Here is a 576,716-nt window from a genome sequence, read left to right as displayed (position 1 = left end):
TCTTTCATTCTAACACCTCTTGCAGGCAACTGGAGCAAGAAGTGTGTGTGTGTGTTGGGGGGGGGGGGGAGCTGTGATGTCCTGACAGAAAGGAGGATGGGCCATTTGTCCAAAAAACAATCATATGAACCAGTGTTCTTCCACTTTGCTGTGGAGAGGGAGAGAGAGTGAGTGAGAGCACAGGGGTTGAAGAGAGAAAAGAGTGCGACAGTGGTTAAAAATAACAGTGTGTGTAGGCTATCTGTGTATATGTGTTTGTGATATGTGTTTAATCAGAGCCAATCTAGACTGCTTCTCTTCTAACTGCATGCACACAGACATCTAAATCACACACACAAACACATTTGAATACCCTTATTAAAATCCCCCGCCCCTGTCCAAGGCATGTGAGTGCTGATCACACTGACTTTCCTGTGGTTGCTGCCCATGCGTCTCCTCCACAGGGCATTTCACTGCGCTCTTTGGAACTAGAAGAGACAAGCCCCCATGTTCTGACTGGGGGCTGAGGCTTCCAGCTCAGACAGAATTAACCAACTCTCGCTCACTTCTTTTTCACTCCACCCCCACTCACTTCTCTCCGTCAGTTTTTGGCTAAACTAAAATGTAATTAATTTCTCTCAGTGTTCAAATTAGAAAAGTCCCCCTGTACCAACTCGTGTGCTCATACTTTTTTTTTTTTAATATGCGAGTGCGAGCCTGTCATCGGGATCAGTGCAGCCAAGTCAAGCGAGGCCAAAATCCATGCCAGGAGCAGCACTGATAAAACACTTCATCTCATAGAGTCGAACACAGCAACATGCCACGGCAGATGGTGTGACATTGAGCCTCTGTCAACAGAGGAGAGAAAACAGTGAGAAGCACAAGAGGACATGATAGATAGTAGTGGAGAAAAGACAAGTGGAAGAGAGGAGACAATCAGGTGAGAACAGGAGCAAGTGTCAGGGACACCGGGGGTTGAGTAAGAGCGCCACCATGTGGAAGATGGGGCCCGCCTCTGGGCACTGCAGAGGCGGGCAGAGAAAGAGACATGCCATTGATTTTCCACGCAGTCAACAAAATGATTTTGCCATGCAGAGTAAATACACAACCCCCCATAGTAATTTTTCCAAAATACACACATACATGCGCAGTCACACACTCAAATCTCTGTGGAGCTCTACCTGGCAACAGCATGCAAACAGGATTTTTTTTCCTCCTTCTGTCTCACACAAAACAACGTGCATCCCTGAAACGACAGCCTCAATGGCTGTGAGTCTATTTATGCCATCACGCACAGTATGAAAAATTAAGAAACAAACACCACAAACACACACACACACACACACACACACACACAAGGCTACATGACAAGTGTTGTTAACGAGAATCATCCCGCTGTTCTGCAAAGCAGGAGTCACTGAGCGCTGGGATTTGTTTATCAGCCCTGCAGATTAATCAGCATAAATTAAGTCAGCAACCATCCCCAGCCTTGCTGAACTGAAATTTTTTTAGTCTCTCCACATCTATTTTTTTTTAGCAGTAATCCCCTGTGTGGGTGGCAGTGCTGGCTAAAGGCACCTATCATGTGGCTGTGACGTCCTCAGTTTGATTCCAGACTAGGACCTTTGTCACATGTAATTTGTCTCAGTCTCTCCATCTCTGAGCGACAAAAACCCCCAAAACAAAACAAGAACTGTACCTTAAAGTCTGAGGTTTTGTACCTTACCATTACCCCCCCCCCCCCCCCCCCCCACACACACACACACACAAAAACAGGGTTTGAGCAGAGTCTCACAAATTTAAAATAGGACAAGCTGTAAAAATAGGTTCTTTCTCCAATAGAAAAAGGCAGAGGTTTTGTGATTTGGGATAAATTTATCCACACTGTCTCGGTTGTAAACTTACAGAGTAATTTGAAAAACATTTTGAAGCATTAATGAGGCATTGCAGTGCAGTGTGAATGCAATACTGTAAAAGAATAGAATAGAATTCAACTTTATTGTCATTGCACATGTACAGGTACAAGGCAACGAAAGGCAGTTTGCATCCATCCAGAAGTGCTTTAGCCATGATATAGATATATTACAAATATATATTAGCAATAATATAGATATGTGAGTATATTACAGAAATGGGTCTATTATGGTATGTTATAATGTACACGGTATGAAGTACGTTATGAATATGCTATAACTATAAGTATGTACAGGCTGTAGTGAGTACAAGCTATGTACAGGGTATGAACAGGATATAAATATGAAAAACTATACAAAAAAAAAAAAAGCCATTATTTACACTTATCTATTGTCTACCTTACTGTGAACACCCAAGTATCCCGAGAATGTAAAAGGTGAATGCATTTAAGGTGAAGTAGGATCAAGACGACAGAGCTCACATGGAAAAATAAAGAGTGTTATCACAAGGTGGTCTTAATTATAGTATCAACTTTAAGGATTTCCAGGACACTTGGAAAAAAATATCCATATTAAACTAAATCAAAAAGCAAAGGTGACAACAGATTAAACAGACTGAGAATTACAAAATAAATCAGTAGATTGCTCAACAGAAGCTCAACATCATGACAACAGATAATATGAAGTGGATAAGGTGCTGTAATTTGATATGAATTACTTTTGCTCAGGGGAGCTAGGTTATCACAGGGCAACCACACAGCTGTAAAACTAATATGTACAGCTGAAGCTGGTGAGACGTAGCTCTGTATGACTGTGATCCTGAACTAAAGTATAGAACAAATTAAACTTTTAACATGATGATGGCGCTGGATTTAAAAACTAAGTGAAAATTAGTCATCTTGATGGAGTCAGGGTGATCCAACCAGCTGTTGTTCAGATGCTCTAGCTTCCATAAGCTTGAAACTCTGAAAACAGCCATAGTATATATTCCTCACCCTTAGTGATACAGAGAGGCAAAAGAGGTAGGATGAAAGGAAGGATATAAGAAGAGGGATAAGAATGAGGGTGAAGGGAGATGAAGGAAGAACAAGAGGGAGTTTAGAGAGCGGGGGAGGTGGAGAAAAACAATAAGGAAGAAGAAGAGTGCTTGTGGGATAGTGGATTTAAAGTGCCTTGAGACAATTGTTGCTGTGAACCTGTGCTATAAAATTAATTTGCAATGAATTAGATTCTTTTTAAAAGCTGGAAGTTTCTCTTTTCCCATGCTTTTTAAAAAAATACCTACTCAATCATGTGTTGTAATTTTATAAGTTTGTCCACAATCTCATTTCTTGTTGGATCCCTCTCGTCAAGCTTCTTCTTCAGCAAAGTTTGAGATTTTAGTAAGTGAGACTTTACTTGCTGCCATTGGCTTTTTTGCTTATTTTGGAATCCCTGAACCTCCATTATTACCACCTCCGTGGTGTTGTTGTTGTCGTCTCTTTGTGCTGAGAAATGAGAAAGGACTTTTCCTTTTACCTGCTGGTGTAGTTGCTCATTTATCTGTTTCATCTGGTGGGCCCGAGCAACTTTATTTTTGTAGTTTCCTGTGCCTTCTTAGACCAGGCACCAGGCATTCTGCTTTAAACCACTCGGGGGATCTTCCGTCTACATTCAGCTTCCCTTTTTTTTTTGTTAAAGCTCTTTCTAGGATCGCTTCTTTTTTGTTGCAATCAGTTCATTTAACTGCTTAAGCATTCCTTATCTTTTTCTAGATCACAAATCCTTTAGTCGTTGTCACACACCTTTGCATTAAATTCCACTTCATGACACACCTGCATGGGTGTCATGAAGCTTTCTTTCTTAACAGTGGTGTCTCCCTTTTCTATCACTTTGAAGATCTGCGATTTGAGCATTGCATCTGGAGGCTCGGCCGTCATCATTCAATGGGGTTTCGGCACGATACCGGTCTGAAATTTGTGAGTTACAGTCTGCAGATCAAGACTCTCGGCAGCCATTTTGTTCAAAGCAGAAGGCAGTTTGAGCATCTTTGCAGCTACTTCTGGAGCACTGGGGAAGCCTCTGCAGAGGTTACTGCTCGCTAAGTCGGCTCATTCAGCTGCAAGCTTATGTGAAAGTCATTTGCCTCCTGTAGGTCCTGTGGACTTTTCCAGGGGCTTGCCAACTGAGACATCTCTTTTTGTTGTGGACTGACAGTTGCTTACTTCACTTTATCATCTCTTGTTGTAAGCCGCCTGTGTTCAAAGACGTGCAAACCAGATAACTTTTTGCTGTTTTCTACTAATATTATGGCCTTTTGTTCCACTTTGTAAAAAGGTTTCTTTCTATTTGGTTCATATCTTCGTCCTGTAACTACAATGTATGTAAATGACCGTGGCATTATCACACAAGGATATATTTGCCTAGTAACAAGGAAGTCATTTGTCACCTACTGTTGTATAGCAACAGAGGAAAAAAACAAAAACAAAAAAAATGAGACCACCTCTAAACCAATCTCAAATTTAATATTACATGAGAGATAGAGATTTAAAATAGACTGGATGAAGTGTCATTGAGATTGGTGAAGATAGATGGACTGAAACACACATGCGCGCGCGCGCGCACACACACACACACACACACACACACACACACACACACACACACACACACACACAGAGACAAGAGAAATGTCAACATCAAAATGAATGCATTGCTTTGATAAATAGGACTTGAAGGAAAGAGTACACTGAGGTCATAAATGAACTGAGATGTAGGGTGACTTTCTCACAGGCCTTTATAAGTCCAGTCAGAGAAGTCACCTTAAGCTGGCCAAGAGAAACAATGCAGGGTTAGGGTACTTTAATTAGTAGTTACTTTAATTTTAAGACCCCCCACCTTCTTTTCAAGTGAGTGAGTGCTATTTTTTGCCTCAGCCAATCAATTCAGACCAGAGTGGTGAACTGACCAACCAATAGCTCTCAGCTCCCTCACCCCTCATTCTTTCCCTTCTATTCTGCTACTGTTGCACAAGCTCAGTCCAATTAAAGTCTTATTAAATCTAACATAATGCCTTAGATTAACAGCACCCAAAGTGAAGCCTGTCCATTCATTTAATTAGACTCGGCATGGGGGTTGTTTTGACCCCTAGTGGGTGACATAGAGGAGGTGTGTGTTTCTGCATTTTTGCGTGCGTTTTGTAATTGTGAGGCATGGGCCTCATTAGCATTTTAGCAGCAAGCTTGGCAGTGAGTACGACTTACAAGATTGGCTAATGACAGAGGTGAGATAATTTGCAGCGAGAGTAAGGGTGAAGGCTTCTTTCCTTCACAAATACTGGCTTATGCAACGTGTGGGAGCTCCGTGTTACTACCCCCTGCCCTCCAAAGACACATACAGTGGGGCAAAAAAGTATTTAGTCAGCCACCGATTGTGCAAGTTCCCCCACCTAAAATGATGACAGAGGTCAGTAATTTGCACCAGAGGTACACTTCAACTGTGAGAGACAGAATGTGAAAAAAAAATCCATGAATCCACATGGTAGGATTTGTAAAGAATTTATTCGTAAATCAGGGTGGAAAATAAGTATTTGGTCACCTCAAACAAGGAAAATCTCTGGCTCTCACAGACCTGTAACGTCTTCTGTAAGAAGCTTTTCTGTCCCCCACTCGTTACCTGTATGAATGGCACCTGTTTGAACTCATCATCTGTATAAAAGACACCTGTCCACAGCCTCAAACAGTCAGACTTCAAACTCCGCCATGGCCAAGGCCAAAGAGCTTTCGAAGGACACCAGGAAAAGTATTGTAGACCTGCACCAGACTGGGAAGAGTGAATCTACAATAGGCAAGTAGCTTGGTGTGAAAAAAATCAACTGTGGGAGCAATCATCAGAAAATGGAAGACATACAAGACCACTGATAATCTCCCTCGATCTGGGGCTCCACGCAAGATCTCATCCCGTGGGGTCAAAATGATCATGAGAACGGTGAGCAAAGATCCCAGAACCACACGGGGGGACCTGGTGAATGACCTGCAGAGAGCTGGGACCAAAGTAACAAAGGTCACCATCAGTAACACACTACAACGGCAGGGAATCAAATCCCGCAGTGCCAGACGTGTTCCACTGCTGAAGCCAGTGCATGTCCAGGCCCGTCTGAAGTTTGCCAGAGAGCACATGGATGATACAGCAGAGGATTGGGAGAATGTCATGTGGTCAGATGAAACCAAAGTAGAACTTTTTGGTATAAACTCAACTCGTCGTGTTTGGAGGAAGAAGAATACTGAGTTGCATCCCAAGAACACCATACCTACTGTGAAGCATGGGGTGGAAACATCATGCTATGGGGCTGTTTTTCTGCCAAGGGGACAGGACGACTGATCCGTGTTAAGGACAGAATGAATGGGGCCATGTATCGTGAGATTTTGAGCCAAAACCTCCTTCCATCAGTGAGAACTTTGAAGATGAAACGAGGCTGGGTCTTCCAACATGACAATGATCCAAAACACACCGCCCGGGCAACAAAGGAGTGGCTCCGTAAGAAGCATTTGAAAGTCCTGGAGTGGCCTAGCCAGTCTCCAGACCTCAACCCCATAGAAAATCTGTGGCGGGAGTTGAAAGTCCGTGTTGCTCGGCGACAGCCCCAAAACATCACTGCTCTCGAGAAGATCTGCATGGAGGAATGGGCCAAAATACCAGCTACTGTGTGTGCAAACCTGGTAAAGACCTATAGTAAACGTTTGACCTCTGTTATTGCCAACAAAGGTTATGTTACAAAGTATTGAGTTGTATTTTTGTTATTGACCAAATACTTATTTTCCACCCTGATTTAAGAATAAATTCTTTACAAATCCTACCATGTGGATTCATGGATTTTTTTTTTTTCACATTCTGTCTCTCACAGTTGAAGTGTACCTCTGGTGCAAATTACTGACCTCTGTCATCATTTTAGGTGGGGGAACTTGCACAATCGGTGGCTGACTAAATACTTTTTTGCCCCACTGTACTGTACACTGAAAGTTAAAAACATTGCAAGTAAATGTCAAATCACAGCAATTAAACAGACTGACTGTGACTGGAGCCACATGGGACTATAATCCATCCAATATTTTCACATCACTTAGTTTTAAAAGGAGTTTACAAAGTGAGAAAGGCTGTACTGCCTCCAGCACAGTGGGTTGGCATTAAAGCTTGGTGACAGACTGAATAAATGAAAAACAACGAGGGACGAAAACAAATATGCACACACAGACACACAAAAAAGCAGGACGCTCCTTTGGCAGAAATGTGCGAGCGTCTCATTAATCGTCCAATATCATAACATTTCTGCCTTCATGTTGCGCATAAATGAATCTGAATATTTCAGGGAACACACACCTTTTCTCTGAATCTACAAGCAAAGATGAGACGGTCAACTGACGAGACAGGGCAGCAGCACAGAAAAAAAGATGGCTGAGGAAAAAGAAAAGGAGGATAGCGGTGGACAAAGCAAGCTGAGAGAACAGCACTGAAAACACTTTCAAGGCTGCTTCTGCTGGCACGGAGTGAGGCGTCCTTGCTGCAGCTTAGAAATGCTTTTAGATGATAAATTAAATTGAGTGAATTTCAGAACCAAAGCCGGATGAAAGAAACGACTGCTGGATGTAATTAGAGTGAGTCACAGCTGTCTGCATGGCAGAGAGAATGAAATAACTGCAAATTTCCCCACCTGACCAAAATGTTTAAGTTTGCAGCACCACGCAGGGCTGAGTGGTATTTGCAGTCTTTTTTTTAAATTTGCTTAATATATTTGTACTATCAAAGAGATGGATTACCCAGCCACTGCTAGAATGCCTGAATGTATAATTAGAGTATTATTATTCATGCGTGTAGGGAAATATTTTTGTATACTTTGACAAAATCTGCTACTTGTGGAGAGTTGAAGGACAGAAAGGAATAACCCGGGTGACACAATTGAAGTGTGAACAACTTCACACACTGTTCGGGGGGGGGGGGAAGCTAACCTCCAGAGTGTTTCAATGGTTTCCTGAAGGACACTTTAACCACGGGCTCTTTGACAGACTGTGGCAGCTCTTTTCTATTCCTGGAAAGAGGGCAATTACACTGATAGACGAATGAGGGGAAAAATGGGAGGAAAGAAAGAACTGTTTGCTCTGTTTGAAAATGGAAGCCGGAGTGGAAAAAAATAGTTTGGGTGGCTGGTTGTTATAAAATATTTGCTCCAGTGGACCAGAAAAGACTTCACTTACAGTAGATGCTCCGGAACTAGACCTCACAGGAGCGGATTCTTTCAGAGTGTAGGAATGAATCATAGTGGAGAGAAGGGGATGTCAGTCTATTTGTAGTTCTAATTCTTAATAGGTGGGAGGCCTAAATTTGCAAGACGAATTACACACCCATGCATCCTTGCCTATAACTATAAAAACTGACCTTTTGCAAATATGGAAAAAGAAATGAGTTGTGACTTTCAATTAAACTCACGCCTCCACCTCCAACGGTAATCATAGCCACTTTAGGCAGACAAACACAGGAATAGTTGAAGGGGTTGGTTGTTTATGAGCATCGTTTTGGCTCAGAGATCCATATCATTTGCATAATTATGAACAGCAGATAGGTTGTCAAGGGAAACAGACTTGGTGGGATGTGAGTGAGTGTGTGTGAGAGAGAAATTACTGTAATACTATGAATAGTATCTCTTAGAAGGGATAGGAAAACCCACTTTAATCTAGTCTAAGTGATTCAAATAAATAACAAATTAAATCCAAACACCAAGTAGAAAATCTGTAAACTATCATCACGTTTCTTAATATGTTTAGGCGTCAATAAACATCCTTCGTGCAATTGATTAAAGTGCAGTGTTAAATGAATCAGCGGTCTTTCATTCACGTGACATTTCAGCGCTCATAAAGTGCCGGAGCCTAACTTGTCCAAGCGGCAGATTAAAAAAGAGAGGGGGAAAAAAAACAGAACATAAACAGCTGAAATCCACTCAACATAACTCAGTCTGCCTCAAAGCCAGAAAACCTGCTGCTGATTAAAACAGGGAAGACGCCAAGCCATAAAGTAGTACGCCCGCCACTGAACATTATGATTCAACAAATAAATACTGCAAATTTTCATAAGGTCATTTAAAATGTGATAAATATCCATTAGAACATGTTAAGTGCTTACAAAAAACTGTAAAGAAAATAATTACCACTTGCTGGATTTGAATGGCATTTTTAATTACCTCTAACTAATTAAAAGGACTTTAAACGGTTACTGAAAGTGAGGCAAGGTATCCTCAAACAACCCTGTAATGGGAAAATTAATTACTGGCCAAATCAAAGCAATCACACATGTGACCAAGAGGGAAGTATTGCCAAGGAGAGATGAAAGAGGCACGAAAGACTCCTTTGTTAATTTGGGCAACTGCAGTAAGGCTGTAAATCAGCAATATCTTTTTATTTCATGCACATTCAGTTAACAATGATGCCTTGAAATAGAGAGGTATATATATTATAATGGCGCCCTGTACATGTTAGAATTATATATGTAAAACATGGATGTTTTTTTAATTTATTTTTTTTAGCCAGTCTTTGGACAAGCTAGCTTAGCTATGCTATGTGCATTCATAAACTGTATCGATGTAATGCACAACCACAGATTTATGCTAATTTATGGACTTTCACTAAGTAACACTGAGGTCCGCTACTAACTTTTTAAAAGAGCTAAAAGATGGCAGATGGTGATTGGCTACAGTTGCGTGTGTCAGCATACTGTAAATAAAATGCTCCTAACTTTATATACATTTACATTTATACATGAGGGCATTGCAAAAAAAAAAAAAAGAAAAAAGAAAAAAAGCTTTATAAATAACACAATTCAATTCAAAATTTTTCGGATGCAAACTTGTCATGTAAAGTATATACACAGTGAAAACCATTTTACAAAAATTTTGCCCTCCAAAAAATGCAATCTGAAAAAAGTTTTATGATGATTTTGACGAAGCCTCAAGTGGCCACTCCAGGAACTGCAATAAACGTTTATATGATCTTTCAGCCCTGGAGTTCGGAGATTGGTTGTAATTTTTCTCTCTGAGCCATTAGTCAGATTCTGTTTTTGTCACGGTTGCTGATAATTCTTAATAATATTTTCCTTCTGCATGAGCGGATTTAGAATTTCTTAGGTATCTAATGTAAAGTTGCAGACGTGGCAGAGGATTATAAGGGGTGCAGAGGCATTTCTGACTGACTTTGATACAGATTCAGTACGACAAGCTGACACATTTCTTCTGTGAGAGCTCAGAGAACCCGAAAAGTTTCAGGATAGAACAGAACAATTTTAGTTCTAGGCAGTCAGTGAGAGAGAGAAAGGACGGTTTTTGACAGGAGTGCTACTGAGGGATATGATGTATGCGGTCTCATAAACAGCTGCGGGTCTGCTGATAGACTTAACACAAATAAATGGATCTTTTTTCAGTTAATGGCACAAAATCTTTCGCTGACAAAGGTCTGCCTTCTTCCAGAAAGTGCAGGAGGATTGTTTGTATGTATGCTGCTATTCTGTAACTCCCATTTTTCTTCCCACATCATCTAGTAGTGGAAAGACAGTGTGAGTCACTCTTCAGTGGAGAGAATTTAACAAAAATCAATTTTCGTCTTTTTTTCCCTTCGGCGCTAGCGAGGCAGAGTAAGCATGATTGATTGCATGGCTTTTGTCCTGAAGAAGAACATATTTTTCCAGAATTGTGTGCCATGTTTTGCTGTGTTTTGCACAGTATGGATGCTTATATTGTGCTTATAAATCTATGAGCGTTTATCAGTTGTATCCTGATGCATTCTCATGCATGTGCACACCTAGATATTGTGCTTTAAAACAAAGGTCAGCTGTATGTGGGGTTGCCAGTAACAGAATATGCATGTACGTTTCTTTATAATTGCACCTGTGTGTGTGTGTGTGTGTGTGTGTGTGTGTGTGTGTGTGTGTGTGTGTGCCGGGTAAAAAATAGCTGATAGGCAGCGCGCCCTGCAGCAGGTGATAGGTCGGGGGTGGGAGCCTCATATTGTCCCTCGCTCTCTGATCTTATTGATTCCCCCACCCCATGTTATTAAGGTGCTGCCAAAATTCACAGCTCTGTATTGACTCAAGTCTATTACGTCTCTTTTTTGCCAAGCCACACAACAAAGTCAGACCAAAGCTCCTGCTGGCAGGGGAAATCTGCTCAAATGCATCCAAAACAAGTGTTTTAAAGGACCACAAGTCTTTAAGCCAAACCCACAAAGGTTTACTCACTAGGAAAAACACAGAAATTATAAATGATTATAAGTGTGACAATAAACAACAAATACTAAAACGGATATATTACTTTTCCATGTAAAAGAATATTGTGAAGTCTGAGTTGCTGAAGTTGCTGAATTGCTGAGGATTTGCTGTTGCTGGTTATTTAGTTATATTAGGAAAGGCTTTTTTTTTTTTTTTTTTTTTTTTTTTACAAGAATTGCTCCTAATCTGGGATTTTGAGCCCCTAAATTTGTTCCCTCTCATCATCACTGCATATTTAGGTTAATTTTACTTACTGTCTCTATATTTTTCCCTCCTGCTTTTCTGCCCCACCTTCAATTTGGCTTGATTCCCTGTCTATGATTAACCCTCTCCTTCTTGTTCTTTATATCCTTTTTGTGTTCCCTGCCTTTTTTCTACATTCCAGTATGTTTCCTTTGTGCACAGATTATGTATTTTAAATTGTAATCTTGGCAGTACTTTCCCCTGGTTTTCAGTGTCTTGATATAATATCTGAAAGCTCCGTCTGTCTGTGTGTTTGTTTGTTTGTCCGCCATCTTTTCCCACACAATCAGGAGATGAGCAACAAAACTTGGCACACAGGTAGATCTTAGGCCCATAAAGGATCTTATGCTATTCTATGATGTCATCTTTGTGCCTAGGAATGAGTTGACAATGGGCGAACATTATCCATTTTTTGGATTTATTCACCTACATGAAAATATCCTGTCAATTAAGTTTCATGACAGTATCTCATTCACAGCCACAAAATGTGAATTATACATTATATATATTAAGACGATAATGTTGCTTATTAACCACCAAGCTATGCAATTGTTACTGTTCTGTAACTATTGAGCTACATTTTTTCTGTTATTGAATGTAGCAAAAGTTGGAAGAGCTCAGAGATCAAAAGCACCACATGGGACACAAACTGTATTCCAGACATCAACCCATATAATCATGAGCCAACTGACAAGCCAATTTAGTTCATAATTCTTCATATGCTCATATAGAGACTATCTACAGGCTGAGCTGTACACTGAATGGTAGAAGTTATCATGCTGTTTAGGCACTGCTTCAGCCATCTGCTTTTTATGTCCTACTGCCCTCAACAATATCTGACAGTGACACAAGTGTCCCTGCCCCTGCAATGACAGAAACACAGAAACTGTGCGCTGCCATTGATCCCTTCTCAGCTGCACTAGTCAAACAAAGATAACACTGGTGAAAGGTACACTGAAAAACAGATATGTCTGTCTAAGAGTGACTTCTCTGCTCTCTCTGCAACAAGTGATCACATCCCAATCTGACTATGCAGTTTTTTGGAGGCTCACTATACCAAATTAGCTGCTTGCACTTCAGATACAGGTCAAATGTCCCACATGGATGCAGACAAAGCTAAAAAAAAATTCACGTTAAATATTACTAACTAGTTTTTATTTTTTTCCACATGTAGTTGAATGTTTGGTGATTAGTGTGATATCTCACTATATTTATCTTTTCATTCATTATTACACAAATCTCTTGTCCGGTGATAAGTGTTATCACCTAGAGTGAATAAACTGCATTGTAATTGTTCACAGGCAAAATCAACAAGAGGTTCTTTGTGCCTATGTCCAATGAATGCTTTATGGAGCAGAAATTCTGACTTGAGTAGGGAACACACAGCTGTATTAGTGGACATTAATTCTGCTTTTGTGCATGCATTTTCAGTTGTGAGTCTTGCTGGCAATGATGGGGAATATGGAAATTCATGTAATTCATGGAGAACCATTACTTTCCATTAATTATTGCGTTTTCTTTAAAAATCTCTAGTTTTCATTCATTCCAATGGGCTTAGTTTTTCTGTTCATTTCTATGTTTTGGGGTGTTTTTTTGTTGTTGTTTTTTTTGCTAAGATATGGATTCTTGGAGGCAATCTGAATCTAGCGCCACCTCCAGGATTTATTTTTAAGGGTATATATTTCGCCATCTTAAAATGCTGTGATTGCAGCCATTCCACAACTCTCTGAACGGCACTCATAACCATTGATCAGTGGTCTTTGATCAAAAGGTCATGAAAATTTGCATATTAATGATCAATGCACTGACATCACAGCCCATTGTTCATTCAGTGGACTGGTTTCAGTTATTGTGCAAATGTACTGTTTATAAGGTTCGTGACACCTGCAGTCAGCTGAGACTGAAGAAGTCACTTGGATGAGTGATGAAATGTTTTTCCCACTGAAAACGCTACGTCCAGATGAACAGAATCAACCTTTTGGGATTTACTTACCTGGATGATTGAGTATGCTTCAAGACATGCTTTTTTCACTTTCCATTTCCACTGTGTGTGTATGATGTGAACAACTATGCACTTTTTTTTTAATAAACAGAATTTAATAACATTTAACAACACATGCTGGTGTGTGTGTAACATTGTGTCCTTATATTTGGCTATTCCCATTGAGCAACAGTACTATACAAAAAACTGTCTTGATTAAATCAAAGAAAGATGGTAACTATAGGTATTTCTCTGTGCTGTCAGAAGGTGTAAGTGAGAATGTGGCTCATGCTTCATATTTTTTTCTTCTTTTCGCTGCTCTCCTTCTATAAAGCAGCTTGGTATTTACCAAAATACCCATGAAAAAGCATCAAAGCTGAGCACATTAAATAAGGCCAGAGCTCTGCTTGTGCAGAAAACAGCAAAAGATTATTTACTTTTCAGAGTAATGTCAGAGCTTCACTTTGAGTGTGTGCATGAATCAGGTCTTCTCTCACTTTCTGGCTTCAGCCGGTTTGTTTGTCCATGTCCTTGACACAGTTAGAGGACTGTCACTGCATGTGGCAAATTCTACCCCTGGACACAGTGCCAGTGTCACAACATACACGTTCTACCTGCCTGTTTCCTTCGAACTGCCAGGTCAACGACCATTAACGTCCTCTGCCTGGTCTCTGCAGAGAAGTTAAGCAAACTGGGGAACTAAGGACAGAAATAGATATGGCACAACCATGCCTCAGTTTCACGCCTCAGACCATTTTGACTAATGAGCAAATATTTCAGAGGGTTAATTCCCAAAAGGGTGCACAGGGTAGCGTCAGTGCCCCCTTCTCCTTGCCCTATTTTTCTTTCCATTCGAGAGTGTTCCTGTCTGGGTTTATTTTAAATATGTGTGGTTGACATGAAACCCCCACATGCTGGGCAGGGCTAGTTTCTTTCTTTTTGGGTCACAATCCAAACCTCTAACTGACAGTAAGAAGTGGGTTTCAGACCAGCTGACTGACTCATATTAATAACCGTCAACATCACAAGTAGAGGGAAACCAGCAAGTGGAAATAGCAGCACAGTGAAAGAAGCACATGACCACAAGTGGTCTAACTTTGATGGTGTTCAGCTGAGGAACAGAATTAAAGAAACAAACAGTCTAATTCCCTTTGTAGTCAGAACTTGATTGCTTTTTTTCCACAAAGCTGCAGAACTTTGGATGTAGAACATCTTGGATGTAGAAATTACAACTTACGTAACATGACGTTTAGGAAAAAGCAGGACATCAATGAAGAATCAGATTTGAAAAGTGTTTATCTGAACTACAAGGCAAAGCAGAGGAAGGAGCTGGGTGATCTTTGAGGCTATAGTTCGTGAAGCTGGTGTGGCATTGAGCTGGCACACAAACAAGTTAGTTGCTGGCAGGAGCGTCGACTGAAGAAGGAAAAAAAATAATAACTTGAAACAAATGCCGGGGAAAATTGGAGTAACTTGACCTGAGCACTCACAGAATGATCTGGCGAGAAAGTAGGTACAGCTGTAGGTATAGGGGTGCCAGTAGAGAAGACTGTATATAAAAGATATAGTCATCGTGATGTCACTCACTCATTAGAGAGGACCTGTTTTTGCTGTTGCCTATCTTGATGCTTTGAAATGAGACATGATAAATGGTCTGACTGAGAAACCGACAGACGGAACACTCCAATCACAATGGCCCTAAAGCTGGGATGTAAAGCTCATTGTACATTATGGGCCACATTCAACCCAGTTGAGTGGCTGGACCAGTGACATGCTCCAGTGTAAAGAAGTTTAACTGCACACTTAATCAGAAAAAAGGTGCAATATCAACAGTGGATATCAGTTTTTCTGCACAGATACAGGTCGCTGTGACTTTATGGGAATAAATTATGTGAGATGGCTAATTGTAATTATAAAGTTTTTTTATTTTTTATTTCTATTGCAGTGAAAAAATACACTAAAAAGTCCCAAATTAATGACCTCTCTCCCTTCTTCCAATCCTGTCCAGTAGGCTGGAGTCTTTGCTGTACTGATTTTGGCCCCTGAGCCTTATGTTTGACACAGTTGCCCTGAAGCCCTTTTTTATCCTGTTTTTTAATTCTTCTGGGGACCATAAAATTTAAAATGACCATCATATTTTATTAAATACTTCTTGAAACTATCGATAAAGACTGTGTACCAATTATGAAAATGTTTGCTGAATTCACAGATCAAGGTAGATTAAGTTTTTTTCCTTTGGAAGAATTTCCCGAAACAATTTATGCACAAAATACAATTGGCCAATCCTAATGCACACTACAAATTTCAGCAACTGTTAATCCAACACCCACTGTGGTCAAATACACAGGAATAGTCATTCTACATGAACCTTGCAGGAAGGACAGCAAAATTACACCTGTGTCTCATTTAAGATAAAATGTTGCAACACTTGTGAAAAATGATAATATGTGTGTACCCGTGTCACCACTTCTCATGCTGTAGGTGCGAGTCTTCTGTACCTTGAAGGTATCTCTTAGGGGTGTTTGTGTGTGACTCTGCGGTCTTCGAGTGTCAGCAGGTTAACACAACCACCTGAATGTCCTGCAGCACTTTTCCTGTCATTTAACTGTGAAGGTCAAAGCAAACAAGAACCTGGCCTCCTCATCACTCCCCCTCCCCTATGTGTGTTTTTTGAAGTGGCCCCAAAACATGACGTCACTCATTTTTATTCTCAGAATAAATTTATAGATTTATATAGTGAGCTAATGGTCATAATAATATTTAGACAGTCATCATCCTGTACAGAAATCATATTTTATGTCCCAGGATAGTCTGGACTGCAGTATTTTACAAAGCTAAAGATAATCAAATCAGGGTGCTTAGGGCAGGGTGCTAAGCTCATTGACGCCCATTTTAACAAAGTGGTAACATGACAAGAACAGGCTCTTAATGCAAATCATTCAGCCTTCTGATTACTCATCCACTCATTACTACACCCACCCCCACCCTTCCCCCAAATTCCATCTAGAAGTCACTTTGAAGTCCGCCCTTGAGTGGGAACAAAAAACACAGTGCTGGGATATTTACACTTTAGTTAGTCACTTCTCTCACTACAGGATCTGAGCCAGAACTTCTCGTGGGAGCTTAAATCAGTGCTGCTTCCTTTGTTTTGATCCATGCGAACTTTTCTAATCTGATTTCTCCAGGGCTGCATCCTGAACTTCACACCAAAGCTTACGTCAGCACGCACAGATAGTCATCACTGGCTACGTGTGGGGCACGGAGAAGGACCCGCGGATGAAGATTACCTCTTAATTCCCTCCACACATACTGTAGCCTGACATTTATCCCTGATGCATTTTCACACTTTAAGTAGGGCTCAAACACACAGACACGCAAACACACTCGCTCGCACACCAGATTCTTTTAACACCTCCAATTAAAGGGGAGTCTGTGCCCAAAGTCCTGTCAGAGCCAAATCCCAACTCTTGGCCACTTGCCCTTTTCCTTCATGTGACGCCAAGTGGCCAAACTTCATCTCTGGAGTGAGGAAGTCTGTTGTGGTGAGGATAGATGATGGAAAATAAGTCTTACTGGAAACATAATAAGATGCATAATTGTATCTTTAGAGATATTTTTCTTTTCACTTATTCTTGCTATATATACATATATACACTGAACAAAAATATAAACGCAACACTTTTGTTTTTGCTCCCATTCCCCATGGGATGGACGTAGAGACCTAAAATTAATTCCAGATACACAATATAACCATCCCTCCCAAACAGTGGTCACAAATCAGTCCAAATGTGTGGTAGTGGGCACATCTGCTATATTGAGATAATCCATCCCACCTCACAGGTGTGCCACATCAGGATGCTGACATCATGAGTAGTGCACAGGTGTACCTCAGACTGCCCACAACAAAAGGCCACCCTGGCCACATACACACACACACACACACACACATATATATATATATATATATATATATATATATATATATATATATATATATATATATATATATTTTTTTTTTTTTTTTTTCTTCATTGCTTTATTTGTCAAGTTTATTCACATCCCCGTCAACAACATCACTGTTGGTGGTTAAGTTCTGATCAATCAAGCTCCTTGGAGAGTTCAAAATATATGACGCCAACGCATTTGCTGTGATAAAGCCAGATAATTACCTGCTCTATTATCACATGGATGCAAGTGGACATCACACTGACACTGGCTGCAGATCAGAGACCTGCCAGCTCAATACAGGGAGTGCAGAATTATTAGGCAAGTTGTATTTTTGAGGAATAATTTTATTATTGAACAACAACCATGTTCTCAAGGAACCCAAAAAACTCATTAATATCAAAGCTGAATGTTTTTGAAAGTAGTTTTTAGTTTGTTTTTAGTTTTAGCTATTTTAGGGGGATATCTGTGTGTGCAGGTGACTATTACTGTGCATAATTATTAGGCAACTTAACAAAAAACAAATATATACCCATTTCAATTATTTATTTTTACCAGGGACACCAATATAACATCTCCACATTCACAAATATACATTTCTGACATTCAAAAACAAATCAGCGACCAATATAGCCACCTTTCTTTGCAAGGACACTCAAAAGCCTGCCATCCATGGATTCTGTCAGTGTTTTGATCTGTTCACCATCAACATTGCGTGCAGCAGCAACCACAGCCTCCCAGACACTGTTCAGAGAGGTGTACTGTTTTCCCTCCTTGTAAATCTCACATTTGATGATGGACCACAGGTTCTCAATGGGGTTCAGATCAGGTGAACAAGGTGGCCATGTCATTAGTTTTTCTTCTTTTATACCCTTTCTTGCCAGCCACGCTGTGGAGTACTTGGATGCGTGTGATGGAGCATTGTCCTGCATGAAAGTCATGTTTTTCTTGAAGGATGCAGACTTCTTCCTGTACCACTGCTTGAAGAAGGTGTCTTCCAGAAACTGGCAGTAGGACTGGGAGTTGAGCTTGACTCCATCCTCAACCCGAAAAGGCCCCACAAGCTCATCTTTGATGATACCAGCCCAAACCAGTACTCCACCTCCACCTTGCTGGCGTCTGAGTCGGACTGGAGCTCTCTGCCCTTTACCAATCCAGCCACGGGCCCATCCATCTGGCCCATCAAGACTCACTCTCATTTCATCAGTCCATAAAACCTTATAAAAACCAGTCTTGAGATATTTCTTGGCCCAGTCTTGACGTTTCAGCTTGTGTGTCTTGTTCAGTGGTGGTCGTCTTTCAGCCTTTCTTACCTTGGCCATGTCTCTGAGTATTGCACACCTTGTGCTTTTGGGCACTCCAGTGATGTTGCAGCTCTGAAATATGGCCAAACTGGTGGCAAGTGGCATCTTGGCAGCTGCACGCTTGACTTTTCTCAGTTCATGGGCAGTTATTTTGCGCCTTGGTTTTTCCACACGCTTCTTGCGACCCTGTTGACTATTTTGAATGAAACGCTTGATTGTTCGATGATCACGCTTCAGAAGCTTTGCAATGTTGAGACTGCTGCATCCCTCTGCAAGATATCTCACTATTTTTGACTTTTCTGAGCCTGTCAAGTCCTTCTTTTGACCCATTTTGCCAAAGGAAAAGACATTGCCTAATAATTATGCACACCTGATGTAGGGTGTTGATGTCATTAGACCACACCCCTTCTCATTACAGAGATGCACATCACCTAATATGCTTAATTGGTAGTAGGCTTTCGAGCCTATACAGCTTGGAGTAAGACAACATGCATGAAGAGGATGATGTGGACAAAATACTCATTTGCCTAATAATTCTGCACTCCCTGTATTTGTGCTCTCTGAGACAATCAAAAATAAATTATGTTTATTATTTTGTGGACATTTCTATCTTTAAATGTTATTGTAGAAAGATGACTGGTGAACTTCTACTAGGGACATGGTGACTAACCACAGGGTGTGCCTACTGAACAGTCTTAGAGTATAACTGTTTGTGGATTTGGAGGGTAAGCATTGATTTTTAATGGCTTGGTTAAATTTTTGTGTTGCAGTTATGCAGAGAAATCTAACTATCTGAAGACATGTGTAGTAAATCTTGCAGTATTTTTAAATTTAATGTTCAGCCGACCTCATCCATCAACTATATGAGACTTCTTTAATGATGTGCAAAATCAACTGAAATTACCCTTTCTAAAAACTTTCATGAGTAATATCACTAATGAGGCCTTGAGCACAATGAGGCGATAAAATATACAGTAACTGATATATAATGTGCAGCGTAGATTTTAAAGAAGGTGATGACAGAAGTGAGATGAGCTAATACTTGGAACTGTACGTAGCACAGCAGCGATCACGAGTGGATCGATGTTGTGACATCCCACAGGAGTATTCATTAATCATCCTGCAGATATCCTGACCGAGTCTCTACCCCACACATGCGCGCACACACAAACAGTGGACCCAAAGGTGTAATTGCTGACCATCACACTTGACAGTTGGACCACAGAGCGAGCTTTTCAGTCTGACAGCTCCTGAACCCAGGACCTCGGCCAGTGCGTCACCCCACAGCAACAACTGTGGCCGTTTCTCAAAGCTATCAGCCTCTGAATCAGAAGGAGGAGATAAAGGCACCGCAGCCCTTTTCCAGATGATTTTTCTGCCTTAAAAAGACATGGAACTTTTGGTGTGCCATTTTAAGAGCTCTTCAAAGACACCATAATAGTTTCTCCATTAAAACATCTCATATCAGATTAACTTGGAAACATACTGTAAATCAGAGCATTTGAAAAAAATAAAAAAAATAAAAAAAACTGTATTTGGATTTAAGAGATTTCAATCTTGCTCAATAACCCAAGCCATTTGTCCCTGCCAGTCTGCTGCCATAAGACTCCACCTAAAGGATGTGTGGAGGTGTCCCAGTGAGCCCACAGCTGAAGTAAATGCCATGCAATGCGGTCTAAATGCGGATAACAACAATCAACACCTCTTCCTCTGGCACAAACCAAATGACCTGCACAAGCCCACCCACCTCCAGTCTTTGCCATCTGCAAATGTGTTGTCCACTACTGCCACCATGTGGGGATTAGATAAAACAAAAACACAAATACATATCAGTGCAAAGCATCAATCTGGGTGGAGTGCTGGGAATTGGCACCATATATGGGAATAAAGGTTTGTCAGCTTTTGTTGTGCATGCCGGGAATTACAGGAACACTCTGGGGAGTCATAATTACTTTTCCACTTCCGTTAAATTGTGCAAGTCTGCTGTGGTGCTACTGATGAAATTCAACCACAGCTAGCAATTTGTAAGAAACAGCTAGGGTGTACCGTTATTCCGTAAACACAGAGCTTTGCAATGGATAGCCTCATCAAAGCAAGATATTTTTGTCACAATGCAACAATAATTAGATGGCACTGTAGTTGTACTTAATACTTAGCATGAAGGTGCTTCACTGAAAAGTAAAAAAAGGATAACTGCAGGAAAGTAGGGCTTGGACAAATTAATATAATTTCGCTTTTTTCAGCTTGATTTTAATCTTTCAAGAAATATCTTCCTTTTCATATTAAACAGTTATATTTATTGCCTTCTTTTTCAGTGGATTTACAGTAGGGTGAGCGGGTATATTGAATATAAAACATGGTTTGTCAAACTTTACAGTAGCACTAAGGAAATTGTGACTAACAATTAAAAAAAAAAGTATATACGTGATTCTCTTCCTTTCTAAAATGATCATTATTTATTTATACCAGAGATAGGAATTGCCCCATGTTCAAAGAAAGTAACCTTTGAAAGTGATCTGGGACTTTTTTAAAGAGATCTGGCAAAACTGGACAATTCACAATGTCCATCCATCCATAGTCTTCTGGTTATCCAAGGCCAAGTTGCAGGGGGAGCAGCCTAAGAGGAAAGAAGTCCCGACCTCCCTCTCACTGCTTGTCCATGGAACACCAAGGCATTCCCAGGCCAACCAACAGATATAAGTGCACTTTTCACAATGAGTCTTTAAATATTAACTTTGTTTTTTAAAGAAAGCACTTGAACCTCATATCTTAGCTCAGTCAATCTTGTTCTAAGAAATACTTTGTACTTAATACGTTATATGTACAACACTCAGTTCCTGTAACTGGCTTTAATGCTGGGGATCAGCTGGGGTTCGTTTTTATCTTTTATTTTTTTAAACAAATACATCCCAAAAAGGGTATTCTGTTCAGCTGGACATAGCAGTTTCAGTGGAAGAAACAACTCATCCAAGTGACTCTTCACATAAATATGAGACTTTATTTTCAGGCTTCCAACAAATTACAATCACACCTCACATAAATCCATATACACAAGTGTTTATCGGGAACTAATGACTCAGGAGCAGATGAACAAACCTTGGTAGTTGAGAATTCTCAACTCTTGTGGGGGACCATACCTGGGAGCATATGCCAGAAACACCTTTCTAGCACTATAAAGCAATATTGCAACTAGTTTAGCATTTATTTTTAGTCACATCAGCTGCCAGTATGTGGTGCATGGGATACTTCAGCTAAGCTAAAACCCAAGTTTTGTAACTTCTAGTTCTTGTTTTGGCTTTATGCTTTAAATTCATTTTAGAGTCACGGTTGTATTGAATTGAGGTTGTATCAGAGGCAAGATTTAGCAAAATCCACACTGACGGTAATTGCAATTTTATGAAAATTGTTGACCATGTTGTGCAGACAACTGTCTGTCAATGAATATCTGAAAGCCTCACAAGTCTGATACATTTTTAAGCACTAAAATATTTTTCCAAACTCACAATATGGTTTTTAAACCGCATTCACATATTTAAATTTGCTATAACAACCTTGACATGAATGCATGTTAAAAAAAACAAAAAACCCTTCGGCTGCATTCCAGGGCCCGTATCCCTAAAGAATCTTTGTGCAAAAAGTGGCTCCTAGCGGCCAAATTCTAAGAAAATTCTCAGAGTCATGACGTTTTCTTAGAATTTCCCCTAAAAGTGACACGACAATCCCAGTTAATATAAAAGCTATTCCTCAAGATTCCTAGCGCTTAAAAGGGCTCCTAAGGTGAGATCTGCTAAGAGCAGGGAAGAGGACTTTTAGTGGCTTAGGAGTTCCCCTAAGCAGCTGCACAAAATGGCCAACAGAAGAGGCAGGAGAGATGTCCTGCAAACACTGGATGACAGGGAATTATTGAGATGCTACAGATTGGATCGTGCAGGAATCATGTTTGTGGTGGATCTCCTTAGAGATGCAATTACTTCACCAACTCGACGCCACAACGCTATTACACCGAAGACGAAAGTAATCACAACCCTGAGGTATTTGGCAACCGGGAAAATGCAACAATGCAGCAGTGATGACTTGGGTCTGCAATCACAGACATTGCTAAAAGCTGAGCCATGTTACCCTCGTTAAGACCACACTGGACTTGTAACGTTGTGATTTCTACTTCATTAAGGACAGCCTCTTGAGATAGGCCATCTTGTTTTCAACGGGGTCCATATGGGAGTGAAAGTACAAAATATGCCAGCTAGGATATTTATATGAGCAAATAAGACACGAATCATTATTTGAACAGGGTGTAATGAGTTTAAGTTTTCACATTTTAGATTCTAATGGCTATAACCCCTACAGCTTACTATTCATTTTCCAGATATTTTCTTGAATGTGAAATATTTACAATTACAGTCAGCATAAGATTAGAGTATATAATATGTTTATTGATTTGAGGGTACATCCTTTGCTCATTATCACCAAAAGCTCATTTCCATCAAACTTGTAGGATCAACCAATCACGGCTTTTGAAATGATGACTCATACCTAGCAACGGGGTCAACCACACCTCACTAAGATAGGATTTTCCATCCATTCCTTGCTCAGAGTTCACTGAAAATGTTCTGGAATCACTTCTAAGCTAAAACTCCTGGCAAGGAATTTTTAGGTTAAGTTAGGAGCTCTCTGAGAGGATTCTCAGAATCTTTAGGGATACGGGCCCAGGATCTTTAGCAAAGCTGTTGCTCATAGGGGGCTGTCCAGGTTCATATTATAGTAGCATATTTACCAAGCACGATGAGGTGGCCATTGCTGTGATTTGAAACCATTTAAAGTTGAACAGAATAGTTTTGTAAAGTAGCCAAAAAAAAAAATATATAAAAAAAAAAAAGAGGTTACACAATGTAACAAATAATTTTTATTGAAGATTAAACTCACATTCACCATCACTTTGCAATCAAAGTTTTAATACAACATTAAATTCTATCATTAAAATGACATGCACATGATTATCTCGCCATTACGGCCCTTTCAGTTTGAAGTGTCACCTTGTGTCAGTCACGTGAAGACCGACCTCCTTTGCTTCCTGCTCCTCCCACAGCTGAGCCACGTGTCCTAGCAGGGTCGACCTGGAAAACGCTCAGACAACAGTGACTGTGGAACATCCAATCACCATCGACTATTGCCATCAATGACAATGCACTGCTAACAATACCTGCCCGGGTTTACCTGGATTTTACAATCCGTGAAGAGACCAGAGCCGAGCATAGCGTAGCAGAGCCGGGCCGTTTGGTCGATTCCCTCCAGGCGGCGGCACGCAGGGCTCGGTAGCGCTCCCCAGTGGGCGGGCGGCAAGCGTGCAAAGGCGCGCCGCTGTGAGACAAATAAAGGCCCAACTATGAATCACGCGCACACATACACACTACATGATCAGGGCTACAAAACAGAACGGAACACCACATGACACATGAATCACACTTAAATATTTACAATTAAACTCTTCACACCTTTTAACAATGAGCTGAATTAAAGTCGGGCTGCTGAGGGAGCCGGGCCACGCTCACGAAGTTCGTCCTGGTTACCAAAACATTTCAAAGGCCTCATCAAAGTTCCGCTGCTGAAACGCAAGGTAGCTATCAGAGTCCAAGGCAGTACATGAGCTCGTCGGTGAAGAACATTCGCTAAACTGTTGAGCAGCTACTGCCTGTGAATCCTGAACTGACTTGTTAATGTCAATATTCATGTCTTCATACAGGTTTCCCATCAGGTACTGCGTGGTGTTTTCCGGCGCCATTGCGACAGCTGGATGACGGTGCACACAGGCCGTGGCGGTACTTTCCACAGACATGAAGTCTCCGTTCTTCCCGTCCGTGTGGCCCCGCAGGGTGCAGAGGCCGTCCTGCTGAGCCCGTCTCTGTTCCCGGCGGAGGTATTTTCGAATGGTGGTCTTCGCCGTTGTGGCTGGACTCTGTTTGAGGGCCTCGTTCTCCTCCGCGGCCACTGGGAAAAGCCTCCACGTCAACTTAGAGCCAAACTTCATGTTTTTCCGCAGACAACTCGTTTTTATTCTCTTCGCTTTAGTTGTCATCATTTTTACACACATGTCCGAGGAAAAAAAAATCTCTTGTTGACAAACTGGACAGCTTTTCCTTCTTCTCGCTCCGCATAAAGTTCTTTAAAAGGTAATAATAATTAAATCGAAGGATCGCTTTTCCTCTCCAAAACACCTTCTTAAAAGCGTAAAGCAGAATATATTTAAAAAAAGACAATCAATATAATGAGAGCACAGAGAACGTCGACCACACTCTGCTCACTTCACACAAAACTTCGCTAACGCAACGCTCACGTTGCATTTTATCACAGAGGATACCCACAATCCATCGCTTTCTAAAGGTAATGGTTGGGCTGAATGTAGGTTCTGCCACCTAACGGTGAGGAAGACACAAAACTTTAAAGTGATTACCATAAGTACAGGAGAAATAAAGTATAACCACGGGATTTTATTTTATTTTCAAATAATTACAGCTTTCTACAACCCAGTATAATATATAGAAACATTGGCAAATCAATAAAATACTTTGCATTTCTTTATAGGAAAATAAGAAATAAGCGCAATTTTTTTTTAAACATGCAAACATATTCACTGTTTGTTAATTTTATCTTTTGCCTTTTATTTTTATTGTCCTTCATTGTGTCATTGTTCTATTATGTGTTTTATCCTATTGTACAGTGTCCTCGGGTGTCCTGAAAGGTGCTTTATAAATAAAATGTATAACAATAATAATAATAATAATAATAAACATACATGAAAATACGTATATAAGATAAAGACAGAGTCTAACAAGCCATCTGCTGTGACCATTTGGGGGTGATGGGAGAAAGAGCCAGAAATTAATAGTAATTAATGATTAAATGTATAGTGGTGTTTAAACACCATCTTGTGAGTAAAAAAGGAAGAAGTAGCTGTCTTCAGGAACAATCCTGCAGGAGTCTGGGAAGTTCAATCAATGACTGATTGTTATCCATTGTAAGTTTTTCTATCCTGTTATTATTTTACTACAATGCAGTGTGTTTAGTATCATTGTCATGCTAATAAACGAAGCCATTGCTAGTTGGATGCTTTTCAGATTGTATTGCCTTGTCAATGGAAATCTGAATTTCTACTTTTACGATTCTCTAAATTTTGATAAGATTCCCAACACCACTTACTGAAACACAACCCCAGACAATCACATAACCTCCACAGTGCTTTACAGATAATTCCTGTATGTTCATCTGCTGTAGATGTTATTTTTTTAGGCCTGCCACTTCTTCTTTTGTCCGCCAATAGTCCAGTTTCCTCATTTTTCTATGACACACTGCATGTCATGCTGGGAATTTTTAGGTAATAGCTCCCGAATCACATTTTTTGTGTAAGAAATGCTATTTTATTTCTGTCAAATGATATCTTTATCATTTCATTTTCATAGATTTACCTGCAGAAATGTGAACACATGCTTGCTACTCATTACAAAATTAGGAGTCGCTCAAGACCTTTGCTCAACCATTAATGCATATCATGAAATTTACAAACCCATCAGCTAAAAAAAAGAAGAAGATTTATATTTAACAGCTATTTTAACCAAAGCTGAGTCAACCTCCCTTATATAACATCGACCAGAGTTTATTAAATTATATTATTTTCATCTCTTTTTGTTTTCCAGATGAATTCCTTATTTTTGTCTGACAATGATAATCAAACAAAACACTCAAAACAGAAAAGAGCCGATACAGCTCTAACTAGTGCTGTCATTTTAAGTGAAAGCCACTGCAAGAGTTTGTGTTATGATTTGCTTTGCGAATACTGAAGACAAACACATAAATCTATATCATCTATACAATGCTATCTCAGCTGTCAGTTGTAAAGCAGCATCATTCATGTATTCATTCAGATTTATTTTTCTTTTAATCTAATTAGTCCAGAACACAACACAAACAATCCTTCCATCAATAATATATTATAGCAGAACATATCGCCACAATACATTTAAAAAACTGGCATATGGGATACCAATCACAAAAAACTGCATCAGACATTCCATACTTAAGCTGAGAATTACATTAATATTAAAGTGATTCTTTAAACCTCCATTGTTTTCATTCAAACTCTGTTCTGTAGATTCTAATTCCATTGTTTTCATTCAAATTCCGTTGTTTTCATTCTAATTTTGTTGTTTGTTTTAAACTTCCATTTCATTCAAATTCTGTTGTTTTTATTCAAATTCTATTGTTTTCATTCAAATTCTGTTCTGTTCATTCTAATTCCGTTGTTTTGATTCAAATTCTGTTCTGTTCATTCTAATTCCGTTGTTTTCATTCAAATGCTTTTGTTTTCATTCTAATTCTACTATTTTTATTCAAATTCCATTGTTTGTTCTCAAATCCTGTTGTTTTCATTCAAACTCTGGGGCCCGTTCTTCGTACCTCGCTTACTACATCCAAGATCAAATGACACATCCAAGACCAAATCATCGCGCTACCCGTGAGCTCGCTAATCCAGTTCTCCGAACACACCTGCTGTTGACGATTAGTACAGCTGGATGAAGTAATGTGAGATCACTGGGTGTCGTAAAAGGGGCTACGCATCGATAGTAGAAACATTGATCGGCAACCCTCTGATTGGTCGGCGAAAATGTCGAAGGAGCGCGCTCGGCTCGGTATTTTTCGGCAGCAGAGCAAGAACCCTTGAGTGAGGGATTTCAGGAGTTTCAGAGTTTAATCAGAACGCAAGGGAACACTGCAAAGGCTGCAAAAGCAAGGAGAGAGGGCTGGCAGAAAGTTGCTGACAAATTAAACTCGTAAGTGATTTAATAATAACAGTAATAATGGAGTGGATTGATATAGCGCTTTTCAAGGCACCCAAAGCGCTTTACAATGCCACTATTCAGTCACTCTCACATTCACACACTGGTGGAGGCAGCTACGGCTGTAGCCACAGCTGCCCTGGGGCAGACTGACAGAAGCCAGGCTGCCATATCGCGCCATTGGCCCCTCTGGCCAACACCAGTAGGCGGTAGGGTAGATTTATTATATTACACTATATTATCCAATATTATATTACATTATATTATATTATGTTATATTATATCCCCTTACACATTAGAGCCACAACAGGACCCACTAGAACATGGGAACAAGTAAAAGTGAAATATAAGAATATTCTACAGAATGGTAATATTTATCACTTATATTGCTTTTCGTCTCTTGGAAAGAGACCCTGAAATAATCTGTTTGTTTGTTCATAACAGCAACCAAGAAAAGGGCAGAGCAGAAAAAGACAGGTGGTGGTCTTGCACCTCCTCGTCAACAAGTTGGTTAAGTAAATAATATCCTCACGGGAAAATCGATATCTCTCAATGAGCACACTGTCGCGCTGAGCTAAAGGATCCTGTCTGTCCCGCAATATACGCTGACTTCTGAAAACTCTCCTTATCAATCTTGCACCTTCCGCAATGGGTGGCTCGCGTATACGGACAGGACATGGCTGCGACAGGCTTCCCAAATCCACCTTCGCTTTTATAGCCGTGGTCTCTCATCTTGATTACATGAAGTAATTTGCAATTACTACTCTGAAATATGAATTACATCTGTAATAATCACATACATGTGATAGAATGTTAATAGTACATTTCCCTTTTTTAGGAAATGACCTGTATGTATCTGTGTGAAATCAATAAATGGATCAAGTGCTGCATTATCTTTAGTTACATTGATGTTATTTATTTATGGTGAAACAGTGGTGGAATATCGCTGTTGCTTTCGTATACATGAAGCGGACATACCTGCGTGGCCGCGATCTAATCCTGTTTACATAAAGTAAACCTGCTCCCGAGCAGGTTTACGCTTACGGCTCTGTTGCTATGGCAGCAAGTCCCGGATGAGCTTCGGAGAACCGAACGATCCAAGATCACGCGAAATCGTCAACAATCAAATCCAGCTAACCTACTTAGCGAGGTACGAAGAACGGGCCCCTGTTCTGTACATTCTAATTCCGTTGTTTTCATTCTAATTCTGTTGTTTTCATGTTAATTCCATTGTTTTCATTCAAATTCTGTTGTTTGTTTTAAACTTCCATTGTTTTCATTCAAATTCCGTTGTTTTCATTCAGATTCTGTTCTGTTTATTCTAATTCCGTTGTTTTCATTCAAATGCCGTTGTTTTCATTCCAATTCCATTGTTTGTTCTCAAATTCTGTTGTTTTCATTCAAATTCCGTCGTTTTCATGTTAATTCCGTTGTTTTCATTCAAATTCTTTTCTGTTCATTCAAATTCCATTGTTTTGATTCAAATTCTATTCATTTCATTCTAATTCCGTTCTTTTCGTTGAAATTCCGTTGTTTTCATTCAAATTCTGTTCATTCAAATTCCGTTGTTTTCATTCAAATTCCATTGTTTTCATTCAAATTCTGTTCATTAAAATTCAGTCGTTTTTATGTTAATTCAGTTCTGTTCATTCTAATTCCGTTGTTTTCATTAAAATTCCATTGTTTTCATTCAAATTCTGTTCATTCAAATTCCGTTGTTTTCATTCAAATTCTGTTCTGTTCATTCAAATTCCGTTGTTTTTTATTCAAATTCCATTGTTTTCATTCAAATTCTGTTCATTCAAATTCCGTTGTTTTCATTCAAATGCTTTTGTTTTCATTCTAATTCTACTCTTTTTATTCAAATTCCATTGTTTATTCTCAAATTCTGTTGTTTTCATTCAAATTCTGTTCTGTTCATTCAAATTCTGTTCTGTTCATTCAAATTCCGTTGTTTTGATTCAAATTCTGTTCTGTTCATTCTAATTCTGTTGTTTTCATTCCAACTCTCTGTTAATTATAATTCCATTGTTTTCATTCAATTTCCGTTGTTTTCATTCTAATTCTGTTGTTTGTTTTAAACTTCCATTGTTTTCATTCTAATTCCATTGTTTTCATTCAAATTCTGTTCTGTTCATTCAAATTCCATTGTTTTGATTTAAATTCTGTTCTGTTCATTCTAATTCCGTTGTTTTCATTCAAATTTCATTGTTTTCATTCAAAATCTGTTCATTCAAATTCCGTTGTTTTCATTCAAATTCTGTTCTGTTCATTCTAATTCCGTTGTTTTCATTCAAATTCCATTGTTTTCATTCAAATTCTGTTCATTCAAATTCCGTCGTTTTCATTCAAATTCCGTTGTTTTCATTCAAATGCTTTTGTTTTCATTCTAATTCTACTCTTTTTATTCAAATTCCATTGTTTATTCTCAAATTCTGTTGTTTTCATTAAAATTCCGTCGTTTTTATGTTAATTCCGTTGTTTTCATTCTAATTCTGTTGTTTGTTTTAAACTTCCATTGTTTTCATTCAAATTCCGTTGTTTTGATTCAAATTCTGTTCTGTTCATTCAAAGTCCGTTGTTTTCATTCCAACTCTCTGTTAATTCTAATTCCATTGTTTTCATTCAATTTCCGTTGTTTTCATTCTAATTCTGTTGTTTGTTTTAAACTTCCATTGTTTTCATTCTAATTCCATTGTTTTCATTCAAATTCCATTGTTTTGATTTAAATTCTGTTCTGTTCATTCAAATTCCGTTGTTTTCATTTAAGTTCCATTGTTTTCATTCAAATTCTGTTCATTCAAATTCCGTTGTTTTCATTCAAATTCTTTTGGTTTCATTCAAATTCCGTTGTTTTCATTCAAATTCTGTTCTGTTCATTCTAATTCCGTTGTTTTCATTCAAGTTCCATTGTTTTCATTCAAATTCTGTTCATTCAAATTCCGTTGTTTTCATTCAAATTCCGTTGGTTTCATTCAAATTCCGTTGTGTTCATTCAAATTCCGTTGTTTTCATTCAAATGCTTTTGTTTTCATTCTAATTCTACTCTTTTTATTCAAATTCCATTGTTTATTCTCGAATTCTGTTGTTTTCATTAAAATTCCATCGTTTTTATGTTAATTCCATTGTTTTCATTCAAATTCCATTGTTTTCATTCAAATTCTGTTCTGGGGTCTGTTCTTCGTACCTTGCTAAGTAAGTTAGCTGGATTTGATTGTTGACGATTTCGCGTGATCTTGGATCGTTCGGTTCTCCGAAGCTCATCCGGGACTTGCTGTCATAGCAACAGATCCGTAAGCGTAAACCTGCTCGGGAGCAGGCTTACTTTATGTAAACAAGATTAGATCGCGGCCACTCAGGTATGTCCGCTTCATTTATACGAAAGCAACAGCGATATTTTACCACTGTTTTACCATAAATAAATATTATCAATGTAACTAAAGATAATGCAGTAATTGATCCTTTTATTGATTCCATACAGATACATACAGGTCATTTCCTAAAAAAAGGGAAATGTACTATTAATCATTCTATTTCATGTATTTGATTATTTCAGATGTAATTCATATTTTAGAGTAGTAATAGTAAATTACTTCATGTAATCAAGATGAGAGACCACGGCTATAAAAGCAAAGGTGGATTTGGGAAGTCTGTCGCAGCCATGTCCTGTCCGTATACGCGAGCCACCCATTGCGGAAGGTGCGAGATTGATAAGGAGAGTTTTCAGAACTCAGCGTATATTGTGGGATAGACAGGATCCTTTAGCTCAGCGCGACAGTGTGCTCATAGAGAGATATCGATATTCCCGTGAGGGTATTATTTACTTAACCAACTTGTTGACGAGGGGGTGCAGGACCACCACCTGTCTTTTTTTGCTCTGCCCTTTTCTTGGTTGCTGTTATAAACAAACAGATTATTTCAGGGTCTCTTTTCAAGAGACTAAAAGTAATATAAGTGATAAATATTACCATTCTGTAGAATATTCTTATATTTCACTTTTACTTGTTCCCATGTTCTAGTGGGTCCTGCTGTGGCTCTAATGTGAAAGAGGATATGATGTAATATAATATAATATGATATAATGTAATATAATATAATAAATTTACCCTACCGCCTACTGGTGTTGGCCAGAGGGGCCGATGGCGCGATATGGCAGCCTCGCTTCTGTCAGTCTGCCCCAGGGCAGCTGTGGCTACAACCGTAGCTGCTTCCACCAGTGTGTGAATGTGAGAGTGAATGAATAGTGGCATTGTAAAACGCTTTGGGTGCCTTGAAAAGCGCTATATATATCCAATCCATTATTATTGTTATTATTATTAAATTACTTACGAGTTTAATTTGTCAGCAACTTTCTGCCAGCCCTCTCTCCTTGCTTTTGCAGCCTTTGCAGTGTTCTTTTGCGTTTTAATTAAACTCTTAAACTCCTGAAATCCCTCACTCATGAGTTCTTGCTCTGCTGCCGAAAAATACCGAGCGCGCTCCTTCGACATTTTCGCCGACCAATCAAAGGGTTGCCGATCAATGTTTCTACTATCGATGCGTAGCTCCTGTTAAGCCACCCAGTGATCTCACATTACTTCATCCAGCTATACTAATCGTCAACAGCAGGTGTGTTCGGAGAACCGGAATAGCGAGCTCAAAGTTAACACGATGATTTGATCTTGGATGTGTCATTTGATCTTGGATGTAGTAAGCGAGGTACGAAGAACGGACCCCTGTTCATTCTAATTCAGTTGTTTTCATTCAATTTCCGTTGTTTTCATTCTAATTCTGTTGTTTGTTTTAAACTTCCATTGTTTTCATTCATGACCGAAAGAACGAGATCGTGGATACAAGCGGCAGAAATGAGCTTCCTCCGAAGGGTGGCTGGCTTCTCCCTTAGAGATAGGGTGAGAAGTTCGGCCATCCGGGAGGGGCTCAAAGTAGAGCAGCTGCTGCTCCACATCGAAAGGAGCCAGCTGAGGTGGTTCGGGCATCTGACAAGGATGCCCCCTGGGCGCCTCCTGGGTGAGGTGTTCCAGGCATGTCCCACCGGGAGGAGGCCCCGGGGCAGACCCAGGACACGCTGGAGAGATTATATCTCTCGGCTGGCCTGGGAACGCCTTGGTATTCCCCCGGACAAGCTGGAGGAGGTGGCTGGGGAGAGGGAGGTCTGGGCCTCTTTGCTTAGGCTGCTGCCCCCGCGACCCGACCCCGGACAAAGCGGATGACGATGGATGGATGGATGGATGTTTTCATTCAAATTCCATTGTTTGTTCTCAAATTCCGTCATTTTCATGTTAATTCCATTGTTTTCATTCAAATTCTCTTGTTTTCATTCAAAATCCATTGTTTTCATTCAAATTTCGTTGTTTTGATTCAAATTATTTTCTGTTCATTCAAATTTCATTGTTTTGATTCAAATTCTGTTGTGTTCATTCAAATTCTGTTGTTTGTTTTAAACTTCCATTTCATTCAAATTCTGTTGTTTGTTTTAAACTTCCATTTCATTCAAATTCTGTTGTTTTTATTCAAATTCCATTGTTTTCATTCAAATTCTGTTCTGTTCATTCTAATTTCATTGTTTTGATTCAAATTCTGTTCTGTTCATTCAATTTCCGTTGTTTTCATTCTAATTCTGTTGTTTGTTTTAAACTTCCATTGTTTTCATTCAAATTCCATTGTTTTCATTCAAATTCTGTTCTGTTCATTCTAATTCCGTTGTTTTCATTCAAATTCTGTTCTGTTCATTCTAATTCCGTTGTTTTCATTCAAATGCTTTTGTTTTCATTCTAATTCTACTCTTTTTATTCAAATTCCATTGTTTATTCTCAAATTCTGTTGTTTTCATTAAAATTCCGTCGTTTTTATGTTAATTCCGTTGTTTTCATTCTAATTCTGTTGTTTGTTTTAAACTTTCATTGTTTTCATTCAAATTCCATTGTTTTGATTCAAATTCTGTTCTGTTCATTCAAATTCCATTGTTTTCATTCAAATTCCGTTGTTTTCATTCAAATTCCCTTTGTTTTCATTCAAATTCTGTTCTGTTCATTCAAATTCTGTTCTGTTCATTCAAATTCCGTTGTTTTGATTCAAATTCTGTTCTGGGGCCTGTTCTTCGTACCTCGCTAAGTGAGTTAGCTGGATTAGATTGTTTTGATTGTTTTTTCATTCAAATTCTGTTCTGCTCATTCAAATTCCATTGTTTTGATTTAAATTCTGTTCTGTTCATTCTAATTCCGTTGTTTTAATTCAAATTCCATTGTTTTCATTCAAATTCTGTTCATTCAAATTCCGTTGTTTTTATTCAAATGCTTTTGTTTTCATTCTAATTCTACTATTTTCATTCAAATTCCATTGTTTATTCTCAAATTCTGTTGTTTTCATTAAAATTCCGTCGTTTTTATGTTAATTCAGTCGTTTTCATTCTAATTCTGTTGTTTGTTTTAAACTTCCATTGTTTTCATTCAAATTCCATCGTTTTCATTCAAATTCCGTTGTTTTCATTCAAATTCTGTTCTGTTCATTCAAATTCTGTTCTGTTCATTCAAATTCCATTCTTTTCATTCAAATTCTGCTCTGTTCATTCAGATTCTGTTCTGTTCATTCAAATTCCGTTGTTTTGATTCAAATTCCGTTGTTTTCATTCAAACTCTGTTCTGTACATTCTAATTCCATTGTTTTCATTCAAATTCTGTTGTGTTCATTCAAATTCCATTGTTTTGATTCAAATTCTGTTCTGTTCATCCTAATTCCGTTGTTTTCATTCAATTTCTGTTGTTTTCATTCTAATTCTGTTGTTTGTTTTAAACTTCCATTGTTTTCATTCAAATTCCATTGTTTGTTCTCAAATTCCGTCATTTTCATGTTAATTCCATTGTTTTCATTCAAATTCTGTTGTTTTCATTCAAATTCTGTTGTTTTCATTCAAAATCCATTGTTTGTTCTCAAATTCCGTCATTTTCATGTTAATTCCATTGTTTTCATTCAAATTCTGTTGTGTTCATTCAAATTCTGTTGTCTGTTTTAAACTTCCATTTCATTCAAATTCTGTTGTTTTTATTCAAATTCCATTGTTTTCATTCAAATTCTGTTCTTTTCATTGAAATTCCATTGTTTTGATTCAAATTCTGTTCTGTTCATTCTAATTCCATTGTTTTCATTCAACTGCTTTTGTTTTCATTCTAATTCTACTCTTTTTATTCAAATTCCATTGTTTGTTCTCAAATTCTGTTGTTTTCATTCAAACTCTGTTCTGTACATTCTAATTCCGTTGTTTTCATTCTAATTCTGTTGTTTGTTTTAAACTTCCATTGTTTTCATTCTAATTCCATTGTTTTTTCTCAAATTCCATTGTTTTCATTCAAATTCTGTTCGGGGGTCCGTTCTTCGTACCTCGCTAAGTAAGTTAGCTGGATTTGATTGTCGACGATTTCGCGTGATCTTGGATCGTTCGGTTCTCCGAAGCTCATTCGGGACTTGCTGTCATAGCAACAGAGCCGTAAGCGTAAACCTGCTCGGGAGCAGGTTTACTTTATGTAAACAGGATTAGATCGCGGCCACGCAGGTATGTCCGCTTCATGTATACGAAAGCAACAGCGATATTCCACCACTGTTTCACCATAAATAAATAACATCAATGTAACTAAAGATAATGCAGCACTTGATCCTTTTATTGATTTCACACAGATACATACAGGTCATTTCCTAATAACGGGAAATGTACTATTACCAATCTATTACATGTATGTGATTATTACAGATGTAATTCATATTTCAGAGTAGTAATTGTAAATTACTTCGTGTAATCAAGATGAGAGACCACGGCTATAAAAGCGAAGGTGGATTTGGGAAGCCTGTCGCAGCCATGTCCTGTCCGTTTACGCGAGCAACCCATTGCGGAAGGTGCAAGATTGATAAGGAGAGTCCTCAGAATTCAGCGTATATTGCGGGACAGACAGGATCTTTTAGCTCAGCGCGACAGTGTGCTCATTGAGAGATATCGATTTTCCCGTGAGGGTATTATTTACTTAACCAACTTGTTGACAAGGGGGTGCAGGACCACCACCTGTCTTTTTTTGCTCTGCCCTTTTCTTGGTTGCTGTTATGAACAAACAAACAGAGTATTCCAGGGTCTCTTTCCAAGAGACGAAAAGCAATATAAGTGATAAATATTACCATTCTGTAGAATATTCTTATATTTCACTTTTACTTGTTCCCATGTTCTAGTGGGTCCTGTTGTGGCTCTAATGTGAAAGGGGATATAATATAACATATTATAATATAATATAATGTAATATAATATTGGATAATATAGTGTGATATGATAAATCTACCCTACCACCTACTGGTGTTGGCCAGAGGGGCCAATGGCGCGATATGGCAGCCTGGCTTCTGTCAGTCTGCCCCAGGGCAGCTGTGGCTACAACTGTAGCTGCCTCCACCAGTGTGTGAATGTGAGAGTGACTGAATAGTGGCATTGTAAAGCGCTTTGGGTGCCTTGGAAAGCGCTATATCAATCCACTCCATTATTATTGTTATTATTAAATTACTTACGAGTTTAATTTGTCAGCAACTTTCTGCCAGCCCTCTCTCCTTGCTTTTGCAGCCTTTGCAGTGTTCCCTTGCGTTCTGATTAAACTCTGAAACTCCTGAAATCCCTCACTCAAGAGTTCTTGCTCTGCTGCCGAAAAATACCGAGCGCTCTCCTTCGACATTTTCGCCGACCAATCAAAGGGTTGCCGATCAATGTTTCTACTATCGATGCGTAGCCCCTTTTACGACACCCAGTGATCTCACATTACTTCATCCAGCTGTACTAATCGTCAACAGCAGGTGTGTTCGGAGAACTGGATTAGCGAGCTCACGGGTAGCGCGATGATTTGGTCTTGGATGTGTCATTTGATCTTGGATGTAGTAAGCGACGTACGAAGAACGGGCCCCTGTTCATTCTAATTCCGTTGCTTTCATTCAAATTCTGTTCTGTTCATTCTAATTCCGTTGTTTTCATTCAAATGCTTTTGTTTTCATTCTAATTCTACTCTTTTTATTCAAATTCCATTGTTTGTCCTCAAATTCTGTTGTTTTCATTCAAACTCTGTTCTGTACATTCTAATTCCGTTGTTTTCATTCAAATTCTGTTGTTTGTTTTAAACTTCCATTGTTTTCATTCAAATTCCATTGTTTGTTCTCAAATTCTGTTGTTTTCATTCAAACTCTGTTCTGTACATTCTAATTCCATTGTTTTCATTCAAATTCCGTTGTTTTCATTCAAATTCTTTTCTGTTCATTCAAATTCCATTGTTTTGATTCAAATTCTATTCATTTCATTCTAATTCCATTGTTTTCATTCAAATTCCGTTGTTTTCATTCTAATTCTGTTGTTTTCATTAAAATTCTGTTGTTTTCATTCAAATTCTGTTCAGGGCCCTATTTCAGGAAGCCGTTTTAGAAAACTCAGAGTGAAAAACGATACTCAGGGTTGAGTAACCCCGAACTGTCCAACTCGGAATATTTGGTTTCAGAAAGGCTGATAACAATTAGTTCAGTCAACGCGGAGTTGCTTTAACCCCAAGTTAAACGCGCGCACGAGGATACATAAAGCCCTGATTAGTGGAGCACAGATTAAGCGAGTCACCATGGAGACGGAGGGAAAGAAGGCGCGGTCAATGTATTTTACAGCGCTTGAGGCCGAAATTCTGATGGCAGCATATGCCGATAACATGCAAATTTTGCGGAAAAAAAGTAACACAGCCTCATCTGCAAAAGAAAGGGAGCATGCATGGCCAGTGGCGGAGCCGGGGGGTGGCTTACTGGGCTTAAGCCCGGGTTGTTTTGTCAGAAGCCCGGGGTCTTTTGGAGTGTAATTTTTTCATAGTTAGATGTCTGGCTGACACTGTATAAAACAAAAACTACACACAATATTCGAAGCACATAGTGCACACTGTAGGAATTTACGACTGTGCGTAAATCCCCCCTAATATTGGTATGATCCGAGCTCAGACACTAAGCGGGGCAGCTGCTGCGCTGTTAGAGAAACGCAGCCAGGCAGACAGAGGAGAACTGAAGTTCGACCAGGTACCAAAGCAAATCATTCTTACTGTAAAAATAATGTAAATATGACGGTGCATCACGAAAGATTGATATCAAACAGTGAATCAGCAAACGGCGAAATGAAAAGCCGAACAACAACAATAATGTTTCTTTAGAGAGTCTTAGCTTACATGTGTGTTTATTTCATATTTTCAGTTGTTACCCTCCACGGCTAAATAAATCGGTTTCAGTAATGCACTGATATACAAGAATGGACATAAGGGGCTTCTTTCAAAGAAAAAACTCTGGTAGTATTTTATATATTATGCTTTGTATGTTGTTCAGTATATATCTATGCAAAACAAGAGGAATTTCAATACACAGCAGTATATTCACAGTTTAAACCAGATATTTACATACACTTTATGGAAAACACAAGAACATTTTTTTACTGTACAACATCAATTTAGAGTAAACTTGTTTTGTTTTGGATAAATAAATATTGAAATATCTTTTGAATTAGTTAAATGTCAGAATAAAGAGAGAGAGAGAGGAGTACATATACACTAAGTTTATTGTTAATTAATAAGAAACTCCAGACGATTCCATTCTGAGCTGAAGAAGCTTCTGATAGGTTAGTAGAGTCCATGTGAGTAAATTGGTGGCACACCTGTGGATGCATATAAGGCAAAACACAGAGCCTGTTTCTGTGACATGGGAAAACCAAGAGATGTCAACCAAAACACCAGAAAAAGAATTGTGGAGCTCCATAAGTGTGGCTCAGTTTGAATACAATTTGGTGCCATTTACAATTAAGAAATACAGATAGTTTCTCTCTTTACTCTTAAAGTTAACAAATATGTTTTTGGACATTTGAGCTTAATACAACATATGTTAAAACTTCACTTGTTTTGTTTTGTTGTGGGGTTTTTTTTTTAAGTTATGTCACACAGTGGAAATTTGTATTTATCTTGTATATTGTTTTTATTCTGATTTTTAGTGTTTATTTATGAGTGTTTTATTTGCATGGTTTTATTCTGTTTCTATTGCATGGTTTTTAGTGTTTTATGTGACATGGTTTTTATCCACTGTGGACTGGCTGCACATGGGACAAATTAGCTGATAGGGACCACCTGCTGAGGCAGGGGTGTGTCCAGAGGTGGCCTATCAGCTGTGTAAAGACCTTTTAAAAACAGGCTAGCTGTGCACTGAAAGAGAGAGGCCCCAGACTGGAAGGTTAATGCGAGATGGCAAGTGTGATGCGGCGACCAAGTCCTGACCTCATGGAACGGCAACAGTAAGAGACAACGCGTGTGATTGGCAGCAGGGCAGAGGTTTACCTCTGCCTGCATTTGTGAGTAGGGTCTCTACTGTTGTTTACTGGGTGCAGCTGGATTGGGAGAGGGTCACCATGGCCATGAGCCAGGGCTGCTTCTGGGACCATTGTTCTGGCCCCTATTTGTTATGTTGCAGGACACCGACGCAAGGGGAGCTGTGGCGGTGGTCACATCATGGATTCGGGTGCAGAACGCAAGCCGGGCTGGGAAGCGATGGGCCAGCGGAAGGACAAGAAGATGGGTGGCTCTTTCTTGTCTGCTGAAGACGGGGCTGGCGTGGACTCTGCTCTAAAGGAGGAATTCCTGGCCTGCTGATGGACCCATAATGAACATGTGGCCTAATTATAGCAGGGGGGTTTTTAGTGAATGTAGAAAATGGTAGTTTTACGGGTTTTAGAATTGTTTTTAGTAGAGGGCAAACATTTTATTACATACATTTTAAGGGTGTTTTTATTTGTGCTCCCTGGCCTAGTAATAAACTGTTTCTGATCAGACCTGCTTCCTCTCTGTGCCCGTGGTATCTGACTTGCTTGCTCCCCCTTGTATTTTAAAGAATCTTTCTTTTTAGCGTGGCATTCTGGCGCGACCGCTTTAGTGTCCGCCGCGCGCTACAGTTATTTATTTTGTTTGTTTTTGTTTGTTTGCTTCTTGCTTTTGGTTGTTGCATCTCCGTATTTGCTGTTATAAAATGCAAAATCTAATAAATACTTGAATTATAAAAAAAACAAATATGTTTTTTATATTTATCAATCTAAAAATAATTAACATTTAGTCTGATTTGATGTTACAATTAAAAGTGTTTTTATCTGAAGAGTATGTAAATATCTGGTTTCACCGTATCATAGGTACTCATGTATCTCATACCTAGTGTTTCTTTTTAGGTTTGTTATTTTTCAAATTCTATATTTATTAAGTTTTGCAGGCTTGTTTGCACAACAAGGCTAAATAATTATATAAACTTTTCTCAATCGAAATATTGTACTTTGGTAGAATTAAAAAAACAAGTGTAGTGCAGGTCTATGGTGATTTTAGTGCTACTATCATCTAGTTTTGATTGTGGTTCTGTTTTGGTTAAGTCCTCAGTAGTCCTGATTTTGAACTGTTGTAGTCCTGTTTTAATTCTAGATCAGTTCTGGGTCTGGTTGAATTGGGGTTTAGTCCTCGTGTCTTGATACAGCCCCGACTTTGTTCTGCCTCGCTGCTTAATTAAAAAACTAGTTTAAGGTGTCCTGCATATGTGATATATTTTATTTCCTATATGAAGTCATTCTTTTTTGAACAAAACTCAAAACAGAGCCTATTAATCTTTCAGTCATTTCTACCCCCCCCCCCCCCCCCCAAAAAAAAAAAAATCCCACATGCACACTACCCTTTTGGGCTAAGCCCCGGGTGTTTCAAATGTCTGGCTCCGCCTCTGTGCATGGCAAAACATAGCCGACAGAGTCAATGCGTGAGTGTTAATTTAAACATTGATCTAGAGATTTCCACCCATTTAACACGTTATTTTTTTATTTTTTTTATTTTATACATTTTATTTTGTGATGTGATGTGAGCGCAGGTGCAACCCAACAGGCCCCAAACGTTCCTGGCAGCAAGTAAAAATGAAATATAAAAATATAGTCCAAACAGGTAAGGTGTAATTGTATTATGAGCCATAGTGCTTGGTCTGTTTGTCCTATATAAATCAATTGCAGTTAGAGGCTACATTACTTTTCTTTCTGTAAGCATTTATTGAAATTATCTGAGCACATTACAAGTAAATATTTGCATACTCTGTATGCTCAAATGTGACCCATTATAGCCAACAGACAAAAAGCGGAGGCCCGAAAAACAGGTGGGGGTCCTCCACCACCACCACGCACAGAGGCTGAGCAGTTGGCTTCCACATTTGTGATAATGTTGGCAGCATCACATATGATCTTCACAGTGCAGAGAACACAAATTAGCATCCATTACTATAATGAAATAATTTGTTAGTTTGAAATGCTACAGGGAACTATGTACCTGTACATTAATGCTGTGGAAAGACTTCCTGTTCACATAGTCTCCTTCATTTACTGAAGGAGCAATGATTGGAATGTGAGTGCCATCTATACAGCCAATCACGCCTGGGAACCGTGAGAATAAATGTAAAATTTAAGTAGTAGTTCAAGTATCACCACATCATGAATTAAGTTTTGTTCATCCTGATACCTGCAATTTTGTGGCATCCCTCTTTGATAAATCTTGTAGGTCTATGACCGGGGAACACCACAAACGAGTACAGGAGACGTTTCAGTGCAACTGTAACATTCCTGACTGCCCGACAGACGGTAGCCTTGGAAACGTGCTCAGCGTCACCAATATTATACAGAAAGCTCCCGTTTGCAAAAAACCGAAGTGCAATACAAATAATATGTACAGAACTGAGAGGATGTCCGCGATGTGTCACATGAGCAATATTAGGCCTGAGGATGTTATTCAAATAAATTATAGATTGTGCTGAAAAACGGTAACGTTCACACAGAAAATCATCAGGAAATGATAAAATGTCCAAACGCGCTCTAATCACTCTCTCCCGGCGGAGAGCTCTGCGGTGAATTTGGGCTTCAACATCTACTGGCTCTTCAAGGAAGGGGCACGCCATGTCTGACACTTCCTACAGTCAGGTTTCCGACAAAGAGGCGGAGAAGGTCAGGGTTAGTTGAAGTAAACCTGCTAGAATATGTTCACCCACACAGACCTGGACCAGTACGCCTCATCTGTACTGGATTACATCTCCGAAATCACAGACAGTGTCACCACCCAGAAACGGATCACCATGTACCCCAACCAGAAGCCTTGGATGAACCGGGATGTTCGTCTCCTCCTGAAGGCCCGCAACACCGCCTTTAGGTCAGGAGATGCACACGCCTACAGCACAGCCAGGGCTAATCTAAAGAAGGGCATCAAAAAAGCCAAACACCATTACAAAAAGAAGGTAGAAGAACACTTCTCCAACTCCAACCCCCGACGCATGTGGCAAGGACTCCAGACCATTACAGACTACAGGACCACCAAACCCTCCCCCGCATCCTCTGATGTCTCCTTCCTCAACGAGCTCAACAACTTTTATGCTCGTTTTGAGCGAGGGAACCCCACAACCACAACCAAAGCAGACATGACGCCAGACCACCAACCTCTGACTCTCTCCCCCACCGATGTAGGAGCGGTGCTGAGCAGGATCAATGTCCACAAGGCTGCAGGTCCCGATGGCAGTGTTCTCAGAGCGTGTTCTGGGGAGCTTGCAGGAGTGCTCACAGACATATTCAATCTGTCCTTGGCCCACGCTGTGGTACCGGCCTGCTTCAAATCCACCTCCATCGTCCCGATACCCAAAAACTCCAACCCATCTTGCCTCAATGACTACCGCCCAGTAGCACTCACCCCCATCATCACTAAGTGCTTAGAGCAGCTGGTCCTAGCACACTTCAAATCCTGTCTCCCCCCCACCCTGGACCCCCACCAATTCGCATACCGCCAGAACAGGAGCACAGAGGATGCAGTCTCCATCGCACTGCACTCTGTCCTCTCACACCTGGACAACAACAACACCTACGCCAGAATGCTGTTTATAGACTGTGGCGGGGCGTGGCCTGCGGTGCCGTGCAGAGGAGGCGGACGCACCTGCACGGCATCCGCAATCACGCCCCGCCGAATTAAATATTGTACTGGGTCCTGTGGTTGGGTTGTTGGTGTTATGTTGAGCTGGAAGCGGGAGAGCTGCAGCTCTGAGTGCGAATGTACAGCAACCGTGTAGGGATTAATAAAAGCATCAAAATGCCACTGGGTCTGCCGTGGTCGTTTACAGTGGTGCCGAAACCCAGGACGGGAGCCACGGCAGACCCAGTGGCATTTTGATGCTTTTATTAATCCCTACACGGTTGCTGTACATTCGCACTCAGAGCTGCAGCTCTCCCGCTTCCAGCTCAACATAACACCAACAACCCAACCACAGGACCCAGTACAATATTTAATTCGGCGGGGCGTGATTGCGGATGCCGTGCAGGTGCGTCCGCCTCCTCTGCACGGCACCGCAGGCCACGCCCCGCCACATAGACTTCAGTTCAGCATTCAATACAATCCACCCCTCACAACTCATCAAGAAACTGACAGACCTGGGCATCAGTTCCCTCATCTGCAAATGGTTACTGGACTTCCTGACCAACCGCCCCCAACATGTCCGGCTGGATAACCACTGCTCATCTACCATCACAATGAACACCGGTGTACCACAAGGCTGTGTGATGAGCCCTTTCCTCTACTCCCTCTTCACCCACGACTGCAGACCTGCTGATGGTTCCAACACCATCATTAAGTTTGCAGATGACACCACGGTGATTGGCCTCATCAGTGACAACGATGAGGCCGCCTACAGGGAGGAAGTGGATCGTCTGGCTGAGTGGTGCGACAGAAACAACCTGCTGCTTAACACCGAGAAGACCAAGGAGCTCATCGTGGACTACAGGAGGAATGCTGACCCACATCCACCCATCCACATTAAGGGGACGGCTGTGGAGCGTGTGAGCAGCTTCAAGTTCCTGGGAGTCCACATCTCCGAGGATCTCACCTGGACGACCAACTGCTCCAAGCTGGTCAAGAAGGCTCATCAGCGCCTCTTCTTCTTGAGGACTCTGAGGAAGAACCACCTGTCCTCAGACATCCTGGTGAACTTCTATCGTTGCACCATCGAGAGCATCCTGACCAACTGTATAACAGTCTGGTACGGGAACTGCTCTGCCTCGGACCGGAAGGCGTTGCAGAGGGTCGTGAAAACTGCCCAGCGCATCGCCGGAGCACCACTTCCTGCCATAAAAGACATCTACAGGAAGCGGTGTCTGAAAAGGGCTGGGAAAATCATCAAAGACCCCAGTCACCCATCACATGGACTCTTCACCCTCCTGCCCTCTGGGAGGCGCTACAGGAGCCTCCGGACTAAGACCACCAGGTACCGGAACAGCTTCTTCCCCACAGCTGTCAGACTCCTGAACTCTGCCTCCTGACATCTGACCCACGTTAACTCATGGACTGAACATACACACACCCACAATGGACAACTGTACCCTCAAACACACAATAATAACATGGACTGAACCACCACTCACAACCACTAGCACTTTATATAGCCTCTGTAGAAACTATCTACACCCTCACTTATCTTAACTGCACTACTGTATAGCTCTGTGTAAATAATCATTCTGTACATTCGATAATCTTTAATTCTACAACTGTTTACAACTTCCATAGTTCACATTTCTGTATAGCTGTATATCTCAGATTTCTGTAAAGTTATTTATTTCATATTCTGTATAGTTTTTCATATTTATATCCTGTTCATAGCCTGTACATAGCTTGTACTCACTACAGCCTGTACATACTTATAGTTATAGCATATTCACAACATACTTCATACCGTGTACATTATAACATACCATAATAGACCCATTTCTGTAATATACTTACATATCTATACTATTGCTAATATATATTGTAATATATCTATATCACTAAAGCACTTCTGGATGGATGCAAACTGCATTTCGTTGCCCTGTACCTGTGCATGTGCAATGACAATAAAGTTGAATTCTATTCTATTCTATTCTATTCTATTCTGTTCTAGGGGGCAGGTTAGCTTCACGGAGTGTGTCGTCATAGTAACTCACTCAGAATTAATCTAAACTCGCTTTGTGAAACCGAAAAACCAGAGTTTTTGTTAACTCAGGGTATACTTACTCAGAGTTTGCACTAAACCGGCTTCCTGAAATAGGGCCCTGTACATTCTAATTCCGTTGTTTTCATTCTAATTCTGTTGTTTTCATTCTAATTCCATTGTTTTCCTTCTAATTCCGTTGTTTTCATTCAAATTCCATTGTTTTCATTCAAATTCCATTGTTTTCATTCAAATTCTGTTCATTCAAATTCCGTTGTTTTCATTCAAATGCTTTTGTTTTCATTCTAATTCTACTCTTTTTATTCAAATTCCATTGTTTATTCTCAAATTCTGTTGTTTTCATTAAAATTCCGTCGTTTTTATGTTAATTCCGTTGTTTTCATTCTAATTCTGTTCTTTTCATTGGAATTCCATTGTTTTGATTTAAATTCTGTTCTGTTCATTCTAATTCCGTTGTTTTCATTCAAATTCCGTTGTTTTCATTCAAATTCCGTTGTTTTCATTCAAATTCCGTTGTTTTCATTCAAATTCCGTTGTGTTCATTCAAATTCCGTTGTTTTCATTCAAATTCTGTTGTGTTCATTCAAATTCCGTTGTTTTCATTCAATTTCCGTTGTTTTCATTCTAATTCTGTTGTTTGTTTTAAACCACCATTGTTTTCATTCAAATTCTGTTCGGGGGTCCGTTCTTCGTACCTCGCTAAGTAAGTTAGCTGGATTTGATTGTTGACGATTTCGCGTGATCTTGGATCGTTCGGTTCTCCGAAGCTCATCAGGGACTTGCTGTCATAGCAACAGATCCGTAAGCGTAAACCTGCTCGGGAGCAGGCTTACTTTATGTAAACAGGATTAGATCGCGGCCACTCGGGTATGTCCGCTTCATGTATATGAAAGCAACAGCGATATTTTACCACTGTTTTTCCATAAATAAATATTATCAATGTAACTAAAGATAATGCAGTACTTGATCCTTTCATTGATTTCATACAGATACATACAGGTCATTTCCTAAAAAAAGGGAAATGTACTATTAATCATTCTATTTCATGCATTTGATTATTTCAGATGTCATTCATATTTTAGAGTAGTACCGTAATAGTAAATTACTTCGTGTAATCAAGATGAGAGACCACGGTTATAAAAGCAAAGGTGGATTTGGGAAGTCTGTCGCAGCCATGTCCTGTCCGTATACGCGACCAACCCATTGCGGAAGGTGCAAGATTGATAAGGAGAGTCCTCAGAATTCAGCGTATATTGCGGGATAGACAGGATCCTTTAGCTCAGCGCGACAGTGTGCTCATAGAGAGATGTCGATTTTCCCGTGAGGGTATTATTTACTTAACCAACTTGTTGACGAGGGGGTGCAGGACCACCACCTGTCTTTTTTTGCTCTGCCCTTTTCTTGGTTGCTGTTATAAACAAACAAACAAACAGATTATTTCAGGGTCTCTTTTCAAGAGACTAAAAGCAATATAAGTGATAAATATTACCATTCTGTAGAATATTCTTATATTTCACTTTTACTTGTTCCCATGTTCTAGTGGGTCCTGTTGTGGCTCTAATGTGAAAGAGGATATAATGTAATATAATATAATATGATATAATGTAATATAATATAATAAATTTACCCTACCGCCTACTGGTGTTGGCCAGAGGGGCCGATGGCGCGATATGGCAGCCTGGCTTCTGTCAGTCTGCCCCAGGGCAGCTGTGGCTACAACCGTAGCTTACCTCCACCAGTGTGTGAATGTGAGAGTGACTGAATAGTGGCATTGTAAAGCGCTTTGGGTGCCTTGAAAAGCACTATATAAATCCAATCCATTATTATTACATTACTTACGAGTTTAATTTGTCAGCAACTTTCTGCCAGCCCTCTCTCCTTGCTTTTGCAGCCTTTGCAGTGTTCCCTTGCATTTTAATTAAACTCTGAAACTCCTGAAATCCCTCAATCAAGAGTTCTTGCTCCGCTGCTGAAAAATACTGAGCGCGCTCCTTCGACATTTTCGCCAACCAATCAAAGGGTTGCTGATCAATGTTTCTACTATCGATGCGTAGCCCCTTTTAAGCCACCCAGTGATCTCACATTACTTCATCCAGCTGTACTAATCATCAACAACAGGTGTGTTCGGAAAAGCGGAATAGCGAGCTCAAAGTTGGCGTGATGATTTGATCTTGGATGTGTCATTTGATCTTGGATGTAGTAAGCGAGGTAGAACGGACCTCTGTTTATTCAAATTCCGTTGTTTTGATTCAAATTCTGTTCTGTACATTCTAATTCCGTTGTTTTCATTCAAATGCTTTTGTTTTCATTCTAATTCTACTCTTTTTTTATTCAAATTCCATTGTTTGTCCTCAAATTCTGTTCTGTACATTCTAATTCCATTGTTTGTTCTCAAATTCTGTTGTTTTCATTCAAATTCCATCGTTTTCATTTTAATTCCGTTGTTTTCATTCAAATTCTTTAGTTTTTGATCAAATTCTGTTCTTTTCATTCTAATTCTGTTCTTTTCATTCTAATTCTGTTCTTTTCATTCTATTTCCATTGTTTCTATTCAAATTCCATTGTTTGTTCTCAAATTCTGTTGTTTTCATTAAAATTCCGTCGTTTTCATGTTAATTCCGTTGTTTTCATTCTAATTCTGTTGTTTGTTTTAATAGTTGACAGGCTGTCGAATGGTAAATGAAGTGTAACTACCACTAGATGGCAGACTTCTCCATGAAATACGTTTTGGTTTAAGAGTCACTCCAGGGGCAGCGAAAATTCAATAAGAGCCTTTATTGTGTTACAAGAACAGCTCCTCTATTCTGGATGTTTGGTTTGGTCATTGCCTCATGAACTCAGGATGTCTATGAACAACTGGGCTTCTTTGTGTGTGGATGGCAATCAGGCGAACACATTGATTCCTCTTCTAAAGCCCTTTCAAACTACTTAATGTTTTGGTTTTGTGCCCATCTGTTCATCCTCATTAATGTTCCACCCACTAGAATTTCCTTTTCATTTCCACTTGATCTGTGCATCTGACACTGGAATGACATCATGCAGATACAACCAGGATGAGGTATCTAAGGTTCGACTAATGGACAGACTCTCCTTTCCAGCACCCTGGCATAGACTTTCCTAGGGAGGCTGAGGAGTGTGATCCCCCTATAGTTGGAACACACTTTCCATTCCCCCTTCTTAAAGATGGTAACCACCAAAACAGTCTGCCAATCCAGACATACCGCCCCTGATTTCCACGCAACATTGCAGATTTTTTGTCCCACGCAGAAAAGTAAGAGAAAGGTTGCATGTAATAATTACCAATAAAATGTTATAGTAAAATCTGAAGCAGTGAGTTCACAGAGGTGAACAGAAGCTGTTTCCTGTTTCTTTGAAAGCTTAAATTACCATCGTTAGTAGCAGGTTTTATCAGCTCTTGACAAAACTAACCAAAGCTTGCAAGTTTGCTGGGAAGTTGGTCTGCTCTCAGCAAGTCTGTTTTAAAATAAAAAGCTGATCTTGCTTATTAAGAATTACATACATAATTACATACAACAATACTGTTGAATGAAAGGCTAAAGCCCCAAATACAGTCAACAATAGCCTCAAAAGCAGGCGATCAACCAGATGTGTAAATAACAAAACAGCACTGTAATTTACATTACAATCAAACAACTACACATGCAACCCAGGTGGTGGACTTCAAAGAAGTATAACATAAAGACTGCTCATCTGTCTGGTCTCTAGTCTCCCGGTGTCTGTGTCTCTGTCTGCAGTGAAATATAATTGAAGCTTTACCATATGAATATTGCCAGCATATGTTAGATGGACAAAGAGTTTCCTAATGGCTCAATCACACTTAAAATAGGTCAACAACCTCCTTATGAACAGGAGAAATCAGCAGTTGTAGATTGCACAGAACCTTTCTGCTTTGGCAACTATTTGAAAGTAGTAGTGATGACTTTTAGTTGCAAGGTAATTCCACAGTTTGGTTGGTGGGAGGCAATCTATCTCCAAGGCAAGGCAAGTTTATTTGTATAGCACAATTCAACAACAAGATGATTCAAAGTGCTTTACAGAGACATTAGAAACAAAAACAAATAAAAAGCATGATTTAAAATTGAATAAAACAAGCAAACAAACAAACTAATTAACAAACAAACAAAACAGTATATAAAATCAAAACAGATAAAATCAGAACAATAGATAAAATCAGTAGTAGTAAAACCAATCACAATCCTATTTGGAGGGTCTGTAATCTCTGTTGCTGGGTAATTTATGATGCAGGCAGGTTGCCAACACATTGCAATCAATCTGAGTCCGTTTGCACCAATAGCTGCAATGAATCTCTTTGAAATAGGGGACTTGCCTCAACTGGTTGCAAACTAGTTGGCAACTAGTCGTATTCTGGTTGGTGAACGGTGTGTCATTTTGCAGGTAAATTGTCATTCTGCAACAAGTACATTGCTAGATGTTAAAGAATTTCTGAACTAGAGTTTCAAGACTATGAGATTCTAGCTGGAGTCTGAATGGAAGTAGATAATGTGAATTTCATTTTAAGAGGAATATGCATGTATATAGAAAGCAACATATTTGCAACAGATGGCAATAGATTTGCAATTTTCTTCTGTTCGTCACAGTTAATTAATGTATTATCGCAACCAGATTGCACATAATTGCCAGTTTGACCCCATTTAACCTTAAACTTATAGCAGGCTGAATCCATAAAGCTGCTGTGGGGTCCTAATGGTCGCAGATCTGGTCTCTGTCATCACAGCAACAATTTCCAAGGCAACACAACAGCAAGTGCAATTTATAATCATTTTTTCCCCCAGTCAAATGTTATCTTAAGTTGCACTAGGGCCTAGTGTGACTGTAAGATAACATTTTACCTTGTGTTGTTGGTTTGATGATAAGTAAACACAAACCTAGGTCTTATGGTGCAATGTAAAGACACACCTCTAGAAGTTAGGAGGAAAGTAGTTGGTGTGGATTTTATTGAATTTCCATCTTGCTGATGAAGCATCGTGTTACTTCATAAGTGTTGCTCTGTTGCAACCAAAGAAAAATAAATCTCATGGGAATTCCACAGTGTTTTTTTTTACGAGTGTCCACCAGACAACTCTCACTGCTTCCTCCATGCATGCTCCCACGTTCCCATTTCATATTTGAGAATTGATCAGCTCCACCTGCTTGGTGTTCTTCACAGCACATTACACTTTATCTTTCAGTCTAAGCACTTCCTTATGACATTAAAAGGACCACGAAGGCTCTCTCAGTACAAATAACCTTTGTGGTAATATTTTTAGATATGTATATTTTACTTCTTGTCTGATTTTATGTTTTTGTTTGTGGTTCTTGTCTGGGGCCTTTCAGGCTTTGACAGTCCAGTCTGAAATCCCATCATAATCTAAACTGTTGCATAAGATTCTGTGAAGCCTGGGTCTGTGGCTCAAGGGGTAGAGTGGGCTGTCTATCAGGGTTATATATTGCACACCAAATGAGTGTGTGAATATTAGACAGGGTATTTAGAATAAAATGGCGTATCCATGTGTTTGTATGAATAGATGAAAAGGGGGAAAGCACTTTAAGTTGTCATTTAGAGTAGAAAGGTGACATATAAATACTGGTCCATTTACCATACGCTGTGATAAGGTTAATAAAATGATAACTTGGGCATAATTTGGTCATCCAATGAATTTTCAAAAGGTATTATTAAACCCCGATTCTTTTGTCCCCATGATAGAACAGAGAAAACCCGACTCATAGTGGTCAAAACATTTTATATTTCTTTTTATTCAATCATCTTCCGGAAGAGAGAGACCCCTGCACAGCCCAAACGCCAGTTGCAGGATCTCTAACATTTGAAGCTCAACATGGGTCTTATATGGTGTTATAGGGAGTGCAGAATTATTAGGCAAATGAGTATTTTGTCCACTTCATCCTCTTCATGCATGTTGTCTTACTCCAAGCTGTATAGGCTCGAAAGCCTACTACCAATTAAGCATATTAGGTGATGTGCATCGCTGTAATGAGAAGGGGTGTGGTCTAATGACATCAACACCCTATATCGGGTGTGCATAATTATTAGGCAACATCCTTTCCTTTGGCAAAATGGGTCAAAAGAAGGACTTGACAGGCTCAGAAAAGTCAAAAATAGTGAGATATCTTGCAGAGGGATGCAGCAGTCTCAAAATTGCAAAGCATCTGAAGCGTGATCATCGAACAATCAAGCGTTTCATTCAAAATAGACAACAAGGTCGCAAGAAGCGTGTGGAAAAACCAAGGTGCAAAATAACTGCCCATGAACTGAGAAAAGTCAAGCGTGCAGCTGCCAAGATGCCACTTGCCACCAGTTTGGCCATATTTCAGAGCTGCAACATCACTGGAGTCCCCAAAAGCACAAGGTGTGCAATACTCAGAGACATGGCCAAGGTAAGAAACGCTGAAAGACGACCACCACTGAACAAGACACACAAGCTGAAACATCAAGACTGGGCCAAGAAATATCTCAAGACTGATTTTTCTAAGGTTTTATGGACTGATGAAATGAGAGTGAGTCTTGATGGGCCAGATGGATGGGCCCGTGGCTGGATTGGTAAAGGGCAGAGAGCTCCAGTCCGACTCAGACGCCAGCAAGGTGGAGGTGGAGTACTGGTTTGGGCTGGTATCATCAAAGATGAGCTTGTGGGGCCTTTTCGGGTTGAGGATGGAGTCAAGCTCAACTCCCAGTCCTACTGCCAGTTTCTGGAAGACACCTTCTTCAAGCAGTGGTACAGGAAGAAGTCTGCATCCTTCAAGAAAAACATGATTTTCATGCAGGACAATGCTCCATCACACGCGTCCAAGTACTCCACAGCATGGCTGGCAAGAAAGGGTATAAAAGAAGAAAAACTAATGACATGGCCACCTTGTTCACCTGATCTGAACCCCATTGAGAACCTGTGGTCCATCATCAAATGTGAGATTTACAAGGAGGGAAAACAGTACACCTCTCTGAACAGTGTCTGGGAGGCTGTGGTTGCTGCTGCACGCAATGTTGATGGTGAACAGATCAAAACACTGACAGAATCCATGGATGGCAGGCTTTTGAGTGTCCTTGCAAAGAAAGGTGGCTATATTGGTCGCTGATTTGTTTTTGTTTTGTTTTTGAATGTCAGAAATGTATATTTGTGAATGTGGAGATGTTATATTGGTTTCACTGGTCAAAATAAGTAATTGAAATGGGTATATTTGTTTTTTGTTAAGTTGCCTAATATTTATGCACAGTAATAGTCACCTGCACACACAGATATCCCCCTAAAATAGCTAAAACTAAAAACTACTTCCAAAAACATTCAGCTTTGATATTAATGAGTTTTTTGGGTTCATTGAGAACATGGTTGTTGTTCAATAATAAAATTATTCCTCAAAAATAGAACTTGCCTAATAATTCTGCACTCCCTGTATTTCGGTATTTCAGACGTTGCACACGTGACACACACAGTTTCATTACAAACAAACTCCTTCTACTCAGTTCCTCTTTTCTGTTTCTAATTTATTAAGATGCCTGTGCACTAAAACTTCCTGTGCAGCTTGCAATAACTTCCCCTTTGAGGTCTGTTGCAGGGGCAACCTGTGAACTTAGTCTTACTCTGTTCCTCATATTCTGCAAAACCATGCAGTTTCTGGTCAAATCAAATCAAATCAAATCACTTTTATTGTCACATCACATGTGCTGTACCAATGTACCTGCACATGTGAGTGAAATTCTTGTGTGCGAGCTTCACAAGCAACAGAGTTGTGCAAAATACAATAATGTAAACAAGCAAAATACAAGAATGGCTCATCTGAAACTAATAAATATATGTACAATATATAATAGTATATGCATTTCTGGATGTGTATACTAAATATTTTTCTGTGTGTGTGTGCGCGCGCACGCATATTTTACAAATTAAATAAAGTAAACAATAAATAAAATATATAAAAATATACAGAGTTGAGACATGTGCAAAACAGTGGCATTACTGTACAGTATGGAGTATGGAGTCCCACGTGTGGGACTAATAAAGGTTATCTTATCTTATCTTATAATGTTAAAGTTCCAGTAGTGAAGCTGAGGTGTCTATGACGTGTTCATCAGTCTGATGGCCTGGTGGAAGAAGCTGTCTCTCAGTCTGCTGGTACGGGACCGGATGCTGCAGAACCTCCTTCCTGATGGAAGTAGTCTGAACAGTTTATGGCTGGGGTGACTGGAGTCCTTGATGATCCTCCCCGCTTTCCTCAGGCACTGCTTCCTGTAGATGTCTTGGAGGGAGGGAAGCTCACCTCCAATTATCCGTTCAGAGCACCGCACTACTCGCTGGAGAGCTTTGCAGTTGTAGGCGGTGCTGTTGCCATACCAGGTGGTGATGCATCCAGTGAGGATGCTCTCAATGGCACAGTGATAGAAGGTCCTGAGGATGCGGGGGCTCATGCCGAATCTTTTCAGTCTCCTGAGAAAGAAGAGGCGCTGCTGCGCCTTCTTCACTGTTTTGTTTGTGTGTACTGACCACGTAAGATCCTCAGCCAGATGTACTCCAAGGAAGCGGAAGCTGCTCACTCTCTCCACAGCAGCGCCGTTGATGGTGATGGGGGTGTGTACTTCTCTGCACCTCCGGAAGTCCACTATCAACTCCTTTGTCTTTGCGACGTTGAGGGTGAGATGGTTGTCTTGACACCAGTGGGTCAGGGTGCTGACCTCCTCCCTGTAAGCCGTCTCATCACCGTTGGTGATAAGACCCACCACTGTAGTGTCGTCCGCAAACTTCACAATGATGTTGGAGCTGTTAGTGGCTGTGCAGTCGTAGGTGTAGAGTGAGTATAGGAGAGGGCTCAGTACACACCCCTGTGGAGCACCAGTGTTCAGTGTGATAGGGGACGAGGTGATGCTGCCCAGTCTGACCACCTGGCGTCTGTCAGACAGGAAGCTAAGGATCCAGCTGCAGAGGGAGCTGCTCAGTCCTAGATCCTGCAGTTTCCTGTCCAGCTTCGAGGGAACGATGGTATTGAATGCTGAGCTGTAATCTACAAACAGCATTCTCACATACGTGTCTCTCTTCTCCAGGTGTGACAGGGCAGTGTGTAGTGTCAGGGCTATGGCATCATCAGTGGACCTGTTGTGGCGGTATGCGAACTGTAGAGGGTCCAGTGAGTTGGGTAGTGCAGAGCAGATGAAGTCCCTGACCAGCTTCTCGAAGCATTTGCTTACGATGGGGGTCAGGGCTACAGGTCGCCAGTCGTTCAATGAGGAGATGGTGGAGGATTTGGGTACAGGGACGACGGTGGCCATTTTGAAGCATTTGGTCAGCCTGTGACCTAGTCAAGTCCGGACCTCTCATAAAACACTCCAATGAGCAGATAAGCCTTAAAAAAACAACAACAAAAAAAAACCTATTTCTTAACAGTATGAACCATTGTGGAAAAAAAACAAAACAAAGCAAAAAAACAAACAAACAAAAAACTACACAACAACAAAAAGAACTCTAGGTTTTATTTTTAAGTCAAAGCCAAATGCCTGAGACACAAAAAAAAAAAAAAAAAAAAAAAGGATGTTATATGAAAAAATAAATACATACAACAGAAACAATTCAAAAATTGAAGCAATTGCTTTTGAAAAAATTACAATATTTAAAAAACAAAAACAACAAAAAGTATACTTATAAGAAAATGCTTTTAAGGAGAAAATGTCATGTCTATTAGACCTTTAAATAAGACAATCTGAGTAACCAATAATTTCTTCTTTTTTCTCAGTAATCACATTAAGGGAAGTATTTTTATGTGAGGATGGGTCAAAGCTGTCTGTGATATTCACAAGAGCCAGCCACACAGTTCAGGTTTCCTCTGCAGTGCGGTGGCTCTCCAGAGGGAGTGAGTGAGGGATGGGCAGATGAAATGAAAGCGGCATGCTACTTGGCTAAATTCGCTCTAAAAACACACTCCCATATCTCCCACTCACAAATATTTGCTTGATAAAGTTGCATCTTTTAAATGTGACTCATATGTGTGTGTCCAGGAATCTGCTGACTTTAAGCATCCTAGATTTTCTAGCAGCTTGCAAGACATTGACGCTTGATGTCCTTGAGACAGCAACTCCCTTCACTGGAATGATGCCAGAAAATAAACTTGATCTCATGGTTGTAATCCAATTCACTAAGAGCTCACTTTGCTGATTTGCTTCCTTGTTCCCATAAGCCCCCACAACTTCCATCACACAAATCTCCCATTCTTATTTAGATGCCCTTGTTCAAATGATCTGATTATAGGCTATACCAGCTGGTATGTCTGGAAAAGGTGTTTTGCATCTCTGAAAGATTTATGGTAATTTTCCAGGACAAGGAGCATGATTAACGCACAAGTGTGAGGTGGTGCTACCCTCTGTGGCCCAAACAACAAATGTAACGACTGCGCAGCAGTGTCGGCGAGCAAGACATAAAAAACATGAAGTGAAGGAGCGTGTACGATGCTGGTGGAAACATTATGAATGATTTAGGTTACATAATTATTGACAGCCAGGGTATTAAGTTATGGCACCTGTCAGGCTCTTTGAAAAAAGAAAAGAAAGAAAACAGATGAAACAAGTAATGTCATTCATCATTTCAATTTTTCAGAAGATGAAAAAAAATTTACACTGATGATGCAGAAATCTCAAAAATTTACAAAAACTCATGCATCAGATATGATACATTTGGATTTTAAAGGGCTAAGCTAAGACAAAATATTTGATATGTTATGTGTTCATAGAGCTCAATCATAGATTTGTTTTAAATCACACTTCTTTGTTAGGACAAAGGGCAGGTAGAATCTCATCTTTTGTTGTGTCTACAAATGTTAAGGTGAGCCTGAGGTCACTAAACATGTAACAACAGGAAATACACATGCGAATGTCAGCTCGTTATTCATGACATTTGCTGCAGGAAGAGATTCCGAATGCACAGCAAGAACAGCTAGCGTCACTCTAAACTTCTAATTTTATGTTTTTAATTTATTATCCATCCATTTTCTTTGGCTTAACGCAGAAACACAGACTGTAGGACTGTCTTTCTGTCTTTAACACAGAAACAAGCAGCATCACAACCATCTGGCTGTAAGGAGACTTAATGATTTGATGCCTAAAGATAGATTTAAAAAAAAAAAAAAAAAAAGAAAGAAAAAAAAATCCTTCGTAATCTTTTTTTTTTTTCCTTTGAAAAAAAATTGATCAGCATATTCAAATAATTTTATAGACATTTATGGACTACAGACTGAAAATGGAGTGCTGACATTTCTGAGTGAAAGAAAGTGATTAACATCTGAATCCTATGTTGAGATTTTTTTCTGCACAGACCAGACCATAAACCATTTATGGTGCCAGAATTAGTGTAAGAATCAATGTACAAATTCACCTAACAACTGAAAGATTCCTGGTTTTTATATGGACCCAAACACATTATCGCTCTGTGTTTGGGTCAGGAAGGGCATCCACTGGAAGACAATCAAAACTTCCAGCTGTGGTGATGCCTTGTAAAAGAGGGAGCAGCTGAAAATAGCTTCTTCTTTTCTTTATTGTCCCAGAACCAAAATATACCGAGTGGACAAAGCTTGTTCTGTCCGATTTGATACTTGTTGCCATGCCAACAGAGTGAACCATGCAGGAGAATATCTCCATCATTCAGTCCCAAAGCACAGCGATATAATCAGCACGCTTTGTGTCAGTTTCAAAAAGGATTTACCTCCTGATTGTGCGTATGAACACCTCAGTTTGATTTTTCTTGGTTCTGTTCTTCGTTATCTTTTTACTTATTTATTTACATTTTTCTATTAAGCATAGCAGGCTCCCCCATCCAGTCCCTACGCCCACTGGCCACCTGCTGCACCAGGGCATGCTGGGATCTCTCAAGCAGACAGATTGAGTGGACATCTAGCCAAGACAGTGTGTTTCTAAGTACATTCCAACATGCCAAAAGGGCTTAAAATAGGGGTTTTGGAGAAGCTTCTTATCTGCCAGAAAGAAGCTCTATTCAAAAGTGAAAATGTGTTGTTGTACATTTTGTTCCTCTGTCTGTAGCTGGGTCATATCAGGTCTCTTGGTGTATGCAGTGCACTGCAGAGTGTTTGCGCTTTGCTGGTGTGAGACAAATGCAGTCCTTTTGTCTTCAACTCACTGCGCTGTGACCCTGGCTCTAGTGGGATGTGGCTAATGAGAGCTATAAATATCCCAGACCTGGTTGGATCTCAGCCTTGCACACACAAACACATGCATGAGCATGCTTGTGTTCCCCAAGCTCCTCCCATAGAAGATGGCAAGAGAGGAGAAAAAGAAGTGGGAAGAAGGGAGAAACCAATGAATTATGAAGAAAAAAAAAAAAAAAAGCTCTTCGGCAGCCAAAGACCCCCTGCCTCCTCTCCCACCTACTCTTTCCACCCACTTGCTATTATTCTCCAAACTCTGCCTGTATGCCTTCCAGCTTCAACGCTATGACTCACAGCTGCTCGTGTGGGTGTCTAAGGTTCTCTGTCGACAACTGTGATTGAATTTTAAACAACAGTAATTTGAGTAGGAGACTGGTAGAGTTCAAAGTGATTAATCACTGGATCAAAACTGTATGCATGCTGATCATTTATCTCACTTTTCCTCATCCTTTCATCTTTGTGCTATAAAGAAAGGTACAGTGTGTGTTCACTGGGTGATTCATGTGTGGAAATCACCCAGTAGGATGTCATGGCAAGTTCAGAATTATAATGATTCAGCAAATGTCACACTTGTTATTATGACTTAACAGAAACTGCCTGTTCAGCTTGCAAGTTACAGTCTAGCATTAAGAAAAGCCTTATTTGTGGAGATTTAACATCAAGGTCTGTGTTGAGTTCTCACATATCCACAGATATAATCTAAAATCCTCTTTTCTTTAGATAGCACTCTTCTGTTAATTAGATGAACACAGGAGAGCGGAGAGATGGAGGAGATGACACGGGACTAAGGTCATATTTAAGACAAGGGTATTGAGAGTTACGTAGTCCATGCTTTTTCTAGCCGAGCCATCAGAGCAGCCCTGCGACCCAGTTATTAACTTCACTGGCACCGACACAAGAACTGGGATACTTTAATAAAGAATTTCCTGCTCATACCAAACTAAAGTCGAAAGAATATCATGTAGTTTCAGTGGATTGAAGCAAATTTTCATCAAGTGGTCTGCAAACACATGCCAAGTGCAAAGAAAAGGCTTGTAGTCTAAACAGTGTAATTTACTTTGATAATATACTTTAGCTCGCAGCAAAACCATTCCATTTTTTTCCCTGAAAATGACCTATTTCTGGCTAAAATTGCTGTTTGTGCGTGACTGAGAGGTGTGTGTGTCAACAAGAAGAAACTGGGTTTTTTTAAATGCTCTAACATGTATCCAAAAACACTCATTGTCTTAGCTTGGGATTTTCTGTCAGGTTAGGTCAGTTTATTTCCATTGTGCATTTAATGTACTGTACAATACACAGTATCACACACACACCAAATTAGACTTATAATTTAAAACAAACAAAAAAAACCCACACACAGGGTACCCTGGTCTATTATCTCTGCTTTTGAGCCTGGATTTAGGAATATTCAAGAGTTGGTTTGTTGACCTCAGTTCTCTTTTAAGAGTGTAGGTTTGTACAAATTGAGTTAGGTAAGGTGTCACCAAATAACTGAGACTCTTAAAAACAAGTAATGAAATTTTAAACCAGTTGATCCTGAAACTGATTGGAAGCCAGTGTAAGTAGGCCATTATCAGGTGCAATGTGATCACAGTGTTTCTTTTTTTCTCAAAAGACGTGTTGCTACATTCTTTACAGCACGAAGACAAAAGTAACAACTCATCAAAGCCAAACAATTACAATAGTCTATAGAGGCAATAAAAATGTGAATTACTCTCTCAGAATCATGTGCCGGGACTCGGGAGGCAGGCCTTCACCTTACTGAGGACCCTTGGTTGAAAGAATCCGTTAATCAAATTTTAAAAGTACAATCAAAAAAAAAAAAAAAAAAAAAAAAAAAAAAAAAAAATCACACCATCGTTCCTTGTGTAACCCTGGTTAACAGGGAAGTTAACAATGAATTTCATCTTGCCACTCTTCCATAAAGGCCAATTTTGTGCAGTGCACGACTAATAGTTGTCCTATGGACAGATTCCCCCACCTGAGCTGTAGATCTCTGCAGCTCGTCCAGAGTCACCATGGGCCTCTTGGCTGCATTTCTGATCAGCGCTCTCCTTGTTCGGCCTGTGAGTTTAGGTGGACGGCCTTGTCTTGGTAGGTTTACAGGTGTGCCATACTCCTTCCATTTCTGAATGATCTCTTGAACAGTGCTCTGTGGGATGTTCAAAGCTTGGGAAATCTTTTTGTAGCCTAAGCCTGCTTTAAATTTCTCAATAACTTTATCCCTGAACTGTCTGGTGTGTTCTTTGGACTTCATGGTGTTGTTGCTCCCTTAGACGACCTCTGAGGCCATCACAGAGCAGCTGTATTTGTACTGACATTAGATTACACACAGGTGCACTCTGTTTAGTCATTAGCACTCATCAGGCAATGTCTATGGGGAACTGACTGCACTCAGACCAAAGGGGGCTGAATAATTACGCACACCCCACTTTTCAGTTATTTATTTGTAAAAAATGTTTGGAATCATGTATGATTTTCGTTCCACTTCTCACGTGTGCACCACTTTGTGTTGGTCTTTCACGTGGAATTCCAATAAAATTGATTCATGTTTGTGACTGTAATGTGACAAAATGTGGGAAAGTTCAAGGGGGCCGAATTCTTTTGCAAGCCACTGTATGTGTATACATATATATTGCTTTCTATTTATTTATTATTTTTTTTCCCTCGTTGTATATTGTTTTCTCTTCTTACTTTTGCACCTTTGTGGTCCAGCTACCCAATTTCGCTGGGCAAGAAACTGCACAATGACAATAAAAAGCCTTTTGTCTAAGTTTAACACGGTAATGCCTTTACCATGTTGATACTTGCTGCTAGGTTATGAGGAAAAATTAAATGTGATGTGGTGCAGTATAATTTCTGTTTTTGCTAACCTGGTCAACCATTATAATACTCCTTAAATGCAAGGCAGTGAGCTTATCTGCTGTCACTTTACATTGTAGGAATAAGTTCTTTGAATATTTACTTACGATCCCAAACTATATACTGCTTAAGTCAACATTGCCCAAATTGGATTATTTTTTCTTTCAGAAACCATATTAGGTAATAAAAGTTTCTCATAAAAGTAGTTACTGAGGTCAGCGGGGAGATGTGGAACCAATTTGGAAGTGAAACTAGAGAAACATGTTTAAAATGTCTGGAAACCAGATGTTTTACCTTAACATTATCCTAAGAATCATTTAGAGAAGCCTTAATTATTTTATTTGTGCATTTTCTAAATGCACTACACCCTTATTAGACCTTCTGGGTTTGAATTATGGCCCCAGAATTACAGTCTGCTTAATCAGCTTATTACTAAAGTGGCTCAAGTTGTCCTGCAGCCCATAAATCAAATTTTCCTGTAGTCCATTCACATAAACCACATGGGCCATCTCCAAATTATGTTCTGTGCCTTGGAAAGCATCCCAGAGGCTTTCGGAAACCCCCTCTATTTCCCCCGTAAACTTGGCTATATGATCCATTATGGATTAGTTGGAGGGGTAAATGGCATGCCACCAGGAAGAGATGGATAGATGACACAGTTGAGATCTTTTCTTTGTCTCATTAGCATTGGTTGCTTTTGTAAGAAGAAAAACAATTTTATTTCACAAAAAATGTTTCTGAGATGCAAAGGCATTCATTAAATAAACACAGAAAAGGGGAAAAATTCAACCGCATCCTGTTTGTGTATTTTGTGTGTCTGTGTGTGTGTGGAGGGATGTCAGTACCATCAACTTTCAGTCTAACTAAAATATTCCTGTACTTTGCTCCACATGTGTCCCTTATTTCTTTATAGTTTTTTTTTGGCCTGTAATGTCAACTTATTTATTTTTGGTCCGTAATGTTAGCAAGAGCCACCCGTTGTGTGGACATATAGACATATCGACAAAGAATAAGGGTGACAATCTTTTTGGGATAGAGCCATGTGCCCTAATTGCCCCAAGGACCTTATGCTGGATGTAATCGGACCTGACATCAGGGGCCTGTGGTGGAAATGTGTTTGCGCTTGCATGTCCCAAAGGCCCCTCACTGGGTTTGTCCCATTCTTCTTTCTCCCTCGTGCATTTAGAAGGACAGAGCTCAGGCAAGGGCACTGTGCATGAGTGTGTGTATGCACTGTGCATATGTGCATATGAGTGCGCATACTGCCCTGTATTAACATAAAAAATTAAACACACACAGAGTAGAAATGTATTTTCTTTCATAGCTTTTCCTATTATTTTTTTCTTCACATGCCTTTAAAGGTTTTAAAAGCTTTCTTCCCACTGGAAGGAATTAAAGTGGCATGACTCTGTCATGTTAAATGGACTGGATCTTTACATAAGCACCTTTTTCTATGCTTTTTCTAACGTGCTTTTTATCTAATATTTACACACATTCATGCTCTGATGAAGGCATTGGAGAGCAGTTTGGGGTAGTATCTTACCCAAGGATATAGACATGCAGACTGAAGGCTTAGTAGATGTCACTACATCTACTCCTCTACTTCCCGAGCTGCAGTCAACCCCGTACGGTCATGCATATTTCAAGACTTTTGCATTTACAAACCCAGGAGACTAACTGGACCTAATCAATAAAGTGGGAAGAGAAATAAATAGCAAGAAAGACACTATGCTTATTATCACATGACCTTAATATACATAAATGCGACATCCTTAGCAAGGAATGCAATATTGAACTTTCAGTTGTACTTTGTAATATGATTCCTTGCCCTAACTGCAAACATGAAGGTTTTAACAGTTATCTGGTATACTTGTAATCAGAGATGGGCAGTAATTCATAATACGATTAGTTTTTTTAAGTAACGAGTAAAGTGAGGGATTACTGTTGCAAAAAAGTAATTAGATTACTGTTACTTTCCCATAAGCACTCTACGTTACTAAACTGTGATTTTGTTTGTGAGAGTGTCTCATGACAATGACGTACGAGTGTGCTACATCCATGGCAGCAACAGACGTGTCTAGATTTAAAATGGTGTAGAACAACAATGGATAATATGGAGTCCGGGAGTGAGCACGACGTTTAAAACTTTGAAAAACTGGCATTACTTTGAGTTTGATTCCGTAAAAAGTGACAAAATCATTAGTATCCACTGTGCACTATGCGTGGGAAGAAAACTCAAGTAAAAAATTTAATTAATAAAGTTACTAATTACTTTTGAAAACAAGTAATCAGTAAAGTAACAAGAATACTTTCTTGGATAAGTAATTAGTAATTAGTAACAAATTACTTTTTTAAGTGACTTGACCAACGCTGCTTGTAATTAAAAAAACAGCCCGTGTGCTCCCGGGGTGTTTGTCACCTTCCGCGTTCTTATGGTACGCGCTGGGTTATGGATGAATTCCAGTGGAATGACGGTCCCGCGGTAATACACGTTACAACCATGTATTCCAGCCCTAAACTTATCCCTAACCCTAACCATAACCCTATTCCTAACGTTAACCAGCACTGAAATTACATAAAATAGTGTTTTCCAAAGCTATTTTAATAAAATGAACAAACATGTGTAGATTGAGTCCAAGCGGTTCTCATGTTTTCTGATTTTTCCGAAGTCGTCATTTAGGAACGTGTTGGATACCCGAAAGCGTAAAAAGTTGAAGATTTGTCACGTAGCGTAAAATATTACCCTTAGGGGGAGAACCTGTTGAAAAAACATACCATTTGCAAAATACACCAAACATGCAAAGAAGTACCTCAAATGTTTGATTCCTGTCTTCTGTCTTCAGCTAAAGACCATTTAAAGAAATGGAAGCATTCAAGACAAAGTGCAAAAGAGGCTTGGGACAAATGGTGATATGTTTAGATTGTGTGTGTGGGTGGGTGGGTGGGGGGGGGGGGGGGGGGGGTGGAATAAAGGAAAGCGGTGGTGGACTGGAATTTTGGGGAAAACCAGAGGCTAAGTTATATCCGCAAGTTGTAGTGGTAACATCTCTGCATGGGCAGTCGGATGTGTGTTGGGTGTGTGAGTGTATTCTGTAACATCGCAACGCATTAGAGGACACCATAAAATGAAACGAATTATTAATCTAAAATGACTTCAAGAAAGAATCCCCCGGAGTCTTGCACAAGTTAATATTTCACAGCACCACCTTTGAGGACTAAAATGAAGATTTGCTTTGTAACACATCAACGACAATAATGTGCAGTGAAAAAGAAACATGGCAAACTTAAATTTAGAGACTGAATTGATCAAACTAGCTCTAATCTCAGAGTAACCAGACTTTAACTCCTTTAGCCTATTAACTTTCAACATGTGCTCACCACACAAACCCCCCTTTATTCAGGTTTTGGAGGTGTCTGTTGGGTGTCTGGGGAGGTTTTTCAAAGTCCAGAAACAAAAAGTAAAAACAGAAATGGCTATAGCAAGTAGAGAAAAACTAAAATGTGGAGGTATACAGTGTGGTCAGATTGTTCCAGCAGTTTATACAACGAGTTAAAGTCAGCAGCCTCTTATAGCCTCATATTGAGGTTTCATCTAGTCTTGTATTATTTTATGACTCAGTGATGCATCATCACAGGATTTTGAGATTGAGATTAAAGGAAATCCCCCGTGCTTCTTTGAAAAGCCTTCTCAGTTTAGCCATGAATGAGTCTTTCTCAAAATGTAGCCATGGAGTTCCCCAGAGCTCTGTAGATTCATTCATAACTGAAAAATTATAAAAAAAATTCTACCTTTACATTCACGCAAAGCTGAAGCTAACAGATTACTGTGGATGGCATTATTTTGGCCCCCAGTAGGCCCCACTGTAGGTCAATTTTTGACTGTAATAGAAGTGGCCGTCATAGTATATATAAAAACATCTGTGCCGAGTATGGCCTGGAAGTCAAGAGGTCAAAATAGGAGACAACTCCTATTTTGGGTGGAGGATGACTGAGCTAAGATCCTGTGGGACTTCCAGATACAGACGGACAAAATGGTGATGGCTAACCAACCGGACATATTGGTGGAAGGCAAACAGAAGAAGACGGCCATGGTGATAGAAGTAGTAGTTCCGAATGACAGCAACATCAGGAAGAAGGAACATATATATTAGTATATATGTATATTATATATATTAGTGTATACTTACCTATTAGTATATGAGAGTTTTAAAAAGTTGTATTTCACAGGACTGAACCTGTGCTAAAAGATTTCTGAAAACTATTCAAATTCTCTTTGAATTTAAGCATACATTCTTTGTGTTTATTCTGCATTTACTTTGTTAGATTTTTCCATTTGTGACAAACATGCCGGAGACTCTCACATTCTTCTGACACCCCCTCACAACTCATGTAGCAGATCGTCGTCCGGGACTGTCAGGGTCAGAATATCGTCATCACTTCCAAATGGTGGAATCAGTTGAGGGAACTCAGGGGATGGAGTGAGGCCTAGTTCCCAGGAATCTAGGACTGTCATCTCTTCCACAGTTGGAGTATCTGTCAGGGATCCTGATGAAACAGAGTCATACTCCATCAGTTCTTCTTGCTGGGCTTCTGCTATTTGATCAACCAATTGCTGCTCCTCTTCTGAACTAGTATGCACTGGGCTTGTTGACCCAGTGGGCCCTGGTGGGCGTGTATTTCCGGGGCTTATGGCTCGGTCGCTCTTCGGGAAGACCGCACCAGTCATCATCACCCAACCAGGACCCCTTGGGTGTCTTGTCCCACTTCTCAATCCCATCCATCCATCCATCCATCCATTCGCTACCACTTATCTTTTTCAGGGTCGCGGGGGGTGCTGGAGCCAATCCCAGCAGTCATAGGGCGAGAGGCGGGGTACACCCTGGACAGGTCGCCAGTCTGTCGCAGGGCTCTCAATCCCAACAAAGGCTATTTTCCTTTGTTGCACGAAGCGATCCACTTCGTTGTTTCCTCTCCAATGAGCCCCCTCCTTGACGTGGGCTCTTTGGTGGGCTACTCTCAAGTCTATACTCATCCTTAGTTCAGCGATCTTTTTCCAAAGATCTGTATGGGCCACTGCCTTTCCCTTGGCACTCTCAAATCCATTCGCAAACTGTACAGTCAGGTGTCGTTTTCTCTTGAGGCTTTTGCGGGTCATTGACACCTCTGCCCCGGTGTCTACCAGGTATGGAGATCCATCCACTAACGTGTAGATTTCATCTCCGACCCAGTAGGCATTGTCCAGGGTCACCCGCGCCTCTAGAGACGTCATTTGCTTGGCCCTCCAGACGTCACCCAGTGGGCTTCCCGGAGAGCGTCTCGTTGTTCTGATGTGAGTTTGCTGTATTCTTCTGGGGGCAAATACCCCCTTTCTTTGCAGGCGCCGCTCGTGGCCCTGACTCAGGTGGTTTTGATGGGCTGACCTGTGATCTCTTAGGCGGTCTTCTGGTCGGTCCAGGAGTGGCTGGTCTAGGTGTTGGCTTTTCTGCTTTGACAGGCTGTTTAGTCCCTCTCTTCCTTTTCCCGTCATAGAAATTCTGCTCCAAGTCGTACTTTTTCACCTCAACTTCCAATTCTCGGGTAGAGGTCATGTCAGCTGGCATCCTTACAAAGGTTACCTCTCCTCTTCTCCCTACAGTGATGGCTCGTAGGGTCTTAACATACCTCTTCGGGGGGATGGAACCCTTCAGCATGTGCCATACCTGTGAGAGTGTCTGTCCATTCTCCAGTCCAGCTCTGCCGCGTGCGATCAGGAACTCCTCATCATCCAAGTCTTCCAGCACCAATCTTTGATAATGTTTGACTGCTGGCTCCCTTGCATTCAAGGGCTGTGAAGTCAGGTGTGTGAGCCACAACCTCCTGGCGCTGTCGTTACTGGTGCAGCTCTCTACCAGAGGCCATACCTCTCTTAAGTACTCGGTTATACTTTCCTCTTCATTTTGTTCCCGAACCAGGTTCTTCAGTTTCTTAAATTCTGGAAACTCTTGCGTCTCCCTCGTTGTTCTTCCTTAGGTGTAGGGTGATGGATAGCCGGCTCCAAATCTTCTTCTTCTTCTTCTTCTTCGTCCGATAAGTCTCTTTTCATTTTCTCTAAGATTTGCTGAGCAAAGTGATAGGCTGCCTTCAATGTTACGTTCCACCACCTTATCCAACCGCAGATATTTTCTTTGCTTTTCGTCTCTTTTGGACTGGATATCACCACCACCATCTCTTTATCGTAGGTCTTGGGTGAATAAAACTTCTCTCCCCGTTTTATTGCTTCCTCAATTTTCTCACTCAGGGTCTCAGTGTCCGTTTCTTCATTCATCCCTTTAAGGTGCGCCCGGACTGACTCGTGCCAAGAGTTAAAGCCATTTCTGTAGGGTATCACTCGGCAGAGTTGCTTGTGGGTTCCCTCTGTCCCTCCTGTGGCCTCTGGACTTTAACCTTCGCCCAGTGATGAGGGAGAGCTCCCTCCTTCCTCGAGGGTCTACTTCTTTTTCTCCGTTCTCCTTAGAGTTCTTGGTCTATAGTCTTTGTCGTCTTGAGTTGCTCACCTTTCAAAGCCTCTCTTCGCGCGCTGAGTCAGGGATGATTGGTCAGCTGCCTGGTTGCTCTACGCTGTCCTCCGGAGTTTGGTCAATCCTCCTTCGATGTTGCATTACTCCTGACAATTTCCCTCCTCAGAGTTGGTCATCTTGATTCGATGCTCGGGCGGATGTCCCCTCCACTGCACACCTCCTCTGTGGCAGTAGCTCTCTGCCTGGTGCTCGGGTCGACGTCCTGTCAGCTGCACACCTTCTCTGCAGGCTGGTCCTCACTGCCCCTCTTGGTCGTTTCAACAGCTGTCAGTGGTGCTCCTTCTGCTGCTTCTTTGTTAGTGGACTCAATTCTCCTCTCGAGCCCACCCAGGGACGCCAAGCTATTAGATCCCAGTTACCCCTGTACAGGTGGTCTGGACCGGCTCTCCATCCTTTGGGTCAGAGTCCCTTAATCCCTACGGGTATTACCTTGTTAGGTGATGTTGAGACTAGTTTAAGCCGGTGGCGAGGAGACTCGCTCAGCCTCTAACTGCCTTCGTCTAAACGCCCGCCCTGCACTACCTCTGACACTATGCTCTCATTGGCAACCTTAATGAAAGATATTTGTCAGCCACACTTATTAACGGCAGCTCTCCTCTAATGATCTATGGCACTTGTTATGATTATGATTTTTTATTAATCTTTTAGCAATGCAATGCATACATAACTCTTTTTATTTGATTCTACGCTTTAACAAACACAACAACTTCCCTTATTTCCATTTGTGACAAACATGCCGGAGACTCTCACATTCTTCTGACAACTTCATTATATTGCATAAATGTCAGTTACAAGCTTAAATATATTGTTGAAAACTGTAAGTACAACCAGGATAGATCAAGTAAGCAATTACTCGCAATTATTTGCAGAAAATTGTGAGATTAATTAGTTATTTTTTTTAATCTATTGACAGCATAATATATATAGCAGCAAGGGGGCAGTTGCCGTCCTTCTACTCCTTTTTGAGTGTTAAATTATAATCATGGTTTTTCTTATGTTTGTTTCATGCTTTTCCTTGTTGTCATAGTATTTCAATATGTTAAAAAATAAAGCCACATTACTACAGATTACATTCCCTCTAACCTCCCTAAATAAATCTTCATCATTCTTAATAGGCTTTATCCTATTACCTCTCTTTTTATCAGACAAAGGGCCTTGAACATTAATACAGCACATATGAGGCTGAATGGTCCAGCAGGGGGCACGGGCCTGGGAGACAGTTGTGCAGCTTTTCCTGACACATTTTCTAAAAATTAATGGCCCGAAAAAATAAGCCATGCAGACTGTAGGCTGCAGCAAGCAGAAGGTGTCACTGATATATTCATAACAACTAAAGAAAATAAGCAAGTAAATTTCAGTGAAATTGTAAGATGAAAAGCCTTACATATGAGTATGAGCAGCCTGGGAAGTTTACATGAAACATGTTAGGTGCAGATTGAGTACGCGAAGGATGGGAAAAGGGAAAAATTTGCCCTTCTTAGTGTGTAGCTATAAAACACCACCATCAGCACCATTTCAACACTCATATTCTTAAAGAAAACCACAAAAAAATGCATATTCCTTTTTTTATTGGATTCCTTTATTCAACTTGTTTATTGATAAGTTGGATTCATTGTTTTTTCCCCCCTCTTAATTTATCTTTCACAGTTTATTCCAGGTGGCAGATAAAACTGGTTCTAGTCCAACAGCAGTCCTGATTTATTTTACCATGCTGAGGCAGGAACATGTCATAACTTCAATGAGCGGATAAGGAGCAAGCCAGAGTAAAGCAAAATGCAACGCCTTCAATAAGGTTGAATTTCTTCATCTTTTTATATCAAATGTACTCAGTCAAGGCAGATAAGACACATGTACACAGCAATTAAAACAAAAAAAAAAGCTTTGCATAACATTGAATATTTAAATGTGTAGAAAAGCTGTACTTTATGGACACATCTCAATCCAAACACAGGGGTGTGGGAAGGCAAACTGTATTTACACATGATTATTTCCGTTTCAATGATCTTTGACTAGTGTCTTTGAATTTTAAAGATTTCTTTTTAATACCCTCGGGGGTTGCATAAAAATGTCTTCCTATTTGAACTGAGGATGCAGATAGCAAAACAAAAACTCATATACACAGTGTCATTAACTTGTGCAGTTTCTTAGCGAAACTATTGATTAGATTGATCAGATCACAACTGGTTTAATTAGTGTACTAGCTGACCCACCTTACTATTCCCCTTACACACGAATGTGAAGATTTCACAAGCAACCTGAACTGCTCTGAGTCCTGATTTGCAGTACTAAACCCTCACTATGACAACAAAACACTGTTTTCCTAGCAGAAGATATCATTACCATGACGCCGTGGAACTGTATTACAGAACTAAGAGCTAATCATAGGTTTCACTTTGTCATCACATGGAGGTGTCTAATTTAAAAACACTGCAGATAAAGCATGTAACCTTTCTATTACAAGGGTGTTACCAGTGTGCACTGCAGCCACACATACTGGCGCTTGATGGGAAATGCTGGACGGAGACAGGAAAGAATATGCTAACAATACTGCTTTTGTGTTTATGCTGTGATGCTATATTTTAATTGCACTTTTTTCAAAAAACCTCAGAGAATGCTGTCTTTTGTTTGACATTTTAGGAAATATATATATCATTTGTGTCCTAAAGGTACAATCAGCAGCAAGTTACCTTAGCTTAGCAAAAACACGCAAGCAACCTTTGTCCAAATGCTACAAAGCTCATAGGCTAGGGCTATAAAATTGTATCTTTAATTTGTTTTCCATTTTTTTTAAGTACACAGATGACCAAAGATTAAATTTGAGTGTGAGTTGACTATTAGTGGATTTAGTTTAGTTACTTTAGTTGTTATTTCTGAGCTACAGTAAGTTAAGCTAATCTAAGATACATTTACAACTAGTGCTTCTTAGCTTGGGTTAGTAAAAACAGTAAAAAAAAAAAAGTTAAATTGGTTCTGTCAAGTCTATCTGTGAAGTGGTTTAATTGGCTCTTTGGTCTAACTGTTACAAAGCACTTTTAAAAAAAATTTTAGATTACTTTTTAAAACTTTTTCTTTAATGGTTATCTCTCTTACATTGTTTGTTGCAGAAACACCATTTTCACACCAAAGTGACTTCCTCTGTGTGAGGCAATTACTTGCAATTGCAATCTAGGAATTTGTTGCATTTTTTGAAGAAACACAGAAACAATAAAATTTTTAATACTAGGGGTTTAAAAAAAACAAAAAAACAAAACCCAAACACAGATCTGTAAAGTCACTTTTTGGGTCGTTTAACGTAAAAGAACATTACATATAAATATTATTATTAGCTGTTATTCTGACCACTAGCCATCTCTTGTGAGTAGTGCTAAGCAAAATTTAACAGATTTTTTCAGTTACACAGAATACAATCACAATGGTACATTTAAGTGCTGTGTTGGTCACTGACACAAGTGTAAGCAACTTGACAGCTGACATGTTGATTAAACATGATCCGACTGCTTGATTTATGTATGGGAAACCCAAAAGTACTTCTAGCGCTAATTAAGTTTCCAATCGCAATGTAAAGTTGCTCTTGTCTTCCTCTTTCTCACATACACATACTGATGGAAATTAGTCTACAGCATCAGACCCTGACAATGATTAACAGAAAGGCCAAGTGGGTGTTGGATTTTCAAAATAAAAGTCAGCTATGTCTTAACAGTAGACTAATATGCTTTAATATATGTGTAATTTACAAAACAAAAGCCCTTAATTCTTTTATAAAATTAACAACACTGATAAATAAGAGTTTTAGAATAGAGTTTATCAAATTCATTGTGCCACATTTTAAAATTGGAAACCTATTTCATTAAAAAAAAACAACAAAAAAAAACTTTTTAGGATGCAAGTATCATGCATTTTCTCCCTATAATGTTTTTACCCCCAACTTTCTGCAACAAGCAACAGACCAAGTCTAGTATTGTTGCTACTTCAGAAATTGCACAGTTTAGTTTTATCTTGGGTAGTTAAATGGGACAAGTTGTGATTTTGCCAGGGATATGTAGCTGTATGCTAAGCTACTAGTTACACTTTGCTGTAGATAAATATTTACTCCACAGAAACCAAGAAAATTTTTTAAATTATATTTCTCATAGATTTCTTACAATTAATGATGCAGTCCACTCAGTTTAGTGAAACAGGTGTTTTAGTACAGGGATAGCTAACTGGTTTTAGACCTGCAATTTTGCTAATGGACACATATTAACATTTACTTCACTTTCACAGACAAGTGCAGCTTTGCTTATTGTGTTTTCACTTGCTCAAATCACTCATAGTATCAAATGAAAACTTGCATCACAGCATAAAAAGTCTGGGTACCAAATGCACATAAGTATTCAAAGATCGTCATGCTTTCCTAAAGTTCAAATTATGTCACATATCATTCATTCACTACACTGGACAGGAAACACAACATGAAATAAAGGTGCAAATATGAAACATCCCAATAGAAAGTACAAGAAAGTAATAAATCACATACCTAGACCAGCGCTAATTTCAGCCAAATTCAAAGTCTTATAGAACAACAGATGTATTTTGACTAGACCTTTTTTTTTTTCAAATTATAACATGGTCTAGCTATGTGTACAACTCATTTTAAGTTACATTTACATATCATCAGCCATTATTACATATCACATATCGTCCAACTGATCCAAATTTAGCCAAGAAAATCAAGATACATGATTAGCATTAGAAATATCCCTTGTTTAAATTATTATTTTCGCTTTAGTAGAGCATAAAGGCACTGGACCTTGTTCAGTGTATCAGAGTGGACAAGAACATAAAGCACAAACCTATGAACATAGTTCAACTTTGACTCAGAGGAATATAGTATTGTGGTACAATACTCCATGCACTTTCCAGTTAGTCATCCTTCGTTGCTAAATAACAGCATGTCATGATCACATTTATCACTCTCAAATAGCATTTACAGCATTTTTAAGAAACAGCTCTTTCAAAACAAGTACACCACTTTCAGTCTGCAAGGGCTGCAAGTCCACACAAACATATGCCGTGTTGGCTTGTGTGTCAGCAGGTTACTTTTCCCTTGTGCAAACAAAAAGAAAAAGAAACTATTCTAACAGGCTCAGTTATTCCTGTGCTACAATGTAAAATGACAATAACGGCATGAATAAATCACAAAACTTACCTCATAAGTTCAGGTAATGATAAAAAAAACAACAACACTGATTGAAATGTAATTTAGTGACAGGATTTTTCTGTCTCTTTCTGTCACGCCCTCACTCAATTCAACATCATGTATCAAAGAGACCACTGTTGGCACTTCACAAGTATAGTACAGTTACCAAGAGACGACTTCCAGCAGCCCCTCTGAAGAAATGCACTGGCTGTGCATTTTTCTTTTTCTTCTTTTGGTCTACGAGTTCTGCTAACAGTTGAAACATACCAAAGATTCAGTCATCGATGATTAGAGTCAAATAAAAGGTGAGGTACTTATGTGTGTGTGTTCATTTTGTCTAATTAGCATAGCAAATGTTCATTTTTGCTTATAGATGTTTTCCCCTTGACAATGAACCTTAAAAAAAGAATTGTCATAGTCCTGAAAAATCCCATTTGGCAAAGAAAACCATTTGAACACCAGGTTAAAATGCATCTTGGCTAAACATTCTAGGGAATATCGTACTTAAGACAACATTTCTAATGGCTTTTACTTTGAACTAAAGCTCTATTTGGCACCCCAGCGCTTGTTTAAAGGAAAGCAGAGAAAAATCCTTCTATAAACACAACTTTTAATCTTCTTTCTTCACCCCCCCCCCCCCCCCCCCCCCGTGTGTATATTAGGGGTGCAACGATACACAAAATTCACGGTTCGGTTCGGTTCGATAGTTTGGTGTCACGGTTCGATATTTTTTCAATACAAAAAAATGTTCATGCTTTTTAATTTGTCATTTATTAAAATTATAAATATATATTTTAATTCAAAAGTACAGTTTTTAAATTTAATGTTGCTGAAACAACAAAATAATAATAATAAAAAAAACTATCTGATCGAGAAATCACTCATCTTTAGAAAAGAGAGTTTATTACAGAGAAATGGCTCTTTCCAAAATAAAAGCTATACTATATGCTTCTTCTGGGCTATATTCTCAGCAGCATTTTAAATATATCAGGTCCCCATAAGGAGAATCACATGCTAACAGCTGTCTAAATGACTCGGGTAAAGTTTGTAGCATGCGTGCTTGTTGTTTTTGTCTGCTTCCACTTGTCTTTTCACTAGGATGATGTCGGCGTAAATGTGCAGTCATGTTTGTTGTGTTCCCACTAGTGCTGTCAGCGTTAATCTCGTTAAAATGACATTAACGCCATAACACGGCAAATCTCCGTTAACGTGTTACTGCAGATCGCCCGTGTGTGGGGCTGGACGGCGTCAACACGTTAACAAGCTAACTGTGCTAACGCACTAGTTCCCACAAATTGAGCATTGCGTGGCACATCCGACATACTGTTTTACTTTTGTCCATGACGCGCTTACCATCAGGGTCATACTTCACATGAAAACCAAGATAGTACCAAACGCCAGATCTGAATGAGCGTGAGGGAGCTTCAATTTCAGGTAGCGTTGAGGCGGTTGCCATGTTGCAACGAGCTTAGCTTCTGTCTTGCGCTGCGCTCAGTGGATCTGCACTCCACAGTGCAGCCTAGGCGGAGTAGTCGAACGCAGATCCACTGAGCGCTCAACACAGACAGCATCGGTGGCACGGTGGTTAGCACTGTTGCCGCACAGCAAGAAGGTCCTGAGTTCAATTCCACCATCAGGCCGGGGTCTTTCTGTGTGGAGTTTGCATGTTCTCCCCGTGTTTGCGTGCGTTCTCTCCGGGTACTCCGGCTTCCTCCCACCATCCAAAGACATGCAGCTTGTGAGGATAGGTTAATTGGATAATCCAAATTGCCACTAGGTGTGAATGTGCGAGTGAATGTGAGTGTGAATGGTTGTCTGTCCCTATGTGTTAGCCCTGCGACAGACTGGCGACCTGTCCAGCGTGTACCCCGCCTTTCGCCCTATGACAGCTGGGATAGGCTCCAGCGCCCCCCGCGACCCTGAAAACGATAAGTGGAAGCGAATGGATGGATGGATGTATTGTTTGATACATATGTGTACTGAACCAAAAGCACTGTATCGAACGGTTCAATATCGATATGAGTATCGTTGCACCCCTAGTGTATATGTGTGTGTGACTTCTAGTTTTTTCCCATGTTCCCCTTGGTCCTGTTCTAGAAGACAGATTCATCAAACACTGAGTCTAACTGATTAAATAAAAGATGGGAAACTCCGTTCTTGGCTCTAGAAAGGATGATAACACTTAGTTCAGTCAACTCGGAGCATGTTCACCCTGAGTTAGGCATGTATGTGAGTGGTGGAAAAAAAAGCCCTCCTTGATCAAGCTAATGATACCATGATCTATCCTGGCAACAGGGACATAAACAGCAGAGCACCTATTTTAATCCAGCGTACTCTGAAGTATGAATATGTATCAAGAGTCATCTTATTCACCTCAGCACTCAATTGAGTTTTCGTTATTAGATAAAGCTTACATCCTTAGCAGCAACAAGCTAAAAGATGTAGCTTGACGAGGATAAAATGCAGATGACAGCAAGTGAAGCTAAGACGGAAACTGAATTTGGTAATCTTCAGTGGAAGAGAGGTCCAGGTTCAAACGTAAAATTTTTAGACTATTTAAAATCTTGGCCGATGGCTTTTAATGACTCAACTTCAAAGTTTACCTTTTTTCCCTTCCTCTATTAAATTTAGCTTCTATTCAAGTTACTAGGAACTACCATTATCTCTAGTCTTTTAGTCTTATTTGTCCCCCTTTCCGCCCTCCACTTCTTTTATTCTTGATTAACAAAGTCCCAGAGGGGAATGTGCTCCAGCTGCCCCTTCTGTCAGTTACACACAGTCAGTGCACAAAATCCATCCCCCAACCATCCACTCCCATACTTTCACATGTATTAGTCCCAGATGATGCTTTCCATACAGACACTCAACCATGCACACATACACAATTTCAGAAACACAGGTAGATATGGCTAGTTTCAGGAATGTGTAAATATGTTATGCTGTGTGAGTGCGTGCCTGCATGTGTCACTGTGTTCCTTTTTCCCTAGTGTGGCTCATATGGGTGGAGGACATTCTCATAGTAATTAGGGATCAGCTGGGCTAGGGTGGGGGTGGGGATTGGGGGTTTACAGCAGGAATGCGTAGGGAGACAGATGGAGCTGTGTGCAATCGCTTCACTTTTCAAGGTGCTCTAACTTCCTCCTTCCCGAGGGGCGCAACGTCCCACCCTCACACGAAGCGTGCCGCTTTTGTGCAGATGCCAAAGCTGGACAAACTCCTCAGGCATGGCATGGAACCATTTATAGGGCAGGATGTTGTCGTAGTAATGGTGGCTGACCGGTCGCTGATCCAGGTCGACGGAAAACGGCCAGAAGCCGTAGGTTGTGACTTCCTCACACAGTCCTAGGGCTAAGCTCACCAGGAAGAGCCCTGTGGATAGGCGCCTGGCGTGCACACCGTGGGATTTCCAAAATTTACCCACTGTGCGTAGGAATTCAGGGTTGGCAAAAAGCATGGTGAGGTTGGAGGAGGAATCTGCCAGTGTGTAATATGCCCGCAGTGATGGGTCTGTGCCAGGCCTCATGGAAAACGCAGGCATGTAGATGTAGCTCGAGCCATAGACCTTCATACTATCCACAAAATATTTTCTTGACCACAGAAGGCTCTGAAATCTGAGTAAGAGAGAAAGATAGATAAAAAGATGACTGCATAACTGTATACTTTAGAGTGATCGCTAACCTGGTGACTTCTCTCCAAACTAAAGATTGCTTTCTTCAGTTGCTTTCTCTTTCTGCCAGTTGTTAAAGGAAATGACCTTGCTATGCTGGTGCAATAAATCTATAAACTACAATGGCCTATTAGACTAACACTCGTGACCACTTTTCAGCAATTTAACATTTAACAAACATTTAACAGCTTCGAGTAAACAGACAATGTGACAAAGAAAAGAAAAGGCTTTGTATTACTACTGCTATTACAAGTTATTATTTATTATGATGTCTTTTATGTTTCTTTAAACCCTGATTACAATGCCTAGTGTTGCTTCTGCAAATATTCTACTTATTGTTTAGTAGCTCTGGGCTGAGTTGTTCTTGTCTTATGCATATTACAGCTATAATTTGTGTCTTCTGCAAAACCCATATGTAAACTCTTGCATATCTCATGCCTTCACATTCATTCCACAACTCAGTCCATTAGTCTTTTCCATCTGTCTGTGCCTGTGTCCTCAGACGGATGCTTTCCTGCCCCCATCTACAATCTGTGTGATGATCCAAGATGGCGGTGCGGAAAACAGTGTTCCTGTCTTTGTTTTGCTCTTTTTCTTGTTTTTCACAACACTGATATAGTCGTGAGCTCCTTCTCAAAATAAGAGAAGCAAATCCACTAACTTTTTAATCACAGAAGAGCTACGAACCACACTGACGAACTGCAGCTTCGGAGGCATCTACCATCGGCGACCCCTGCTACTACACCTTGCCCACAGTGGAAACGTCGGGGCATCTACCATTAGCAACCCCTGCTAGCAAGACCTCACCTACAGTGGAAACGTCTCAGGCGGTGCGAGAGGAGACAAAAGAGGGGTAAGGGCTGAGGCATCCGGAGCAGGCTAGCGGCTAATCCACACAAACCCGCTATTCCCACTATTGCACTGTTCAACATGCACTCCCTGGACAACAGGCTGGATCATGTACACTTACTTCGGTCCACCTTGAAGTCAGTGAGAGAGTGTTGTGTCTTCGTCTTTGTGGAAACTTGGCTTAACAATAACATTCCCGACAGCGCCATTCAACTCAACCGGCTAACATGCTTTCCAACCCCCCCCCCCCAAACATACAAACTCTGACCCACCACCATTGCCATTTCACTGACTGCCCCACACGAACTTGCCCACAATCACTATGATTGTCTTGGACACTGCTGTTTAAATAATTGTATAGTATTGTATTGTGTTTTACATAAGACTTTTATTTTATTTTATTATTATTATTTTTCCTTTTTTGTCTTTATATTTTTAGCGTACACTGAGGGCCATGGGAGCAAATTCCTGTGTAAGACTGTACATATGGTCTTTGACAATAAAGCTGACTTTGACTTTGAGTGTTTCTGGTCAAGTGACAAATGTACATTTGCTTAGTGTTTGCGACAGTGGTGCAGTTTCCAACTTGTTTACCTTTTCTCTATGATGCTTGGGTTGGCTGTAACCAGATGTGTCTTTGTGCCCACATCCTCCGCATATTCCTTTGAGATCGGTGGAAGGTTACACCTAAATAAACAGAACAAACACGAGTCTGAGTTTTCAGTTGGACAACGGCAGATCAGCTCTGAACATGTTTAGCCCAAGTTAAGTGCATGCGTGAGTAGAGAAAGAAAACCATCATTAATGGAGCTCTAATACTGAGATTCACCATAGCAACAGGTAAATAAAGAGCAGAGCATCCATTTTAATCCAGTGGACCGAGGAATAACAATGTGGTCACTATAGGCTATGAGATTTTTTTTAATAAACAGGAAGGGAAAAAGGAGTCATTTCAAATTGCTTGATCCGCTCATGATCACAGACACTATACTTTCTGTGGTCACCTATTACCAAACTTAATTTTTTAGAGAGTCACTTTGACTACGTTCACACTGCAGGCGAAAGCGCATCAAATCTGACCTTTTTGACCCTATGCGACCCATATCCGATTATGATATGACAGTTTGAAAAGAAAAAATCAGATATTTTCAAATCTGACCTAGGTCACTTTCGTATGTGGTACTGAATCCAATAAATTTCTGATGTTTTAGAAAGCGACTGCTGTTTGAATGGTCATGTCGCATTAAATCTGAATGTCAGACACTATATGTTTACATAATTTAACGACTGCATCTCAGCCTGTGACCAACTGTCACCGTGAAATGTTCAGAACACAGGGTGTCTAGAGGCTGAATTTAACACTTACATATTTAGTTCTGTTTTAGATTCTTGAACTCAATTCGACTCGATTTATTTCACATATTCACCCCCAAGATCCCAACTGTGACAGCCTTATCTTTTTTAAATCAACGTGAATGATATCCAGTATGGCAAATGACAGATTGTTGATCAGTGTGTTATCTGCCGTAAGCTTTATACAGAGTTAAATAATGATTGCTAAAGTATATCAACATTTTTTCCAGAGAAATAAGTTAATGTTTCTGTGCTGTCCCCAGAGTCACAGAGTTAAATAAATGGAGACCAGTTTTTCCAGGTTTTTTCCTGAGTTGATAAGAAATGTACCATAATCACTGTCTTCGTTCTCACATTGACAACTGATTATAAAGCGGTGATGGTTAAGGGGGTAAAATAACAAATGTCTAAGTAGGATTTAAGCATGTGTAAAAACATAAACTTAATTCACTAAAATTTTTCGGACCAGAAGTCGCACTGGATTATAAGGCGCACTGTCGTTAAATGGGTCTGTTTTCATACATAAGGCGCACCAGATTATAAGGCACATTAAGCAAAACAAAACAGTCAGATAAGTCAAACTTTACTGAACTCATTCTTCTTGCTTCCTCCACTTCCGTACCATTGATTCATTAATGTTGAATTCTGTTGCAGCTGCTCCATGTTGTTGCAGTATATTAATGACTAACCTCATATTGTGGGTAGATTATCTCAGTTGTTCTCCTGACTGAAGTTTGGTCCGTTTAATGGTCCGTTTAATTTTTATCGAGTGGAAAAAAGTTAGCATTATGCTAACATAGCTGTATCACTAGCGATCACGTAGCACATCATTATATACCAGCTAGTGCAACTTCAGTAACCCTGCAAACATCACTGTTGTTTAGTTTTCTGTCTTCATTTATGTTGGAAGTGATAGCAGAGCTGTATGTTTTAATTTTTTCAGAAATCTCTCAGTCAGAACATGCTATATCATGTTTAGGTAGAAACTAGCGAGCTAACTTCCTGCTAACTTCTAACGCCATTAAATTTAATAAATTCCGTTTTCATGCCTGGATGTTAAACTCAATTCACACCTGGTAAAGCAGCAACGCTGATCATTTTATTATAAATGAACGAATTTAGACAGTTTTTAACTCTCAGTGATGCCGCAGTGTTCATTTGGCTCTGGGACCTGAAGCAGACGGAGGTTTGGACACAGATTACTCCGCAGGACTCCTGACTATCCATCAAGTGGAGCGGCTTTGTAGCTTACCAAAGTTGTACTAAAACATTTTTTGACAGATTTTTGAGTGCCGTGTACCACATAAAATCTGTTTGAGGCCAGTAAGCACAAGTAGAATTCATACATAAGGCGCACCAATTATAAGGCGCAGTGTTGATTTTTGAGAAAATGTAAGGATTTTAAGTGCGCTTTATAGTGCGGAAAATGTGGTAAATTAAATTAATTCACTCTGTTTATTCACTCTAGTATTATGCACTGTGACAGCAACTTAATGAGGAAGGAAATTTAGTCAGAGAGAAAGCGAGTTTATGGAAGAAAATGTCTGTTACTCTGGTAACTGGCTCAGACCTGACAGGACTTGCGGATAGGAAGAACAAAGTGAAGTGGAAATGACGAAGAAAGAAAGAGCAGAGCTGGAGCAGGAAGAGGCATAATGACAAAGAGATCATGATCAGTGTTGCCAACTCCTCAGTAAGGAAAATCGCTATTGGCTGTCCTAAAAGTCGCTAGAAGTCGCTAAAAGACGTCATCACCTAATTTGCATAATTGGTCATGCTAATCTAATTGTAACCTATGTTGTTGGAGAGAGAAATAACATCGTGGAAGAGATATAAAGTGAGTAAAAAACGTCCTAAATGCATTTAGAATTTATTTAGAACTATAAATTAAATTTCTTTTAGCAATTATTGTTTTTTTTAATGTCACAATTCCAGCCCTGCTCCTTTACCCGGGCTTGGACCAGCAAAAGTGACCCGAAATTGGCACTCTGGGAGAGTTACTTTGTGTGTGTGTGTTTATAAGTAGTTTTAAACCTTGTGATCCACAAAACAGCATAAGAGTAAAAGAGTAAAAGAAGAACTGACTGCGTTACAGCACCCGCTGCTTGTTGAGAGTAAAATGTATGTGGCTGGTTTCTAGACACAGAAATAAAATGCAATTAGGTGGAACAGTGATGTTCATCTTCGCCACAGCAATCAAAACGGTGGGGCAACATGGTGGCTTCCACAAATCGGGGGACGCTCCTATTATTTTTAATGGACAGAAATCTAAGTTTATGCAAATACATGATTTGTTGGAAGATGTAATTGCACAATGGATCAATGAATATTTATGAGTAGAGTATTTTTTTTCTATTAATTAAACTCAAAAATGCTTACTGTACCTTTAAGTTAACTCTCTTTCTGGAAGAGAAAACTCAAAGCTAACAGACAGCTCAACAGACATACAGCTGTTACCTAAACCTTCTTCCTGGAATAGGGCCAACAGTCAAAGTAAATTTAGAAGGTGACTCAAAAGATAACCACTAACCGCACAGACAAAAAACACATACTCAACATTATACAGAAACCTAATTTAAACACAAGACAGAAACAGTTTCACTTCACTGTCGCTCAAAGCAAAAAAATGCTCTGTTGTGTTTTCTCGAGGCGGACAATCAGCTGTGCTTTGTGTTTAGACTGACACATACCTAGCCAGAATACGTCAGTTACCACGAATTAAAAGACGTTTGTGCAAATGCAGCTTGTATCAAGTGTTTATCCAGAAGTATTCACTATTTCCTGGCGCTCTCAAAGGTCATCCTTTAGTTGAAATGCATATGTCATGCATTTTTCTGCATGCACGAGGTCTGTTGACTGTTGATGGTACATTAGTTCTTCAACTTGAACTTCTACTGCCCTTATAACTGATGAAAATGTACCTTTCCCCCCCTGGTCTCCTCCTCAGTCTCAAGTCTTTGATTACTTTTTAAAAATGCCAAGACAATCAGCTTGTTTATAAAATACAATCGATAGTCCTAGTATAACACAACAGAAGATAAATATCTGACATACCCCATCAGATGTTTTTTTTCTGCTTAACCTCTTTTCTTTCTCATCCTCACTGTGGCCCATTTTTCTGTCTCTGTTCTTCCTTCTTTGTTGAAATCGACACCAGCTCTTATAATCACTGATGGTATCTAGCAGGTCTCTGGGGAACTGCTGATTCAAATTTGGAGTGTTTTTTGTTTCTTACCTCATAACAAAGTCGGCCTGGTCGATATCCCTGCCACACTTGCTGTGTCTGAGAATGCCGCCATTGCCCACCACCGCACACTTCTTCAGGGGAAGCTGCAAAGGGTTTTCCTGCACAGGAGACAACATTAAGCTTTGTTAGAATGCACACAGCCACTAGCTCCTAAACACATGATGTAACACCCCGGGCCTAGTGCTAATGTGCCTTTATAGCCCCCGGGTGCTGACCGACAAAACCAGCAAAGTGATAAGAAGAGTTGAGGCAGGCTGATGTAATAGAGATGGATCATACACAGTTTCTGTGTATTATCCAGGACTTTAAACGTGGCATGGTTGTTGGTGCAAGAGAATTTCAGAAACTGCTGATCTATGGAGATTTTTCCATACAACCACTGCATGACAGGAGTTCTCAGCGAAAATGCCTTGTTGATGCCAGAGATCCAACGATAATGGCCAGATTTTAAGCTGATATGACAGCAACAGTAACTCAATAATCACTTGTTACAACTACAGTATGCCAAAAAGCATCTCTATATGTACAGCACATTGAAACCAATAAACCATGAATTTCGCACCCCAGCCTCAACTCTTGCGGCCCAGTACCAAACAACCTGGGGGTTGGGGTCCGCTGCTTTACACAACATGCCTCATTCACTCATTCAGCCATTCACATAAGCACTTTTGTCTACGTCTAAGTGCTTTCTAACACGCACACTGTGATGACACACATATTCCTACTTTCTGATAAATGCATCACAGATCAAATTATGAATCAGTATCTTGGCATGCAGACTGGAGCAGCCAAGGATCACATCACCAATATTCCAGTTGATGGAGAGCACTGCTCTAACCTGTATATACCTTTCAACATTGCTGGTGCCTTTTCCAGGGAACCATTTCCACTAAAGCACCTCCATATCAACAGAGATGCAGACTTTTTAGGTGAGCGCTGACAATACACCTCACAGCCCCTCTCCTTTTTAATCTAGAGGATATGGTGTCCATGTCCCCCCCCCCAAAATTTCTACTTTAAAATCTTCCGTTTTCCACTTTACTGTAGTCCATTTGAAATAAACAACCAACAAGGAAGTGACAACAAAAATTACCAGTCACTACCAGTAATCAATTTTGTTGCAGTGAATCATTATCTTACCATCACCACAGCTGAAAACTTATTAAGGACAGGATTAAAGCTGCTGCAGAAGACACTGAAACACCACCCAAAAGAAATGTCCTCTCTTTGTGCATTGACTGCATTTAACTCAAGGGAATGGATTAAGTGAGACAGTGGAAACAATTGTTCTCATTATTCCCCTCAGAGTGCACCCGCTTGAGGCACACACACACACACACACACACTCTTTGCCCTTAAGAGTCTCTTTTAGACCTTTAACAGCAAACCAAGAAGAGGACAGGAACCAGAAAAACAAGCTAAAGCTGTAAAGCTCTAAAGGAAGACACTTGTTTCTTTAGCAACAGCACCAACTACTTACATTAAACCAAATCTTTTACTAATACGTGGACATATCTTTTCTTTGGCTTGTTAAGTTGACCTGATTTATCCAACTGACTGAAAAGACAAATTTAACATGATATAAAAGAGAAAACATGTTTAAGTAGTTAGTGTTGGACTTCTGTTCTATTTTTTGGTGTTATAATGTGCATATAAGATTTTTCACTCAGTCAGTTGTGCTCCATACGCTGTCAAAGGTCTAGAGAAAAGGAAAGACATCACTAAGTAAACATAAAAAAAAGATTATAGGACTCTACTGCTCAGTTCACTGAGCTGTATGTATATATGCTCTGTTTCAGTCACTGAACTAACCAGCAATTAACTGTCAAAGCCCTAATTGGCACATTCCCTGGCACATGCCCAGATACTGTAGCTGCTGCCAGCTTGGTGCAGCGTGGCTGCTTGTCGGCATTCAGACCTGCAATCACAGCAATGGGAGTTGAGAAGAAGGGAGTGCTTGTGTGTTTGAATTTGAGCACAGTACATCCCACCAAACTATCAGTTGTCTTTTTACTGGGAACCATAACTAGCCACAATATAGGTTTAAGGAAGTGAAACGGTCCCCATAAAAATATGCAATGGACACAAGGACATGGCTCTAGAGAGGAGCAGGGAAATGAAAAGATGACACATAGAATATAAAGACCTAATCATAGTATTTAGTCAGAAAAACACACTTGGAATAAAAGAAATGTTGGGCAAAACAGTCACTATAGAGTCAGTTCACTTAAAAACACAAAACCCACCGTGTTACCTTATCGCACTGTTTTCTAATGGAAATAATGTTCAGCTCCACTGTTTACAGTGTTCTGAGCACTGTCTGCCACACATGTCGACTAACAAGTACATGAAGTGGAAAACTGGTTTAATATACATACATATACACAATATACATTGCAGAAAATGTCATAAACTACTCCATCATCTTTGCCTGTAATAAGACTCTAACACACTATCTGTACATCTAAAGAATATCAGCTGAAAACCTCATTTTAGATTTTTTTTTGCTCTCTTTGCATGTTGTGAGTTGCTGGTCTCCTATGTCCTGAAAAAAGAGCTTATTCAATGTGCAACAAGCAGAGTTGCAGTTTTCATCGAAAGTGTTATCAACAAGTTTGAGGTGAGAAAAAAAGTTGCTAGGTTTGTGTCCCCTGTCCGGCCAGACCAAAGCTAAAGTATGATTTCAGCAGCTGTGTATTATTATTGAGTGACTTGGTATGAAGTGCATTACCACTGGCATTGGCACTGGTACTGAGAAACGTCGAGAAGGAAAATGGAGATCCAACAGTGGTTCTGCACTGCATTATACATCAACATGCAGCAAATGCTCGACATGTAAACATACCACGTCTGTTCTCCTGAAATGTGTAAAAACACTGCCAATTCTGAGCATTTTGAGAACAAACTAAGGCACTGTATGTACTGCAATTTAAAGAAGTGCGTTGGCTCAGCAGGGGAAACGTGTTAAAAAGATTTTTTTAAGTTAAGAGCTGAAGTGATGTATTTCAAGCGTTTCATGGAAATTGGAAGACTGGATGTTCCTGAGATCAATGATCCAAAATGGATAATGGATTTGGCATTCCTTTTAGACATGACACAGGAGCTAAAAATCCTGAACCTAGATCTACAGGATCCCGGACAGCTCATCACAACAGCCTATGAGACTGAACTGTGTAAAACTCAGCGTTGTGGGGGTTTTTTTTGTAGTCTTCGAACACTACCGTGGGCCTCCAATGAAACGACCCCAGCTCATCTGAGATTGAGACTCCTGCTCTCAATGTAAGAAACAAAGCAACGCTCCCAGTATACTTAATTGAAAACGGGGCTGTTTTGGAAATCTCAAAACCAAGGTATATAGTTCCATTAGAATTAAAAAAAAATAAAAAATAAACAGTGATTTGGATTATAGCTGACACATCACCAAAACAAAAGGCGAGGTCTTGCAAACTGCTTGATTTGTCCAAAACACATACATTTATTTTGCCATCATCTAAAAAAAAAAAAGAAAACCAGCATATCTATATTTGAAAAACAGGATCCTGTCTTTCTGTGCCACTGTTGCTTAAGAAATCTTTCCTGTAATTGGTTGTGTAAACAGCTGCAGGTTCATCTCCACAAATGAAATCACAGTGCCAGATTTAATTTGGATAAAGCAATGTAGTCTGATTTTAGAGGATTATGTGGAGCAAAGATGCATAGATTCTGCTAAACAGGAAATAGGAGAGGTGAAGTATGCAATCTACTGCTATGCGCAGATGATATCTCTCTCTTTAGCTCAACATTTTCTTTTACACTTGCAAGTGATTTATCTGCAATGAAATCGCATTGTTGCAGCATGTAGTACAGTCAACTACTTGTGAACACAAATATCTAATCAGACAATCGCATGACAACAACTCATTGGTCAAACTAAATAGTGAAATAGGGTGACTTAAGTGTCTTTAAACATGGCATGGTTGTTGGTGTCAGAAAAGCTGGTTTGAGTAATTCACAATTGCTCATGTACTAAAGGTGGGAATCCCCAGAAACACTACGATACGATCACAATTCTTCCGACACGATTTGATATCAATGTGGTTTTTATTTTGCAATTTGAAACCAGAACGTGAAGCATGTCAACACTATGGCAGGCTCAGAATTAGGCATAAACATGAAAGCATGAATTCATTCTGCTTGTAGCAACAAAATCACTTTAGGCTGGTTGTGGTGACGTAATGGTGTGAGGGACGTTTTATGGGCACGCTCTAGGCCCCCCTTTGTATCAACTGAGGATAATTTACGGCCACACCCTACCCAAGTATTGTTGCTGGCCATGTCCATTCCTTTATGACTATAGTGTATCCATCTTCTAATAGCCGCTTTCAGCAGGATGAACCTTCTCACAAAGTTCAATAAAATACAATCTGGCTTCTTGAACATAACAATAAGTTCACTGTCCTGAAATATCCTCCACAGTCACCAGATCTCAATGCATCAGAGCACTCTGCACGTGGAGGACTGGATGAATCTCGTCATAGATGTGCAGCACATAAATATACAGCAACTGTGTGATACTGTCATGTCAATAAGGATGGAAATCTCTGATGAATGTTACCTGTACCGTGTTAAATATATTATACACAAATAATTAAGGCAGTTCACGCTAGTACTAACAAACTGTACCTAATAAAGTGTCCGGTGACAGTAAGTCTATGTTTAAACCAATAAATTAAATGCAAATGCAAACACACACAAGTGCCTAGGTTGGTCATTTTATTTAATTATTCACACTCACCTCCCCCTGTCCTTCATGAAAGAACATGCACAGCTCATGCCTGGAAATTAGGGTAAAATATTCATCACATGTACCAAGAAGGATATTTGACTGCAGATCTAAAGCCTCAGAGAAAGAACTCAATACGGTAAACACAGCAACAGCACTTACACCTATAGCTCCCCTTTCGTTGCTGTTTCTACTCATGAACACAAAAAACCCTCTTTCCTTTTTTCCTAAGTGAAAATAGAGCAAAGAAGAAAGACCTTGAAGCCGCGCCCCTTTCCAGTTTTAAGTAGTGTCGCAACAACACTGTCCTAGACTTAAGTGGAGAAAGAAAACCAGAACAAGACTTATATAGTTGAGTGTTATGAAAGGTCAGAGCAGGAGCCTTTTTAATGTTTTAAAAAAAGCTAAAAAGGAAATTGCAGGGAATAACTAACTGTATTATCTTTTTCAGCTTTCAAGTTGCCCCAAACCACTAATCCCGTCACATCTTCATATCGACTCCTGTCCACACTAAGAGCTGTAGACCTGTAATCCTCTCCCCTCCTCCATTATGGATCAGCTAGATTTCACACTAACACAGTCACCACAACACATCTGTAATGCACCGGGTAGGACAGAAATCAATTTTCAGTTATTTGGTCTCAGTCACATCTCAAAGACACAGCTGCCGGTCTTAATAACATGCATCTCTAGATGTGGGAAAGTCAAAACCCCACAATAAAACCCAGAGGAAGGACTCGTATGTGAACTGACCGTCACAGCAACTCACACAGCACTATTTTCTGAGAAACATAAGAGCGTTACTTATCAGTATACCTGTACAAAGAGAGAGTACGTGTTGTTGTTGACGGTGTGCGAGTAGTAAAACTCGCCATCGTACCACAGGACTTTGCCCACAGGGGAGTTCTCCTTGGTCACTGCAAACATCCGCTTCGGATCGCAGCATTCTGACAGCAGCTTCCTGTGGAGAAAGGAGGAAACACCAATTTTGGTGACTAAACTAAATTAGATACTTTAACTATATTACATCATTACATCAAGCTAATTTTAAACTGCCTTTTCTCCCATCTGTTAATTCCCAAGAAGCAAGCAAATCTAAGTCATCAACCTATAAAAGGTCTTTATAGCTCCATTAAAAGAGAACCACAGAAACAACCCAGCTCCAAGTGAGCATCACATCCTCCAGCAGGCGTGCTCTTCAGGGGTCACTTTCTCTGATTACCCTGTAATCAGCTTTGCCTCTGAGAATGTTTAACAAGATATAAATAAAGCTGCTACTGTGTAACTAACACACTCAGAGCTCTGTTTTTGCTTTGTCTGTGGTCATCTTTATGGCTGAGACACTACTGTAATACACTAGAATTACTCCCTTTAGAATTATGGTTTTGTTTGTCATAATTGTTGGTCTTAAATCACCAAAATATTAAAAGCATGTATTAATTACGAAATTGAAACTGAAATTAGAGGCCTATTTTTTCCTGGGAATCTGTTACATTCAGCAATAAGCCTTAAAATTATTATTAATCATTTCATCTTCTCTTGAAACACACTTAAATCCAAGGGGGGGGGGGGCACACACTGCCAATCACAGCTTGAAGCTTATTAAAGGAAATTCAGAGCTCTGAGTCGAACCTGTACAAATCGATGCCGGTCTGGTTCTTCTGCCAGTCTTCCCCCTGCCTCAGCACCTCCTCCACTATTTCTTTATCGCTCGGCAGTCTGTAGACAGGGAAAACGTAAAACCAGCAAAGCACCAGCACGCACAGAGCGGCCCACGCCGACAATTTGGCGCGGTAGCATCGCAGAAACATCTTTCCCTTTTATTTTATTTTCCTTCTATCCCTCTCTTTTTTTTCTTATCTGTTTCTCAAAACCACCAGCAGAGCGAAGCATGTGGTGTGAAACGCAGTCTTTTCAAAGCAGGTCTCTCTGTTCGTCCCGAATCCCCGTCTCATCCCGCAGACGCGGTGGGGGTATGAATGGAGGAGCAAGGTAGTCTGTTATCCAGTTGTTTGGCTCGAGCATCAGTTTGGAAATCCGTTTTTTTCTTGGCGAGGTTTTAACAGCGAGCAGCGTCTATCCCTGCAACGGCTGGCGCTGGGTCGCGGGGCTGTGGGGCAGCGTGTGTGGCTCTGCAGGAATCTGCTGTTCTGTTCTTGGTGCATCACCATCTCCATTACAGCGCGCGGTTCGTGAGGAGGCACGCGTGTTCCCTCCAAACCCCGCGTCCTGCTGCATCCCGATTCTGTATGTCCCACTCCTTTCCACCTGGATCTCTCTCGACCCCCACGACCACGATCACCGCGCGTTATCGCCCAGATCCTGGACTGGGGGTCTGCGGTGCAAGTTAACCAGCTAATTCCGACTCAGCTCCCCTCCACCTCCCCGTCTTTCTTCTATCGACACCGCCCCCTCCCTCACCTCTTTCCCCTCAGACAAAGTGCTTCTTGTGCAGTCGGAGGCGCATCAATGCCAATAGTACCTCGTGCGACAACGGAAAACGGCTTTCAAAATAAAAGCACACGCGATCCTTACGGCTCACGCTTGTCCACTTTTCCCCTGCACCTAGCAAGCTGAGAAGGACCTGAACACAATTTAGGTTTGAATTTTATTGAAATTATTTTATTAAAGTATCTGCTCTAACACAACATATAGATAAAATCATGGATAAATAGCTCTTCCAGCACGTCATGTTTATTTAGGGATAACCCAAACAGTAGATGTTATATAAGTTAGTCACATAACCCTTTTTAATGGTTTTATGGCCTCTGTCGTTGTAATGCAACCTTTGGAGTGCCACGTTTCTCTCTCTACAAATCTACAAATATATAAAGCAAAATCAACTTTGGTTTAGTCCTGACTAAATATTTAACAGTATATTTACGCATGCCGCACTGTAGAGCATGCTGAGCAAAGGCTTTTGATGTTTTTATGTGCAAACATGCAACCGAGGAGCACATGGAATATTATAAGATTATAATGCTTCTAGGCGTGCAGTGCATTCTGCCAGACCATATAACACACTCACATAATGTCAATAAAAAAGGGGGAATAAATTCAAATCTTAAATTTGCAAATGTGTCGATAAAGCAGTGCCATAAAACACATGCCTTAGAGCATATTGTGTAATCTTGTTATGATAGCAGTTACAGGTCTTAATCTGTTTTACATGAAAAATATGCTATTCTAATCCCATATAAGAAGGTGAAGCTGAAGGTACTGTCCTTTTAACACTAAAATGTTAGCTGTCAACCTTAATGTTAAACATTCTGGCTTAAAGAGCAGATAAACACATCAAAATCCAAAGAAGACTTCTTATCTCAAGGAGCTGGAACCTCAGCGGAGCGTGCGACTCCAAAGTTCGCTGTACGAAGTTTAACCATCAGCGCTTTCTTCTTTGGACTTGCCTTGAAACATTTTTCGATTATTAGGCACTATCTTGATGATTGATTTCATAAAGTAAAAGGCACAGCATCCACATGCTACTGTAATATCCACTGAAAGGCTTCTGCTAAGTAATTTAGATTCCTACTGTGACAAGTGACTGTTTATAATATTACCTGTACTTTTTTTTTAAAATCTTTTGACTTTTCTTTTACAGCATATTTCAACATATTTCTCCAAGTTTCTTGAGTGAGAGTCTTTATTTTAAAGATCCTGCTTCAGAGTCACGTCTGTATTACCGCTGACTTGTCAATGACTGACGCGTAAAAGCAAGCATCTTCTCTGATGTGAATCGCTGTCGCCCCCTGCCGGACATCTCCTGCACAAGCGAAATAGGATTTCACATGAGACGCTGGTGCAGCTGTGAGATTACCACACCTCAACGCCACACTAAAGCCACTTTGCGATCTCATTTTAATCCAGACTTAACCATCTTCAGACGATTGCTTTACAACAAAAAAGTCCCATTTTTGCCATGTGCCCAGGATTTTTCTTTTGAGTTGGACTGTACCTGCAGCTGCAGTATAACCTCCTGTGTGAACCTTCGCTATGTAACTGCTTTATCCCCCCCAGAATAATCCGGTGTGTGGGCGTAGGCATACCAGATTTTCAGTAACTTGAATTTTTTAACTTTGCTTCCAGCTGTGCTTTCTCTCAGGATGCCTCTTTGACCCTGCCAGTTATGAGATACTTATAAGGGAACTCAAGACAAGGCACTTATATATTAAAAAAAGATACTAAAAATACACAAGAAAGAAAAAAGAGCCTCACAAATGTTTCTTATCAGAGTGTAGCTTGATAAGGGAAGTGATGTGATAGCATCACACAACTGCTGCAGATTCGTGAGCCGTACACGTCCATGATGTGAGCCTGCTCATCCACGACATCCCAAAGGTGTTCTTTTGGATCGAAATCTGGTGACTGTGGAGGCATGGTCAGCAAAAATAGTCAGGAGGGCTGGGGCATTCAAATAATGCTCATTTGACACGAACACACCCAAAGTCCCAGGACGATTACATCTCCACCTCCAGTCTGAACAATTGATAAAGGGCAGGTGGTTTCATACTGGCATGCAGTTTATGTCAAAATCTGACCCCACAAACTCAAACATTTTTTCCAATCTTCTATTAACCAGTTTTGGTGGGGTCAATGTAAACTGTGTAAACTGTGCCCTCCGTTTTGTGTTCCTAACTGACAACAGTGTGGTTTTTCTATTGCTGTAGCCCATGTGCTTCAAGGTTTGAAGTGTTTGTGCCTTCAGATAAGCTCTTCTGCATACCTTGGTTGTAACAAGCGGTTATTTGAGGTACTGTCATTTTGGCTTGAAAAGTCTGCGGATTATCTTCTGACATCTAGTATTAAGAAAGCATTTTTTTCTAGTGGACTGTTCTTCATTTCCTGTTTTTTTATGTGCCTGTTTTTGACGCACCCTCTGGAAACCCTAGAGAGGTTCATGTGGGGAAAATCAGCAGTTTCTGAAATAGTCAGACCAGACCATCTGGCGCCAATAACCACGGTCAAAGTCACTTAAATGGTATTCCCTCATTCTGATGCTCAAGTTTAATACATGATTATTAAAATAACTCAAAGTTGTACTTTAGGGCTGTAAATGAAAAAAAAATTACTTTCATTTTGTTTTTCCTAAAAAGTAGTACATTTGATACACAATACACACGATAACTTAACTTGTTATGTCATGACCATGGGTTCAGGTGGACTATGGAACATATGACAAATACAACAAATGCAAAATATAACTTTAAATATCTTCTTTAAATTCAAAAAAATAATTTTCCATTTGTTCTTTCCTTTAAGCCCAAAAGTAACTGACCTATTTGTGAAAGCAGCACCAGTAGAAAGTGCATTACAAGCAGTTCCCCGATACCAAGGCCTGCCTAGTTTTCTTTTTGGGTGCCCGTGTGCCTGTGCAAAGACAGGAGGGAGTTGGGTTGCATCAGAAATAGCGCTCCCACCTGCTGAGGATCACTGGAAAAAAAATATGACAGGACATTTGTTGTCCCCTTCATCTTCTTCCTTTTACTGACACTCGTTACACACTGAGGTATTGTCTCTTTAGCTTGCCCACCGCTGAAAGCAGTGTACTGCTAATATGACAGATAAGTTGGTAGTGTATGCCATAAGAATATTTACTGGCACAAAAAAACCCAAGCTCTTAGAGTTATGTTGTCTATGAATTTAATGGAAATTATTGGGGTAAAATGATTCAAATACAAGCTGACGTAAGATATATATTGATTTAATTTAAAAATTGCAAAGACAAAGAAGTTTGAGATGTAACAAACTGAACAATAATACTGGCAAGCAATCTTCAGATTTCTAGCAATGAATATTTAATACTCTATCTTGAACTTAAGAGCTGCTGAATGCACTGCTCTTAAAGCCACAGAATGCAAAACTCATCCGCGATACTAAACTTGAATGGTATTATGTGGTCGGTCTATAATGGCGTTACAGTGAAGTCAAGTAGGGTCAGAAGGAACCATGTCTGATAGGCTCATCTTTTAGCTGACAGATATTCTCACTAATTTTCACAATGATTTCTAATCTGTGAGAAGCCTTCAAGAGAGCAAAGGAGCATTGACTGTTCCATGTAACATGTGGCTCTATATGAAGATGCCCTTTGTAGCTAATGCTCAGTTTACCAAAAACACCTTAGCGCTTGCATCAGTTTTATTCCAGTATAAGCCACTGGAAAGATTAGAAACTTGATGCTCAGGGGTTAAGTGATTTGCAAGAAGAGTCAGCGCTCAGGTCAAGATTAGCGCTCATACTCTGGAGTCTTTGTAAAGTCGTGCCAAAGAATTGTTGACAGTAGATGTTTGTGTTTTGAAGTCTTTGTATATGCGCCTTCTTCAGCTTTGAGCAACTGCCTTGCTTTTTAATGTAGTTTATTTAAAGAGTGTGCACTGTTGGGATTTCTTTGACTGTTTTGGTAATTCTCACAGAAAGAATTTGTCATTTTTTCAAATGTCACTGAAAAATGACCCTAAAATGAAACAACAAATATTTTGAAACTCTGACTTTTCTACACCAAGATGCTCATTTCACCCCAGGAAATGAATGGCTGTTACATGCCTTGTCACACAGCAGATTTTTCCTGTCTTTACCAACTTCCAGTTTCCATTTCCTGAAAATTTTAAAGGACAGCATGTTGCTTTGAAAGCTGTATCCAGCATTAACAAGGTCTTGACCATTTGTGCTTGCAGTGATTTTTGCTTTCTACAAAGCTTTTAGAAGTGTTCCTGAGCTCATACAGTCATACGCACAGAGATTTCTCTGGAGTCTGTAAACCGTTTAGTCATGTAAAGACCTTGGATAAGAAAACCCCAGATTCTTTGCAACTGTCTGTAAAAAGAAAAAAAAATCAATTAAACTCTGTTTTTTCACTGTACCTGCAGTAAACCTTACCGCATGTGTTGACACAGCTAACTCGGTTAAAAGCAGAGTACAATGGTGAAGAGGCCTGATCTATTCTTAGAGTATGATTGTCTGCATTGGCTAGCCCCAGTAAAGGCTTTAGGTTTCTCATAAACAGCATATTTATTACTGAGAGAATCTCTTTAGCTATAATGAATTGATGTAATTGCTTAGGTTATATAGCTACTGGCTTCACCAACATAGAAGAATTGGCAAGCTTTCGAATGTCCTTTTTATGAGAACTTATAATAATGACAATATTTGTTACTAATATATCAGCTTGTGAATTTTTCCAATTATTCCAATTGGGAAAAATGATAACATTTCAAATGCTGATCTCTAGACAATACCATTAAGGCAATGCTACGGATTTATTATTACACTTTCCTTGTGTTGTCAGTGTCAGGGGAGGTGATATTTAGTGCTTGGTCTCTTGCCAGCACATTCTTGGGACCAGACGTTATATCTGCTGTCCACTCGCCATCGCCCATTGTCTTCAGCAGCTGCCGTTTGACTCTCTTCACCTCCACAGACGCTCATTTACAGGTAAAAGAACAGATGCTATATTGTGTGTTTTACCTAGTTAAGGTTTCTCAGAATATTGCCAGAGTGACTAACAAGAAGGTACTAATATAATTTTAATTTTCTTACAAGATTAGAGCAGAAAATATAAAAAGTAAATAGATTTTGTAGACAATAAGACAGTGCTTAGCCAGTGTTGTTTTGGTTAAAGCTGTACAATATAGTAATTTGTACATACTTGTACATAAATGCTGTCAACCTAACAAAGAGCTGATCTTAAAAATCTGTGTGCAGCTGCTGCTGTCTGGCTTTGCTTTTTTTTGTCAGAACAAATGTTGCAGCTGATGTATTCGCTTAACAAATGTGCTGAGCTGTCATTAGTTAAACTGTAAAAAATACAGAATGAAAAAATTAATATTTGGGATGACGATCAACATGATGGAGTAAATACATGGTTAATTTTCAGTGTAGTTTAATGGGATGACATATTACACCAAAACATGACTAATACTAATAATAATAAACTTTCTTTTCTTCCATGTGTTTGTTTCTGCTCAAGAAGTTGAAGTGAGGTAAGAAAATTCCTTTTATGCCTGCTGTATGGTTCATATTTGTGAAAATGTTTTTTAAGGGAAAGTTGTGCTCGCTTCCTAAAAGGATAAGAATAGATAATGCACTCATGTAAACCTGCCATTGCCTTTAAGATCATCGTCCTCATGTGTTCCTGCTTGCTGTTTCAGGAGCACGACAGATCCAGAACGATGAATCCCAGAGGGGAAAAGGTGAGCCAGCTATATTCCACAGTGTTAATCCTCCATGCATGGACAGGGGACACATTGTCCTTGCACACATGGCAAAGATGTGGCAGTGGTTATCTGTCAGAATTGTTATCTGCATCCCTGAGAGCTTTCCCCTTGACTTCATCCTAATAATAAAGCGTTATCTTTTTATGTGTGACTGCAGTAAGTGGAGTCAAGTTTGACACTCGCAGGTCTTTCCATACAATGTGCAATGTTTAATTTTAGTTGAAAGATACAGTGTACTTTGTTAGCCTTTTATTTACTGTACTCGACACTGTAAATATCACCTTACAGACCTAAATAATCAATATTTGATTTAGAATCACTGAGCTGATTGTGCTTTGGCTTTCTCCACAGCCGAAGTCGAAGATTTCGGCTTCTCGCAAGCTCTCCCTCAAAGTGAGTTGCCTTTACACACCTTTTTTTGTTTGCTATATATCCCCATGAAAACAAAACTTGATATTAATTTAATACTATTTTATATAAGAACAATATGACGAGCCATGCACATGCTGCAAGTTTCATTGACTCTTAGTGCACACTTGACTCACTGCCATATAACATAATACATACTGTTTATGAAAACCAACATAAATTATCATTTTTGTCACGGTCAGACTAAAACTTCCTCGTCCTGTGATTGATACCCATTTGTGTCCAATCAGATGCTGCTCCTCACAAGAGCCTGTGAGGATTTGGAGAAGGAGAGGCAAGAGAGGGAGGAGGAGAAAGTACGCTATTTAGGAGAAAAGTTGCCTCCGTTGCAACTGTCTGGAAAGTCCCTGCAAGAACTACAAGTAAGCTCTCTAAAGCCACAAAAGACCAGCTTTTGTAAAGCAGAAAATATAATAATATTAATGTTATCAATATCTGATCTTTTAGGAACTGTGCAAGCAGCTTCATACAAAAATTGATATTGTGGATGAGGAGAGATATGACTGTGAATCCAAAGTGAGCAAGCATAACAAAGATGTAAGTCTCTTTTATCCTCCAGACCTCTGCATATCCTTTGTATCTGTAAAATGTCTGCATTGAAATTGGGGGCTAAATTCTCTATTAACTGTATATTTAGGTCAAACCAGAACAGGCCGGCCAATATAACAGAAAGACATTACTCAAATATTATTGCAGCACTTTTACACTATGTACTCTCCTAAAAAACTAAAGAATAAGGAGACAAAGTGAGCTTTTTCTTCCTGTTTCTGTTTTTTTCATATATTTTGCGTCATAATGCTTTAGATCCATGAGCTGAAGCTGAAGGTACAGGACCTTGGGGGCAAGTTCAAAAAGCCTGCCCTGCGAAAAGTGAGGGTGTCAGCAGACGAGATGATGAGAGCCCTCCTGGGCTCCAAACACAAAGGTTCAATGGACCTCAGAGCCAACCTCAAGTCTGTGAAGAAAGAGGATGTGAAACAGGACAAGGTACCAGAATCACCACTCTCACGTCTTAGCTCCTAATCTCTTGTGTTTCTCAGTATCAAAACATTTTTTTCTGATTTTTATTTCTTTTTTCCCGGTTCTCTTCATTCTCAGGTGCTTACCAGTGAAGTAGGCGACTGGCGTAAGAATGTGGAGGCCATGTCAGGTATGGAGGGCCGTAAGAAGATGTTCGACACAGGCGGCGGAGCACAGTGAGATCACCTCTGAAAGCAGGAAAAGTTAAGCTGTCTAGACAGAAAAAGTGGAATACCTAATGGGAGACAAATTGACCCAAAAGCTGCTGGAGTTTAGTTTGAGGTAAAAGCAAGTATAAATCCCACCTGTGCTGCATTTTACCTGATAGTCACTCAGTTTAACAACTCAATGCACTTAAAGTGTAAAATAAAAGTGTAGAAGCCCATGTTTTGTTTTGTTTTTGTTACCAAAGAATATTTTGTTTTGTTATGTCACCTTAAGACAATTAAAGAGGATTTAAATGAACACATATTGTTTCCATCGGTGATGTTCCATATCTGTACTTGACTTTATCGTGTTTCATTTTATTGGCACAAGAAGGATTATGTGTGGCACGTCAAAGGACGGCAAGCAGCTTGGCTGTTGATGGATTTAAAAAGAAAGATGAAAAGTGAAGGGAGGGGGAACAACAGGTGGCAGTTGCATTCTGTGTATCTGTTTCAGTGTTTTAAATAGACCTTGTGTGAAAGCAAAAGATTGTGTTTAAAGTAAACTCAAAGCAAATGAATAAAAAATTAAAAAAAAGGCTCCTTTTTTAAAATTGTTTTTTCAACTTGGAAATAATTTTGCTTTTGACATACAGTAGCATTTAATAATTGGAAAAAGCAAGTTTAACAGGGATTCATTATGACAAGTAACATTTAAAGCAGTTTAATGGCAGAAGTAAAACAAAGAGGCTTTTCCAGCACATGTTCCACCTTAGACTTTGACAGAATATATTCAGCCATGATGTCATCTTCTATAAATCAAAGCTCCAGAAAGCTTCAGAAGCCCACTAACACTGCCATCCTAGACATTTCATGCATTCATGCACTGCTTCTTTGTTTGACTGGGTTGTCTGGTTGCTGAAAGCCAGACATTGTTATCTGAGGCGTGACAGTAACACCAGTAATAGCTTCATGACTTCTGGAAGTGGTGAGTCTGTTTTTATACTTTTATGGACTAGAAACATCTGTGTGTGTTTTAAATAAAGCTGATAGGGCTGCACGCAGCATATCAGTGTTGCGTGTAAAGGACAGCTGACACTTTATGTTGTTAAAGAGCTGTTTTATAATGGTTTCTACATTTAAACTAATCTTATAAAATCAAAACAAATCAACAAACAAAACAAACAGGCTTAAATTCTCTGTCTATGTAAAGGAACAGACAGTGCCTATTTTCATATACCACAAATGTTGACAGCCGACTTGTCAGCACCACATATTGATGACTGTTAAGTGCAAAGGTCAGAAAGCTTTTTGAGCACTTTTGAAATCATCCAAGCATTAGTCATGGCTCATGTTAGCACGTTTGTGCCGCTTGCACTTCATTATCAGCGCCACTTGGTGGCAGCTCACAACAGCATTAATAAATCCGCTGCTGGGAAAAGTAATTACTGCTTTGAAAATTTACTTGAAACTAAATTGACATATTCTCATTCAAAAATCTATTATTGTTAATAAGGTTTCTAAACAACTGGTGAATATTATGTGCATTAAAGGCTTAATACAGTTAATAAATACTATGCAGAAAGCTTAAAAAATACTATTAGCACTAATATATAATTAATTTGTAATATAATTGATGTCACCTATACATGACATTAATTTTATTCTAAAGTAGCAGCCCCCAACCTTTTTTGCGCCACAGACCGGTTTGTGTCTGACAATATTTTCACAGACTGGCTTTTAAGGTGTCACGGATAAATACAACAAAATAAAACTAGTACCGGTACCAAAAAAGAAGATTTATTCATAACAGATGATAAAAACGATTGAAAAAAATAACGATAAAAAGCGACAAAAACCCATAAAAAACATAAATTTCCCGCCCGAGCGTCAGCTCTCGCGGCCCGGTACCAAACAACTCACAGACTGGTACCGTGGCCCGGGGGTTGGAGACCGGTTTTCTAAAGTGTGGTGGTGGTGCCAGGAATAAGCTTAGACTAATCATGACTAGTCTATCCTCATTCCATGTCTTTGGGGAATGCGGCTCAGGTCCTGCCCATGGCTCACATCTCTGTGATTCTGGATTACGTCAATGAAACTAGCCTAACTTAAAGAAACTTCCCACTATTTCACATGTTCTTCTACAGAGTAAAATACAGTTCGTAAGTTCTAAGATGGAAGTAGCAGAGCCTGACAATAAATAATTACTCTTGTGGCTCTAAGCAGTGCCAGTTCATTTCACTCACAGAATAACCCAAAGGAAAAGAAAAAATGAGCGTTAATCTGCAAAAAAAATAAAATGCCAGTGCTGATTACAGTGTCTGCAATGTGTATGTGCGTGTGGCCTGATGAGGAGGTATGATTGATGCCATTAATCTTCAACATAAAGCACAAGCGTTGCATTTATTGCTGCAGGGACCAGGGGTGGGTTGACGGTAACAGAGGGTGGTCTGATGATTAGACACACTGCCCTATGACAGAGACTCTCAGGCTCAGTTCTTTGTATGAAGTCTTGTCTAAGTTTCTTTCAGCGGTATGGCACATTCAGCCCACAGGCCACGGAAAAGCACTTTGTACTAAAGATAAAACATCATGAAATTTTATTATCAGCCAGTACCTTGTTGCAACTACTCAATAACTGGAAAGAAAAACAAAATGCAAAAAGTCAGTGAGAGTAGGCTGAATTGAAGGCAGTGTGATCAATAAGCAAGGCGACAGTCTGGAACTCTGGGACAGAAAGAATCAGACAAACAATCCAGACAACTGGGAGGACGGTCACAGACAAGCAGGTTTTAATAAAACAGCGGTAGCTTATACTGAACTGCGGTAGCTTATACTGAACTGCGGTAGCTTATACTGAACTGCGGTAGCTTATACTGAACTGAAAGACTGTAAGAATGTGCAGATGCTTTGGAAATAGGAAGCATGAAGGTGAGCTATAAAGCTGCACTTAATAACCTAATAAAGTGTACTATCCACCTGGTGTGAAGCTGGTTAGCTGGGTAACAGTTAAACTAATGAGGAAAGACAATGATCTGGAAAGTTTTATGAGGAACACAAAACCTTTGGAGAGGTAGAAATGCCTACAGGCTCTGAAATTTCACTTATTCCAAATCAAACTGTGCAACTTGGATTTAATAAACTTGGGCACAGCATCAAGCTTTACGTAAGTAGACTGCACAATGATAGCAAATCATAGGCTGCACTGCATATATAAATTTTAAATACCACAGGAATCACAAATAAACCATCAGCCTGAGAGAGAAGCGGGCTGTTATAATACTATAAGGTCTTTAAGACAGGATAGGGATTGGTGGATTGATAGATGTAGGTCAACTCTGTCCTTTTCTTTTGTTCCAGGCCAATTTTGTTAGTGAAACTTTTAAAAGGCAGGCCTTAAAGCCTCTCTCACAATGCGACATAACGCCAGATATTTGTCTGTCTAATACAGCCTTAAATCAGGGAACACCTGCCTTTTTGGTTTTATTTGTTTTTACTGTATTTATCTCAAGGTTATCATTTTGCCTTTCTCATAAGGTTGTCTTGTGTTTTGTGCCTTAAGTGGCCCCAAAGTGTAAACATTTTACATACAAAGTTATCAGTCAGTCACTGAATTTAGGGTTGCAACATTTACTCATAGCAAAGCAAAAAAGTGTTTTAAATATTTTTTTATTCATTTAAATCACCATTTCAACTTTCTCCCATTCCTTTGAGGGTGCAAACTAGCAACCTTCCTTTATGTAAAGCTTCTTTAGCTTCTGGTCTTCTGCTGCACTAACTAGAAGCTGTATATATTCATAGCTTCCTGGGGTGATGTGTCAAATAAGCAGCTTGAGGCAAATCCTGTTTCTTTTCTAAACGATAGTCTATATTTGGAGGTAATGACACAGAAAAGCAGCTTTAATGTAGAATTAAACTTGTGGATTCAAGGGTTTAAATGGACATAAAAATACACACACATACTTGGGCAAACTGCACCGTGTGCCCCTCAGTCAAAAAAAGTATTAAGGATATAGGACCTGGCCATGTTGTCGTCACTGAGTCAAAGTCTTCATATGCTAAAGTATTCTGGCGTTAAATAAAAAAAACAAACATTTATGGGTACTTAACTGTGAAAAAACAAAAGAGGTTAAAGCACTGCATTGATGAGAACAACTTGCAGACTGTGTATAAAAGATAGATATAGCTTTTTGTCTATTAGTTTATGGATTTCCAGGCCTCAGTTTGAGCTTTATGGCCATTTCCATTGTTTTTTGACTCGGAAGTGACCATATTTAGTTTGGTTTTTAGAAATAACCATATGAAAAACCATATTATATGTCAGCCAGTTGGATTAAAAAGCTACCAAAGGCACTAAGAGCACTGTTAGCCGAGGTAATGCCTATCATTCAGCTATGCATCGGAAGGCAACTGTCAGTAAATTCAAAGCTTAGTAAAGTTCAAAGGTGTGTTTCATAAATTCGCCCTTCACAAATAAGTATATTGTCTGTAGACAAAAAAATAGTTATGAATCAGGCTGTAAACATGTTTACTGTATGTCTGCTGTAAAGTTGGGCAGTTTAACATGCTTTCCTTTTAATATATAGAAGAAAAGTTAAAGTTAGTCCACATTGATTTTCTTTAAATCTTTTTATGAATGCTTAGATATTTCATGAGGTTTCAGATGGGAGACATTAGAGAGACAAGAGTGAGAAGCCTTTTGTCACATCTGAGTATGTTATGTATTTATTTCATCTTCTATAAAGCTGTTTCGGGGCTGTTTCATCACCTTCAGCTGTTGTTCACAGCAGGCCATGCCTCGACCACCACACCCTTGGCGTGCTTTGGTCTGTCTTCGTTCCTGTTATATATTCACCGCACAACGAGGAAAAAAAATCACAGAGGAAAGTGAGTCAATATCTGAAGCAGCTGCACACTTTTTCTCGTCTGCGACATGCAGAATTAATACACCTTTTAATGGACTCTTGGAATTTGTTTCTTTATATATTTTTAAAGAAAGAAAAAAAATCTTTATCTGTTCCCAGCAAAGATTTACAGTGCCACACAATGCAATATGTTTTCAGGGACTTATTAAGAAAGACCTTCAGAACATATTATCTCCACTAAATATAAGCAGCCATTGTACATCCAGCACATCCTCACTTTTCCTCCTGTCACTTGTAATGGTTTAGGTTCATCTACAATCCGTGCCTGCGGCCTTGCCGCCTTCTCACTATCGATCTCCTGTGAGCCAATAGGGAGGGAGAAGAGGCTGACGGGTATTGGTTTTGGACACCAAAGCTGGCCAGGAGTCAACAACATCCAGCCAATATAGATTCCTCTTCTTTTAATCAGGTGGAAGCTTTTGAAAGGCCTACAACTAAAATTGGAGTATCTACTATTTAACTTAAGGAGACAGTTCTGATAACATATATTGGTTTAATTGAGTTTTATTTAATTTTATGCAATAAAGTGTCAGCTTTATTTGAGACATTTTAAAATGAATGGAAATCTCTGGGAAACCTGACATTTGCTGCTGGATTCAAATCCCTGTGAACCACAGGGAGAAACTTCACAGGCTGACTCTGCATTGCCTCAGGTCTCCTTGGAGCAACCGTGTGAACAGCCTGTCTCACATTATTAATAGATATTTTTGGATGAAAAATGCTGGAAAAGGGCAGCTCAAATTTTCTCTTTTTTCTTGCAACAGTACCAAACATTGTGTAAGCTATTGTTTTCCAAAACCTCAAGAGGTCTCTGTGGGTATTAAAATAAGTTTCTCCATATTTTAGAAACCTCTGACAGCTCTGGGACAAAATAAAACTGCTGACTAAACTGAATCTACAAAATATTAAGAACATTAAACCCCAGCCTCCCCCCCCCCTTTTTTTATAACCCACATCTCACTTGTAACAAAGCTTAAAACTCCCTCTGTTACTCATCTGCTCCTCTTTTATCTCCATCTCCTCCTCCGTGTAGAGATACTTGGAGAATCAATAAAGAATAATGGATTTTACCTAGACTCACCTCAGCAGTGCACTTTATAGAAAGAGTCTGCAGTATTTCTGCCCTCACTCTGCTCCCCAGCATGGCTGCTCTTCGGGTGGCGGTGTTGCTTTATCAGCCTGCTTCATCTGGAATAAAATATCGAACTACTCCAGAAACTGCCATAAATTTCTATAAGTAGTCATTGTTCCTATGATCATTCCTAATGTTTCTGGCTGAGTCGCTGCATTCTTTAAAGGGAAACTGTAAAAGATAAAGAGTGATATCCATAGAAATACCAAAAACAGCAGACAATAAAAAGACGCATATGTGGCTCAATCAAGGCAATCTTAATATAAAAATGTAAATATAAGCATTGACATTATTTTACCAAGGTCATTTTTTTATTGTATTTCGTGCCAGAAAAATATAATACCGACCTTCATAAACCAGTTTGAACCCATTTATCAAACGTCTCCCACTCTACCCCTAGAATTGCAGATCAAGGACACGAACATAGTCAGACATCATTGACATATTTACTCAATAATGTATAAAAATAAATGGTCATTTATGCATTCAGTACTCTAATAACATTACAGTTATGTGCTAATAACAACAGCTGCCACACACAAAGGATGTGAATGGCTGCCAGATAACATACAATTTCCCAAAAGATCCTCTAATGATATATATTTTTTTCTAGATGAAAATGAGGCATTACCTTTCTTCCAGTGGCAAAACATGGTGGGCAGAGAATCCTTCTATTTAGAAAGTATTAGTCTTCTGGGCAATAGAGAAACGAAGACAAGGAAATCACAAGCATCATGCTCACTAAGAGAAATATGTAAAAAAAACAATACAAAAAAAAAACAAGTGAAATCAGCAGAGATGAATGTACCATTTGGCCATATATTTTAGAGAAAGTCTAAAAAATACATTGGCATATGATATATAGCTTTGGACATAATCAAAACGTATGTAAAACTATAGCTGGAGCCCTCTGCATTGGTCACATGGAGGATCAAGGTGTGTCTGGATTTTTGATTTGTCCTTAGACCAATAAAGATGATGTACAACTACAAACTGCACCACAAAATGTCTAACACACTCTGAAGAGGTGGAAATCTTTCTTCAAATATTTGGCTAATTTGGGTCTGGAATTGGTTTTCCTCAAATCAGTTTCCCATTAATTTTTAAAAATAATCTTAAATAGAGATTTAAAATAGAAATTTTTGTTTGCTACTCTTGTAGCAGCAGTAGAGCTATACAGAAAGATCCACACACCAACTGCCATATGTATCTGTCATAATCCTGGGTCCTAGCCCCAGAATCTTTGTGGACTTTTATTTAAAATGCTATTTGGTTCATGGTTTGTATGTCAATTATATTTGATTGTCATATTCCTTTCTGTCCCTTTAGTTCTTTGTTTCAGTTGCTATCTAGTTGTAATATTTAGGGGCGATCGTGGCTCAAGAGTTGGGCGTTCGTCTTGTAATCGGAAGGTTGCCGATTCGAGCCCCGGATCCGACAGTCTCGGTCGTTGTGTCCTTGGGCAAGACACTTCACCCGTTGCCTACTGGTGGTGGTCAGAGGGCCCGGTGGCGCCAGTGTCCGGCAGCCTCGCCTCTGTCAGTGCGCCCCAGGGTGGCTGTGGCTACAATGTAGCTTGCCATCACCAGTGTGTGAATGGGTGGATGATTGTGCATAGTGTAAAGCGCTTTGGGGTCCTTAGGACCAAGTAAACCGCTATACAAATACAGACCATTTTTATTTATTAGTATTGTGGTTTGGATCATTTTGTGTAGTTGTTTCTCATTTTTCTAGCCTTTCCTCTTGTATCTTTCTGTGTCAAAATTATGTGTATTCAGTTCTTGTCTCTTTCCATAATGATTGTTTTTTTTTTTAGGCTTGACTTTGCGGCCTTATTTCTAGTTTTATTTCTTGTCTTGCTGAATGTTGACTATTTTTTACATGTTTCTTGTTTCCCTGCTGTTTCCACTCCCCTTGCATACTGTATATACACCCCAGACTTTCAGTTAAACCTTGTTGTGTTGTGCCTCCCTGCTTCCTGTGTGTGTTTTCTCTGAGTACTTTGTTTCTTGGACTTTGGTTTCCTTCTGTCTTGGATTTTAGCGTAGACCTTTATCAGCCATAAATGGCTCATGTTTTATTTTTGATCTCAGCCTTTAATATATCCTATAACCCTAAAAAATTGTGAAATGTGAAAAAAGTAAACTAACTCTGGAAACAGAGTGAAACTAGACTGAAGTGAAAATAACAATTAAAAGCAGAATAAAAATGAGTAAAAAAAAATCTAAAATTGTAATCTCTCTGCTCCAGGGGCGATTCTAGGATCAGAGCTTTGGGGGTGCTGAGCACCCAGAGCTGCTCAGCCAGGTAAGACAAACTTTACTCGTCACGATGACACTTCTTCCCTGTCTCTGTTAGTCCCTGCATCCTTAAATGTCTCCAGTTGTCCTGAGTTCCCTCTGGATGTCTCCTTGGTGCATTTAAACCCCTGTTCCTCCCTGGCCTCATCATCTGTTGTCTCCATCTCCGTTATCAGTCATCATAATTTTACCATCTCTATGCAAGTCAGCAAATTTCTTTATTAAATCATAAGATTCTTAAATTCATCAAGTCTCTCTGTGCCTGGGTCCTCGTCTCAAAACATGACATCATTGTTTTGTACATTTTAACACAATTTAATCCCACATTTGTGAAAGAAAAGCAAAACACTTTTTTTTTTAAAGACTGTAACAAAACCATCAAATCTGATCAAGGTTATTTAAATGCTGCAAAAGAAGAATGCATTGGAATTAAAAAAAAAAACAAAACACACATATACACATCCTAACCTTAATTACTTTACTGGGGGAAAATGATGAATGGTGATAATAGTGAGTAAAAAGTAAACTGAGTGCATTTTTTGGACAGAGATTCACTTTTAATGTGTATGTATAATACAATACAGATATATGAAAATAGACTCCAAAAATAGGGTCCTTGAAATGTACAAATTATTGATAAAAAAAAAAAAATTATAAAAATGGAGGCAACTTTGCCTATGGTACAATGTATGAAAATATCTTTACTGCAGATACTACTATGGCTCTGCAGATTTATTCCTTTCATTTTAACCTGTGTCGCCTCACCTTGAAGTTGGCAAATACTTTTGGTGGTCAACTCTCTCAAGCAGTTTAACAGTTTCTGTTTTGCCTGTCACTGTTCCTTGTCTGTTTTCTTACTTGGTTCTTCCTGACCTTGCACTTTCTCCTCATGTTCCCCTCTTTCCTCTCTCCCTCTTTGGACTGATAATCATACAAAAATATATTGTATTCAATTAGATGAAAAAAAAATTATTAAGATCACTAATAAAAAAAAAGGCCTCTCTCAGTGTACTTTGAACCAAAAGGCAAATAACCAAACCACATGAACATCTAATGAAATATAGAAATATTGAAACACTGATCCAACATTATCCTTTATTGACGGATCATTTGTTCTTACACTTTTACCTGAATGTTGCTCCTGGGTTTCATATCGGCACATGCACACATGACAAAATAACCAGCTTCTCTCATTCCATTTCAAACAGGACAGTGGTAACACCAGCAGGCTACGGACAATTTTTAAGTTTTAGATTTTAAATAGGCTGTATAAATGTCAATGGGAGCAACAGGACAGTCAAATGTCGCTGATTTTACTACACAGTAGGACGGATTGTAGGGTAGCAAACATTGTCGCAAAACACGTTTTCAACACTGCAGGTTACCTGGGTGTAATGTTTTTCAGCTAAAAAGAAACATGGTCTGACTCCTACCTAACTTTATAAAGAGTAACTGAAGGTTAAATGCAGTTAACATGTCCTGTTTTAAGCCAGGCACTTACACCTCCGCTCCGCTGCGTCTCAGCCACCATCGCTCTGGCAGCAACGGCACTAGAGCCAGAGTAGGGGAGAGGCGAGCTGGAACAAACCATTTTGGGAAGGGGGTATCTATACTTTTGTTGTTAAAATGTTACGTCTCAACCAAGTACTGTATGTTTTTTATATTTTTAGTAGTGTGTCACACAAACAGCAAAGTAAGAAATCTTTGGGGGTGCTTTGATTCATTTGATTCATTCCAAAAATGGGCTAAAATTGCCCCTGCTCTGCTCACTGCTGAACCTGGCAAACAAAAATAAATGCAAAAAAACAAGTGGCAACAAAATTAAAACAATGCACCAAACCCAAACGTAACAAACTTTTCTGAGTGACGCATTCTGACAATTATGCCAGTAAATGTGCTGTAAACATTATTTTGTTCTTCACGATGAATTGTAATAACTTTAACAACTCCCTGGCTTTTACCCAGCATTGTCAGTCTTCAATTATCCACTGAAATACCTCTGTACCTGAAATTTTTAATACAGATGACTGATGATCCAAACTGTTCATCTAACATTATCAGCACGGTCTCATTAACTCTCTCGACTGCCATTCTATGGAAAAGTTGTAGGGTCTGTTTTTCAAGTTGAGGCCTTTATTTCTCACTTTAACTCTTCATTTCCTACCATCCTATCGTGCCTACCATCCTTTCATTTGAGCCTTAAATAAATAACTGCATAATTTACTTACACAAATTACTGGTTGTTGTTAAAAATCACAGATCTTTAATCAAATTTTCCATATTGACAAAAGTGTTGTTTCTTCTGCCTTCATATGTAGTACACTATATGAGTGGGATGTCAGGGCACATGTTGCAACTATCCTATCTTCAACATTTCTCTGGTAAGGCTTTCCCACAAGGTTTAGGAGTGTGCTTACTGGAATTTTTGACCCTTCTTCCAGACTTACATTTCTGAGGTCAGACTCTGATCTTGGGCGATAAGGCCTGTCTCACTGTCTCCACTCACTTCAAAATGTGCTCTATCGGGTTGAGGTCAGGACTCTGTGCAGGCCAGTCAGGTTTTTCCACATCAAACTCACTCATCCATGTCTTTATGGGCCTTGCTTTGTGCACTTTTGGAGAGTCATGTAGGAACAGGAAAGGATCATTAAAAAAAATTGTTCCCATGATTCTGACAGCAAGAAATTATCCAAAATGACTTGGTATGGAAGCATTGTGAATTCCTTTTACTGGAACTAAGGGGCTGCGCCAACTCCTAAAAACAACCCCACACCATACACCAAACTACTTGGAACAGTGCAATCAGACAAGTACTGTTCTCATGGCAACCATCAAACCCAGACTAATTCTTTGGATTGTGAAATGGAGAAACATGATTCGTCACTCCGGAGAATACATCTCCACTGCTCTAGAGTCCAGTAGCAGTTTGCTTTACACCACTGCATCCAAGGCTTGGCATTGCGCTTGGTGATGTAAGGCTTGGCTGCACCCATTCCATAAAGCTTACTACGCACTGTTCTTGAGCTGATCTGAAGGCCACATTAAGTTTAGAGGTCTGTCACGACTGACGCTGCAGAAAGTTGGTGACCTGTGTGCACTACGTGTCTAAGCACACGCCCACCTGTGATTTTATTTGGCCTACCACTTTGTAGCTGAATTGCAGTCGTTCCCAATAGCTTCCACTTTATTATAATACCACCAACAGTTGACTGTGGAAATATTTAGTAGAATATTTGGTAATATTGTATATTATGTGACTTTGTGACCTTATTCTAGTTTACTTTTGTAAAAATCTTATAAATGATAAAATCCTATGTTTTGCACATGTATGGATTGAGAGTGATAACTGCAATTTCTGTTTTGACTGTTATATTGTATTATTTTTCTCTAAGAACCATGCGCCTCTGCTTATCTAATGGGTTTGTTAGTTTCAGTTTTGTGAGGATGGATAACATTAACAATACTAACCATTTACACACACGTTGTGCTATATGTTACATATTTGTTTATACAGCTGTTTCTTTAGACACTTCTCCTGAAGTTAAATTACTTAAATTAATTAACTCGATGTTTAAATTCTTCACATTCCCATCAGGCTGAACTGAAATGCCTTATGGTGATCTCTACAATTTTATACCATTGCATGCAATTATTATATTTTATATACTAGAAAAATGTTCTCATAGTGCAATCCAATTTTTCCCATTCATTCAAATGATACAATGCTTTTAAGAGGTGCATAAATTTAAAAAAAGGTAATTATAGATCATCACTACATGGTTCCTAGGGCATATGATGACAGTATAACACATCATGCACAAATTGAATTGCAGAAAGTTTGAATCCTGCATTAAATGTCAGTAAAAACAGAAATCTCATGAACCTACATTTGATTAAAATAGAAAACATATCAAATTATTAAACAAAAAAAATGCACCAATTCATGAAAATCACGAAATAAAAATCAGTTATTTTGAGTTTTATGGCAGCTACAAATTTCAAAAAAGTTGCCACAGGGCCTTTTTAGATTGTGCTAAAGTATGGGTTCTTTTTTTTTTTCCATGATAGGGCTTTAACATGCATTTATGCATGGCTCAGTGAACTGTGTTTCTGATCCCATGCAGTGATTTTCATGTAGGAATCGTGCCTGTTGACAGTCACTCAATATTGATTTTTCCAGATTCTCTGAATATTTTGGTGCCTGACATGTAATAAAAAGTGTTTTACTTTGAGGAATGTTTTTCAGAAATTTTTTCACAATTTGTAGATGCTGAGTTTTGCAGATTCTCCCTTCCTGAGATGCTCTTTTTTGCCAATTAACCTAATTAATTGCAAAATGTGCCAGCTGTTTATTTTTAGTACCACTTGTTTTTCCAGCTTTTTTTTGCCCTTTCTTATTTATTTTTTTTCAGATGTTATTGCAAATTCAAAATGACCCAACATTAAAATATGTCAGTTTAAACATTTGATGTTTTCTATTTTCTACACTGAACACAGAAGAGCCCCAAAACTTATGAGAAATGCAAACTGTTCCTTTCTGTTTATTTGCATTTTACACAGCCTGAGATTTTGTGAATAAATAATTAAAATGATACGATCCTACTGCTGTAGTTGCACAAAGTCAAAAAACAGGCAATTTCAACCCATTGCAAGGTGGTTGCAAGGCAACCTCATAATACAGAACGATGCATAACTGAAGTTTTGTGGATTAAATGGGATGGTTTTGTAATGAAAAAAAACATGATGTTGCAATGACACAATTCTTTAACAAGGTTTTATAGATATAGTGTAAATACTAGAAAACATGTAATTGTAGCAGAGGGTTGCTAAGAAACATGATGATACAATCTGATTTGGATAAGAACCTTTAGGGACCTATGATGTACCTGTGTGCTCAACTCTTGATCATGTAGGAGTTGATAGACAGACACATGGGCAAACTTTGTGTATTATGGTGGTATATTATTATATTTTGGAAAGGCACTTTGGGGGCACAGGGACCTGACTGTCTTCTCTTTGCCACCATTGGTTATGCCCTTCCAAATCCCCAGTCAAGATGCACAATTGTAGTGCAGAATTTCACTTTGTTCCTAATTTGGAAAGAGAAGATCTGCATAACTATGGTGCTGCATGTGTGCTCACCTCTGCCCCTTAATATAAACTATTTCCGTAATACCTCTTTCTAATTTTTCTATTATCTTATTGTGTCTCCTGTCATCCATATTTGATGTTGTTGCTACTTTGGTTTTAATCAGATGAATAACATTCCCATCAGCTTCAGCTGCACTATGTTTAGTGCTAATTAGCAAATGTTACCACACTGACTTGCCTCAGGTTGTATACAGGGTAAACATTATATCCGCTAATCATTAGCATAACATTGTTTTTTTTTAGAATATTAACATACTGACATTAGAAGTCTACTCCATGCCCTGCTGCGCCTTAGTAGTGCTTCAGAGCAGCTTGCATTGCTTTTGACTCTTGGTTTTGTTTATGCTAAGGATGACCTTTAGAGCCCAAAGTTTTCCTGTAATAATATTCACGTTGAAATTAAGACCCTTTAACTGTTGTAGGCAGGTGCACTGTGTGTGAATACTAAACAATCCCTTTAAATGTGGTGTTCTTACCAGATGCTCATAGTGTCAGTGACTTGCTGACTTGCTCATCTGTACTGGCACCACCGCAAAGCGTCACTAATGAAGTGCATCATTGCCAGTAATTAATCTCTACCTGACGTTAATTGCTTTATCGTGTCGGTTGCTCTTATCGCATCTTTTAATGTCGTTAATGCTCTAAAGTCCTTGAAAAATGTTTCAGTCTTTTCTTCACTCCATTAGGGTTTAACTTTCCTCTTTTTATCAGGTATTTACAATGTGAAATTGCCTCTGTGGTATAATTTACGAGCACACCAAGCCAATGAAAGCTCCATTTTGATAATTCATTCCTTCTTTAATGTGTTTTTTTCCCCTGAAACATTTCATGCCAAGTCATCTTGAGGTGCAAAATCACACATATTCAGACTCCAGTCAAGTGCACGCAACAAGCCATTTATCAGTGTTAATGAGAAACCCTGTCCCAAAAAGAGCAGAAGAATAGAGCAGCTTTCGTTCATTGTGGAGTCTGGAGATCAGAGAAGAGTAAGAAATCATTGTAAATGCTGCAGTGATGTTGGGGGGAGGGGGAGGGGATGGGGCATTACTTGAAGGAGAAACTTTTTAAATATGTATGTAGGTGCTGAGTGACATGGCTATTCAAAACAACGAAGAGTCCTTGCATGACACTTTTTTTTTTACACAGATAACTTAAAGTTTCTCTGAATGTTGCTTCGGGTTCACAAGAGTTCGTCTCCGTCTGCTAGACTCTGCATCAAATGCTGCTGAATAATGAGAGAGAATACAGCTGGTCTACTTTCGACTTAGCAACAAACCCGAGACACATCAGGACTCTGGGGAGTAAGCCTATATTGATATAACGCAGCTTTGAAATTAGATGTTCTGGAGGAGGATCCGATGAGGGGGCAAAACTTTAACAATGCCAACCGACTTTTAAACTTTTCTCTTTTATTAATGTGAAATTTGAACTGGGAATTGCAATCAGTGATCTCCTGATGCCTGTATGGTGTTTAAAAATGGGATGTTCAGAGATGTTTTTTATCTATCTTTTGTCAATTTTTTTTAAAGGCACGTAGCATTTCCTCATCTGTCGATGGAGGGTAACTTGATTATTCATGTCACACTTTGTGTCCCGTCCTTGTCGCTTCAGATCAAGGATGCGCAACCCTCTCAGGCCTCAGACTGCTCTGTGAGATAATTGGTGTTAAAGGTGGGTTGCACCTCTTCCAGCAGAGAGTCCGTAATAAGTATAGGGGGCTGCACCATGCAGATGTCAGCCCAGCTCCAAAGTCACTACTGGCACTATTTCCCTTTTTACAATCCTGCCACAAAACTCATTTTTGGCTCTATTCAGCCATGTGTCGCTGGTCAAGCGCGAAAGCCATTTTTCACTTCATGCAGCTTGTAAAGCAGCCATATGGAAGGAAGGGCCTGGCTGCACTCATGCTGGCTCACCACTACAGTAATAATATTTCACTGTCTCAAGGTCATAGGATATTTATATTTCTCTCTAAGCTGTTTTACTAACGTTTAATCAAATGTTTTAAAATTGGCTTTGTGAGACAAAAAAACAGTCCAGTTCACTTTTTCCTCTGATCTCATAAAAAGCATTAATCACACCATATCGTTATTTTCGCTCCTGTACAGGTGAGTGTCACACACTTTGTGACACACTTCTGCAAACATTTGTGAAAGAGTGGGTGCTGCTCAGGAGCTCAGTGAATTCCAGCTCGGTACTGTGATATGATGCTGCCTGTGCAACAAGTCCATTCGTGAAATTTCCTTGCTACTAAATATTCCACAGTCAGCTGTTAATGGTATTATAACCAAGTGGAAGTTATTGGTGACGACGGCAACTCAATAGCTACAGACCTTTGAACATTATGTGGCCTTCAGATTTGCTCATGAACAGCGGGTAGAGAGCTCGTCGAATGGGTTTCTGTGGTCGAGAAGCTGCATCCAGCCTAACATCACCAAGCGCAAACAGCACAAAATGCAGTGGTTTAAAGCATGCTGCCTATAGGATCTAGTGCAGTGGAGACATGAGATGCTCTGGAGTGACGAATCAAGCTTCTCTTCCTGGTAACCTGATGGATGAGTCTGGGTTTGGCAGTTGCCAGGGAAACATGACTGTATTGTGCCAAGTATAACATTTGGTGGAGGGGGATTGTAGCATGGGGTTGTTTTACAGGAGTTAGCTTGAACTCTTAATGCTTCAGCATACCAAGACATTATGGACAATTTGATGCTCCCACCTTTGTGTGAACAGTTTTTTGGATGGTCTTTTCCTGTTCCAACATGACTGCCCACCAGTGCACAAAGCAAGGTCCATAAAGACATGGATGAAAAGGTTTGGTGGAAAGAGCTTGGCTGGCCTGCACAGAGTCCTGACCTCTGGGATGAATTAGAGCAGAGACTGCAAGCCAGTGTCTGACCCCACACTTTCTTCTGGAAGAATAGTCAGAAAATAGGATGTCACTTAATTTCATATGCATTTTTAAGACGAGTGAACACTTTGGGCAATATAGTGTATAAAAAGTGATTAATGAATAAACAATTGAGTTTTTTTGTTCTCTTCAACATATTTATTGAGGGAACAAAAGACGAGACATGGTTTGGCATAGCAAAAAGTCTTTCTCACAAACCAAGAAATAAAAGAACCTTTAATAGAGCATATTAAATCTTCTCTTTAATATAGTATAAGTCTAATAAAGAAAGCAAAAAACAACAACAACAAAAAAAAAAAACAACTGCACAGAGACAAATTAAAAAGAAAGAAAATTGATGAATAAATAAATAAATAACATTTAAAAAAGGGTCAATAAATACAGGATGGACAAAAGATTAGGGTTAGAGTTAGAACAGGGTCACTGTCATGAGATGGGGGTTATAATGAACTAAATTAGTTCAGGAAGAGCTGCCACTTAACCAAGAATTTTTGGGATTTGCCTTGGAGAGAATAGCTGATCTTATCAAGTTCAAGAAAGTTCATCACATCACAGAGCTGCTGAGTGTGGAAGGGGGCACTACAAGACTTCCAGCAGAGGAATAGGTGTCAATAATGAGGTGAATTATAAAACCTTCAACTGATTAATAAAGAACCGTCTGTATTTGAATAGCAAACAATTGAGAAAAAAACTAATTAGGCCATAAAAAACTTTACAGAAAGTTCGCCTACACATTTTCAGTGAATGAAAATGCAATGATTAAATGCAACTCCTGAATACCGCCCGAAGACACTCTCAGTGAGATGCATTTTAATGTGTGCCAGGAATCACCTCCACAAGTTTGCTGTATGCTAACTGCTTTGTTGACTGTTTTTTTTTTCTTTTCAAAGACTAAGCAAGATGGAGACAGAAAATCAGCCTACGGCTCCTGATCCAATTCAGGGGTGGGTGGGTCATTGCCATCTACACAGCACAAACCTTCAGATTTGTTTGCATAAAAACAAAAAAGTGGTGAACATGATTATTTCATCAAATCATCACTGTGCTGCTAAGTAAGGAGCACTGTGCCTTTCTTTTGGAACCCAGAAAGAGGAACACCCCCCCCCCCCCCCCCCACCCCCACCCCCGCCGCCCAAAAGAGAAAAAAAAGCCACCATCTAAAACACAAAGACTGCTGTGTGACAAAAAGATCACCATGAGCGATACTAATCACATCACACATTCATATAGTGAGCAGGGAATTGCATCTAATTCAAATGCTGACGTCGAAACATCCAGCAACTCCCAGCTTTTATTATGATAAAATATTACCTGATTTCAAAGATCAGAGATGGAGGAAGAAATGATACCACGAAGGGCTTTGTAGACAAACAGGAAGATCTTGAAACTGTTTCTAAAGCTCACTAGCAACCAGCGGGGAGAATGTAAAACAGGTGTAATATAATCTCTTTTTCAGGTGCCTGTGAGGAGCTCAGCAGCAGCATTTCAGACAAGTTGGAGAGGGGACAGAGCAGACTGACTGAGACCAGCATAAAGTGAATTGCAGTAGTCCAAGCGAGAGGAAACAAGGGCATAAGTAACAATTTTGCAATCTCTCATGGAAAGAAAAGGCTCATTTTTCAAAATAGAGTTGAAATGGAAGACACTAATTGGTTTAAATTGAAGATCTATGTTTAATTTCTGGGTAGCATAGTTGTGCAGTGTTTACCGTTGTTATTTTCTAGAGAGAAGGTTCTGGGTTCAAACCTTCTGGTGTGGGCGTGAGTGTGAATGGTTGTCTTAATGTTCAGTATTATTTCAATTCAGTTCAGTTTTGCTTATATATAATATAAAGGCACTTTATACTGCAAGATAAGACCCTATATCTGGAGAAAACCCTAATAACCAAGCAATTTCTCCCTTAGAGCAAACACTTTGTGAAAGTACGGAGGAAAAACTCCCTTTTCAGGGAGGTGTAGCCATTTGTAACAGCTAGTTGGCATTGAGGAGAGAGAGAAAAGAAGAGAAGAGAAGAGAAGAGAAAAGAAAAGAAAAGAAAGGGAGGAAAACGTGGGGAGAGAGTAGAAAACACAGAATAAGGGAGAAAGAAACAAGACAATGTCATGGTCCTGGGTCGTGCGACCCAGTGTTTTGTGTTTTAGCCTATTTTGATGTTTATTCTTTGTTTAGGGTCACTAAGGCAGTCCAGCCATTTGTACATACTACCCGTGTATTAAGTCTCCCTTGCCCTTCGTGTGGTTATGTCATCTCCCCTGTACTACGTCTCCCCGGTTCATGTGTCTTGTCTAATCTCCATGTTTCCTGTTTTACTTTGAAAGTCTGTATTCACGGTCAGTGTATTCAGTTTCACTCCTTCTGTCCTGTCGTTAAGTTCATGTGTGTCAGCTGTGTTCCCATGTGTGGCCACTTCCCCTGATCATCCCTCATGTGTATTTAGTCTCTGTGTTTCATACAGTCTGTCTCGCGTCGTCTGTGTTATCTCCCCTACCCCTTGTCATAGTATCCCAGCCATAGTTTGTATTTTGCAGTCTAAATCTCATTAGAGTCATAGTTTCCCAGTCTATGTTCAGGTTTTCCCTCAGTTACTTTGTTGTTCTTTTCCATGAGTTTTTCAGCCATAATAAAAGGCTCGTTTTGGTTGGAATCCACTCCTGCATCCTCGTTTGTGTTCGCACCTGGGTCCACCACACACCTTTCCGCACGGTCTGCCTCCGCAGACCTTGACAGACAAAAAAAAAAACAAAACTGACTGGACTGTTGCCTGTGGGTTGGGCAGCAGCTTTCACATTTAACGCTTTCACGTTTAACGTGAAAGCTGCTAGATTATTTGCCCTGCGTGTTTACATCACTGGTCCACTACGGCCCCGCCTCCGGACTCCGGTGATGCTGATCCCCCCTTGCATCAGCACCATTTCTGGTTTCCTTGCAAAGTACTGAGAGAGAGAAAGAGAGAGGGGGGTGGGGAAAGAGACAGGGAGAGAGCGAGAGAGAGACTCAACCTCACCAGAGCGTAGAGGCGTCAGACTGCCGCCACAGCATCTCGGTTACGCACTGTTCAGAGGCCCCATCGACCGATCACCGCTCCAGAACCAGCTAAAGGAGAAGTCAACATAGCCGGGCGCGTTGCCACAGCTACAGTCAGTAATGGAGAGCCTGCTGGATAATCCAATGAAAGCCGTTCTTTATCTGAAGGAGCTCACCACTATCGTCCAGAACCAGCAAAGCCTGATCCAAACACAGCGCCAGCGCATCGACGAACTCGAGCGGAAGGTGGAGGACCTGATCGGAGAGAACCGACAGTTGCGGGACCCCCATCACTACGTCCAGCAGCCCTCTCAGCACCACCATCACCACCACCACCACCACCCGACTCACCGCAGCGCCAGTCCCCAGGCGCCGGCCCACCTTCACCCACACCCGGGAAGCAACAAAGCTGCGGCTCATCTCGGCCAGCAGGCGCATCATCAGCAGCCACCACCATCCCAGCAGCAGCAGCATCAGCAGATTACCGGTCTGTCGGCCCAGCCTCAGCAGCAGCAGCAGCACCCGACTCCTCCTGCACCGTCTTCCCACCACCCACAGCAGCTGCAGCTCGTTCCCACCTCGCCGCAGTCGCCCAAAGCGAGCCAAGCCAGCCCCGACTCCGCCGAGGAGGACAAGAGGAGCCCCTGCTGCAAGTCGCTTGTTCCGCAGACTCCAACCACTCTCTGCCGTTCAGTGGGTCTGGCCAGGAAAGCGGAGTAAGTAGCTTTCGTGCTGCGTGCACTGCATAAAAAAGTTCCATTAGTAACATTAATAATAATAATGATGATGATAATGATAATAATGTGCCTTTTCCCAAATGACCTTTAATTAAAATGACAGAAACTGCTCTGTGTCAAACAGGTGACATTACTTCCCCAGATCTGCAGACTTTCTTGCCTCTCATGAATATCAGATTTAGTGACCTGAGTAATTTGTTCTACATATTACATTACTGTGACGTTACCTATTTTATTGCAGTTTTTCCAGGCTAAATATAGCATATATAGAGTCCCTTCCTAAGTAGCCATCATGTCAAGTCAGTGCACGCACACACTATAACAGACCACAGTGTCTGTATGAGCTCAGTGCTGGACTCCATGTGATTTCACTTTGATTTACTTAACATCCCGCTTTCAAGCTGAGGCCTAATTTTCTCATTCAAGTTCCTCCTGTATTTTCACATTGTTCACTCTCAGTCACGCTCCCATTAGATCAAATGAATACTTAATGGATATTGATTTCAAGGACCGAGACTGGCATTTTAACTTGGGTTAATTTTGCACCAAGGTAGAACGTGACCACCTTTGCACGACCAAACAGTGGAAAGGACATTTTTTTTCTTTTTCAGGAGAGTAGAACTGAAATGTGGTTCATTTATGCAGTTTACATGCTGTTCTCTTTGAGATGAGGTTACAGCGCTCTGCCCCCTCGTGTTTCCACATTCTGACTGTGGAATGCATCTGTTAAAATGCATCTGTTTTTAGGCACAGCTGAGGTAGCAGTTTCACAGGTGCCAGGAGTGCCTGGTGACATCGTAAACACCCATCTTAAAACATCAAGCAACTCCTAAAGGCACATCACTGACTCTGAGACCAAATGTCACCAATTTTGCTTGGAACACACCTACATGGAACTTTGATAGTGCAGGCTGTGGGTAAAAACAGCACACTCCTCATTAAGACAGAAACGGAAACACACAAGAGGAGCAATCCAGCAGGAATAAAAGCAAAGATAGAAAGACATTTTGGGGCTGTTTATAAATCGCCTAACAGCCAGGTCAGATTGAAGCTGAATTTTCTGCTTTTTATAGAAGTTTTGCAATTATGGGCATCTTTACCGCAAATAAAACATATAAACCAAAATGTAAATCATCAGCAGCTATTTCTATACACACTGATTATTTACTACTTGTCTTCGTCTTACTTGACAGTAAATTGCTTATAACTTACACAAAGACACAAGCGTTGGCTCTGCAGCCACTTTTCACCAACAAATACATTAATGGAGCAAAAATTAATAAATGAAAATAAACACTGTCTGCATTAGCTGAAATTTTGGACGGCGGTAAAAGGTCAAAGATCAAATATTTACATATCTTATATCAATTAATCAATACAAATGATGGATAAAGGTATAATAAATACATATTGTCTGTGACCTCCTTTTATGCAGCTTTAGTTAAAATGTACAGAGAAGACTGATGAGTGTTAGTATGCATCTATATGAATAGATTACTAGTTTGACCATTTCAACTGTTTTTATGCCATTTCTGTGCATCTTAAAGTTTCTCCTCTGTGTCACCTTCTTGCTGGATAACAAATCCTCCACAAAATTGCAGGTGTAGTGCAACTGATTTTGATTTGATTTGCATCATTTTTTCCCAGTACCTTTTTGTCATTTACAGCATACATTCGAGCTCACGGGTTCTGCAGGGCTCACATGGCATATTCTGATCGGCGTTACAAAAATCCCCTTTGATTCAAAGTTGTAAAACAATAAAACCTGCAAACCTTTCGTATTTAAAAGCGCCGGAGTTGCTTCAGAGGTTTCCGTGCTGCTGATGTTGTTTGCCTCCTGCAATCAAGGTCACATGAACTGACTCTTCCAGATCCGCACAGTTACAGAAACAGTGCACTGCACTGAGCCCCATCTGCTCCACTTGGCTGCATTTGCATTGTTTTTGTTAATCCAGATTGATTCATCATGCCATTAAGTCGTAATTTCTAAAGAGTGCAGGGCAGGAATGGTACCCACACATGCACAAACACACACACACACACACACACACAAAAAAAAAATCAGCAACACACAAACTCACACAGTATGAACTGTACACATTGCATGTGATTCAGTAAGTAGGTTCAATTGTTGATTCAGTAACCATGCCCCCTGACAGTTCCACTAGGGTGATGAACAACAAGACAGAGAGATGATGAGATGGACACAATTCAAAAGAGCGTATGGTACGATATCCCATCGTTAATGTAAAAGCGGTGATACATAAAATGTGCGAGACGTGAAGCAGCATCGTAATTTCCACTTAGAGCATTGATCTCGGTCAGGCAAGATTGTGAGTCGTCGCGCTGTCACTGCTGCAGGAGAATAGATACATTTCGAGTAATGGGAGGGTGACAGGGACACATTGCGAACATCCTAATAAGCCGTGCATGTAAATGTACCTGTATATTTATCTATTCTATTTGCTGGCCAGTGACTTCTGGTTATTCCTATCACACAGCAAGTGTTGTGTAACAAGTGGCTTCTCCTGAGAAGTCTGTGGAAAATAAATGATGAGGGAAGCCCGCCACACCCTTAACCAAAAGAACAGGGTACAGGCTTTCTTCCTGACATCACTAGGGTGTCTGTTTTCTGCTGTTTTCAGTGATACTGCTAAACTCAGATTTGCCCCACTGCTTGCAGTAGCTTTACATTATGAGCGTGGTATTGATCTTATCTAACTCTCGGAAAGAAAGCAAATAAATATATTTCCCCAAAGTTCACATGCCTATTGATCAGTGTAAACAATGAACATGTTTTATTTATAAAAGCATACATTTAGGTATGCTTTCCAAAGAAACAAGCTGAAATTAGCAGTCAAACGTGCTGATGTGGAGGGATTTTCACGGTATCTCAGTATGTCTTTTGAAATAAATTTTTGTACTATATTTACATGCACGTATTTTGCACAGTTGCACAAAACAGATGCATAGAAATCTCAGGAAAAATAACCCAAATAGCATCAAGAGGTTCTTGCATTAGCTGCAGAATTAAACAAATAATTCTTGACTATTGAGATGTAATGGATTTCCAGCTTAGCCGCCATTTTCCCAGCTCAACTAGGTGTTTTTGTTTGATTAAAAGACAGCAGAAAATCCATTTGCAAAGCTCTAAATTAAAAACTAAATGCTCGCTTGCTCCCGTCATGCATTTCTCGCCTCCTTCATTATTTTAGCACTGCGAATCGAGGCTGTTTTCAGCTTTGAGCGTCGAACTTGGCTGAAAAGTTGTTTCTAGTAACTTCTCAGAAAGACAGTCTGAAGTGTTGCAATTGTGTTACTCAGTCTGAGGCAGATTCATAAAGGGCCTGTGTGATCTAAACGCAGCAATCCTGGCTACACCTCTTTCCTCGTCACCCTTTTTCCGTCAACTGCGCCTCCAACTTTCTCGGCTTCCATTGTTCATATTCTCCCAATCTTTGACTCCTTCCTCATTACTTGTTTTCCATTCTCAGCTGTCCATCTGCTTGTCTTTTCCCACCCTTCATTCAAACTCCCTCTCTTAAATTTCCTCTTCTCCACATGCCTTCATATCATCATTCCCCTCCCCACTTCCCGTTTCCCTCTTAATCAGCAGCTTATGCTTCAGGAACCACCTCTGCTGTCTGAATCAGTATTCAGACCAGTCCTCAAACCATCAGGCTCTCCACCACTTAAACCATCTCCTGACTGAACTGGAACCTTCAGTTCACCCTGCCTGCTCTGTATAGGGGTTGCCAAGTATGTGTGTGTGTGTTAAAACGTATGTTCAGGAGGGAATCGAGGAGAGTGACATTAAGAGTAGGCGAGGTGGTGCGTTTGTGTTCATAGGGGCGACTGAGGTGGAAATCCCTGAGTTCTCACTTAGCTCCAGGTGCTTCTCTACCGTTTTTTGTACCTCCCACACACTCTTACAGATATAATAGGCCTCTCGCCTTTACACACAAAACGCTCACTAATGCAGATAAAACCCTGACATGCCACATGGCAGCCTGCATGTTTTTCCACATTGGCTGCAACTCCCTCTGCACCCACCGTGCCCTCGTTTTCCCTCCTACCGGGCCTGCACCAACTGGAGAGCAGAATGTATGACATTTCACATGCCATTTCCTGCCTGCGACCGTCTCCTTCAGGAAAATCATGTGTGTGTGTGTGTGTGGGGGGGGGGTGGGGGTGGGGGGGGGGGGGGGGTTTCACATAACTCTTCTAGATTGGGATTTCAGTGAACGCACATACACTCACAAATACATTGTTCTGATGCTCTCAGATCAATGAGCCTGGAGCTTGACAGTTCATGCTCTAACACCTAAGCCATCACTTTAAAGGCCCGCTAGCCTTGATCCTATTAAATCTCTATTCTAAGGCTAGACTTTTGCTTTTATCAAAATTTATTGTCTGCCTTTTCTCCAAATAATATTCTTCATCATGACTTTACAAGAGCACTGTGCAACCAACACAAGGTTAAGAGCCAAAGAGACTGCTAAAGATATGTGACAATGAGCGTTTAAATTGATGAATGCTGAATGCTTCTTGGGTGATTGTGTCACAGGAGGCTGAGCAGGTCATCCCTTATTTGGAAAGTTGGGGGGTTCAGTCAGCCTGCTTGCCAAAGGGTCCTTAGGAAGTGTGTCTGTGAATGTAGCTTGCAGTGAAAGAGTGTTTGGAGTGGTCAAGAAGACTTGAAAAACACTACATTAGCAGCAAATCTTCTTTTAGGCATAATAAATGTCGGATACCTTTGCATCTCAACTTACCACTTGTCAGTGCTGGTTTATTTTTTCTATCAGGATAGAGCTGGAGCAAAATGTGTACAGGATGTTTGAGTGTTTGCTTGTTCTTATTGGATGCATCCAGTTTTCACTTCAGCAGCTTATACAAATTTAGTTATGGATTCTTTACCCAGTAGGTGATTAAAAAAATCCCCTGAAGATTAAAATGACAAGAAAATTAATTTTGTAGTGCAAAAAATAAATAAATAAATAAATAAAAAAGATTTTAAGATTGCTTAAAATGGTTCAGTGAAGTCACGTAACTTCAACTTCAACTTCTGTGAGTGATAGCCTACAACCTATATTCATTGTAGCTCCACTTCTGCACTTCTGTGATTGCCCAAGTTTCTAGGCCAAAAACCTTGGCACAAAAAGTGATGTGACTAGTTCAAAGCCAGTAGTGGTAAATGGCAAAATATATATTTATGATTCAAAAACAACCATTTCCTGTCTCTGGAGCCTGACAGAAAAGTAATACTGCTTCTAAGCATGTTTGTGTATTGGAAAACAACAGTGGGAGTGATTCCAAGAGAAGTAGATGGGTGGATGATGGATTTTAGGAGGTAAATGGTCCTTTCTATTTCTTGCTCTCTCGCTCTCTCTCTCTCTCAGCCCCCTTTCTCTTGCCATTTCCCTTTGTACCATTACTGGAGCTCTTTACTCTACTTCCCCCTCACCTCTCTGTATGGGAATCATGTCTGTTCGGTTATGACAGGGTGACTGCTGCTGCTGGAATCCAAATCATGAATATCACATTTGGTGCGTAGTGCTTTTAAATTGCTTCATTTCTCTGAGGATGTAGCTGCGGGGTGATTCCTGACTCACTGGTAGAATATTAGCTGTTTTCATGCACAAGTTGAGCGGGTCGAAAGACTGTCCCAGCTGTCTGTAATCCAACCGTGTGCGCTCGTGTGTGCATATGTATTTAGGATTGTGACTGTTTTTGTGCTAGGGTGTAAGAAAATTACATAAAAATTGCTGTTTTCTGAGATATACGGGATACATATCAAAGCCTTTACATTTATTTCAGTATGTGGATATGTGTAGTAATCCAGAGTGTAACTTCTTTAGGATTTGCCCCACCAGACACTGGACTGTTGGTCTGCAGTGCTGGTTTGATCCAATTTAGTTGTAACTGTGGCTGAATTTAAATTGAATTATATTGTACTGAGTGCAAATAAATAGGACAGCACTGCTCACACTGTGCAAATGGTATAAAATAAAATTACAGTTAATGGAATGGGCAGTTCTCTTCACAAGTGTGATGAGAAGCACAGGGACATTGATCAGTTCTGTTGACTGAAAACATTCACTTTTAAAAGAGATTCAGTTCAATTTTTCTCTGTAACAAATTCAGTACTTAAATGAAAACAAACTACTGGCAGCTGCATTTGTCAGTGTCAAATGGTTTATTACCGTAAAACTATTACATTACTGTGTTGTATAGAACATAATATTTGGTTGCCATTATACTATTGATTTAGTGTCCCTACTCTGTCTGTGATTTCCATCAACATGAATATAAATATAACATATGAAAAATACTTTCCTCTATACCTTTCCTGATGACCAGGGTCTTAACCGTATGTTCTTATTAATGCATTAGGTTTCTTATCTTTTCTTAATTGGTAAAGGGGTCTTTGTTATGGTGACACACTACCCACTGACAATAATGTATTAACACAGTTAGTGCAGGACTCTATGCAGTTCTTTTGAGTACTAAGGGTGTACTAAGTACACCCTTAACCGAATGTAGCTGATTGTCGTTGAGCAAATGTGAGCACCTCTATGAGAGCAGAAGTTTTGGCAGTTTGCTGGTTTGGAGGATTCAGATGCATGTTAGCAGCACACCAAGAAGTGGATGTCCCATGGTGGGCCGTGCAATGGCGAAAGAAATTGCAAAAAAACTAAGAGACTTCTGGAGCAATGTCATTTTACAGATAAGACCAACATGAAGATATTTCACAATAATGCACTGTGCTACAGTAATTCAGCATAAACACCTCAAACCAACTGTAAGCAAGGAGGTTTTGCGCCTTTCACTAAGTCGAAACCCAGTTTGGGACAAGGTGTTGTCCTGCAAAAGGATAATGAACACAACAAACACACTAGCAATGTCTAAAAAAGGTGCTGCAATGACCCAGTAAAAGTCCAGATCTAAATCTGAAATGCTAAAATGAAAGCCCACAAATCTCGATGAACTGAAGTAAGGGGCAAAAATTCCTCCACAACATTTTGATATGAGAGACTGAAAAATTCATGCAGAAAAATGATTACTTGAAGGTACTGCAACTAAAGTTGGTTCTACAACTTATTGAATTTGATGGGGTGCGCTTAGTTTTTTGCAGGACTGTAAAGAGAAAAAAATGAGAGAACCCCCCCCCCCCCCCCCCCAAGAGCTACATCTCTGACTCTACAGACCTCAGTTAGCATGTTAACTGTTATGCCTGTTAACAGACCTGCATAGAGTCCTGTGAAAATGTTCCTTTTCACAAAAATAACTGTGACCAATATTACTTATGCACTACTTTTAAAGTAGAGTTGAGATGACCTTTGTTATGTATTTGCTCAATATAAATATTGTAAAACTGAACTGCAGTGTGATGTTAAACATTTAGTAGGAAGAGTCTTTGCACTCTCCAGTACATAACTGTCATCCTGGTGGTGCCCAGTTCGTATCATTACATTGACTCTGGGAATGGATGAAAAATGATCGTGCACAGATGAGTTTGATGTGGACTCAAGCAAAAGAGATACTCAAGTGTGACTTTTCTGAAAAACAAAAAAAACCTTTATCATACCACAAAAACAATATGATACTGTATACAGGTTTTCCTGAATTTTTTGCAGGAATGTATTCATTTATTTAGTTTACACATGGAAAAATCTGAAACCCTTTTTTCAGTACAAGCTAAAAACCCGATCCGTTCAGTAACTGTATATATCAGGTTTAAATAATGGTGTTTTTGACTGCGTTCCAGGTGATGCCAGGTGTTTCAAGCTATAGTGAGAGGGGTGATAATGTGGCACGTAGTACAACAGTATACACCCCCCCCCCATGACGGACAGGCTAAATAATTGGACAGATTAAAAAATAAAACAGGGGCAAAACAATTGCATAACACATACTGAGAAGCCCCATAGGGCTGAGGAGCCCAAATGAAATGTTGTCCCACTTTCCTCACGGCTGAAGTGCAAAACAGTTTCCTTTCATTGTCCTCCATCTGCATGCTCCCTAATCAATCAAAATGAAAAACTTTGGCTCAGCCGTTCTTTTTCTTGTTCTTTTTTTTCCTGAACATGGCTTCCAACTGTTTCCCAGGCAACACGCCGACTCGCTGAAAGACAGACGTGCCGTTCTCGTCCTTGACGCATCCAGATGCCTCATATGACATTTCATTCCATTAGTAAATATTGCACACCCACAACGTGGCTCTGCCCAGGATTTTGACAGGTTTTTGTAGGTTGTCATGTTACACTAGCTGCGCAGCAAGTTGCCGCCTTCATGGTTGGAGGTAAATTATTCACACATCTGATGGATGCATTTCATTTCTTCTCCATGCAAATGAACAGCAGGCCTAATGAGCAATCAGCGGAGTGCACGCGCGCCATTAGTATGCAATCTACATATTTCAGAGTTGTGTTTGCAAATGGAAATGCCATCAGTGTTATCATCTGGTGTCACTCAGTCCCATCGCATATTGTAAACAGATAACGTCACGAAGTAACCAAAGCTTGCATCAATATCAGTTGCTTCTGAAATCTGTGCTTTCTCATCACTGCGATAACTTTTATTACGTTAATGGTACATTAACAAAATCTACGATCATATAACATTTCAAAGAGCTGGCCTCTTTAGCAGCTGCCTACCAATCGTATGATTTAAAACTATTTTTGTTATTGTGGAGCTAAGAAAATAAGTGATGTGCAGATGTCATTAGAGTAGCACTAATACATGCCTCATGGCTTGCTTTAAAAAAAAACTCCTTAAAATCCATTGCAATCTGTGTTATCGTTCAACTTAAAATGTGCTTTTAAGCGTCAGTTAACAGCTGCTAGCATATGCAGTGTTTTAAAAATCTGTTGACCGTAGCGTAACACTTCTAACCCTCGCAAGGCAGGCGTTGCAGATTTGCAACAGTTAAAAGCTAACAACCTGATTACCCCACATACATATTTTATGAGTTTTTTTTTACTCAGAAGTACCACTGCAGGTATTCTTTTGTGCATTAGCAACAAAAACTTAATTTGAGCCTGAGAGGGCTAAATGTCTTCAATGTTATGCTTCATTTCAATCTGTGCTGCACTAGTGTTTGCCCTTCATGCTAAGATGCTGGAATTCCTCAAGGGCAGACAGCACTGTGGCATGTCTGCGAGTGGTCAGTGAGCTCCTGAAAATGTTCTTTGAAAGTAAAAGCAGTTGTGGAAAAATGTCCTCCCATCTGTCACAGAGATTTCACCTCCCGAAAGCTTAGCAGAGAAAATCCCTCGACAGACAACTGTGATTGTTTAGTACCATGTGCACTCGTCTGCATCAGCGTGTGTGTCCGCACGAGCAGTTAAATTATGGGGTTGTGTTGGAGGTGAACAGTTTGAACAAAATATTTAATTTTGTGTCATTTTTTGAGTCCAGTAGTGAGATTTAGTTAAAGAACTAAAGATATATATGATGCACTTCTGCTACTACAGAGTGTTTATTGTGTTACGCTTCTTTTATATGTTGAGGGTATAAATGATTTTGCAAAGGATAAACCTGTGCATCTTCAATCATAGCTAACCCAGCAAGCCTCCTCTGCCCTCAGTCCTCTCTCCTCTAGATGCATTTCCAGAATTGAGACATCCTTCAAGATGGCGTGTGGGATTGATGTCCATGTCACAGCGGGAGGATGGAGGTTACCCGAGACAAGGAGGCACGGAATAGAAAAATGAGACGAGGAGTTCAGCAAAAAAGGGAAAGGGAGAAAAAGTAAAAGCAAAAAAAAAAGAAGCCACGTGAGAAATATAGATAGATATATAGATTGATAAAGGATGGTGCACACAGTTAATAAGGAAGATGCAGTAAAGGGAAATGTTTACAGGGGCTATATATTTTTTATTTTAATTTCATAACATGAAGTATGCAACATATGCATTTCCTGCCTTTTAAACTTTGTGTAATCTGAACATTACTGCAGTTCGTTTATCGGCCGTTGCTCTCTATCCAACATAATCTCCGTACAGCATTAGATACTCGCACAGCTACACGCACACACACACTTGTGGACAAGCACACGCTAGCCTAAGGAAATGTCAGGTATGGTTAACTTTACGAGCCAGAGTAATGTTCAAAGCCGTCCACCTAAGCCTGCGAGGCACTCTGGAGTTGATCGGAACAGGCACTGCATGTCCAATCGCCTTTCCTGGTCTTCTCAGCGGCTCCACCAAGCCTCAACCATGATTTATTGTGCTGTGTAGTAGAAAAAATATACAGGAAATACTTTCATTCAGGTAATAACTTAATCACATATTCACTCATTTGCATTATTTATTGCAGCTGTGGGTGCAATTTTTTCACCTGATTGATTTGACTTTTCACTTATGAAGCTTTTAGAATTTATAGCTGCACAAAAGTTTGCAGCTTGTATCGGCTGTGATCTGTGATATTTTGTAGCCATCATAGCCTGTGCGCACATTTGGACGACCATAAAAGCACTCTGTCCTTCTCCTGCACTGTGGTTACATCATCAACGCCTGTCTGTCAACCCTTTGACGCCCTGTATTACATCATCAGGTACACAGTCCCATAGGGAGGAGACGATGTTGTCTTTGGATGCTTCGACTTGGAGCAAATCCTAAAAACGGGCTAATGAGGTAATCAGGACACGGATGCTGTATGAGTCATATATATGAGACCCGAGCTTCCACGCCTTCATTTTCCTCACCGTACAAACACAATGTACAAATTATGCAAAAATCCCAAAGCACAAATGCTGTCTGAATGAAAATAAGTTAAGCTACATCCTCAGAAAATATAAAGCTGCTGCTGCTGATCTGTTACATGGCATTTTCCTCATCAGCATTAAATCTGCAGATATGACAGCCATGTCACTTTGATAGCATCAGCGTGAAGTGTGGAAAATATCTGTAAAATCTGACCCGCTGCCAAGTCTTCAGCAGATGGCCCCGCGGCAATACGGTGCAGCTTGATGCTCGATATGAGCTGCTAAAACGGCTCGATAGTGGAGGCACCAGCTGGAGGTCAGATGGACGACAGTGGAAATAAATAAAAAAATAAGTAAAAATTGCTGCTTTCATGGGAGAAAGAGTGAATGTAATTTCTGTGCGAACAAAAAAAAAGTCTATGTGTCATATTTAGCATTGCGCCTGAGAATCTGTCAATTTTTTTTCATTTATTCAGGCTGACAAAAGAGTTCAGGCTAGCAAAATCAGTTGTGTTCATAATATTAAAATTGATTTTGAAAATCCGATTTATGATTTGCTATAAAAGGAGTCAACCAAATAAAATGCAAAAATGAGAAATAGGTGGAGCAATTTGCTGAAACTTGTGCAAGCCTATGGAAATGTAGTATATAAGGAAGCAGGAACTATGTTAGTATAATTCTAAGAGCCTTTACTGACAATATTTGGCATGACCACCTTTATTTTTATTTTTTTTTTGCACTGCCTGAACTCTCTTAAGCAAGCTTTTTTGTAATTTCTTCGATCCATTGCTTGTTTCTGGATTTCTTTCTTCCAATGACCTAAATTTTAGGTCATTGTGTTAGTCGCAGCCAGTCACAAAAACACATAATCTGTTCTAATTTTCTTCCCAAAGAACTATTAGATCAAAACTCAGCATGGTGTAAAGTAATTCCTCTGAAATACAAGTGAATTGGCCAAGTCAAAGACAAAACCAGGAAGGGTCAGTCTAAAAAAAAGTATCTAACTAAAAAGAAATAGAAAAAAAACAGCAAAGAGCTGACAGGACCTGATAGATGCATGTGGACCCTCATTATTAGGAAAAGCTTACAAGAGATTACAAAAGATTACACATTACACAAGAACAGGGTTGAAAACCAGTGCCAGGTTCTTATGGAGTGATGAATCCAAATTTGACATTTTTGGTTCAAATTGTCATCAATTAATACAGCGAAAATCAGGTAAGAAGGACAACAGTGAGTATCCGCAGCATCTGTGTGAATGGCAGTGGCTTAATTTTTCAGTTTAGTCTTGATCTCAAACACAAGGTCAGTACTGTTAAAGTATACGTGGGTTGAAAAGCACACAATAGAATACTACAGTATGAGTCATGGGTTAGCCTCCTCAGAGCCTGGACCTCAATATTATTGAAGCAGCGTGGGATCATCTTGACAGAGAATGGATCAAAAGCTGCCAAAAACCCAAGAAGAGCTTTGAAATGTCCTTCAAGAAGCTTGGAGAACTATTGCTCAAGACCACTTAAAAAAAGGGCTCCTTAGAAGCAAAATATGAAGAAATGATGGGTAGCTCAAGACTTAGTAGTTAATGAGATATAACTCTTACTGCATTCTGTAGGAAGATTAAGCTTTGTCAAGATGAGATGTAAGAGATGTCCAAATTGAGGCACTTGCGGGCATTTGAGGCAGCGATAAGTCCACAGTGAAATAATAAAGATACACGTGGCACTCAGAGACTTTACAATTGTCAGACTACATTATTCACACTTGCAGGTGCACATTTGTTCACCCCATTAATTTGTCTTCATTTTTGCACATGCTACTTTTAGAACTTCAACGTTTGCTTTAAAGCCTAAGAAGCAGCTGATTCAGGTCCATTTTGCTCTAAGATGAACTAGTTTCTGGTTTGCGGTTACAAGCCCGAGTGTTATCTGGCATTAAAACCCGCATAGGACTGTCTTAGTGTGGCATGAAATTTGGCTAAAGAACAACATTTCTGACATAAAACATCTCCAGATGACATAAATCCAGCTCAGAGTCAATCTTCGCTGAGATGGAGCTCTCTTTGACAAGCGTGCACTCTGGAAAGTGGTTCACTCCTGTTCATCGAAAGGGGCAGAGCTCTCTCATGCTCTACTGGGTGTGCCTCTATTCATCAGAAGGTTTTTAGGTTTTATTGAAGAGGGACCAACAGCTGGGAGTGAAGTTAAAATAGAGCATAAAATGTCGAGAGCCTGGAAAGTGCTTTGATTTCAGGGGGTGTGATATCAAAACTTGACATTTGCTGTTGATATTTTGTACATGTCTTTTTTACTTGTACATAACTCATGTCGCTGCTAAAATATGCCCAAACAGACAACACAGTATGAAAAACCTGGTTTATATTCAAATGAAGCTTTCAAACGGGCTCAATGTTCAGAAAAAATTATTACTCATCACATTCGGAAGCTTGGTTCCCACCAACTGGAGGTTTGTTTTGGCATAAACGCAAAGCTTTAGAGTGAACTGGTTTACTGTCAAATGCTGGAAATCACATAGGCTATGATCACACAGAGAGAGTGTATATATAAAGCTAAAATCCTGGAGTTTTTTTTTTCTTGTTTGAGGGCCTGAATATGTGGATGGAATGTTTTTCCACCTCCTTTGTTAGCTTCATCTTGGAAAAATTGGACTTGCCTTTCTCGTCCATCTCCAGCTCTTTCCGTTTAAAGCTAAGCCGCTTGGGAGAGCCCATAAGTCCATGCTGACGTAAACCTTTCAGGGATTTTTTTTAATTCACTGTCTGTATGTGTAGAGGAATTAATATAGCAGGCTTTAAGGTGTGTGTGTGTGTGTGTGTGAGAGAGACGAAGACTGAGATCACTGCGTTACTCATAATAGATGCCTGATTTAGTTTAAGGATAGTTTCCTGCTAATAATCCACTGCACTATCACGTTTAATTTTAATGCCCCAACACACCCCCAGATGCAAGCACTGGGTATGTGTGTTGAATTTATTCGTCACAGAAAGCCTTACACACTTGTAGCCTGTAAAACACGGTGATAAACTAGCACTTAGAGCGGCTGCCAATTTGCCAAATGGAGGTGAAGTATTGCAAAAACATTTTGGGTCTATATTTTTTATTTAACATGATCAAAGTGCTTCCAATAATACTGCCACAGGATGAGTTGACTTGCGAAATGCATGTAATATATTAGCCGACCTAAATTAATCTCAAGGGCTGAGAGGATCGCTATGGCGATGCAGAGTACCAGTGTTTTCTCTTTTTTTCCATTCTGTGTGAAGCACTGACAGAGCTGCTTGGCTTTAAAGCCTTTTTTCAATGGAACGCATCATGAATGTGCTTTATATAGATTTTTTTTGTTGCTTCATATAAATTTTACCTTGAATTTTAAATCCATTTATGTCACAGTGTGAAATAATGTCAAAAAACAGAAATTAATCCCCTTTAAAGCTAACTAAAAGTCCTCAGCTAGCCTTAATATCTCCCCCCAAGGTTAATTCTTTTTGTATTTACCATGTTTGGTCTTCAGAGGCAGACTAATATGTTATTTCCAGACTGCCAGGACATGCTGTGCGAAACCTAATCTATCAGATATCACATGCTTTGATCTACCTCCCTCCCCATACACACAGACCACCACCACTTCGCTGTGAAGTGTATCATTTCAGCACATGCAGGTTTTTTTCCGCCTTGAGCTTTCAGCCAGAGAGCTATTGACACAGTAAAGCTGGATTCAACACTGGGAGGAGCGCATCGACAAACACATTAGACACCACAAGTTAAAACAAAATACAATGATACTGCTGTGCGCAAATTGCGCTCTCCCTCACACAGAGCCAGTGTGCGGAAGAGCTTATAAAAGCTTATAGATTTTTTATAGGTGGTATTAGTGAGGGGGGAACTGAGTCATTGGTGTGGAAGATCAGAAAGCAGGTCATGCGAGTTCAGTTTAATCTTCAGTGCCCGCATTGATCAAACAGTCCGCTACTTGCCGGTGGTGTGTGTGAGTGTGTGTGTGTACAAAACTAAAGGCAAGGATTTGCAGTCTTGTAAATGTTCTAATTCAAACGCATGGAGAAGAAGTCCTGTTGATGTCTTGTAGAGGAAATTTTCACTTAAGCCTAAACATGGGAGTGAGTGGATTGCCATCACCCATAGACAGATAGAGATTAATTAGGAAATTATAGCTACTAGTGTTGTCATATCAGTGCAACTTGTTTCCACCATGAATAGATTCAGGATATATGGTGCCACATTAACTTGTACGCAGGGTCAGATATGTGCTATCTCTCTTGCGCAGTCGTCCCTTTTAGAAGTCCCCTCATAAACCAGAACGGTTATAAAAAGCTTGCAAGCTGTTTTGGAAAGATGGAGGCGATAGTAAAACTGAGCAGAGAGATGGTAAAAGTAATGGAGAGAAAACTGTGAGGAGCCAGAGATCAAAGCAGGCAGAGATAGATAAATGAATGAAAGGAAATGTGCTTTAAAAGATAAAAAGAGTTCGTCCTCTTTCCATCCCACCTTACCTTCGTGTGCAGTGTTTCCGCCCCAAATTAGGTGAAATCAAGTGTCCTAAGAGTATCGAAACAGTCTGCCTCTGCGTGGATACAGATGTGACTGTGTCTGTGCACACATCAGAGATAACTGATCGGCCTCACACATGCTGTGGCTGTTGTTTTTCTAGAGTTTATTACCTGCATCTGTACATGAACTGATCAGGACACAAAGTAAAGAATTAACAGCTTTTGGACTTAAACAAAATAATCCTATAAGTCAACGAATGATGCAAAACTAGTGGTGAGTTGTTGGTTTTTTCTTTAATGTCTGCAATTCTGGTCTTAAACTCATCACACTATACAAGATAAACCTGATGGTTAAACATGGGTTTGGAGAACATTGTGTGGATAAACATAAACATTACAGCAATGACTACAATAAAGTAGTAAATGATGTTTATGATAGAACGATCACATTGGCATTTGAGATGGTCATGGCTTAAATAATAAGACTTACTGCGTTCCTGTTTAACTCATTCACTTAAAAAAAATCTTTGGCTTTCCTTAAGTGTTCAACTAGGTTCAGGAACCAAAACGTCTTTTTCTGCATTAAATTATGATAAATCTGGAGTGATGTTGTCCTCACTGTGCTGTATGTGTCAAAGGCTAATGGTAAAAGAAACCAAGCTAGCAGCTTGACTGAATCATGGTAGTTGAAACTATGGAAACTGACTAAGAAGGGGCTCACTGATCCACAATGAAATAATTCATAAGATAATGATATTTGTGCACTAATGACAAATACCCATATTTGTTAATGATTTAGAAACATTGTAACAATATTGTATTGTATTCAACTACCAATTCGTTTATTTAAGACAGCTGTTATGAAAGTGTTAAGGTGAAATGTTTTATGGTGTCACTCAGCGCTTCATGGGGTCACCATTAGTCAAACTAGCCTTTTAAAAACTCCAAAATATCTTGTGTTTTTTTGGGTTTGCCGTTCATCCATCTATTTACCTCCACTTATCCAGTTCAGGGTCACAGAGGAGCCTGTCCCAGCTGTCATCAGGCAAGAGGCAAGGTAGGCACCCTGGTCAGGTCAACATTTTGCTGCAAGGCTAGCACAAAGAGATACCATTCAGTCTCACATCCACACCCATGGCCAATTTAAAATAAACAGTTAACCCAAAAAACATGTTTTTTTGGACTGTGGGAGGAAACCGAAGCCCCCACACTACCATGCTGCTCTTTGCAAGGTTGTAAAAATGGTCATTTCTGCTGGAAAGTCAGGTCAGCCTCTAGTGGTCATTAGTAAAAATGCACATTTTGGCTCTAGCTTAAATTTTCAGCCCCAGAGGTTGCTGCTTCTTTTGGACAGAGGCAGATAACTCCCCCCCTCCACCCATTCACAACATTGTGTTAAGGCAAGCAGCTGGTTCCAACTTCATTTCAAGCATATACATACACTGTTTTAATCTTACTCTTGCCAACAATGCGCATAAGCATTAGTTAGAAAATTAATGCAATTTGGTCATAAATGCAAGAAGTGAAGACATGCCAGGAATTGTTTGTGCGACTCTTAATAAAAAAGATTTGCTCTTTTTGAAAATGTCATAGTACAAAAGTGATAAACAGATTTTATTAGGTTAATTAAACATTAATGCAACCCGTCTGAATTTTGACTATCAAAGTGCACATAATTTTTTTAATGGACCTTCAGAATATAAAACCTTTATCTATGTGAACAAGTGGCTCCGCTGTTCCAGCACTCTTACTAATCTGTGTCCCCTCTGAGACCGCCTGTGTTCTGGACCTATTAAAATCGGCCACAGCGGTGTCATGCTCGTTAAGGCGAACACAATTAGAGGAGCCATTAACAATGGGAATTAATTTGCTGTCATACCCTCCCTGTACTGCCTGCTATTGTTGCGTCCCACAACCCTACTGCCACTCCACCCCAGCCTTGCTTTTTTGAGGCCCTGTCTCCACTTCTTTTTTCTTGACTTTATGGAGTACAAGTAGCACAACAATCTGTGCTTTCATGGCTGAGCTGTTTTGGGAAAGTCTAAAAATGATTATTAATTTTTTTTTTTCTGTTTAATGTGTGCAACTATTGCACTTCACAAAGGCACTTCACAGGGAACAGACTGAAGTACTCCTAAGTTGAGCCTGTAGTCATGCTCTTGAAGGACGTTTGGAAGAGGGCGTACGAGTCTCCTTGTGATTCCAGTCAGTGATCAAAAGACTAGTATGCTGTAATAAGGGATTGAGGGATTGTTGCTGTTGTAAATGTTGGCCTTGCTTTCTCACCTTTATGTCTTGATTCTCATCTCTCTGTCCTTCCCTGTGTCCTGGGTCAAGGGATGCGACAAGGCATACGGAAGGCCGGTTGCTCTTTTTACCAGTGACACCCTCTGACAGCAAGAGTAATTGTGCAAATTCTTCTTTAGCTCAACGTGCCCAGAACAGGGGGATGGAGAGTCATCGAGAGTGATAGAAACCAAGTGTTAAAAGGACAGAAGGAAAGGAGTGGAATGGGGGTAGATGTGGGTGTGGGGGGTATTGGAGTAAGAGATGGACGATGGAGACTGGAAGTCAGGAATGTGGACAATGTGAAGTAGCTTCCACTTTGAAAGAGAACTGCAAACTGAGGAAGAAAGAAAAGCAAAATGGCCTCAAAGCTTTTTGACATTAAAATTTTAAGTCCTTGCTCTGTCTTCACTATAAGCCAGTATTGCCTTCATCTTTGACTGTAGGGCCATTGACTGTTCCAGCAAAGGAGGGGGATGTCTTGCTTTGATGTATTATCAGTAGACTTGCTGGAGCCACACTTTCACTGTCCTGTCAATTGTATTTCTTTCTCTTAGAGGTTTTGATGAACTGCTAATCGTGGAAAATTTCAGTGTTAGTATAATAAAAGCACTTTTACACAGTGAGTTCTTGGTCAGCAGCTTTAAAGACAAATGATCTAATCAGTCTTTCTACTAAAACTTTATGAGAATTCTTTGTTCTGAAAAGAGTATTTTACCATTTCACAGCCCAACCTGCTAATGCATTGGTTTGAAGTGCATGGCCTGACTCTTTAAGTCTGTTGGTAGAAGACAAAGATTTCTGCTATTATGATAATCAATTAATTGTTCTCAGTTGGTAAAAAAGGAACACACCATGAACTAGAAAAAACAAAACAAAACTGAAAGTGTCAGCAGGAATTTATTATTATTTCTTTTGCAATTTAATATCATTGTGAAGACAAAGAGAGGTTTGTTAGCAGTCCAGTGTCCACAGCTTTCAAGATATCATTTTTAACAGCTGTGTGACTGTAGACCCTGGTAACAGCTAACTAGATTCTTTAAGCATTTGGTCTTTGTCGTCACTGTTGGAAGCAAAGGTCAGCATTCGCCTTGAAAAAGAAAACATATCAAGAGTGTTGTACACAGTTTTTTCTCTCAGTATGACGCCACACAACATCAGAATCCTTTTATTATCATTTAACATCAGATATTCAGCATGTTGTAGTATAAACCTCATAAAGCATCAAAGTTTAAGTATAGCCTTTGCCCTTCTGGGGACATTGTGCTCTCTGTGCGCACTTGTTTAAAATGAAAACAACCGTTTGTTGCACACATTGTATTGCTCTGTAAACAGCTGAACAATTTTTTCTGCACTTTTTTTTAGCTGGGATTACTTTTCAAAAACTTCAGTTGAGTTGAGAATAGATGTTTTTTTCCCGGAGACGCAGTTGCCTGGACTGTCTCTGTCCATGGTGCTGATTTATTCAAAATATGAACTCTGTGCTTCTGTGGACATCTCTCCTGTATTACCTCTAAACAGGCAAGAATGGAAAAGGATATGGGGGGGGGGGGGGGGGGGGGGAGTATTAAAATGAAACATCATTAGATAGTTTTTCACCTAAGTAGTGTTTTTAATCTTGAGTTGAATTTCCTAAAATAAATGTTACTAAGATTAAAAGAAAAATCCAAACACTGCAATATGTTTTGGATGATATATTCTTTTCTCTGGTTGTTTATTTCATACATGCTATTTTAAATTGATTTGATCATTTCTGTCAGCATACACATCCTTTAAACCATATCCTCCACTCCCTCCTCCCCTTTCCTCGTTCCATGCTCACTGACTCGCCGTGCTACCTTAATATGATTTCCTCATCTTTATCTAGGAATTCTGAGGAGCTTGCAGGGATCTCTTTTATCACTCATCCACTCTCAGATTTCTGCACTTGCCTTTCTTTGCTATAAAAGGAACTAACTGTGATGCCCTGCAGGAAAATATGTGGCAGAACTGCCATAATGGACATAACTGCGTTGCTCTATGTAGTAATGCTTCATTTCATCGTGGATGTTAGCAAAGTCCTTCGACAAAAAAAAGTCTTGCTCAGCAGCTAGTTTGAAGCTCCTACTCATTCATGCACTTAACTCAGGGTGAACATGCTCAGAGCTGACTGATCTGATCAGCTGTTCTTGAACTGTAAACTCAAAGTTGTCAGTCCGAATGTTAATTAACTCTAACTTCATGAGTAGACTCAGAGTTTGCTGAACCTGCTTCCTGGAATAGGGCCCAGAGCACTGAACAAATACCATCTTTATTCACATTATAGATACAGTGTAACAATCCTGTGTTAGGCTCCGGGGCAGATATTGTTGTGCGAGAGCAAACACAGCATCTCACATTCTCTCACTAAAGTAACATAAAGACAACTGTAATGTCAATAAGCTTGAAACAAAAGAGAAAAGTGACTGGAAAGATCACCTTATAACATCCAAACTCATTTACAGAATATATGATTGAGTCATTTTTTTTTCCCCGTGGACCAGCTTCCAGATATATCACACACACACATATTTCAGTATGAGTGCATAATTTCCACATATAAATGATAACAGTGTTTCAGTCCTTTACAAAAACAGAAAAACAAACTACTCACTTATAAGCAGTGTTGGTCAAGTTACTTGAAAAAGTAATCAGTAACTAATTACTGATAACTTCCCCAGAAAAGTAATCCCGTTATTTTACTGATTACTTATTTTCAAAAGTAATTAATTACTTAGTTACTTTTTAAAAACACAATTTACAACCTGCATAGGTGATAAAGCGATAGATCTTTCAGCCCAATTCTACGTTTTCTGCATAATCCATCATATAAAATGTAAACAAATGGAAAAGTCTCTTTTTTTTAAACTTGTTTTTATCAGTTTTAATCTTTTAACTTTATGCATCAAGTAAAAATTTAATTATATGCAACATTCTCTGACTTGAAGAAATTAGTTTAACATTTAAACCTATTTTCTGCACATTCCAGCACATAAAATAAAATATTTTTTGTGTTTACACTCAGTCTTTCAAATAGATGCAAGTAAAACACAGCAGAAAATAAATAAAGTCAAAGACTAGCGGTCCTGTTGCTCTATTTTCACCTGTAAAGCAGGAGTGGGGTAGGCGGAGGTGTGCCCTGGTGCAGATGAGTCGCAGCGGTCAGTGGAAGAATCCGCGAGTTTCTCTGTGAATTTCCCATTACGTCGTTGCGCACTCGGTGCTTGTTTAGGGGGTTTTTTTGGCTGTAAAAAGAAGTTTTCTTCCCACGCACAAGGGACACTAATGTTTTTGTCACTTTTTGTGGAATCAAACTCAAAGTAAGGTCAGTACTTCCACGCTTTAAACGCTGCACGCTCATACTCTCTCCGCACTCGATATATTATCCATTGTTAATCTGCGCACAGCTGTTGTCAGGAACGTTGCACTCGCTTACGTCACTGTGATGAGACATTCTCGCAACAAAATCACGGTTTTAGTAACGCAGTAACGCAGCGTTCCTACGGGAAAGTAACGGTAATCTAATTACCGTTTTTGCGATAGTAATCCCTTACTATCGCACAGATGGGCAGTAACCCGTTACTGCCCATCTGTGCTTATAAGAACTCCAGTTTTGGGGCCTTTTGCTCATCAAAGTCATTTACAGCCTTGCGGTATACTCATCCTGCGCTCTTCTAGCTTTCCTCTTTTGAGCACTACTTTTTTGCTTTGCCTGCCAAACATAATTTAAAATGCCACTGTGCGACTAACTGCTTAAACAAATTAGACTTCTCCAAAAACAAATTGCTGCACAGTTGACATTAACAGGTTTACGGCCATTTTGCACAAATGACAAGGAGCAAGGTCAGGAAGTGCATGTAATATATTTTTCAGCCCGCCACCATCAATTTTTTTTTTTTTTAGAAAAAGTGCCTATTTTAATAAATGGAGTATAAAATGACTGAGTAAGTATTTGCAGGGCTACAATTCAATTCAAAAGAAAAATGCATACTGCATTAAAAAGTTAGGCTTTTGTTCACAACATACTTAAACATTCAGTGGCACTCTAATAATGTGCCCAGTTTGCTGTAACATTGTGAATATATGCATTCAGTACAATGTAAAGAAGGTTCTTTCCCACCATCAGACATCACACGATGTGACTGTATGCTAACTTTCAACTCTGTAAGCCTGTTATGAAATGCTTGTTTCAGGCTAAATAAGCTGTTCACAACAGAGTTAATATATCTGTGATTGTTGGGATAACCAAAATAGCCACACAAAGCCACCTGTGAACTGCATTTATAATTTATTTGGTTTTTTTAAATAAAAAGGAAGAAAAATGTCCCATAAACAAATTAATATTTAGCAATTGTGAATACTGTAAAAGCCTGAGAAAGTGAGTGCGTATACCAATATTCAAACTATATTGGCTCAAATTTTTCCAAATACATCAGTCTGCATTGCAGTTCAGTGCTAGTGGACTGCTGAAAATCACACTGTCAGCTGTCAGTGCCTCAAATTCATGCCACTGCTGTCTTCAGATCCTAACCAATGCTAGCACAGTGATTTCATGCTAGGGTAATCCTGAAAGTCTCCCCATAAATAAACTCTGTAGCAACACTGAGCTTGGGTTGAGTAAAGCAGTATCTTAGAGAGTGACTCTGAAACACAGACAAAGCAGACATTTCTGGTTGTAAGGACTGCAAGGAGTTGAATAAGGTGAAACAGGGTGCATGCTGATATCTTGTTTCCCCCACTGGCATTGGTTTTATTTGATTAGCTAGGAAGCTGGAAATATGCAGGTGTTGGTGACTACAGCTATGAGACACAGGGCTGATGACTGATGGGAAGCAGATGTGTATGTGGGAAACTAATCAGGTGATGAGCTAAAATGGGAAATCCACAGTGGAAAACCAGTGGGCAGTGAGGAAATGCAGGCTTCAGGATCTCAGGAAACAGATTTTGATGCAAATCATAAGACACTGACGGGATCTTTTAACCAGTATTTCAGTCAAAAATTAAAATGCATTCACTGAATTTCTTCTCTAAAACAGCATCCAGATTTTTTAAAAACTTTTTTAGACATTAATGTTTTTAATGTAGGGTTTGCAAACTGTTGTCAACATTTTTGTGGGCTTTTAGAGACTGATAAATTCACCTGACAATAGAGGTTTCTCACGTGATACCATCCAACCATGGTCAAAGGTTATCTGCCTTATTGTATATAGTATAACCACCAGTCAAATGAGTTCATGACTGGCTGGTCAGAAAGGAAGGCAGACAAAGATTTACCAAAAAAAAACTAAGTAATGTCAGACTAACTTTGCAGCACTTAAAACACAGCTACAAGAAAGAGACATTAAACTATATTAATAAATAAATCAACAAACCAAAAACATAAATATATATATATATATATATATATATATATATATATATATATATATATATATATATATCTCAATTACTATAATCATATAAAAAATAATGCATTTTAACCAAGCTATGTTTGTAAAGGAAATAACACAGTTCACCCCATTAAGAGCATGAACAGTACAGAGGATGGACGTGGGGCTCACACCCCAACTGGCAACTAGGTACACCAACCTCATCCTCTAACCTTATTACTCTGCTACACTTTCATGGTGTTATACATATATGGTGTATAATGATTTAGCCACTAGCCACGCTGGCTAAGCCATGATTAAAAAGTTGCTGTCATATATAATGTTTTGTTCTACATTTAAACAATAACTAAAGTTTAAACAAAATATATGATTGCCTCTGTTTTGTTTCCACTCTTTTTTCACACAGAAACCCAACAGTACTACACCAGTTCTGCTGCCCAGCCCCAGAGGCTCCTGAGGGGGAGACCTCCACTGCCTGTGTTCCCAGGTAAGATGACTGCATCCTTGTAACATCTGCACAAATGTTTCTTTTTTCTTTTTTCAATTTTTTTCAATTTAAGTTTATTTATTTGTTCAACTTTGATTGCAGCCACGTATCATGCATCCTTTTTATAGCAGTGCTGCCGTAGCTACACTAGTCAACACAAGTGCCCCAGCAGTGGTATCTAAGTTGAAGTGGTTGTAACTGCTTCAGGTTCTTCCAGGACAAGGTGCATTCCATCCCCTTCATGATCTCATCTATCTTAAATAGACACCGAGCCACAGAGAGCGAATCACTCCCAATGGTTTTAAATGTCCCTTGTCACAACAGCTTGGGTTTTGGATCTTGTTGTGGTTGAGATTGAACTTGTTTCCTGAGTGAATTTAAGATACACTGGATACGATTTGTTATTTCCAGCGACTGTTAGTGCCATGTTTGTCAGGCTACTGCGATAAACACAATGAAACACAGCAATATGATCTATATCAGTAACATCCCATTTTCTGGACAATGGTCAAGTACTTGCGAAAACTGAACAACTGGGGAAATATTACATTGGATTTAGTAGGCAAAGCAGAATGATAATGCTGATGATATCTTTTTTTGACAGATTAGCCCATGCAATTACTTAGTACTGGTGGTAAATTACAAATAGGCTCTTTATTTTAAATCAAGTTTTCCATGTAATTTGAAAGCTCTGAAGTCAGTTTGATGGGGTAATTTACTCCCACTGTCCTGGGAAATATGAAAAAACACAGCAACTAATAATTAGCTGCTGTAAGGACTGTACTTTTGTAGGACTATTTTGGCTAGGCAGTTTTGAGGACGCATAATAATCAATACTTAATGTTGTACAGGCAGTCTCTAAGATATATAATTAGACATGTAGGAACAAAAGAAATAATGAAAGGCTTTGACAAGGTATTATCTGGCCCCTTTCAAGCAAAATTGACAGTGCCTCCTGGTTATATTTTCCCCAAGTGCACTCTACCACCAGACTTTGAAAGAAAATTAGGATATTCATCTAGCCAAGGAGCATCAATAGCAATTAAGCTATCCGCCCCAAAATGGTTTGTTTGTTGTTGACTGCACGTGTCACAGAATTGCTTTGCCGCATTGTCTGAGCTTGGCAGAAAATAGCAGATAAGCAAACGCCCATTGATAGCAAATCATAGCCCCTGCAGTGCTGGACACAGTAAGTGGCAAAAGGCTGCAGACCAACACAATCACACTCTAGTGTAGTTGAGAAGCAGAGGAAGGAAGAGTTGTGAATATTATACAAGGTTTATTTGCTGTTTTGACAAAGCAGAAAAATGGGCTTCAGAAAGCCTGCCGACTTACTGAAACCCAGCATCTTGTACTGGATCTTTTGTTATAAAAGTCACTTCAGAGCCTTTATTATTTAATACATGCTGTGATTCTATTGGAAGGGATTAAAGGTTCACAGGAGTGACTCTCATGGGTTTAAAACTGGTGAGGGGTGGGGCAATTCAAAGAGCAAAATTGATCAAGTTCACCGGCTTGAACTTTACTTGATAGAGGGTGTTTGGGGCTGTTGTGTTTTGTGATTGTTTTGTGCTTTGGGGCCATTAGCAAAAGGTACAAGCGAAGTGCACAGCAGAAGGTCTTTGCTAACTTGTCAACCCCTCCATCCCTGCAAAACACCCCCTCCCCTCGTTGCCAGTATCTGAAGCAAACCACTTCAAAGCAGGACTCTCTGGGGCCCACACGGAAAGCAGCTTGTGGTTTTGTTTTGCCCTTTCTCGTTTCTTCTTGTTGTGTCTTATCTGTTTTTGAAAGCTGTATTCTGTTGTCGTTGATTTCTATATGTCCGCATTGTTGTCAGTGATTGGTCGATCATTTACTCACACGGCATCATCGCATCACATAACTCCACATGGCACCCACGCCTCATTGCATCCATCGTCATTCATGCTCACGTCATTCGGGCTTGTTTCTTCACTGTGGTCACACTAAGTTCAAAAGAGCCATGTATGAATATTACCATGTAACTGAAGTCTTGAGTGTGTTTGTGAAACTGCCATAACACATACTCTGTGTACAGTAGGGTCTTTCCCATGTTGGAATCTGGTGCGCCTCCTTGTCGACACATGTATTGCATCTGTGTTCATGTGAAAAAAGGAAGTTCTTATCATGTTGCATGCTTCGGCTTGGCAGTGATCAGAACATAGCTCCCTGTCTGTGTGCGTGGGTGTGTGCTGATGTACATGTGTGGGTGGCTGCGTTTCACTTTGGTACACACATCATGGATTAATTAATATGCATGTAATGCAGAAAAATATACAACACTGTCCATCTAATCAACAAAGACATCCATAATAACAGACTGCCCTATCACTTGTAACGAACACTTTGATTTCTTACTCGTTTTTCTTTACACCGTGCTATTCAGAGTTACATATTTTTTTTCCTTGAGAACTGACTACATTCGTCGTGGCATAGATTCAACAAGATTCTGAAAATATTCCTCAGACAGTTCGCTCCATATTAACAGGATAACATTACAATGTAGCTCTAGAATTTCTGGCTGCACATCCATGATGTATATCTCTCATTCCACCGCATCCCAAAGGTGCTCTTCTGTTGCCGTAGCCCATCTGCTTCAAGATTGGGTGTGTTGTACATTTAGAGATGCTCTTCTGCATACCTTGGTTGTAAATGAGAGTTTATTTGGGTTTCTGTTGCCTTCCCTTCAACTCAAAGGAGGATGACCTCTGACATCACCAGGGCATTTTTGCATAGAAAGCTTCCACTTTACTGGATATTTTCTCTTTTTCAGACAGTTCCAGACTTTAAAGATGATTGGGTGGGGAAATCCCCAGCGATCAGCAGTTTCTGAGATACCCGTCTGCTACCAAAAACCATGCAATGTTCAAAGTGACTTAAAAGACCTTTCTTCCCTGTTCTTGAGCAGGTTGTCTTGTCCAAGCCTACCTGCCCAAGTACACTGAGTTGCTGCTGTGTGATTAGTTGATTAGATATTTGACATCATAATAAACTGGCTAATGAGTATATGTTTGTAACTGTATCAGGGAAGGCTGTAATTCAGAAATCATGAAACTTTTAGGAGATAATCCTTATATTTTTGACTTACCTCTGTCTTGATGATGATGATGCTCATTTTGAATTTAACGCCAGGAGCACCACTTATTCTTGTGTGTGCTGACATACATGTTTGTAGTAGTATTTCGCTATGGTACACATGGCATAGATTAGACATAATGCATAAAATGCAGGGAAACATACAACATTGGCAATCAGCAAAGAAATCCTTAAAAATAGGCTGCCATGTCACTTGTACTGAACACTTTGATTTCTTACTTGTTTTTTTTCCCCCATACTTATAATCCTTAAGGGTGAAGCATGCCATATATGCACTCACCAACCACTTCATTAGTTACACCTATTTCTACTGGGTTGGACCTTCAGAACTACCTTAATTCTTCATGGTGTCGATTACGTTTGTTTAACTATGGGCTACTTGAGCTTCAAGTTTCTTGGCTTTTTGATAAATTAATAACAATACAATTATGTCAAATAAGGTCAGCTTGAACTTATTGGCAATGAAGCAGTGGGTGTACAAGTTGACATTCTGTGGAGGATTATTCATGGTATGCATGACATGAGAGATAATCGAAAATCACAAATTACATTTAATCTAAAAATATTTGTGTCATGTCTGTCTGTCGTGATTTGACAGAGTTATGACTCTGACGAGGAGTGTGAAATCTGATGCAAACTGCAAATGGTGCAGACTATACTGAAACAAGAGCGAGTTGTCTTCAGCGATAAAAGGGTTTCACAGCAAAAAAGACCTCATTAACATATAAAAAAGACAACTCATTGCCTCGTTGTGCATTGCCTCCGCTTCGGGATGAAGCCTTCGTTCACTCACTAAACCTGACAAAGTGCAATCATTGATGTTTCATTAGCACCGCTCTTTCTACTCTGAGTAATTCAAGCCTCTGTGTCAGAGGGGTCAACTTAGAAAAGGGCAGCACCATGAGCCTCTATAAGAACTAATTGTACTGATTTGGAGCTTTGTTTGCTCTTGGTTTGTGCACGTCTTTACCTAAGGAGTTTTTTTCTGATTAGCCTGGCATTCACAATGCTGTGAATATAGCATAATTTAAATGAGCAGAAAGTGGAAAGTTGAGAACTGAAAAGGAAAGTGAAGATTTTACTGTCACGTATAATGAGGACTCTGAGGAGGCTGGAAATTCATTGTGACAGTGTGGTCACTCTTGCCATGCATTAAGGAGGCCCCAGAGGGTTTAGAGACGATAGGTGATCTGTATTCGGGGTCACAAAGTCAGATATATAATCAGTCATTGGAGGGGGTGATTGGAAGGGATGGCCACAGCCTTTCAATTAGTAGTGTGAGCCATCTTTTGCTGGAGTGTGCTAAACTTGCACTCGGGAGTACTGTTGATACTTTTACAGTCCCATAGGGTACCTTAAGTTTAACTTTCTGCTTTACAGCAGAACTGAGAACTGCTGTAGTCAACACACAGGGCCTCGGGAACCTAATAAATGGAAGGAAAACATGATTATTAGAATATTGCAGCACAGAGAAAGGCACAGCAGAAGATGGCACTTGGAAAGATCCCCAATGGACAAGCTGCAGGTAGAATTTGCTGTGTGTACAATGATTGAGTTTTATTTGAGTCTCTGAGCCTGTAACTACAAATGCGTACCAATCATGAAATCTCAGCTAGTCAGCAGCCTATAGTCAATTGGTTTGATCTGAATGGAAGCACAACAAAAAACAGTATGCACTTCCTCTTAAAAACCCCTCCCAGAGCATACATTTATATTCACACTTTGATGCCACAGTGTGAAGTTTACTCAAGTGTTTGGGATCATATCCAAAATCATTTGTTACAAATGTTACAGGGAATCTGCACTCTTACTTCTGAACTATTTTTTTCATTTTTTTGTTTATTTATTTTTTGCAGAAGGTGCTAACAGTAGTGCTGTTCTGTTCTGTTGTCAGCAGGTACATGGGTGGTGTTGCTACTACCAGTAGATCAGTGACAGTACACTAACTTTCTGGGCTCTGCTCTGCTTAATAAATTGCTAGACAATGTTGATTATAATCGTCACTTAGAACTTATAAAGGCATTTGTGCAATTTCTGGCAGACTGACAGCCGGATGCAGCAGGGATGTCCCAAACACAGAGCCACCATAGAAACCGCGCACAGAAAAGACCAAATATATAAAATATTAGAGACACTATTGAAGTACATTCAACATTTAGTCCTTGTTTGTTTTCTTTCATCCCTCATAAAAGACCAGATCAGTTGGAAAAGATAAATGAAACTCATATATCAAACCATGTTTCCCACAAAATGTCACATGTCAGTGTCAGTCAGTGTCACTCGTGCTGAGTTTGAAATATGAACTGCTTTTGCTTTGTTAGGTATACTCCATATTACTTTGTTCACCTTTTTTTTTTTTTGCTCACTTAGTCACAAATACAAAGCACCCATAAAGAAAAATTAAACATGTTCTGCCATAATAAGTTGTTCCATTATGTTGGATTAACAAAGAAGTGACACCATGAGTGCAGTGAGTCACCAGTTTGATGACCTTCCCCTTTCATGCTAGTGCAGATGACTTGAGTTAATTGATTCCCAGCTTGTTGTTAAAAATAAAGTCATTGTGTGGAGAATCTCAAGGGAGCTAATTTATCTGTTTAATGAGTGAGCTGTCACTTGTTATGTTATAATAAGCGTAGGCAGTTACTTTAATAGGGCAAACGAAATAATATTGGAGCAGGCCTATATTGCATGTTGTTGACCATTTTCTGCAGTCAAGCAGAGGAACGAAATCTCGCCTCTGTTAAAAGCCTGTTTCAAACATGTGTCTGATTTTCTTATTCTGTTGTGGTAAACTAAACTATCATTTGAGGAAATATGGTATAGCACTGTTTGGCACTATATTAGTTCTATGCTATTGCTCCCGTAACAATCCTTCAATAATCATTAAAAAGCCACACTATGATAGCAACAAACTGAATTAATACTTGGAAGATAGCTATATATTTCTTTTTTATCAGAGATGATAATGATTTGTTTTTCAAAGCATATTTTAATTATGCAGCCAGCTATAATACATTAGCAGAGCTTGCAGATGGTCAAATTTATCACCGAGCACTTTGGTAAATCTGACAGCGCCTGCTGTTTTGACAGTGTTTATCTTAGAAAGCTGGTAAATCCAAACAAGGGGGCTCTTGCTTTCTTAACAAGCTTAGAAAGCCAAATACTTTAAAAAGGCATGGAAAATGACTTTGATATGCCGCTGTCTGGCGTTGTAGACAAGGAGAATAATGTAAATACCCTGCAGATGTAAGTGTTGCGAGTGGTGAGGTTCTTTCAGTGACATTATAAGAGAATGACATACTCCTCAAAGAATCCCGAACTGAAGTCAAGGGGAGATTACCACAACTTTATAACTTCCAAGGAAGAAAGAGTTTTTAAAACCTTGTAAAATATTTCAAAATAACAGTTCAAGTAAATGCCCAAAAACATTCAAAGGTAACAGCAAATATTTTGTTTTTAATCAAACTAATTTCATTTATGCATTGCAGTTCACCACAATTAGCATAAAAATGCAATTTTCATTCTTGCAATATAAAGCCATTTTACTGTAGTTAAACCATTTAGGGCAAAAAATATGGCACAATTTATTAAATCTGAGTGCTGTCACTTTTTGTCTTTGTAAAAGAAATAGCACAGCTCAAGAGACACAATTTTCCTGTCATTGTTGTGTCATGCTGGAACCATAATGATGATGCTGATAGGTTTGTAAACACTCTTTTGGTCCCAGAGTTAAAAATAAACTGACCAGTCAGCCTTTGGCAGGTGACGGCGCACATTTTTGGCACGATACGTGATCGTGTTGGCAATTCGGCTGCCGAACAGACTGCTTTTCTCCACCACTTCACAGTGCTTACAGGAAGACTGACACATTGCTCACTATCTAAAGCCCCTTTAAATTAGTTATCCTGCAGTGCATCTTACAAGTGACATGCACAAACATACACACATGCATGCCAACATCTTAATGAGGTATCCAATGCTAATTAGCTTACACAATCTGCCATTTAATTTTCAGAGAGCAAATTAGTTAGCTTCTTCGTGAAGTTTCATCTTAATGAACACATGACAATTAAAAGAGTTTATTTAAGGAAGCTATTTGGGTTTGTTTTTTTGGTTGTTGCTGGGCAGTATCTCTATTCCGCCATCCAAAATTTAAATGTCTGATTTATTGATAAAATTAGACCCAATCCTTTTTTAAATCCCATAGCCTAATCAGGATTTACAGCCTTATCTTTTATGATGGGTTATAAAGAATGATTAAGTAGAGAAGAGGAAGGGTCACACGTTGCAAGCATATGACTTTACAGAAATATAAAAAAGAAGGACAACACATTTGGGCCATTGCCCATCCAATGCCCTTTATCGCCAGCACTAATAAAACAAATGCCACGAGTGGTTAAGATGAAGCTGACACCCCGAAAGATGGCACTGGGGAGAATTATGGTGTTTCAGCGGGAAATTAATTCACCTCAGATCATGGCATGAGTAAGACAGCTGTGTCATCTCAACAAGACATCTTTTTTTCTGTAATTAATCACTGGAATTAATAATAAACTACACTAATTTACCGGAGTCCTGCTGTCTGCCAAATGGAAAGGTGAGGCGGCATGAATAAGGACACAACAGGTTATGCTTTGCCACTTTGGGGAGAAACCCAAATAGAGTTTCTATCTGTTGAGAGAATCTGGCAGGAATACAGGGACCATGATGCATTGAGGTAGACAAGGGAACTCATTCAGTGATTGATCTGTTTTGTTGGAGGACGTTCAGGGGCATGTTAAAAAGTATGCCTAGAGCCTCTTTTTTTTTGTCATTCAGGATTTGGCCTTGAGATGAGTGGGGGAAGTGGGGCACATGCTCTCATCAGCACACCTATTCAAGGCTGAACTCGTTAAAGTGTAAGACCGCAGATGCTTTTGTCCTCACACGCGGCGCTAGTCTCACCTGTGCACCTGCGAATGAAATTTCACACATGGTGTCCTTAATCATCAAATTTCCTTCACCCTCTTCACACCATAATTTAATATTTGTCCTCCCCTTCTTCTGCCTCTGTCTCTTTCTGTGTTGCCTGCCATGGCTGGGCTACCGCGTTGCCTTGGCTAGCGAAAGTGACCTTGTCGGCAGTCGTCATGGGAACAGAGGGCACAGCAGAAACATATAACCTAGCATTCAGATACCTCCTGAGTGTCTAAGCATTCACATGCATTGATCCTCCTTTTAAAAAAAAAAATCTTCCTCGTTGTAAGCCTTAGCTTTTTATTTTCCTGTCTTTTTGTTGCCATCTTCCCATTGGGGTAAAGGGCTTTGTCTCTTGGCCAATCAGAAGCACTCTGTCAGTGTCATTATCCTCTGGGGTCCATCCATTCAGCTGTTGGTTTTTGTTCCAGTTTATTCCTCTTTAAACACATCCTCTGGGACTTGCGCAGCCTAAATTCGCTTGAAAATTGAAATACAGCATTGTAAATGAATGAAAGGAGCTTTAAAGAGTGCGAGTGCTTGGAGTAATTTCTAATTAAAGTGATGCTCCGACTAATTTATTTTTACCCTAAGGCCTGCTTAATGCAAAACAGCTAAGACACCAGATCTCTTCTTGCTCAGCTGCATGATCAGAGATGTTGTGCACTTGTTTTGTCTCATTTAATATACACAAGCACACAGAAAGAGGACTCTTAGACTTTGCATGGTGCATTCGTGCACAGTGTCGTGTCAGCCTGTAGGTACTCATGGATTCTTCTGATCTGAGAGTTTCTCCTCCTCTTTTCTCTTGGTTTTGCTGCGTATCTCAGCATTGTGAGGCAAGTGGAAGGTTTTATTGCAGAGGTGATTTAATAAAACCACAACATTTTGATGAAGTTGCTGCAGGATCTTTCATGCACCCAGCGCCTGCGTGTGTTTGTGTGTGTGCCTGAGCTTTGAAATGTTTGCATCTCAGTGTGTATCAGCAATCTTTTAAGTTTCAGCCGTTGTGTAAATGTCAAGGCCGGGTCCTTAGATCTTCCCTGATGCATGCAAACTGCTGTGAAAGCCAGAATGCTGACAGTAATGCAGCGGATTGACACTTTTAAAGAGGCACTCTGAAATAAAAGACAGTAGATAATGAAAGTTAGTTTACAGGTCATTTGGAGTGCAGCTCCGTCTTTTAAAACTGTTGAGTCAAGTTTAGTCAATTTACCACTCGAATGATGTCATAATGATGTCAGCTAACTGAAGATTTGCCTAGAGGAAAGGGTTTAGGTAAAAATGTGTTTAGTCTATTTTACTGTATACTGTATATATTTGGTAACAGTTACTTCTCGGATAAAGATGTCACATGAATATATGATCATCTTTTTGACTGTATTTCATTGTCATACTCTTTTTGTAGTTTTGGGTTCTTATAGTAAACCAGTTTCTAAATGGCCTATTTTTTTTATTTTGTCTTGTTCCAAAAAGACACTGGACCTCATTTACTAATATGTGCATGGAAATGTTCTTACCCCACACAAAAAATTTTGCAAATGTAGCATTGGATTTATTAAATCTGCACACTGTTTCCTTAAGAAACTGAAACAACTGTGTCCAAAGAGCAAGACTAAAATAACAGAGTTTTTGAATATTGTTTCCCCTAAGACAGTCAGTGTGACTCAAGTAAAAAAAGACATGAAAACTATCAAAGCTGATATGAAAAAGACTAACAGACTACAAGGAAAAGAACCAGGAGCACATGATTTGTCAGCCTTAGATGAGAAACTCACCACAAAGAACAAGAAAAGAGTGTAAGTGATGAAATCCAGCCATGATGTGCCATTTTTGTAAAAATCTAAATGATATACAGAATTTAAGATGAGATAAGATGGAATTTAATTATTAATCATTTAATATAATTAGCATTTTGTGATTCATGGTGTTTTGGAAAACGGTACATATAAGAAATAATAATAATGACATTAGTAATAAATATTATCATTGTTATTATGTTAAAAATAATTGTGTACGCACTGTGAGTAAATGAGGCCCCTTTTTCTCCTAAACTCAGCAACTGAGAGAACCTCAAGCTGCTACAAATAAAACACATCCTAAGCAGGAAATCATAATGCTGTTTGATAAATGGATCATATTTCTGCTGCAGAGCCAGTGCTTCATTTTGCTGAAAATTCTTCTGTAATCAGTCACAAATGCAACATTCATTTTTGATTTTCTATAGAGGTGGAATGTGAAAAAATAAACAAACAAAAAAAACCTAATACAGGGCTTTCCAACCCTTCCTGATTTGATCATATTTTACCACTCTCTGACACATGTTTGCAATGGCTCTGGTCATTTCTAGAAACTGGCTCACACTTCTCTGGAGGCACAGCAACTGCCATAATATCTACTAAAATATGCCGCAGGATGACTTGTTATGCAGGAACAACCATTCTGTGCTGGCAGAGTCACCGCAGGGAAATAATACAATAAATATACATTTTCCTTAATGTTTTCCATTTTTCTGAGAAAAAACGACACAGTCATTATGAGCTGAATTTCTATTTCGATTATGGTGCCTTTGGTTCTCAAACTGAATACAGATTATTGATTCACATGCACCTCAGATGGATGCGGTATTCTTGAACCCCATCCTATAACTTTCGATAATAAAGATTTTGAGTACAATGCCAGAGTTTTAAAATATATAGGCTTGTGAAACTTAGTAGCCCTCTTTTCCCCACTATCTTACAAATCCCCTTACACACACCTGCAAGCACACAGATCCACACGATGTGCTCTGGCAGCACTAATGCTTTCCTTTTGTTCCTTTCTCCTATTAGTGTTGATCATTTGAGCGGTCCCAGAATGTCCATAGCTCTATTTTACAGACAGGTCAACAGTCTGACGGTGCTGTGATAAAATGCACATTGCGAGTAGGTGATTGTTTGTGCATGCAAGAGACATGCACACTGACTGGAAATAAAAGGGAGCACAATATCCAAGGATAATTATCTGATCTCTGCATGTAGCTGTCCCTCTAAATTGTCTGCAGCTCCCCAAATGGACAAAACATTTCCCCTCTGGACAGCAGGGGGTGCTGATGAGGAGCAGACGGTCTGCCAGTCAGAGACATCTGCCTGTCCACATGCTGGCTGCACATTTTGTCCTGACCTTTTAGTTTTTGGCCATCTGCCTATATTTTTTAACCACCACCTTCCCACATATAGCAATCCTTGCTCCATCTGTTAAACTGTAAAGTTCAGTGGCCATCACTTTTTAACTTATAGTTAATGTAAACTTCTTGCCTTACTGTGCAAAAAAACAAAAACAAAAAACCAACAAACGAAAAAAAAAACCCTGCCAAATTTCCAAAAAGCAGACATCTGGCACTTTCATTTGCCCTGCCCATCTGCTCCAGAGGTAACTGAGAGGACAGAGTGTGGGCTGTTTATCTCTGTCAGCTCAAATTAACAATCTGCTTCTTCCTGCAGCACATGTCAGGTACTATGGCACTAAGATGTTCTAAGAATGTGAGCTTTGTTCTAACTTGGTAGTAGTAGTAGTAGTAGTAGTAGTAGTATGAGTAGTATCTTAAATCAGGTTCTTCATATGGAAATGAAGAACCTGATTTTACTAATTGGGTATATTAAATTGTTAGCTTAAGTAAAAACAAGAAGCTGTTGGAAATAGCATTAGTATTATTCTAATGTCACCATACCTTTCAATGTTGATTTTGAATATTTCTGATTTTAATGTGTGAATTTGATGTGGGATTGATTTGAATCATGTGTCAGGTTGGTAAATATTTTTGACTGAGAACCGCCAGGTCGGAAATGGAAGGATGAGATTAGCGAAGGAAATTCAGAATAAAAGACAATCTAGTGACATATAGAAGTGATAATAGATAGCTAGTAAATATAGTTAGTTGGTAATAAGTTATGAGTAAAACTAATTCTAACTCAGTAATATTTTAGCAAATTCTTTCTTTAATTAGTGAGTAATTAAAACTACTGCAAGTTGGAAAGTAAGACACTTGATTGACATAGGATCTGGTGTTAAATATATTAGATGGTTACCCAGGCAACTATAGCCAGAATGTCTGTTAGCCACTACCAAAGGTTGTATTATGAGCAAAGTGATTTGTAAGCACAGAGCTCCAAAAATTCCATGGTCAGTGAGGTGGCCTGTTGTTAAATCTCCGACTCTTTATTGACTTCATACTTGGTATGACATTATTATGCTTGCTTATTTTCCTCAGTCAAAGGACAAGCCATGGCGGAGGTATTTTTTTAACTGCTGCCTGGTAGTGTCCTTTTGTCTGTCAACGAGACTACCCAGCTAATTTTCATGAAACGCATTGGGAAGGTGAAACATAAGCATAGGAAAAACCCATAATGCAAGTATGGATCACTTTATCTAAAATGACAAAATAGGGCATAGGTATTAATGGAGGAATGTGCTCTCCGAACTCCTTCCTAATTAATTACTGTGAAATTTAAAGTTCCAAAAATGGCAGTTCCCCTAATGCCCACTCTGATCAATCCCCAAAGTTAAAATTCCCAACTTTACATCATTAAGTATTCATCATGATTTTTTCCCCTTTTGGATGTCCTGTAAGACTCACCTACTCTAATTAAATTCACTGAACGAGACCTCTTTGCCATGCTGGTGACTTTCAGAACATTTAAATTAAATAACCTGACAAATAATATGACCTGCTGTGAAGTATAGCCTGTCTTGGAAGTTAGTGCTCCAGTTTCAGTAAATGAGGTTTTACCATTTGTTAGTCTGTTATTTATTGCTAGTCTGCATGTATGTGTGTCTTTGCATTGTACCACTACAGTTTATTGATCCATAAACTCCACCAATCCATCCAATTCAAGATTGCATAGGGTTGTCATAGGGTTGTCAAAGGGCAAGAGGCAGGGTTCACCCTGGGACCCTGGGTACACACACACACACACACACACACACACACACACACACACACACACACACAGAATCATTCATACACACCAGTTAGAATTACCAGTTAACCCGATATGCATGTCCCTGTCAAAGTGCTTGGAGAGAATCCACAAAAACACTGAGAGAACATCTAAACTAAACACAGTTGCTGATGGAGCTTGCTATCAGACTTGCTAGCATTAGGGAACTTTGGACACTACCCTGTCTTGCATATATGTTCACTTATTACACAGAAGAAAACAATATTTTCGCAGTCAAAGCGCTAATTCATATTCAATTTACTTTTTTTTAAATGAGTACTGTATATCAAACTTTTTTATACTGTCTAAAATATAATACTGTCCATCACCTGATGGCTAACCAAGCCCAATAGGACTCCTCCTTCAGCTTGATACCTCCCTTCTGGAATTACTACCATGTCGGGCACCAACCACCTTGCGGCCACAGCTCCTTGCAGCAGCCTCAGCTATAGTGGTGCAGGACATCCATTCTGACTCAATGCCTCCATCAGAATGCTGTTGAAGACCTCCTGAACCAGGGCCTCTGCCATGCGTCCCCAGTTCACCCTCACTATACGTTTGGGTGTGCCAGGTCTGTTTGGCATCCTCCCTCGCCACCTGATCCAACTCATGGTGATCAGTTGATAGCTCAGCGCCTTTCAAGAACATACAGCTGCGGATGTCCAAGCTGTTTGTTGAGGTCAGTATCTCTTAACCTCACGCACTAACTCAGGTTCCCTCCCCAGTGTCCCCAGAGTTGACATTCAGTTGTCCCGCTCATCAGCCTATAAAGCCCTGACTGCCGCAGAACTCACAATAATGTCATGAAAGCATTTTTAAAAAAGGACCATGCAAACATGGCCAATAACGTTTCATTCTAAATGTCTTCTCTATACATGTAAAATTAATTCATTCTTTCATTTTAATTACAAGGTGTCTATATACCTTTGAAATGATCTGCAGAATGATTTAGACACAAAACAAATTTCAGACAGTGTGGTACCTCTAGATTAAGTTTGTGGGATATGATCTTTCAAGAAATGCAGACCAAACTGTTGTTGTTTGTATTTATTTAATAATAATAATAATGGTGATTGATATATGCATTTTTTTTCTTTTTTCTTTTTTTTTTCTGCCCGTTCTGTTGGTTTTTGTCTTTTGCCCTTCTCCCCCGTCCCTCTTCTCAGCTGTTTCTCTTTCCCTCTTTCTTTCTCCCCTTCTTTCCCCCAGTCAAGTCTGTCCCGTATTCAGTAAGTGAAAATAAAATAAACAATAAAAGGTGAATCAAATGGACCATTACGGCAAGGCTGGGATGGTCAATTTGGTAAAGTAAATCCGTTGGGCATCTTTCTTTGCCTTTAGACAACAATTCTGATGGCAAAAGAGCCAAACGGGACAGGCAAGAAAAAAAAAAAAAAAAATAATAATGCATTTTATTTGAGGGCGCCTTTCAGAAACCCAAGGTCACCTTACAAAGAACAAAATTAATAAAAGGAACAGTAGTCATAAAATACATAAAATAAGTTAAAATTGCAAAACAGAGCTTGACAACAGATAAAATCAGCACTGAAGCGAATAAACCAGTTTAAACAGCTGTGTTTTGAGCTGTGTCTTAAATACGCAAAGGGAGTCAATATTCAGAGCCGGGGAGCAGAGCGACTGAAAGCTCTGTTCCCCATAGTAATAAGGTGTGAGGACGGAACAGTAAGATGAATAGCAGATGAAGATCCGAGAGGGCGGGAATTTAAACAGCAGGTCTTGTAGAATTTACTGGAGTCAACACCAAGTACTACTGGAATTCCTTTGAGGACAACAGCATAGTACAAGTCTAATAGCAGAAGATAGAAAAGATCAGCAAAAAAAAAACAATTTCCCCAAGCTAAAGTGCAAATCAAACGAGAGGTAAAACGGGTTGGTCTAAAGTATGATTGCTGAATACACTGAAGATTAGGAATATATTAGAAAACCAAAATATTTACCACTCATTTGACGTTTTTCTGTCCAACAGTTGCTTTTCTAGACTTGCAAGATATTGATGTAATGTGGGGAGAGCTGGTCTAGAGGGTCAAAGAAAGTTAAAAAAAATATATATTTAGAAGCCAATTTGATTTTTAATGGCTGTGCATGGAAACAGAAAGTGCATATAGTACTTATTGATAAAAACAGACATTTAAAAACATCATCTACTGCTATGTCTGAATGTGTGGTATTGCCACCTTTGGTTTAGAGACACGTGTTTTTAAAAAAGATGATCTAAATTAAATGTAATTATTGCAAGTTTATTAAAAGTCAACTTCCAATATAGACAGTTGCTTTATTTTCAACTATAATCCAACCTAGATTTGAAACACACATCAACAGGCCACTAAACTGGTTTTAAATTTGGCTCTGACTTTTCACGACAAAACTTGTTGTACAGTTTTTAATAAAATAAACAGTACCATGACTACTATTATTAAAAATGTAATCAAACAAAAATGTTGGTTATTTAAATGTAAAAACAGCTGTTGCTAAAGAATGGCTAGATTTGATATTAAGAGATGACACAGATATTCAAAAGCAGCCACAATGTAAATAAATGCACAAGTTAATAAATAAATACATCTAATAAAAAATACATCTAAGAGTCACCTGCTTGTAAATTTTTGCGCCCTGTTGATTTTGCCACTTAACAGTTTGTGTAGATAGAAAAAAAACCTGGCATGTTTTTTTTTTCAGATCTTCTAGCCTGCTTCACTTTATCTTATAGGTTCTATTTAAGTGGTTTCTTGATTCAAAAGGTCCGGTTGACTGTAGCTAGTGAGGGGTGGGAGAGAGACAGGGTCACGCAGCTTTTTTTCCTTAATAAATTAAATTTGTATTTTAACATTTATTTAATTTTAAAATCTGCTTGGTGATCTAATATGTCTGTGTGTTACAAGCATGCAAAGGGGGGCAAATACTTTTTCAGAGGACTGTCTAAAGTGTTAATAGCTACCGCTTTCTCTCTGTTTTGGCTAGCTGTGCTGATATAGTATATTTCTTATACTCATCTGACTTATGTAATGCTATCCCATGCTACTATTGTGTTTGCTTTTCTTGTGGCTTTGTAAGCCTGACATTAGATTTTATAGAATTGGTTTTCTTTTTTCATTTCAGCCAGTGAGTCCTCTATTAAAAAAAAATCTATACTTTAAAACACAGGCAGCTCATGACAGTTTTCAAACTGCTACTAAGCCTCTGACACCTAAATCTTAAAGCCCAGCACTTACCCATCCTTGATTGTGTCTCGGCGTATGTGGCACCTTGAACATCTGGGTTTGTTGGGTTCTTCCAAATAACCACATGATCAGAAGAGTCAGGTGGTAAAAGAGAAAAATGGCAAAATGTGTTATATTTGGCTTTCGCTCCTGTTCACACAAACACTAAACAATGTAGTGATCTAACAGAGTGGAGGTTGTTCACCACGATGCTCTGTAAAATGACTTTAGGTACCCCACGTGTGGGTGACTCTGTCACGTTCAGCATACATCACCGGGTAGAGTCCTTGTCCTTGACAGCTAGCCGACAGCCTCATGACGGTAGATCAACAAGAAAAAGAGAGGAGAAGAGGAGGTGGTAGAGGAAGAGGAGAGGACACGGAAAACTGCTGACAAGGCTACCTCGCTCTGCTGTCACCTCGCTCCGTGTAATGAGAGACGGGGATGACGAGGAAAGTGAGTGGGAGTGAAGGGCCGTGGTTTAGTTTTGAGAATGAGCTGGAAGGAATAGTGAGATTTAATGATGTAGGTACTTGTTTCCAGAGAGATAATATCTTATTTGAATGGGCTTTGCTTTTCCATTTCACTTGTCTGTGATCAGTATAGAAAATATTGAGCAGCTGGGTAAGATAAGACTTTATGTGAAAGATGTATGAGCTTAAAATTGGCTTTTGTCGTTCCCCATTAATTTATAATATGTGAACCACCTTCAGACCATTCATTGCTGATGAAAGGAAATGAAAGAAGGCAACATTTAGTCATGCTTTTGTGCACAATGCAGCTGTTACCATGACTTCAGTGATGCTCTTTATTTATTTATTTGATTTATTTTTGGTGGCAAGGGGGAAGGGTGGGGGTTGAGTCATCTTTGCAGTGTTCATGTCAGACTGTCATACCCTGTCAGTTCTAGCTTTGCTTGGAAGAGGTGATGGGTGGTCATCATGCGTTACTTCAGACCAGTGGTGCCAGTCTACACAGATTTTCCCTTTTTATCAAGATATGGTTTAATAGACCTCAAATAAAAGGACAAATACAAAGCTGAAAAAAGTGCTACTGACTCATAGGTGGCGCTAATGTGGCTTGAGTCTTTAATGTTCCAGGCATTGTTAGTATGTGGAGAGTCTGCAGCAGATCAGACCTTTCCTTTTCATTGAACTCTTTCAGCCCACCTGGTCATAAAACGCATCATTAGTTTGTTTCTCTAGGAGCCTGCTAAGCCCATTTTGACATAGACCTGCTTTGACATTACCAATCAGTCTGGCCACTCAGTAACAGCCCACATCATCTCCAAAGAAGACCATAGCTGGAGAAAAGAATAATTGTGAAAGCCCACACTGACATAGAGTGACTCCCATTCTGGTTTTTAAAAGAATCTTCACATTTCACTGAGATGTAATTGAATTTTGCCCAGTTCTTATCATCCTGGTGAGGGGATAGCATCTTGCCACTTTCTGTGGAGTCAATGGAAACATAAGATTGGCCACAGCTGGAGTTTCCTTTTTTTCCACCCTGGAATAACCAGAGTGAAACATTTTTTTTCACCATTCCTTTAAAAGCAATTTCACCGATGAGGAGATATTGAAGTATGAGTGTGTGAGAAAAGTGACAGATAATGGAGAACGTGGCATGGAGCGAATGGTGTGCCTGATGCTAGACCATGCCTCTCCTGCCTCGGCTCCATTGTTGCAATATATGACCTCTTCACTAAATTTTTTTTCCTTTTCGGAACACCAAGTGCTGGTGACAAATAAACCCAGTAAGAAGGAAATTAAATAACTTGACACTGAAACTCTGGGAATATAATCTTCTCTAGAAAAACTGATGTTAGTTGTTCACTGAAACAGTTTAAAATGACCTCAGTTGAAGGCAGCAGTGTGACCTTGAACATTTAATCAGTTGCGGTAAGAGCAAGTGTACAGTTCAGAAAGTGCTTTGACATTATGGGGTATAATATGATACTATAATAATATCGTATAATACTCATGTTACTTTTCTGTCTTTTATGTTAAGCACTTGGTATACCGCTGGTTTTTAAATGTGCTCTATAAATAAAGATTGTATTGTATTGTATACATAGTGTGTGTGATACAATGAACAAGGTGCATGTTTGTGTCATGTGTATATCCATGTGTATATATTTGGCTTTATCAACTATTTGGTTGTACTGACTTGAGTCTGTGTATAGGTATGCCCACTTTTGTGTTTTATTAGACATAGACTTGTGCCTTTATCTCTTTATCTCTGCATACAACAAGCAGATCATCCTGTATGTACAGGACAGCTTTCACCTTGTGTGTGTTGGGTAGTCCACCAATGTGTTGACAATTCTCTTTAACATTCTGTATTTGCCTTTTCTACACTTATGGTAAATGAAAGTAAGTCCACTTTCAAGTCCAAGGTTTTACATACTGTATAAGTACAGAACAAAAAGACCAGGTTCTAAAATGATCCAAACCTCAGTTGAACAACGGGGTTTGGGACGTACGCTCCTGGGAAATTTTTAACTGTCTTGAGTGTTTTCCAGTTGTGAAAAATCTTTCACACTGTAGAATGATGGAAACTTCAAATTGTTTGGAAATAGACCTTTAATCATCCCCAGACTGATGGGTAGCAACAGCTGCTTCTTTAAGAGAATTGCTCTTGTCTTTCCTCCTTGGCATTGTGTTAACACACCTGAGTGCTCCAGACCAGCAACCTGTAAAATGGGATGTTAAACTTTAGAATTAAGAGAAGGTGTACTTTCTTTAAACCATGACTGCATATTTAGCATTGAAGCAAAAGTGTTTAATTTGGAACTGTATGACTTTTATTATTACTGAAAAATATCACAGCCAGCTGCTACCAAAATAAATGCCTTAAATCCAACAGATGTAATCCCCCGTTGGCTGACTTTGAGCAGCATCATTAGCATAATGATAAATCTACTAACAAAAAAGCAGATTGCTTAAAGCTCCAACTTTACTGTTTTAGCTTCTTCTCACTGCTCTCATCTGTCATTTTGCAGGTCTTATACCCTCAGTAGATGCTACCTGTCCAGCATCAACTGAACGTCTGTCAAACTTAGTGGCTAGCTATGAATAGTTGCACTTCCCTTAACTGATGTTGGAGAGCAACACAAAGCTAAAAAGTGATTGAATATTAGACTTGGATGGGTGATAGCAAGCAATCATCAGTGAGTTTCATAAGACTGTGTTGTGTCAACAGTTACTGCTAATACAATAAAACAAAATAAAAATATTGCCAGACCAACTAAGCTAAAAAGATCTCCAACTCCTCCCTCTTGGTCCTCGGTCAAGCCACTGAGCCTCAAGTTGCTCCATTGGTATTGGTGTGAGTCTAATTAGATCTATGCGCAGCAGATGCTTTGTAGTAATTGCTGGACTATGGTGGCCAACATTACACAATGCTACTTCTATAGAAAATGTTCATTTTAGAATTATTTAAAATCAATGTATTTGAAAAGAGTAAACGTGCTGAATGCATGCATGCATTTTCTCTTTTTACTGTGATATCTGTCATGTAGCATATTTTTCTGATGAATTATTCTGATATTTTTTAAGGGGAAAAATGATTGGGAGCTGCAAATTTTAATGTCAGTTCCTGGCTTGGGCCTTTCATCTACAGCATTTTCACCCAGTATACCTTCATCTCTGTCTCCACTGGTCCATATTCTACAGTATATCAGTGCAGTTGAGCCTCCATTTCAGTACCTCAGTCTGCCTTTCATCCTTTTTGTCTAAATTATTCTGGAAATTTGTGTATTTTCATCCCCCGTACTCTTCTGTTCTCTGTTAGGCTGTAATCTCTTAGACAATCAGTTTCAGCACTGTATTGATAATCCTCTCAGAACTCATCTTTATTCTTCATACAACAAAGTTATTTTTAACCATTGGGGAAATTTCTCACTCACTCACTATTTTTCTCTGTATTAATATTTCGATTGAGCAGTTTCATTTTCATTCCTCATGACACGTGCATGAGCCTCTCAGTAACATTGGTGACTCAGTCTAAATAATGCCTGATAAGGCTTCATCCTCTGACTCTCCTATTCTGCTATAACGTATAGTTAACAACTGCTGTCGAAAAACTAAAAACACTTCCAGATTATCAAAAAAAAAAAGAAAAAGAAAAAAGATAGCGCCCAAATTACCAATACACTTTAGCGAATTCTGATATATTGGATGGCCCTAAAACTACCTCCAGAATCACGTAATATTCAAGAAACACAGCTCTAATACATACAGCTTTGCAGAATACACTAAATAATAAATAATAAAGTATTGCCTCAGGTTGCACACACATGTTCCCACTGCTTGAGGAAGATTGTACATTCACATTCAACTCCATAACCTGCTCTAAATCCTGGCCAATTTTTTCCTCATCATTGTGTCCTTGACCAAGGCACTGGCTGATATCAGGAGCTAGTTCTGCAGCTGCCCACCATTTCTAATATTTAGAACAGGTTAAATTAATATCATGAATTTCTCTAAGGAGGAAAGCCATCCTTGTCCTACACAATGTAATGGAAACAAATGGACTACTCTAAATGTAACTTAGATTTAGTTAACCTTTAAACATCCACCAAGGTTAGAAGTAATGTTAGTAATTCATATTCTTGAACCAATGAACTGTTTTGCTGAAATGCACTTGATTTGATAGGTACCATCTTTTACTTCCTGATTATTTGAGTGAGGCTATATTTTTCTCAAGATAAAAAAAACAAAATAGACAATAAGGCAGAGGTGGGACCAAGTCATTGTTTTGCAAGTCTCAAGTAAGTCTCAAGTCTTTATCCTCAAGTCTCAAGTCAAGTCTCAAGTAATGTCAGGCAAGTCAGAGTCGAGTCTCAAGTCACTGGTGTAAAAGTCCAAGTAAAGTCACAAGTCTGAAATTTTGAATTTCAAGTCCTTTCGAGTCTTTAAAAAAAAACAACGAAAAAAGCATGTTGCAGTTATATGCTAAATGTAAATATTAGACCATGTAATTTTTAAATCTGTGTTTTTCTCAACACATGACAAAATAGTGAACTTAGAAAACACACAAATTGTGAAATTGCACCTCTTTAAAATGCAGCTCAATTAAACCTAGCTCCAAGAATAATTTTCACCGACGGTTCTGAGATAAGCTGCATGTTATTCTTGGATGCGCTTGTAGGACCGGCTTTAAAATCGCATGACAAAAATATCATACATAAATAAATGATATATTTTTTTAAAATATCATTTAAAAAAAAAACTGCATCACCAACGTAGCCTGGAAAACATTTGCTAGTTAGATGAAGTCAGCTATCTCATCGTAGCATATTTATATGCATATTTATAATCATACGCTTCTTGGAGTGAGTGCATACACTCATGAAGTTTAGTAACTTCAGGTCACTGCAACAAGCCCAGGTACAGTTTACCGACGGATGGGTGCAGGACCTTGAAATGCACCGTGTAGAAAGTAAAGACCATCGTACGTATCATAAGTTTACCAGTCTCACAAATCGTCGTCATAAATACACATTCGTTAACCGTTTATTAATAGGACCTTTGAGCTCAATGGTAATTAATTAGCAGTGGAAATAATTTCTGGTAGCATCACAGAAATGTAGCAGTGACAATAATATTGTATGCTGTAATCCAGGGACGTGCAGAGGGGGGGGCTAGAGGGGCTTGAGCACCCGCCCCTTTCCTGATGAGTGCCCAAAGTGCCCTTTTGTTGAGGCAACTTTTAAAAAATTTTTATTTATTTATTATTTTTTTTATGTGTGTGTGCATGCGGAGTCCTGTCTGTGCCCCTCAACAATAATATTTAACTATTAATCATAGTTTTGCTAAATAAAAGGATCTGGCTTGCATCAGTCACATGATCACATTAACCAATGATCACCCTCGACGGCAGAACGCGCTGGTTACGAGCCGGGAACGAGCTCACAAAGAGCACGCGCATTTTTTGCGGTCCGGAGCTGTAGGAGAAACACAAGTTAACTCAGAGACACAGACTGATGCGACAAACCCAGTAAGTAGGTGTACAGCGCACACTGTAGTGTGTAGCACACAGGAGTATTAGCTTATTACGTACACGTTGGTAAGCTGTCTTGTTGCAACTGACGAACTGAAACAAACGAGCGTGCTGTGTGTGCAACAGCGCGACAAACATTACCTGTCCTTTTATTAACTGCACAAGTAGTGCTGGTCACAGCTGCTGGCTACCTGTGTAAGGCTGTCATGGGTCTGTAGCTCTGTCACCGTTTTAGGGAACATATTTAGTTTTAAAGTAAGTTTCTGGGCATTTCCTGCCTTTCTGGAGGGATTATATTTCACTAAAAAACGATCTAATATGCATGTCCACATAATAATAATTATAATTATAATATATTAAAAAACACACGCTGTATTTTAAAGAACATACATTAAGAAGCAGATTATATTAGATTTATATTTTAAATAAGACAAAAGATTGTATCTCTACAGTTTAAAAATGTAATAAGCTTTGCCCTGCACAGAGTGGATAGTGAAACAAATGGAATCATCATAAATACATTATTTCATATTTATTACTTCCCCCTCCTCATTGCTTTATTATTGTAGCTCTAGTAATAAATAATAATGTAAGGATGCCCATAGTATATACAGTATTCTGAAGAAGGTCTAAAATGTCACTGTGCGTGCATGTGTGTGTTTTATGTATATAGATTTTTTTAAATTATTACTCATGATATAACATTGTGCAGACATGGCTGGTAAGGACATGAGGAGGAAACAGTAGGAGCTGTATGAGGCTACTAAAGGCAGGGCTATAACATTTTTCTGTCATCATTTTATTATAGATTAAGTGCAAGAGTTGTTAGGTGTGGATAATTCAATTATAGTTTATTGCAATAGCAAGTTGTGCCTTGTTCTCAGATAGACAGCAAGTGGAGAGTGATATATGAAATGATGGGAAGGAAGGAAGAAGAGAAGCAAAGAGTGATTCACAGGCAGAGCCGAGTTTATGTCACAGTTTTTCATTGCCTTATGGTTCCAAGCGCTGTCACCAATCTTTGCATTTTGTTATTATCTCATGACACTTGTTTAATCAGCTACCATCTCTCCTGTGGACTTTTTAATGTCTACAGTCTCAGATCAACACAGCCCTGCCCTTCCCATATTAGATTCTTGATGAATGTGTGTTGTTGTTATTCAGCATGGTTCAATGTGCCCCTTTTTAACTTTGAGCACCCGCCCCTTTAAACCTCTCTGCACGTCCCTGCTGTAATCGTACTGGACAATTAGTGATACAAAACAACTGTTTTACCCTGTGAATAAAAGTATATGTTTTTGTCAATGTACCATAATAACAGAAGCGAAACACAATATTGTGTCAGGACAATTCACTATTTATGCACAATAAACAAAGGAGCATAGTGCGACAATTTCTGTTCAGCGCCAGACTTGCTTGTAACCTATATCACCAATTATGTTAAGAAAATGACGTATTAACTACTAAAAAACACTGACCTTCGTGTAAATGCTTGGAGCAGACTAACCTGTGAGCTGGAGTGTTCTGGGACGTTATAATTGGTCTTTGAATGGCTGCAATCCAGTCGCCTCTTTGTTACTTCGGAAACATGGCTCGAACAATTTCTCTTCAACGACGTAATCCGATAACAACCGATCTCTTTACCCGTCGGCTTCCGGTGGCTGTCATGCGACCGGCTATTGCAGTTAATAATACAACGGCTTCTTGACATTTTTGTGTTTCTTTTTATCGCTGTGTGACTGATTTCAATTGAAAGCCTGCGTGCGCTAGTACCGCTTGCCACGAGTTCCCAGAATCCTTTGCGGTTCTACCCGTGAATGACGTCACATTTTCAATCTCTATATAATATGCATGTTAAATTTTATATTTGGGGTAAAATATCAAGTCTTTTCAAGTAAACCGGTTCAAGTCCAATTCAAGTCCCAAGTCATTGGTGTAAAAGTCCAAGTCAAGTCACAAGTCTTAGAACATTTTTTCAAGTCAAGTCTAAAGTCATAAAATTAATGACTCGAGTCTGACTCGAGTCCAAGTCATGTGACTCGAGTCCACACCTCTGCAATAAGGCATCTGTAGCATTATGATAATGCTAAACTAGCAAACAACAGAGTGGCAGACAGTTGGGAGTAGTCCACTAAAGCAGCGGTCCCCAACCTTTTTTGGGCCACGGACCGGTTTAATGTCAGACAGTATTTTCACGGACCGGCCTTTAAGGTGTCGCGGATATAAAACAACAAAATAAAATGATACCACCATGACAAAAACTGCGATATTTTGTAAATATAATAATAAACATGAATTCATTGTGTAATTGTGTAACTTTATTAGCAGCGACCTCCTGAAAATGGGCCAACAACATTGAAAGTAACATCCTCCTTTCTGCCCCTTAATCCTCTCTGGTCGCTATGGTAACGCGTAAATATTTCTTTCAAAATAAGACACACAAATACAACATGGGAAAAGACCGAGTTAACGATAAAAACCCTGAAAACCATCAATTTCACACCCAAGCCTCAACTCTCGCGGCCCGGTGCCAAGCGACACACGGACCGGTAACAGTTGTGACTGCTGCACTAATTTAGGATAAATACAGTCATGTTACAAGGAATGTATACACCTTGGGCATGGTGGTGGAGGGATGATTTGGGCTTCTTTTGCAGTCACAGGACATGGAAAACATGCAGTCACTGAATCAGCCATCAAATCCTGTATACAAAATAATTTTAGACTCAAAACTAGGGCTGTCTGTTTGACGGCTAAAGCTTGGCCCAAATTAGGTCATGCAACAGGAAAATGATCCCAAGCACAGCAGCTAATCTACAACAGAAAAGAAAAAGAAAATCAATTTGTGGCAACAGCCACAAATTGGACCATAAGAGAGCTGTGTATAAAGATTATCCACAAATCTTGATGAGCTGTAGCAACGTTGTAAAGAAGAGTGGGACAAAATTCCTCCACTTGAAGTCTGAGACTGATAAAGTCATTATTTCAACTTACTTTAAGTTGTTGCTGTAAAAAGTGGACTGTACTTAATTTCCCAAATTACTTCTGCATTGCGGCGTAACTTAAAATAAATATTGATAGTTTAATACATAATACATTAGAACTGAAAGAGGGTGAAGTTTCTTTTTAATACGACTGTAGATTTAAGCTGTACTAGTAAATACTAGAAGTATTGCTGGAGTGATATAGTTGGGCCTATTGGTAATTGTGGGTGTCTGTCTGCTGAGATTATGTTTCCAGTAGCTGGACTACACATGTAATCAGTAAGTCACTCACGTCAATATTTTGTATAAAACCACTTAGACTGAAGTCTGTTCTGAGCAGTTTCAGGTAACCTAGACTTTTTTTTAGTGAAGAACCAAATGCATCTGACTTTTCTCCTCTTGACTATTGATTGATTGACTATAAATTATTAGCACAAAAAGCTGTTTGCTAAAGAAATTCTGATTTGCACCCTTGAAAGCCTAACCTTTAATTCTCCAAATAACACTTCGAGCTCAACCAGAAAATCAAAACATACATGAATACTTTAATCAGGGTAGTCTTAAATTTATATTTATATTATATTTGCCAGTATAGTATCTCTCTGTTCACTCGCCCACATGACATAAAGTAGCTCCCAGGAGATTCAGGATCATGGTGAGTGATGTGGGTGGCTCGCCTTCTTTGATTTAATAAGTACATGAGTAATAAAATACTCAGTAAAAAAAACGTGTGGTTCATAACAGTTCAGGGTTCATTCTTTCTTCAAAAGTTGAATATTTGCTTGCTGTAAAGGGAATCTCAGTGGTGACAAATATTGTTACTCACCAATGACTGTGCACCATGTGAAAAGAGGATGGACTTTTTACGTGGTGTTTTTGTGGTATTCATTTAGACCGGGTTGGGGGGGATAATTGAATCATGATCTATACATCATTTCATGTTCCTTCATTCCATCCCTTTTCACTCTGATGCATTTTCCACAAATATGCTCACACAGCTGTGAATAATTGCAGAAAATGTACATCTGTCTTCAAACTGCAGTACAGCACTGACTCACAGCTAAAACTTACAGTTAACTTACCTTGACATTTCACATCAGTGGCTTTTTCAGCTCTTTTGTTCCAGTTTCACATCAGCATACAGACAACATGTAACTGAGTTTGTCAAACTCAGGTTGACACCCAGCGCTTTGATCATAACCATGTGATGAATTACAATGAAACAAGTACCATGCTTGCTGAATAATCATATTTCTTTATTGTCAGTAGAGTTGCAAGGTAGTAGAAAGAGGCCAGCATATTACAACTACTACAGTTATCATATTAGTTCATAAGCACCTTTGTCTAATAATTTGAAAGGTGAAACATTTCAGATTCACTTGGACAACAGGCAGTGTGAGACATGTGATTTAGTCCCATTCTCTTAAGCACAAGAGCTTGCATGTCTATGAAGTTTAGTTTAATATATATTTTCAACAGTTCTCAGACTTTTTTTCCATATTAACACCAAACAAGCATTTTCCAAGTTTCTCTTGTTACTGTAAATATCGTGAATATGCTATTGTGTGATCCTTGAAGTGTTCAGTTTCAAGTGTTCTGTGTCGCTAAAGAGAGCCAAGTTCAAATACAAATTCCTGCATGGGGAATCTGCCTTAGGATGTTTTCTAATATGTGACAAAGGAAAAGAGCCAAAAACAGGAAAAACACTCTTATTTCCCCCTGACAGGCCACATAATAGGCAATTAGTTTGTGAAATCGTCTGAGTGGGGGGGACGGGCTCAATTGTTTGTTCCTCTTGCAACGAGGCGAAGCAGCCGCTGAATCTTTCTCCGGGCATTGTAGTTCTTGACCGCACCCCCTTTTCTCTGTGCCTTTCTGTCAGGCATCCATAAAAAGCTGCTTTTGCAGTGGACACACTGTAAATGTTTATCAGATTTTCAGGATTTTTATGACATGGACTGCAGGGTGGACATGATGCACATGCTCACGGGAAGCTAGTAAATCCATTTACGAGAAATGTGGTGTTACATTTGTGTGTGAAGGTAGTTTCAAGCACTTGGCTGCGGTCAGTGTGTTAGTAACAAGTACTAAATGACGTTTGCGATGCATGACTCAAAATCTTCAGGGTAACATAACCTGGACGTCCAAGAGACTTAATCATAAGTCTTTTGATTTTAGGCTTCCAAACAGACTTGACAGCAGTGAGTCATGGCTTCACATAGACTTTAGCCTTTTTAAACCAACTTGTGCTGCCAATCTGCCCTTCTTTTTCCAGACAATATATCTGCATCTAAACATTTTCTAACACATGTAGGGAAAAATGCATATCTCTGCATAAAGCAGCAAATACACATGAAATCATCACATCATAGTAACGGCGACTGGCTTACTTTGATTTGATTGATGTAATTACAATCAAAATTGTGATTGTAATTGCACCACAGTAGCAAGATTTAAAGAATGGATGTTTACAACCATCACTCTAGGAATGTCAATCACTTTCTCTGTGTCACTGATTGAAATATGTACAACGTCTAAATGGAATACAATTACATTTTGTACAAACATTCATTATTTGATGATTTCTAGAATTTTCCTCCAGCTCTCCTGTTGAAGTTGAAAGCTGCAGGACGATTGAAACGTTTTCATGAATATAGTATGGTTTGCTGTAATTAGTATAAGTCCATCATACACTGAAACTAATGCATTGAGCAAATTCTCCATATTCACAAGGCAAATTGTTAATGTAGGAACATTTTTTTTCTAGATTGAAGGGTTGACACCAGTTTTATAGGGGACATTTTATGACACTGAATGATGGTGTATGTCGTTTTCCATCCTTGAAGTCCTGCCCATGATTCCTGAGCTGTGTATATAACTATATATTACTGCAGTGTGTCTACCGTATATCTACGATGCAATTTCCACTGCCGCTCTCTCTCTTTCTGTCTCCGCATTGCTTGCTGTCTTTCTCGCTTTTACCCACAACCTGGGGCAACAGCTTTTGAAGAGATTCAATTTGAAATACTGGCTTGCATATTTCACGAGCCCATCCTGTTTTTATACCCTGTACTCTGTTGTTGCTGGGAAGATGTTTCATTGACATTGCATTGGAATGCCTGTGGTTACTGGTCTCTGTATGTACTTGCATACTGTATGTGCTACTAGTTTGTTCCTTCAACCTTCTGGGGTGAGTATCCTCTTGTTTACTCTTGAAATTCAACACGATAAAGAAAACTCTGGCTTTTTTCTCTTTATAGCAGGAGGCAACGCGCTGTTTGTGTTGCAACTCTTTTTGCATTCTTACCTCAACCTGCAAAACCTGTGATACAAATCGTTGGCCCTTAGCAAAAGACCCAAGAGCCTGTGTGGGATTTTAACAAGAGCCAAAGGGCCATTCTTTGCTTTCGGAGACACAAACTGGTTGGCATTGATCTTAGTCGTCTGCTTATTCTGCTTGCTCAGAATGTAGGGATCAAATGTTTTCCTCTTTCATGCTAAACAGTTGTATTTATGAGCTCTGTCCTTCCACCCAAGTGAGCACAGTATTGACTGGCATCTACATAATCAATCAATTCAAGATTGATCACAGCACAAAGAAGGGTGATGCCCCACACCATGCATCACTGCATGTCCACTGAAGGTGAATTGCATAGGGTAGGTTTCATCAGCCATTTAAAAACAGCCTTTTTTGGTGAAGAGAAGATTTTACTGCATCTTATAACAATTTTAACAACATCTTGTAGAAAATGAATTCAAAATGAGCTTTTCTGTTAAGAAAAGAAAAGAAAAAATAAAAGGAAGAAAAAACAATACAGATACTCTTTAACCATGTGAGTCATCTGTGGCTATCTCATGATTTAACCATGTCATGTCTATATTTGTAATCCATCCTACACTGAAGCCTCTCTCACAAGAATGGACAAGAAAGTGCTGCCAGCTTTCTGTAAATTACACAATATGCAGAAAGCATAAAAAATGATTTCTCTGTCCCTCTCCGGACTTTTTTTCTCCTTTGAAACAAGAGGGTGGCTCGCACTGATGGCGCTGCAGACGTGTGTGTGTGGGCAGCTGATAAATGTCTCCAGTTGACCTTGATGATTGAAAACAAAGACTGAAAGACAAGATATATGGCTCTGAAGAGAGACCAGATGGATGTCTTTAACTCCAGAGAGAAAATGCAGTATTTATGTTTTTTGTAACTCTCTAAACTTGTATATTGCACACAGTATGAATAATAGGAAAGTAGTCCGGCATTAAACGACAAAACAAAACAGCATTTATACTAAAAAAATGGTTTGGTGTAAATACTGCAAAAACCAAATATAAAAAATCAGTCCACACTTTCAGACACTTCCAGATCATCTGAGATTCCTCTGCACTGCACCCAAAGAATGATTTCTTGACTTCTGTCAACCTCACTCATCAACAACCACATTAAAGTTTCATAGCCCAATACACTTGCATCATCAATTTTATCGTACAAACAATAAAAATGTACACACTAACTAACTAACTAACTAACTGATACAGTTCATGGAGTTATCTTTAAAATGGAGTGCTATCTGTCATGGAAGGAATCAGATATGACTTTCTACTGCATCCAAGTATTCCTGATAGGAACTTGAAACATCTGCTAAGCATACGGGACTTTGGGCTCAAATACACACCATTAAATTTTATACGACCATGAAATTTAACAGCTTTGATCATTGCGGTTTAAATTTGTCAGTGTTAACATACTAAGATGACAAACATGGTAAAAATTATTGAGGTTTCTTGTGTTATTCAATGCATAAATTACTTAAGCGTCATCCTTCCATCCTCCAAATACTCACTTAAGTACTCGTCTAGAAAAGGAGGTTTGCTGTCAAAGTAAAGTTCTCCAGCCAACGTGTTTCAAAAGGTGTAACTTTTTGTTTGAACGCAAAAAATATTAGCTTGAGTGTTTGAAGACCATACATTCAAGCTATGACTACAGAAATATGCTAGCAGTTGGGTCATTAATAATACAATGAAATAACAGGGAGCTTTTTGTCCACTGGTTGGAGAATACACAATTTTTTGCTAGCAACAGCCATTTGCCTGATGGTCACAGACCAGTCTCTAGGTCTGTGAATAAATGGGGCTTTATTCACTTGTCACACATGGAAAATTGCTGATGCATCTTAAAGGGTTAGTGATCGTGTGTCTGCAAAACTTAAGTATCTGTTAAACCTGCATGTTAACATCATTGTTAGCATTGTAGCGACTTTATATTGCCATTTAGGTTTTTGGAGTTAAAGTCTCAAAAAGCCAGCATAAGTTGGTCAAATTCCAAATGTACATTGATATATTTAGAAATTTCTTAAAACTAATGGAAATGACTTACTTTAGAGTCAGCATTTAACTCAAAATCTTCAAATGTCCTTAAATAATAAGCCTCTATGGGTTTAGCTTACATTCCCAGTAAACTTTCATAGTAAAGTTAGTGCAACTTGTCTTTAACTTTTATATATAAAGCATTTGACATGGGTCCATTACAGTCATAAAGTTTAAGTGAGCTATGCACCCTCAAAATCTGCCCCATTTTTCTCATTTCCAATGCAATATACATCTCATAACTGCACCATAATGCCAGCAGACAGATCATTCCCTGTACTCACACTGTACTCACACTCAAGGTCTCCCACTTATAGCCCTGAGCAGTCACATCAGCATATGGCATTTTAAAAGTGGCACACTGAGTAAAAATCAGTGGAACGTCCCCTGTTGAAGCATTGTGAATGTTCATGGTTGGCAAGGGGTTAGGTCATAGATTAATGATGAAAAAGGCGGAAATGTGTCATGCCGTTTGTTTTTTTGTTTTCTTTTTTACTAAGGGTGAAGAAAAATGATTAATCTTGACCTGGTGATTAGAGAGGACCTGGGCCTTTGCTGCTAATTGGCTGAAAGCTGACATTGTGCATTTTAATAGCTGTTGTTTCTTTATCTGGGCTTAGTGCCTCTAAACAGTTTCAGAAACACTTCAGAAACTTTTTCTTTCCGTCAGTGTGAGACTGAGGTCAGTTGGCTGCAATGCAGCATATTTCTTTGGCTTAAGTGTGCAGCACAATAACCTGGAAAACGTAAGAAAATCAGTTTTTCCTCAGCTTTTCCTCAGTGCCCTCCTGTTCAGCTTCAAGTCTCTTTTGTACATATGACACTAAGTCATGCATTCCCTGTTTGCAGCGACTGTGATGAATTTCAAATACACTTGAGCAAATTTGCTCCATACATCATCCTCACCATGCATTCGAAGGGAGAAATATGCTTATTTATGCAGAGGCTTCTGCTCTTCAGCCTGCCCTTGTTTTCTGCCTGATGAACTGATTAATTCTCTGGGAGCAGTATGAGAAACATAGGGTAGGCACTGAGTGAAGAGGAATTCAGCAGAGGTGACAAGGGAATTCATTTCTGTTTAATTTAAGGAATGATTTAAGTACAAAGAAAATTAAGCCAAAAATAAAATGCTTGCTAACTGACAATACACATGTTCAGTGCAAGCCGCTCTTCTAAATTCAAGCAACCATAACTTAGCTTCTTCTTCGGGGATGTTATTTGCTGTGACTTCTGCTGATGTGGTTTTGTTCACATAATGCCCTCTTCAGCAACTCCTTGGCTGCAGTCCACCAGAGGATAGACCCTTTGAACCCCAATGGTCACACAGTCCAATAACTCATCTCTCCTGCTGCACACCTCTGTGGGGATGATGCAGCAAAAGCTCTGCGGTCAAGGTTAATGATCAAGTAAAACTAGCATGAGGCAACTGAGTTCACAGCGGGAACATAATCAGTGCATCGCTTATTTAAAGAATGTTGTCACTGATGTCATCGTCTGTCCAAATAACATTAACTTTCTTTGACCCTCCTGAACCCCAGTTTTTACAGTGAAAATGTGCTTATGGTGCACTTTTCTAGTTGAATAAATCTTGAAAAATAAAGTAACCCAAGCATTAACATCAATCTATTAAGGCCCCCACGCCTTCTAACCACCCACCATTACAGTGGAAACTTTAATCCAAATGAAACAGTCCCTGTAATGGATAATCTCCACAGAACTGACTGGTATAGCTTATTTCTGAATTCGAGTTTCCTTTCATTGTTCCTAAACTTGTAATAGGTTTACATTTCTTCATATTTGCTTTCTTGCCAAGAGTCAACTGTAACAATTTACTGTAAAGCTTTCTTCACGAATGCAGTTGAATACTGTAAATCAGGATGTTTTGGGAAAACTATTAACATTAACATACTGTACATTGCTTACAGTAGCGTCACAGTATTTAGTAGTCTGGTATTTACTAGAGTCATTCCTATTCCTAGAGTCATCCAAAGAAAACCTTTAAAAAGAGCTTCACAAGCCCTGGAAAATTGTTGCTTGAGATTACTTTAGAATTATAAAAAAGTCTGGCCCCTTGAAAGTAAAATAAAAAGAAATAAGTGGTGCTTCAAAACTTTTACACAGTAATGTATTTATTCGTTTTATTTAATGAACTGCAAATACAATTGTATTAAAAATAAATTTTTTTAAAATGAAACAAAAAAAACTGGATGTATTGAATTGCAAAGCGTACATTCTATATACAGCAGTGTAATAGTTTCCAGACTATAGCAGCTACACTTTAAAATTTTCCATTCAATTCAATTCAATTTTATTTATATAGCGCCAAATCACAACAAAAGTCGCCTCAAGGCGCTTCATAGATACAGAGAAAAACCCAACAATCATATGACCCCCCTATGAGCAAGCACTTTGGCAACAGTGGGAAGGAAAAACTCCCTTTTAACAGGAAGGAACCTCCGGCAGAACCAGGCTCAGGGAGGGGCGGCCATCTGCTGCAACCGGTTTGGGTGAGAGAAGGAAGACAGGATAAAAGACATGCTGTGGAAGAGAGACAGAGGTTAATAACAGATATTATTCAATGCAGAGAGGTCTATTAACACATAGTGAGTGAGAAAGGTGACTGGAAAGGAAAAACTCAATGCATCATGGGAATCCCCCGGCAGCCTACGTCTATTGCAGCATAACTAAGGGAGGATTCAGGGTCACCTGGTCCAGCCCTAACTATATGCTTTAACAAAAAGGAAAGTTTTAAGCCTAATCTTGAAAGTAGAGATAGTGTCTGTCTCCCGAATCCAAACTGGAAGCTGGTTCCACAGAAGAGGGGCCTGAAAACTGAAGGCTCTCCCTCCCATTCTACTTTTAAATACTCTAGGAACAACAAGTAGGCCTGCAGAGCGAGAGCGAAGTGCTCTAATAGGGTGATATGGTACTACAAGGTCATTAAGATATGATGGGGCCTGATTATTTAAGACCTTGTATGTGAGAAGCAGGATTTTGAATTCAATTCTGGATTTAACAGGAAGCCAATGAAGGGAAGCCAAAACAGGAGAAATATGTTCTCTCTTTCTAGTCCCTGTCAGGACTCTTGCTGCAGCATTTTGGATTAGCTGAAGGCTTTTCAGTGAGTTTTTTTTTCAGTATTTTACTTTAGTTTCACACTTCAGCTGATCTGAAACATCACAAAAGCTGGTTAGAGAAGTTGAGCACAGACATAGGAAAACTTCTAGTGCTCACAGAATCGCCAGATATCTCATTTGTTTTATCCCCAACAAAATTTTATGTATAAAAACTTTAAAACTGCTTAGCAAATGGGTATTTCCAAAAAGTGACAGTTCCTTTAATTGTTCTTCATCTCAGCCTGAAACTAAACATACCATGCTTTAATAGAAAAAGTACCCCCAGATTATTCTCTTCCATTTAACTTAAATAATTTTACATCTTCCAAATGCATGTGCTCTTTTTTGCTTACATCTTAGATGTGGCAGCCAATGTGAATGAATTACCGATACCCTGGACTTTAAAACCTGATATACTTCCATGTTGCCTGCAGTCAGTGTTGCTTTGTGTCGGAAGAACACAGATTTCTTTGCCGCTGCCCTTTTGCTCCCTTTTACCTAACAGCAGAAATAATGGATATCAGTGGAGCAGCATCTCCAAAATGCATCTCCTTTATGTTCCTTTGCTAGGACTCAGAAATGGAGCACAGCTGCTTCTGAGCCACTCAGGAGGCTTTTTAGAGGGAAACTAAGATTGCCATGAGGCCAAAAGAACTTTGATGCTTTAGGGGCACACGCTGATGGGACTTACTGATGTCATTTTTCCTATCTTATTACTTTACCTTTTTGTTGGGAAGCATCACCGTAATTAAATTCACAACATTAACACGAGAAGGTGAAAGCATGTTGATGGACCTGCTTTTGTATCTTTTATTAAGGGTGTTTTCATACCTGCTGTGTTTAGTCCATTTAACACGGTAATCGCATTTGAGCAAGTGCACCGAGACCATTTTGAGGAGGTGGTCTCGGTGCAGTTCCCAAAACTTCCCATAGCCACATATGCTTTAATGTAATGCAGCAAGCTACTATAGATGCGCAAAGGTCTGTATGGTCTAGCAACTAGCTGTGAAATGAACCTAAATTCTCCATGTTCTCCTATATTGCAGGTACAACACCTTCTTCCAGTATTTACTTTTATTGCTCCTGCCCCAGACGCTTCTGCAATAAAAGAACTGAATAGTCTAACTTGATGTGTAGTGACGCATTTTTATTTGCTTGGGGTACACTTGGATTTTTCACTGTGTAAAAACACAACAAACCATGGGGAAAAGCCACAAGTTTGCAAACCCATCAACTATTCGGACCAGAATAAATAAACTATAGGTGGGAAATCACCCCAAAATGCAGTAATTAAATTAGTCTAAGTAAAGCAAGGAATTAGACTAATTAACCAATCTAATAACTTTCCAGTGATGGAAATGGAAGATTAGAAAAAGATAAATGAATATTGAGATGAAATGAAAAGGTCCAATTTAAACTATACCTTGAGTACTTGAAGGTCAATTTTTATTGGAAAACATGAATAAATCTTGCAGGGTGCCCAGTTAATTAACCCTTTACAGCCGATCGGAGCGGGCACGCTCTGTTTTGCGTAACTATTTTTAAATCCCGGTAGCTCTGCAACCAAGTAAGCTAGCGCAATAATTTTTTTTGCATATGAAACTGGAGGAGTTGTACTTACATCTTATGCCATCAGCTTGTCCTAGGTCACAGTTTCCTTCCACATATAGCTTTGCAAAAACTGCATAAAAATCACTTGCAGCAACAAAAACATGATATTCCAGAAACACGCTTCGCCGATCCATCAGCTGTTTGTAACACTTCCTACGTCCATCAGCGCGAACTATCACATGACCGCATGACCTGCCCGAAACCGGAAGTGACGTCATTTTGCGGAAATGTAGTTTTTTTACGATCGGGGCCTTATGAGCTTGTGTTTTACTTGTTATGTGTTTTAAAAAGTTATGTTTGACTTTATGACTTTCTGTGTCGTTTCTGGGATGCTTAAGACTCATATTGCACTGCTGGAAATAGTTTATTTTGATGCATATGCTGTTATTTTGCAAATTTGCACTATAATATTTATTTTCGTTTTTCCTGCAGTATATAAAAATTGGTGTATTTCAAAAATAAAACTATGAAGACACTCAAAATAAATTTCCTGTGGTGGGAAACTAGTTTGTGTAACTTTTTTGTATTTACAGTTTTGAGGGATAAGCCTCTTAAATTTCTCTAACTAGAAATATATGTTAAAAAAACAAAAACGATTTTCAATTTTTTTGTAGTTTATTGCACTTTTTTGCAATTTATGTAATTACTATGCACCTAATGCAGACATATTATTAAAGTTTGGGCTATAATGGTTGTATTGATGTATAGCAACTTGAAATGCTCCCAAAAATGGCTCCACAGCATGTAAAAATATAATATAAGCTCTGGCGAACTTGGTTCTATGGTAGGTCTTAAAGGGTTAACATTTAAATGGAAACAATAATTGATATCTAGAGAATCATTGTTTCAGAATATGGACTGTATGTGAGCTATCATAAACTGAAATAAAATAGTCCATTTGGAACAGAGACAACCCGCACCTTCCTGATTGGTATTCTTGCATTTCAGACATTTTCTTTCATTTGGCCTCTTATCATGAACAGAAGGATTGCCCTGTTTCTCATACCGAAGCTGTAAGCGGGATAGAGACACTCTTCCATAATGTGGATATTGCCACACTGTGATGAGCCTGTGGAGTCATCTGGCTAAGATTTCTAATGAATCTCAAAAACTATATGATAACTGTGGTGTTTGACCTTTTTAGCTTGTGATCAAAGTTTAACTTCATCAGATTCGAGGTGTTACCTCCTTTGCACAGTATCACCTTAAAGCACTTGTGGCAGGCTGCTGAGTTTGCATCTTTTGCTGTGAAGTACAGCAAGACTTTTGACGGCTTCACCTTGGGCATTTTTAATTTGTAGCTCTGCTCTAAAAGAACGTACGTACCTGGGCCCGCCTACTATCCTTGGAAAGGTAAAATGATTGGCTAGAATCCAAAGTGTATGACATCTCAGGGAAAAAAAGCACAGAAATAAAGCACCAAAATGTGCGCTGCTTTTCGGTCTGGTTACTACCGTTTATGTATGGCACCGGATACCAGTACCCATCCCTACGTCTCAGATTTATCTTTTAACTCTTTGGAGGGTGTCTCCGGGCTAAAATAGTACTAGTACTTTTGACACACAATATTAACAATTAAGTAACCTGATAAGCACTCTTAGAAATAAGGGTACAGCAAAAGTCAGTTTCTGTCCAGTTTCTATACAAATGTACCCTAGTGACCAGAGTTCAAGGTAACTCCTGTACTTTTCCCAGGCAGAAATTACAAAACATTTTGTACTTGGAGATTTTATGGCTTTCCAGTTTTCTTATTCATTTAAGTTAGATAGAAGTTAGTGTTTTCCCTGTGCCAAGTGGTGTTCATCCATGTGTCTGTCCAATGACATCCATGTTATGCTAAATAGTTTAAGTTGGCTGTAGTTGCACATGTGATAAAGCTTTGAGTGCTGTATAAGACAAGGAAAGTGCTATACAGCTGTGAGTTCGTTTCCAAGAATCTGAATGAGTATTGATTAAAGAATGATATATACAAAAGAAGAATAGAATGCACACTCCTGTATCCAGGTTCATTTTTGTGCTGTAGCATTAAGGTGCAAAATTGACACCGGAGCTTTAAGATCGGTTTCTGTGAGATACAAACAGCCTGTCAAGGGTAGAAAAGGAGTACCTTAGGGGGATACAGCCCTAGTGACAAGCCATTGTACCGCTGAAGGAACAATATGGTACTTTATATTCTGTAAGAGAGTGTAGAGTATGATAATATATCAGTCACCAAGCTCTCTGTAGAATATCTTATTTTCCTTTGATGCAGTAAGTACATTTTGCTGACTTCTGTACTATTACTTCATGCAGTACAGAAACAAAGGGCCTGTCCTTACATATAAAGACATGCATATATTCATAGAGATGTTTCCAGACTTTGTAATACTGCAAAATAAGTCAAAGGAAAACTACTCTCTCATGCATCCCGATTCAATTTAACACCTGTACATTGTATAGTATTTTGCCTTCTTTTACCTTCTAAATGTTATAAAACTGTACTGAATTTCATTCAGATTGTTTAAGGTGGATGGATTGTCTTTTTATTTTACACAAGTGGAGATTCCCTTTCTATGAGAGTGATATTAGCGGTTGTAGCCCAGCATGCAGCATTAGCAGACGGCCCCAAACTCGCGTCACACCACCGTACCGGCCTGTTCGCAATCACGGCAGTGAGAGCAGGAGATGTCAGTGGACACTATAATTGTATTCTGGATGAAAAGCATGGAGGCCACTGCGCTCATTGTTGTATTTTTACTCAGTTGTATATAGTATTTGTATTTGTATTCTATTTTTATCTTATTGTATATTTATTTTATTTTATTCTACTGTATATAGTATTTTATTTTATTCTATTCTGTACAGTTGTGTACTGTATTTATTCTTATTGTATTCTAATTTTTGCCTCATAACTTTTGCACTGTCCACTTCCTGCTGTGACAAAACAAATTTCCCACGTGTGGGACTAATAAAGGTTATCTTATCTTATCTTATCTTATCTTATCCATCTTCAGAACTGACATGTGGAAAAACTGGGAAATTAGAGGAAGCATCCAGACCTTGTCCTTGCCTTGTCAGTCACTTTGATACATAGAACAGCTCAATCCCCTTACCTGGGAAAGACAGAGCAGCAGGAAAACTGCATATATATATATATATATATATATATATATATATATATATATATATATATATATATATATATATATATATATATATATATATATGCGTTCGTTTTTCATGGTTATTTGTGCCTCTTCAAAAATAATTCCCTTTGATCACCTGTTCCTTCTTTTTTTTGTTCCTTTTATCGGAATCTGACTTTAATCCAGCTGCATGCCGCCTGTTGGTTGTCTTAATATCTCTCACCATAACGGGGGCTCTAGCAAAATGCAAATCGGGACGACTACATTTAGATTCATAACAATGAAAGGAAACATTGTAAGCAGGGATCATGGCAGGCTCTCTTCCCCTAAAAGAAGTCTTCTGTTTTTTCCAGGCAGGTCTATTTTCTGCATGAGAAAAAGCTCACCTGCAGCTGAATGTTGAAGAAGCACACTTTCCCTCTTCATTATTCATTGCTCATATAAGCTCTATTTTAGAAGTAGCAGACCTAGCTATACCCATTACCAGAATACTTTTTTGTCAAGCCTATTATGTGCTGCCGTATATATATATATATATATATATATATATAAGATAAGATAAGATAAGATAAGATAACCTTTATTAGTCCCACACGTGGGAAATTTGTTTTGTCACAGCAGGAAGTGGACAGTGCAAAAGTTATGACGCAAAAATTAGAATACAATAAGAATAAATACAGTACACAGCTGTACAGAATAGAATAAAATAATATACTATATACAGTAGAATAAAATAGAATAAAAATATACAATAAGATAAAAATAGAATACGAATGCTATATACAACTGAGTAAAAATACAACGATGCCAGAAAGGATTATTGCACTTAGTGTTATTGCACATGTGTGGATGTGTGTGTTTGTTCAGTTAAAGTCTTTGTTGTGGAGTCTGACAGCAGTGGGGAGGAAAGACCTGCGAAATCTCTCCGTCCCACACCGTGGGTGCCGCAGTCTCCCACTGAAGGAGCTGCTCAGTGCTGTCACAGTCTGCTGCATGGGGTGGGAGACGTTGTCCAACAGGGATGACAGCTTAGCCGCCATTCTCCTGTCACTCACCACCTCCACTGGGTCCAGAGGGCATCCTAGAACAGAGCTGGCCCTTCGGATCACCCTGTTCAGTCTCTTCCTGTCCCCAGCAGAGATGCTGCTGCCCCAGCAGACCACACCATAAAAGATAGCAGAAGCCACAACAGAGTCATAGAAGGTCTTCAGGAGTGGGCCCTCCACCCCAAACGACCTGAGTCTCCGCAGCAGGTACAGCCTGCTCTGCCCTTTCCTGTAGAGGGCGTCTGAGTTATGAGTCCAGTCCAGTCTGTTGTTCAGATGAACACCAAGGTACCTGTAGCTGTCCACAGCCTCAATGTCCATACCCTGGATGTTCAGTGGTTGCAGTGGAGAATGCTATATATATATATATATATATATATATATATATATATATATATATATATATATATATATATATATATATATATATATATATGAGACCCAGGCCTCTTGTGCAGAAGAAGGCGGCAGACAGGTTTTTGTCGCCATCAAGGGATCTTTTTTTTTTGTAATTATTAACTCTCTACATTAGCAGAAATGCAGTATATAAGTATGCTATTATTAATGAAGGCTTTTTTTAGACAACTTAAGACACAAACTAAAAGTTTATTGTTGTTGTTGCCCTTTGTCTTCCTCTGAAGAAAAATCGTGTTGACTTTCTTCTGAAGTTCTGCATGAAAAGTGGTGATTTTATGCTCAGTGATTCAATTCTTATCACCAAATCCAATAACGGGGGGGGGGGGGGGGGGGAGTCTTATCTTGTTATCACAGTTACTTTTAGCTGGTGTGCAAAACCGGCACAAATTCAAAGTAAGTCTTTCAGGAAAATCTGCTGATACATGTTGTTCTTATAGTAAACAGAAACGTTGAAATGTCTTTCAAACTTCATCAATATGTAATCAAAGATTAGTCAGTCCCATGTGTTTAAAGGCACATGTGTGCTAAAATAAGAGCTACACTCTACACAGCTGGGTTTGTGGTCAATATCACTTTTTTTTTCTTGAAGGCACTTTTTTGTACGTCTCAAAGTGGCAGAAATAGTCCAACTGAAAGAAAGAAAAATTGGCAGTGAGAGCAGTTTAAACCATGCTTACTTTTATCTTCAACACAGATGCCAGTGTGTGTGCATTTCCATTTGAACATCCCAATGCCCCGGTTATCAGGGTGTGACGGAAAGGTGTTTCAGAAGCTTCTTGACCGTCTGACAAGCACTCCTGATAAATGATACTGGCAGATTAAGTGCAGCCTTACTGAGCCACTAACATGACTGCTTAGTCATGTTCTTCTATCAGCTGACAAGGGAGCATTGAAAACTGCTCTCAAGGTGATGTCAGTTAGATCAAAATGTCTTTAAACACATTGGATGATTAGAGAAACAGCTGGTATTTGCTATGTGGACAAAAAGTATATAAATATATTATTTGTTCCTGTATATTACATGCCTATTACACCTCTTTTTGTTTTAAAGTGTAAAACGACACCTACAGTACACTCCAACATACAAGTATTCACACAAGCAGGCACACATTTAGTGACATTTGTTTTGGCTGCATGACTGTCCCCCCTACGTCTGTGTGTGTGGGAGCGTGTGTCACTATTGGCTGTTAACTATCTTGTTTTTTTCACATTTTCTCTTCTAAAGATTTTGCTGTAAGAAGTAATGCCTTGATCTTTTTCTTTCTTTTTTTTTAAACTTTTGTACACTGTGGTTTTATAAGCTGCTCTGTGCTTTATGTTTTCCTGGTTTTCATTGTCTGTCAGTGTCTAGACAGACAAGAAAGGCATTCATAACAGAGCAGGCAGACAGATGAACTGTTGAGTGATGAGGCACAAAAAAGAAAAAAGAGAGAAAGGGTCAACATCTTACCACTAACCCAGGCAGCCTGGAGAAGAGGTCAGAGCTCACCACGGATGCAGCAGACACCTCACTCTGCATTTTCTCCTCCTTTCTGCAGCGATGACCTTTCTCCAGACTCGTCTATGGTTCAGGAAGGGAAGGGAGGAGAAGGAGAGCTGCAGAGTGAGGCCCAGTCACAGCCACAGCTACAGCCGCAACCCGAACTGCAACCGCAGCCCCAACAACAGCAGCAAGAGACTCAGCCACAGACTCAGCCAGCACAGCCCCAACCACAGACTGAGCCCCAACCGCAGATTCAACCTCAACCTCAACCCCAACCCCAACCCGAAGTCAAACCTCAGCCAGAACCTGAGCCGAAAGCCCAGCCTGCACCAGAGCCCGAGCCTCAGCCGCAAGTCAAGGCTCTGAGCGAGGCGGCCCCACAGGAAGCCCCTAAAGCCCCTTCGCCTTGCCGAGAGGAGCAGACGGTTGCAGAGAAAGAGAATCAAGAGTCAGAAGAAGTTGTGGAGGCAAAGACAAAGCAAGAGGTAGAGGAGGCGCAGGCCAAGCCACGCGAGGGTGAAGCAGCACAGGAGGAAGAGGACGAGGAAGGGGGAGGAGCAAAAGGAGGTGGCCCGGGGAGGAGAGCCAGTCTGCACCACACAGCCTCGCCCTTGAGGGTGCACCGCAACGGGGCCGGCTCGCACTCCGCCGCCTCTGACTATGAGCTCTCGCTTGACCTCAAAAATAAGCAGGTAGGGTTGTGTTGGGGTTGGGAGGGGGCGGGTTGAGTGTTGGTGTGTTGTGTTTGGGAGAGGGAGGGGGAGGGCAGGAGGTGCAGTAGCTTGGCTTGTGTGTATTGTACGTCCTGTGGTCTGACATTTTTGTGGTGTTTCGTTTTTTTTGTCTGAAGAGAAGGTCAGGTGGTTTGTGGTCAAAGCTGGTGTCTGACTTTTTAATTTTATTTTAATTTTTTAAATTTGTTCATTTATGTTTTTGTTCGTTCGATGTATTGATCCCTATTACCGCTTATGGGCTGTTAAAAATATTTCCTTTTCTCCATTATCATAAACCATCATCATCAATGCCATGTCATCACTTCATTGACATCGTCAGTTGTCTTCATCACCAAAACCGGATTGTTTTTTTCAAACTGTGATTTTCTGAGACTACACTAAACAGTTTTCAGGTGCAGGCTGCTTTACTATTCTAGCAAGGATGCACAATTACCCATCAAAGTCGAAGTAAAAACAATGTCACAAAATGCAAGTTTGTATTTGCATGACTCCTTTAAAATTTGTATATTTTCTAATGCTTTATATTAATCAGTGGATGGTGAAAAGCCTTAACATTTGTGGAGAATAAAAGCACATTTCATTGCAGCGAGTTAAACCGACTTTGTCCTGAACTGTAAAAAGTGACTGTTTTTCTACGTGCATTTTCATGTTCTCGTGTCTGTGTTCTTATCACGCTGTTCATCAGGAGCTCAGATATCATCTACATTACATAATCATCAAGAGCCATCAAACATTAATTTTCATTATCATCCATCTAAACAACATTCTTCAGTCCATCGAGCTTCGACAAGGTAAGATGGCAGGTAAGGCCCCTACCTGAGGGGCTCCTCACCGTTTTTGTGCTGGATTGATTATGTAAAAGGGCCCTCCACTGAATTTTAGATCCATTTTAGATTCAGCCTGTAAGAAAAGCACCCTTGAGGGCTGAAAAATGCATTTCCATAAACTGCTGTTTATTTACAGCCTTTCAAAGAGAGTCAGTAACTATAGATGCTGATAAAAGCATGGCCAACTTTAAAGCTAAAATAAACCTGTTTACAGCCGTATATTCTGTTGTCTCTCTAGTTAATTTTCCATTTCACGACAATTGTACTGGGGATGGATGTTTTCATAGCTAACTTGTTAAATTATTAGGGCTTGAAGTTACTGATGCATCATTAGGGGTGTGGTCAGTGGGCTGGCTGTTGGCTAGGCTTTACCATCTGCTAAGGTGAAGTGCACTTCTCAATCAGTGTTTGTGGATCTGGTCTTTTTTTGCGCCATTTTAACAGAGCTATATAAACAATAACTGCATTAACACACTGCACATGTGCTCCAGTTTTGGTGTGTCAAGGTGTAATGTATAAAGCAAGTAACACTGTAGAGGGATCTTGCTCACCCAGCTTCCTACTGCTAACTAGCTAAGCACTCCCTTTCTGCTAAAAGAAAACAAACAAATGAGCAAAAAAGAGCTGCAGTAGTAGAATCTGTGTTTTGAATGTGAATCCAGATTTGAAGTTATGATTTTGAAAGAAAGCCATCCAAGACTCCTTTAAACTGCCTTGTGGAAGTTGTAATATCAAGTGTAAACTATATCCAGGCCCCCCAAATCTATTCGTTTTTCCGAGTTTCCTTTTCAAATTGCTTCCCTATATTAATGTGCAATACTAATTTCGCTGGGATCCTCTGTATTTCAAGCAGAAACTTGTCAGACTTGAGCCACTGTAATGTACTTCATGCAGGTATTTTTTCCAGGTATTCCGAGTCCCTTGGTTCAATTTGTTTCTTTTCAAGGTACACCTCGGTCCCTCAAGTCTTGACTTCTATTACTGTCCCTGTAAGTGCTGTGCGGCACGCTTGGCTGCGCTTAATCAATAACCCAGAACAATCAGTAAACATGGTCGCTCTAGTATTAAGTGTTTCTCAGAGTCAGAGCACCAGTGACACACTCTGAAAGGAAATTTGCTCACAGGTGACAGGGGAGATGTCATTTGGATTGTGTCCTTCTCTGCCAATACATATTTAAATTCGCAGAGTGAGAAGAACACACAGAAAACTGCCAGATAAGCCAGCAAAGCATTCATTCCAAGCCACTGAAACTAATATGTCTGAGCTGGATAGTTTTTCCATATTCGCTCTCTGTCAGCTCCATTTCATTCAGTTTTGATTGCATTTCCTCAGTTGTCACTTCTCTAATTGAGGCTCATGATTCTTTTAACCTTAACGTCTCCTTCTCACTTCCATTTTCTCTCTTTTAATCTTACATCTGAAGGTCCCCCTTTCCTGTGATCTCCCTGTCAACAAGGCTTGAGATACGTGATCAGCTAGATTGATCTTCTGTCTGTACAACCTGGGGTGCAGGGGGCTTGATGGATCTCCAGATCAATGTCAGAGTAATTGGATCTGTGGGGCGATACCTTGATAACTGGGGAAGGACCTCATGATGAAGTATTTGAGCATTAACTCACTTTAGTTTAGCGTTCAACCTCCAGATCCCCCTATTACTTTTTCTCTCTAAATAAGGTTAAATTTAAATACGTAATGGTTTAAATTTAAATACTAGTCAATCCATGTAATAATACATACACTTACATGGAAATGTACATTATATTTGTTTTGCTCATGGCTCACTCATATAAGATGAGCCTTTTGCGTTGCCTGCCTAAAGTTGCTGCATACCTGCAAGCCCCTTTGCAACCCTGCTCCACTCAGGCTTGGCATTTTCATGCTGTCTGACTTAATCAGTGTCATATCTGTTGTCACTGATGCTTTCTCTACACTTACACCTGCTTGTTCTGCTGTGTTACCTGGGGGGTTCTTGCTACAGCTCTGCTGGTTTCCCATGTGTGCACATAGAAGGGCGGGGAATATAGTCTCCAAACATTTTCTTTCTGCCCTTTCAGTTAATTTTTGTCAATTTAAACTCTTCTAGCTACAATCCTAGTCACACACAACTGTGTGTACTTTAAGTTGCTCATAAAATGGAGAGGTCTTGAAGAAGTAAACAACTCATGCAGAATGCACAGCACTTTGTTTTATAATGAGGTGATGTGACCTTTACTTCTGCTCAGTAGCTGCTGCTAATATCTGCTTCAGCAGTTCATATTTCCCAAGAATCAAAAAGAGCACTGAAAATGGATTTGATGGGCTGCCTTCACTCATAAATACACTAAAAAGTGCAAATGTATGTTATGTATCTCACAAAACCCAAGTTAGGGTTTATAGTTTTTTTTTTCATTCCACAATAAGATGATCACTTTTCTTCTCTTTAAACAGCTCATGCAAAATTTAGAATTTTAGGGGGGTATTGTTCTGCAGATGTCCGCAGCAGTGGATTACATCTGATTTCGGCCACGCTGGGACTTTTTCCTTGCAGTTTTTGTTTGGCCAAGGCCCATCAGTGTAATTCTATTTTTCTATTAAATTAAGATAGTGTCTGCATTAAAATTTAGTCACCGCTGAGCTTTTTCTGTAAATGACTTTGGTCAAGGACGCATGAGCTAAAAAGAATTCCATCCTCTGATGACATCAAGACTTTTCTATTGTCATCCTCATTTACCCATACAGTCAGCATTAGTTGTGTCCCAGTTTTGCTGTTATATAATCATCTCATTAATCATGCAGATGTTTCTGCGCTGTAAGACTGTGCATGAGCATGAAAGCTAATAATCATGGTTTGAATTTCCACCCCTTAATTCTGCAGCATGTGAAAAGATCATCTGCAGTTTTGTTCACACAGCTCAGTCTGTGCCTGCACGTTTAAGGACGAAACTCGACGAATCAGTATTTTAGGGCTGTTTGATTTATAGGGACTGTAAAACAGGCAGTATTTAATCTCAGGGTGGGTAGTATTTTACAAGTCTATGACATTACTTAGCTTTGCAGGTACAGTTCAGCACATTTTGTGTTCAGAAAAAGCCGAGCTAAGCTAAACTAATATTGCCTCATAGATGAAAGGAAGCAAATAAGAGTGATTCTCAAAAACTGAGTGGATAAAAAAGAGATAAATGTTACCACTGAAAAAAGGTGTTTAGAAAGCATTTTAGTCAAAGCTGTCTTCAACGTTCTGCAGGAATGAATAAGTGAGGTTAACTAATTTTTGATTATCAAGGTAATTGGTATTCTTTAAGAAGCCTTCACATATATAGTTTTACAATTAGGTTTAAATGTCACAAGTTGAATATAGATGAGGCTTTTCTAAGAGGCCATTTGTGATAATGATACCGTAGAAGGAGGTGGAGATAGTAATCATGGCACTTGACTCTAAATGGCAACAACTGGCATTTATTTGCAACCAGTAAAAACAAAACAAAACAAAAAAGCTGTGTACTGCACCTTTAGTTGACCTTTCGGTTTTGAGACACATTTCTATTTGAAGCAGAAACTTTCAGACTAAAACATATTCCTTTTCCAAAGCCCCTGGGTATTAATATTTCATGTATAGACAGAGAAAGTATTTCAAACCAAGATATCTATCATCTCCATAGCATCTGAAGCTGAGAACCCGTCTCTGCCTCCGCAGAAATTTGCATTTTGAATTCGCACTTGTGTTTAAGTAAGATCATTATCTTAATGTGCTAAACCTCTATTAAACCCCCTGTTTGTTATGGGTCATCTTCAAGAGGATTAGAGACCGTGTCCTTGACTTCAAATATTTACATACCCCTTCTCTTCTTTTTGTTCACCTCAAAGTTCAAGTAAAATCTGTTATTGCACACTCTAATTTTATTCTGCATATTCTGCATTGTGGCACCGCTTTGTGTTGCATAGTTTTTCTCCATTTTTGTGTGCCTCATTCAGAGGGGAACATGAGGTCAGCATGGTGCTGATCTCTCCGTCAGAATCGATTTAGAGACGTGGTGTGAGAGAGCGGTGCCATCGCCGTTTTCTCAGACCACTGTGTCTCCAGAATAATCTCTCATCAGCGCTTAGTGAAGTGATCAGAGGTAGAAGTGACAGAGGTCTAATGGGGAAGATTTTCAGCAATGCCATTCTTGACACGGTCATCTGCCTCAGCACCTCTTTCTATACCTTTCTTCCAATCTTTTTTTATACACGTGTCTCCTTTTCTTTTACCACATGCATTACATTTGCAGTGGATTAGCATGCAGCCCTTTAAATGACAGCTAAGGATTTATTAACACACGAAGAAATCAGAGTTTCCTGAATATTTTGCTGCAATTGCTGACTGAGCAGTAAACTGGAATTTATTAGATTCCCCAGTGCAATCGTCACCAAGTGAACCATTTTGCATCACTGTAACTGGTCTTATAGTAACATTAATGGACACAGCAGGCAGTCGCTGTGAGTTAAAAGCCCACTGCATGCTATTCTCTGCACCAGTGAGCCAACAAGCTGGCTTTGGAAGACACATCAAAAACATTTTCTCTGTGTCACGAAACTTGACTCCAAATTAACGATGGTTTGTCCAACTGGCAGAAAGAAAAGGTTGAAGGTTTTAGACTTTTTGAATTCAAGTCATAGTTCTAAGAACTTAATATTTATGCAGTGCAGTTAAACAAGACACAAGTACCACCTACATCTATGCTCTACCTTCACATTACTACTGAGAAATAAACTTATGAGGAAGAATGTAACACTCTGACATATGTGCAGAGCCACACCAGTACGCTTCAGTACCCATAAACCAAGCTGGACTAGTGTTAACATAGAAGGTCAAGGACAGAGTTGCTAAATCTGCAAAGGTCCATCTTCTACTGGGTCTGATGGGTCCTTAGAGATGAAATAAAACAGGTAACACAGACAGAAGCACTGTGCACTGTGTTCTGAAAACATGCACTTTGCACTTTTGACTGGACTGTCCAGTGAAAGTGGTACACAGCATTTGCAGTTCCAACACAATCCTCGTTAGAGCTGCCATCAAATCCTGTCTACTTTCCTCACTTTCTTCCTCCATCCATCATGTTCCAGCTCGTCCCGGTGGCTGTAATTCCATCTGAATGGCACAGTGTATCAGATACGCACTCTAATAACGAAAGCAACGTGACCCAAATGCTTTATTCATCATCCCCGACCTGGCTTACGCGGAAGCCAAAACAAACAAGCTCGACTGCTACATTTAATCAAATGCAGCCAAGCTGACAGCCCTTTTTTGCGCATTCAAGGGCACCCCTGCAGTGGAACTCTGCAGAATTTGTTTTGATGAGGGACTCCTCTGCGAGTAACGAGGTCAATCATATTACCTCAGCGCCTGTCTTATAAAAAAAAAAGACTACACAATCTCTATTTTAGTTTCCGCACAGTCATGGTGATAACGTCTTGTTGTATTAAGAGTGCATGCAGCACAGAACAATCCAGATTAAAAAACGATGAATATTCAGGCTGAGTTCGACTGGTCTGCAAGGGATGACAGCCACTGAGAAGTCGCCATCAGCAGATACAGTAGAGCTGTGAACCAGCATCCTATTCAAACTCCACCTTAATATTCTCAGTACGTTTCACTTTGCTCACAGAGGCTCTGCAGTGAAATGTAAATGGAGTAGATAAGGTGGATTTTCAGTGTCATTCCACTATTCTAAAGAGCTTTGTATGTGATTCGGTTCCTCCAATGACAATGACAGAGGCTGCATCTTGCTGAATTACCCACTTATCAAAAATTGCAAACCCTACAGCCATTACAGCCTATCAGTGTTTTTTTTTTCTTTTGCAGAAGTCTGATGGTTTGGTGACTTTGTCCAGGACTAAAAGGAAAGCAGATTAGCAGCTGAAAGTCACAATTTGATCCTTCTTAGCTGCAGTAACCATTCACTCAATTGCATTTGAATTGACAGGAAGGTTATTTTGTACGGACCAAATTTATCCTCTTGTACACATCACTCTGATATAAGAGTTCAGCTCTAAATCCGTAAGAGAATCAAAGGAGGAAAAAGCAAAGATGTGAATTCTCTCAGATGAATACTTTGCTTTTTATAAAGTACATTTTCATGCAAAATATTTTGAACATTTATGTATTCGTTGTGTTTCTTAGTGATGGAATATAACTCTTTTTTTTTTATGGAAAACAGTTTTCCACTTCTTATTTTGCATAAAATTATATTGCTGTTAAGTCATTTGACCAAGGTAGAATTCGTTTGTAGTTGAATCGAGGCAAAGAGGTAGCCTGAGTTTCTTGTTCACCCTTTCATTCACCAGTCTGGATACTAAATTGGTTCTGGTGTAACTGACGCCCCAGCTTCACAGACATGACTGAAAGGTAGCCCATCTGCAGCCGTTGACTCATAACCTCCAGTCAGGAGAATCGCTTCAGGACATCGTCCTCAGCTGTCCTTTCTGGCATGCAGCCGAACTTCAGCTACGTTCTCAGTCCTGGAAGTATTCAGTTTTGTTTAGACAAGCTTGATGGAACGTGCAGCAGGCAGGATGTATTTGTTGTGAATCCACCAGGCGATTAGCTGCTACAATGCCAACGTGGACTCCATCAGACGTCACACGGACTTTGTTCTAGTGAAGTGACAGAGACACTTGTGTTCTCACACGCAGCTTCATGTCTAGAAAAGTTCAGGGCTGCAGTGCATGTGTAGAAATGTCTTGAGTGGGGTTTTTTTTGTTTTGTTTTTTGAAAGAGTCACCCACTCACTCATGAGAGTAAGTGGGTGAGTCTTTCAATGTTTTTTGTAGGTGTTTCAGTCCCTGCAAGGCAAACGTTCACCATGAATGAGACTTTCACAAAAATCGTGCTAGTTCTGTTTGTAAAACGGTGGTGCTGTTCTTTCAAAGCTGAAATCTCCTCCACATTAATGCCCTTGATAAAGTAAGATGAGCAACAGAATTATATTCATTGATTTGGTGCGAATGAAAAGGACTTTGAAAGATAAGCGCTCTTTCTAGGCACTTCCAAAGATACCCACACCCTGATTGTTCTGGGAAACTCAAAGAGGTTTCATCTAGTGTTTGAGCTGCTGTCAGATGAGGAAGGCTATATTACATCTCTATCTATTTCCCACAGCATTTGAGCAATTTTTCACAGGCAAGATTAACGGCCTGTTCCGTTTCAGACAATTTAAGGTTGTGTGGAAGACTTCTCTATGGACTTCATGTAGATTATGAGCTCTGTTTGCTGAAGAAATAGCTGGATGCCATGACTCAGCTATTAGTGTGGTTACAGATTCAGGATACATAACAAAACCAGCATGGAAAATACATTTACTGAACCATGACAATATTATTTAGATTTGCTGATCTTTAGTATCTAAAAATAGGCAATGTTTTTTTTCTTTTTCCAACTAAATTAACTTATTTTTTCTTTAAATCTCCTCGTGATTAGTATTCCACCAATGCACGCCTATATGCATTGTACACTTACAAAAAAACGTCGAATTATAATAATACTCTTTTACCTATTCGCATGTATCTTGTATTCGTTGCAGTTTTAAAAATTATTATACAACTATGACTCTCATATTTGGTCTTAATAATTGCTGTCCTCACTTTTACTATCACTGACACAAAAGAAATGTTTCACCAATTTATTTTCGCTCTGTATGTCTCTTTCCATTTTCTTTAGATCGAAATGTTAGAGCACAAATACGGCGGACACCTCATCTCCCGCCGTGCTGCCTGCAAGATCCAGACTGCCTTCCGCCAGTACCAGCTCAGCAAAAACTTTGAGAAGATCCGCAATTCACTTCTGGAGAGTCGACTGCCTCGACGCATCTCCCTGCGCAAGGTCCGTGTGCAAAATACGGAGGGTTTCTCTGCTGAACGGGCGCTGGCAGAAGGCTGTAACCTGGCAGGCATCCCACTGGTACGCTCACCATCTTTGCCTGCCACGGTTGGTGGCACCCTAACTGACCTGGAAGACTCCTTCACTGAGCAGGTCCAGTCATTAGCAAAGTCTATAGATGATGCACTCAGCAACTGGAGTCTGAAGACCATGTGTTCACTCCAAGAAGGCGGCAACTATCAGTTCAGTGCCGATTCCTTTAGCGCAGCAGCGGCAGCAGGGGTTGGAGGTGGTGGAGAAGGCGGGGGTGGGGACGTGCGAGACTCTGTAATTCATCAGGGCTCCGTAGACCCAACCGACCTCTCAAGGAATGCAAGCAAGCTGATGATGGCGTTTCGAGATGTGACGGTGCAGTTTGACAGTCAGAACTTCCGCGTTTCATCTTCAGTTAGGGAATCATCCACTTCTGTCACCCTCAACAGTGGCACCCAACAAGAAGGAACCTCCAGCACTGTCACCACCACTTCCACGACAGCAAATTCTGCACCAGCCCCTATCCCACCTGGTCCTTCACAAGAACCCCCTCCTCCACCTGCAGACATCCTAGCAGAGCCCAAAGAACTCCCACCCCCACCCCAGGAGCCTCCACCACCACCAGAATCAGAGATAGAAGGCAGCGAGCAGGATGTTGAATTCCCTGCGCCACCTCCTTCTGAAGAAGAGCTTGGGGAGATGGAGCAACCTCCTCTGACCCCTCTGGATAAGATGGCATTCCCCCAAAGCCCAGAGGAGGTTGTTGTGGTGGTACCGCCACCACCAAGAGAACCAACTGTGGCCCCTCCACCACAGGAGACTATAGTGCTGGGTAGCTCTCCTGCGGTGGAGCCTTTGGATGTTAAGAGATGTGGCTCTGAGACAGCAGACTATAGCTCAGAGCAGATGAGCAGCAGCAGCACATCGACGGAGGCACGCTCAACGTCCGAGGCGTCGTCCAAGGAAGCATTGCAGGCTATGATCCTCAGCCTGCCACGCTACCACTGTGAGAACCCCGCTAGCTGTAAATCACCCACTCTGTCCACAGACGTCATGAGGAAACGCCTCTACCGCATCGGCCTCAACCTCTTCAATGTGTGAGTAGCAGATTCATTCATTAGTGCTTGTAGTTCTATGGTAACAGAAATTAAAATCAGCTGCCGGTTTGTTGATGAAATCTCAGTATAATTTATAGCTTTTGAATTAGTGAACTGTTGGGTGTTGAAGTTACGTCATAGTAATATAGTTCTTTTCAGATCTGCTCAAGTTATTGCCAATATTAACACTCTGGTATTCATACTGCAACCACATTTGCAACTTCTGTTGTATTTTCCTGCGTGCCTTCATAAAATCAGCAGAAGAAGAAGAAAAAAAGAAAACAAAATGTGCTCTGAAAGCTTATTTATGTCTGGGGTGTTGCACCTTTTCTCTCATTCTGAATCCAGTTCCCCTCGCTGTCTAGTGAAGAGTGACAAAGTCAAAACAAGATAAAAACTTCCCAAAATGCCCTGCAGACAGGGGCAAGGTGGTTATATGGCAGTGATAAATAGAAAGAAAAAAATGTTACCAAGGTAACAGTGCAGTGCATGGGGAATGCACTTGTGTTTATGTATTAAGTAAAACAAAACAATGAACCCTGGAGATGTGTGCTTGGTGACATCCAACCACCAGTAAATTAATTATTGAAACATTTAATCATAAACAAAGTTTACATATGAAGAATTTAAGTTAAAGCTAATGTCAGCAAACCAAGGGAAATGAATATCCCATATTTAATTTGTGCACCACTATGCAATCCCATTTTAAAATGTCTGGAACCACGTGACCCCTGTGTGCTAAGTACCCAACAGCAGACTTGGAAGGCATTAATAAATAGAGAAATTTACCATATGCTCTATTAGCCTTTCACCCAGAGCATACCCTAAAGGGCCTAAACACCCCACATATTCTAATAAATGAACTGGACTCGTGTAGCAAGCTCAGCTCAACCGCTGATTGAGTTGCTGGGTAACAGTTAGTTGGAATGCATGAAGGATGAATCCCCCAAAATAATGGCAGCGATCCACAAAGCCTAAAATTCTCATTAGTCATTCTTCTGCGAGTTGCGAATGTAATTAAAAGTTCCTTCAGCATTGTGTGAACCAGTACCTTGGGAACTGGGATGAAAAATTTGTTAACATTTCAGCCCGAGCAGGATTGGATTTTTCTCTCTGCCACCTCAGCCATTTCTGTAGAAGCTCTACACGCTTTCCAAAATATCTTGCACTGAAGGAAAATACACTCTCCTCCCTTGGGTGTGAGATTTTGTGAGGATATTCATCCAGTTAGGCCATGTCACACATATTTGCGAGATTGGAGCTCATAAACACACATTATCTTTTTTCTTATAATGCCAAGCTCTGCAGCGCCATAAATGTGCACAATAAAGCAAATTAACTTTGACTCAATGCTGGAATGAGACGATGAAAACAAGAGACGGAACGAGCTGTGCTCTTAGTGAAGAGTGAGCACAGAAGGAATACCAATGTGGGAAATATCCAAAATTTAGAAAGCAAAAAACGATGCTACAAATGATACTATTTAGTATTTCGATACTATTTAGTTTTATCTTTGACTTTTTGATTAACAGCAGACATCACATGAACACATTAATATTGTGATTGGTGACAAATTAAAGGAAAAACCCAATTACCTGACACTCATAGTAAAAGGGTCAAGAGGTAGTGCTAGTCTACTTAGAGGTGAGTGATCACCTTTATTATGTATTTGAAATTTTTCTATAGTGACTAGTGTCTTTTAGGATGACATTGCTCCAATGTAAAGAGAGCAAGACAACAATGCATTGTGAAAATGATTTAGATGTAGCTATGGCTTTGCAACTAAAATTGTTTTAGTTTTTTTTGTTTTACAACTTTCTATTATGTTTCTGTTAAAACTAATACATCAATATATATCCAAATTTGATGACCATTTTTTATGATGAGAAAATCCACCTGACTATTAACATTAAAAGCCTCTGAAAAACTATTTTTCCTGAGCTACAATTTTGCTTGATTCAGTGGAAACCCAGAACCCATTCTGTGTAAACACATTTCTAATGCCAGTGCCAATGTTTTTAAAATCCTTTCTATTAATATCTATGTGTGGTACCTTGAATTAAGCAACTAAAACACCCGAGAAAGCGTCTGGAAGACTTTGGCCGACATTATTTTAAAAACAGGTGACAAAAGAATCCAACCTTTAGTCTTCTTAGCATTAAAATGCAACATGGCAGCCACCCATTGCCTCTTTGACACTTCCTGCACTGGCAAATAAATTATGCAGATTAATCCAATATAGATATAATTCCAGGTGAATAAGGCAAGCTGTTATTTATGTGTAGAAAGTGTTCCTGCTAGATCCAGTTACAATACAGGTGGGCTTTGAATGTAGGATATGCTACTTACATTTAATCCAGTTTTTCAAACATGTCTGCTTTGATAGTTTTAGTCTGACATGCATGTGGAGTGGCAGAAAAAAGACTGGATGTAGGATTTATCTGTTTGCTCAGTTGAGATACTGAGTGTTTAATGGCAGCCCCCAGTTTGATTACAAGCCTCTGTGACTTTTGAGCGCAGCTTGTGTAGCCTTTCAGTCATCGTCTTTTGATCAAACACCTCGAAAGATAAGCTGACTTTTAATAAATTGGCTGAGAGGAAAGAGAGAGATAGAATGATGAATTAGGAGCAAAAAAAAAAAAAAGGTAGGGAGAGGCAGGGAAATCTGGCTTGTGGCTTATTAGTTCCACCAGTTCGTATCCTTCTTCTAATACCTTTGCTGTTGTATCCTTTGCATCTTAAATAGGGCTGTTTGCTTTGGGCTAAAACTTTAGGTATTGCTTGATCATGCAGACAGAAAAGGCTTACAAATATGCATCCAACTGGGTAGTGTAAACAGTGAGTGTGCACTGGTCTGTGTTTGTCTTGCAGCGGGGGGTCAATGCATCACCTTTCCAAGGGGAGTAAGAAGTGTTGGTGTAGAAAGTAAATTAAACAGAGGAAATTCCAAACATTGGTGTGTGCATGCATGCATGCGTGCATGCGTGCATGCGTGCGTGTGTGTGTTTGTATGTGTGCATACTAGAATAAAAAGGCAAGACAAGTGAGTGATGGAAATGTAGTGCAAAAGCAACAGAGAGGAACTGAAAGAGACACAAAAAGGTAGCGCAGGGAAAAGCTTGAGAGAAAGACCACTTGATAAAGTTTCCACCTTGTGTGTGGCTGGAATGACAATGACTCCATTATGTGAGGAGAGTGTGTGCCAAGGACACTGCCATCACACAAGGGAGCTGGTAGAAAGTCTTCAACAGGGAAATGTGCAAAGAGGAGACAGGAGGATGTGTGACATTAATGACAGATTCCTGAGTAGATTTCTCTTTTGGATGCATGACTTCTCAGCTTAATACGGCTCAGTTAGACATGTCCTTATTTCACTTTTCCCCGCGCATACATTCTGGTGTAGTGAAAGTATTGATTGGACCTCAGAGGAGGCCCAGCTTGCATAAAAATGGAGACCCGTAACTGCTTTTCAAATTGAAGAAATGGCGACATGTGAGATTTATCAGTGATGTGAAGAGTGAGCATGTGAGACAGACATATCAAGCAAGGCTAATTAACACAGCAATTCCACAAGAGGGTTTCTGCCAATCAGTAGGCGAGGACTCCACAAGGGGGGGTCTTGTTTGTTTACTTGGGCATACACAAACCTTTCCTGTATTAACATTCTACCCTCAGTGCTAAATGACCCAGCACATGATTACAAACGCTGAAATCCAGATGGTCAAACAGAGGAAGCAGTTTTAATTTCTCACAGAACCCAACACCTTTTACCCTCATTTGCTCCCAATATTTAGAGAATAAGACAGGCCATACTGCTTTTTAAAAAAACTGTGAACCTATTTCATTAGAACAAAAAATGCTTTGTAACAAGTGCTATCAAATGCTTTCTCTTAAATAGATAAATAAACACAACGTGTCATCTGTGTGTGTATATGTTGTAAAAAGTAGCAAACTTGTGCTTTAACAACCAACCAACCTAAGGACGGTAAAAGCAGGCATGTGACTGCAAAAGCTCTGCAAAAGCATGCTTGATGGACACGAGCAGTTTGGTGCAACAGTGGGTCCTTGTTAATGATTTGGGGTTTTGAAGCGTTTACAGGTACAACACACAATCGTGTTTCCACTCAGAGAAATGCACAGGGGTGCTAACCGGCCATCAACCTGTCACTGGTTAGTAATGGAACAGAAATCTGTGCATCTGGAGAAATAGGCAACATGCAGTGCTGACACTTAAGCTCTTGTAGGGCCCATAAAACACAGTTTTGACTGCACATCTGTCCATTAGCAATAAAATAGAGGGCCAATAAAAGAGGGTATCAAGGTGGTAAGGGAGAGGTGTATTTATGGCGAGGTCGTACTACACCGAGATGTTGCAAAATAAAAATAAAAAAATAAATAAAAATAAATAAAAACTATGTCTGCTCTGAGGAGGCAAGGGGGAAAGACGCCTGGGAATGTAGCACTATATTTAGAAGTTGTTGTTTTAGCATGACATCTGGGTCCTGTCTGGCACTTACGCTTCCCTTCCCCATGCTTTACACGGGTGTGGGTCAATTTGCTGTGTGTATGTTGTGCTCTTGCTCTTCTTTTACAGTTTTTTTTTTTGTCACGCCTAAACTTTGTAAGAAAACGGTTTCTGTTCTTAGCTGTGAATAACATCCGGCACCATCTTGCAAAAATCCTCAAATAAAATACTGACCCATATAATCTTAAAAAAAAAATAGCATCTTTGCTCTTAAGGCTCAGATTTGATAAGGGAACATTCTGGAAAAGAAAATAAATTGCAAAACACTCCACAGCATGATGAAAGGATGAAAAAGCAAGAGTGAATCAACAGTGCTTTCACGATCTAAACTTAATGAGTTTACCTGTGCAGCAAAACCCTTGACCAAAAGCATAGTGCTTGCAAAGATTCTTTAATATTTCTTTTTGAATAAAACTGCTCTTTGGACAAGTTGATGTGTGCAGGCTTATTCTGCACTGCTAATCCAAATCTTACACTTCCTGCATGATTTTGCAGTCCCCCCCCTATCTTTTTCTGATTACGAGTAATAATCGCCATGTGGGATCCATCTGTTGTTGGGCAAACATCAAATGAGTGATATCTGCCAAATCCATTTGGCGAGACAGCACCTTCAGCTGAGAGGTTGAGACGCTGAGAGTGTGCCGAGGCTGTTGCAGCAGATGCTTTCAGGCAGTCCAGTCTGCGCTCATCGTGCTCACTCTTTGTCCTCACCCTCCCATTCCCGCACATCTGCTCAGTCTGGTCCTCTTCCAGTCTTCTCTTTCTATTCTGCCCTTTATCCTCCCCTCTGTCATGCCCTTGCCTCACTAAACCCATTAGCTCTGGTACACACTCTCTTATGTAAAGGCTGTAGTTTAAACACTGTATGAAGACTGGAGTGGGACAGCTGTGACCATAATGCAGCAGCCTCCCCGGAGCAGCTATATGGTTATAAATAGTTAAGATATTACTCCTGTATTCATATATAACTTTGGCCATGTAGTCAACTGAAAGCTCTTGAATCTCCTGAACGAATGCTGGACAGGGAGATGTACTCTCTTTTGAAAACAATGATTCATAGGCCCGCTGAGATATTTCGACAATTTTCTGATGCATGAGCATGTGAGTGCACCTCATCACTCAGTAAAATAAATGTTTCCATGCACTACTCATGCATTAAACACATACAGTCCCAAATGAGTTTTTGTCTCTGTATCCAAGGGATACTGGCATTCATTTACATACGTTAGCCTGATGAATTATATCCCTCTTCTGGAATATGTAAAGAGCAATATAGTGAGGTAACCATGTGTTCGTCCTGTAACAGTGACTTTATACCTACATGCTTCAAAGAGTTAAAAGAATTACCACCAGTCACCAGCTGAACACATTAGGTACCAGAATGAAGCACTGCGAACTAAGAAAAGGAGTAAACACATTATAAGAACATTTTACCTATCAAGATATAATAAAAAAAAAAATTGTAAAAATAGTCCTTACCAGGTTAAATACAAATACAACAAACACTAAGCCACTAAGAAGATAGGTGCTGCTAATCAAATGCTAATAATTGATAATTAGCAAGTGTGAGCACCTCTATAAAAGCAGAAGTTTTGGAGGTTTGCTGGTCTGGAGCATTCAGGTATGTTTTAACATAATGCTGCAATCTTAAAGAAGCAGCTACTGCTGTCCATCTATCTGCAAAGGGCTATAACACAATTTCCAAACAATCTGAAGTCCATCAGTCTGCAATGAGAAAGATTATTCATAAGTGGAAAACATTCAAGACCAGTCCCCCAGGAGCACATGTATTAGCAAATCACCCCAAGGTCAGACCTTGCAATGTTCAAAGAAACTGCAAAGAAAATCCAAGAGCTTCATCTTAGATTCTACAGGCATTAGCATGTTAAATGTTAATGTTCATTACTGTACAAATTAAAAAAGACTGAACAAGTATTGTTGGGTTTGTAAAAGTTGCATCTGAACCAACCTCAAGACTTCTGGAGACCGAAGTGAAGATGTTTGTCCATAATGTAATCATGCACCAATCAAATGATCCAAATCCCAGAAGAAAATCTATAACAGAATAGCTGAAAAAGAAAAGTATCATAGTGTTGCACTGGCCAAGTCAAAGCCCAGAAGTCAACCTGATTGAAATGAGAGCTAATTTTTGAGAGAGCCCTACATAAATGAATGACCACAAATCTCAATGAAGTAAAATGAGTTGGCCAAAAGTCTACAATGATCTGAGAACCTGATGAAGTCATACAGAAAACATTTCTTTAAAGGTGTTGCTCCTAAAGGTGGCTCTAAAAGCTGATGAATCATAAGTTAAACTGTGTTTTTCACACACTGCTTCTTTGGCTTATAGTACTTTTTATTAAATAGATAATTACACATCATGTGTTATCATAGGTCATGTGTTCTGAGGTTGTATTCATTTTAGAACTTGGGCTATATTTGAATATGTATCCTGTAATGTAATGACTGTACATTAAAGAAAAATTCATGTTAGCCAACAACTAATACAAAGTATACATGTGATCCAACAAGTGCTGTTAAAAAATACTTCAGTATTTATTTGGTAACAGATGGCCATGCCAGTAGCAGCTGCTATATGTGAGCAACAGAGTATTAAGACTAAACCAGCTGCTGGTGTAAAAATAAAGTGAAAATAAATAAACTTGATCCCATGATACTTGGATATAAAGTCAATGCTAAAACCACAGAATTATCAGTATAGAAGTTCCTTTATATACAATCTATATCTAAACTATACTGTATCAGAGGAAATGTAGAGCATACAGTTGACAAAGTATTGCAGTGATGTCTGTTTAAACCCAGTTCTAATTTAACTTTGCAAACCTTGTTAACATTTTTTGAGATTAGCCACCATAAACTAGCATACTAGTCGCACTAGTTTAAATAAGGCTACAGACGCAAAATCTTTGAGCATGTGTGCTTTTTAAATCCCACTATTCAGATTCGAGTTGAATTTGAATTTATTTATTTAAAAGGGACAGTGCAGTTTAACATAATCCAAGTACAAAACATGAAACTGATGTAACGCACATAAGTTTATAGCTATTGCTAATTTTCAACAATTGTCCCTTATTGGGCTTACAATCAAAATAGATAAGTTTTACAATAAAACATACATTTTCATAAAACCAAATTACATCATAGATACAATTACAGTTAATAGACAATGAATTAAAGTACGATTAAAAATCTTTAGTTAAAATGACTACATCTCTGATTTCCCTTTAACCGAACTTTAACCTTCAATTTAAAGGATCTGATGTCTGTAATCAATTTGATTTCGGTTGGAAGTGTGTTCCACAGATGGCAAGCCTTTATGGAAAAAGCTGACTGACTAAATGTAGATCTGCGATATGATATCTTGCAGTTGCTGTTCACCATGCTCCTAGTAATACGATTACTATCTTGTCTCTGGATATATCTATTAAGACACTCTGGGGCCATCCTATTTATACATTTAAAGACTAATTTAAGAAAGCACAAATGATTAAAACTCTTAAAACTAAGTAGATTATATTTCTTTAAATGTGACAGTGATGCCACCGAACAGATTTTTTTTTATCCATTATTTTTAAAGATTGGTTATATAAGGATACCACAGACTGAATTGTAGATGGTGCTGCTCGGGTCCAAACTGTCATACAATATGAAAAATGAGAGAATATCATGGAATGCATAAATAACTGAGCTGCTGAAGTGGGTATATAGTGCCGAATTAACTTAAAACAATTCAGATTAGCCTCGACCGTCTTAGAAATCTTCTTTAAATGCTTCTCAAATTTAAGATGTGATCTAAAATTATTCCTAAAAACTAAAATGCTTTAAAAAACGAACCAACAGAATAGGCAAAATTTTCAGAAATGCCACCTTGAGGAGGAGACACTTGTAAAATTGACCAGAAATATGAATCACTAAGTTGCTGATGTCTACAGAAACAGCTTTGTGATTAGGTTTTAGTTGCTGTACACAGTAAGCGACCTAGGATAGATACTTTTTTTATTACCAGTTACACTGTTACAAAAAGCCTTATTTATTGTCCACCAGAAATGGCTCATTAACATGCTGTTTTAATGTTCCAAAGTATGTTCTTTGGAGTGATTGACCTTGTTTTCATTTTTCAACCTAACAAAACACAAAAACAACGAAATAAGACCATTTAGTGAGCACATAAATTACATCAACAAGTTAGATACTAACTGCCTCACTGATGTGATCTAACGAATTTGGAATCAATTCATAGTTTCTTAGCATTAACTAATAGCCATTCACAAAGTGTATAATAGCTCTAAAAACTTTACTTTTCATACAGCATACTTCAATACTGAAAAAAATGTGTCTGCTATAAAGCTAGTGACAAATGAGTGGACAAGGGCATCGTTTTGAACATTGCCAGTCTGGTTTTACTGATGAATTCATCAAAATTGTATCACATTTGAATGAAAAATGTAAGCAAAAGTCAAAGTTTGAGGGGGTTTTTTCTCTCATGGTGAAATAAATTCTATGGTAGAGCTATATTTTATATCTGTGTATATGTGTGGATTTAAAGTTGCTTCCTAAGGCGGCAGTTGTGATTCTTGTTATATCCTCTAAATTTAGCAGAGTGTTGTGTTGTAGTTGTTAATTAAAGTTGTAATTCAGCAGGGGAGTAACTATACACAGCCTTTTGTATGTTTATTTACACTAACACTCTGTAGGTGTTCACTGTAAGAACCCAGAAACTATAGATTGTCAGACCAAAATCCTCATCTTTGCAAAGAAATACTTACAGTATATATTGTGGATATAAATTCTAGCCCAGTTATTATTCGACTAATTAAAAGATAACCAAAAAATAGCATCCTTGTTGAACACTTCCTACAACTTTTGCTACAAAGGATTACCTTTGTTATTTTTGTTCCTATTTCTGTCACACTGGCATATGCGATGTCTCTAACCGCTGTTCTGAACAAAATGACTTTTTAATTCTGCTAATTTTGGTTCAATATGATACAGAAAAAATCATCTGTCACAGCTGAATGAATTTCACCAATTTTTCGAGAAATAATATTGCAGCTGCACAGCATCAAACCACTGCTAGTCTCACATAGCCAGATTTATCTCCACAGCAGTGTGTCAGAGCTGGAGAATGGTGTGACTGCACCCATTATCTTTCTGCTACAGGGTGGAAAAAAGGCTTTTCTGTTGCGAGAAGAACCAAGTTGGCCTTATTACATGATCCAAATCTTCATCCAGACTTGCAGATTTAGCATGTGCTGTAAGTTGGCAGCGCAGTGGTTGCTGTTGTTGTTTTCTGTTGTGAAAGGAGTTCACTGACAGATAGCACAAGAGTTATGCAGTGTGACTGTAAATATAGATGTAGAGTGTGGCCACTGGAAGGTTTATATCTACACTCTACATCATGCAAGTCACACCACTAACTCACTTTAGTTCACTGACGTTTCCCCTTTCCTTTTTGTCTCAGTAACCCTGACAAGGGCCTTCAGTTCCTGATCTCAAGAGGCTTCATCCCAGACACGCCCATCGGTGTTGCCCACTTTCTGCTACAGCGAAAGGGCCTGAGTCGACAAATGATTGGAGAGTTCCTCGGCAACAGCAAGAAGCCCTTCAACAGAGATGTCCTAGAGTGAGTAGCCCACAGGACTGCAGATATTGATTCCCCAAATCATTTGGGGGGATCTTTTCCCAGTAATCTATCCTTTTTCATGAAGCCTTATTAGGTACAAGCTGTGCACAGCTCTAGCTTGGGGTCTTATTATTCTCTAAAACTCAATTGTGAAGCCTAAATTATAACTTCACTATCCACTTATGTGTGATTTTTTTTTGCGGTCATTTCATTATAGTTTCCATTGTCATAAACACATCTGAAATAAGCTCAAATTGAAGTGCTAAGATCCAAAATTCAAAAATGAGCTCTTGTCTGATTTTCATAAAGCTCGTAAATGTAGGTTGACTTGTAGGGCAATAACTACTACAGAAATTAAAGGAGGTTGACATGAAGCAAAAGTAACATTTTCCTGGCCTAATAACATTTTACTCATCTTTATCACATTCATGTTAAAACTGTTGTTAATATAGAGCAGAAGTGAAAAACAAGGAACAGTTTATCTGTGATCTGATAACATAAATATTACTTTTGAGATTTCATAAACTTCCATTTCCATTCAGGAGATAGGGTAGATGTACTGAAGTGTGGGAGATAAGGCACTGCTTTATCTGTGTGTGTGTTTGGTACTGATACGTGTTGGGCATATTGAGAGGCTGCGTCTGACTCGAGTGTTTGGTTTCTTGCTCACTCCTCTCCATAGCTACTTGTATGCTACGTGAAAACATTTTGGCTGACTCCTTATGAAATCTATGGACTGATAATACAGTAGTTTGTAATAGCGCCAGAGTCATGGGCTCAAACTCAGGTAGGGTCCTTGTGTGGAGTTTGCATGTTAGGCACATAGAGACTGTGTAATTTGATCACTAGCCACTAGGTGAAATAAGAAAAAAAAACTCCTTGTGACTGCTTTCATCACTAGCAAAGACAGCTGCATTCATTAGCTGGTCAGCTGCAACACATTAAAGTGTATGTAAAGGTAGCATCACTGTAGTTTAATTCTGTGTAGTCTCCACTTTTCATAATAACTGCTAACAGCAGAAAGTCTTTGCACTGCATGTAGGCCATAGCACAGGTTTGTGTACCGAGTCTTTCCATCTCTGTGGTGCCGACTTGGCAGCTTTCCATGGCTGTCAGTGAGATAAAACATGGCTCGCTGCTGAGACCAAAAGTAGCTCTTTTAACATTTTCCCAATAATTAGATTCTATTTAAATAATACAAAACTATCAATTTGATTTCGATAGGATAGCTGAAATTAAACCAAAAACTAATACCAGGATATCCTAGTGGTTTATTACTCATCTGGAAGGTTCATGTGGTCACTTCCCATGGTGCACCACAGCAGCGTCTTTAGTCTGATCATCCTGAGAGCAAAATCAGGCTTTTAGATATCTTTAAATATCTGAGTTCCCACTGTGTGGTTCACTTCAAAATGCAGGATCCTAAAACTCCAGCTGTATGGCATCAATAACATCTTTTTAAGTCCGAGCCCAGATAATTGTGATAACAGGAAGACGCTTTTCCAGTCCTGACAGAGCTCCTCGAGAGTTACAGAAGCCATCATGCGATTGTTTTTAAGATCGGAAAAATGACTCTTTTCATCTGACGTTAATATTTGATGTAGACATTTCTTGGTCTTTGTGTACAGGTATATTCATCTCAAGAACCTCTCAAGAACCTCACAGTCCACTAAAACTCATTTGGAAGCTGAATGGATTTGCATTTTGGTTATGAATGCTTTTCAAAAACAAGTGTTATGTGCAAGACAATATAGATACATGAGATAAGTGAAGAAAAAAACAAACAAACACATGAACTTTGGGGTTTAGAGAACAAGAACTTCATATGCGCGCACACACACACACACACACACACACACACACACACACACACACACACACACACACAAAACTCACTTCCCCCTGCAAGATTAATTCCAGGTCATTAACTTTATTGCCTTTTATTTGCTTTTAAAGTACAAAGATCCCTCTCCCGTCCTCGTCTTCAGCTATTTCCATCTTTCAACACCTTCCTTGCTTTATCTCACTAATTGCCTCTACTCTGTTAAATTCTGTGCTTCACCAATTATGTCTAAATTTGCATATCAGCTCAATGAGGTTGTGAAGAGTTTTCTTTTTATCTCCCGCCTTTTTGTACAAGTTACAAAACCAAGAACGGGCTTAGTCTTTGCAAGGTCAGACAAACACTCCATAGCACTCTACCAAGTTGTTCATTCCAGCTCATGCTCATCTAATATCCATATTTCCTCAAACGGATACCGTCATGGTTTCAAAGACATTTTATTAACAGGAATATGCTCTTAAGGCTTCAAGCTCAAATTCACACCACAGATATATTCTCAGCGCAGGTGATATTGGTATATATATATATTTTCCCTGCAGCACTCAAACAGCAACACTCGGGGTGAAAGTGATGTTGAAGAGGGCCGTGATAGAGTGAAAAGTGTGCGAGAGCACTTTTGATAAAGTGTGCAGTCACAGGAGAGCGGGTGAGGGATAGCAGTCTAATGTGAAAATCACTCATGGTGATTTACTGAGCCTGAATGAGTCGGTGTGGATATGTGAGTCTGTGTGCGTGTGTGTGTGTGTGTGTGTGTGTGTGCGTGCGTGCGTGTGTGCACGTGTCTGCAAGCATGTGACTTTTCAAGTATGTGCATGTGACCTAGCCTTGCATCAATATGTGGTTATGGTATCTCCCTCCTCTCCTCATAAAGCAAACTAAGTCTCATTCCCTTCACATTTCTTGGTGCATAAACAACAATAGTTAAAGTGTCTCAAGACAATTAAGTCAATTTGTGGTTATAGATTTGGGTGCCAGAAAATGGACACCCCAAGGACTCATTTACTGATAACACGGTGTACTTGTTTAGCATGAAAAATGAGATCTTGTTTTCAGCCTGTCATCTACTCATTGGCTTCTTAAAATATGGCTCCATCTGGCCTTTTATGTCTTTTTATTTTCATATGTATTTGTATGCATACCTGCCATCGCAGCTTTGTAAACATAAAGTACAGTTTAAGTGGCGTTCTGCAGACAGATGTGTCTATTTCTCTCCGAGGCACTGCAAGCGAGTCAACGATAGTGTGTGTTTGTGTTTGTGTTTTATGTGTGCGTGTGTTTTCCCATGCAGATGTGTAATTATGCCAGAGTGTATGGGGAGAGATGTAAGAGGGGAGGAGAGGGCTGATGTACTTAGGCTAAAGAGCATCTCGTCTGACATTACATAAACAAGGAGTGACAGCCAGGGAAGAAGGGAGAGAGAGGTGGTGGAGCGAGGAAGTGAGTCATGAAGAGGGCGATCAGGGTGGTCTGACAGTCGACGAGTTGATAAAGAAGACGATCAATCCAGGCTCACTGCACATAGTATGAGCTTAACTTTTATGAGCCTTTAATTTTTCTCTAAGTGCTATAATTTGTTGACAATATGCACAATTTGACCTGTCTGTTAGTTAGTGCAATTAATAATTACACTTATCTCTATTAATGCAGCATTGAGCAATGAAGGTCAGAAAAAAATCTGTGCTGTGCACTCTCTAAAACCATGCATTCTATTTGCTTAGCTGTACATTTAAGCAGAAGGAAAGACTGAAAGATGTAACCAACATTGTAACCATGGAAATGCAGTTGTGTACAGTCTGAAATAACTTAAAAGTGCATCATATATGAAAAAATAGCAACTTTTTGGCTGTAACAGCTTCTTTCTATTTGCTGAAAAAGGAACAGAAACAATGTTTTAATCATGCTTAACATTCAACTGATTAACTGTATATAAATGATAGGCTTAGCTAAGTTTCACCCAAGATTCATTGTTAGGCTTCAGGCTGAACAAATTTGTCTTGGTTTTTTGAAACTAGATGTGACAAGCGAGAAGTTACCTGAGTGAAACCAAACTGTCAACTGAAGAGTAAAACATACCCTGCTTTAGTTTAAATCTTGATTTGATCTGAAACTAGCGACTGAGTCCCGAAATTCATCAGTAAAGTAATTACTGAAGTCACAAAGCATCCTGGAGCCTTTTGACCAGCCAGCTAAGTCTCTGTTCAAATGCCCAAAGGGGACACAAATACACTTTTGACCTGGAGACTCTCGCCTGAGATCACTTAAGTTTTGATGTCACTCACTGTTTATGTTCATTTACACTTGGTTGGTTATGTTGTACCCTGGGAGGACACCAGGGCTTTATTTCTGTGCTTTACAGGAGCATGAAGCAACACACTGCTAAAAAAAACTAGCTTCTCTTGTTAGTCAACAAGAAGAACAAACTTTTCTTTATCTTGTACGGCTTGAATTTCTACATCATTACACACTATTAGTAGCTCTAATGAGCTGACTGGCAGAATTATTTCAAGATTTACTGCAATTAATAATTGGAATTAATATTAATAAAGTTGATAGCAGTGTTGCTGTAAGTAGTGATAGAGATGTACAGTAAATCAGTTAGTAATGCTTTTGCACAATACTGTGCAATTGTTTCTGTGTATGTTGCTTACAAGGAGCCAGACTTATCATTTTTAAGGTAGTCTTTAGAAATAGTTCTCCAGGTTTACTGAAAACTGTCTTACTTTGTAGACTGGCTGCTTTTTAACCCATTTTCAGTCCATTTCTTCTACCCAACCTTTTCCGTAGGAATGCTGTTTTTTTGGTTAAACCACTTAACACTGACTTGTAAATCCATTGGTGTTATGGGTCTTATCAAAACAAATGTTAACATTTGATTGGCGACAGCTTCATTTTCCAGCATGACAATGATCGCAAACACACTGCCACTGCAGTAAAAGCATACATGGTTAGAAAAAACTACACGCATGCACGCACGCACGCACGCACGCACGCACGCAAAGGGGAACGCTATGAGTCGTGGATTGGCCTCCCCAAAGCCTGGACATCAAGAACTGAAGTGATGTTGTCGGTGTGAGCAGAATTTGCTGTTCTCTGCAGTGCTGTGTGTTATACTGTATGTGTATGGCAGGACTGAAGACTCAGCTATCTGATGCTTTTCTGCTGGAGCAGCATGTGTCACAGTCAAGTACTCACCTCATTAACTCCCTTTGTTCACAGTAATCCATCATAATGTAGAGTGTGTCTGTGCATCTCCCTATTTCCCGCAGTACTGCAAGTAGAAAAGATCAGAGGCAAAGGATAATGTCATGACCCCGCTACTTATTTTATTTATTGACGATTTTACTATCAACGCTATCTTTTCTCTTTAAAGCATTTAATCCCTACTACTACTACACTACAACCACTAAGTGTGAGTTAATTAATTAGTTAATCTTGAATTGGTATGGGCAGGATAAATAATTATAATTGTACCTCAATAGGCAACCTAACATCACAGCTAGGAAAACTTTAACCCTGCCCCATGGTATTTCCAAAGTCACCTTCCACTTCAAACCTCATTTCACCTTCAAATTGCCCTTCTTGTATTTATCTCCCGTGAACTCATTGGACAGGATATTTTGCTTTTTTAATTAAAGTAATTAAGTTTGGGTTGTCAGGTAATAGGAGGATTTTCTGCTCTGAGGCATTGTGTGCATATGTGTGTGTATATGTGTGTCTTGGCAGCTGTGGCACGAGAAGATAGCTGGGCCCAGTCTTATCCCTGGTGTCCGTGCGTGGCTAATACCTGCAGTAAGCAAAGTAGTGCTGTGACTGGGAAGCAGATGAGTGAGAGTTTTGCATCCTTTATCTTGGGTGTTCATCCACACGTTCATCCAGCTCACCAGTGAAGGGGCAACCTCTACTCAACCTCTAGTGAATTTGGCTATAAATTGTAATATATTTTCCTATCTCCTATGCTCTTTGCTTATCTCATCGCTGCCTCTCTGTGCTTCACAGTTGTGTGGTGGATGAGATGGATTTCTCAGGCATGGAGCTGGACGAAGCGCTGAGGAAGTTTCAGGCCCACATTCGTGTCCAGGGGGAAGCCCAGAAGGTGGAACGTCTCATCGAGGCCTTCAGGTACTTACAGTACAGCTAGTCTTTAACATAAGTTGTTGTTTTTTTTTAAGAAAATGTTTATCAGTCGGTATGCCCATTAAATTGGGAGCACACCAGCTTCTGTTTCCACAGAGTTACGGCTGCTGGTTTTACATGTAATTATTATCAAGTTTGTTTCATACCTCATCTATCATCTTGGCATTGCAGACTAAGATAAACACTACAATATCCATAAGTCGGTGTGGTCAGGGGAATAGAGGAGGGCATGAATAATAGAACAAAAAAATGGAATTGTAGTTGTGCAATAGCTCCTTAAAATTGAATCAGAATTTAAAAGTAGTAGAAGAAACTGTCACTTCAGCTTCCACAAAGTACACAATTTTAGGCTAAGTAACAGGAGAGTCTGGGAATTTGGGGAAAATAGGCTTGACATGTTATCAAAGAATCTGATATTTCATTTATACATATATCTCAAAGAAAATCAAAGATATTGAAAGAATTGAAGTGTGAGTGATGTCACAATGACATGATTAACTGAAATAGCTGAAGTTGTGTCGTCTTGCTTTAAAACTCCATTCACTGCACCCTAAACATCTCCTCATTCAGGTATCTAGCCATAGTCATGTATTTAAGTTAGGATGCTATTTTGTAACATCTCCAAAAGCAAAAGTACAAGACTAAAAGTATAGTTAAAGATGTATGTATCAACTCTAGTGTAAGCTGCAAAACTTAAAATGTCCAGTTAATGTGACTACTACACTATGCAACCATATTTTTCTTCTATGATAAAGAAGGATTTTTGGAATGATTTTTAAGGTTTTCTATTTATTTATTATTAATTTTTTTTAAAACATAAATAACAAAAAGGAAAGAAAAGAAAAGAAAACTGACTTTTAAGCTCTAAAAAGTCATGCAGGCTGAATAGAGTTCTGTGGAAAAATCTTGAGACATCACCCCGTATTTCTTTATATTTTGCCTCTAATATTTTTTTAAGCAATTTTTCTGAAGGTCTTTCTTTGGATATTGGCTGCATTTTCACTCATGTTCTGCTGACTTTCCTGGATGATTTTGCCTCTTACATGTGGGTTCGGTCACAGTATTTTGGTGCACAATTATGTATGTAGCAGTCAAAACTTTTGATCATGTTTAAATGTAAGTCACCCTTCATATTAAAAATTCAACTAGAAACAGTGTTTATTATCCAGCTAACTGGACTAAAGTCCATTAGCTACTTACTACCAATGCTGATTGACAAAATCAGGATAACAACCTAATAATGAACCTGCTGAATTCAAGGAGAAGTTTCATGGTCATGCAGATAAAAACTGATGGCTAAACAGGTGTAGGAAGGGAAAGAGTCACTAGGGAATGAATGAACTTCCAATTCTTACTGAAGAAGCAAGCAAAAAACAGAGAGCTTTAGTTATGTATGGCTAATATATTTATTTATGTTCATAAACATTGTTGTGAAGAGAGAATAAAGGCAACAAAAGAGCAGGATATGAATATTTATCATCTTGAATGTTATGTTTTCCTCATTTGGCAACATTTTTTCCCCACTGAAATGTAACTTTAGGTGTGACTAGAACAAGCTTAAAAAAACAAAAACAAATTATATACCATCACTCAAGAAATTACTTCAGGGCCAGACTTGTTGTTGTAATGCTTTAAGATGCAGTTCATGCAGTTTACAAGTGTTTTGATCGTGAAATATTCTTAAAGAAAGTACCATACAGAAAAGCAAAGATGTGAATTTGTTGTCTTTTTTTGGGTGAGAAGCAAGGTTAAGAGGGGACAGAAAAACAAGTATATAACAGTTCAGTCAGAGAACTTTTATATTCGTGCATGCAAAGAGACAGGCACACACAAAGCGGAGTAGTCTTGGATTGCCATACATGAACATTAATTGAACATGAAGATTATAACACATTTTACTCTTTCCCTTCTGTGTGGCTGAACTAAAAAATTGACAATCCACTCCTCCATCTGAATAGCGAGGCAATGTATAATTTGTGGCCACAATTTGCAACAGGGTGACAATTTGCGGTGCAGCTGTGGCTCTGTGTGTTAATGCTAACTGTTTGCCATCGCCCCTCTTGAGTAACAACCACCTGCCACAATTGTCAAGGTTCCCAATAGGAAGAAACATGGCTGCATTGTCATAAGCAGTGGGCAGGGAGGTTGGCACTGCTAATGTTTGGACATCAGGCTGGCTCTGCGTGCTATCAGGAGCAGGAGAGAGTAGGAGGGAGGAGGGGCTAAGGAGACAGAGACTAGAAAAGGAAGGGAAGAAGGGGAGAAAAAGGAAGGAGGGAGGATGGTTTATAAATATCCAGCGTTGCATAACCGCCACTGCCTCTCTGTGCCTGCCTTCCCTTGCTCCCAGGCTTTGAAATGCCTCCAACACACACACACACACACACACACACACACACACACACACACACACACACACACACACACACACACACACACACACACACACACACACACACACACAGAAAGAGAGAAGTCTCAAAAGTAAGTGAAGGGGATTTGAAGCAGCAGTGAAAAACAGCGAGGGGAAAAAGTGAAAAACACCCAGTAGCCTCAGTATCTGCTGCGTCAGTCTACTAATGAATGAGCAAATATGAATCATCTCCAAATGCTGCAGATATATTCAGTTTATGTTTTCCTTCCTGTATTACAGTGTGATATCTGTATATATTTACTCACTATGTAATCACTGTGTTATGTATCTGCTCTGTATATTACAGTCTTCATCGATGAAGACCATGCATCTTATATAATTTCGCACTAAAATCCACCCAAGGAGCGCATGATGATGTATTACACCATTCAGGGCAATTTGAAAGAAAAGCTAAATTGCCAAAAACTGACAAATCAATTCAGCGAGAAGCATCATATGTCATTTTACCCTCTCATTTTCGTTTTTTACTTAGTCATTTTTCCATGCCTATCTGTGAAGAGTAACAACATACTCAGAAAGCGACATAAATTGAGGTTTTTCTCACTGCATGGTGCAACATTAGGATTCACAGACAAGGGTGTAATTATTGGTTGCTGACAAGTCATGGTTTTCAGACAGTGAGATGTGAATGAGCATCTGTGTGCCCTGTGATTATCACACTAAAGCAAATACAGTATGCGGGATGCCACAAATACGCAAAACATTTCATTTAAGGCACTCAAACATATATCTAGACATGCACATGTGTAATCATTGAGACTGAGCCCTAGAAAGCACATTCAAAACTGGCACAGAAAGCGTGAAGCTACATGCATGCACGCCTATATAGAACGTGGGTAAGTAGGGGAGGATTAACTACCTTAAAAATTACTCCCAGAATGCAAACTGTTCTAGCAGACTCTTTGTACACACACAGTTATCAACTATGTTGTAGAATAATGCTGATTGCAGTTCGACAATTTATTGGGGTTAAAGAGCACCTTTTCTGTGCTCTTTAACCCCTGATCTTTACTTAAAAATGCTCTGTAGCAGGGGTGATTAATTCATGATTACTGTACATATATATATACATATATATATATATATATATATATATATATATATATATATATATATATATATATATTTCAACAGAAAGCCCACAAGGTCTACACACACCTTCTTTTTCTAATCTATATATGCCTTCCATATACATGTTGGATGTTCTTTTCTATTATTCATCACCTAACCATGAAGTTATTCTTGCACCACACCACCTTCTAGGCTTCTAGGAAGACACATATAATGTATGTGTAGGCATCTACAAATCTACACTCCAGCACAACACTTCTTATACTTAGGAAAGTAAATCAAACTGAGCCTTTGCTTGCAGAAAAGGTGCCTAGGTAAGGGATTTCACATTTCAGTATTCAAGTATTTTCTCTTCTGCACAATGACAACCTGCAAAAAATTCATCCAACTAAGCCCACAAACGTCAGACAGTGATTAACTGCAGAATAGGACTTGACTTTTCAGGATTTTGGGGTGCTTAGTGCAAGTAACAGAGAGGATGAAACACTTAAAAAGAAGGTCAAATCCTTTGTTTTTGTCAGCAACATCACCCTCAGTTTCTAGTGTGATGCATGACCCATATAAGTATTCATTCCAGTGGGAGAAATGAGTTTTAGCAGAGCTCACACAACCTCACCAACGCACTGGTGCTGAGGGGCAGCTTACAGCTTCATGTGAAGCCACCGGCAAAATTAAAGCCATAACTCTCATTTCAGTGTGACACTCTTATGCTAATGTTGTATTTTTAATAGCATGCAGTGTTTTAAAAAGTGTCTCCTGTGTATATTTATATATGTCCTATTTCCTGTCCCACCCTGTGTCATTCCTACATGGATAAACCATCCTTACCCCCAACTTTATTCATTTTACTCCCATTCTATACTATCTTACATAAAACATGTAATGTTTTACTGTTTTCTGTCCCTGTTTTTCCCTTTTCTTTTACACCCACAGTCAGCGGTACTGCATGTGCAACCCGGATGTGGTGCAGCAATTTCACAATCCAGACACCATCTTCATCCTGGCCTTTGCCATCATTCTGCTCAACACCGACATGTACAGCCCGAATATTAAGCCCGACCGGAAGATGCTGTTGGAGGACTTCATAAGGAATTTACGAGGTAAGGGACATCAAGGTCACGTTGAGGTCGCATTACGGCACAGCTTGCATCTGAAGATGAGCATTAAGGGAGTTATAATGACATTAATTACCTGACATAATCAGCTCAAGCCGGTAGGTGAATGTTTTAGGTCGCTTGAGAAGAGGAATGGTGGTTTTTGAGTTGCATAGTTGACAGTGTGGCCTCGTTGTAAATCTAATACTCAGCTTTCTGTGTCCAACCTGATGTCTTTGCAAGGAGGAACAAGGAAGAATTTCCTTCAGACTCAGGATAATGGCCACAAAAAGAAAGTTGACTAAAAAGCACCGGTTTTCTTTTTAGCTTTATGTCGTTAGTACAGTTTATGAATATACTGTGTGTATTGCTTTTGTTTTAATCTTCTTTAATTTGCCATCTTATACTTTGACTATTTTATTATTCTTTTATATCATATTTTTTATTTCTGCTTTGAATTTGGCAGATTTAATCCTCCATACATGCAGCAGTTGCTTGAGAAATGTTTCCATCACCTTGTTGAATCAATGCCATGAAGAATTAAGGCAGTTCCAAAGATAAAAGGGTGTCTAATGCAGTGCAAGCAGGGTGTGCAGATCTAGAACAGTAATCTATAATCTATGCTGTGTTATGTGTTGCACTATGCGTTATATAATATAGCCTATAGAGCAAGGGCATTGAATGAGACAAGCAACATCCCATAAGTTGAGTTACATGCGGCCTAAAATTAAAACAGTCAGAAGGAGATTTTTTTTTTCACGCAAAGTTTGTATTTCTCTAGATGAGAAAGCTGCTAAATCCTCTGCCTCACCAGTAACTTCTGGTACAGATTCCTGTTGTGGAGCCAATCCCACATGACTCAGAAGAACTGAGTGTCCAACAGTTTCAATCAAACCTCCCTGCATAAATTCAGGGGATAAAGATTAGGTTACATTTCTCTTCCTGCCTGATTCGCTTTACACAGTCACTCAGAGCGGCACCGACAGAAAGCACCTGTAAATCTCGTCTCCAGTATGCAGACAGATGCTCATTCGGCAAGCGCTGAGAAAGAGACATGAGCGTCATAGTTTTGCTCTCACTCTGTGCAATCAATCAGAGATTGCCGAGGTCGATGCAGAACAACTTTAATAGATTCATCCAGACTGTTCCTCACAATTAAATTAAGTTGGAAAATCAATTTCAACATCTCATGCAAATTAAGATACGCCACTCTCTCTTGGCCGCTCTATTTGTCTTCTGCTCGTTTTTTTCTTTGTCTCCCTATCCATTCTTCTGTTTTGTTTTGATTTCAGTCACAGTATTACGCTGTCTGTTTATTCATCTGTCTTTACTTGTTTATATTATGTTCCTCCTCTTTTCTCTTCCACTGTGTCTGTCAAACATATTGATGGAAGAAAACATGCAGTTCACTCAGCTAATTGGCTAAGGTGAAAAGCAATTATGGACCAGAAACCAATAGCAATGAAGAACTATAGAACATTCATTATCTCAATTAAAACGGACTGTCAGTGTTAAAGCAATCCACAACAGGGCAACACAATATACACCCGCCTAATTAATCTAGTGACTCAACTCACTGAAAAACTGTAACATCTTAGTTATTGGATTCTTTTCTGTTTTCTCTTTTTTTTGGTGCATGGCCTCGTATTTTTAGAGCACATGCATTTCCCTTAAGTTCTTGTAGAGGGCTGGCATTAATCAGTACACCTCATGAAAAGCCAGATTTAAGCTTGAGGATGATGAGCACAAAACAAGATAAAGAGTTGCAAGGGAAACATGAGTAATGTCAGACTCGGACTAAAGGAATTTCAGGAGAGAAATTTAGTTCAGGACTGTGGTCAGTACTGATGTTCGTCCCAGGATATCTGATATAAGAATCACTCATTTAAGCCTCCTAAACTGTTCACTGACTCATCTGTGACATATCTGATATTTAATTCTGGGTGATTAAAATTATGATTACGTGAGCACTCTTCACAAAGAAAAGAGAGAAAGAAAGAAATTAGAGGCTTAGGGTAATAGTGGCCACAAAACAACAACAAGTGCCTCTAATGTGTACTGGTTTGTCTGGATCAGCTTATGGTGTTTACAGTTGCTAAGCAACTGTAAACACTCTAGCCCTTGAGGTTAGCTAGCACATTTCTATTGACAGAGATGATTAACACTGAAAATCTCACCTTCAGTTCTCGTTGAAGAATGTTCATACCCTGTTAACCACATTAACCAAAGTATTTTGTCATTCCGAATCATTTAGCGTTTGTTGTTGTCCTACGGTCTCTATTTACAAAGTGGTGCATTGCTTTCTCTTGCAGAAAAACACTAATAACTTCCTGTCCTGTACTCCTGGAGTCTGGGTCGGGTATGAGTCTACATACTTGCACCTCTCTAAGGCTGTGTTAACAGAATGCTGACATCTTCATGATGATGATAAACCGTAAAAAGTCTGACAAGTCGTTAGCCATTGAACATGTGGTTTTATACCACAGAAAACCTTCCATTTTAAGACATAGTGTGACCAAGATTTACAAAACAGAATTACATTTTTTGATCATCATGACACATAAACTCAGCATTTAAACACTTTAATGCTGGGTTTATGTGTCATGATGATCATATAGTGATCAAGTCAGATAGCTGTTTTCCCATAGACATTTATATGACCAAAAGTAATTTCACTGTCATAACTATCACCATCTGGTAGCCTTTGCATAGAAAGCAGGTCTAAGCTACGTCCACCTTGGCTTTATTTTTTAAAGTGCATTTAAAAAAAAAAAACTACTATTAAAAAAAGTACACATAATGTCATTTCAATCAATTTAATTGTTATTGAGCTACTCCGGATTGGCTCAAAGTGGTTGCTGCGAGCAAGGCTAAAAACACTATTTAAAATCCTAAAAAGTGGCAAAGAAAAAGAGAGAACACGAGACAATTAACAGCAAAAAAAATGCTGCTTATTAATGTGACAGTTTACGCACTTTTCCCTCTGGTCATCTCTTTCTCTCCCCCTGACTCCATTATGTGCAGTGATGTCTCAGCGGTGTCCCCGGGTGCCTCACTGACACCGCCGTCACTTGTGGCAGCTTCATTTTCTCCAAACACATCCTGCCCCATTGAAGGTTCAATGTACCACACAGTGCGGTGCAGCTGTATCGATATAATGGGGAGCATCTCGAGGGCAACCTTTCAGCCTAATGACATGCAGCTTTACCTGCTCCAAAATGTCACGGCCTTGAACTGCACTGTGTTCCAGACAGAAAATCTTCCAAGAGATGAGGCTGGGTCTTAACCTTTCGCTTGCCAATTAACCTCCTTTCACAGGGCTTTCTGTCATTACTTAATGGAGACGATGAAAGGAAAAAAGAAAGCGTCAGAAGGACACATGAGGGGACAGAGCGAGGAAGCGCTATTCATTTTTCCAATTTTTGCACAAATCAAATGAAGAAGCAGAACAAAGAAATGTAGCATGCACACAAAGTAGTTGCATTTTTTGCTATTTATATTTATGCCAGCGTTGACACACTTTTTGTTCATCTGCCACTGTTAAAAAAAAAGCAATGACTCCATATCCTGTAAAGCAACCGTGTTGTAAAGCGTGTGTGTATTTATGAGTAATCAGCCTCTTCCTGTCTTAGGTGTGGATGATGGAGCAGATATCCCCAGAGACATGGTGGTGGGAATCTATGAAAGAATACAACAGAGAGAGCTGCGCTCCAACGAAGACCATGTCACCTACGTTTCCAAGGTTGAGCAGTCCATCGTAGGCATGAAAACAGTAAGGACACACTAATATATCTGAGAACGCTTGCTATAGATTCTGTTTTTTTTTTTAGTTGGATTAATTCTCTCAAAGATGAGTGACTTTACACAAAAATGACACATAATGTAGTCACTGAACTGATTGCCAAATGTGAATATGACTGCGTACGCACACAGAAAGACACACTTGTTAACTCCATGCCAAGTCACTCGCTCATTAGTCAAGCTCTTATCACTATCACCTAGCCTTAGTGGCTTTAACAGAGCACATTTATTAGTCATTAAATGTCTCATCAGCAGCTCAATCATTACCTCAGGTCATTACGCGAGCTAGATACATCATTAACCACCGCTATCATTAGACTCATTTTTTAACAGTTTAAGGTTAAAAGACTTTAATGCAACCTCATTGCACATGAACTGAAATATGTATTTGAACATAACTCTGGAGGTTCTTTAGTTAAAACTCAACTTCAGAGACACTTGGTACAGTTTTGTCTGTTTCAAACTGAACACGTCTGAAGGCAGTAGACCTGGCAGACAGAAAGGCAGTCTTTAGCTTTATAACTGACTAATTACACTGATTCATATAGGAATGTACTGTCTGTGCTGGCTTGTAACACTGGAAGGTTTTTTTTTTTAAAAGCTGCAACAATAAAGAGACTTCTGTTTGAATCCGATCAAAGCTGAAGGCCTCCCTGTCTTATTTTTTAATGAAATGTAGACAAGACAGACAGATTTTTCCTCATGTATGCTTGGTTATTCAACACTTCAAACATTGCACCCAAATACTAGAGTTAACTTGAGATATTCCTTCAAAAGTAAATTCAGGTTCAGTTTATTCCAAGTGAAGTCTCGACATAGCATTGGGCATGCTAGCAGTTTGGTTTAGCGGTTTAGTCCCAACTGAAATATTGTAGCATGCCTCATGAAATTTATCAGACATATTTCTGGAGCTGCTGTCCAGTCAAAAAGGGTGGCAGCGAAACTAAGAACCTGCAGATGTAGTTCCCAAGCTCTGCTTTGTAATCACTTGTATTAGCAAAAGTTAGCATGCTACTGTGAGGAGTAAAGTTGTAAAGATTTGACCTGCTCAATGTTACCATGTTGCATTAGTACAGTCATGGCAAAAATAAAATACACCCTTTTTCAATTCTTTATGCATATAAGTATAAAATAAAATAAAAATGTCCTCACCAGGTCTGAAAATGATCTATAATAAAGAGAGTGCTAGTCAGTTGGTTTGAGGTGTTTGTGCTGATATTCTGTGTTTAGTTTTCACCAGACATGGTGATATGCATTATGGCCAAACATCTCCACTTTGGTGTTGTATGTTTAAAGGCAACCAGATATCATGCTGGTCCACCGTGTCATTATACACTTTTTATTGAATTGTTAAAAGGACACAAATGCAGAAGTTGCAGTAAGCTGTAGTAAAAGCAGAGGGAAATATTTAATTTCAAGCCAACATGAAAATAATCAGAAGAAAGCATTTAAACAGACATTATTAACAAATTTACATGTGTGTATATATATATTAGCCACTTAGTTAAATTGTTTCTGATCACTGAGGACCCTGGAAGGCACTGCATATGTTTTTTGCCTTTATTATCTCCCCCTGGTGGTAATGCAACTTCTGCATGCAGTTATGCAACTTCTGCATGTGTGTCCGTTTCACATTTTGAAGAGGCAAAGCATGAAATAGACACAATGTACTGTCTATAGATTTGTTTAAATGCATCTCTGCAAACTAAAGCCATGCTGCCATGTTCTCTTTAGAGAGTAAAGGTAGCCCTTCAATATAAGATATACTTGTTCTCTCTTTTTCGAATTGTTTTGCCCTAAACTTTAACATTTAACATGCTAACTGAAGCCTGTAGCTCTTGGCGTTTTGCAGTTTCTTTGAGCAGTTTCTCTCTTGCATGGTCTGATCTTTGGTAATGGATGAATATTTTTAGTATGTCCAACTCTGGGAACATTAAACGCTGTCTTGAATGTTTTTCACTTGTGAATAATCTTTCTCACTGTAGAGTTCAATTTGCATGAAAATGGCCTTATAATCCTTCCCAGATTGATGGACAGCAACACTTGTTTCTTTAAGAACTTTCTTAAATTTCTTCCTTGGCATGTTAAAACACACCTGAATGCTCCAGACCAGCAAACTGCCAATGCTCTGGTTTTATAGATGTGCTTACACATCTGTTTTGATTATGTCCTGATAAAAAAATGTCCAACTTTCTTGGTGCATCCATGTCACAAAAGGAAATGAGTGAGTCTTCATGTTTTAATTAATTTTAAATTCAACACCAATTATAGCAGTTGCTTCCAAATGACATTGACTTTGAAAGTATTCCCTCCACCTTTTTATCCCGGCTTACGCCTTTAAGTGTCTCTTAGTGATCGATGAGTAGCCATAGGATGACAGAGGGAGTGCTGTCAAAGCCACAACAATGATGGATTGTTGTGATAGGAAGTGACTGTTGCTGCCAATGGCGGCCGTCTGCTATAAAAAGAGCGAGTCTTAAATAAAGTTTCTTCTATTGAAATAATAACCCAGCCAACAGTCTCTGTGCTTTGAATTCTAAACGCCTTATCTACTATTACTCCAGAAGGAAGTGGCACACAAATATGATGAATTTTTCTGTATCGCTAGTAAATAATTGATGATTTGATGAAAGCCGTATTAGAGCCTTTGATGAATGAGATGAGGTAGCTTTATATCTAAACATGTGAATATTTTTTTATATTTGTTTTTATTTTATTTTTTTTATTTGAAGTCAATCATTTGCCTATAAATATATTGGCATCTCTTGTCAAGCTGTTTCTTAATAATACTTTTTTTTTTTTTTTTTGAATGAGCAGGAGGCATTTCAGGCTAATGATGTCTTTACATGTTTCTGACATTAGTATAATGAGAAAGCGGGCTGGCTGTGGAAGGCTGGGCTCGAGTCGGTATACCCTGCAGTGATGAGAGAGCAGGAGAAAAGGAGACAGAGGCTATGTGTGTACTCCATGCATTGGAAATTTGAAATGCACACAGGGAAAATTGCACAGGGGCTGTGTATATTTGTGTTTTACCCTGAAGAGGGATCAACTCCACATCTACTCTGCTGCTTTTTGGATTTTTGCAGAACACAGAAAGCTGGACCAGACAAGGCAGAGACAAGTGTGTGTGAAAGGGTGACAACATGATTAGATCAGTCCTCCGAAGGCAGTCTGTTTTCTTTCGGGTTTTTTTGGGGTTTTTTGTTTCTTTTTTTTTTTTGGGGGGGGGGGGGGGGGGGGGGTTGCAGTGTAATCTGCTTAAACTTGAAAAAGCACCTTAGTTGAAGAGGAGATGCCAAATGTTTTCAGACAAAAGGAGCATTTTCTGAATAAAAAAAAAACACACCTGTAAGCACAGGCCTGCCCTCTATGCTAATAGAGTTTTGTCTTATGTAGGATCCAGTAACTAAACAGCAAGAAGTACATTGCAGAAATAAAACTAACAGGATTTGGCAACAACTCGTATTTTTCTTTTTTCTTTTTGTACAAGCAGCCTGTGGCAAAACATCCCTCTTTGAGGACTACCACAGCTACTAGAATCGAGCAGAACAACCATCACTGTAGGAACACAAATGCTCGAAATATGACATTTGGAACACAGAAAGTGAATCTTCCTCTTGTCTTCTTCATCTTTTATTTTTAAGAAACCTGTTATAATCCCACTAGCAATAAAAAGCAGTTTTGTTTGGACTGGTGCAAAGACGCCAACAGCTCGCTCTCACAAACAATGCATTGCAAAGATATGCGCTAGATAAGATAATACAAAATATATTTGCTTTTGGTGTTTTGTTTTATTTTATTGTCATATTAAGCCGGGATTCGTCTTTGCCAAGAGGGAACGCTGAACATCAGACAGACCAAACCTAAGTAAAGAATCCTAAAATGTAAACCTGGATTTGTAGAAATGTTCTCCTCAAGAGGGCACAGATTTTGTTCTTAAGCTTTATAACCATTCTCTCTCTTAGCTGTTGCTATAAATTACCATTTTAAAGTACTCTTAAGACTAAGAAATAAGTGTCCATGTCACACTAAGTTGTCTCATTTTGTGCTTAATGGAGTTTTTTCTACTGCACCAGTCTTGTATCTCCTAGCTTTGGGAGGAAATGTTGATTTAGGTTTTTTACTTCTCTTTATCTGGATTTTTGAATTATTTTAAAGCATCCCATCAATGTCTGTAATATGATTTTTGAGGCTGGGTCTCCCTTTGTGTTCATATTCAGGTTCTCTCCGTCCCTCATAGAAGACTAGTGTGCTGTAGTCGACTTTTTGAGGTGACAGACGTCAACAAGGCCCAAAAACAAGCAGCACACCAGCGAGAAGTCTTCCTCTTCAATGATCTCCTTGTGGTAAGTAGACGAAAAGCCTTACACTTTATTAAATTGACAATCATTATGAGATATTCAGTATAAAAATACTGTTTTCATCCTGAGAGTTTCTTTTTCCTTCTTCTGCACACAATCACACTTTGAAGTTGCTTATTTAGTTATGACAGCTGCAGTCCAACAATTCTTACTTTGGGTCCAGCTTTTCGCAGTGCTTGTCTTTTTTATGTTATTTCATAACTCTGGCATCTCCAGGCATTTCTTTTAATTATAGTAAGCAAATAATAATAATCAAAGATCTGTCCTCTACAGAGCTGCTTTAAAGGATGGTAATATAGTTTCATTTCACTTGAGGACAGCACAGATTAGCTGCTCATTTGATCCAAAGTTATATAGATGTGGGAATTATCAAAGGTTTAAATGTTGGACATAATGTTCTCATTAAGAGGCGCATAGGAGTTATCTATCCAATGTATTTAACTGACCTCATAATTATGTCAAATGCCACAACATACAGGAAAGGCAAAAAGCAGCATAGCCATATTACTTCACTTTCTATGGAGGCATAAAAGTAATTGGGACCTGCAGGAGAGGTTGTTAAAACTCAAATTTGAAGTAAAAGACTAAAGAAGCTATTGTCCAACATCACAGTGCAATTCTGTTCATTTGGCACTAAAAGTTAGCGGAGCGATATATTTCGCAAGGATGTCTTCTCGTGACAGCTTTGAAAGCGGGACAGAAGTTGTCTTTGAAAATTTTTCACTACGGGATGAAAGTGAAGGGGACTTCTCTTTGAATTTGGCCCCTGTTACAGCAGCTTGAAAATGTCAAGAAGTGTTTAAAGTGCCAATGTGATGTATTGGTTTAATACGCCTTTCCTGGTAAATTATGCCTCACAGTAGTGCTGGAAAACAGATATGCCTCATCTTTCTCTATCTGGAAGGTCATTCAGTGGAAAAAAAAAAGGAGCTCCATAACAGCCACGATATATCCTGATATAAGCACTGGCGCGCAATCTGAAACACTTGGAAGGTTGTAGTGTACATTAGTATTGACTATCCGCTCTCAATGTTGTCACGGCGGGGTGCGCCAGTGTGTTTTTTGAAACAGGACCCAAAAGCAGATGTGGTCGAGGAGTTGCAGGTTTAAACAGAAAGCGATCCTTTATTTGGATGATAGCAGGAGTTAAACATGGAACCCTAAGCAAACTAAAAAACACTAAGAAACAAACACTATGAAGTTCTATGACTAAAACAATGGTGGGGATAACAGACGACCTGACAATGACATTCAGAAAACAGAGGACTTAAATACACACGAGGCGATCAGGGGAAGTGGAGACACACGAGGAAACAGCTGACTTGGATATACATAATGATGCACAGGAAAGAGTAAAACTAACCACATGAACACAGAACACAAGACCCTTTTCAAAATAAAACAGGAAACATGCAGACTTAGACACGACAACACAAGCTTAACAGGCCTAACACACATGACAGACTAGACAAGGAACCAAACACAGAAACCAACGAGACAGATGATAAACAATCACTAACCTAAACCTCCACTGACCCCTAAATAAGAACAATACCAAACTAACATGAAAGCTTCAAAAATTACAAAATAAAACACAAAATGCTGGGTCAGAGACCCAGCCTGTGACAGATGTTTTTAAATGCTCAAATAGTTTGTTCTTTCGCAACTGCCTTTGATGTTGTTATGCGATATGGAAATCTCTGGCAAGATTTTTGGAAGTGTTCAGAACATGGAACAAGGAATTAAATAGGCAGTTCTGTCATTCAAACATTTTACTACAAGGCTCATGATGTTGTTTATTTCTACAGATCTTGAAGCTTTGTCCAAAGAAGAAGAGCTCCGCGGCCTACACTTTCTGCAAAGCCATGGGACTACTTGGCATGCAGTTTCACCTTTTTGAAAATGAATGTAAGTCACAATGCTGGTATGAAAAAAAATCCCCTCTTGATATCTCCTTAAGTCATTGCTAAAATCTACCATTTCCAAGCTTGCACAGAGAAAAAAATATCTGTCGAAATTCGAAGCGAACAAGGACTGTATAATTTGTTGCTTTATCTTAAAGGGCTTATTTTAAGCACAATAGTCTTTTTATTTTTTTCTGACAGCATCGAACTATTATCGGTTTTATTCCAATCTTGCATTTCAATTTCTGGAAATGTCATTCTCCCAGTCCCATTCAATACATGCTGCATGACATTTTTGCAAGCAAGCCCAAGTTTGCAGCTCAGAGTGACCTTTAGAAGTCTTTTTATGATCACACTTGTAACTAAGACACCCAGGAAAGTAGTTTAGATATGCCTTTCACTCAACAGTTTAATGTACTCCGCAGACTACCCCCATGGAATCACCATCCTCTCACCATTCGGATCAGACAAGAAGCAGGTATTAAACTTCTGTGCTCAAAGTGCCGAGGAGCTGCTCAAGTTTGTGGAAGACCTAAAGGAATCAATCGCAGAAGTGACGGAGATGGAACAGATACGCATCGAGTGTGAGAATCTTTCTAAATTGTCCATATCAAATTATAGAATTGATATAATTTGACAACAATAATTGTTGTTTTTACTTGGAATGATGTTGAGCGTTTGAGTATAATCGTCAACTTTGTGTCTATTCCTTTTGTAGCAATACTCCCTACAACTGAAGAAGGGTCAAATGCTATTACATTTTGCACCAAATCAATAATGTCATATCTTGGGGTGTTAGAGATCTTCTTAGATGTGAGAATCAATATGTCTTTTTTTTTTCATTTTTCTTTTTTCTTTTTGGTATTATGCGCAAACTACTTGTCTGTGTCCCATCTGTGTGGTTTCAGACTGAGTTTTGAAAGAAAAAAAAACCTTCTGATGCACTGCAGCTCAAGCACACTGCAGGGGGGCAATGATACGGAGGTGAAAATAGGTCAGGGCTCCTCAAAGCAGCCAGGCATCTGACTTGCTCGGACTTGTGCGCGCCTGAAATTCTCTAGACAATGAGTCACTGCAACACATGGACAACCTAAGTGTGTCCGCAGCCTAGCTTCTGCCAGTGGGCTTCAAAGAGAGGATCCCTGCTGGGTTTTGATGCAGTTGCCTTACCCTCGATAGAGCGGGAGGCCCTGCAGCCAAGGGGGAGCAGGCAACAACATACGGAGATAGGCAGGTGTTGACAGAAGGAAATTATTTTTCTCTTGGAGCTGTGTAAAGGCTGGAATAACTTGTGCTAAAACATAAGAGAGTGGATGTTGGGACACATTTATTATATTTGCAAAGGCAAACTTTTTTCTCAGGTGGTGATAGATAAACATTTTGAAAACAAGGAAGAGCTGTCACCTGAACAGACAAACTTCCCATCGTTTTCCTCCAAGGGGCTTGATTTTGTCAGCAGATTAGTAAACAGGCCTGCGGCAAGCTCACTTCTGTTTCGAGTTTCCCTCTTTGAATTTCTTTCCCCTCTCGCTGCTGTTTTTAATAAAGGTAAATTAAATATTGTCGTAATTCTTTGCCACCACAGAATCTCTTAGTTTCGCCACAGTTTAAACCAAATTACTGTACACAGAATTTTAAGCCCGAGCTAATAGTTACACCGACTGAGCGTGCCAGTGCAACAGCATTAAGCATGCAGGCTTATTATTCTTCAGATTTTTGCTGCTTCTTCTTCTTCTCATTATTATTCTTACTGATTGGCATTAAAGCTCACTATTTATTAGCTGTCAGATTTTATCTTCTTATTATTATTATTGCTATTATTATTCCACCTAACATTTTGACATCCTTCAGCTTTGAGAACCTCCCACAGAAGTTATACCAAGATCCACAGCTCCAGTGAGAATAGTGGGCTCTGGCTTTTGATAACAATTTGTCATATAGATTTCCATATTTATAATTCAAAGTTTTTTTGGATTACAAGGCTTTGGATTTTTTTCCACAGGAGCAATTTAAGTTTCATAAAGAATTAGATTTAAAACAGAACAGTGTAGAGATATCGCCTAGAAAATACTTACTTTCACAAATGCCATTAAAGCCCAGCCTTTTCCCACCACCTTGCTTATAGCCAATAAATATAAAACAGGTTTTGGAATTTCACAATAAAATGTGAAACTTTTGTATTTTATACTTGGGAAGTCTCTGGCACTCGTGATGAATCAATTTTTCCGATATCACTTGTAACTTTTCTTCGAGACCCACTTCCATTGTTTCTCTCAGTTGTTTGGACAGTAGGCTCACACCTCCTGTTCTTTTTACAAGCTTTAGTCACCATAGCAACTGGTGACTGGTGTCACCCTTTCTCTCAATTTAAAACTCATCATGGCTGATCCAGTGGGGATCGGTGTGTCCTGTTTTTATTGATGCTTTGATGCAATTCATCACAACTGTTGTTCACTGTAAGATCAATTTTAGTCAAAGTATTATTGACTGACAGGTTTTACAGGAATTTTGCTAGACTTTCAAATGAAAAACTGCTTATCAGGGCTTGTAAATACCACTGGATTTTCAGGACTTTCAAAACGAAAGCTCAAAAGGGATAAAAAAAAAAAGGTAGCGGCTGCATTAGTGGTTCCTGTTATGACCACTATTATATAAACAAAATGAATTTACATGTTCTGTTCTTTCAAAATGAAATCCACTTCATAATAAAAATGACATTTGAACACTTTTCCAATAGTCCGATTCATACTCTGCATGTTTTTTTACCTTTCCAATAATTTTAGCCAAATTATACTTGACTGTCAAAATAAAACCTTAAAAAATATTAAAGCTGACTTTCAAGGCTTATAAAACATGACAGTTTTTATATATAATTCATTATCCTGAGGCTCCCTGAGTAGCTCAATTTATGCCTACTGCTGTGGCCTTTAAAAATAAAATGTCCCTGATATCTTTTCACTGTCTCTTTATCTAGCTAGAGGTACTTACATTAAGCTCCCAATACTTTTGCAACGTCCAGAAAAAAAATTCTTATTATCTGATGGTTCATCATAAATCATCATCCTGTTACATCCTGTTAACTGCTGACAACTCAAATGGCAGCAGGTACATTAGCACACTCAAAATTTCTTTTTCTTTTTTTCTTTTTTTTTTTTAGTTTTAGCTTTTTCTTACTTATACTCACCAACCACCTTCGGTACATCTTAGGTACACAGATATATATCAAGCCAAACAAGTGGCAACTCAATACGTGCAGATGTGGTGAAGATGACAGAGGTCAGAGGAGAGGCAACAGTAACTTGTTACAATCAAGGTATCCAAAAGAGCATTTCTGAATGCACAACACCCCCCTTAAAGCAAATTGGCAAAAGCAGCAAAACTATTAACAGCTGTTTGGCTAACAGCAAATTATTATTAAAGACAGTGAGAGATTGTTAACTATAGTATCTTCTCAATGCATGCTGCTAGGCACTGTTGAGATGTTGTTATGCCAGGCATGCATTCGCCTAAAACAGCTGGGCTTAAGTTTGGTTGGTCCAACTGCTGTACAGTCAATACTGAGACTGGTCTTTCCAGGGTTTAACTAAAGTTACACAGATCACTGACATTGATAACAGGGAATAGTCCTGCGTGTTAATCCAACTTTACATTATGGACATTTTCCCTCTTTAATACGGAAAAGTGCATATTAAAATCATAATGCTTTGGTAATGAGCCATAGTGTTTTAATAATGTTTAGTAATGAAAAAAAAAACATAATTATAGCCACTATAATAATTTTATTGAAAGTACAACTACATTTCAAACCAAGCAATCGTTTTATTGTTGGATTTTTCATCAGTCATGGTAGATGTTGTATTGCACATGTGACTTTACAAGAAACATCCAAGTAAATTACTGATTCAGTTCAAATAAAGACTGTTATTTATATTTTTAGTTTTCTATCGATGGAACTTGAGCTTACTTTTTTTCCCCCCTTTCCGTTTATCTCTTAGTCTCAGAATGCGGACATGTTGTACCGCACCCTCAAAGTCTCACCTGGCAGTTTTGTGGCTCAGCATCAAAATTAGAATGCAGTGTTGTGTTGGAAACAAAACAACATTTAGTCATGATGATTGGAAATGACATGCAATTACCATCAAGTGTGAAGTTTAATTAGCGAGATGAAGAGGTGTGTGTTGAGACTGGAGAAGAGAGTGGGTGGGAGAAATGTGCATGAGTGTGTATGTGTGTGTGCTCGCTTTTGAAGGAAAAACATTTCCTGGTTAATTTTGTTGCTCTTACCCATCATCATCCACCAATCTATCAACTTCCTTTCTCTCTCTGTCATGGTGATTATGAGGATGATCATTTTTGTTTTCTGCTCTCTGCAGGGGAGCTGGAAAAGCAGCAGGGAGCCAAGACACACTCGGTAAAGAACAACGGCACACAGCTAGAGCTTCGCGGTAAACAGGGCTCCCCATCAGGTGTGTGTGTGTGTGTGTGCATACTGTTGCTTATTGAATCCCACTGGAGAGACACCAACTGCGCTGTTAATTTGTTTACCTGCTGCTGTTTTTATGAACTTGATCATATCTTCAAAAACTAGGCACTACCTGTAGCATTTAACATCAAGAACACTGTGTAATTTAAGATGTGTACAATGCTTGTAAAGACTGTAAATGCGCAAAAATCACCTTTAGCTAAGCCTCGCCTAGTTTCAGGTGTAGTTACTAGTCCTCCAAAGTCACATGAAATGGGGTATAGTCTTTCAAACAATGTCTTTCTCAAAGTAAACTAAACTGGGCTTCTCACTTCTACTTCTCTCTTTCACAGCTTACTAGTTACATTCACCAGAGATCAAAAAATAGGTCGCTTTTGCGATGAAAATCTCATCATGCATGTGCAGCCAACAAATCTGCAACAACTGTGTGATGCTATTATGTCAATATGGACCAAAGTTTCCAGCCCCTGCTGAATCTGTGCCACTGAGTATTTAGGCAGCTCTGCAGGCAAAACAGAATCAAAATTGGAACTTAGCAAGGTGTATCTAATAAAGTGGCTAGTGAGTGTATCTGTCAAGGTTGTTGCCACTTGTCACGGTTTGGTGCTGTGGCGGACAGGATGAGGACCCAAATAGAAGGGTGAACTTAAAGAAGCAGCTGTATTGCACTGTGCAGACACTCGAAAGATAAACTCAGGACAAATTAAACTAAACCAGGAACTAAGAACTGAAACACTGGAAAACTAGGAACAATGAACTCAGAGCAATGGAAACCGGAAACACAAAGAAACCCGCACAGCAGATGGCGTGGTACAACACGGCAACAAGCGGAAGACTGAGGACTAAAATACACAGGCGGGATGACGAGAGGATGGGGAACAGGTGGAAATACAGCTGGGACTAATCAGACATAATAAGACAGAGGGAAAGCAAAACTCAAAACACTGAACACAGGACACAAGGCTATCAAAGTAAAACGGGAAACAAGAGATATCCACGAAGACACAGACTTGACACTGACTGAGGAGACACAGGGAACAAGGAACACAGAGCACAGAAACAGAAAACAAGAGACTAGAATGAAACTAATGAAATCAAAGCCTTTTAATAACACAAAAACACTGGGTAACTGACCCAGGTACGACTATGCTGTTACTAGATCCAGCAGTAGATCCTAAAAAGTAGCCTAAAACCATGTAAAAGTTTTGCATTCATTTTTAAGTAATTTTAAAAATAAACTTTTATTTGTCATGAACACATAAGGTTGTATAACCAAAATCTTCTTATCGTCTATTCATGCTTCTCCCAAAATGCTGATGCTAAAGACATATGATAATAAACACTGTTTTATTGGGCACTCTTCTGAATGAGGTTACAAGGTGGCTTCTGGACAGCAGTTCAGTATGTGAGGCTCTGTGAGTGTGTTTGAATCATAAGTACACAGAAGGGAGAGAGGGACAGCCTGTGTTCTATAGCCATCCCAATAACTGCAAGCCATAGGATATTTCACATCTTTGAGTTCAAATTCAATAACTGCAACACCAAAACACAGGAGACATTATCTCTGGAAGTTCCTTACACTCATTCTGAACTGGAGCACTTGTTTCCTTCCTTCCTTAGCATTCTTGTACTATGCTGCATCCAAGCTTGAAGATAGACACATTTGTTCCATTAGTAAAGCTTTAAAGTTGCATGAATGCAGTTGTGAGTGTGATGGTATTTCTAGGTGAATGATTTTCATTACTGGTATCTTGTGTTTATGTCATTTGTCCTCATAAGAGAGCTTGACATCAGTAGCATTTTCTTAATGTGTGAGGCTAACTAATTGCATGCATGGCATTATGATAAAGACACAGGAGAGCAGACTGTTTCATTTTAACACAGTGATGACTTGGAGGGTTAGCATTACTTGTAACAGGTTAAATTTATACTTTGTTAACATTTTTCCTATCTTGCAAGAGAGGATAAGTGATAGTTTTGGCTTTTTGTGGAGGGTAGCTTCCCCAACTCAAATAAAAAGAATAAATTCTGATGTGGCAGCATCACGGACTATAACTACAATTGATGTAAAGTTAATGGTGTTTATAGACTACCTCTACAGCAGCAAACATCCTTAAACTATGCTGTTTATGCCATTCCTTGAGATTTCAAGAGCCTGCCATGAAAAGTCACTGATGCTAAGCTCTGATTGTACATTTGCTTTTTAGAGAGGGGTTTACTGAATTTTCACTTGCTTCTAGAAGTTCTTCTGCATAATGATTGATTGCTTGCTTGCTTCAAGCAAGTCTAAAATTCCTTATCTTTATCTTGGAAAAAAAGAGTGATTTTGCCACCACCTTTGTCCCTTTTTCCCTTCTGTTTTCCCCCCTGCAGGACACCAGGAGATAGATGACAGAAGTGGACACAATGCAGTAGAGGTAAGTGCCTAATAATAGGCTTATGTCCCAAACAACAGGTAAGTGAGTGCAGTGAGAGTCTTTGCAGTGGCAGTATCGAGGTAGGACAAGATAAACTCAGGAGTATCTTTAGGATTAGAAGCGTCAAGCAAGTGTGGGTGAAGAGTGCGTGAGAGAACGAGTGCTGCTGGGTAATGTGCAGCGGGCATGTGAGGTAACCCAATCAAACAAAATATTAGATAAAAGGACTCCTTTGTCGTGTAAAAATTAAATATGATGGCTCGGGAGAATTAATACACTCACAGCGGTCAGAGCAGGTTGTCCTCACGCTGAAAACGCATCAGGCTTAAATATGATCTGGAAGCCAAAAAAAAGAAATAGGTTGTAATTAGTTTCGCAAGCTCAGGCAAAAATTGTGACTCCTTTGGGGCCTTTCAAGAAAACGAAGAAAAAAAAAGGCTGGGGAAAGCTGAGGACATGTGTGAAATGCATTTACTGTGTGTGTACCCGCATGCAGCATTGAGACCTTAATTAACACAGCAGCATGCAGGCGGATAATTTTAACGCTCATTTGACCTGGAATGGTCGCCTCCCCACCCTTTTGCCAGACCTCTGGGGGGAGGGGGACCTCTCGTGTGAACATTTTGTGCAAGAAACACAGGAAATGGAACTACACAGTATGTGTATCCTTGAAGCATCAGGTGACCTTTATTAGCCTCTGTTTTTTGTGGCTCTGGAGTTTAGGCTTGGATTGAAAAGCCAAATACACGGGGTCAATTTGACATTCAGTGGCTGTTTAATTCCACACAGCCACTGGTATATGTTACACTGTATGTCTTTTGCTCAGGTGATGGCTCAAGCAAATATAATTCATAAGTTCTATCAGATGCTTCATAGTCATAATAATGAACTATTATCGGCTTTAATTTGAAAACATGTGCAGTCACATCATTGGCGTTATAGATTCCAGAGTGCTTGTGATACAAAAGCCATTCGACAAACTAGCAAGAAAAAATTAGAGTGCAAATCAAATTATAAGACTAAGATTTTAGCTGTAGTAAATTTGGACATACTCCAATCCCAACAATGTATTTTTTTCATCATTTCTTTGCACAGGGTTGGCTTCAGGTCATTCTCGTTCCATTTCTTTTTTCATTTGTGTGCCTCAGGTCAGTTCTACCTCGGGTCAATCTTCATGGTTGTCTGAACTACCTTCACCAGCCATCTTGCTCTCTGCCATCCAGCCTACAGTAGCCTAAATGTCAGCGGCTGGTGGGGAGCCACTAGCTGTCCAAACACATTTATCTCAAAAACCAGGAGGGTCCACTCCAAAAAAGCCTCTTTATACTAGAGGCAGAAATCTAAGGATACCAAATCCTGCGGCAAGCTTTTAATCTTAGATTTGATAAGGTGATGAGATTCTAACGTTACTATCTGCCTCAGAGCAGTGACAACAAGCCGACTGTGTTGTTACAAAATGGCCGTTAGTTGTTTTTAAAATCCTGTTGTTGTCAGAGCCTTTAAGATTTCGAGAAAAAGTTTATTCAGTGCTGTGCACAGGTCTTGAGCCACCCTTTATTTCTTCATATTTTGCAAGGAACATGGCAAATAGGTGTGAAGATTTATTTAAACATGTGCAAAAATAAACGGAAACCTAACATATAAGTCAAAAAGTTTGTGTCTAACGTGCTTGAAAGTCAATATTTTAGATGAACACATTTATTCTTCAACACAGCCTGAACTCTCTTAGGTAAGCTTTGTTGTCATTTCTTTAAGTAGTCTTCGGGAATAGTTCTCCAGGCTTCTTGAAGGATATTCAGAACTCTTCTTTGGATTTTGACTGGCTTTTGTTCTATTTTCTGTCAAGATGATCCCCCACTGCTTCAGTAATGTTGAGGTCTGAGAGGACCTATGTCTGATAGTGTTCCATTGAGTGCTTTTATATGCAAGTCTTTGTATGATACATAGAGCGAGAAGCAGGGTATACCCTGAACAGATTACCAGTCTGACGCAGGGCTACTGATGCTGATCTGAGCCAAAAGTTTTGGATTTGTTACTCTATAAGACTTTTTTTCCACCTCTTATTGCTTTTGCGCCAAGCTGCTGGACTTGTTGAGTGTAGAAGAACCAGATGTAAAAATCCAAATCTCTAATTACACCTGCTGCAAAATAATGGCTTTAGAGCCCAAAGACAAACTTGTGCTTAGTACAGATACATGTGAAGGCATCCTTTTGGGCTTAAACTAATGAGCTTTTTGTGATTCTTGACTAATTTGGACCATCTGTTAAACAAATCTATTTTTTACTGAGAAAAAAAACTTTTGAAAGGCACAAGAAAGTCATTTAAATCCTTCACTCTTTATCTGAAGTGATTTAGAGCTCACTGATACTGTATGGTAAGTCATCAAGAAGAAGTGACTCTTGGCACATTCAAAAGGAGAAAATGTTAATTGAGTTCTTTCGTACAAGAGTCACACCGACTGCTTTAAAAGAAGGGACGAACACTACTGTAAGACCTTTCTAACCTTAAGATACTTCAACTTCAAAGACTATTATATTCACACAGCCGGCATTCTGAAGAGGTTTGGTGGTAAAATGTTTTCTGATCGACACATTAAAACTGGAAGCATATGTAGATAGTTGTGCTGTGGTTAAGAAGCTCAAAATACATGTAAAAAGTCCCAAACTCTTAATATACACTATTATACACTTCCATGTAGGAGACTATGTACTGTGATAAAAGTCTTGAGTTATACTTTATTTCTTTATATTTTGCAGAAACCTAACTCCACCACATAACTCAAGGAATGAATCAGTGTTGTGTCTGCATATAACAAACAATTCTGCAAAGAAACTATTTTAAATGGTATCTTTAGGCACTTTGTAGCCTGTCAAAGCATAATTTGTTCTTTGTTCTTTAGCTGAATCCATGAAAAATTCAAATCATATCATATGCCTTTTATCCCCTGGAGAGCAATAAAAGAAAGTTTTGCAGTGATTCCCAAAGTAATTTTTGCCAAAAACGTGGGATATACCGTAGCGTGTCCAGAAAAAATATTTGAGAAAAAGGACCTGACAGAATTGTGCAACTGTTAGACAGAAAGCACATGTGTAGAAAAAGGTGCTGGTGTGAATGAGGCAAGTTGTACAAAGCAGCGCCAGTCCAGTTACTATGTAGCTAGGTTAGGAGACAGACATAACAGTGACTTTCTGCATGTGAAATATGCTGGAGGTTCTGTAATTTGTCTGGGGCTGCATTTCAGCTAGTGGTGTTGGGGATCTCCAGATTTTGATTCAGCATGCAATACCTTCTGAAATGTGTCTCATTGGCATACAGGTTCATTTTCATATATAGCTTCAGTATGACAGTCATCCCAAACACAGCCAATGCATTTAAAGCATATCTGATTGAAAAATCACATGATGGAACTCTTAGTCATGGATTGGTCTCCCCACTGCCTGAACCTTAACATTGTTGAAGCAGTGTGGGATCATCTTGACACAGAACAAAACAAAAGGGAGCCAACATCCAAATAAGAGCTTTCAATGTCCTTTAAGACCCCTAGAGAACTATCACTGAAGACTCGTCTAGCAGTCCACCCGACTTCCACGCTCAAATGTTAGATTTATATAAATACACCATCGGGGTACTTTTTGCATTAATTATCTCCACCGTACACAGTGTGCATTTCAGATTGTGCTCAGTTCCTTGAATTTCTTGCCATATGTTTTCGGAGATACACATTTCTGAAACTCTGAGACGTTATACAATTCTGTAAGTAGGCTGCATAAAAAAAGATAGTAAAGGAAGAGAGATAAAGGGGGAAAAAGCTGAGGGAAACTGCCTATAGAAATCAGAGTGCTGAAACAAATGGGACATCTGGAGGTTTGCATTCTAATTGATTGTTGCCTGTGGACGTCTGTGGTTGTCACTCTGCTCACTTCCTCTCCTCCTCTCCTTCCACCTCTCCCTCTTCTTCGTATGACCTTGGTCTATGTTCTGCTTACCTCGACCCACAAGTCTCCTCGTGTTCGCTGTCACCGTAGTGCCACACAGTGGTTTGGAAGGGAGACACGGGGGCCCTCAGTGTCCCCTTTGGAACCACCGGGACCGTCCTCTAGCATCGTTCTTATCCCCATTCCCCACCACTATTACCAATGACGCCAGTCACACACACTGGTGTTCCCAGCATCCAGCACTGTTCCCAGTACCTGTGGGGGTGGAGGGAGGGGAGAATATTGTAGTCACAGAATTTTACACCTCCACCGATCCTTAACACCTAAGCCCCCACGCATGCCCCGTGTGTGTGTGTGTGTGTGTGTGTGTGTGTGTGCTGTGCGTTCACTCCCCCCACAAAAAAAGAAAAAGAGGGCTTGACGGATTGTAGAGGAGGAACCAGTTTTATAACATTTGATGCTGTTCTCTTGGCTGTTTTCTAAACTAGGTGTCAATTCACAACAGGCTTCAGACGTACCAGCTCAGCAGCAGCATGGCTCGGAGCCCCGAGAGCGCGGCCCTTCTTAATCACCGGGGAGAGGTGCTTTTCCAGCAGGGGCCCCAGGGGGTAACCCAAGGGCCTGCGCCTCCACCACAGCACCTGCAGCTGCAGTCAGCGGCAAGCACTCCCGCCCATCATCTCCCCCTCCAGCAGCACCACCAGCCCTGTGTCAGCATGGCTGACCTGCGGCCTGAGGCGCTCATCCAGTGTCAGCAAATTGTCAAGGTCATCATGCTCGACAACAGCAGCCATGGACGCATGGAGGCCTTCCTCAGCCAAACGCCCACACACCACCACTACCAGCATCACCATCACCACAGCCACCATCAGCTTAGTCACTCCGCCATGTCCACCCCTGTCCGCTCGCCAAACGGTTCACACGGCAGCGACGGCCACCAGCCCCCACTGCCTCCCCCGCCTCCACCTTACAACCACCCGCACCAGTACATACCCCCAGACCCCCGCCTCAGTCTACACCGGACCCCAAGTGGCTCTCGGAGCATGGTGTAAATAAATGAATTCAAATTTTTCTCCCTGAAAGACAGACACATACTTCCACATAAACCCTATCACTTCTCTTCCTATCTAACAGTACATATTGTACATATATACATACAGATGAAGCTATAATGAAAAAAATAAAAATCCCACTTATATGCATAAATTTAAGGAAAAAAAGATTTAAAAAAAATAAGGTTTTAAAAGAGATAAGAAGAAATATAGTGCGTATATAAAGTTTTACTTGATTCCACATGTATTTTGAAATATTATGTAGTTTTAACAAATTTCTATAACTTTTTGTCAGTTTTAACTCTAGAGAAAACTCACTGCTATTCACTTCATGGATGGATTCCTTCCAGTTCCAGTATTTATCAGCAACAACAGAAACACACGAATCCCTCAAATCTTTTGAATTTTTCTTGTAATGGATGGAAAGACATCAAGGATCTTCTGCTTCTGTTCGCTTTATCATCCCAAGCCTCATGCCTACTGTGCTGTATGTGCACACGTGCGCATAGCTGACACTTAACTGAAACTCTGTGCCAAAATACATATGCCTCCACTAAACACTGACTTCTTTGCACTTGACTAAATGCTAGGGCTAGAAGAAGAAAAAAACACACTACTCCTTTGCTTTGAGAAAATAGTCATTTCAGGCTTCTTGTTCAAGGAGCAAAAAAAAGAAAAAAAAAAAGAATAGCAAAACTGATATTTCATAAAAAGTTATCTACCCATTTGCGCTGTTGCTTATTTATTTATGTGATGGAGGGCCTTCTCTCTTCTCCACTCCCCCGGATTTAAAAAAAAAGAAAAAAAAGAAGCAAAAATGACATTCTCCCGATAAGCTGTCTTTGTCATCCTCTCCTCCGTTGTGTTGTGGCTCTCTATCTTCAGAAAACATTCTCACCCAATTGTTGCTCTCCATATATCATTCTACAGTGAAGGATGACAAGAACCAAAGGCGACCAATCATATAGATTGCTGCCGAGCCAAAAAAGTTAACCCAGGATGCTTCTGTTGATTGATGCTCGTCTCTTACTCTTCATGTCTAACATTATTAAGGCTTTCCAGGAATTCTTGCCCCTTTTGTCAGCTGATGGAGGGAAGGTTTTGTCTTGTTTTTCAACATTTTGAAAATGTCTCATCGTCTGAAATGGCTCTAAAGCTACAGTGGGTTCAGATGTAAAAAAAAACTGAAAAAAAACAACACAATGTGCTGTCATCGGTTATCAAATGTGTCGTCGCTATATGTTTTTTTTGTTCCAAGAACTCACCCGAGAATTTCTGTTAGGACGCTACACTTTTTAAATGTCGAGATGTGTGTTTATTTTAATTTGCCATTGTGCCATCATTGTGTGTTTTCCGTTGGTGGATAAATGTCGGGCAGAGTCCACCCACAAAACATCCAGACGCTGTCTCTTTACGTCGGTACGACTGCCAGCTTTTGTTCCAGATCCTTGTGACTGTTTTCTCTGCCGTGCTAACCTTTCATTTTGACATTTTCAAAAAGGCAAAAACTACATGGAGCTTATACTGCAAAAGCTGGCATTAGTGGCATTGTTTGTGCTGCTGGCTATCCTGCTTTAAATAAGAATGGAAGGGAGGGGAGAGAGAAAAAAGAATGCATTATCTGATCTCTTTCTATTTCACCTCAGCTTAGATTGTAAATACCACATTCAAAGAGTCAGAAAGGACAAGCAAGCTACCTTTAGCCTCTTCAAATTGCTATTGCCCTGTCAAGCATCCGTCATTCTGAAATAGGTCAGCGACCGCCATAGCCTGAATGCGTTCATCTTTTATACATAACCCCCACCAGGTACTGTGAAATGGATGTTTCAGTTAACTCTGTTCTCATCTGACCTCCATCTGTGTGATTTGTTGATTTATAATCACAGAGCCAATGCGGGGAGGTCTCTATCTCATCTGTCTGTCCTGTTCCACTTAGGATGTCACCCTGTGAAAAGACAGCGGTTGGACAAAAAACACAAACAAACAAACAAACAAAAAGCTTTCTGTTGTTGTGGTTGGCAGAGATGAGTGTGTGTGACCTACTCACAGTAGCATCCTAGCTTTCCTGTAAACAAATCCGTCCTCGCTCCTGTTTATCCCCGTAATTGCTTTTGTTATTATTTCATAACACAATGAGAGGAATTACAGCTTTCAAAATGAATCAAGAGCTGTGATGATTCATTTAACACATTTACTGGCTACATTGTAGAAATGAACTTTTGAAGGTTATGTAATAAAATTTAGAAACTATTCTACTATTATGAATTTTACCTTGATTGATGATGATTGTACGGTTGCTGATTTATTTGTTTGAATCAGCTTTCAGAAATTACATGATTGATTTTTTTCTTCTTCTCATGCATGTCAGTTCCAAAGCTTATTGAACCCTTACTCCCAAAATCTGGAATTTGTGTATGAAAGACTTTGCTGTGGGAGGTCAATTTTTTTTTTGTCATGATGAAAATGAAAATTTTTGTGGTGGAATTTAAAAAACAGACATGGATTTTTATTCTTTTTTTTTTTTTTGTTACGATGACAAACACCCCTTCAAATATAAATACGAATGGCTTCTTTGGGCAAATATGTTTTTGTGCCTCGAGGCAAATCAAATGCCTCTTTCATGGCCATTTTTGCTTGTTTTGTCTTATTTCTATGTATGTTATGACCCTTTCTTCATGGTTGCACATTTTAGTCGAAAGATATGCTGCGTGTGCAAGAAACATAAATATGAGGCGCACTGAAAATGACAGATTTACATTTGCAGGGAAACTAATGTAGCATTTGGGGAGTGTAGCAGATGATATGGAAGTGCAGTAGTGGGTACCTTTCATGAAGAAACTCACAAAAGGGCTCTGCCATACCAGTACATTGCTTCATGAATGACATGTGAATCTTGTCTGGCTTTTCACCACTGTGTTTGCTCATACTAGTAAAAGAAATACAAATAGAGGAAATATTTATGGATAGACAGGTGGAAACTGAGTGCAACATGAACCATCATCTCCCTCAGTTGGCTTTAAAAACCCTCCCTGTCTTTGCGGTATATTAACATGCAATTAAAGATGATTTAAGTCTATACATCACAATGGTTTGCTTTGTTATTGGATTCAGTGGCAAGATCAGTATACTCTGAATTGCCGGGAAAATGCTTATTTTGAAATGTTACACATCACTCAACACAGCATTTTACCTTCACACACTATAAACCCGCACACATAGTTTTCCTCCTACTTTGAGTTTTATGACAAGTAATACAATAGCTAAAGAATACATGGAACAATGAATCATAACACTACTTTTATGTGAGGTGTTTGCTTCTAGTAGTAAATCCACATACTGTAAGTTTGACTTCAGTTTTATGTCACCATGTGGAACTTATCTTTATTAGTGAGTCTTATTGTTTTCAGTAACAAGCAGGTGTTTTCTCTGAAAAAGTAAACTACCTGCCAAGGAAGAGATAGTGAGTAGAACAGTGGTTGATATCACAGTGTGAAAACAGCAGCAAAATAGCAAGATATGTACATTGATTATGGGGGAGAGCAAAAAAGAGCCAACACGAGTCAGCTGGTTTGTCAAACTTGCAACTACGCTCAACATGAGTGGGAGTGGGTAAGAATACCTCATTGTTTTTATACACCGAGAGACAGCAAAAGAAGACATTTTTATCATTATAAATTATTCTGTTTTTGTCACAAAAATTTTGATCTGAGTATATCTGTTGCAAATTTACAAACCGCGTGGATTAACATGTCCATGCATGGAAATACAGAAAATAAAGCAATGCTGTACTTTAAGTAACACCAGAAATCATGACTGGTGCCAGTGCTGGAGGTATTGCATCGTAGCACCTTCCTTAGTGTCACAGTGTAAAGAACTTTCAGGAATTGCTTAGCTGGGCAATACCGCAGCACATTGAACCTGCCGATGTGTAGCAAAGAATGTCTATTTGCATTTTCTCATTTCTATTTCAGAACACGAATCCGTGCAGGAGACAAAAGTAAAACACTGAAAAGTTGAGCTGGTCTTTTGTTTTGAATTAATGCCATGTTAAAAAGACACGTTGGTGACATTTTTAGAAAAAAGTCATTTTAGGAGAAAAGGCAAATATAGTTGTAGTTACCTTAATAAAGTGATCAGAAGTTTACATATACTCCTCACAGGCATGGATATCATGGTAATATGGGGCTCAGACAGCATATTTAATATTCTTGAAAATAAAAGCTCTGTGCACAAATTTACATTTATTTTGGATTTTCTCTAAATCTGCTACCCTTTCACACTGCATGCTTTGGTAACCATCAACAAGCTATTTGACCAGTCATTTTGGTAGAATTGGTAGAGTTCATTTAAATGGATTCATTTCCTGGTATGAACCGAGCTTTTAAGCATAGTACAAACATTTTCAATAGGGTTGATGTTGGGGAATTGGGAAAGCCATTCCAGAATTTTGTCCTTGGTTGGTCAGTTTATCAAAGACATAACAATATGCTGCTAATGTTAGATAAACCTTGTTCCCAAACACCAGCTCTGACAAGTTATTCTCACTCTGAAATTTTGATTGTTATCAAGGAAATCATTTTTATTTAGGCAAAATTGAGAGATAAGAAGATAAAATCTATACACCCTGGAAATAAAGTCAAATTACAATAACATTGATGACTGTGAGGAGTATATGTAAAGTTTTGACCACAGCTGTATATACTGAAGTTACTGACTTCTAACTAGCTGATGAGAAATGAAGAATTGACATCCCAAGTGCCAATGGTATACATTTTATTAACATGAACACTGAAGCAATATCAGGGTATATCTTTAATACAGATCATAAAGTTGCAGTCCAAAGAAAACCTTGCTTCACTATATTCAGTCATTTTAAGTTTTACAAACATACTTAAGCATTACGTGTTTTTTTTATGTATTGATAAAATTAAGCTTAATGAAGCTTTTAAAAACCAAACAAAATTTTGGAGATGAAAAAAGTGTCTTTTCTTTTACTTTTCTTTTTTAAGATGCTTGGTTTTCACATTCACCTTATAAAACAGAGTTTGAAAACATTTATCATGAAAAGTTTCATAGTTTAAAAATACACTTAATACAAGCATAGACTGTTTATAAAATATGGATGTATCCAACCCACTAGTTTATTGACTTCCGCCTCTGCATTTTTGACATCACCCTATTTTACCATCTGTTTTACTCTAAATCTGACCATTATATACAAAATAAACACTATCTTGTATTAAGCAAGACATAGTGGTTAAAACCATAAACCCATTAGTAAAGTGTTTACTTGAATAACAGGGTAATGTTATAATAAAGATTAAACAATCAAACTTCTTCTGGCAACCAGAGTAGTCGCCCCCTGCTGGTCAGGTGAATGAATTTAAGTTTAAGGCACTTCCACATTGGCTTCACTTCTCAGTTCCTGGACCTACATCCACGTTTTATAGACAGTGCATAAATATAACAAAACAATTATATTTACAGTTCTCTAATATTTTAATCAAACTCTTCAATATACATACTTAACTTCAATATACATAATTAAAAACTAAAAACAGGTATTTCAAAACTGTGTTAACTGAAAAACAGCATATGGTAAATAACGTGTAGATTTCCTTATTTATTGTAAAGATTATCATGAGAAATATTACTTTTCATTTTAGGTCTTGGTCAGATAAATGTGACCTACAGACAACTGAAGCAATACTGTGTTGCTGAGAATAACTACATCACAGTAACTGGTTGGTTCTTTAAATGAAATATTGGGGTTCCCCATTAATAGAGTTTTATACTTGAAATCGAGTTTTACCAGTTTTAACAGTTCCATTTCGCAGTACAACAATATTCATTAAATTTGCAGTAACGTTATAAACAAAGGCCTTCATTGTGCTGCAATTTATGAAGAGCATGTGGATTTACATTCATGATGGTTTATTGTACATATGGGCTTTGTATACAGGTTTATTGTGACCTGTATCATTCACTTGCTTGCCATAACTTTTACTGAAACAATATCTATGTCAAAAATACTTATTCATCTTCTTTATTTACTTCAACTCAAGTTGAAGGATGGTTAGACACTGTAGTCCAGAGATTTGCTGCATCCATCCATCCATCCATCCATCCATCAAATTGTTAACTTCCAATATTAACTACATTAAGTCCTGGCAGACAGATTTATTTAGCTTGGACAATCAGGTTTAGACAGGTGCTTCACCCACGCTGTCTGTGTGTGTGAATTCATTCTGCCCTGATCGCCTTTCATCCTCCTGGGCAGTTGTCATCCTCCGCCAACGCTGGACATGTAAAAAAAAACAAAACTATTACATCACAATATGATTAAATGATTATGATTTGAACCCGGGTGAGAGTATTGGCTGAAATTGTACTCACATTCACACATGAATAATGTAAAAAGTTAACAAAATATGCTCTTTAGCCCGAAGTTAAATATCTCACAGGAATCAGCAGCAGAGACGTAAAGCTGCTTTGTAAATATTTACTGTCACAAGCAGTGCACGTCTTCAAAAATATACTTTCCTGCCTAAAACCAGAATAATAATGTCGGCCTTGAGCAAAAACCATCAATTCTGTTCTTCCTGAATAACTACAGTCTTTATAAGAGATGAACTTCAGCCTTCCAGGACTTTTTCCATTTTTAATCTTATGTGTTACCTGTATATTCTCTTTTCAACACTTTATTGCATAATTTTCTTTTAGCCTGAGATGATTAAAATCAGAATCTGAGAGAGTTGTGTAAGATGTTTGTACCTGTTTGATGCTGCCTTTGGTGCTGCAGAACATGTAGATAACATAGCCTGGGATGAGTACCATGGAGGACATTGCCATGAGCCAGCCAATCGCTTGGCCCCACAGGGGGTACACATACTTCCCCAAGGTGAGAGGAGTCATCTCAATGGCACTAAAGGTAAACACTCCCTACAAAATAAAATTATAATATTCATATATCAATATACTCCAGTGCAGTAATTATTCATAACCTGAGGGTCTAGATAAGCCAGGAAACTTGTGCTTAGCAGTTTTGTACAAACGTCTTGAGCCAAGACTTTGCTAGGAAAATGGGAGATGGTTGCAGGAGTTTATTCAACACGTGCAAACATACATAGATATACAGCAAATAAGGTAAAAAATAAAAATAAAAAATAGTCTAACGATGTAAAGGTAAGTATTTGGTGACTTTCTTTAAGTAGTCTTCAGGATTAGTTCTCAAGGACATTCAAAGCTCTTCTTTGGATGTTGGACGCCTTTTGTTTTGCTCCCTGTCAGGTGTAACTTTATTTTTTAATGAGTCAGTGTTAAATGTCTTAACAAGCAACAACAAAACTTGAATTCCTCTGAAAATGATCAGGTACAAGGACTGAACTGAAGAAGAGTGAAAATTAAAGCCACAATCCAAAACAGATGTTCAGAAAACATGGCTGCGCAACGGAAGCAAATATATGTAAGAAAAAAAACCCCAACAAAAGCACTTTTTTATATACAAGTTTACATTTTGAGATTAAACTTGAAATACTTTCAAAAGTGGCACTAAGGTCTAGCTCCTTAGATGTGAAATATATAGAAACAAGCATTGATTTTTGCACATACTGTAGATTGATTGGGTTTTGCATCATTAGACATAGCCGTGCTTTGAGCAAAACACTAGCATGCTAACCCACACAAAAATACCTGCTGAAATACCTCTGTTCACCAAGTACAATGTGTACTTTATTGACTTGCATGAGTTGGCATGCTAACAGTCCAGTCGAGGTTAATTGTCATTAGCTTTTGTTTTAGACCACATGCGACAACAGACAAACTATCCAACAGTGTTCCTGGTTAAAATAACATTCTGCTTATTCTTAGACAATCAGATTATCAAAGCATTGTCTAGTTTGCAATTTCTTCCAAATTTCCCTCAGTGTTCTTTTTCAATACAGGACTAACTTTGCAAGATTTCCCAAAGGACCTGACCGTCCATGAGGTCAAATACAAATTAGAATACAAATTAGATCAATTCTCTACCTAAGGCCAGTGCTTTAGCTTGATGGATCCCTAGATTTCCTGGCAGAAGAACAAAGCCTGACTGAAAATTACAAATTTAAAGAATTAAGCACCTCTAGGTGAAGGTCATAGAGGTCAAATCCATAATCAGTTTTCTCCTACCAAGCAAATTAGAGGTGTGAAGATCATCCAGCAAAGCTTCCACCAGCCACATGGCCGATAGCCGATCATGTCCTCGATGTTCTTATAAAATCTTTCAGCTCCTGTGGCATAAAGAGAGGAGGGCAAAGGGAGTGTTGGTGTTAATGAGGAGAGAGCGACTGCCAGAACAAAGCCATAATGGTGGGGGTGGGAAAGGGAAGCCAAGATGGCAGAGATTTATAGATGTAATTTCCTGTTGAACAGCTAAGTAGGAAATTTAAATGCTGGAGTCATTGTTACATTTCGTCCAGAATGACTCAAATTATTACCAATGTGGTTACATTTAATTTCAAGTTGTAATATTTGCTTTAATTCTTCTTTTTTTTAATGAAAAGAAAATGGATTTCCTACCATAAAACCAGGATATGGAAATGGTTTCAAAGAAGACGAGGAAGAGCAGACACATCCCACTGGCGGAGTAGTAATCAAACAGCTTGAACACATAGAGACCACCCTAGGAGATTTCAACACACATACAGGAACACGCATAACTACTTTAGAGACCAAATATTACCATCCCTCTCTTCATTGAATAAAATATGCATGATGAGAGTACACCGCAGGTTGTTGTGAGATCGTTTTGTCATTATGCATAATGCAAGAGCTCTTTTCCCTTGTGTCGGAAAAATGCGCAAGAGTTCACACGAGCTGGGTTTCAAGACCGTCCTCTTATAATATTAAACAGGTTTACACGCATTCTTTGGATGGTTAAAACCCTCTTTACTTTGTTCATTTTATAGTGACCTAATGCAGAGTTCATGCAGCACCTGCGTGATGTTAGAGAAGCCGACGATGAAGGAGATGAAGCAGACAATGAGGATGAAGACCTTCTTCCTCTTTCGCAAAACCATGGGATATTCATCCATCAGAGCTGTGATGAAGCCCTCTACTGTGCAGAACTAAAACACGATGACGTGAAGAATGTGGTTTGTTATTAAAAGAGAGCACCAGTATCTTAGTTTAGTTCATCTATAAACTTATAGCAATCACCAATTAATCAGTTGTAATATCTCTATTACAACATCTGGATTGATGGTACCTGACTGTCCAGGCCCAACATCATGAGCATGGAGAAGAACAGGATGGCCCATAGCGAGGACATGGGAAGCTGTGTGACTGCCTGAGGATACGCTAAAAATGCCAGCCCTGGACCTAAAAATTGCAAACGAGACAAATTATTAAAATTATAAATGCTTTAACTTATAACATTATATGAATTACTATATTAGATACACATCATTAATACCTATTTTGACCTCTTTTTGCCTTTAGAATTACTTTAATCCTTCCTGGCATAGATTCAATAAGGTTCTGGAAACATCCTCACAGATTTTGGTCCTTACTGACTTGATTGCATCAGACAGTTGGTGCAGATTTGTTGATTGCACCAACTTGGACCAATCAACTGGATTGAGATCTGGTAACTACAGAGGTCATTTGAGATGGTGATTCAAACTTCATAACATGGCACATAATCCTGTTGCAAGCAGCCATCAGAAGACGGCTGAGGTCATAAATAGATGGAAATGGTCAGAAACAGTACTCAGGAAGGCTGTGCCGTTTAAACATGCTCAGCTGGACTAAGGTGTTACTAAGAGACCTAATGTGTGCCAAGAAAATATTACAAATAGCATTTATCTGGAACTGTTGATGCAAAGCACGATGAATCTGTGCTTTCATGTTGTTTATGCTAAATTCTGACCCTACCATCTGATTAGTGAGAATAATTATTTTAAACCTGCACATAGTAGCAATTCGTGCTTAATTTAGTAAAACCACATCAATTATTTTTCTCTCTTTGACCACCGATGGCCTGTGTCTGTATGCAATATTATATTATTATTTTTAAAATGTTTTTTAGTTTCAAACTTCATAATGCTTCTAATATGTACATTAAAAATATTTAATCCAGAAGTAATCAAATCTGAATAATGAACAATTTCTTATAAGTTATAAAATATGACTTTCACCTGATGCTGCCAGTTCGTGCACGGGTTTCTTCGTGATGTAGGACATAAAGCCTACGATGGAGAAGATGACAAATCCAGCAAACATGCTGGTGCAAGAGTTGATGCAGCATACTATGACTGCATCCCTGAGAAAACATCAGTCAGAGAAGAAAAGAGCATCATTGTCTGTGCATCGTCTACAAAAGAGGATTCTACAACACTTTGGATTTCCTGCTCCTACTTGTAGACATCGTTGTTGTAAGAGTTGTAGCTTCCCAATGCGATGAGCGATCCCAGGCCCAGTCCGTATGAAAAGAAGATTTGAGTTGCTGCATCCAGCCACACCTGTGAGACAACATAGTGTAATTACTGGTGTTTGTTTGTTAAGACGCGTGGGTGATTAGATGAGGATTTGTGCAAACTATGAACCTCAGATCTGACGAGCTTATTGAAGTCTGGAGTAATGTAGAAGAGAATCCCATCTATGGCTCCAGGGAGTGTGACCCCCCTGAAGAACAGGATGAACAGCATGAAGTAGGGATAGGTGGCTGAGAAATACACTACCTGAAAGACAGAATGATTTATTTTTAATTATTTAAATGAAAGAGAATTAAAAATGTTGAAAAGTCCAAAACATTTTATAGGACTGAGTATGCTGTTTGCATATTTTTAAACACATTTCTGTTAAGATATTGAGATGGATTTGCTTTTCAAATTATCAAAATTGCAAACATGCTATTTGCTCTAAATAATTACATCAAAAGAGATGCAAAACAGTGTACAGAAAAGGGAACTACTGAAATATTTCCATCATTTCTCTTTGCCAAAAGATCTGTAGGATGTGTCCCATAGTTCTTGTGCATGATGATTATCCTTAATTGGTAATGTCCATCAAGGCCAGGGCCTTTGGGAAATTCATTTTTCTCACTGTTCTCAGATGCCGCACATTAAAATCCAATTATCCCTGGCGGTGAATGTGTAAATGTGTTTCTGCTCATATACTTTACTTGCGGTAATTTGAAATCCCAGGTAGTAGGCAAAGTGAAGATTTTTCTATCACCTCTAAATTGTCCAGCAGTAGTCAAATCTTGCATTTTGAAGCTATTTCTATTTCAATTTGAATAAAATGGTAAAAGAGAGATTGGATGTGCACAGAAAAATGACAGCGGATGCAAACATCTGAAACTGGAAGAAAATACTGTCTCTCAGTTCTTAGGTTTAAGATATCAGGACATCCTAAACAATGATTTGGTTCTTAGCAGGTTCTATATTAAATGCAATTTAATATATCATTATTTATTTAACAAAAACTAAACCAAAATGCAGAAGCAGTGTGTGAAAAACAGTGCACCCAGTGATTCAGTAGCTCATAGAGATGTCTTTAGCAGAAATAACATGAAGTGATGGTTTTCTGTATGACTTTTCAGTCTCTCAGATCATTGTGAAGGAATTTTCTCCCAGCTCTCTTAAAGTCTCTTCAATCAGGTTGAAGTCTGGACTTTGACTTGGGCACTGAATTACCTTGATTTCTTTACATCAAACATCCTGTTGTAAATATGCTGCTGTGCTCGGGATCAACTACTCCGTTTTCGACTAACCTTTAGCTATCATATGGTTTTGCATTTGATGCTAGAGTATTTTGCTATACAAATGAGTTCACGGTCAACTCAAAATGTAGGTGCAACCTTCCACTACTGTCCTCGACAGCTGGTATGAGGTGTTTGTGCTGATATGCTTGTTTGGTTTTTGCCAAGCATGGCACTGGGTATTGTGGCCAAACATCTCCACACTGGTCTCATCTGTTCCAGAAATCCTGTAGTTTGTTTAGATGTAACTAAGCCGTACTGCCATAACTCTTTCAGTCATTTATTCTAATTGTACTGTTATGAATTTTAACATTTAAAATGTTAACTAAGGCTAAAATGTAGCTCTTGGTTTTTTATGCAGTTTGTCTGCAATTGCACCATCTGACCTTGGGTTGAATTTGCTCCTGGGAAGACTGGCAACTGTCTTGAATGTTTTGCACTCATGAAAAAGCTTGCACAAACTTGCTGATGATTAATCAGTTGAATGTGATTAGCAGCACCTGGCTTCTACTTACCCTCTTAATTCCTATGGAGAGAGTGAGTGAGGGTGCACTTTTTCACACACAGCTTCTGCATCATTATATAATATAAAATAAAAATGGCATAAATAATGACACTTTGTAATATATGCAGCATTGTTGTTCCTTTTAAGTTTTATTAAAATAATTTTATGATGTGCCACGGACCAGGTTAGCTTTTATATTCAGATACATAAAACTTTAGTAATGAAAGAGGGTGCACTCAAACAGAGAGATGATTTAAGAGAAGAGTCAGGAAATCATGAAAGATTTAAATACATTTAAACAAAAACTGAAAATTAAACATAATTTTCAGCTGATCGGTGCTTCAGTCAGATAAGAAAAAAATGAAGATTTTTTTGTTATTTCCATGCCACTGTTTGCATCTGACTCTCAAATATGCTGAACGCACCAACTTTATAGCCTGCTGCAGCTAGTAGTCCTAAAAAAATACAAATGTTCAACTTTTAATATCTCTGAATTCATGTTTCCTTTTATTAGGTTTCACCCACTTACTCGAGCAACAACCACAACATGAGGTTTACATCATGAAAAGCTCAACGTCTGGTCATGTTTTCATGATTAAAGCTTTAATATTAAGGGAGTGGGAGGCAGAAAGAGGTGCTGATAAAAATACTGGCCAGTGTAAACCGAGTGGTCTGAGACTGATGAAAACACAAAGCCTAAACAACACAAAAGAAGAGAATTAACAGAAACAGGGGCAGAGAGACTCACCTTTCCCGTCCATTCAACTCCTTTCCAGATTGAGAAGTAGACAAGAACCCACGCCAGCCCAAGAGTGCCCACTAAGGGCCAGCGTAGCTCTCCTGGTTCCTCCAGGCCATTAGACAGCTGGTGCATGTTACGCCTTCAGAAACACACACAGGCATTCTTTGAATCCAGACGGAGATAAGCACCAAGAGCTTCCAGATATACCTCTCTATACATTCTCGTGCAGAATATCTCATATTAACTTACTCCCAAAACTCGGTGACAGCGCTGGTCAAGTTGGTGGTGTCTGTCAGACTGTAGTTGGAAAAACATTTTTCCGTGTTCCAGGGGTTATCACAGCTTTGCCAAGGCAGCTCCTGCATACACAGCATACAGTATGCATGAACAAAAACAGGTTCTAGGAGGAAAAATCATCAAAACTGCAAACCACAAAGACTTTCCCAAACAAAAGAAACAACGACAGAGACAGAAAGGCAAACCACCCAACAGTGAAAATGACATTTAATGAACTCAGTCTGTTTTTGACCTTCAGCTAAAAACACTGAACAACAATGACAACCCTTTTTTTCCTGCTTCGTAGTTTTCCCAGTACAAGAAACTTATGCCTGCAAAGTCTTTACATTTCTGCCATCGGGCTTCTTAAAGGCAGCCAGTCATGCAGAGAAATACCAAAGCAGAATGATAATGCAGAGAAAGAAAACCACTGCACACTGAGAAAGATGGTAAACAAATCCTAAATAACCTTACTTATGGACGAGGTGGCAAAAGTATGTCTGGAAAATGGGATAAAAGAAAACTGAGTCCAACATACTATAAGATTAGTATAAATTAGCAGGTTTCGTATTGGACCTACATCAACTTTTAAATTTTTATTTTATTTTTTATCTTTTCTTATTTTAATAAGTTTTACAGCTTTTTCTGCTGATGAAGACCAACAACCCTAATTCCAAAAGAGTTGGGGGACTGTGTAAAATGTAACTAAAACAGAAATAAAATCTCGTAAATCATATTTTGTTTTTATTTTGCTCATCGTTATGGGAGTTTATGTTGTACTGTAACCTGCATATATCCTTTAGCACTGACAGTGCCTTTGTAGCAAGCTCCCTATTCCTAATTGGCTTTGGCAAAATCAGCCCAGTCCAAAAGCCTGGCAAGATGCGTGCTTAGGAACTGAGTGCTAATAACAAGCCAGATGGTCCCTCTACTCGTTAGTGCGGAGGATGTTGCGTCTATGACATAATGATGCCGGTTTTTAATGCTGTGCTTCCTGAAGGCACAAAGCTAACATGTACTCATGCTGATTTTTGATCTTATCTCTTGCACACAGAGATTTCTCCAGATTCTGTGAATCTTTTGATGATATTATGGACTAAAGACAATGAGATATTCAAAGTCTTGACTGTTTTATATTGAGGAATTTTGTTCTAAAATTGTTCCAAAATTTGTAGACTGTGCTCACTTGATACCAAATAGACAAAGTCAATGACAAAGATAGTTCTTGAAGACTAATGAAGTTGCTACATAAATGCTGGATTCAAATACAAGCACAGGTTGACTCAACTTAGCATGTATGACAGTGTTTACAACTTCTTTTCTGTGTTGCAGGTTTGCTACTGATTATGTAACATACCGAACCAAAAGAGTTGAATAAGTAGTAGAGCGCCCAAGCAATGATGATAATGTAGTAGATGTTGAGCCAGAAGGACAAAACAACTGCAGCCAGACCAACTCCTGAAGCGAGAACAAGTGTCAGTGTTGCACAATACAATGTTTTACAGGTCAGCTAACATGCAAGGTTGTATGTAATGAAAAGAAAGGAAGAGGGGAAAGATACACAAGTTACTAACTAATTTTAAAAATGATGTTGCGTGACAGAGAAAAACTAACATGGTCATCATCATCTTTATTATTGGCAGAGTTGTCATTGTGCTGTTTCTAATGCTCAGTTGCTTTTGGCTTTGCATCACGCTCACTGGCATTGTTGCTGTCTCTGCTGCCTGAGGATCTGCAATGAAGTGCTTCACTCGAGTTATTTTAGTGTCGGGGCAATGGTGTTATTGCTATCCCCAAACAGGAGAGCATTTAGCAAGATGTCAAAAATAATTGTGGATAACAACAACAACAACAACAACAACAACAACAACAACAACAATAATAATAATAATAATAATAATAATAATAATAATAATGATAGTAATAATAATAATAATAATATGGAAAGGAGCAGGAAAGAATAAGACACTGGAAGTTCCTGTACAGGTAATTAAGGTCTCACAGAATGGGAACAAGTTCAGTCACTAAAATAACGCCGATTTCTGATGTATATAGCTTTCACGATGCTCATAATCCTTACTCGGAATATACATGGGTGAATTCTAAATGTACACAATGAAATGTAAATCCATATTTTTCTTTATACATTACCCTTCATCATAGGGATTAGTCTCCACACCCCAAGTCCTCCAGCTGAAGTGAACTGTCCCAGAGCTGTTTCCAGGAAGAAAAGCGGTATCCCAGCAAAGACCAGTGTCATAAAGTATGGGATCAGGAAGGCCCCTGATACAAACACATCAAACAGACAAACAAAATATATTTGGTAAGATCTTGTATACAGGAATTAGAAAAACTCTGAAGTTCTAATAAATTGCATAGCTCTTACCTCCACCATTTTTGCCACACAAATAGGGAAACCTCCACACATTTCCTAAACCGATGGCATATCCAACACATGAGAGGAGGAAATCAAACTTGCCCTTCCAGCTTCCCCTGTCAGGAGGCTCTTCCACATTCTTCTTATTATCTGCAGGGGGCGCCACACGATCCAGCTCCTCAAAGGGAACTGCTTGTTTGACCTCTGAAGGGGAGTTCAAGTCCATTGTACTTTGCCCAGTCTTCCCCATTATGGGACCACTGTGGACCAATGGGGTCAGAAAGCTACCTTTCTGTAGTGTCTCTGCGGTTGAGTGCCTCACACTGCGTTTGGATCTCAGTTGGATGGATTCAGGATAATGCGCTGACACTGGACGCATGTAAAGTTTGAAAATGAAAGTAGAGAAGAAGAAGTTTGTTGCTGTTGTTATTATTTAATACAAATATTTGTGGCTTTGTGGTGCATATATTTTAGTGGAGGGAAATACCACTCAATTCACAATTTATTGCCACTGAAACAGTTTTATAGTCTTTTAGAGCCCTTTTATGAACTTGGGAAACTAAATATTAAAATGTATATTAAAATAACTTGCACAAGCATAATTTTTAAAGAGTTTGATCTAGGTGCTATACTTGGGTATACCAACTCAAGCCACAAAAAAGCACCCAGATGACTGAACTACATGTTCTTATCACTACCAACAAACCTGCTGCACCTTTCTTTCTAGTCCACCACAGTCAAGTTCACGTTGGGTCACCGAAATACCAAAATGATGACAATTTCAAGAAATTCCTACTGTTATCTACACCTGCCGGTGCTGGTCACACATTGTCTGCCCAAAGAATATTACCTCCTTTTTTTGATAGAGTGGTAATAATTTTTCATTTACTGGCTGTGGAATGATCTCTTCATGCCTGAATAGCATTTTATGGTAAGGTTAATCTAAGCACTGGGTGTAAGTTGTTTCATGCTTGCAAATATTGATTGGCCCAGAAAATGTCCAAATTGTTTTATGCCAATTGCTGGAGGTTATTAACATTACAGCACTGTTTAATGGTATATTTCCTGGAAAAACAAGACATTCTCTGCTCAACTCTGATTTGTTTCTTCCAGGTCATTTTACTGTAGTTCCTCAGTGATGTGACACTGGTTATTGGAGTTAATGTTTTCTGTCTTTTTCATAGTACTTTAACTAACATAATGGAAAGCCATAGTTCATAGGTGCCTCATTTATATTCTAGCCTTTGATGATTTTGAGGAAACCTTTCGTAAACATGTACTAAATATCATAAAAGTACACGTAGTGACATGTTCAGATTAAAAAACAAGCAGTTGGGTCTTTTAAAAATTAAAACAAGCAAAATGTTATATAATCAATATGGATACAAAAAATATTCATGCTGTGAAATGTACCATGTTCCACACTATGTAATTTAATCAGATTTCAGTGGGCAGAACACCATGAAATGATCAGATATTCACTTTCAACTAGTTGTCTAGGTGAGAACAAGTGTTTTTTCAGAGGCAAAGGAATAATATAAAAATATCAGACATTCCCTTTGAGGATGTTATCCATTTAATCTCAAAGATTTTTTGTTCTTTTTTTTTTTTTTGACAGTACAGGCCTTTTAGATGCCAGCTTCTTTGGTGTGCATTAGCACAAAGGTTTAGCATTTCCCAGCAGCTACAAAATCAGCCATTAAAAAAGTGCAGTTTAGCTTGTTTATCTTGCCATTTTCATGACTCAGTGACAAACGGTGAAAAACAAAGTATGAAAGAGAGGGAATGAATCCCGTCCTACCTACGAGATTTCCACGTCCTTTGTCAGGTCATCAGCTTCAGTGTGCCACACTTGCGGTCTTAAAGTTCTGAAACTTCAGTTCAACATCCAAAAGGATCAAGTTGAAAAGCTTCAAACCAATCCTCCATGCCCTGTGTCTGAAAATCCAAATTGTTCTTTCCTGTGTGCTGTCTGTTGGAGGACTTGCAGCTGGTATCGAGTGGTTGATAATAAAGTTCGACCTGTGTGTCTACTTTGATTACTGTTCACTTCTGACTAGTGAGGCCCCGTGGCCATGGGGGATACAGTATGTCAATTGCCTAGCTCTGGTGGGGAACTCTAGCAGCAGCAGCAGCAGCAGAGTGTGTGTTTGTGCATTATGCATATGTGTTTGTTATGATGGCCAAGGTCAGCTCTTGCCAGCGCCGTTACCATGGTATTTCCCAACAGAGAAGTGCCTGATCAGTGAAAGAGCTCATGGAGTTTTGGAAAATGAATCCAGCAATGGCTGCTGGCAGAGACCCTGGAAAAGTATGATCACAAATGTGGTCATGCCAGTATCAGACTCTGACCACACTGATGCAGAAAGTGACCTAATATCCATCTGCAATGTCCTCGCTTGAAGGGGTTACAGGACACAGGGGGTGTATAAAATCAGTTTCATTTCTGCAGCCAGTTTGAAAAATGACCATTGTTACTTTATAGGATAACCAAAAGGGACGTGTGTATGAAAATACACAACATCACATGCTTGCTGCTTCAGTAAAACATGGCAGTAAAACAATTTTTGAGTGTATCTTTAAGTAAAGCAGCAACCCAAGGCACGTTCACAAATTCACATTCTGCTATTAAAGCTCATCCTCACAATGAATCTTAAATAAACCGCTTACAAGCACAAGTAGAGAGTCATAAAATTGGTAATGATATATATTAAGGTCAGCTGCTCATTCCAGCAAGAGCGTGTCACATTGTGAGTCTTCTTTAAATACATATAAATGAGACTCTTTTCATGCTTTTTAGGATCTACTACCTATACTGCCTTGTTCTTATTGGAAAAGGAAGTCCACAAAAGTGCACAAAAAGGCTACAATAATGATCGAGTGATGTTATCCACACTGTATTTTTAATTACTCAAGTGACAGTAAAACATTGTTGCCGTTATTAATAATGGAATTAGATAAGAGACGTGAATTTCTTGTTTCTCCTGGCAGGTAACCTCCTGGCTTTAATATCTGGTCCAGATATTCTATCACCAGCCAATTACAGTGACTAATGAACATTCCCACAATGCCCAATGGTTTGCTGGTGGATCAGGATCGCTGATAGACTCAGGGTTTCAAAAGTGAGAGATTAGATCATATTAAGCCTTAATTACACCCATAGTGAGTTGTTCCCATCAAGAACAGATTCAGCGTAATCTCCGCTGTGGTTTATTGCCCATGTGGACCCACATGATCATAACTGGGTGGATTGGAGTTGTCAAAGCTGGTTTTCATTAATCTGTTTACAACGTCCCCATGATCAGTGCAGCCTGATTATAATTCCAGGGCATTTATTGCCAAAGATAATTGAGAGCGATTGTGTAGACAACAGAGGCTGAATATCAAAATAAGTGAATACATTTTTAAAAGGGCTTGTTGTTAGGATTATTTTACAATTTGATTAATTTTAGACTCACTTTTTCATAATAAAATAAATGTCAGCATTCTTTTTAAATGACACAATGAGGAAAAGGGCAGCGAAGGTTGCAAAACACAGAGGAAACACTTCATAATCATAAAGGGAGAAGTTAACGTTTTGCAGAGATTATCACGCTGCCTAAAAGTACAGTTTATCACCATGAAAGTGCCGCAGTGGTCCTTGTCAGCTTTCTGAAACACAAGTACAAATGCAGTTCAGTGCAGTAGTCTTATAGCTGCTGTTGAGCATCTTCAAATATTTATGCGTTTTATTTACATTATGGGAAATCTATAATCTTTTAACAGCAGCCATATCGAGTAGGGTACTTTAGACATTTGCTGACTCTGCATGTTTAGATAAACTTCAATGGTAAAGTCATTTGTATGTATGAGCACTGCTCCTGTCACCACTTAATGAGTGCCCGTAGCGACAAACTGTTTCTCAAAAAGCTGATAAATGGCTCATATACAATTCAAAAATAAATCATGTGTGCTGTTTCAAAAAAAGTTAAACTCTGTAAATTGGAAACTTTCTTTAGAGAGCATTCTGTTGCAGTAAATCCTGTGGGGTCAATAGATAAGGGATGTTTGATTTATTCTGTTTAAGTGGTTGTCTCTGTGATGACTCAGCATTATTTCATTGCAGGAAAGTAAAGCAAAGTAATGACTCACACATAAAAAACCTGAGAAATCAGGCCTTTGGAAACAAACTTCCCAGCTTTGGTTCATAGTGAAATATCAGAATTAGTTCACTTTGAAATGAAACTCTAATGGACGCATGGATTGGTGCTGATTATAAATCCAAGTGGTGCCATCATGTATCCTTTGAAGTTCAGGAAAAGAAGGCTGCATTTGAAGGAGTCTTTGAAATGGAACATCACCTTCATCACCCCCACTATGATGCGGTCAATCTCGAAGGCTACGGGTTAAAATCATTTTTGTGTAAAAAGTACATTCATGACCATACTCCAGTAAAACTAAGTTTATTTATATTTATTTCAATTACTTTAGGGGTTTTGTGCTAACTAGCATACGTTGGCATGTCAGCATGCGGGACTAGTTAACAGTGAAGCTAAGCACATTCCCGTTTGCTTCAGCTGTACCTTGAGCTGTGTGCTAATTAGCACATGCTACATTATTTATGTGATTACTGTCCAGTTTAAGGAGGGACACTCAAATGTTGTGCATAGTGTTACTCACTGGTTTGTGCAATATCATTAAAAATATGCTTTTCAGCATCACTCTGAGATTGTTCTCTTCCCTTTTCTCTCACCCCCAACCAGTCACAGCAGATAGTTGCCCCTCCCTGCCTGATTCTGCCTGAGGTTTCTTCTTGTTAAAGGAGTTTATTTATTTATTTATTTTTTAAAGAAGAAAGTTTTTTCTTCACTGTCACTAACTTCTTGCTCATAGGGCACCATTTGATATTTGGGTTTTCTTTGTAATATTGCAGGGTCTTTATCTTATAATATAAAGCACCTTGAGGTGACTGCTGTTGTGAATTGGAGCAATATAATTAAAACTGAATTGAATTGAATATATTACTTATTATTATATATGTATTATATATTACAATTTACTGTTAGTAAATGACAGTGGTATATGTATTCCATTTGTATTACATTACATCATTGCTTGGTGTCAAATAACAACACATTATACATTACTCACATCCACATATTAGCACATATTCTATCCTAATAAAAGGCATGTTAACAAAAACCAACGGCAAAGTTAGTGAAGTAAAATAAGCCCCAATAAAAGTGTTCAAAATAGTAATAAGACAATCTATATACAGTTTATCCTTTCATATTTTTTGTATGCAGCACGAGGCAATTTCAACCACTGCAACTCAAGTGCTGAACCATTATATCATCAAAGTAGTAGATTTGCATGTTTCAGTTCAGCTCAGTTATATGAAAAACATTTCTCAATAACAGTTTAAGGGGAAAAAATGCTGTCTTTGAGGCCTCCTTGCAATCTGCCTTTAATTCTCAGCACGTGCCGTGGTCTGTGAATCGATGCGGGGGTTATTATAAAGCAAGGAACACCCAGAGGCGATTGGCATGCATAGATGGGAGGCTAATATTACTAACATTTTCATCCAGAATTGCAGCAAGACGATGCATGGCGCATAAATTTCCACGGGTTAAGGACAAACGCTGGGCGAGGTGCACATCAGAGAGAGCATGATTGTGTTAATGAGAAGGAAAGGGTGAAAAGATGAAAGTTGAGCGAGCTAGGGGCAGAGCAATCTCTGCGACGAAAGAGGAGAAAAGGTATAGATACGAGTTGGGAGGCAGAGTGAAAAGATAGTGAGATAAAAATGGAAAAGCTGATATATTGCAGCCGTGCCTGGTAGATAAGAGGAGAGTGAGATGAAAAGATACAAAGAAAAGAGAAAATGACTGTAAGACACAGAGGAAGAGCCTTCCATTCCTGGAGTCAGGAAGAAAAACTGTGTGAAAGAGAACTTCAGATAAGAGAAGTGAAGGAGGCCAATGACACGTCTGCATTTACAGTTTTCTTGATGCCAGAATGCAGTACAGTTTCACAGTCCTCACTAAAAAGTGTGTTGTCCCCCATGGAGATATATCACAGCCTCATTTTAATTTTATTCCTCCATTACAGCGTAGTCATTTTTATCTTTGTAAGTGTCTCAAATGCTTTTGACCTTGCATTACTGATCATCATGTACCATATAAGCCCTAAAGAAGTAAAGAGCCTTAAAAACCTCAGCTCATTCTGTTAGAAATCTACCACCGTGATGCATGATGTGTGGCCTTTATCTTGAGAATGATAGCCAGAGATTATTTTCATTCTTTCTTTCTGTCTTTTTTTTCTGAACAAAGCTAGCAATCAACAGCATCATTAAACATCAGTGAAGATACACTGGCAGAGAGTGACAGCTATAAATGTGACACATAATGATGCATGTGCAACTGAAAAAGTCATTCATCTCGAAAATGTCATGTGTATTTAGAAGGAAGCGTTTTAGATCCATCTACTGATTTTCTCGTGGCTACCTCCACCCGGGGTCTATTCCGGGTAGGACATGCCTCATTCAGGAGGGGCCTAGGAGACATCTATTCAGGTGGCCGAACCAATGTTGAGGAGTAGTGGCTGTACTCTGGGCCCCTCTCAAACGGCGGAGCTCCTCACCCTATTGTAAGACTGAGCCCAGCTAGCTTTCAGAGGAAGCTTATTACCACTGGTTGTATCCGCAATCTCATTCTTTTCGGTCACTACTCAGCGCTCATGCCCATAGATGAGAGTAGGTGAAGATAGGTAAGAGTGATTCAGAAAAACCCTATGAAGAAGGTTTTTTTTGAAGATGCTCAAGACATTTCATCAGCAGATGCAGGAACAGATCCTCCTGGAAATGAAAGGATCTATTCAGCCAGCACACACTGTTTGCCACCCTCCGCTTGGGCAGGAAGCTGCAATGCATCAAGAGCATACCCACCAGACGGAGGACTGTAAGACTGTTAAACTGTAGTGATCCTCTGTAACCTCTGTTGCCCCCAGCCACAAATAACATTTACACTATCCACTGCATACAACTCTGATGCTTGGAAACGGCCTTTCCTTTCTTATTTGATTTTTGTATTTACATTAGTCGTTTTCTTTTTCATACTACACTATAACTATTGTTGTTTTTGTATATATATATTTCTCTTGATGTGTGTTGTGGTTGTTGTCCTTAACCAGTAATTTTGTTTCACTTCATGTGAATAAATCTGGTGGAATAACAATAAAACGCATGAATCCTAGAAGTTGCATGAGGGGTGGCCGTACCTCAGTCGGCCCCAAAGATCGGCATGAGCCGGTCGTTCCAGGGACCCACTATGCAGAGGAGGAGTGGTCGTTTGAGGCCCTTGCAGGAGCAGCCAATCCCCAGTTGCTAAATTCTGTAGAGTTAGAAACAAAACTTTTTTTTAACAGTCAGTTTTGTGTTTTAAACTTTGTCAATTTCAGCTAAGCAAGCAACATGCCTTATAAAAAGACTTTAAGGCTATCACCAAAACCAAAGTAGCGCAAAGCTATTCAATTCAATCAATTATGAAATCAATCTATTCTATTTTGTTTCATCAGGCTAATTATATGCAATTAAAACACACGGATGTTATATTAATAATTAACCTACAACGATTCTTTCCCATGCTAGTAATGTTATTAGTAATGTTGCAGATGTTGTTGCAATGAAGTTCAGTAAAGAAGATCTGTTAATTCACATTTACCTTTATTCCTGCTGCGCTTTTCTTACACTCATTAGCTCTTTCACAGTGTCACACTCCCCTCATTACTAATTTCATCCTCACTACTCTGATCCAAAGATGATCTTCCCAGAGCTAAACTTTCTCCGATCCCTGTTTTTTAAAACTCATTACTATTCTGTCATTCTTACTTTCAGACCATCATTCGTGAAACCTTTCTCCTCCTTTCCATCTTCACCTTATCCTGGATGTTCAGAGAGTCTCGTCCAAAGTCTCCATCATCAGTCAGCTTGGAGTGTAGATACTCCAGGGTCCTGTCCTATTTCCTTTCTTCAGCTATGTAGCAGTCTGATGGCCAAAATACTTTTATTACTCCAACTCTGCTTTCAAATGATGTCTCCTTGCCGAAGTACTTTCCTTGGCTATAAAGAGATAAAAACTCAAAATGAATTCTGTAGTTCACAGTGAATCCTGAGGGTTATTGACCTTTTGGAGATGCTCTTAGCCATATATGACGCGAACTACTCGTTAATCTGTGATTATTTCATAAAATGGATTTACAATCTCTGTCTTAAGATGCTTCTTGGAAAGGGGCCCAGGACCGGACAGAGGCCAATGGTTCTTTTAAAGGGGTCTGAAACTAACACTTACATGGAGGCTATCTTGACAGGATGAACCACTTAAGACAGAGCTGCTTTTAAAATCCTGTACACAGTGCTGCGCAAAAGTCTTAAGCCATCCTTTATTCCTTTAGATTTTGCTAGGAAAATGGGAAATAGGTGCAGGAATTTTCTCAGGAAATCTTACAGGTGCATTCCACTTGAAAATCTTTTTTTTTTAACTTGGTTCCCTTTCATTTTATGAAATTTGGAAACGAGTTTTCGTTTTAGTTGTCAACATTTATCAATCAGCAAGAAAGAAAAGTCCAATGGGAAATGTTTTTGGAGCTTGATTCATACACTGAATTAACGTCCTTCTAGTTCTGTCCTGTATATAATGTTATGGAAATAGGGAACTATGTTTCTGAGGCAGAGATTCTCTTTGGTTAAAGGGTGTTTTAAAGTGTGACATGTTTCCATATCATCTGTTAAAGACCTCCCAGCCTTTTACCTTGTTGATTTTGTATTTGTTTTGACATGTGTGTGCGAGCGTGTGTGTGTGTGTGTTTGAAGGGCGAGGGGTGGGGGTGTAGGGGGTATGATCTGGTCATTTCTTGGCACCCATGGCATGGGATTTAGGTTTTCCATTACAGTGGCTCTGGCTCAGTGTCACAGTGGGGTAGTGGCTTATTATGTAAAGCCCTGTGGGTGGATGATCTATTATAAATGCAGGAAGTCCTGCACACTTGCAAACCTATAGTTCTATATTCGGCCTCAGGGATCCTCTGCTTCTAATATAAGCACAGATCTGTCAATATACAGTGCATTGATAAAAATATGGAACAATCATCTACAAGATTAGAACCACCGAGAGGCAACAATAAGAGCAAGGCACATATTAGAGAACAAGTTGCAATGTTCTTGGAAGAAATGCAAAGAAAAGCCTTGGTCAGAATACAGTCCATGTGTGAGTGGTCTGGGTGATGAGGGTTGCTCAGACCATGGCTGAAACTGCTGAGGTGAGTGGGCAGGGGTGGGGTGTGAGGAGGTAGTATTTACTGACAGTCTAAATGTCAAACAGTGGAAGAAGCTGTTTGTAGTCTGGAGACGTGAGACCTGATTTGCCTGAGGCGCCGACCAGAGGGGAACGGACCAATCAGGTGGTGGGCGGGGTGCAAGGGGTCACCTATAATGGCCCTGGTTTTCCTGAGACAGGCAGAGGGCAGCCAATTCATTTTTGGGCAGTGTTAATTACCCTGCGCTTCCTGTTCACAGTTGTGGCCGCTTCAAACCACACATCCAGGCAGTAGGAGCGCATGCTCTCCACTGAGGAGCCGTAGAGGCCCAGCAGCATCTTCTGGTCTAGGTTATTCTAGACCGCTAGGGCCTTCTTTACAAGGTTGTTGGTAGAGATGGACCGATCAGATATTACGTATCGGTATCGGTCCGATACTGACCTAAATTACTGGATCGGATATCGGAGAAAAATAAAAAATGTAATCCGATCCATTAAATATCACGAAAGCACCTCACAAAACTTGCAACACTCAGAACGTTAGCACTCGGAGCAGTATGCATCACGTGATAGAGCGGCTGTGGGACCTGTGGTGGTCTGGATAGCATTTGGAGCTTCGCTAGCAACCCGGCATTTCATCTCCGACAAAGTTATCCCCGAGAGAAGTAAAGCACGTGTGTAAGTCCATCTCTGAATGTTTGTAAAGCATTCCTGCGTTCAATCATGAAACTGCTTAACGATCAGCTGATCGGCTTTTCTGTCGCGAGTCCGTGTCTCTTGTTTGCTTTTGGCCCACTTTGCACCAGACAGAGGAAACCAGCGGCTGAACAACAGCAGCACGTTTAAGCTTGATCAGCTGTTGTTAGAATGTATTTAATATTACTTTCTACACCAGGATCTTTTTCTATGTAGCTGACGGCTGGTAACTGTGCAGGGGCGGATCTAGCAAAGTTTAGCCAGGGGGGCCGATAGGGCATTAACAGGGAAAAGAGGGCACAAAGACATACTTTTCTTTCTTATTCTCATTTAAAATGTCGAGCTTTTAATTATTTAATATTTATCTGAATCTTACACCCAAAGTTTTAATCTGATGTAAAATGTATAGAAGTCCATTATTGTATATAGTAACTGTTAAGTCTAATATACCCTAGTAAGCTATAGTACTTTTTCCTTTGGGAAGGTACCATCTGTGCAGTCTGCAATTTTGTTGAAGAAAGATGTTGAATCTATTTAATATTTCTTGAAAAATAATTGATTTCTGTGTATTTTTTTCACACTGCATCAAATTAAGGTTGATTACGTCGATTAAGCATCATGAGGTGGAGCGTGAGGGGTGGTTCCCTATTTTTTATTTATTTATTTTTGTTGTTGCTGGGAGTTGGAACCCTATTAGTTAGGTTGCTTAATATTTATGCTAAGTACTCTTTAAAATACCAGAATAGGGAGGTGTAGGTTTAAGTTTATTAGATTGATCAGTATTGCTGAACTATGAAATATTTTTTTTTGCATACAGGTATAACAGAATAGCTTTAGTGTAGTTGTTGTTTTAAACTTGAGTATGAACTTATACAAAATGCAGCAAGATATTTAAAAAACAGTTTTGTTGATTAAAACACACTATATCGGATTCATATCGGTATCGGCAGATATCCAAATTTATGATATCGGTATCGGTATCGGACATAAAAAAGTGGTATCGTGCCATCTCTAGTTGTTGGTGTTGTGGATCCAGAGGAGATTGATGGAGATGTGGGTGCCCAGAAACCTGAAGGCAGAGACAGATTCTCCATTCATATTGGGAGGGGAGTGGTTCTTTTGTTTTAAAGACGTTTTAAAGACGTTCAGCTTCAGGTTAATTTCTGAGCACCAGTGGGACAAGTTCTCTACGCAGTCTCATCTCCATCATTGATGAGCCCAACCACAGTTGTGTCATTGGCATACTTGACAATGACGTTGGTTAGGTGGGTTGGTGCGCAGTCATAGGTGTACAAGGCGTACAGTGGGGGGGGCTAGGAGTGGAGACCTGCGGGGATCCGATCCTGAGTGACACTCAGGAGTGAGGGTCATTTTATGTCAGTGTAGGACGAGCGGGGGGGACTGAGGGTGACGAGAGGTGGAAGACAACTGGGCGGAATTGTCAGTTAATTGAATGCCAGTTTGGATCACACAGATGAATGAGCATGGCATAATGACAGAGCATTAGCACATTCGCTAGTCACACACATCCAGTGCCATCACACATCAACGCTGCATTATTACCTTGTTATAACCACAGACATGCGTGACAAAAAAACACGGTAGGAAGATAAATGTAATGCTTTTTTTTTCTTGATACAAAACAGGAAATGTGAGTTTAATGATTAAACTGACTTGCATAGAATAGACTGGGATATTTAGCGTGTTGATATGTTATATTGTCATTGCTTGCACAAGCTACAACCACATAAAACACAAAATCATCCATATCTGTCCACTTTTATTGATTGATTTGACAGATTACAATATTTTCAAAAATTTAAAAAATGGTTTACAAAATAGCAACCTTTAAATTCATGAAAAAACTTACAGTTTATTACATACAGTAAAATAATCAAACAATTCATATTCAATGCAAATGGCCTTAATTTCACTGGATGTGAAAGTTCTGTATGTATATTGCATTTAATGAAGACAAGAAATTTGCATTTTTTTGGTAAAAATTGACCAGAACTCAAATTAAGACGTGTTTTAATGCATTATATTTTAATGTGACAAGGCACAGATTTTGCATGTCAAAGTTGAGGTGTTATGAGGTGCAGGTCACAGGGGATAATTTATACGTAAGCTAAACTATTATTCCTCATGACTCCATAAGTGTTACAAAAAGCACAATGTTAAATCAGCAGAGTGCTCTTTTAATCCAGTTACAGTATGCAGGATTAGAGGTATACAGGTACATGTACAATGCAAAGGACTCTGTTATTCATAAGCAAAAGAGTAGTAAGGTAAAAACTCATGTTAACAAAAGAACAAACAAATACCCCTGAAGACCCTTAAGATATAATCATTTATATAAAAGGAATTTTTTTTTTCTTAATAGGTGAAAATATAAACTTTCATCAGCAAACATCAAGCACCACCAGGTTCTTCCATTACCAGCTTGTCTTCTCTATACTCCACCCTCATGTCTGGCTGCCCCTGTGCCTTGACTATGACATAATTAAACAATGTGAGCCCTGGGTTATGTGGCCGACTCTGGCGCAGGTCACTGGATGGTGTACTCATGTTTTCAGGATCCTGATTGTTTTTAGAGAAATGCAATTAATGTAATGAGCTAGTCACACAATAGAAGAATCTTACAAGTGCTGAAAAATACTGCTTTAGCTTTATCCTAGTTAATAATTTGTATTAAAAATATTTTATTATAGTGATAACACATTTCATTTTAGATGCCTTTTAAAACACTCAAGGTCACCTTATATAGAAGAGTTAAAGAAATAAATACAAGAAAATCTGAGTTCACTCACCCTATATAGTGAGACCAGAATGAATACTGGGATGCATATCAGGGGTGTAATAACAAGCAGAGAGCCCAGTGTGACTCCCCAGGTGCCAGGCTCAAACCCATATACAACAAGAGGATGACTTTGCACCAGGTTATACAGCAATGTAAGCTAGGGGATAGGAGAGAGTCAAGTTAGAAAGACAGACAGCAGAACAAATGCGGTACCGCTGCAGCATAGATGAAACAAGATTAACATTCATTTGGAATCATGTTTCAGGTGATTCTACAAATGTAAGTCAATTTTTCACTCACTTTTAGCTTTGTTTTTGGTCCTAACATCCTATTGGCCTATCCATCTATATGAGTACATGGCTGTCAGTGGAAGAATTAGTTTTTAATTTACAGTTAGGTCCATTATTTGTTGGATTAAAACACCTTTTTTGTTGTTTTGCCACTGTACACCACCATAGTAGATTTGAAATCAAAGTACAGACTTTGAGCTTTTTAATTCAAGGGGGTTTGTTATCTGGTCGGGAATTAAAGCCATTTTTATCAACAGTTCCCCATTTGTAGATGCTTACATTAATTGGGTGACAATGACAAGCTTTTTTGTGGATTAAAAAACTAAAATAAAATATCAGTTTGCATATGTGAGTTTTAATTTGTATCATATTTGCTACACCCAGCCTTTTTTGATGTTATTTATTATTTTAAAAATGTGCTTTCTTTTTTGGGGGGGGATACCGTTAATGATGTAGAGCTCTAAAAAACTGAATATCAAATGTTTATATTACACTTGCCATTACAAGGTTAAAAAGAAGAAATGCACTTGTATCACAAAGGTAAAAATACAGAGAATGGAACAAACATTATCTGAAGCATACCATATCATATATACCATATATACCATACCAATTGAGTTAATGTTTTGGCATCGATATGTATGGCAGCCAGAGGAACTGAATAACCAAGTGTTAAGTGAAGACAGAAGTAGCAGGAAGAATTCTCAAGTCTATAGGACTGTACTCTCAGCTTAGATTCAGCCAAATGCTGCAAACCTCTCAGTGCCCAAATGACCATATTGCAAAAGCAACCCAAGAGTTTCTCAAGGCAAAGAATTTATTCTTCACTGACAAAGTCAGTCACATGATCTCAGCCCAAAAAAGAGCATGCTTTTCATTTTCAAGTCAAAACTGAAGGCGGACAGACCCCCAAACAAAAAGCAACTGAAAGTAGCTTCACCTCAAGGGAGGAAACAGCATTTGCTGATGCCCATATCTTCTAGACTTCAGGCAGTTATTGACTGCAAAGGATTTTTTATCCAAGTATTAAAAATAATCCCCATATTTGCAATTATGTTAGCTTATCCAATTTACTTTTAGCTGCTGAAAATATTGTATGAACAGTTCATATAATAGTTTCCCTTGAAATGAAGCTGAAAGTCTGCACTTCAATCACATCTTGATTGTTTGATTTCAAATCCACTGTGGTGGGCGAGAGAGCAAAAGCTACAAAAACTGTCCTTGTTCAACAAATTATGGACCTAACTGTATGAACCAAATGTGCACAAGTAAAACCAGCTAACTGCTTTTTCTGAAAGTGTAATTGTATTATCAAGTGAAAATAAAAAAGATTATGAAAAAATCAAATAAACACTTTGATATTCCCATTTAATCTGCCTTAATCTGCCCACGTTGTGTCACAAGAAAGTTAGTTGGACCTTATAAGCTGCCAGCAAATACACTGTGGTGGTAGCTGATTAAATAATGAATGTAATCTTATCTGCAGTATAGCATTATGTTAGCAATCACACTACAACAGTGACTGGACACACCTCCTTAAGCAGGTCAAGGCACAGAACACATCCATCCCAGTGATGCAAAGGACTGCACTGAGGATTAAACATGCTCAGGCGCAGCACACATCACCAAATGTGTGACTACATGTGACTACATGTCACACTTTGAAAGCTGTGACAGAGAATCAAAACACAGGCCAACCATAGCGTGAGCTGAAAATCAGTCTGCAGCTCCATGAGGAAGGGAGGTCCAGACTTGAAATATAATTCTCTGGAGATTTCACATAGTTTCATTGTCTTCTAAGATTCATTTGATGCTTTGTGATTATAAAATCACTGCCTCCAACTCTGAAATTACATTGTGCTGATCACGTCTGCAATGACATGATGTTCACATAAAAGCATGAGCCTCACTTTCTCCTTCCCGTATGTGTATTTAATTGGATCTCTTGCTCATGTTTGTGCAGGTAATGCCTTCTGGATTTTTTTTATGGAAAAATACAATAAATAATATGACTTCCTGTGTATTACAGAATTTTCAAGAACTTTATACTCCAGCTTTTGGTGCATAAAATGAAAAACTAGTGTTTTATTTGTCTGTGTATTTCACAGCTGAAAGATTATGAATTTCTCTAACCAAGCTAGCCAACATTACCCTATACTATCTTGATAAAGAGTGAAGTGTTAGGTTAATTTCCGATGCAAAAGCGTTAACCTTGGGACTTTAAAAACCAATGAATGATGTCATAATGGATATGTCCATCTGTTATATATAGTCCATGAGTTCACTGGCAGTTAGTTCACTTCCCCAACAATCGTATCTGTACCTGACAAATGTAATCTGCGTGCAGTAAAGCGACCAAAAACTGGTTGTCAGAATTAGTAACAGGTATAAAACAATGAAATTAATAAAAAGATGAGAGGAAATTGGCATTAAAGCAGAGATCCAGTGTGAAAGACAGAACAAAGGCACAAAGCAAATGAATCAGATTAAAGAGATATGATACAGGAGTGAAGACTCACCCCGCAAATGAGCGGCGTGATGAACAGCCAGCAGTACTTCAGCATAGGGAACGGATGATACCCAATCATGTCTTCAATGTTGTCATAGAAACGGTCTGCGCCTGTAACATGCACAGCAATACAAGGGAAACAGAACTGTTTCAGTTTTACAGGAACTGCTCTAACACTTCATGAATACAATGAGGAGTTGAAGTTTCATCTTAACTCCTTACTTTCACTTTAACATTTAGACATAGTTACTAGTTACTGTTCTGTTCCAGCTTTAAACCACAATGTATGATCAAAAGTTAGTTCGACAGTTGATATAACATGTTTGTGATGATATGCTATGTTTGGTTTTCACTAAGAATGGCGCAGTGCATCATGAACAAACGTCTCAACTTTGGTCTTATCTGTCAAAGGACATTGTTCCAATTAATAACTGACATTTGATTAGCAGCTCCTGACTCTACTTACTTATGGAAACTTTCTTTTTCACATTGCAATAAATATCCCCCAGTAATATCAATACATCTTGATATACTAATTACTACAGTTTATAAAAGTAGCCTATGAAAAATCCAGTCACAATGGATTTTGCAATACAACATCACTAACACAAATGCTTATCTATGATGATTCAGTATATGAGGAAGGAGGGGGAAAGAACAACAAACAAATCAACAAACATCACGAAATAAAACTCAAAATGACTGAATTAAAAAAATATGTTTTCCAAATGAGAAGAAAATGACAACGCATGGGACAGCAGTGTATAGGTTAATGAGGAGCTGAGTAGGAGGAGTTCAATTGGAGATGAAGATTAGAAAGCAGCTCACCTTCATTTGCTACCGAAAGAGGCAGAGACATTTAAAAACAGGAGTAAAGTTCTATGAGATTGGAAAGTAGACGATCTGCAGAATGGAGAGACATCCACATATTGATTTTCTTGGAAAATGCATAATAGCTGAAGAATTTGCCAAACCTACTTAGGAAGGCAGACACAGCTCCATGAATGATACAGTAATCAACCTTGAAACTAACTACAACTTTACAGAGGCAGAAAGAGAGTGTCCTCACACTATGCTGTGTTGAGTATCTCAATACTGTGTAGACTCCCTTTGAAGAATAAGGGAGGCCAATTGAATGAATAAACAGCTAACAAAAAAGGGGGAAGGGGAAGAAACACATCAATATCTCCATGTGCTTCAGCAGAGTATGATAATACCAAAGAACAAGCAGTTCAGGAAATTGAAAACTGAAAGAAAACTGCCTGGATCCATAAAATACAGAGACTCTGAGAAGTGAAAATAAACCAGAAAAAAGACAAAAGATATGATCTATTGTACACTAATGACTTTGTGATAAGTCTTAATAACTAGCTATACAATCATGTCATGACACTTTTGTATATGACTTTCAACATTAATCAAAAGTGCATGCAGTCACATCTACTGATCTGCTTGCACCAGATAACGACTGTACATTTGTCAAATGTGTCTTTTAAAAATACTACAAAATACAACATTGGCAAAAGGTAAGATTCAAAGTGATAGACTCTAACAGAGAAGACATCAAATCAAACAACAAATGTGACATATCAGAGCAGTGCTGGGAGCATTATCTATCACCAGAGTGAAAGAAGCACAAACAAGAAAGATGAAATCACGAGTGTGTAAGTCTGGCTTTTATATTTTTTGTGACCTTTGGGGCCCAATCAGTGATGGGCCCCAAAGGCATGCCTGAATAAAGCCGTAAGTGGGTGTGTACAGTACTGTGCAAAAGACTTGAGCCAAGACTTGGGCATCAGCAATATCTTGTCAGGAACCTGGCAAAGATGCTGGTGGCACTGTGGCAAGCTTTCTTATCATGTCTTTAAGTAGTCTTTAGGAATAGTTCTCCAGGCTTCTTGAAGGATATTCAAATTTTTTCTTTGCATGTTGGATGATCTCTTTCACAACAATCCCGCACTTCTTCAGTAATGCTTAGATCCGAGCTCTGGGGACCAATCTTGACTGATACGAGTGTTCCATTGTGTGTTTCTTCTGCAAAATCTGTTTTCAATTTTGACAAGATCTTCAACACCACTGGCTAAAATGCATCCAAACCACAAAAAAGCCTCTAGCCTGTTAAAACTGGTTCGTTGTTAAGTTGTCTGTTATGTGTAGACATAACACATATTCATCCCTTGAGTATAACGCATTTTGTTTTTGTTTTTTGCTAGAATGATTTATAGGTCAGTGTTAAGTGCCAACAACGTGTTAACAACAACAACAAAAAAACATACCTCTGAAAATGGTCAGATATAAAAGCTGGACTGAAAATGAGTGAAAAACCAGCTGGTGTCCAAAGAAAGCCTGGAGAACTATCGCTCAAGAACCACTTTACAAAATTACAAGAACGTCTGGCATCTTGGAAGCAAAATATAAATTGATGAGGAGTGGCCCAAGACTTTTACACAGTACTTGTGTTTAAAATGAATAACTGTAGTCAGTGAGCCTCACTGTCAGTGAACATTGTTATATATACTCCATTCCCCATTCATGGTAAAAGTTATCTAGCTTTAACCGTGTGCAGTAGCAGAAGTAAAATTAAATAATATTAGACATAAATAAACACACAATACTCTTATCCCTGCATCATCATTAAAATGTCACTTTTAATGCTGGTCCTATAGCTGTTTTAATTTTACTTTGGACAGACCCCAACAACTGTTTCAAAGTTGGTCCCTAAAAGATATGCTTATAAAGATGGAGATAAAACGATTCTGCTGATGAAACAAAGGCTCTGTATGAATTGCATAAGCTAACTAGATATAATAAAGTTCCTTTTATGTAGCTACTGTGGATGTACTGCAGTACTGATGATGTTGATATTCTAAAGATAAATCGATAAATCACATATTCCTATTATTTAGGTTATTAGTAAGATCGTCTTACTAATTAAGAGCTAAATTAGTATGCTTTAATGCAAAAACATTTTTACATTTAGAGAAAAATACTTTGAGAAACAATTCAAAGAACTTAGAGGAAGATAATTACTTTTGCATGGATAAATTCTGCAGTACTAGTTTAGAGCCAATAACTTACCATATACCCAGCCAATAACAATGGTCTCTGCGCAAGCAATAAATAGGAGGCTGGTTCCACTTGGACCATATGTGTCAACCAGCTGGAAGAGGACGATCCCGCCCTGAAACAAGAAGAGAAAAATTTAAAAAAAAAAACCTGATAAAACTGTCAGAAGGGCTGTTTTCTCCTTGTCTGTTTTTAATGTCACCATTATCAGAAACCTACACGTGCAACATGAAATGGAAAAAGCTTTAACTACTAGAGAATACGCGACCTTAACAGAATAGTTCACTTTCCTACTTTATTTCAACAAGTGCTGATAGTGCACAACCAGCTTACTTCAGTAATGAAGGGCAGCCCCAAACAGAAGCAAACAATAGCGATGACCAGAACCAATATCTCTCTGGCACACGGCCTCCTCAGATAACGTGGAAACAGGTCAGTGAGGGCTGTGGCCAGGCTCTCCACACACACAAACTGTGAACACAGAACTGAAGATTAGCTTATTTTGATTTTGATCTGATCCTGGGCATTGTGCATTGCATACAATACCTGACTATCTAGGCCGAGCAAAAGGAGCATGAAGAAGAACAGCACAGCCCAAAAGGACGAACCAGGAAGCAACGACAGAGCTGTAGGATAGGCAATGAAGGCTAAACCAGGACCTGTATGAAGAATGTGAATGCATCTATTAAAACATGACATGCGCATTCCAGGGCGTTGTTAAGGTCATAGCTTTAAGCTGTACCTGAGTTTGGAGTTTTAGAGATGAAATAATCCCAGATTTAATGCAAAAAAAAAGGTAAACAAATTATAGACAGACACAAATAAGTAAGTGGTCATTTTGTGGGAAAAACTGTATCTCCTCATCTTTTGAGACACTACATTCCCAAAGAGGAAAAAAGAAGAAGAAAAAAAAACAGCATCACAACCCTCTGACTCTATCTGAACAGAAAGTGACATCTTGTGGGCATTGGATGAATTAAAACTTTAACGCACAAAAACTAAAGACAGCATGTTTACAAGAATAATTTATCAGGTAATTATTTAGGAAACTCTATTTTACTTCCTTGTATGCAATTATCTTACCACCAGCTGAAATGTCTTCCAATGAAATGTTAAGGTCCTGAGCCATGAATCCCAGCACTGAGAATACAGCAAAGCCTGCAAAGATACTGGTGGCACTGTTCAGACAGCACAGTGCCAAACAATCCCTGGAACAGGACAGAGAGACAAGCCAAAAGTATCGAAAAATTTTAAAAAAAACAACAAAAAAAAAACAATAAATGTGATGATGTCTGCCTTTAAGGAGGCTGACCTGTAGCAGTTGTTGTTGTATTTGTTGTAGCTCCCCAGAGCCGTCAGCACTCCCTGACAAACAGCATAGGAGAAGAACACCTGAGTCCCTGCATCACGCCACACCTGGAGAGGGACAAGATTTCTGACATGTTTTGAAGCTGAAATTGTTAAAATAACTGAAGGCATTTCAGATCCAGTAGATTAAGAGCTGTTTTTTTGTGTTTTGATATATAAATTACCCAGGTATACAGCATTTGCATATTCCTGCTTTGCTGTTACCCTGTCATAAATTACAACTACATGAGAGAGCGTGCACGTTGAGGCTTGTGAATGTGGGCAGGCTTGTTTTCACTATTGTCTATCTGCAGGCTACAGTCGTGACAGCATCTGGATAACATTAGAGACGCCACAGCTCTGGCTTGCTCATGATAGACCTGGCAAGGCTCCAAAGCTATATAGAGGCCTCTACTCTGACCCAGTGGTGGGCTTGGTTTATTCCCTGCCTTGGGTCAGAAATGGAAGTCTGAGACTGTGGCAAATGATCTTTACATCCTATTCTGGACAAAGAAGGAACTGTTATGTCCCTGGAATTAATTATATTTTGAAGTCCTCTGAGCTTCTCCGCGTACATATTCAAACACGCACACTGACACGGAGACAAAAGGAGACACATTCACACAATAAACAGACCGCAGATGTGGGCCAGAACTGAACCACTCCTCTGCAGTGCACGTGAAAACAGACAATCGCACGCTAAAGCAAGTCTAGAAACTAGAACGACTAGATCTGCTTCCAAGACCATCTGGCACTGCATAAATCTGCCCTGTAACTATAAGCGCTTTCACCTGCACCTCTCCAAAACATTATTTTCACACGTTTTCCCACACTGCATTGGGGCTATTGGGTTCCTACAAGGGTAGCAATACTTTGTCTTCTAACTCAAACGGTCACATGTGACATGACCAGATTGTTCCCCTGATTTACACGATTCTTCTTTCTGAGATAGTAACACAGCAACTGAGGCAAACAGACAAAGACTGGACAGGAGAGAGATGAGAAAACAACCGATAAAAGCAAACACCAAAGGGCTTCAACTCAGACTAGGGTGGAGAGGGCTGAAGACCTGCAGGACCCGAACAACCAAGTGTCGTAGTGACAGAACATCCTAAAAAATACAGAATGAAGATTAAGTGTGCTGTTTAAATGCAAATATAAATTAGATTCACTGACTCAGCTTACAAAAGATACTTTTTTGCAAGGTAAAAATAGTATTTAAACAGGTTACTTCAGGCCCTTATTTACATTCCTTTGTGAGGAAGATGTATATGTTTTACTGAAGATCATCTTTGGGTTGCTTTTCCTGTTAAGGCTATGTCTTGGGACCGGAAATAGAAGTCAGGGCAAAGAAAATGGAGGGGGAGGGGTGCATAACTGAGGATAACAGGACTTTGTATTCATCCTGTTAGAGCGGAGAGAAATCCAACAGACAGTGTTGTGTTGAGAAATGAAGACAGGCAGATGATGATCTGGTTGTTGATGACTTTCAGTGCAGATGGAGAACTCGTTCTCACTCCATCCTTCACACTGCAGCTTTCAGATGATGGTAAAGTGGTCGTACTGTGTGCTGTGTTTGTGATTTTTGCATTCCACAACCAAACACTTCAACATAAACATTTGATAATCAGAGTGAGCTCTTACATCTGGATCACTAAGTCTGGTGAAGTCGGGCTTGAGGTAGTATTTCAGGCCCTCTCCAGCTCCTGGGAGCGTCACTCCACGGATGAAGAGCACAAAGAGCATCAAGTAGGGAAATGTAGCAGTGAAGTACACCACCTACAAACATATAAACGCAGGTTGTAGTTTTGCATACTTCTCATACACTCATCCGTTGGTTTAAAGTTGCACATGATTCGTTTTAGAATAAACAAAGCTATAAGCTGCAACTGTCTGGCAGTTCCTTTTGTAATGGAATTTTTGCCACCACCACCTCCTGCAGGAAAAACACTTCTCGTACACTGCCATGTGTTCCACTGTTTATACCGGATAGTCATTAACTTGGTTTTTATTGCTGTTTTGTCTTCATGTAATAGAAAGGGATAAAAGTCTGCGGCTAGAAGTGGGGTTAATGAGAACAGTAGGCCTGAGCCAGAAAAAGCACAGTTGGGGTCTGTAAAAACAACAGAGCTGAAGCAAAGAGTAAAATGCTGTCAGACGAGTGGGGGTAATATCTGTCTCGACAGCACATCAAATACATATTTCCTGGTTAATATTAACATAACTGTCACAAACACCCAAGAAATATCACACAAGCAAGCTAAAAGTGCTGACTGACAGCTTGTGCCACCTTTTTAATAGGGAAGGGTTTATAAGCTACATATTTTTGCAGACTGAGAATCCCTTCTTACCCCCCACCGACCAAACGGGAAAAATGTAACACATCACTTTGCACACCATTATAAAGCTTTAACAGGGACAGCTTTAACAGCTGATATCCTCCACGTTAAGGAAATGCTTACCTTTCCAGTTGTTTTGATTCCCTTCCAGATGCAGAAGTAACATATGATCCAGGCAAACATAAGACACAGAGCCAGATCCCAATGAATCTTACCCAAAGACATGTTTTCTGATATTCTTAACACACGGTTACTATGAAAAAAGAGACATGTGGGAACACATGAACACATGGATGCTCTCCAAATGCTGATGAATGCTCACTAAAACCCCCATTCTTAAAATCTTCTCCCACTGCAAATAAACAGATCCTCATATATACATCAAAAGAACACCACCAAGCATCTCATCATGAATACGGATGTTGAAACTGCTCCCTGTTTATTTTGGATGAATACGGTTTAGATTATAAATGGGCACAGCAAAGAGCACATATTGTTTTCATTATGGAGCACAGCGATTTCCCAGTATTTGTTCTCACACCAAATCAGGAGGTTATCATGTGAAAAGAGGCAGCCATGTTTCAACATGTCTAAAAGAGAGAGGAGCAAACAACTTTGAATGAGAGTTGGAAGTTCAATAAAAATGCTATTATTCAGTGCTATTATGTCTTTTGAGGAATGTAACTGGCTGCTTGTTTTATTTGGGTGGCCTCGGTTCAACTTATGTTGGCTCACTATTCACACCGTGTTTTCTAACTCACAATTATTTTTTGATATCTGGGAAGCATTGAAAGCTATTGTTGAGGAATTTTCCACCCAAAGACAAGCTAAATGGGGAATTTGACTGTCCAGCTCTTCTAATGTTCAAGGAAAATAAAAGTATGAGTGAGTTTCTAACCTCCAGAACTCCTCTTCTGGTGACGTGCTCATCAATATTGTTTCATTGCTGGAAAGAAAAAAAACAAGTGTATAAGGAGGGGTGAAATTAATCCTTTAACATTCTAACAGTTTCATAAAGACCACAAACACATTTATTTTCATAGTAAATGCATTTTTAATTTTAAGTGGATCTTATGTACTCAGTTTTGGCCTCAGATTTGTATTGTTCAATCATGCTTTGCATGATTCACAGTTTGAAATAATCCATATTTATCATAACGGGACTTGTTAAAAGCCTTTACTTCATCCTAATAAACAAACAAAATGTTTGAGTTATTCTTGCTGTAATCGGAAATCTAATCAAAAAATAAGAATATAATAATTAAAATGTAATAATTCTAATGTTTACATTTTTCAATCCACACTGTTTCTGCGTGTGTGTGTGTGTGTGTGTGTGTGTGTGTGTGTGTGTGTGTGTGTGTGTGTGTGTGTGTGTGTATTTGTCTGTATTTCTTTCTGTGCAAATGTGACCTTGACCTCTGTGTGTGCATCTAAGGACCCAGCCTAAATAATTGTCTGTTGTCTGAACAACACGATATGTCTCAAATCAGGCGATTGCACATCACACTAGGTGGTTGGTTGTTAAAGTGGGATGTTGGTTGTCTCAGAGGATGTATAAAACCCTCTACAGATAACGATTAGGCATGTCTTTCTTCCGGGCATCATTGAAGTGAGCAGATTAGAAGACCACCCAGTGGATTTATCCTTCTTTTTCCAACCCACTATGGATTCATTATTTTTGAGATTTGCTCTGGTCAATACCGGAATCATAGATTGGGACTTAGAGGAAGTTTTGGGAACTTTGTAATGGGTTCTACCTCCTCAGAAAGAATTTCTGAAAGAATTCATCTACATCCAGGGTGTTCTTTCTGTCCTCCACTAAAGCCCCATCAAAACTGGTAATGAGTTATTAGCAACAGTTTAGATTTCATTATTTTATATTTTAAAATGTGTTACTTTCTTGAAATGTTTAAAATTTAAACTGATTTTATTCTTAATAATCGATGAGCCGTTTGCTTTGCCCTTGTTAAATTGCTTAATAAAGTATCCGATCTGAAATTAAACTTAATTATGTGGACGTTCCCTTTGTGATTTTCTTTTTAAATGAAAAGGTAAAACTTGGGTATGAGTTTGAACATCTACTTTTGTGAGGATCTTATAGGTTATTCTAGCCTTTAAGAATTAACAGATCCCTGAGGCTACCTGTCCAGGTATTTACCAAAGTAAATTTTGTAGCAAATTTGCTGGCAAAACTGATTGTACCTTATTCAGGGTTGGTAGTGTGGTGCATCATCTAAACTATTGTGGTACTACCCCTAGGATCAGACACTCAGGCAATTTCAATGGAGACCTAGTCCAGACTTCTGTACAGAGGTAACTGGGATCTTAACAGGCTTTAAAGGGTGAAGTGACTTTTTGTGCACTATTGCGTTGAGATCTGGTGACTGTGGAGCCCATTCAAGTACAATGAACTTGCTGGCATCTTCAAGAACCCAATTTAGAAAAATCTGAGCTTTGTGACATGGTGTGTCATTCTGAGGCTGCCATCTGAAGATGGGTACACTATGGTCACAAAGGGATGAACATTGTCAACTCAATACTCAGTAAGGCTGTGGCATTTAACTAATGCTCAGATGGTACCAAGGGGCCCCAAGTGTGCCAAGAAAATATCAAATTACACCACCAACAATAGCCTGCACAGGCTCACCAAATTTGGCAAGCCTGTGCAAATTGTAACCTCCATTTCCTGTTCTCAGCTGACAGGAGTGGCACCCTGTGTGGTCTTATGCAGTTGTAGCACATGTGCTATGTGTCAGAAAATAAGGAATAATAGGTCCACTTTAGTAAGAAATATCACATAAATGTCCAATCAATGAAGATAATAGGAATATCTAAAGCAGTGAATATAATAATGTAGAGAAGACGTTGCATTAAATATACCTTAAATGTGGCACATTTCAAACATTTGACATTAAACTAAAGCTTGACAAGTCCTTTAGATTTATTTGGTTGCTTTTTACCCTCATATTATCCTTATATTATCCCAAGGTAGGAGTAAGCATTTCCTACCCTGAAAAACATTTACAGTACATCTGGAAAGTATTCACAGTGCTTCGCTTGTCCTTTTAATTATGTTACAGCCTTATTCCAAAATGAATTCAATTATTTTTTTCACCTTAAAATGCTAAACACAATACCTCATAATGGCAAAGTGAGAGTAGTTTGCTTGTAATTCTTGGAAATTTGTTTTTTAAAAAAAAATAGGCATTTTTACCTTTTTTGGACTGTGGAGCAGTGAAGATAGACAGGACAGTGAGGAGAGAGAGGGGAAGTCATGCAACAAAGGGCTGCAGGTTGTTTTGATAAATTTGTAAGAATTTCAAGCAAATGTTTTTCATTTTGTTATTATGGGGTGATGTGTGTAGCATTTCGATGTAAAACATGACTTTAATCCTTTTTGGAATAAGGCTTTAACATAACAAAACGTGGAGCAAGTGCCGTGAATGCTGTCCAGATGTTGCTGTAAAGCATGGGTGCGTTTCAGAGATGCTATTGTGCTGTTTAATCCCATGATTACTATTAACCTTTTCATAGTCAGACTCTTTTCAAGTCCACATAAAAAAAATTTCAGTTGAGCAGACAGAGTGGGGACAGTTCATTTGTACAACTCAGAAAAACAAAATGCAACTTACTAAGTTGTATTCTCATAGTAGTCCATTGAGGTGACGTTGTGTAAGAATGACCAGTTGGACCCGGCCTGAAACAGTTGGGGGTTTGCAAAGATGCTCATGCGACTGTGGCACGAGTCTAAGTGATTAAAGAAAGAGGGATAAAAGTGAGAATGTTAGCTGTTTTCTCTTAAGTCTTGAAAGAAAAATCACTGCTTATCAAATACAGATGGGTTTAAGCAAGCATTCTTACCAGAGTTCCACCAGTTGTCACATGTAGACCAGGGCAGGGGACTTTTGAAGGAGTTTATTAGGTAGAAGATAGCCCATGCCAAAACAATAATGTAGTATATGTTCAGATAGATCACAATCACTTGGGACGCAAACCCCACTCCTAGAGGACAAGTGACATTTTAGATAGTTAAAGGACATTTTTGGCTGCTGTCTTCTTTTCTTTTATGACAAGAAGACAGAAACATTATATAAAAGCAAGTCCCAGCACCATGCACGGTTAACAAATCCTCCCTTTTATGTAATTACGTTTGAAAGTTAGATAACACCTAAGTCAGCTACTGGATCTGAAGCTTGGAATATAGACTTAGCCTTCTATATGTGACTTTCTTTACTGCTAACTGCTACACTATTGTTTTTGCAATTTCCACAAAGAAAGCGCTGTCAGAAATACACAGTTCCTAAATGTGAGCCTTGTTTTTACCCTGAAACATGGGACATATCTTCCTCCAGGCAGTCACCCCACCCTCACTCGTGTACTGTCCCAGCGCTGTCTCCAAGAAAAACACGGGGATGCCACAGAAGAAGAGGAACACGCAGTAGGGGATGAGGAAGACACCTAAAATTATAGACACAAACTATTTCATCAGCAGGTGGGTTTGTTTTTTTGTTTGTTTTTTTGATTTTTTAATGAAGGATCCTTATCTATTAGTTGAATGTTTCCATCAGAACAACTCTCCCACAAACAGAACCTCTCACCTCCTCCGTTCTTGAAGCACAGGTAGGGGAAACGCCAAACATTTCCGAGGCCAATTATTTCACCAGCCATAGAGAGTATGAACTCCATGTTGTTGGCCCATTTTTCCCTCGACAGAGCCCCATCCTCAGGAGCCTGTTTTTCTGCCTCAGAGTCTGCAGCAGGAACATTCCCGGTTGTTTCCTCAGTCATGGTCTTTCTGTCTTTTGTACAGCATTTAAATAAATATCATGGCATACCTGTTATATTCTCCCCATCTTTCTTGCATGCATGCAAATATAGATCATGAGCTTTGTAATTTAACTGATGAGCCTCACATTTTCCCTAATAACGATTATTAAAGAGAAAAAGGCACAAAAAAAATAGCATTTAATTTTTTCCTCCACTTTCTCATCGAGATTTGAATTGATGCAACTTACCAGTGAGCTTGTAGCGAGCGCCACAGTGAAATTCCTCGACTGTATGAGCGAAGTTTGCAGGAAGGTTCTATTCTATTTTCTATTGAGGGGTGTGCCCTGAAGGATAAGTAGCCACACACGCTCTGGATGCGCCATCCCCACGAAAATGCTCGTGGATTTTACTCAAACGTCTCAACAAGCGGCGTAATGTCACACACATGCACACAACAGCCATCTCAGTGCGTGTGTTATGCACAAGTAATTGCAGAAATTGCACTTATTGTCATCAGATGGAATAAAATTATGCACGATTGTATATTATCGTAGAATAATGATAGTAGCGTATGTAAGCTATGTGTGTTTGGACCCAAACTTCTAGACGCCTTAATTAATCTGGATGCTACCCACTATATAAACTGCCTAGGGTACCATATGATTATCAACATCGACACAGCTTTTAGGAAATAATTTTATAACATGCAAATTCACACATATATATATATGTGTGTAGTAGCTGGTCTGTACGTTGCGTGTACGTATATACGTTGTTGTTATGTTGTCTGTGTTATCGTCTGTACATAACTGCTAATCAAACAGTGACGTTAATAATGTGACTTTTTTCTCCTATGAATATGCAGCTTGAGTAGAAGAAAAATAAGAAATATATGTATGTATTATTCATTCCTCTGGTTTTTATGAACTTTTTTTTTGGGGGGGGGGGGGGGGGGTTTGTAATCTGTGCCATCTACACAGTGATGTGTAATACACAAAATACATATCAGCGTTTTAATAGGTTACATGAGCTAAGCGAACAAGCACCGCAGTCCGAAATGATAACAACGGTGCTAATGTTTGTATTAATAGTAAAGTATTAATTATAAATTGGTTTTGTAGTGTAGTACGAGACAATCAGGTACCAAAAAAAATAACTTTGCCGTCATTATTTAGCTTACATAATATCTAATGTATTTGTTTTATTGACTGCACTGAAAAACAAATAAGTCAAAAATGACAGGTTGAGCTAATTATTACCCCCGATTTTTAGATTATTACAGCGATTATTATTTTTTTAGGGGAGGGGGAGTAATGACTTCAGTAAGTAAGTTTCCATACAGTCGTCTTATTTTATTTTATTAACTTTTTTAACCGCGTGCGTAACTTTAAAACACCTGAGCCGTATAACATTGCACCGGTAGTGCGCCTGTCAGGACAAACTCCGGGAAACAGTCCTGATATCAAGGAGGGAGGAGTTACATGACGTCGACGCTTTGACGTGGAGTGTATGACGAACGGGGAAATAAAAGTAAACAACGCCTAGGATAACGAAAATGGTTTTTGGCGTTAGTCCCCCAAGCTTAGACGGAACCTGTGATTTTTCTGAGGCTTTGTTGATCATGTATGAAGGCTTTGTTTTCCGATAAGGACAGAGGCAGGCTGAAAACTGGTAAGACACCAGTAGAGTCGAGATGAGTCGGGTGCGGCATCCGCTAATGATAGCTTAGTTCAACATGGCAGTTTCCTGTATTGTATGAAATTGTTTACAGGATGTAATGCTCTCACGACCGTTGCTGAAAACAAGTCCTCAACGTCAGGACTGTCTGACGACCAAAACACCACCTTAGGCCCTCCCCCATACTTTCTTGTATTTTAGTTGCTATTTGCCTAAGTGTGTTGGCGTGTTTTCACTTATTAATTTCAGATTTAGCTATGTTAGCCATCAGATCGTCAGAGGAGGAGTCCACTGAGATTGAGGAGATGGACACCTCAGAGCCCAACTGGTGCTGGTTCTACTTGGCTGAGTGTGGAGTGTGGCATATGTTTGAGGTAGTTCACATGATACCACAACTTTATACACAATAGCAGACTTTGTAACTGGCTTTACTCTGTATGCCCAGCATATCGCCCCTCCTTTGGTCGTATTTTGCCAGACTCTGCAGGTTTTTATTCCCCCTTTTAGCTCATCATCAATACATTTATAGAAAAAAAAAAAAAAACACTGCCTTGGGTTGATTGTAGGGAAGCAGAAAAATGGCCATCATGTGCCACTACTTAGGTTATGTGTTAAACTGCAATTAAAAGGAATTTAACAATGATGCATCAAAAATCCATGAACAGATTTAAAATGTGTTTTTCTGGTTTATCAGTTTCTGACAGCGAGTTACACTCAGCTGTCTTATTTATCCCACCAGTAGCTCAAACCTCCAAATATATATGTATCGATTTACAAGACAAGCTTTAAGTCAAACCAAAGAATTGATGTTTTTTCAGATAAATTTTAAGCCTTTGACCTAAATAAAGAATCAACTCTCTTAACTAACTGTTAATTAACTGATTGGCTGGTTAACCCTTTCCCCCCCCCCCCCCCCCCCCTTTTATTTTCCTGTCAGATTGATCCCAGTGCAGCCTGCTCTGTGACCAGCGCTCAGATTGAGCAGTGCTACAACAGGAACCAGCGTGGTGTGATGGAGTTTTACACAGCCAAGTACACATACAGACTGGACTTCTCAGGTGAAAACTCACGAGTTAATTAAAGTAATTCTAAAGGTACTTTATCCAGGCTGAGAGTGTTAAAGCTTTTTCAAAGGAAATCCCGTCGCATCAGTTCTATTGAGGATAAGTTAGTTTTTCTGTTGTTTATTTTGTTAAAGAAATTGCACATGAACACCTAATTGTCATTAAATCCCCAAACAGTCATGCGACAGATAAATGTAACAACAGGAAAGCAACGGCCGATCAAACGCTCCCTCCACTCTGCAACTGGATTTAGGTAAGATTTGATGGTTTGAGTGTACATCCAGAGAGCCTTTTTATAATTTGGTTTTATTTACTTGCTATCATGGAAAAGTTATGTTAAAGGGGTTTAAGAAGACCATGTATTAAATGGAAGTTTAGGGGTCAAGCATCTCCTGTCCTTAAAATCCTGGAAATGAAAGTAACAAAAGAAAAGAGAACAATTGCCTTTTTCCCTCCTTTTTTTCGTTTTTCTTTTTTTTTTGAATTATTTTTGTGTGAGCATAAAGCAAACACATCCATTCTCATTCTGATGCAGTGATTGGTTTACTGACTCTTCTCCTTTGCTGATCCTCCCAGGTTTATTTGTGATAATCTCGCCTTGCCTGTTCCCTGTCACTGGGAAAGAATAAACACAGATGAGCCCTATCAAGTGAGTACAGAAGTACGGAAACACATCTTATTGTTCCACTTAGCTTCGTTCACACATTTTTAGTATTGAGACGATACCTTTATGTTCTTTTGATTTCTGATGTAAAAATAGTGGCAGACTGGTCAAAACTTTTAGACAGGTGTGCATGTGATTGTATGCGGTGTTTTGTCAGTCCAGAAGTTCCCAACTTTGTTCAGTCTGAGGTCAAACATTTGCAAATGAGAGAGAAAAAGAGGAATATGAAACACACTGCAGAAAAGGGTAGAGCTGTGTGAGTGTTTCTTGCCTTTGCAGCTCATCCAGCTTGGCAGAGACACATATGAATTTAAAGAAGTAGCCAGACTGTATGAAAGAACAATGGATCATCCAATTAAATCCATCCAGAGGATCCAGAACCTGGATTTATGGGAGTTCTTCTGCAGGTAGAATATTATTTTCTACATTTTTGTGAGGAAAAATATTTCCTTGTATATACTGCCTTAATTACACTTAAATTGCACTCCATTAGTGACACTGGGAAAATTGTAAATTCTAGTTTTCCCAAACTTCCAATAAAGATGCTGGCTTTTTTCTTAGCATAAATTAAAGAATTGAACCGAATTCCATGAATCCACCCCTTTCAGCCGATGTCTTTTTCAAGCTCGTCTCCTGTGCACAATGTGCACTTGTTTCTAGATCATTTCATGGAAATTGCCAGTATGCATCTGTAATTCACACTGGATCACCTGCACTGTGTCAAAAAGGCATCTCTTCAACTTGAATGTAATTTAATTTTCATTTTATAAAGGAAAACAAAGTCTTTTGAATAGGGCAAAGGAAGTAAAACTCCTGCTTTTACAGTGCTGGCTGTGTGGGCGTGCAGTGGCATGTTGGCAACCGCTACAGTTCAGGGTGTTTGTGCCAAATTTTTTCTCAAAAATGCCCCAGAAATGTAATGCCAGTTTGACCCCGTGGGACGCGGTTGAACAAATTAATTCACTAAAAGGCGTTGTTTTATACATATACCTCTGAAAACGCTTTGTGATTGGGAGGTTTCTGAGCTGGCTGCTCATTCCGGCCTCCTGAAAAGGCAGAGGACTTTTTTTTTTTTTTTGATAATAACCATTCAGCGGAACTGGAACCTTATCCACTTCAAAGCCCACGTTTGTACATATTTCTTATAAATTGTTAGATTAAACTTACCTGCATTGCATTATATTCACCTCGTGGGGAATCCACAAGGTGAATATAATGCAAGGTGACTGGGTCAGAAACAAAAGCTGTTTTCAGTCTTTTTCACTTGCTAGCACATCCTAACCTGTCAACACACAATAAATTACTATACTGTTGTTATTATTATTGTTCTTATTGTAAACATATATGTGTTGAATTTTGTATTCATAAACATCCAACACTTTAAACACCTTAAACATATGGCAGTAAGAAAGCACTAAGAACACAAGACATTCAAAAAACAAATAAAAAAATAATTAAAAAAATAATAATATTAATAATACTAAAGGAAATTAAAAACAATATAAAATAAAATACAAAAAAAAGTACAGGATAGTCTATACTGTATACATTCCCAAATTTAGTTGCATATTTTCATTGCTTCACTCTCTCTCCAGTTCCTCAACGTGCCCAGTCTTTAATAGCTCCAGAAAAATCAAATAATTCTGATGATCTTTTCCTAACCACATAGGTCAGTTTCTATTATTGTTCTCATATTGTTATTGTTTTAATGGTACTTATATTGCACCTTTCTGCTTAAAATAGTACTTTACAAGTGTCGTTCACCCATTCACACATACATTCATACACTTCTTTTATCTATACCTAAGCCCTTTCTCACATTCACTCTGCGACTGATGTATCAGGGTCAACTCGGGGTTTGGTGTCTTGTCCGAAGATAATTCAGCATGCAAACTGTAGGAGTCAAGGATAAACCAACTGGCCTTCCAAGTCTGTAGACAATGCGCTCTACCACCTGAGCCACAAGTGCTAGAGACTAGGGGCATTGGTGCAAGGTATTCATCTTCACAGCTGACAGCCCACAGCCATTTCCAAACTGTTTAATGCGTTTGAATTTAGTTGAAGTTTGCTTTCTGCACTGTGTACAAGTGGTCCAAGCAGGCCTTCCAGGAAATGATCTAAAAATAGCAGCAGTACTGGAAGTGATATAGAGGTGCACAAGGTGAAAATCCTGAATTGCATAGATGGGGCAAAATTTAAATTGGGTATGATTTTTGCTCTTTATGGGAAAAGTTGCTGAACTTTTCACTGATCAAACTTTGTACAGTCATGCAGTATCAAAGTCATTATTTGTTTTATGTTGTCATTCCTTGGTGCTCCTCTAAGGAAGAAAACACAGTTGCGAAAAGTCAAGCGAACACTGGATATTGAGGAACGAATGCTGTTTCATGGCACGGGACACAGCAATATACAAGCTATATGTACATTTAACTTTGACTGGCGGCTCACAGGAAGCCATGGCGATGTCTATGGCAAAGGTAGATCTTTTATGTTGTATCATGAAAGACTTTGCTACTCTCCTTTTGTCCAGTTTTAACATTGTGCTCTTGTCTTTCCTGCAGGGAGCTACTTTGCCCGCGATGCCAAATATTCCAGTAAATTCTGTCACACCACAGGGAAACACAACACGACCTTACAGAGACATGGACTCGCACCACCGATATTTGCGAGTGAGCCGCCTTATAAGACCATGTTCCTGGCCAGAGTGCTTGTTGGAGAATACACAGTTGGTCATCCAATGTACTGCAGACCACCCTCTAAGGATGCCAGTTTCACCAACTTCTATGACAGTTGTGTGGATGATATGGCCAATCCAAAGATCTATGTCATTTTTGACAGTAATCAGATTTATCCAGAGTATCTGATTGAGTTCTACTGATGCCTAAGAAAATGATGCCAACTTTTTTTTTTAATAAAGGCTGGAAAAGCTAGGATATGAAATTAGATGACAGGATAATTGATTTCCATGACTGAATGGAGCATGGGTCATCTAAGTGCCTTTGAAGAAGTTGGTAAGACAGTAAGGACTTTGTGTCAAATTGTATACTGTACAGCATACATAATTGGACCCAGAAGTTAGAACGTTTCCATGACTTCAAAAGATGCTAACCGAAGACAGTCTTTGTGCTGTTTTTATCTTTAATCCTGAGTCTATGCTTGCTTACTGAATATGTGTGCACATTTGCTTAGATAAAATAAGAGTGGTGCTTGCAGCCTGTAGATCATAGGCAATATCCGACCACCGGCTCCATCACTCCCTCTACTTCCACAGTGCCATACATATGCTTCTTTATAAATCCAAGAACATGCTCTGCTCACTCATTTTGCACCATGTTCTGAAAATCTGTGTCTAGTAGTACCATGTATTATATAAGCATGGATTTTTGTTCATGTTTTTGTCATAAAAACGCTCCTACCTCTGCATTTTTTTATCTTGCACTTTCCATGAAAGGTTTTGTAATTGTGTCATATTGACATAAACATGTAAAATGTGTGATGTCGTCCCTGAGCAATTCGTTTCTGTGCATCTTTTCTGACCGCTGAATTTCATTGGGGTTTTCAACCAAGTTCGTCTGTCCATCCGTTTTCTAAATTATTTTGGGTCTGTCACATTCATAACAGAGAAGCAATCAATCATTCATACTCACATCCACATGTATGGCCAAACTAGGATCACAAATTAGCCTAAGATATATAATACATTGCCAAAAGTATTCACCCAGCAGTGCAGATATTGAATTAAGGTGTTCCAATCACTTTCATGGCCACAGGTTTGTAAAATCCAGCACCTAGGCGTGCAGACTGCTTCTACAAACATTTGTGAAAGAATGGGTCAATCTCAGGAGATCAGTGAATTCCAGTGTGGTACTGTGATAGGATGCCACATTTGCAACAAATCCAGTCATGAAATTTTCTCATTACCAAATATTCCATAGTCAACTGTTATTGGTAACAGCAACTGGTAACATCAGCAACTTAGCCACAAAGTCTTAGGCCACATAAAATCCCACGGCAGATTTAGCTGATGCTGAGGGGCATAGTGCCGCAGAGGTTGTCAACTTTCTGCAGAGTTGATCACCACAGACCTCCAAACTTCATGGCCTTCAGATTGGCTCAGAAACTCAGCATAGAGAGCTTCATGGAATGGATTTCCATGGCCGAGCTGCTGCGGTGGTTGCCAGGAGAACGGTACTTGTCTGACCTCACTGTGCCAAGTGTAAAGTTTGTTTGAGGAGGAATGATGCTGTGGGGTTGTTTTTCAGGAGTTGGTTCGCCCCCTTAGTTCCAGTGAAAGGAACTCATAATGCTTCAGCATACCAAGCCAAGACATTTTGAACAATGTCATGCTCTCAACTTCGTGTGAACAGTTTGGGGATGGCCCCTTCCTGTTCCAACATGGCTGTGCACAAAGAAAGGTCCATAAAGACATGAATGAGGGAGTGTGGTGTAGAAGAATGTGACTGGCCTGCACTGAGTCCTGACCTCAGCCTGATAGAACACCTTTGGAATGAATTAGAGCATTAGCCAGGCCTTCCCGCTACTTCCTTGCCACAAAGGCACAGGGACGCCCCAGGCAGGATAAACCCTATTGCTGTGAGGTGATAGCACTGCATCACCGTGTTGCCTCCAATGAAGTTGATTTTTAAAATTGTAACAATTCAACATTGAATTTAATTTCCAAGTCATCTGGGTTTGATGTTAAAACCTGAGTAACGCAGGTTTATTTTTGCACTTTGTATAATTTTAAAAACAAAACAAAAAAATGTGCTCAGCACACTTGTTGTACTGTAATGTAAAATTATTTTTTTGTGTGCATTTGTTCAATTAATTGTATGACCATGTTTGTATGTGTTTTCGACCTGCACAAGGTGATGCCACAAGGTGGTGCACTTGTGGTACTTTGAGTTTATTTATATTAAATGTATGGGGGGAACATCTTACAGCTATGCGTGTGTTAAGCTATACTTGTCTGTAATTTGCATGTCACAATTAATAAATTTTTCAATTTAAACACATAAAATAATTATTGTAGACCATCTTTCAGGTTAGAAGACTGAAAACAAATTATATTGTGCATGTAATGTCACATGATCTACTTTGCCTTCTAGGGCTATGTAGAAGGTGTGTCTATGAATGAGATTTGAATCATGAGGAGTCAGAAACACCAGTAGTTAAGTCATAGAGAGGAAGCAGGTTACTTTTTCAGCTTTTTCTGTGATATAATCAGTTACATTTCTGACAACAAGAAACAGCAACAAAAGATGTTGGAAAATACATTAGTGGAATATATGGATACAGCTGACACCCCTTGGTGCTGGTATTACCTTGCTGACTGTGGACAGTGGCACCAGTTTGAGGTAATTTGTGTATTTCTTTAGATCACATTATCTGGTTCCATACTGTCAAGTAAAGCTTATGTTTCTAGTTTCTTGTCCCTTTTCTGTAGGATGACCCCGATCTCCCCTTTAGCAGTGAGGATGTTGAAAATTTTTACCTGAAAAACTCCAAGGCTGTTTTAAACACATCATCTTTCAGTTACAGGGGCCAGATTGATTTCTCTGGTAATTTTTGTGCATTTTCATGCTCACAGTCTTCATTCACACATTAAGAACTTAGCTCAGATTAATACATGTGTTTTTGTGCAGCGATGCTACTGACAGACCTCACCGCAGGGAGGCAAAAAAGAATCAGGAGAAGCTACAACACAGAAAAAAGGTAAACAAGAAATGTACATTCTCAATTGTAACAGCAGTGAGGTTTACAAGTTAGTGTCAGTATAGTTTCTATCAAAATGAAAGTGAAAGTTTCAGCACAATGGAAACTTAACTCTCCTCCCGCAGGTGTTCCTGTTTCAGCCTTGCTCCTGTTTTCTGGGAATCGTTTGATCCCGAATCGCCATACCAGGTGACAAAAATGTTGCTTAATGTCGAAAATATCTACAGCTAGAGCACAAATATACAATACAGTTAGAAGCATAGATTAAAACCGCAGATATTTCAGTAATAACTGATTTCGGATACTTTTTAAAGTTAATCCCTCTGAGTGAGCACTCCCCCGAGTATTGGACAGTGAAACATTATGTAAAGACCGATGGGCTGTTGGACCGAACCATTCTGTCAATCAACAGGATACAGAATTTGGATCTTTGGGAATTATATTGCAGGTAAGTTAAGTTTTACACTATGTTTTTTGTTAATAATTTCTTTTCTTTATTACCATTATTTTTCTATTTGCATCAAAGGAAAAAGAAACAGCTGATGAGGATTCAAGGCATCAAAGAAATTCAAGAGAGACGACTCTTTCATGGGACTGATATCAAAAATGTGGATTACATTTGCAAGTATAACTTTGATGTACGGTTAGCTGGACAACATGCCCACGTATTTGGCAAAGGTAAGTTCATTGTTTTGTGCAAATCTGAATTTCTAACTCTTTACCATTTCTTCTGTCTTTTTTCTTCCCAGCTGATCTAAGTTTCTTTTTTACGTAGGAATTTATTTTGCCAAACATGCAGCATTAGCCGACAGATACAGTCCGAGCAGCTTGGAACCACTGCCAGTTTATGGCGGGAAAACACAACTTGTACACTCTAAAATTATATTTTTGGCTCGGGTGATGACTGGAAATCCAGTTGCTGGACAATCTCATTTCCAAAAACCCGATCATGGGAGTCCTGAAAACTTGCATGACAGCTGTGTTGATGATGTCTCTCATCCTAATATTTTTGTCATTTTTGATCCAAATCAAATATATCCGGAGTATTTGATTCAGTACAGCTGAGCGCAACATGTGCAAGATCAACATGGCTACCTCAAACGGTACATTTCAAGCACAACTCCTGATGGCTTCGATGAAGTTTTTGCAGCATTTTTACTACATTTTAAACATTTTTAGAAAAGTTTCCAGTAAACTAGGTCGTTTTCAGCAAGATAATCTGTCAGCAAAGTTATCGCTACATTTCATTACTTTGGATCAGAAGTACCAATAAAAATGAGTTTACTTACCAGGTGCTACTGCTTAATATTAGAATAGTTGAATATAATACTTGTGGTCATGTAATGTAGATTCCCATCTAATTTATTTCTATTTAATTTAGTAATAATATAGCTTCATAAATAAATAAATATGCCAGCAGAACCAAATCAAAGTCTACATGTGTGTTTATTCCTGTTCTAATGTTTATGTTTGTATTTGTGCTGGACATAACATTCGCAAGCATTTTAAAATAACATGTGCAAGGTTAAAGAAATCAAATTCTAAGCTCATGTAGCTTATTGTTGTTCATCTGTTTTACATATATGTGGACAAAAAGCTTTCATGGGGCTCTGTGAAGGATGTGGAAAAACAATGTTTGATTCAGTTACTTTAGAAGCACCTTTATCAGCAATAACCTGAAATAATAATTTTATGTTTGATTCCGTCAGTCTTTCACATAAGAAATTGAAATTGTGAAGAGATTTTGATCTACTCTTCTTTACAGAGTTCCTTCACTTTTTGAGGTTTGTGAGCAGTTATTTATGTTCAGCTCTCTTAAGGTCACGACACAGTATTTCATTCACGTTGAGTTCTGGTCTTTGACTAGACCACTGAAAAACCTTTATTCTTTTCTCTTTTTTAGCCAGTCTGTTGTAGATTTGGCTTGGCTTGGGATTGTAGTATTGCACTTACCCAATTTTGGCCAGGCTTTAGTTGGCAGACAGATGGCCTCAGATTTCACTCTAGTACACTTTGGTATACAGAGGATTGAATGGGAATTGCAAGGCTCCCATACACTGTATTTACAAAATAAGCCCATCACCCCTCCCCCTCCAGTTAGTATGAGGTGTTTGTACTGATATGTTTTCACCAATCTCACCCTCATGTTGTTGGGATAGACTCCAGCTGAAGTGGATGGATGGATTGGTGTTTTCAACAAATATTGCTGTGCAATATTGCTAAACAACTCCATTTCGGTCTAATCTGTTCAAAGGACTTTGTTAGAGAGGTTTTGTGGATTGTTCAAAAAAAAACTCCAAACAAGCCATACTGTTCAGTCTTTTTCTAAATGTACTGTCATCAGTGTTGGGCAAGTTACTTTGAAAAAGTAATTAATTATAGTTACTAGTTACTTAAACATAACTGAGTTAGTAACTGAGTTACAATATTCTAAAAGTAATTAATTACTTGAAAAGTAACTATTGTGTTACTTTTAAAAAAAAATTAACCCTCTGGGGTCCAGTGTATAATTGGCCATTTTTCACTACTTTTGATGTTTCCTCTACATTTCACCGTTAAAATCTATTTACTTTGCCTTGTTTGGTATCATTGTTTTCAGCACAACCTCACGTGTTTGAATTTACAGTTATGCTTTCATTTTGACATACTGTATTAACAAAATTGATCTAAAATCAGACAAAAAACATAAATTCCAAGTAGAAAAGGTTTTTTCATCATGACCCTGATGAAGGCGACAAGCCAAAACGCGTTGGTCAATTATTAAAGTTGTTCATCTTCCCTCAAGTGATGCTGGAGTTCCTACTTTGTGATCCCTTTTTTAAATAACCATTTCAAACTATTTGCAGAACAATCAGCTCTTCTGAATTCAATAAGATGCCACACAAATTATTTGTACCACTCCAAAAAATAATTTCTGTCCACTATAAAGAAGAACATCACAGCCTCTTAATGCTTCAGCATACCAAGACATTTTGAACAATGACATGCTCCCAACTTCGTGTGAACAGTTAGGGGATGGTCCCTTCCTGTTCCAACATGGCTGTGCACCAGTGCACAAAGAAAGGTCCATAAAAACATAGATGAGAGAGTGTGGTGTAGAAGAATGTGACTGGCCTGCACTGAGTCCTGACCTCAGCCTGATAGAACACCTTTGGAATGAATTAGAGCAGAGACTGTGAGCCAGGCCTTCCCGCCGCATCCTTGCCCCAAAGGCACAGGCAGGATAAACCCTATTGCTGTGAGGTGATAGCACTGCATCACTGTGTTGCCTCCAATGAAGTTGATTTTTAAAATTGTAACAATTCAACATTGAATTTAATTTCCAAGTCATCTGGGTTTGATGTTAAAACCTGAATAACGCAGGTTTATTTTTGCACTTTGTGTAATTAAAAAAAAATGTGCTCAGCACACTTGTTGTACTGTAATGTAAAATTATTTTTCTGTGTGCATTTGTTCAATTAATTGTATGACCATGTTTGTATGTGTTTTCGACCTGCACAAGGTGATGCCACAAGGTGGTGCACTTGTGGTGCTTTGAGTTTATTTATATTAAATGTATGGGGGGAAACATCTTACAGCTATGCGTGTGTTAAGCTATACTTGTCTGTAATTTGCATGTCATAATTAATAAATTTTTCAATTTAAACACATAAAATAATTATTGTAGACCATCTTTCAGGTTAGAAGACTGAAAACAAATTATACTGTGCATGTAATGTCACATGATCTACTTTGCCTTCTAGGGCTATGTAGAAGGTGTGTCTATGATATAAGATGGCGCCGGTGAGGTCGGCTGCCGTCACGACTGCTCCGACCACTTTTTCTTTGTCTTTGCTTTTTAAGTTAGTTTTCAGCGTTTCTAAATCGGCAAAATCATCACCATTGGGTACATTAGGTATGACAGTGACACTCTTGTTTCTATTGGTATACAATGTACTCACAATTCGAAGTTTTTAACTCCGGATCCGAGCTGGCCGAGTGAGATCTCGAGGGAGAACAAAGGGAAGCGGCGGCGGCCTAGAGGGAAGCGAGCCGGCGTCAGGAACAGGCTGAGAGCTCGTGCACACTGCACACCTCTGCCTAGCATCCTGCTCGCCAACGTCCAGTCACTGGAGAACAAGCTTGACGACCTCAGGGCCAGGATAAAGTTCCAGAGAGACATTCGGGACTGCAATCTCCTCTGCTTCACCGAGACATGGCTGAACCCAGCGGTGCCGGACCACGCCATCCAGCCGGCCGAGTGCTTCTCGGTTCACCGCATGGACAGGACACGGGACTCGGGGAAGTCAAGGGGAGGCGGCGTGTGTTTAATGGTGAACAACAACTGGTGCAACAGTGCGAACGTTGTTCCTCTCACACGCTCCTGCACACCAAATCTGGAACTACTGTCCATCATGTGTCGTCCTTTTTATCTACCTCGGGAATTTACATCGGTCATTGTAAGTGCCGTTTATATTCCACCACAAGCGGACACGGTCACCGCCTTATGCGAGCTGCATGAGGCACTCACACAGCACCAGACACAACACCGGGACGCTGCGCTTATTGTGACGGGGGACTTTAATAGCGCCAACCTCAAACGCGCAGCGCCGAACTTTTATCAACACATCACCTGCCCCACCAGGGGTGAAAGGACACTGGACCACTGCTACACTACGGTCAAGGACGGCTACAAGGCACAATCCCGCCCCCCGTTTGGCAAATCTGATCACGCCGCCATCTTCCTCATGCCAAAATACAAACAAAGGCTGAAACAGGAAGTTCTGGTTCAGAGGAAGGTCGCGCGCTGGACGGATCAATCGGTGGCCGCGTTACAGGACGCACTCGATGACGCAGACTGGGGCATGTTCAGAAACAGCTCCGACGATGACGTCAACGTGTTTACGGAAGCGGTTGTGGGATTCATCGGGAAACTAGCGGATGATACTGTGGAGACAAAGACTATCACAACGTTTCCCAACCAGAAGCCGTGGGTGGATAAAACCATCCGCGACGCTCTGAGATCCCGCACCGCTGCCTACAACACGGGACTCATGACGGGGGACATGGACCCGTCATATAACGTGCGGAGGGCGGTGAAAGAGGCGAAGCAGCGCTACGGGAGGAAACTAGAGTCACAACTCCAACAGAGTGACTCTAGGAGCCTGTGGCGGGGACTAAGGACAATAACGGACTATAAAGCACCAACAACCGGTATGACGAACGCGGCCGTGACTCTGGCAGACGAGCTGAACACTTTCTATGCTCGCTTCGAGGCTGCAGCTAAGGTCTCCAACAATGCTAGTGTTAGCGGCGCTAACGGCTGCAGACAGGAAGATACTGCCAGCACCGGAAACGTGCTCGTCATCTCCGAGCATGAAGTAAGGAGAGCCTTCAAGAGAGTGAACACCAGGAAAGCAGCAGGACCAGACGGCATCCCAGGTCGTATCCTAAGAGACTGCGCATACCAGCTAGCTCCTGTGTTCACTGAGATATTCAACATCTCTTTATCTCAGTCGGTGATCCCCACATGCTTCAAAGAGTCCATCATTGTTCCTGTCCCGAAGAAACCCCACCCTGCTTCTCTCAATGACTATCGCCCTGTAGCCCTCACCTCAGTAGTGATGAAGTGCTTTGAACGCCTGGTCAGAGACTTCATCATTTCTTCACTACCAGACACACTGGACCCACTACAGTTCGCTTACCGTCCAAATCGTTCCACAGACGATGCCATCTCTCATCTCCTCCACACATCACTCACTCACTTGGACACTAGAAGGGGGAATTATGTTAAAATGCTCTTCATAGACTACAGCTCTGCATTTAACACCATAATTCCCTCCACACTCACCACCAAGCTGGAGCATCTGGGACTCAGCTCATCTATGTGTCAGTGGATCTCCAACTTCCTAACTGGCAGACCACAGGCAGTAAGGATGGGCGGACATGTCTCAGCCTCCACCACTCTCAGCACTGGAGCCCCCCAGGGGTGTGTTCTGAGCCCCCTGCTGTACTCTTTGTACACATATGACTGTGTGGCCACTACCAGCTCCACCACCATCATCAAGTTTGCTGACGACACCGTCGTGGTGGGCCTGATCTCTGATAACAACGAGACGGCCTACCTGAAGGAGATTAGGAATCTGGAGAACTGGTGCCAGAGGAACAACCTCCTTCTAAACGTCAGTAAGACAAAGGAGCTGATAGTGGACTTCAGCACTAAGCAGGAGAGGAACTACCAGACCCCCGTCATCAACGAGTGCCCAGTGGAGAGAGTGGACAGCTTCAAATACCTCGGAGTTCACATCACGCAGGACCTGTCATGGTCCTGTCACATCAACACTGTGGTGAAAAAGGCCCGACAGCGTCTCTACCACCTCAGACGCTTGAGAGACTTCCAACTGCCCTCCAAGGTGCTCAGGAACTTTTACTCGTGCACCATAGAGAGCATCCTGGCGGGAAACATCTTAACCTGGTTCGGGAACAGCACCATGCAGGACAGACGAGCTCTACAGAGGGTTGTGCGGTCAGCTGAGCGCACCATCCGCTCCGAGCTCCCTGACCTGCACTCAATCTACAGCAGGCGGTGCTGGACCAAGGCCAGGAAGATCGTGAAGGACCTCAGCCATCCCAACAACAGACTGTTCTCTCTGTTGAGGTCAGGAAAGCGATTCCGCTCCCTGAAGACCAACACAGAGAGACTGAGGAGGAGCTTCTTCCCGCAGGCGATACGGTCTCTCAATCACACCACCACACAGTACTGATCCACACGTACAGTTCTTACACACACACTGGACTTTCTGGACTTTGGTTTTGCACAACACTGGTCACTATATTCTTCATTTCCGGTTAATACTTGTACAGCTGCTGTTATTGTGTATATATTTATTTATATTTAGATTTCTTCATACATTCTTATATAGTTCTATATTGTGTATTTTGTTGTACAGTTATTTTATTTTCAACTTTAATTTATATATTTTATCTTATTCTTCCCAGTTAAATTTACCCTTCATTCTAATTTGTGTTGTACAGTTATTTCATTTTTAACCTTAATTTATATTTTATTCCTTCCTAGTTAAATTTACCCTTTTTAATTTTTCATATTTATTTCCTATCTTATTCATAGCCTTTTCCTTTTTTGTTTTCTTTAGGTCACGAGCAGTTGTCCAAGCATTTCACTACATATCGTACTGTGTATGACTGTGTACGTGACAAATAAAAATTTGAATTTGAATTTGAATGAGGTTTGACTCATGAGGAGTCAGAAACACCAGTAGTTTAGTCATAGAGAGGAAGCAGGTTACTTTTTCAGCTTTTTCTTGATATAATCAGTTGAATTTCTGACAACAAAAAACAACAACAAAAAAAAATGTTGGAAAATACAGAAGAGGATATGGATACATCTGACACTCCTGGGTGCAGGTATTACCTGGCTGACTGTGGACAGTGCAGCCAGTTTGAGGTAACTTGTTTATTTCTTTAGATCACACTATGTGGTTAATTTTTCAGCTTTTTCTGTGATATAATCAGTTACATTTCTGACAACAAGAAACAACAACAACAAAAAATGGGGGAAAATACAGAAGAGGATATGGATACATCTGACACCCCTTGCTGGTGGTATTACCTGGCCGACTGTGGACATTGGCACCAGTTTGAGGTAACTTGTGTATTTCTTTAGACCACACTACCTGGTTATGTAATGTCAAGTAAAGTAAAGCTTACTTTTCTACTTTCTTGTCCCTTTTCTGTAGGATGACCACAATCTCACCTTTAGCAGTGAGGATGTTGACACGTTTTACCTGGAAAAACTCCAAGGATATTTTGAACACATCTTCTTTCAGTTACAGGATTGATTTCTCTGGTAATTTTTGTGCATTTTCATCCTCACAGTCTTCATTCACACATTAAGAACTTGGCTCAGATTAATACATGTGTTTCTGTGTAGAAATGCTACTGACAGACCTCACCACAACGAGGCAAAAAAGAATCAGGAGGAGCTGCAACACAGAAAAAAGGTACAATTTTTATATTCTCAAAAGTAACAGCAGTGAGGTTTACAAGTTAGCGTCAGTATAGTTTCTATCAAAATGAAAGTGAAAGTTTCAGCACAATGGAAACTTAACTCTCCTCCCGCAGGTGTTCCTGTTTCAGCCTCCCTTCCTGGGAATCGTTTGATCCCGAATCGCCATACCAGGTGACAAAAATGTTACTTAATGTCCAAAATCCATACAGCTAGAGCACAAATATACAATACAGTTAGAAGCATAGATTAAAACCACAGATATTTCAGCAATAACTGATTTCTGATACTTTTTAAAGTTAATCCCTCTGAGTGAACACTCCCCCGAGTATCGGAAAGTGGAAGAATATGTAAAGACCGTTGGGCTGTTGGGCAAAACCATTCTGTCAATCAACAGGATACAGAATTTGGATCTTTGGGAATTATATTGCAGGTAAGCTAAGTTTTACACTATGTTTTTTGTTAATAATTTCTTTTCTTTATTACCATTATTTTTATATTTGCATCAAAGGAAAAAGAAACAGCTGATGAGGATTCAAGGCATCAAAGAAATTCAAGAGAGACAACTCTTTCATGGGACTGATATCAAAAATGTGGATTATATTTGCAAGTATAACTTTGATGTACGGTTAGCTGGACAACATGCCCACGTATTTGGCAAAGGTAAGTTCATTGTTTTGTGCAAATCTGAATTTCTAACTCTTTACCATTTCTTCTGTCTTTTTTCTTCCCAGCTGATCTAAGTTTCTTTTTTACGTAGGAATTTATTTTGCCAAACGTGCAGCATTAGCCGACAGATACAGTCCGAGCAGCTCGAAACCACTGCCAGTTTATGGCGGGAAAACACAACCTGTACACTCTGGAGAAACTAAAATTATATTTTTGGCTCGGGTGATGACTGGAAAACCAGTTGCTGGACAATCTCATTTCCAAAAACCCGATCATGGGAGTCCTGAAAACTTGCATGACAGCTGTGTTGATGATGTCTCTCATCCTAGAATTTTTGTCATTTTTGATCCAAATCAAATATATCCGGAGTATTTGATTCAGTACAGCTGAGCGCAACATGTGCAAGATCAACATGGCTACCTCAAACGGTACATTTCAAGCACAACTCCTGATGGCTTCGATGAAGTTTTTGCAGCATTTTTACTACATTTTAAACATTTTTAGAAAAGTTTCCAGTAAACTAGGTCGTTTTCAGCAAGATAATCTGTCAGCAAAGTTATCGCTACATTTCATTACTTTGGATCAGAAGTACTAATAAAAATGAGTTTACTTACCAGGTGCTACTGCTTAGTATTAGAATAGTTGAATATAATACTTGTGGTCATGTAATGTAGATTCCCATCTAATTTATTTCTATTTAATTTAGTAATAATATAGCTTCATAAATAAATAAATATGCCAGCAGAACCAAATCAAAGTCTACATGTGTGTTTATTCCTGTTCTAATGTTTATGTTTGTATTTGTGCTGGACATAACATTCACACGCATTTTAAAATAACATGTGCGAGGTTAAAGAAATCAAATTCTAAGCTCATGTAGCTTATTGTTGTTCATCTGTTTTACATATATGTGGACAAAAAGCTTTCATGGGGCTCTGTGAAGGATGTGGAAAAACAACGTATGATTCAGTTACTTTAGAAGCACCTTTATCAGCAATAACCTGAAATAATAATTTTATATTTGATTCCGTCAGTCTTTCACATAAGAAATTGAAATTGTGAAGAGATTTTGATCTACTCTTCTTTACAGAGTTCCTTCACTTTTTGAGGTTTGTGAGCAGTTATTTATGTTCAGCTCTCTTAAGGTCACGACACAGTATTTCATTCACGTTGAGTTCTGGTCTTTGACTAGACCACTGAAAAACCTTTATTCTTTTCTCTTTTTTAGCCAGTCTGTTGTAGATTTGGCTTGGCTTGGGATTGTAGTATTGCACTTACCCAATTTTGGCCAGGCTTTAGTTGGCAGACAGATGGCCTCAGATTTCACTCTAGTACACTTTGGTATACAGACTGCATACCAAAGGCTGACTGCAAGGCTCCCATATACTGATATACTGTAGCTACAAAATAAGCCCAAATCATCACCCCTCCCCCTCCGTGCTTAACAGTTAATATGAGGTTTTTGTATTGATATGTTTTCACCAATCTCACCCTCATGTTGTTGGGATAGACTCCAGCCCCCCTTGGATAAGCTGAAGTGGATGGATGGATGGGTGTTTTCAACAAATATTGCTGTGCAATATTGCTAAACAACTCCATTTCGGTCTCATCTGTTCAAAGGACATTGTTGCAGAGGTCTTGTGGCTTGTTCAGAAACAACTCCAAACAAACCATACTGTTCAGTCTTTTTCTAAATGTACTGTCATGTAATTATACAAAAAAATGTCTCATTCTAGGAGCTTTTTTATTTTACGACATCGGAAAAGTTAATCAACTATTGAGATTTTAAATATTTTCATGCTATAAACACAGTAACCTACACACAGATATTCATTTTGTGAGATTTTGCCAGCTGTGCATGTTGAGAACCAAACCTGCACAATCAATAAATATCAGAGAGAACATCTGTGCCCATCTGCCCCAGCAATAAAACAGCATTAAGCACAAAATCTTCCTTATGTGAAAGAACTCACCATTACATGTGCTATAATATTTCTAAATTGGTACAGTTAAGGCTACGAAACGCGTGTTCATTATAGAAGATTCTGTTTCACCACAAAACAGAAACTTCACTTGAAAACCTGTTTCACGTGTATGGTTATATTTTTATAACCATATATGTCACAACAGGCATTTTCCATTCACACCCAAAGCAAATACTCCCCCATACCAACAAGAAGTCTCAATGAAATAAAATATAAACGGCCATGCCCCCACCGTCTGATGCTTTGTTTAACACGTGCTTAAAATGATTGGCTGTAGTTTACCGAAACTGTCAGGAGAGGTTGCTGTTGATACAGTTTTCATTCATTCTTGGCACAGGTCAGCATCAGTTGGTCTGCATTAGATGTATCAGTTTGTCTTGGCAATTTATTTTTACTATTATAAGTGGAAAGAACATTAACTGAATTACCAGATTTAGATTTACAGTTTTAAGGTACTTAACTTTTCATTTTATGCAACTTTATCCTCCCGTTCCACTGCATTTATTTGCAAAATTGGGCTGCTAGTTAGTTAGTTAGGATTTTTTGATGTAATTCAGACCTTTGGTTTCCAACATTTCTGACTTGTGCCCCTTTAAAGATCTGACATATCTGCGAGTTTCTAATAGCCACACAAAAGAGGTTACTAGAAAGAGATATTATACTGTACATCAAACACAGGGATCACATTTTATGCAGAACAAGTGTTTTATATTCTCTTAAGTCTTCAATAAAGTTTTTCTTAAATCTTTTTTAAATAGGTTTCTGTAATAGTAATCCATCAGTATGTGCAAGATCTTTAATCAAAATGTTATTTTTTAATGCTAAATCTTAAAAAAATTAATTAACTATTTAATAACAGTAAACAATATTTTTATTATTATTTCATTTTTTGATTAAGATGTCAAATTACAGTTATACTGAACAAAAAATGTGTTAGCGTTTTAATGATTTATGGCAGGAAAGTACAACTTGTTGACATTAATGCACATGTTTTTAAGAAATGCTGATGAAATTCAGTTTGCTGATACACGATATAAGGAACTGCCCATGTGCCTTCCCCCTACTCCCATATGTTTGCTGCAGGTGAAGTGGAGATGGTCGAACCGTTTATCTGACCCTGCCTCATTTTCACACCCATAGTGTGGTTTTTAGTAGTTTAACAGTGTTTCCAGCTGTTGCTCCCAAAGTATCTGGCAATAATCGAACCTCCCGCACACACATGCAGCCCTCATGTGTGAATCCCTTTCATCTCCTGAAACACAAACAGTTTCTTACAGTTAATTGGCGGTTGAGTGTAAAGTACAGTAAGAAGCACAGATGGTCTTGACTAAATTAGACAGGGGCCGATTTGTCAGCTGTAGAGTCAGATTTTTAATTCTAGTGTGACATAAGAAGTGAAAGAATTTTTCATTTTTTGTTGAATAACATATGGGGAAAAAATAATTTTATATTGTTTGGTAAGTTTGTGTGGCTGTGCCCTGATTGGATGGACCTGTTTTCCAGAGCCAGGTCATCAGTGCTCATGAAACTATTTGACATGAATTAATTGGTCCTCTGGGTATGATGGACTCATTCAATCCAGCAGATGGTGTTTCAACACAAATGTCTTTCAGCACATAATGAGCACATACTTTATTCTGTGCTGTTATTCTTCTTCTTATTACATAACAAAATATGTCCTTACAGACTTATGCTAACTTGGAATGCACACTTTAAAATGTTAGAAACTAGGACTTTGAGCTCATTCAACTCAATAAGTGAGTCAAGTTTGATATCCTCTTAAATATTTACAGCTTGGTGTGCTCAGAGAGTCTGGCATGTGATTACAAAGTCTTTGATGTCTGCTTGATCAGATGATATCAACATGTTGAGTTTATGAAAAGACCAACTCTAATTAGTGGATCAGTATGTGTGCGTGTGTGTCAGTGACAGAGCGGGGAGACTGAGACTGTGGCACTATTCACTTCTAATGAAACCAAGAGTAGGTAACAGGGTTGGAGAGAAAATTACATTTCAGTTCTCAAATACTCAACATTGTTGAGAGTCTTCATGAGATGGAATAAATCCTGGAATGTGGTACTTAATAATTCTATTTTGGGTCTTGGATGCTCTTAAAAAAAAAAAAAAAAAAAAAAAAAGCTTAATTTAGCTTCATTTTATTTTATTTATCACACTGACCTTTATCAGAATGTCAGAGATGGTGCCGGAGCTACCTGAGCTGGGGCATGTCATGGTCATGGTCATGCCATTAATAAAAAGGAGAGCTGATGCTGCCGTAGTGCAAGCCTCGGTCTGAGCAGCAATGATCCAGCTGGGAGTGAGGAAAACTCCACCTGCTGATTGACTGTCCAGTGTTCTCCTGGATGATCTACTCCCACACAAAAAAAAAAAAAAAAAAAAAGTGTTGTTGCAATAGGAACTGTTTGCTCCTACTGTCCTGAGCATAGCATGAGGCAAACTGTGTACTTTAACTACATGAAGTCTGTTTATCTGTGGTTGTTGTCCAGTGCCGAAAGTAAAAGTGCTCATTATGTGGAGTGATGCTTGTCAGACTAACATATACATATTATTTATATACAAAATACACATGATATTAACTGATCATAATTATAAATGTATTCATGTGTATCCTTTCAATGCTGCAGCTCCTAATGGTTTCATTGCATATACCATATAATACTGGATAGTATGGCTAGTATGACTTATAACAACACAGTTTATCACCAACAGTAGACTAAAGCTTTAAAATATAAGTGCAGAAAATCAAACCAAAATATATTTGAGTAAAAGCAGATATTATAATCTGAAAATCCCTGAAATACGATCCCCCACCCCCCACCACTGCAAAGGAAGTGCTCAAAAGGGCCTGGGCTGATTTAGCAGCTCCTAGGTCCAAACCAGATGGAAGCTAAGTACAGCCTGGAGAGGAGACACAAACTAATTAATTCAATACAAAGGTTAAAACTAGCATTTTTAATCAAACTCATGATTAAAATGTCATATCTGGCGTGGCAGCAACAAACATACATTACAGCTATGTTAAAAGTATTGTGTTTAGTGTTGTGTGGGCCACAGAAGGTTGGTCAGAAATGTGCAACTTCACGACAAGCATTATGTACAGAAATGTACAGAGGAAGCACAGAGTGGACACAGAGTCAATAAATATGAAGACTGAAGAGTAGAGGAGAGGTGCAGTGGGAGATCCCACAGCAGCAGGAGGCTGAAGCAGCATAACTGAGATAATGGAGGAACAACTCCAAGAGGGTGCATGTCTCTTAAACTAGCAGTTTGTTACACAAGAGAAGACCCTGATGGCTGAACGCTGTTGATATATATCTTCATTCCTAATGCTTTATGGTAATTCATGTATTCAGCTGCTGTTCATATAGCATTTTATATACCAGCATTCTGACATATAGTACTAACCTGTCACTTCTCAGAAGACTTGTGGAAGACTTATTACACTTCACACTAGTCTTGTCAAAACAGCTCTGTCTGTAATTAGTCTTGTCAGTTCTCTATTACATGTGCAAATCTAGCCTGGGGGGCTTGGTACGTACTTTGATGCTTGACTTAACACTCATATTTTGACTTCCTTTTTTAGGGGAAAGGTTTAGTGTTCTGGACAAATGTGTTTCTATAACATTTGTTGAGGCTGGATACAATGCAAACATTGGTAATAATTGTAAATTTCTTCTTCTGGTTAGGCTGTTTAAATCAAGAGACAGCATTCAGTTTGCGACAAGAAATACAAAGATCCATAGCTGCACAGAAACTGCATTCATGGTTTGTGTTTTGAGGTGCAAACAAATGTTGACTCTCTAAACAACATGTTTTAGTCAGAAGTTTACATACATTTATCATTTACATGAATGTCACAGTAATTTGGGGTTTTTATTGAATTCTTTGAGCTGTTCTTTTTCCAGGGTGTACAGCTTAGATCTTTGATGACTTCAAAAAAAACAAGAATTAGGTGCAAATGTTTAGATTTATTATGGATTTTCTGTAATCCACTCAAGGTCAAAATTATACATGCAAGTTCAATAATATACAGGCATCCCCACTTATATTCAGTTAAATGCAAACTGCACCTCAACCAACCAATTTTGGCAGACATCAACAAGGTTCTGGAAATAGTAGCTGGATATGTGACCACTCTTCTTGGTCATTTTAATTGGTTGATTTAATTGGTTGATAACCCTACTGAAAATGTGTGGACTGAGTTTGGGACTTTCAAAGGCTATTCCAGAAGCTTAATGTCAGCCTGCTTTATCCATTCTATTCTACCATCACCGTGCTTGATAGTTGGTACCATATTGTCAGGTTTGAAAGCTGACCTTTAGCAACTGTGGCCAAACATGTGAGTCTTTGTGTGGCCTTACCATAAAACATTTCTTTAGAAAGCCTTTGGCTTGTCCATGTGGGCAGCTGCAAATTTCAGTCGAGCTCGAAGGTGTTGATTTTGGAGCAAGACCTTGTGTCTTGGTCAGCACACTCTCAGTCCACAGCGATGTAAAACTCACTTCAATGTGGACAGGGACACTGGTGTTCCAGCAGTTTCCAGTTCATGGCAGGCTTTGGTTAAGATGTTCAGGAACCTCTCATCTGATGGGTGACAGTTTCTGTCTTCTTCCAGACCTTAATAAAATGGTGACACATACAAATATTCACACACAGTGGTTTAAACTGATAATCTTGAAATCTGCAGCTGATTAGAAATGGTTCCTAGAGCCATTTCCGCCCTGTAAAAATCTACAAATTTCCTTAGCTTTTCACCGAGTTCCTTAGACTTTCTCAATGTTCTGAGTGTTGGTCATTCCAATGAGTGCTATCAAGCAAATGCTTTTTATTCTGGCAAAGAGTAACTACCAGTTGTAGTCAATCTTGATCTTTAACATTTAGTTAATAGGCCTTATAATTTTAAAAGATATTGTAGAACCTTCCGTACCACTTATCAAAAGATTTTATTGCATGTATTTGAGCTTGTATGTACATTTGACCCTGTGCAGATTAGCAAAATTCCAAAATAAATGTAATCTTGTTCACCCTTTTTTATTGTGAAAAATGAATGCTGTATAATCATTCCACCCTGGTTCTAGGGTGAGTTTATGTATCCTTGTGACCACAGACTTCTGTCTGAAATTTATGCTTTTGACTTGCATCCTGGACGACATTATGGAGCACTAAAATAAAAAAAAAAATCATTTTTTTATTATAAAAAAGGTTCACTTTTACAAAACACAACACTGTTTAAGCTACACATTTCCTTTAATTTAACCAAACATCACAATCATCAGGAAAAAAAAAAAAGCATAAAACTCTAAAATCCTTTAAAAGCTCTCTCTGTGTCACAAACTATTTCTGTGACAGGAATCACAACCTGATGTCCCTGAGCAGAGAGAACAAAAATACACATATGAAACCATTTCAATATAGTTGTCATTTTGCCTACTGTAGCCTATCTATTGCGAGGAATGAGAAAGGGTGGGCAGATACGACAATGAAACGGCACAGTGTTGGCATATTCACAAGAAAATAACATATTAATAAATTAAATTTGATCACATGAAATGTAACATCTTTATTTGACACGAGGAACACAGGAGTGAAGAAAAGTTCTTGCTTGGCACGAGAGGTGTAAAGACTCAGTACAAGCTTTGGCACCACTGAGGAATTTTTAATCATTACAGTCACGAGAATTTAAAATGCACCACGTGCAAACAATCGTCAGTGACGTGTTTGGTTGCACATTATGTCCAAACCTATTCCTTTATGTGCTCGGAGCAATGTACAGCACTTTATCTGAAGGCGGTTCTAGAAGATGTTTATGCACTTGCATGCTTTTAATGTTTAATTGAGTGTGTTAGGAGGCAAATTCAAAGCTAGACTATCCTGAGCAATCCATCAGGGATTTCGTTTCCTTTCTTTACAAAAAAAATTATAAAAATTAAAAAATAATCCACCTATTTAGGATTGCACCCTTACAACATTATCACTGGGCAGTTAAGCAAAAGAAGACCTTCTTCCTTGTCCAAAACAACCAAAAAAATGGTGCTTACATTGCCCATAATGCAGCTTAGCAGACAACAATTTGGTCGAAACTCAATTTCGCGCCACAAGTAACGAAACTCAAATAGAGATGCTTCTGGTCTGTTAAGCTTGCTTCTTTGTAACTGCTGCCCCCCAGAATCCCTTCAACTTTCACTCAATCAGCACTGACTGAAGTGACATCACTTGCTCCTTTGGGAGCAACAAAAGACTTTACACAAGTTTTCACAAACACAGTAGTTCTCCCTACGACCTGCAAATAGAATCTGACATGTACAAGTGTGGTAGTGAAGTCCATCTTTCAGTTAAACTAGCTGATATAATGAAACAACTTGAGTAATTTACCCATCAGTGCCCACGCTTTAAAATCTATTCTGTAAGAATTAACACCTGAATCTATGCTCTTATTAAATCAAGTGCTCTAAATCATGCCAGATGTTTAGATTATATCAACTAATAATCAGCTGATATTTGAGACCTTAAAGAATTTTTGGGGGACTTTCAAATTATTTGCTTTTGACTTCAATGTATATTTAACATCATAGCATTTTATAAAAAATGTATGCAAAAGAAGTTTGTTTTAGTAGTTTGAGCTACCATATGGCAATATGGCATACTGTGAGGCAGCACATGTCCACTGAATCCCAGCCCTCAAACCTTCAAAGTGTCTTTCACAAGCACTGTGAGCTGAATCGCTAAAGAAATAGTCTTTAGTGAAATTTGAGCCACCAGCTCTTTCATATCTCTGAAGGAGATGACATCATCAGTGAGGGAGGAGTTCAAACATCGCCTTTCTGCATCCCGAGCGCGCGTTTAGTCCTGAGTCCCTGCCTCTCCATGATGTTCCACAGCTTCCGCAGGTTCGACTGGGTAATGACATCATCAGGTTTGAGCTGGAGAGCCCGCAGGTAGTTGGCTTCTGCTTCGGTAAGCTTCCCATTCAGGTGGAGGATGGCACCAAGGTTCATCAGAGCAGCTGGGTACTGGAATAAAAAACAGAAAAAAAAAAGAAGGGAGCAGTGGATGTTTGGCATAAGGGTGATAAGATACAGGATTGTTGTAGTTTTGCAACAGTGCTGACCTTGCATTTATTTGGGCAAACCATTTTAAACCTGCCCTTGTTATTTCCGCATCTGACACAGAAAATGATGTGAGATACACAATTTAGGAAGCTTGCCAGTTCTGGATGGTAGATTAAAGAAAGGGCTCTGGTGCAATTTATTTTAGGCCCTCCTTTAAGAAAATCAAATACCCATTAAATTAGATAGAACGCAATCTCTCTGTGCAGATCAAATAGATAGGAGTATGTCCTCTAACAATGCCGCAGTAAACAAAAAGGTAGCTACAGATTGTGTGTGGGCAAGGGCTCAGTATTTATTGTGATATGCACGATCAAACCCATTGAGAAGAGTGTTTCTAGAGTCCTCTTGATTAAAATGCCATACTTTTAAGTTGCAAAGTGAAACCATATGACCCTGAAAAGCAGTCCAGTTGTGGGGATCTACAAAATCTAAGTCATAGCCATCCGTAACTAACAAATACACCCATATCTCATCCTCAAAATCATCTGCACCTAATCGCCCAGGCCTGGCCTCGTTCCCAGGACTGCATCCCCACTGCATGACATGTTGTTACTAACTTGGAAAGTAAATCAAAAGATTTTCCCAGCATGAACACAACTGTTTGCCTCTCCTCAGCATGGATTTTTCACTTGTTTACGTTCCACTTTTCAGTGATTGTGAGCGCACTCAACAAATGCGCACATATAGAGCTTGATTATTTAAAGCAGTGAGAATGTTGGAAAGCTGTTGATTAATTGCGGTTTTTACAGGAAAAAAACTATACAGCTAACTTTTTGTTTTTCTCACCTACACAAAAAAGGACAATAATTATAATTAAATGTTATATTTCAGAATTTCAGAGATCCTCAGTTTTTGATCATACAGGAATTTTGTAGGCAGGAGAGGCATACTTACTCTTACTCTTAATGAGGGTTCCCTTGTTATTTAGGGAAATATGCAACACACTGGCATATTAAATCACACCAAAGCCAATCATGGGACAATAGAATTGGACAGACGAAAGAAAACAGGCAGTTTGAGGGTAAAAGTTTCTGTATTTTTACCCTCTGTGACGAAAAAGAAAGTATCGACCTCTGATCCACAGCTTTTGAGAAGAGGCCTTTAAGCCATAGTGGAATATGATCACATTATCCAGCATATTCTGTTCAATTCTCTTTCTCAGAGGACATTTGTTATAGTATTAAATCACACTCACTGTTACCACAGTAATGACAGGTGCAGCCACATCCACCAGCACTGAAATCTTGAGGGATTATGATCTTAAGCGCATACAAATTACAACATAACCTCATCGTATCATAATTTTTGATTTGCCGGGAGCAAGACATGTACTGTGTTATGATTATACAATTTTCACACGCTGGAAGCATTGCCTGTTCTGCTCAGACTCGACATTATATTTGTGATGAATCTCGGAGTGGGTAAATACAGCGTTTTAGTGTGTAAAATGAAAAACACCCTCGCACCTTTCTCTGGGGGCACATATTCATTGCTTTTCTTAGCACGTAAAGCCAGAGCTGAATCTTTCATGACCTGAAAGCTATTGGATTAAGCTGATATTTGAGAGACTGTCATTCACTAAGCAGACATGTGCAGGGAAAATGTCAAAGAGAAGAGGCACTATAGTCCTGAAAAATGAAAAGAGGAGCCCCTCAGTGTGTCTGAAAGTGCATGTGAAGGCTTTAAGAGTGTGAATTATAATGACTGGGATTGAAGAAACATATTTCTTACAGAACAAAATGTAAACACACAGCTTTTCAAATTAAAATGGACAACCAGTATTCTTCTAGTCAAAGATCTGACTGAGCTCTTAAGGCTTAAACAGGATGTAAAGAGAAAGGCAGCCCTTCTCTTTAAAAGTGTCAGATTGTATAAAATAGTAATACCAAGCCTATAGATATTCCCTATGGCAGTAGGTCAGATTAGCTTATTTTAAAAAGTTCTCTAAAAGTAAAGAAGTAAGGGCCATAGTAACAGGAACAACACTAATATGGGAACACGAGGCAACGTAAATGAAATTCCTTGTAGGAATAACAAGCACAAAGGCTGTTAGAGCAAAGGTCACAAGTATTACATTACTAGTCTCCATTTTCAGCAAAGTTAGAGAACTAGCTGGGGCAAAGGATACATTAGCTGATATACAACTAAACAGAAACTAGAGGGTTAGTTACATGACTTGGCTATATTATGACTAACTGTTACCTGAATGGAGTGGATAAGACCTAAACTGTTTAGCTAAAATAAGTCTCCAGAACTGATACGTGAGTCAGTCTCCAAGGTTGAACTAAGTAATGGTCATAAACAGTGTTGGTCAAGTTACTTGAAAAAAAGTAATCAGTAACTAATTACTGATTACTTCCCCCAAAAAGTAATCCCGTTACTTTACTGATTACTTATTTTCAAAAGTAATTAATTACTTAGTTACTTAGTTACTTTTTAAAAACACGATTTACAACCTGAAGAGGTGATAAAGTGATAGATCTTTCAGCCCAATTCTACTTTTTCTACATAATCCATCATACAAACTGTAATCAACTGGAAAAGTCTCTTTTTAAAACTTGTTTTATCAGTTTTAATCTTTTAACTTTATGCATCAAGCAAAAATTTAATTATATGCAACATTCTCTGACTTGAATGAATTAGTTTAACATTTAAACCTATTTTCTACACATTCCAGCACATAAAATAAAATATTTTTTGTGTTTACACTCACTCTTTCAAATAGATGCAAGTAAAACACAGCAGAAAATAAATAAAGTCAAAGACTAGCGGTCCTGTTGCTCTATTTTCACCTGTAAAGCAGGACTGGGGTAGGCGGAGGTTTACCCTGGTGCAGGTGTGCCGCGGTCAGTTGAAGAATCCGCGAGTTTCTCTGTGAGTTTCCCATTACGTGGTAGCACACTCGGTGCTTGCTTGGAAGTTTAGGGGGTTTTTTCGCTGTAAAAAGAAGTTTTCTTCCCACGCACGATGGACGCTAATGTTTTTGTCACTTTTTATGGAATCAAACTCAAAGTAAGGTCAGTACTTCCACGCTTTAAATGCTGCACGCTCATACTCTCTCCCGCACTCGATATATGATCCATTGTTGATCTGCACACAGCTGTTGTCACTAACGGCGCACTCGCTTACGTCACTGTCATGGGACATTCTCGCAAAAAAATCACGGTTTTAGTAACGCAGTAACGCAGCGTTCCTACGGGAAAGTAACGGTAATCTAATTACCGTTTTTGCAATAGTAATCCCTTACTTTACTTGTTACTTGAAAAAAGTAATCGGATTACAGTAGCCCATCTCTGGTCATAAATAGAAAGCAGAAGCAGCTAGCATGTAGCTAGCCAGCTAGCTGCATAAAATATATCAAATTCCTAATGAAAACAGTTATAGTTCATGGTTAGTTAGAACTAAACATAATAAAACATTTTTGTTTTCCGAGGTCATATATGATAATCTTACCAGTTCTAAGTTACTTAGAACTGTGGAGCAACAGTACTGTGACCACATTTATTATTTAACATTGTTCAGCACTGCCTGAACTCTAACAGGCAAACTTTCTTCTAATTTCTTTAAAAAGTCTTTAGAAATAGTTCTCCAGGTTTCTTGAACGACTTTAAAAGCTCACATGCACCCCGCTGTTAAACAGTAGTGCCCATTCAAAATTTTGTATTGTACAAGTTCTAAGTTGAGACTTTTAGTCATTTTGAAGGTGTTTAAGCATATTTGTTTTCAGAAGTTTTAATCTGGATTGATGGAAAAAATCTCTCTGCCACTTGATTGATCAATTTGAATTAATAGCTTATACATTCTCGATAGCCATTTAAGGGTTAGATATTACACATATTAACAAATTTTGTTACCAAAGTAGGTTTTTCTTGATCCAGTTGACTGGGTAGCAAAGTACCTAAATATACAATTTGAAATTTATTCTTTGCCAAGATGTCTGCTATGTCTAGACACAACACTGGCTCATCCTTTTGTTGCTTGGATGAGGCAAAGGTCAGTGTTAAGTAGTGTAACTTGGAATAAACTATAAATTAATAAGAGTTGGCCCAAGACGTTTGCACAATGTGTTAGACAAACACGTTGGGAAATGCTTCTATAAAAGGTGCCTTATAGACTTACACCAGTTAATGCAGTGGAGGCAGGATGAGGTCTAACCCCGTCATATAACTGAACATAAGTCACAGAGCAGGCCATCAGTAAGCACACTGACATAATAAATGACTCCAGGAAGCTCCTTCAGACCTTGTCTAACAACACAGGGGTTCCTATAACTCTAAATCACCTTCCACAGACTGGTCCATGCACCCTTTCCCTTTGAAGTGACTGAGGTATACCAGACAGACAGGCTATAATGGCTACCAACTTCCTCAACCACTTGTGCAGACATCAAGAGACATGATCTCTGCAAAGCTTGGTCTGTTTAACTATAGTGTTATGATCAAGCATTTACTCTGAAGCTAAGAGCGTGACTTCAGTGTCAGACAACTGAATCATTAAGCTCTTTTCTCACTTGGAATTTGGTTGGTTGTATAAAGGTAACAGTTCACAGGCATGACCAGAACACAGTTTCCATTTCATTTCCAGCACTATCGCTGCTTGCCAGGAACAACAGTACTATAACGTAATGTCAGAATGATGGGTAATACATAGTATGTTGTAAATTGAATTTACAGTGCAGACGTGTGTGTGCATTTCCATGATAAGTGCTAACAGGCCTACCAGTCCAGGTACTTACATCTGGTCTGAGGCTGGCTGCACGCTTGTACTGCCTTTCCGCCGCCTCGTTTAGATTGGCCTGTCTGAAAAGAAAGAAGAGCGGAGAGTAAAAAATTTGCACATTATAAGATATTTTTATCAGTGATAAAAACGAATATATTTTCCAGCTAATGATTGTATTCACTCATTGTTAAGCTTCTTAGTATATAAATTATCGTGAATATTGTTCATTTAACGTAAGAAAGAAATGTGTATGATTTCACTCATACATAGTCAAATTAATTCATGTAGTCATTAGTGTCATTTAAATTCTGCTGGTGTAGTACTAATAGGCACAATGATACTTAAGCAAAGAAAATTTCACACACACACACACACACACACACACACACACACACACACACACACACACACACACACACACACAGAGTAAGCTCCACAATTACATTTTTGGGCCGTTTCTGACAATTATAATTAACAATTTTTCGAGTCATTAGTGAGATCAAATTTCTACAGAGGGTCTTGAACCTCAAGTTGGTAACTGCTGCTTTTAACTCTTATTTTAAGTAAATGCAGATAGACTCAACTTTTATAATACTATTAAAAGCTGCAAGATTTCACACTACATTTTTACACACTGCGTTAAAGTATTTGACTGAATAGCAAGTCATAGTGAAAATTATACTACTATTTGTACCTGCCAAGGCTTAAAAAATGACTTACTAATTTGAAAGACTTGCTTACATTCTGTCTCACGTAATTGTCAAATGACAGTACAAACTCTTTGCCTACTGCAGTGATGTTGTAAAATACTGGAGCTTCTAATATAGCCACCGGTAAACAATATTCTGGGACAAGCGGCAAATAGGCTTGACATAAATGGGATCATGTGTTTGGACACTGATTCAGCACATTAGGCCTTACTTTGAGGTTCTCATTTATAAATAGATAAAGAGAAGCAGACAATGTTGATGCCAAGACTGCTTAAAGCACCAAAAGTCCTCCCTGACATGGGTACAGTAGCAGTAGTTAATCGGCTCTACACTAACATTATTCATGGAGTACATGATCTGGACTTTGCTGTGCCAAAGTTAATAAAGCCCTTCCTTCCTGACATGCTAATTTGTATTTATAAGGCTTTAAAATAAAGGACACATTATGGATATCATAGTCATCTCCTAGTGTCCTTCCTTGGTCTTTGTTTTGTTTGGGGAAGTGCTAGAGAGTCATTAAATAACAGATAAAGTTACAGGAAGCCACATTTAAAGTCAAAATCTTTAGGTATCAGGGAGGTCAAAAGTAAAGTCATTTCCTTCTTTTTCTGATTAGAAAATTGCATATTTCCTAATCCTCAACCTGTAAAATAAAGCAAAGATTTGTGTCGGTAAAACACGTCGCTTAACAGCAATGTTACACTTGCATGATGTGTATTTAGAGTTAGTTTGTGCAGAACAATTACAGGCAAATCCTACATTGCACTGGACTGTCAGGTCATTCTTATCATCCTGTTTATGCTCAGTCAGTCACTGCACATAAAGCAAGCCCCGGTTTGTAGCTTATCTTTATTATCAGGCAGGACAGCTTTAGCTTTGACAGGTGGGCGTCATATCAATAAACACTAATCCTAATCTGTTTGGATTTATGTCCCGAGGGTCTCATCTTAAAATAACCAGTCGGATCAGAACTCGAAGGAATGACTTGTCATTTAGATTTATCCTTAGGTTCTCGAATGCAAACCTCAGTCAAGCCCTTAGACTTTTAGCTTTTTACAAACCCTCTGTGGCAGCGCACTGAGATGCTTCAGAGAAGAAATGACTTTTCCAGATATGTAGAGCAAAAATGAGTTAAGGTTCATCATTCCAATATTTTCCCTCAGTTGCTGGGAGTAGAGGACATTTGCAGTCCCTTTTGACACATTTTAAGATTTATAAGCTGTCCGTGTACACGGTTGCCAAACTTTGAGGGAAAAATTCCCCTATTGCTTCTTTACAAGCCGTGCACAGAAACCTCACCACTTCCATTTATATATGTAATACATAAAAACTTTACCAGCAGCTTTTCCACTGAGAGGACATTTTACTATTCTGTAACGCTGGTATAATTTATATTTGAAAAGATGGCTTTTAAACGGCAGTGGTAAAGAACAAAACCCTCAAATGTTGAGGCAGCATGAGGGCAAACTCAGCAAATAATGAATTTCCAAAACACCGTAATTCTTTGAAATATCTCTTCATTCAAAATTCTGTACTAGTAAGGGAATCCCCACGCAGAAACACAGCTTTTTCAAAGTGGCGATTTTAGCCAACCTGAGCATATGAGCAGCACTGAAGACCACATCAAACTCAAAGTTGTCCAATTCTGCGGCTCTTTCCGCCATCTCTGCAGCCTCGCCAAGACGGGACTGCTCCAACAGAAATTGTCCTGGAAAGAAAGAAAGATGAGGGTAGCAGAAGTTCTGTTAAGAACCTGTTAGCTCCTGTGTCACAGAAATGGAGCTTATTCCTAAGTCCAGTATGGAAGATCTGTAATCACTCATCTGTCTGCTTCTTGGGTGTTCAGCTGCTAGTCTTTTCTTTACATCTCTTCCATTTACCCATCCTGTCAGACTCAATACTGACATCATTTTGCACGTTTTGCAAGCTGTGTGCTTTAAATGTCAGTGCTTTTCTGTCATTCTGTCTTTCAGACTGTTATTTGTGCGAGACACGTCCTCCCCATATCTGCCTCACATTGGTCATCCAGAACCCCATCCAAGCCTCCAAAACAGATTAGCGTAATTCTGTATCTTAATAAATCCTGTCAGATTTTTCCAAATGATGTTGCTTTATTGAAATATATTGATAGTGTCCAGAACATGTATCATTATGCTTCAGATTCAATTCATCTACTAGATGTAGAAATATTTTAGTACATTTCATATAGGGCCATTATTAGTTCAAAATTTCAATTTATTCCTACTACTAATAAGACTTTTTGCATCAACACTGAAAATTCCGGCATACTGACATTAGCATTTAGTTTTAAAAATAACTGTGCCTAAGCATATCTTTATATACAAAATAAAGATACCAGAGCTACGGGGGCTTTTTGTTTCCTTTTCAATTTTACCAAGCAAATGCACAACTGTATTCCTTGTTATCGCACTGCAGCAAACCAATGGGATTGGAATGAGATGGGGACATCTTGTAGAAGAGTAATGACAGGTAAAGATGGTGACTGGTGTGTAAAGAAACGAAGATGAATGGAAGCTGAGTAAGAAATGAGTGAGACAGAAAAAGAGGCAGGGAAAGCAGGAGACAAGTCAGACAGTGATAGACTGAAGGATTGTTGTTGTTTTGCTCGGCAGCGTTTGAGAACACAGATGAGACGCAGGTTTTCATGGGTTTTCCTGTGTGAGTCTTGCCACCTGGTTCAGCACCTTCAACTCCCTGCACCAGCGGCTATAAATGAACAGCCAAGTCTAACCACAGATGTTACTGAATGCTGGAAAAAATTGCAATGTAGGGATAAACTCAGGCGTATGCCTGTTTGCATTCTTGCACTGAATGCTAACTGTGTTTGCCTGAGATTCCCGAAAACCAAGCGCACTCCAAAGGAGACTACCTAGAAATGGTTCTGCATTAAAATGAGAACAATGACAGGAAAGGGGTCTTTGTTTTAGCTTTCACCCTCTGTGTCCTTCCTTCCGAGCACATCTTTGTACGTGTATTTGGTGTTCTATAATGTGAACAGATAGCATCACTCCTAACATACTCACACCTGGAGATCATCCAGTGACCCCAGGATAGCAAAGGCAGCCAGATGTGCGATAAAAGGAGGAGGCAGCCCAAATAAACATCACTTATAGCAAAAAGCTACAAGATAACATTGGAAAAAAAGAAAATGGAGAGAAAGAGCGTAAGGACTTCAGAAGGGGAAACTGCTTCGTCCAAAGTCAGCAGCAGACAGACCCCTCATACACTGACCAATCTAAACTCAAAACCAAAGATATCAGTGCGGAGAAAGCACCAGGAGGAATAGAAGGAGATAAGAGGAGAAAGGGACAATGCACAATGGTGCTTTGAGCGGGATAACACAGAATTCATTTCCTATGAATATCCCGGAGATAGCTCCTTGGAGCAGCAGGGAATCTGTTCCTCCAAGCTGATATGAAAAGCCTCAATAACAGCGGCGTGGGAGGAACACGGTACCGTGTTTAACAATCGTAAAATGTGTATTCAGACTCTGTCTTCTCACGCAGATAAACGCAGCATACGTGGCTTTTTCTGAGTGTGTTTGCACCATCTGCAACGCTTCAAACAGCTCCAGCAGTGCCAGCACTGATACGAAGAAAAAAATGAAATGACAGCGTGTTACCGCCATTATTTTACGGAACTCTAATAAAAGCGCTGAGAGATTGGACATTTCTGGATTATTAACTCCCAGCTTTGATTTTTTCTTTCCCATAATTCTTATCGAGTTACATAAGCAATCAGAGTGGAACCAGTGTGGTTTATAACATTAGTTGTCAAATGACATGGTAAATTTAATTGCACTCTGAGGGTGACGCCATTAAGTTTTTGTCTTGGTTTGTGGAGGGTAAAGAATTGCGAGTGTGAGCACAGCTGAAGGCAGCAGAGGCCGATCATAACCGTATTAATGCAACGCCTTACAGTACTGGCAGCCATGCATGATTTAGCTGGTAGAGAAACACTTCAAACTAGATTGTCGCTAAAATAACTTCAAAACTGTCCATCAACTACAGGCAGACACTTCTGAAGATAAAGGCATTCATGGTTTTATAATTAGAATATCTATTTTTAAACAGGCTTTGTTTAACGTGTCTCTAAATAAATCTTTTAATATATTTCTTACCGTAGTACATGTAGCAGTTTCCTTTCGTCGGGTCTAGATGAATAGCTCTCAGGTAATATCTCTCCGCTTCTGTTTTCTGCCCCTTAAAAAACAAAAAGCAACTCAAGTCATTATAAGTGATGGTTGAACATGATTTTTTTTTGAGAGGTTTTTGTTACATCCTTGATTATTCCACTGATACAACATAACCTGAACACTGCAGGCCTGAAAGAAAGAATACTGAAATAAATGCACTTCGGGGTAAACCAATACTGCCAAACACTTGTTCATTCATAAGCTTCCCATCAAATTAATTCTTTTTAGCTGTAAAGACAGCTCTGAAATCTAATATACATATTAAAGATTAAAACAAAGGGTTAAAAACATAAACCTTAAAAAAAGCTAAACCTACTTTCAGCTGCTCTCGTATTCACAAGGGTTCACCACAGTAGGTAGTGCAACATGTTTTATTTGGCACACTTTTTATACCAGATGCCTTTCCTGACGCAAACCCAAAGGGATTTGCGTCTCCTCCCAGGATGGAACAGGGAAGCTAGGCAAATGGTGAATGTTTAAACCACAACACTATTGTTTCGACATGGTTTAAAATGGTATAGATTATGCTGACCACCAACAGTACATATTATATAACACACAATATGTATAGCTGGGCCTGAGCATGTATGTCTTTGCATCTGAAAAACTGTAGTGCATCAGCAGGCCTCATTTGAGTCAGAGCAACCCAATTTCTTTGTATCTGCAGAAAAGAGACGCTATTAAAAAACACAGCCGCACAATCTCTCATGCCAAACCGTTAGAGGAAAAACCTCCAAGGTGTTGGTGTGGGCGCATTTGTGTGCAGACTCTATTGCCTCTGTTCACGAGGCTGAATTTCTCCATCTCTTTTGTTTCACACGTCTGCGCCGATTGCTTCTATATTGCCAGCGGACTTGTCGTGCAACAAGAAATGAGAGGGCAGGGCTCATTAGGCTTGCTTCATTAGCTTCTCCCAGTGCCGTCAATCGCTCTGAATGACCGAATATCAGGCATACATGGCTTATTTCACATTTTCTTTGGCTCCATACTCTTTACATTCAATTAAACCTTTTCCCTAAACATCCATCAGAAAGTACAGTGGTTCAGTCCATTTAGGTAGAAGCAAATCATCATTTAGCAGATTTATGGACGAGTTCAGGTCAGTGGAAAAAGGATGATTTTCAAACAACTATCAAAAGGATATTCCCTGATTTGTAGCTGAGTAAAAGGTTAGTTTAGCTGCTTCTACGTACTTTATCGTGCGGTCTTCCACAGTGCGAGACCATAGTTAGAATTAGTGCCGAATTATCCAAATATACGGCTGAGATTAAAGTCATAAGTCTCATGGTGTTGAATGACCACAAATTTCCTTAATGCACACCACACCACTCTGACTCCAGCAAGATACGTCTGACAGACAAGGAGGCCTGTAATATAGTGGAAAGAGTACACTAGCGGCTTTGGAGTTGCACTTGTTATTTGCTCACGGATGTGGACGTGTGCAAGACTATCAGGTTCTGCCTATTATTTTGTGGATTTACACATGTAGCTTTTTTGTGGGCAGCTTTGAAAGCTGAAATGTGGTCGCTTTCGAGCTAAAATATTCCACGTTTCAAAGAAAAACAGTGCTGGGGTGAACCACAGTACAAGGCTCGAGTTTGACCTTTCCTTCCCCTGTCTGTATTGTCGATTGACTCTAGCAGGATGGCCAGAAATGTAGCCGATGGAGTGATTCAATAAGGAAGGGGAGTAATTGAATAATAAGCCCATCCACTGGCCTATTGTCCCGAGCCCATCCAATCTCATGTTTCTTAAGCCCTCTAGTAGTGGAGGTGGCCTCGTGGTGAGTGCATAGATCTGGAGCCCCTTGAGCATAAGGGAGCAGAGCAGATGTCCGGCCACCCTCGGTGACTCTAATGTGAACCTACTTAAGGTGTGTGTGCATATGCTGCATATCTTTAAATCTTTCAGCAAAGACGGGGAACTGGTCAGAGGTAAGGTTTAAAGCCCTTAGGGTTTGCAGCTTCCAGTGTGCACATAACAGTTTTGTAACTTCAGCTCGGTTGTGTTTTTATGCAGCACCCGAAGCCGTGGAAGGAGAGAGGTCAGCGTCGTTAAAAAAGGTTACGCAGGAAACACAGTTTGTCTCCCAAATCTAAACTTGACTCAGCTGCTCACACATCTGTCACATGCATGTGTATTTGTTTTTGTTTAGTGGAATGGGAGAGGTGGAGGAAGTACAGGAAGTGACAGGAAGTTTAACATTTAGAAGTTGGGCAAGTTCGTGTGTCCTTGGATGTCTTCTAACACTCCCATGAATATACAGGCACATGCAATGAAAGACAGAAAAAAAAGAAACATGGTTTATCAGGGTCATCCAATCACAGAGGGATCACTCTCATCCACACCAGAAAAACTCCCTGCTTCCCTGACCTTCAGATGTCAGCCATGTATTTACCCTGCTCCAACACAGCAGTTTGTTGGCATCAGTCCTGGATCAGGATCATCCTAAGGTCACCCAAAATCTATTTAACATTTCTGCCTTCAGTTTTTCAGTTTCTTTTCTTTCACACTGTGTGGAAAGTGTGTGAAAAGTGTGAAAGTTCTGTCCAACTAGTAGCTGCAAGGGTCACACAATGAATTCATGCGTTTGAATCCACCCTTGCCTTTCATACTCAGGAAGCCCATATGTAATAACAGTTATCACAGCTCTTCAGTCTCTGCAGGGAAATCAATAGGATGGGTTCGCCTTGCTCCAGTGCCCCATAAGTTGTTCTATATGCATTATTCATCACTCCACTGTGCCACTCCAGGTCCCATTTAATTACACTCTGCCACATAGTTAACCACTGCAGTCATTACTAAGATAATGCTTTGTCTTCTGCTTCTTTCTGTGTGAGTGTGTGTGTGTGTGTGTGTGTGTGTGTGTGTGTGTGTGTGTGTGTGTGTGTGTGTCTGTAAGGGAACATACAATGATGGATAGCAGTTTTCCATAAGTGAGGTGAGCAGGGATGTGGTCAGGCTTGACCCTGAGGGACTCTCTGTACCAGTGACCTGCTTCCTCCAGCCTGTTCAGCCTCATGTAGGCTTCTCCTGAAAGGAGAGAGGAGAATGGAAAATATCAATAATAAAAGGAACTTGTTTTGTTTTGTTTTTTTTAGCATATGCATTTTAAGATTTCTTTTATTTAAAAAATGTAGGTGGTGCCACACTTGGCACCTTGCCTCCCCAAACACAAAAACATGTGCTAAACTATCTGGCTTAAGCCAAATTCACCAACACTCTTAGCTTCCCAGTCACCCTGGTGTTTTGACCCTTGTACACTTGCTTGTATTTACACACTTATTTCATCAAGGGGCTTTGCCTTTTTCAGTGAAAATAAGAACCTGTTCTTGATTAAAGTACAAGGGGAAAAAAACTAAACTAAAAAAAACAACAACATAAATATAATACCATATTTTAGAATTGAGTACAGTGAGGTTCTAGAGGTAAAAATCTCATTCATATTCTCATATTCTTGATTATGAGCCATAGTGTTAGAATCATCCAAAGAAGACTTACTATAAGCTGAGCCTTTGTGATGTGATGGCATGTGCTCATAACAGAAACTCACAATACTAAATTGGAACAGTGACACCCCTGATTTATGGAGGTCAGTTTTGGCTTGGTTCAAGGCTTAAAACATTTTTTAAGCAAGGACGTTCAGAAGCATCAATGGGGAAACTGAATGGGCAATCAGTTATTAGATTTGGAGCCTTTACAAAAGGTGAGCACTGTTCCACTCTATTCTATATATTACACTTATAATTGTTCTTGCTCTTTTGGGGTACTGATTCTTGTCAGTTTTAATCAGTTTTTGTTTTTAGATTTTTTTCTCTTTTATTTCAGCATTTCATTTTTCCAGTCAGTTTTTGTAGCTCCTACAATATTAATCTATTTAAGGGTGCTTATTTTATCCTATTTGATTCTTCTCCTTCTGATCTTTTTTGTCTTTTTAGTCTTCTTTAAGGTGCTTTTAATCTATAATTAATTGCATTGTTTTTATTACATTTATTCTGACTTGTTATTAGCTCGTCAGTCATCTGTGAAGCTCTTTGAACTTCATCTAACAGCAGAACATGCTGCAAGTCTAACTGATTAATTTATTCATGGATGTTAACTCTGCGCTGTCTGGATCTGAGATAAACAGATAATGATGTAATGCTGGTTCTCATTATAATGGCTCGCTGTAATAGGTCATTTGAGAAACTTCAAATTCTTCTTAACCCCATGTTGACTGAAATGACCACAATGCAGATAAATCTGAAGTTTCTCTGAAAGGACAAAAGCTGGTTATAAAAACTCAGAGATGTTGTTGGATGTGAGGGCATGCTCTTGGTCCCGAGAGTGAGAAGATAGGCTGATGACATATACTCAGTATCCCCTCCCATTACACTAATTCAAACACTCTTCCTTAATCCCTCTCTCCACCTGACTAAACACAAATCTTATTTTCCTTCAGCCTGCCTGTCAAAGGAATTTATGCAGACATCTCCCTGCAATCTCAACTATGTCATCGGGATGAGTTTACAATAATGTAATTAGTGTTACAATAACAAAGAGGGGGATGTGACTCGTTCCACAGATGAGCTTCACTTCTCCTCAAGAGGACACAAAGTGTGTGCACACATCGTTTTTGAGTTACAGTGGTGGAATCCAACAGGTGGGGTTCCTCGGCAATGATTAAATGGCAATTTGTTTAACTCACATTTTAAGCTCTCACAAGCCAGAAGGCCAACACTTGAGACGGGAACAATAATGTCAGATTGCACAGCTTTAACTCACATTATTACTGTGTTCTTCACAGCTCATGAATGTGTAATTTTATAGATCAAATGGTAGCGTTATCTCATCGAGATGCTTATTAACATTTCAAGCTGGAATCACCTTTGTAGTGATTTTTAAAAATAGATTTTTTTTATTACTGTTTAAAACAGATATTATATGTGAAAAAAAAGCTAGTCGCTCACCCATCATGTTGAAAAGGCTGTGTGGTGCAAACTGCCTCGGCATTTTCTGCACTGCCTCCTTGAAAATAGACAAGGCCTCCTGTAGAAAGAAAATAGTTAATTCAGCTAGTTCAGTTTTCAGTTCGCGTCACCATAATTGTGGCCTTTAACTAAGTAGTTAAATCACAAGCGGCACGGACAAAGTCCTAATGGAAAGTGTTACAAAAATTATTTTGGTCCTTCTCTGTTTATTCATGTTATGAAAGCTGAGATACAAAACAAGTACTTCTCAGCTCCTTCAAATATTCGCTGGGCCCTTTTCCCACAAACGGGACACACTGACCTCCTGCTGGCCCTGTTCATGGAGCAGTTTTCCCAGGTTGTACAGGCAACTGGTGACGGAGTTCTTGTGAGCGTGAGGATCCTTCAAATTCTCATCGGGAATGTCAGCACAAGTAAGGAAGGTGCGTTTGGCCTCTTCCAGGTGGCCCTGGTTCATCAAAATTATTCCTATATTCAAGTAGGCCGCTGTGAGTTCAGAGTGAAGAAAAAGCAGGTTCAATTAAAGGCATGTGAAATGATATAAAATGTCTTTTGACATAAATACATTTGTGTTCAGAAGTTTACATACACTCATCATGGAACAGAACGTCATGGTAATTTTAGGATTTTAATCATTGTTTTTAATTGTTTCTTTTTCATTTTTAATGACTTTAAAAAACACGAACTGGGTGAACAAGTCTGAATTTATTTTGGATTTTCTCTAATCACCACAAGTTCAAACCATCCACATTTAAACCATCTATTTGTTGATTTTAAGTGAATTTGAAGAGGTAGTCTTCCTTCTTCATTATTCCATCCACTTTGTGCAGTGTACTGTTACTCCCATTACCACTGGCAGTAAACAGCCCCGGAGCATGATGCTACCACCACCATGCTTAACAGCTGGTACAGTGTTCTTAGTTTGAAAGCCTCACCTTTACTCACCCAAACATTTCTGTTATCATTGTGGACATATAGGTCAATCTGTATCTCATGTGGCCAAAAGGCAGGGGAGTCGAACTCCAGGCCTCGAGGGCCGGTGTCCTGCAGGTTTTAGAAAATCACCCTGGGTCAAGAGAATCAAATGATTACTGTTACCATGCCTCTGGAGAACTTCAAGACATGTTGAGGAGGTCATTTAGCCATTTAAATCAGCTGTGTTGGATCAAGGACAGATCTAAAACCTGCAGGACACCGGCCCTCGAGGCCTGGAGTTTGAAACCCCTGCCATAAGGCATTTCACTTGTCCATGTGAGCTACAAACTTCAGCCAAACTTAAAGGTGTTGAATTTGAAGCAGGGGATCTTGGAATTAGTAGTGGTATAGTAATATAGACATTTTTCAGATTGTGTAAATCTCCAATTCCTTCTTAGAGCTTCACTCCAGTTCCTTGGACTTTCCCATTGTTCTGAGTTTTGGTCAATCCAATGAGCGCTGTTAAACCACTTCTTTTGTTTATGTTTGCAAACAGAAGCAGCAAGTTGTAGTCAATCATGATCACAAGCAAGAAGTTAATATGGCTTTAACTCGTCACGTTAAAAGGCATTGTAGAACCTTTAACACCTCTTATTAAAAGATGGAAATGAGAATGCGCATATATTTGAGCATGTATGTATAGTTTTGATCTTAACGAAAATCCAAAATAAATTCACACTTGTGCAGCCTAAATTCCTGTTTTTTGAGGTCAAATATATATGCTGTACAATTATTCCACCCTGGAAAAAGAACAGTTCAAATAAATAATTATCAACTGTAAATAAAAGAGCAATAAACATAAAAAAAGCTTTAAACAAAGAAAAAAACTTGACGATCTACACAGAAGAACATGATAATACAGCCTAAAGGAGGCAGAACTTGAGGTCGGAGCAGAGAAAAGTAGGACACATAAATAAATACATGCCAAAAAAGAGATAAAGCTAACAATAAAGCTACTCTACTTGGTAGAGTAAAAGCTGGACCCTCATCTAATGTGAACACTCAAGCGCAGGACTGAATTGCATTACTTCACTGGCCCTTTACATGTCCATGCAAAAAAGAATAACCACATCAGCAATAAAATTAAAGTGTAATTAACCCCAAAGTCTAATTGATGACAGCTCTTCCCCTCAGGCTGACCGCCTCATAGATCATTTACAAAAATGAGACTCTCCGAGATTTACTTACATGCCAGCGTAGGCCGACTCCCAATGGCAAGTTTGTAATAACGCAGCGCTTCAGAAAAGCGTTCATTCTCCTGCAGAAGCAAACCCCTGGTCCAAGAAAAACGCAAAGATGTGACAAGCTGCAGTACAGTTTCTTTTAACTCTGCATGCAAAGTAAGCTTTAACCTCTCATCAAAGTAATGAGTGGTGAAAGTGGCAGGTTTTTCTTCCCGTATCCCATATACTTATATATAATCCCAATATAGCCAACCATCCATCAAGCTCAGGTAGCACCTCTGTTTTAAAGAATGCAAAACACCTTTCAGTTTTCCCTTCTCTCTTTGTTTCTTTGCCAGTTTCTTGGCACCCGTAACTTGAGAGGGAACGGAGAAGTGGGAAGGAAAACAGTGTCTGCATGAGAGTTACAGACACGGGTCTGCTATGAGGTTTTGGCATCTGTGACACCTTGTGTTGCAGGATTCTAAGTGTCTTTGTGTTCCCCCAAACCCTGCAAACCATGACTAATCAAATCAGCAGCAGACGGTACAAAGAGCCACAAGGGACACACAACTCTCTTGCATCAAGCCATACTCTGTATTTCATTTGCTTCTTCTCCTGTGTTAGATCTATTCTTGTGTGCCCTCTGTAAGTTTTTCCTGCTAGTCACTCTGTGTCTATATGCGCTCTCCTCTCTCCCCTTTCTCTTCCTTTTCCACAGTGATCTAAAGTGATGGATGGTAGGAATCAGAACTTGTTTGTGTCAAGACTATGCAAACACGAGGAGGTGGAACGGGCATCTTTATCACTCACAGGTTATACAGCATGTCAGCCATGTTCCCTCGGTAGTGCAGAGCATTTCTGTATGCCTTCTCTGCCTCCGCCATTTTGCCCTGGTTCTTCAGTACGTTCCCCAAATTTCCCCAGGCTAGAGGAAATGTGCCAGTCAAGAGTTATACAGCAGAAGAAAAAAAAAAGATGCAGTTGGTGGTCATGTAAAAGCAGTTATTCACACTAATTTGTCAAAGTAAACTAGTATCACTTGATAAAAACAATTAATTGTACTTCTCATGCTTACATGTTTATTTAGAGTGCTCTCTTTTTTTTATTTAAGTATTCTTAGGCAAGTGTGTAACAATCCTCTAAGCAGTTTTCTGTTATTTTCTTGCACATATTTCTACTTGCCTCTTTCAAGATCAGGTTCCCACAGTGGGTTTCAGATCTCAGCCCAGTTAAAAACATGCATATTAAGTAGAACTGGGTATTGTTTGAGTTTTTAAAAAATTTGCTGTACATGCCATTTTTTTCCATCTTTAACAAAACAAGTGAAATGTCTCAAATGTACTAAAAACGTACAGAAACAAATATTAACACAGCACAAAATCCAAGCGGCAAAAATGCATTTGCCAAGCAGAGTTTTTACGTTCTTTGTTCACTTTCATCTTGAGTAGCTATCAGTATTCAAAGATGCTGTGAAACTGCTTCGTCATCTTTGAATGTTACCTGTAAAATAACAGGAATGGGTGCGTAATGTTCCCCTAATAAAAAAAAACAGCTTCATAGCTATAGTAACGGTTGCTGTGGCCAAAAGATTGATAAGCTAGCTTTGAGTTTGTAAAATTAACTAGAGCTTGAATGATTTTTCGGCAGGCAGATATTACTATCCAATTTTGCTGACATATCTGTACTGGCATATCTTAATAATAATAAATAACTACACATGAAGATTCTGTTTACGTTCTACCTGCTGGAAAGAAAACATCGCTATCAGTCCTAAAAATTCCTGTATCAATTGAGCTCTAAAATTCAGTCATTCAAATTTGCTCCTTGCTTTAGGCTGAAGGTAGGAGGATTCCTACTTACATCTAAAGATAGCCAGTGGCCTTCTTACCTTTAGCGGGATTCACATTAATCCCAGACTTGTAGAGGTTTTCCTCATTGCTCCAGTCTTTGTTTCTTTGAACAGTTCTGAGTCCATTCAGCAGTACTAGACCCATACAGAGACACAACAGCACAGCCTTGCAGCCTCTAGTCCTCAGTCTAACAAACGAGGCTCTTGCACAAGCAGCAACAAGCAGACAAAAGCCTATACTGGGAATGTATAGTACTCTCTCTGCAATTACAAAACCCACATAAAAGAATAGGTTAGTGGCTGGGATGAAAGGCAATGAAAGGATGCCCAGTGAAAATAGTACTAGGCTTTCTGTAGGGGGCAGGGGTGTCCGTGGAGGGCAGTGGTGCAGTCCAGCTGAGCCATTTAGGGCGGTTTTTGGAGAGCCATGCTCTGTGTTATGGTTTGCATCAGGAGCGTGGTAACCATTACCATTAGTGATGGATTTCCCATTAGTGACATGGGCCTTCCCATTGGTCTCCTTGACTTTGGAGGTGGGACCACGAAGGCCAAACAAAACCAGAATGCTCATTCCAACATAAAAGGCAACGGTGTGAAGGTTCCTACAGTCAGCCAAGGACCTGACCAAGGGCACGGCATCCATGGACCAATCGAAACTGAGCTTGTCAGGGCAGAGGAGGAGCCAGGCGTTGGCAGCAGGCAGGTGGAGAAACGTTAGCATTCGAGTGAGGAAATGAGGCGAGTCGGCTGCAGGGTTGTCGGAATTGGAGAAGTTTGGAGGTTTATTGCCCATCCAGTAGAGGCGAGCTGACAGCAAGAGTGCTCCCCAGGAAGCTAGCATGCCAAGACTCAGCAAAACATTGATGTTCTTTTTCTGAAAAGTAGGGGAAAAAAATGTTAAAGGGAAACACCTAAATCAACATTTAGGTCAAAGCCAAAGGTTTTTGTCTGTGTTCAAGAACACCTGATGCACTTCCTGCTAGACAGCTAAACGTATATCAGACCTTTTAAAATCAGCGCTCAAGCAAAACATAGTCCTGTTTGTGTTTTTTTAGTCTATATGAACAAGATCCTTTTCTGTGTTATAATAAGTAATAACGTTTCATTATAATTTATAGATATGCACTTGCTTAAATATTATTTAATTTATTATCTTTTCATTCCTACAATACAGAGAAAAAGAAAGTATGTAAAGCAGTCCCTGGGATGTTTTTGCCTGGGGTTTAAACCACACTCGTGAACAATTATACTGCAACACTGGCAGACTTCTTAAAGTTAAAATGCACAAAAAGCCAGAAACAACACTATGCAAACTGGTGAAAGACACATTAGGATCTGGAAAGCAGGGCATTCTCGTTGGTGTCAGTTTCAGTGCGAAGCAACAGGATTGTTTATATGATGAAATATTTGCTTCAGATTGAATGTGTCTTACTCAAAGTGGTGAAATATTTTTTGTTTGAAATTCACAACTGGTTTGCCAATACATTTTTGATGTTCAGAAAGTTATATTAAAGATAACAAGAGAAAATGTCAAAGTCCAAAATCAAAGAATAGAAAAAAAATCAACAAACTTCAAAAAATGTCAGTTTATTAGTATTCCACACACACCCCTCAGTTCTGATCTCATTGTAGGCAACTCCAAAGTAAATTTGAAACAGTGGAGGTTTTCTTCCCAACTCTTTCGGCCTGTTGCAGAAAGTGTGACTGGTAATCGGCTTAGGACTCATTGTTCTGATCTATGCCGTTTACATCTCATAAGAGCATTACTTCTATAACATAATCACTATTATTTTTTTTCTGTCACGCAACAACTTTGACCAAACTGTTTAGGAACCCATAAAATTTGAACTAAATAGAGTTTGTGTAACCTTTCTAATTTTGCACAGAGCTCTGTTGCTTATTGATAAAGCACATGCTTGAAAGGAAGTAGAAAGAGGATTTTTTAAATAAAATAAAAATCCTTTCACTGCAATTTGGTGTAATGTTTTTAAGACATGACAAGGTTGTCAGATCACACCCAGCAACCCCCCCCCATTCCACAGAAAGATAAACTAAACAATCCAAACTGCAGTTCTTATAGCCGCTTGAGGCTCCAAATGGGAGTTAATCCACTTTAACTGCAGCTTTGGTCTCTATGGAAGCTCGCTCCTTCTAATAGGAAAAAAATATATTGAAATAAATAAATAAATAAATAAATAAATAAATAAATAAATAAATAAATAAATAAAAAGAAACCTTTTAAACATTTGTAGGCAAGTTGAAATTCTACATTAAAATTAATATTATAATTTATCTCAAAATTCAACTCAAAATCTTTCTGCTAAGCCTCACCTCACCCATTCAGGTCACTCAGCTGAATCTCTGATAGTCAGTGCCTTTCGGAGCAGTTTTAATGGAGTTAATCAAATAATCAAATAATATTTCCTGTTTGAGGTACAGCCCATTTAAGAAGTTTGAGCCCTTGTTTTAATGATTCATATTCTAGTATTTTTCTTAGTCTCTTAGAGCTGCTTAGCAGTTATCTGTATCCTTCCAATGCAAACCAACTTCCAATGCCAACAATGAGGCTTCAGCATGCAGTATACACAAATGGCTGACGTTACAGAGGCAATGTCCATCTATAATTTACAGTCTATGAGCTCCTTGATTGGTTAACATTTGGTCACAGATTGGTTAAATTACATTTGTTAGGTGAAATCTGAGGGAGCTGTAAGACCAGTGATGCTTTTGAGACCATTTTAATTTGGTTTTCTATCTGTCAGATGTGACGCCAGACTTCCTCAATACCACAATTTGACATGATGCGTTCTGAAATCAATTACTGCTCAAATCTGATTTAGTGGTATGTTTTTGACAAGATTAAGCAAATCTGACTTCATTTCTTATACACCGATTACTCTTCAAAGTCATATAGTCAAAGACTTACTGACACAGACAGTGTGGCGCCACACCAACTAAAAAGTGTTTGTTAGTTATATTACTGTGTGATGAACATGGCATAACACTATGAGTGATGATCACAGAGATGCTGCTAACTTCCTATTTTCTGGGGCCATTTATTATCCAAGCACTGCTGTAATATGAACTTTATTTGAACCTACAGTATCCTGAGGGAATTGAGCTCTCTGTGTGTATACAAGTGCATGCTCACAGTTTTTATAATGTGTACTATCAATGCCCAGGACAGGAGGAGCACACATACTTTTGGTCTAGTATATTATCATCCGTAAAGCTTTAATAGATCTGAAAATTACTACAAGAGCTCATACAACTCATATTGTTGAAAAGGATAGCACAGCTTTGGCTTTTATCTCCAAGTAAGTTTATTCACTATAGTAATCGTTTATACTCCGCTGTATAATCTATGCAATATGAATTGCCATTTCTTACAGCTTCACAACGCACAAAGAGCAAATCAGTCGTGTCATTAATGAACTCTGATGAAATGAGCATGCTCGAGTAAGCTCACGCGTGCTCATGTTATCCATAACACGCCCATGCTAGGATTAGAATAAGAGGCTTAGCATCTACCCTGACCTGCTGGCTCCACTTAAACTGTTGATTTCTCCAGATCTGAAAAGGAAAAGCATGGTCTCTTTGGAGAAGTTAGATGAGGCAAGAAGCCCAGTTACACTAGATCAGTTGTCAACTGTAGGATGAAAAAGGACCAGTTTAAGGACTTCAGCATTTAGAGCATTCTGAGAGGCAGGGGGCAAATGAGCGAGGAAAAATTGGATATTGATTCAGATGCCAAAAGGTGGTGCGCAAAGGATAAAATAGAGTGCCTTTTACACAAGAAAAGGTGGGATGTGCTTATTGATGGATGAGACCACACTGAATGTAAAGAAAGGCAACTGACAGAGGAACCTACTTCTGCTCAGTATTGGAAGATTAGCCAATTCCTGTAAGAGAGTCATTTGTGGTATAGCTGAATGAGTTTCATTCTGCTACTCGATGGCTTGTCTATTTCTAAACTGTTCCTTAATTGATTTCGCAATCAGCTGCACACACAGACACACACAAACACACATCTCAAACTGCAGAACGGTGGGGTGCACTGCTAGTTCTACTTTCCAGTGATGCACCACTGCGCCTTCACAAATTCAGAGAGCAAATAACTCTTAACACCACCTTTCGTTAGTGCATTTTAGAGGAAACTGTTTTCTGCATCAGGAAAGTCAGTTTAACCTCAGCAGAATATTATGTGGTAGCTGAAAACAGATCTCCACTAACCCAACTTTACCCTCTTCACACAAAACAATCAGTCCTTTAACAGATCCAACTTCTAACTGCTATAAAAGTCTTTTTATCTTGTCCACTTAGCAAAGAACTCATCCAAATATTATAGAGTAAATTGCTATTTTGAGGTCATAGGAGCATGTGTCAGGGCATCTTTGATATTTGACATTTATCCAATTTTGTTACCATTCCCAAGGTGCTTTTTAACTATGGGCAAGGTGCTCCAGGCATGAAAAGCTAAGGTATAGCACCTTTTCAGACACGTGACACAAACTATTACCTGCTTCATCGGTGTGGTTATTTCACAGAATTCTGTGGCCCACACAAAAGGCGTTTTCCACTTGCAGTGCCATGCACTGTCAACATCAACTGCACTGAAGTACGAGTAAATTGAATGCTTGTTTTGTGTTCCGACTGCATTTCATTGTTAGTTTTCCACTCCCTCGTTTCTACTCTTTTTAAGCGGGCGCACTGTCAAGAGGTTGTCATCTTGCTTTCCAGTTCACATACGTGGAACGTGTGCTTATGTGCCTATTGTGTAGTACATTTTGAGTTTAGGCTTCCAGGCATCCACAGACACGGAAACCACAGCTTAAACCGCATTCTCTCATCTGATGTTAAGCCTTGCAAAATATTTTGGATTAAACCAGGAAGCTAATCTCTACATTATTATATACTCTAAAACCGAATTGTGGGATTGTGAGCCTGCATTGCATTTAAGCTACTTTTACCTCTCTGTTGTGTAAAGTACAGCATAGCAGACAAATTTACACACTGGACACTCAAATACAGCAGTGGCCTTCCTGGGAACTGGTTCTTACTCTTACTAGCTTTAACAAGATCTGCGTGTATCCACGGAGAATGGCTGGCATAATCCCCAGCCAGCTGTCAAATGTAGCATCACGCTCGTGTCAAACATCCGAACCTAATACTCTCCCACATATCTCCTCCACTTTGGATCCTCATTTGGAAATTCAGCATCAATTTCTGAAGCTTTCGCTCAAATACTTTTTGTTCTCTTTTGCTTTATTATCCACGTTCTCCCTTGACTTAATATTCTCTCCATCGGCCTCTTTCTGCACATAAAACATAGCTCCTAAGCCTTCATCCTTAAACTGCCACTCATTATTAACTCTGCTTTTATAAATCCCAGAAGTGTGTGGTGTGCCTGTTGACACTGTAGCGTGCAGAGTGTTTAAAACATGTTTCAAGACAAGGCACCCTACAGTTGACTTCATATTTGTGCTGTTTAAAGCCGCCTTGGACTGACGTAAGACAGCAGGGAAACAATCTTCCTGACTTTTCTTGTTTAAGGCATGTCCCATTTAAACAAACAAACTCCTCATAATGCTTTGGAACGTGGTGGGCAGCTCATGCAGAGCATTTTTTTAATCAAAATCTTATATTCTTATCCTTTGTGATTAGAAACCTTGAGTTGAAGTTGTGCCTTTGGGGTGATTCGTTCTCAATGACATGTGCATGGAAAGGCCTACAAAGTGTTGGACGCCCTGCATTTTTATAACAAACATCCAGCAGCCTGTCTTATTTGAGGCATTAACAGTGACATAGTACACTGTGATGAAAGGTACAATGAGGCACGTATTCGGTGCTTTTTCCAGCACTCCAACGTATTCTGTATTGTGCTGACTTGGCGCAGCTCATCCAAGTCATCAGACGGCAGCGTGGCTGGCACTGAGAACGGCTGACTTTGATAGAGTGACCCAATTATCTCAATGTTCTCCTCATGAAAGCTTTGCTGCTGCTGGCACAGAGACCTGTAATGAGATAGGTCACAGGGTGAAGCTTTGCACGCCGTCCAGAACAATAGCTGATCAAAGAAGAGGCGCTGTCCATGTTGGGCTGACTTTTAAAGAGCTTCCTGGGTGTGTAATGTCAGGTCATCAGTATCAGAAAGAGACAGTAAAAGTCAGGGCTGGGTGATGCTGCTGAAGAGCTGTCATGTATCTGATTTAGACTTTAATCATTAAAGCTGATTATTATTGGAGCTGTGTATAAGGAGCTAAAATGCACGTTCCAAATATGAAAATTATAATGAGCCTCTTGAAAGATATGCTTATGCGAAGACGATCAGATTTAATTGCCCCCGTGAAAATGATGTAAGCCTCTAATTACTCAAGCTTTTATCTGAATGAAAGCCAGATGCAGTCTTTCATTTACACTTAGCCACATACAGTAAATATGCATCTGCATTAAGCTAACAAAAAAAAGCAAATCCATCGGACTTGATTTTTTCATGAAACATGCAAATAGGTATTGGCTCTACTCCTGAAGCTGTTTAGTCACTGAGAAAATGTCCAGAAGAACATTTTGTCCACTGTAGTAGCAATATTTAACAACTAGCAGTAGCCGTTAGCTAGTTAAAGGTACATAAAAGAGAACCCAGCAGATACTGAAATGGTGTTGTGCCCCTCATTTTCAGATGTCAGATCAGATGGATGGCAAAACCCCTAGAAATTAGAAAATACTGTCGCTTTCATATTTTTGTTATGAAAAAAGAAAATGCATCTCTTTAAGGCAATACCCTTTTTTAATTAAAATTTATGGGAGAACTGCAATAAGACACTACACTGGATATTCATTCAATATACCTATGACATAAGAAGAGTCACAAGAGCTTGATGCATTCATTTTCTTACCTATAAACAAAATTTAAAAAGCGGTCCAAGCATGTTATTTGCCCTATGTCTGATTTTCCCCACTGAGCAAAACATTTGTTTAACCTTTAGCTTCACCACATGTTTCTTAAAATTAATGTTTGGGTGTTTTTTAGTTGGACCACTTTACAAAGTAAGCAAGATTCGGGGGCTAAGTATATAAAAATAAGCTTGCCTTGCCAGCATCCACAGGAATGCAAGCTAAATAGAGAGCATGCAGCAGATCTTGCAACAGGGGCCATCATTTCATAGCCGAATGCTTCTGCTACAGGATAATTGGCACAACATTCATCAAGCCGTCAGCTGGTTAAACTAACCTTAATCTGTGTGTCTGGGGCATTCATTGAGACAAATGAGGAGGAGAAGTCCACACCAATTCAACTTCGACTTTGTAAGCCTGCCATCAAATCCCTCCCATTGTCCATCTACCTCCACTAAAACATTTGCCGTCATCTTTGATTACACTGCAGATGTGGACGTTGATGTTGCACGTGCAAGTTCAACGTGTCAAGTATGGAGGATTAAAGTAAATAAATTCCTAACATCTAATCTATTTTTCTTGAAGGAACTACTTTTAATTTCATACCTTGGATTTAAAGATTTTCATGCAATACTTTATCTGAAAGGTACAATCACTGATATTCGTGTTTTTCATGCAAGTAAATGCTTGAAACCCCAGGCCTTCCATGCTGTTGCTATGAAACAGATAGCTGTGCTTGGGAAGACGCCTCCCGGCTCTTGTTGTTAGTTACATGGGTTGCGTATAATCTTGTACAGATTAGCCAAAACACCATGCACCAGCTGCAAATAACAGTTCTACAATACTTCTAAGTTATGTATTTAGACTCAAAGGTATATATATATATATATAATATATATATTAGGGGTGCAACGATATTCGTATCGATATTGAACCGTTCGATACAGTGCTTTCGGTTCGGTACGCATACAGTGGGGCAAAAAAGTATTTAGTCAGCCACCGATTGTGCAAGTTCCCCCACTTAAAATGATGACAGAGGTCAGTAATTTGCACCAGAGGTACACTTCAACTGTGAGAGACAGAATGTGAAAAAAAAATCCATGAATTCACATGGTAGGATTTGTAAAGAATTTATTCGTAAATTAGGGTGGAAAATAAGTATTTGGTCACCTCAAACAAGGAAAATCTCTGGCTCTCACAGACCTGTAACGTCTTCTGTAAGAAGCTTTTCTGTCCCCCACTCGTTACCTGTATGAATGGCACCTGTTTGAGCTCATCATCTGTATAAAAGACACCTGTCCACAGCCTCAAACAGTTAGACTCCAAACTCCGCCATGGCCAAGACCAAAGAGCTTTCGAAGGACACCAGGAAAAGTATTGTAGACCTGCACCAGGCTGGGAAGAGTGAATCTACAATAGGCAAGCAGCTTGGTGTGAAAAAAATCAACTGTGGGAGCAATCATCAGAAAATGGAAGACATACAAGACCACTGATAATCTCCCTCGATCTGGGGCTCCACGCAAGATCTCATCCCGTGGGGTCAAAATGATCATGAGAACGGTGAGCAAAGATCCCAGAACCACACGGGGGGACCTGGTGAATGACCTGCAGAGAGCTGGGACCAAAGTAACAAAGGTCACCATCAGTAACACACTACAACGGCAGGGAATCAAATCCCGCAGTGCCAGACGTGTTCCGCTGCTGAAGCCAGTGCATGTCCAGGCCCGTCTGAAGTTTGCCAGAGAGCACATGGATGATACAGCAGAGGATTGGGAGAATGTCATGTGGTCAGATGAAACCAAAGTAGAACTTTTTGGTATAAACTCAACTCGTCGTGTTTGGAGGAAGACGAATACTGAGTTGCATCCCAAGAACACCATACCTACTGTGAAGCATGGGGGTGGAAACATCATGCTATGGGGCTGTTTTTCTGCCAAGGGGACAGGACGACTGATCCGTGTTAAGGACAGAATGAATGGGGCCATGTATCGTGAGATTTTGAGCCAAAACCTCCTTCCATCAGTGAGAACTTTGAAGATGAAACGAGGCTGGGTCTTCCAACATGACAATGATCCAAAACACACCGCCCGGGCAACAAAGGAGTGGCTCCGTAAGAAGCATTTGAAAGTCCTGGAGTGGCCTAGCCAGTCTCCAGACCTCAACCCCATAGAAAATCTGTGGCGGGAGTTGAAAGTCCGTGTTGCTCGGCAACAGCCCCAAAACATCACTGCTCTCGAGAAGATCTGCATGGAGGAATGGGCCAAAATACCAGCTACTGTGTGTGCAAACCTGGTAAAGACCTATAGTAAACGTTTGACCTCTGTTATTGCCAACAAAGGTTATGTTACAAAGTATTGAGTTGTATTTTTGTTATTGACCAAATACTTATTTTCCACCCTGATTTACGAATAAATTCTTTACAAATCCTACCATGTGGATTCATGGATTTTTTTTTTTTTTCACATTCTGTCTCTCACAGTTGAAGTGTACCTCTGGTGCAAATTACTGACCTCTGTCATCATTTTAGGTGGGGGAACTTGCACAATCGGTGGCTGACTAAATACTTTTTTGCCCCACTGTATGTATCGAACAATACAAAATTTGTAATTTATTTTATCAACTTTCCTTCTGACGATGCTGTCTGTGTTGAGCGCTCAGTGAATCTGCGTTCGACTACTCCGCCTAGGGTCGACAGTGCAGCCTAGGCGGAGTAGTCGAACGCAGATTCACTGAGCGCTCAACACAGACAGCATCGTCAGAAGGAAGAGCGCAGGGCAAGCTAGCGAGACAGAAGTTAAGCTCTCCTTACAACATGGACCTCCCCCACCCTCATTCAGATCTGGCGTTTGGAATTATTTTGGTTTTCATGTGACGTATGACCCTGAAGGTAAGCGAGTCATGGACTAAAGTAAAACAGTATGTTGGATGTGCCATGCAATGCTCAATTACATGGGTGGGAACTAGTGTGTTAGCGCAGTTAGTTCGTTAACGTGTTGGCCGTCTAGCCCCATGCACGGGGCGATAGGCGGTAGCTCGTTAACGGAGATTTGCCGTGTTGTGGCGTTAAGGTCATTTCAACGAGATTAACCTGAAAGCACTAGTGGGAACACAACGAATATGACTGCACATTTACGCCGACATCATCCTAGTGCAAAGACAAGTGGAAGCAGAAAAAAAAACAAGCAAGCATGCTACTAACTTTAGCCGAGTCATTTAGACAGCTGTTTAATATGCTGCTGAGAATATAGCCCAGAAGAAGTGGATAGTATAGCTTTTATTTTGGAAAGAGACATTTCTCTGTAATAAACTCTCTTTTCCAAAGATGAGTGATTCCTCAATCAGATACAGGGCTCGCAACGTCCCGGGGCTAGCGATTTTTTCAGTCGGGGTACCAAAATCTATCTCTGCCCTGCCCGTCGAGCTATTGTAGGAAGGAAAAATATATGTCAATGCTTTTGCATTCTTTCGGAAATGTAGCTGGGTAATTATGTCATTGGCATCGGTGAGCCACTGTCAATATGTGACATATTGAAATCGCGTTTGAATTTGCGCTTGTTTTTTTGCTTTCACTTTGCAATCGCGCGAACTGTGTATAGAGAGCGACAGCACTGATCTGTGAGTGATGATAATTTGCGCACCAATTCCTCTGACATCGTCTTATTAATTGTTAGCTTACTATGCAAACATGACAAGTGAAATCTCCCGCAGCTTAAACATATGAGAGGTTGATCGCGCAGAGAATCGCTGAGCTTATGTGAGTGCGTGTGTAAAAGCAGCAGGATATATATTTGACTACGATGACCTGGATGACTGAGAACCTTCACAGACAGATATATATTTTAGTTCTGCTGAGCCAAATAAGACAGGTCAGGGTGAAGAAGTGACAGCCAAAGAAAAGCTTACCACAAAACGGAGAAGTTATGACAAATCAGACTATAAGGCAAAAAGAAAGTGCAGCTTTATGGTTTCATGGACAAAAGAATTTCTGTGGCTGCAATATGACGAGCTAAATAACCAGGGCTGCACATAAGTGGTCCGCAGGTGCGCATTCGCTGTCAAAATAAAAAACACGCACAAGGGTTAGGGTTAAATTTAAAAACTGTACTTTTGAGTTAAAATATATATTTATAATTTTAATAAATGACAAATTAAAAAGGCATGAACATTTTTTTTGTATCGAAAAAATATCGAACCGTGACACCAAAGTATCGAACCGAACCGAACCGTGAATTTTGTGTATCGTTGCACCCCTAATATATATATATATGCCAAACATTTCATCAACCCCTGGGTTTACGAAATGTTTGGCTTTCCTTGGCTTTTCCTGATACAAACAAAAAGAAACTATTTTCTTGGGCCTGTTGTCAACATGCTTGTTTTTGCAACTGACAAACCCAGAATTGCGAAACAAAGACATAATGTCTGGGATATAAGCCTCATTCTGTTTTCTCAATGCACCGCGGCTCTAACACCTCACCTTCATCTGTTTCCATCTATCACCACCTAACTCTCCCTCCATCCTACCTTGTTTCATTTGAAATCTCATCTCAATCTTATTAGAGAGTTAACAAGATGAGAAATGGAGTGCTGGTCGAAACACACCTGTCCCCTCTGCTGCACTGGAGCTGCTTTTGGAGCGTTTCCTTTTTTGTTCATAGCTGCTGTGAAGTAGCTCATTCAGGTGATTTGATGTTGATGATTTTGTATTATTCAACTTCATTTGGAAGAAAGCATGAAAACGTGTATTCAGACAAAATCACAATATGCACCATTGTTCTCTGAAGCACGTCTTTGCAGTCTCTCCACCTAAGATACTATCCAATTCAATAGCAACTGATTAAGCCTCAGTGGCAACAGGAGAACCCCCCATTCCCAAAGTGCTTTAAGGGCACCGTGGGCAAGAAAAACCAAGAATAGATAAAGGAAAGGAAGTGAGAGCATAGTTTCCTTCTCCCTCACTTGCTCTTTCTCTCACTTTATCCATCTCCCTTGTTTTCCCATGCGTCCCGAGACGTCTGGCTCATAATGGAGGAAATGATTGCCCCCATGGCTGGCCCCAGCACGTAACGAGCTCTTTGCCAAGATAACTGTGACTAGTCCAGCAGACAAGGGCATTGCCAGATTGATAAATGAGCCAGATGTGCCGGAGGCAACAGGAGTTGCTGGGGGGTTGGCACCGACCTGATGGGCTGGCACAAGAATGCTGGCCAGGGTTATTGTGTGTGGGCAAAGAGGTGCAGGTTGCTGTTAATATCTCTGCTACACAGCTTGATAAACACACAATAAAATCTGACTTTCCATAATTCTGTCTGTGAAGCTATGAGACAGGTTGCGACAGGCTGAAATAACATTAAACTTTCAAGTCAGCTCTGGAAGCTTTCTGTGAATAAGCCGAAAGTGTCTAATCAAGACTGTATACAGCATTAGATGGCTCGCAATTTGCAAATTCAAAGTTAGAAATGGGTACATGCAGCAACCTCTAGGGCTTAAAAAAAAGCCAACACACAAACACCAATTCCTGCAGTACCATTTTCCACTTGAGGCTGACTCCAAAAACAAGTCAGCGTTTATAGCGTGGCACAAAGAATGTGGTGCTAACTGACAACTAATATAGCCCTCTCTGTGGTACAGAGTGACCGAGAAGTATGGGTTTCAATTTTAGGACACTGTTTTTTTACATCTGTTATCAAGCATTAATTAGCAAGTACAATTTATGAATACTGCTTTCACCAAGGTTGATAGCATTAGCAGATAGCTTTGAAATACACACAGTGGTTTGTTTAATGTCATGGTTGCTTTGTGGAATTCTTTCTTAGTATATTTAGTTCTTTTCTGAGTTGGTGTAGAGTTAAATCCTCCCTTGGTGTTTGACTGTTTTGCTTCAGTAAGTCTCCTGTCTTTGCTTCACTCTTGTGTCTGTATTTTCCCTTTTTTGTTTTCCTGCTTTTGTTGATAGTTAGTTGCTCCATGTAATTTGCTTTTAGTTTAGCTTACTTTGTATTATCTTCTGTGATTCAGTTCAGCTGTGTCTCGTTCCGCTCAGCTGTCTCGACTTTTGCCCTTTTGTGCGTGTGGGTATTCCTGTCCTCCCTTTAGTCATTTTTCAGAGTAACTGTGATCTTGCCCCAGTGTTTTTCCTAGCCTTATGTTTAATTTTTACAGTTTTCAGTTCCTGTTTTGGACTTTGCGTTTCGTCTTTTCAGAGGACCTAAAGCTAGCCTGAATAAATGTTTCACCCTTTCTACCAGAAATTCCACCAGTCTTTGGGTCCTCATCCACATAACGTGTAACACTTCTAGCTGCAGGGCATCTTTTATATAACCTATGTTTGGTTAACATTAGCCAAAACAAGTCCAGCTTAGGCTGGTTTTCGGTTGACCCCATGCTGACCCACGTATGTCCTGCTTTGTAGCTTCTTTGGGATATTTTCACTTCTTGGATCGATTAGCTTCAGTAGATGAAATTAGCTTACGTTACCTAATTTACCTAGCTTACCTATTGATGTGAACAAATTGCTAAGCAGTCCATATAGCACCATATAGCTAGTCCAGCAACTCTTAGTCCTCCAAATTTTCAAATTACACTACAGTCCATTTACACATTAGTATTTTTAAAAAGTCTTTATCTTGTAAAAATGGCCTACATATGGCAATTTATGTACATAAATATAATATAAACTTCCCATTTGGTTCTTACTTTGTTTTTATTTCATACAAAGTGAAATATTGTAGTCTGGAACAAAAAAAAGTGATAAAATATATGTTTTCTGTAGAACGTAAAAGATCATTTTCACACTCTCTAAAGGCAATGTTGCACAAACCCCTTTAAAACCAGGTTTTTTCTTTTTCACTCATGTATCTTTGCTTGTATTACAGCTATTTTTTCTCCATCAGCATATGCAAATACTTGTTATACTAGATGACTGAGTACAATTTGAAAGGCAGGTGCTTTTTTGTATCTACTATGGTCTACTGGCTGTGAAAGCACATATAATTCCAGGTTCTCATGCCAAGAACATAGTAAAGAAGCAGACTTTGACTTCTCTGGTCTCTTATCTCTCTGGGCCACTGACTGCAAACTTCTTATAACAGTCATGGTTATTTATTCTCCCAAAAACAACTCCTGAAGAAGATGGTAACGAATGTGTTTTCGTTGGAATGCTGGCAGCATAAAGAAGACACGAATGTGCTGACACTCTATACATAACAGAGAGTGCCACAAGACATTTGAGATGAACTGTACAAGGTTGCATCAGAAACCTTCAAGCAAACATAGGTATTTATAGATGTTTCCACAAGAAGAGATTACTATAAACAGATCCTCATGCAGACACATGCACATTTAGAGTGAGACTGTCCTTGTACAGTAAACCCAAGGGGACTTTTTATTACACTAGTTATGCATTTTACAAGGGCCATCATGTTGGCTGAAGAGCAGCTTCTCTAATCAAATGAGGAGTGTGGAGTCACACACTCTTTCCCATAATCAGATGAGTCACCACGTCAAGGTTGTCTTCCTTAAATAACTTAACTTTGGAAGGGGGGGGGGGGGAATTGAGCCATGCCGGGTTTCCCTGCAGAGGAAGCACATGTTATCTTTGTGTGTGTACATCTGTGTATTAACTGTGTGTATAACCAAATACACCTGAGAAGGATGTGCTGTTGCTTCTCTGCACATACCTTTTGTCACCTTCAAATGAGAAATCAACTCACCCCTGAAATAGCTTTTTCCTGTCCAAGCCCCGTTTCCTCAAATGCACATGTATCCACGCATATGAGTCCGAGATCCTAATTTAGATTTCCTTGCATGAATGTGTATCCATTTACTGCAGCAAATTGAAGGTGGTGGCAGCATTGTAAGGAAGTGAAAAACTTCCAATCTTCCTGTTTAGCAGGCGAATGAGGAAAGCTTATTTTTCATGCAGCAACTACGGAGTCTGCATAAGCAAACAGCTTTCCTAATTACACCACTAATGAAAGGCAAACACACAATTCACACACAAACAAAACCTTGTTAAATACACACAAAACCTAATCCAGGAACCATTAACAGCTGGCAGGCTGAGGCTCACCTCTAAGGGAAGGAAGAGGAAATTGGGGTGCGCAGAGATGCCAAAACAAGAGCCAGTGAAAATACACAGACATTTACCCCCGGCGGCAAGAATTCATTTACCTTTCCTAATAGGTGAAGAAGTGCCTGGCGAAACCGGAGCCTCTGGAACACGAAAAGGTCATACACAGCTGACACAGCCAGCACCGTCACCCCCTGCTCCTTCCAAAGCATGCTGGCTGCTGCAAACCACAGGCTGCCCAGCATCCAGCCCCAGCACCTGATGACAGAGCCTCCACCACATTGCCTGTTCTGGAAGGCCCCATGTGGCACCGGTCGGAGTCCACAGTGTCGCACATAGCAGAGAAGAGACAGCAAGAAAAACAAAGCGGCACCAACGTCCGCCCTTCCCACCACACCAGCGACTGCTTCAGTGTGAATCGGGTGGGAGGCAAAAAGAAGGCCTGCCAAAAGGCTCCACAATCCCCCACCCAGCAGCGGCCGGCTGAAGGCTGTGACAAGGGCTGTGACCAGGCCGTGCAGCACCACATTCATTAAGTGGTAGCCCCAAGGGTTGAGGCTGTGCAGGGAGTAGTTGAGGCGGAAGGAGAGGGTGCAGAGTGGACGGAAAGACTTGTGGCTGCCACTGTGAGTGAGCAAAGTGCCCCAGAAGTCGTCATACAGGATGTTGGTCCAGGGAGTCTCAGGGAGAAGGTCCTGGTTGGTCTTGATGGCTCGGCTGAAAGAACAAAAGGAATAGGTATGAGGCGTTTATTGATTTAATATTGATATTTGGTGCTATGAGCCAACATTTTCAACATACAAGTATGGGTGTAGTCAGTTTAAAATATTAGATTAAAGCAACTTTAAGGTCAACATTCTTTAAAATGTGTTTTCAACTGCGTGTATTAACAAAGAATTTCTTTGCAGAAGCCCTTACGTAGCATCCATCTGAATTGTGTACACGGAGATAGGAGTCATTTGGAATACCAAGTTTTCTATCTTGCTAATCATGCACTCATAAGTGAAACTTAATAGCCAAATGCAATGAGAACACCACAGAGTATTTGATTAAACACAGAGACGTGCACGCTGCTGAGCTCTCACACACGCAGCATGCGCATATGTCACATGTACCTGCAAGCACACACACACACAGACAGGTGGTATAACACCCCCGAGGTTCTGCGGATTCTCGTAATTAGCGTCTCATTACTGAGGGACATGAGCAGCATTCGTGTACAGTCACAGACGGCAACAAATGAAGATCACAGCAGAGACTGATGAATGGGATCGCTGCTACAACAACAACAACTCGAAGCCAGGTTAGTGAAAGAAAAAGCTTGCGTAGATATTCCGCAGATTTATAAGTGTTTGCCAGGAGAAAAGTGAGACCACAAAATAAAGACAAAGGAATCAGTAACAGAGGGGAAACTGCAGTGAAATTTACATTTTCCATACACTTTAATAAACTTGAACAAACTGACCTTTAACAAACTTTAGTCAGTCAAATGATAAAAGTCACTGAATGGCTTGTTAAATTTTTATTTACTTTTTTCTGTAATCATTAAATTTCCAAGAAATCATTTGTCACTGTGGTCTGCTCACTGCAATAAGTCAGTAATATTGTTATCATAACTACAAAGTCACCAACTTAGCCACACACACACACACACACACACACACACACACACACACACACACACACACACGCTCTCACACACACACACACACACAGATTCCTCCATCAGTTACCACAGCAACCAATGCAGATATAGAAATCAATCTTTTAAATGACAACGCAACAGTCAGTCCTAAAAATGTGATTTGCCTAATAAACCAGGTAGTTAATTTTTGTTTATATAATTCAGTTTTATAAAACTGCATTTTCACCAGATCAGTGCAAAGATCTGAGTTATTGAGTTATTTTCCCATTGACTAAAATAGGCAATATCTGAAATTCCTGGGTAAATGGTAAATGGCCTGTATTTATATAGCGCTTTACTAGTCCCTAAGGACCCCAAAGCGCTTTACATATCCAGTCATCCACCCATTCACACACTGGTGATGGCAAGCTACATTGCAGCCACAGCCACCCTGGGGCGCACTGACAGAGGCGAGGCTGCCGGACACTGGCGCCACCGGGCCCTCTGACCACCACCAGTAGGCAACGGGTGAAGTGTCTTGCCCAAGGACACAACGACCGAGACTGTCCAAGCCGGGCTCGAACCGGCAACCTTCCGATTACAAGGCGAACTCCCAACTCTTGAGCCACGATCGAGAGAAAGCGAGAGAAGCCCTCTTTTCGTGGAAAGCAGCGGTGCATTTCCAGTTAGTTTTTTTTTGCAGCATTTGCTTTCCCATCATGAACAGCCATGTCAGATAACAATTATTCTTGCTTCACAGCTGCATGCATACAGCAACCATTCAACATATAATTTATATCAATTTCTGTCCAGACTTGTTCTTCAAATTGTGCAATATAAAATGTCACCACTGAAGACAAAAAACAAAACAAAAAAACGTGTCCTTGTTCTTTCATGTGCTCACTACATCCTAACACCTTCAGTGTGACTTTCTTCTTTTCCTCCTCCTTGGGAGCTCCATTTTTACCATCCTTCGTCTAATATATCCACTATCCTTCCTCTGCACCTTTCCAAACCATCACAAGCTTGCCTCTCCAATTTTGCCTCCGAACTGCTCAACCTGAGCCGTTCCTCTCATACATTTCTAATCCTGTCCCTCCTGGTCACGCCCAATGAAAATCATAAATCCTTAACTCTGCCACCTCCAGCTTGTAAACCTTCCCCTTTACTCTTGCTACCATTCTTCTGTCACAAATCACACTTGTCTCCATCCACTCCACCCTGCCTGCACTCTCTTCTTCACCTTTCCTGTGCACAGTCCATTGGCTTGAATGGTTGAAGCCAGGTATTTAAACTCATCCACCTCATCAATACTTCCAGTCCTTGCATATTCACAGCTTCAGTCCCTACATTTAAAGGCCTTTATTTTTTTTACCTATTACCTCTGACAACACCTACCCATGATCCTCCTCCTCCTGTCTTCGGAGCACAGTTTCCGCTCCACTGGCATCCTACTGATCAACTGTACCAAAGGCGGTTGTTGTTAACTGATCTGGTATGGATGTGTAATTGATGGCTCGCATATATGATTTGGCATTGATTTTCTGCTCAATGTCCTTCCTGACGCAACCCAGGCCTGTGACCAGCGTGTGCCGGGGCCCACACCCCACACCCACTCAAGATGACTTTGACCTTTCATCACTTCATCCTTGGGTTCAAGTGCCAAATCTTCCATCATCACATGGAAGAGATATTGCATTTACAACAATGAAACAAAATTACCTACAGCCAGCTAAGCCATAAAAATAAGTGCAGCATTTGAAAAGCAGGACTGATGCACTGATGGACTGGTGAAAGAAGCTGGCAGAATTATTGGAACAAGTCTGCCAGAGATCAGTAATATCTTCCCCACTCGCTGTCTGAGGAGGGTGCACAGTATCCTGCGGGACCAACATCACCCTGTGCGCCACCTTTTCCATCTGCTGCCCTCAGGGAGAAGGTACAGGTCTATACAGGCCAGAACATCCAGACTGGCCAACAGCCTGTATCCACAGGCTGTGAGGCTCCTGAACTCTCTGCCCCCCTCTCACGGACAATAACCATATCCAACTTCTTAATAGCAATGAACTGGTCTGCATTGGTGCATCATATCTTTATTCTCTTCACCCTCCTGCCCCCCCCCCCCCTCTTTCTTAAATAGATAACTATCATATCTGATATAATATCTCACAGTACAATAATATAGAATGGGTTGCATTGTTGTATTTTGTCATGTTTCTCAGGTCTTTGTCTGAATTTCTACGAACATTATTGCTAAGGATTGTCTTATTGCATTGGAGTCACACTGGGTTAAATATGTACACTTGGGTTTTAAGGGGTATTTATTATTTTCTTCTTTTTTTTGGGTTGTATGGAAGCCCCAAACGCAATTTCATTGTTCTTGACAATGACAATAAATAAATAAATACTAATACTAAATAAATGAAAGGGGGATTGAAAACACCAGAACACCAGTGTCTGCACTGAAAAATCTGCCGAGTGTTTGATGGATAGTAATTTGATGCAATGTCAAGTATCACTGAGGCAGTGTGGTTTTCAAAGAAGGGTTGCATGCTGTCGAGAATGCAGCCTAATGAGTACCTACGAGGTGACTGGAGCAGACAAAGAAAATATTACTGTAGATCAAATTATAGTGGATGTAGAAAAACAGAGAAGCCCACAATACAAGAAATATGCCACTAATTGTTGGAACAGGAAATAAGAGTAAACTGTGTTTAATTTATAACACAGAGAAAACCAAAAGATAGCCAGATCTACTGATCTCAGGGCTGACTTGCCAATTAAAAGCAGCTGGGTGATGACAACAAGCAGATTCATTCCAGCTTTTCTTATCCTCTGAGGACAATGCTGCTTTTTTTTTTTTTTTTTTTAAACAGGCTGAATATATTATTTTAATATCACTAGGAGAAGCTTGGGTTATGTGAGGTTGATTGCAAAAGCTTTGCGTTTCCAGGATTTTAACACTGACCCAGTAGTATCCCCCCGCTTTCTCTCTGTCTGGGTTTGATCATCCTTTGCAATGTTTCTGTGTTTGTGCATGGCACACTCGGGAAGGAAAGAAACAGCAAAAGGAGGCCAGTTGGGGACTTCCTTTGTCTACAGACTGAAACTCAGAGCTGAGCTTATAAAAAAAAAAAAAGAGGACAGGGGGGAGAAAAAGACCGAGATGTCGGCCTGTAATAGAAGACAAGATAAAAGTAAAAGAATAACTAAGACAGCAAAGAGAGGGAAAAAAGTCAACCCATTAGCCTACAGATCCAGTCTCAAAACAATAACTGCTGAAGGAATTAATTTAAATGTTTTTTTCCTTTAAGCCTTCAGTCCTGTCATCGCGTGAGCTGTAGTAAATTCCTGCATTTCCCAAGATTGTTCTGTCAGAGAAAAGCATTGTGTATTTCTCAGGCTCTCACTTACAGCATATAATATTTCTAAGGAGGCGGTGCATTACATCATGCAGTTTACAAAGCCTCTTCCTTTTTTACTGTAGTTCCACATTGAGCTGTTATTTTAGAAATGATTTACAGTCCCAGCATAGCGTGGAGCATGAGGACAGCAAGGACTGAGGATACAAGGAAAATAAATGTATCCCAAGTTTATCAAAATTCAAGTCTTTAAAGTAATCTCACATTGCAACTCATTCTATGCTTATCCCAAAACACTCCTAAAAGATGTTGGCAATTTACTGAAGCAGAATAAATATTTTGTTCGTGAAAATCTGCAACTCTGCTCACGCTTCTTCCCATCCTGTCCCTTTGGGCGCTTAGTTAGCACACCATGAAATCCATACATGGCTTGATTCAGTCTCACCCAGCTCCCTTGTGTCCCTCTCCATGTCTTGGGTCTCAAAACTCTGCGGTGATAAATAATTTAAATATTCAAATCAGCGCCAACCACTCATCTCCCTCCCTGCTCCTGCCCGGCACTGGAGGATGAAAAGAATGCATTACCCATGAGAGTTTGGCAACGGGTCTGTGCATGCGCACGCAAAGGAATAAATGGTTACATGCGACGTGTCCGTTCTTTGTGTTTGCGAGTGCATGCGCATGTGAGATTGTGTGACAAGAGAGCCTGTGCTGATGGCTTCATTGAGGCCCGTCTCTGCAGCGGTGCAGATAGAGTGGCCTCCCAGAGTGATTGCTCTTACAGAAGGGGGTCTTTTGTATTCAAACGCCGTATGTGGGGCAGGCAGGCAGGCTGCAGGGCACTCTATTCACAATCCGTAAAGTACAGGACGGGGTTTGGGCTTTTCAATTTTCTTCTCCCCCCCCCCCCTTTTTTTTTGGTGGGGGGAGGTAATGAGGGATTTCCACATTGTCTGAAAGGACACATTGGTGAGCAGGGATTTTTTTCCCCTCTTTAGATCAATTTGTGATGGGGTGAGGTCTAATTTCACCTGTCCGCTGCTTTTAGTGGAAAGAAAATTGGCTGTCTTTCAGTGTTTGGGTATGTTTTTTTTCTCATTATGCAAAAGGACCTCTCCAAGCGGTGATCTCACCACCAGTCATTTGGTTTTTCATGTGTTGTTGTTGCCTACAGACACACAGACTTTTTCCTACACTGAATGTGAAAAATACAAATATTTCACAAATATTTATTCTAAAGTGTCTTCAATATATTATAAGTTATGCCCTGCATAAACTTCATAAATGACAATTTTACCAAAACCCAGTTAAAAGACAAGCAAATTCCTGAACTTTAAGAAGATTGAATTTAAAAGTAAATGTATTTAAAAAAACAAATATAGCATACCAGCAGATATTACTACCATTTTTTACTATTTTGCCCCTTTGCTACAGTGCAATAAAATGCGTAACATCCTTAACGGCTTAAGGATTTATATTTACTGTCACTAACAACCAATCAAAGTCACGAGGTGCACAAACTTGGTCTACAGAGCTAGTTCACTGATTAAAGAAAGAACTCTAAGCATTTACTCAATTGCTCAAAGGTCAGATCACATCCCAGAAGAGGCTCCCATGCTCTGTCAGAACAGATGAGGAAAACAGGAGACATACACAGGAGCATCCTGACAATTTTCAAAATAAAACACCCCGCTTCTGGTCTACTTTGCAGTATTACACTTTACAAAAAATACTATTGCAAGAGTGACTTTAGGATATTTTAGTTATATTTAGTATGTTTTTTTAAATGCACTCCTCAGTACTAAAAGGGAGCATTCCAGGAATGCTAGGTACACTTGTAAATCGTTGTGATTTCAAAGTAAGTTTCAGGGTTGTAAGTAAGCACTGAGAACAATTTTGTAATCACTTTCAGTGACCCTTAGAAATTGTCTCAGCTGCAGATATGCTGCAGACACCATGGTCGAGTAGTCATTCCTGTTACGCTTTTTATTTCATGTTTGCTTAAGGTTGGCCTGAAAACTGATGGTGGTGTTTTGTAGTGTAGTGTCTCTGGCATCACAAAAATTGTGTTTGCAGACCAGGCAGATGTCTGCAAACACATGCTCTCCATCTGATGAGGAAATTTATGTCAGTAAGACCGAAAAAGAGCCCAGCACAATAAAGCCACCGGATCCCCTCCTTGTAGGGGTCGAGGCTTCAAGAGCTCCATGTGTTGTCATATTGTATGGACATCAGCTAAAATCTTGAATCCCAAGATAAACAGACTGCATCCCATCCAAAACTTGTTTCCTTAACTGCAACCTTTTAAAGTTCAGCTTACAGATTTCTCTCCCACTGCGTGCTGGGTGAATAAATCATTAGTTTACATGTTTTTTGCGACCTTTACTCAAAGGACAACATTATTAACAACATTGCAAAACGCTGCACTTGAGCCTATTTTAAATATTTGGGCTCTCGTCCAGCTTCGTACGTCTGCAGCATGTACAAGCTTGTTCCGCTGTAATAAACATGTCTAGTATAAACTGCCATCACTTAGCATAATCAGAACTGGCTGAATTACAGGCTTTTTGAGCAGAGTGCATCCTGCTGTTCCACGACAGCAGTAACGAGATGGATTAGCCAATCATCATAAAACAGGATTGTTAATGGACACTGGCCTAGACATTATTTCATGGATATCATCACCTCTTGGTTCGGTTTCCTTTCACTTCTCTTCCATTTGCTTCTATTAATACAGATCCATTTCCCCATTTTTTTTTTTTAAATTCACTTCTGCTTTATATAAAGTCAACACCACTTTCTCCATTTCCTCCATTTCATTTCTTTTGTCCTCCACCTTTCTCTTTATCTTCGCCATCAGCCTCTAAAGCCTTATCTGCTCCAGATCCTGCTTCGCTACCAAACCTTTTACAATATGACTTGTCTGGCCAAGATCTATTAAATTCCCATCTCCTTTACTTGAGCAATCTCAGAGCTAATTAAACTCACAGACAGAGAGCGGCAGCAGACCGGCCTATTCACACACTGCTAATCTTGGTCTGGCGCACCGTTGAAGTAAACACGGCGCTGATGCTGCTGGCTTTATGCAGAAGTATCAGGAATGCAGATAATTAAAACTTTGCGAGGAGAAAAACTGTCCGCAATGGAGGGGACAAAGAAAATTCATATCACACTGGCACAGCAGAAAATGTGTACAGGTGGAGGGTTTAATTAGAGAGCCGCCATCTCTGTAAACAAATAAGAGCTGCAAGACTTATCATGTGTTTGTGCACCCATTTCATTCTGAAGTTAATTACTGTTATGGAGGGGCACAAATGCCAAAATCTGAAATAAATGAATAACTAACTCAGTAAACAAATATGCCAAATATGGCATTAATTCATTTCAAAAATATGAATTCATGAATTTATATTTGTAGTATTCATTTCTTTTGTTAATATTAGTTTCCCTTTGCATTCAACACTTTATTTCCCAAATAAATTTAAGTATCTATTAAAGTCATTTCTTTGTTAATTCATTCATGCCCGTGTTTATTTTTCATGTCAATTCTACATTTAATATCAAATGAACTGTTCACTGACTCACTTGTTTTAACTTATTTGATTCTAATAGTCTATTAAAATGAATTGAAAAATAAACCTCTTTTAATATCACTTTGAGCTTAATCTGTATATTTTCTCTGCATCGTCCTTGCTTTGAAGTATTTGAATTATTAAACTGACATATGCTTCTGAAAACACTGCTGATAAAAACACTTGTCAATAAATAGATTTGGGAACCTTTGAGTTCTTAAAATTATTAGCATTTTTACTGTGCTGCAACCAAGTCCACTTATTGATTTCATCTTCATTTCAATTCAGTCTCACATACAGTGGGATAAAGGCCAGTGTGATAAAGAGAGGGCTTGTATATGGGTGGATGTAAAGAGTCCAGAGAGCTTGTGTGTTAATCCAATGCTAACAGGATTAGAAGGTGATCATATAGTGCTCTGAGTTTCTGAGACATGCACAGAGGTTGAGGTCAATAACTAATCTGATTTAGGTCTGTGTATTATATGTATGTGTGCTCAAGTCTCCTCACTTGTGATTCTACAACACAGTGTCCTGATCCAGCAGCGCATAACCTCGTCTGGAGCAGGTTATGTTCAGAGTTTTGGTTCGTCATGGATTCTTTTTCCCATGACATGCTCTAACTGCCTACACTCATCATGGGCATGAATGTCATGGTAATTTGGGGCTTTTAATGAATCCTTTGAACTGTTCTTTTTCCAGGGTGGAATGAACAGACAACATACAACTTTAATAACTTCAAAAAAAAAAAAAAAGAATTGGGTGAACAAGTGTGACTTTATTTTTTTGAGCTGCAGAAGCCGACATACACAAGTTCAATGCCGTGTGGAGAAAAGATTGAGCTGTTTGGCCAAAATGACAAGACGAGTGAAGTTTAGGTTTTCAAACCTCAGAACACTGTACCAGCTGTTAAGCATGGTTATGGTAGTATTATGCTTTGGGGCTGTTTTGCTGCATATAGTACTGGTACACTGCACAAAGTGGATGGAATAATTAAGAAGGTAGAAAACCTCAAAGCTCTTCTTTACCTCAAATCAATATCCAGACAGTTAAAACCTGGACACAATTGGGTTTTCCAATTCTAAATACAAAGCAGGCAGGCTAACATTAAACTTCTGTGAAAATTACCAGAATATTCATGCCCTTGATGAGTGTATGTAAATATCTGACCAAAACTATAGTTTCAGCAATTTATGTCCATTAAGTTGGTGATGCAGATAATCTCTAAATATGTTTTTATAGATGTTTTTATCCTTATCTGCTGAAACATTTTACACTGCTAACTGCAGCTAGTAGAACAGATAATCAATCCATTTTATCACAATTTCTGCCCAACAACTGCAAAAATCTAGTATAAAGTCATTATGTTTGCTTGCTTGCCCCAAGTCATTCACTGGCTGATTATGATCTGCTATAATCCTGTGAGTACGTTGCCACAACATGATGACAGACTATGAGGAGATGATGATGAAGATGAGTGAGATGCTGAGGGGGATCAGAACCCACAGTTCATAATTACCCGTTCTCAATATTACCTAAAGTAATTACCCCTGGTAAACCTACTTTTTTCTTATTTGAACCGTAATTTTTCTCCTCATAAAATTCTTATGCTGGAGACTCAATGAGAAAATAAAGACATTCGTCATTTTTTATCAACTTTTGTATCTGTTTAGTTTGTGTATCTGAAAGGTCAGGAAGTGAGCATTAAGCGTGTGTTTAAACATCACACGTCATCAACGCGACTCGCAGAACAATACCAGAAGTGGCACCGCTAATTTCCCACACTTTGTCCCACGCCAGTGTGGCACGAATATGGGAGGAGGGGGGGAAAAAAATGCATAAATGTCTAAGATAGCATTCATAAAACCCATGCAGCCAGTGGCCTGGTGAAAGACTTGTGCAAAGGTTTTCAGAGGCTCTTCCTTTTCCTTGTGCGTGAGGCAACATCTGATATTAATTTGGCTGATTTTATGCAGAGTTCAGATAATGAATTGTTTCTTTCAATCAACTGAAATGTACTAAATGTGATAAACAGCTGCTGGATGGTGTTCCATACAAACTGGGCTCTGAAAACTGGCAAGATTTTCATTTGTTTTTTTATGTTATTTGAAAGAAAACCTGAGACACAAGAGGAAGCTTATTTTATATTCAAGGTACCAGACTTTTTTTTTTTCTTGCTCGCTCAGTTTGTTGGATCTATATTTTCCATTGATTTAATAGCCCATCATGCTGCTCCCAGCAGTTTTCCCTTGGGTGGAAAAAAAACCCCACATTCAGCTGAATGAACAGACCATTTAGATGACTGATTTTAACTCTTCACGTAAATGTGAAATAGCTTCAATTAATTCAGCAAATGTGCATATTTGCAGCCATTTCTGTGGTCACAAATCCCTCCAGTGGATGTATGTTTACTCTGAGGAAATGCTTCTTGACCAAGTGTTTATGAGGAAATTGTTTATTGTGTAAAGGTAGCCCACTATCCCAACAGCTGTATATAAACAAAACTTGCACAAACACTGTAAAGGAAAGGCTGGTCTTTCTCAATCTCTGTTATTGAAAACACTGTACAAATATCCGTCACTTCAATGCAACCCAGCGTTGCACTGACATACATAATTAGGCTGTAAAGAAGTTACAGTTGCATCCACATACTGTTTTTGCATTCATACACTCCTGTGTCCACATACCATGGACCAAATGCAAAGCTGTCCATCCCTTAACTGCCCATCCACTTCAAGGAATCTTTTGAGTTACAAATTGTCTGAACTGCTCATTTATGTTAATTATTTTCTGTAGCCACTTACAGTATATGCCTCATACATGTGAATTTAGCTATTCTGAATGAATAGCTAAATTTGAGTAACTATTTAAGGACATGGTTCAGAGTTCATATAAAGTCCCGATCAAAAGTTTAAGACCACTTAAAAAATGGCAAAAAAAAATCACATTTTGCATGGTTGGATCTTAAAAAGGTTCCAAGTAGAGCTTCAATATGCAACAACAAGAAATGGGAGTGAGTAATAACTCAAATTTGCTTTCACTCTAAAAACAGATAAACTAATTTGCTATGTCATGTATAAACTGTGATGACACCTAATGGACAACTGGAGATCAGCGCTGCAACATTTGGTCTCAGCCCAATTAAATATTATAACTATCTGCAGATTTAATTGTTGCAATTAATCGTAAGCTCTCACTTATGACTCATCACTGAAGTCCAGCTGTTTTAGCTTCAGGTCAACTCAGTGTTGATTAGGATAAAGGCGCCTCTACATCCTCAGTCTGCCTAAACTGGCGAGTCAGAGCAAGAGATTTCTTCCGGGGGCTTTGAGCTTCAAAGAGGGAGAAACAGTGTGAGTTCAACATCAGGAAGTTGGCTGTCTCTCTTTTGTCAGGGAACGGACTTGCTTTCATGTTTCCTATAAAGCTGGTTTCCTGATAAGCAGCACAACTAAAACCCAACAGTGCACCGCCCTAAGTCAATGCCCTAAATAAACCTTGAACACGAATTGTCCAATTTTTAAGTCTCTTAATGTATATCAGAATTGTTTCACAAGTGTTCAAACCTTGTAATATCGGTTTTGATTAGTGTGAAAAGTAGTGACGAAAGGCTGGGAATTTGATATAACAATGAGAAAAGTGACTTTAGTCTAAAGCATGCGTGAAGCTATGTGAAAATTCATGCCTCTTGCAAATATCGTGACTGGTTGAGTGATGCTGATGATTCAGTTTATGTAGAAATTATAGATGTGGTTTTGTCTTAAATGACATGTTTCATTATTTTCTGTTTTTATTATACTTAACAAATCAAATGAAAATACTATCAACAACAACTGGGTCTAATGATTTGTCTGTTTATCCATGCGATCTTGGTAGCTGTGGCTAACTGAACCCCATGTTGCTCCCAGTGGAAGGCAATTACCTTGTATGGCAACCAATGATATGTTAATGAGAAACACAGTAAAGAGTTTTACAGAGCTTTGGTAAGGTTAAATGAGTGCAGACCTTTTATCTTAACCCAAAGTGACAGATTTGGGGAAATATAAGACTCAGACTTACTGAAAATTATTTCTGTCTGTTTAGCTTTAGTTTAGAGCCAGGAAGTAATTAACTTTGCTGGCTTTGTCCTTTTACAAGTACTGAACCCCCAAGAAATACTTCCATTCTGCTCGTTAAATAAGTATCTTCCAGAGGTGGGACCAAGTCATTGTTTTGCAAGTCTCACGTAAGTCTCAAGTCTTTATCCTCAAGTCAAGTCTCAAGTAATGTCAGGCAAGTCAGAGTCGAGTCTCAAGTCACTGGTGTAAAAGTCCGAGTCAAGTCACAAGTCTGAAACTTTGAATTTCAAGTCCTTTCGAGTCTTTAAAAAAAAAACGAAAAAATAATGTTGCAGTTATGCTAAATGTAAATATTAGACCATGTAATTTTAAAATCTGTGTTTTTCTCAACACATGACAAAATAGTGAACTTAGAAAATATACACAAATTGTGAAATTGCACCTCTTTAAAATGCAGCTCAATTAAACCTAGCTCCAAGAATAATTTTCACCGACAGTTCTGAGATACGCTGCATGTTATTCTTGGATGCGGTTGTAGGACCGGCTTTAAAATCGCATGACAAAAATATCATACACATTAAAAAGAACTGCATCACCAACGTAGCCTGGACAACATTTGCTAGTTAGATGAAGTCAGCTATCTCATTGTAGCATATTTATATGCATATTTATAATCATACGGTTCTTGGAGTGAGTGCATACACTCGTGAAGTTTAGTAACTTCAGGTCACTGCAACAAGTCCAGGTACAGTTTACCGACGGATGGGTACAGGACCTTGAAATGCACCGTGTAGAACGAAAGACCATCGTACGTATCATAAGTTTACCAGTCTCACAAATTGTCGTCATAAATACACATTCGTTAACCGTTTATTAATAGGACCTTTGAGCTCAAGGGTAATTAATTAGTAGTGGAAATAATTTCTGGTAGCATCACAGAAATGTAGCAGTGACAACAATATTGTATGCTGTAATCGTACTGGGCAATTAGTGATACAAAAAACCTGTTTTATCCTGTGAATAAAAGTATATATTTTTGTCAGTGTACCATAATAACAGAAGCGAAACACAATATTGTGTCAGGACAATTCACTATTTATGCACAATAAACAAAGAAGCATAGCGCGACAATTTCTGTTCAGCGCCAGACTTGCTTGTAACCTATATCACTAATTATGTTATGAAAATGACGTATTAACTACTAAAAAATACTGACCTTCGTGTAAATGCTTGGAGCAGACTAACCTGTGAGCTGGAGTGTTCTGGGACGTTATATTTGATCTTTGAATGGCTGCAATCCAGGCCATCCGTCGCGTCTTTGTTACTTTGGAAACATGGCTCGAACAATTTCTCTTCAACGACGTAATCCGATAACAACCGATCTCTTTACCCGTCGGCTTCCCGTGGCTGTCATGCGACCGGCTATTGCAGTTAATAATACAACGGCTTCTTGACATTTTTGTGTTTCTTTTTATCGCTGTGTGACTGATTTCAATTGAAAGCCTGCGTGCGCTACTACCGCTTGCCACGAGTTCCCAGAATCCTTTGCGGTTCTACCCGTGAATGACGTCACATTTTCAATCTCTATATAATATGCATGTTAAATTTTATATTTTGGGTAAAATATCAAGTCTTTTCAAGTAAACCGGTTCAAGTCCAATTCAAGTCCCAAGTCATTGGTGTAAAAGTCCAAGTCAAGTCACAAGTCTTAGAACATTTTTTCAAGTCAAGTCTAAAGTCATAAAATTAATGACTCGAGTCTGACTCGAGTCCAAGTCATGTGACTTGAGTCCACACCTCTGGTATCTTCTGTTCATGCTCAACGGACAGTAAAAACTATTATAAACCAATTGATGTGATCCAATTCTCAGCACTTTTTTGATACAATGATGAGCTGTTCACTGTTTTAAACACTGAAACAAAGTTTTGTTTAAAACTTTCAAAGTCTTGAATAAAACCCACTGTCAATATATGGAATTAGTGGTAAAAAGATCATGAACCTAATCATTGAGAGTGTTACTCCCTCGTCTGTTTTTCAGCAGATTGATTACCCAGTCTTTATCTCCATCTATGTGATTGATTGATCACTTCCCATTACGCTTGTCCCGTAAAATCGAAGTGATCTGACTACAATGCCTCCACTGCCACCTCAGCTAAAAATGGTGGCTGGGGCCCCTGCAGCATTTCCTGAGAGCTGATGTCAATAAAAGGTTGTGATGAATCCTCAGACTCACCACCGGGAAGGCTATGAGAAATCAATTGCTAATAAATCTAATGCTTTACATCTCTATGGGGGGAGCAGAGCAGGTGCAGTGAACAGAAAGACTTGGTTGAGATTTAAAGTGGCCAGCCCTCACAGCACAAATAAAAGCTTTATGTTGAAAGGGGTTAGGGTTAACTTACCGGACTGAATTGCAGAAGCTGTGCAACTGTTCATCCTTGAAGAATAGCAGTTTAAGTATGTTGCAGACCAGTTGTATAGAGTTGTTGTACAAATGACTAGATGCATTTATGCAGAAAAACAATAGAGACTAAGGCTTGGCTAGCATTTCAAGTGTAGCCTTTCAATTCAACAGCAAATTACAGTTTTACATCTCCATGAACACCCACAGACCACCAGGAATGCTTATGCAGAGTTGTGTTTATCCTGTATACATTAAGATGGGAGCCCTACTGCAAAATTTATAGAATTCTGCTAAGCCTCACCCAATAAATATGCCATACAGTTTGGTACTGTGCCCAACAGCAGACGCAGCGTGAAACACAACACAGGAGCAATGGATGCTGAGTTTTATAGGGTTTCCCCACACAGCCACCTCTTATCAGTGAAACAGTGGCCAACTCTAACACCCTCCATCCCACCAGTAAGATCCAGCCAGAACAACCTCCAGCAATGTTACCAAAAAGCAAATGAGCAGCCAATCACCTCTCAGTTTTTCATCTAGCTTAGGCTCGACAGTTAATTACAGTGTCTGACTGTGGATGTGTAATTAGAGAGGCCTCCGCGAGTCGCCTGCATCCCGTGATAAATGTGATGCTTGATTAAAAACGGACAGAGCTCTGTACCCTGACTTAGTCAAACAATGCATAAATCAGTGTTGTGTACAGGCTGGGGATATGGTGTAAAATGCAAGGTTGTTGTTGTTGTTGATTATTGCTTCAACATGAAAAGCAAAGAAAGCCTGTTTTACTCAGGTCTTAATTTGCTGCGTCCCATTTTTTATCACCTCATACTATGTGAAAACAAGCGTTTATACTTAAACCCCAAACTACTATTTAAATGTAAAAGAAAATTTAAAGGAATTTTAGTTTAACTTCAAATTCAAGAGCACTGGGGGAAAAAGAACCAGTTTTACAAATTAATTGTTATGCTATGCTTAATTGCTTAATGTTATGGTTAATTCAATTAATTAAGCATAACAGAGATGCTTATTCATAAAACGGTCATCACTGAGTCACAGACTATTCCTTTACACTTTATCCCAACTGATTGAGTTTTTGTGAGTTGTCATGCCCCAGAGGCCCATTCTTGGAAAAGAAAAACCCTAATTAATTATAAGTCTATAATTATATTTCAATTAAAACTGCAATTTAATCAACCAGAAGTCTATGGCACAATCCAGGAGGGGATGTCCCTAAAATTGTTGTATTAATTTAGGCTAATGTTCTCTCTATTATTGCAAAATCAGGCCACCAAACAGCCGGACAAATCCTGTAGGAAGCCTTTGGACTGCATCATAGATGGAGAAGCATATTAATATATAACATATGAATATATATTTTGTTGGCTTTGGAATATGAAATGCTTTAAGATAACATTAGCTTTTGACTTCTCAGTGAGGCTCTGAAAACAGAGGTACCTGCATTTTGTTATATTCATATTACACTTGTCACAATACAAAACCGTCAATCTTTATGCCTTACAATAAAAGACACTATATGTGGTATTATTTTCAATAACACATTGCTAACAAAAGAAGTATTGTTTTAATGAAGAACAAGACTGGTCCGAGCAATTGTATTCACCTACAGCCTTGTAGGAAAAAATGAACGTGTGCACCGGCCAAGTTAATATTTATAAAGACTGCTTAACACTACATTGTTGTTGAATCGGGAGCTTTACCCTCACAAAACTTTGCCTAAAGATCAGGGTTGCAGTCTTTAAGATGGGTTTGTTGTGCTGCTGGTTTGTTGTGCTGCTGTGCAAGTGTTCAGCTGCTAGTGAAGGGAGGGGCTGTGTGTCTACAGCAGTTCTGTGTGAAGCTGTGCATTAGCTGGAGGGGGTGAAGATGGCACTGCCGCTTTTAATACTGTTGAAAAATGGATATTAGTATCCAAGTATTTGTTTGTTCTTTTGATAACCACAAGTAGTATATCTATTCTTTCTTCTGGCATTTTCCTGTTTGAGGTTACCTGGGCTTTACTGCACCAGTTTTTTCTGTTTAGTCTTTACTCCCTCCCTTCATCATCTCCCACATGTTCATGAGTCTTCCTCATCATTCCGTGCATTTTGGGGTAGTTTTTTTTTTTTTTTGCTTTTGTGTTTTGTCCATTTTTGGGACTCTTCTGTTTTATCAAGCATCACTAATTGAGGTTTTTTAATCTTCTTAATTTTGTCTTTCTCTTTCTCTTATGTCCATTTGTCTGCAGCTGGGTCCAACTTAGAAACAGTGTTGCAGCAGTACAGCCTGTCTACCACTAAACTGTGCAACTGAAGTCTCCATTAAAGAAAAAATTATTACATTGTAATTTTGTATCCAAATACTCTAAAATTGTATGTATTGTGACTATAATATTAAACAGCAGTTAAAATTCTCTTTCCTTTTCCTCTTTAATTCACTTCACCTTTTGCTTCTACAATCAATTCCACTGGCCTACTTCCAAATAGCTCCAGGTGTTGGCACAGTGACCTATAAAAAGGTGCACCCCCCGCCATCTAAACTAATCACTATGAAACACTCCTTCCATATTTGAATTGTAATAGTGGGTCCAAGACCAGGCCAGTGCCTGGCATTGATTGTTCTCTATGGGGAATAGATGGGTGTTGACAGGTCACGAAGAGTCGTGTCTCCAAAATGATTGCCAGTGTTCTCGTCTCACTTTTCACCCAAGTCCAGCTGTGTAACTTAAATGCACATGTTCAAATTTACACGCAGAGCACCAGGTGTGGACACAAAGCATCACCGATTCCCTCTCCGGTCTTGCTGGCCTAGTTTGTTCACTTGCAATGTCCAACAGAGTCTATTGTCCTTCACCAAGGATAAGGTTCCCTCTCTTGTTCTCCTTAAAAGTAGCACACAGACATTTTAAAAAAAATTGTATTTTAAATTTTTTTTAATTCCTGAAGGTTAATCAAAAAATTATGAGGATTCTATAATCATACTACAGATCTTTGCCACTGAGACACGACTTCTGTTCAGACTTTGCAGTTTCTTTGAGAAACTGGATCGGTTTTGATCTGCAATCGAGATTATAATGAAGACAAGTTTAATTGCTGATGACAAATCACAGAGCCAGTAGAGGATTGCAGTGCTGCAGCGCTGCCAAGGGAGCAGCTGCAGAAACAAAGCAGCATTCTGTTTCTGCTCAAACGCTTTCTGTCTCTGATTAGGAAAAAAAAAATCACTATAACGCTCCCCCAGAATCGTTTTGTAATCCGATCACAAATTTAAAAATGCAGCTATTTTGAGAATGTGGAGGATTTGCATTATACGTAAAGAATGGCTACGAGTCTTACAGAAAACAGTGTTCAGTGTCACATTCTGGACCAGTCAAGTTTCTCTGTGTTTTGACAGCTTTCAGTGGTCAGATTCACATGCAGAATTTGTAATGGCCAAGTAAGCTGCACTAACAGACCATACAGCACTGTATCCAATTCAGAATAGGCCCCTCTTTCTTCTGCCGTGACCAGTTGTCACATTCCAGCATTAGCCAGAGAGAAACGGCAGCTAAAGAGGGGTACCACAGGGGCCAACCCAAACTAAATCTGTCTTCTTTTCAAGGATCGGTGCTAATTATCTAAGATCTTTTCAAATTCTGATCTGTGATCTGTTAAACACGGCTGGTACAATGAAACTATTTTCCTGAACTTAACTTTAACACTGGAACCAATGGAGTCATCCCAAGAGTGGAAACAGCATCCATTTGACCCTCAAGTTTGGACAAAGCAAAAGTCGTCAAAAGTCATTCAAAGATAGTTTCATTAAAGACTTCTTTTGAAGCCTTTAATGAAACTATCTGTGGACTACTGGCAAGTGCATGGATTATGAAACTGATAAGATTTGGTGGATTACACAAAAACATGCTAAATTCCCTTCCCTGCAGGAGGTTTATTATAATCCAAGTTTGTCAAACTATCAGCAGGTGTTCTAAAATATATAGCTATGTTTGAATGCTGCAGGAAACTCTATTATAAAGACCATAAAACGCATTGTGTAACACTATAAAAAGACCATATTCCCCTCTGAGATAGACTGGAGGGAAAAGCAGACATGATGTCATATTATAACATCATGACAAGTGTATGGAAGACTGGGTTACAAGTGACTGTGGCCAAGTTGTTCCCTTTGTTATTCAATACATACATATTACACAAGGGGGCAAAAAGAAACTGAACTTTTCTCTAATGTTTCCACATATATGAAGGAAACACTTTAATTTGCTTAGCTTAGCTTAGCTTAGCAAAACAACTAGAAACAGGGCCAGCTAGCTTGGCTCTTCCTGAAAACAGATTCTGCCTGTAAGCCATGCTAATGATAATATATTGGATCGTTTCTATTCAGGGAAACTATTATATACTTTTTAAATTTTCTGTCATATATGTGAGATTCATATATTAAAAAAAGCACAAAGATTAGCACAAAAAATCTGGATAAGCTCGACAACTGCTAACTAATTCCTTTTTATTTGTACAAAAAAGGCAAAGTGTAAACTAGAGACCACCTTCCTCTGAGATTGCAATAACTGCAAGACCTGTCGAGATGGTTTTGCAGTTATTGTAATCTCGGCTATATACTCCATAATGTTGCAATTATTGAGTATATAGTAAAGTTAGGATTACACTTGCATATATACTGCAAATGTAAAGAGTTGGTCCGAGTGACATTCATTTTGTCAGACGGTGAGCACAAGGGTGCATGCAGATGTCCATGTGCCTGTCTGTTTGTGGTGACCGCATAAACTTGAAGAATTCACCCTCCGATGATAGATGTCCAAGGTGCAAGCAATCACCCGCCACTATGAGCCATATGTTCTGGACCTGCTCTGATTTGAACCAGTTTTGGTTATGTGTGTGGGAAAACAATTGATCCTAATCCGATGACAGCAGTCTTTGGTGTACTCCCAAACCAACACGGGATAACTTCTTATCAAATGAATGCAGTGGCTTTCTCATCTCTCCTGGCACGCAGGCTAATTCTTCTTAAATGGAAGGATTCAGGTCCACCAGTGTTTGTTCAGTGGGTGAGAGAGGTGTTTGCAGATAGAGCATTTGAGATACAGTTTGAGAGGGTCTCAAAGTAAATACTACAAAACCTGGTCATCCTTTGTTGAATATGTGGAGAAGTTGTCATTTACTGAAGTATGATGTAATACTGCTTTTATCTGTGTTTGGGGTTTTTTTCTCTTTCTTTCTTTAGAGCCACCTACTATCTGTAGCAAGCCAAAAAGAACTGCGCACAATGCAGCGCCCCCTTTTATTTATGTATTTATTTTATTCTATTTTTGTTTGTTTTGGGGTTTTTTTGGTGGGTTTTGTTTTTTGTTTTGTTTTTTTCTGTTCGTTTGTTTGTTTGCCTTGTTCATGTGATAGTACTTTTTTTTGTATGTGCCCATAGATTACACATTTTTCTGCATCCAACTGGTTTGCCACTGCGTGGCGTAACCAGTTTCACAATGGCAGTGTTTGTAATCCTTGTAGCAACACAAGAGCGGTATCAACTCTTCAACTCTCAATAGGAAACAATCTGCTTCAAAAACAAATGATAGCATGCACCCTAATCTGAAGGGATATATGGCAAGATGCTACCTAGACAGATGTCTTTGGTTTGTCCAACAAGTATGTCAAGTATGTTTCTTCTGCTAACAACACTATTTATCAGTAGATGCTGCTGGTCATAGTAGGGGAAAAAACAGCAAGAGCACAGAGTATAGATTAAATTGGCGCTGTCAGTCAGCTCAATAACGGTCTAACTTGAAGTGGTATCACAGTTACAGGGAGCCTTGGGGTGGGAGGGTATGTCTGTGTGTATCTTTTGATGAAATATGCGCAGTGTGACGGATGAGCTAGCCCATCACGCTCCACAGTGACTGCTAATCGGACTGCTTGCTGTGTGTACACAGCACAGATACAAATCTACCACAGGCCAGCACCTTTGGATGTTTCTTTGCTCACACTCACATGAAAGGGCATGATTGATTGCCTTTAATACTGAATTTCTTTTAATCAAGGGCAAACCAATTATAGTATCGACACATTCCAAGTTCTCTGGTGTCTGCTTCTTATCAAAGTGAAAGCGAAGACACATCACAGAGCTCATATAAATTGGTCTTGTTCTTATCCAAATAAAAAGCATGCATTATTCAATGGCCTTCAATACAGCCCACAAGATTTTAAAAAATGAAACTAACTAAAAGGCTAAACTGTATAGGATATTCAAAAATCTATTTAAAAGAAATTACAGAGCTGTCATAGCTTGTCATAAAAGCACAATAACTGTACAGCCTTTCCTAAAGCCACTGATCCATGAATATTAAAACTGCACCTCTGAAGAAAAAGAGAGACTGGCTGGTTTATCTCCAAAGCAGCCATTATCATGCAGATTTGCTGCAGTCCAAACTGCCATGTTTATTTAAAGAGCAATTCGCCTTATCTTCCAAAACTCCCAATACCTGCAAAGCCAGCCAGTGATTCCATCACAAGATTAACTCCAAAGAAAAAAAATAAGTTCAGTTTCTTTCTGTAAAAATGGGTGAGCAGACTATTGAACAGTGCTTAAAGGGCAGTGCAAAATAGGAAACATTTAAGCTAATTTTCCTATCCTTGGCTTGGTAATTAGAGAGGATAGTTAACTTGAGAGATGATATGCTTTATGCTTCTAAACACAGAATAAGGACCTTGCAACTGAGCCAAACCTGAGTGACTTGGTGTTTTTTGACTGAAACAGTGTACCGCAAACCCGAAAAATGCAGCTATATGGCAAAACAGGAAATTAGTTAGAAACAGAACAGCTTCGGATCAAACCATGCTTATTTCACATTTCTGAATAAACCAACACTTTAAGAACAATAGAAAATGCTTTCAATTCCAACAAGCTACAATAATAATATTATTTCCCTTCATTATGCAGCTTGTGTCATCACTCCTCGAAATAGCCCTCTGTTACACCACAATGAGTCAGGGGCTAAACAACACAGTAGCATTGAGATGTCCACACTTCCTCTGTCTGTATTATCTCGTGTGATTCTCAACTTTTCGCACTTATCAAGAGGAAACAGGAAACAAAGAAAGGCTATCTCACTCTGCAGAGTAAATCAAGGGCATTGGGTGAGAAACAAACAAGCTATATGCCTTATAAACATTTATAACACTTCATCATGACCTCTTAGAGGCTTTGCTTCTGACCATTACATAAAAGGTAACAAATGCCAAATTTCAGCGTAATCACTTCACTCCTGCTACATCTCTGGACCACATACTATACCTTTGAGTAAAGGTAGCAGGGCTGTCATATGATCTCTCCTGAACCCCAAATCCCTCTAGCCCTCACACTAGCTTTCACATTCTCCATGTCTCAGGTTTTTATGAGGTGAGAATCACAAACTGACTTTCCCCCACACACAAACTGGGTATCTGCAGCCAGCCCTGTTCGGGCCCAGAAAGCCTTTTTCATATTACTATATTTTTATTAGCTGACCATGTGTGAAGCTAAGTTAGTGCCAAGGCTGCCAAGCTAATGAATCTCTACTGGTTTTGCGAAGCGCTTGGAATAATAATTAAGGCACAGTGCAATCTGAGTGTACCATGCTGAGATGAATGGGAGTTTCATCGCAGCTCGCATGGCATAATCATTTTACTTCATCATATTCTAGGTATGTCCCAAACAGAAAAACAGTTTGGCAATAAAAAATAAATAAAAAGAACATTTATTCGTCATAATATTCTGGCGAAATTTCTACCCAGCTTAAAATAAAAAGCACTCCAAATATCCAATAAGCTGTAGCTGTTTAGTTGTAAAACACAATATGGTCAGCAGGATTGAATTCTTGAGTATTTTGTTTGCTTGTGTTTATTAAGAAAGAGTTGACACTCACATAGAAATACCTCTAAATTAATTCATTATACTATTTGTTGGGGTTAAGATTTGGTTGAGAGAGATCCAACCTTAGCAAAAACACCAGTGAAACTCATGTCATATGTTTCCAAGACTATCCCAAAACCCCTCTGCAACCACCTATTGCAACCTTCTACCATAAATAGAGAAAAAAGAAAGTTTTAAAAAAAAAAGCCTCCACACCAAGCTCCCAGCTCATACCAACCACAAGCATAATCCATCAGCCCAATCATTTACACGACAATCTCCTGACGGCTTCCTCATCACAAGGGAAGGGCTGTCAGTGGTCCCCATACATGAAAAAACAAACCCTTCCACATCCATGAACACATCCTTTTAAGATTGTGATCAATGTTGGGATTTGGTTCAGACTCACTTTTCAATGTGTATTGAAACACGACTGCTTTGTCAAGTGCAGGGAAAAAAAAGAGAGAAAAAAGGCATGTTTGAGTTACTGTCCTGACAGCTGTTCTGGGCTAGAAAAAACTCAACGGTCACTGAAAAATGATACACAATGGCTATTGATTACAAATGGTAGAAAGAGTGACCGTGTGATCCCCGGCTTCGGTTTGGTTTTGTATTACCCCCCAACTGCCACGACTTGTTTTGAAGTCCACCTCACAGCGTAAAGAGGGAATGTGGATGCTCACTCCTAAGTAATCCAATGCCACAGAAAAAGTGCCTTGCTTACAAAGAAAAGTTTAGTGCCCTGTGGTAGAAATTCAACCCCATGCTGCTGAACACAGTGATGAAGGGTCTCAGATTAAGAGGATACACGCATTTGGACAGATTATAAATTTAAGACAAGGTTTTCACCACTTTATCTACAAACCTGAGAGTTCCGTCCTACCAAATCTAGCATAAGTGCCACATGACAAATCTGTGCCTTTGGTATGTGTATTGTGCAGAGGGCTGGCAATCTTGTAAGCAGAGTTGTCAGTGGCTACCACTGTTTTGGGATACGCATATGGTGTGTACACAGGGAGGGTCGTGGGACTGAGGTTTGGCGGTCCTGTCTTGGCAGAAAGGCGGGGCGACTGCGGCCTGTGGAGCACAAAGGCCAGCCAAGGGTTACTGCAGCAGCCTCAACCAGCCTCATGCATCGCTGGGATCTGATGGGACAAGGAGGGACAACCTAAAAATAACAAATCCATCTCTTTTGTGTGTCTCTGTATTGGGTGCAAGCATGATACAAATATTAGGTGTTCCTTAATAGCTTTGAAAAAGGCACTGAGAAATGTACTGACGGTTTTTTAACATGTTTGCAACAAGCAGATATGTTTATCACCGATTTACCTGCCAGTTTACTATCTGCTTAATTTTTTTGACCTATGAAATGCAAGAAATGCCAATATCAGTTAGCAAAAACTCAGCAACACTAGTAAACCTAAAGACGTTTAGTTTATCATTACACTGGGGAAAGAATACATTAGTTTCTTACTATTGAAAAATCAGATTAGTTGAGGATTTGACATTTTTGCCTTTAAAAAAACAACAACAACCATGACCTAAATGCTGTATGTGAATTGATTAATGATTTTAAACAAAAGTTTATTTCATTAATGACCAGAATTCTACCAAAAGCAAATTTGTGGAGTAATGTATTAACAAAATAACAGTGCAAGTGTTTTTCTCAGAAGAACATGTCAGTTCAGAATAAATAAATGAGAGAAGGCTGAAGCGGACTGGATATGTTTATGATAGTAGGGTAAACTTTTCAGTTAGAAAATGCTGGCGACTGTGTGCAGTCTTGAGAACCAACTCGAGTGGAAAGTAGCATTTATCAAGGGAGTTCCACCATACAAATCTGTGTGTAACAGACAACATGTACAATGTGCAGAACACAAAACATTGTTTACTGTCAGATCCCAAACCATCTGTGTGGTATTAAAGTTATTGTTACTGTACCACATGCGTAAATGTGTGCACTGCTGTAGACTGTGAAACTGAATTTAATCTGTGCCCTGGGGCTGGTGTCGCACATCCCACAATAAGAAAGCCTTGCCTTTGTAAAACCTAGCTTTGTTTGGTATGAATATCCAACAGTATGTCAGAAAAGCTTAAAAGGTCCACTTAGTCCACTTAGGATTGAGGCCTTATCACAAACAAGTAGCACAGCACTGCAGGAAAAGTATGAGAGATTGAGGCTGTAGTCACACAATCCCAGAAACTATATAGCTTTTTACAGTTTTGCTAGCAAGTAACTGGTGAATGTTTGCAAAGATGTTTACCATACAAATTACAAGCTATTGCAAGGAGCTAGCAACAGCAAGCAACCTCCCACAACCACTCCTCAACTGGTTGGGAAACACACATTTTTCCCCTAGTTACCAGTCGTTATTCAGGGTGCCTGACCAGTCTCTTGGCCAGGGCTCTAACAACTGCTTTCACAGCAACTGCCAGAAACTTCTCACATCCACTCGCATCTAGCTGAAAAATACATTTTTTTCTGGTTGCCAGGCAATTGCTAAATGGTCTTTAGGCCTGTGTGACTAGCGCTTTCAACGTAGAGGACCCGGGAACACAGTTCATACAACATCACTTAATGAGGAGGCAGGAATTGTGACCCATTTAAGATAAACTAGTATCACGCAAATGGAGCTGTTTGCATTGTTGTGTGCATTTGCGTAGTGTAACCTTGAAACTGAAGATTTAAAAGGAAACTTAATCTTCACCTTACAACTCTACAATGACAACTTTAAATCAATAAAACCTCTCATAAGATGGTTCTGATCAACAGAAAATGTCTCAGTGCCCCTTTGTTATGAAGAAAAATCTCTGCAAGTGGTTTTATTTAAGAGTTGGGAGTTCGCCTTGTAATCGGAAGGTTGCTCGGTCGTTGTGTCCTTGGGCAAGACACTTCACCCGTTGCCTACTGGTGGTGGTCAGAGGGCCCGGTGGCGCCAGTGTCCGGCAGCCTCGCCTCTGTCAGTGCGCCCCAGGGTGGCTGTGGCTACAATGTAGCTTGCCATCACCAGTGTGTGAATGTGTGTGTGAATGGGTGGATGACTGGATATGTAAAGCGCTTTGGGGTCCTTAGGGACTAGTAAAGCGCTATATAAATACAGGCCATTTACCATTTTACCATTACTCCTGTAAAAGCTTTGAGCTCATGCCATTTCAAGGAGATTGGCCTTGATATTTCATTCTCTGTCTTCAGCTGATCTATTGCCATTTGTTCCCTTAAACGTGGAGCTAGACAACCACTATAGGGGAAATCTAATTCACCCCATTCAACTTCCTGACTTCTCCAAGCCTTCATTTTTGGCCTGAAAACAGTTTTGAAGCCACAATATCTTAAAGGTCGACCACTAAGTGCTTACGTTGACTAAATCTGCAAGTAATCAAGATGAGACTCCTTCCCCTGCCTTCCTATTGTTTTAATGATAGTCTGAGGTCTCCATCCCAAGTGTAAGGAGTCTGCAGAAACAAGACATCAATGGCAACACTTCTTAAAGCTAGGGAGCAAAAACATATGTGAATGGTTATTGGGTGCATATGATGGTGACACATTACCAGAAAAGATTTTTTTTCACCACGAAACCACACTTTTCATGAGGTCTGCCCATTTCTCCTCGAAAGCACAAATCCTTTAGTACGCAAATCTGGTTAAAAGTTCCTTGCCTCAAAACTATCTCAAATTACTGTTCATAAAGACCCTTTTTCATCAGTTATCCTTACCACACTTTAATTCTGTCTTCAGGCATTTTACACTCAAAACTCTTCCTGACAGACACAGGCCGTTTCACCTCAGCTGGATTACTTGCTCCACACATAGTTCAGAAAAAGAGACTTTGTTCAATCATTTGATTAGCTTTCCTCTTGCCTCAATATTTAGCATCTCCAAGCACATACTGTAACTTAAACAGCCTCAACGCAACTAGGGCAGATGTTTTAGATAATTATTCCACTAGAGGCAACGGGATTCCTGGCAGCATTTAATATGGTGGGCTGAAACTGATCACAACGAGCCTCAACCCATAAGAGATAATAATTATGAGCCGTTATGATAAACAGATTTGATCGAGAGGTGACAGGGGGCATTTGGTTAGAAATGACTTTTTTGTGCAATGTGCTAATTATAATTTTTCATTTCCTCAGCCTCAAAAATAAGTTATTCCAAAACATTAAATTTTTTCTTACCGTTTCAGTCATGATACCATGTGTCACCACATCCGCGGTGGTGGATATTTTAATGAGGTATTTCAGTAATGGGTAATGTAACAGCACACGAAAGAAGTTTTTCTTCAATGCTTTTTGCCAAATAGGCTCTGTAAGACCTGGTTATCATTTTTTGAAAATATTTGTGTGGAAATGTCTTCAATGTGCATTATTTTTTAAAAGTGAGGAGGAGGTGACTTTTCTGTTTGTAACATAAAGTCCAGCTGTATGCATCTACGGAAAACTGCCCCTTAACTCCTTTGATCCATGTCCCCAGTAGAACTTCCTGATGAGGTTAGGGTCTTAATCATTGCTTTAAAGCATTTTTGAATACAGCATGATGTTTATTTTGTAAAACTACAATCCCATTAGCTTCACAAAGAACAATACAGCAGGCTCTACTGTGAGAAGTCGCAACTATATACAGCGTAAAAGGTAGATGTAGCAACCATGACATCACCCACTGGTTTCTAAAGTCCTGTTTTGAAGCCTCAAAGTCTTTTTGCAACCACAACTATCACCATCTGGTGGCCCTCGGAGAAAAACCAGGTTTAAGGCACTTCTGACCTGCATACATGTTCTACTGTTAATGTACACTATCACATGAGCGTGTGACATCTGGTTTCAAAAGGTTAAGACAGAAAAAGTGAAATACCTGCTGCTGAAAACTAAATATAAAAGAGGAGAGTTTTGGGGTTTTTTTTGCCTCCCACTACCTACGGTTTGGAGCTATTTTGGAAAAACAAAGCATTCTGTCTCCTTTAGATCCTCCTTTTAGTCTGGCTTTCATAGAGCTCACTGTGGCTGCTTCTATATACAGATCCTCTTGCAGTTCTCTTAGCCAGGGTGTGCCACAAGGTTCTGTTTTGGGGCCTTCATTGTTTATGCACCGACTTTCATAGGTGCTTAAGATTATATATAAAGTTGGAAGGCTTAACAATGGGGAAACATAAATCCTTGTTTGTGCTCTGAACAGATTTGAGCCTCAGGTAATATAAACTCTTGTCCCCTTTGCACGGTTACCAAATCTTTTATCAGGAACCTTGGGGTGACTTTTGACTCTGCTGTTACTTTGGATGTTAATGTTACATTTCTGGTTAACTTTAAACTTTCAGAGGTCTGCATGGAAGAGCACCAGCATACATCAGTGAACTTTTACATCCACACATTCCCTTAGGTCATGTGATCGGGGCATGCTGGCTGTGCAGCATACAAGGCCGAGATCTAAAGGAGATAGAGCTTTTGCAACAGTGGCCTCCAGACCCTGGAACTTTCTCCCACTGAGCTTAAGATCTGTGGACTCAGTGGTCTCTTAAAGGTTACTGATATAAAAACTATGTAACCATCAGTATTTGCATAGTTTAAGGATTTTTTTGTTTGTTTGTTTGATTTTTTTGCTTTAGCAAGAGCTTGACTGAGTTTTGATATTGTCTATGTCTTCTACAAATCCTAGAAATTTAGTAGTCAAGTAGAACTACACAATCATCAGTACTCAGTTTGACACCAAAACAAAACGATTATCCCTGAACACAAACTCCTATACTGAAAATTTAAGTAACAAAATTAGACAGAAGTGAAACATAATGAAATGTTAGTAGGCTGCTCATTGACCAGCCTAACACTACTGTGAGGTATAAAGTTAGTCACATTAAATTACCTCAAGGCTGATTTTTACAACGGCAATACCAGATGTCTCAAGCAAAAGGGTAACATAAATTTTTAGGGTAATAAAAGAAGGACAGAACATTGGATATTGTTTAATGCTGAAGTTTTTAAACAGATCTAGATGCTGGTCTATTAGATACATTGCTAATATTAGAAGTATTTCGTCCCTTTGTCTGAGTAAAGGTATTGCAAATACCAGTTCTGGCAACATCCCTACTATGTTCAGTAACAGACTGGCTAGGGCGTGCCTCCCTCCCCCCTCCCCTCAAAAAATAACCTGTAGAACATGTAACTGTTAGATCCAGTTAGACTCAGGTAACCTATCTTGTTTACATTATGTTTATGTTTGAGCTGATAGAAAAATATTACAACAGAAAAAAAATGGCTATATGGCAGCTGTACAGAAGACAAAAGAAATACTTGAAAACTTTTTGTGTAGTTAACTCCTGATTCAGTCTGCTGTTGAGCACATAGACATGTAAAATCCTTACTATTAAGTGAGCATGCTTCCACAACGTGACTACATACAGAAGGAAGCAAGAAAAGCAGGATTTTCTGGATTTGATTCTGTTTTCTCTGAAAGTGCACAAGGCAGTTTTGTTTGTTTTAGTAAGTGTTCCACAGTGCTAAGCAATGTGTGCATCATTAACATACATAATCCATTAGCACTTCAATTCAAAGCTATATGGTTTGAACTATGATGAAAGGGTGCTCCTAAAAGGCAATCTCATCTTGATGCATTTATTGGTTAACCACAAAACCCGAGCTAGAAAAGGAGCAGATGCTGCAACTAACAGACTCTGTGATCCTCAGTCTTCACTGTGCCACTTCTTTTGACTCACTATATGTGTGGTATATTTAATTAGCGCTGAAAATATGGAGATTTTTACAGTGCACTTTTCAGGACCACGTTGTGCCATACAACAAAATCCATACATAGCCAAACTTGTGCAGCCCCGGGAGATGAAACTGTTTGGCTAAAACAAAGAAGGAAGATGTTTTCACTTCAATCCCCTTGGGGACCGTAATGCACTTCTGAGCTGAACAGAGGGTCTGTGACGTTACTGGGGTCACAGATGTTTCTTGGAGACACTGAAAGCCACTTAGCATGCATTTCATTTCTCTCCTCATTCATTTATCTCTTGTCCTTGCCTCACATTTGGCATCCGCTGAATAATGCCATCTAAGTGAAGACATCCATTCAGCCACTTGATCCATTAGTCAAAAGGTGTGGTTATAAAATCAATATTATTGAGATGTCAGAATTACACGGAGCCACATTTGTCAAAGCTGCGATGATGGGTATTCAAAGGAAAGTTCAGAGGTTATGGTGAATACATTTTCCAATCTATTACCAAATCTCTCACGCAATCAATCTGACAAATACAAACATCACCACTATGGACATTTTGTTTTTTATGGATGAAACCATAGATGAAAAGTCTGCCCTTACATTTGGCTAAACCCAAGGAAAGCCCTACAGTAAAAGAAGTCTTGATCTTTTTCCCTGAGTCAAATATGGCCTGGCTCAACTCCCCTCCCAGCTCCCGTAAAACTTAGTCATTTCACACGCAGAGGCTTTTCATTGTGATTACCACTGGCCAAGAGACTTCTTGGCCAGGCCCTGAGCAATGCCCAGGAAAAACACTTGACATGATTGAAAAAGCAGAGACACGCCATAACATCCCCACAACTCGGAGTGCCTGAATTGAGAGGTTTTATCTGCTTCAGCATCTTGTGTAGGATGCTAGGAGCTGCATGTGACATGTAATGAGAATTTGATTAGAGAGTTAAAGGTAAGATAAGATCACGTAAGCTCCCTACCAGGGGACAAACAAACTTGACTACAACCAAATCAGTCTTTGCAGAGAGCTCCGTACCAGAACGATTAGTTGAACTCTCCTCCACTTCAATCCTTCTCCCACCTTAACCTTTTGCTCATAACTCTCGTTCAAACCCTGAGGGAAGAGACCGGGAGCGCACGACTCTTGACCCCAAGAGAGGACTCCGTTTGATGAACGACCAGGGAATGTCAGACCTCTGATTGGTATTCAGCCTCCTCCATCTGAAAGCACTGAACCAAAACACCAGTTCTTGTCCCCCAGAGTGTAAATTACCATGGTGACTTTGATAAATACACAATGTTGGGTGGGGGAGATACTGAACTTTCACTGACGGGATGAAGAGCAAGCGTAGGCTGGAGTGGGCAGAGCAGTTCCCCTGGATAATCTTTCACCGACTGGCTTTTTGACAACCTTGCAATGCCGTGCAGACAAAGCCGATGGCCACAGAACCTCTGGGCATTTTTACAGGGGGATACTTGGCGAGGTGCGATGTAACTGAAGATAGAATACGAAATTTATTCCTACCACCACTCGCACGTTTCTGTGCTGCGTCACCTCCTTTTTCTTCACTCCGTCCTACTCAAACACAGCACACAGAGGGGTCACCGATGGTGCTGAAAAGTGAAAGTGGGGGGATATTTTGACTTTTAAGGGCTGTCCATAGATGCTAGCCAGGCAGCAACCTTTCTGACTGAGCTGTGGCTGAATAAGGGAGGGAGCCTGCTCTCGGTCTGTTCATGCTTTTAATCCACAGAGAAACCTACCGCATACCTTGCATATCAGCAGCTTCGCCCCATGATTCAACACTTGATAATGGAAGATGAATTGATATCAGGATTCACAGAGCCAAGCTCTCTTTATGGCCATATACAGTATTTCAAGGTCAGTGGGGAACTATCTGTCCAGATGTTCTTTTTCAAAGGAGCCCAGCTGTGCTGCAACTCCCAGGCATTTACATTACAAATTGGCGATTCTAACAAGCACAGATGCATTGCGAGCACACCCACTCCCTGAAATGTACCACATTTTTCTCTTTTGTACATGCCTAGTGTCACCTAATCTGATCTTCTGCATTTTGTTGAGCCCCTTATGCTTATGGAACCATCTATCTTACTGGTTTGCGCACATCTTTTTTCCTTTTTTACTTCTCAGACTGTATGAAGACAATAAAGACCAATTGCAGTTTCTCCAGAACTAGGAGAATTATGTTTTACAGCATTAAAAAACGAACATTTGGGCTCTTGGCTGTTAATTGGATATAGTGTATAAAATAGGTGAATATTTGTCAGCGTTTTATAGGCTAAACAATAGAGGAGTCAATGGAAAAAATAATGAGCAGATAAATCTTGCTGATGCAGATATCCCTAAACATAAGACTTCTGTATGTTTGCTTTACAGTGATCATAACTTTGAGTCCTGTTTTGTCCACCTTTACATTTTACAGTAGATCCCTGTCCATCTCTGTCCAGAGGTTCTCTCTAATCGCTCTTCCATAGCTATTAAAATGCTGGCATGTTTATTCAGCTGTTTGCAAAATCACTCCCGGTTTAAATTAGCCTTATTCCCCGGAGAGTAGGGCATTGTTAGAACAAGCATGAGTGCAACACAAAGAGCATCAGAAGCAGTGCATGTGCATGCAGGCGAGGGGACCAGGGCTGCTATCGGTTCACAACGTGTTGAACTTGAGCTGTGAGGTTCCTTACTGTGGAAATAAACCCCGCGTCTCTGTGGACTTTAATCATGTCCATCATACTTAAGAATTATTTGTGGGGCTAAACACAGAACATTAAGACGTACACTTAGTCATGAGGCTATATGAACTCAAGAGCAGCTCAAGTTATATGAACGCACAGTTGAGCACAGTAGATGCTTTAGGAATATTACAACATTTATTTAACGCTTGGGTTTTAGTGCACTCCCACCCCCTCACTCTGTCTTTGTGTCTTGCCTTAAGCCGACAAATAAGCGGTGATTCATCACAGGCTACAGACAAAAGCACATGCAAACATGCGGACAGGAGCAACGACCCGTCCCTCTCCGCTTCCCTTCCGTGCCGACGTACCCGGAGGAGATGACAAGTGTAGGAGCGGGCTGTGATGTTGTTGGCAGCGGCGCTGCTACGCTCTGTAGGCGAAACCTACCTGTCATCGTAGCAGAAATCTGCGTCCAGCGTGTTCAGATAGAGACCCACAGCCACGGCGGTGCACACGAGCTCCGTGATCATCTCTCAAAACCAAAGTGGGAGAGGAACCGGGATAGAAATGATTGGAATCAGGTCCCCTCGTCTCTCTGTTTGTGTGTGTCTCTCTCTCTGAAGTCTCTGTTATTATGCTCTCAATTCAGCCGCTCGGCAGCAGAGCTCTACAGGCAACGCAGGGCATTTTCCCGTGTCATGCAAAGTGTGTCAAAGTTTCCCTTATCACCCTCTAACCCATTGTGCTGTGAAACGCGTCAAGCCTGGAGAAGTGGAGGTGCAGCTGTCGCCCGGTCCGGCTCGGAACGGTGCGCATTTCTGTGCTGCGGTGCCTTCAGTGTGAGCATCTCCCTGCCTTGGCACTGGAGAGAGCAGAGCGGGGAGACGCATGTGGTTTTCAGGGAGGGTGAGCATGCGCAATGGGCTCTGCATTGGCGAGAAAAGGGAGAAAAGGTGGCGAGTGAAGTAAGGATTTGTGGTTTTGCGTGTTACTGATGGGCTACACTGCAAATCAATTATAAACAGGGAGTCATGCATGAAATGGTAGTTGCAGATTGTTGCCATGACAAGATTATATTTTTGATTTCATGGCACGGAATCCAATTTTAACCAAAAATGAGGAACAGACTTCCATAGGTCAGGACCTCTGTATTCTTCTAGTGTGGCACGGTAAATATTATTAGTCTAAAATATGACATGGTGTTACAATGATGTAACTGTGAGCTGGAAAACAAACCTTTGGGGAGTAAAAACACACAAAAAAAACCAATATTAAAATAAAAGAAAGCTTTGGTTGCCGAACAAGTGCCACTCTCTGGAGCTAAAATAGGATGCAAACATCAAAGTGTAGTTCCTCCAGTTGCCACTTGATGATCCTAAAGCTAATCAGTTTCTATAGATTCACATTTTAAAATGTCACACTAAAGCTGTGAAATTTACATGTTTTTAGCCTGGGTTTGGTCTTCATAGCCAATTTGCCTCTTTAATACAGTTTTTAAGTTACTCTTGAATTTTTCTGTAGCTTAAAATTAGAGCCAAAGCAGCTTTGATTGACCACTGTGCTGACACAGCTGATCGCTAACCTTAGCTCATAGCTCACCACTTCACCTTCTAATTTTTGACACTAAGAAGCAAACATGTCAGTTGCCAAACTGTTACCACTGAGACTTTGAAATGCAGAGCACAGAGACTGAAATCACAATGGCCATGAGTATCTTTTGTGTCCACATGGTGTATCTGAAATAGGATTTGAATGGTTGAAATTCAGGTTGCTGCGGTGGTCTTCATGTGACTTTAGAAGGGAGAATGGTGACCATCAACCCTTAGCCCCCTTAGGGATTCAGTAGCTCTGCTGCGATCCTACTGGTGGAGGATAGAGGCGAATTCACACAAGGTTGCTTTGAATGATTTTTTAATTCCACAGTTCTATCGTGTTTGAAGCGGTCTTCTCTAACCAAGGATGAGAGGTAGATAAACAGTGCCTCCATCCAAAGGGAACAAATGGTTGCTGTATTGTTTGAGTATGAAAATTTAGATTATTATATTTTATGGCTTCTGCCATCACCAGCTTTCTGGTAGCACTGCCGCTTCACCGAGTTCGATACTTCCTGGGCCCTTCCTGTGTGTAGTTTGCATGTTGCATTTACATGCAAACCACATGCATTTTCTCCAGGCACTCAGGATTCCTCCCAAAGCCAAAAGACATGCATTTTAGACAGTTTGATTGTAAATTGGCTGTAAAATGTTGGTGAGACATAGATAAACTGCTACAGATTTAATTGTAAGGTGAATATGGCTTATAGTGTAAACCATTGTGAGTGGTTAGTAAGACTAGAAACGTGCCATGTGAGTCAAAGAAAAGTACACTGAAGCTGTTCCTGTGGCATGTTTCGGCCCAATGTGATAGTAACACACACTGTATTGTCTTTTCCTTTACTTTGTCAGTAGTTTTTACCTTTTACTGATTTTTCTGTTTCAACATGTTTTGCCTAATATGAAAATATATAATTTGTATATATTCAAACGCCATTCTCATGCTGCAAGGGGATAACAGATAATAATTTCTTAGCACTTTCTCATCAGGCATATGTTGCCTAATGACTGCAAACTGGTGGAAGCCTCAGGCCCTTTTTCTTTGAAATTCTATTTAAATTTAACTCTGGGAAGCTGAGATGGGAAGCCACTCCCACTGCAGGCGTCACATTAGCTTCTTTCTTACTCCAAATTGAAAATATTGATTAATTTGCAACACCAACCCCCCACTGTCTCTATGGAGAAGCGTTACTGAGAGAGTAGGTGTGATTGATTAACTACTGTACCTCACCCTATGGTGAGCACGCATAATAGTTTGGAAACGCTTTTGGCCCCGCTGACTACCAGCTGGACAAACGCCTGTCCCACAGTTGGGGATCCAAGACGATAAATCCAGGGCAGAGCAGCGGAGAAAGAAAAACAGATGGCTGGAGGAGGATGTATAGAACATACGGGCACTGGCTGACAATGGCTGAGACAGTGACAAAAAATTCAGGGTGGAAGTAAGAGAGACATTTGTACCAGTGACCCTAATTCTGAGCAGGACTTGACCTCCACCTCATGGAACTTGTCTGCTGGATTATTTAGGAGACCTGAGACTTATGTTGATGTTTTTCCTCTTCTAAAGTATTCATCAGTGTCAAGAGGTAACAAATGAGAGTTGGTGTTGGGCTGTTGGAAGAGATTTGATCTATTTAACAGTTTATGAATGAGACAAGCTCAAAATATATCCCTTTTTTATGTTAGTCATTATAGATAAGGAGTCTTGTGAATGATCATTGTCACAAGCTATACTCAAACAAACACATGCTAGGAGGCAAACACAAAGATGAACACTGTGCCCTCTGTCTGCCCCAAAGGGACAAGGAGATGCTCTGTATGGGAGAAGCCCGCACAAGTAATTAAGGGATTAGTAACGGAAAAAATCAGGAAAAAATATTCCAGGGGAAAGAATAAACAGCTCCAGGGCAAAACAAACACATTGAAGGGAATAAGTGTTTACTCCCTCAGACTGATTACCTGCAACCCTCTTACCGTGTTGGCTCGTAACGAACATATTCCGTGCTCTTTTGGTGTAAACAGCCAAGAATCCTAAACAAAAACATCCTATTTTGGTTTCAGATGCCGGCCTGAAAGGTCACTCGAGGCCTCAGTAAGTGGAGGATGAGGAGTCTTTTGAGCATTCAGTGCATTTGCCATAATTGATTAATGTATTTTTCCTTCTTTCATTTCCTGTTTGCTTTCTGTTTTGGGGGGAAGTGGCAATCATTTTTAAAGCTTATAATTTAAAACGTATGTGTTTGATCATTAAAACCAGATTTTGTTTTGCTCATGGAAAAAGCTAATGCTCGCATACTGAATATGATATGCATCCAGACTTGTTTTTGCATGATTCTTCACAATGAACATTATGTTTGTTGTTGATTAGCATAAAGACAGCATGGCTCTGTCCTAAGCCAACAAACCTAACCTGCCACTATCTCCAAAGGTCACATGTTGTGAATTATTTATTGTATTCAAAGCTACGGTTTTACACTGGGGTGTGCATTAAACTATTTCTTGTGTACAAGCAGTAACCTTATATTTCCAGGGGTTTTACCATCTGCCTCTCACTACTGTGTGCTCACTACTCCTAATAGCGTCATTATACAAGTGCACAGGTTAAATAAATATGTTCTTTAGCAGTTCACAAAGCAAATCTTAAGTAAAGTAAAAGGCAAAACTGACAACAGGGCAAATATTAAATGCCACAACTATGTCCACTTCCTCATCCCTTTTAGCCCTACAGAGCAAGTAATGGTAATTTCCACATGCTATTCACTCCGGAACCACTGCTTCTTCCCCTGAAGCAGATTGACATCACACAGGAAAAAGATAATCACAGCTGGAAGGACCAGGCCTCACAGAAATAGCACACTCGTGGTATTAATATCAACATTGAAGCTTGGCAACCGAAAATCAGAACCTCAGATCAAACCCACCCTGGTTTGTGGAACATCCGCAAAAGCCTTCACGTCCTAATTCAGGAAGATCAGAAATATCATTTTGTCTTGAATAAGTGTGAGCACGATTATTGTTTTGGCTTGGGCAGTAAATTAAAGTAGATAAGTTAATGAGGTTTTGTTATTTGACATTTACTTTTAAATCAAGATAATGGTTGACTGAAGTTGGCTTGAATAGTGGTTAAAAATGTCACTGGATTGTGTTCTTTTTGTAAAAAAAATAAAACCTGTATTAAATAAAAAAGTTGCCCTAATGTGAGGATAATGAAAACACTCATGTGTAGTACAGTATTAGTATCTTAGAGTATTTTATTGAACAGCATTGAGCTTCTGTGCTCATAGCCACTCTGTGTATTTGAGCGTATATACACTCACAGGCCACTTTGTTGGATACTACCTCACTGGGCTGGACCCCCTTCTGTCTTAGTGGGATCCAGCCCAGAAGTGCCTTTATTCTTTATGGCACAGGTTCAACAGGGTGCTGGAAACATTCCTCAGAGATTTTGGTCACTTTGACACAATAAGATTATGCAGTTGCTCCAGATTTATCAGTTTCACACTCATAATGTGAATCTTCTGGCGCACAACATCCCAAAGGTGCTCTATTAGATTAAGATCTGGTGACTGTGGGGGCTGTTTTAGTGCACTGCTATGTTCAGTATATTAGTTTGTGCTGGTTTGAGCTTTGCGACATGGTCCATGATCCACGATTTTCATGTTGTTTATGCCATATTCGGACCTTAGCATCCAAATGTCAGAGCAGACGATGTTTCTGTTAAACTTCTGCCTCACTTTCATGTTCTTACCTGACAGGACTCGTTTCTGGTGTGGCCTTCTGCTCCTGTGGCCCATCTGCTGCAAAGTTTGATGTGCTATGAGTTCAGAGCAGTTCTTCTGCATACCTTAGTTGTAACGAGTAATTATTAGAGTTAGTCTGGCCATTTTCCTCTGACCTCTGACATCGACAAGATATGTCCACCCAGAGAACTGCTTTTCACTGGATATTTCTCTTATTTTGAGTATTCTTCGTCAACTCCAGAGATGATTGTGTGGGAAAATCCCAGTAGATAATGTTTTGATGGTTTTGATAATGTCACATTTAATGCACTGAGTTACTACCATGTGATTGTCTGATTATTTATTTACTTGCAACAAGCAGTTGAACTGGTGAACCTAATAAAGTGGATGTCGCTGTAAAAGAACATTACTGCCCTTTAATAATATATATATAAGACAAACTGTTGTGTAACACTGACTTTGGACTTTCTGCTGACCACACGTAACAGCGTTTCTTTTTTTTCTCTATTTTTTCATGACTTAGCAGATGTTTTAAATCAGTCTAATTTGCTATTAATCTGGATACCATTCCAAGGGAGCGGGCAAGATGAATGGAAAATATGAATCAGAACGACAAGAACTGTTTTTCAAAGGATGTGATGACTGTGTTTCACACTGAAAACATCATTTGTCCATTCTCTCTTAAGTGGTTCTTCACGGCGACGCTATTTGGAGCGGCGAGTCAAACATTTACATAGTTTGACATCCCTGTTTACACTTCCACAGATAAATCTCTGACAGGTGAATGCGTTTTGGTCCACGTGCGTCTTCAGAGAATGTATCTGCAGAGGCCGGAGGTGATAACAATAAAAAACAAGCCGCGTGTTTCCAGCGCAACGTCCAGCTGAATCTCTTTATTTCCACAAGCCTGCCGTCATATGCGGCGACAAGGTGGTTTGTGACTGGCACGCAATCTCCCAAAAGTCCCCTGTTTCTGTTTAGGTAAAAGACAGCACCACAACAACCGATTCTTTAGATGGAACATATTAAAATAACAGCAGAGACCTAATCTTAATTCGCAATCTGGTATTTTAGAAATGACTACTTGAAGTAGTCATGCTATCTCTGATAAAGTTCAGCACTTCCCTTTGACATTGTATCCTTTAATTATTTTGGATTCATTGACTAAGACTTTGTTTTCCCTCTCGGATGAAAGAGCATTCTTCCAGTCTACATTCATTCACACGGACCTGCTGTGTAATAGAGATATTACTGGACAGTAGTGCCTATTACGTTAGTGGACCCTTGAGATTTTTTCTTTAGTTTAAATCAGGGAGGGTGGCAGGAGCTTGTATTGTATCCAAACACCACCGTGAGAAACAGTGATCGCAGCTGAAAGCAAATGTGTTGACACACTCCCCTCGCTTCCTCTCTGCTTCCTCTCTGCTTCCTCTCATTCCTACCTTACAGTGAGAAGTCTTAGATGGGAACGCTTTGAATGATTTTCCTTGGAGACGATTTCTGTCTGAAGCCGTCATCGCACCCTGAAACATTTCTTTCCCTGTCATCTGTCAACTGCAAATCAGGAAATTGCAGTTTGCCTACACTGCGCCGACTATACCTTTCAACTGGTTTCTTTCACGTGCCTGTGTCGGATGCAGGCCTTTCATCGTGCCATTTTCCTCCTCTTCCTTGTGGGCACATGAAAAGGAGATTTTTGAATTTGCGTAAACATGCGTGCTAGAAGTCAAAGATGGGAAAGGTCAAGAGGACGTGACTCACACGCCGCAACAAAACCCGACAATATTTATATCCTAAACAAGCTTTGTACACATCTTGAATTGTTTGTATTCGTGTCAGTCCAGTTTGGCCACTACAGCAGGCTGTCAGTGTGAAACACGGTGCCGGATCCAAACACGGTCCAGACACAGCAGAGAGAGCCTCGCCATGTGTCTTTACAGAGATAAAAATAACACTCGAGGACACAGCTTCACCACGGCAACGTTGACAGACCTATGAATTGCCAACAGATGTGCAGGCTGCTGTGGCTACAGTGACAAATAGATGCAGTGGGAGAAAACAAGAAATGCTTTGCACCAGTGCTGCACAGTGGGAAAGTGTCCTATGGCCTATTTCCTTACTTGCAGGCTACGTTTGTTCAGGCTCCATAATTTACTACCTAGCTTTAATGAAAATGTTCACACACACAGCTGACATACTCATTACTGGCTCAGTGGTGCGGTTTTGCACAAAGCTGAATACAACTTGACAGAACTAATTCTCATCATTTAGGAAGAAAATATTGTTTCCAAACACTTTTATGTTTTATTTATTCAACTGCAGTCTTGTTAGATAAACTAACACTACAAAAGCGGTTATTTTGAGTTTGTTAAATTTCGGTCAAGTTTTGCACTTGACAGAGGGTTTAACATTTTAACCAGTTAAATATTATATTCATATAGTAAGAAGCTGTCATCCATTAACCTGGTAGCTGAACAGTTTCCCATAAATGTAATGTTTTATTCCTACAGTAACCATATTAACTATATGCTCACTGGTCATTTTGTTAGGAACACCTGATCAACTGCCTGTTAATGCAAATATCTAATCAGCCAATCACACTGTAGCAGCTAAAAAAATACACATGGTCTTTATGACCTGCTGAAGTTCAAACTGAGCATCAGAATGAGAAAGAAATGTGATTTAAGTGATTTTGAATGTGGTATGGTTGCTGGTGTCAGACAGGCTGGTCACAATATTTCAGAAACTGCTGATTTACTGCAATTTGCACACACGAACATCTTACGGGTTTTACAGGGAAAGGTCAGAAGAAGAGCTATATGCTAAAAAAACAAAAAAACAAAAACAAAACCCACATACATTAATTTTCAAACATGTACAAAGAATATGATTTATTAAATAACTGAGGCAGAGGTAAATTTAAAAAAAGTAAATATTAAGATTGGAGACAAGGGCACCACATGCCCTGTCTTTTCCTCTACTTCCTCTGGTTTGGGATTCTAGAAATTGAGTTTCCAGACCTGCTGAGGGGATCCTGGTTACTTTAAATCCCATAATGCTTCAAACCCCCTAAACTGTCTTTAAAAACATGTTAAAAGGATGCAATACATAGTATGCTATCAAAGAGAAAAGGCAGTTTTTCCAGGTGTTTCGAGCACGGGTTTGATCTCTGAGAAGAACCCAAGGCCAAGACCAGAGAAGTAGAAATATTTCAGATACTTTTCCATTTAAAAGTAACACCATGTGTTCCACAAATCGAGATAACATTAAAAAAAAGATTCAAACTAGATGAAATGTTGCAATTAAAACAAACAGTTGGGAATGCATACATAATACAATCACTTTCAAAGCATGATTGCTGCTTCGTTCATGTATAAACATGAACCTTGAATCATTGTATTATGTGCATATGTTCGAGTTCCTCAGCTTGTAGTTCTTTTCCCATCATTCTTGAGTCCGATGACAGCATAGCATCTGGGAGACAACAGGGGGTCAAACAGTTGCACCAGTGCAGAGAATGACACGTCCTCCTGGCATACAAGGAAAAAAAAAAAACACACACACACAACAGAGCTGATATAAAAATCTTGATTCTGCTCCCAGTTTGGGCTTTATTACAGCTGAAGGATGTTTCCTCTATAAAAGAATTCTCTATTGAATCCCCCGAGAAGAAATATCTGTGCAAGTGTTCACTCAGGTGGGCTCATCTTTATGTGCAAAACAAGTTTGTCTTCCTTGGCAGCTAAGCTGTTTAGCTGTAGAACTGTAGCCAACCCAGAGGTTGTATGCGCGCTGGAAATCTCTCTCTCTCTGTCATCATCTAGTGCTGACTAGGGTGTGTTCAGAAATTTCTCAGGCAGTCACCCCACAACCATGTTTGTACTCAGTCCATTTAAAAATCTTAAAGCAGGTGTTTGTAACTCATAGCCAAGGGGTCTTCAAAAATATCCGTTGTAAGTTCTAACACTGTGCTATCATGGACAGAAGTGCATATCTACAGATGGGGAGCATTTACACCAATAAAACAAGCATACTGTGTCGCTTACTCCCGCCCACCTTTTCTGAAACTCTGATATGATTCATACACGATCAAGTGATCATGTCATCCTTCCACTTAGGGCGAGACCCTGAACAGGTCACCAGTTTGCTGCAGGCCTAACAAGGACAACCATTCACACTCACAGTCACACCAATACATGCAAACAAAGGGAGAACGTCCAAACAGCACACAGAAAGCCCCCGGCCAGACAGAGGATTCAGATCTTGGACCCTCTTGCTGTGAGGCATTTGGGAATTCCTCCCCTAAAATAGTATTTCTACAATAAACTTTTACCCGTGAACACTCTTTAGAGTTCTTATCTGGATTAAAAACCTGTGGCTGGGGGATTTTACAGGAAGGCCTGGTGGGTGGTGCTAGGTTTAGTCACAAACCAATGACGGACAAATTCAAATTCTGACCAGCCCCTATGCAAAATATGGGACTGAGCGGCTGATTAACACTGTCATCCATTAAACCATCACAAGCAAGAGCTTTGTTGCTGCTGTTGTTGTCTAAGGAGAGACAACCAGACCTCCCTCTGCCTGGCCACGTCCACGCAGGATTTCTTGGGTCTTCCGAATAGGACATGCCCAGAACACCACACATAGGAGACCTCCAGGACACATCTTGGTCAGATGCCTGTACCACCTTAACTGGTTCTGCTTCAAGTTGTTCTAAATGACTTAAAACCTCACCCCATTACTAAGGGAGAGACCCTCCACTCTTGCAAGGAAGCTGATTTCCACCACTTGTACCCATTATCTCATCCTTTCTGTCACTGACACCAGCTTATGGCCACAAGCGCTAGGAGCACGGGTCAACCAGGAAATCAACAGCTTCTCTTTTATTTTCAGCTCCGTCTTCACCACAACAGACCGGTACAGCTTCTGCATGACCCCAGCCACAGACTTTTCACGCTCCTGCCGTCCGGCAGGCAATTCGGGAGCATTCAGACTCGCACTAGCAGACACAGAGACAGTTTCTACCCACAAGCCATCAGGCTTTTGAACTGCTGACATTCTATACACACCATTACACACTCACTATAATTACAGGACTCTACACACTGGCACTTCAACAAATGCCACTTAAATGCTCATGCACAAGTTTTGCACAACCTGTAAATACCAACTTGTCTTAAATTCTCTAAATATTTAATACTTTTTTCCTCTCTTTTTTCTCTTTTATCATTATTATTACTGCTATTTTCTGTTATTTTCTTCTTAATATAACTGCAGACTTTCTATATGCTCATGTAAAGCTGAGGAGCTCGAGCCAAAGAATTTCATTATGGGTAAATGTGGCTACACTGTTTATCTGTACATGACAATAAAACTTGAAACTTGACTGCCGGTGCCACACCAGTTCATCTGTCAATGTCCTGCTACACTCTTCCCTCACAAGACCCCTGAGATACTTAAAACTCCTGCACTTGGGACAACAATCCACCACAACAAAGGGTGGGCAGTTCACCCTTTTCCGCCTGAGAACCATGGCCTCAGACTTGGAGGTGCTAATTCTAAACCTAGCCGTTTCACGCTCGGCTGCGCCGCCCCGGTGTGATTTCGATTTTCCACGCTGTCAAACTCACCTCTATGAAAATGTTGCCATTTGTGCTTTTATCCAAAAATAATCTATCTGCCCACACTCTCTGGGTCAATCAGCCTCCATTCAGGCCCCTGTTCAGTCCTTTAAATTCGCTCTGTAAAGTGATCTGTAAATTCTCCCTTTCAGGCCGCCCGTCGTGCAACCCTCCTCCTCCCCATCTCTACATCATCCAAGTTTTCCAGGGCATCTCATCCAAAAGTGCTCAGCAGCCATCTGCTTACTCTGCTCCACAAGCAGTGTATGTGACTCCTGTGGGTCCAACCAATCTCCTACCATAATCTGGGAATCTGCTCCATGATGTCGCCTCTCATTTGAGTCTAAATTTGCATATTCATATTTTTTGTAATAAATCTCATTCTCTTCTTCCAGATGATCTCTCCTTACTGGAATATGTGCATCGTTGTTCTACTATCAGGGCCTGCAAATTCAGTGAAAACACATCAATTCAACACCTGATCTTTGTGTGCTTACATGATTGTTTAAGGCTGAACGTGCTTCTGCACACTTATCACCGCATGGATCACATTAACATCCATCCATCATCTCCTATTTTCCCCCCTTCCTCTGCTTGACCTCAAGGGAGATCCCCCAAACGCTGACCAGTGCACTTGATGTTACAGAGCTTGATTACGTCCCCCCCTTCTCATTTAAGGAGGTTCATCTGACATATAATCTCGCATAATCAGAACTTCAAAGCTTTTCGATCATACACATCTCATCGTTATGACTCAGACCAAAGATTAGCGTGTTGTGTTTGGCTGCCGGAACACGAGATGATAAATTGCAGGCTGGCTTCAATTTAGCCGACACCTATGTTACTGTCAATAACAAAGAGAGGTTTCCAGATTTCAGCTGACATTTCTGTGTGTTCACTTTCATCATCTGGGAAGTATATTTCATATCCCAATCAACAAGCTGAACAAGCGAATCATAAAGATGAGCCCAGACAGAAAATTGGAAAAATCCTCCAAAGCTGTGCTGTGAATGTTCTGAAGCACCATCAGAGTTGAATTCATTTAAGCAGGATTTGACAGTTTGATGACACCAAATATTTTTTTTACCTGTTCTTTCAGATAGCAGAGGCGATCGAGGAGAATCAGACCTTCGATACAGGGAGCAAGGGTCACCTTCAGCTGTAGAAAGAGGCCGACATGAGAGAAAGCACATGTGTATATCTTTTTTTTTTTTACTCTATTTGACACATATGCAAAACTTGTGTCTTCCAAGTAGTCCGCAATTCCCCAAAACCTATTTTACTGGTTTGTGTCATGAAAGAAAACTGGTATGCTGGCTGACATCACAATTAGTGGCCTCAGAAAAGAAGAGGGAAAAAAGTGGGTGGTTTTCTTCTCGTTCAGAGCAATCACTCTCTCATTATTTCCCCGTAGAATACAATGACCTCACTTAGTGGTCTGTAATTTTTTTTCTTTTTACAGGAAAAAAAAGATTTTTACACAAAAAAGGGTTTAAACATGTTGTTGGAATCTAAGGTGGGAATTAAATACTAGGATGCTCGACAGGGAGAGAACCAAGATGTATGGAAGACTTACCATGTTAAAAGCATGCATCTCATCCATTCGCACTCTGTATGTGTTGTGATAATCCTGGATGTCGCTGTCAGAGAGCTAAAGAGAGAGTGACGTGTTATATATGCAGGTAAAAGAGAGGAGAATGACAAAAAAAGTTGGAAGCAAGCTGTGAGGGAGATGTGAAGTGGGACAAGTGACAGAAAATAGCATGTTTTTAAAGAGCTGTGAGAAACATGGGACAGACAGACAGCGCGCCATCGCCCACTGTTACCCAGAGCAACCAGATGACAGACTTCTCAACAGTGTGAAAGATCCTATACTAAGATCCTATACTATACTATACGATACGACACACTATTGTTAACCTAAATCAACCTGTTAGGTTTTTACTTATATCCTGTCACATACATGCTGTTAGAATGATTGTTGCTCAAATTTTCAAATAATGAGGTCAGCATATGTGAAAGTAATCCCTGAGAGGCAAAAGCTCAGGCCTCATCTACACGCAGCCTATGATGTCGGCTTCACAAGTGGCTAAAGCTGTTGCTAGCATTTATATCTGTGGAGGCCGCACTGAGTGTGACGTGTAGTTAGATTCCTATGGAGCTGCACATTAGGTCACAGTGCAGTAGGTGCAGATGTATAATTCCACTGTCAGACAGTCTTTTTTTGTACTTATGGCTCTGTAAGATGTCAAAACATCTGGGCCTATCCAGCTGCTGATTGGCTGGTTGGGACTGGCCCCATGCAGCCAATCAGAAGACCAGCTGGATCAAAGGGAGGGTGGCCTTAAAGAGAGAGGAGCTTAAACAGCTGAGAATGAACTCAGGGACTACAACAAGGGTCAGTATAAAACAAATAAGGATAATTTTGAATTGTGAATTATGCAACGCTTCTCTGTTTGAGGTCATGAGTAAAAATATGGATTGGAAATGGTCCACTTACTGAGTCTAGCTCTAACCTAAATCTGTAGCTGAAAATGCAGAAGGACAGTGTGTTTATTTCTTTTCTTGTGTGTTTGTGGAAGGTGTAAAGATGAGTGTAATATTCTGCTCCCGACCTTTGATTCATCCAGTTCCAGTCTGCGCAGAGCTCGCCGAACGTAGTCCACAAATGACTTTGCTTTGGAGTAAACATTCCCAACTCGCTTTTCACTGTGGAACAAACATGTTTCTGCTCAGTGATGCACTCACACCTCAGCAAATGTTTCTAAGGATTAAACGATGAGGAATAGCTGGTGTTTGGGGAAGACAAATGGGTATTCAATGCTGATCTGATGAAGGTCAAAGGTCAGCAGGCAGGTTCTCTTTGATGGTGTCTGGAGTGATAATATTTTGATAAGAGTAAACTGAGGTCTGCAGCATTTCCTTCTATTGTTTGGCTTTGTCGGGCAGATACAATAAGTCACTAAAGATGTGCACTACACTGGCTGAAAGGCCTTACAGTATAGGGAATGGAGTGAGAATGGGCTGGGTTGTAAAGCAGCAGCTACTCTTTGGATAGCAAGGTGAATTAAGGACAAACTGAAGCTTGAAGGATGCCTGCATATTCTGCCTTAATTGCTACCAGATGGTGTTAAGAATTTCTATTTTTTACAGTATTTCTAGTAATGTAGAAAATGTACAAATGTTCATTAAAATACCAAAAATCCACAAGAAACACTAGAAAATTCACAAAGAAAAAAGGAGATGTGGAGTTTAGCAGGAATTTTTAACTTAAAATGCATAATCAAGAACCACTGCCAGTCTAAACATGTTTCTGTGTGCGTTATGACGCTGCCTTCTCATATATGTGCCCATATTTTGGTACCTTTATTTAAATTCTCTGTAGGCAACGGCTCACCTTTTTATTCCTAGTAGTTTTGTGGATCTAAGTAAGTCAGTTACGGCATGTATGTCCAGTTAGTCTCGCCACCACTTTGGTCGAAAGAGAAATAACTAAAAGCATCTGAAGTTTTATAGAAATGATTCTCAGAGTACAAATTTTAATGATTTTACTGGCTTTCTTTAGACTGTTTAATGGACTGCTATGAAATTTGGTACATTCACCTTCCCATCAGTATATATTGGAATGACTTTGATTGCATTAGCATTAGAGTCCCATCATCACTTTAATTGTCATTTTTGACCAACTACTGTTGTGTTTAGTGCTAACAGTAACTGTTACAATGCTGATGTAACCCAGTGAGTTTACACGACTCAGTAATGCACTACAACATGTTATTGTTAATTGGGATTTATCATTACTCTGTTAATCACTGAGTTGATCAAAAATAAATCAATAATAAAAGATAAATACTATAAATATAAGAATAAAACCCAAAGAGTATATTTAACACCCCTACTGGTTAGGAAGGAACAAGCCCCGCCTTCCCCTGCTCTGTACCGTCACGTGCTCAGACACAGAGAGAGACGGAGGTGCACGAGACCATCACTGATTTTCACCGCCAAGCTTTTCGCTGGAAAATAACTATTAACTTGATAAATTGAGCAAATATCCATACCGGAGATCTGCATGGACCTTGGAGAAACGGACCTGATTTATTGTGAACATTTCGGACCTTGAAACCATCGCGATCTGCGCGGGAGCGGATGAAGTGGACAAGATCCTCTCTGAGAGTTGAACAAGATCCTCTCTGAGAGTTGAACATTAGAAGTGTGCTGGCTAGGTTTTTTTATGGGATCGTGAGACCTGGATCTCTTCCTGACGAGGAAGATGGCGAGCCTTTCCCTTTGAACCGAACCGAACCACAGCCATTCTGAGTTGGCCCAGAAGGGCAGGTTGCTCTTCTCTCACGAACAATTGCAACAGTGCGGTAGGACGAAATCGCACCAATTACAAACTTTTGACCTGTTGGATTTGACTTGACTGAACACTGACTATTAAGCCGGCAAGACTGACATATCTGAGCTCAGATAGGATTCTGACTGTTATTATTATTGCTGTCACTGTATTTTATTTTATGTTTTCATTCCTGTTCATAAAATGCTGTTAAATTGTTGCTAAATAGTTTAATACAATTCATAGCAACTTTACCTGTGGCTCCAGTCATTCTTCTCCACGCAACTCCCTTTATCCCTCCTGCGAATCTAGCTATTGGCCCATTCTCTCCATCTTACTTTAATTTCCCCTACCCTATCCTGTACTTGGCTACAGAAAGTGGCGAGCCAGCCAGGAGGGTTTGCAGAGTTGTTAGTCCACCCAAAATTTAATAAAACGATTAAGAGTGCCTGGAGCTTCACAGTGACTTGTATTTTTTTTCTACTGGTACTTTTACGTGTCCTAACCATGGAAGTTGTGAAAACAGAGAATGTTAAAGTTCAAAATGCTGTCTTGGTCAGTGGTTTAACTAACACAGACATTGATAAAGAAATAATTGAGTTCTTAGAAGCTTTCGGTCCTGTCAGTAGGCAGATTAAGCTACCAACTGGTGGTCAGATTATTGTGGAATTTCAACATGAGGCTACTGCTAAAGAACTAGAGAAAAGATATTTGCCTTATGACAGACCTTGCACTGTGAAACCTGAAGTTGTCTATCACGTTCGAGACCTAGCCAGTGCGTATAGCATTGAAACCAGCGCATCAGCTACTGTAACTTACCTGTCACAGCTTAAAGATGTGGCAGCACGAAGCAACCGATCGTTTAAAGACCTTTTGATGGATGAACTAGCTAAAATTGGGGAGTCATTGGGAGGGGATGTCCACACAGTTGAGCCTTCCACTGAACAAGAGCCAGTGCCCCACAGTGATGAGGCCCTACCTTCTTCTCCTTTAACACCCAATAGCAACCATGTAAGTGCCTTGAATACTCACCCACCGGCAGAGGCTGAGAAACAAACCCCTCAGATTCCCACCAACCTTTTAAGCACACCTGAAGTGCAGCGGGTTATTGTAGAGCACATTGTTAAAAGCAGTGAAGTCATTCCCCCACCAAACTCGCAATACAGACTGAAACCTTTTTCAGGGAGAGTTCCACATCCTCCTTTCGAAACTGACTATGACACTTGGCGCAGCAGCGTAGAGTTTTGCTTGACTGATCCTTCGCTCACCGAAACTCAAGTTGTGCGAAAGATTGTTGAAAGTCTTTCATCCCCTGCAGCGGACCTGGTGAAAGCTCTTGGTCCAAAAGCAAACCCCAAAACTTACCTTGAACATCTTGATTCTGCCTATGCAACTGTAGAGGACGGTGACGAACTCTTTGCTCGCTTCTTAAACACCAATCAGAATGGAGGTGAAAAACCCTCACATTACCTGCAAAGATTGCACACAGTGCTAAACCTAGTCATAAAAAGAGACGGAATTGCTTCTAGTGACATCAATAAACAGCTCCTGAGACAGTTTTGTAGAGGGTGTTGGGACAGCTCATTGATTGCAAACCTTCAACTTGAACAAAAGAAAGACGACCCACCTCATTTTGCAGAGCTACTCCTCCACCTACGCACCGAGGAGGACAAACAGGCAAGTAAAGCAACCCGCATGAAACAACATTTGGGGATCCAAAAGACTCGTGTTTATTCTAACGTGCAAACCACACGCTCTCAAGGTAGGAACGATTATGAGCATGAAATGGACAGCAATTCGTCTGACCTCCAGAAGCAAATTGCTGAACTCAGGTCTCAAATCGCACAGCTCAGAGCTGATAAAACAGAGAAAAGATCGCAGAAACTTCAAAAGGAAGCAAAAAGGAACCCAAGTACCAAAACTCAGAACAAGCCGGGACAGATACCACAAATTGCTGCAGTGTCAGCCAAACCCAAACCTGGATACTGTTTCAAGTGTGGAGAAGATGGTCATATCGCTTCCAGCTGTAGTAATGATCCCAACCCAGCATTAGTAGCAGCTAAAAGGAATGCCCTCAGACAGAAGCAGCGAGAATGGGAAATATCCAGACCAGTTGATGAGTCATTTAATTTAAACTAGAAGGAGCCCCTGTCGCGGGACAGATGGGTGCTAAATCTGAACCAAGTCCCACTGAGAAAAAGACAACAAAAGCCCAATGTGAAACAGCTAATGTTCACTCAGTGCCTAAACTTCCCAAAAGACTTGTGGGTAGAAAATGCACAGCCAGAGTTGTTATCAATGGCGTTGAATGTAGTTGCTTGCTCGACTCAGGCTCTCAAGTAACCACTATTGCCAAATCCTTCTATCAAGAACACTTACCTGATCATCCTATAAAACCCATCAGTGATCTCCTAGAGGTCGAAGGTGCGAATGGTCAGACAGTCCCTTACTTGGGATACATTGAGACGAGTATCATGTTCCCCAAAGATCTCGATCAGTCAGAGCTTGAACTATCTACTCTTGCCTTAGTTGTCCCTGACATTCGCTCAAACTCAGACACACCTCTACTAATTGGCACAGATACACTTGACCCCTTATATGAGCATCTTTGTGAGAACACCTTACCTGACTTTAAGGTACTCCCTTATGGATACCAACAAGTGCTAAAGACATTAGCATCCAGAAAAAGACAAAGTGACAGTGGCAAGATCGGCTTGGTAAAACTTCAAAGTAGAACCCAAGAAGTCCTTCCTGCAAATCAAAAGCTACTAGTGGAAGGTTTTATGCATGCTAGCCACGCTAAGCCTGAACAGTGTGCACTTATTGAACAGCCCACTACCGGCTCCCTACCTGGTGGTGTGTTTGTAGATTGTTGCCTTATATCTCTGCCAAAGCACGGACCTTATAAAGTTCCTGTGTTGCTGAGAAACGAGACTAACCATGACATTACATTGCCCACTAACTGTGTAATTGCTGAGCTAGTTGCCCCTGACTGTGTCATGCCATGTCCTGAGCCTGAGAAAGGCGACCAAAAGGTGTCTGCAACGTGTAACTCTCAGCAGCAGACTTCAACCTCAAGACCCCCTCTCAGTTTCGACTTTGGTGAATCACCACTATCTGAAGAGTGGAAAGAGAAGATAGCTGAAAAGTTAAACACCTTCTCTGATGTTTTCTCACACAATGATCTTGATTTTGGGCATGCCACACATGTAAAACATCACATCAACTTAAAAGATGAAACCCCCTTCAAACAGAGATCTCGCCCGATTCATCCCCATGATTACGAGGCAGTTAAAAAGCACTTACAAGCCCTTTTAGATGCAGGCATAATCAGAGAATCTGAATCTCCATTCTCATCACCGATAGTGGTGGTCCGCAAAAAGAATGGTGATGTGCGGTTATGCATTGATTTTAGGAAGCTTAACTTGCAGACCATCCGCGATGCCTATGCCTTGCCAAACTTAGAGGAGTCATTTTCTGCTCTTGCAGGATCTCAGTGGTTCTCTGTGATGGACCTTAAGTCAGGGTACTATCAAATCGAGATGTGTGAAGAAGATAAGCCAAAGACAGCCTTCGTGTGCCCCTTCGGCTTCTACGAATTTAATCGTATGCCCCAGGGAATAACAAATGCCCCAAGCACTTTCCAAAGGCTTATGGAAAAGTGTATGAAAGACATCAATCTGAGAGAAGTGTTAGTCTTTTTGGATGATTTGATAGTCTTTTCCAGTTCCCTTGAAGATCATGAGACCCGACTCATTCATGTTCTTGAGCGACTCAGAGAGTATGGGCTGAAACTCTCGCCCGACAAATGTCGTTTCTTCCAAACATCAGTCCGTTATCTAGGCCACATTGTATCTAGAGACGGCGTAAAGACTGATCCCGAAAAAACTGAAGCACTCAAGACTTGGCCGAGACCCCAAACCTTAAAAGAACTCCAATCGTTTCTTGGTTTTACCGGTTATTACCGGAGATTTGTCAAAGATTACTCAAAAATTGTCAAGCCCCTCACCTCCCTCACAGCTGGCTATCCTCCGAGACGAAAGCATAGTAAAAACCCACCCAGTGATCCAAAGTATCTGAACCCCAAAGAGCCCTTTGGTGATCGTTGGGGACCAGAGTGCCAGAAATCGTTTCAAACTATTATTGAAAAACTCACCACCTCACCAGTCCTTGGGTATGCTGATGCAAAGCTACCTTACCTGGTACACACAGATGCCAGTACAACCGGACTTGGGGCAGCTCTTTATCAAGTGCAGAATGGAACCACACAGGTTATAGCCTATGCAAGTCGTGGTCTATCCCGTAGTGAAGCTAGATACCCCGCCCACAAGTTAGAATTTCTAGCTTTAAAGTGGGCCATAACTGACAAGTTTCATGACTATTTATATGGAAACACATTCACAGTCATCACCGACAACAACCCATTGACTTACCTTCTGACCACAGCAAAGCTTGATGCCACGAGTTATCGTTGGTTGGCTGCATTGTCCACCTATAACTTTGACATTAAGTACAGAGCTGGGAGACAAAATCTTGATGCAGATGGACTATCTAGGAAACCACATGACAAACCTGAAGACGATCCAGTTTTTACCCAGGAATGTCAGCGCATTGATAAGTTCAGATCCCATCTCTTGTCCTCAGTCAAAGATGTCGAGCTCCAACTTCAATCCGATACCGTGATGGCAGCCTGTCAAAGATATATGGCTATGGATCAGACTGAACCCTCTTGTGCTCTAGTCCAGTCACTTGCCATGTCTGCAGGTGCCATTCCAGACATGTTTCAAGAAGAAGGCAATGATAACAATCTTCTAGCCTTACCCAGATACACCCATACTGATCTTGTCAACCTGCAGAGAAAAGATCCAGCCATTAGTAAAGTCATCAAGCTGCTGGCAGCTGACTCACGTCCACCAGCCGATACTAAGTCTGAGTCTCACGATGTTCTCTTATTTTTAAGGGAGTGGAAACGTCTTGACCTCCAAAATGACTTACTGTACCGGAAACGCCAGTTGGGGCCAGAGACCTTGTTGCAGTTAGTCCTTCCTGATTCCTTACGCCCTACAGTTATGCTTAATCTTCATGACAACATGGGGCATTTAGGGGTCGAACGCACACTGGAACTCATTCGGTCACGTTTCTACTGGCCAAAAATGGCAGTTGATGTCGAAAAGAAAGTGAAAGCTTGCGAGAGATGTGTCCGTAGAAAAGCCCTGCCAGACAAGGCTGCTCCTCTGGTAAATATTAAAACTTCCAGGCCCATGGAGCTAGTCTGCATGGACTTCCTCTCAATAGAACCAGACAGTAAAAACACTAAAGATGTCCTAGTGATCACGGATCATTTTACAAAGTATGCTGTGTCCATTCCAACCAAAGACCAGAAAGCCACCACCGTTGCAAAGAACTTATGGGAGAACTTCTTAGTTCATTATGGCTTTCCAGAGCGACTTCATAGCGACCAAGGGAGAGACTTTGAATCGCGTACAATCAAAGAACTGTGCTCTCTGCTCGGTATCCGCAAAGTCCGAACAAGTCCTTATCATCCTCGTGGCAACCCTGTTGAGCGATACAATCGCACATTACTCAGTATGCTTGGTACCTTGAAAGACACCGAGAAACATCACTGGCGTGACTTCATAAAACCACTTACTCACGCTTATAACTGTACAAAAAATGATGTAACAGGCTATTCTCCTTATGAGTTAATGTTTGGTAGACAGCCTCGCTTGCCCATTGATATTGCCTTTGGCCTGCCACAGCCAAACAAGCCACAGTTGACTCACTCTCAATACGTCAAGCAGTTGAAAAGCTACCTCGAACAGAGCTACGAAATAGCCATCAAAAACTCCCAGAAAGTAGCAGACAAAAACAAGAAACGGTTTGACAAAATCATCCGTGAATCCACACTACATGTGGGAGACAGAGTCTTGGTTCGAAATCTCCGCCTGAGAGAGAAGCACAAATTAGCGGACAAATGGGAGCAAACAGTGTATATTGTTACCAAACAAATGGAAAACTTACCAGTATACACTGTAAAACCAGAAAACGGAGATGGACCCAACAGAACGCTCCACAGAGATCTGTTACTTCCCTGTGGATTTCTCTCACCAACAGAGCATGAACCCGAGCGAGTCACAAAAACTAACAGACCACGCACAAGACAAAGTTCAGCTTTGGAAGTTGACTCCGACCAAACACTTGAGGAAGAGGAAGATGAGTTTTCTTACCCTGAACCTCCACAAGTGAAAAACAGACATTTTTACCAAGTATGCACCATACCGCCAACCCAAGGATTCAAACAAAACAAAGATCCTGTAAATGATAACGAACAACCTAACACATTACCGGACATGACAGACTTACCTGAAAAGGAAACTGAGAACGAAACTGAAACATACTTACCTGAAGGCGAAATTGGAAGTTCAACTGACACCAACTTACCTGAAATGGACCGTGAAACAGACCTACCTCAGACAGAACGTGAAAGTGAAGCAAACGTATCACCAAGTGAAAGTGACACAAGCCTACAAAATAACACACCAAGTGAGTCTGAAACAGACACTCGAAAAGACAAAAATGTTTTGTCGACCAGTTTGTCAGATTCACCGTTGTCAGAGAACTCAACTCATCAACTTTCACCTGAAAGACAAGTTGAAAACGATGATGAACCTGAAACCTTGCAAACAGAAACACAGATCAGAAGATCTGAAAGAATTCGCCAACCATCCCAAAGACTCACTTATCCTCAGCTAGGTAACCCACTAGTAACAGTGGTTAAATCACTCTTTCAAGGATTGAACAAAGCTTTTATCGACTCCCTTGCTCATGATGTTACCTATTCCACCAGAGCCATGCACGGGGACGTGCATGAGATTTAAGAGGGGAGGATGTAACCCAGTGAGTTTACACGACTCAGTAATGCACTACAACATGTTATTGTTAATTGGGATTTATCATTACTCTGTTAATCACTGAGTTGATCAAAAATAAATCAATAATAAAAGATAAATACTATAAATATAAGAATAAAACCCAAAGAGTATATTTAACACCCCTACTGGTTAGGAAGGAACAAGCCCCGCCTTCCCCTGCTCTGTACCGTCACGTGCTCAGACACAGAGAGAGACGGAGGTGCACGAGACCATCACTGATTTTCACCGCCAAGCTTTTCGCTGGAAAATAACTATTAACTTGATAAATTGAGCAAATATCCATACCGGAGATCTGCATGGACCTTGGAGAAACGGACCTGATTTATTGTGAACATTTCGGACCTTGAAACCATCGCGATCTGCGCGGGAGCGGATGAAGTGGACAAGATCCTCTCTGAGAGTTGAACAAGATCCTCTCTGAGAGTTGAACATTAGAAGTGTGCTGGCTAGGTTTTTTTATGGGATCGTGAGACCTGGATCTCTTCCTGACGAGGAAGATGGCGAGCCTTTCCCTTTGAACCGAACCGAACCACAGCCATTCTGAGTTGGCCCAGAAGGGCAGGTTGCTCTTCTCTCACGAACAATTGCAACAGTGCGGTAGGACGAAATCGCACCAATTACAAACTTTTGACCTGTTGGATTTGACTTGACTGAACACTGACTATTAAGCCGGCAAGACTGACATATCTGAGCTCAGATAGGATTCTGACTGTTATTATTATTGCTGTCACTGTATTTTATTTTATGTTTTCATTCCTGTTCATAAAATGCTGTTAAATTGTTGCTAAATAGTTTAATACAATTCATAGCAACTTTACCTGTGGCTCCAGTCATTCTTCTCCACGCAACTCCCTTTATCCCTCCTGCGAATCTAGCTATTGGCCCATTCTCTCCATCTTACTTTAATTTCCCCTACCCTATCCTGTACTTGGCTACACTAACTCTGTATAATAAGATGATAAGCATGGAAAACAGTATTTACTCTTGGACAATTTATTAAGTACACCAGTTCAAATGCTCTTTAACGCAAATATCTAATCAATCAAACAAGGTAATAATTCAACGACTTTAGGTTGAAGTTTAAACCAAGCATCATAATGGGGAAGGTGATTTTAGGGACTTTGAACACGGCATGGTGATGACCTCCTCTGAGATGGGATTTTCCCACACAACCATCTCTAGGGTTTACAGAGGATGGTCTGAAAAAGGAAAAATATCCAGTGAGCAGCAGTTCCCTGGGTGAAGATGTAGTTGATGCCAGACCTCAGAACAGAATGGCCAGGCTGCTTTTGGGTAACAATAACCCAGCTAGCCACTAATTAATACCAAGGTATGCAGACGAGCATGCCAACACATCAAACTTTGAAGCACATGAGCTACTGAGAAAACTTGGTCTGATGAGTCTGAATTGCTGCTGTGATATTTGAACAGTGAGGTCAGAATTAAGTGTAAACAACATGAAAGCATGGATCCATCTTCCTTCGTGTCAGCAGTTCAGTCTGGCATTGGTTTAATGGTGTGGGGGGGATACGTTCTTGGCACTTTTTGAGTCTCTTATTGCCAACTAAGCATCATTTAAATACCTAAGCCTAGCTGTGTATTGTTGCTGACCGTGTCCACAGCATACCTGCTTTCTGATGGCTGCTTACAGCAGGATAGTATGCCATATCATAAAGCTCAAATCATCTTAAACTGTTTTTTGAACACAACTTTGAGTTCACTGTACTAAAATCGCCTCCACAGTCACCAGATCTCAAAACAATCGGAGCACCTTGAGATGTGGTGGACTAGAAGATTCATATCACACATGTATAGCCGACAAATCTGGAGCAACTGTGTGACACCATCGTGTCAACATGGGCCAAAATCTCTGAGGAATGTTTCCAGCTATGTTATGTGTTAGCGCAGACAGTATGAACATATAACATAGCTTATGTTAGCATTTAGATTAAAGCAGCATTGTCCTATGTGGGGGTCACGCTGCATGTAGTAGGGAATGTTCCTATTTTTTGGCAAATAATACCTGCAAGATCAGGAAACTGGTTTATTAATCAGATTTTTTTAATGTTTCCTGTACTGAAAACATCACTATAACACTGAAGGGTAATGATCTTTGAACATTTTCAGAACAAAACATTTGTAGCTGTGCTCTAGCCGCTAGAATTGCCATAGGTTACCTGCTTGGAAACAAAAGACTTTTTCCTGTCGGTTCAATTTCTGTCCACTAACTGATCTATATGTAAACTTCAAGCTCATTTGAACCCTCAAGTCTATTATTCATTAGGCCTGATACAACAATACACCCAAATCTGGCCAGGAATTGAGTACATATGGCTTTTGCTGGCAAGTCTTGGGTCATTTGTAACCTAAACAAGCCAGAGAAAGAAACCTTTCACTTCTGGTTCACAACAAATAAAACAAAACCTTTGGACTGCTATCAAAGCTTGACACCTGTTCTGTTCTCACTCATTCTAACCAAACATAGTTGATACTGTACACACTGACAGGGGGAAGGAAAAAAAAAGGTCTTAAAAAATTACATGCATTTGCCCTGATTTCTCATACTCCACTAGAAATCCGCTGGTCCAGATGTGAATTCCTGTAGATTACCTTTTATAGGAGCTGTAGTGGTCCCTCAGAATAACATGAAGGACTGCTCGGTAGAACAGAGATTCCATCTGAATCTGCAGGGAAGGACAAAGCTGTTTATTTGAATTAACATAACTCAGCTTTTACAGTGAAAAACTTTTTTTTCCTTCACCAAACATGTGTACAAATGGCCGACGAATATTTCTGACACTTTGCAAACTTAGTGCAACACTAGCAAGCAATCAAGCCTGTTTTTGGATTCAGAGTTCTGTTCCAGTCAGTAATCAATCTTTCCATGATTGCATTAATATTTATAAACATTCCATATTAATGGCAGCGGGTGTCATGTATCAGCTTTGGCCTGGAGCCTCCAAGCTCTGCATTTCAAATAAATACACTGTAGTCAATCACAGACTTAAAACAATGGCAGAATTAATGGGCTGATTGTTTGAATGCATGCCGGAGATCAGCAATGAAGATAATACGGTCCTGGGTGATTGTGAAAGCCCGTACTTGTGATTTGAAATCATTTGATGTATTTGTTTTGATGAGCGTAATGACAGTTTACAGAAAGAGCTTCCATTCTTTTACAATGATGGCTATTGATTACAGTTAGTATGCATGCCTTACTTACCCCTTGGCCAAGTGCAACTCTTTCCAGTGCCTGTTTGAGACAAATGGGAAAGTGTTAAGACAAAGACTTTCCTGGAAAAAAAGTGAGCTGTAGGAGTAAAGAAAAAAAAACATTTCTGATGCTCTGGTTATACTAATGAGCCAAAACATTATGATCACCCTTGTCTAATATAGTCTTGGTCCTTTGTGTGCTGCCAGAACAGCAGATGGACTCTACAAGACTTCTGAGCCTATTGTCTAGTCCAGGGGTGGGGAACTCCAGGCTTCAAGGGCCGGTGTCCTGCAGGTTTTATATGTCACCCTGGGTCAACACACCTGAATCAAATGATTAGTTCATTACCAGGCCTCTGGAGAACTTCGAGACATGTTGAGAAGGTCATTTAGCCATATAAATCAGCTCTCTTGGATCAAGGACACCTCTAAAACCTACAGGACACCGGCCCTTTAGGCCTGGAGTTCCCCCACCCCTGGTCTAGTATATTAGGTACATAAGTATTTGAACAGTGGTACATTTTTGCTTCTGTAAAACGCCACATATTGAAGTTGAATTTGGTAGCTGCTCATGGGAACTCTCAATATTACAGACATGGAAAGATGTGTCAGCGCACATGAAGAATGCCATCGCTAGGGTGAAAAACAAAAGAGATCTATTGGAAAGATAGTGGAAACTCTTGGGTTGCCAGTTCAATTTTGCAGGTTCTTGGAAAGAAGGGATGCACCGGAAAGTTCAGCAACATGGATAACACAGACATTTACCCAAGGAAGGCAAGAAATTTCTTGATGATTGAAGAATTCTTGGTATTTCCTTGGTGAAGAAAAAAACTTTTACCTTGGGCCAGAATGAAAGGGCTGATGGTCCAAAGTATTAGTTTTCAAACTCTTTGCGAGCAAGCCACAACTACGGAGTATCTATGCAAAACAATCTTTGTCACCCAAAGAGTTCTCCCTTTTTGCTTTTCAGAATAACACTCTTTGACAGCCCGTGCCATTTGTAATCTATTGCAGAGTTGTCACCACTCAACAATACTTTGCCTCTGTTAACTTGTCAGCCTTTGGTATGAATCCAGTGCTCTTTTAAGGTAGGCCAAGTTTCTTTCAGAAGAGTTGTTTGGCTTCTGATTCTGAAACAGACCCTTGCAGTGCACATAGAACAGTTATATGTTTGCAATAACAATTCAATGGTTGTACAAAAATACCAAAGCACACCTGGATCAGGGCACACCCAGACTTGCCTCAATGTGCACACTATTGGGAAACCACTGACACAAAAAATACCAAAGTGTCTGTCAAAACCGCAGTGATGCGTTGGTGGATGTAGGATCTGGTGATGATGTTTTTTCTACGAACACATATCTGGACTGGTCACAGAGGAGAGAGACATGACCTTGATACGAGAAGATTTCTGGCTTCCAACTATAATCCTTGGGGAGTCTGTCTTTAAGCAACTGTGTGACGATTAATAAGTGGCTAATCAATGGACTCCCGGCCAAGGTGCTCAGATCTGCAGCATAAAAATAGGGCCACGATGGATGATGCTGTGCAAGCAGCCCCAGAGATTTGTAAGGCGAACAAATGTAATGTTCCTAAATATCCAATTCAGACAAGTGACCTCAATGCATCCGAGCATGCTGTTCAAGTGAATGTGTGTGTGTGTGTGTGTGTGTGTGTGTGTGTGTGTGTGTGTGTGTGGTGGTGGGGGGACAGTTTCTTCTGAGCCTGTGAAAATGGAAAGGCTTTATAACAAATGGGTGTAATTTGCCATGCAACGTTTTTTAAACCGCTTGTAATAAAGCTGCAGGTCTGCACTTCAATCACAGCTTCACTACTTCATTTCAAATCCACTGTGGTTGGTTACAGAAGCAAAATTATATACACTGGAAGCAACAGTATAAATACAGTTGACTGTATCCATCAGACCTCAGTATGCACCAAGGGTTATGAAAACATGAACAGTATGTGATTCATCCACTGACGGTCAGACTCTTGAGTTCATCAGTGTAAAGTTTTACTGTCAGCTAATAGTTTTTTTTGTTTGTTTGGGGGGCTTTTTGTATGCAGCCATGAAAAAAGAAAAAAAAAAAACACATGAGAAACTTACCAAACATGCTGACATCCTGGCATTTCTGCCACAAAAGCAGGATTGGTCACGGAGGTACTGACTCAGAGGGAAACCACACACACTCTGTAAACACTCTGTGAGAGGACACACAGGAATATGAGTCAACTGATTAATCAGTTTAGTTGACCAGTGGGATTTTTCATGCTGTTTTCATCTATTTCAAATATTTGCAAGAGAAACATCAAGATAGCAAAAGTACCGAACTTTTTTTTTTGTTTTTTGCAGTGATTGCCTTAGAACATCCCAGGGGAGTGGATTCAAATGACCTATTAGTTAGTGTTAAATTAAATCCGAAGACACAGCCAGCAGGAATTTAGTTTAGCTTAGCACAAAAGATAAACCTTGGGGAAAGCAAGCCTAGCCTAAAAATAACATTGATTCAATCCTGAGGTTTTGTACAGTTTAGCAAATTTCACCTAGCGTAATTATTTTGCTTTATAGATGCTGATAGAGTGTTTCGTTACCTTTGAGGAGCTAAGACCATCAGCCTCCTAATTTTTAATCATTTTGTGCTAAGCTAATCTAACTCTCAGCAGAAAATCACCCAAAAGAACTTCAAACTTCTCTTTTAATGCAAGCAAATTCATATGTTACCCCCTAAATAGTCAGTACGGCTAACCTCTAATTATTGTGTGGAAAAATAGCAATTTGAGCCCCATTTTTCTAACCGCAGGAGTTCTTAGTACTCAAAAACCCTGATTCCCAGTGGGAGGGTGGCGAGTGTTGACAGCATGCCATCCTTTTCATGTCCCTTTAAAAAGGTTGGAAGACTGAGGCCAAGGCACAGCGAATCCAGTGGGAGTACAGTCAAAGGAAGCACTAATAACATGTGCAGCTGTGGATGGTCAGGCTCTCACAAACTGCTCTGGACACGGGGGCATATTAGCAGTCAGGTTAGCTTCACGTCTGCCTGGCACATGGCCGCCAACACAGGCCCTTAGAAGCAACTGAAGTGGACGAGGCTTTGTGACATCTGAAGGGTGGATTTCAGTACATTATGTGCACAGAGCTGTTTATAGTAGCTTTGCTTGTGTTGGTCACAGAGCTCGTTCTGAAGTGGTCAGATAAATATTTCTGATATTCTAGTGCGTGACCGGACATGTACACTCAAAAGCTGTACTCGTCTTGGAGTCGTTTTTGCTGTTGTGAGTATATAGAAAGTTTACAGTACTAGATGTGGATGCTGCACTTCAGGAAATCCTTGAATTCTAAATGAGCCGATCACATAAATGTATAACGTCCTTCTCCAACGAAGCTTTCAGGCCTTTGGATCCTTTTTTGGGCTGAAGCAGGCCACCACAGGAGCTGGCCTGCAGCCCAGACTGCACTGTAAGGCCAACAGGGGAGTGAAACTGTGCGTGTGTGAGCGAACGCCTTTGTTCCTTTCCTTAAATGATCGAGAAACAAGTGTGGAAAAGAGTGTTTTCAATCAGCTGTCATGATAGCATTTTCCACTCTCAAGTGTCGAGGGTCGCACTGTTAACAAGAGATGACGTGGTGCTGTATCGACAGCAGCGAGGCCTCTTTTCCTGCAGACGTGCAGAGGCTACAGACAAAGCACGAGGACACATGTAGACAATTTCATACCTCATAAACTCTGGAGTGGAGGAATATATGAGACAGGGATGATATCAGCCTGCATTCTGGCACCTGCGTTGCCGTCAAGCTAGGGCAGCAGCAGACAATGATAAACAGCCTCTACGGTGTGAAACTCGGGGCTAACTACGACACCGTAAACACAGAATACTTCACGCTGGCTGCAGAATAGTGATGGGTCGTTCGCGAACGAAATGGCTCTTAGAGCCGGCTCTTTATCGCGAGCCGTCACGTGGGTTTTTTTTTTTTTTTTTCTTTCTCTCAGCCTCTCTCTCGCACTTTTTTCCCGCTTCACTCTGCACGCGGGCCTTGTGCTTTACGCTGGGCAGAGGGGGGAGGGGCGGTAGTTACACTCAGTAGCACAGGAACAGAGCCAGAGAGAGAGAAAGAGAGGCAGGGACAGCAACATTAGAAAGGTATAGTAATCATCCACAACTATTTTCGGTTGCAGATGATAAAGGATTGAGAAAGTTTATTCATGCAGGTCCATATGACAGAGAATATGCATGTTCTTTTAGTTTTCATATTATAATTTATATTTAATTGTGTTGTGGTTTGCAGTGTTTTGTGTTCTTTTCACTTTAAATTTGTGAAAGGAAAAAGCTGAAAATTTAAATAGTTAAAACTTGAAATGTGAATAGTTGATTTTTGTATTATATGATTTATTTATTACATTTTATGTGGAGTGAATAAATAAAAGTATATTTACGGTGGCCCCTAGAGACAAAGCACGAACTCTGAAGCATGTACAAACTCCAAAACACGTAAAAACACGTACAAACTCCAAAACACGTAAAAACTCCAAAACATGTAAAAACACGTACAAACTCCGAAGCACGTAAAAACTCAGAAGCACATAAAAACTCAAAACACGTACAAAAGACAACAGAAGTGCTCCAGGATGCTGGGCGCAGTGTTGAGCCTTTGTTATCTTGTGGCTACACAAGCCAGCAAGTACCAACGACCGGATTTGGTGTGTGGTAATAACAGGTAAATGAACTTTTTTTTAAAATTATTTGAATATATATATATGAGTGCCTGTGTATAAATACACAAACAATACACACATGCTTTCAATTGTGTAATTTAAGTGATCTAGTAGCTCTGCTTTGGAAGTTCAGTTCATGCTAGAAATGTGTTTTGGAGTTTGTACGTGTTTTGTCTCTAGGGGCCACCGCATATATTTATATATAAACATATATAAATAAAACCACTTGTTTTTACGTTAGTAATTCCTTTTGTGCATAATTTTATATTATTGTTAATAATAAATTAATTAAAGCAACAAAACAACCTGAAGAGCCGGTTCGGAGCCGAAAGAGCCGGCTCTTTTTAGTGAGCCGAACCGAAAGAGCCGGATCTCTAAAAAGAGCCGGAAATCCCATCACTACTGCAGAATCAATTCCTTCTAATAGATTCTGTTTTTAAATACAAGGGTCAAATATTCTCATTTTCAGCAGCCTTCAACAGCCATTTTAAATCCATAAATCCAGTCTAATGACTGTAACAGTAGGCGTCAGAGCTTAACTCAATCTCCAGAAGGGTAACTAGGCCGAGTCTCAGAATTCTCAGTGGAATATTGGACTTGTTTACTAAAAAGTAGGAATATGCACTAATCAGCCACAACATTGCAGTGTGGCTGGGCATGTCCCAGCTATGGAAAATTAAATGAATAGTTAGCTCAGACATGACACGGAGGACTCTTGGATCCAATCTGCAAATGTCATACAGTGGGGCAAAAAAGTATTTAGTCAGCCACCGATTGTGCAAGTTCCCCCACTTAAAATGATGACAGAGGTCAGTAATTTGCACCAGAGGTACACTTCAACTGTGAGAGACAGAATGTGAAAAAAAAATCCATGAATTCACATGGTAGGATTTGTAAAGAATTTATTCGTAAATCAGGGTGGAAAATAAGTATTTGGTCACCTCAAACAAGGAAAATCTCTGGCTCTCACAGACCTGTAACGTCTTCTGTAAGAAGCTTTTCTGTCCCCCACTCGTTACCTGTATGAATGGCACCTGTTTGAACTCATCATCTGTATAAAAGACACCTGTCCACAGCCTCAAACAGTCAGACTCCAAACTCCGCCATGGCCAAGACCAAAGAGCTTTCGAAGGACACCAGGAAAAGTATTGTAGACCTGCACCAGACTGGGAAGAGTGAATCTACAATAGGCAAGCAGCTTGGTGTGAAAAAATCAACTGTGGGAGCAATCATCAGAAAATGGAAGACATACAAGACCACTGATAATCTCCCTCGATCTGGGGCTCCACGCAAGATCTCATCCCGTGGGGTCAAAATGATCATGAGAACGGTGAGCAAAGATCCCAGAACCACACGGGGGGACCTGGTGAATGACCTGCAGAGAGCTGGGACCAAAGTAACAAAGGTCACCATCAGTAACACACTACAACGGCAGGGAATCAAATCCCGCAGTGCCAGACGTGTTCCGCTGCTGAAGCCAGTGCATGTCCAGGCCCGTCTGAAGTTTGCCAGAGAGCACATGGATGATACAGCAGAGGATTGGGAGAATGTCATGTGGTCAGATGAAACCAAAGTAGAACTTTTTGGTATAAACTCAACTCGTCGTGTTTGGAGGAAGAAGAATACTGAGTTGCATCCCAAGAACACCATACCTACTGTGAAGCATGGGGGTGGAAACATCATGCTATGGGGCTGTTTTTCTGCCAAGGGGACAGGACGACTGATCCGTGTTAAGGACAGAATGAATGGGGCCATGTATCGTGAGATTTTGAGCCAAAACCTCCTTCCATCAGTGAGAACTTTGAAGATGAAACGAGGCTGGGTCTTCCAACATGACAATGATCCAAAACACACCGCCCGGGCAACAAAGGAGTGGCTCCGTAAGAAGCATTTGAAAGTCCTGGAGTGGCCTAGCCAGTCTCCAGACCTCAACCCCATAGAAAATCTGTGGCGGGAGTTGAAAGTCCGTGTTGCTCGGCGACAGCCCCACAACATCACTGCTCTCGAGAAGATCTGCATGGAGGAATGGGCCAAAATACCAGCTACTGTGTGTGCAAACCTGGTAAAGACCTATAGTAAACGTTTGACCTCTGTTATTGCCAACAAAGGTTATGTTACAAAGTATTGAGTTGTATTTTTGTTATTGACCAAATAATATTTTCCACCCTGATTTACGAATAAATTCTTTACAAATCCTACCATGTGGATTCATGGATTTTTTTTTCACATTCTGTCTCTCACAGTTGAAGTGTACCTCTGGTGCAAATTACTGACCTCTGTCATCATTTTAGGTGGGGGAACTTGCACAATCGGTGGCTGACTAAATACTTTTTTGCCCCACTGTATAAAGCACACCATTCAACCTGACTGAGTCTACCTACAGTTGCTGCAAAGGTGCTGTAGCCCATATGCCTCAAGGTTTGACTTGTTGTATTTTTAGAGATGCTCTTCTGCATACTTTGGTTTTTACGAGTGGCTAATTTAGTTATTTTTCTATCAGCCCAAAACAGCCTGGCCATTCTCCCCTGACAAATCATTTTTGCCCAGCCAGCTGCTGCTCATTGGATATCTTCTACTGCTCTGACCATTCTCTGTAAACCCTAAAGATCTCTACATGGGAAAAATACAGAGGATAATCCTTCTCTGACTATAGTGGTTCACACTGAACCTTACAGGACTGAATCCAGCACCACTGCACTGACTGGGACTTGGAAGATTCAAGGCTTGATCTAAGCAGTCTCCACCCCACAGCCCACAGGACCCAAAGACTCAGCTGCCAAAGCCCTGGTGACAGACACCGCAGAACATCACAGATCTGTGTCTACGGGTCAGTGCTCACAAGCGGGACCAACACAATATCTGGCAGGTGGTTTTAATGTTGTGGTGGCTCGGTTTAAGTGTTTATGTGACTCTTTGTGGGAATATAAGATTACATTTCTGATAAGAGCAGATTGATGAAGTGCAGGTGTCTGAGATTGGACTATGGGAGAAGTGTCAGTGAAAATAAGGAGGGAGAGAAATAGACATAAACAGCACATGAGAAACCACAGGCTGTGTGTGTGTGTACAGTTACAGTTTTTCAACTCAAACAGAGACAGATAGAAACACACCTCCTGACTCCTGGAAGCGATTTACACCTCTAATTGTGTGTGTGTGTGTGTGTGTGTGTGTGTGTGTGTGTGTGTGTGTGTGTGTGTGTGTGTGTGTGTGTGTTTGTTTACTCTGTCCGGCATGGTCAAACTCCTCAGACAGCAGGTGATAGCAGCAGCCCACACTGCAGACTGCGGCTAGCTCCGGTTTAGCCACAAACATCCTCAGCGTGCTGGGAGCCAAGTCGCCACAAGTGTGCAGGCCAACCATGACTGCATCCTGGGTTTTGGACAAATCACACAGAGATGGGAGAGAACAGAAAAGGAGGTGGAAGCAAGTAGGGGGAGTAGTAGAGATCGATGGTAAAATTTATTGATGATGACGCGCTGCAGATTTGGCACCGCAGTCACATCCCAGACTCACTCCAGTAATGCAAACTCCAGCTGCTGTGACACACTTGTAATTCTAGGAGTTGCTATGGGAATCAAGCTATGCTACTATGCTCTACAGCTGGCTGAATATATAAGAAGCTTTTCTTTTTTTACATATATTATTAAACATTTACTTTTGGCTTTGGGTTTGCTCACCTCCAGCTCATTGATGAGGTCTCGGAGCTCTGTTTCTGCAGTAACGTAAGATGTGAGAGGTGAAAACACGGCTCCAGTGCTGTCTGCCCTGCTCTGAGCTTTCCTCTCCAGGTTCTCTCTCTTCCTCCTCTCTCTCTCCTCAGCACTGAGTTGACTTGGGGGAACTCTGGGGGAAGCAGGCTGTATTACATCCACGGATAAAGCACTCAGGAAGAGCTCGTCTGTTTCTAGGTTTTGCTCTGAACGTCCTTCCACTGTGGGGTTGATGTCTGATGAGCTTGTTAACACCCTCTCCTCCTCTTGTGACCGAATTCTTGGCCCATTACCAGAGAAAACATCTTCGTCTCCATTCAGCCCAGTTTTTCTTTCTATTAACTCCTCCTGAGGAGAATGTGTGGCCTCTGATTGCGTCCTTGCTGCTTTGGTGTGTTTCTGGTATGCTTTCGAGAACTTCTTTAGCTTCCTGTTCCTCTCCTGAGCACCGTGGGTGTTGGTGCTAGAGGAGTCAATGCCATACACCCGAAGGGCATACTGAAGAGAGAGGAAGGAGCTCAAGTAGCCCTTCCCTGAGCCTACATCTATCACCTGCATGTCAAGTTAAAAAACAAAAACAGTACATGTTAAGAGCTGTTCAGTGGTTTTTACAGATTTCTTTTTTACAGTATATACCTTTAGGATATTGCCTGTACCTATAAAAATGTTGCCCTACCTGATTAACCCCACAGTGCTGAGCCAGGCAGGCCACCACCTCAGACATGGACTGGACTTCATGGGATTTCTTAGAAGTCATAAACTCATCTGACTCAAAAGCAGCCACTATATTAAAAAAAAAAGGTCAGTGGAAAGAAATGTCACAGTTTCCCCAAAATTGACACCACATAGGTTCAAAAATTATGGTTGTGATTTGAACAGGACAATCCTGGATTGCTTCCTGTTCTCAGTGAGAAACAATCCTTCCCTACCTGTCTCCTCTGGAGTACCAGAGTCGGACTTCATGTCCCTGAGGTCCTGCAGTAGATTCTCCCGGCTCATGCAGAGTCCAAGGCTGGGAAGAGAGTGCTCTTTAGCTGCCTGCACAAGTTCCTGGGTGCCAACCAGTCGCTTTGTATCATTGCAAAACCCAAATGTGGTGCTGGGCTGCTCTGTTTAGGGAGACAGATATGGGATATCTGTAACATAAAGTCCACATAGAATATACTTTAAAATTCACAGTTTCGGTCCATGTATAAATAGTTTTGCTTTTATGCCTTGATAATTTATATTAATTTATAAATACTGGGGATCAAATCTTTAATAAGCTGATACTAACATAGATTTTGGTCCAGAACATCTGCAGTCCCTTTTCAGATGCGATATGATCCACACACATTTGGGCTGATAATTACCTTGTTTCAAAAGTAACTAACAACTTCAAGTCTAAGTAAAATCAACACTTTAAAAATATATATATCATTAGTATTAGGTTACTCCTTGTTCCTAAACATGGAAGAATGTTTCCAAAAGTTTATTTATTTATTTTATTTTTTGCCATCCATAAGTCAATGTTTGGGGTTGTTATCTCAAATTTTTTTAAGAAATTAGGTCTCTCTGACATTTTTCCAGGAAACAAGCTTCCATATTAGACAATAAAAGAAAAGAAAAGAAAAGCCCTTCGCTCTCTTGTTTGGTTGGAACTAGCTTACCACTTTGCCTGTGCTGTGGCTCCCTCTGCTGGTGATTACCGGAACCTACAGCTGACAGGACGTCCTCCGGTGATACGGCCACGAACCGTTTCCACACGTCGTGAGTGTAAAACTCCACTGTGTGGGCATTAGCAATATTAAGAGTTATAGATAGAAACCGAGTGACTTCGTCTATCCGTTGCTGAATTTCTGTGAGGCTGCATGAGGAGGATTTCATGTTAATTAATAAAACGAAGAGGAGCTGGGCAAGCACGCAAACGTCCCACTTCTGGTGTACGCCTAGACATTGGCAGTAGAAAAAAACGGTTCGATGAATTTACTGATCTGTTTTTTATTTTTCAATAATATAAGCTTTACATACATACAAGGCGAGTTTACACAGTGTAACAGGGCGTTTACACTTCATCAAAAACCAACATACTTGGAAGTCCGACAAGAAAAAAATAATAAAACTCACGTTGTTATTGATAAGTTGTTCAAAAACTATTAAAAAAAATTAACTGAAGCCTCCTTTTATACCTGTTCACTACAGCATGAATTTATAACAAGGAATTTCAACAAGGAACATTTTGAAATAGGGCCTTCCGCAATCGATTTATCAAGTCTTGTCTTGTTGACGTCATCACACAGCGTCTGTAACGAAACGGCATGCTAGCTGAAGTCGACGAGGAGGTTGTAAACATTTGAGTTTTCCCGAAGAGACTGAACACACATGGCACCAACAGATCAAAAAACGAAGAATGAGAAGTTTGCAGGGAAAGAGGGCGACTTGGCGAAAACAAAAAGTGGCGCGAAGGGTGTCAAAAAGAAAAGAAAATGGATCTCCGATCAGAAATTATTCAAAGGCAGCGTAAAAGAAGGTACAATAAGGCTGAACGTACACGTAAAAACGACACAGTCTCTATCTTTAAATAACATAGGAATTCATATTAAAATCAGAACTTAATCCGTGTTGGGTTAATTCAAACGACTGTCAACACAAGAGCATGAGCATAGTCTAGATAAGTAATGACACTGAATCTGATTTTTTTTTTTAAATGGTTTGATTTGCCTGTATTTAAAATCTCTGACTTAACTCTTCAGGTCAAGGATTTGCTTTCAACAGGAAGCAGAAAGTCAAACATGAATACAACAAACTGCTGCGAAAGGAGAAGAAGAAGAACCCAGGGTCCAAAAACCTGTACAAAGAAGAGTATCCAGAACACCTCAGGCATCTGTACGAGGCTGAGGCAGAGAAACTGAAGAAAGAAGCCTGGACAAACAGAGTGAACAGGAGTAAGCTGAGGATGAAAGGGCAGACGAAAGAGATGGGGGAAGGTGATGGAGAGGAAGAGGATGATGATGAGGCACAGCAGACCGAGGCAGCTGGTGAAGGAGAAGTTAGTGGGGGATCTGAGCTGAAAGAGTCAGTGTCCGGGAACCAAGCTGAGCCAACATCAGCTTCACAGAGCGAAAGGTGAGCAAGTCTGTGCAGACATACAGCACTGTGCCAAAATCATGAAGCAATCCTCATTACTTTATATTTAGCTTTCGAGGAGCATTGACTGCTTTTTTGATCACTTCCTTGCTTGTTCAGCCACTCAGCAATGACGTACGAATCACTGAAGCATAGAAAACACACCTTGTACAAAGGATGGAACAGTGTTGGGGCTACACTGAATCACTTTGTTGCTAGCAGTTTGTTGCAAAAACTAATTTGTTCTTTAGTTGAACCTAAAAAAAAATGCCAAAGATAAAACAGTTTGATTCCCAAAGAGCTACTAACTGAAAACCTGGCATATCTCAGCATGGTATGCATTGTGTCCTATAAGGAAATGAGGGGTGGCTCACAACTTTTACACAACACTTAAAACAAGAGAGGGTGGAGAATGCATAGACAAAGTCAGCTTTTATAATGTTGGGTTTAAAAAAAAATGTTTGCTTGTTTCCACCAGTCTTCCAATGAGCAATCGCATGAGGAAAAAAATGGAGAGGAAAAACTCTTACCAGAAGACAAAAGAAGAATTTGAGAGGATCCAAGAGAAGCAGAGAAAGAAGAAAGAGGTAATGTGTTTGACTAAGTAAAAGAAAAATAAGATCACAGTCTTTCATTTTTTTTAATGAAAAAAGTTTTTAAACAACAGCCTGTGTGTTTGCTGTTTTTAGGAGTACTTGAAGAACAAGCAACAGAAAGAAGAGGCCATCCAGAAGTACAAACAGAAAAAGATGGAGACATTCCAGATCCTAAACAAGAAGACCAAGAAAGGACAGCCAAATCTAAACCTCCAAATGGAATATTTACTTCAGAAGATACAAGGAAGTGGGAAATGACTCCTCCTCAGAACTGAATGCCAGTAGAGGACTTTACTTAAAACCTCATAGGCTGAATCAAGGCTGCGATTTTCTGTGCAAAATCAAAGTGGAAACTTGTGGTTGTTTTGACCATAAATTACTTTGAGATATATATTGTGATTTCACAGTATTTTTTGCTCTGACCACTGAAAGTCATTGTACTGTCCAACCACAAGATGGCATCATAAGAAATGAAGTGAGGACAGAGCATGCTTTTATTTTTAAAAATAAATAAATATATAATTTCCAATAATGTGCTTTTATTTTGAAATAAACCATAAATACAACTTTCTTTTGGCCAATTTTCTGGTAGTCAACAAGTTTAGCTTTTATTTCCAAGTAAACCTCCAAAAACACAATAACACTCATCCCGCTGACAGCCTTCATTATGCTGCTGTCTTAATTACACACTACATAAACATGTTGCACACATGTAGCCTGCATAGAGTAAGCTCACTCTGCAGCCCCATCTCAGTGTGAGAGCAGCGGGTGGACCCAGGCTGAAAAGCCTCAGGCTGCCTCCTCATGACATCACATGGTTGCAGAATGACTTGCCTAACACTCGTCTGTGAGGCAAGACTTCCTAAACACAGTGCGGTCACAGCTCTGTTAATACTGAGAGCGGATACAAAAGGTTTCAGTTTGTTGTGCTCGTCATTTGTAGAAGGTAAGAGCTTTCCTTCCGTTTCTGACTTATTTAAAGAAAAAAGGGACAAATGCAAACCTGTGCAACTTGTAGATACAAAAGCTGAGGAAAGAAAGAATTCGCCAAGAGTTTTGTATATGCTGCAGAGGAAGGCCCAGAAATTTACTTACATTGTTTAAGTGTCTTTGTCTTTACAAAGTAGGTGGCAGTGCTGCTTAGTAGTATGTACTCACTTAGTTTGTAGCCAAGTTAAAATTTGCACTAATTAAACAGCCTTCAGGAAAAATCCAAATTCAAGACTTGACAATCCAACACCTGCCTCTGATATTTCACTTTCAGCAGTGTTTGCTGCAGATTTAGAATTCCTGACAGCATAAACTGCGCTCCAGCTCGGAGCAGTGCAAACAAGACAGCACCTCAAAACAAAGGCGCGAGGAAAACACATAGGGGGACACATTAATTCATCTGCTGCTTGCAGCAGTCTTGCAGGCATTGTGCCGTCATGTGTTCTGTATGGTGGAGTATTAAGATAATCCTTTACTGTGTATTTACATACCTTTGTCAGTGGCTTACTAGAAAAGGGAAGTGCAGTTTAGCTGTAGTGCTCTGCTATTTGTGTAACCACTTTAGTTTTCTTAAACTTGCCTTCACGTAATTTTTTTAATTGAGTACAGTTCTTTGTCTGTCTTACAGGAACCTGCAACCAGGTTTAAGTCTGTCTGTAAGCCACCAAGTTATCAGTGATCTCATCATCTGGTGCTACTTCCTGCCTCTGTTGTCATGGTGACTCTAGGAGGCCCAGAGGACTGAATATAGGGCTAATGAAGAAAACTTCAAAGTACATGCAACCTACCACCCAACAGTGTCCATAAAATAATAAATATATAACGATAAAAGAGACACAGCCAAGCATGGAGGAGGAGGAGGACGGGGTGAATGGCTTTGGACGGAGCCCAGAGAGGAGGGGCTCTGACTGGGGTTGCATTGCCCTGCTGGACAAGACCAAGGAGTTCTTCCAGACCTGTGATGTGGAGGGAAAAGGCTTCATCACTCGCACTGATATGAGGGTTAGAGATGGAGGCTGTGTGTGTTTCTGTGGACTTTACACACTTCTGTAAAGTCTGCAGGCATTTGACAATTTCACATTATTAAGGCAGATATATATAAGACATTTTAAATGGTAGTTAATGAATCAAGGATTAATCATTCAGTGTATATACTGTCAGAAAGTAAGCCTTAACAAATCCATCTATTAATATCATTACTGTAAACATTTTCCACCAGTTAGGTTAATAATTGTGCCAGCCCAATATGAATATTTATTTCCTTTGAAAAACAGGGAGGGGTCAGTTTTTCCTCGACACTCTTACTCTTTCAGCGGTTTTTAAAAATCCGTGGAGGACCTGTGAGTGCATTAAGCCGCTGCTAAGAAGAACAACAGTTCAAAAGGACACACTTTTACCTGTGGAACAATTTAGTGTCCTGCGGGGCTTTAATAACAGTGAGCACCGAGCAGGGAACACTCAGTGTCACTTTTTCAGTTCATATTACCGTTGCTAAAGAACTCGGAGCACTCAAACAGCCTGAGAAGTGTCGGAGCAGCACGGCTGATGGAAATGTTTATGAATATAATGCCACTCTCTCAGCGCACAGGCTGCAGTGAAGAGCACAGGCAGGAACAATGCATGCAAGCCTCTTTTTAAAGGTCTGACCATTAGTGAGCTGTGCTCCCAGCTAATTAGGGCAGCTCTTGTGGGTTTGTGTTGAGGGTTTTTTTAATAAAACACTCTTACATTTAAAAAAAAAAAAAAAAGTTAAAAATAAAAACCTCAGTGCAACTGTTAGGTCAGTGTAAGCTTCGTCTGAGCTGTGTCACTACAGAGGAAAATGTACTGTAGCAGATTCAAGGTGCGAACTTATCACGAGACATTTATTTATTGTGTCTTAAAAGTAACTTGCAGTGGTTTTACAGTGAGTGTGTTTCATTTTGAAGTGGAGTTCAGCTCACCACAGTGGTATTTTAAAGTCCTTTTTGTTTATGTGTTTCTCCTGGCAGAGGCTCCACAGAGAGCTGCCTCTGTCCGCAGAGGAGCTGGAAGACGTGTTTGACTCTCTGGATACAGACCACACGGGTTACCTCACACTGGAGGCATTCACCTCTGGATTCAGTAGGTTTTCTGCCATCAGAGGCTCTTTGCTTGGATCACACATATCACACTTGTTACTCCAAATAGATTTCTCTATGTCGAACCTGAAATAGAAGACATTACTATAGCATCAAGTTGAGTTCAAGTTGATTTTGAATACTTAAAGGTATCTTGTAGTTCTGCAAACACAAAAAAAACAGAGCGGCTTTAAGTGCAAAATAGAATAATAAGGAATAGTTTGTAAAAATGCAGGCAGGGCTGATTTGTGACGAAAGTAAAAGGGGAAGTTTACTAAAGCAAAGACAGGAAGTAGAGCTGGAGTGTTAAGGTGTTCATCAGAAGTGACCAGATGTAGGCAGGATTAGAAACGACTACATCAGAGGGACAGCTCAGGTAGAGCGGTTTGGAGAGGCAAGGATAGGGTGGTAGGAGACTAGAGAAAGGATGAGAAGATAGAGCTGCCAGACAATAATGAAAAGTAGAAGACCACAGAGAAGATTTGTGGATTTAGTGATGTAGCGATCATTTGCCTAATGGGAGGCAGATAATGGGAGCAGCTAAGAGAAAAAGATGTGGGAAGTCATGAAAAGCTTTTGAATTTATCTTTCAAGTTTAAAAGCTGTGGGTGTGTTTCAGGTCAGTTCTTGCATGGTCGAAGGATCTCTGTGACTGATGACCAAAATCAGGCCCCTGGCCCAGTCTTCAGGGCTAAGGAAGCCCTTTATCAGAGCCAATGGGAAGCCAAGCTGTCAGGAGTTGAGGATGAGGAGGAGAGGCACTTCTGCATGCTGCTGGAAAGCCTGGGAGCCAGTAATGTATTTGAAGAGTGAGTTTAATCACAACAAAACCTTATGTGCATTATTGTTTTTTGTCATGATCCATTCTTGACAAACCTGTGAGCTAAGTTGAGTTTTGTCTCTCCCTCTTTATCCCCTTCTCCTCTCTTTCTCCAGTCCAGACGAGGTGCGCAGCCTTTGGATCCAGCTCAGACGTGATGAGCCTCACCTCTTGTCCAATTTTGAGGAATTTCTGGCCAGGGTCACCCACCAAATCAAGGAAGCTCATCAGGAAAAGAAGGAGATGGAGAGCGCCCTCCAGAGGTAGTTGGGCAGAAAACACATACACAAGGGGCAAGGGAAAAGGGGCTTTTCATGGTGTTCTACCCATTCACAAGGTTTTTAGTGACTATGAGTGTGGACGAAATATTGGACATGAGGCTCAATATAGGGAAGGAATGAGAAAGAAATACAGCATTGTGCAACAGTCTCGAGCCACCCCTAATTTCTTTATATAAAAACACGTTGGCTGTTTCCTGTTTGGATTGCTCATATGAATGTGTGTGTGTGTTTACAGTGTGCTTGGGATCACTGTCATATTGAGAAATTTAGCTCTTGCCAACCAGATACTATCCATATGATGTTGATGGTGGATCAAATTCTGTACTTTTCTGAGTCCATAATTCAGTCAGACTCTCACTTCTCTTTGTACCTCTGTCTGACTTCCTCAGAAGAGGATTTGAACCAGAAATTTCAAATCTGGATTCATCACTTCATAAGACATACATCAGCCTTTCCTCCCTGTTTCCTTTCCTTAAGAATGTCTTCTTGACAGCCACTCTTCCACTGCGATCATTTCTGACAAGGCTTCTGTGAAGAGTACATGGCTCAAACGAAGGGCCAGATGCATCTTTCAGACGTTGTGCGATGTCTTTATTGAATTTTTTCCCCTGTGTCTTAAGGACATGACTTTAAGATACTATTCATCTTCTTTTGTCCTCCACTTGTCCTCATATTTTAACGACACTGCATACCATCTCAAGAGGTGCCAGGTTTTTGGCAAGACTATAAGTAAGGAAATGCATATGCTATATATATATATGTTTTATTTATTTACTTTGTTTTAACCAACACTTTACGGACCAAAAACCACAGTAAAGCCAATATGCTTCTTATGCATTAGCCCCTAAATAATCAGTGGCATAAGGGTGGGATTGTGTTTACATTGTGGACGCCAGCCAGAGCCTGGTGCATGGGATTTACCTGTAATTCTCTATAGAACAACGTCTTTATCCATTGTCAAATGACCACTAATCTAGATCCACACTCTGACTGCCTTCTAGTGGTGTGCAAACACATTAATGATATGATTGAGTGAACACAGAGCAAAGGGGTTGTTTTTTTTTGTACTGTATATTAATGTATTTACTCCCCTGATATGCAGAATGACATACTTGATGATTATAGTCTTTTGTCTTTGTAAATGCAACATGAGCATCAGTGGGATGTAGGCTTACTCATGGTACTGCGTGGCACCATGTTACAGCTTGTTATTCTTCTAAACTTAACTAATTGGCTGCTGGGGTCTTAACGATCATTACAGGGATTGTACTTACCAGTAGTCTGAAAATGTGTTTGCATGTCAAGTGCTCACAGTGTAGACAGCAATGTTGTTCTGTTTTTAGATATTACATGTACCACCTTGTGTCTTTCATCGATAAATCGTTTACCTTAACGTGTCATTTCAGGAAGGCAGCAACACATGACAGTGAGATCCGGTATTTATATGAAGAGATGGAGGCACAGATCAAAAATGAGAAAGAACGGCTGCTGCTAAAGGTAAAAGAGCTCAGACATGAAGAAAATCTGACAATGAAGCATCTCCTTGGCAACCGAAGAAGTAAAAAAGATTCAGAAATACAAAGCAAGATGTTTAAAGACATGTATGCTGGACTGCACTGTACAGAAGTGCACTCTATGACACAAGATGACCAACTTCAAATTTAAATAACTTTCTGTGTGCTCATTTTAATTCTGAATTCAACACAGCTGGGATAGGCTCCAGCACCTCCGCGACCCTGAAAAGGATAAGCGGAAGCAAATGGATGGAACACAAGGAAAAAGGAAAAAAAAGCAGTTCCTTATGGAAGCTGATAGTCTTCCACACTCAACCACTAGACAGTTATTTCAGTAAAGTGGAAGACCACTTTCTGCATTATCATAAATCCTGGGTCTTTCAAAGAGAGAGAACAAGCAGTAGTAATGATGTAAGCGTAGTTTTGCTTAAGGATTATATCATATTGACAGCAGTGTTTTTACCTTTCGAGTTAATTTTGTGCACTTTCTTTTAACCGCAAGTTGAACCTTTTCTTCTTCTGGTCCTGCAGGACTCTGAGCGGCTTCAGTTGCGCAGCCAGGACCTGGAGCACCAGCTTCTTACGAAGGAGAGAGATTTGGAGCAGCTTTTCCAGAAGCAGAAACGGGTAAGTTAATATGGACGAAGCATCCCAAAGAAATTCTGCGGTCATGTTTAATAAGAAACATCCACCATTGTAACAGCATGACAAAAAAAAAAATTAAGCTCTCTGTAAAAACATTTGTTATGTGTAACTATTGAATAGTGGGCATGTGGCATTACATCTGTCGTGTAGAGAGGATTTACACCAAACCTCACTGTTTTGTTCCCTGTGCAGATATCCCCTAAGTACACTTACCCAGCATTAGTGTATTATAACTCCTGTGAATATCTCCCTGTTTAGTTAGAGCACCAGTGCTCTGAGCTGAGCAGTGAGAAGCAGGAGAGCAACGTAGAGAACGTCAAACTGAAAATGACCAACAATGAGTTGTCCAGAGCGCTGGAGAGCACCAGCCAGGAGCTGGTGCTGGCCCAGGAACAGCTGGCTATGCTGCAGGAACAGGCCTCCCGGCTACAACGGGAGAAAGAAATGTGCGTATAAGCATTGTTTGTATTAACTGTGTTTCCCTGCAGTGTGCAAACAGATGCCATAGAGTAGCTATTTAAAAGCAAGTTTCTTCTGTCTTGTTTCAGGGAAATGTACCGAGTAACTGAAGGACTGCAGAGGGAAAAGCAAAGTCTAATGAAGCAGCTTGACCTCCTCAGGTATAATGAGAACACCCAGCACTTTTCAAACTTGGGTAATAGTCCATGAGTTTTTGATGAGCCTGTATGCACACTTTTGAGCCTGTGTGGACTGGAGACAATCCAAAAGTTGTACAATCATTCATGCCAATGTTGAGTGGATATAAGTTTCTGACCACAACTATTGTTTTACTCATTTTGGCTCCTGGTTTAGTCCTAACTGGCCAAACCCTATGAATCAAACTCCAAGGTTCAAGGATTTGCAAAGCACAAAACACTCTTTAACATCCCTTCTTTAACTTCCCAGAGAGATGAACAAGCATTTAAAGGATGAGCGAGACTTGTGCTGTGGTGTAGTAAGTAAATAGTATTTTATGTAACTGCATTAACTCGATTACAGCACTAGAATAGCTGAGTAATGCACCTTCTTTTTGTAAACAAGCCTCGAACCTCACTCAGAAAGAAGCAGAAGCAGAGAGCGGGCCTCGGCAATATATTTGATGACAGCAGCCAGCCGGCAAAAAGGTGATTCATTCATCATTCAAGTACTCTTTTTAACAGAATTTATCCCTGTCAGATTGCTTCCTATGCAACAAATGACAAATGTGATGTAAAAATCATGCATCAAAGGAGGAAAAACAGAGGATGTCTGATTCCTTATACTCACAAAAAATAGCCAAATTATCAAGTAGAAATATTAGAAAACTCAAGTGAATTGATCCAGTAAATCCTCTGTTTCTCCTCTGTCCCCAAAGAGCCTCACTGTTGGTGGATGGGTCCTACCTATCTCTGGAGGCCTTGCCTATAGAGCACCTTCAAATCGTTTTTGTTGCTTCCTCCTCCTGTAGTGAAGATGACACCACCACTGCCACCCCTGCTCCCTCCACCACAGCTGCTAGCAGCCCTGTGTGCCAACAAAGGCCTTCAGCGAATAGGAACTCTGGCTTAGCCAACGGTCACATCAGCCCCGTTCTGCCTAAAGTGCACGACGTGAAGACAAAGGCCAAAAGGCTGTCCACCAAAATGGCCACCAGCAAGAGGGTGTTAGGGAGAAGCAGAGACAAATCAAAGAAAGTCGAAATTGATAAGAAGGTGGCAGAAGAGGAGGAGGTGTTAGATGCCCCGCCGGACGGGTGGCCCCTCCGCAGAGTCATCTCCATAGAAGAGGACCACCTGCCCCACCTGCTCCAAGGAGGACCTCAGCCCTTACTGCACCAGCTCAGCGAGGAGGAAGACGAGAGGGATGAGGAGGAAGAAGACGACAGAAGGAGCGACCTCAGTGCTTCCCCACGTTACATCTCAGTGTCAAAAGAAGCTCCTCCTGCAAGGAAATCCTACTTTACTCAATCGAAGAAGACCCCACCTGTATCTCCAAGAGGACAGCCTGTGGGAAAGGAAACCTCACAGGTGTGTTTACGGCTCCCCACTTTTATATATGCTTTTAGATAAGTTACTGGAGAGGTAATGAAACTGTCTTTCTAATTGCTCGCCTACAGAAGGCGAAAGAACTGTTTGCCCCAGACCGCCTGTTTAAAGTGGTCCTGGTTGGAAATTCCAGCGTTGGGAAAACATCCCTGCTGCGCTCCTTCTGTGAGGGCCGTTTCCACCCTTCCACAACTGCTACTGTGGGTGAGAAGAAAGGCAGTCATATTTTATTGATGTTTCAGGGCCCGTTTTAAACAGATCTGAAGGGCATGTGTGCGAGTGTGGCTGTGGATGCCTTTCCTGAATACTGGGGGGCGATTTAGCATCACATGAAAGGGCTTGTGAAGTCACACTGCCTGTCTAAGAGCCCTGGCACTCATTGTACTACAGATTATGTCACTTTGGATGAATTTTCTTTATCCTCGCTTTCATCTTTTCCAATCCTCCTTTTATGCCTTGTTGTCACCACCTTTCTCACCCCTTTTTCTGCTGGAATGAAGCACAGGCACTTTGATCCCCCTACTGGCCATTTATATCATTGCTTCTTCGTAGTGAAAACGAGAAGTAAAATCAAACCTAAATTAAATGTGAGAAGTGTGTCCTTATATTATGTTCGATTATGTATTATATGTTATTATATGTTGTTGTTGTTTTTTAAATCAGGTATTGACTACAGTGTGAAGACATTAACATTGGACAATATGCAGGTAGCCATGCAGCTTTGGGACACTGCAGGCCAAGAGAGGTGAGTGACCACTTCCTTCAGCATATTTCAGTTAACTGGTTGGATATAAACCACTAATATCTTGCAACTTTAAGCTTACCAATAAAATGCTAATCAAGAATATCGTATCCAAAGTCTGAATATATAGTCAGTTTATTGCAACCTTCCTCCAATCTTAGGTTTAATCTGAGAGAAATTGTGAGCTTTTTTTAAACAAATTATGACTTTACATTCTCAAAACAAAATTTCCACACTTGCAAATTTCCTTTAATTATGCTTTTACCCTGCCACTGTATTACTTTATTTTATGTTAAAAAAATTTTATAGAATTGATCTAATATGCCCTCTTAATAAACACAATTCCTCTTGCAATACTTTATTTTACATGAATGGAAGTGTATACAGTATATACAGTTTGGTTAATAAGTTTCGGAAGACTGAAAATTAGAGATACTGTATAAAAATGTTTTTATTTCACTTAATGCATTACTTTTGTCAAAACCTTTGAATTAAATCCAATACTATGGACTTCTTGAGTGTTTCAAATCCTCCGTAGAAGTGAACAGAAACAAAATTACAAAAAAAATGTGTCGTATTTCCAACACTTCTTCTTCTTTTCTTGAATAGTCACTATAAAACAATAACCATGTAGTATTATTGTATCAGTATTGAGGTGGATGTACATAATGTATTCTTATACTCACATTTGAAAAATGGGCCACTGTGCTGACATTCAAATCCTGCTACTGACACAGGTACCGCAGCATAACCAAGCAGTTCTTTCGCAAGGCAGATGGTGTGGTGGTGATGTATGATGTTACAGTGGAGGAGAGCTTCAAGGCTGTGTGGCCCTGGCTCACCAATGTTCAGGTTGGACCTTTGACCCATTCAGTCCTGTGCAAGTCTTGTTTTGCTGCATGCATGGTTCAGTTCGTCCAATTTTGGAATTCACATTCTTAAAAGCTGGGGTTATTGCTCATAACGTTTATGCAGTTCACATCTTTGGCAAATCCTGAAATGGGAAGCTCTGGAACACTGTTCTTTATTTTCTTAGGAAGCAGCAGGAGAAGGGATCCCTATTCTCTTGCTAGGTAACAAAATGGACATGGACGAAGACAGGGAGGTGTCATTTAAAGAAGCTGAGCAACTTGCTTATGTAAATCTAATGCATTTTTGTGCAAGTATTGCCTGTTCTAGGACAACAGTGGGTCTGAATTTGTGTGCACACCCTTTTCAGGAAAACAAGGTGATGTTCTTTGAGGTCAGTGCCTACACGGGAAAGAATGTGACAGAGTCCCTGACTCACCTGGCCAGGTAAGATCAAAACAATCTGATACACAGTGCACTGGGGCTGCATTGTGATTCGCAGCAGATGTCAAGCCTTTTTTCCCCCTCTTTGTTTACTCAGAGTGTTAATGGAGCAGGAGGACAGGGTGAGAGATACAACAGTCATACTCAGCACTCAGCCTGTGAAGAAGAAAGCCTGCTGCAAGTGAAGACTCAAGCTAACACAAAGAAAACCTAAAACCATAGGAAAAAAATTTTTGTACTGCTATACTCAGTTTATTGAGAGGCAGATCTTTTTTTTTTCTGTGGAGATTAAAATGTTTGAAGACAAAACTGAAAAGAGTAATGGACTTTAAAACCAGGAAGGCAGTAAATGCTTACATCAATATGCGGTAGAAGTCCGTATAGTCTGTGTGAACAAACTGCTGTCAAACTTTAATGAAAGGAGCTCCTCTACAGTAAAACAAAAAGTTGTGCCATTACCTGTAAATGCCAAATCAAAATTGTCTCTTTGTAGTATTTAGAATATTCCTTATTGCAATTAAATAAAATCCTTTTACCTAAGAGGAAAATCAGAAGTATACTGTAGCCTTTTCATAACAGAATCTTTGCTTCAAGTTTGAAATGAAAGCGGGATAAATTATTTGATTCTTTGACATTTTATTCATCACCACATTCTTTTTTTTTTTTCATATTCTTTGATCATCCGATCTCTAAACAAAGTGGTACATGGCATAATTGCATCATGTTTGTTACTGTTCTGAGGCATTCTTCTCTTTTTTCTGGCACCAAAGTTCTCAGTAATTAAAGAAATAAATTCCATTTCACATCTTTCTGAAATTAAAAAATGAAAAAGGATTCACATGCAGATACTTGCTAAAATAAAGCAATGAATTACTGTACTCTCTATACAATTATACAATATGTAATAAATGTTACTAAAGGTAAAACAGTTAATGACTGTGCTATAATCCTCTTAACATCACACAAGTTAATCGTTTTCCATTCATTGTAATAATAATAATAATAATAATAAATAAATAAATGATTTTCATTTCATACATCAATCAAAATAATTCTCAGAAACAGACCAAAAAATCAAGTAGGATGATACATTCAATGAGGTGCCCGAGTCAATCAAGTTGGTACACATGATGGCACTATTGCTGATAGATACGTGCCTATTGTGATGACATCACCTAGATGCTGGCTTGATGGCATCCAATCAGATGCGCCCAGATGCCCTCCCTGGCAAACTGGAATGCTTGTTGGAGAGCCTGTGCCCTCCCCCTCGCTGACCAGAGGGGCTGAGGCTAGGTCTGCGGCACGGCTTGGTCTGTTGTTCTTAACGCATTTTGTAGTCGTGGGAAATGGCGGCCTCGCATAGCTGTCCTTTAAAATCTAGCTCAAGGGTGAACTCCAGGTCACGCTGCAACAAACATTACCAAAAGTGAATTGAAGTAATCAGTTACAAAGAATTACACACAACCAAAAAGGCGAAGGACAAGCAGCACTGTAAGAAATATTTCCTTAATTAAAAAGAAAAGAGATTCTCTATTAATTAACAGCATGCACACAGCAAATAAACAGGACATTTTCTATTATTAACAATAACTACAGGGAACATAGGACATACCATTATTTGAATATTTTCTGTTATTTAATGGTGTGTGGTCAGGATACAGAAGAAGCAGCTACTTTTCAGCAGCTCCTTTGCCACAAGGGGTCACCGTAGTGGGTAGCTCTTCCTGACGCAGCCCCAAAGGGGATTTTGTGGCTCAGGCTGGAATTAAACCAGCTACTTTTTGCTTGCTAAGCAAATATGCGCTATTAGAGGCAGTCTACAGTAAAACAGGATGTTAAAAATATGGCATTTTTTACTAATTGAAGGTTTATCTATAGTAAAAAGAGGACTTTTTCCACTATTTGTATCCATATCTTTATTATATTTCTAAGTATGTTGCTGCTGTTGTAATTTAGGTAAATTCCCTTTTTAAGTCTAGAGAATTGTCTTGAAATTTTTTAGTCTTACCACATTCTTCTCGTTGGGCCTGACAGCAAGACTGCCAAAGATCTCCTCTCCCTTCTTGACAGTTAGGTAGTCCTCTAAATAAAACACAGTCTGTTTCCAGTGTGTGCTTGGGGCATCTGGAGCTAAAGATAGGATGTGATGGAGGGCAAGGGAAAAGGCAGGGAAGTGAAAATGAAAGATGGTGGAGATGATAAAGAGAGAGGAGGAGAGAATTTGAAATTAGGTTAAAGAGGAATGGTGGTGAGGAAAGAGGAAAGAGGAGTAAAGAGGAGTAGGGGAAATAAAAAGATTTACAGAATAGTCTTGACAGGCACTAGACTGCCTTCGGCATGTTAGCATAGAAGAAGTATAACAGCAAAGTGCCTGAAATTCTCTCATCCAATGGGAAAAATACAGAGGCAGATAGAAGAGATCTCCTTCGGTGATGCTCAGCCTCAGGGCCAACAGACAGCCAAAAAATAGAACCTCCTCTACGTGATATTATGTAAGCACCGGATGCGTGAATGTATTAACATAAGCTTGCATAACATATTTCACTATAATAGGTGTCCTCAACAGCATGATGACGCGCTCGGTGATTCTGCTGGTTCAAACACTGGTCACGTAACACCAGCAGAGTGTAGCCAAGAGCTAAGGTGCAGAAATGGAGCGCCATCCATTTAATATCCACTGATTCACTGCTCAAACTACTCAAGTGGCTGCGGGGCGAGCCAGGATGTGAATCTGCTTAACGGTGCAAGCAAATCTTCATGTATCCTTGGCTACAGTTTTATACATTTTATAAACTTTTGTGGTGTAAAATAACTGAATAATCTAGGAGAAATAATATTTATATCAGGTTTTGAAATCTGTGAATCGCTGAACACCTCAGTTCAGTTCTGAAACACACTTGCTGTGACAAATAAAACTGATCACAAGTGAAAAAGAAATGTCACTCATTGGTGTTTCAGTTAAATAACAAGTGGATTTGGAGAATATGTGTTTTAAGGCATAAGTTTCAGAAAAGATTGTGAGTGTAGACATTTAAAGTTCCTTAGAATTGTTTTATCATTGAAAGTGAACTACAGGAGTTGTCCACTCTTTTCATAAACCTTTCTGTTGCATCGCATTGGGTACATTGCAATAGAGTCCTGATAGACAATCCTGGGAAGTAATTGTCCTTGTCTGCTATGCAGCATAACACAACCTCACTATATAAGCACCACATGGAGAAAGTAATATCAAAAATGTATAGTACAGTACTGTGGAAATGGCTTGAATCACCCCTCAATTCTGTATATTTTCCTTCAATGATGGGAAATGGGTGCAGCAGTTTGTTGAAACGAGTTTTATTCAGGAATAGTTCTCCAGGCTTCTTGAAGGACATTCAGAATTCTTCCATGGATGTTGGCTGTCTTTTGATCTTTTCCTTGTTGGGATGATCCAGAGATTCAGGCTCTGGCCAACCCCTGATTGATAGTTCGATTCATGACTGATAGTTCCATGTGTGTTTTTCTGTGTTTGGGATCATTGTCATGCTGATAAATCAAACTGTTACCAATCTCTTTCCACATTATATTGCACGGTGGCACAAACCTAACTGCACTTTTCTGTGTTTGTTATTGAATCGATTTTGACAAGATCCCCAACACACCTCCACAACAAATTCATCTCCAAACCATGAGAGAGCCTCCCCTGTGTTTTACAGATGGCTGTAGTGACTCTTTCCTAAACACCTTGGTTCATATTGATGATTTAAACAAATCCAAAATGTAAGTTTTGGATTGATCACTCCATAACACCTGCTGCCACTTATTTTCTGTTCAGTTCTCGTGTAATTTGGCATGCCTCAGCCTTTCATTCCTGTTTTCCTGCTTTAAAAATGGCTTCTTTGCAGGCACCCTTCCTTTCTCATGAGACTTTACTGAGCCGTAGATGGATCAGCCAAAGTACCAGATGCATCTTTTCTGGAGTTTTTTCTATTTTTTAAAAGACATGCATTTCAGACACTGTTCATCTGCTGTAGATAATTTTGTCATTTCTTTTGTCCTCCACCCGTTCAGTGTCCTCAATTTTGTTAATTAGACTACCCAGCATGCTCAGAAATGTCAAGGTTTTTAACAATAGATCTTAGGAATCACCTTGTTGGTCCAGAAATAGCATTTTAGGGCTGTTAAACTGTGGTGTCTTTGGAATTTTTGATAGATTCAGCTAAAGAATTGGAACAAATTATGTATTTTTATAATGAATTGCTAGTCGCAGAGTTCCAAAAGATAAAATTACAATTCGTTTTTTTCTACGTTATCTGTTATGTGTGGAAATAAAACTGATTCATCCCTTGAACTAGGTGCCTTTTTTTAACGCTTGAATGATTCATAGGTCAGTGTTAAGTGGCTTACCAAATAAGAAATATTCCTCTTCCTTAAAATAAGTGAAAAAGCAGCCAATATCTAATGAAAAACCCTGGAAGATTATCAGAAAGCTGGGAGAACGACCAGTTAAACCAGTTTAACATTTTGAAGTCTGGTTACCAGGGTTGATCAAGACTTTTACACACACTGTACCAAAATATGTGACACAATTTTTTTTTCTATTTGATTGACCCAGAGGTTTAAATCTCAACTCTTTAAAATAAAAAAGGCTCCTGTTTAGCCTCACCAGTGGAGAAACCAGTCTTCTTGTGACATTTGGTGAATTCAATGGTGAAATAGGTGACCAGAGCATGGACGTAATCATTGCGCTGAATCTGCAGACAGAAGGCTGAGGTGAAGGACAGGTCCTCTGGCTTCACAGTGTAGATGTCCACTTCCTGAAAATAAAATTGCCAGTAGCTGATGTTATATATGTCAGGGCAAATGAGCTTGAAATCCATAACCATGCTATTTCAGAATAGAGCCACTGTACAATCACAGGCTTGCAACTTGCCACCACTATTTGCGATCTCTCACATACACATGCGGCACATGTATGTCAATGCTTCTTGATTATTCACCATGATTACTGTGCATGTGCAAGAATATGTGTGTGTGTGAAAGCCCACAGGTTGAATCACGGCTGGCAAATGAAGCCTGCTCGCACTACACATGCTGTGTGGGTGTCCTCCCTCATGTCTACAAGGGAGGGAGGTTTTGTGCGTGTGAGTATATGTGTGTGTTTTATATCAAACTGCCTTACTGAGGTAGCCACAGATCTAAGTACTTTGTCACCTGCTAGGCATCATACTGGGTTCAAAATAGAGGAGCAGGTGCATATCTGCTTTGCATGTAGATGATGCTGTATTTAGGAGGATGGAGGGGGATTTTTATTTTAAATTGCAACCTGTTCATCTTGCCCAGCCTATTGGGCTTTGGAGCACTCGGCCATGTGGCGTCACCATGACAGATTGTGATTTAACACCTCTGTCCTTTCCAATGATACCAGGCCAGTATCGTATACAGCAAATTGTAGGAGGAGAGAAAAAAAATCCCCAGGAGCGACTTTGTAATTTTAGCAAGCGAGGAATGACTGGCAGTTTGAATTAAGAAGCGGTGAAGTGGCTGGCAGGGGTGGGTTGGGGTGAAGATGCCCTGAATACATACATGTAAAAAAGATACCTGCAGTGAGAATAAAATTTCAGACAGGCATGTCAGTGGCTAAGCTCCTCCATCCTAACACATGAATCACCTTTTCTTAACACAAAAGCAAGACCATCGCTTATCACACTGATGGAGAGCCCATTTCATTCCCACTGGTGACTCAATGCCTGCTCTTGTGTGACATTTCACCATCGCACAGAGGGAAAGACTGAGTGAGACCTCCCTATTCACTCAGACTACTGAGGCCTGACATTGTTTAAAATCAGAGAATGGGACACAAGATGAAAGGAACGGTGGAGTGATTAGAAAAGTGAAAGTGAGAAACGAGACTATAAAATGATGTGAGACAGAGATAATGAAAAAAGGGGCAATGAAGACATAAAATGCTCGGAATAGAAAGAAACATGATATATGGAGAGAAAAGGGACAGTGAAATAGAGAAAAGGTAAAGGTAGAGGGGACAAACAAAAAGGCTATCACCTCTGTGAATGCTCTCATCCTCTGTTCATTTGCGAGATGAAAGACAAGCTTCTGTTGTATCTTCAAGCATGAAAACAGAGCTGCAGCCTATTACAGCCAGCCAGAAATCTCTATTATGTACTAGAAAATAGACTCAATAGATGGGGAATGTTCACAGTGACAGAGGATCACAGCTGTCTGACTTTTTCTGGGAATTCATGTACCCAGGAGATAGAGAAAAACAAAAGTGTTTGGATATGTGCCACAAACAGGTATGAAATCATACTGTAGACAAAACGCGTTCACAAACTGGTACAAATGCAGACTAACCTTCAGAAGGCAGGCGTTCGTCACCACTTGCTTGGGATCTACCACATCTACCAGAGGCTCTTTGATGGCCACATTGCGAATGCAACTCATGTCGAACCCATATACGTTTTCCCACCCTGTACATACAAAAAGCAAACCAGATACCCATGTGAATGACCATGCACACAATATGTGTTTTCTGGATTTTTTTTTCTCCTTCAGTTTTCAGGCACAAGCAAAGCTCTGTTCTCCCTGTTCCTGCTAAGCTGTCAGCACAAAAAAGGTAGCAGAGAAAATAAAACAGAGCGCTTGACTCTGCCAGGAAGAACAGTCCCGCTGTCTTTCTGTCTATCCAGGCCGTATGTGGAGAAAGACAAGCCGTCCCGAAAATATACTCTGGCCTCCTCCTCTACCTCCTCCAGAATGTCTGGCATCCTTGTTTTATTATAATTTGGGCTGAAAACACACCAAAAAACACATTCACTCCCCCACTCAGTCCCTTCACTCCACCTTGCTTTGTCAGGAGGCCAAACACTAAGTCTGTATCATGAGATGGTGAGTGTGCCACCAACGCAAAAAAAACTAAAAATAAGAGTGTGAGGGTTTGGGGTAAAGTGAGTTCTTTTGGGATTTATGTGAAAGAATGTACCTTTATGTATGTTTAGATGTAATAAAGCACAGGAGGCCACCTGTGCAGTGAAAGGGAACTCAGTAGGCGTTATTGACCCAGATTCAAAGCCGATGTACGTACAGGTTTGAATGGCACCTTTAATACTGGATCACAATGTTAAGCTCAGCCCTCCAGCTGTGTTAGCTATTTGAACACATGCCGTGAGTTTGGAGCAGAGAAAGCAGTTCAGGATAAAAAGTAACACGCTGGTTTAAATGCTTTTGAACCTCTTGCTGCACAACAGGTTTCAATGCTAGATTAAACTACTTCCACTTAAATTAAAAATTATTTGCATTCACCCAATTTTTAATCTTATGGTCTTTATGGCTATAACCCAATAAATACCCTGTACATTTTAGCCACTTTTGCAGAAGGTACTGCTTTTTACTGTGGCATGTTTTGGGTTTTTTCCCCCTTGCAGTCACTAATCAGCATTTAAGAAAAATCTATGGCTTGTCACTGTCACATAAAGTACTGTTTGGTTTTATAACCTACAGCTTCACTGTTTTGGTTCAGTCTTAGAAGTAGCTAGCTCTTTTCAGATGTTTTCAGTTTGGGACTGAAAACATCTGAGGCATTTGAGGCAAGCAGGAAAAGCTCAGTAGGTAGAGTGGTGGCCCCATGATCGGTAGGTTGGGGGTTCGAATCCACTGAACGACTACCCTGAGGTACCCCTGAGCAAAGTACCGTCCCTACACACTGCTCCCCGGGTGCCCAATGGCTGCCCACTGCTTCACTGAGTGAATGGGATAAATGCAGAGAGAAATTTCCCCACAGGGATCAATAAAGTATACATTATTATTATTACATTATAAACAAGTTGCTCTACTAGTGAGGAGAGTGGAACCCAGTATTTTAATTTAGCAACTGATGAAGTCTAAAGCTGGTCAAAGAAACTGACTTTCATTTGCAGTCATGTAAAAAAAAAAAAAAAAACTTCCACAGGACTATGCACTTTAGCAGCTTGTAAAACCACCTTTAACAGCAATTTCTACGTGACTTTATCAGTCTCTCACATTGTTGTAGAGGAATTCTGGCCCACTCTTATTTACAGTGTTGCTTCAGTTCTTTGAGGTTTGTGGGCATTTGTTTATCCACAACTCTTAAGGTCTCAACGCAGCATTTCAATCAGACTCAGGTTTGTGCTTTAACTGGGGCATTGCAACAGCAGTATTGTTTTGTTTTCCATTTTTAGCCATTCTGTTGTACCTTTGATGCTTTGCTTGGGATCATTGTCTTGCTGCATGACTCCTTATCAGACCATATATAAAGTAGACAGAAAGGCATGAAGTGGGAAAAGAAAGGGCCTCGGGTCTGACCCAAACCTAGGCTGCTACCTTTCACCCTCACAGAGGCTTTCTCCCAGCAAAGTAAACACTTGTTCAATCTTTTGTACTGCCACAAACATTAACATGCTAACTCACACCTGTAGAGTCTGAAATGTAACTTTTGGACTTTTTGTAATCTGGTTTTACTGACTACTTAAATCAGTTCGGAATACAAACCAAATTTAAACAAACATTCATATGCACTTTATCTACTACTCATCCACAGGAACCATCACGCTGTGACGCAACAGTGGGCACTAGTTAAACACAGCTGAGAGGAAGCCCGAAAGAATTTAAATGAAACTGCAACAAATGTATCGTAACTACTCACAATGTATCTTAAAGTCCTTGTACTGCCGGTCTTCAATGGCTACCACGTAGAGCGCTGCTCTGTCAGGGAACATCAGGCCTCCAGGTTTCTGAATACAAGAAGAAAACAAAAGTCAGGTAACCAGTGAACACACACACAAAGGCCATCAATCACTCATACTGTTCACACACCTGGCATGTAATAAAAGATCACATGTGCTGAGTTCAAAGCCTGCTGACAGCCATTGAGGTTAGCAACCTGATCATTCATGTATGACCTCAGCATCTGGCGAGCAGACACATGCAAGCGAGCGTACAGTAAATTCTCCACTTCAACGCTGTGTGCTGTGTCTATGTGTCAAATAGCCTTATTTGTCCAGCCAGCCACTCACAGACACACACGCACATAAAGCCCTGCTTAACTCCCCAAACCTCCCGCAGCACCATCTTACCAGCCACTTGTCCCTGGCAAAGATGACCGTGTTGAGCATGGATTCGTAGAAAAGGCAGTAGCCCATCCACTCTGAGATTATAATGTCCACCTTCTCCACGGGCAGCTCCACCTCCTCCACCTTGCCCTTGAAGATGGTAATGACTGCAGTGTGCATAGCCACAAAACAGCAGGCAGTAAATTACTTCACAGCTTCTTCATCAGATTAGAGCAAATGACATTATTCTCAAGTGACAATGTTTGTATGCCTTGGGATTGCTGTAAATTAGTCCAACTTAATTATTGTTGTCATCTGGCGCCTGATTTTTTTTTTGGTGCATGCATTTTATTTGTCTCATTTCCCCATTCTGACATCTTTGACCTCCAGAGGAAGAAGACACCACCAATTTAAAGAGGTGTTACACGGCAGGGAGTTTTGTATTACCAATTGACCTATGATGTGCAGTATATATCATTAATTTCATTACTAAATATAAGGAAAAATAATTTTAAAAATGTATACATTTTCTCAGGGCAGGTGTTCATTCATTCAGTGAATTTAAGCCATCTGTGTTCCACAACATTAATGAATGCAGTGCACAGATGCTTTCCTTCTAAAGTAGCATAAAGGGGCAGTTACTGAATTTATGCCAAGGTTTTGTAAATTGAGCTAGTCACAAAATTTCATTTATCAAATATTCAGAAATTACAGGAAAATTCAGCAATTCAATACTCTGCCCCTAATAACACAATTGGAGGTTAAATTACCTTTTTCTAATGACTGATAGTCAGTTCTACATCTACTTTTGGAATATTTATAGTTATTAATGCATAAACGGAAGTCCTGACATTATAACTTTACCACTAGTCTATGTTCAGGGGATCAAAAGCCAAGTACCTGAAATGTAAATATAAAAGATTAAATTAAAACCAGCCTAATGTCAAATATGTAGGTTATGAAACCAAGCATCTGTTTCCCATCCTCCCTCTGTGAAGTTCAGGGTGGCATTTTACAATGGTAATAAGCCCCACTGAGGGGATTCTGATTGATGGCAAAGATTACTGTTATTTGACGAGCTGCCATTTAACCATCAGGACTGTGACTAATATTGTCAAGTGTGACGGTAATGATGGAAATATACAGATTTTACACGCTACTTCTCAACCAGATATGTTTGCATCGTTCTGTCTTCAGATAGGTGGATGTGGGATTATGGCAGTAATGAGAAACAATACTTCTTCTTACCATTGTGCAGGTGATTCGACTTGATAATCTTCTCTGAATATTCAGATATACTTGAGCATTCAATCTGCAGGATCACAGAAAAATAACATCCAGTTAAAAGGTCGAGACATGGAGTTATTGGTCTATCTTTAAATTAAAAACAAGCAAACACTTTTTTGATCAATTTATCAATAATTAGAAAATATTTCATGGGTTTTAGTGTGAGTAAACACACACAAAAAATTAATCAAATCCATCTAAAAACACTAAGGGGCTTTTTGCATCTTCAAGTGCAAATAACAGTGTCTATGGATGCAGCTGCTGTTCTTCCAGATAAGTCATCTCAGATCTGGTGCCAAATGAAAACTCATGATTAAACCTTCCTATTCATGGGTATACTACAGCCTATAAATCATACATAACTGTGGGTTACAACACCAACCTGTCACTTACAGCTGTTCTCTAAGGCGAGCCAGGTGTCTCTTATTGCCTCTGTCTAACAGAGTTTGCCTGACAAGCTCTTAAGATACATTTTTAAAAAGCCAGGATACTTTTTTAAAATAAATGTATTTGATATGGAGGAGTCAGAAGTCAAATATGTGTAGACTGCAACTATTTCTCTCATAAAGATTTAAACAACAGCAGTGAATGTTTGATTGCAGTGAAGCATTTGTTTGTGGTCAGATAGTTCATCTATTTGTCTCACCCCGTACACATGTTTGGCACCGGCGTTGGCAGCAAACATTGAGAGGATTCCAGTGCCGCTACCGACATCCAGGACTATTTTATCTTTGAACACGTGCTTGTTGTGGTACATGGCATTCCTGTAGGTCAGTGTCCGCACCTCATCTTTCAGCATCTCCTGCAGTGATAATAAGAGTAAGAGTCCATGTTACCTGATGATTTTTCCAGTACCGGCACGCATACAAAGGACCAAAAACTCAACTACCAAAGAGCAGTGTGATTCATAAAAATCCTCAAAGGAATACATATTACACATTATGTTACATAATGGATCTACATTGTGGCAAGTGTGGGCAGTTTTGAGAATACATTGATTTTTTTTCCATGAGTAATGATATGGAAAAGGCAGTATTTAGGCCAAAAGCGTTAGTGACAGTGGCAGAGCTTCTTGAAATAGACAGGAGTACAACACAAAGCCTTTGGGGACTGCCTGATACCCTTCTCCCTGAGCCCATTCACATATCCCACTTTCCTTCTTTTTCACTTTGCACTGCTTTAATCAGGACACACTGGTTGACTGCAAGCAGACAAAAAGCTGACCTATATGCTAAATGCAGACACTGTTTAAGAGGTCTATATGTTCCTAAACTTTTCCACCATCTCTTTGTCACATACCAAGGTCATTAGTTGGGCTGTGGCCTTGGCACTTTACTTCAGATAGTTTTAAAAGACAAACAAACACTTTTTACTACTGGAGTGCTGAATATGGATTTTTACCATGCATATAATGTTTTTAGTGGTGCTTGGTAATAGAAAAGCCTTGTGTTTTGTCAGTTGTCAGCTACTGAAATCACTTTTAATACTTAAAGTTTGGTTCATGCTGGGAGTTTATTATTCGATAAATTTAATAATTTCAAAAATGTTGCAGATGCTTTTGTTTAAATCTCAAACTCCTTTTAAGGGCAGATTCTGAGAGTTCTGTTTTTATTTGTCTCCATTTTGTTGCTTTTAGTCGTTCGTTAGGCTTTCCCTTGGCATCTGTTACCTTAAGTGGATCTACTGAACTGAAGGTTTGATTTCTGTATGCACAAGGTTCACAGTTATTGAAAATACAGCATAAGAATATGCATCAAAATCAAAATAAAAGCCCAATTGTCCTTGTATATTATAGTGTTAAATCGGTTTAGGTTATTTTTTGACATATCCTACTAGTGTAAAGCCAGCCAAGCATGGTTGAAATTCCTTGGCAAAGATAGAAAGAGTCAAGGGGGTGCCTTTTTTTAAAAATTCTAATCATACCAAGCTGCTGTTTTTCCAGCCCTGTCTGCATACCTCATGGATGCCAAAGTGAGCATAAGAGTCAAAGTAGTAGTCCCGTGATGTCATTTCCTCGGGGCTGATGAACTTGGCAATCTTGCCTCGACCAGGACAGGTGGCCAGTGCTGCTACATGAGGCGTATGGGGAACGCAGGGCACATGGTGGGTAGTAGGCACTGGTTTAGGCAGTGGGGAGGGCTGAGCAGACTGAGAAATGGGGGACATTACAGGCTGCTGCCTCTGTTAAGGACATACAAGAAAAGAAAAAAAAGGGAGAGTTTGTAGCATCATTTAGACATCACAGTCAAGTTAATGGTTTAAAACGAAATTATGGGAATACATAGGTTACAGGTTAATAACGGTCTTCTAGAGAGATCATTCAATTCAAACCAAGAATAAACTCTGAAATGTTTTTTAATTGTATTGTAAAGCCATTTCCATAACACATATGAGACAGCGGTGATACACTGTGCACTCATGGAGGAGCCGGCAAGAGATGCAGGTTCCGCTTCAGCACCAAGGACAGCGGACATTATCACGTTCAGCAGCCCATGTCCGTGCATCAGTAATGAACCACTTAATCAAAATGCAAATATTCCATATGCATCGTCTATTTTAACTGCATTTCCATGCGTCTTTTGAGTCTAGAGCTGTCCTGACATCTGCAGGACATGCACTTTACTTAGCTTACAAGCCATCAGTGCAAAATCTATTCTTAAACTCGTCTCCATAATTATCGCTGAAAAATACAGAGATATGCATAATATCTACACCAAATGTGTTGACACGATCGAAAAATACCAGACGGAGAGTTCACCGGTCCCGCTAAATGCGGTGCAGGACACCACAAGGTCCCTACCTCTGAGCTGTCCGCCTCCGCCATCTTCCGCCGTAGCAGCAAACAACGCGACGAATGCCTCAGTCCCATGAGAGCTGACGAGATTTAGGCTACAACTCTTTTAAGTGTTCGGGGGCTCTGAAATCCTAATAGAAACGTGGGAAAAATAACAGAGAGCCACAGAATATGACTGGAACACACGGAAAAGTGAGGGTCATTCTAAGAATGTATCACAATTTCTTACAAATTAGGCTAAACCCACTCCCGGTGGAAAGTTGTGAATATGAATTTGAGCGAGGTGAAACGTTCGGATATCCATACTATAAATGCGATACAGGTTGTTTTTAGTGGGAGGACTCAGGGAGGCAGAGCAGTCTATTGGCTGGAGAGATGGTGTTGCGAGTAGAAGGTTGTAGGTTTGATACCAGCACTAGTCGGTCCTTCCGTTAAAACCCTCGTGCGCCGCTTCAGCGTAACCCGCTCGCTCATTTTTACATCTCCGGTAAAAGCAGGCTATCAGAGAAGACGCGAAATGTGCCGCACCACCACCAAGAAAGACATTCAGTCGCGTATTACAAAAGCAGTTCCACAAAAATGCTTCTCATCAGCCACTTCATCTCTTGGAAACAGCTCTCATCACAGGGACTCCGACTCTTGTGTTAAAGCCCTTTTAGTTGTAACGCCGAAGGCTTTCTCCGCAGAGAAAGTTTAAAAAGGGGAGTTCAAACTGCTTAGTGTGCACCCGCCTGCCCGTTAAACTGGGACCCCGCTGACGACATGAAACGAGTGGTGACAAAAATACAACTCACCAAAAAGAATAGCTTAATCTCTGCCTTCTCAAAGCTAGATTCCTTCTCACACCAGACTTTCCCACAGTTAAAGGACCCAGGCAACCGGCAAGATTCTTAGTGGCTCGCTTATATAACACAGGTGTTTGAGTTGGAGAAGAAAAAAACAACAACTGCAATACAAACGTGGTATGCTAATTCTGACCATGAGGCTGTTTAATGTTGAGAGAGGTGTAGGCTACCTATAGGTCCCTTAATGATATCTGAATTGTAAATCGATTAAAGGTGTGCAGCTTCCGATTAGTAGCAGTAAATAGTTTTTAATTACTTGGCACAAAGCCTATCAGAATCATGTTATAGTTACATTGTTACTTGAAAGTTGATTCCGTTTATAATTTCATGGTAATTTGTGGAAAGCTAAAAATGATTTTGACGATATCTTTTTTCAGTGTTACAACCAAAACGTACAAAAAAAGCTATTTGACCCGATTCATGACTGAGTAGTCTACCACAGACAACGCATGGAAACAGTCATGTATTCGTTGTGATATGAAAATCAGTCAGAGCAGGTCCATTCAAACAATACACATATACATTAATTTCTGAGCACATTTTTTCATACGTTATTCGATCATTTCCGTTTTGGAATCTTTATTTTAAGTGTTAGAATATATCCATCCATCCGTTTTATGTTGTTGGGGGACAGCAGCCTCAGCAAACCATTCCCCTCCTCCTGGACTCACCGAGGCGTTCCTATAGGCCAGACAAGAGATGTAATCTAGCCTCCCGGTAGGACATCCCCGGTAAAGCTCGCACAGGAGGCACCCAGGGGCCCAGCTCACACACCATAGTTAAAATATTTAAATTTCAACTAAATTTGTAGTAATGATCGGATTTCCTCACTTATCTACACCACACTCCTTGTCCTTGATTTCTTATCATTTCTTATCATTCCTCTGTCCCTTAATAGAAACCACATATATAGAAACTATCCTCCCTTTCAGTTGTCTTTTGCACTTCCATATCGGAAAGTAGTTACTGTAGGTTATTTTCTGCTTATGCGTTAATGTAATTAATTAACTTATTTATCCTTAAGTAAGGTAATGACTTAAGTTCTAATGCTTTTTGTCTCTTGAGTTAGCTGTCAATGTGGGATTTTTTTCCCCTTTTGTTCAGTTAAAGCTGCCTTTCATTCTTCAACACAGCTTAAACTCTAATAGGTAAGCTTTCTTGTAATTTCTTAGTTCTGCAGGCTTCTTGAAACACATCCGAGACTCTTCTTTGGATGCTGGCTGCCTTTTGTTTTGTTTTCTGTCAAGGTTGAGGTTCGAACCCTGGAGAGATCAATCCATGACTGATGCGTTGTTTCATCCAGGCATACTTTGACTACATTGGCAGTATGTTTGCGATCATTGTCGTACTGAAAAATGAAGTTGCTGCCAATCAGACACTACATGGTATTACATGGTCGATCAAAATCTGGTGGAACTTTTCTACATTCATAATTTGATTAATTTGGATAAGAGCTCCAACAACACTGGCTGAAATCCAGCCTCAAAGCACGGTAGAGTATCCACGCTGTGTTAAAGATGGCTATAGACATTCACTGTTGTATCTCTCTTCGGACCTCTTCCATGCATATTTCAAATTTGGATTCATTACTCCATAAGACATATTACAGCTGATTTTTTTTCCAGTCAATTTCTTGTGTAATTTGGCACACCTCAGCCTTATTTTTCTCTGTTCTCCTTCCTTAAGAATGGCTTATTAACAGCCACCCTTCCAACTCAGATAACTTTTGATGAGGTTTCAGTGAACAGTAGGCTGTTTAAATGAAGGGCCAGCTACATCTCAAATGGCCTTCAGAAAGCCTGGAGATTTTTCAAGACCATTATAAAAAATGACAAGCAAGTCTGGCTCTGTGGAATCAAAATCTAAAGAAATGAAGAGTGGCTCAAGACTTTTGTACATTACTGTAACTCCTGTAACTTTTAAGCATGCTGCCCTCTTTCTTCATCCCAATCAGAAGTCACAGCAGGTGCTTTTTTAGTGGCTGCAAAAGTCAAAAAACCTGCTGTGTCATCACTGATTGTGTTGTGGCTCTAAGCACAACAAATGTGTACTTTGAATCAATAGAGAGCAGTGTGATTGACCATTTTTAGACTTTTTTTTTCTTCCCAGTAGCCTATATTCACTGGTGTTGTTTCAGGTCAGAGATTTCTCCCCTTGTATTTCACATCAACCTCATGTAGAGCTGACCCTAAATCATTCTATTTCTATTTTACACCTGATTACACAGTTGGCCCTCCTCAGTCTTTTAGACATACGACTAAAAGAAAAAAGTATATGTTTTGCTTAAGATGGGATAGAAGATCATGTTAAGGAGAGAATAATGCAGTTAAATCCTGCAATGTAATATTCACGCTGCCTTCTTCCAAGAATGTCAAAATATCTTTCATCGCACAATGTTTGATTTCCATTTCCAGAGGTATCCGTACCTCTTTCATTACTCTCCCTCAGTCTTTTCATAGTCTATCAAAGGATTCAGTTAATAGTAACCCACTTTGAAAAACATAACAAAACATTTGTCGCAAGGAAAAATGGGCTCATTTCCCATTAATGACAGACAACACACAATGAAACACACTGGTTTTTAGTCACAGTTATGGGTGAGCTCCATCAGTGGTGCTTAAGAAGATCAGCCTACGCATCACACTTGAGGATAATGCGAGCGCATACACTTTATCATCCACACAAATCAGTGTGGGGGCAGGAGCACACAGGCAGGAGTCAGGAGTGAAAGCAGTGGGCAGAATACTATTGATTGACTTATAAGTCTCACAAAGCTGTGAGCGTGACAAAGACGTGAGTCGCAGCAAGTTCCATCATAAACCTATAGTGTTAAAGACTCCAAGCAGGGTAGCAGCAAGGCTCGGCGACACTGACCTTTAGCCTGTAATTATATGAAGAATTAAATATCTCTATATCTTCTTCAAGGTGTGTTATGTCTTATGCACACACTTAACCAGAGCCACTGTAATCTTTTGAAGCAATGTAGTGCATTCAATGGGTCAAAATGGCACAGGGAAGACGTTACAGTCCTTTTGTATTTATATGAGTTCTGCCTAAACTATGAGGAATGCAATATAAAGGAACGATATGAGAAAATCAGTCTTGACGTGAAGTTTATTCAGGTAACTTTTCAAATACATAAAATCAATTCATTTCCAGTTACTGCTAACTACAAAAAACAGCTTAAACAGAGAGTTCATCTTCTCATCTTAGTATCATCTCTTTCTGTGAATCTGATAAAGCTTTTAATTTGAATTTGATAACAAAAAGCAGAAGGTCTGGCATGAATTTCTGTGTGTGTGTGTGTGTGTAATTTTTTTTTTTTTTTAAATTCACCTGCATGTAACCTTGTCTAAATACAAAAATATACATACAAATATCTTGTCAAAGTCTATCTTACTTACATTATGAAGTCAGCTGGTAATTTTAGCCACTGAAATATATTAACATCATAGCATATTACATTAGACAAAGAAGGCAAACATATAGAATGATCTTGTGATGAACTTCCAAGCAGATATAGTTTTACATACTGATTATGGAAATGCTGAAGCCTAGTTTGTCTTCTGCAAATGAGGATCATACTAAGCTAATCTGTGAGGTACAGGTGTTATGACAAGAGGGGCAACATTCATTTTGTCTGTGTTATAATGAGGGCAAAAATATGGATAAAGTTTGTCTTTAAAGCGAAAGCCACTGAAAGAGTAGATGTGTGACTTGAAATCCACATCATAGAAAGAAACCACTCCCTTATCGTAGTCCACGAAGATGCCCACTTTTTGAAGCTTTTTTAACTGTACCAATAAAACAGCTGAATTTTCATATCCATAATACTTGCCCTCACTTAATCCGATGGTCCAATAACCATCTGAAACTGATAGACGTGTGTCTCCCTTTCTATCTACAGACTCTCTCACCACTCCAACAGTCCACTTACTCTTATCTTTCACCTGCACCTCAAAGTAAAACTTCCCCCCTGTGAAGCCCTCCTTTGCTAAGACTTCTGGATACATCTCAAATCTTTTTGGATTTTTTGGAAGATTCTGTTTTTCTGCAGTTCCAACTTGTTTTCGGTCTTGACTAATGGTAAGTGAGCAATGTGCTGTGTCGGGATCAATAGTCAAGTCTACTGCATGTTCTCTCATTCTTTTCATTTTGATCTCTGGAACTTTCTCCAAAATTATATCAGCTGTTTGTTTCACCTGAGCCATGGCTCTTCTCACTTCATTAAAAGACAAGTTGCTGTAAACACCAGCACTGGACCAGCCCTTACTTGAAGGAGCCCGTAAGCTTGAGAAGTTCTGGACAAGACAGTGATGGTCCTCAGATCGTGACAGCTGCTCCAGCTGGCTTATTCTGCTTTTAAGCTCAGCAACTTCCATCCTCATCTCTTTCAGAAAACCTTCAGCCTTTTGTTTCATCGCTCTGTGCCTCTCTTCAATCACCTGAACAACATCAGCTTGACTCTTCTGAATAGAGCGAATGAAGTCAGTAAACATCTGCACACTGGCTTCTTTCTCTTCATCGGCTTCTTTCTGGCTGGCATCAAGTGACTTTTCAATTGCATCTATCTTATCGCATCGTGATTGTATCATCTTGTGGATATTTGCCATTACCTCATCATTTTTTGCTAACACAGCCTCATACTCTTCCTCTAGCGAGATGACATTGTGACTCTTGTGATCGCTTTTGAAACACAACACACAAACACAGGCCTTGTCAGTCCTACAATACAGTTCTGTTATCTTGTTGTGCTTTTTGCACATCCTCTCATCAAGATTAATCACAGGATCGATTAGTTTGTGGCTCTTAAGCACTGAAACTCTCTGATGAGGCTCCAGGTGGACTACACAGAAAGAAGTAAGGCACATCAAACAAGACTTAACGGCCTTTTCTTTCATCCCGGTGCAGATATCACAAAGAACATTTGTTCCTTCTGGGAGCTCTCGGTCTGAAGTTGACACTTTGACTTGGACCAGCTTTGCAAACTCAGCCGCTAACTCAGACATGGTAGTGTTGACGTTGAGTTCAGGTCTCGAAGAAAATGTCCTTTTGCAAAATGGACACTGACAAACGTCACTAGAGTCCCAATACTTGTGGATACACGGGCGGCAGAAGTTGTGTCCACACGGGGTTGACACTGGCTCGGTAAACACGTCCAAACAGATGCAGCATAAGAACCTCTCCTCTGACAACAGACTGCTGGCAGTTGCCATATCTGCACAAGAGCGAAATACAATAAATAAATGAATACTAATAACCTAAAACTAATACAATTCAACTCAGTGGACTGAACAAACTGCTCAGACTGTGTAAGAAACCAGTAAAGTAACCATACCTGCAAAGTCTCAAGTTTCTGATTAATAAAAGCTGCGAAAAATAGAAAGCAAACTTTCTCTATTTAAAAAACAGTTCTCTTTGAGGGGTTTTACATAAGTTTCGTTTCAACACGTTGGCGTCCAGAAGCGGCCCTCCCCCAGTGGTCACTTACGATACGCCTCTTAATTTTTTTTAACCCTTTCATGACATTAAAATTGGTGTGAGCCGCATTAAAAATATATATAATTTAAAAGCGCAAAAAAAAAAAAAAAAAAAAAAAAAAAAGATAAGAACTTAACTAAGGGGGCTCTGGGAAGCTCGTTTTGGGGTTTATGTAGGTAAATTTATTATGGATTAAAACGCCCCCCCCCCAGAAAGTTCTAAATTATAGGCTAAAGTAAATTGGTTACGTGTTAAAACCTTATACTTATATAGGATAAAGTAAAATGTACTAAATTAAGGAATTGTATTGTTTGTAAAGGTGTTGAGACCGTTTGCTCAAACCCACAGGCGTTAGCCTCCAGAGGGTGCTAGATGGAACGTGTGCGAATCACTCAAATCATTCGGATCCGTCCTCTTGGGAAAATGCATGTATGGAGAAGTGTTCACACTGATAGCTGTGATTTTTACTTGGACCAGAATCGCAGGCCAGCTAGCTGATGGACAACTGAGATGGTTTGTAAAGCTAGAATAAGGTGTGCACACATTTTCCATGCTAGATTAAAAATCTCGAGTGCCTTCAAAAAAACCCCAAACAAAACAAACAAAAAAGGAAAAAAAAAACACTCTGGGATTAATTATAGTTTTTGATGGCTACTCCAACCTCCCTTGTTTCCGTTGTGAATCTGTCAGCTGATGCTACATGGTGTTGCTCTGCTTAGTATGCTCAGTTCCATCTGTTGACATTGTCCCAGAGTTCCCACACACAGATTGCTTTCACTGCTTGTGTTTCTCTACTTCTTTGTGCTTGTGTTTCTCTAGTCCTCTAGTTCTTTGTGCGTATGCTTGTGTCTTGTGAGGCAGGAAGACTTGTCCCTCAAGCTTTCACTGTAACAATTTCTTATTTTATCTACAGCAGCCGCTTAGTTCATGTCCAGGAAATCCTGTAGTTCATCCTGACCTTTCCTAATCCATCAAAGAAAAATAGCAACGAGGTTAGCACAAGCTGATAAAACTCTGTAAGATTCTTGATGTTTCTTATCTCTTGCAATTTGGCACCTATAATCTGCCTGAATTGTACTGCAGGCACTGCAGCACGTGGCAGTCTGGGTACAAGAAGTCAGCCATAAGAAGTAGGATCTGAGTAGCTCTTTAAACAAGTATCATTTCTTGTTTTTTAAATTTCTTGTCTTCTCTTTATGACGTGAATAGAAGGCTAGATAAGCAACTGGTGCTAAGAATTGGTTAGGAAGAATGTGAAATTTAAATGAATGGCTGCAATAATCACACATGCACACACCAGTGCACACAATGTTTGCTTTCCCCTTAACCTGTTTGTGATTGACATGCACACTCAGTCATGACCTACTCCTACCCCTTTGTGAGAGAAAGAATTGGAGAGCCTAGTGGGTTACAAAACCATGAAAGGTGATAAAGTAACTCCAGCAGAATGGGACTGGACACAGAGGGAATGGTCTGGCACTGAAAAGAGCTGGCTTAAGACTAAGCAGAGCAGGTCAGCCACTAATCAGAAGGTCGGTGGTTCGATCCCAGGCTGCCTCCTGGCTGCATGCCAAATATCCTTGGGCAAGATACTAACCCCATGTTTGCCTACTGGTGGCGCCAGTGTCCGGCAGCCTCGCCTCTGTCAGTGCGCCCCAGGGCAGCTGTGGCTACAATGTAGCTTGCCATCGCCTGTGTGTGAATGGGTGAATGACTGAATGTAGTGTGAAGCGCTTTGGGGTCCTTAGGGACTAGAAAAGCACTATACAAATGCAGACCATTTACCATTTAAGCCAGATTTCTGTTTATTCTGCCATGTCTCACCTATGAGAAAGTGGAAAACAGGCTCCAAGTTGCTAGCCATGGGACGATGATGGCCTGTTTTATCACACTCTGATTAGACAATATTTATTGGGGAAAACCTGACCTGATTCATGACATCCTCTGCTAAGTAATGCTGTTTTCTTAGACTGACTGTCGCCAGTCCAGGTGCCCACTGCCGAGGCCTGCAGCCACCATCTATTTCTAAAAGCTTGCAAGCACATTGAATTACTGAGGCGGAAATAGAGGAAACAGCCCACTGCAGAGTCTGTTTTGCTCAGAAAAGGATGCCTTGTTGTGATAAAGATTTATCATTACAATAAAAACTCATCACTGAACACACTGGTTGGACAGGGATGTAAAGCAACAGAAGTGACATAGGAGTAAGGTAGTTTTTATGTTGTTAACATTGATATAAGTGGGTACCAGAATTACCATGGTGTTTACCTTTTTTTTTTTACAGTTTTATCTCTTTATTTTTCCCTGCTTTTTTTGTATTCTTTGGTGATTAAATTATTGCTGAATTGTAAAAAAAAACAAAAAAAACCGTCTAGACAATCAAATTAATGCTGATAGGCTCATTCCTGAAATACCAAATTTCCATTTTTCTCTTTGAGGTCACAGAGTTGGTCTGTTCAATAATTTCATAGTCAACTTCACATTATGAAGAGCAAATTGAAATGTGTTAAGTGGCATGACTAGAATTATTAATCAGATTTATCCAACTGTAGTAATAGAAATGAATAGAACCTGCATGCAAACAAGCCAATGTGCCAAGGCTATGCTCACAGTAAATTATGCTTTTTTGACTCTGTCTTTGGTTAGTCACGCACACCCTATTGGAAAATTCTTCAGAGGGGTTGTGGTTACATTGTAACCAAGGTTATGCTGTTAATGGCACTGTGGTATTCAGACTACCTAGTGGTATTGAGTCAGTTCCTTCTCTGTCACTCCCTACTATGTGACACGGTTAACTACTGCAGCCTTCCTTGACTACCCGTTGCTATGCCTATTATGCAGATTTCTGTTACTACCCAGACTGTTTAATATTTTTACACAATCATACTTTTACTCGGCAGCAATATCTGTACCAACAAAGTAAATGATGTACTTTGTTTTATTTTGCGTGTGAGTAGAGAGGTCATTGTTGGAACTCACTGTAACCTACACTGTAAGTAATAATTGTTGTATTTGAAACATGGAGGCTATTTGTATTGATTCATTTTGTAGTTTTAGTGTCTACCTGCACATATATGGAGTTCATTTTATTACAATTTGTTACAAATCAATGTAATGAATTTTCTTGAAACTCGAAAATACGAGCTGCAAGCAAAAGCACCATCCGCACAGACTGTCGGACACCCTGAAAGCAACAAGCTTGACTGGACCGGACAAAACGCCCACTGCAGTGGTGCCGTAGACTCTGAGTAGACGGAGATAAACAAGGTCCTTTTTCCAGCCTTAAACGTCGGTCTGGTGAGTATGTGGTCAGATATAAGATGAAAACGCCTGTTTGTCTGTCCAACTGTGAGATAATGTGTTTAAACTTTGTCCTGCCATCGGCAACGCAGGTGGGACATTTATTTTTTCAGGATTTTCAGGACAGCTATCTTGAAGAAGAGGGGGGGAAAGTTTGACTTACACAGAAAAGGACTTAAGTGTCTGTGTATTGATTCGTAGCTTGTGATGCTGGAGCACAACAGCGCAGGTTAAAGTCTAAAATGTCCGAGACCTGGCTTTTTTCTTTTTCTTTTTAAGGGGGACCCGTGTTCGTTTCCTCCTAATTCATCTGGACAGACTGTTAGAAGCAGGAAGGCCTTGTTAGGAAAGAGTTAACGGCCAGCTTAGACGCTCTAAAATCAGACAAATTGTTTAATTTCATTTAAATTTTATTTGTCATTTAATAGTTTGCAGTAGGCACGAACACGGAAAGGAAACTTGGCTGTATTTACAGGGGAGGTTAAAGGATATTTTGAAATTTGGGTTCATAAGGGGAACCAAGAGGATAAGGGGGGCATGGGGAATACTATGTTAAAAGTAAACCTCAGGGTGTTTTTGTTTGTTTTGTTTTGGGTTTTTTTTTGTAGTGTTCTGTGCCCCACTACAGATTGCATTACAATGGAACTGCACAAGATTCTCTTTTCCACTAGCACCTACTTGGCTTGATTTTCCTCTGCTCTACTCTGTTCAATTTTTGTCATTTTCCATTGCAATTGGCAGGCTGAACCTAGGGCTAGTTGCAAATCTATGGCAGGGCTTACACATATAGAACATGCATGACTTTGGACTCTGGGAGGAATGCAAAGTATTGGGAGAGAATGCATAATTGCATGGGAAGAACATGTAAACATTAGACACAGTTTGGCCCCAGCCGGCCAATGGATTCAAACCCAGGACCTCCTTACTGTGAAATAAAATAGGAAATAAAATCAGTTACTCAATCAAATTAATAAGAAGCTCACTGACCACAGATACTGGTTGTGGCTGAACCACACTGGGCCGGACTGAAGAAGCTGGACTACATGGTGGTTCAAAGGCACTCATCTGTGCTGTTCCCGACCCTGTCTCCTTGTCTGCTCTTTGGGTTTTATACATCCTGCTCACTCTCTCTGCCATCTCCACATCATCTGCCTCTTACTCCTCCTCTTCTTCATCCGACTCTCCCACCACTGCTCTCTACTCCCTCACCTACAGCTCTTTGTTCTCACTTGAAGCTTTGTCTCCTGAAAAAAAGATGACAAACCTTAAGGAAAAGTTAAGGATAACCTCAATAACTTACCTCACTATCACTGTCATCAGTCAGTAGTGAGATTCCTGGACTTACAGAAAGTTTACAGCCTCCTCCAGGGTATATAAATGTGGACGCTTCGCACCCAGTAAACAGAGATCTTGCAGACTATACTTAGTACAGATGAACACCAGGGACTGGGTAAATTATCATAAAAGATTTATTTGATGGAAACCTGTTTTTTTTATTTTTTTTATTCCCTTTTTAAACATTTATATTTATACAGTTTTCTCCATTGCCATTGAAAGAGTGGTTTATTTTCCACAAACCTTGTCTTTATACTGCCACAGTCGCCCCCTACTGGCCGAAAAAACAATTAAATAAAAAGAAAGAATAGTAATGTTAACACTTCTGCACTGGGTTTACTTATCAGATCTGGAACCTTCTCTCACCTTCTATACAATGGACCCATTTCAGAAGCATATACATTATGTTGATCAATAATAGTTATTGACTCAGCAACTCAGCCGTATATAATTTTCTTGTTATGCTGCTGAGAAGCAAATAGTCTATAGAATAATTTATTAATACATTTAAATGAATTATTAAAAAACAAAATCTGCAAGGTAACTGCTTATTGAAACTTCAAAATAAAACTTGATTCACTGCTATTTATAGACACACCTATGCTTTTTTTCATCAGTTTTATGTTTACTTTTTCTGTTCTTCATATATTAGTCACAAATGCTTTAGAGAGAGAGCATTGTTGGAGCATTGTTGCTCCACAATATGTCAGATAAAATCTAAAAACAAGGCAATTAAGGTAAATTATCAAAAGATAACTGAAGTATTGTAGAAAATGCTGTAGATATTTCAGATGAAACCCCATTCCCATTTATTGTTTATGAGTAAAGGTAGATGGAATATCTCAAAGCCTGAATGAAGTGGAAAATCTCATGCATGGAGAGACAATTTTTCCTTTCGTTTTCCTTCTTCCTTTGTAGACAAGCTGACCCTTTAGCAAGCTTACTAGCTTGCGTGTTTACCTTATTCATTTTCATCCCCAACAAATGATTTATTCATCACTTTTCCTCTCAGATCTACACCTACAGTATTATGTGTATTATTCCTGAGCCGGCAGACAGAAAAGCTGCAACATTTTCTTTTATGCTCTGTCCGCTGAAGGATGCTATTTAGATCAATTGTATAGGTCTAAGTGCTTTCCACACCCACGGCCTTTTATTTACAGGGCCAAGACTAGAAGCTCAATTAATGATTCATAGGGACATGTCCTAGTGATAATTCAAAGATGTGGTTTGTGATATAACAAAAGCATGTCATATTGGGGCCTTGGATGCTGCATCACTAAACAACTAGTAATATGTCGTGCAGTGAGAAGTCTGGGACATGGGAGTTATGTGCAGCTGGATAAGTGTAAATGTGTGAACAATACTTGTTTAGCTATTTTTGGGTAAAGGAAGGAATGTAAATGCTAAAAACACATCTAAAGAAAACTATAGTAAGATTTTTTTTTTATTGTGATACATTTTTTAGCAGTACTTTGCAGGAAAATGTAATGTTTCCAACAAACAAATCTGCACTTATAGAATTCAACTGAAGACAAAAAGATGTCGGTGGGTTATAAAGATGACCAGAACGACTGGGTGACCGTGTGCCTCAAGTACCTGCTCTTTGTTTTCAACTTTCTCTTCTGGGTAAGTGGCTAGTAATCCTCATTTCAAGTAATGTGTACTCACAGAGACCTCACCACAATAACTGAGCTTTACATTTAACCTCCTGGTGAATTGGATCGTCATTGACAACATCAGTAGCAACTCTGTAAAACTGTCTGTGTTCCTTTAAAACTGCTTTTTTTTAGAGACAATGCTCATACAGAGCCACATAGAAATAGGAAGAGGATTAAGGAAAGTTTTCAGTCTTCCTAGGCTAAGCTATGGACTGAGTTCAAAGTGAGTCATAGATTATTTAGGGCTTGTCAGTGTATTCTGGCCACACAGTGTATTAAACCTGCTCTCTGGCACCACACTTTATGCTGCTAAAGCTCCGCTCTCTTACAGCATCAGTGCAGAGTCTCCGGGCTTACAGAGTCAAAAAAGAAGATTTTGAGGAGCGAGAGACAGATCAGCAAGTGGGAGAGGTTAGAAAGAGAAAAGGGATCAAGCTTTAGCTTTAGGCCTCTATTAAATTCCCTGTCGCCACCTAACAACCAGTCTCTTGAGGAAAAATAGTATCATTTTCCTCTGAAGGCTGTCCTCCATCTCGCAACACTTTTTTCTAAGAGGGCATTTTTGTCCACCCCCTACACAAATTAATCATAGGCGGGGGAGCAGTGCATACTCTGTGAGGATGAACTGGCATTGGCCATTTCTGTTTTTCACTTTCTTAGCACATTACTTTTAAAAGAGAGTGCATCATCTAGGGATTTCTCATTTGTCCCTGTTTTTCACGGCGCTGTTATTGGCAGTCATCAAAAACACAGATATCATTAGTTAAAGCAAAATTGAATAAAGTAATGTTTGACATGTGCTCAGAAAATAATCCAGCTGATGTGATTAATGGCCGGTTAAAGCATGATTGTTTGGTTAATTGAGGGTAGAATGAAATATAGATTTGGCAGTATATCGTAGTGTTTCCCCTTCCCCTCCAAATTTGACTTGCCAGAGACTTTTTCAATTGATTTTTTTATATGTTATTTATTATATATGAATATATTACTAATGCAGTGTGTCAAGCCTTTCTGATGTAGGATATTTAGGACCGATAACGATATTTGGAGATTTTTAAATCTTTTATATATCAGCTGATATTTTTTTTTCTTTCAAAAATGGTAAACATGAACTGGTTTCCCTCACACATGTTAGGTACAGTTATTTATGAGTCCTTACTAAGGTAATATACCAATGCAGTTTAAAAATAATCTTGATTTATTGACATAATCTTAGATTATTAATTTACGCTGTCTGGTGGACAAGTACACTCTGATGGTGAAACTATGTAGCATCCATACTCAACATGGGTGAAGGTTGTTCCTCCTGTCTCTGCTTTTCTTGTTTAATTATCATCTATTGACGGCTACAAACGTCGGTACTGATATATCGGCAAATAGCTACTCTGTGATCCCCTCACACGATCGCGTGAACCACACCCTGATGCCATTTTACTCTGCCTCCTCCTTGTCAGTTACAGCTGAGGATGGTGTGATTGTGTTTTCAGCTTTCTGCTTTCTTCAAACCTTGCACAGATTTCCACTTGGACTCAAGAATGAACTGATTAGATTTTTGTGGTAAAACATTTCTGGCAACATTTCAAGTTACGTAAGATGTTTAAGGTTAAGTCTGGATAGACATGGATGTAAAGTGCAGCTTCACTACTTGGCAGATACTAAGGCGGTAATTTTATTTTGAGCAGTGATAGTACAGAGATATGAGAACAGTATTGGGAACTACTTTCAGAAAAAGTGATAGCCAACTTAAAAAAATGTAATTCAGTGGAACTTAGTTGTTAGAAGAAATGTCTTTACAGTGTTAGAGAAGGGTGATTTCCCACTGGTTGGTCCTCGGTTTGATATGTGGTGTTGTGAGTAAGAGGTCCTTCCTTCTAAAGGAAAGGGATGGGAGGATGAAGAAAGACTCTCTCAGGCATTTCCTATTTGCCCTCCTTTGAAACTTGCAAGATGAGAAAAAGAGATCAGGAAGCCACCCTGGATCAGTTACTCTGTATTGTTTCTAAGTAAGTGGTCATTATGCCCTGGCTTGATTGCAGACGTCTCACCACTCCTGTTAGTTGTTACGCATGGTCACTTTTCTCTGTTTCTCATTCTGTTTCCTCTTTTTTTTCTTGCCTCCTTTATGCCCTCTTCCTTTGTTCCATTTCCTTTTCTTTTTCTAAGTGACTCATCTAAAAGCTTTGAGTTCACTTTAAATTGATCACTTCCTGCCCTGAAAAATGTTTCGCTTGAATGTTACAGTACTTGTGTTTTGCTATTCTTTAATAATAAACTGACATGGTACACTTAGTTAAATTCAGTTACATTTCATATCTCGTGCGTTTTTTGTCTCTGTAGTATGACACTTCGTGCTGCACTAAACATTTTTATTTATGTTTTTATTCAGATGTCTTTTTAATCCTGTTACTTTTTCTCTGCTTCTCTTAATTCTTCTCCAGATGGGAGGAGCTGCTGTTCTGGGTGTGGGCGTCTGGACACTGGTGGCAAAGAGCGACTACTTGAGCCTACTGGCCTCCAGCACTTTTGCTGTGTCAGCATACACCCTCATCTTAGCTGGCAGCCTGGTGGTAGTTACAGGCTTTTTGGGCTGTTGTGCAGTCATCCGGGAGCAGAGAAGCTGTCTGTCCACGGTGAGAGACGAGAGAGTGATGGATGGGGGTTTCCGCTTAGGTCCAGGCATTTGTTTGTAGCTGTAAAGGTGTGGGTTAGGCTTACACTTAGGATTCAATGTAGAGTCTGTGTTTAAAATTAACCCGCACGTAGATCATAACTCAGAACTTACAAAAAATATATTTTGATGGCAAACACTCATGCTTTTGGAACAGTTACCAGTTTGTCATTTAAAGGTTTAGAGGAGTGTAGTTTTTTTTTTTTAGAATGAGCATGAGAGAGTTAATCATATTTTTTTTTTCATTTTTTTTTTTCCAAGGGTATTTTTGCTGTAATATAGGAGGTCAAAGTGCAGATGGTCAATGCAGGGCGTGAAAGTGTACATGGACAGTAATTTTGCTGTGATTTTACCAAAGAACATTGCATCTGGAAAACCTAAAAAATCTGTTTAATAATACTTATTAATGTAGAGTTTGAGTATTTTTGTCTTAATTTGCCATCCATCCAAGACGGCGAGTCGATATTTGCTAGTGGAGAATCCACTTTTTTATGTTGAAAGGTCACTTCCACTTAGCCAGCTAGCCCTTGCATTTCCCATCACGTTTTCCTTTCTTGTAGGCAGTTTGGGCCATTTTTTTTTTGGCATCCCTGGTCATTATTCAGAAGCTTAACAGTCTCTTGTGTTGTGGCTTTATATGTCATTACGCCAAGGTTGCAGAGATGGAAAACACTCTTACAGTCCAAGACGACTGATTCGGACTCTGTCTGGTGAACGAGAATAGAATAATTCACTTAAGAAAGCATGGGTGTGCTTGCCTCCTCGTTGAGCACAGCAGTCCCACGCTGGCATAAATAGAATGTAACTGAATGGGGAAACACTGCAGAAGATAAATAATAAGTTATGTAATAACAGCCCTGATAGTCTACTGGTCCGTGGTTCTAGATTGTCCACTGTGAGAAGCTAGATGCTCGCCCACATGTACACAAATGTGGCAACATGCGATGGCGCTCATCCATGCTAAGCCTGGTCTAAGGTCTATCGCTAGATGTTGACGAATGACTCTGACAGGGCCCTCGCTGTCCTCATTATTTTACAGAGACAGGACCCAGTGGGAGAGAAGGAGGCGGGAGGTGAACGTTCTCTGCCGCAGGGCTATTTATAGGTTTGTCTATCTACTGGTGATGGATGGAGAGAGAAAGGGCCTTGCAGGAGTGAAGAGGTAGATGCGCGGAGGAAACGGAATCTGCGGTGCAGTTTGGTTCAACTGTTTTTTTTGTGCTATTTATAGATTTGTTTGGGAAGAATAATGAGTGATGCTAGCATGTACAGTAAGTGTTGTGTGCATAGAGAAGTGTGAAGTTGGCATTTTGTGTGGGTAGCAGGCACACAGAGACTGAAGTGCTTTTTTCGCAATCTTGTAACCAAGAGAGACGCAGAGCAGGCTGGGTTTCTGCTCAGCACCATTACTGCGATAGCTGCAAAACAAAAAAGAACATCTGTTTGTGCGTGTGTTAAATATTTCTTCCTTACAGCTGTTTGTTACCAATAGTTTTCAATCACTTTGTTTGGTGCATCTAGCAGGTTGTGCAATAGCATCTGTGTCTCCATAATGGTTCTGAGTTACGCTGTTGTTTTCCCCGCTCTGTGACAGCTGGTCCCTGTTAGGTGCGTGTTTATGTGTCTGTTTGTATATGGACTTGAATTATGTGGAATGAGCCATGTTTTGATGGGTGTACAAACCATCTGATGAACAATAAAAAAGTTGGGTTATTTAAGTGTGGGAAAGCTGGAGTTTTGATCTGCTCATTTTGCAGCAGTCTATCAAAGTACTCTCTGTGTGGGCAATCAGTTCGTCACACTGTTTGCATAACAGTACATACAACAGTGCTTGCCATTAAGAATGACGCTTACAGTTAAAGCCTCTGTTATTCTCATTTTTATTTTTTGCCTCAGCACCCATCTCATGTCTGATTCTTTTTCATTCTTGCAGAGGAAAACTAAACACAGTATTTGAGAGTAGCGCTCAAATACTAAGCAAACGCTAACATCAAATAATAATATTTGAGGATGACGCTCGAATACTGTGCTAATACTGTTTTGTTTTTTCTAAGATAATTTCAGACATCAGTTATGATAAATAGTGAAACTTTATTCTAGTAATGTGGGGAGCTCTGTACAGATGCCCAGGAGAAATGGGTTTCTGCAGCCTGTCAAATTGCTTTCTGGTTGTCTCATTTCATGCAGGACTGCCATCTGCGTTTGAAGTGACAGATGCAGTGCGGTGACAGTTGATGAAAGTTTATATTGAGCCATCACAAGCGTGAGCAACTTGAGTTAGCAACCAGATACTTCAGGCGACTACTGAGCTAATGAGTGTTCAGTCAAATTTACTGAAATTCTTTTTTGCTCTCTCTTTCTGTCCTGTCTCTCATCCACAGTATTTCATCTGCCTCCTGTTTATCTTCTTGATCGAACTTGTGGCCGGAGTACTAGCTTATGTATACTACCAGAGGGTAAGTGGTCACTTTTTACTGGTTTAGCTGAGTGACGTTGTGCAGTGATGACCCAAGCTGCAGTTTATCCTTGTTGAAATAACTGCAGCAGCTAATCTATGCCTGCAGGCACGTGGGAAAATGAGGTTAAAAAAAACTTCTATCCAGATGATCATCATCAAACTAGTGTGCTGGGGCGTTTCTCATATTAATACACTACAGATGGGATAGCAGAGGGACTACTGGATATAGGAATCGTTTGTGATTTACTGGATGTTAATCATAATCATGTTTTGGGTTTGAGTTATACATATTATGATTTTTTTTTTCCCCTTCTTGGTATATATCAAAGAGCAGGCGTTTTGCAAAGCAGATAAAGTTCTGCAAGAAAAGTTTGAACATTCAGATGTCAAGATGTCAGTGAGGAAACGGGGCAGAGGCTAAAAATAAACAGAACATATCTTTCTTTTTTCTTTTTTGAGCACTTGCTTGGTATTTGAAACATCTTTCAGGCTCACCTTTGACTAAGCTGCATTTTGTTAGTGTGCAGTTATGCTGCTGCTAGTATTAGATTGACCTGCGCTGAAGCAAAAATTACAGATTAGAAGTCAGGCTGTTGTGACAACTTGTGACTGGGAAAGGTAACATAGGGGGAAAATTAGTAGTAAAAGCCAAAAAACAAAGGCTCATAGGCAAGAGATCATGGTGAATTAAACTGTAATTCACAAAATCTGTTTATTTGCTGACTCTTCCTACACCTACATGGAGTTAAACGGCCAGAATTTGCACATGGGTGCATCTCATCTGCATTGGATATTATTATGTAGTCATTATTATTTGATGATTTGTTATCATTATTTCATTTATATTCACAAAATCTTTCATGATGATTACATCCACAAAACTATAATAATGCATTATACATTATAAAGTCATTATATTGCTTGATGGCAACCTACTAGCGGTCTAAAATGACCCTTTGCAGCATTTAATAAAACTAAAGCATGGAAATGTAGCAGAGTGTCAAAGAAGACTTAAAAAAACAAGCAAAGAAAGAAAGAAGTAAGAAGTAATTTTCAGTCTTTAGGCAACAAAACCTGGTTAAGTTGGTTAAACTACTTGGGTAAATTTTGTGAAAGAGGGTCAAAATGGGTTGTTTAGGTCTTTTCACTTATATCAGCTCAGACGTCAGCTGCAGTGATGATCCTTTAATTCATTTATATATTGCAGTTACAGGATCAACAGGGTGATGTTAGATTACTGTAGATGACGGCTACCTATTATTTAAGAATGAATTCAGCTGTGCTTTTTGTGAATCAAGAGACTAATAATCTAATAAGTTATAAATAATTGATAAATTATTCATTAAAAACAATTATCATAAAAGAAAATACAGTGACATCAGTATTGTAAAAATCAGAAGGGAACATTCGAGTAAGAGCGTGGAACCAAGCAGGAATAAAGGCTTTCTAAAGCAGCATCCTCAGTGATCCTCCTCTGATGACATGACTCTCTGAAGTGTATCTAACACATTAGATATTCTTGGCATTTAGTTATCGCCCAAACATCTGGCTGTCAGTCAGCTTCAGTCAGTGAGGGCTGCATAGGGCATCTTGTAATCTTTGGGCAGATTTATTGTGATGGAAGAGGGTTCAGTACGGGATAGAATCACTTTAAAGATAAAGATTTGCATTGTTTCCTGCACCCTGTGTGAGTGTGAGAAAATATATCCAGACATCAAAGGCTGTATTCCTAGTCAATTTTTTTTAGTGTCTTGTTTATCTGTATTCTGCATCACAGCACTCCCCAATGCTACCAATCTATCATCCCCTTATCCTTTCCCTCACCTCCACACTATTTGCACCTACGTATCACTTTTTTCAATGCCCTTCTTTGTAGACATCGCACGCGCAATCGTAAATTAAGCAGCCCGTGGGGGGGTTACCACAAAAACATTTGTTTTTACCCCAAAATGATCCCCTCCAACCCACCCCTCCAGCCTTCCCACCTTCTCTGTTTCAAACACACTGTTTCTCACTGTGTATGCCTGCTGACTCTCTTTTTGTTCCTCATTTCCAGCTGAGTGAGGAGCTGAAGCAGCATCTCAACCACACTATGACAGAGAACTACGCTCAGCCAGGAAAGGAGGCAGTCACATTTGCGGTTGACAATCTACAACAGGATGTATGAAATATATTTACAAACTCCTCTGGTGTCAAGTTTCTGTAAGATTGTATTTCACCCTCTTCAGCATGCGCGGTTAAGTATACTTGTACTTGTTATAAATTAATTTGATATATGAAGCTGAAAATTATGCTGACGTGGAGTAGAAGAAGAAATGGCTCATCACTCTGTGTATTCTATCTGGGTTTAGACAGAGCATTGTTCCAAAGATGACAAGTGGAACAGCCGGAGCGAAAGTAGTCCCTGAGAGGAAAATTACTGCTGTGAAAATATATTTATATAGTGGCTTGATGTTAGGAATTTGTTTACACTAGATGATACATGAAACCATATTTTAATCAGAATGAGGGATATGGCCTCACACTGTGGAACTAAAGTCTGGGCTTTCCTTTTTCTGCCTCTCCAGTTCAAATGCTGTGGCAGCAACAATTCTCATGATTGGACTGTGAGCAAGTACCTTGTGTCAGGGCAAGCAGAAGGCAGGGCGGTACCTGACAGCTGCTGTAAGACCATCACACCTCACTGTGGAAAGAGGGACCACCCCTCCAACATCTACAAAGTGGAGGTCAGTGCAATAAATGCTTCTGGCAAAATGACAGCAGGCTTATTCAGCCTGCCTGTTGCGCAGCTACAACACAGAATGTGTTGTAGTTCCTCCTGTAGGTTCTATATCTTACAATAATCTTTTGTACAGTTTTGTGAAATGTGTTGCAACCTGGCTATATCCCTGACTTGAGTTATAAATATCAACTGAGTGCTTTTGCAATCAAAGATGAGTGATGATAGCCTAAAGACAGAAAAAAGAGATTGAAGCACTGAGTATACTAATAACTATGTGTAGGCAGTAATCAAAGGAAATCGGTGCTATCGAGTTGTTCAGGGTGATTGCTCATCTTCACAGTCCATTGTTTTTTTTTTTTTGTTTTTTTTTCTGGTTCATGCCATATTTGAAGAAATTAAACTGGTATTTTATTCACTTCTGGTCTGTTGTAGCCAAACCATTTTCAAATATCTGAGGCTGATATTTCATTTCCTGAAATGAAAAGCATCCATCTACTTTCCTAACTGCTGCTGGGTTGCAAGGTCGACATAGGGGCAAAAGGCAGAGATAAACCTCAGTTCATGCCGTCAGATCTGTGGGCATTATTTTTGCTAACCTCCCAATTGTTTTTGGGAGGAAGCTGTGGCACCCAGAGGAAAGTCACAAGCTAAACATGCACAGAAATGTCCGAGCTGAGTAAGAGATTTGAACCAGGAACCTTCTTGCGTTGAGGCAACAGTGCCAGGCAGTGCAGCTCTGTGCAGCCCTGAGTGACTCACAAAACATGCCAGCAAACTTTCTTCTGATAGAATGAGCTCTAAGAAAAATGAATAAAAGATGAGGTTTTGAATGCTTATCCACGCTGCACAGGAGAGGCTCTTCTGCCTTCTCGTGTCAAATCACTCAGTTTCTTCTTATCCTTCACAATGTGCTACCTGCATCATGTGCAAAGACATAAGCATGAAGACATATCCTGAGAATTTAAATAAAATGGTTTGTGGATGATGACTGTATCTATGTTCACTTGTAGGTTTGGGATGGTTTATTTATTCATTTTTACCGTGAGTGTTTTGAGCCCTGTAAATACACCTGAGGGAGTAAAGAGGGACTGAAAATGTACTTAAATAATCAAGAACATCCCAGATTCAGTAAAAATACACAACTTCTGAAGGATGTCTTGTTGCTTGCTGAAGCAGTTTAAACTATAGCTATGCAGAAATGCAGACAAAGCTTTCTTGTCTAACTAATAATCTAGTGTAAACTTTAACTCTGTAGGGTGGCTGCATCACTAAGCTGGAAAAGTTCCTTGCAGATCACCTGTTGGTTATCGGTGCAGTGGGGATAGGAGTGGCCTGTCTGCAGGTAAGTAATATATACACCCAGTTCAGATGATTGGTGAAGAAGCAGGATGCATTTCTACTGCCTTCTCCCTGAGCATACAGTGCTTTATACAAGCCCAGTTGTTATCAGAAATGAGAAACTGCTTTTAGCTTTTGTGAGTGGAATGCTGCCCTTTGTTGAATTAAAAGAAAAAAAACTCCTATTACTGAATGTACCCTGGCAGGTCAGGATCCTCTAAATGGACACATCTTTTCATCTCATCCGATTCTTTCTGTCATCATTATATGAGTTTGGCCCTTCTGCCTATTCAATGTAGTCTAAGATGGGCTTTTTAGTATTGCAGAGCCCGAGGATATTTTTTTTTCCTCTTTTTATTGTTTTGCACTTTTCTACCAGCTAACCAAACTGTCTTACTGTAGCTGCAAACCACGTTTAAATTAACTTGTCAACCTAGAACTAAACAAATTTCCACTTATTGTTTCCAGTGGTGTTTGTAAGACTGACAAGTCCACCACTTTACATACAGCTTAGTTTTAATTGGGCACCAGGGGACTGAGAATAAAGACATGAAGCCAGGATTTCACTGCCATAATTATAAAGACTGCAAAAAGCAAAAGATGAGATGACCAACCGTGCAGTCTCTGTGATGCTCACCGCTGTTGGTAAAAGGAATTTAAGCAGAGTCTCCATTAGCAGTGGCTATAACATAAAGACTTTCTCACAAGAACCAAATGATCTGAAGGGACTTTGTCGAGCATTTAAATGAGGTGCTGAAAATATTGTGAATATATTGAATACATGACGTACACGGTGTAATTTTGTCACTTCTCACTCACATATTAGCATTTTTTCGTAATGTAGGCCAACTTTATGTCTCCTCTTTGTTAAATGTTCAGTCTGTCTTAATGTCGGTGTGCACTAATCTGTCTTTGGTGTGTTGTACTCTGTGTGTGTTTGTTATCACTATAGTTGGTCGGGGCACTCTTGACAGCCTGCTTTATCTATCTGCTCTATAAAGAAGAGGAAGAGGACTTTGGTGCATTGTAATTTGGCTCTAGAGCGCTGCTGGTTTAATCTAATCGAGAGGCAAGGTTGGAGGGCACTGTAGATATTTCATATTTGACTGCCTATTTGTCCTTGCGTGGCTTCCTGTTTTGTGTTAAATGCGAGACCTGCTGTCTGCATGTTTACTGGATTAACATGTTTAATTCGTCGTGAAGCATGCAGCGACTTTGCATTTGGCTGCGTTTTCCAGTTTGTTGCTATGCATTTTGTGATGATGTGTTGCTGTGGGTGATGAGGATGTGACAGCTTATTCAAATGCATCCTGAGGATAGCACGACTCACTTGCTTTTTCACTGTGCTTTGGTTCATAGTGTCATGATCTATAATTCGTGCAGCAACGCTTCCATCAATGTAGCACCTGCGCTGACAAGAAGTGGGGAAAACACCATAGGGACAGGTGTATTTACAGCATGTAGCAGTGCTTTGCTGTATATCCCTTGAATCCAAACATTAATGAGGCTTCACTATGGGTGTCGGGGAGTATATGGTATACAACAATACAAACTTAATCAAATATTTACAACAGTTAAACGCAGAAATTATTAACACGCTTACTTTTAATAGACTCTTTTTTTAAAAATTACAAAAATTTACAGAGTAGCTGCTGCACTTATTACACCTATTTATTTAATATGCTGACACCTTCAATTACATTACCACTCAGAAAAAAAAGCATTAGTGTTGTTGCTATAGTTACTTGCAATCTAAAATAGACTGGGCTTTCATGAACATCATTGAATTGGGACTCGGAGTTGTTTGGGGGTGCCCAGATATCTGTTTTTGCCATCCCACGAGATGGCATGTTTCTGTCTCTAATGAGTTTACTTTTTAACACTGTTACATCATTGTTTTTTAGCGTCTTCTGAAATTAGGCCTCAAGAAAACTAAAAAAACAGTGTGACTTTTTTCCTTTTTTTTCTTCTCACCTTATGTTCCCTCAGCCAAAATGACTGCATCTTCTATCCTTGTGCATAACTGTCACTGATGGTTGAGACGAGAGAGGAAAACAAAACCTTGCTCGAGGAGAAATTATGAGTCAATATTAAATTCTGACTTCCTTGATCAGGCTTCCTCTGGAAGCTTTTAGAGGCACAGAAATGGAATCTGGACACTTGCCTATTTGGCCATCAAGCTTGTAGACCCAGCGGCTTTGGTCAGCTCCTGCTTCCCTTATTCTGCTTTGTTTTTAGACTTTTTGCTCGGTGCTGTGTAGTAGTAATTTTAGACATGCTCATTCCGTATTAGGAATTCGCTGCTGGTGAAATTCTATGCTGAGAAGGATGTTTATAACAGTTCAGCTGATAAAAGATGCAGATATGCTTCATTATGCCATGTTTGAATATTTAAGATGTAATGCACATAATCGATATAATGTCTAGTTTGCTGATAGGCCAGTAGCAGTCACCAGTGACAATGTCTGTGCATCTCTTTTCTTCATACAGCTCTGTGTTTACACTGATGTCAGATATGACAGCAAATTTCTAAATGTAAAAAGCTTCATTTAAAATACTAGCACAATTGTTGTGGTCTGTTTTCCCTTATTATAGTGATATTTTTGGAAGCCTTTTATTTATTATTATTATTTAAATTTATTTTGGGACTAATATTACTGGTCGGTATAGACATTTATTGGTTTCGACATTTATATTAGCCGATAAATGAAAGTTTAAAATCTTAAGAAGATACGAGAGAAACACCCTTCAACCATGTTATGACTGATATTGCATAGTTTCTCCAGCACGGGGCAGTCTACAAATTCCCTGTTGACAACACATTAGTTTGTAACTCAATAAAAACACAACCAGCTGAACCAAGCAGAGACAGGGAGACGATAAATTAGTAAATAAATAAGTACACAAAACAATTTTGGGGGTAATCTGTTTGTTTTGTGTGTCTGAGTAAAATAAAAAGGTCCCCAGAGCTTTTGCAAAGAGGAAAAACAGTATATTGAGATGTAAGAGCATTAATCTGCTTTTTCACTTCACCCAGCTTTATATAGTTTGTTTATGGAAGCCTGTGCGCACACGTTTTGGTGAAATATTGGCTGCTTGACTCCTGACACTCCCTAGTAACCAGCTTCATACTTTCCAGCAGTCTCTAACTCCTTCACCTTTAAACCTTCTCTGCCCCACAGTCGGTAGCATTCAAGCTTCCTGCAGTTTTCCATGGCGACTAAACTGCAGTCTGTGACCTAACACTTCCTGTTTTCAGATATGTGGAATGGTGTTCACCTGCTGCTTGTACAGAAGGATCAAGATGGACCCTTACTGAGCACAACGTGACCCCTGCACACCACCTTCAACAGATGGAGCATGACCTGCTGACACCTAACCAAACTTTAAATCCCTGCATTGTGATCTGATGATCTAAGCGTTGGACACACACGATAGAAACTCAGGCTCATGAGTTTCTGTTACCTGGTCTAGGCTGGATGTTTTTGCATGCTTTAATTTGAACATGACTAAAAAAGGGAAAGACTTAAGTTGTGTGGTATTCTATGCAACTCATGAGGGTGCGAATTTAATTGTTTTTAATTAGGAGATTTATATAGGAGTGTTTCGATAATTCCAAGTCGAATCGGCTGAGTAAGAGCACAGAGTACAAAGAAAGAAAGTTATGTGTGTGTTTCTGTCTTTTGTAAACACAATGTGCCTCTTACATAATTCTACTGGTAAATAATTATGTATAAATTCAGTGCCTGAAGTCTTGAAAGTGAGCTGTCAATACACTGTGATAAACCGCAGCAAATGAACGGAGTCATGTTTATATTTGTAGCTTTGTCTTTAATTCTAACACGTTGGCTGAGTGATGGTAATCAAAATAAACTTTGCAGTATCAATAATGCTCATATGTATGGCCACAAAGAAGAAAAAACTATTTTATTCCATTTAAGAAAGTGATAATTTTCTGTAAACGCTGCTAAATCTCTGAATTTAGAGCTCCATCTAGTGGTCAGCATAGGTAACTTGATTTGAGGATGGTAAATGTAACTGTTCATCTTTTGTGAACTTTAAGCCTTTAATACTGCTGATATTAATAGTATAATATTAATTAATATTTCTGATTGTTTTTGGTTTTTATATGCCGTTCCTCACTTCAGACGCCAATCCCCCCCCAGTGGCTTTACAGTGATGAATATGAGTGATCTGTGAATCAAAGAATATGGTTCCTTCTGTTTTTGCTGCCTATTATATGCCTTGCTACCCTATTTTTTTTTTTTTCCTTGTCTTTGTTATATAGCCACCATAATATAGGTGTTTTAGTTGCTAAACAGTGGAAAATGGCTGTCTCTCTTTCAGGCTATTTAAATCTTCTACCAAAATATGACGCCATTCTCAGCACTCCACCTTCTGTAAAGGGACCTTGCAGGATTTGAGAAACCCTTTTGGAATTGCTAGACTTTCACAATTAATATTCTTAAACTGGTTTCAGCTATTCCAGTCATAGCTATAGGCCAAGACAATTTGACAAGACTAATAATGGACAAACAGTTATGTAAAACTAGTCCCAGCTTTTCATGCATTCTCTGTATGAACAACGGCTCGAGGACAGACGGAACTTTTTATTCACGCTGTGTGGACCTTTTACTGAGTGCTTGCAGGTGTTTGCCTGAACTCAACTTCATTACAATAACACACAAATCTCATTGTCTTCTGAACCTCCGTCCTCTGTGATTGCTCACACCACGCACACTGGATCAGCATGAGAAGGGGAGCAGTAATTGCTCTCTAAACGACTCTGCCACATATTTCTCTTCAGGTATATAGAATATTAAACCTATTGACTAACCGTTCACCAGAAAATATATTTTGTAATATAATATTATACAGCTCCGGCACATGTTTTATTCATGTTCATGACAATTTGAACAACGGTGAAATTTAATCTTGGGCCATCGTTGGTACTTCTGGAACAGCTTGACTTAACAGCTGTCTTCAGGTCATGAGACAGCATGTCAATTAGATGAAGGCCATAAATCTGACCTCACCATCCCATAACCTGAATTTCATTCATTTTTTTGAGATTTTTTTGGGTGATTTAGTTATGCGCTTTTGGTATTACCCAACTTTTCCTATGCTCAGGTTTTGGGCTGCTGCCTCCATTATGATGCATAACAGCTGGAAATAAGTTCTGGTGTTGTTGTGCGGCTTTTTTCTCTTTGTCGTGCCGGCTCTCCCAAAAAATTCAACTATCATTTCATCTGTCTGTTGTGGATTATCCAGCTGGTGTTCAGAAATTCTTTTATAGGCTCTTTCTGCTGTATGAATCATAATGTCTTTTTTCTACCCTCCAAGGTTTGTTGAAAGTTGTCAAAAATTAAAGGAATGGCGTGTCTGGAACTAACACTTCTTTTCTCATGTCCTTAACTAAAACACCTGACTCCAAGTAACTTTTGGACAAGTCAGGAGAGAGGTATTTACTGTAGCACTTTAAGTAAATTCGATTATCCTTGTCTAAAAGTGAAGATGAGAAATTAAAGGACAAATCCTGAAGATTTCAGTAGTTCATAAATTAAAATTTTGGATGCTTATATATGTAACTGGTTGTTGATGATATGACACTGGCACGTGCTTCAACTACTGACTGTTTTCTTTGAAATGTGGCTCTAGAACTCAAAAATAAATGTTTAAATGTTGCATTTAAACAACTGTGTTGTATTCATGAAAGGGTAATATTAACTCTGTTTGGACAGATGCCTATGATGCTGTGATTCCAGCTTTGTGTTAGTTGATGTGATTAATTGGTAATTTGTTATTTATCTAGACCAGAATCATACGTTTATCCCAGAGAAATCTATCATTTTTGCAGCATATGTTTGAATTACACCATATGCATATATCCAAGAAAAACGTAAGCTTAGGTAAAAGTAAAAGAAAATCCACTAGAGGGAGACAAAGATTTATCATTTGAAGAGATGCAAACTTGCACAACTTAGTGTTGACCTGACTGAACCCTTTCGGTTTTGCCATATGTTCAGAGTGGCTTTCTCACACATCAGTAGATACTCCTACCTGACTCACTTCTAGTCTTTGAAAAGATTGCTTTGACAGGACCTCAGAAATCTGCCATGTTGGAACTAACACATTTGATGTAAACTGCAGGTCTCTTTTGTGCGTTAACCACTGATTGAATTGCAAACTCTGATACCCGTGAGAACTAAGCACTGCTCGGCTACTTACGGTAACAGATGAGCACAAACAGTGCCTGCTGATTATACACATCAAATTCACTTTACTCTTCAATTAATCTTCTCATTATGGTTTTACAGCCATGGTTTTGGGCGGTTTTGTAATCTTGTCCCTTTGTATTTAATCTGTGCATTGTAGTAGATAAAGAGTCAAAGTCTTGCAAGATAATGTGAGCTGGATGGACATCTTACTTTGTATATAATGTGTGAGCTCAAGTACGAGTGCAGTGGGAAAGCTTTTGTTACGTGTGGGGTCTTCCACAATTCCACATCGGAAAAATCTCGTAGCGTTCCCGGCTGAAACCGCATTTATTTGTGGCGCAGCACTTGTGCATGTCTGTGTGGTTTTAGGCTATTGTTGAGGAAAAATCTCCATATCTTAAAGAACTGTGCCATGCACATAGGATATTTGTGCGTTATTGTTTGTGCTATATTGCTGCCATATGCTCAAGCTCTTTGTCTTTGAGGCACCAGCTTCCCCCTTTCTCTTCGTTGCCCTGCTCCAGATTACTTACAAGACGCTGCGCCAGTTCAGGGCGATCTATCATTGTCACCCATTTAGGAAAAAAGTTTTAAAAAGAGTTTGGATGTTCTCCAACATTTTGGCTTCGGCGAGCCTATAGAAAGTGTCAGTCCCTTTGTCTTCATCAACTATAGGAGGGTGGCTCTCATTTCCTGCAGATGTCACACATGCTACAATGTAGAGACATTGACAAGACAGAAACACACGTGCACGCACACAACCAAGAGGCTATACACATTAGCATGCCGTCTGTACCCTTGGCCAGAAAACACCCATGAGGGAGAATTGGGAGCAGCTGGAGATTCACCACTCTCCATGTGTTGAGGCCTCTTTGCATCACAAGGACAAATACACACTGCTTATATCCTCTCTACCTATCACATTGTAGCCGGATGATATTTCAGCAAGACGTCTTAAAGTTATCTAAGAACACATGTTGCAGTCTCATTTATCAGTGGACCATGAATGCATGTTTGCATGTACAAGGTAACACTGAAATACTGGCAGTGTTGCTCACAGAAGAGCATGTGCACCCTTGCAAATTAGCCTGACAGCACACATTTAACATTTCTTAGGATGCAAGGTATTTGTTGAGCCCTCATAAAAAAGAAAATTTAAAAAAGAAATCTGGTGCGACCACTTTTGCCTCAAGAAATACACCTGTGTTCAATATGTGCAGAAATACTTAGTTGTGGTAATTAAATGGTGTGGTCCTTTTAGCATAATAGATGTACACAGAAAGAACTTCTGTAACACATTTTGTGTTCACTGGAACATCCCCAAAGGTCTGGTTAAAGATTTGTTGTTGTAGCATTGGTTTTTGTTTTTCCTGAGGACGGTAAGCATTTTCTGATGAAGTAAAACTGAGATTGTGCTAAAAAGACTAAAAAGAAAACCTGAAATGGTTAAGACTCAGGTCACAGCAAGAGACACTGCTAAAAAGTTCAATCAAGGCGTGCGAAAGTCCTCAGTTACCTGCACACAAGGAGAATGCAGTATTCACAGACCGTATCTTGTCTGTAACAACAAAGTCCCAAAGAGCAATCATCTTACAGCTTAACACATCTCAGCATGGTGTGCAGTGTGTCCTTAAAAATCCAAATTTAAAATTTTTGGTTCAAATCATCGCCAGTATCTATGGAGGTCAGGTCAGGCCAAAACTATAACAGTGAGTATCTACAGCCATCTGTAAAACACGGTGGATGCATTGTCATTGTTTGGGGCTGCATTTCAGCCAGTGTTGCTGGAGATCTTGTCAAAACTGATGGAATTATGAATGCAGAAAGGTATGGTCAGATTTTGATCTACCATGCACTACTATCTGGAAAACATCTGATTGGCAAATGCACTGTCACTGCAGTCAAAACATGCCTAGATAGAAAAACATGGATTGGCCCCTACAGACCTTGGATCTCAACATTAATGAGGCAGTGTGGGATCAACTTGAGATGGAACAGAACAAAAGACACTTAGCATCCAAGGAAAAAGTTTGAATGTCACTTGAGAATCTTGGACAACTATTCCCGACAAGTACTTATGACAAAGCTTGCTGAGAGAGTTCAGGCTGTGGTAAAGAATAAAGGTGGTCACACCAAAGATTGACTTTCAAGTGTTATAAAATGTATTTCCATGAATGTTTGCACAGATTTCTCATTTTCCTAGGAAAATATAAAGAAATTCAAATAATGCAGTTCACGTGACCTTTCAAGCGCGCGCGAACCCACTATTTGAACCCCGGAACACCATACCACGGTAATTGTAGAAACTAATGGTGGTGGTGCGTGTATGCGCCCAGATCAGCTGTCTGTGGCCCGGGACGGTGTAACTCCGTCACAGAGGGCCTTTGCACAGTACCGTATTGAAAGAATATAAAATTTACCTTTGTAATAGAGTATGCGTCAAGTACTGCCGGTGTTTAACCACTCACAAATTAGTACGTGGAACAGTGCAATTACATTCAAATTTTCTGTTGTAAACTACGGAAATGAAAGTATAAGTCATACCAGTTCCTGTTTAGTCCCAATCAAAACCAATTCTGCATCAGATTTTGTTTCTAAATCTGCACCGACCTTTATACTGTGACTCACCTCTCAGCGAGTTTGCGTCTGGTCTGTAGCACATTAGCTGTGGCCATAAATGTGTTTGACAGATTTCATACGAGATCAAAGCATAGGAAAGGACGTGGCGTGTTTAGATAATGTCAACACTGGACGGCACGTCAACATTGATCAAAACCTAATATGTGTCCTAATTGAGCAACAAATACTTTGATTGTCATTTAGAAAGTACCAACAAGGAGATAAACTGTTTCCAGAAGAAGTAAGAATGTTTTGGGTTCAGGCTTTCTCTCTTGGGTGTTGTGGTTTTCCTCCTACAGTTCAAAGAAATATGCATTGGCTTATTTGCTTGTTCTGAATTTGCTATTAAGTGTGGGTGTGAGCATGAATTGCTGTCTTTGTCTGGCAACCTGTCAATGGGTGTACCCCGACCTTTTGCCCAGTGACAGCTACAGTCATGTGAAAAAATAAATCTTTGACTCATAAAAATTAAGAGTTTAAATAGCAACCAGGTGCTCCTAATCAAATTTTAAATGTATAAATTCATGGATTTATGAACTATGAACTCCTCTGTATACCAAAGTACTTTAGAGCTTGGCTGAAATTGGATGATGCAAAGAATAAATGATCTGCAGCACGGCACCAAATCTACAAGAGAAGGGCTGAAAAAGAAAATAATCAAGGTATTGCAATGGCCCAGTAAAAGTCCAGACCTCAACCCAACTGAATCGCTGTGCCGGGACCTTAAAAGAATAGTACATAAACGAATCCTTGCAAACCCCAATGAACTGAAGCAACACTGGGGTCCAGAATACTGGACCACAATGATGTGAGAGACTGATAAAGTCATACAGAAAACAAGTACTTGAATTTATTGCTGCTAAAGGTAGTTCTATAAGCAAATGAATCATGGGGTCACAGAACTCCTGAAAGTCTTGTAAAAACGTTCTTTTCCACAGGAGTATAGACAGGCTCCAGACTTCCTCTGAGCCTGAATTGGTCAAGAAGTTACGAAATGATGGTTAAATTGTTTAAAGGTTCGCTATCCATCGGTATACAGGAAGTTGAATCTTTCTGCATGTCTAAATGCATCGAGTTGCTGTCGTATGTTTGATTCCTCATACACAGTAATTTGAAATGTGGGCAATGAGTGCCTGCCTCATGCCCCAAAGTGTTTCTCACTTGCTTCTCAGTACCCATAGCTGAGAAAGCTGTGGTTTCGGAGGTATTCATGTGTATGTTTCACTGTGCGCGTTGGAGGGTCTTTGTCCATGGGAGAATGAGCTTAGATAGAAACAAACTTCAGAAAGCGTTTCAAGACGGCATTTCAAAAGCCTTCCTTTTGATAATGATGAGCGTCAGGTTGATGAGGGCGGTGATTGATAACAAACAGATGTCGAGGTGGCGTCGAGGTTAGGCAGCCACGCTGTGACAGATTGAACTTCGAGCACAGGTACCGTGGCGGTATCTGTTTAAACGATGATAAAGCAGGAATTTGTTTAGAAGTTGTAACAGGACGCTGCGGTTTCTGACTCACACTTCCTGTGAGATGGCACAAAGTCAGGGGGATGTCCTATTGTGTACTGACCAACATCAACCATTTTGATAAATACTGACAGTTAAATTATCCTGCTTATATAATCTAGGTTTGTGTATCGCCGTGTTTGTGCAAAGCCCATTCTTTTAACCGAATAGATTGTTGTGATTTGTGGTGTGTGTGATCAAATTTGCTTACATTACAATGTACTTAACTGACTTTTTTCCCAGCACAAGTCAAAGAGAAATGTCTGCTGAGTCAAAAAAGAAAAAAAAAAGCTTGAAAGTGATGGATGTTGTGTTGCTTACATGTGGCAAAGTAGGCCAACAAGGCTATGGAATTTCATGCTTCAAGTATGTCAGGGGTGCTTTACTTTAACATGGCCTCTCTGGCATTTACTGATGGTGTCTATACACTGTAATTTATACGAGCTGAGTGGTGTTTCTGTTTAAAGCGAGGGCTGAAGTCTTTAAACTTTTTACAGGCTGGCTGTAGTCTGTCTGTACACCCTATGGATGTGATTAGCAAGCAGAAACAAAAACTACATGCTCAGCTTTGAAAGGTTCTTCAAAGCAGCATTAATGTAGAATAAATGGCAGAGATTGTTTTGCAAAAATACTCGAAAAATAGTCTTTTCTGTGTGCGTATTTTTCGAGCTCCGCGATATCAATAATACCACATTTTTAGTGACTGAAAATAAAGAGAAGTGGGGTTGTTCTACATAGCAGAGCTTGGATGGAGAGGACTGCTGCATAAAAAAAATTTGTCTGTCAACCTGTGTTTGTTTGTGCGTTAAAGATGAATGGAAGAGGAAGAAGTTATGATATTTGGAGGGAGATTGTATTCATCATACACAAAAAAAAGGGACGCACAGGAACCAAATATCGTGAGAGGAAGTTTCTGCTTCTTCCTCTGAGATTGATGGCGCGGAGGAGAGCATGGGAGTGACCTTGACTTGGTCATGAGAGTGCTGTGAGCTTAGCAAGAAACAGAGAGGGAGAGTTTTTAATCAGTAAACAGCCTCTCTCTCACCCTTTAGGAAGTAAACACACAAACATTAGGCGCTCTGCCATCATAGCGTATGGCCTTGAGGATTTAAATGGTTGCAATAAAGACAGATGGCAAATTGGTTGATAGGGAGGGGAAAGATGTCTGGAGTTTGAAAATGAAAAACAAAATTTAATAAAGAAATTAGACTAAATGAGCCCAGGCATCATGTTGTCGTACACATTGTTTCCAAAAGCATTTGCCAAATGGTGTTTTTTTTTGCATATCTGTAAGCATCTTTTGATAAAAAAAAAAAGAGACAAAATACTTTGTTCCAGCTGCTCAAAAACGATTCAGCTTCTTATAAACTGCGTATGGGACCACTAGCTATACAGTGTTGACCAAGAACCTTGAGCCACCCCTCATGTGCAACTTATGTGCAAACGTATGTGGAAATATGGTATATAAGGCAAAAAACAGAGTTTGACTTTGAAGCTCATTAGAATTGTACAATCTTTGGTCTGACCACCGTTACTCTTCATCACAGTATGAACTCCAACAGCAAGCTTTCTTGTAGTTTCTTTAAGTCATTTTGAGGAATAGTCCTCCAGGCTTCCTGAAGGACATTGAAAGCTCTTGTTTGGATGTTGGCAGCCTTTTGTTCCATTTTCTGTCAAGATGATCCCACACTGCTTCAGTAATGTTAAGGTGCAGGGTCTGGGGAGGACAGACTGATGCATTTTTCTATCCACGTGAGCTTTGACTGTATTCGCAGTGTATTTGGGATCCCTGTCATGCTGAAAAATGAAGCTGTTTTCAGTCAGAGGCTTTCCAGATGTTATTTCTGACTCTTCTTTTCTGTATTAATGTCATCAATTTTGTCAAGATCCCCAACACCATGAGCTGTGTTGGGGATCTCCACTGTGTCTTATAGAATCCTACTGACTATACTGCTGCTTGCTTTGCAAAATCCCACCAATGAACGACAATGATAAAGGAAACTACAATCCTAGCATATCAGCTGGGACCCTTTCAAGTAGTCAAATTTGATGCATGGCACACTGTTAAATCTGACTTACCCTATCTATAATTACTTTTCAACCCACCTCTATCCCACCCTGTTCTTGTTGTGTTGTGTTTGACCTACTGAGTGCTTTTCACATGTAGGCACTGGAGGATGGGATGGTCCCAGAACAAATGATATTGGCCAATCTAAATTACTGCAGCTGGAAATAACAAATGTTAACTATAGTTATTCTAACTGAACTAAGGGTTAATTTTATTTTACCATCTAAAATCTTTGCTAATAATCCTTATTTCAAATGTGCATTACCCTAATGCCGAGTATTGACACAAACCTCCCAATAATTAAACTGAGTTCTCTGACTTCTCCAACATCTGTCAACAATCATATCCGTCTTTATTGACTTAATCATCCAACGTTCTTTTCCTCAAACGCCTTTAATGCAGCTTAAAAAACAGCCATATGGATTTGCTCGTGCCGTGGCTGAACGGGAAATTATGTTTACACAAACTAATATCCAAATTGACAGTTTCACGGCAGCAGTGCGTTTGAGGTATTTGTCTCTATCTTAGCCTTGATATGAGTACAGTGTTGACATCTATGAATGACTCGGGCAGATTTAGAAATATAAATAGTGTATGGAATTTCATGGGAGTGTTTTACTGTTTATGCATTCATATCTTGAAGCGTCGACCTTGATTTCCTTCCGTGCAGCCAGAAAGGTGCGTGTGAGGCCTTGAGGTGTGCAGCTGTGGAGTCTTTTCTTTTCGGCATGGCTTACATGAAATGTGTCCCAATAAATCAGGATTTATCCGGTGAACATGACTTTGAATGTTGCAGCACTGGGTCCTGGTGTCTGGTGCATCCCATCTGTGGAACATATTTGCAAACAAAATAATTGCAGGCGGATGTGATTTCCAAACAGGACTTGCATCTGTTTTGGGGGAGGTTCACTTAGGGTATCTAAAACTCTACACTGTGACTGTGATTTTTGGCGTATCCAATCAAGATTGACAATCACCAGCCACTTCATTAGGTATACTAATTTAGCTGCGCTTTAACACAATTATCTGATCACATGGTTTTAGACACATGTGCATGATAGAGAAAACCTGCTGATATTCAATCCGAGCATCAAAATGAAATGGTTATTGTAAGGCGGGCTACATTGAGCATTTGAGAAACTGCTGATTTTACTACCACCTCTATGGTTTACACAAGATGATTTGTAAAGGAGAAAATCTCCAATGAGCTGCAGGTCTCTGGGTAAAAATGCCTTGTTGAGGTCACAAGAGAAGCAGAACACAACACCAGGTCCCACTCCTGTCAGCTAAGAACAGGTACCTGAGGTTAGAGTTTGCACAGGCTCACTAAAATTAGAAGAATGGAAAAATGGTGGCTGATTGATGAGTCTTGATTTCTGCTGCAATATTAAGCTGGTGGGGTCAGAATTTGGGGCTGTGTCTCAATTGTTCAGGCTGGTGGTGGTGTGATGGTGTGGGGGATATTTTCTTGGCACCTTTTGACCCGAACTTCTGACGGCTTCTTTCAGGCTGTCACGAAGCTTAGATCATCTCAAATTGGTTTCTTGAACATGACAGCTAATGGCCTCCACAGTCACCAGATCTCAATCTGATAGAGCAGCTTTGGGATGTGGTAAAAGAAGATGATGGATGTGCAGCAGACAAATGTGCAACAAATGTGTGATTCTATCATGTCAATATGGACCACAGTCCCTGAGGATGTTCCTGCAGTTGAGAGTGAACCTATCTCAGTGGAACTCTAAATTGTTAATAAAGTTATTTTATGATAAAGTTGTTTGCTTTTGAAAAATATTGTACTATGTGCACTAGTGATGCAAATAAGAGACAGTAAGAGAAAAGTGTTGTATGTTGGAACCAAATATCGTGCTACTAAAATTATCTATAAATTTCTCGTTGCGTCTGTTATTAGAATGTGATCTTGATACATATAACTTCTCAATTTCCCCCAGGGATCAATAAAGTATTCTGATTCTGATTCTGATTCTCCAAATGATGGAAAACTCTGATTAAGGATGCATTATGTAAATTCATGCAGAACAGCTAACAAAGAATATAAACATACTGAAAACCCCCCCAACTCTTCCTGCTGAGGAAGCTGTGTAGAAAGCACATGTCATATCTCTTGGTTAACAGTTCTTGCAGCTTTACAGCTTCATTCTTCAAATGAAGCTGTAAGGTTTCTAAGGTAGTTCCATAATGTTTGAAGATTTACTGACCACCTATGCAAAATTTAAAAATGAATAAATATAACACTTTGTCATGTTTTGCAAGTCAGCCGACACGGCATATTGATTATGAATTGCCATTTTAATACTACTATGTGCGGATACAAAGCTATATAGTTTCATACATAAACAAATATGATGATTGAGTAAATATGTAAATGAAAGAACTGTAAAAATGCATCTGATCCATAAAACTAGGAGTCTAATGCAAGCACAGCTTTTCTCTCTACTTTTCCTTCTCAGGTGATTTTCTAGACTAGACGGATTTAAGATTTATATGATAGTTTGAACTTTAAGTGTGGTTTTTGTTCAGACGGTACAACAGACATTGGTAAGCTGTCTTCTGTGTGGCAAGGAAAGTTTCACCAATACTGTGACCACAAGTGTGTGTGTTTCTCTGCATGTAAGAGAAACTCTGGATGACTCCAGCACACCGCTGCGCAGACACTCACTCCTTTTCCTCTGCCAGAGGAAGATTCATGCTACGCATAACATAGACGGCCTCCAACACACATGCCTCACATTATTCCTGGCGTCATCCTAGCCACTCACACTGAGTTGCCTGCATTTTTGTGTGCGTCCAGGCTTATCTTTTTATGTATGTTTGCATGAGAGATGTACCCCATGAAAATCCAATTTGCTTTAGCAGTGCTTGCTCTAAACTGTTGGCTAGAGTTTACGCTGAATACTAAAATAACAGGATTAGGATGAAGTAAAATGACAGTGAAAAGTGGAGCGTGACCTACATGTGATTCACTGTTCATCCACCAGATGGACTCGGAGCTCTAAATGGCCTTTTTTGGCACTCGGCAGGCAGGCGTCCCTTTCCAGCCTCTCTCCTTGTAAGACGTGTAAACCTTCAACTTGGACTGTGTGCCGGCGGCTGTGATGGTGGCGTGCATCGGCGCTGAGCATGTGAATCATGTCTACAGCAATACACAGTAAAATATGACCAGGGTTTAACAAGATTGCATGCCTCGAAAGAAACCAGAAAACAGTTGTTTTTTTTCCCCTTGTACTTATTTCTTTGTGTTGTGTTCTGACCAGAGAATTTATTGTTTTCATTTATGCTGTTCGGGGAATGCTTTAGAAAATGAGAATAGTGGTCATGTGGTTATGAATAATTTATTTTTTATTTTTTTTTACAGCATCCAACAAACATAAACAGATGCAGGGGGCAAGTTCACATGGGCACTAAAACAATCACCATGGAGACCGGATTTTAAGCATGTGTGTATGTGTGTGAGCGTGTGCTATGTGAGGTAAGCACTCGCAGGCTCGTGTGTGATGTTTTACAAAAAAATCTGGCCTGACATCTAATACAGAAGTGTCTCTCTGCGTAAGGATGAACATGCCTCCGTTTGGCGAGCCAAATAATCCGTGCCCATCTATGCCCAACTGGTATTGTGCGATGAAAAACATGGTGGGTGTTGGTGACCATCACACGAGCACAGAGATGGGATCTGAAGGCAGAACTGTGCTGAAAGCTTCCTTAAGTGAAGCCCCTAATCTTTGACCGCCACCACCGGAGCTGTAAAGTGATTCATCTGAGGGGTTTGCCGCAACAAATCCCTTACAGTACACACACATCAATAAAAAGGAATGCTTCTCTTAGTCACTTATTGACATGCTTCCTTTTTAATTCAATATAACCACTGTGCGCCTCTTGAGACAAAGAGTGTCACCGCCTGCCGCAGATTTCTGCCAGGGCTCATTATGCAATCCCGAGCTTTGATAATTCCTCCAGTACACCGTTTAATTAGAAACACATGGCCCTGAGATCGCAGAGGAGTACAAAGCTTCCAATGTCTATACAGCCTGCGCCATGAGTAATTGTTTCTCCCTAGCTAGTGCCGAGCCATTTTTTAACCTGCTGACAGCCAGCGAGCAGGAGGAGGAAGGAGAGAGAGAGAAAAAAGAGGAGAATCTGGAGATAAGATTTAATCCATATTGGAGTTTGTGTTGTTATTGTTTAGTTAAGAAAGGCACCAAGGAGAAGTGAGAAGCACAGGCAAAGGCAGCGTATGAGGAGGCCTGATATGCCCTCCCTCCCCTTTGTTCCTTTTTTTCTTATTATTTTTTTGTTCTTTACTTTCAGCCAGGAGTTGTTAAGAGTGAGGGAGGTCCCAGGTGAGCTAGAGACCAATGGAGGCTGACATCATGACAGGACACTTCATCAAAGCCTGCGGAGGCTGTTTGGATACCTGCCCGGGCAAAGGAGGAAGAACTGTTATAGCTTCTCCTACATACTGCCAGGCAGTGCAGGAACACTTCCACTTCAGCTGATATTCAGTTCATGAAGGGATGTAATGTGCATGCGTGAGTGAGAGAAAGACAAAGAGCTCTCATTTTTTAAAAAGAATTTCCCCCACTCTGACCAGTTGAGGATGTCTTATAGATGTTTCATCTTTTTCCTTTACTTGTCGCTTCACCTTGACTGGGATAATTGATTTGTTACCTTGGCTCGGATATTACTTTTTGTTCTTTCTTAGTTGTGTTTTACTGAAAATACACACACAAAGCCCTTGGAGCATGAGTGATTATATAGCAAAAGGCTGATTGTGTGAAAGTATTACATCTCGTCTTCTGTATGTTGAGGTGAAAAAGAGCTGCTGTTTTTCTGCCAGTCATCTTTGTAGGTGTTACTTTTAAAAAAAGTTAAACTTCAATAGTCATTCATTTATTTTACAAGCAAACGGAACTGGAAAACAGGAACAGTTTGTTCTTTAAGATTATTCATTTATGGATCAGTCACACAAGAGTAAAAATAGGACAGCAGCTTCCTTGTGACTAGGAAAACTTGTTTGCCCAGTGATTGCAAATAGCTGTGGTGAGCAACTGGTTGCAGACCACTTTGGAGAACAAGATCAGTTGCACAGGTCTTCTGGTGGGAGCTCAGCCAACTCTGACTAACTGTAATCACTCTCAGACAGATTGCATATATTTACAAATAATGTCTAATTTATAAATGAACACAGGTTGCCAGTACTTTGCTATCAGTCTGAACCCGCCTGTTGCGATGAGCGCAAATCATCTGTGACGTGTCTCTTTGCAAGACGGGGACTCGACTCGACTCGACTCTTTGTATCCTGGTTATGTTCCTATGTGAAAACAAGGTTGCAAATTTCCCTGCCTTCGAGGAAACCATTCAAAAGCATTCATTGCATATGGTTGCAATAGTTTTGCTTGGTCTTCATGTTCTCCAACCGCAGTTTCCCCTACTGGGACTGCAGCATTAGCCAGATTATCTAAATCAGCCCGTGCTTACGTCATTTTACAGTTAAATCTGTGGCAAATACGCCACTATTTGTGGAAGGATTTCAGAGTTTTTTTTTCTTTAAAATCTATCCAAGTTATGTTGGACTCTCAATGCAAGGATTTCATGTGAATTCTGTTTAATGTCAATTTTGCATGGGTTTATTACAGTTAATTGCTCTGTAATAAATGTTAATGCAAACAGGAAACGTAATTGCCATTCAGTTGTAAACTGCTAGCAGACTGACTCCATCTTATCACCATTTTATTGTCGTCTTGATATACTAAAGTCACTTTGAACACGACAACTAAGTGTGAATGGTCACAGACCTGGAAGCAACATTTAGCCAATGTGTTTCAAAAGGAGCAACTTTTACTTTGAAGGCAAATAGTTTATCCAGTTTGTGTTGCACTTTTCACGGTTTCCCTACAGTGGGGAGAGTAGCTGGACAGTGTTTGTAGACAAGTCGGTCACTTTCATTTAAATTACTGGGGTATGGTAGTGACACTCACAAGGAGGTTTTTGCCAACTGTTTGGGGAATACATATGTTTTTCCATACCAACAGGTGGTTGCCAGACTGGTCTATAGGCCTGAGTGAGTGGGCCTCTAGCAATCCTTTTTCCAGCAATTACCACCAACCAGTTCCAAGTGGATGGGGAATACTCATTTTTTTCCTCACAGCTGGTGGTTGTCGGATGGTCTACATCTGATTATTGGTGATTGATTGTCACAGACAATCGAGACAACGTAGACAATTGGCAGACAGCAAATGGCAGACGACTTAAGGTCAGACGGTTAGTAGTTATCTATGCATCCATCGAGCCGTCTATGTATCCAGTTCACGATTGGAGGGGGGCTGGAGCCTATCCCAGCAGGGTACATCATCACCAGTCTGTCCCAGGGCTAACGCAGAATCACTAATTAACCTAACCACACTACCTGCTTGACTTTGGATTTTGGGAGGACGCCAGAGTAATATTTAAGGGTACCAATTGTACTCTTCACAAACTTTTTAACTATGACATACTGTAATTTTGTCACAGTTCTTGCTGCATCAAAAATATTAAAAAATACTTGTTGAATATGGTTATTTGTTAAAGGAGTCTTGGTGGCCAATTGCTAACTAAGCTTAACAATCCATTTGGCCACACAAATACTGGAAATCTCATTACATGTGAGTCTGAAATAGCTTTCACAGCTCACCTATATTCAAGATTTGACGGTGAACATTTAATTTTCTATGAATATTTGCTTTTCCCAAAGAAATAATGTACATTAGATTGCTATTAATATTTTCTCTTTCAGTGGTTTTACAGAATTTGTGGTATTCAACTAAGAAAAACCCATACATTACAGAGTAAAATTGTCTGTTTTTAAAGCTATTTTATAGCGTTGTTTCCTTTCCTACACACTGTCAGCGAATAACATTGAGAACATGAGATTCTTGGTCTGCTTGTCGTGTATGCTTGTGTCAAACGTTGCCACCCTGAGTTCCATGCCTGTCTTCATTTTGTCATATGACAGTCATCCCTGGCCAGCGGGTGTACAATGCCGGGTGCTATATAAGGTTAACTCAAATAACCACAGCTGTTCACAACCATTTTAGATGGAAAGACAGTGTGAGAGTTAAAAATGGGAGGAGAACAAAACTTTGAACTTGTCTCCATCTTTTAGTTTCTCTCTGTGCCCTGTCCAGAATAACCATTAAGCTGCTGTGGTCAGAATCCCAGCTCACATGACTCAAATCCTCCTCCTCTGTTAGAGTTAACTGTTTGGCCTCCTTCACTTGTGGGCTGATGATGTCACTGATCTCGGGGGCCCCTCTTGGTCATCGGGAGCCAGGCTCCAGGATGACGTTAGATAGCTGGTAATGGCATGAGCTAGAGACACTTTCGGACAGCTTGGTGTGTTTGGATGGCACAGATGGTTTGGGAATGGAGAGGAGGAGGGACTTGGGTGCCAGCATGGAGGGTGGCAATGACGCTTCTTATCAAGTGGTGCCACATGCGGGCTCTGATGTGCCATTGTGACAGGACGGTTTTCTCCTTTTCATCTAAATCTGTCTCCTATTGTCTATTTTTTCCCTCTTGATCCAATCCACCTCATTCTTCTCTAACTCATTAATTAATTTCTTTTTAGCCTATTCTCTTCTTTTATGCTCAGTCTTGCTCCTGCTTAGTCTTTGTCGCTTTGTCTTTCCCTTTCCAGCTTGCTATCTCTTCTCTATCTCTTTCAATTTGCCTCCGTGTTTATGGTGGTTTATCTAACTCTCTAATCAGTGTGATCTCTTTAGCTCTTGCCTGCACTGTCTCTTCCATTTCTAATTGGAGTGCTTTTAATTTGTCTCTTTGTCTCACTCTCACTTCCTCATATGTCGTTTCCCTCTTGCCCTCTTTTCCTCTCTCCTTTTCTCCATCTCTTATTCTTTGTCTGCGATTGTCTTTTTCTCCTTTGTGCTCTGACAGGCCTCTTCCTCTCATTGATAGTGATGGCAGGCTCAGCCGCACTCCATAATGCTGCTGATATTTTTCCCAGCAGAGACCCCACTGTTGCTGCTGCCCACCCCCTTAAAAAAATGGACAAGACACCCCTCCTTTCCTGCTCCCAATCCATACTTCTCTGTTTCCTTTAGCTCTGCCAAGCTTCTACCATTCAGCAGGGGAGCGGTTCAACAAGACTGGTTTGTTTTGGAGAGTCACTGGGCCCCAGCCTCATAGAGATTAATGCTCAGACAGACGGGGATGACATTTATGAGGCATGGACTGGAGCAAAATATAGAAAAAATGGCAATAGTACTGGTTAATGGTGTTGGATCAAATTTGATCCTTTGGCGACACACGGCCACCACTTCAGAAGGAGACCTTTTCAGAGACAGAATGAGGACTAACGTGTGTTTGTAGAGCAGCGAAAGAGGCCACGCCAATATGTGTAGATGAGAAGTTCCCACTCCCAGTAACTCCCCTATCCACCTCAGCATTATTCACTGAAATGCTAGTGATCATGTAGATTGATGGCGACAAACTCAGAGCCAGCTGAGTGTTCAAATAACTTAATCAAATGATTAATTTCTCTGCTGTTTCCGCAGAATATTCATTAGTGTGTGTATTGACGTAGCCTTCAGTTAGAAGTAATCAATGCAGTTGTACATACACACAGCAGGCATGATCCATCTATAAATGTCTCCAATTATATCTGCGTTTATCAGAGTGATATATACTGTTCAGTGGCTCCAAAAGGGGGGGTGTTTACATCTACTCTGTGCTTTGAACAGCGTAGTGCTACAATAGTTTCTGGAGGAGAAGTTATCAATGTAAGGCTAAATTGGAATGGATCGTAAAAGAATTGGAACATGCACAGAGCTCTCACCCCACATCGAGGTCCATCGCTCTTTGCAGCTGCGTGATCAATGGAGCTGAGGCAGCGTAGCCAAGCTGCTATCCATTTTCATTACCGACTTTGCTCTTGCTGCTTTTCCTCGTTGTCCACCAAAGGCTGGGGGAATGTGGGTGTCCGGTCATACTTACATTCTTACATTCGCACGGTTGCCACGTACCATGCCTGAGAACTAATGTGTGCCCCATCCCACCACTCCCTCGCTGGCCTGCACTCACATCATCTTAAATTTTCCAGGCCTGAGCGCACTTCAGTTTGGGTTTGTTTTTTGCTCTTCTCCCTGTCTTCTCTTTATCCAGAATAGAAGGGAAAATCTTTTCTGTCACAACCATAATCACAGTGTGACTCTGTGTTTTGATGAGAGGGGATAGGTTTTTTTTTTTTTTTTTCCCCAATCAGTTTTCATTCCAGAGTGGCATAGTGATGCTGTCACCTAACAGCAGGAAGTCTCTGTGCTTCTGTTTCATCCCAGAGTCCAAAGGTTAGCTTAATTAGCGACTCTAAAGCGGCCATAGCTGTGGCTGTGAGAGTCACCCTGCATCCTGCCTCTTGCTCAATGTCATTTAAGCTCCAGCAACCCTTGGTAGACAAATGATTAAGAAAATGGATAGATGGTGTTTCGGTCATATTGCCTAAAGCCAGCTGACAATAAATGAACGGTGCTGAACCCACCTCTTGAAGAGGGCCACGAAACGGAACACAAAGGGTCTCAGTCTACCCATCATATCATTAACAGTGACATCACTACAGCTCCGTACCATTTATAACAGTGCTTATGGTTCAGATACCTGCTGTGGTATTATCCTCAACTATAGTTTTTGCTACTTAGATCAAGCCTTCATATCAACACTGGTATAGAACGAGAAGAAGTCAAAAACGGAAGCAACAAAATCATATTTTTTTCAGAGCTTTTCCAGAAATCCTCACCTTTTCAAACTATTGCAACATCTCCCTGTTTTTAATCTGCAAATCACACTGGACATTTAACATGAACACTTGCATCTTCAACCTGACTGTGGCTACGGCGGCACGACATGTTAGATTACAAAAATTAAGTGGTGCATGAGCAGCTGACAGCCAAAGCTCCAGTGGATGTGATGTCACTTTGATCCTAGAGCATGATTCTGTAGTTTGAGAGTGACGCGCATAATAGTCCGGTTAAGAGTGGCTTCCTTTCAGGGGTAATGGTAAAAATTGCCTAGTTTGAGTTCATTATTCAATAGCTATTGGAGAAATAGTCAAAGCATGTTTGCAATTCTGCTAAAGAGAGGCTTAAATTGCATGCAGAAAACTAATGCAATAAAGTACATAAATGGACCAAAAATACACAAAAGACGGTATGAAACAAAAACTATACAATACAGGTAGACAGTTCGAAAGAGACAGAACAATACAAAAAGGCACAAAATATATTACTTTCAAGTAACATGAAAAAGAAGCAGCAGATCCATTTTAAATACATAACTAATCCTTAATTTAAAAAAAAAATTAAAAGGATCCCAGTTAGTACTGAACTTGAGGAATTCCACATGTTGATACTGGAACAGAAAATCAACGATGAATGAGGATTTACGTAATATCATCTTATAGTTTCATTTCCACATGTTAGTGTGCTGGAAACTCTTAAGTGGAACCACAAGATCAGTGATTACCCGAGGAGTCTGATTATATACCAAAAGTCATGGCTAAAGATAGCACTGTAATCTAATTCATTATCCTGAGAAGTGTTCGCAATCTTAGGTGTTTCACATTTACTTACATGAAGGGGGCAAATTATTAGAAACATCTTATTTAACATCTACAACTGAGTCGGTGAAAGATGAACATTAATGACACTGTAAATTGTGTTTAGTTGCGCTATACTATAGGGGTGAAGTTATTTTAATTCTAATGAGAAAGTCTTTGTGCCCTTGTTGGACATATACTCCAATATTTCAAATATAATTAATACTGGAAAGCTCGAGCAAGCATGCAGGACAAGGCATGCAGTTTTAGCTAAAAAAAAAATGCAAGGAGTGTGAATGGCATGACTTCAGTGGCCTTTTGTACTTCTCTAGTAAATCCTGTGGAGTTCAGATTATCATCAGCCCCTTTTTAACTGAAATTCCTTCATCCACTTTGAAGTTGCCTGAAGTCAGGACAATCCCTCTGATTAAATTATGTTTCATCTGTGTCAGATAGTGAGTATTTACTTTAGATGTACACATGCCTGTGCATCCATACATGTATATACAGTATATTTACAACACAAAAAGCTTTGCATGCTGAAAGCACACCGATATGAGAACCACCTGCTTAACATGAGTAGGAAGTGTAGACTTCTGAAGAGGTTTGGTGGTAGCAGGCACCAAGACATGTGCGTTAAAATCTGTTAGTTGATCCGGTGGTTTCTCAGCTCATCCTTCAGATAGTTTACGCAAGTGAGATCTAGGATGTTGAACTCTTTGTACCTTCCTCAAACCAGTTCTTTAAACATTTTTCAACATAGTGAGGTCTATTATCCTGCTTTAATAGGCCTTCAGAAAGTGCTCTTGTCATGAAAAGGGTGATTTTGGTCTGCAACAATTCTAAGGTAGGTTTTATATGTCAAAATGACACCTGCAAGAGTGTCATGATACAAGGAAAAGAAAATGTGATTCATGTGGCTATTGTACAATTATAACATTCACATATCTATCCTAGGCAATTTCAACAGTGGAGAGAAGACACCATGTGTACCCTTACCTGTAGCTATGCATCCAATCAGAGATACTTTTGTGTCATAGCCAGCGTAAAGCTTTCACCAGCTTGTCTGCCGGTCCCCCTTCACTCCCAGTGAGCATCATCAAACTCATGATGCTGTCTTAGGTTATTTTTCTTTCTACCACTTTTGGTATGTAGTAGCCATGTCAAGACTTTGCATTTGTAAATGATATAACTTAGTTGTTAAACCATCACAATTAGACAATGAGAATTTCTCAGATCCTTATGGTCGTCCAGTTTTCCTGCTCCCAGTGTAGCAACTTCAAGAACTGGCTGTTTTCTTTCTGTCTAATATATCTTCCCCTTAATGGGTGCTATTCTAATGAGATAATTAATGTTATTCGTGTCCCCTGTTAGTGATTCTAAAGTATATTTATTTATATGCTTGTTGTACAAAAACCACATAGATGTTCAGATGCAGACAGGACACAGATGTTCGCACGAGCACTGACACTTCCATAGTCTTGTCTGTTGATTCTCTATAACAGGAGCTTCTGTTAGATAACATGTCTGAGCATGTGATACATCTTGTCATGCATTAATTCAATTAGTGTGGAATTCTTAATATCTGTGCTTGTTTGTCTTGGTTGAGTTACATATTCATCGCAATTATGTCAAGTAAAATCCCCTCTCAGCTAACTGCAAACAGCTCCATTGTGAGATGTAGCCTTAAGGGGCAGGTGGGATCAGAGTAATTATAGTGAAAGTGTAAATCATTTTTTCTACGAGCACATGTTGTGAATGAAGCTAGTTCTTTGTGGGCAAGAGGCTCACTATTTGGGTACAAAAAGCCTTTTGTTTTACAGAGATGTCTTCTGTACTCAATCACAGAGCTATTAAAACAGCCAGAGACATTTGATTCAAATTTAAGAGCACTAGTATGACATATGGCATGGTCCTTAGGGTTTTGTGGGTTATTCAGTCATGCCAGAGGCAATGGGAATTGCCAGTTGGGAATGTTCGGCACTGACCTATCTTTCCTTTGCACAAGTTTTTTTTTTTTTTTTGGTAGTTAGGACAGTATACTATTTTTCAGGAAGCATAAATGTGAATCACCACTTGTGTGGTGATTCATATAGTATCCTGGTTGCACCTGTGGATAAGCCCAATATCATTACTCACCCAGGAGAGAAAAGGAAGTAATGAAATCTTGCATCTGGATCGTTGTAGGAAAACAACCAGCTGAGCCCGATGCACATACGTTTCAAATCGCATTGTGTTGTTGTGCAAATATTTTCAAGTAATCCAACAGAATTCGTCTTTTATTAAGCCCAAGTGAATTGTTATGACTGAGAACAGGCCACAGTGGGAACAATGAGCCTGAAAGGTGATATCGATTTTGATGAATGCCAAATGCGCACTGCTGGAAATGGTAGATTTTTCACAAGAGCTCAGGGCTGCATTAAAGCACAGTGTGTGTCTGGTTTCAACCCGCGTTCATTTGGGAAGCGCAGCATCCGATTCATTTGTCCCCATGTGTCGTTTCTTAGACAGGACAGGTTACCGATGGCTGTAGCGGCGGAACTGCCCTCCATCACGGCTGACGGCTGTGACAGTAATGCCGACTGTAGCTGCTAATGGGACCGCAGGGACTTTTTGCTGTGTGCGACATCAATCGGGGTCCTCAGCACGCTCACTCAAATGGCCCTCCTCACTCACTCAACACATAGCAGATGTCCCACTCTGATCCTCCAGCACACGTATAAATAATGCCAAATGCATGCTAATGACGTTGTTCTGTTGCATTGGCGAAACTAATCCCAATTGTGGTTACAAATGTCTGCAAGGTGCCGGCCATGTTCTTGCATCCTGTTCAATGCCGTTTAACGACAATTTTTGATATTTGTCTGCAGGTTATTACAATACATACATGTTTTTTCCCCTTTAATACTATGAAGTCTTTTCACAAGTGATGTCAAGTAATGCTAAATCCCAGTGCTAATACATATATGTGACTTTTTGGCTTTTATAGCTGTTCAAGTCTGTGCATTTAGGAAACAAAAAGTTTACAATGACGATCTCATTGGGTTGGTACCATAGGTTTTAAATGGTCCACCATAATGCCTCCACTTCTCCATAAATAAATTACTGAATCACTGTATGTTTTACCACCCGTCCCTCAAACTATTTTAATTGTATTTTCAGTACAGCTCTGAAAAACTCTCCACGCTTTTTGCCTCAGTCATCAGCTGTTGCTTCTTCACAATAAATGCATATATAAACATACAGACACATAATCAGACATACCAACAGACATTCATTCCAACATACACACATACATACATATACGCATGGTTTCAAACTATGGCCAAAAAGGAAGAGAAATGGATAAAGGAAATGCTAACCTATAAAACTTCGTTTTCAGCATTCGGGGTTTGTAGTTACAGACCACTTTGAATTTCCGAACAATTGCTCAGGTCTACTTGTGGGAGTTAACTTGTCTTGTGGTTCCATTTTGACAGCGTGCAATCGGTCTCGAACAGACTGGTAAAAGTTTGCCAATAATCCCATCTAGTTTATAAATGCATTCAGGTTGCCAGTACTTTGCAGTCAATCTGAGCTGATCTGTGGCAATGAGCACTACTCATTTCCACTGTGTCTCTTTGCAATAGAGAACTTAACTCAGCTTGTTAGCAAATGGTTGTATCTTGGTTCTAGTCTGTAAACGCAAGGCTGCTGAGTGGCTGTGTCATTTAGCAGTTATTTTTGCTGTCCTGCAGCAACAACATCAATACTCGTGGATTCTGAATTTCTGTTTTAAATCTGAGTTTCTGGCTGGACTCTGAATGCAAATAGTTAATGTGAATTTCTTTCTATGTTGACAGCAACTGATTTCGCAATTTTTACAATTCACCACAGTTAATTGCTGTATTATCACAAACAGATTGCCTGTAATCACCAGCTTGACCCCATTCAACTGCTAACAGACAGCAGACTGATTTCATGTTCTTGCCATTTTATCAGCGTCTTGATGCTCCAGAGTTGCTTTGATGATGACAACTGACTGGTCACAGACGTGGTCCTCATCCATTTTAAAGGCTCTTTGGACATGGTTGCAGTTTGAAACCTTCATTGGTACTTTTTGTGGAAATCTTAATGTCTTACTGCCACCTAAAGATCAATGGAATAGTGTGAAATAATTAACTTTACTGTGCAAATACAATACAAAGAAAACAAAGAGTTAGTTTAGTACTAGTACATTTAGTTGATGGTCAGAATTATTAGTCAAGTTCTATATAGTTTTAGCGTTTTAATCATACAGCATGTTTGTCAGTGTATATAGGTTTTTGAAATTGGTTACAGTAAGCACCAGAAATCCTCTTTAATGTCATATCCATAGTTAATCATCCACCTAATAAGCGTTGGATACCTTTGTCTCAGTGCTGCAGCACGTATCCCAATGGGGCTCACTTTACTGCATTCTTCCATCGAAGGACAGGGCAAGTACGCGATGGTCCCGTGGGTCCTATAAGCAACAAGATGACTCACCTTCACAAATTATTTCACAAGTTCTTCAGAGTTTGTTGAAATGTCACTTTCTTTTTCCCCTTTTACCTTGTCCCTTTGCCCAGGTGCTGAATCGACACACCATTGTCTGTTGGAGCGGAGCATCGATCCCTCCCCCAGTCAGCACCTCCTCACTGATGGAGGCGAGAGGGAAGAGAGCGATTTGCTTAGAACAGCATAGCCATTTTTATACTAAAATTGCTGAGACAGAGAAGAGATGCGCTGATCTGTGTAAGATACACTCCCGAACACTGATGGACGCGATAGACTGTAACCTTTTGGCAAAGTTTCAAGGTGGTACATCAATGGGAACAGCTTTCCATCTTGTTGTGGTCTTTGTTGCTGTTGTAATCTTTGGGGCACAAAGCCTTTATTCTGACAAACACCTTTAGCCTGCTGTTCTCCCTCAAGGATTCTGTGGCTTCTTTTAGTGCTACCTGTTCTCCAGGGTGAACCACAGCTTTTTTCGTCAACACCAATATAGCACCTTTGTCTAAATGCACTTTCCTCCATTTCCACAGTGACATTGCATTAAAGCCCCACGGTTTCCCCGCTGCCATCGTCCCTACCCCCCATCATGCAGACAGGGAGGGCTTTTTGTAGTTGGTCCCCTCCTCCTGTAGGCTGTAATCACCCTGAGAATGGGGTAATTAGGGCCACTGTAGGGTAATTACCAGAGCTTGAGTTGTTTAATTACGGCCTTCTCTGGAGCTGTCTGATGCCAGTGACAGTGGAGGCGCCACTCACCGATAGAGTGATTTCATCCTCTTGACTGTACCAGGCGGCGAGGGACAGAGAGAGGCGACATAGTAATAGAATGAGTAGGCGTGAGTGGGCGGGATCGGAGGAGTTACACTGAGAGGGAATGAGAGAGTTAAAGGCAAAAGCAGACGATCTAGACTTGATAAATGTATATGTCAACAATGGCATGGGGGAGGCAGAAGATAACAAAGCAAAGCGGAGATTATTTTTGAAAAAAAGTTAAACCAATTTAATTTATTTGACTGTGTGTGTTTGTCTTTGCTGTTTTTCTTTGGTATCACTTACAGTATTGCAATCCAGCCTATGCGGATTTGGTGCAAAGTCAATAGAAGAAAGCCAGCAGAGTTGTTTTTGGAGTATATATCATGTACAGTTTTAAAAACCTTAAAAAAGAAGAACTCTAGTTATTGCCTGAAAAAAGAAGAAGAAGAAGAAAACATCTATGAGAAGAAAAGTGGGTGATGTGGCAAACAGGCATCCCACTGGTGGCAAATCGCTGCTTAAGGAATCACACATGAACGTGACTGAGAGAACGAGGGCTTCCCTTTTGCCCTTTAGTTTCTTCTAACCAGCCGTGACGGCCATCTTGGACTGCAGCAGTAAAGGAGTTGCAGACCTGAAGATTTGTGGGGCAAAGGGGCGGGGGGTCAATCCCCCAAACTAGGGGAAAGGAATTCACACGGGCAGCCTAACATTCCCCCAACTGGAAAAATGATTCTGTCTGCACACTGTCTCTGACTAAGCCTAAAATAGAGCATGGTGAGAAGATTCCCGCCACCCACAGACCACAATTCTAAAATCCTAACCAGACTAAGATCAATATACACTATGTGATTAAAAGCTTGTCTGAATACTTTGAACAGATGTAGAAGGTGCTTAACAAGGAGTCTCCGTCACGAGTTTTTATTTAGCTGAAGTGGAAGGTTTTAACTCAGTTCAGACTAACCCAACAGCAACGGAAAGGGTCTGCTAGACATATTTGCATGCATTGTTTACCAAACATCATGCTCTGCAAATCTTTGATCTTTATGACTGATGACTGAAAGGCATTTTTATGGTGCAATGACCTGTTGAATCTTTGCTCGGATTCCAGCGTGAGCATGTGAGCTGTTTGTATTTCCACTGTACCAGACGCTCGTAACTCAAAACACCAGATGAAGATGTAAGGGCAGAAAATATTTCCTGACAAATGTGTTGACTGACAGCGGCCTGTTGACCGTTTGAATCTTGCCCCCCTCCTCCACACGCGTCGCTCCTCTCAATTCTTAATTTTTAAGAAACCTGCATGTATTTTTAGTTTGGCTACAGGAAACACTCACTGAACCAGAATTTTGGCTCAGCTGATCCCAACTCGTGAACACGAGGCTGACAGACATGTGTTTTCATATATGCTCTTCAAGCAGATGAGTTCGAGTTATTGTTAATGTTGTGTTGCAGATGTGACATGTTATCATTCTTTGGCATTGGTGCCTGACAGATGTTACGGGATGACAGCGGAAACCCGTTGGGGATTAATGGTGATAGATGAACTGGCTGCTTTTTCCCGGCTGACGAACCGCAGTAATGCGGGGAATCGCCTCTGCTAGAAGACAAGGATGACTGAGTCTGACACCTTATTTTAAAGACCGCAAACCCGCAACTTCCTCAATATATTTTTATTTGTTTTCAGATAGAGTATATAAAGACTCTGTGAATGTCAGTCAGGTGGAACCGCGGGTCATATGAGTGTAAAATGAGGCAACACCAAAGGCTTGTTGGGAAGTGCTATTTCCAGACTGCCTCGCCTTCCCCAGCAGTTACGACGCAGAGGCGGATGGACATCCTCGAACATCTTTGACACTCTGCACTCACTATCTCTGTCACCAAGTCTGCTAATGTATTTTAGTATGCGGAGACATCGCAATTTAGTGCAATCATTTTTACAGACAACCAGCTTGCGAGGGTTCAACGAGCACTTTTCTCTTTGAGGGCCCATCCATATGTTTTGCATTATATCTGAAGTGTTTTACATGTGTGGTGTCCTCTCGTAGGTTATTGAAGATGCAAGTGTTTAATTGTTACACGTTTATGAGCGATATTTGCTTTTTTTAATGGAGTCGCAATCGCAAGCTAGTCGTGTGCTGCTCCTTTGATTGGCTGCTGATTGATTGCACAACATATAATTAGTTGCTTCCAGCGTAGCTGATCTTTCAGCGTCGAAGTTCCCACACTAAAATAACTTCACTGCATTTAGAACTGATCTCTTTTGCCAACATGTTTGCCGCTCACATACAGACACCTGGCAGATGTCTCAGTTTTTGTTTTTGTTTTTTAATTAAGATAAGACAAAGTGCTTTAAAAACAGTTTCAAAGCATGTAAAAAAACCTAAGAACTTCATATCAGTGACCTTCGTCAGCTCAAGCTATCTCCTGCATCCTGCATCTGTGAATCATTTCTCCAATTAGTGATAGAAAAACAGCCTAACACTGAGAACTGAGACAAATTCAGTCGCGGAGTGAAAAAAGGCAGCTCGTGTTTGATCTCTGCAGGCAACGGTGTAAAGAAACCTTCACTGAAACGTGTTATCTTCAGAATAGACTGCAGCCTCACCTCCTCCACCTCAGTGACCTTGTCATTTGGCTCTCCATCTTATCAGAGAAGGGAATGATGTCAGCACTCATCTCTTTTCGACCATACCAAGGGGGTGAAATGGGACTCTCCTGCAGCCAGTCTGTTAGAAATATGTGTAGCGGAGGTCCAGTGATTTAACAGGAGACCGTGGATCGATAACAGCCTGTAGTGTGAAGACTGAAAAATGCTGGGTAGGTTTTTGCAGAAAATAAAAACAAAATAAAAAGCCCTCTCCGTGGATTCTGATGTGTTTCCAAAGTCACATGAGGGTCTGTGTAATGCAGTTGGCTGCCAAAGTCTGGTTTTTAATTGGCTCCCTTGTGTTGATCATTGGACTGTTCTCTCCCGGACTCCTGAAGCAGCAGTACGGTGCTCCTGCCTTGCTGCCTATTAGAACTGACAGTTTAGCATCCATCACTTAATGTGTCCAATTTCTCATCCTCCTATCACGGGGAGAACTCTGACTACTGCGGCTGCCCTATTTTCTCTTGTTATTTCTGCTTTGTTGTCCTTTTGTTTAGGTTGTATGGGTGGATGCAAAGTAGCGCTAACCCCCCAGTCTTCTGGTGTCTGTCAATCAACTCAGCGCCTGTCCTTTGTGCATCACGTCACTTTTTCCAAACGCCTTCAGCAGAGATGAAAAAGCCACCTGACCCCTTTTTAAAGCGAAGCTCCGCTTGCAGCCCTGTGATCGTTGTACCGTTTGTGGCCTTCCCCATGGTTTGCCTTTGCCCCCACATTTCATGGCTTCAGACACTCTCACTGAGATCAATCTCCCAAAGTCCCGACCCCCTGATGGGACTCCTTCTGAAAGTGCTAATGACCCCGTTTGTCTAAGGAGCCACCCGGTCCTCTTCTCTTGTGCCTGCCTCCTTCTAGGCCCAGCTCCGTCTTCTCTTTATAGTGATTACTTTGCCAGTTGTGGCTTTCTTGTCTGACCTTAACTGCCTTGAGGGCGGAAGACAGCTGAACTTTTGCTGCAGGTCAGGGCATTTGGTGGGAGAATAGTGCTGGTCTAGTTTTGTGGGGAACACTCGGGGCAAGCACCTGCTGACTTGCCAGTGACACAGGTGCTGACAAGTCAACGAACGCGCCTTATAGCGCAGATTTCTATATTTATACTATTCAGCCTACAGCTTCAGATTAAGATTTGGTCAAGTAAATTTTTACTGTGTCGGTTTGATAGACCCACGAGGATAAAAAGCTGTCAGTAGGAGAACTATTAAGTATAAACGTCAGTGCTCGCTGGATGTTCACACCCTGAAAATAAATCAGAAATTCTGTGTAAATCCTTCTCGATCACAACATGACAAAGGACCAGCTGTATCATTTCCATCTGGCTGCATTTCAATAGCACCAACAATTTAAGGAATCTGATATGGGAGCTGCGGCTGTGTATCCGATGTTTTGCAGTGATGCGCCTTTCCTCTGTGTCAGCGGTTAGGATCGCAGAGAGATCATCTGAACTGTGATGATGCTTTCTTGGGCTCAGACCAACTCTACATTATCCATGATACATGAATTTGCTGCTCTCCACCCCCTGTGCTCGAGGCCTCACATTACCATGAGCCCACAAAGTAATTTGTAGACAGATAATTTCGATGACCTCTGACAGAAGCTACGCATTGTTTGCTATAGCCCTTCTATGGCAGATTTATTCTCAGGGGTTCACCTCATTGCTCGTTTCGGGGGAGCTGGCAAAAGTCTCTGCGGTGGCCCAATTAGTGGTTTTGGAACATGGGGAAGTGATCATTGTGAGTTAGTAAAGCACAATAATGGACGTCATCATTCTGCATCTGCAAACGCATATAACCGGCAAAAGATAAATACACATTTTAAAGTCCAACTAAGTATCTCCTGCAGGCTGTGCTCAGGCGAGGTGCCATGAAAATCTGCTCAAATAGCGGAAACAGAGAAGCAGGAATCAACTGAGAAGGCAGCCCGGGTTCATAAGTCAATCCCTTGTGCAGATGCTGTTTATTTTTTCAGTTGTAATCTTTGATGCTGGGTTTATTTGTGGACCTGTCAGTCTTTTATAAACATGTGGATACCTCAAAGTGTGTCTTATCAACCCCTAGTCCAGGATTTAAATATGGGAAGAAAAGATTGTGACTCGAAAAAATGGTATTTTATTTAGCTACATAGCAATCTACTGATTCCATGTGGTTATCTTAATTTGCTTGTAATGTAATCCTGTAATAGATAAGAGCATATGAGGATTGTTATTTCCAGTTAATGTATCTGGAGAGTATTCAATTTTCCTCTAAGGCGTTTCCTTTTTCATATTGTTAGCAGATTTTGCAGTAAAGTGTTTGTGGAGCTCACTTTCCTTTTGAGAAAATGTCTGTTATGCAAAAATGCTCATTCAGTTGTAGAATGTCTGAAGCTTTCCAGTCTTCAATAATTCAGCATAAAAAATGACTCTGGAGGATAATGATCTCTGAAAAAGTTATGACAAGAGAATATAGATTGGGTAACACTTTCATAACCTACTGTTATACAAAAGTAGGTTATGAGGTTTCAGTACGCAGGCTGGGTTAACATGCATTCATCATTGGTTCAGTTTATCCTTAATTTGTAACAGAGCTTTAGTTGTTCCTAGTTCATTCTTAAGTTTAATGAAAATGTATTTCTATTTTATAAAACCAAGTAAACTACTGTGCAAAACTCTCAATTCACTCCTCATTTTGCAGGGAAAATAGGCGTAAACTTACATAAAAACACAGTGCAGGAGAAAATAGAGTTTGTACAATACTTAAAAGCTTAAAAGCTAATATTTGGTATGACTATCTTTATTTTTCAACAAAGAATGAACTCTCTTAGGCAACCATTCTTCTAATTCATTTAAGCAGTCTTCAGGAAGGACATTCAGAGCTCTTCTTTGGCTTTTGGGTCATTTTTATTCTGTTCTTTGCTGCAATAATGTTGAGATCTAAGCTTCGGGTATGTTTTTACTGCACTGGCAGTGAGTTTGAAATTGTTGTCATGCTAAAAATGAAGCGGTTGCTCGTCAGATCTTTTCCAGATACTGTTAAGTGGTGGATCCAAATCTGTTGGTACTTTTCTGCATCCATAATATCATCAATGTTGACAAGATCCCCGACACCACTGGCTAAAATGCAGCCCCAAACAATGACAGATGGCTGTAGATACTCTCTGTTGCAGCTCTCTCCTGACCTCCTCCATACACATTGATGTTGATTTGAACCAAAACTTTTACAATTTTGATGTATTTTTTGTGACAGTCTCCAAGTAACAAAGTATCTAAAGATACAGTTTTATTTATTTTTTTCTTTAAAGTTTCTTTGGCAAGTTATCAATATTAGTTGATTCCTTGAGTTAGGTAGGGTTTTTACACTTGACTGCCTCACAGATCTGTGTTTTGTGGCTTACCAAAGAATAAGCCTCCTTTGAAATTGGTCAGGTGCAAAGATTGGACTAAAAGTGATTGAAAGAAGTTTGAAAGACCTTCAGAAAGCCTGGAGAACTCAAGACTACTTTAAAAATATTACCAAAAAAGTCAGTCTCATTGAAAGCAAAATAAAAAGAAATTTTTACACAGTACTCAAACACTATTAAACAGCCTTTATAAACATATTGAATTGTTTAAACTGTCATTCTGAAACCTTCTCCCCCTAAAACAGGCTTCTTAAATCTGATATGCCAACACCTCTTCAAGAAGCTTTTATTTTATTTTATTTGACCATCTTAAGCTAACATACCATTGATGATAATGAGATTCTAGTTATTGGTTGACAGTTATTTTTAGGCTATGTGACTACTATTTTCTCAAATAAACATTACATATCCCCGTAACATTTTTGTGGATGTGGGCAGAGCTGTTTTTGAAAAGCCAACCATTTCTTTTTTTACTCACTTTTGCAGCATAGTTAGCAGTCACACAGTGGGCAGTATAAACTTGCAACACATCCACAATAAGCATAAAGACTTCATTTTCGGCACAAAGTGGTATGGGAAAAATCAGAAAGCCAGTCACTGGAGTACTTTCTGGCAGATGCGCTGATTTTTGCTGTAAAGGTCTGCTTTTGAATGAGTCGAACTTATTGCTCCGGTACCTGTGAGAAAACCACTCGGTGTACTTCAAGTCTCCAGCTTGATTAGCTGAGGGTTTGGGTTGAGTGCTCCGAATTCTTGTGGTTTTCATTTAAAGCCTTGAGAAGAGTCCAAATGATCTTGTTGCAGCCCCAGAATAACTTTAGTGAAATCTGTGTCGAAGCAGAGACATCCAAATGGTCGACTTCATGCCTCTTGGATGATTAACCAATAGCAGTCAGTGATGAGCCATGGGATAAGTAAACGCTTAATTCTGCACAACAGTGTAACAATTTCTAAAAGCCAAACCTTCAGATGGTTTCCTCCTGTCAGGATGCTTTTAATCCAATTCCAAGAGCAAATTATTTTTGACGTTGCGATTCATTTATGCCAGATGAATAATTACAGAAGATGAAAAGTTAACCTTTAACACACTCTCTGTGTTGCTATATTTAGAGCTTCTATTCCAACATATTTTATTACATAAACATGATCCGTTATCCGTTAATAAAAGCAGCCAATAAAATATTCTGTGCACACAAAACCAACACAAACATCAGCAGAACACAGACTCTGTCAGATTTATTGTTTTAGGCCTCACAACAGAATCACATCATGTGTTCAGCTGTCAGGAAATGGACTGTTTTGTCTACCCTCTTTGCTACATTATTGTAACTTTTGCAATATTGCAATAGTTCTCTGGGCTTTATGAAGGCCAAAGTTTTTCTTTGGTCATTGGCTGCAGTCCAGTCTTTGTACCTGACCATTTTCAGAGGAATGTTTTTGTTTTCTGTCTGTTAAACCACTTAACACTGACCTATGAATCACAGGCCAATTGGATGACAAAAGAAGTAGTAAACCTGAACAATGATCTATTGTAACTGAAAGTTGTCCTTAAGAGACAGGAAAATCCAGCAAAGGACTGACACATGACCTGAGATGTATCTGGCCCTTCAGCTGATACGTCTACTGTTACTACTAAACTAAGGCCTCATCAGAAATGTTGTCAGTGGAAGGGTGTCTATCAAAGATGCTATTCTTTGGGAAGGCAAACAGGGAGTAAAGGCTGCCGTACGCCATATTACACAAAAACTGGACAGGTCTTATGGAGTCATGAATCCAAATGGGAAATGTTTGTTTCAGATAATAATCATCAGTGTCTACAAGCCCCTATAAAACATGGAGGAGTCTCTATCATGGTTTGGTGCTGCGTTTCAGTAAGAGATGTTGGGGATCTTATCAAAACTGATGAAATTATGAATGTAGAAGACTTGGTCCAGTATTCAGTACCATCTGGAAAACATCTGATTGACGATGGCTTTGTTTTTCAGCATGGTAATGATTCTCAGAGTGTGGACCTTAACATTATTTAAGCAGAAAATAGAATAAAAGCAACCAACATGTAAAGAAAAGTTTTGAATATACATCAAGAAGACAGGAGATCTATTCCTGAGAACTAAATGAGAAGAGGTTAGGTGTTGGGGGGGGAGAAAAAGATGATCATACCAAATACTGACTTTCAAGCTCATTAAAATTGTAAAAATAACTATACTGTATTTCCATGTATGTTTGAATATATTTCATTAAATTGCTGTACTAATTTACAATTTCCTAGCAAAATATAAAGAAATGAGGAGTGACTCGAGACTTTTGCACAGTAATTTATTTGTACAAGTAGATGTACAAAGAACAATATAAAATTACTATTCTGTGCTTTAGCTAATAATTGAGTTTACATTCTTTGTGGCCTTTACACTATATAGAATATACATGTTTTTCCTGTTTGTTAATAAGTAATTGAGATGGGTTAAAATGCAAAACGGCAGAATAGGCATTTATTAATCGAAATACATGACACCATGAAGACAAAAGGCTAAAGCCAGCCACCCCGAAAGCAGTTAGATACCTTTTTATTTTTCCTGCCGCAGGCACTTAGTTGGAGGATGTCAATTAGGTGGGACAAAGACCATATAGAGAATAAAGTGCTTTAAACCAACACAAAGGATAAAGCAAACAAGTATTCATAGACTTCTATCAATAATTCAATAGCAAAGAGGTCATAATTGTCACACAGATCAATATTGTTTCTGTTTCTCCACCATCGAGCCCCTCTCTGCTTCCTTAATCTTTCAACACACAGCTCCAAAGTTCCAAATTTAATGCTATAAGGTTTTTTTTAGAAATAAAAACAAATTTTGTGCCTCTGTCTTTTTTCTTTTTTAACACTTAAATTGTAAGAATTGATTTTTTTTTTGGTGATAATAGACTGTTTTGTATCTTTGTCAAGCTGTTCTATTTTTTGAGTTTTTAAATGTTAATCAAACACAAAACCATGTTGTCGTCTTCTCCATTGCTCCAAGCGGCGGAGAGCTTCCATCACAGCTGGAATCAATAACGCTCTTCCAAGGAATGTGATGCATGAATAGATAATTACTGTGACTGTGGCATAGGAGGAACGTCAATGAGTTGCAAGATTCCATAATTACTCTTCAGCATGTGAAAATAAATGCCTGCAGTGCTGATTCTATTGCTGCGAGTGTTAAAAGATGCCTGCAGAGTCACAGCAAGCTTGGAAACAAAAGTAGGTTACAGCCTGAGAACGTGAGGACGAGCTGCACGGGGGCCGGTGTTGCGTTCGACCACATTACAGAGTGAAAATAACACTGGAACGATGCTTTACTCGCACTTTTTAATTTTTAATTTTTCCTGCTACTATTGTGAGAGCTGGGCGCTTCAGGTTTCAAGTCCACATTTTAGTCAAGTCCAAGATGGTGAAAGCTTTTTGCTGCTCACTCGTTGGTTGAATAGAAAACGGGTGCATCCTTGTTTGACTGCTCTCCATTCTCCCAAAGAGGTGAATCGGAGGTGAAGGGCTGAACAATGGACCATTCGTCATTAAAAGTCCCCCATGTTTAACTAACCATGGGTGATATCGGTGAATGCCTCCATTGAATGCTTTGTGGTTAAGCTGTCCAACAGTGACGCCATGTATCTGTGTTTTTTCTACACTTGACAGAACAAGAGGACGTCAGCGAAACACACAAGTCTGATTTCTTCAAGTGCTTTCATGATGCAATTCGCAACTTGGGCATGACGGCCAAGTGCAGCCACAGGAATCCATTACAGAGGAGCAGAGGCAGATTTTAGACACGGCTCTATGAGGCATAGATGAAAAATAACCTTTTAGTGCCGTGCTGTGTTATCCTCTGGGAGACACCCCCCATCTCCATTGTGTATATGTGCTGGATATTGTTAGAAAAGAGAATCAAAACCCAATTTAGTGTTTGAATTATTTTCCTTCAGTACAGCCAGAGACTTTCCTGTAGGTATATGGGTTCACTCTCCACCAACAAGAACCCTTGTTGTGGTGTAGTGTCTGTGTTGTAGCCATATAGCAATATAACAGATCTCTTGTGGGATGCTGATTGACTTTGAAATGGGACAGGTTAGCTGTGAGGTATCTGAACAGATCTAATGGACCCGCAGGAGCTTCCCAAGGGGGGACTAGCTAGTGAGGGTCAAAATGGGGTCATGTTTATTCAGTGCGTCTTGGAGTGTGCCAAAAATCACATTGCTTCCTCCCTGTACCCCTTACTACATTCAGTTCTTCTGTGTCTCCAGGCCTGAATGATCGCGGGCTAGGCTCAGGCCACATCTGGATGCAATTCCCCTTTAAGCCAGTGTAGAGAAGTCCTACTGATAGCCTTCAAGCTCGAAGCAGGGAGATTCTTATATAACGAGCACGGAAGGGAGATGAAATTGTAAAATAGAACTGCTGTTTTATATTCTTTGTTTATTCGGTGCACTGTGGTGTCTGTCAGCCCTAAACGATCGCTTGTGCTGTGGGTTGTCAAATCTGTGGATTTAGACAAATGTGACATATTTATATGGATATTCGTAGCCTGTTGGGATTAGGCGGGGGGAGCGCAGTTTCATATTTTAGGCCTGTTTAAAATGGGCAGTCACATTTCATTATATTCAACCAGATTTTCGAGTACCTGCCAATAGTTAACTGCACTCCATGCGAGTGATACAATTGAGAAGCAGAGCGTGAATGGGGCAGGAAAAATATGGCAGCCACATGTATGACAGAAAAAGAACAAGGTGAGAAGATTGACCAGTTTTATATTAAGCAATCCAGACTGTGGCTCAGTTACAGTAAAAGCAGTGTATTATCGTCTGTGAAGACTTGGCACTCATTTGACTTTTAGGGCCATTAAGCTATTACTAAGCTGGTTGCTTTACATTTTTATCAATACTTGGAAGAGAATTGGCTGAAAAATAGGAATGAGTTCATCATTAAAAACCTGAAACACTCCATTCACAATGAAGTTTATGATTACCTCAAGCATACTTTACAGTCCCTAATAAAATGTAAAAGTTTTGATGAATTTATTTGCTGATGCCATACTTTGTTTAAACCTGGTGTTAACTTGTCACTCAGGCCATTGTTTTTGTGAGTAACTACTTCACCAGATGCTAATCTATTGAGCAAGTTTTAAAACAAATACCCTTCACAAATAAATTGTCAGCCTGATGCTGTGGTTTGAAAATTAATCCTCACTATCAGTTCTCTAGAATAAATTATCTAAACCAGACCATTCAGAGCATTTACAATTTGGTAACTTTAATAGTTGGATAAAAATCTTTAGCAGACAATGATGGCGTGAAGTCTAGGAACCATGGAGATCATCAAATTCTTCATTTCCTCCTTTGAGATACTCTGTCAGGCCTTCGCCTATAGCCACTTTGAGTTATGGCTTGTTTGTGGGTATCTCTGCCTTGAGTTTTTACTTCAGTGAGAGATCAGATGACTGATTGGGCATTAAAGAATCTCCCATTTCATTCCTTGAGAAACTCATTTGCCTGAATATGGGCAGAGAATAGCCATGTACACTTCAGACTTCATCCTGCTAATTCTGTCAGCAGTCAGATGATCAATAAACAGTGGTGAGCCAGTTCACTGGCCCATGGCATAACATTGCCAGCACTGTGTTTGACATGATTTGTCAAATACGGTGGCATGCTCCAGGTCATGACCTGTTTCTTTTCTTCCCCATACCTTTCTCCTCCGATCAACGTGGTACAAGTTTATCTTGGATTCATCTGTCCAAACATACTTTTAGATCTGTGAAAAGTCTAATGTGACCTTCCCGTTCTTGAGTGTAACCAGTGGTTTGCACCTTGGTTATAAAACCTCTTACCATTCATGAAGGCATCTCTTGATTATAGACTTTGACAAAGAAACTTCCAGCTCCTTGAGAGTTTTCTCAACTTGGTTAAATCTTGTGGAGTTGTTTTTCTTTTTTATTGAAATGCCAGTGCATTTATTCTTTTTAAGAATGAACCATTTAATTGATACAGACACTTTTAAAAAATTTTCTTTAAAAGTGTCAGCATTACTTGTACATACTTTGGCCACATTATTTTAATCTCTCTGTTTAATATGAACATCCACCATTGTAATACAAAATATGTGACAGAAAAAAAGGAAAAACATAATAGTTATTTTTAATAAATTAGGCAAATTTATTGCTATTAGTTTATTTATAATATTGCATAAGGATCTAATGCATAATCTTCTTATTATTCCGGTTATATTGTTTCCAAATGCTGTTCTGGCTCTTTTAATACCCATGTGTATTTTCTTTGTATAAGCCTAGCTTTGTTTAAATCATTATGTTCTTACAACAGGTTTGATTCACACTCAGATTTATTTGGAACGATCTCATTATTTGGCTATTATGCGTTCCCACTAGGTTAAACTGAATATGGTGCCAAGATACTTTAACTCAAAGCCTCACAGAAGCTGATGGCTTCTCACTTTGTGTTGTACAAAAGATGACTTTGATTGCTTGTGAAAGTTGTTCATTTACATCGACGTGCCGTGAACTTCCTCTCACCCTTGGACAGGGGAGCTAAAGAATGCCTTTTACTTCAACAGAAGTGTTGACTTAAGGTGAAAATCCCCTCTAATAAAGAAAAGATTACCTTCTATCCTATAAGATTGGAAAACAAAAGATTATAAAAGATGTATTCAAAATGGTGCTTTGTGATTGTTCTGTCATATGGCTCAGTACACATGCATACCATTTGTTTTACTGGCATTGATTGTGAGTGTGTGTGTGCGTGTTTTTTGAGTACTTAGGTGTGCAGTCATGCAAGTGTATAATTCATGGACATGAGCGGTCAAACCCCAGTGGTCCACGGGGATTTGCAAGGTATCATGTTCAGGTTTTGTGATCCGGTGTAAGAAGCTGACTGACCCACTAAGACAGGAAAAATCAAAAGCAGCTGGGAGACGTCACTCATTATTTACTGATATTTATCTGTGACTCACACTGATTACATGAATCCTATCAAGGAATGGTGATGGGGGAAAGAGTCGGTGAGAGAGAAGTGTCTCTCAGTTATTTGGTTAGTTTATTTGGTCAAATAAACTGTGAGGGGGGGGGGGGGGGGGGAGAGAAATAGGGGAATATATAATGCAGTGTTATGAAAGAGGACAATGATCGTTTTAACTGTCAGTTCACTCACATTAAGCACATAGTCTTTCCTATATAGTTTGATATTTTTAGATGTCACTAAAGTTATTGTCACAACCTCAACACAATGGGGAAAGATGGAATTGTTGTTTGTGGTGCTCAGAGGATTTAAAACCCATCCAATAAAAATTCTTGACTCTGGGCAGAGTGGACTTTTCAGTTAAATCAGGATACTTTTTTTTTTTTTTTTGGAGAGATGCAAAGCTTTAAGATCCAGGCATATTTTCTCTTATGAAACCCTGCAGACAACATTCCTTGTCGCCCAATTTTCTGGTTATGCAACAAAAATGACTGAGAGAGATTTCTGGAAGTCTCTGGCTAAATGCTCTTTTTGTCTGTGTACAGAAAAAACATCCTCAGAGGACAGGGAAATTAACTAACAATTAGCTTGTATGATAGCTTGTATGATAGAAACCATAAAATGAATACAAATCATAGTCAGAGTATAAAAGATGGATCTAGCCCATGTGATGTTAATAGTAGTTTCTGTACATCTTCACTAGTATTGTGACAGCTACTGTTTTGGGTTTTGGGCTGCAAAAGACCAGAAAATGGACTACTCAATTATCAGCTAATGCTAGCTTGATTAGCAAACAAGAGCACAAGAACTGTTAAAAGGGCCAGTTCGGTGATCGAATTAGCACAGGTAAAGACTACAGGATAGCTATTTTCTACATCTGACCTGTCAATCAAAGTCAGTTTCTAAATGCCTGTACAGTTTTTATGAAGGGGTATATTAATCATTAGCACCCAAAGTGACTTTTGTTTGTGATGTAGCACAGTTGGGCGGTGGTTAGCACTATTGCCTCACATTTCCTGCATTTGAATCCATTGTGGGGTGTTTTCTGTGGACATCTTGCATGTTCTCCCTCGGAACTCAAGCTTATTTCCACAGTTCAAAGATATGCATGGGGTTAGGTTAATTGGTGATACTAAATTAGGTGTAGGTGTTAGCCCTGTGACAAATTGGTGACCTGTCCTGGCTGTTCTTGGCCTCTCGTCATATGAGAGCTGAGATAGGCTCCAGCCCACCTGCAACTCTGAATTTGATAAGCAGGAGAAGGTGGATGGATGGATAGATGGATGGGATGGCCTATGCTTGGATCTATAGGGATCAACTTGCTTTTGCAGTTAGCCTCAAGTTGTTATTTGAGCAAACACATTTTTTTTTCGCTTTCTGTGTTACGTTATATTCAAGGAACTTCTACCTGACATAAACACTGACATGAGTAACATGTTTTGCTCAGTGCTTCATCAGATTACTGAAAATATACAAAGGCTGAAATATGCAAATTCAGTTTGTGGAGTAAGTAGTAATGGACTACGGTGTACAAAATAGAAAGTATATCTATAATAAAATTGTCGTAATGGATAAACGATTAGAAATATAGTAAGAAAATGCATAAGGTGATAAAGATCTTCTTACTATTTCAATGCCCATTGCAGATTCAGCTAGGATATGTTGCTTTACTGTTGCATGCTGGGACGCTATATCCATGCGACTCCTCAGCCTAACCTTCCCATCAGAAGACTGGCACAGAGGTCAGGGGTCCAGATCAGAGCATTTCTTCCTGCTTTCTTGAGCGTTATCAGCTCTGTCAGATTCACAGACAGCAGAGGTCTAGGACCCTCTTCCTGACCTGCCCATCAGCTCTCAGAGGAATTCCACTAATGAGGCACTATGGGGAACAGATGCAGAGAGGGCAGCCCGGGCAAAAACAACCTGCCACAGTCACTTAATGATCGCAGACACTGTTATGTCATTGGGGAGGTTTTCAGGATGGATTGTTTTGTGTGTCGTTGGTGTTCATGCGCAATGATATCTGTTTCCTTTTTTGTGAATCCTTAAACCATGTGTGCGACTAAATCTACAAACAGTTGTTATGTATCCAGCATGTGGGTTGTTATACACTTTGATGACTCATTTGATTCATTTGCTTCTTCTCCTCTTTTATATGTCACAAACATTTTTCTCAGTCTGTGTCTTGTATTTATTTGTGATTATTTTAAGGTCACTGAAGGCAACACTAGTTTCTTTGTGTATGAGACGGGAGAAATGCCCTATGCATGTGGTATGTAATTTCAATAAGGGTTATGCTCCTCAGAACACTCTATGCATTGTGTTCAAAGACATGAAGTGGTTTATTATTACAGTACAGAACTAATATCAGCCAAGAATATTGCCCAGAACATGCCTTGAATCGCACATGGTCACTGATCAACACCATATGCACTCTGCTTGCCCTTGCGAAATGTGTTCATTCAAACTCTCTAAGGTTTCAGGCCTCAACTTCAATCACAGCTGTAAATGTTAGGACATGTTTGTGTTTGTGCAACTGCCCAGTGTATATTCCAGTACCTTGTGTTGTTTGTATCAGTTGTGGTTAAAAAGGATTAAAGAGCCAGTCCATAAAAACAAGATGAGACTGCCAAGACCAAACAAGAGAATGAAAGAAGTGGAAAATGTGCCAAGTACTTACAGACTGTAAGGAGTCAGTTGAGAAGTGAAACTCTTATGTAATTAACATAGTTTAGCTCTATTTCTGTCATGGTCAGTCTTCTTCATGATCAGTATTTATTTTAATGATGACACTAATATCGAGTGTTTTCTTGTTTTAACAAAATTGCGTTGGTTTAAGGTTTAAGGTAATGTGGGAAAGGGGAGGAGTTAGTCGTATACGAGGAAGGAGAGAGTGTATTTGCTCCAGATGTGTGTTGACACACTGTCAAGTTTTTTTGATCAGGTACAAGAGGCCCTGCTTTCTGTCTCCTTTTCTTCTTTGTCTTCACACATTCACGTTTTCTCCCTCCCGTCTTACGTTTCTTCCCGGTCACTTTTCTTCCTGCTTTACCTTCTGTTTTTCCATCCTCTCTCAGTGAGCTACTTCCACCTTGTGAGCCATGCTTTTCTGCCTGTCCAGAGGAGAAAGATGATCCAGACAATGGAAATGAGCACATACCAGCTGTTGGTAGCAATCAGCTCACGCTTACCTCAGTCCCAGATCAGACCACAGATTAAATACAAAACAGAAACCCCATGCTAACTGCATCTGGATGCTGATTCCTTCGCATGAGATTCTGAATCGCTTTTGGCATGGCTTCAGCAGAGGCCCCTCTTTCATGTACATATTGAGATTTATGAAGTCCCAGCACATGATAAAAGCTGAGTTATAGACTTCAACAGGTACACATTCTGAAATACAGACCAGTGTTATAATACTCACACAGACAAACATATGGCAAGTATATTACAAGTGCCGTTACACTCCACTACATGTACTTGGATACCTTAGAATCAGGTGTTCAGACTTAGGTACACAAATAATAAAATTTTAATTCTATGTCCTAAGAACATCTGCCTTGAAATACTATTGGATATTACTCTAGAAAGTATTTGTTAGTTATAAATTTTCACTTTTATGATATATTTCATTCTTTTTTATTTGTTTAAGTTTCATTCATACAGGTCCAGAGACTTTCTCGACCGAGTTTCATTAGATAAATCTGGCTTTCTTTTAGCTAATATATACTAAAGCAACAACTAACTGGCTAATTTTCACTTGCTTCCTTATTTTGTTGTATCTAGCAAAATATTTTTTTCTGCCCTTAATTTTAGGTAGTGTTGTTCACTGTTGGCATTTGGAGAACAGGCTTTAAGGCGCTCGGAAGTGAGCAGAAACTTCTCAGTCACTGGATTAACTTGGAAAATTCTCATGTCCTTCACATAGAAGGCAATCCGGGAAAGGCTTTTGTCTTTTGATTAAATGGCGTTAAAAAAAAGTGTCCATGACAAAGATTTAATTGTTTTTTCTTGACTCACACAAAATCTGGTTTTAATATCAATTGTTCCTTAGAGTCTTGTAATTTTGCTCCATCCAACACCCAAAAAGAAATAAACTTCAGATTTTAATGACTGTTTTAATGTTTTATTTTCAAGCTCACACATTTTTCCCTGCTTAGCTCTAAAATATGCATAAGGTTTAAATCCAAGATCCTTACAGCTTAATAGAACAATTTATGTGTCTAGACCCGTTTAGAATTGTTTGCAGTACCTTCCACCATGTATAACTAATATTAGCAAGTAAGAGGAGCTGAAATGTCAATTCAACAGTGTGGCAAGATGAAATCAGCTCCCCAAAAACTATTTCAATCATAACTATTAAACTGAGAGTAAATAGCAATGTAACACAGAAGGTGTTCCACTGGTCTGTAGTTGCTTACTGCTTAAATGTCTCTGGGGAAAACACAAGCAGAGTTCAAGAACAAGGAACCAGGCCTGGTTGATTGGGCTAAATAAGACAGATTTTTGTGGTTTAATTTGCAAAAACATGACAAGTTCACTGTGATTAGCATGCTGCTAAATCCCTGGCTCTTACTTGAGTGGGACCTTGATGACTGACAACCCATAGGCACCTTCTGAATCTGCCCGATCAGCACAATTTAATTGAGACTTGCCAGTCTTAGCAGATTTTTACCAGCCCTGGAATGATATTGATTGGCCTTTAGGTCTGAGGATCTGCATTAACTAAGTCGTAAATAAGAAACATGTCTTTGTAATAATGGGTTATAAAACAAACAGCTACTGAATTTGAGCGTTTGGAGTGAGCAAGTTGAATAACCATGAACTTTGTGCAAGATTGACCCGAGGGCTGGAGGTGACTGACTTGAAAACTATAATCTTTGTAACAAGGAGCTGTTGGGGTCGACACGCTGATTGAATAATCGAAGATGCACCCGGAGGAAATGAGGGAATCTGTTTCAAGGGATTGGGTTATCTAAGTAGAAAATTACACTATTGATTTTCATTAAAGTGGAAGGCTGCACGTAAGAGTGAATTCATTAAGAAGAATTCTTTAGGTCAGTCTGTTTGCATTTTGCTCTTGCCACACACCGTCTCTTTCTCACTTTTTGTATTTGTAGTCTTTCTTTTTGTATTTGGGTTGATAGTTGTAAATACCACTACACTGGTTGCATTGAGACATTTGAGCATGTTTTCCAAATCGTGCGGTTTTAGTCTCACGCTTTGTTATTTTCAGTGGGTAATTTCAAGGCAATTTCTTTGTTGGAACAACAAAGCAACTATTTCATAAGACAGGTATGTAAGAAATAGACAAACACAACTAGCTTTGCCAACAGTACTACACTTTTACTGGACAAATTGGTTATGACAAACACAAACCACCAAGAGTAACCATTTTATATACTGCCTGGCTAAAAAAGAAGTCACTACCTGGTTTTAACTAAGAAAATTGATAAGAGGCTTCCATTGGATAATTACTGCACTGCTTAATGTGTTTTGACTAGCAACAGGTTATTAAATCCTAACTGATGAAGTGAGTAGTTTCTCATTTTTCAAATAAACACATCCTGTGATCATCATTGTGAACCACCATATTCAAGGAAGAAATGTGGTCGGAAAAAATCTTGAATGATGATAGAACAGAGGTTTGGTTAAATCAGATGGTAAAATTTCAACAGCAGAACTCATGGCTGTGTTTAATAGTGAAAGTAAGAGCATTTCTGCACGCACGGTGCAAAGAGAAACCAAATGGTTGGGACCAAACAGCTATGTAGCCTTAAAACTGTTTATCAGTGAAACTAATAGGGGGGAAAAGGCTTCAATTAGCTAGAAATCAAAAAGATTGGACTCTGGAGTGGATGAAAAAGGTCCTGTGGTTTGACGACTGCAGATTTACCCTGTTCCAGTGGGGAGTGTTTACTGTGCTGAATGTCTAATGCTCCCTGAACCAGTGCTATATGGGGCGCTTTAGTTTAATGTTAATGTTAGTTTCATGTTATGTCCTCCCAAAAATTAGGTCAGCTGACTACCTGTATACCCTGAGTAACGACCAGGTTTTTACATCAATTTTCCATCCCATGAATCCTGACAATATCAGGATTCATGGGATCTAAACGGGACTTCATTTGCACACAAAAAGTTTAGACCTTTGGAGAATCTTTTTTATGTGAGAACACATTCCACCTCTCCCCTAATCAATACAAGATATAACAGAAAAAGAATGCAACTCTGGAAATCTTTGAGTGACTCACGAAAAAATTGTTGTGAAATTGCATAAGCCGATTGAAACGATGCCACAGCAAATCTGTCCGACAAAATATTTATGCATGTTCACTGTACTAATTAGTGATTACATGCTTAATGAAGAATTCAGCTATTTATAACATTCTAATTATACGGCTTCCACCTTTTGCACCTTTCAAGTGCTCTTCAGCGCACTCAAACAGGTAAATACTGTGTTCCTCTAACAGAAATAGGTAGACAAAGACGCTCCCAAAACTCTCCTGTCAGGGAACATCATCAGACACCCAGCTTGGGTTTCTGATCTTCAAAGGCTTGACTTGCATTCCTGTGTTTTTCATTTTTTTTCTTTGAGAATATTTTGTGTCTGCGAACATTCCCACTTCTGTGTCCGGTTTCATGTTTCTGCCTATTATGAAAACCTCCCTTATAGCGGGACATGGAAGTCAGGAGAGTGCTAATACAAGGTTACAAATACTGGAACACCAGCGGAGGAGCCAGATCAAATGTCACCGTTCCATAGACGGCACACATTGCAGTCTTGAAATGTCTTCATTGTACAGTTGAACAGATTATTATCAAAGACATGCTCCTGATATAAAAGGCTATTACAAAAACAATGTTCCCTCTGTGTTTTCTCCCCCCTTGAAAGGAAATACTCCTTTAAAGTCGGTGTCAGTTACACAGAAAGTTCACTTTTTAAGAGTTTCATCCAGCGTTTGTAGTCGAATGGTTATGATGTGAACTGTTATTTTAACACTTAAGATGCCCTGCTTCATAGAAAGTTTGCAACATCTGGATAAATTGTTGTATGTATTTTGCCTCCGACTCCCACAACCGGAAAATTTTTTCATCATGGAAACAATATACCTCTAAGTCAACTTAAGTGCAAGTGATGGACGTCTTAAGCGGAATGATGAAATGGCTCCATCTGACCTTTGGGATTGTTTGAGCCCTTCTCTGTTTTGCCTTTGCAGCAGTGTGTAAGTCATGATGTCATGTTCCTTAAGCCAGGTGTCCATGCGTGTTCGGCTGCTCAGCTCATCCCCTCTTAAACCCACTGACCTCACAACTAATACAGGTAACACTGTGGTAATACTAGTATTGAGGCAGCTTTGGATGTAAGTATTGAGAGGAGAGCCAGTCAAACAGAAAAGTGCTTGGCTCGGGCATGGGAATCAATGGCTAGGTGGACAGAAGGCCAATGCAATCAGGGAGGCGATTGAAGCAGACTTAAAGCCTGCTGAGCCAGCACCAATGCAGAGGTAGAGTCATTTGGAACTGGATGCCTTCTACTTGTCCTCTGGACAGCACAAAAGCATTACAAGCATGCTACAAGAGTTACATTCTGTCCCACATTAAATCACCATCATGCACATACACCTCCATGTAGGAACGCATTCTTACACTCAAAGCATGGCCTAGCTGTATTTATTAATAAAGAGACACTGTGGCAGAGATGGATGAGTTCCATTTTGATTTCAGTGCAGTTTTATTTGTAAGGAAAAAAATAGCTGGCACAGGAGAAGTAGTACATTTTTCCATAAATAATACGTCGTGTTCAGAGAACTGCTGGCAAAGGAGAAAAACACTAAGGTATTTGTAGGTTGAGGTCACTTGGACTGTGTGTGTGTATGTGTGTGTGTGTGTCTGCATGTGGAAACAGTTGAGTCCATACTCTTTGTTTGCATCCTTGTTTGTTTTTCTGTGTGTCTGCATGTGTGGCACATTCTGCAGAGGTTTGTTAAAAGTGCTCCACTGAATTTCTTCGAAATATCAGCACACGGATGCGCTGCAGCTGCTAATTCTCTGGCTTAACGGGAAAAGGCTGCTTCAGTGCCGTATGAGAAGCCTCAGCATAGGTGCCCAATAGGGAGCTTTGGTTTGTATAAGGCCTGAAACTCCGACACTGATTTTCTCTCTGAGCTTTCACTTAAGGGTGGTCCAGTCAAACACATTGAGGTCACCACTTTCATTCATTTCCAATGAAAGCATGAGCTGTGTGGTTTTTGTAGACCACAGACAGTAGTAGTTACTGCAAAATCAGTCGAAGACCAAACAGGTCTTGCTGCAGAACAGGCAAAATATCTAATACAAGCTCTGGTTGGAATAATACGAGAGTGTTTTCTTTGTGAGGTGTCTGCTGGTTGGCCAACGTGCTGGCATGCTGTTTTCCTGTTAAATCGCAGCTGAGGTCTCTCTCTGCTGGCCCCATTGTGTTCGCAGCCTCGTCTGGGAGCACAGTAGGAGCTTTAAGTGAGTTGTGTTTGTGTACTGCGGAGAGCCTGTGTGTGCGTGAATATGTGACCTTAAAAATTTGCATGCACAAGGGGGATTATATATATTTATCCACATTGTGGGCCAAACCCTGACCCTATGCAGGAAGAGCCATTGTTATTTTGACATTTTCTGCGGAAACTGGAATTTATGAGAAAGTTTCAAGACAGATAACCTATAGCGATACCAAGAATTAGACTCTAATTTTAACCAGAATGACATTTTTCTCTCTCTTGACTCTGTGGCATGAAGAAATCTGGGGTTACCAGGTTACATTTTGTCATTATTTTGTCTCCTAGCAGGATGCTGCAAAAACATGCAAAGCTGGAAGTCAGTTTTATTGAGAGTGTGAAAGCCAAGGAAGAAAAGCCAAAAAGTGCGCTTCCTCAAATGGCCACTTGAGGCAATACAAGCATATGTGTGCACCTGGCTAACCAAGCTTGATAGCATTAGCTAAAGCCATGTACATATTCAATATCTTATACTCTCTGGACCTTCAGTTTGACCGGTAAGCCTTAAAGATCCCTGATGGAATACCATGTCCTTTCAATTACCCAAAATACCACTATTTTAATTCATGTAGCTACACTATCAACAATGTTTACTTTTGGTTAAGGCATTATTTTTTGTTGATTTCTTATTTGCTAAAAGCTTTTGTCCAAAACTTAATCATGTGTATTGTTATTTTAAGAAGAACTGTTTTTTTTCCATAAAGGCTTTGATCAGCTTCTCTCAGATTTACTGCTCTATGTGGATTTAGGCAAAAGGTTTATGAAAAAGCTACTGTTACTGTAACTTTTACACATACAAGTGACTTATATAAATATAAAAGCTTGTTTCCTACGCTGGGGGGAGGGGGTTCTGCTGTCTGATTTAAAAAAAAAAAAAGACTTTAAGAAAATCAACATAAGTTAGGGTTTTACATGTGAACTTACATTTCTAATTTATCAAATGCCACTTGCTGAGCAGTTCTTAGATTTTAAAACAAAGCTTCTTTCGTCTGGCTTCTTCACCTGTTCCTTCTTACAGCTTTCTCTATATCTAATGGTGACATTATCACACATTAATGGCTTTTTGTCACTGGAAAATACAGTCATTCTGCCTGTAGCTTGCGGACGCAGTGTGGTACAAACAGCACAACCCAGCTTAGATGGCTTTGCTGAATTTCTGTGACAACAATTTTATTGGCAGCTGCCAACAGGAAAGCATCACAGCTCTGAGAAGGAAAATGTGTTGAGACTAAAAGTAGGAATCTAAGATAACATGACATTTGTTAAGCAGGTGTATCAATGAGTTTAGCACATGAAAAGTTAACTTTCTTGATCATTAAGTAGAATCACATTTATTTGCACATTAATTTAAGGTGGAACAGATTGTTCCAGTCCACTTTAACTTCTGGGTAAACTAAATTATAGAAGATTTGCAGTACATGAGGTTTAATAGGAATGATTTGATATCTCTTCTTTATTCCATTTAAATATGGAAAACAAATAACTAAAATTTGAGGATTCAAAACAGGAATTCACAAGCCAGTGGGTAAAATTAGGTAGGTATGTCTACCTTTTATGCAATTTATGATACTTAAAAGGTAAAAACTTTGGTATGTTGAGGAATTTTCACCACTGAAGGTTTTCAGATTTCCTTTTAGCCTTAGTTAAAACTAACAAAAATGGAAATGAGTTGAATGTGTTTATAAAATGAGTTTTGGGTCATGGTCTATCTGTTCTGAGTGCTGATGTATTGTTAATGAAAGGCAGTATAACTTTCTGTTGTGCGCTTGCATTTAAAATGAGCGTGTACATTGTTTCCTGCCTGGTACCATTTATAAAATGAGGCCATAAATGATGTCATCTAAAGCCTTCTCAGTGCATTATGTATATTGATGACATATATTGGAAACTTGGCTTTCTCGTGTATATTTTTACCAGAACATTTGATCATAAATCTAGACTAAATTGCTTGTATGGCTGATAGCATAATGCTGAATAACGACTGTGGTCTCAGAATAGCGTTCGTAACTCACTCTTAAAGCGTATCAGCCGAGTTGCATATGGGCGTGTGTGAGCGAGTGTGTGTCTGCACGCGGAGTTAGATGACCGACTGGGCAGGGTGATAGCACATTGTGGTAACGCCACTCAGGTCAAACTCTCTCCAGGGACTAGAAGTGGAAAGTGAATGATGCCAGTTTGGATACTGGGCTATGACAACTGCTCTCAGCAGCATCTCATCTGACAGACCTATTAGTACTGATGCCAACATACAAGCATAGAAACAGCAGGGCAACACACACAGTATAAACACAGAGTAGAGTAAAGAGAAGACATCCTGTAAAACAAAGCAAAGAGTGTGACATCAGCCTTCTTTTCATTTTTGTCTTCAATGAACAAGTGCAAGTACAGATATTTCCAGTAGGCAGCGAAGGGCACATTTGACATGGTGCCTCCTTAAACACACCACAAATCTTAGACCACAGGGTGAGAGACGTTTGTGTTTCATTTCCGCTTGCGTACAATTTGCCAATGGCCATCACTTCCCCACAAAGAGGAAATTGAAACATCAAGCCCCTGTTATTATCCAAAATATATTTATTTTCATTCGATGTATAACCTCAAGAATGGTGACTTTTGGTTTAGATGCATTTGGGTTTAATGAAGATGTTGTAAATCAAAAATGATCCGGTTAAAACATCCAAAACTGCAGGACACTGGGTTGAAATTGCCCATAGCAATTCCTCGGTTTTACCCGACACACTTCTGTTCGCAGGCTGAGAGAAGTGTTTAGCAGCGCTGGCTGAGGATTAGACAAGTTCCAGCCCTTCTACATTTCCTCTGCTCTCATTTCATTGTTTTCAACAGGCGTCCCTCAAATCACTTCAATCAAATATCATGCTGCCAAAACACAGAAAGAACCCAGTGCCCCATTTTTAATCATTTATGCCACGGTCAAGAAACCAAATTTGGGGAAGAAACTGCCACTCTGAAACTCAATACACACACTGCATTAAATAATGCAAGCAGTTTGTAGACTTCTTTTCAAACTGGCTTGATTTTTGTTTGTGCTCAGCCCTCTTTTAATGCCCGCAAGTGTGTTCCACAAAGTTGGATCTGTGGAGAGTAACTGGGTTCATATGCACACTTCAACTTGTGTATTAAATGTTTACCACTGAGTATTTGATTAATAACTTAATTTTTCTGTTATGCGTATTTTGTTTGCGTTGCGTCTTTGATGGGAGAGTTTTGAGTTTCATTCTCCCATCAATGGTTCAGCCGTTTGTGTATCAGACCTCTATGATTTGCTGCCTTACACTCCATCATCTATTTTGGCTTTGATTTGTGCAGATGATGTTGTTTCTCAGACACCCAGGTGTTTCTCATCAGTCCTATAAAGGGACGTTACTGCTCACCTAAACTTTTTCCATACGTAGAGGAGCCCTTTTTTCCTCTGCTCGGGTTTCAGCTTACTGGCACAGACAAACCTCAACAGAAAGCTCTGCTCTTTTTAGACCTTGTGATTCTAAGTGCTTTAGAAAGAAATCCAAGATAGAAGTAGGAGCTGTTGAGAGTTGCTGCAATCTGTTAGTTTGAAAGGACTCCCGGCTTACTCCACTCACAGACTTCTCTGTAGTTCCAGATGGTACAGTCTGTTTTCTGGTTCACATGACACAGCAAAATGAGAACGATCTGAATTGTTTTTGAAAACTTTCTGGTAACTTCTTATATTGAATTTTTAATATAATAACTTTAACAGGGTTTTTCTTGATTCTCAAGCTGTCAGGTAAAGATTTGCCTATAAAACTAAATAAAATAATTATACAAGTTTCCTGTTTGATGTCACACAATAAAAACTTTTTTTTTTTTTTGTAAGTCACATTTGGTTAACTGCACTGATTATTGCACATAACACAGATAAAACTGTCCAAAAGTCTTAAGCCACTTCTCATTTCACTATATTTTACTATATTCACTAATTCTCCAGGCTTCTTGAAGGACACTCAAAGCATTTCTTTGATGTTCACTGCTTTTTGTTCTGTTCTCTGTCAGGATGATTGTTTCAGTAATGTTGAATTCCATGCTCTGGGGAAGCCAATCCATGACTGATAGTTTTCCATTATGTTTTTATGTACAGGTCTGATACTGAACAATTTATTAGACCACAACTTAATGTAAAGATTATGCCACAGTTGCCCCAAATTAACATGGGTAATCACCAAAATAGTTTGTTTTCTTTTTAAAACTGTATGCCAACACATTTTCTTTTCTAAATATATTTTTTTGGCCAGATACAGTGAAGACTGACAGGAAAGCGGGGGGAAAGAGAGAGGAGGAGACATGCGGCAAAGGGCCGCAGGTCGAATTCGAACCCGGCCCGGCTGCTCTCAGCCATGCGGCATATGGTCGCCTGTTCATCCAACTGAGCTAATATAACGCCTGTATGCCAAAACTTTCACGTTTTTATTTATCAGTCCATAAAACCTGTGATACTAATTTTCAGCTCAGTTCTTGTGTAATTTGGCGTCCGTCATACCTCAGCCTTTAGTAGATATCTTCTTTTTAGACTCAACACTTTTGTTTTCCTCCACTTGTCCATTTTCCTCAGATTTTTAATGTGACACTGTACACCATGCTGAGATAAGCCATGGTTTCAGTTGATAGTTCTTTGGAAATCACCTTGTTGCTACAATTTTTTTTTTTTTTTTATGTCTGTCAAACTGTTACATAATTTTCATAGCTTTAACTAAAGAAATGAGAACAGTTTATGTGTTTCTGTAACAGGTTATATAGCCTGTTACAAAAACACATAAACAAAGTGCATAAATATACAGTTTATTACTGATTCTTTGCTGTTATGTGTAGAAACAACACAGGTTCATCTCATTAGTTAGGTGCCTTTTTTATACTTGACTGATTCACAGGTCAGTGTGATGTAACTTAAGAAATGACAAAAAATAGAAATTGAAAGAAAAAATTTAAAAGACCTTCAGGAAGTCTGGAGACATGTTGCTCAAGACACTTTAAAAAATACTTGAAAGTGTGTCTCTTTGAAAACAAAATAATAATAAAAGAGGGGTGACTCAGGAATTTTGTTGAGTATTGTACAGTGTTAATGTTATTCATTTATTAAAACCATGGGAGAACAAAGCATCTACAGTTACACAAATCCCTATAAAAATAAGACATGATATAGCATTTTAATTCTTTCTTTTATTTTGACTGCATTGTCCCTTTGTTCAGCAATTTGTCCGACACTTGATGCCTCTTAAACGTGTTAAACAAATAAAGCTGACTTGACTGCTGCGCAGATAGAACTGTGCAAAAGTACATGTAATTCAGATAGTTGGGCTCTTGTTGGACTAAACTTAAGATTAACAGCTGGACTGTTTCATTTCTTCGGTGCATAAATACTATATAACTGGACTTAATAAAATGTTCTGGGAACACAAAACGAAGGACACCTTCTGACCTGAGACATCTGCTGTAAGTCTACACTGAGAACATATCTGTAACGCAGTGTGGAGCCAGGCCATTATGCATTTTATACAGATGCAAGACAAATGCTGTAAACACTTTGGAATTACTTTGATTTCCGCACTGATTACTCATAACATGTGCTCTGATAATCATTTAAATCACAATTAAAGACAGACACAGAGTAATAACAGCAAGTAATGACATAGAGTTGAGTTGAATTGATGAAATTTTGACGTCATTGATCCCTCTCTGATTTCAAAGCATCCAGACCCTGAAATACCAAACCTGTACCAACGTCCCCACGCTCCTATGAACCTCTACAGAGTCGAGATGATATTTTTCTGTCCAAGTATAATATTGGAGAAGAAAATTGCATTTTTTTTCCATAAAGTTTAAAATCTGCCCGCACGACCTTGTCCCAGAAGTGTTGTGGGATTCTGGGTAGACCGTTGCAGAGCTATCACAATATTTATCCATATATTTATTTCTTCAGAGCTTGAAGTTCATCCATTAACACCAGAATTGCACATTTCTCTTTTTGGTTGAATCTTTTTCAGGATGTGCACTCATAGCGAGAGGAGAGCAGTCATGAATTTTTTCCTTTTTTAGAGCGTTTGACTTCTTGTGGACTAACACCATGGCTTTTTAAAAGTCCTCTAAAACTTGCTTTGATTAAGGAATAGTTAACGCCAACAGTAACCAGACATTTTATGCCTTTTTTTATAGGTACCACCACCTCTACAACCCACATCTCAGGCCTCATCTACTATATCCATTGTGGCTTGTTATTCCTGAAATCCTGCTAACATTCTGCCATCTGTGTGATATTTGATCCCATAAACATGAAGTTGCAATGCTTCAGCCTCCTTATGGCAAATGCATGCAGTTAAACTGTGTATCACTGGAAAAGTATCTTTGTAAAAGTCTATTCTGGACTACGCACCCTTATTTCCGTCAAATGTTATGAGACTGAATTAATCTGCCATGTGTTCTAATGGTTAGCAGACACCTGTCAGTAAAACACGACTCTCTATTGTGAGAGTGCACACTTAACCTTCACAGGGGCCACTGGCCAGTACTTCAAGCTCATAGAAAGCCTGGCTGAATTCACGCCTCTCTGTTTAATAGCCCTTGGCCTCGCTTTCACGAAAGCGGGCCCGTCCTTTTCATTGGTGCACCTGGAACAATTTTATTTGGCTCGGCTGGAAATATTCAAGGTGCAAGGGAAGGGAAGGGGACATTTGTGGAGTTGTGCTGGAATGAGTCTCTTGGCTTATGGTGTCCTGAGCTTTGCCAGAGCACTTTTTCATTACTTCCCCAAACAGAAATTATTTTCTAGTGCTCAGTGTGGTTGTTAAACAGACACGGTGAGCAGTTCTGAATAGGCTGAACATTGTTCAGCTGCTGTGGGAGAGTTTTCTTTTTTTTAGGGGGGACAGTCGTTTATGTAGGACAACTGTTTCATGCAGGTCATTCACGGGTGAAATTTGGTGCCCATTCTTTATTACGGTGACGAGAACCCAGGATGTCCTCCAATTTGGCCTGTTTAGTTGAGTCAAGAAAGCATTTCTGGATATATTATGTTTCCAGTAGCCTCGTCCATTTCCCTGGTCACAAATCAGATCAAAACCTTAGCCAGTTTCTTACAAGTAACTTCTTACTCGTTTTATTCTCTAATTGCACCAAACATTCTTCTTTCAAAACCACAAACTCTTTAAAAATCACTGGCCAAGCAGTGGCATGGCCAGCAGTCTGAATTTGAAGACACACACACACACACACAAGGACATACTCACGCACACATCTGGTTTTAGTTTCGAATGCCTTTCCATATATATATATTTTCCCGTTCATCCTCACACACACAAAATAGTCTTTTTATCCCTTCTAAATTTGGCCCTGCGTGACCACAGCCACTGTGTCCAAGTAGGCCAATGAATTGCAACATGTCATCAGTATAATTAAGCCATTTAGTGCACAGAGCTGAATGTGTCATGCATTTCATATGATGCCCACTGCTTCCTCACGCAGAGCAGGTAAAGCATTTCAGTTGGTCTTCATAAAAGGCAGAGAGGACAAGGAAAGAGAGTCTTTGGTGGCCATGGCATTTTACAAAAAGCAATTACCATCAATCATGTTGAATTCTTTGTCAAGGTGGCCTGGAGTTGATTCCCGTACCCTGGGGAGAGCTTCCTGACAATGACATAGGATCCTCTATTGGCTACAAGCAAGAATGTAGAAGATGAAAGATTCTTTTGGACCTAATGGGGGCCATGGTCTGAAATGTAATGCATGGCCATTGAATATCATTATGTCCTTGAAAAGCCAATAAACTGCTGTAGGACACAGATCATTATATGTCATTAGAACTCAGCTCATGCCCTTTGTCTAAACACATTTAATTATTCTGTACCTTTTCACCAACCAGCACAGACTCTTTGGTAATGAAGAGAAGAGAAGAAAAGATAGAACAAAGCAAGAGAAATATGGTAAAATAGGGGGAAAAAACTATGACAATAGTGCTTATTATAAACTGATTAAGTATAAAAAATTGCTAAAAACAAAACCTCTAACAGAAACCACTATGTATAAGTACTGATGGTTCACATATCTATAGATTGTTAGAATATTGGACAAAAGTGTACTTTTCACAGAAATTAAGGTGAAGTTAAAGAGTGATTTTCCAATGAGACAAGCATTTTTTAAATTTACTGTTGGCTAGAGATGCCCTCATAAAATTTCCTGCTAAATCAACAAGATTTCCCGTACCTCTCCTCTTTCCTTGCTGTGGTTTTGAACTTGACACTTACCGCTGCCACTGCGCTGTACACATGAGTGACTGTACTCTCATAACAATCACCTGTTTTCAAGAATCTTCCCGTGACTGTTTATAGTCTCAGTGAAGGGAATTGACTGATCCCACTTCTGTTTTTCTCGCCCAGGGCTCAGGGCATTCCAGCGCTCCACAGAGGTGTTGGCTAATTAGTCTCCTGACCCTTAGGTCAAAGGTCTCCAGTTCACCTAGCCTCAAGGGAAACCAGTGATATTTTAAGGAGTTTTGACTGTGGATACTTAAAACAACGGACTATAGAGCCTTGGGGCTCTATAGACTGCTTACCTGGGTCATATAATGACAGGTGATGGGTATCAAGATAGGACTGTTGCCGTTTCCTGACCCCTGATGCTCTTTTCCCCCAAAGCTCTTGATGAGCGTAAGACTGTATATGTGATGATGCAAGGGAAAGAGGTCGTCCTTCAAAAGATGACCTGAAATAGTTGCTTTGGGCCAGGGTTGGGAATTGCAGCATGTTCCCTGCTTGGACTGTGGAAGCTCAGGGGATAACAGCGATAAGACCTTGACACAGCACCTGCAACGTCTTCTAGTATTTCACTGAATTTATTTAGAGCAAATAGTTTGCTTCGTTATATAAAAAGAAAAAAGAAAACATTGTAATTTTATGTTAAAAATCTCTAATTATGCTTAGTATTGTTTTTATTGTTTTAGCTCAAGCTGCCAGCCTAACCTCACTTATTTTACACCTCTGTACATATAGAACTTCCTATTTGCGCCAAAGACATACTCACCACTTCCCACACCCTCTGTAATCCCGTTGGATACTGGGCTGTGAAAAAGATATCACACAAAATCTAAGGCAGGTCAGATTTATAAGACCTAAATCCAGCTTTACCCATTTGTAATCATCTTTGCCTCTGTCAGCCTTTATGCTTGACACATAAGCAATTTAAAAAATATAAATTGGTAGCTTTTTAAATTAACAAAGAAAAAAACCCCCAACAAATTAGATGCTAATTTTCAGCCAGCTAGGGTTTGCATAAACAAATGTTTCTAGCTACTTCAAACCATTAAAACGTCTTCTGTGAGTTAGCTGAAAGGCCTTTTAAACTTGAGCAGACTGTGGATGGATTTTCTGTTAAGGATTTGTTTTTTTTCAGGAAATCCAAAGGATGTGATTTTTTTTAAATCACTTAACATGTGTCTAACATCAATGCCTCTCTTCCCTATACTGCTGAGTTGCATCACTAGCTAACATTATGAACAAACAGCTGACTACCAGCACAATACAAACTTCATTTAAGCACATAAACACTAGTAATTGTATGAAAATACATAGCCAAACTAATTACTTTAATTTAAGTTGGTTTCAGTCAGTTTATGGCACATTACTGTTTTGGTCAATGCTTGCTAGCAAGCTAGTTAGCATGAGAAGGATCCTCATCAACCAGCTAACATTGTAATTAATGAAAATGTTTTTTTGAGATTTACAGAGAACTTTTTCAAGATATTTTGCAATCTAAGTATTCTTATTTCAGTATAATTCAAATAACCTTCATATGCCCAAAGATCCAAGGTGTAAGCTAGCTCTGCCTAGTTACCACTGATTGCTTTACAGAATACATAAGTAAGTAAAATGAGAAGATGGTAAAATACAGTATTATAGTGAAAGGTACAATATTAAATAAATAGAGCTCATAACAGTCCAGTAATTTAAAAAGTGTCTGACAAAGAAGTAAAAAACATTATAAGATACTTTTCTTGTGAACTACATGGTTCATAAAAACACTTCACATCTGAAGATATAAGCACAGGCGTGATAAAGAGTGGAAAATAGCCTTAACCGTCAAATATGGAAACCTCATTTACAGGCGCTGCCCTCTTTATTATAGATCTCAACCTATATATATCACCTCTTTTTGAGAAGTGATACCTGACATGCATAAAACCCATAGCATTCTTTCCCACTGATCTCCCACTGTATCTTTACTGCTCACCACCCAGGCAGAACATATAGCAATACTGGAACTTTTGAATGAGTGCTTTTACTTCCCTTTGTCCCAAGGGATTTTTCTTTTTTTTAACATAGTGCAGAAGACCACGCCATGAAACTCTCCAAGCTTTTTCAGCTTTTCATTTTCCTAGAGTTTATCTTTGTGAAATAAATCCTATAAAGCAGAAAACCACTGCTGGACTATTGAGCCGCCTCGCAGTTACAGAGGGTAAAGGAAAAATGGTCACTCTGGTAATTGTGTGTTTTTCAGTATAATTTTGTATGGAGCTACACTGTAAACAGGACTGAACACTAAGTATCAGGGTGAAGGCTATGTTGCTATTGTGCCGTATTTGAAAGTCTCATTCAAAGTGTGCTTAAATCATAGTTTTGACAGTGGCGGTGTTTTATGGGAGATTTGTGAAAAGGGGGGAAAAAAAGTTGTGTTTGTCTTTGCAGTTCTGCTGCATCTGTGATAAGTGTTCTTGTGTTTTTGCTGTAGCCACGGGCTTTTTGTGGTGACCGCAGTGCAGCGTATTGTTTTGTTTCCCTTTGGTTGCAGAATGTGTTTGCCCATTGTCAGTTCAGTTAATTAATCTCTTTGACATAAAAAATGAAATGAGAACTGAGAAATTACAGGCAAAAGCAGTCAGCCTGAGTTAAACAGCTCTCCCTCTGATTTATGACTATTTACATTATTAAAATGCTATACATATTAAATATGAAATGAAAACTTTTCTTTACAAGATTTGCTGCTCAATGCATTAATAAGTTTGTCACTACTGACCATTAAAGTTTGTAAACCGTAGATATATTTCCCCCCTGCTCTGCATGGCAACTCTGGGGTTTGACTCCCACTGTTTCTAAATGGTGGTGTTATTGCACAGTGAGCGGAAGCAGCGGGAGGTTTACAGAGTGTGTAAAGCATTAGGAGGCCACACAGACAGTAATAAGTCTGCTCTATCTTGACTGATGGTTCTGCTTTATTACAACAGCCAGAGTGCTGTTGTCCCCTTGAGGGACACATACCTATCTGCATGATGGATGAAGATTTTAGTCACAACAGAACACCTTGTTTGCATTGGAGGGGGGGGACGTTTTGCACTTTTACAGGGGAGTACTTTTGAACAGCGTTGTTTGGTCAGTGTGTGAACAATTACAGTGCTAGCAGAAAGTCAGGAGTTCGAGCTGATAAGACTTTGTGGGTTTGGGGAAGACAGATTTTGCAAGTTTTCTGTCGGTCCACTGGGGATTCGGGTGAATAGGCTCCGCTGTGCACAGAGGCCAAGCAGTTAGGAAGTGTGGAAAGTGCAAAAGTAAGTTGAAGGTGCTAAGTTGTCAACAAGCCATCAGGCAGCAGGGTGAATGTAATGAGCTCTGTGTGCATGTGAGTGTGTGCCTCTGAAAATATGAGACGAAAGAGGTATTTTTGAAGGTGCGTGCTTGAATGTGTGCATCTTTTGTGTGTGTGTGTGTGTGTCTGTGCTCTATAGTCATTTTTTTGCCCTTTCCTTTCACACCTTCTCCTGTTTCATTTTGCACACACTTAGACAAGTCACTCAGAAAACCATTTTAATGGAAAGAGGGCAAAATAGCTTAGCAAACACTGCAGATTTGTCAATCCTGACTACTTTACCAGACTTTTATTTGCTCACTAATCTCAGCAAATACACGATCAATGAACACTATTAAGTCACGCTCAACCTAATTTCCTGCTTGTTCACAGTGGCCTCCTGCATAAATACCATAAAGGCCATCTTTGTATAGGGGTAAGTCTTTGTCGTAATTGTTTTGAGGTCCTTGGGTGGAGGTCACTGCTGCCGTTGGAGTGCGTCTTTGCATATCGACTCCAGAGAATGTTTGAAAACATGACTTATTGATTCATATAAGGTCATTAGGTTTATAAAAGTCCTCCGCTGATGGATGGTCATGCTTGGCTCAAAAACATGTCAGTCTGCCTGATGGATGCTTGGCTTGGGTAACACATCAGCATCGATAGGCAGCAGTGGAGGAATTCTGTGCTAAAACATTCGCTTGTATTGATTCGTTGATGCAAATGAACCACAGTGTGAGGGTCAGAGCAGGCCCTCAGGGGGTTGTGGATGTGTTGGCGTGAATGTCAGCCAAGGTTGGAGCCAGTTATTCAGCAACACGTGTTTAGGAGCACACTCTGCAGGCTATGTGAGTCTGTAGCATTGCTCCATAGATGTTTATCTTTGTGACTTTTGAATATAGATACATGTTGATGGCACCCATTTCAAATGTTACCTTTCCACCCAATATATTGTATATTGCCAGTAGATGCTACTCTACATCTGATAGCAGACTCGGTGAGCAATTGTCACTTCAGTAAATAGTGGTGGTTTCACCTTGCTGAGTGGAAATAATTGGTGTAGTGTTTCCAATTTAAAACAGCGGTCAAAATAAGAGCAGCGGTTGGGGTGGTGTAACAGAGTGACACAGAGAATTGTCTCTTGGACCTAATTTGCGTTTTTACTGTTTACTTTTATTTTTAAACTGTGCTTGGTTAGGTTTATCCTCCAAAAATTCTTGGTTATGTTTAGAAAAAGATCAAATTTTAGGTCAAATATACCCTTTCACAATGTTTACCACATGTTAGAAAGTCCCAATTTTCTAGGTTCTCACCACATAGTAATTTGTATACTTGATCACCAGTGGTCTCCTACATAATCAGTTTCTGTTTATCGCTCATTGCGTCAGATGATAACTGCCTGCTGAGCGTGGTGATAGGTGTAGGAGTGTGTCTGCTGGCCATATCTGTGGGACTGATTAAAATTGATAATGGTCATTTAACACACTGATAACATGCAAATTGGTCGTTGATGCTCACACCCATTTTGTCCTTGTATTTGCACAAAACCCATTTTTTAACACTTTACACCTTCTTTTTTTTCTACTACAAAATCCACAGTGCATTAAACTACACAAATAAATATTACTGCATTGCAATCAGTCTTATGCCTTATAGCCAAAACAAGATAAATTGGTGGAGATTTTTTATATTGTTGTTTCTATTGTATTTTATAACTGAGTTCTAAAAAAGTCGGGACATTGTGTACAACAAAAAAAAAAACCAACAATTTTCAAATCTCATAAGCTCTTATTTTATTTACAACAAAATAAGAGTTTATAAGTACAAAAAGTACTTAAAGCTGGAGGAACATTTTGAAACTAATTTGGAAAAATGGAAAACTGCTTTGTGGTCAGATGAATGGAAATTTGAAAATCTTTTTGGAAAAACGTCCTTTAGATTAAAGAGGAGAGGGACCATCTGGCTTGTTTTCAGCTCTAAATTTGAGTGGTGCATTACTGCATTAGAATCGGCAGCTTGGACATTTGGAAAGGTACCATCTAGATAACAGTTTTTTGAGGAAGGCTTTGCATATTTCAGCAAGATAATGTGGAATCGCATGCGGCATCTCTTACAACAGCATAGCTTTGAACAATACTGTCTCAGTAGCCAACTGAAAACATCTGGTACATTATATAAAAGAAAATGTGACAAGGAAGACTGCTGAGCAGCTAAAATCCCATATCAGGAAAGAATGGGACCAGATTCCCACAGAAATCCAGCTACTGGTCTCCTCAGTTCCCAGGCGTTTTCGATGTGCTATTGTGACTAAAGTATCGGTTTATGAGATTTTCAAATCATTTCATTTTTTATTTATATTTTACACAGTATCCCAACATTTTTTGGATTATTGATGTAAATATGGTCCATGCAAATGTGATCAACACCATCCAGAGTTACTGTCAGCATTATCATAGTTTATAAACTGCAAGTAAACTGATAAGCCTGAGAAGTTTCAAACCAGTGTTTCTAACTTTGCTTACGTTGGCTAAAAAAAACACACAAAAACAATAGAAAATGATCGATGTTGTTACAGAAACTAAATAAAATATGGAAAGACCAGAGAGGAATTTTCCATTAAGAGCTGTTCAAGCGCAGGCATTTCTCTTTGACTTCTGCAGACACGTTGGATTGTTCCCTGATCCATGGGCCCTTGAAGTGGGCAGGCTGTCTGTCAGCAGGAAGGTTGACACTTTCATTTAGTAAAATAAATAGTCATATGTTTAGGTCAGGAACTTGTCATGCTACATGGCAAGAAAATCTCTCAGCTGAGCCTAATGGAGTTTGTTATGCTATACGAGTTGAACATTGGCAACGCTGTTGTTGTATGGAGAGAAATAATTGCAGTACTGGAGGTAAATGCAAGTCTCACAGTTCATAAATGGAAACAAGCTCTACAAATGTGTCGTTGTGAGTCGTTAAATTGAAGTTGTAAATCTACGCGCAGAGTACTGGTATCCATTGATTATAGGCTGCATTTATTTGTAAAAATGTATTTGTGAACACCAAGAATCTAACTGAAACCATCATTAATTTTCTTTATGGGGGCAGCCTGAAAAAAATTCCTTTCCAAGCGATGCTTTTCCCAGTCAGTGTTTCCAATGAAATTTCTAAAGCATGGTCTGAACATAAATGTGGCTCTCTTATCCTGTAAGCCATGGAGGAGGGAACAAGTGTTACACCCATCTATCACTATCAGGGTTTCAAAATCTTAAGTGTGGTGTAGATTTTCCCTGATATTTTTTCGGTAATTGCTAGCAGAGTAATCTCTGTTGCTAATGTTACAGTTGTTGTGTTAGTTTTGTCACTATATGGCAATTAATCTTATCTGGACAGTCGTCTAGAGAATGCGGCTCTGTTAGATATCGTCATTTGATCCTGGTGAGCTCACAGTCCTGGCTGTCATCACCTGATAACCGGTCTTAATACGCTCACCAATGAATACACTTCCTGTTTGGACAGCATGTTCAACATGCCCTGGTGCTTTGGATAATATTGTGACAGTCTGTATTTCTTAAAATAGCTTGATTGGTCAAGTTCATCCTGCTCTGCCTCTACACATTCATTGTTTTCTTTCAGCTCACTTTTGTCTTGGAAAACCTTCAAATTAAGTCTCTACTGTGTAACCGTCTAACCTCTTAACCTAAACTGTGCCATATTTAATGCATATGTGTGCCACGGTGAATTAACCTTTTAGCTTGGCTTTAATCTCCGGCTGCATACTTTCATTCTCTAAACAGAGAAAGAGAGAAGGTGCTGTGCTGTACGCCTCTCTGTCATCCTCACACCTGCACGCACTGTAGAGAAGAAAGGGAGGGAGGGAGAGGGGAAAAAGCAGCAGTGGATCGCATGTCTTCATGGCTATCCAACAGTAAATTAAAACGAGGAGCAATTTCCTGAGGCCCAATTAGCAGAAAATTGGTCCTGTCTGTTGGAGTGACTCCCTTGGGAGGAGGGAGAGGTAGTCGAGGCTGTTACTGAGAGAAAGAGAGACTTTGCTAAGACTTTTCCCATTACAGTACACGGAAAAAATTGAAAATGGTGTGAGACCATCAACAGTGTTGATTTGACGGACACCAAAAGGCTCCAGTGATAATCGAATTTGCAAAATTTTGTTCTATTTTCTGTCGAGATGATCCCAACCTGCTGCAATGACTAAGGCCAATCTATGACTGATAGGGTTCCACTGTGTATTTTTTCTAACCAAATATACTTTTGATGTATTGGCAGTGTGTTTGGGATCATTTTCATGCTGACCTCTTCCATACATACTGATGACAATTTGAGCCAAAACTTCAAATTTGGAGTCATCACTCCAAAATACCTGTTGCCACTGATTTTCAGTGCAGTGATTGTGTTATTTGGCATACTTCAGCCTTATCTTCTTATTTCCCTTCTTAAGAATGGCTTCTTGACAGCTACCCTGTCCATCTGCTTTTTAGTCTTGTCACTTCTTTTTTTTGTCCAGTTGTCCAATTTCCTCAGTTTTTTAAGCACAGACTGGATTCCTTGCTGAGATTTGCCAGGTTTTAGGTTAATAGCTCTTTTGGGATCACGGTGTTGGTGCAAAACTGCTTTTTTACGCCCATCAAACCATTATCTATGGCATTTTTAATAGGTTTTTACAATAAGCTGCCAGTAGCAAAGTGCTTAAAGATACAGTATTTCAGTCCAGGGTGCATGGACTGGACTGAAATACAGTAAATACAGTACAGGTAAATTTGTATTGTTCTTTGCATGCCATGTTGAATGTTAATAAGAACAAAAATATTATTAATGCTGGTGGCTTTATGTTTCTGTCCAACATTATCTGCTTTGTAAGGTGTGTGAGCACATAGACAAGAGGAAGGAATATAACCCTTTGCATGTTCAATTAGAGCCACTGAGAGGCTTTGCCTTTACAAACAAAGCAACAAACGATTTTCCATTTTATTTGAGACCACAGTTAAGTGTGCTTTCACTCAAACCACAGCAAAACCACCTAAGAAATGAAGCGAGACATTTGAGTGGGAATCTGCTGAGCTTTAATTTAACTATAATGGTGAATTGATAACAGAGGTTCATAGTGATGGATGCAGGTTTTTGGATGAGGTCCAGTGCTTCCACAAGTAATAAAAATCAATTCACACACATTTTGCCTCCAGGGGCTTTGACTATTGATAGCGGTGATGATGGACATGCGCTGACATAGGTCTCATGCGGGGAGGGAACTGGGTCAATGTCAGTCCCGGTTCGGGATCGACCCTTCTGAAACGCCTGACGCTCAGTGTTAATGAAAATTCGATCGATCGCCGTGTACAGTATTGTCACCACAACAGAACTCATCAGCCGAGCTCAAGTCATTAACCACCAACAGCCATCGCTTGAATTACTGTTCCTGCTCAGCCAGTTAAGTAAATGAATATCTGGCTCCTAATTAACAAAATTAATCTTGCTCCCCAGCTTTGTCCATGGGGGGGAGGGGGGGATACTTTAAAAAAGTATTGCTGATCACATAGAGTCTGTGAATATAGTTGCGAAATTAATACGTTTTTTAAACTTTAATTTCTGATTTGCCTGCAGCGGCTACAGTATGGTTTTTTTTTTCCATTCTATATCAAGTGTTTAACCTCTTCAGAGTTTTCTAATATTATGGTTTTATATCAGGTATCCGTGCTTATGATTGGTCAGATGCTTACAACACTGCCACTTTCTTGTGAGTTGATAACCAGCTTCGTAGGACCATTTATCTTTATTACTGATGTTACAGTAAATGAATCCAGATAACAGAAAGATACCTGGGGTATGCTGAACTCACTTTGTAGTACGGGCACCAGCAACATATGTGGACAACAAAGGGCAAAGGTGAGAAAGGGCTTAACACACAAGAGGGGTAATTTTACAGCAGGGAAATGAGGCATGGGTGAACTGATCCAACAACTGGTTGAAATAATGGGCGAATCAAGGGAGGGCACATAGGATGTAACACAGAATGGGGAACTAAAACAGTAAAATAGGAAAGAACCAAAAGACATAAAAACAGATATGAATACTAACCTTTAACTAGATAACACAAAGCATAAATAATAGCAAAACTAATGCAAATATCAGTAATAATGGGCAAAAACCAAAACACAATATCAAGTGAAACTAACACTCATCACTAGAATGGACATCCAAGAGCTAAGACTCCCATAATACTAGAATAATGAATGAGTGAGAGTGAGAAATTCTTTATTTATCTCATATTTGATAAAAAGTTTAATACATACATATAGGTATTTATAACATCTGGTAGAGGATCCCCTGGCAGAATGATAGAGCATTGTATCATGGCGGTTGTTAGATTGTGGTATGAAAGATTTCCTGAATCGGTCTGTCAGAGAAAGTGTTGTGCTGCCTGTCCAGGAAGAGGTGCAGAGGGTGGTCGGGATTATCCATGATGAATAACAGTTTGTTCAGTGACTTCCTCTCCTCCACAGCTTCAAAGGTGTCCAATAATAATAAGGAATCAGAACGGGAAATCCCACAATTCAACACACACACACACACACACACACACACACAAAAACAAACCTCAGACATTTGAAACATAAAATGACAAAATATTACCTTGGACTAAAATATATTAAATAAGAATCACAAAGAAGAAAATACTATACAGCTTAACCCCAAGGACCAAAGAGGTTAATCATGGAAACAGGCTGACAGGCTATTCTGCTGCTTGCTCTATCAGAGCTATGCTGCATGAGTGATGAATTTTAAATCACTTGCTTTAACATTGCCGCTAAAAGTTACATAAAACCATATTGGAAATTGTGTTATTATCTCAGTCTAAGATGACACATGCCTAAATTTGAAATATTGAATTGTTGCCCTGGGTGGTATTTCTACAAAGACACACAAATATACATGTATAATTTTTTTGGGTCACCAGTGTTTTGAGAGTAGCTTCTGCTCAGAGGGCCTGAGTCATTCTACTTAAAATTAAATAAATTATGGTCTGTTCCTGTTTCTTATCAAAAAATAATTTCAGTCCTCTGCAGACTAAATCATCGTGTTCTCCTTGGATCAGAGCCAGTTTGAATGGCCAAACAGTAGCCTGAAAGCAACTTAGTACCTTTAGTCACAGAATATAAAAATCTTTTTGTTTTGAAAATATGTATTACAGCAAAAACTAGATATATGATTGTTTTCCATATGGAAAGCACGTGTAGCTAATGTACTAGAAAGCATCTGCAACTCAGCCTCTGTTGACTTTGTTAAGCTTCAGTCAGACACATTCAACATAATCCCAAACACTGCAGTTCAACTATTTGCCTTGAAGGTTTTGTTTTGTAGGCGGGTACTGTTTAGCTTCACATTGAATGTAAGGACTTATGTGGATGTGGCTCCACTAAAGAGACAGGGACATCAAATATTGTCTGCTTCCCTGTTGTTCCTTGCTGATAAGATTCAGCACCAAATCTGCTCATCCATCTAATTATCTGTCTACCTGCCGTCCCTTGTCCATCGCCACCCCGCTCTATTGTTATTCACTCCAGGCAACACAAACATGACATGTTGACCCCTGCCCATTAAAGACCTTCCAAGCAAAACTGTTTTTACCTATAGTGTTCAGGGTCATTGAATGCCACTGTTTCTATGGAACACACCATTGTATCGTTAGAAAAGAGGATAATGGCCATTTGTTCTTGTCAGGTTTGATAACACCAACTATAGCTTCCAAGTAGACAAAAGGAACTAGCCCAACTGAAACCAGTATAAAACATCACTGAACCTTAAGACAGAGCATCTCCTGCACTTAGGGGTTAATATATAATCACATGCTCAGAGTTTCTTCCAAGATCTCAAAGACACAGAGAGGCTTGACCTGGATTTTTGTAAAGCTCTAACTCTGAGCGATGGTCGTGCTATTCAGGGATATCAAGTCTTATCATCTTCTCTTTTTTTTCTAAGTCGAATCGCTTACTTTCTTAAAAGCCCTGGCTTGTAACAATAGGTCTTATTCTCTTGGTGATTGAAGTGCAGCTTTATGCTATAGCCCTTGATGCATAGGAAGGTAATTTCATGGCTCCTTCCTGCAGACACGAATCAGACACAGCGCTCTATTATCAAGCTCTGGGTATTAGGCCTCTAGGTAGGAGATGGAGGTGGAGGGGATATTAAACCTCAGAGGGTGTGTATGTGTGTACGTGACAAGTTGAAGACCGAGCCAAAGAGAACGTGACTATATACGCTCTTCATGAAGCAATAGAAAGGGAATGGTGAAAGTGTGTGTGTGGGGGGGAGACTCCTCAGCGGTCCTGTGTGTGATGTATCACGTTCCCGACTGTGTGGCTGCTGCCGTCACATCAAAGAACAAAGGGGTGTTTATGTCAAGCCTGACTGATTTGGTTTTTATTAATGTCTTACCTCCCTTTCTCCCCATTACCATCAGCTTCCACACATCAACCCCCCCCTTCACCCCATTATATTAGCTCCAAACGGTGCTTTGGAGACCACACTGATTTCTTTTGCATTTGTCACAAACCCTTCAACATACACACACGCACGCACGCACACATGCACAGACTGTGCAGGGTTCTTGCACGATTCCTGACTTAGCGGGGGCCTCCCTGAAATGTGCCATGTATTCTCCCAGATTGGATGAAGCGCACAGGCAGACATTCATTCCCACTTGACTTCCTCCTCCTCCCCCCCCCCCCCCCCCCCCGAGCCATTTACACAGTGGAAAAGGTTAATTGCTTGAAACACCAGCGGTGTTATTTCAGCTGATTCCAGAAGCATTGCATTTGATATTAAACAGACAAGAAGATTAGTGTGATGATAACAGACTGTGAGCCAATGGATTATTTATACATATGACTGTGATATGGTCTAATTCTTGGGACGTGCAGAAGGAATAAGTGTTGGAGAAAAGGCACAAATAATAAAGCTAATCCGTGTTTTTGCTTTTGTTTTGTTTTGGGGTTGTTGGTTTTTTGTTTTTTGTTTGTTTTTTTGGGGAGGGGGGTTACTTAACAGTCACAGTGCAGGAAATCCACAATCACACAGAGAAATGGAATTCAAGGCAGATGCAAAGTTGTTAAATCATTTTCTGTTGAAACTCCCTTTTTCTCTCAGCTGTCCTCACCCATGAGTGATGGGTCCATGTGCAGAGAGCTGCTCTAATCCCTTATGACTGCATTGTGCACAGTACCATCGCCCCATGAAGACCATTAGCATCATAGCTGTGGGTGATTGGTTTCCACAGCTCTGGGTCAATGCGGGTTTTACTTTGAGAGTCGTAGGAGCCTAGAAGTAAGAAATATGTTGATCCAAGTGAAATTATTAGAGGAGAATAAAGAGGACATGCTGAGACACTGAATAATTAGGGCAAAGAAACGTTTTAGTTTAGATAAAGGAGGAAAGAATGAATTGCTGACACTTGATTTCACAAACTGAGCAAACCATTTTTCCTTTTCTCTAAAGAATGATAATGCTGCATTCAAATTTGCCGCTAATCAATGACTTCTAAAATTCTTGTTTATTATTGAATATTATGAGTTTGAAGTTTAGTTATTATTTACATTTTTATCATAATTTATTCCTCAAGTATTTTGAATCTTTAGTGCCACCCTCTGTTTCATTATTCATTATCATTTTTCTCATTTTTGCTATGTAACTTTGCACTGTCCACTTTCTGCTGTAACAAAACAAATTTCCCACGTGTGGGACTAATAAAGGTTATCGTATTTTATCTTATCTTGTTACCCTGTGTCTAGTTCACTTTTGTTCAGTGTTACTGATTCTTATCTCTGTATCTCCATTTTTCAGTTATAGTTTCTTCTTGTTTTATTTTGACAGCCATTTGCCTCCATTTAGTTTGATTTCTTGGGTTTCATTACTTTGATTAGTTTCAATTGTTTCACATTACCCACCTGTTTCCACTTCCCTTGTTGTGTATATATAGTGCCAGTCTCCCTCTGACCTCTGTTGTAACAAGATACTATATTCCTGTCTGCTTAGCTCCCCCACGGTTTCCCTTCCATGTACCTCAGTGATTATTTGGACTTCTGTTTGATCTTTTTTGGACTCTCTTTTTGAGTATCAGACACATAAATGGTTTGCCTTCTGTTTGGGTCAATCTTACAGCTCACCTCATGCGTAAATACAGTATATAAGGCAAAAATATTGTTTGTGCAATTTTAACAAGCTTGAAAGTCAATATTTAGCATGATCACTGTTATTCTTCAACATAGCCTGAAGTCTCTTTGTTCAACTTTTTAGTCATTTCTTTAAGTATTCTTCAGGAATAGTTCTCCAGCCCCATTTAATGAGACTCAAAGCTCATTTTTGGACGTTGGCTGACTTTTTTTTCCGTTCTCTGTCAAGATCATCTCACATTGCTTCAATATTGTTGAAATCTGGGCTCTGGAGAGCCCAATACATGACTGAAATGTTCCACTGCGTGCTTTTTTTGTCCAGGTATGTGTTCACTACGTTAGCAGTGGCTATGCTGAAAAATAAAGCTGTTGCTAATCAGACACTTTCCAAATATATTGCTTGGTGGATCAAAATTTGACGGTACTTTGCTGCATTCATAATTCCGTCACCGTTGACAAAATTTCCAACACTAGTGGATGAAATGCAGACCCAAATCACGTTCTTTCAGAACATACTGAGAACAATTCTAGCCCAAAATTTCCAGTTTGGGTTGACGTGTAATTTGGCATACATAAGCCTTTTTTTCATTTCCCTTCCTTAAGAATGGCTTCTTGACAGCCATCCTTCCACTGAGACCATTTTTGATGAGGCTTCAGTGAACAGTAGTTGGATCTACTGAAGGACCAGATGCACCAGATGTGTCTGCTCTTTGCTACATTTTTCTGTATTTGTTAAGGACATGACCCTGTTCATCTTCTTGGATATTTTTTTTTTTTTTTTTTTTTTAAATTATCTTTATCTTAAAAGCTTTGGCAGGTTTACCCTCTTGTCCAGTTTCCTCAAATGTGAAACAATACTAAATTTACAATTTAAAATTGGTTCTTTGTCAAGTTTTTGGTAATGTGTGGGCACAATACTGGTTTATTCGTTGAGTTAAGTGCTTTTTCTGCTTTAATAATTGATAGGTCAGCGTTAAGTGGTTTAACTAACAGAGAAAAAAAACCCTCTAAAAATGGTCAGATACAAAGACCTGACTGAAAATGAAAGAAAAAGCCAATGTCCAAAGAAAAACTTTAGAAGGCCTTCAGAAAGCCTGGAGAGCTATTGCTCAAGACCATAAAAAAGGGAATTAGAAGTTTGCACAATCCTGTAGCTGTAACTAAAAAGATTTACTTTACGTACTTCTCATAGATTAATATTCCTGTTGATAGAAGTTTGAATCTGTGATAAAGCTTTAGCTCAACTTACAGAAATAAATTAGCCTAAAACTGATACTTGGACATCTGACAGTGACAAAATGCTTTCTGTTCACCTACACATACTGTGTGTGTGTGTGTAGGTGTCAGAATCTCACAATCTTTCCATTTTTCTTGCAGATGTCTCAAAAGCTGTATCCGCTCAGTTTTTCTTTTCAGCCCCTTATAAAAACGTAGTTCTGGGTTCTTTGCCCTTTTCATCCCACCACACTTCAGCTGTAGGTGATTAATAGACAACAAGTATTTAAGAGTCGATATAGAGCTGCAAATATTTTTTTCTGCTAGTGTTTGCACCGCATGATTTTGAGTAGTACTAGCAAGCTAAATTATAGCACTAGTAATGTTCATTATCGAGGATTAGCCTGCTAGCTACTAGGGGGTGGAGGTGCCCTCAGCCTCTCGGCCTGGGGCTCGGTCACTCTGGCACAGCTAGCTGCCGGCGGAGCTCACAAGCATGTCACTGCAACCCCCCCCCCTGAGTGACCCCTCTTCTGGGGCTCTCCTCAGCTCTTTCTGGGATAGTGGCACGGCTGCCCCTCTGTTGGTCTTCCTTGGTCTGTTGTGTTCTGGGGGCCTCTGGATGTCTGGAGTTTTGATCTCCTCCATACCTGCTTCATGCCCTAGAGGACGGGGCAGTGGCCCCCCCACACCCTCTAGCAGATCATTACATGAAGGAACCTTTTTAATACAAGCGCGCTCATGCTCACAGGTGTACACACGGGTGCTCACACACACACACAAACTACACCCTTTTTGGCTCCTACCTCAAAGCACACTGTGCGCTGTTGATCTTACGTGCTGCACAATAATGTTTAATATTTAGTATTTACTGTTATATTCCCATAGATCATCATGATGTTGTTTATTATGTTGCTCTTTTTTTTCTTCTGCTTGTTATCTCTTTTTTCTTTCTCAACAGGTGATCCAGGTGATTGATATATGTATTTTTTGTCTGCTTATTTTGTTGGTTTTTGTTTTTTGCCCTTTATCCCCGTCCCTCTTCCCTGCTGTTTTTCTTGCCCTCTTTCTTTCTCCCCTTTCTTTTCCCCAGTCAAATCTGTCCCGTATTTAGCAAGTAAAAATAAAATAAAATATTTCACTCTGGACAAAAGCAACACACCAATATTGCCATGCTACTAAAATAATAAATGTCCTACCTCACAACCAGCCTCAATGATGCATTAAAATACATTTTTAATTATATATATATTCAGTATATTTTATCTATTCAAGCCCTGGTCTTACAATAATGTGTAATAAATGCTGGCAGAATTGGCTGCTGCCTCGCCTCATGAATTAGTTATTTTCTCTGCATCCAGCTTAATCGGTTGTGTGCTCAGAGCAAAAAGGAAAAAAAAAATCATCCCAATGTATGTGTGTTGCTCTGTACATGTGTCCATGTGGGTGTATGTGATTCTGCGATTCTGTGAATGCTCAAACACATTAGGTGTAAGAGGCGTCGAAGAGGCTAGCGTCGTCAAACAAATTACACAAAGAGAGAGGTAGCCTGCGCTCTCCAACACGTTGCAGTGATTGAGCCTGAGAGGCAGAGTGTGGCATTCTTTAAACACAGTGTTTGGGGAGAGGTGGCGTATTCAAACACATTATGGATAAGAGAGATGGGGGTCGTGTAGCAAAATGCATTACAGAGTCGGAGAGGTTGAGGGAGTGCAACATTTCTAAACACATTATGCCGGAGCGATGATGGCATGCTTAAACAGAGTGTTGATGGAGAGTGGAAAGAAAGACGGGGTCAAGAGAGTTTCTGTTTTATTTCGCCGAGGTGTGTGTGCTTTGTCTGTCCGCTGAGTGCTGACTGAGTTTTGACATCAGCTCAGCCTGGGTACACAAACCTACCAGAGTGACTCGTTTTTCCTCCAAGCACACTTGAGAGTTTATTGGCGCACACATAGTCATGGTGAACACAGTGAACTGACAAATGCGCACATACGTTCCCGCCGTGTAGGCAAATGGGAAGAAAGTCACATACTGTCGAGCACACCCTATTTTTCCTATGCTTGAGTCGTTCAATAGCACCAGCTTGTACAATCCTTTCCAGAACTACACTTCTGACCCCTCCAATAAAGCCAGTCATGAAAGATTAAGCACAGATCCAAAAAAAACCTCAAGACATGTTGTTCCATAGTTTATCTCAACACTTTGTCCAGCCCAATTAACCTTACAAACAGGCCCTTTTTGCATGTTGCCAACTTTGAATCAGTATGGGGTAGCTCATCCTTGGCATTTTTCTGTGCTTGGCAACAAAACACTTTGTACAATACAGAAAAACTCCAAAAAATGCTCTCTCCCACTCTTGTGTTCCTGTGGCGGAACTCTGGTCGAATCTTTTCAATTAGCCAGGTTGACTTTGCATGCCTAATTAAGTCCTCATCCTTGACGAGCTGTCTGACTTCTCCTTCAAGCCTCTTACTAGGAGCTTACAGCCCTGCAGGGGCCACCAGCCAGACGGATTGTTGTCCAGCTGGAATGGGATTAGCAGCACGCCAGGGGCCTGAGGCCCACAGTCCCTGGGCCTTTGTTTGAATCTGAAGTGTCGATTTGGAAGGGGTGAAGCAGGGAGAGAGGATTGAGGTAATCCCCTCTTCTTCAGGACTGCTCCCCAGAGGAACGAATCCCCAGTAAACCCTGAAGACTCTAGACCACCAACCGCCATCAGAACTGCTGTTTACTCATCACAGCCCAGCAGGTAGACAGCCAAATAAGAAGACTCGCCCACCCTGACATGAATACATGTATGTTTTAAATGCTATTGTTTAATCGCTGAAATCAAAACATGTTGGTTCTTGGTCAAGTGTAAAATAAAGGAGTTGTCTGGGTAGGATAAGAGGCCTCATGCTGTGTAGCAGCATGATGGGGGGTTTGTGTTGTAACTACCACATTTTATATAGCCAACAAACAGCCAAACTCCTCTTTACTTAATTATTTATAATGGTAATTAATTCACCCGAAGAAAAACCTTAAAGAATGCCAAAATTAGACTGGGTAAATTATCTTTACAGGCCTGGAAACTTTAAACATTTCATTTATTCTGCCTTCTGGCCTTTGGGAGCAAAGTTGCATGTTGTGGGTGGTTTGATTCAAGTCTTTGAACGAAATGCAAGAAGAGTAGTCAAGAAGAGGCTGCTGACTCTCTAAAACATTCAAACACACCTGTGGCACGCAGGTGTTTTTGGACATGTCCTTGCTGCAGAGATTACATAGCATGATTCTACAGTGTTGGTGCGTGCGGATTATAATAGATGACTCAAAGGGCAGGCATGTTGTCAGAGGGCATGTCTTGTTTTGAGATGTAGGCTTTGTCTTCATATTTGCTCTGACAGCTGTTTTTCTAAGGTGATCTCTTATATTGAACATATAGTCGTGTTAATCATTAATAGCTTAGCTGACGAGGTTAAACTTTTCAGCTGTTCAACATCCCACGACAAAGAATGCAATGACTTGTTTGTGTTAAAAACCTGTACCCTTTTAAAGGATTAGGGAGGGGATAAGCACAACACAGGAAACTGTCTAGTTATTGCAAAATCAGGTTCATATGGGTATGTTTTATGGTTTTAGGGTGAATGAAGTGTTCACAGAAATCCCCACACAGCTAATTGTTTTTAATTTCTTTTGGACGAACACCATATTATTTTGGTACAGTTTGATTTCAGAGTAAATATTATTGATGATGCAAATGTACTGTAAGGCTCAGCGCCCAGTAGTGTGAATTTTCTCTCTCTCTCTCTCACGGTGCACCTGTGCCTGTGAGTCAGCCTCAGAATTAAGCCAATACCAACAGGCTGTCTTTCATCGCAGTGTGACAGAAGCACACGAGATTAGAGCAGAATCCACCCAAAACAACCACACTGAGCTCAGGGATAATCCAGATCCCAAACATCAGAGGGAAACAGGAGGACACTGCTCCATCTATCATCCAACGAGAATCCACCCTGAAGAAAAACACGGGGACGAGTGATGCGTTGCTATTGTCCGACCTAGCTGGCACAGGAAAAACAGGATGTGATGAGTTTCTGTGCCTGAGGTGACTGGTGAACCACAGTGGCACCAGCCTGGAAACTTGTATGTTGGCACAGCTTTTTGTGCCTGCACGAAAGTTTTCTTTCTGTTTTTTGTTTTGTCTTTGCTCCATTTGGAAGCAGACAACTGTGCAAAAAAAAAAAAGAAAAAAGTTGGATCGAATGCAGCTTTATCAATGAGTTGTGCATATGAAGCTCTGAATAGACTTCAGGCTTCGGGGTATTTTTAAATTGCGACTCTAGCTAAATAAAAGCCGTGCTAATTTGAACAATATACCATTATGCTCCATTCATCGCTCAGGTGAGTGATGTGGTCTCTTAAACTGTCAGTCTTCTACATCTTATTTTACAGTCATGACAAAGGCTGTAGTTCAAAGGGATGACTCGGCGCCAAAACATATGCAATACAGCTGTTTCTGACACTCAGTATATCCATATCATCTTAATCTTTTCTTTTTATCAAGAACCAACACCCCACCGCACACACACAGCCCCTTACTTATGTACAGTATTATGCTGGCTCTTCCTACTGAAGTGCAAGATGGCTAGAGTACAGTGAGTCTTGTATGCATGCCCGTGCATGATGCAGTTATGCGTGTGTGTGTTAGCGAGCTTTGCCCAGTTCTCACCAGCAGGACCAGAGGCTGTTTTTAAAGCTGCATTTCTCGCATCAGTTCTCCGAGACATCGGGACTGTCGGGTCAGAGAAAAGGAGCCTTTGACTGAAGAGGAATGAGACTGATCCCTTGCCAGACAGCCTCAGCTGGGGGGCTACCATCCACTAATATTTCCAACAAGTCTCCACCCCCACAAACCCTCCATCGTCCACCCACTGTCCACCCTCCCTCCATTCATTTCTGGACATGCAGCGATAACAAAATTTCCAGGGAACTGTCCAAACAGAATGCGCTGTGTGTGCTGTGAGTTGTTTTAGACGTGGCACAAGTTGGTATTAGATGACGGTCGGCTGTGCATTATCAGCACTTTAACAGGGGAAATAAGGTTCCTGTTTGCGACACTGAGTAGTGGAACAAACCACAACTCGTCATTTGTCCTGTGAATTGATTGTGTGTCTGCTTTCTCTCCTAATTTCCCAGATAGAAGACTGTTCAAGCTGGTCCTTTATGCTTGAGCTTGAGATATTTTCGCTCATGTCCCAGATGGACTGTGTTGTTCCAGTCAAAGAGAACATACCAATGACACACTGACTTATTTATTTTAAATAGGGCTTGTTGTAAACACACAAATAGCTGACCTTCGTGATTCTTTGTCTTCTTCCTCTCATTCTCCGTCTTTTTATTTCTTGCTTTTTTTGGTCACTTGAGGAGACAGCATCATGGTCATTCCTCCTGATCTCTGGACAGTCTTTTGTTTTTTTCAAAGTCACAAAGAAATTCTTTAAAGACATTTATTATAAGATAGTAAAAAGTAATGGGGTGTTTCATTTGCCATAATGAAACCTAATCATCCTCTGGATGGTCCTTTGAATCCATCTCTGTGGTTTAATAGTCTAAGTTGAGAATGGGTCTCGGTCTGCAGTCTGTCAGGAAAAGTAGTTCGAGGAAGGTATTCCTTTACATACATTAAAGGACTGAAGTGTGTGGATGATGAGGAGATAAGTAGTGACTTTTTTCTTTTGGAAAAATGGATTCTGACAGATGCTGGTGAATACTTTAAGAGAACTCTCAAGAGACTTTTTTTTTTTTTTGTCGAAATAAAAATATCTTTTTTTTCTGTTATGCTAATTCTGACTTTTGACCAACAGTGAGCCATCTTGACAGTCTTTTCCTGTGAGGAAAGGCAAAAAGGAAGAAGCTGCTTTAGACTTTGCCTAAATACTGGACAGGTTTTTAGAACAAGCAAGGTAATAGCTTGTGATATTATAGTCACATAATTTGTATCAACATCTCAGACGTCATTGAAAACTTCAGTTCAGTGGATCAAATTAACTGAAGTGGCACCTAACAGACAGCAAATGTCGGCAGCCACCTGTGGTTGAAGTATACACAGCTGCCATAATATAAAAGACACACATTATGTGGACAAAAGTACTGGATTAACTACACTTTACATCTAAAGGAGCTGCTCGGCCATGGAAACCCATGCCATGAATCTCCCAGCACATTTTGTTCATGCTGATGTTAATGTCAAAGGAGGTTTGGAGCTCAGCAAGTAAATGTGTGTAATTGGAGACTGCGTGGCCAGGTGCCCTATTTTATACCCCTGTGGCAAATGGACTGAAATCACCTGAATTCAAAGATTAGAGGTGTGGCTTAATACATTAGTCCATAGTGTGGCTACAGTGATGTCACCTATTAGTTTGTGAAATCCTGTTGTGAAGCCAGGGTGAACATTTTGAAACTGAATTTAATGAGAGAGGAGTGTCTAACTGTGTTCATAGGCTCACGACCTGTCAGTCACAAGTCACTAGTCAATGAGCATAGGCTAAATAATCCTCCTGACTGAGATTTACCAAATAGACATAATTTTTTATTCAATATTATCCAAAATGAGAGATTGAGACGATAAAATTATGAAAGTGTTTATAGAGATCAAGTCATAAAACTGTTATATGTTTGCCAATCAATTCAATTTAGTTTAATTTTATTTATGTAGCACCAAATCACAACCACAGTCGCCTAAGGCACTTCATATTGTACGGGAAAGACTATGACTGGTGACAGTGACTGGTGTTTACCAGACTGGACTGGTTTGCAGGCTCGTGTGACCAGGGCCTTATTCATGTGACTTGCCATTGTCAACATGATCGTCACACGCCCAGCAAGCAAGTTAACATAACATGGTTAGCAGTCACCCGTGTGCAAAAATGGGACCAGAAGTTTTTAGAACCACAGCTTTCACCCCCAGCGGCCATTAAAACAAATGCAGGTGGTCACTTCTTTACTGGCGTCAATGTTCAGACCTGAAAGCTGTATCCATTTCATTTTTTATACAGTCAGTGGTGAGAACCCAGCTGTCCAAATACAAATCCTAATCCTAATGAGTGATTAAACAGATTCATCACATCATCACAAGGATTTAAAATGCTCATCTTTAAACCAGTCCAAGTGGCTCAACTGCTGATTTTAACTTAAAGCACTGGCTTCATATTTAAAATCCAGAGGTGTGACCAAAGTTTTCTGCTGCAGGAATTGACAGATTTGGAAGTACGCATCTTATGAAAGGTATTTTTAATGTAGTATGAATAATTGTAGCTGGTTAGAAATCCTCACTCATTAAATATTTGCTCTAGCATTACCTTTTTTCAAACAGCACTTTCGTATCTGCATACCGCATCAAACTTGCTCTACACTTTCGTGTGCAGCCAACAGTTTTCTGTTTAGAATTTCGCCTATGTGCCAAGAAAGAGTGAAAGATAATTGGTCACCTAGGAGGTTTTAATGGAGCTGCTCTGATGGAGTCATTTAGTTGTACCGCTTTGCATTTCATCACTTCTGTCTGTCAATTATACTTGATTTACAAGGTGTCTAAGGGACGGCAAATGTGAAGCATCAATTTGTGAGTGGATGATTGCGCTAGAGAGAACGGAGATGGCAGGATATATCATTCATTAACGTGGCAGGCTGTCCTTCAATTATGCCTTGTCAAATTGGAGTGAGTCATTTCAGTCACTGCTCTTATCACGAATGACCTCTCTCAGGTTTAAAGTAAGAGTATGCATGATTGTGCATGTGTGACTTTTATGAGAACATAACCGCTAAGAAAGCCTGGGAGATTTTTCCAGAGGCATTGTGCTTTTGTACAGGTGGGACTCATCGCTCACCATGAAGGCCTGTCAGAAGTCTGTGTTTACACAGATGGTTTGTGTTCACCCAGGGCTCTATATGAATGCTGTAAAGCTAGCAGAATACCAGGACTTTGTCTGCCCTGTAATGAATGGGAGTACATGACAGTTTTGTTCTCAAGGTTACATGACACGAGGTCTCATAAAAAAGTTAAAGGTGACAGACGTGAACCCCCCCCCATACACACACACACACACACACACACACTCACTGAATGAGGAACAAAGGTTTCCTGGAGTTCCCCAGGCTGCGCTATGAGCCTTGATAAAGCTGACCTGATAATACTGCGCTAATGGTTTTGGGAGAAGGCTGAGACAATAAATAAGAAAAGGTAATTACGGTTAAAAGGTTAAAAACAAGGGTCTAGAGCTCTGGTTAGGAGTATGGTTTTTATCTGAAGGTAAGACAAATGATGATGAGAGGTGAAAAAGTTTAGCCGCTCTGACAGAACGGTGGTGTACTTGTGATTAGTTTTGTTTCTCTTGATAAAACGCAGCGCACTTTTCCCTTGGTGAGGATGTGTGAGGCTGTTCACACAGCTGTTGCAAAGTGGGGAAATATGTGGTGGCTGAATCGCCCACATGGCACAAGGCATCTATTATACGAAAGGGAGACATTTGGCAAGCAAGCTCAAAAATGCACAATTTTACTTTCAGATAGCTTTAACTGCAATCATATGGTAGTGATCAATGCTGGCCTTACTTCTCAAGGTATATTATACTTCTCATTTGTTCGTTTAAATGGAATGTTATCACTTTACTTATTACTCCCTGAGAGCAGTGATTTATTGTAGCGTTCGCGCAATATATTAGTTATGCACACCGAACTGGCAAGAGCTGCATCTCCTACTGCTGAAAATGGACTTTGCTCAGTTTCCCAACTTTCCAAAGGATTTGATTATTTTAAGCAATAACACTGTACAAAATCTAACATTCAGTGCCAGAAAATAATTCCACATTGAGAAGAAAAGTATCAGTGTCCTTTACTTATCTATGCTTCATTAATGTGATGGATGCAGTCACATGCATAAACTGTAAACAGTGCATATGTCTTAAAAGGGCCAATTTAACGAAATCAGACTTTGCGACTCTAATGTTATTCCTGGAAAGTAAGACTTCATTAATCAATCTTCTTAACACTGACAAGTAATTCAATTAGTTATGTCTGCCAGGCTCAAATACTAACATTAATGACGTTTTGTTTTGATTTAGTTCTTTCACTTTAGAAATAAAAACGCATTAATGGTGGAAGCGGAAACTCTGTGCCAGCCAGAATCCCTCGGCTAACTTTCTCAAACATGCTCTAGTGAATAAGTCAGATATGTCATAAATAAAATAGGTTGAGACATTTTACATAAAGATATAAGTTTAAGGGGCGCTGTGGGATTTCACGCTTCAGGTTGACTTAAAAAACAAGAGAACTCCCATTTGACCACTCGCTCAGCAGGACGAACTCAGTTGGTGTCTCTGTGTGTCTGTATGTCTCTCCGGCTCTCCTCGTTTAACACACATATTCTTGGAAGCGAATGTGAGCCATATTAAATCTGACTCCTCTGCTGCGCAGTAATGCGAGCGCCGGCGGTTAGTTTTATATGTTTCACAAGCGTGTAAATATTTAATAGAAGAGCGGGATGGAGTGCTGTGTCACTGTTCCGGCTCTGTCGGCCCTGCAGACGAAGACGGATAAAATACTAAAAGAATTTCTTCCTGACAGAATAAATTATGAAGCAGCTAAAAAAACGCAAACGTAGGCCTTATTCGTCATTACAGTCACATTCTTGGATTGTGTGACACAGACATGGATATACAAGCTGTTTATGCTTGGAGATGATGTTAGTTGGTATAGATGTTGTTACCTAACTTGATATGGATGAAACACGATGGGAGCCAACAGCATTCCAGAGTTAGGTTGTGTGTTTGGGCATCTGTTTGGCATTTTGTTGCTACATACTGAGTGTGAAAGTAAATAGAAGTTATGACTCATCTTCATCCTCTTCTTTTTTCGTCTGCTTCCTATTAAGGGTCGCCAGAGCAGACCATTTGCCTCCCTCTCACCCTGTCCTTTGCATCCGTTTCTGTCAGCCAACTTTCTGCATGTCGTCCTTTCACCTAATCAATTAACCTTCTCTGTGCTCTTCTTTCTTCTCCCCTTAAAGCAGTCACAGTCCCTACATATAAAGCCTCTACACTCACTTCTTACCCACCTTTGTCTTTGCCCAGTAGTAGCATAGTTTTCACCAGCACCCTGTTGGTCAATAGCAGCAGAAAGGGGGTTATTCTTAACCAGAACTCAACCGATCTAGTATGGAAATCAAATTTTTGATGATCCTTAAATTTGGTATGCAAGAATGTTCCACTTAATGCTCTCTTTTTTAATTCAGACCTCCCAAATTATCCAAGCTTGGAAAAAAAATACTGACAACTTTTAGTTATCAACTCCTGACGAAACATTAAAAAGTTAAAAATCATTTTTAAAATGCTCTTTAGAGGCTGTGTTGGTTGTCAAGGGTTTGTATTCCTTGTCATTATTATTTTTATCCAATGAATTATTATTATCCAGTGAAAAAATAAATAATAAATAATAAAATTATTGCCAAAAAAATGTAAAAAAGAAAAAAACATTAATATAATATAATATAATAATAACAATATTAATAATAAGAAGAAAATTTTCACTTTACCAAATTAGTTGCACAGTTTCAGAGTAATTTTGAATCAAAATAACAGTTAGTTGAAGATGCAGACAAGTTAGATTTAAAATTATATTTGACATCTTTGTCTGTTTGTTTGGTCGGATACTGATGATGTCATATATTTGTCATATTATTTTGAGCTGTCGTTATTTGAAGGTATTAGTGCCAGCTGTAAAAAATGTGTAGTATTATTTTAAAAACAATAACTTTAGTTTCAGGAACAGAAAGATGTTAGAGCAGTTTTTTTTAAACCTGCTTGTAAAAGCTGAAACTCCAGTACAGTGAAGCAAAACTGTACATGTGAGTCTTATAAGAAAGGCAAGTTGTTGCTATTAAAGTTTAAAGATATCTACTACACAGATTGTTTGGGTTTTTTTTAACCTGATTATTGCATGTGATGGACAATTTTAAGATTCTTCTTCTCGTCTGTGTCAAGATGACCTTAATAAAGTGAAGGCTCCAGATTTTTTTATTCTGTCTCCATGTAATCTTTCAGATATAACACATATTATCTTTTATTACACAGTGTTCTGACTGCATTCTGTGACCATGACAGATAAGACAACTTGTCTTTATAAGTATTTCAGTCTTCGAGTCTCTCTTTATCAAAAGGCAAAAAGCTTATTTCAGATTTCCATCACGTGAACAAGGCCAGAACTGTGTAACTTTAGCCTCCTTTTACTTTGCACTACAGTTGGGGAAACATGTCGTGTAAAAGCTAAAGGCAAAACCTGTAAGCTGCACAGTCGCCTCTGTGTGTGCTAATGTTTTAAATTAGGCATATCCGCCTTGCGGCACAAATTTTCCATTCTGTATTTAGTGGCGACTCAAACATAATTCCGTCACGGATACAAATTTTAGTGAGTGTTAGATTACATACGGGCGACGTACGTTGAGAACGTGACACATGAAACAAAAACAGCAATGCAAAAATAAACATTATGTATTTAAAAAACTCAAAAAAAATTGTGAGTTATAATAAATGATTAAAAAACAAAGGTATAGATGTTAATAGTCACTGTATGTGTGAGGATGTCCGTGGAAAGTTTCAATCAGATTGGCCCACCTGTTGCAAACATACACACATATGCTGTGATGATTAAAGCCAGATAACAGTTTTAGACATTTGATTTGTCTAACCAAATGTCAAACTTTATTAACAGATGGCAAAACAAATGCTATTAGGATCAAACTTAATCTCTGAGCCGACACGGCATGAACAGGGTTCCCCTCTGATGCTTTTTGTGTCATCGTTACTTCCGCACAAAATTCTTGCCACTCAGTTTATTTTCACCGACCTAGAAGAGAAGTTAATGCTCTTTGAGGAGATCTGTCACAGCCCCTATTCACTTTGACTCTGGGTGGAGATGGGAGGAAGGGGTGAGAGAGTTCTTAGAGGCCTATAAGCTCCCTGATTTAACTACACACAGGGAATAATGAGCTACTACGCTGTTGTCTCAGCCCAACTGCAGACTTAAGTCCTCCCCCAACAAACCCTCATTCAGAAATGCGAGTGTTTTGCATTTACATATACATACAATTTAAAGGAATCCTTTAGGTCCTGGATTAGTCCACTCCCCCCTCGCTTTAAGGTTTCTATTGGTCTTTTCCGCATCAGTGATGCTGCATGATGAGCTTTCTCTGGAACCAACCAAGTTGCAAGAAGTCTTTCACCCCAGAGCTGAAGGTTGCTCAATAACTAAACATAATTCTTTTTTTCTTTTAAGTCGACCTGAAGTTACAGAGAAGGACAGATTACACTTGTGACATCATCAAATTGTGGCTCAACAAGTGCAAGCCTGTTAATGTCAGCGAAAACAACTCCTCCACATCTCCCCCTCCCATGTGAACGTCAGCAGTATTGCGCAGGAAATAATCCCGTTTTTTATGAATCAGTGTGACACTTCAGTCAAATTTCCTTCCTTCCTGTAAACGATTCCTGATATCCCTCGTACCACCGTCATCAGATGTATGGGGTGGACACATCTGTGTGAGTCAGAGCTCCACAGGAGACCAGAAGATGGATTGAAATGTATCAGCGACGAATAAATACACCCAACAGCTTGCCTTCATCCATCCCTCCCTCACTGCAACAGATGTTACAGCTTTCCCCTCGTGCAATGTGGTTCCACTTTTGTTTATTTGCGCTCCGATTCCCGTCCTTGTCTTGAGTGGATGCGGAAACACCACGCGAAACCGCGTGTTAGTTTGCGTCGGCGGAGCTTCTCGCTAAAAGAGATTACTCAAGTTCTGTCATGCACACGATGGGGTTGCGTGACCCACATTGTAAACCTGAAGGACGACCTCTGACCTTTTGAGATGCGATGAAATGGAGGGAAACCTCCCATTTCCCTCCACCAGAGTTGGAGGCTCTTCTGGGGTAGAGGAAGCATTGTTAATGAGCTCTAGAATTGATTTTTAATGAAACCACCACTTTGTTTGACGAGTAAAAGAGCAGAGCCAAAAGAGCATGTGAGAGCAGAAACAGGTGTTGACTGGAGAGCCAGTAAATTAAGAGGATGATTTTATATGTTTTGTGATTTATTTATATTTTTTTCCTTTTAAAAGGCTTAGCAAGGGGTCACATAATGGCTTATTTCTGTCCCACTTAAGCTGCTTTTTCTTCAAAAATTCTCTGTTTCTCTGGATTTTAGAATTATTAGAGACCCTAATATTAAAACACTTTCACATGGTTACGGAAAAATACTTTCAGGCTTCATCTACTTTGATATATAGCTCTTTGTAAACTTCTGACAGAGAAATATACATTTACCGCGTTCCAATGATGATTGTCCACACAGATGTTTTGGTTTTTTTGCTTGCTTTCCCATACACTGCTACATGCTCAGGCAAATGCTTAATTGTGACATAGCATTCGCGCAACTGGTGGTGACATATAAAGGGATTTTCCTTTTTCACAACAAAATGTGTGTGATGGAAAGGCACGCAGTTGCAAAGTAATCAGTCTTAACTTACTCTTTCCTTCTCCTTCCCTTTGCAGTAAATACTGTCATGATTACTATAGCTGATATTTTACAGTTTCCTTTCTCAACTTGTCAAGTTACTGTATCTTTTAAGGTGTTACACGATCACCTCTTTCCTGCCCGTCCCACGCACATATGTGCGTATATGAAAAACACCACACTGACCTTAGTATCCTTCTTTTGCTTGCCAAATAAGCAACATTAGGCCCTTGGTTAGCTGTTCTCCAACACACGCACGCAAGGAGATGCCGCTCTCATAACTCCCACGACATACTACTGTTCTTCCTCTATCCTTCCTCCTATCTATCCTGACCTTTTCCTCTCATTTCCTGGATATGCCATTTGCTGAGTAAGGGGCTGCTGTGTGACCTTTGTTAACATAGAGTGGGTGTGGGTGTTTGGGAATAGGAAGTGAACAAGAAGAGGAACCCCGGCAGTATCAAGGAAATGATGGCTGGCCGTACCTTGAACTTGAAATGTCATTTATCGGGACAGCGAGGAGTTTTGCGGTGTTGCTCCCAGTGGCAATGGCCTCAGGAACTTGGGGTCAGTTAGGATATGAGCAGGAAGGTTTTAGGTGTGTGCTAAAGAAGAGAAGAGGTCAGAGGGCGGTGTGCGCGAAGTACTGGGTGGGACATTTCCGATGTTCTCTTTAAAACAGACATCTGGCATCATCTTACCATAATCATTTTCTCTAACGCGCACACAAGGCATTAACAGCGGTTTCCATACCGCCGGATGAAGATACACCGTCATATCAGTAACAGCACATTGACACTCGCCGCACACATAGACCCGCCTGACGCCGCTCTCCTATCTGCTGTGTCCTCATAAGCAGGGTGTCTCGTGTCCTCTTCTATTTTTACCGTCAGGCGCTGAAAGCCTGTGGGAGCTCCTTGTCAATGGGCATCTCATTCTGCCGCCAACGGCGTGTCACCACTTATTAAGCCGTCATTACTCAGGGCCGCTCCGGCTGCCGGCGTGCCAGGGGGGTGTCGCAAATAGATCTGCAACGATAGGTCAGACTGTTGCTGCACTCCCTAAAGGGCAACCCATAAAGGCGTCACTCCAGGGGTGAGGATCGATGCAGGTAGCTGCGCCGCTATTAGTTTGCCTAATGCAGATAAATGGAAGGAAGGTGGCGGATCGGGGCAGAGGAGAGAGGCCGAGGTCGATGGAGACTGGCTGAGTGAGACGGGAGAGGGTACTTTCACGTGTCTGTCCACACATCTTTTTGTTGTGGGTAAACAGCTAAAAAGGCTGTTTGGACTAAAGGGGTGGTGAGATACGAAGCCAGGGACACCACGATGGTGGAAGTGAATGCATAATGGAACAAGGATGCGCATCAAGATTCAATTACACCCACTAAGACAGAAATAAGGACTGTAAATGTACAAAAAATAAATAACTTTATAATTTAAATCAACAGGTCAGTTCTCTGAGCATCATAAAAGGGGAGGGGTTTTAAGGAAAACTGCTTATCGCCATAGCTTTAATTAATTAAACTGTTAAAGTTGTGGTAATATTGGAGCTTGAAGAAGACCAATAACCCCGAGGTTTAAATATCAGACAGGTCAGAGGATCAAGATTATCATTAAGCCTGATTTTGTAAAACATTTTATGTTATGTTATTAAGATTTGAATTGTTCTTAATAGCCCACCTGACACGGCACACCATCTATCATAGTTCAACAGTTTTCCTCCATCTCCTCTTCTAGAAAACTTAACTAAGCCTCAACTAGGTTTTATTTAAACTCTTATATGCTGCTGCATTTCTTGACCTCTGTAGCTAACCTTTTGATGACAGAGCTATTTGCTTTACAAAAACCTTTTTCACCTGTGGAGCATGCGGTGTCATATTTGAGTTTATATTGCCACAAAGGTACAAGATGTGTTTTGAACTTTTTCTACCCAGTCTGTTTATGTTAAAACACTCCTCAGCGAGGGGTTTTTGGCTCCACCTTCAGAACCACTCGCTTAAAGAATACTTTAGTAAATAGAAGATGTTTGAAACTCCAAAAATGTAATACAAGTTGTAATAAACTGGAAATAACCTTCTTGAAAGAGGCAGATATCACAAACAAAACTTTTTGTTTGGAGGGGGGCAACTGATATCAAAGCTTATGCTAAAATCTTCCAGACAAACAGATACACAGATCAGATATGCTGTATGATACAGCAACAAAAGCCTCAAAACACAAACACACTGGTGGGAGCGCTGGCGTATAGGGGTGCCCTCATACTACAACACACTTACCGGCCCAGTTCTCAGGTTGTTTTCCTTTAGTGTCTTGAGGTGTGTGAGTTGACACATCAGCACTCCTGTTTATCAAAGCTTTTATCACCTCACCACTGCTATGTCACCCCTCAGAGGAAACAGGAGGTGCCCCCTCTTTCTCACACACACCAGCACCTCCAGGGGCCGGCGGGGGTTAAGAGGAGGGGGGTGTTGTTGACCTGCCTCGCTGATGTGAATGACTTTAGCAGAGACAGGATCCCTCTCAGACTATACAGGTTAACTACCAGCATGTGTTCCCTTTAACAATGAGGTTTCATCTGGATAAGTCGAAAACACACTGGAGCGCTACATTCTCCGTGTGCATGGAAACATTTATTTAAAATATTGCAATTCAAAATTCAAAGAAGTATATCAGACAGAAATCACATTTTAGGCCAAGCATGAATATAATATTGTTATTAAGGAATTGAGACTCACATGTCGGTACTTTTTCTAGCACCACCATCTTCATACTGAAAGTTTCAAATTAAAAAAAATGATAAAATAAATAAAAACCTAAAAAAAAAAAGTCAAAAGTTTCACCTTGAATAAAATAATGCAAGACTTTTTATCAGACTTTCTCCTTTTATGTATTTAATTCCACCCATATTATTGGTTAGGTTCTGCTTGTTCTTATTCTGCTTGTCCATTTCAGGGTTGCATAAGTGCTACCGTAGGCTAAGAAGCAGGATACAGCCTGGACAGGTCAAAGGGCTAACATTTACACCTGCGGCCAATTTAGAATCGCCAACCCCATCCATGGCTTTGGACTGTGGAGGAGGCTGGAGTACCCGGAGAAAATCCACACAGCCGTGGGGTGAAGAACATGCAAACTCCACCAAGACAGTCCCCAGTCGACCGGTGGATTTGAACCCAGGACCTCCTTGCTGCGAGGAAACAGTGCTAACCAAAAAAAGAACAGGAAAACGGTGTGTTTTGGGGATTTTTATTGGGCGTATAATCACACATCCTGACGGCACCCTGAAACAGCTGCAATAAAAGATATAAAATGTGTTAGAAGATCGCAAAAAATCATAAACATGTGTATGATGTCTGTCAGCCTAAAAAAACAACAAAATAAATCACACATTACGTAAACAATAATTTAATAAAAGGTGCCTTTTTTCACTGTTTCACTTAAAAATTGAGCCAATGATTAACTTTTTAAATTATTATTATAATTACAATTTCCAGATTTCAACCGAGAACATAAACACGTAGACAATAATGTATTTCATGTCTAAGACCTTTATGTAAAGTATTCTTTTAAAAAAAAATTTTTAATTAATAAGTAAATTAATGTATTCATTTAAAAAAATGTCGGCTCTGTCAGTTGTATTTATTTGGAGTTTTTAAATTAAAGTCAAGCTGTTTTGTGTGCAAGTATTTACTCTCCTTGTTAATCGTTACAACCTGAGATCAAGCTGTGAGTTACTGTACGTGGCCAGAGAGAAAGACTGGGTGAAAAACTGAAAGCGTATGAGTTTTAAAATAAGTCGTTAGAATAGCATTAGAGAGGAACTGATGACGAATGATAAAACAAAAGGAAAAAAACAGGAAATGGGGAGGGATGACTGGAAACTATAAAAACCTAACCATTCACAATAGTTCTATCCACTACACTGGCTTCATCATTTCTTTCAAGTCATAGCGCCCTCCTCTCTCTCTCTCTCCTCTCTCTCCCTGTCGCTCTCTTTCTCGCCGCTCTCCTTCCCCTCCCCTCCCCTCCCCTTCTGTGGATGGTGTAGCTCTCTCTCTCTTTCTCTCTCTCTCTCTCTCGCAGTCTGGTGGAGCTGCACACAAGGATTAGAGGGTTGCTGTGAGTGTCTGCTCAAAGAGAAGAAGGCAGAAAGAGATATCTATTTTTTTTTTAATCTCTAGGACAGGATAGCCTTACTGTTGTGGATAAGTGTTCTGATTTACCTTTGCACAGCATCTACCTCTCCTCTAAATCGCACCAAGCTGAAGCGCTGCTGCGCCTTCACCTGGGGGAGGACAGATCACCCCGGGGGACTATCTTGCCTGGACCTCCACACGGGGAGCCATGTGAGCAGCACCCCACCACCACTACCGACTTCACACTACAGAAGTCCCCCTCCACAGTCTGCACTCTGAGCTGGGGAGCGCAACCAGGATTTTTCACCCCTCTCCCTGGAATCTCTACTTTCAGGGCTTGAGTGTAGGGACTCTCCAAGCTTGGTGTACCCCAGTGGAAGGCACTCTTCTCAGGGCACTGGTCGGGCTGTGAGTGCCCCCCTGGTCTGGAGGCCAGCCAGCAGCACTCCAGCACCATGGAATACCTTCTTGGGATTGTAGTGCTGCTGTGTGGGGCGGTGCAGCCGGGAAGAGGAGTTAATCCAAAGCACAACGTACCCAGACTAAAGCTGTCATACAAGGGTAAGCCCATTCTCCATTCTCCCCTGGCTCCAGGTTATATAGGCTCACCGTAGTAGCTGGCGCTTTTAGCCAACACTAGCCTGTCCAGTTTATTTTTCTTGCCCATGGGTTCTCTTTTATGCTTTGCTTTTCATCTATTCTTCCTCATGTTGAGTATGGCTTTTTCCTCCTCTATTTCTGTGGATCTATTTCTGCCTCTGTGTCTGTCTCATTCACTCTTTCTCCCTCTTGGTCAGCATACATGATCTGACTCTCTCCTTAACCTACTGTCTTCCTCACTCCCATTAACTCACCCCTTCTTTCTGGCCGGTTCTGTCTGTCACTATCCCACTTACAAATAGTCAAATTGGTTCCATATGCTGCGAACGGCTCTTGCCTGAAGTTAAATGTATATATTGGCCCCTGTACCAATTTTCCCTTGTGCTGTCCCCTTGTGCTAGTACTGTACAGCCCTGTTAAGTGCTCTGCACGGGCAGTAGAGCCTCTGTTTTAATGGCTTCTGTCCCAAAAACTCCTGAAAAAAAGGAGGAGATCTGCTTTGGTTGTGACACAGAGCCCCTCTTTATGGGGCCAGGTAGATTTCTCTACTTCACATTACTGTATCCTGTACGGATCCAACAGTTGGAGTGTGTGTGTGTGTGTATTAAATCACCTTTTGCACTAGAGCATACATTAATGGTAAAAGAGACATTTATTAGTTTTCTCCTTTTTTTCATCTTCCTTTTTTTGTTTGTTTTACATCGTGCACGTGTAAGTTTTTGACGTATATAGCAAACATGTTATTCTCTCTCCTTGTGTGTTATTTTGAGGGGAGACTGCGGAGCGCCGGTTCTTCCTCTCCTCCTCCCTCTTTCTCTCTCTCTCTTTCTGTGTCTCGTCTCCTCTCTCACACCCTACACTAAATCAGGCTCTTTGTAATAGCAGACTTTTCATCGCAGCTAGAAATAACTGGCAACATTTTTGGCATTTTTTTTTTCTTTTGCTTTTTAATGTCAGTGAGGGAAGGCTATTGTGGTTCTTTGTCCTAAAACATGACCGAAAGTATATGCCTGGGAGTGTGGTCTCTCAATTCTTTATTTTCGTCCCGTTTCCCTCGTAAGACGTGCCCTCTGAAAATTTACGAACAGGCTGATTTGCCGTCGGGTTGCAGCCGAAAACACGAGCGTGCGGTTGAAAAGTACGCGACTGTCACCCAGAGCTTTTGCTCCTCACATGATTTCAGTCCAAGTTGAGGGAAAATCACATTTCGGGCTTGAGGAGGGTGAATATGATGTTTGTCACAAATTCATTCTCTATCTTTAGACAAAACCTTTACTATAACTTATGTTTAGAGGCCTGCCGTATGACATGCACGTTGTAATTTGGGAGTAGTATATTTTCATTTATCACCCTTTCAACTTCCAAATGTGTATGATTGTATGTGTTTTGAATCCAAAATAAAATCTGTGTGAAATAGTATTTAAAATTCTAAAAAAGAAAAATAAAGCCATCATCATACGGGAATTCAAAGGGTGATGACATGCATTTTCCACATGAGCTGAATAAATCTGGAAAGCATCATTCTTGAACTCACCTGCTGCAAGTCATGTATCCCCTGGGCTCCATCTCTTCAGTTCACACGAAGCCAAGCCTCTAGGCATGATGAGACGATGTCATCCCTTCTTTACCCAGCCATCTGTTTAAAGAATGTGAATATAGTTCCCTCCTGCCCCCTTTTTGTGATCCTCTTCACTGTTCAGTCTGACAAGTGAACATGTTTCTGACAACAGCACTAGACAAGAGATATGTCATCAACCATCAAAGTCTGTATTGACTGACTGTGTGAGTGATGGATGAGTGAGAGCAGGTCTGCTCGGGAAGCCTGTCACGCTAGACGTACTTTTATGGATTTCTTTCTTTTTTCTTTGTTGCGCTAAAAGTGCATCAAAGCTTTGTTGTTTATGTATGTGTGCGAATGTTCTTGCCACATCTTGGTGTGAGAACTCAACACCCTCTCTTGTGATTTCCTCCCCTTAGACTGTAAGTGGTGTCTCTGCATGCGAGTGTGTGTGTGTGTGGCGCAAATGTGTCAGGTCTTGCGTGTCCCCATATAATTAGACACCTGGTTGTGTGCATGTGCATGTGCCCGCGCGCATATGCATGAGCTCACAGATAAGTTTCTTTTATTGTGCCGTTGCATCAGTGTTTCTATAATTATGCGTGATTGCATTCTGCTGTTGGCTTGCGCCGTTGTGCATGTCACAGCGCGAGCGGGCGTGGGGTGTAAAGGCATGAGAGCGTATCGTGCGCCGCTCTCTTTGTGTGTCACCGCTCGCCAGCATCTGCGCCTGTGTCTCGGGCCCACAGGTGTTTGATGGCTCTCTTGATGTCTGTCAGGAGACAATTCGCAGTTCACACCCACATTGTGACGGATGGAGGGAGGAAAGGGAGGACGCTGGTAGAAATGGTGGAGGAGATGAGATTCGCGTTTAATGAAGGAAGAGCTGGCAGGCGTACAGTTGATGACGCAAAAGGATGGGAGGCCGGGCTTCGAGTGAGGTGTCGCTCATCCCTTCTCCCCATGCAAATCCAGCTTCGTAATTAAGTCAAATAAACAGCAAGGAGGAAAGCTCCCGGGAAGGACACTCGGGCAAGCACCGAGCAAAAAGTCCAGCACGAGAGCCGAGAGTGAAGGAGAGACTCCCAGGCATAGGACGGCCACAAGAACTAGCAAGGTTTGTTATTTGTGGCAGTCATATAAACACAGAGCATGTGAGCAGGGGCCCATGAAATCATTCTCAAATGAGCACTGATGACACGCCTCCAGGGGCCGATAGTCACACAAGACGGAGCGATTTTCTTCTTCTGGAAAGGACGGGCGGAAGATTGCAGAGTGAGCAGTTTGTGACGGAGAGCGACTGAGAAATGGGAGACAGGTAGATAAAATGACCTCTCATGGGACGGCTGGCAGGGCAAGCACGGAGTAAATGATTTCCCTGTGGGGTCAGTTAGACGTTCAGCAAAAAAGGGATCGTGCTCTGCGGGGACGGGACGCTGATCAAAAGAGTTAATGATTTTCTAGTCTCCTTGAGACTGAAATAGCGCTTACTTACGTCGCCTTGAAGTAGTAACACAAGCAAGGAAGGCGTAAGGTGAAACTCAAGTCCAAGTTCAAATGATCTTGCTTAAATTTGTGGCACGTGTTGATACCATCTCATCACAGTTCTGCTTGCGTGAAGAAGAATTTAACGCTGTGTGTGTAATGTTTTAAAGCAAAAGGCCGACTTGTTACTCAAAGTGAGTCATTACCACCTTGAGTTTTTGAGCAACACATGTGGAAATCATCACTTTAGAGTGAACTGCGACTGCTCCACAGTCCTGTTGCACCACTGCAATACGTCATGCATGCGATTTACAAGGAGAAAACACGGGTACACTCCCATGGATCAATGCATACCTGCACACACATTCCTGAACAATCGATGTACAGCACTCTCCCTTACTGTGCCATCAGGAGGAAGACTGACCCCTAAAGGTCATCTGAGGTGCATGCAGCATGAGGGGCCTTTTTGTGAAACTCCCACCAAGACCCAGTGTGTCGGTCTTATAATGAAATGAAAAGCGAGACTTAAAAACTTTAAAATGTCCCATCAAACAACCTGATAAATACTTTCAGTGTGTTTGATTATGGAGCCTAGGTATGACCTCTCAGCGCCGTCGCAGACGCCCCACGCTGGCTCGATGGGTGGAGCTGATGAGGAGCCGGGGAATCTGGAGTTGGCTCACAACCCTTCAAAATAGACACTTGGTGTGGAACCGCACTCGACGCAGTCAGTCTGGACTCAGCCCCCATAATAAGCCTGTCTGTGCGTCCATGTGTGCTTGTGTGTGGGCGTGCCTGCTCGCCTGTGAAAATATGTGCCTGTTTGTATGTTTGCGGGTGTTTGCATGTGCGTTGGGTTCGTCACTGTGTGTTTTTTCTATTTATTCTTTGATATGTGAATGAGCATCTGGGTGTCTCGCTCTCAGCTTCTCTCTGCTGTATCTGTCCGTTCTTGCGGGCTGGGGCTGACAGAGCGGATGTAGATAATTATAAGGTGTTCGTACAACGCGGCAACTTTGGAGATGCCTGCCTTCGTCTCTCTCTTTCTCTCTTTTTCATCGTCCTTTTCTCCCTAACCCTCCTCCCTCTCCTGCGGCTCAGTCGCTTCAGTTGAGGAACCACAACACCGCAGACCTTAAGTACAATCTTCAAGCAAGCTCTGTGTGTGTGTTTATAATATTTTTTTTTATGTTCGTCTCCTTTTCCCGTCTCTTTGATTGCAGCTCACTTGATACATATCTTTTGGCTATCCTTCTTTTCAACTCTTTTTGGACACACACACACCCACACACACTGAACTGCCCTCATCTTTTCTCCCACACAGCCACATTCCAATAGTATAAACCAATGTTTTGCACTGGTTTGGTTTTCAACTATGCCCCTGTGTTACATCGGAATATATTACTTTTCCTTCCCCTGACTCACAAACCTGACCACAGAGTTTGGTGAGCTCCCACCACCCCGAGTCCACAAGTTTAAAGATGGCAGAATGAATTTGTGCATATGTGTGTATTTATGTGACACTCATTGCCCCACAGATACCCAGCTCCACTTGGGAAACAAAAACAAAAATCCATTCATCAAATCCATGAAAAAAAAGCAAATCTGTTTTCACTGAGCTTTTATACCGCACCAGCTGATCTCATCCTGTGGCATATAAGAATATAATGCAGGAGGAAGACAGTAGAACCCTTTGTGTAATTTGCAACTTCTATGAGCATCCGTTGCATGTGTCTTCTTCCCATCGCTTCCATTTTTAATCAGCTATTTTCTTTTTTAAATTGTCATAATAAAATAATCTGCATGTGCACTCAAATGTCACAATAGAAGGGAGCGTCAGCGCAGTTGGTGTTTGCCGGGAGATGAATATGTGTGCGCACTGCAATTGTGTATGTTCGCTGTGCATTTTTTGTGCCTGCGCGCGCATAAACACAGTACGGGCATGCACGCGGGAAAAATATCCCGTGTCTTTGCATCTGTGTTTGGGATGTAGGCTTAGGTTACAGCATGGTGCAGATTGCTGAACCGTGGGTATGAATGGGTCCCGCCACCTGCTAAGGCTTGTCAGTCAGATGGAGAAAGGGTGCACCGTTCAATCTGAGCAGAGTCGCGTTACAAATGAGGGGGACATCTCTGCAGAAAGACAGACCGAGGGACCGACAACAGACGAATAAAAGGGGAGCGGCTAACAAGAAAATGTTAAGAGAAAGTAGAGTGTGTAATGATTTTTTGCACAGGCTGATATTACTAAGCATTAGTGGCTATTTATAAAAATTATAGACACTGTTAACGATTTTAATCTGACTCTACCAATTTTAGTGTTATACTGTCAAAATCAGAGGTCAACTTGAAATAACAGCGCCTTAAAAATCACTTTAATTTAAGACTCAATTTAATGTGAGGTCATTTTTTCCCCGTTTCCTCAGACTTGCTGTTTTATTCCTGTCATAAATAACAGGAACAGCATAAGACATAATGAGGAGGGGTTGAAAACATATTGCTTCATTATGACAATATTAGTCTTGACAGTTTAAGTTGCTGTCATTATCATTTTCCAGTGGAACTGCCTTTAACAAAGTGCACACAGCAATAATTCTTTTTTTTTGTTTTTGACATGAAACCTAATTTGTTTGCACAACACCCCCCCCCCCCCCCCCCCCCCCAAAAAAAAAAATGCTGCACAGAGCTGAAATGTGCATCCTCGCCCGTGGATTTGTGTCGCATCAGTGTGTTTGCTGTCACGTTCAGATTCCTGGCCCTGCCTCATTAATTTGTAATAAAATGGCAGAGCTGACATTCAGCTACACTGTACAGCTGACAGGCTGCACTAACAGGCAGTGGCTCCAGACATGACCACCATAACCACAGCCTGGTTCCTCTCAAAGTCCATCCATCAAACTGCCTGGTGATAGCACCAGTGGCTTTGCAAGAGGAGCGATTTTTTTTCTTTTTTTTCTTTGAGTCTACGCGTACGTGTGCTTGGATAGACACGACCATTTCTGCCAGTTTGTTCATACTCCGAGAAGTTTGGATGGCTGACTGCTTACGTACAAAAGTCAGTGTTTAGATTCCCTTGTGTGTCTGTGTTTTCCTTAAAAGTAATAAGAACCAGGGCAGGCCTCATTATACCGTGAACATTTAGTGGTGTGTGAGTGCGGTAGGCACGGCCAGGCCTCGAGCCGTCTGTGGTCGTAGCCCTGGTCTGTGGTCCAGCCGTCCAATGACAGGAGGAGACACACGCTAATGAAACGGTTCCATATTTGACCGCTTTTGTTGTACGCAAGCTTTTTACGGGTTTCTGCCTCTGTTTTGTCATTATCCTTGATTTGAAGGAGGTTTCTGTCTGTTGCTCTTTCTCTCAGTCTCTCTGTTTTTTCCTCCCGTCAGATTTTCTAGTATACCGTCCTCTTGTATGCTGTATTCCTCCTCGCTCTGTCTTTTTCTCTCTCCCTCTCTCTCTCGAGGGAAAACAGGCATGGCATACGGTGACAAGGAAGTCTAGCATTTGGGTTGAAAAAGATGAATGAGCTGTGTGGTGAAATTCAACACATACTTAAACTATTCATATAGATTCGGTGCGGTTTGGGTTGTGGTCACGTTTTCCTTATTAGGGCCTCTGATGCATATTCTGTTTTCACATGCACTGAGTCATATTCACAGGACAGAATATGGTATTAAAATGTCCCATAAGATACGGTACTTGACTATGAGTTATGGCTGTGAGTCACTTTTGGTTAAAAAATAGAAAATTATTATTGAAACTGTGTAGAAATCAAAGGAAACTTGCTCATTCTTCCTGCAAAGCACCATCACTGTGGCTTCAAAAGCAAATTTGTGACATATTTAGAGTGGCTGTAGTAAATAGTCCATCAACACGGGCTTCATTCACACACAACCACACATACACACACACACGTGCTCCGTTCTTCTAGAGTAAAACACTCATGGGAGTTCCTCTTAATTGTAGAGTTCGGGGCACCGTGTGTAAGGAAGCACATTTCCTGTCAGAGCTGTCACTCAGCTGCACCTGAATGAGAAATCCAACAGTCCAGGTCGTGTTATACAGACAGTCGCCATGGAAACCAACCCACACCTGCTACTGTGCTTAGAAAGAGAGCGAAAAGGGAGGGAGGAACACCGAGAGGGGAGGTGAACTTTTAAGGCATGTGTGGATATCCTTGAGCTTAGGATAATGTTTGAGCACTTTGTTAAGCAAAGCTCTCTGCAAATTTCCATGCGGCGGCTGTCTCCTCTTTTTCTGCCTCACACCTGCGTTTTGTGGCCGAGGCCATCACGAGAGAGGCAAAATGTACACTGCACCACACACAGAGAGAAAGGAAAGCATTCAAGAGCTGAGATGCCAAACCAAACCGCTGGAGATATTATAGTACTGTTCGCCTTTGCTTCTGCAAAGCTAAGCTTGATAAACACGTGCCATTTTTTCCCCCCGCGTGCATGTGAATGGAGTAGGTCTTTCGTAATACTTAGATTTACACACTCGTTGAATCCACAGAAACGGCACCTATGAGGTCTAAATCACACACCGTGCAAGAAAAAAGAGGATATAAACAAGACGTGGTCGAATAAAACGAGCATTCACTTGGACGTATGAACAAGGGGGGAAAAAAGACTTTAAAAAAGAGCGACATTGTTTTAGTGGAATATTATCCATCTGTTGATTCCCAGTCAAGTGTTTTCCTCTGTCGGGCTTTTATGTTTCGTGTCACTCGCACAGCACACACATCCTCACATACACGCATTCAGATAAACATAATTTAATGCCTCGTCGCCTTTCTTTCATGTGGTTTCATTATTCTGCTATTGCGTGGCATGTAGGCGTCTAAAACGCCTGGCTGTTTGGAGAATGGGGGAGTGAAGAGTACTCCATAGACAATTGCACTTGAATTTTGAATGTAGCTTTTTTTCCCCTCTAGCTTTTTAAGACAAGAGCCAGGTTATTTTCCATAATGGAGTATGACGGTGAGCAAATGGTAATTTATTTGAATGAATTGCTTGTATTTGCCTGTTTCAAGCTGCGTCCTTGAATATTTGTTTGCAGTTATTGAATATGAAAACAAAGACGTATAACGGCTGTCGAGTAGCCTACACGTGTCATAATGTAGATCAGCATATATGGCCATTCACTCTTGTGTTAATGTCAAAGGGAAAAGAATACACTGATGGCACGGAATTTCCGGTGTGGTTGCATATTTGCATCTGCGTGTGTAGGTGTGCCTTTGGCATATTTGTCTGAAGCCGTCCGCATCGGCCGTTGTGCCTTTTGCAAAAGGAAACTGTGCGAGAGAAAGACAGCAGACAGAGGATGTGTGTAACAAGAGACAGTGAGGAACAGACACAGAGTTGTGTGTGTGCATGTGTGAAATGTATAAGCATGCACCAGTATGTGTTCAAACGTCTCCGTGTTCAATGGCTAGTGTAAGCAGACGAGGGGGCATGTGGCTTTGTATGAACACATACGTGAGCAAGAGTGTGTTTCTGTGTGTGTGTCTGTGTGTGTGTGTCGGGGGTCCGGGCAAGGGAAGAGCGCTGGAGGTGGAAGCTGCTGAGTGCGCTCACTGTTCCACGAGTTCGTGCTGCATAAGCACAAATTCTGATTGGATTACAACTTGGACTATGTGCATGTGTGTGTATATATATATGTATATACATGTGTGTGAGTGTGTGTGTGTTTGTGTTCAGAGAGAACTAATGTGGTGTATACATTTAGGTCAATATCTGCATGTAAGTTCAAGGGTGTGGCAGGCATTTTAAAAACTAGAGCGCCGTGAATTCATGTCAGACCTGCTTTTCTTTTGTGTGTGTGTGTGTGTGTGTGTGTGTGTGTGTGTGTGTGTGTGTGTGTGTGTTCTATATGTCCGCTGACTGTGTGAGCGTTTGCTTGGTTACTATATTTTGTATGAGCTGTGCCTTGTGCTCTCTATCTTTGCTTGTTCCCTTTTCCAAACGAGTGTGTCTGTGTTTAGGTTGGAGGTCCTTAGGTGCTTACGCCCCAGTTCCTCCGATTTTCCAAACCGCAGTAGATCCCGGCCCCAGATAAAGGCTCTCTGTGTGTTTTTGTGCGCATAGGCCACCTTGTCTTTGTCAGAGATTACCACGTGTTGAAATATGTGTGCGGTGATTTTTTTTTTTTTTTTTTTTTTTTTGGCCCATTTGGAGGAAACTTTTCATGAAGGATCTCAGATACTGACAACTGGACCGCAATTCGAACTCAACTCATATTCACACGATGATGAAACTGAAATGTGTCCTCTGGTTTGTTATTTTGCTGTTTTTGAAATCGTCCAGTCTTCCTCTCTTCCTTTGTTTTTCATCTTCTATTTTTTTTTTTCCATTTCATTCTCATTTTTTATGCCCAGCTTGGCTTTCTGCCACGTCCATCACTTTTTCCGTTACGCCATAGCGAAAACACGAGAAGACCTCTTCTGGCGTCCTGTTGGCTGGAAACAGCATTTCCTGACTTCCCTTCTCAAACTCATTTCCTGACCCTGCTATGTCATGTCTTATTGGTAAACTGAAAAAAGTGGGTCCCGACTGGTTAGCATATGATAACAAAATGTTTATGAAAATTGCTCTTAAGTTAAACCATGACTTCCTTGAGCACTGTGTATTTATTTTCCCGTGGCAGCCGAGTGTGTGCAAATGTGAATGCCAGCATGTCAGTGTGCAGGGAATGGCCCGCGTAGGAAAAGATACCTACACGCACTGAAACCCCCACACATGCGCTCAACCCATGTGTGGTACAGTACAAAATTTCACACAAATTCACTCCCACTCCCCTCCAGGTTCCTTAACCTCAAAGGTAGCCTCAAACAGAAATCCAACTGACACAGATGAGCTGCGAGCGTCTTTATTAGGTGATGACCGCTCCTTCTCACAGCCCTCATCCACCCGGCTAGCCCTCGATCCACAGAGCTGGTTGACACACCACTTCCTCCGTATCCCCTTTCCATCAATCCACTTTTTATGTGGACACAGATGTCTAAGATCTTACACATTGTGAGCGGGCACAGATGGCTCCTATAGCAGCCCGTCAATCAGAGCTTTGTCGGGAGAGCACGGAGATCACAATCCACTGGACTGTATACTCTTGTGCGTGTTTCCAGATAGATGGATAGATAGATAGTTATTGGAGCAGTATACAGTGAAAAGCGAAAATGATGGTTGACATATTGGATATTCATTTTTGTTGCCATGTAATGATGTTACAGAGTTTTATTCACAATGATAATTAAATATAATTTAATGGGTTTGGTCAACGTATTCTCTCCACAACAGAAATATGTAATAAATAAAAACATCACATGAATGGCCGTACTAAAGTGTTTTTATACACAGTAAAGGATTTTCTTTCATATTTAATTAGGACTGCAAACAACAATCTTTTGATACATATTTTCTTTCTTATTCTTGTGATAATTATTATATTATTATAATTTAGTTCACGTACTAAGCAGTTAATCTAATATCCATGTCAGGTCATGTCATGCTGTAGATTTTTTTTTTTTTTTTTTATGAAATTCCCTTTTGACTTTGCATAATTGAAAAAATTGGTTTTCTTGGTTGTTTCGGGCAAGTAGGTTCACGAGCATAAACGATTAGATAATCCGGGGTGGGAGTGCTGTTCTTTGTTAATATAATACTGTTGCTCTTGTGATAGCTGACCCTGCAGAGTCTTTGCTGATTAAACTTTAACTGACTGGCTAGACTTCAGCCAATATGCCAGGTCTTTGGTTTTCATTCAGGTTGACCACATATTATAAGTTTATGCATGATAGCTTCGCACACATGTGCTGTAGTATACGTGCAGCCGCAAACTCGTTTATGTAACATAGTAACCCGTTTAAAGATACATGGACACCTCCGCACATACTTGCTTACACAAAGTGTCTCCCCTGGCCTTTACTCCATATGAATTATTCAGCCAATCACACGGCTGAGCAGTCTGAACCGCGTCCCTGATTGGGACATGCTGTGTTCACTTAAAATGTCTCACGCTATACTTGACTGACAAGTGTCCGTGCCAGTGTTTGTGTGGAAACACAATTAAGGAAACATGAAATCTCCTTAATATCCTACAACATTATCATAGATAGGGAAGAACTCTTTGTTTGTTCTTTTTTTTCCTGCCATTGAAACTTGGCTTTGATTAAAAAGCATTCACTGGTACCGATATGAATAATTGTGATTTCATGCAATATTTAATCCAAAAGATACCGTGTGTTGCAAATGCATTTTTTACACTAGTCTTTTGTGGTTACTCCAAACTTGGTGGAAGTGCGTTGGATAAATATAGACTTGTTTTTGTCATTTAAAAAAGCTTTTCTTCTGTCGTATAGCCTTTTATTCACCCTTTCTGTGCATCTAAGAATCACCGTGTTTTTCTTTTTTCCTTCCAGAGATGTTAGAGTCTAGTAACCTCATCACCTTCAATGGCTTGGCAAACAGCTCGAGCTACGACAGTTTCCTATTGGACGAGGAGCGAGGGAGACTGCTGGTTGGAGCTGAGGACCACATTTTCTCATTTGATCTCGTTAATATCAACAGGGACAACAAACAGGTAAAACTCTCGTTTCAGGTTTGTCTAAAAGTCGTCTCTCTCTTTCCATCTTTCCCTGCCTGCTGCTCCCTCTGGAGTCCATTACTCCATCACTTTCTCCCCTCCCCTCATCCCTCCCACTGTCTGTCTCGGTCCAGACGAGGCTGTCCATAATTCCATTACTCCACCTGGACTAGGTTAACAGTCTCTTTTATCTGATTCGGGCTTCTATCACAGACACACAAGACTGACACAGACTTGCCTGCAGGCTGCAGAGAGCTGAAAAAGGGAATGAAAGTGCTGAAAAATACATAGTCAATGCGGAAAGGGGAAAGTGCGTCTTTTAAATCTTTTGCCCTTGGCTCGGATGTGTATTTTTTCCCCCCGCCTTTCCTTTTCGTTCTTTTGTTCTAATCTTCGCATCATTACGAGATAAAGGCCAAAAAAGCAGTGATTAAGCAAATCTAATGTAATTATCCTAAAAAATGTGCAATGCAGAATCCCATGAGGGGAACAGTCAGCTGATCTAGAGAGGAGATAAATCTAGGAATAGAGTGAGCAGTGCGTGTGTCTATTGTAAGCACATAACAGTGTGGATATGTGTACGTGCATACATTTGGACATGGAGATATGCATACATTTCCATTGTCTGCAGACATCTGTGTGGCCAGGAGCAAAAAGTTCAGCTCTGTCGCACCCATTTTTGCGGTATAATTAAGTATAATCTTTCCCGTACTTATTACAGCTCACACATGCATGCTCATACACTTCATATGCCCCATGTGTGTTTAATTCATGTGACACCAGAGGCCACAGATGGATGACAATGAGACCTATCTCTTCCAAAGCAAAGTAGCAAAACCCTGGTTTCTTTTCATATTTGAAGTGAAAAGTACAACCTTATGGCGAGGATTTCAAGCGTAGACACGCTGTAATTTAAACCAGAACCCCTGTTTAGACTGTATAAAATGCCTGTATTGACACAGCAAATGTCAGAGAGGGCAATAAAACGTATATTAGTCAATTTCAATAAAACATCAGATTTTTTTATTTTTTTCATTTTCATGTCTGTCAATGAAACTCTTCTTTACTTCCCTTTAATGCAGTCAATCTTGCGCTGTTCTACAATCCTTATATTTATTATATGTGCACATATGTTTCTGATGGAATTGCCAAAGATATGGAGCGAAATAAAGAACTGGGTAATCCAGGAAATATCTTTCTTAATCATGTCCTGGAATTACACGAGGCTTGCTTCTTTCCTCTGATTCACTCTATCGACTCACTGCCTTCCAGTTTAGTGTTTCATGAAATGACTTTTAAATGTTCCTCTCAACCTCCAGCATGATATGACTTTGCTTTTCTTCTTCTTTTTTTTTTTGTTCATTTGCACAGATTGCGTGGCCCGCCACCCCCTCTAAGAGGGATGAATGCAAGTGGGCAGGGAAAGACCTAGGGGTAAGTCCACATTTATAACAGCGTCATGATTAGAGCTGTTCCGTGTAATGTTTGCTTTTTGTCACGGAAATGACATGTCTGCTCTGTCTTCAAATTTCCCTTTTTTGTTTTTTTTAACATCCTAATAACAATATAAGACAGAAATAATTTCAGGGACCAGCAGCCGTTAAAGAAACACTAGCACGAAGAGGTATTAAATTAGCTCAGATAAAAGTCGTGGTGCAGCACTCGTGTTCCATTTCACCTCTGGCACGCTGTACTCTCTATAGGCTGTCCCACAATGACACCTACATCTAAACACACTGTACAGCAGATGTTCAGTCACACGATAGTGTACACAGCGTGTCGGGGGCACAAGGACAATGAGCTTATTTGCTTCTGCGATGTACAGTTTAATTTTGGGAGCATGTTTATCTATGTGCCTCAGAGTGCGCGTTTGTGTGCATATTTATGTGGGAGTGTATTGTTTGAGTTCTCGTTATCTGACGCGATGTGTTAGCTCACATGTCGCAAGTTTGCTGAACGCACTCTATGCTGCTGACTTTGTAAGCACAATGGTGTTAGTGTGCTTTATTTGTATGTGTGTGTGTGTTTCTGTTTGGAAAGGCCCTGGCTGCATTGTATCTGATCCTAATTTCATAGCTGGATGAGTCTCGAGTGCGGTGCTGCTGGGTTTTTTAGGATTATCAGGAATTGCGCAGTCTTTTTAAATCATAGTGGTTCCGCTGGGATCTAACTCACTAGCGACTTTTTGGGTTTCGCACAACCACGTAGGCAATACTTCACCTTCACTCCCTCGTGCAGTGGAAAGAGTGTGCTCTGGCAGCACAACATCACACAAAATGCAATGATGAGGTATTTGCCTGCTGTGAAAATGTTTACCCTTGAAAATGAGGCGGTGAGAGCAGAGACAGAGTACAGCATGGAGAGGCCTTGATTAGGACATTACTAAAGCATTCAGAGCTCCCATAGTGATGCATTTCCCCAAACCACAGTTTACAGCGGCAGAACAAATGTAACAGCTGCCCCCTAAAAAATGCCTGATGGCTGTATCACTATCCGTGGTAGAATGGCTGTGTAACATGGTCCAAGTTGTTGCATTTGATTCACCGAACAAAGCATTCAGAGTGTGGATTTACGATTTCGTAGAAGTGCCTGATGTCATTTCGGATTTGCTGTCCAGCTATTGTAGACATTAATGGGAAAATAATACTCTCGAGTTATCCCACATTTCCAGTGCATTTTCTTTATTGAACTAGAGAACTCAGCATTATCTCAAAATTCATTCAAGTCATTTAAATGTTTACAAATCTGTCCACCTATTTTCCCCATGGGAGGTCAGCATTAACAACCAATCCAACGAGAGCCATTAATATCATCCGGTAATGACTCATTTATCCTCTGCGGGTGTTGCGGTTTTCACATAATGACATGGTTTGTGATCAGGGAAGTCATTTTTCTCCACAGAATAAGAAAGAGCCGCAATTTTGAGTGACCATTACGACCGTCTCTCAGTGTTTAGGTGTGACCTACCTACCACATAGCTAATGATTCTAGCTGAGACAGCCGTGTAAAATCCCAAACAGAGCTGACCCTGGAGGGGATTATAGAAGCTGATGAAATGTATATAACGAGGGCCGTGAGAATGATGTGGGGGGACATGCGCGCTCGCTGTTCAGCAGTACACAGAGGGAAAAACCATTAGACCCACAGACACACAAAAACTTGCAGGGTTAAGGTCAGTCACAGGGCTTCAAGTTAAGTTAATGATAACACACATAGTTAAAAGGTGTTTAAATACATGGAAAACCCCAGTCTGTTAGCATGTCACAGATTTTATATTAAGAGAACAGTTAGACTTAAAGGAGATAGAGTTATTTGCTTTCTTCCAAAAGTTAGACAAGAATATTGATATTACAGTCTGTAAGATAAATTTTAAGCAAACAGACAGGAAACAGGAAATTAACCAGTCTGCCCATTTCAACAGGTAACAAAATCTGCCTGCCAACACCTCTAACACTCACTGATTAACATCGATCTAGTTTGTTCAATCAATGAAATATAAGTGGAAAGGACTTAATGGAGTCTCCACCACAGACGGATAGATGCACAGTACTGCGCAAAAGTGTTGGTACACCCCTTGTTTTTTTTTTATTTTTTATTGGAAAATGTAAATAGGTGCAGAGATTTACTGAAACATCTATAAATATACATTATATATACAGTATTATAGGGTAAAGCTGAGTTTTTACAATTCTAATGAGCTTGAAAATCAATATTTGATATGACCAAAGCTTAAACTCTCCTGAGCCTTGATTTAACTTGGTTGCACACACGGGCATGGATAACTGGAGATACAACAGCCCAGACATTCCCGTTATAGTTCTTTGAAGTCCACTCGAAGTCCGCGGCCTGGGGCACATGCATAGTTAAGGCATTGAATTAATTCATCAACTATGCATGTGCCCCAAGGACGGCGAGACCACATGCTCACAAAACACAGGCAGGCAAGTGGAGTCCAGTGGACTTGTGGATACAAAAAGTTTTCATGTAATTTCTTGAAATAATCTTAAGGAAAAGTTCTCCAGACTTTCTCTTGAAAAGCATTCAAAGGCTGTCTTTATTTCCATCCTCTGTCAAGGTGACTCCTTCAATAATATTGAGGTTCAGGCTCCAGGGAGAAAAGCAAATGACTGATAGTGTTCCCTTGTGTGTTTTTCTATCAAGATATGCTTTGCATTGGCAGTGTGTTTGTAATCATTGTCATGCTGCAGGATCAAGCCGTTTCCAATCAAATGCTTTCCAGATGGTACTGAATTGTCTATCAAAATCTCATGGTATTATTAATAATTCCATCAATTTTGATAAGATCCGCAGCACCACTGGCTGAAATGCAGCTCCAAACCATGACAGAGCTTCCATCATGTTTTACAGATGGCCGTAGACACTCACTGTTGTTCCTCCCTCCTGACCTCCTCCTTGACGACTTGAGCCAAACATTTAAACTTCGCATTTATCGCTTAATAAACGCTGCTGCTTTTGTTTCCACTTCTTGAGAAGTATAGCATACCACAGTCTTTTCTCCATATTTGCCTTCCATAAGAATGGCTTCATGACAGCTACCCTTCCCCTCAAAGCATTCCTAATGATGTTTTGATGAACAGTAGATTGATCGACTGATGGGTCAGATGCATCATTCAGATCCTGTGTCAGGTCAGCTGGAGTTTTTCTCATTTCTCATTAAGCAAATGATTCCCAGATACTGCTGTAGGTAGTTTTTAGGCCTTAAACTTTTTTGATATCTTCAAATTATCCAAGAGCATATGAAGGGTGGCTCAAACCTTTTGCACAGTACTGTGGTCAGTATATGGTTTTGAACCTCATATTTTGAAGCTCATTAGCAGTTTGGCTAATGCCATGCTAGTTTGTTTGAAATTACCATATTTATCAGCTAACACTAGCAATCCCTGCTAATTAAGGCAATGTACCAGAAATACTAGAATTTAGCTCAGCAGAACTGGAGCCTCATCTTCTTGGATGGGCTGTACCTCACAGTAGGTCATATTATTGATAATTTCATGTTTCAACAGCATAGATATTCAGTACAGTTTGTTTTTCTACCTTATGCTGTAGCGTCTTTTTTCAGCTATCGTTACAACCATGAGAAAATCAATGAAGTAGCCTCCTGTAAAACCACAAACTCTATTTTTTTTTACACTTTTTACAATACAAACAAATGCATGGACAAGCTCATTTTTTTAACCTTCAAACAGACCTCCAGCTAACAACCTTGCTAAGCTATTTAACTCTCGGGGACAAAGATATGTGAGTGGTATTCATGCCTTTAAAAACAAAAAGTCAGTGGTTTTCCCAAAATGTCAAACTTTCTCTTCGTGCAGGTTACTGCTGAGGAGAAACAGTTAGAGCTAAAACAACAGTTTTTACCTTTTAGAATAATTACAGAAAATTCTGCTTTTTTTTGAGGGGGGGGGGGGGGGAGGCGGCTTTGCAGTGAGTGATCCCAGAGTTTATTTTGAGCAGCACTGGAAAATGTCAGCATCCATTTACGGCTCATATAAGAGACACCATCAAATCATCAAAGCGAAATGTCTGCGAGCTTGAAAAGACTGAACAGATACATGTGTTTTAGGGAGGGAAGAAGAAGGATAATTTGGCTGCCTGTGTGACGAGGGCTGTATTTGCAAATCCCTGAGCAAATGTGTACTTATTTGTTAGGTAGATATCCAGCATGTATTTATAATTAGGCAAACCCCAGCCTAATCTCTTAAACACATGTGGCCAAATCAGCTCCTCAAGGCTGCTAATAGGCCTCCTACATTAACCAATCCCGTTGATTAGCACTCTAATAAACAGTCTCACACCACTGGGACTTTCAACACGCACTGCAGCGCCAACCCAAATATCCTCAGTAAATTCAAACATATGGGTCGTTAAAGATCTGTGGTAGATTTGCCTGATTTTCCTTACAGGTGGGATTTCCTTAAAAGAGACTCAATTTCACACACCAACTGGAAAGTCCCTGTTTAAAATTAAATTCCAGCAAATCTTTGCTATATTATATTCTGCTTTCTATTAGTCTCTATTTTCAGTTTTTCTCTAATAAAAACGTCAAGTTTATTTTCACAAAGCATACCAGTTAATTTAAACTTTATGATATGAAGGTGGCAATTGGCAGAATGAGGTTACTGTTAACATATTGGATCTTTCATGAAGACCAAAGGTCACAAAGTTGCATGTGGCTGTATAATATCCTACCCTGGTAACATTACAGCATAAACAAAGATAGGTATCACATTAACAAAAATGTATTCAAAACAGTTTTCCAGCCTTATATCTCACGGTATCCTGTAAGCCACAGCCTTATAGCCAAAAACTTCACATTTCTGGCCAAAATTTAGGTCTGTTTTATGCTAGTTTTTATGATTGTTTAACTTTATTGTCATGTGAAATGTGGTGTAAAACTTTATGCATGCTGTACAAAACTCCACCAGCCTGTAACAAAATTTAACCTTATGCCTGCAGCATAACTGCAGCATATTATAACCTTAGGATATATAAAAGTTATAAATAATTCAGTCTTTTAAAGTAATAGTTTAGCCATGCAACAGTAACTATAAAGTTATGCACTTCACACATATTGACATATAAACATATTAATATGAAGACGAATTATTATAGTCAAGCGATCTTCATGCATGCTGTAAATATAATATTCATATAATAAAAATATATTCTCAGTAATTGCAAGTTAAAAAAGTATTTTTATTATATTTAGGATTTGTGAAAAATTGTTTGCTTGCCACACTCCAGTCTCCAAAATAAAGAAAGGTTCTTATTTTTTACTTTTTACGGTCATAAAAATGCTTAAATTTCTAGCAAACTGCTATTAGAAGAAATGCAAATTTTACGTCATAATTTGGTAAAAAGTATTTGCATTAATATATCAAAAAAAACAACTATTTACATTTGACGATTACCACTGAAACCTGTGTGAACTTCATCACTAGAACAAACTTTATATCACCAACACCAGCTTGTGTAAAATTGGATTATTCACTGGAAAATCATGTTTTTTCCACAGATAAACACAGTTTTTTCATTTGAATATGCCTGATCCGTATTAAGTTATTATAATAGCGGAGGCTTTATGTTCCTGTGTCTCATTTCTTTTTTTAGAAGGAGTGTTCTAACTTCATCCGTGTCCTTCAACCATACAACCAGACCCATCTGTACATCTGTGGCACAGGAGCCTTCCACCCCATCTGCGCTTATCTGGAAATGGGCAAGAAGGCAGAGGTAATTCATTCGGGGCTTTTATTGTAACCAAATGTTTTGGGGTTTTAATCAGTTATATATATGCAAAGGGTCATTTAAATCTTAAACTGACCATTCATTAAGAAGGCATGAAATGTGACAACAGCGCTATAGTAAATTCATGTGAGAGAAAGTCTGAGTATTGTCTGAAGTACAGCCGTGTTCATTCTCTCTGACGATTATCTTCTCATCAGTGTTGTCTTTTGTGCGAAGCAGTGGAAAAAAGCGGTCACTACATGGTTCAATTACAGCTGTCGAATATTTAACAGCCTTCCATCCTGCATTAAAGTTTAATCAGTCATCTTGAGAAACTTCTACAGGTTAATCAATGTAATAGCATGGATCCTGCCGTCCAGCAGTAGGGAGGGGTAGACCATAGAGGCATTCACTTCAGTTTAAAGTAGTGCTGACAGTCTGTAACTGATTGAATAAATTAAAAGCCACCAAAAACTCACTCGCTTTTCTTTAAAAGACTCAGAGGTCGTGTCTGTTTTTACTTAATTTTACTGCTTATATTCCCTTTTTTGGTGCATTTGGTAACCAAGGGCAGCAGTGTAATAAAACATTTCTTGTTTCTCCTGTGTGGAGGAAGTGTTTTTTTGCATCCCACTCCCCCAAAGTAGCGCGCTATAATGAGAATGTATGGTAACTTGAAACACGTGCTATAAATGTACCTTTAACCATGCTCGTTGTGGCTTTCACTGCCCTCATTTCGATCTTTGACCTTTTCCCACCGCAGGACAACATCTTCCGACTGGCCTCACAATTTGAGAACGGCCGCGGGAAAAGCCCCTACGACCCCAAAATGCTCTCAGCCTCACTTCTCCTTGGTAAGTTTGATGTGTGCTTTTATTACTTCCAGGGAGGACGCAGTCACTTCAGAGCTGGTCATGTGTTCCTAACTATCCTTTCTCGCTGGCAGATGGAGAGCTGTACTCGGGCACATCTGCTGACTTCATGGGAAGGGACTTTGCCATTTTCCGTACGCTGGGAGATCATCATCCAATCAGAACAGAGCAGCATGATTCAAGATGGCTGAATGGTAAAAAATAAAATAAAATAAAGAAGATGAGCTAAGAGTGAATTCTTTTGTTTCTCATGTTCAATTCAGCAGTTGAATTTTTCATCATGGTGTATTCTGCTGAACACTTCTCAATTATATTTATTCCTAGTAGCAACAGTTAAGTATAAACCACTTGAGACTGCAAAAACTAGATAACATGACTCAAAATACTTTGCTATTAAGGTAAAATTAGACCATTGTGGTCTCTATAGACCTCAACCTTTCCCTAAAAGCTGCATGGAAATCCCTGTCATTGGCCATTATTTGGAAAAGTATACCATTGAGCTTTTCAGCAGACTTTGAGACATTAAATTCTCTCGCAAGCCTCAAGTCTCCAATCATTTCCATTCATGTGCAGACATCAGATATCAGAGCCCATTCACAAAGTCAGTGGATTTGCCTGTGCTAGCAAGATTAGCGCTGCAGTGAGGGTTATTGACTGCTCAGTCTGTCTGGCTATCTTTCGGCACCGCAGAGGACTTAGGGAGCCACAAAAGGTCAGTTTGAACCTTTCCCTCAAGCTGTGCCATCCCCCCCCCCCCCCCCACCCCCACCCTCTTTCCCACAGAACTAATCCGCTCTTAGCTGTTTTCCTCCTGTAGTGGAGTCGAATTCCTCCCAGTCCCCCTCAACCGCCCACGTCCCCCTCCCCAGGCACCATCAAAAATCACAAACACTGGTCTCGCCAGTGCTGATTACTGTGACATATTAATAAAGAGCAGTATAAACCGAGGAAGTCATTGTTATAGCGTTAATCCTCATCGATCTTTCACCTTGTTCAAACAAATACGCTGGGGATTGTATCCATTCGGCTCGGCAGAATCCAGCGTCTTCTGCACAATGAGGGGATTGTAATTGCATGGATTACCGGGGTGGAGATATTCTATTGAGGCTTTATCAACAAGGTTATATGGTACTCAAATGTATCAAGAGAGAAACCAGGGAATGAATCCCTAATAGCAGCTGATTCTAAAAGGATTTGGGGTTAAACTGTAGTTTGGTAGTCCAGATTCATTTACGCATTCCTTCACATTTTAATGACCTCTTGCTTATATGGATGGTTGGATTTCCTTTGAATAAAACAGCTTTTTGTTTGGATTATAGGTAATCAGTGGTATGACTTCAGTGGTCAGCAGCTTGGTTTTGTTTTATCTGTGGTGTGCGCACACAAATTTATGGTGGTCTGCATATAAGGGCAAACATTCATGATGGAAGTATGAAGTGTGTGCGGGTTGGGGGTACACACAATTCACAGCAGAGGTCTCGCACCTGCGCAACCCTTATAAATCTGCCTCCCACTTTGGCCACATGCTCCTTTTTCACAGCTACTCTATATCTGAAACGCCCATGGAGGTGTAACATGGCACTGCTTGTTTCTCTCCGCTTAAACCCCCGAGCTTTTGGACGTAGGCTCACTGCGGCGACTTTTCCTCGATTCCTACGCCCCCTTTACGCCAAAAGATCCCAGCCCTAAGGCCTTGGCTCCTACGTTTAGCTTTGATTTCCTCTTGCGCTTAAAGTCAGGATAAATTTATTCAAGTGTTACCCGGGACAATCAGAGCCATGTGTGTTTGCGAGGATGTGGTCTAGAGACAGGGTTTATGTGGGATTTGGATTTGGAGCGCTCACTTGAGGTAAAGTCACATACTATAACACCATGGTGTAAAGTGACGGGCTGCTATTACCGAGCCGTGACTGGAGAATATCGTGGGGGGGGATTGGTTACAGAGGTGTAAAATAGGGGTGAAATGATTGTCACCGGGGCAGAGGTTGGATTGTAAAATTGTATTTGTGTGTCTGCTGGGGTGAGTTTATGAGTGTGAACAAAGTTTATGTGCTTTATTTGTTTATTTTTCCTCTATTTTCTTTCTTGTAGATCCCAGATTCGTAGGCATACACCTGATCCCTGAGAGTGACAACCCCGAAGATGACAAGATCTTCCTGTTTTTCAAAGAGAACGCCATGGACGGGGAGCACACTGGGAAAGCTACTATTGCCAGAATAGGACAACTGTGTAAGGTAACATCACACACAACCCCACAAAACTGTTATAACAGTGTGATGTGGTGTCAATACGATTCTGTTACACAAAAAAGTAGCATACTTCTTATAATGTGCCTTAGTTATCAGTTTATAAGCCCTTAAAAAGCCAGTTATTAACATGTACGTGTCCTAATGAGAAAATCAAAGTAATAATGAACAGCCAGAGTCATAGTTGCTGAAAAAAAGTTAACGATCATATGCCCATAGTTAACCTTTACCTTCCTTATAAATGCCTTATATAGTATAAGTTAGAGGTGGGAATCTTCAGACACAACGCCCCACAATACGATATTATCACAAAACTTCACACATGATACAATATAGAAGGAGACTGCAGTCCTATTTTTATTACTGCAATATGTTTTATAATCAGAAACTTAATACTTCTGTAACATTTTTAATAAATGTGATATTTGCAAGGACCTTACTAACAAAAGTGCATACGGAGGTTTGAGCTGACAGCACTTCAAATGTTGTTGCAGAATGACATGGGAGGTCACAGGAGCCTGGTCAACAAATGGACCACTTTTCTCAAAGCGCGGCTAATATGCGCGGTTCCTGGCGTCAATGGCATTGACACACATTTCGACGAACTGCGTAAGTGCGTTTTTATTTTATTTATTTGTGTCTTTGTTCGATGTGACCTCACCTCAGAGCTTCACCTTCACACATTATTCTTCTCGCTGTTTAGAGGACGTGTTTCTCATGAGCTCCAAGGACCCAAAGAATCCAGTTATCTACGCCGTATTCACCACATCCAGGTACAGTCTTTTGCCCTTGACCTCCAAAGTGAGCATGCAAGGGTTTCAAATGTTCAAACTGCGTGACAGATGCTGTTAGTATCAGAATTGTTTTGTTGATGTGTTGCTAAGAGATCAGAAAGACTCGATTATTTCAACGGTCAGCCTTCCTGTATAGGTTTCATCCTCTGCATTTGAAAAACACGCGCCGCGTATTTCTTTTCAAGAAGCCTTTCTTTTCTCCTCCTTTATCCTGCCCCTTTATCTGTAATTTCCTAACCATTTTAAATGGCACGGCACGATGCAAGCGACCAAGTGCGCCTCTGTCAAATTCCCAGACGGCGCTCTCGTAATCCACTTACAGGTGTCTCATGGATGCTTTTCTCTCCGAGGGTAGCCCTCCCCTCGTCTCAGATTTGGAGATTGCTTTTATCCGATTCCCCAATTCCTCACTACCTGTCCTGTTTTTCACTGAAACCTTGGCAGGCTTGTAGGAAAATCAGATTATGGAGCAGGAGGGAGCGAGAGAAACATGATATTCACTTAACAGAAATCCACGGGGGGTTTTTGTTGTTGTTGTTTTTTTTCCTCCCACCCCCCTCGGCCACCGCCCCAGCTTCGAATGGGGTTTTCAGAAGCCGGGTGTGTCTCTACTGAAGCATGGGGAGAGGTGAAGGCATGGGGCAGGGCAGATAAGTGAGTTGAAATGGCACAGATGGTGGCACTTATCGTGATGATGAAGATGATGAATGTGATGTGATGTGTGTGTGTGTGTGTGTGTGTGTGTGTGTGTGTGTGTGTGTGTGTGTGTGTGTGTGTGTCCGGTACTGTTTCTGCACTGCTTCATCAATCACTGCTAATGATAAGACGAGCTGAATAGAGGAGCGGTGCAGGCTAACGCATGGTGACAGGCGCCTTGCTTTACCAGACCTGTTTGGCTTTTCACTGCTTTCAGGGATGTATTAAAACCCAGAGGTTGGTGGGCGCTGGTGGGCGTACACCCACGTATCCACGTCTGCCCACACACGCACGCACACACACGCGTACACTTTAAAATTCAATTATGGGGCATTGAGGAATTAGAGTGGTTTAATTGGTTTTCTAAGTGGCCGGTTTTCAGAGATGAATAGAGCAGAGATTCAGAGGGACCGGCTTTTAATATCACTGCTTAATGAGGCACAAAGAAGCTGCCACTGACAGATCAGTGTCTGATTGTGTACCTCTGTGTGTGTGTGTGTGTGTGTGTGTGTGTGTGTGCATTCTAGGGGTGAATTTGCATGCCTCTTTCTGTGTGTCTGTGTGTATCTGCACAAACACATTTTCACCCTTCTTCATAAGCACAGATATTGGAGCGTCTTTTTTTTGCCCCTGGAGTTAATTGAATTTCTCTGTAATTAACATTTTCAAATGCTAATCCATTCATCTTCCATGCTTTGTGGAGTACTGTCGGCTGTGTGTTTGCCAGCCACATCCCTAATTAGGCTGATACAACTTCCCATTGCAGTCAGCAAGACAAAGGACATCTCGAATCATTTTGAAGCATTCGGTTCCTGCAAGTGAAGGAGATTTGCTGTCCAAAAGAAAATCTGTAATTGTAAAATGTGACACCTGGAAAGTAAATGAATGATTATTTGGGGGGCATTTATCCTCATAAAGTAAATAATTCTAAATCTATAAAACTGTGAAATAGATGAATAGATATGACGGAAGGTTTATAGACTTCACGCTCTCCAAAGACTGCAAGCATCGTGCTTATTCTGTCATAATCTCCACAAGAATATTTAATAACTCTTGTGGAGTATGCATGTTGGAATATTCATGTGAAACTCCCCGATTCTCCCATTTAATGACTCACGACTCAAACTGCTGTCTTCTGGATGACCCGCGAAAGAGCTTAAATTGAAAAAATAAAATCCACATCACTTCCCTTTTTTTTTAGCATGATTGATCGACCTTGCCTGCTTTCCTTGTGAAAGCAAAATCCACCCATCTGGCTCAAGCAAATGCTCACAAAATATTGGAGGGGATTTCAAATATGCTCTGAACCAGGTCTCCTGGTTTGTTGGTGGTGTGCCCAAATTCCTGTCTGTTCTCAAGAGGCTGGAAGCAATCAGAGAGAAGTTCCAATCTGTCATTGCTGTACTCAAGTAATGACAACTTTGCTCCGCTCTGTCTTTGTGCGATGATGGGTCATTTTGTTGTCTTTCTTCAGTTTTTAACAAGCTCCTAATCCCTGTCTTGTGACCGATCATTTATGAATCCCCTTTGTTTGTCTCTGTCATCTCTTTTATTTCACCACCCTCTTGCTTCCTACCCCTCTTGATCCTTAAACTCACCCCTTCTGGATTTATTTCTTTTTCTCTCCTTCCACAGTAACATATTTAAAGGCTCAGCGGTGTGTATGTACAACATGGCAGACATCAGGAGGGTTTTCCTGGGTCCCTATGCCCACAGAGATGGACCCAACTACCAGTGGGTGCCCTTCCAAGGGAGGGTGCCCTACCCTCGCCCTGGAACTGTAAGGCAATTTAGCAAAAATGTTGTAAATTTTTAAGTAATAATGAGACATTATAAGACGATATTAGAAGAAACAAACATATCACGTCTTGATCTCAGTGCCCCAGCAAGACATTTGGAGGTTTCGATTCTACGAAGGACCTTCCGGATGATGTCATCACCTTCGCCAGGGGTCACCCTGCCATGTACAACCCGGTGCACCCAATAGGGGGACGACCCATAATGGTACGCACAGACGTGGACTACCAGTTTACCCAGCTGGTGGTGGACAAAGTGGAGGCAGAGGATGGGCAATATGATGTCATGTTCATTGGCACAGGTATGCAACAGATGACACTGCAATAAATATACTGCTTCTATATGTTTATTTCAGGGTGGTCCGCCATAGGTACTTTTGGCATATACTGCAAACAAAATCTGTTCAAATAAAATCCAGTGTATTGTTTTAAAATTAAAGACATTTTTAACCACAGATAGATTTTTACAGATATTTCCACTCAAAAACAGACACTGAAAATTACAATAATATTTTTCTTTTTTTTTAACTGACTTTTAATTAATTTTTCAATTTTATTTTTATTTACAGTGTACTGGCATCAGTATCTAATACTCTTAAAAAGCTTGATCTCACTAACAAATGTCTATGTTGAAATAGGGGGAGCTTGGGTGAAGATGGGTTTCAAAGCAGCTTGCAGAATCCAAATTTCACTTTTTGAGATTGCAACCCGAGTGTGTAAAAGGATATCATCATGAGCCATCACATGGCATTAGTATCAGTTGATGTACCAGTTGATTCCAATTAACTTCTTGGCCTGAACCACTGAGCTCAATTTGTTTTTAATTAAAATGGGATTAAAATAATCAGAAATTTGGGGAAAGACAACTAACGACTAACAGGACCGTTAGTCATAAATTATTAGGGATTTTTAATGGAATATCTGTCTAGGCACACAAAGACCCCTCCTGTGTTCCAGTGGTTCTTTGTGGTACTTAATTCCAGTTTATCAACTTTATAAAGCTGACTGATCGGTGGGAAACCCCTTTCTCAGTGATGTTAGCACATCTGAAAACTGTTGTACTGATTAAAGGAGCAAAATGTTTGGATAGTTGAGCATCTGGATTATTGTAATGGACAAAGAAAAGACATTTCTTTGAAACTCACAGAGTATCATTGTTCCAGGAAATAAGAATAGAGAGAGAAGTGGGAGGCCTCTTTGTGCACATCTGAGAAAGAGCACATCAGAATCTATAGTTTGACAAACAGATGCCTCGCAGTGCCTTTACCTGGCTGCTTCATTAAATGGCAACTGAAAAACACCAGTCTCAGTGTCAACAATGAAGAGAGTCCTGGATGCTGGCTTTTCTCTGCAGAGTTATAAAGAACAAGCTGTGTTTTAGACTGGGCAATAAAATAGAAAGATTAGGATGAGTAAAAGAACACGGACGTTGAACAGAGAAAGACTGGAAAAAAAACCAAACAGAAAGAAAAGTGACTGAACAAAGGAAAATATGCTGGAAAGCTTAATGCACTTGTCCAGCATGTCGAAGATTCCAGAGAATCTATTTTAATCATTTTTAATTTTTTGATCTATTTCCATGTTTCTTCTTGCACTTAACATGTATTTTGAAGAAGGCACACACACGTATTTCTAATCTATTACTTAAACCGTACATACATGCACCACGGATGTTAATCTATGACCAGCACAGGCCTGCATGTACACTAACTGTATGCTGTCTTTTGCATTTCAGATACAGGAACAGTGCTGAAGGTGGTTACGATCCCCAGAGAAAGCTGGCATGACCTCGAGGAAGTTGTATTGGAAGAGATGACTGTCTTTAGGGTATGACGTTTTGTAATTGCGTGCTAATAGCCTTCCTATAAAAACACATATTGTCCGTAGAAGTGGTGTTAAATGGGGTTTATTTGCTTTGTACAGGAGCCTACTCCCATCACTGCTATGGAGCTGTCCACCAAGCAGGTAAAAACTTGCTTTCTCACTTTGTAATTAATCCAAAAGCTGTTGACAAGGGTAAAGGTCCACGTGAAACAAAAAAGCGAGAAATTCTCGGTCTTTAAACATACACTGTTACCCATAAGCAAAGAATGTGCCCACTGAGAACTAAACCCACAAGCACCTTCTTTTTTGCAAGAACCCTTCCAACTGAGGCGCACAGGAACATTTAATTTTTACATCCTTGCTCTCTCTCTGACTCCCACAGCAACAGCTGTACCTTGGCTCAGCCCTGGGTGTATCACAGATGTCTTTACACCGTTGCGAAGTGTATGGGAAAGCTTGCGCTGAGTGCTGCCTGGCCAGAGACCCTTACTGCGCCTGGGACGGTGCTGAGTGCTCGAGATACTTTCCTACTGCCAAGAGGTAGGAGCCGGCAATCGCTAAACACCCTTCTTTAACCTTTATGTATCCTCGGAGGGTTTGCTGAGCATGCACGCTGCTTTTCAACAACATCCTGTATTAATGTCGTCACATGCAGTCACACCTGGGACTTATCAGTACACCTGCATTCTGCTGTTTTGGTTGGCTTTAAAACAATTGGTTTTAAATGTTATGCTCAAGGGCATCCTGATGTGCAGCCTCATTTCTCTAGCGTCAGACCTCCACTGGCTTATTAGTAAGTGTGGCGACTCCCAAAAAACAGACACAGATAGCCATTGTATGCCAAAACTTCTAAACATGGAAGTAATCTGAATATTACACCAGCACGAAATTGAGTCATTAAACACACATACGCACTAATTATGCGTTCCAAGAAAGTACAATCCAGCAACTTAGCCAGTAACAGTTGTTCTGAGTTGTGCTTCAATCATCCTACCAACCAAGACGCATTAAGAAATATGCACAAATATCCAAAGACAAGCAAACACACAATAAATTATAGCCACCAGGAGCTGCCTGACCACTTCACCCTTCAGCCAGGAGGAACATACACTCCCTCAAATTACCCTCTGTTGTACCCAGCAGGATTAAGCTGACCACTACACCACTACTACCCTCCCATACACACACATGGCGCGACACCCCCACGTTGTCTCATTCATCTAGAACTTCTCACACCAACAGAAGTAGGCCAGTGGGTATACTCCAGCTTGGCAAGATTACAGACGAGGTGGCACACCCCATGTTTAAAGTGGGGACAGGCTTCTCTCAGCTCTCCACTGCACTGCAAATATTTTCGCTACCAGAATGAGAACCAGACACCCAACCTTGCACGTGCTCAGATGGCCAAAAAAGACAGGAATGTTAGCCCAGGAAATGTACAGACGAGGGACACGTGTGAAAAAAGTGGGATGTAAGTGGTCATAATTTTGTGTGGAGAATTCACACAAACACTACCTTGGTTCTTTCTCTTCTTTCCAGCCCTTGCCTCATGTTTGGCTCGCACCCAATTTGAATTTTGCAGCCGCCATCAGCGTTTTTTGAACCATGACAACTAGGAACTAGGGAGCCATTCACAGCTAGTCAGTAAAGCCAGACTTTGAAAACGCCTTGCCATCGCATTAAAAAGCCAAATCACACAGTAGACTTTTTCATATGGAGAGGACAAAGACTGGGCCTGCTTTTACAAGGCGTTTCAAGGGCAAAACAATGCTGTATGTGTTTCATAATAACGGCTCATCGGAAGGCAATGAAGCGCACTGTTTCACTGCTCAGCAGGTTTATGTTTCTTACATTCTGCTGTTTTGTTTTTTCATCCATGTGATTTAACAGTGGAGTTAAAGGTTGAGTTAGTGCCTGTTTTCTTGGGAATTGGGTAAACATTGCCCCCAAGTGGTGAGAATAAAAAAGTACATAAGAAATAACTTGTCATGTACAGCAATGATTCCCAACCAGGTTACAAATATACCACTGGATACTTGCAAAGCTAATCTTAGATAAGTTAAGTAAAAGTATAATTTACTAAGTAGTAGCAGCCAAAAGAAATTCATAGAAGATATAAATAAAAAAGCAATGGAAACAAAGTGAATAAACGGTTAAGATCTCTCACTTACTGTAAAACAGTTGAACAGTTTTTACCTGATAGCATGGGTAATGATTTTCAATAAAATTTTATTTATATAGCCCCAAATAACAACAACAGTGGCCTCAATGTGCTTTATATTGTAAGGTAATAACCCTGCAATAAAGAAAACTGAGAAATTAAACAGAAATCTAATGACATGGGTCAACAAATGAAACAGTTGCAACACATTCAGTAACTAAAAAGATGTTTTTGTTGGGGTTTTTTTGCTAAATGTACAACTAACTATTAGCTAATGTTGTATGTTAAAGGCTAAATAGCATTTGGATAAAAAGTGATTTGTTGAATTTGTTAGCTAACAGTGTCGGCTAACTCTTAGCTAAACGTTATGGAGAAGCAGGTCAAATCTGTTCACTGTTTGTGTAATTATATAGCTATGAAATCAAGTATTAGCTTACAGCAATGGAATTGGAAGCTAATAGTTACATGTGGTTAAAAGAGTTAACTGACAGTAATTGAAACATTTTAGGATTGTCCAGATCCACTTTAATTAGTACAGTTAAACTCATTTATGTACAAAAAAGAGTTGGGTTCCACATAATTCCACAATCTTCCAGCAAATTCACCCCAAGGTCAGACCTCGCAAGGCTCAGATAAACTGTAAAAACTTTAAGGGCAACATCTCCAACCCTAACATTTAGCATGCCAACTGAGAGTAAAGATGATAACAGTACAATTGAAAAAGGACTCAAATATGTATGCCTTGTGTGGTGTGATCACCTGGAGAAAGTTTCTTCACTCTAAAAAGAACATGACAGCATAGCTTAGGTTTGCAAAATTGCATGTGAACAAACCACTAGACTTCTGGAATTGGCCATAATGCACAGTACCATGTTTGGAGAAAACCAAACACAGCATATCAGTGCAAACACCATAAACCAACAGCCAGCACGGTGGTGGGGTATTAATTTGGGTTTGCTATACAGCCCCAGGACTTAAGCAGCTTGCAGTCACTGAGTCCCCCATGAACTCCTCTGTGTACTAAGGTATGCTAACGTGCGGTCATCTGTCCGACAGCTGAAGCTTGGCCGAGACAAGATCACCCAACAGGTCAATGACTCCAAGCATAGCAACAAATCTGTAACAGAATGGGTGAAAAAGAAAAGAGAAAAGTGTTGCAGTGATTCAGTCTAAGTCCAGCCCTCAACCTGATTGAAATTGATCTCAAGAGAGCTGGACCTAAATGAATGCTAACAAATCTGAATGAACTGCAACAGTGCTGTAAAGAAGAGTGGGCCAAAATTCCTCCACAATGATGTGACAGACTGATGAAGTCATACAGAAAACTAGTTATTGCTGCTAAAGGTAGTGCTGCAAGCTACTGAATCATGCAGTTTACTTAGTTTTCCACAGGTCCTCATAGCTGTCTGTTTCCACCACTTCCATTCAGTTTCACTGTCGTTTTTTCACAGGCGAACCAGACGGCAAGACATCAGAAATGGAGATCCTCTTTCCCAGTGTTCAGACCTTCAGCATCACGGTACCTTAATAATTTCATACAAGCACATACACACTGTCTCCTCCTCATGCCATTTGCGTCTCATTAGTCTGTCTGCATGTGCTTTGCATTGAGCAGATGACATGGATGGCTTAGGGGACAGCGTGGAGGACAGGAGTGTGTTTGGTGTGGAGAACAGCAGTATGTTTCTAGAGTGCAGCCCCAAGTCTCAAAGAGCGCTCATCTACTGGCAACTGCAGAAGCCCAACGACGAGCGCAAGCTTGAGGTGTGTATGCCTAAGATGACTTGCTAATATACTGCTAGATGATTATAAAATATATTACACATAGTTAGATTTCTTCAGACAAAATATCTCCATCCAGGGCTCCACCTTTCCTGCTCCATCATGTAGTGACTTATGACACTTCTAATCTTTAACCTCAGAGACCCAAAAGGGTGAAAACCACTGGGTGTGGGTGTTTAGATTAACTTTTGTACTGCGGCTGTATTTTTATAGCTGGCCTTTCTAGGCGTGGTATTTTAGGTACCAATAAGCAAAGAGAAATACGATACAAAAAAGTCCAGCTGTGTAATAGATCCACAAGTCAGAGGGTGTATTAAATGTGAAACACAGCCGTTAATAATTTTATATGGAAGGATATTACTGTTTCAGCAAAAAATAGTGTTCAGCTAAGAAATTAACCTAATAAGAATTTGCTGTGCCCACCCACACTTGCTGCATGATTTGCTGCTAAGTTTAAGCCAGCTTCTACTTTTTCTGGACAACATCACTCTGTGCTGACAGCCCAGGTGATTGATGTAGCTGCAGTTTTTCCAGTGTGAAGCAGCGTTAGCTTGAAAGGAACCTTTGGAGTTTGCTTCAATCTTTCTTACCAATACTCATGTATTCAGTGAGACCTGAAACAAGGCATTTCCTTTGAACCCTTGTTCATTGTTCTTCTTCTTTCCTGACCAAATTTGACATTATAATGTAAAACGTGTTTTCTTTTTCTGATGTGACTTTCCTCGGTTAAGTGATACCAGCTGTAGAGATATATCCCTTCCCCTGAATGTAAGGGGGGTAAATGGCAGTATCTCCTTCCAGAAATCCTGATCTGATTATTAGAAATTGGTTTGGGGGTGTAATTTAATAGAAGGAATATTGTATAGTTCTGTCACAAAACTTCTCACATCAAACTTTATGGATTTTTCTGAGTAACTGGGTCATGATTTCTGGAAAGAGTTTTTCTAATGGGTTATTTTTGGGTAGTTTTGAGCAGTGCAAGACAAGTGTGAATTAATTGAGTCAGACATCTCTGATATAGATTATCGAATATGTACGTTTAAAAACTCTGGTTCATTCTCATGTTCCATCTTTATTTTTTTCAGTATTTTCACCCATTGTGTTCTTTGTCTTCCTCTTTGTTTCATTTCAGATAAAGCTAGATGACCGAGTGCTGCGTACAGACCAAGGTCTGCTGATACGCAGCCTCACTCAGTTTGACACCGGGGTCTACCATTGCCAGGCTGTGGAACACGGCTTTATCCAGCCTCTTCTACGCCTCAACCTCCAGGTCATCCCCACCCAGAGATTGGGTGACATCCTGCCTGGAATTCCTGGCGCGGGAGGTGGCGCAGGTCACTCGGCCAAGCACAGGATGTGGTACCGAGATTTCCTGTCTCTCTTGGACCACCCAGAGCTAAACAGCGTGGAGGAGTTTTGTGACAGAGTGTGGAAGAAAGAGCGCAAACAGAAGAGGGTGAAGACACCTAACGGCAACAGTCAGGGCAAGCCTGACAGCGCAGGCGGGTCCAACTCTGCATTACAGCCTAGAGCTTTAGCCCCCACTGCTCAGAAACAGCAAGCCAGTCCACCTCTCAGTCGGCCATGGCATCAGGCTGGAGCTCTAACAGTAGAAGAGCCAACACTCAGTCAGAATACCCAAAAGGGTATATTGAGCAGTGAGGCACCTAAGAACAACCAGAAAACCCAAAATGGCCAGAAGGGGCAGGCCAGGCTAGCTGGTTCTCAGCTCGCAGGGGGATCTCGGGCGAGCAGCCAACATGCAACCAAGTGGAGACGGATGCAGGAAAATAAGAAGGGACGCAACAGGAGGACCCATGAGCTTCAAAGACCTCCACGCAGCGTTTGAAAAAAAAGAAAAGAAAAAAAAAGGACACATTATACCAGACCGACACACATGCAAGCACAAACCCACGCATCCACACAAAAACACACAAATACGTTCTATAGATGCAATGTGTGATTCAGTGACCTCTCCATAACAGCAGAAAAAGCAAAACATCTGAAACACTTTTTAGGTAGAAACATGAACTCCACACATGTAACGTCAGTGAAGCTCTCATTCAGACACAAAAGCACACAACCTGTGAAAAGGACAAAGATGAGAAGAGGACTGAAAAACTGGAATGCATACTGTAAATGTGTGAGGATATGCTGGTTGCCTGGGATACTGGCTGGCAGACACTTCAACCTCCTGTACATAAGCTACTAAAATAAGACCGGGACAAAAAAAATGTTTAGTGAGGTGTTTGTTGGTAAGCAAATGGACATAGCATGCTGGGAGGACAGCCGTGGAGACGTTGAAAGAAGCGGGAATTCAGTGCGAGCCGCTGGCCCGTTTGACCTGAGCATAGAACTGCTAAAAGAAAAGGATTCAAAACTCTTATTTTGAAGAACTGCTTGAGAGGAGAATAGAACCTCTCATGTCGTCTTTCAATTCAAGACGAGCAGCACGCTCACAGGAGGGCACAGAGGGGCTGCGGTTCGCCTCGACATGTGCACAGATGGCACCGGTGTTTTTCGCAGGACAGAAGCATTATTAGATGGAGAAATGAAAAAAACACTGCAAAGTCATGCAACTGTGCAAAAGTGCTTCATCATAACCCTCTCCAACTGAGGCTCGGAAAGCATCGTGCATGTTGTTGTTATGTTTTAATAATAAGCTAATTATTTTAAGAGGCTCTTTTTTTTTACACCCTTCCTAAAAAGCAAAAAGTTACTACTTTTTTTAAAATTTGCTTTCCTTTCGAAACCAGTGCTTCTACTTTTGGGGGGCAAAAATTGCAGGCGACATAGTAGTCTTCAGCGTGCGTAACCCCTTCTGCTCCCAAGGATTCTGTGTATAAGTTATTTTGTTGTTGCTTTTTCTGGGATTTATAGGGCACAAATCCCAGTTGTCCGCTATGCTAAAAGCCCAGTCTGAAACAAGACTGCCAGTTGTTTGTGTACATATATACGACA

The 576,716-nt window shown here is 39.9% G+C and overlaps 16 protein-coding genes, 1 long non-coding RNA gene and 1 pseudogene across 43 annotated transcripts; 10 read left to right on the top strand and 8 right to left on the bottom strand.

The window, feature by feature from the left end:
• Positions 1-23,537: 23,537 nt before the first annotated feature.
• On the bottom strand, positions 23,538-24,997 carry LOC309691807 (uncharacterized protein). Its single transcript, XM_082509754.1, has 2 exons — positions 24,140-24,997; positions 23,538-24,005 (listed from the first exon to the last, which is right to left on the bottom strand). Exon 1 carries the CDS (start codon positions 24,733-24,735, stop codon positions 24,211-24,213), a length of 525 nt encoding a protein of 174 aa, XP_082365880.1. The 5' UTR covers positions 24,736-24,997; the 3' UTR covers positions 23,538-24,005; positions 24,140-24,210.
• Positions 24,998-71,915: 46,918 nt separating this feature from the next.
• On the bottom strand, positions 71,916-87,567 carry st8sia1 (ST8 alpha-N-acetyl-neuraminide alpha-2,8-sialyltransferase 1). The gene is made up of 5 exons (XM_082511841.1): positions 86,792-87,567; positions 85,976-86,120; positions 80,386-80,495; positions 76,392-76,484; positions 71,916-74,892 (listed from the first exon to the last, which is right to left on the bottom strand). The coding sequence occupies exons 1-5, from the start codon at positions 86,968-86,970 to the stop codon at positions 74,412-74,414; spliced, it is 1,008 nt and encodes a 335-aa protein (XP_082367967.1). The 5' UTR covers positions 86,971-87,567; the 3' UTR covers positions 71,916-74,411.
• Positions 87,568-92,532: 4,965 nt separating this feature from the next.
• LOC309692931 (troponin I, slow skeletal muscle-like) lies at positions 92,533-95,283 on the top strand. Of its 2 annotated transcripts, XM_082511839.1 has the most exons (8): positions 92,545-92,587; positions 93,123-93,135; positions 93,304-93,345; positions 93,721-93,762; positions 94,029-94,160; positions 94,246-94,335; positions 94,603-94,785; positions 94,897-95,283. In XM_082511839.1, exons 3-8 carry the CDS (start codon positions 93,325-93,327, stop codon positions 94,996-94,998), a joined length of 570 nt encoding a protein of 189 aa, XP_082367965.1. In that variant the 5' UTR covers positions 92,545-92,587; positions 93,123-93,135; positions 93,304-93,324; the 3' UTR covers positions 94,999-95,283. The 2 variants fall into 2 exon arrangements, with proteins under 2 accessions (XP_082367964.1, XP_082367965.1); XM_082511838.1 differs by lacking the exon at positions 93,123-93,135 and having other exon boundaries at positions 92,533-92,587.
• Positions 95,284-114,321: 19,038 nt separating this feature from the next.
• Positions 114,322-235,757, top strand: iqsec3a (IQ motif and Sec7 domain ArfGEF 3a). 3 transcript variants are annotated; one of them, XM_082510331.1, is made up of 14 exons: positions 114,322-115,120; positions 138,472-138,552; positions 180,030-180,666; positions 189,212-190,500; positions 200,508-200,669; positions 206,509-206,631; positions 211,085-211,251; positions 214,878-215,017; positions 219,267-219,392; positions 221,216-221,315; positions 221,737-221,895; positions 225,685-225,777; positions 228,168-228,211; positions 232,636-235,757. In XM_082510331.1, the coding sequence occupies exons 1-14, from the start codon at positions 114,525-114,527 to the stop codon at positions 233,197-233,199; spliced, it is 4,281 nt and encodes a 1,426-aa protein (XP_082366457.1). In that variant the 5' UTR covers positions 114,322-114,524; the 3' UTR covers positions 233,200-235,757. The 3 variants fall into 3 exon arrangements, with proteins under 3 accessions (XP_082366457.1, XP_082366458.1, XP_082366459.1); XM_082510332.1 differs by having other exon boundaries at positions 232,653-232,804; XM_082510333.1 differs by lacking the exons at positions 114,322-115,120; positions 138,472-138,552 and adding an exon at positions 160,731-160,828.
• Positions 235,758-237,866: 2,109 nt separating this feature from the next.
• On the bottom strand, positions 237,867-256,903 carry LOC309692668 (sodium- and chloride-dependent GABA transporter 1-like). 3 transcript variants are annotated; one of them, XM_082511380.1, is made up of 16 exons: positions 256,757-256,903; positions 256,100-256,212; positions 248,852-249,211; positions 248,617-248,748; positions 247,823-247,923; positions 246,439-246,548; positions 246,196-246,328; positions 243,786-243,920; positions 243,598-243,701; positions 243,378-243,502; positions 242,447-242,559; positions 242,175-242,306; positions 241,759-241,861; positions 241,369-241,469; positions 239,974-240,141; positions 237,867-239,498 (listed from the first exon to the last, which is right to left on the bottom strand). In XM_082511380.1, the coding sequence occupies exons 3-16, from the start codon at positions 249,090-249,092 to the stop codon at positions 239,403-239,405; spliced, it is 1,794 nt and encodes a 597-aa protein (XP_082367506.1). In that variant the 5' UTR covers positions 249,093-249,211; positions 256,100-256,212; positions 256,757-256,903; the 3' UTR covers positions 237,867-239,402. The 3 variants fall into 3 exon arrangements, with proteins under 3 accessions (XP_082367506.1, XP_082367505.1, XP_082367507.1); XM_082511379.1 differs by lacking the exons at positions 256,100-256,212; positions 256,757-256,903 and adding an exon at positions 250,644-250,945; XM_082511381.1 differs by lacking the exons at positions 256,100-256,212; positions 256,757-256,903 and adding an exon at positions 250,648-250,945.
• Positions 256,904-260,588: 3,685 nt separating this feature from the next.
• LOC309692667 (sodium- and chloride-dependent GABA transporter 2-like) lies at positions 260,589-276,386 on the bottom strand. Of its 3 annotated transcripts, none has more exons than XM_082511376.1 (16): positions 276,195-276,386; positions 275,778-275,978; positions 275,503-275,637; positions 275,041-275,181; positions 274,812-274,926; positions 272,078-272,125; positions 271,303-271,432; positions 270,485-270,619; positions 268,806-268,909; positions 268,577-268,701; positions 268,040-268,152; positions 267,827-267,964; positions 267,506-267,608; positions 264,438-264,538; positions 261,639-261,785; positions 260,589-261,408 (listed from the first exon to the last, which is right to left on the bottom strand). In XM_082511376.1, the coding sequence occupies exons 2-16, from the start codon at positions 275,965-275,967 to the stop codon at positions 261,241-261,243; spliced, it is 1,893 nt and encodes a 630-aa protein (XP_082367502.1). In that variant the 5' UTR covers positions 275,968-275,978; positions 276,195-276,386; the 3' UTR covers positions 260,589-261,240. The 3 variants fall into 3 exon arrangements, with proteins under 3 accessions (XP_082367502.1, XP_082367503.1, XP_082367504.1); XM_082511377.1 differs by having other exon boundaries at positions 275,778-275,930; positions 276,195-276,385; XM_082511378.1 differs by lacking the exon at positions 276,195-276,386 and adding an exon at positions 276,015-276,090 and having other exon boundaries at positions 275,778-275,930.
• A 1,033-nt stretch (positions 276,387-277,419) lies between these two features.
• On the top strand, positions 277,420-284,288 carry LOC309692118 (protein mono-ADP-ribosyltransferase PARP11-like). 2 transcript variants are annotated; one of them, XM_082510335.1, is made up of 8 exons: positions 277,420-277,617; positions 277,873-277,997; positions 278,561-278,681; positions 278,865-278,940; positions 279,264-279,336; positions 279,631-279,758; positions 281,681-281,828; positions 281,913-284,288. In XM_082510335.1, the coding sequence occupies exons 1-8, from the start codon at positions 277,572-277,574 to the stop codon at positions 282,213-282,215; spliced, it is 1,020 nt and encodes a 339-aa protein (XP_082366461.1). In that variant the 5' UTR covers positions 277,420-277,571; the 3' UTR covers positions 282,216-284,288. The 2 variants fall into 2 exon arrangements, with proteins under 2 accessions (XP_082366461.1, XP_082366460.1); XM_082510334.1 differs by having other exon boundaries at positions 277,421-277,617; positions 281,677-281,828.
• A 188-nt stretch (positions 284,289-284,476) lies between these two features.
• On the top strand, positions 284,477-286,415 carry LOC309692121 (protein mono-ADP-ribosyltransferase PARP11-like). Its single transcript, XM_082510337.1, has 7 exons — positions 284,477-284,708; positions 284,798-284,912; positions 284,997-285,066; positions 285,192-285,255; positions 285,381-285,514; positions 285,593-285,744; positions 285,842-286,415. Exons 1-7 carry the CDS (start codon positions 284,613-284,615, stop codon positions 286,129-286,131), a joined length of 921 nt encoding a protein of 306 aa, XP_082366463.1. The 5' UTR covers positions 284,477-284,612; the 3' UTR covers positions 286,132-286,415.
• A 5,942-nt stretch (positions 286,416-292,357) lies between these two features.
• LOC309692120 (protein mono-ADP-ribosyltransferase PARP11-like) lies at positions 292,358-294,474 on the top strand (annotated as a pseudogene). The gene is made up of 8 exons (XR_014280774.1): positions 292,358-292,510; positions 292,598-292,708; positions 292,803-292,912; positions 292,997-293,066; positions 293,188-293,245; positions 293,371-293,504; positions 293,583-293,734; positions 293,832-294,474. The product of XR_014280774.1 is annotated as a protein mono-ADP-ribosyltransferase PARP11-like (transcript).
• A 6,443-nt stretch (positions 294,475-300,917) lies between these two features.
• Positions 300,918-369,620, bottom strand: LOC309692480 (protein O-mannosyl-transferase TMTC2-like). Of its 2 annotated transcripts, none has more exons than XM_082511031.1 (12): positions 369,181-369,620; positions 336,527-337,142; positions 321,500-322,334; positions 320,422-320,536; positions 319,634-319,719; positions 317,772-317,956; positions 317,450-317,528; positions 315,412-315,533; positions 312,426-312,507; positions 309,878-309,992; positions 307,591-307,654; positions 300,918-302,756 (listed from the first exon to the last, which is right to left on the bottom strand). In XM_082511031.1, the coding sequence occupies exons 1-12, from the start codon at positions 369,261-369,263 to the stop codon at positions 302,553-302,555; spliced, it is 2,586 nt and encodes an 861-aa protein (XP_082367157.1). In that variant the 5' UTR covers positions 369,264-369,620; the 3' UTR covers positions 300,918-302,552. The 2 variants fall into 2 exon arrangements, with proteins under 2 accessions (XP_082367157.1, XP_082367156.1); XM_082511030.1 differs by lacking the exon at positions 369,181-369,620 and adding an exon at positions 350,284-350,940.
• Positions 369,621-376,802: 7,182 nt separating this feature from the next.
• mettl25 (methyltransferase like 25) lies at positions 376,803-404,839 on the bottom strand. Of its 3 annotated transcripts, none has more exons than XM_082511823.1 (13): positions 404,696-404,839; positions 404,239-404,517; positions 403,519-403,698; positions 403,266-403,372; positions 402,557-403,141; positions 402,101-402,248; positions 396,275-396,369; positions 394,178-394,207; positions 393,565-393,638; positions 382,302-382,395; positions 381,263-381,337; positions 380,774-380,845; positions 376,803-377,595 (listed from the first exon to the last, which is right to left on the bottom strand). In XM_082511823.1, exons 2-13 carry the CDS (start codon positions 404,453-404,455, stop codon positions 377,488-377,490), a joined length of 1,785 nt encoding a protein of 594 aa, XP_082367949.1. In that variant the 5' UTR covers positions 404,456-404,517; positions 404,696-404,839; the 3' UTR covers positions 376,803-377,487. The 3 variants fall into 3 exon arrangements, with proteins under 3 accessions (XP_082367949.1, XP_082367951.1, XP_082367950.1); XM_082511825.1 differs by having other exon boundaries at positions 403,519-403,601; positions 404,239-404,355; XM_082511824.1 differs by lacking the exons at positions 404,239-404,517; positions 404,696-404,839 and adding an exon at positions 403,866-404,208 and having other exon boundaries at positions 403,519-403,725.
• LOC309692930 lies at positions 397,889-402,209 on the top strand. Of its 3 annotated transcripts, none has more exons than XR_014272523.1 (3): positions 397,889-398,307; positions 401,555-401,706; positions 402,128-402,209. It is a non-coding gene; the product is annotated as an uncharacterized lncRNA (long non-coding RNA). The 3 variants fall into 3 exon arrangements; XR_014272524.1 differs by having other exon boundaries at positions 401,555-401,745; positions 402,128-402,204; XR_014272525.1 differs by having other exon boundaries at positions 401,555-401,745; positions 402,132-402,198.
• Positions 404,840-404,853: 14 nt separating the features above from the next.
• Positions 404,854-406,837, top strand: ccdc59 (coiled-coil domain containing 59). Its single transcript, XM_082511837.1, has 4 exons — positions 404,854-405,098; positions 405,322-405,694; positions 406,173-406,281; positions 406,384-406,837. The coding sequence occupies exons 1-4, from the start codon at positions 404,951-404,953 to the stop codon at positions 406,546-406,548; spliced, it is 795 nt and encodes a 264-aa protein (XP_082367963.1). The 5' UTR covers positions 404,854-404,950; the 3' UTR covers positions 406,549-406,837.
• A 247-nt stretch (positions 406,838-407,084) lies between these two features.
• Positions 407,085-416,908, top strand: cracr2ab (calcium release activated channel regulator 2Ab). Of its 4 annotated transcripts, none has more exons than XM_082511821.1 (18): positions 407,087-407,236; positions 407,909-408,282; positions 409,272-409,383; positions 409,999-410,188; positions 410,316-410,462; positions 411,887-411,977; positions 412,526-412,621; positions 412,898-413,085; positions 413,188-413,259; positions 413,546-413,594; positions 413,681-413,763; positions 413,994-414,645; positions 414,738-414,867; positions 415,327-415,408; positions 416,143-416,257; positions 416,442-416,543; positions 416,625-416,701; positions 416,796-416,908. In XM_082511821.1, exons 2-18 carry the CDS (start codon positions 408,127-408,129, stop codon positions 416,881-416,883), a joined length of 2,430 nt encoding a protein of 809 aa, XP_082367947.1. In that variant the 5' UTR covers positions 407,087-407,236; positions 407,909-408,126; the 3' UTR covers positions 416,884-416,908. The 4 variants fall into 4 exon arrangements, 3 of the variants coding, with proteins under 3 accessions (XP_082367947.1, XP_082367946.1, XP_082367948.1); XM_082511820.1 differs by having other exon boundaries at positions 407,088-407,236; positions 414,735-414,867; XM_082511822.1 differs by having other exon boundaries at positions 407,090-407,236; positions 414,087-414,645; positions 414,735-414,867.
• Positions 416,909-418,008: 1,100 nt separating this feature from the next.
• On the bottom strand, positions 418,009-430,899 carry LOC309692926 (protein arginine N-methyltransferase 8-B-like). 5 transcript variants are annotated; one of them, XM_082511829.1, is made up of 11 exons: positions 430,639-430,899; positions 429,851-429,975; positions 429,007-429,231; positions 427,697-427,852; positions 427,012-427,075; positions 425,788-425,930; positions 425,358-425,445; positions 423,050-423,165; positions 421,344-421,494; positions 418,707-418,828; positions 418,009-418,103 (listed from the first exon to the last, which is right to left on the bottom strand). In XM_082511829.1, exons 2-11 carry the CDS (start codon positions 429,917-429,919, stop codon positions 418,020-418,022), a joined length of 1,218 nt encoding a protein of 405 aa, XP_082367955.1. In that variant the 5' UTR covers positions 429,920-429,975; positions 430,639-430,899; the 3' UTR covers positions 418,009-418,019. The 5 variants fall into 5 exon arrangements, with proteins under 5 accessions (XP_082367955.1, XP_082367953.1, XP_082367954.1 ...); XM_082511827.1 differs by lacking the exon at positions 430,639-430,899 and adding an exon at positions 430,151-430,629; XM_082511828.1 differs by lacking the exon at positions 430,639-430,899 and adding an exon at positions 430,074-430,139.
• Positions 430,900-433,785: 2,886 nt separating this feature from the next.
• LOC309691710 (E3 ubiquitin-protein ligase TRIM39-like) lies at positions 433,786-436,176 on the bottom strand. Its single transcript, XM_082509586.1, has 2 exons — positions 436,028-436,176; positions 433,786-435,907 (listed from the first exon to the last, which is right to left on the bottom strand). The coding sequence occupies exon 2, from the start codon at positions 435,903-435,905 to the stop codon at positions 434,274-434,276; it is 1,632 nt and encodes a 543-aa protein (XP_082365712.1). The 5' UTR covers positions 435,906-435,907; positions 436,028-436,176; the 3' UTR covers positions 433,786-434,273.
• Positions 436,177-439,337: 3,161 nt separating this feature from the next.
• tspan11 (tetraspanin 11) lies at positions 439,338-541,018 on the top strand. 6 transcript variants are annotated; one of them, XM_082511832.1, is made up of 9 exons: positions 439,343-439,467; positions 442,327-442,434; positions 444,905-445,096; positions 447,516-447,590; positions 449,649-449,753; positions 450,160-450,318; positions 451,570-451,656; positions 452,605-452,726; positions 454,912-455,452. In XM_082511832.1, exons 2-8 carry the CDS (start codon positions 442,348-442,350, stop codon positions 452,680-452,682), a joined length of 783 nt encoding a protein of 260 aa, XP_082367958.1. In that variant the 5' UTR covers positions 439,343-439,467; positions 442,327-442,347; the 3' UTR covers positions 452,683-452,726; positions 454,912-455,452. The 6 variants fall into 6 exon arrangements, with proteins under 6 accessions (XP_082367957.1, XP_082367958.1, XP_082367960.1 ...); XM_082511831.1 differs by lacking the exons at positions 452,605-452,726; positions 454,912-455,452 and adding an exon at positions 479,250-479,591 and having other exon boundaries at positions 439,338-439,467; XM_082511834.1 differs by lacking the exons at positions 452,605-452,726; positions 454,912-455,452 and adding an exon at positions 540,935-541,018 and having other exon boundaries at positions 439,344-439,467.
• An 867-nt stretch (positions 541,019-541,885) lies between these two features.
• sema3aa (sema domain, immunoglobulin domain (Ig), short basic domain, secreted, (semaphorin) 3Aa) lies at positions 541,886-576,156 on the top strand. The gene is made up of 17 exons (XM_082511818.1): positions 541,886-542,676; positions 554,176-554,336; positions 555,711-555,773; positions 561,471-561,590; positions 562,348-562,438; positions 562,531-562,650; positions 564,548-564,690; positions 565,197-565,311; positions 565,406-565,475; positions 567,828-567,972; positions 568,071-568,290; positions 569,724-569,815; positions 569,912-569,953; positions 570,195-570,352; positions 573,425-573,492; positions 573,589-573,737; positions 574,888-576,156. The coding sequence occupies exons 1-17, from the start codon at positions 542,571-542,573 to the stop codon at positions 575,602-575,604; spliced, it is 2,580 nt and encodes an 859-aa protein (XP_082367944.1). The 5' UTR covers positions 541,886-542,570; the 3' UTR covers positions 575,605-576,156.
• Positions 576,157-576,716: the final 560 nt, after the last annotated feature.

Source organism: Aulonocara stuartgranti (genome assembly GCF_965226115.1).
Source record: "Aulonocara stuartgranti genome assembly, chromosome: 17".
NCBI classification, from domain to species: Eukaryota; Metazoa; Chordata; class Actinopteri; order Cichliformes; family Cichlidae; genus Aulonocara; species Aulonocara stuartgranti.
This window is presented reverse-complemented; position numbering and strand designations above follow the sequence as displayed.

Coding starts and splice junctions, on each gene's coding strand:
- LOC309691807 (XM_082509754.1), bottom strand. CDS start 24,735: ATGTGTGTAAAAATGATGACAACTAAAGCGAAGAGAATAAAAACGAGT.
- st8sia1 (XM_082511841.1), bottom strand. CDS start 86,970: ATGTTTCTGCGATGCTACCGCGCCAAATTGTCGGCGTGGGCCGCTCTG. Junction 80,496..85,975: donor CGTACTCTCTCTTTGTACAG/GTATACTGATAA, acceptor TCTCCTGTGCAG/GAAAACCCTTTGCAGCTTCC. Junction 76,485..80,385: donor CAGGCCGACTTTGTTATGAG/GTAAGAAACAAA, acceptor CTGTTTATTTAG/GTGTAACCTTCCACCGATCT.
- LOC309692931 (XM_082511838.1), top strand. CDS start 93,325: ATGAATCCCAGAGGGGAAAAG. Junction 93,346..93,720: donor TGAATCCCAGAGGGGAAAAG/GTGAGCCAGCTA, acceptor CTTTCTCCACAG/CCGAAGTCGAAGATTTCGGC. Junction 94,786..94,896: donor AGGATGTGAAACAGGACAAG/GTACCAGAATCA, acceptor CTTCATTCTCAG/GTGCTTACCAGTGAAGTAGG.
- iqsec3a (XM_082510331.1), top strand. CDS start 114,525: ATGGAGAGCCTGCTGGATAATCCAATGAAAGCCGTTCTTTATCTGAAG. Junction 211,252..214,877: donor CTTCATAAGGAATTTACGAG/GTAAGGGACATC, acceptor TTCCTGTCTTAG/GTGTGGATGATGGAGCAGAT. Junction 221,896..225,684: donor GGAACAGATACGCATCGAGT/GTGAGAATCTTT, acceptor TGCTCTCTGCAG/GGGAGCTGGAAAAGCAGCAG.
- LOC309692668 (XM_082511380.1), bottom strand. CDS start 249,092: ATGGGGAAGACTGGGCAAAGTACAATGGACTTGAACTCCCCTTCAGAG. Junction 242,560..243,377: donor GCACGAACTGGCAGCATCAG/GTGAAAGTCATA, acceptor TGCAATTTTTAG/GTCCAGGGCTGGCATTTTTA. Junction 241,862..242,174: donor GCTTCTCTAACATCACGCAG/GTGCTGCATGAA, acceptor GAAATCTCCTAG/GGTGGTCTCTATGTGTTCAA.
- LOC309692667 (XM_082511376.1), bottom strand. CDS start 275,967: ATGACTGAGGAAACAACCGGGAATGTTCCTGCTGCAGACTCTGAGGCA. Junction 271,433..272,077: donor CCAGAAGAGGAGTTCTGGAG/GTTAGAAACTCA, acceptor CTTTTTTCATAG/TAACCGTGTGTTAAGAATAT. Junction 268,153..268,576: donor GGAAGACATTTCAGCTGGTG/GTAAGATAATTG, acceptor TTCTTCATACAG/GTCCTGGTTTAGCCTTCATT.
- LOC309692118 (XM_082510334.1), top strand. CDS start 277,572: ATGAAGGCTTTGTTTTCCGATAAGGACAGAGGCAGGCTGAAAACTG. Junction 277,618..277,872: donor CAGAGGCAGGCTGAAAACTG/GTAAGACACCAG, acceptor TATTAATTTCAG/ATTTAGCTATGTTAGCCATC. Junction 277,998..278,560: donor GAGTGTGGCATATGTTTGAG/GTAGTTCACATG, acceptor TTTTCCTGTCAG/ATTGATCCCAGTGCAGCCTG.
- LOC309692121 (XM_082510337.1), top strand. CDS start 284,613: ATGTTGGAAAATACATTAGTGGAATATATGGATACAGCTGACACCCCT. Junction 285,067..285,191: donor AGCTACAACACAGAAAAAAG/GTAAACAAGAAA, acceptor CTCCTCCCGCAG/GTGTTCCTGTTTCAGCCTTG. Junction 285,745..285,841: donor TGCCCACGTATTTGGCAAAG/GTAAGTTCATTG, acceptor TTTTTTACGTAG/GAATTTATTTTGCCAAACAT.
- LOC309692480 (XM_082511030.1), bottom strand. CDS start 350,495: ATGTCAAGAAGCCGTTGTATTATTAACTGCAATAGCCGGTCGCATGAC. Junction 315,534..317,449: donor CAGCCTTTTCAACATGATGG/GTGAGCGACTAG, acceptor CTCTCCTTTCAG/GAGAAGCCTACATGAGGCTG. Junction 309,993..312,425: donor AAACTGCTACATGTACTACG/GTAAGAAATATA, acceptor CTTTCTTTCCAG/GACAATTTCTGTTGGAGCAG.
- mettl25 (XM_082511823.1), bottom strand. CDS start 404,455: ATGAAATCCTCCTCATGCAGCCTCACAGAAATTCAGCAACGGATAGAC. Junction 403,373..403,518: donor TGGTACTCCAGAGGAGACAG/GTAGGGAAGGAT, acceptor TTTTTAATATAG/TGGCTGCTTTTGAGTCAGAT. Junction 393,639..394,177: donor GAGTTGCACTTGGCCAAGGG/GTAAGTAAGGCA, acceptor CCTTCCCTGCAG/ATTCAGATGGAATCTCTGTT.
- ccdc59 (XM_082511837.1), top strand. CDS start 404,951: ATGGCACCAACAGATCAAAAAACGAAGAATGAGAAGTTTGCAGGGAAA. Junction 405,695..406,172: donor TCAGCTTCACAGAGCGAAAG/GTGAGCAAGTCT, acceptor TGTTTCCACCAG/TCTTCCAATGAGCAATCGCA. Junction 406,282..406,383: donor AGCAGAGAAAGAAGAAAGAG/GTAATGTGTTTG, acceptor TGCTGTTTTTAG/GAGTACTTGAAGAACAAGCA.
- cracr2ab (XM_082511820.1), top strand. CDS start 408,127: ATGGAGGAGGAGGAGGACGGGGTGAATGGCTTTGGACGGAGCCCAGAG. Junction 412,622..412,897: donor TTTTCCAGAAGCAGAAACGG/GTAAGTTAATAT, acceptor CTCCCTGTTTAG/TTAGAGCACCAGTGCTCTGA. Junction 414,646..414,734: donor TGGGAAAGGAAACCTCACAG/GTGTGTTTACGG, acceptor GCTCGCCTACAG/AAGGCGAAAGAACTGTTTGC.
- LOC309692926 (XM_082511829.1), bottom strand. CDS start 429,919: ATGGGACTGAGGCATTCGTCGCGTTGTTTGCTGCTACGGCGGAAGATG. Junction 427,076..427,696: donor GTGCCAAACATGTGTACGGG/GTGAGACAAATA, acceptor GTGATCCTGCAG/ATTGAATGCTCAAGTATATC. Junction 425,931..427,011: donor GTCGAATCACCTGCACAATG/GTAAGAAGAAGT, acceptor TGCACACTGCAG/TCATTACCATCTTCAAGGGC.
- LOC309691710 (XM_082509586.1), bottom strand. CDS start 435,905: ATGGCAACTGCCAGCAGTCTGTTGTCAGAGGAGAGGTTCTTATGCTGC.
- tspan11 (XM_082511831.1), top strand. CDS start 442,348: ATGTCGGTGGGTTATAAAGATGACCAGAACGACTGGGTGACCGTGTGC. Junction 447,591..449,648: donor CTTATGTATACTACCAGAGG/GTAAGTGGTCAC, acceptor CCTCATTTCCAG/CTGAGTGAGGAGCTGAAGCA. Junction 450,319..451,569: donor CCAACATCTACAAAGTGGAG/GTCAGTGCAATA, acceptor TTAACTCTGTAG/GGTGGCTGCATCACTAAGCT.
- sema3aa (XM_082511818.1), top strand. CDS start 542,571: ATGGAATACCTTCTTGGGATTGTAGTGCTGCTGTGTGGGGCGGTGCAG. Junction 565,476..567,827: donor GCCGTATTCACCACATCCAG/GTACAGTCTTTT, acceptor CTCCTTCCACAG/TAACATATTTAAAGGCTCAG. Junction 573,493..573,588: donor TTCAGACCTTCAGCATCACG/GTACCTTAATAA, acceptor TGCATTGAGCAG/ATGACATGGATGGCTTAGGG.